This window comes from Chrysoperla carnea, chromosome 3 (assembly GCF_905475395.1).
Source record: "Chrysoperla carnea chromosome 3, inChrCarn1.1, whole genome shotgun sequence".
Lineage (NCBI taxonomy): Eukaryota > Metazoa > Arthropoda > Insecta > Neuroptera > Chrysopidae > Chrysoperla > Chrysoperla carnea.
In genome coordinates, this window is record NC_058339.1 from 61,886,609 (window position 1) to 62,383,651 (window position 497,043).

Sequence of the window (497,043 nt, forward strand, 5' to 3'; positions counted from 1 at the left end):
CTGGCGCCGTTTTGTAGAGTGTCACACCAAGGTTGAAAGTGTTGAAGAATCGATTATTAGAAAAAGAACGAAAACAGATATTCATATACAATACACTAGTGGGGCAATTAAAAATTTACCGGACCATTGCTTCAAAGGGAATAATCTCTTCGAATTTGACATATTACGCATAAAAATGTACAACTAAACTTGATACCATGATAATATTTGAAAGTTAAATTAAAATTTATTAAAAACGAAGAAGTTATAAACATTCAAAGATTGTTGCCCACTTCCTTTTAACAAAACAAAGTTGTATTTTATATACATCTCTATGGTGATATCGGAAAATGACGTCACTAACCTGTATCTTTCTCTTTGTTCAATAAGGAATTTTAAACGTTCACATTTTGCGAAGATTTTCAAAACAATTTCACATCTTTTCTGTCCGCGCAGTGAGAAATTTTCACCTGAGTGATAAAAATAATTAAGTCAACAAGTCTCTATCTAAAAACAATGCCTACACAAATTTTTGACATGTTGCCAATGAGGTAAAAAGAAGTACATTAGCTTTATACCTAACTGTGAGAATAGTTATAGTATTACTTCTGTTTAATACTTGTTTGAAACAGGATTACATTTCTGTAAATAGTAAAAATATATTAATAAAACATAGTTTGTATGAATTAAGCTTCTTTTCTTTCATTTAGCTTTTGAATAGAAAATTGATTGTTCTATATTATTATTCATCATCATTAATTGATGATGTCATATTATTTACAAATTACTTTATTAGTAATTCTTTTTTTATGTTATCAGTTTCTAACTGTTACTTTACATTTTACCTTCATGTAGGAGGTTACTTTTTCACTCATATTTTTCATGAAAATTGACACTCTTAAAATTTATACACTGGGATAATGTACTACTTTTGGGCACCTTCAGGGGTCCTCTTTAGTTCACTTGAGCTAAAATTCTTTAAAATGAAGATACATTTCAATAATTTAAGGAGGATTCTCAGGGTGAAACTTTGTTAGTTTGACGATTTTAATGTTTTGTGTACCTGTACAGCTCTCCCAAATTGAAACAGACGTTTGAAAATCTAAATAGGTAGAAAAGCAGGTTGAGATACTATAAACAAGTGTCAACTTCCTGTTATCTTTTTCTTCCTTGTATCTTTTTCATCCTGGTATCTTAGAAAATATCCTATATTTTTCTTAGTATTAAAGAATTTTCAGCTCGTAAAAATTGAATTATATGGTTGAAAGTTTGTGGAAAAAGAGCCCATGTTAAAGAAGTGAAAATCATCCATTCGCAGCACGAAATTTGTTTTTTTTTTTTTTTTTTTTACTACCTTGCCTCTTTTTTCTACTCCCTACTATTATTGAAGATCTAACGCGATTGAAGGCTTATCATAATTTTTTTTTTTTTAATAATTTCATGGAATATATTTCATAAAATAAAATAGTGTAAAAAGTATTCGATTTAATTAAGATAAAAATTTAAAGACACTTATTAACAGTCAAGACATTTTATATAAAATTTGTTTGTTTTAATTTATATTTTTTGAGACAAGGAATAAAAAAAAATTAATTTACTGTTTCTCACCCAGATAGTAAAAAATGCAATTATAATAATGAAGGTATATAAAAATGTTAGAAAATGAAAATGATAAGCAAATACAATGAATGAATAAGCTAGAATGCTTTTTATAAAATCTAAGCTGAACCATGTGCCGGACTCACACTAAAACATATAATACTACGAAAATCATACAAGATTATATAAAGGGTCAGTTTGCATAGAAATTCAGTCGACTTTTACTCAGCATTTACCGTTCTAGGAAGTATAATTTTTAACCCTCAGTGTTATAATGTGAAAAGTTTATCTGTGTGTCTATCTGTGGCATCGTAACACCTAAACAGGTGATTTTTTTTGAAAGGTTATTTGATCGCAAGTATTTTTTGCTATGTTTCAAATTTAAGCTTAGGATTCCGTACCTAAAAAAACTCATATCGCAGGAGCTGGTTCGTTGGCGTTATTTAAGCAAATTATCTCAGAGATTGAAAAAACAAAACATTTTAGTTAAAATCGAATATTGCATTTTTAGTTTTCCAAGAATTTTTATTTCGGAAAATAAGCGTCGAGAGAAAAAATTACGATAGTACCTACTTTTTTGCTGAAAACTGATCAAAAAATATTTATTTTCTTTACTTAAAAATAGGAAAAAAATAAACAAAGTCTTCATAGAATTTATTGTTTTCTTCATAGAATTTATTTAATTTTTTATTGTTGTTGTTATTTTTATTTTATTTTATTTTTTTCATTTATTTTTCTTTGATTGTTGCTGATTGTTATACACAATTCCTTTTCTATGGGTGTATGTCCCAGAAGTATATTAAATTTTATTTATTTATTTTTAACCATTTTCAGCCAAATAGCCAGATTGTTCACTCATAATTAAGCTATACATTGTCAAAACAAAAATATATATATGTTGGCTGAACTCTCATACTGACATTTACTCATTTATATTTCGTCTCCACGACAGACAAGCCAAACCGTTTTTGATCACGAAATACCTACATATAGAAATATTTTATTGATTTAACTGAATGAATCAACTTTTTTTGAGATAATAATATGCAAATGCTACTAATTATGAGAATATTTTTACTCTCAAATAGCCTTTTGTCTACAGGTTATGTGTATTAGGCGGAATGTCGTAGTATACTGACATAAATCGAAATACGGAAGAAGGACGAAAAATATAGAATATACTCTGTAAAAGTTACTTAATATTATATAGACAGTAACGTTTCTAAGAGTCTAACACCATCACAACGCATTCAACTTTGTAAAAAATGTAAAATAGGTACAGAAACTTTTCTTGACTGATTTTTAATATAATTATTCAACATTATTTTCATTTTCTTTCATGTAACAACTTTTCTTCCACTACTTATGCATTAAACTGGCTTTGTTTCTCATTTAAATTTTCAAATTCTTTTATTTTTCTTGATAGACGTATTTATTTATATACCTTGCATCGACTAAAATGTATAACAATCAAGAGATAATAATTTTTTTTAAATGTATAAAAAATGGTGTACAAAATTATGATAATATAAACATCTTAAAATACTCATCACTAAATCGAAAAGAATAATAGGAATCTAGGTAAATTGCATATATTCTTATGGTAGCATATTAAATATTGCTTTTGAAAAGGGAAACAGAAAAACGGCCAACTGGAGGTTCCTTGATGACAAAAAGAGTAACAAAAAATGTATAAAAATATATATGCGATTTCTGGGAATATTTTGAAAAAAATCTCAGAAATGGTAGTTATTTCTAGGAATAATTGAATTTCCCTAGCTTTTCTTAGATTCTTACTAAAATCTGTTTTTGTTTTTGTTTGTTCTTGGTTTTCAAATAAAAAATTATTTTCAAATTAAAATTTTAAATAAAAATATCTATTTAACTAACAGTTCTTTTGTGAACTACATCCAATGGTTTTTCTGTAAACTACATTTCGTGAGTTCCACAGTTTTACACATAATTACTTGATCACTTACCTATTTTCATTTCATTAAAGTGGTCATAGCATATCGCAAGCGTGAAATTGGATTTTATAAATTATTTAATTCAATAATATAATTTTACAATCCAAAGTAACATGGGTATTACAGCAAACTTAATATTTTTTGGATGACAGAATGTTGGATGGCCTGGCGTGTGTGATATTAAGCTTCAAACTTTTTACCATACACGCCAGAAAACCCAACTTTCTGGTCTATTGTTGTAATTTAGTATAGTTGCCATTGATGTCCTTATCCTCTAAAAAGAGTGTAATATAAACGATGCGATAGTAGGTTTATTAAAACTTAAGCGCCATATGCCGGTCATCTTTATTGACAATGAAATAATTTGACTTAGTTTCATTCCTATATTTGAACAAACTATTGTGATTTCATTAAAACACTCTACATATATTAGGCTAAAAAATAATGGTATAAACCAGTAGCCCAACTGATTTAAATAGATTGTACATAAGATTTGTTGTTATTTACCATATACATATTCTTACCCAACAAAAAAAATATATGCAGTAGTTTCGAATAGTTTTCCATATTTTACCAAACAATTTACATTTAGAATCAAGCCAACAAATAAGCATAGATATAAAGCTAGCTTTTATTTTAAGACTTATTTGCAACATGTGAAAAGTTTTTGTGAATATAGTTCTTAGTTTGTTTGGCAGCATTATTTTAAAGAAAAGCTTTCATTTAGAGAGCAGTGCTTATTAAATTCCCCGGATTTCACGGATTGGATTTTTTATAAGAAAACGCAAATATTTTCCACTTATTTTAAGCTAAACTTTGAAAAGTTCTTTGCTTTAAAAGAACAGGATTTTCAATTTCGACTTTATTCAGGATTGTAAAGCTACCTTAGCACGAGGTTTAAACGAATTTTTGACTTGATTCGAAAAAAAATTCAAAAAAATGTTCACTACCTTTATACCTAATAACTTGGAAAATGTTACAAATATTTTCACAAATATCTAATTAGCTAAGTGTTTGTCTTCTTTGCCTCATAAACATTCATAATATTTTAATGTTTTTTGTTATACTAGTTTTAAGCGTTTTATTACTATATTTATAATCATTATACAAATAATATAAACAAAACATTTTTGTCTTGAATTTTGTTTTGTTGCACATTGTTTCTTTTCTTTTTCTGGTAAATTATTGAACATTTAGTATAAATAAGTACCACATTCATTGAAAGTGAAATAATGTACATTTGTGACTTGTATATACAGGGATGGAGCGTGAATTGATGGGGCCCCGGCTAATACTTCTTAGCGGCCTACCTAATTACTCAACAAAATACCATTTTCTCAAAAATCTGTTTTCTATAGTGATATAGGTATACGGTATAGGAATAAAATAGGGTAGTAAAATATTTTATTTATACATCCCTATTTTTATATTATAAATGTGAAAGTAAGGATGCTTGTTTGTTTGCTTGTTTGTTTGTTTGTTTATTACGCTTTTACTCAAAAACTAAAGAATGTATTTGAATGAAACTTATCAATAATACAGCTCACACATTTGAATAACACATAAGCTATAATTTATAAAGATTTATTTTTAAAAAAATAAATAAAAAAATTTAATTTAATTTGACATTACCATAAATAAAAATAGTCAATATGAAAATTTCATAGCCATTTTTGTGATATACTCAATGAATGGCAATGAATTATTACTTCACATTCTACATTTAAAAAAATAGAAAACCGTACATGTGTATAAGGGGAAGAGTGACAGCACGAGAGGTCGAGGCTATAATACGGTGGTCTTTGTCAATCTTTACTTTTAAACCCAGTGAATAGGGTGGGATAACGCTAGTACAATATGATTAAGTGATTCTATATAAAAACAGCAACTATCATGTCATTATAGTGCAAAATAAATTGACGCATATATAAGACGGTTATATGTAATTATGATATATAAATTATAAAACAAAACTTCTGCATTTTTGTGCTGAAAATTCCTTTCACATTGAAACTCTTTTGTTAAATCTCAACTTATGGAAGAACTGATAATGGATTTATAGTACGATATTTCTATAAAAAAATTGATTCCCTACATTTATTTTCTATATACGACATCCTGGAGAAAGTGCGTGAGCAAATTATAGTGCTTTTAACTAAATGCATTCATATATTTAATTTTCCTACCCACATAAAGGTACATATATCCCCGCACCAATACGGGATAGTGACCGAAAGTCACTGCGGTACGTATAAATGAGATAGAATGATATTTCATTCATTTTCACCTAATTATAAAATTTGTTTTTACTTTGTGAAAATCGAGTAAACAAATATACTTTCTGTAAACCATGAATAATCAATGCATTAACTATACACCTAAAGAAAATTATTATCGTAACTGTGAAATATATTATACGTTATACCTGTGAAATCAAATATTTTTTCTATAGAGAAAATAATGGTTATTTTATGAAGACAGTATTTTTATTAAAAATTTATATTTGTTTTACCACAAATAAACATTTTATAATTTTCTTTTTTCTTTTTATCATTTTATATTTAGTTCAAGATCTCATGGCAGAAATAATTACGTCTTAAAACAATAGCAAAAATTATGTTATGATATCATAAAGGTAGGTAGACTATCAGATTTCTGAATGTGAAATTAAATTTTACAATATTGTACAAACACTGGGTGTAAATTGCAATCAATTCGATGATTTTCTTAGATAAATTAAGAAAGAACAAAAAATTCGTAGTTTTCTAATCAAATGTAGATTGAAACTTATTTTTTAGAAACCCATCCTATGACGTACTTAATTAAAATACTTTGATACTTTTTTTTTTATACCATGTATATATGAAATATACATAGTATATTAAGTTTCGTCCCAAGTTTGTAACGCTTAAAAATATTGATGCTACGAAAAAAATTTTGGTATAAGTGTTCATAGAATCACCTAATTAATCCATTTTCGGTTGTCCGTCCGTCCGTCCGTCCGTCTGTGGACACGATAACTCAAAAACGAAAAAAGATATCGAGCTGAAATTTTTACAGCGTACTCAGGACGTAAAAAGTGAGGTCAAGTTCGTAAATGAGCATCATAGGTCAATTGGGTCTTGGGTCTTGTAAACCGTTAGAGATAGAACAAAAGTTTAAATGTAAAAAATGTTACTTATAGATAAATAAAAAACTTTTGTTTGAAACATTTTTTTGTAAACATCACTGTTTACCCACGAGGGCGTTAAATAGGTGCAAATTTTATAGTATGTATTACTTAATATAGGAATATCAGTTGTGTGTGTGTTGTGTATTTAAAAGTGAATATCTTTTGTTATTTACGTGACGTCAACACTTTCTATACGATTGCGCATCAACACTGTCTATACATGGTATTTCAACAATTAACTCAGTCAATTGTTTATGGTGTCTTTAAAATTGCATACCATTTTTTGTTTTTTTAGGTTTTAAGATTTATGTTAATTATTTAATATTGCGTGAAGTATTTACTTTTTTAATTTATAAATTTATAACGTTTTATATAATTTATTTTAATTTATATACACTAATTAACTGTATACATTGATCGAATCGAAGTATTTTTAAATACCCACTAATTAATGTTTATTATTTAATTAATTCGTAGTGTAGGTATGTAATCTGGAGAAAGTCATCCCTTTTAAGGAAGTGCACAAATAATTGGTTTTCTTTCTAATTGTATCAAGAAAAAAAAAATTGAATGAAGGAAAAGTTTTTAACGAACTGTGTATTTAAAATAAGAAAAATACTTTGGAATATGAATAAATAAAAATACATAAATAATACATTAATATCGATTTAGAAAATATTTCAAACGATTTGGGATTTTCCTTGACCTAAGAGAGTCCGGTTCCTAAAATGGCCCATAGTAATATCAAGTTGAGATTCGTGGTTGAAATTATTTGTTCTTTATTTTCAACTTTGATCATGAAAATACGAAATTTTTCGTTATTTGTCTTGGTTATCGAAATATCGAAAGCTAAATAATTAAACAAAATTTTCAATTTTCGATATTTTAAAAATTACTCCACATATCGAAAAATTTTAATGATAATCATTATGTTAATCATTTACAGTGGAAAAAAAAGCATTAATCATGTGAAATCTGTAAAAAAAACTTTTCGTATAAGAGATTAACTACAACATAAATGTAGTAAAAAAACCGAGGAAAAACCTGATATTTGTAATAGAACATTTTATAATAGAAGCCAAAAATTCTTAATAAATAGGGTCTATGAATAGTTATTACTACACTGTATCCGAATGACTTAATGTGTTTCGGTTTAGAAGCATGTGTTTTCGGTTTATACTTATTCGGTTTTCTCACTCAAATCTCGGATAAGTATAAACTTTAATTTTTTTTTAATGAATTTATTAATATGATTTTTTGCAAATCAATCAAATTAATTTGAATACGCATTTATTTTGGAATAAGTTAAATTTATTTATTCATTAGGTTAATATAATTTTCTCACTGATATTGCCTGTTTAAATTCTATGTATATATGTCGGGTCATATGGCGATGTGGTGAGCGAGTCCGACTCTTAGTACTAAGATCGTAGGTTCGAAACCCACTAAGGTACAAAATTTTTTTTCCCTACGTTATTAATTTAAGTTTGTGTAACAATCCCACAGGTGTTTTAGTCACTCAAAGTTTTTCATTAGGTTTGTACAGCTTTATCACCGATAATGTCTCTTGATATTGTTATCATATAAGAGGTGTCGCAGCTCGGTGTTAAGCGGGTGCGACTCGTAGATCGAAGGTCTATGGTTCAAAGCTCGGACAAATAAAAATTTTAAATTTTTTCTCTACATTTCATGTTCTGATTTATTCAAATTAATTTCATTAATTTAAATGCGTGTTAAATTTCCGCGCTTTTTTCGGGTGTGGTCAATCAAAATTATTCATTAGGTCAGTAGTGTTTCATCGTTCATAGTGGACAGTTGGTTACATTTGTGCTTTGTGTTTCACCTTCATTTGACTTCCAAACGTCAAATTTCATTTTCGAATTTGTTTCTGAGTAAGTTTTTGTTTTAATTTACATTTTTCTAATTCTTTTTTTGTACATTGTAAAGTTCTATATTATATTTAATTTGTTTCACATTTTGTCCAAATACTTTTTTACACAAAACTTTTAATATTAATTTAAAAAAATTATGTTTGAATCATTTGTTTATTTTTTCCAATTGAAATCACATTCTAGAATTAGTTGTTTTATTATTAGTGATTGACTAAAAGTATTTTTATTTGATTTCAAAATTTTTCGAGCTTGTGTTTATTCCCAAGAGATTCAATCTCATTTATACAAAATTTATTTATAATAAATATAACAAAATGAATATGTACTATGGTTCGATAAAATTTTTTGACGTTAGTGTTATTTTAGATGTAGAGTTTACTAATAAACACACAGTTTTAATATTAATAATTATAATTTTTATTTAAAGACGTTCATTCATCAACCTGTTTTGCTATGTGCGTTTATATGGAAACAGTATTTAAATTTGAAATTTTATTAAAAGTTTAAATAATTATTACCTGGTAAAAGCTTGTAAAAAAAAGTATTGGTTTCGATATAATTTTAGAAAAATATCGTATTTATATTTTCCATTTAGTCCCATGTTAAATCTTACTTTTAATCAATTTTTTAAACTTAAAATTCAATGAAAATAATTCGATAACAGGTTATTTTTCTTGTCTTAAATCATAGAAAATCATTTAAACTATCGCATTACCATATTGTTTTTTATTTCTCTACTATTATCGTTGACGCATGTACGCCCTTCAATTATTTGCAAATAATATATTTTGAAAATCTAAAAACAGAATATTGTTGCATTAGCTAGCTGCGGTTTGTAAAATGAATGTTTTAATATGATCGTTAAACCAGTAATTTTTGAGGATAATCAATCAAGTATTCAATAAGTTAAGAATTGGGAAAGTAAAAGAAGTAAATATAGTGGCATTAAATACCATTTCATTCGATCAGAATTAAAAAAAGATAATTTAAAAATTGAACATATACCTACAGAGAATCAATTGGCTGATATTTGTACATACACTAATAATAAAATTATTTTTAATTATTTTAATTATTTGTCACTAAAATATATTTACTCATTAGGTTGGTCCAGTTTTATCACCGATTATGGCCGTTTAAATTGTATCAAGCATCAAGTCGTGTGGCAGAGAGTATAGCGAGTCCTACTCCTCTTACACAGGTATGGAGTTCAAAATCCAGGTAAGTAAAATTTTTATTTTTATTTTCTAAATCTCATGTGATAATTTATTCTTAGTAATATAATTAATTTGAGTGTGTGTTTTACTATTCACTATAATTAGCTTATTTATTTGACATTTATCTATTCCCTTCATTTGAATTCCAAATCTTAAATTTCATTTTCGGGTTTGTTTCTAAGTAAGTTTATGTTAATAAAGGTAAATTAAGATTAAATGAGCCATCTTTAATTGTTTATGCATAAATATTATTGCAAATTAAGCAATTTTTAACTTTTATGCCCAGAGATATTTTTGGTTTTTTTCAATTTATTTTACTCTAAATATCAGTTCATTAATTTAAATTTGTAAAATCGGTCTGCCCTATATCCTGAGAAGCGACGTTGACTAACTAAGGTTAGTATGATGTTTCTCAGGAAAAACTCGTTCGATTTGTTGCGTGTGTTATAACACTATGAGAAATGGTGTAGTCAAAAATCAATTTTTTCTCGTTATGTCTGTCTATAAGCCAAGCGCCTCGATAGGGGATTGTATCAACTCATGATGACGTTGAGACGGAACTTGCAACGTGCGCAGTCATCACTTAAAGTGAGTTAGGTATATCTAGACAGATAATGTACGGAAAAAATGATCTTGATTACATGGATTTTTCGCCTGTGTTATAGCCTGTGATATTTTGGATTGGTTTCATTCTGGGGTAAGTCTACTTATAACTGGGTTGAAAAATTGCCTAATTTTTCTTTTTAAATTTTTTTTATTTTCTTTTTTAAATATATTATTTTAAATTTGTAAATTCGGTCTGCCCTAAATTCTGAGAAGCGACGTTGACTAACTAAGGTTAGTATGATGTTTCTCAGGAAAAACTCGTTCGATTTGTTGCATGTGTTATAACACTATGAGAAATTGTGTAGTCAAAAATCAATTTTTTCTCGTTATGTCTGTCTATAAGCCAAGCGCCTCGATAGGGGATTGTATCAACTCATGATGACGTTGAGACGGAACTTGCAACGTGCGCAGTCATCACTTAAAGTGAGTTAGGTATATCTAGACAGATAATGTACGGAAAAAATGATCTTGATTACATGGATTTTTCGCCTGTGTTATAGCCTGTGATATTTTGGATTGGTTTCATTCTGGGGTAAGTCTACTTATAACTAGGTTGATATGGTTAGTTCAAATGGACCTTCAGAAATATTTATGCATAAAGGTTATTGTAAATTAAGCAATTTTTATTTATTCCTTTTCTTTTTAAAATAATTGAATTTTTTTCCAGAGATATTTATGCTTTTTCATCTCCGACATTCTCATTTGTATAATTCTGTGTTTGTGACTTGTAAAATTCATATCCTATCCTAGAATTATCTTTTTTTATCATATCCTATCCTAGAACTTTCTTTAATTGTTTATGCATAAATATTATTGCAAATTAAGCAATTTTTAACTTTTATGCCCAGAGATATTTTTGGTTTTTTTCAATTTATTTTACTCTAAATATCAGTTCATTAATTTAAATTTGTAAAATCGGTCTGCCCTATATCCTGAGAAGCGACGTTGACTAACTAAGGTTAGTATGATGTTTCTCAGGAAAAACTCGTTCGATTTGTTGCATGTGTTATAACACTATGAGAAATTGTGTAGTCAAAAATCAATTTTTTCTCGTTATGTCTGTCTATAAGTCAAGCGCCTCGATAGGGGATTGTATCAACTCATGATGACGTTGAGACGGAACTTGCAACGTGCGCAGTCATCACTTAAAGTGAGTTAGGTATATCTAGACAGATAATGTACGGAAAAAATGATCTTGATTACATGGATTTTTCGCCTGTGTTATAGCCTGTGATATTTTGGATTGGTTTCATTCTGGGGTAAGTCTACTTATAACTGGGTTGAAAAATTGCCTAATTTTTCTTTTTAAATTTTTTTTATTTTCTTTTTTAAATATATTATTTTAAATTTGTAAATTCGGTCTGCCCTAAATTCTGAGAAGCGACGTTGACTAACTAAGGTTAGTATGATGTTTCTCAGGAAAAACTCGTTCGATTTGTTGCATGTGTTATAACACTATGAGAAATTGTGTAGTCAAAAATCAATTTTTTCTCGTTATGTCTGTCTATAAGTCAAGCGCCTCGATAGGGGATTGTATCAACTCATGATGACGTTGAGACGGAACTTGCAACGTGCGCAGTCATCACTTAAAGTGAGTTAGGTATATCTAGACAGATAATGTACGGAAAAAATGATCTTGATTACATGGATTTTTCGCCTGTGTTATAGCCTGTGATATTTTGGATTGGTTTCATTCTGGGGTAAGTCTACTTATAACTAGGTTGATATGGTTAGTTCAAATGGACCTTCAGAAATATTTATGCATAAAGGTTATTGTAAATTAAGCAATTTTTATTTATTCCTTTTCTTTTTAAAATAATTGAATTTTTTTCCAGAGATATTTATGCTTTTTCATCTCCGACATTCTCATTTGTATAATTCTGTGTTTGTGACTTGTAAAATTCATATCCTATCCTAGAATTATCTTTTTTTATCATATCCTATCCTAGAACTTTCTTTAATTGTTTATGCATAAATATTATTGCAAATTAAGCAATTTTTAACTTTTATGCCCAGAGATATTTTTGGTTTTTTTCAATTTATTTTACTCTAAATATCAGTTCATTAATTTAAATTTGTAAAATCGGTCTGCCCTATATCCTGAGAAGCGACGTTGACTAACTAAGGTTAGTATGATGTTTCTCAGGAAAAACTCGTTCGATTTGTTGCATGTGTTATAACACTATGAGAAATTGTGTAGTCAAAAATCAATTTTTTCTCGTTATGTCTGTCTATAAGCCAAGCGCCTCGATAGGGGATTGTATCAACTCATGATGACGTTGAGACGGAACTTGCAACGTGCGCAGTCATCACTTAAAGTGAGTTAGGTATATCTAGACAGATAATGTACGGAAAAAATGATCTTGATTACATGGATTTTTCGCCTGTGTTATAGCCTGTGATATTTTGGATTGGTTTCATTCTGGGGTAAGTCTACTTATAACTGGGTTGAAAAATTGCCTAATTTTTCTTTTTAAATTTTTTTTTATTTTCTTTTTTAAATATATTATTTTAAATTTGTAAATTCGGTCTGCCCTAAATTCTGAGAAGCGACGTTGACTAACTAAGGTTAGTATGATGTTTCTCAGGAAAAACTCGTTCGATTTGTTGCATGTGTTATAACACTATGAGAAATTGTGTAGTCAAAAATCAATTTTTTCTCGTTATGTCTGTCTGAAGCTAAGCGCCTCGATAGGGGATTGTATCAACTCATGATGACGTTGAGACGGAACTTGCAACGTGCGCAGTCATCACTTAAAGTGAGTTAGGTATATCTAGACAGATAATGTACGGAAAAAATGATCTTGATTACATGGATTTTTCGCCTGTGTTATAGCCTGTGATATTTTGGATTGGTTTCATTCTGGGGTAAGTCTACTTATAACTAGGTTGATATGGTTAATTCAAATGGACCTTCAGAAATATTTATGCATAAAGATTATTGTAAATTAAGCAATTTTTATTTATCCCTTTTCTTTTTGAAATAATTGAATTTTTTTCCAGGGATATTTATGTTTTTTTTTTATCTCTTTCTTATATTTTAGGAATACCTGTCCTGTAATTATATTAAGTGATGTCAAATTTAGGCTGATAGTATTTGGGGATTGTGAATTTTTTTTTTTTTAGGAATTGCGATAATGTTATCCAATTTGTCATGTTCCGGTCACGACAAATTGGATGATTATTTATCTTTTTCTTCTGTTTAAATGTAACCGGATGCACTTAAATAGAAGGAAAAGATCGTGGATTAGGCCTATAGGGGATACCACGTAAAAAAAAACGCGCTGATGTATCCTACCTCAATGGTAGTGTGGAAACGGATACAAATTTCTTTTATAATGATTTTCTTTTACAGTGAGAATTTTAGGTTACAAATGACAATCTTGGCTAAAAATGCAACGATCTGCCAAAATTTCAAGTATATCCATCGAATATAAATAATATCAACAAACATTTAAACAAACAACAGACTTAACAGCACACGTGAGTATTTGTTTTATGTTTCTTGTAAATAAGTCATCCAAAGCAACATTTATCCAACTCAACAAGATTCAATGGTTTTCGTGATTCAATATTTTGTTTCATATAAATTATATTTGAAGGTATCATAAAGTTTCAATGCCGGAAAATATAAAATTTGTAATAAAATTTGTGCTTTTTATTTCTTTATAAATTAATAATTTATTAATTGATCACTAGAAAATAAAATATTGGCTTAGGATATCGATTCTAAGTGCTGTTAAATTAGTTGCAAATATTATTTTATTATTTTAACATTTGGACAACTTTTGCTTAAGCATTTTTCTGTATCTTGCGTTTTTTTTTCTTTCGATTTAATGCAACAATGATATATTTTTCGTATTTCGTCGTATTTCCTCCGAAATCTTACAATTTTCGAAAGAATATTTTCAACCAATTTCCTAATTTAATGTGTTATGCTATCTCTTACATTTTAGGATTAAAATTGATTAATAAAGCAACCCCAAAAACTAGATTCAATCTGAACGAACTATTTTAGCCATAATAGATTAAAATGTTCTACCCTGTATATCCAGAATTCATGTTCCCAGAACATTTTTCCCAACTAGATTAATCAGTCCCTATATGCGTAAAATAGTATAAAATGCGAAATAAAAAACCTTATTTGTATCTTCGATTGTCAAGAAAGAAACAAGCTTTAAACTTTTTATTATTTTTTTATTTAAAATTTGCACTGAATTCTTAAGATCGTGTTAAATCGATCTTTACCGATGTCATTCACAGGTAATTACAGTAAAATTGCGTTATAGAATACTTGATATTAAATAAAATGACTTGCAGAGTTGCAGTACATGTAATAAATTAAGGGCATTATTTAATACTTGAAACAAAATATGTAATTATGAATATCATGAATTTATAAATAGGAGCCGAGTCGAGCTGAGCCGGCATCAACACAGTAGGTCTTAACAAAATTATTTACTTTCACTCATAGCACGTCGATCGACCACCGTTGGCATTGTGCATGACTGTTCTACGGGGCAGAGGCATACTGGCGGTGTAATACGTATTGTTTTCAACAGTTAAACAATTTTTTAATTTTATTACAAGATAATTACTTTAATCTGATTACTAGACTCTTTTTTTTTATTTGTTTTCTTTCAAATTCAGTTTCTTTGTCGATATGTCCTAGATATCTTTCTTATTTATTCCAAATATTTTGATACTTTAATTTTTATCTTAATTAAATTTTTTTTGTGTAATTCAATGGCACGCCTCACATAGTTCAAGTATCTTACAAAAGTGATTCAAGACTCAAACAGACTTAATACTCTTTCTATTTTTTATCAGGGTAAGCTTTCGTTTGGGAAAGTGGGATCTTAGATTAAAGCAATTCTGGGTAAAATGTAAACGCAATTAGCAACTGTCTATGCATGGTATTTCAACAATTAACTCAGTTAATTGTTTGTTTTCACTTGTTTAAATAAATAAAAAAACATCTGAAATAGTTTTCTTCGCTAGCAACCTTTGAGGGTAAAAAGTGCAAGCATATTGATTTGGTTTGAAATATTTAAAAAAATTATCTGAAATTTATAATTTTTTACACAAGGGTAAATTGAAAGTCCAAACGTTTTAACAAGTAGTTGTTGCTGACATAGGATCTGAGTCTAATTCAAGCGTATTGTATTAGTTGTTATTAGCATCGTCTCTTTTGTCTAATGGTCTATTTACGGGTAATGTATTTTGATAATTTTCATTTATGGAAATGTAAAATGTTATATAAAAAGTATTTTAATTGAATTATTAAACACTTAATATAATTAACACGACATGAAAATTTTTCTTTATTATCAGTTTTAAATTTATATGAATTCTTTATAAAATGATACGCATTATATTTCTGAATATATAAACACTTTTTATTGGACTGTAAAATTATTATTTGATTAGCGGAAAGACATTAAAAATTGAAATACAGATAATATTATCCTAATAATATTTTAATCAAAATATAATAGTAATTAATATGTATTGAGAAATATAAAATCATATTGGTAATTTAAATACAATAAAGTATAATTAATTATCAAAATATAAATTTTTTCCCCAATATAATTAAAATGGATTTTCTTTACTGACGAAGTGGAAAATCTGATTTTGGATTTTCGACAAAGTAGTTAAAACCCATAAAGCTTTAACCAATGCATAATCGTTAGCAATGATGACAGCCATTATTACTTTCAACAAAGATATTTTTAACAATTTAACAATGTTGAGATTGTTTCCGGTTTGTTTGACATGAATCGAAAAGTACAAAATTTAATTTAACTTTTTCGAAGATAAAGTTCCTAATATGGGGGCCAAATCATTTATCAAACTAGATCATATACTTCATGTAGATTAATATTTACGAAGTTAAGTTTAGTTTTCAATCGGTACAAATGGTCGTCAGTTTCAAAAATAGCTTTTTTATTTCAAAGGATAAGGTATAAGAATACTGAAAATTATTTGGTTTTCAACAAATTCAAAATCGTTTGTTCAGATGTGCTTTTTAGTTATATATAGTAAAACTACACCGAGAAAGGTTCTAGACTTGATCAATGTTTAATTGCTCATATTCGGACTACAAATAAGTCGCTATGTTGGGTGTCAAAGAAAATTTGCCAGTGTCAGAGCGTCGATTAGTTTCTTTGAATAATACTATCAATTTTAGGTAGGGGGAGACATGAAATATTGATCGGGTCTTTCTCGGTGTTGTCTTGCTCTAAAAAAAGTAGGTATACACCAATTTGTCACTTCACTGTCACTTTATAGTTAGTCAAACATAAATTGATTTTTTTGGTTTATTTTCTTGGCTTAAAAGTAGTGCATCTATCTCTGCACATCTTCAAAGTAAATTTCTGTACAATGCTCTACAAGAGAGATTAAGTACTTCAAAAACAGACTATTATAAATTTAAAAAAACAAGTCGAAATAATAGTAACTATGATAGATTTAAAGTTCTTATTAGCAGAATAATTTTATATAATTAATCATACACTCCGCAAAAATAAAATCGCAACACTTTGTTTTATTAAAAATCTCATTATATGTGGGTATTAATTTTTTATTCTTTGTTTTTGTTACTCTAATGTACTCTAAAACTCGTTTTACCATGGTAATCGGAAATTCAAGATTATTCATTTAAATTGTATATAAAAAAACTTTCAAAATTCAAAAACATATACAAGTCTTGGAAAAAAAATAGGACACATCTTGTTGTGATAATTCAGAAAATATTACATTGTCTACAATGTTTTTCAATTATCCATACTGTATTTTGATAGATATTTTCGTGTTTCATATTTTCGTAGATATTTTGATAATTTTTTATTTCCGGGTATATTTAATCATCTCTTATAAAATGGTGTTAATAAAGAGAGCGTGACACGTGCCGTACGTGAGAATAAACATAACACTTCTTTTCCTTTTACAAATAGTCTATAATTCCCGATTGTCATATCAATACAAAATGGCCCTAGCAAAGTCCAATAGGACCAAAGATGGCCAAGAAACATGCCTGAAAACATTAATTATTCTTAATGAAACAAAAAGTGTGGAGGTTTTATTTTCGCAGAGTGTATTTTATAAAATATAAATTTTCTCATAATTCTCAGAACATATTTAAACTATAAACAGCATACATTATAAAATCTATAATGATAAAAATCTAATTAAAGATTCACATTACTTAAAACTTAAACAGCATATTATAAACAGACAGCAACTATAACATCATATAATATCAATCTGCAATGCGGCATCCAGATATTTTCTTCCTGAGTGATTAAAGTGTTAATTCGTAATTTCATAGACATTATATAATGTGTAAAACTTACTTTATTTTATGTATGCGTACAAATTTCATTTCATGTGTACTTCATATGACTAATTTGAAATTTTTGAAAGATATTCTTCTATGATACTATTTTATTTTTTTTGTTCAGATATTTAATATACTTATGTGAAAGTTACTTTCATAAAAGAGGAAAAAATGTTTCTGATCAAAGACTTTTCATTTTAGAGCTAAACACTTAGGAAAGTCTTTGGATTGGAATAGTTTGCTTCTGAATTTCTCTAAATTTAAGAAATTTAATATGTATACTTTTATGGAAACTTTAATAAGTAAACTAATAAAAAAAAACTTTTTCAAATCATTTTTGGACTAATCAAATTCAATCCAGAAGGCGTTTTGACATCAAATGCGTGTAATCTAAGTTTGCGCCATCCCGGGAGGTGCAAATAACCGCAAAACTTTCTTTCTTTTTAGTTTTCTACTTGCAGAACAAATACGGTACGTCGGACGATACGACTTTGAATCTCTAATAATGTGAATATTTATACGCCTTCTTTTCTCATTGTATATATTTTTGAAATTTGCATCGAAATGTTCTTAGCCATCATGCTCAATTAAATGAACCTCATATTTATGATAAATATGATTAAAAAAAACTGATTATAAATTGATGCCAAATTTAGCCATTCAAAATAACTGAATTTGAATATTGACGTATCTTTATAACGTAATATTTTATTCTTTACAATTTGTATTCTATGGATTTTCCAACAGAAGTAATCAACGGAGATATGTGGTATGGATAGTCGAAAAATATAAGATTGACATTAAATGAGAATTATTCTAATTTTTGATTTCGGCAGTATCACTGTACCGAATGTGAAGACTTAGATGTTCAACCGATGCAAAATTTACCCTTCTTTAATAGTCATTAGAATGACATTTTCTTTAAAGTAAAAATAAACTATCGAAATCGTTGCTCGAACACGAATCATTTGTAAAATTTTTAGCAGAAAATAAATGAAAATGTTTTTTAATGACCGCTGTATGTGATAGATTAGCTTTCAACCTGTATAATTATTTTGTAAATTAAACTACAAAAGTAAATATTTTACATGAATAAAATGTTTTTAATGTCAATAATGATACATGTACATAACAGAATGATACTTTACACCACTAATTGCCAAACTCTTAACACTATAGTGTTTTGTTAAGTTATTCAAACAATCTCAACACTAGCAATGACACACTAAACCACCATAAAAAAAAAACATTTCTATCTTTATACTTTAACGACCACAACAATACGTGCTTAAGTATTAAAGAGAATAATTGTTGTAATAAACTTTCGTCAAAAAAGTAGGTGTTTAGAATTTTGTTGTTACATATTTTATCATCAAATAATGTCATAGGTCGAGAATAGGTTTTAAACAGAAAGCATGTCGAAAAACCTTTGATAATAGAAGAGCCATGAATGGCACTAATTTGTTTAATAGTATACGTGGTGAGAAAATGCAAAGAAGCTATTTTCCATTAACATTATACAAAATTTCAGAAAGTGAAGGTATTCACGATGATCCGATACAATCTATACTAAGACAAGACTATGAATGTAAAATATATTTTAAAACAACAAAGAAAACACATTTTAATAGTACGTGGAATAAAAAATACAAAATCGTTTTAATTTTAATGTAATAGTTATTGTTAAAAAGGTAAAGTACCAAAGCAGTCAACACTGTGAAAATGTGACACTCAAATATTTTACTACCATACGGATTTTCTATATCTTTAGTCGGTTACTTCATATTAAGCTCATTTTAACCAAAGTATGGAGGATGCTTCAACATTACCGATTATTTGTGAGGTGACTTAATTTGTTCAAATTCAGGGTTTTATTTCATCATGATAGTATGAAATATCTTTGAAAGAGGAAAACAAAGATAGCTGTATTGATAAACATATATCCTAATATCATAAACCTACTGATGCCAAAGATGTTGAAGATACAAAAATTATCTTTTTAACCCCCGAACTAAAAAAAAGGGGGGTGCCTTTGTCTGTCTGTGGCATCGGAGCGCCTAAACAGATCAACCGATTTTGATGTTTTTGTTTCGCTTGAAATTTAATTTAATGTTGAGCTATGTTTAATATGCGATTTTAGGGTTCCATACCTGAACAAACTAAAAATTGGCGATGATCTTCATAACCGACTCAGTTTGGAAAATCCTTTAAGGAAAAGGTAATATAATGAAGAGTGTTTTTACATATGTTTACTTGTACATATATCGAACGAACACAGTCTAGTAGAGCTATTTCAAATGAATGATTTTGAGATTAAATGTAGATTTGCTTCGTATAAGCTTGATATTGCTTGCAAGGATAATAAATGAAAACGATTTTTTCCCAATTTTCAAGATCAATTTTGTGTTCTTATGATTTAACTAATCGTAATTACCCTTATAAATTGTGTATCTTACTCGTTGCGGATTTGGTAACGGTCCAAGCTAAAAAAATCGAAAATTAATTTTTATATACCCTCCCATTTGTTTTTAAGTTCCCATTTGCTATCTTTGATATTGCTTATAATAACCTAATCTACATTTAGTTTCGAAATTGTTGGACATACTTAGGCCATGGGATCATTCTTGTACCCTATTTCGCCGATTATTTTGGCTTCTTATTTATTTGGGAATGCTTGATTGCACCTCCTTCACGCATATATCCTCGAAGAATGCTAAAGCACTACAACAAAGCATCAAAACTGGTTAAATTTATTTTTGTTGCGACCTTTAACCGACGAACCTCAGACAAAAAAAATGGATATAGGTCTACTGATATTTTAAACTCTTAGAAAAGTTATAAATGTAAAAAGATGACGTATTAATTTGATAAAATATCAACATATTTGAATATACGATGTGTAAATTTAAATTTACATAAAAAATCGGTAATCACAACGACTGAAACTATCAACAACATGAAAACACGTGTGGTTTTATTATTAAATAGGTGAAATGTATAGAGTGCGAAACAAAGATAGAATGTTGCATGAAGTTATATCGTTGAAAATTGTGATTCTTTACAGGTAAGCTACTACCAATCTAGTAGAGTTGAAATAGGCTTTTGTCCTAAATTTGAAAAATTGGTTTATACGTTACATTAATATCTGATTTACACCAAAAAAGTGTATTTACATTATGTATTTTGCATTTTTTAAAACCAATCCCGATTTACTTCGAAAACAATGTAGAGTGTCATGGCGTCTTAAATGACACCATGAATTGCCATGCAATCATTTTTGTCAATGAAAGTTTTAAGCAGTTTAAGTTATCTACCATATTTTTGTATGACAATCTAGTAACATGCTTTGTTCTGTTAATATGTAAACAGAATTATAAGCGTTTGGCATGGCGTTACGTAACACTTCCTGATTGGCGTTTACTATCACGTGACTGAATGCTTAATTTTACTGGGTTTTTTTTCTAAAAATAAAATAATATTTGTTTTTTATTAAAATAATTCTGTTTTGTTATCTACATGATTAATCTTTAGAAACTCTTATCCATCTGATTTATTCTTAGTGTTCTTTGATTAGCTTGATGAAAATCTTTGTCGATCGCAATTATATAAATCCATCATTGATATTATCTATCTATTCTGAGTGTAATAATCATGTAATGTTATACTAAGAACACTTAAAATGTTTCAAATAGTGCGTTTATAATGTAAAGAGATAATATATTCAATGAACGTTGAAGTCATCTCTCGTTGTTTTCGATCTGAATCTTATATTGTCCTTACACGTTTCCACGTAAATGGCTACTTAACGGACTTGGTAGTAGCTATCACTTACAAATGCTTCCACCAAAGAGCTTTTTATTTTGTTTGAGACACCTATTTTAGATTTTACCCGCCTCAAGTAAGTCAAAATTTGTATGTTACAGTTTTATGTAATTTGGGATTTAACCATATTCAATCATATGTTCACTCAGTATACATAGTAGCTGGTTTATATGAGTTATGTATTATATTAAAGAAAGAGACCATGAGTCAATAAAAAATACTATAATTAATTTTAACTAACGTTTTGAAAATTAATGAGGATCTAATCATAAAGGTAGCAAAGCTGCTTAAAAGAACAATATGAAAAAATAAGGAAAGTTCGAAAGTATCAAAACAGTCGAAAATCGACTTCTTCTTTACATAAACCTTACTATTTTTGTTACGTATTTTGTATGAAAAAACAGTTCTTATATGAATGTAGAAAACAACCAAGAGGTGTTCTAAGGCTGCTCATAGTTTAGAAGAAAATATCAGAGTTGGATGTTTGGAATATGGTGGTCACATATTTTTTCAAATACGGGAAAAATGGTTTTAGTTTTTAGTTCTAGATTTATTAGAAAGGAGGAATCGAGATGAAGATGACGATTAGATATCTCCTGGAGGGGAAGATTTGGAAAATAAAAAAGGGTGAATGATAGGGAAGGGGTTACCAAAGATGAGATTCTAAAAGTCTGAAGGCGAATTTTTAAAGGATGTTCTATTCTCCAAGATTTCTAGAAGATAGACTTCATAATATATAACACTATTAGCTCACGGTCTTAATGGTAGATAGGTATATTTTATTATGTATAAAAAACATACTTAGATACAACACTACGTAAGTATACGGCCAGGCGTATTGTTTGAAATCATTTATAATAAACAGCATACATTTTTTCCGAAAAATTGTGGATTTTTAAAATCATATATCACTATAAAACACATGCATAAATAAGTAAATTATATTATTTATTTGGAAAATCATTCTGTCTTCACGATTTTCACGAAAACGATTGGAGATACGAATATACTAATAGTAATAATGGGGTTTAGCCTCCGTTTCTCTGACATATGCCTATAACAGAGGTCACCCACATCATTATTTGTTAATCTTTATTTATTTAACTACATCCGTATATATACAGTTACATTTTATGGTGTGGGTGGAATCGCTTACCTAGGTATTATCCAAGCGACGACAATGTGATAAATTCTATCGCCCCATTAATTATTATTTGTTCACACTGCCGCTTCCTGGATTCGAACCAGCAACCTCCCAGTCGGTAGCTAAACGATCAGAGATTAACGCCTTAGACCGTTCGACCACGGAGCCGCTTATGAATAAACTACAAGAGCTTTTTTTTCAGTAAATTAATTGCTGGTTTTTGAAAAAAACTTATGTTTCAAATTTTTATGAAGCTGGAACCGTTTTTTCTTTTAAGTGGCTGATCTGTTAGTGTCTATTGAGAGTACTGATATACTTATTAATTCTATCAGAATATATAATATAAATTTTAACCGGAAGGTTAAAAAGACAGAAAGGTTCCTCCTCAGCCATTCTGAAATGGCTGTCAAATACCATAGCTGGCCTTAGGCCTAACAGCATACTACACACAAACGACAAATACAAAAAAATAAAAATATTGTATATATTTCACTACAATATATGACATTTTTATGTTACACTATGACATATTTATTGTAATTTTATTTATCTTTTTTCTTCTTTTTTTTTGACAATAAAACATTATATATTTGTTATATTTTAATAATAAATATTTTTATTTCAGATAATGCGGTTATAACTAGCGCTATAATATTATTTATACAATATGTACACCTTTCTACACTACGCTATAGATATCCTTACTAATATTATAAATGCGAAAGTAACTGTGCCTGTGTGTTTGTCTGCTTGGGTTTCATGACTAAGAGAGCCGGAAATACAAGCTATGTGAATAAAAAAGCCTTTCTGTTGAAATGAATGAAGTGCTTTTCGGGAATATTGTAAAGTTTATAAAAACTGCAAGACTCCAGAGCGTTTGCAAGTGAGTAAGAAATCATTTGTAGATACAACTGATCTGCTTTATGGCCATTTAAAAATCAATAAACATATTAACAAAATTAATTTAAAAAACTAATGAATTACGAAAGACTCTCTCTCAAACGATAAAAAAGAGTGAAAACGCGACAAACTGGTCGGAGTTTAAAAGATCTTAGGCTTAGTGAAACGTTGAAGGTAGAGAAAACTACTTTTTTGAAAGTATAAATCGTTCAGCAAAGCAGTCGAGTAGTGGCTAGTAACAAATATATTGGTTGGCTTCTTTTATGACCCATATTACGTGTGAAAACGAAAAAAATATAAAAATAATTTTAGTTACCTATACGTTGAAATTTGCAACTAATTTTGTTTTATTTTAAATTAAAAAATTTGATATGGATACACAATTCAAGGTTTTTTCTATGTCTTTTACGTTCAAGGAAGAATAAATAAGGAGGTGGACAATTTAATAGAACAGCTCTTAGAAAAAAATTTCAAAATATTACGCAAAATCACATTATTATCTTCCCAGATTTTGAGAGGTCCGATTTTGAAAATCTCCAGTTTTACATATTTTCAATGTGATGTCTGTGTGTGTGTGTGTGTGTGATCTGTGTAATCTGAAAAGTGGATAGAACACATTATTTATCTATAGGGATATTGATCGTTCCAGCATAAGCTGCAGTACATGTTTGAAGAATAATCTATGAAGGCTAACAGGATCTTTTTTTTAATGTTTTTTCCTCCTCTGGGAAGTTAGTCGTGTGAACTACAGGGGTCTCGCTCACACGATTTCAGTACCACACCGACTGTGTAATGTTAATTTATTAATTAATATTTTCTAAAACTATGTGAAAGTATAGAATAGACATTGAAACCCCTTGAAGTGTGGTCATCGACCAGACCAATTTTACATAAATAATTTTAAAAAATATACAATTCAGATATTTGAATCGTAGTTACTCAATTATGTTCCAAATAAATTAAGAAAAAGCGGATATATATCAAATATACACTTCAAATCAGCCTGTGGGGGCGATCGAAAACTTTCCGAGTTCCGTTTGCTATAACAGTTGATAGGCTAATAAGTCACATAAGCATAAACCAATTTTTAGAGGAGTATTTCTAGAGGTATATGGTGAAGCTCATCCGTCATATGAATACTTTCTCGAATACAAAACAAAATTATTCAAATTACTTTACAAATACCTGAAAATAGTGATAAAATAATAAAACAAAAATTATTATTACTATTACTATACATTCAAATTTTTTATTGTTATTAACGAATAAAAACGAAGACTAACGAAAACTCATTTTCCTCATATTTAACATGATGGTTGTTGGTGGTGGATTGTCAATGTTTACAACATGTGTTGCAAACGGCGTCAGTTTATATTCAGACGTTGAAGTATACGGTATTGTAGACACCAATAGAGAGAGATATTGGTTTTGATTCGTTATACTGAATAACGAAGCAACGTGAATAACAAAAATATATACTGACTAACGTCGGACGCTCGTTAACAATATACAAACTATCTGAATTTTATGATTTGAATTCGTTATAAACGAATTCATATATTGTATTATATGTTATTGTGAAGTTTTTATTTTGTATGATAGTTTTTTAATGTAGATAATAGTTTAAATATTATAGTATCGTGGAAATGAAAATTGTAGACAAGTGAATGTATATTTCAATTTTTTGAGACTTGAACATTTACTGTAGAATAGATTGGTTGTAAATTATTCTGTGTTTCGTGTTGTTATTTGGAAACTTTTTGTGTCTAACGAAGTGACCAGTTAGAAAAAAAATTTTATCGTAAGTTGAAAATTAATTATTATTTTGGTAATCATTATTCTCGAAAAAAAAAAATCTAACATATTATTCAATGTTTCATAGCTTACCTTTTCTTATCACAATCGGCTTGATGTATTATGGCTATTAGCCAGTAATTATTAAGTTTTGAGCTATGAATAATGCTTATATATGAATTATTTAGAATGAAAAAAAAAAGTATTTATAAACAAAAAATTTATATAATTTTATGGAATATTAAGAATAATTATTTTCATAACTTTGATGTCATAACTATTAACCATCTCAAATTGTAAAAATAACGCTACTGGTTATTTTTAAATAGTTCTTGATTTTTAATCATTACTTAAATACGTGTCAAAGTAAATATTTATCTTTACCTAATAAATAATTATAATAAACACAAAGCTATTAATATGCAATTTTTAGAATTAATTTAATGATTCAACTATTTCTTGTGTCAAATATGCCGAGAATTAAATAATGAATCGTAAAATTTCAATAAAATATAATTATTAAAGAACGTTAATTAGTCAGGAAAATATCTTGAATTGTTCGAAAGCTGTCGAAAATACAAAATATTTATAATAATAAACATAAGAGACGATAATGAATTGTTCACCTACTTTAAGCAAATGTTAGCATACTTTCCCTAAAATTATAAATTAGTACACAGGCATAATAGGAAGATCATCTGTTTGACTTTTCATATTGTTTTTAAGAAGTTATTTGCATAACGATTCGTTTCAGTTTTAGTAATCTCCAAAAATTCATTTGTGGTCTAAATTTGAATCAATTTATCTAAATAAATAGGTTAATAGATCGTTTCATTTTTCTCTCAAATCAAGTGTTACGATCTTATAAAGGTAAAACTTTGAATTTATTTAGGTCACTGTTTATCTTACGTTATCTAAACCAGTTTTGGGGATTCATTACAATGTTTGCTATAAGCTGTGCTTAATAACTTTATAGATATGAGAAAATTTTTCTTTCTTTACCTTAAAAAATACTACTTGAGCACAATTACTCCCCCAGGACGCAGTTTGTTGCTTTTTGATCTTTTATTACCGCTGAAAATATTTTACAGCTTGGGGATAGTTACAAACAGCTTTTAGTTTAATAGACATTCGAGCTATCAGCCATAAATTTTGATATTTTATATAAAAAAGTGATAAAAATTTTTACTTCCTAGTTTTGAACCAAAACTCTTTTTGTTTAAAACCCAATTAAAATTATCTTTTAAAACTTAACAGGAAAAACGCTGGGAATAATGAATGATAAACAATAAATAATGAATGATAATAAATGATAAAGGTTAATTAAACACATTTTATTTGCTTTAAATTCACTTTATTTATGATTTTGTCAATCAATATATTTTGTTTTGCACGTTTCGACTTGTTAGTCATCTTCAGAACAATATTGTGCTGAAGATGAGAACAATATTGTTCTGAAGATGACTAACAAGTCGAAATGTGCATAAACAAAATATTTTGATTAACAAAATCTTAAATTACGTGGATTTTAAGCAAATAAAATGTGTTTAATTAACGTTTATAACTTCCACAAATTAACGCTCTCAAGCTTAAAGTAGATAAACTAGGTGTTAAAAATACATTTAAACATTATATCGTAGACTTTCATAAATTTGTTAATGATTTCACCTCTACTAAAGTAACCTTCCAGTACGGGATAGTATATTGTACAACAAGTGCAATAATGATCAGTTAGGTATACACGCGAGCATGGCACATATTCGAACTAACTGGCTAATACACACTAATGTGGTATTTGTTCTTTCTTTCACAAACACAAACACAAACTTTTGAATTCTTCGGTTAATAGAAAAGTAATTTTTAGTGTTAATAGAAATTTTGTGTTATCGCTCGCCAAGTTAAAATAAATTTTCACAAAACTCATCATTTAATTTGCTTTTTATGAATATTTTTTTTTTATGTATATACCTAGTGATAATTTTAATCTTTTAAATATTACTGGGAATTGATAATCTTTTGGACACAAAAAGGTTAGTTTTTAATGTTGTCTGTACTAACAATCTTAATTAATCCAAAATATTATGAATAAAGCAAAGCACTAGTTGTAAGAAGCAAGTTAAAATTTAAGTAGTTCAAAAAAAAAAAACTTTAATAAACTTTAATTTATGATTTTTTTAAATTAAGGTAGTACGAGGGCCAAGGCAAGTTTAAACTTGTGGTTGAAATTATTTGTACCTTATTTTCAACTTTGATGATGAATTTTGTTATGAACTTCATTATGAACTTCATGAATGTAGACGAAAAATATAATAAAATTTCTGCCTTGGTTTTCGAAATACTGAAAGCTAAATTATTAAACAAAATCTTAGATTTTCGATATTTTAAAAATTTTTCCAGATATCGATTAAAGTTTTAATTTTGAATTAAATTGTTTTTTTTATTTCGACCAACTATTTTTGGAGAAATCTATGAAAATACATTATCCATCTACCATTTTTCCATAAGACCAATGACAAATATGAATACTTTTAAAGTAATTTATTTATTTAAAACCCCCCTTAAACTTTAAGGATTGATTTAGACTTAGTCTAACTTCATTTAAAGAAAAATCAAGCCTTTTATTCAAAGTTACCCTGGCGCTCGCACATCCTCCAAGTATTGCGATCGTCAGCTCAATGAATATTAACTTGTAATATAAACATCAACAGTCAAGTAAACAATACATTTACTTCAATCCAGGAATTGAAGAAAAAATTCCATACAGAAAAACCTTTTCTTAGCTTTTTTAATGTGTTTAACGTGTAAATCAGGAAAACCACGAAGCACAGTTGACAGATGGTAACTTATGACGTCACGCATGTTTTTAGATAAGTATTTAAAGGTCTTATGTTTTTTTTTTTTTAAATTAATAAAATACTTTATTACATAGTGACTTTTAAGAATTAATGATTCATTAAAAATAAAAGTGGGAATTTTTAATTTTCTGTATGTGTGTATCTATTTACTTTTTTTATTCCAAATGAGATAATAAATTAAAATAAATTATAAAAGTCAAAAATAGGTACATGAATTATATGTCATCGAAATTGCAAAGGGTGAAATAACCTTTTCTAAAGCAATAAATATTTTATATTATTCAATCACCCTTTTTCACGTAATATCAAACATACATATATAATATAGATATACAACATATAATCTCTCACACCCTTCTAAAATATAATATTTAAGCCTGTTATATATATCTGTAACGAACGTTTAGTTTAGAATTGCCTTTTTGTGGAAATTGAAAAAATTACTAACGGCTTCTAGGTCAATAGGATAATCTTAAATCTACAACAACAACAAAAAAATCACAGCAATGATTTCTTGAATAATAAGACCCTTAGATATAAACCTATTTTTTTAACACATCTAACATTTTGCTTATCTGAAAACTTGAAGGATAATTTTACAATAATTTTAAGCACTAACCTGTGAATATTAAGAGTTGCTTTTCGAAATCATATTAAAATTTTCAATTCATTTATTGTGATTGAAAAGAATTAAAGACCATTGTTGAATAGTTCAGATTTTTTAATCTACCCCTATCTACACAGAGCTTTCGTGATCGTTTTGTGTCCAGGGTCTATATTTGTTTAATGGCAGCCTTGCTTTTGAACTATTTTATCTCTTCTTTAACAACAGTTGGAAGTGGCAGACAATTCTAAATTAAACGTACTGTATTATACATATAAGTATATAATATAAAATAAACTTGACTGGTATGTATGTTACTAAACACATGTAAGTCTTCTGCCACAAGTAAATTATAAATAATATATTTACCTTTCATTTCATATGTGACGTCTTTTTTTATCCATTCCATTTACCCAGTTAAGGTTGATCGGACATTAAGTCAATGTTTGAAACAAAATCTGAATTTTTGTTTTGTTATTAATTGCTACGCTTAAAATAATTTTTTGAAAAAAATCTGACAAAGGTTTTGGAGAACTTGCATTAATTCTTTTTGTCATAAATTCATATAACGTGTTCTGTTATTAACTGCAGAAACCTAACTTCTCAAAATAAGCTCATCAAGAGCAACAAAAAAACTCTTTTCCAAATTTGGATCTGAGCCTTAATTTGGGAGCTACAGGTATGACAAAAATTGATAAATTTGATTATTCACTGACTATCATTCGATAACCAGTAGCCAATGATAATCAGAAGATATTTAATTAGTAAATTTTTTTTTAATAATATTCAACTGAGGTAGGGATTTTTAAAAATTATAACATGATTTGATTGGATTATATTATTTTGCAAAACCATTAAATTATTGTACGTAAACAAACAAACTATGTGACAATGGGTGTGGTTTGTTTGCTTAGGTCAAATGATAAGTTGTTTACTAATAATTATTTTTATTTTCTCAGAATAATAGAATAAGTGAGACAATTTAATAATTTTATACTTTTTTTAATCTATTATTCTGAAAAAATAATAATAATTATAAGTAATAATTCCATTTTTTTATTAATTATTAATAAAAGATAGTTATACTTTTGAATAAAAAAAAAGGTCGTATTTAAGCCCGTTGAGGCAACAAATCGGAATCACGGTATATAAACATTTTTCAGCTTATTTCTATGATAAATTACGTTAATACAATGAAAGCATAATTAGAAATAAACCACTTATCATTCTGCATGTTATTTTATCATTTGTCCTTGCGCTAGCGTTGCTAAAAACGGTGTTTTGACATTATTGGCGTTTGAATTTTAGGTAAGAAAAACCATTTTCAATTGTAAAAATACATGAAAAAAATGGGAAAAAGTAATTTTTTGTTAACTTTCCAAAAATAATATAATTAAAAAACAAGTTCTCTATTGATAATTAAAAATTGAAATTTTTACATGTTATGAATAGCAAATGTTGAAGGAACGCATACATTTCAATAATGTTGTGCTCCATTTTCTATTTGATAAAGTACGTTAAAATTTAAAAGAAATTGTCTGATGAAGATTTTTATAAATTTTTAAATTAAGAAAAAAAAAAATTGACGAAAATTTGCATCCGCCAAGATGAACATAGAGAAAGGACGATTGTTTATTATTTTTAGTAATTAATAATTAATTAGTATTTAATTAGTATTTAATTTAAATAATAAATTAACAAATAAAATATTTAATTTTTTTTTTTTGAGTGTAGGTCCAATCGACCTTAAGAAAATTAATAATTCACATATATGTACTAAATTTTTATTTATATTCTTGTATAATATGCATGTATAGACATCATATAAAGACAGGTTGTTTTAAAAAATTTTATTTTTTTAGTAAATATGTTTGTGTATAAATATTTTACAGGATGGTTTTAATAAAACTTTTATTATTAATCATTTGATATACTTTGAAAGTTACCAATGCAATCATCCAGTTTCGTAGTCGTTTTCTGTAAAATATTTGTTGTGTTAATTTGAATTAAAACAACTATTAATTTTACCTTAAAATAAATAATTTAATTTCAACACAAGGTTTAATTCAACATAAGGATCAACTGATATTGAGGGCTAAAGAACTACGATTGAATTTATACAAATAATATTGTCTATTTTATAATAACTTTTTAACATGTGGTAAACGCCGCCTGATTTTCTTTAAAAATTACTTAATTCCCATATGGGGTAACCGAGCATTTTGCCGAAGACCGAACCTTGGGCGATCCTCGGTTACCGTTGATTTGCCGAAGTTCGGCTAATACCGTGGCGCCAGAGACAATTTTCTCTATAGAGAGTATACTCGAGTCACGGCTGCCGTTCGTATGCCTAACCTTACTTATATTACCATGATTTTACTAGTAGAAATAAACATACTAATACTAATCAAGTTTTTACCAGCCTCTATTCTTCATTTACTTGTTATTTAGAGTGGATTTAGTTATTCTTATTGGACTCAGTCTTACTAACAAATTTTAACATAGTCCTATTACTTTTATACTACTACTTTTTGATTCTCTTGGTTCTATTGTTAAAGTATTCTGCATAAGTTGAACTTATAAATTTTTTTGAAACCGTAAAAAATAACGTCAAAATTTATATATTTTTTAAAAATTGGATGTTGTTTTACAAGAAAAATTTTTTCCAATGAATAATAAGAATGACATATTTCTGGAGTTCCTAGGACCTAGATAAGAGTAAAAAAATTAAGTTGTTTAACAAAATTTATGTTTTTTATTTTGCTATTTTAAAATAGCTTATCTTTGGTATCTTTATCTAGTGTATTTAATACTTCAAAAATAATACAACTGGCAATTTAGCTTAATTCAGTAGATTGGTAATCATACGGTAAATGGACAACCGAACATCGGCCATAAGCTGGTAATGTGCTCAGCCGGAATTTGGCCGAGGCTCGGAAGCTCGGCCACCGATATTGGCCGATGCACTGCCCAGTGGTAAAACCCCATATGGGTTACAAAAATTAATAATAATACCCTATATTAACAATATCTTTCGAGTAAATTTAATAATACATTATATTGGTTCTCTTACCATGTTAAAAATATAATTCATGATTTTATTTTTTTTTAAATTTATTATTAATGCATGTTTACTAAATGTTGTATACAAATTTTAAACGACCAAATCTTTCGATTATTTTTTAATGATACAATGACGTAACCTATTAAAGCGAATAACATGTCAAATTAATCTTACTTAGAAAAAAATGCAAAAAATTTACACATTTGAGGAATCGAATCTGGGTCTCTTGGATTCATGCCAAGCGCCTTAACCAGTGTTGTTAAGGTGCTTTTCATGGTTTAGTCAATGTGATGAAGAATTGAGGCTTTTTACGACTCGTATCGTCATAGTGACTGTTTTATATCATTAAAATAATACAGAACCACGCATAGGGTCTCTAACACTAAATGGGGAATCTTGGAAATTAATAAAATGGAGGCAATCTAAAATTAAATTTTATAAATCACTTAAACCAAAAATGTTATTTTTTCTTCAAATAAACGTTAATATAATTGCGTTAGCTAAACGATTTCCTTCAGAGATAAAAGAAAAAATAACAAACTTTTCTTTAAATCGAATATTATTGCATTTGTAGTTGTTCGACAATTTTTATATCGTCTAGAAAAGAAATCACAAGAGTAGTCTTTTGATTAAAACGGAAAAAATACAAAAATGTTTTTTATTTTGAAAAAAATCAAAATTTTGTACTTTGCGGGTCCCCTCCCCTTGTTTATATGACAAATTTTCTCATCATCGAACTTGACCTTTCAAATACCGAAACCCTTCTTGATACTAAATTTTATTCAAATCGGACTTACATTGCGGCCGCCACGTTTAACAATCACATCATACAAATTTGTATGATCTCTCTCACTAAAATAAGAACATTTTTCAAAAACCGACACATATTTTTATATATTGAGCATGTTGGAAGGTGTGAAAGTACTATTTGTACCCATTTCAATTTGGTCTAGTTCTTACAATGGCATCTATGAGAAAACCATAAAAGTCTTAAATTTGCATTAAGTATGAGCAAGCAATTTGAATGATTCTTTTTTAGTGACAAAAAAAAAACTTTTAACAAAAATAAAACCCACTTCAAAAAGTAAAAAAATGAAAATGCACTAAAAATTAAAAAAATAACGTATATAAATATAATGTAGTTTAATTATTGCTATTTTTGGAGTCGGTGTCAGTCAAGGGAACAACTGTGACAGAGTAGTTTGCTACATGAACTTGGCTGACACCGACTCCAAAAATAACAATAATTATAACTACATTATATTATCGTTATTTTTTTACTTTTTAGTGTATTTTTATTTATTTCCTTTTATTTTTTTTTTTTTTTAATCATAGTGCTAAAAACTGTGATTAACTGTAATTTTTTTCATAAACACAAAATTATCCAGTTTGAAAGTTACAAAACGAGTATATAATAAATATTTGTTTGAATATATGATGAAAACACTTGATACATATAAATTATAATATAACAGGATTGTAATTCAAAAAGACTCTTATTAAATTAAATCAATTACAACAAGCTCACATAAAGCTTTAACACCATATAAACTCGCTCTTATAGCTCATCTACTCTACTATATATGTACTTATAGTACCTACGTTTGTGTGTGTATATATAATTAATGAATATTATTTAAGCACTTAAAATATTATTATTATAATAAATGTTCAAGTATTTATTACCAAAATAAATTTAATAACATATATTTAGTCTATTAAATTCATATATAACAAGTGAATATAAGCAATGGACTAAGTAAATGGTTGAAATACTCTTTATAGACAGTGTTGAATACTATTTCTGTAAATAAGTTTATACGCCTGTCTAATTAGAATTTGAATTAAAAATAATTACAGAAATTTTCATTCGGAAATGGTTGGGGAGAGCTCACTGGCAGATTATGTTTCGGTTTTCGAGATTCCAACCCTGCTGCGCCATTCACCATCTTCAATTTGAGGGTTAATTTTTGTTTATTGAATAACTCGTTGGTCATTACGAAAAATGGTCATTACTAAAGTCATTTGGAATTAAATTTTTTACAATTTTGATCCTTACCACTTTTTATAGGATCGACTCAAGATCACTTTTTACGCCTTGGACAATGCTGTTTAATAAAATTCATAAATAAAATGAACAATGCAATTATAAAATTAAATAATAATAAAATTACATCCCGATATCTCTTTTCGGATTTGAGTTATCGAGAGGCAGATGGGTAGACGGACGGGCGTTCAACCAAAAATGGACTAATTAGATGATTTTGTGAACATCCATACCAATATTTTGTTTTTAGTGTTCATATTTCTAAGCGTTGCAAACTTGGGACTAAACTTAATGTACTCTGATATATTTCATATACCAGAATTAATATCAGAAAATTTCATAATAATATATGGTATAAATATTAAATATATTATGTGCCTATTTAGTACACATATGATGCAAAAAAATTAAACGCTCAAACAGAGAGCGTACGCGGGTTCAATTCGAAAAATTTCCAACTCCGAAATGTAAGGGTCTCTTTAAAGTACATATCTCCTCCAAAGAATTGAGAATGTAATAAAATTTTTTAAGATTAGACTTTTAAGATTGAGAACTTCATAAAAAGTTTTAGGTGTTTATTTTTTAAAAACGACTGAAAGAACCGTTTTATTTAAAATAAAAAAATTTGTTGTAAATTAAGGTTTCATTAGGTTGTTTTTGAAAAAATGGTAAGAACCATTTTCGAGACATATAGAAAAGTTTCCAAAAATCGTGAAAATCCTTTTCACGATTGCACTGCCTAAAGAAATTTGTGTTTCTGTTTACGGATAACTCTCATTTCTTAAACTAATTTTGATCCAAGGAATACAAAAATCAGGTTTATTTGATGTTTGAAAAAATATTTGGTGAGATATGGACTAAGAGTCATGTCGTTACAATAGCAGATATTCCGTAGTAACTTCTTCAGCTCCTACAAAGGATATTTTTCTTCCAAAAATCAACCACATTTGGGTGTCATTTAAATATTCAGAAAAATCGGACCCATGAACAACCACCGTTTTTGTGAAACAATTAGTATACTTCAAGGTCTCAATCGTTAGGAAGCCGATCTTAAAACAAATCAATCTGTATTTTTTTTATTTGTCCTCATTCACGATAAAAATCATTTTCTAGACTAACGGTTTTACTCCAAGAATACAAAAAAACAAAAATCCCATTGGCGCTTGGATGACTTGTTTTTGAGATATAGACCAAAATCTTACGTGTAGGCGTTGATATTCCGGAGCAATTTCTTCAGTTTAGACCTCTTTTAATGACACTAATTAAAATCATTCGAAATAGAAAGTAATTTGTGGAACAATTTTTCAACAAGTGGGTGGTCTTTTCAAATTTTTATGAATTTGAGTGTAAATTTTAGTTTACATATTCTATTCAGTATGTGTATACAGTTATTATTAATTTATTAATTAATTAATTATAACAAATATTTAGATTGAACAAACTTTTTTTGTGTGTCGATGTAGAAGACACTGTTAATAGAAAAGAAAACTGATACTGATACGATACTACATATCTATTTTTATCCGACGGTCAAGGAGTAGAAATGTTTTCGCTCGTATCTTGTATGTATTATTGTATATAAATTTTTTAAATTGTCTCGTATAATCCAAACAGCTAAATGGATTTCAACATTTAAGATAGTATTATACTTAAAAACCCCAGTTTTCTTAGATAAGTGTTTGAAAAAACAAAACAAAATGGCACATTTTTAGAGCAAAACAGTAATGCGTTAATAAAAAAAATTAACCAAAGTTATCGAGTATGGTATCAAAATGAAGAAAATGGTTATCAAAAGAATGAACTTTTTTAACCTTATGACTTCATCAGAATCCAAAAAATTCAGTTTCGCTCTAAGACATCCTAATTTTATTCAATTTCGGTACACCATGTATATCATCCTACTAAATTTGGATTATACTTTTCGAATTTGAGATCAAAATTAACCTCGCTCTAATAGGTTTCAAAACTGTGAAGTCCTAGTCCCGAAATTAAGCTCATAAATGATAGCTAGCAAAAAACCAACATCACAGCCGAAATGAATGAGCAAAGACTAGTGGGTTTCAAAAAAAATTCTAATTAGATCGATCGGATCAAATTTGCATGTGCTATCAAAAAGATCGAATTTTTGAACTTCATGACGTCATAGAATCCAAAAAATTTAATTTTGCTCTATCACATCCAAATTTTATCCAATTTTAATAAACCAAAAATATAACCCTACTAAATTTGTAATCCTACTAAAAATAACTCTAATAGGTTTAAAGAATGTGGGGACTCAAAATTAGTGGTATTTAAAAAAATTTCCAATAAAATTGACTCAAATTTGCCTGTGTTACTAAAAAAATAGAATTTTTTAACTTTATGACGTCATCAGAATCCAAAAAATTTAATTTTGACTATTACATCCAAATTTTATCCAATTTCGATAAACCAAGCACGCATGTAATTCTATTAAATTTAGGTCACTTTTTCCAAATTTCAAAATTAACCTAGATCTAATAGGTTTCAAGAATTTGGAGTCCTGGTTCATGAATTAAGTACATAAGTAGTGGTAGTTAACGAAAAACTGACATTATCGCTGAAAAAAATGTTCCAAAATTAGTGGGTTCTAAATAAAATTTAAATAAGATCGGATTTGCCTGTGTTATTAAAATAAGCGCATGTTTGTACTTTATAACCTCATCAGAATCCAAAAAATTTAATTTTGCTCTATTACATCCAAATATTATGCAATTTTAATAAACCCAATATATAATCCTACTAAATTTTTGTAAAATTTGGGTCGGTATTTTCCGAAAATATTAGTTTTTGGGCGATAAAAAATAAAGTTAATCCATGCGATCAAGAGCCTTTGTATAGGACAAAGGCGCGTTATTATAATTATTACACACATAATATAACATACAAGATACTATATAGACATACATATAACAATTTAAGTTATATACCACAGTTTACTGTCAGCTCAGAGTGGTTTTTTTTTTTTTTTTGTTAGTTTATAATTTTATATAAAGTTATTTTGGAGCTACAAAGTATGATTTTTAAAATATTCTTAATTACTGAGCGCCTTTTACATGATTCTTTTTTTACTGTTTGTTTTATTCTCATTTTCTGTTGCGCCGGTGGTGGGTGCCTCCTTTGCACGCCCTAGTTTCGGACTTGAATATGATTTCGAGCATGTGGTTATTGCGCCAGATGCATTCGTAGTCTGAAAATCCACACACGCATTTTTCCATACCCAAAACATTAAAATTTCCCATTTCTAAGAAAATTATGCTTAAAGACGTTTAAAAATTAAAGACCGAAATATCGATTTATATTTTCCAAGTATAGCCCCATGAATAATCTTCTTTTTTGTCACTTTTTAAACTAAAAATTCAACGAAATTAATTCAATGACATATTTGCCTTTCTTAAATCATTCAAAATCATTTAAACATTTATATTCGCATAATTTTTGTTCATTTCTCTATGAACAAGTGTCATGAATGTACATCCTAAAACCACACACTAAATGGAGTTAAAATATTATAAAATAGGATAGAGATAAAATTAAACTCTTAATATTAATAAAATTTTATATTGAAAGTTAATGTGTACGTTCTGATAAATATGTTTTGTGTCTGGAGTAGGTACTATACGCAGGTTATATAAAGGTACTTGAAATTACAAGTTAATTAACTGAATTTACAATAATATTATATGCGTTTATATCTATCTACATATATAATATGTATGTATGCTATAAATGTATTTGACAATGTTTATGATAGTTTCTGTATTGCCTACCACAATTAGATAAATATTATTCACTGGGACTCTAAAAATGTTTTGTTTTCATTCTCTAAAATTGTTTGGTTATAAAATACATTACCGTATACCCGAGGTGATACCCTAATTTAATACGCCTACATAAAGATATTTGAATCTTAAAATACATTCTTTTTACCCGACTGTCAAAGAGTGGTTATGTTTTGAGCGCGTATGTTGTATGTGTTTCAATTTAATTTGAATATTAATTGAATAATAAATTGTTTCTTAAAGTTTGAATATAGTATAATAAGAGAAAAATAAAATTAGAAAAATCAAAACCCGATCGCATTACTTAAAAAGTCCAGTAGTATACATAGCGACTTTAACAGTCGAAGCCCACTAAAATTTAAACCAGTTCAAGAAAATATTTTTTTATTATTTTTATAGGTTCCATGATTTTTGTCTGAATTGGTATAAAGTTCGATTAAAATATAACAGATAAAGAAACAAAAAATTCTGTGTTCAATATTATAAAAAACGGTAGTAGTAGGGATAAAAAAAGTGACATACTTATCTTATATATTTAAACGAGCAATTCTTGTATATATATATTTACGATCTTGGAAATGGCTCCAACGATTTTCATGAAAATAAGTATGTAGGGGTTTTTTGGGGCGATAAGTCGATCTAACAAGGTTTCATTTATCAGAAATGTCGTTTTATCCGCCTTTTCATGAAAAACTGAAACATACAATGTAAAATAGGACTGTTCCTGGCATCTATTGGTGTACCAAGGGATTCAAATTGGTAGTTATGTGGAGTTTTAAACGGTTCTTATTTTAGTGATAAAATTTGTCTTTTTAAGTTAAAAAAAGACCGAGCAAAGCTCGGTCATCCAGATATTCTAAATAATATAATTAATTTTACATATACTAATATTGATGTTTTTTATTTTAAATACCTACCATTCGAAATATCATTCAAAAAAATCTTATCTCTAATATCACCTTTTAACCTTCAAATAACTTTTGATTAACCTCTAGTTTTATATTAACACTTAAAAAAAAGAATGGAATTTTTAAATATTTATTTATTAATGTTATTTTGAAATAAATGTTATTCAAATAATTAGTTAATTTGTAACCGACCATGACTAACACATTGTTGACTCTACATTTAAATTTTAGGTAATTAACATTTAAATTCCATTAAAGTGCGAATCAAGAAATGTAAAGATGTAATTTTTTTTATGTGTACAATTTGAACTTTTAAAAATCCATTTTATTAACAGTGTTTATAATTCAAAGGTATTTAAAGTCTGTTAAGCCGCTTTTTCATTTCGCCTATTCGTTTGGTCTATTAAAATATTATGAATCACTGTATTTAAACATATGGTTATACAATCATAGAGGCATAAAGATGAACATAATAAAGGGTTTTCCATTAAGAATGCTAAAAGTTTAAACTTAGATTATGTCACCCAAATGAGCATCTAGGTTTCAGTGAATTATTGAATCTTTTTGATCAAAACGAGTGTTCAGTTTGTGTTACTTACTTACTACGCCAAAAACAATGGCGTCAATGAGGTACGATAATGTATGATAAAAAAATTGTATTTTTCCCATCAGGCATTACAGAAAGCTGCGGCTTGTATCACTTACCACACAAATTTCCATACAATACCCTTACGTCAGTAAAAAAAAAAAATCGCGATGTAAAGTCTCTTTTTGGTATGATATTTGGATCCTTAGAGGAGTGTGAAAATACGTTTTGCAAGCAAAAAAAAAAAGCTGTGATAACTGTGTAAAACGCGAACGTTATAATGTAACGTAATAATATAGAACGCGAAAGTAATATTTTTTTCAAATATTACGCAAATGGCACGTTTTTATACCATGTATATATGAAATATACATAGTATTATAAGTTTTTATACCATGTATATATGAAATATACATAGTATTATAAGTTTAGTCCCAAGTTTGTAACGCCTAAAAATATTGATGCTACAAAAAAAAAATTGGTATAGGTGTTCATAAAATCACCTAATTAATCCATTTCCGGTTGTCCGTCCGTCCGTCCAGCCGTCCGTCCGTCCGTCTGTGGTCACGATTACTCAAAAACGAAAAGAGATATCAAGCTGAAATTTGTACAGCGTGCTTAGGACGTAAAAAGTGAGGTCAAGTTCGTAAATGAGCAACATGGGTCAATTGGGTCATGGGTCCGTAGTACCCATCTTGTAAACCGTTAGAGATAGAATAAAAGTTTAAATGTAAAAAATGTTCCTTACAAAAAAATTAACAACTTTTGTTTGAAACATTTTTTTGTAAAGATCACTGTTTACCCGTGAGGGCGACAATTAGGGCGGAAATTTTATAATATGTACTATACTTGATTATCAGTTATGTATGTGTCACATGTTGGTATATGTAATGGGATAAAGAAATCAACACTGACTATACATGGTATTTCAACAATTAACTCAGTCAATTGTTTGTTTTCACTTGTTTTTTTTTTTGGCTTCCAAGCTAGTTTACTTGTGAATGTAAAAGCGAGTTTAAAGTGGAATTTGACTAACGTAAGTTCTATAATTCTTAATGGAAAATCGTTAACATACATTGAATATGTTATTATTACTGTGGGAGTTTTATATATAAACGTAAATTTATTAAAATAATAAATACGTTTATTAATATAATATGTGCTTCACATAGACAGCAGATAAAGAGGAGGAATGAGTGAATTTACAAGGATCACTTGTATCTGTCAGTTACAAATATTTACATCAAATTTCAAACATACATGTTATAATAATCATAATAATAATAATAATAATAATAATAATAATACATGTTTATGTGGTTGGTGTTCATGCAGTATATGTAGAAAATTCTAGTACCTATTTAAAATCAATTGTCTGTTATATCTATTGTTTTGTGAATACCATAATGTTTTCAAATTTTTATTAAAATATATTAAAATTGTTTGAGGGAAAAATTATATACAAATATAATGTACACTTTCATCTATCGGATGAATTGAAAAATAACTCGTGAATAGCAGGGTATCCATCACTAATGTCATATTTCTTCCTTATCAAATACTTCTTGTCATAATATGAATTTTAAGAAGACTGAACTTTTTATATCGAAATTGTAAAAGAAATATCTACAAGTGAAATTTATAAAATTAAATTTCTCGGGTACGGAATCCTAAACTCGTTCTGGAAACATAGATAAGAACATTGTCAGTTAAATTACCTTTCAAACGAAACTAAAAAAATTAAAATCAGTTCATCAGCTTATGCGCTACGATGCCAATGACAGACAGATACAGACACATAGCGGTCAAACTCATAACACCTCTTTTTTTAGTTCCGGTGTTAAAAATGTTCTCAATCAAGTCAGTTCGACCGTTTAAGGGCTGCGATGCCACGGAGAAACACACAGATAAACACTTTAAACTTATAACACTCCTTCTTAAATCAATATCAAAGTGATGGTCAATGACATCAGATGAGATGAAAAGGATACTTAAACATCTATCATTTTTTGGGACAAATTTTTGGAAACATTTTAATTGAAATTGAAATATTTGATTTGACTTTGTTCTTTTGAATTATTGTTTTGAATTACCTAATTGTTTTACCATTTCACTTTTCGAAATGAATTGAACCAGGTTTATTTGACCAATCATTTCCATAGTAATTTTTTCTTCGCCAATTTTTTAGTTTTTTCGGGTACGGAAACCTAAGCTCGCACTTGATGGTTAAGAACACTGTCTGTTAAATTATCTTTCATATGAAACAAAAAAAAAAAATAAATAAAATCGGTTCATCGGTTCAGGCACTACGATGCCACAGACAGACAAATGCACAGGGTTTCGAATCTTAAATCAAAGAAATTCGATAAAAATGATTTACTTGTTCAAATGCAAAAATAACAACTAGAAAAGATGATTTTCAAACGACTGACCCAATTTTCTTGAAGCATATCTAAGAAAACTTTCAATCAAATTACCTTTAGGAAAATCAAAGCTAGTTCATCCGCTTAGAAGCTGGAATGAAACAAACGAATCGATCAGACCTGATTTTTAGTCGACGGTTGCTTTAATTTCTTAATTTAAAATTTGACTCTTTTATGCGTAAAGTGTTTTATCAAAAATCACTGCCTATAAAAGTGATGTTTAACACAAATCAGATATAAGAACGAAAATATAATTAAAATCTTAAAATATTACTATAAAAATAGACAACATTTTTCATCATTTAGTATATGAACTCTAATTATTTTTTGGCAAGAAAATAGGTAATTGTATTGGCATATTTATGCAGAACATGTTTTGTTTCTTAAAATATTTAAAATTAACCTATTTTATATTTATGTATACAGTGTGTCGCATTTCAGATGAAGGCACCCTCACACTTTAACTCGAACCTTAAACTCAGCCTATCACAAATTAACAAATAAGGCAAACTCTTAAAATTTTTCAAGCGCCCAGATTTTCATGAAAACATTCACATTTTTAATTTTTCAGTATTTTGGTATTTACTCAAAATTATAACAAGTTTAATTTTAAATTTTATAACCATGAAATGTAAAAACTGGACAAATTGATAATTTAATAGTGTTATGTATTCAAATATTTCAATAAACTTGTAATAATTTTGAGTTCAGACCAAAATCTAATAATTATTTTCGATATCTCTAACCGTCTCTGGCGCTAGACAAAATTTTAAGAATTTGCCCCATTTTTCAATTTGTAGTAGGCTGAGTTTAAGGTTCAGGTTTCGGTTAAATGTCTTTAAAAATATGACCTATCTATTCCCTGTATGACTATACAAATTTTTAAATCGATATTTCTCTAAATGACGTAAGTGTGATGGTGTCTGCATCTTAAATGCGACACACTGTATAAAGTAATAAATTTTGTGTATTTGTTTCTATTCGTAAAACATAAGTCTGGACAAAATCTCCAAAAACGTTAATTATGTTCAAAGATACTATCTATATACAAATTTACCTTAAAAAAACCATATATGTAATACGTAAACATATATGGTCAGTTCCTATAAGTGGAAGGCGTTCGGACTAAGTGAAACAGATAGTGTATCGTTCTCTCACTCTTCCGATCGCATTTGTCAGCTCTGCGCATGTAATACATATTTTAGAGAATTCTCAAGCATGCGCAGTATAGATAAAATGTATCGAACGAGAGAGAAAACAAATATTGTCGGCACCGTAATGTTTGGACATTCTTTCCCGTACCAACTGCCCATATAGGAGTATATTACATATATGAAAAAAACAAATTGACGTATAGCGATGGCTACTTTAGACGATTATGCCAATCAGTTCACGAGTAGAAATCAGGTATCGGATGTCATTGTTCATACATACTTGGCATGTAAAACTACTTTCAGAAGAGGTTTAAAATGTTTAAAATTGTTTATTTATTAAAAGAAATGTTATTTTAATAGAATTTGATTTCTATACAATACAATAAATATTATTACGATTATTAGTATTACTTTATAATATACAGAGTGGGGCATAAATAGTTGTAATACGATTTGATTCAATTGTTCGATCTATTGTTCATTACAACATAAATACACATAAGCAGTTAGTTTTTATACATATTATATGGTATATACTTTATGATGTATGATTATTGTATAAAACCAAACAAATTCGATTTTCGTGGCAGATGCAAAAATTTGATATGTAAAAAACAAGCATTTTACCGAAGATGATGATTGATATCTTTGAAATTATGACTCTGAATGAAACCCCACTAAACAAATTGTAACCTCTTACCCATGGGTTTATATTTTATATATATAATGATTTTTATACCATATTATATGAAATATACCAAGGTATACTAAGTTTAGTCCCAAGTTTGTAACGCTTAAAAATATTGATGCTATGAAAAAAATTTTGGTATAGGTGTTCATAAAATCACTTTCCATTTCCGGTTGCCTGTCTGTCTGTCTTAAGTATTGCATAAAATATTGAAAAATATTACTCGTTGCTAGGTTACATATTATTGAGCATACTTTTTAGATGAAATCAGCCACTCTCAAGTACTCTGGAAGGCGTGTCTAAGAAAAAAGAAATTTTTCGATTAGTTTCGCTTCGATATCATCGATGGAATTATATTTCTCATCTTTTCGAGTAATCGGTCAGACATCAGGTTTTTATATAACAGTTTTGTCTAATTATTTACGAAACTAGTCAATTTCAAATTCTTTACTATAAATAGTGTTTATATTAGGTAACATTGATGGTACGAAGCAATGAAAGTCATATTGGGCATTCATTTTAATTAATTTGCAGACATTATTGAATTAATATTCAATGATTTTTATGAAGAAGTGTCTAATTTAAGTATAAAGTTAAATTATTGAAGTGAAAACTTCTCTAGCGACTTTGGGCACTTTTTAGTAGGGTAAAATGGTTATGGATTCGCGTTACCGACATGCTGTGCGCGCGCTGGCATGCTTATAGCAATATATCTGTAGCTATACAGCTGACGTATTTTGTAACATTAGTGCTGCATATATAACAAGTACATTTAAAATTTATGTAAATACAAATACTATAAACAAATTATATTGTTATTTCAATTGAATTGTATTTATATTTTATCATAATGTTGTACAGCCCGTAATATATTTAAATAATAAAAAATCATATAAACATGCATATAATTGTTGCTCGGAGTGTCTAATAGATTTGAAAACCAGATTGTTGCTGATAATTTTAATTCAAATAGTATAAAATTTTTATACTACAAGTTGTAAGCTTCCACTTCTATCGGCAGTCCCTATGACTGCCAATTTTTTTTTTCTTAATGAAAAACGCGTTACCTTATTAATCGTTTATAATATTAAATCAAACAGAAATGCAATTGTATGTCTGGTTATGCAGCACTCTGTTATCTGTTATAGATTAAAATACACTTGTCACATTGAAAACAATACTCAGTTTATGTAGTGATATCATTACAATTCAATAGTAAAACTAAACATGAATATAATGTTTTCCATAATTCCAAGAAATTTCAATATGGTAAGGAAACATTATAGTGGTGTTTATTATAATATGTGTTCCAATAATACAATCTATACTGTATAGATAAGAATGACACCATTTACAATAATAACATTACTTCTTGGAATAGTAAAACTATTTATATCAGGATTTTTATTTATTTTATAATATATTTGTAGAAATTGTTAAATTTTTAGCAAATTCAAAATAACTTTTATTGATAGAGAAGTTAAATACTCGATCATGGTATATTGGAATGCAAAAAAATTTTAGTCAACTTCCTAAATGCTATCTATCACTGTTGGAGGCGTTTGATACAACGAGTGGCAAGTTTTTAAGTGACAAAATGGATAGGCAATTTTATTTTTAACCAAATTTCAAACCAAAAAGGGGGAGGTTATCAATTCGACTGTATTTTTTTGTGTGTTTTACTTCAGAACTTTCGACTGGGTGAACCTTTTTGATGATTCTTTATCTATTTGATGCTTCCCGTGTGGTCCTATTTTATTTTGGTCCAGTTCTGACCACGGCATCTATGGGAAAACCATAAAAATCTTAAATTTGCATTAAATATGTACAAGAAGACGAATAACTCAATATCCCGCCAATCGATTTCGATTACTCTTTTTTTAGTGATAAATTAGTTAGTGTACTTCAGATTCACAAAAAATCACAAAATAAAAAAAAAGCTTTTTACAAAAACATACCTCAAAAGAAAAACTTTTCCAAAACAAATTAATATGCACTAAAAAGTAAATTTCTTATTTCTTAATATTCTTATTGGTAGAAATCAAAAGACAAATTCATTTTTAAATACCTTAATTTAATTAAAAATATTAATTATAAATAAAAATTAATTTAAATACAAAAAATTATTTACTCGAACACACCGAATCATTTGAGCTCGAGTCACTACTGTAAGTACAAAAGAGTAAATGAACAAAGAGTGTCTTATAATAAACTTTCCTAATTACTAGCTCTAAAACTAATATCTATAATGTTATTTGTCTAATCGATTGATGCTATTAAAATAATGCATTATAATTCAGTTATAAAATATTAGCACAAACTAGAAACATACATTTACCAAACAAACCATCGAACTAAACTTTCACACCTCAAAATCTATATTTAGGCCAAGTATTACAGCAGTCACAAATACGTCATAAAACATATCTTAATATAAATGTTATCATCACCATATACATGGTATAGTTTGCTTGAGATAAGGTATTGTTTGTATCACAATGATTTTTGCACAACTTGTAAATGAAATCTGGAAATTTTATAGCTAAGAGTGCTGGTTGCCTATTAGCTATAAAATATTTTATCTGCGCCCTCGTGTACCATTGGATTAGGATGAATTTAAGCTGAAAAAAAGTTCTAAAAAATAATAATTTGAAAGAAATTATGTTTATTATTCTAGGTATGAAATTAGCGAACATTTTTTGGAAATATTTTCAACAAATCAAAAATTTGTGTGTCATAGTCTTGGGATTGTCTAACAACACTGACAACGGTCGTTATTTAGAGAACTGTGCTTCTTAAATTCTAGCTCAAACAGCTTACAATTGATGAAAAGCTTTCTACTTTTTTCTAATTCTAATATAAATTACATAAAATAAACGACTCTTAGACACAAAGAAGCACCTCTTGTTGAATATCGGACAAAAGTGGATAGTAGATATTGGAGAGACTATAATCTACTTATTACAATTTAAAAACTGATATTCATCGATTTTATGGACGTACAAGGGCCAGGGCAACGTTGGATAAAAAGATTGATGTTTTTATATGTACTTGGACTACGTCTTAGTCAATCCTAAAAATTTATTAGGGGATGCCCGATTATTTAAATAAATATAGGACTTCAAAAGTAGGCATGTTTATCATTAGTCTTATGGGAAAACGGTAGATGGATGATAGGTTTTCATAGATTACCCCAAAACTGATCCGTAGAAATTTAAAAGAAAACTATTCAAATTAAAGTAAACTACTTCATAAATAATTTAAAACAAAAAAATTCGTTCTCGCAACTAATTAATATATGAGCGACAGTGGGGAGACAAATTAATATATATATATATATATATATATATATATATATATATATATATATATATATACTAGCGGACCCGACAGACGTTGTCCTGTGGAAACGTAACTACAATTCATTAATACCTATACTACGTTTAGCCTGTCTGCTACACTCATCCCGCTAAACCCCAATTTAACTCCCATTTATTGGACCGGCCTGAGCTTCGACCTTTGGCCTGGCCTTCGGCAGTGGAGCTCGCTGCGCTCGCATATGGCTCTAATAAATGCCTATTGACAATAAAAAATACATAGTACACATAGTAAGTTGTAATATAATGTTATATGATTTATATGCGCTCCCACCATTTAATGAAATTTCATTTTTTTGGTACGGAGCCCTCAAAAACAGTTGTACTGGACCAAATTGTAAATCTAAACCATCCTCGAATCCCCTTGAACTCACACAAAAAATTTCATCAAAATCGGTCCAGCCGTCTAGGAGGAGTTCAGTCACGTACACACGCACACAAGAAATATATATATTAAGATATAATAATATTTTCAATGTCTAGAGTAATTTCCAAAATATCGAAAATTGAAAATTTTGTTTAAATATTTAGCTTTCAACATTTCAAAAACTAAGGCAGATATCGAAAAATTATATTCTTATTTTTCGTGTACATTTATGAAGTTATAGGTAACAAAATTCATCATCAAAGTTTAAAATAAGGTACAAATATTTTCAATCACAAGTCTAAACCTGCTAGCGCTCGTACTCTCTTTAGTTGGAAGGGCAGTGGAAAATTTGAAAACTGTAAAAGAACAGCTTTCGAATATGTCTATTCTTCAGACAAGAACGTAGGCTTCCTTTATACCAACACTACTTCTTCCGTTTGATGTTAAGGAATTTGTAACTGCTCTGGGAGCTTAAATTTACACCTACAACATTACATGTGAAGTCATACATATTATATATTGGCTGACTATATAGTTACAGTGATCATTACGATATTATTTGAGTTATCACACTACATAACAATGTGGTTAGCCCTCAAATAATATTATACAATATTATTTGATACAAGTAATCAGTCTAATTTGGATTAGGTTAATGACTTGCGATCCAATTGACCTAATTATGTTGTTAAATTCCATTTACCACCCGGTAATATGTACATAACTCTATATTGTTATGTACGGAGTGATCTCTTAACGATGGTCACAATTTTAGAAAAAATACGTATAAATACGAAAAAATACGTAAAAATATAAATAAGTTGACAAACTGCGAATGTCGTTCGTGATATAGTGATAAAAGTATAGGATAAGTAAACTATTTTCCTTTTATCGCTAAGTAGATTTATATCGATTTGGAGAAAGCTTGTGGGAAGAAGGTATTATTAAAATCCCGATTGTAAACTAGTCATGCCTGTCTTTATACATAATTTAACGGGTGGTTTAAATCATTTTAACCAATCCTAACCGACTCTTACCAATTACAATCTCAATATATTTTATATGTTTCTCTATGTGTGTTTGTTCGTTTGTTTGTTTGTTACGCTTTCCAGCACAAACTACTGGATTGATTTGAATGAAACTCTACAATAATATAGCTCATAAAATATACCTCAAAGACATATTGACTTTAATTAAATTAAAAATTTCTGTAAAAATGGTAAACAAGTAAACAATTTATGGCCATCTTTTCTGATATGTTCAATGAATTATGACTGTTTAACGTTAAAAAAAATTGAAAACTTTACATTCATTTTACCTGTGTAAAACAATCCCAACCCCTATTTCGAGTGTTGTCAAAGAGAGGGGGAGGTTATAAGGCGGTGGTCCTTACCAGTATTTATTTTAAAACCAACCGAAGCAGGCGGGTATCAAGCTAGTATTGCATAAGATATTGAAAAATATTGCTCGTTTTCCATGGTTACAAATTATTGAATTCACTTCTTAGATGAAACTAGCCACTCTCAAGTACTCTGGAAGGCGTGTGTGCGCAAAAAGGCAATATTTAGATTAATTCGTGATATAGTGATAAAAGTATGGGATGAGTAAATTATTTTCCTTCTATCGCTAGATAGATTTATATCGACTTAAAGAAAACTTGTGGGAAGAAGGTATTAGTAGATATTAGAAATTACTCTGCTTGTTTGAACAATGGTAGAGATACTAAGCATGAGCTGAATGATTTTTGGTTAAAATAATTTTTTAAGTACTAGTTAAATATATGTACCTTTGGATCTAATAGGCTTCGGGTCTTACTTAGCCTTATTTGAGCCTTATTGTGTTCAAGTCAATGAGACGATCACGTCAATGAGACGATCTGAACCGTCTGGCCTAGCCATTCGATTCGTTTGTAGCATCTCCAAACGGACGAGCCGATTTTGCATTTTTTTTTTTTTTTTTGCTTGAAAGATAATTTTATCGAGAGTGTTCTTAGCTATGTTTTAAGAGAATATGCTTAGCCGCTGAAAATTATTACCTTCTTTATAATTTTTATCCGATACAGGAACTGAAATTTGAAGTAGGTAATAGCATTTACGATACAAAAAACAAAATCGGTACATTCGCTTAGGAGGTACGATGCCACAGGCAAACACACAGATACATGGATAAACATACACGTTAAACTTATAACACGTCTCTTTGTTAATTAGGGGATAAAAAGAAAAGTAGGATAATAGTTAGAAAGACTTTGTGTTAAGTATAATTTCGTCTAAATCAATCTGTATTTATAGTGATACATATATCTGACATATAATATTTATTTATTGTATTCGTTTTCATACATATTTTATATTATATACACAATAATAACTTGATTGGATAGAAAATCGTGAAATTGGATAATTTTTAATACATTAGTATGATTATTACGAATATTATTATTATTATTATTATTATAATTCGGCAGTCAAATCTAAACATGTTGATAAAGTAATTTACTTTATATAAATAACATTACATAATAATCTGGTAAGCATTGACGGGCGAGTACCAAAAAATGATCAGCGAACTTTTTATACCATGTATATGAAATATATCAAGGTAAAGTTTGTTTAGTCCCAAGTTTGTAACGCATAAAATCACTTAATCAGTCCATTTCCGGTTATTCGTCCGTCCGTCCGTCTGTCAGTACGATAACTCAAAAACGAAAAAAGATATCAAGTTGAAAATTTTTTTGCGTGCTCAGGAGTTCGTAAATGAGCTGAAATTAACTTTGAAATAAAATCAATGACTATTATTATTGTTTTTGTTGTTATTTGCTATTACTTAATGATTTAAGAAATATAACATGAATAAAAAATAAAAACACTGTTCATATAAGGAGGATCAAGATGTTAAAAAAATAAACTTGCCGGATCATTAAAAGCAATGTGCATTTTTTTCATTTTATAAAATAATAATGGGGGTTAACTTCCGTTTCCCTGACATATTCGCCTATAACAAAGGCCAAACACATCATTATTTGTTAATCTTTATTTATTTTAACTTCATACATGTTTACAATTACAATTTGATATGGGTGGATTCGGTTGCTTCGATCTTATCCAAGCGACGACAATGTGATCAATTCTACCGCCCCCATTATTATTATTATAATTTTAATTGTTCACACTGCCGCTGAATGGATTTGAACCCGCAACCTAAGTCTAAGTAGACGACCGGTCAGAGTCTAAGGCCTTAGACCGCTCGGCCACTTAGGCTCTTTTCATTTTGAAAAAATGACCGTTTTACGTTGTTAAGAAGTATATGTCTACACGTAATCACTACTATACATTGTGAGATTTTAAACCAAATCTTTCATATGCTGTTAAAGTCAATGTTTCACGATCCTTTTTATAAACTTTGTCCAAATATGCAATTTTTCTAGCCAATTCATACTAGATTAATAATAAGGTATGTATAATAATATTTACTATAATCGTATGTATTTGATAAGCAGAGTTGGGTTAACAATTTTTGTGCCAATAGGCATGCCGTTTTCAAAATTAGCGGCCCCATAACAAAAATATACCTATAAAGGCCTACAGAAGAAACCTTGTACTAAAAAAGTGGTCTTAAACGAAATTTTTTTAATTATTTTTTCGAATATAATCCCAAATAGAGGGTGTATCTTGAGAAAAAAAAAATCAAATTCTAATACTTATTTCTTTTGAAAGAAATCACTAATAAAAGGATAAAGTTTATGCCATGGTGTATTTTAATGTCAAAACTATTTCAATAAGTGTGATGAACGTATTAAGTTTTAACCTTTATTAACTTTAAATGTCAATCAATTATCTGATTGGTAAAATTTGATGACAAAAGTGAATTAGCAAATAATTGTTTTCCTGTCAATGAGCAAAACAAAGGCAATGCGTATAATGCTATATCATATAGATTTATTTGAAATGTGATTATCAAGATTGGAACCCTTAAAACATGACAAAACCATTTAGGTTTGCGTATTTATTTTAAATCTAGGGCCAGGCGTTGGTTTTGACAGTAATTTAGGGATAAATTTGGGATTACGTTTTAAATTTTTACTACGATATTTTTATTACCGGAGAACAAAAATCTCTCTTCCATGAAACTATTTAATATTTATTGAGGAAAGTATTCAACTTGGAAGATAGTTAAACAATAATTATTTTTTTGACAAGCAACAACTGTCACCATCAAGATTAGTGCAAGAGCTGCCCAGCTCTTGCTAGGAAAGCCCAGCTCCTTTCAGTCAGTTTCTAGAACTCTTTTCTGTCAGCCTTTCTTTGGCGATGTCTCCGGCCTGAAGTTCCTTGACATCAAAGCATGTCTGCGGTTCTTAAACAGTTATAAATGCTTAATGGAGTAGCGACCGGGGTTAGCTTTTTCAGCATCCAACGAACCCTGTGGTCTCATACTGGTCTGCAATAGGGGCCTGATGCCCATACCTATTGGTAATGTTACTATTCCCTTAATGGTTAAATCAGTATAACCTTCACACCAATACTGACATATTGATATCTACAAAAAATTTCTATCAGTGCAAGAAGTCTTCCGTTATGTAATTTTTCGAGGAAAAAAATGTTAAACACGACCTTGACAATAGCCTGTACAATCTCCAACCATTTTGGAATAATTGGCGAATAACACAGCTGACCCTAGACCTGTTTGAACATTTATCACAATTGAAATAATCTGTGACAATTTAACGCGTTTGTAATTTCAAATACGATTTATATCTCACATCACACAAATGGTGTTAATTAATTCACCTAATACTAAAATAATAAACAAAGTTACTTTATATGTATTTTAACTTATGAATTATTTCATTAAAAGTTAAAAAGTTTAGATACTGGAAAATATCTTAATTTATAAATTGTAGCTTCATTTATTTATTATGAAGTTATCTTACAAAGTTGGGATAGAAAATATTTAAAAAAATTCTTTAAAATGTTTACTCGTAAAGAATAACGAAAAAGTACTAAATGTTCTCGAAAGCGAACCTACCAGGCTTGGGGTCAAGTATGTTGATGTACGTTACTCACAAAGTAACTTATTCTCAAAAAAATTTTATCGAAGATAGAATTATCAATATATAGGCTTCTAAAAGTCAGGGGTGTAGTTGTACAACGAAATCCGTAATCCGTCCTCTTGTCACTGGATTTCAGATCGGCTGAAAAGCAACAATACGTGAATCCAAACTGAATATGACTTCAAGTGATTTTAAAAACACGATGGATGTTTTAGAAAGTTTTGGAACTATTTTAACTCTGCTTGAATTTTTAAAAGTAAGAAAGCTCTTCAAATATAGAAGTTACTCTAAACTACGTCAAAGATGAAAGTGAATAAAAGTGATGTCGATATAATTTTGAATAAAAAACTTTCATACGATTGATATTTGTATTTAATAAAAACAGGCTTGGTACCTATATTTAAAAGTTCGATTTTAACGCCTTTATGTATATCACTCTCCAATCCTCCAAATGCAAAAGAGAAATTTCGTCTTATTATCGGCTCACGGTCTATACTGACTTGAATGTAGGTTGCTGATATTTTTTAATAAATTCAATCGTTATTTACTCAAATGAAAAGTACCTAATATAAAATATTTAATATTTATCCATAAGATTTGTTTATTTAGTAAACAAATTAAACCAAAAAAGTATATCCACTTTACTTGAACAGTAATTGAGTGGTGAAGTTTTTTCTTTTTATATTTAATAAACCATCTACTTTATTCCCTTTAACATATACACGAAAATGATACCACGAGAAGTTGGCTACACATCTACACATAAAGAGTTTTTCATTAAGAGTGTTAGAAATTTAAAATTAAATGAGACAATTTTTTTATGACATGGATATAAAAATTAATTTTATTTAAAACAAGTCAAAAAAACAATTGACTGAGTTAATTGTTGAAATACTATGTATAGACATGCACTTTTAAATAGCCACACACACATAACTGATATTCCCGTATTAATACATACTATAAAATTTGCACCTTATTAGCGCCCTCGTGCGTAAGCAGTGATGTTTACAAAAAAATGTTTCAAGCTAAAGTGTTTTTTTATGAGGAACATTTTTTATTTTTAAACTTTTGTTCTATTTCTAACGGTTTACAAGATGAGTCCTACGGACCCAAGACCCAATTGACCTATATTGCTCATTTACGAACTCCACTTCACTTTTTACGTCCTGAGTACAGTATAAAAATTTCAGCTTGATATCTCTGTTCGTTTTTGAGTTATCGTGTTGGCAGGCAGACAACCGGAAATGGACAAATTAGGTGATTCTATGAACACCTATGCCAAAATTTTTTTCGTAGCATCAATATTTTTAAGCGTTACAAACTTGGGACTAAACTCAATATACTATGTATATTTCATATATACATGGTATAAAAATATTTTATTGCAATGTGTGCGATATGTGATAGCTCGTTAAATGGAAACTGGCTGGACAGCGCGACATAATCAACCTTGGGAAAATCATTGTGAAACAATAATTCAATATTGAAGAAAGTAATAAAGAAATAAATTTTCCATGAAAATGAGTGTTCGAGCTACTATTAACTATGTGCTACATAATTTTCATTGCCTCATATCGTCAATCAGTCAACTATTTATTATTTGGTAAAAAATTTTAGGTCAACTGGTTCAGTAAATAATACTTAGAGAAGAAGCGTACGTCGTTGAAACTAGAACTCTTAGCAATTGTCCGTGAAAGTAACCACAAAAATACCATCAATGATATCGAATCGCTTTATATTTAAGTGTTTTCATGAATAACTCAAATTGTTATAAACTACTTTAAAAAAAAATATTTCTAATATTAGTTCTTCAAATTTATCCGGTCAAATTAAATAAAAAATTATTAATGAAAGTACAAAAATTCGCACCCGGCTAAAATTTGGTAGAATTGTTCAAAACACTATTATAAAAGAAATCTTAAAATGGGTCTCTGTACCTTTTTCCCTAGGAGCCATCATTTCTCATATATGACAATTCAAAAAGTTCGAAGAGTTGCAATCGTGAGACTTTTTGTTCATTCGGATGTTTAAATTGGCCGGATAAAATATACATTCAGACATTCTTTGTGGAAAATATTTTGAGAGAAAAAAAACATTCATAGTAAAGTATGTAAGAAAGAAAGAAAGACAAGAACGTAACTTTAAGTTGAGCCACCGTGGTAGATGTTTTTCTATATTTAGTTATATTTTTATACAAACCCTATAAACCAAGAATTATATGACTATGTATACTATCATATTACATAAGGGGTGGTGAAATCGACAAACATTACAACGTAAAGTAAAAAAGCTAGAAGCTTTACGTTCTTTCTCTATCTCTTTACAGGGTCATTCAAAAAAAAAAAAAAAAAAAAAAAAAAAAAACAAAGACAACTCGATTATTCTTTAATCTTGCGATTGATATGATATAATATATTGATATGTATAGGTAAAAATTTTACTTAAAAGAATTTTCAAATATTTTTTGTATTTCTGGTTTAGTTGGAATAGGACTAAACGAGATTTTAAGCGGCACTGCATATTTAAATTATGTTAAATTATTTATGTTTTTCTGATTCAGCACACATATAATATAAAACTGTTATGAAGTTTGGTTTTAAATCTCTCAAAAAGGTATGCGAAATACCTTTTTCAAGAATTAACATACTGCAGAATTCAGCAAACACGAAAATATCAATCTGCTCACCGCTTGTAAAAATAAACAGTAGCTATAGAGTAAAGCTTCGTCATTAAACAAAAAAATACAGAAGGGCAAAAAGATATCGAGAGAAAATTCATCGCTTTTAACTGCCCAAACATGAACAACTTTAAATCCCAAATTTCTCTGCCTGTCGCTATATTGCGAGTCTAGAGAACTGAAAGACCAAATGCCGGAGCCAGACCTAACGCCGCCTTGTCTTATATTTATAACATCTTATAAAATGAGGAAGTTAAAGCAAGCAAAGTTAATATGTAGTGGCATTGATTTTTAAGTTATCTTTGACTGTACTTCGAGAGAAACGAAATCTGATGCCAAGGCGTGAAGCCAGTTCGAAGCCCGCTTTATTATCCAAGAGATGGAAGATGGAGAGCAAGGAATAGCATGTGTAGAGTTGGTATTTTTGAGTGAAATGGACAAGGTTCAAAATAAGGCAATATTAGTAAGAAAGTGTAGCCAAAAATTACACTCAAGGTATACCACAGAAAAAGAATATTGATTGAAATGATAGTAAAAGATATATAGGAAATGATAGAACAAAGTATGATTGTAAGAAAATGATAGAATAAGGTAATGAGTATGGAGTACTTCTTACTTTTTGAATAACTTTGTATACCCTATCCCCCTAAATAAACAACGTAAACACACAATTTTACATTGATGACATTAAATGAAAATCCTTTTTTTTCCTCGTATTTTTTTCTCTTCAAGTTGTATTAAATTGTTGTTTCTCTTGTTGGTTAGTTGTTCTTGATATGTTTGACCACTTAGATAGAAAATACTTGTGAACAGGCAGATGGACAGACAGATAGAAAGACAGACAAATGTGTATATACATATTATGAAAGCTTAAAGTAAATACATTGTATTGGGATTAGTGATAACAACAATAAACGTAATAGTATTAGGTGAGATGCTACACCGACAATCACTTTTCTAAGTATTCCATTTATATTTTGGTTGGTCCATTCAGATGATTGTTCAATTTAAATATTTTCGTTTGTCTCAAAGTACGAACGTTCTGAACAGAGATTTTTTATTGCAACGATCTTATCCTGCTAAGGAACCCTGAACATAGCAAAATAATCTCAAAATCTCAAGAAAACTGCAGCAACCTCATATTTTCAACTTTTTCGGATAACTTTTCGAAAAATGAAAGAATTTAGTTGCAATTCTGGAAATAATATTAATTTTCAGAAAAATTTTAACGTTTTTTATGTTCTTTTGAATAGTGCTAACGGTTTTTTTTTCAAAACCTGATTATGAGCCGAAACATTACAAAACAAAAATGCAAAATATTAGAAAAAAATCAGATTTGGTCATTACAATTACTCACAACAATTGAAAATTTTGAGCCACAGCCACGAGAGAGATTTTAATAGAAGTAAAGTGGTATTCTTTGCGATTGATCGATGATTAAGGGTAATTTTGAATTCGAGAGTTGTATTATAAGGGAGGAGGAGGTCGGTGTCCAAACTGGGAAGATTGGTTCCTAAAAATGATAATAAAATTAAATGTTATAAAAAGACAACGCTGAAGCTCTAATATAATCTGAAAAGTCAAAATATATTTATAAAATGGTGAATCAAGTATATATTCAACAAGTAAAAACAAACAATTGACTGAGTTAATTGTTGAAATACCATATACAGACAGTGTTGATTACTTTATCACATTACACATACATACATGTCACACACACAAAACTGATATTCCCGTATAATACAAAATATATAATTTTCGCCTAATTTGCGTTTTGACGGGTAAATAGTGATGTTTACGACAAATTTTTAGTTCTATCTCTAACGGTTTACAAGATGGGTCCTACGGTCCCAAGGCCCAATTGACGTTTGTTGCTCATTTACGAAGTTGATCTCACTTTTTACGTCCTGAGAAATTTCAGCTTCATTAATTTCTTTTGTGTTATCGTTTTGACGGACGGACGGACTGACAGCCAGAAATGGAATTATTAGGTGATCATCAATATTTTTAAGCATTACAAACTTGAGACTAAACTTAGTATACCTTGATATATATTACATACATACATGGTATAATAAAATCAATAAAAGAGAATCAATAAAATTACTAGAAACAGAAACGAATAAATTTACCGCTCTATTGGCGTAAACTCCAATATTTAGTAATCAAGCATCAGTACGAAATAAAGTAGAAAATGAAAACAACAAGAGTAGACAAGTTTTCTTAGAAAATTTTACAATTTACAGTGTGATAATAATAAACATCATAAAATAGTAGACACGTGCTTAATAAATGAATAAGCTATAAAAATGTGTAGGTCGTTTATCTTCACAGAATTTTATAATTTCATTGACGCTTTTATTATAATAAATGTTTTTCAAAAATTATCTTATTTACCTTTATTTACAAAGGCATTCTCTCCATACACACTTATACATATGATATAGGTATACACGTACATACTTTCTGTTTAATAAATAACTTTGCAATACGTTTTTGTGCGTAGATACGTGAATATATACAGTATATAATATTATATCGGTTTTTGTGCCAAGAAATGTTAATGTAAATATTTTGAGTCAAATAATTTTTTTCTTTTTTGTAAATCTCTGCAAAACTACAAAATTATTTCACCTTTTAATGAACTTATGTCTTTGTGTCATAGTTATATTGAATATGCATCGAAATTAAGATTCAATGAAGTTCAGTTTCCAAAATTTAAAAAAAAAAAACACATACATATTTTTGAAATTTGGGAACAATTTAAACTTTGTAATAATAATAATAATAATAATATTTCCTGGAGTGTCCCTCAGTTTTGTCTTTTCTTCAATAATAATTATTTCATGGTGATTTCAATTTTTTTTTTTGAAAGTTCGAGCGATTTCTTCACCAAAAATTAGCGAATACTGGCTATAATATAATTCAAGCTTCATTTTCTATCATTTTTCCCACTCTTTTTTCGTCATTTTCTTGATGCCTTATTACCTAGATTATCATTCTTACCCTCGGGATACTTTTCCTTATTTTCAAATATATTTCATGTAAGTTTTGGATGTATGTAAATATTTCGAACATATAAATCAATTATGTATTTCAGTACAATTTTTTTATTATTTAAGCAATTCAACGCAATAGAAATTGCCTGCAATTAAAAAAAATTGCATTGTTTGTTCACTGCCAACGAATAATTTTTGATCTACGAAAAAACAACGGTTATATTTACTGTACCCAAAAAATAAGGTGACATTGTATTTATTTTGAAAATTATTTATTTAAATACGATGGTTGTGAAACGATATGGGTTGAGTATTTGACGAATTGATCACGAAATATGGGTGCAGTATGGGATGATGCATTATCGTTGTGTAAAAACCATGAATTGTTTTTCTACAATTCCGGCCTTTTTAGGCGGATAGCGTTACGCAAATGACGCATAACGTGCAAATAATATTCTTTGTTGACTGTTTGGCCGGGCGGAAGGAATTCATAATGCACAACAAACGCACGCAGTTTAAATTCAAATGTCACCTTATTTTTTGGACACAGTATTATAATGATAATTTATTCTCTATTAGATGATACATCGGTCTTTCTCATTTCTTAAAAGATTTTAAAACTTTATTTTTATATATTTCTTTCTATTAGGCAAAATCCACCAATAGAAGATTATTTAAATAAAAAATAAATTATATTTTGAAATTGTTTAAAAAGCAAGAAAATCATATATACCGTTTTATGGATCAACACGTTGTATGATATGCAAAATCATACATATTGAATTAATTTGATTTTCCTTCTGGGACTCTCATAGTCAATTGTGATTTCGATGATACTCGCTTTAAAAAATGATAATATACTGGATGTTTAAACCCCCATATTTTTAAGTTAAACTATATCATATTAAGAACACTTAGAAATGCACATGCTTGTTGTCTATACATATAGTTTATATTGTGGTTTTAAATAGAATTTACTCAAGTATTTAGATTTACTCTACAACACTTCTACAAACTGGACATTGTTGTAATGTTATACTAAATATATCTATCTATAGTTACAGTTTAACATTGGATTAAGTATCATTACCTCAAATGCCCATTAGTGTTAATTAATTATTGATTTTGAATTTTCAATTGTAATACTAATAATACGATATACCAAACATTATTAAGGATTGTGTCTCTCTTATTATAATACCTAATATTATTTAGAAAAAAGATCAGTTGTGGAATATTCTAAGACATCTATGTTTAGTTTACCAACTTTTTATTTTATTCTTTTATTTATCTTCTTTTTTTTTTTAAATTATCGAAATTGATAATGCAAAAATACAAAATAATGAAAAATATTGGTGGAATATATTTCAGAATATTGCTGTGTCAAAATGAAACCAGTGTTATGTGCCAAATGATTGGGGATACGGACCTCACTGTATTGGCGGCCTTATACTTCAATACAAAGTATAAAATAAAATCGCTTCTTTGTGTTTGTTTGATGTCCGTATGGATCACTTTATGTATGTTTAGATCTTAAAAACAACGCAATGGATTTTGATTAAGTTTTGTAAAAAGATTTTCAAGATGAAGGTTTTTATGTATAATGCATACTTAATATAATAAAGAAACACCCAGGTTTTAGAAGTTACTAGCGGCCCCGACGGACGTTGTCCCGTAAAAACGTAACTCCAATTCATGAATACCTATACTACGTTTAGCCTGTCCGCTAAACCCATCCCGCTAAACCCCAATTTAACTCCTATTTATTGGACTGGCCTGACCTTCGACCTTTGGCCTGACCTTTGATAGTAGAGCTCGCTGCGCTCGCATATGGCTCTAATAAATGCCTATTGACAATACCTGAATACTATTAAAAATACATAGTACACATAGTATACATAATGTGATATGATTTATATGCGCTCCCACCATTTAATGAAATTTCATTTTTTTGGTACGGAGCCCTCAAAAACAGTTGTACTGGACCAAATTGTAAATCTAAACCATTCTCGAATCTCCACGAACACACACAAAAAATTTCATCAAAATCGGTCCAGCCGTCTAGGAGGAGTTCAATTACATACACACGCACACAAGAAATATATATATTAAGATACGAAATTGTAAACAAAAGGAGGATAAGTGACGCCATATGAAGTGAAGGTTATAATGCAATAATTTTTGTATTTAAAAATGAAGATGCCCAGCGAAACGGGCAGTTCACAGTTACTTAAATTTCATGAACCAAATTTTGGTAAAACTTTATTCGAAAATTGGTTAACCTTTGTTTGAAAAAATTCTAATCCACAATAAGCAAGTATCTAATAGACTTTAAAAAAATGTTAGGTGATGGCATTGATTCTAGTCAGGATATATTTTAAGTCAATTGGTAGTTTTATCTCTAATTTATCAATGAGCAATATTTTGCTTCACTGAATCTTAGCATGGATCACTTTATGAACTTGATGTACCAAGATTTTTATCTTCGACCTAATATATTTTAAGACTAATTTTCTGAAACTCAAACCTATGTAAAACCGTAAAACAACTGTGCCAGTAAAAATCAATTGTCCACATTAAAAGTAAAATACAGTATTATAAAATTCTTTAAGGTGTACATAAGTACATTATAGACGTAAAATATGGTTCTAGTAGCTTTAGATAATATTCTACAAAATACTTTACAAATAAATAACTTTTTTTTGTTATGTAAAGGATAAAAATAAAATTTACCTTGACATTTTCTTATTAAAAATTATATGTTTGTATTAGTTTTATATGTATGTGATTTGTTACTAGAAAATTTTCATTTAACTTGAATCTATGTGTATAATTTTTACTAACAAAAGATTCTAAAATAATAATAAATATAATTTAAGACACTGTGTTCAGTCAGATGCTAGCATGATTTTTTTGTTGAATGATAATGGCAAAGCCAAGTAAAAGACTGACAATAATTTCAAGATTATTGGCCGTTTTATATCTTAATTAGAAAAAATTCTCCATAATATAAATTCTCGTATCGAATATCAATCGTCGATTTTAAAAGCTAAGATATTTTTATCCAAAAACATTTTTCCCATTTTGAGAAATCTTCGTAAGGTTTAAGGGGAGCGGGGGAATGGCCGATCACTTCAGGAAAAGCCTTTATATTTTTATATTAGTGTCTTTGATTTAAAATTAGGAGAAAATAATAATGTTGCAACAATTTAATCAATATTTTATTACAAAACATATGAAATTTTCAGTAATAACTAGTAATTAAGGTTATCGCCAGTAACTGCTCCCGCTTTTCCTTGGCCTTTTTCTGCAAGAACTTTACTTGGGTCTGTAACAGTTGTCACACGTATGCTTCGTCAGCATTGTAAATTCTATTCGCAGTGAATTTATGCTTTTCCATCAGTTCGCCAAGCATATTACAGAACAAAGTAGCTTCAGCTCTCTTAATAGATACAGAAGGTTGCCTCACATGAAATCGTGTACCGAATCCATTCCGGCCACTTTCTTGTATGTATCAAAGTTGTTTTTTAAATTATAAAGCTACATCGCATATGTAAACAATCTTGCGAAAATTTGCTATAGTCAGCAAATAGTACAGCAATCCCAAAAACTTGTTAAGCTAAATTTTATTCTTGCTGTTCAATAAAAACTGTTCTATGTCAAAGTTTTGGTGGTACCCACGCTTCACAAAGGTTTCCTCTACCGTTATAGGTTACCCTGTGCAGGTTAACGAAGTAAAAAAAAAGTAAAAAAGGGTGTCACATTCACTGACTACGTTCTTGTTAGTCAAAAAAAGCAACGAAAAAAAAATCGTGTAAGAAACGTGATAGATTATATTATTTCGTTACCCTGTGATTGAACAACTTCCAATTTCATATACAATAAAGTTTTCTATATCTATATATTTCAGTCTGGCTAGTTCTTCGATGTGCAAGTAGATTTTTACTAGTGCAATGTTAGTTATTGCTGCATACTAGTGCATTGCATTATGTGTGGTATATGTGTTTGTTGGTTGTGTAGTGTTATTTCACTAAGTGGATTACATTAAATGACCTATTTATAATATTATTTGTAAAATTATTAGAGAATATTATTATTGAGTCATACAAAATTATTAATATATTATATATACATTTATTTGACGTGTTTATTTTACTCTAATTGTATTTATATTTATTATTTGTTACAATTTGAAGAACATTATTTATTAATCTATAATGTAGAAAATTATGCTAATTTAATAAAAACAAAATATTTGAAAAGAGTAATTTCTAGAGTAATTTATACCATTTACCTTTGAGGACATAATTTAGCTCTTATTGACCGATCAATTCAGCAAGTGGAATGGGTGTTTTATCAAATAAATGCCAACCAAGATGTTTTGGGTGAATTATGTTGCTTATAAAATTTTAAAATAACATACCCATATTCCAACACCTCGTTTTTATAAGCTGAACGGCCGGAAAAAGCCTTTTGTATAAATCTTTTCTACATAAAATCTGTGGAAAATTTTATAGAAACAAAAAAACATTTACCAGCCCTTCAGCGGCTCTTAAAAAATGAAATGAAGTAGGCACAAAGTTCCGCTGAAACATCTTGTTTGGTATTTATTTTATGCGAAAACTCTCTATTAATCGATCTATCATGGGTTTATAACATCCTTACTGACTCTTTTTTACCCTCTCAAATCTCGCATAGAGGATCGGCTTGTCTTCTGCCTTCCACCCGCAGCTCACTTGATTTCTCCTTCGACGCTTTTGGCGTTTGTGGTAAAGAAATGGCACAATGGCTATCGTTCAAAAAAATAAAGATCGAATTATATCATTTCTTACCTACAAGCCATTTTAAAGTAAAATCGATTCATTCGAAGACAATATTAGGTTTTGAAACGAAAGCACTTGTGGTACTGCCAAGCCAAATTTCGTCACTACAGGCACTGTGAAACAAGAGAAGAAAACATCAGCCAATCTCCTCGATTAGTGCCCACCTAGCTACGATAAGGCTGGCACATTAATATCAAACGTCCTTTGACCACCTCTTGATGTTAAGAATACTGTTAATGTCAAATTGGTTCTGCATTTATTGAACATTTACTATGGTTAGAGAGAGTATTGTTTCCTTTTAAGGAGATTCTTTCTTCAGGTATCTTGAAAGGGTATCGAGGCACAATGAGTATCAAAACCTTATTGTGTCCAACCCTTCAGTCGGAACCTTGAATAGCTCAGTCTTAAAAATCAAATTCAATTATATTTATTGAAGGCTAGCGGTAATTGTAACCATAATTTGTACCATATGGTATATTATAGTTAATAAAGTCTAGTTTAAAGTATAAATATATATATATATATATAGTGAGTGAAATGCAACGGTGTGGTATTTGTGGTTCTATTTTCTAAGTATAGACAATTCTATTGTTGTGGTTATGTGATGTCACAGACGGTGAACAAGTTTGACCGAGTCAATTGTATATAGTCACGTCATATCATACATATTATTACAGTGTCGTAGGCAAATGTATTTTAAATTTATCATTTGGTTTAAAGCATTTATAATAATACTATACATACATTTTAGTCTGGGTGCCTATCACCGTATATGTCACAGCCTAAGGCCCTGATTGTAGAGAACTGAAATTTGGAGGATTATCCTCAAATCTTGCATAAACATTCTTTTAAAAAATTGACAGAAGACGTGTTTGGTATTTTATTGAAACTAATTGTCTAGCGGGGTGAAAATGGGTATACAAAATTTTGGGGGTGATTTGCATCGAAGTATCTATACTCCTTAGTGCTTTTGATTTAAATTACATTTTATTTTGAATGATGTCTATAACGCGGTAGTTTTCAATCTAAAGTTGAAATTGCCCATAGAAATTGGTATGTGGGCCATGCTTAGCCCAAATTTTGTATCTATGAAAATTCTTACAAGTGAAGCCTTCTATTTCACACAGCTTGGCAAGTTTTGACTGTGCAGAGAAGTTTCAATTTGTCGGATAGACGCTTTTGTATCACTTTTTTAGAAAGATAATTGAATAAATAAAGCCAAAATCTTGTTGACCGACTGTGAATTTTAGTTCGATATCCATTATTCGACCAATTGAAAATGAAGAATTTTCAAGTTAGATTGTTGTGTTTTTCAATTATTTTCCTTATAGAATTTTCCGATCTTCCTGAAAGAGAACGCTCCCACATACAAGAATTTTCGTAGATAAAAAAGTTGTTGGTCAAAAATTATTAAGGCATTTACAAGGGTTGTATCTTTTATCAATGACAATGTATATAAAGGGCCCCCAGAGTACATACTAATACATAATATTATTCGATTTGTCTGTGTGTTCGTACTATTTATTATTCGTCAATTCAATCATTATTATTTAAATTGCATATTAACATATATTCCTTTAAATTTTTTATTTTTATGTTTGCAGTATTTAGTTTTTTATTCACAGGTTTATGAATAAACTAATACGGCGTACAAGATTTTTTTTACTGCTTCTAATAAATTTTTACCCACTGCAGCTGGATAATATATTGGAAAACTCCAAGCACCTCATAATTTCTTGTAAAAATTGGGTGGGAAGTTGACTTAGATGAGAGCAGCGCAGTACTGCAAATTGTCAGTTGGTCATGTACCCACAAATTAATGGCATCTGATTAAATTGTGATAAGTATGACGAAAACAGAAAATGAGAAGGGCAAACCCATAGATAATAAATATTTATATTATACTAGGCAAACCTCTTCAGAGGAGCCTCAAGAAGAAGCAACAAAATATTTCAATGACCAAAAACATAAATTATCAATTTCGCAATTATCGAGATCTTCTTTTTATGTATCATCTCTGCTTAATTTATTCTCTCCAATCATCCACTTCAATTAATCAAAATTTCAATTTTTGGCTTTCCAAAAAGTGAACTTTGAAAGAAAATCTGACGTGATAGCGAGAAATGGATGCTATTTCAAGGTTTATAGCCCCATGACATGACATTTAATGCACCTGGAAAAGAAATTTTTTGCAGACCTATGATTAATATTGATTTTTAAAATTCCCATTTTTGTATAAATATCTGAAATTTAATTCAGAAAAGATAAATTTTATCCAATAATTATCTTTATTTGATCATTATAAGCATATTTCGAGATACCTCCAGCATCACTTTGATAAGAAAATTTTCGCACAGGAGCTTAGCCTATACTTTAAAAACTTTCCTCCCATTCATTCTTCAAATGATGGCTACTTTGGTATTTTTTGGATCAAAATTCATGTACTTATATCATAAAAATCGTTTTTAAGAATCTTCACAAAACTAATATTTCAAAAAACAATGAATTAAGAAAATAGAAATAACCTTCTTTTTTATATCGTTTTGTTGAAACGATGAACAAAAAAACTATTTAATATGAAGCTGTGTGTAAGTATTGAGTATATGTATACTCACTACGTCTAAGCATTATGTACAAAATATGACTGTTGCCAAAAATAGTACAACTATACGATGAGCTTGTTTTTACGATTTTGTCTATAATAGCCATAAAGAGAAATTCTATCATTATTTTTACAAAAACCTCTTAACAATAAATAGTTATTTGACGTAAATAAACTTGGGAAAAACTTATGTACAATGTACATAGAATGAATGCTTTAGTCTATCTATATGTAGATCGTATTGTTCTTCTTCTCAAAAAGTCAAATAATGAAAACCATTATCTATTCTATAGAAAGATAAACATACAAGTATGTACTGACAGCAAATATTTAACTTTTCTATAAATTATTTATTTATTAAGGTAAAGAATATTTAAATAATAGTATTTTAAAACCAAACTACTTGTTATAATACATAAATATATAATACATCTAAACCGCGCCACCTTTTTACTCTGCATATATAAATCTCGCTAAACTTTTCTCGATATTAGCTTTTTAAAATATAATATTTATTATACATTTATGAGAATAAAATCAAACAGTCAAAACTCGTTGAAATTAACCGTGTGCAAATGATTTTAATAATTTAGTAGGTATACGAAGTTTCTGGCTTTTTTTTTTCTAAACAAAATAATTTGAAAATTTTGATTTGATTTAACCCCGGAACTATAAAAAAGGGGTGTTTTAAGTTTAACCAGTATGTGTGTCTGTCTGTCTGTGTGTCTGGCTAGCATTGGCATCGTAGCGCCTAAACAGATGCACCGATTTTAATTTTTTTGGTTTCGTTTGAAAGATAATTTAACGGTTTTATTAGCAATGTGCCAAGTGCTAGTTTAGGGTTCCGCCCCCGAAAAAACTGGCGACAATGTTAAAAAAAAAATAAATAAAATGGTAATTCAAAGGAGAGTGTTCTTATATATGTTCCAAGTGCGAGTTTAGGGTTCTGCGCCCGAAAAAATTGTCGGGGGTTTTTCAAATTTTGAATATTTCACTTGTTTCAAATGATTTTGTTGTCTAAAATGTATGTACCTAGATTACTTTCGTACAGTTAATTTTTAACCTTTTTGTTAGTGACAATTGATTTAGGACCATTCAAAACTATCCCAAATTGGAATTAGGACTAATATAAAGAAATATTTAAACAGAAAGGAATTTTTTCGAAAAACCCACATTTTTATTAAAATCCACATAAAAATGGAATATCTCTGATTTAAGTAGGGAATAAGAGAGAAATAAATTTCGTCCTCGAGCTTCTTTTGGGAAAATTGTAATGTTTTCACTACAAACAAAAGATATTGTACATCGAACTTCATTTATTCAAGTAACTTAAGCACATATGATTGTTGTATAAAATTTTGGAAAACTTTTAACCTTAATGTATTTGTGAAAAGTCAAACAATAAAGTTTTGATTTCATAGAGAGACTGTATTTGATATATGATTATTATTATTATTATTATTACTATGAAAATTAGGAAAATGGTTCTTTATTGAATTTGTTTGGTTTTAATTTCTATGAAAGTATTATTTGAAATACAACCATATATGGTATATTATGTGTATTTACGGTAAAATTTTTGATCTTAAACAAAAACATTTTCGAGTTTTCAATTACAGATATTTTTGAAGTTTTCAATATTTTGTACGGACTTTTATTTTATTGTTAATAAAACTTTAATTATTTAGATAGTTATATACATTTATGGAAATGAACATTAACAACTTACTCAAAAGTTTTTTGCTGCCAGAGCTTTATTGGTAGTTATTTTTTAACCTCCGACTATAAAAAGGAGTGTTATGAGTTTGGCATGTCTGGGTACCTGTGTAATTGTTTGCAGATCCTAAAAGATTTAAATTTTTTGTTTTGTATGAAAGGTAACACTGGTCAACAAAATTTGATTTTTTTTGTCACTGTGATCGAACATTTCTTATAATTTTTTGGATGCTGAATTCGAAATCGCATTCAGAATTTCTCTAATACATAAAGTTTTCGAAATATTTTTACCTCAACAAGGGAAAAATCGGTTTTTTGGGTTATATTCGACATTCCATAACACCACTATGTAATTCCTTTCTCATATGGAACTTGGAAGCTTCTCTTTCACTCTTTCTTTATAATTCTTTTTGAACCCTGCCGATATCCTTTTTGCTCTTCGAGGAATCCTATAATTTTTATTATAAGTAAACTACATATTGTATTAATACTAATATCAACATTTTTAGGTATAATTAATTAATCTACTTAAATATTACCTATTTATTTTATTTTCTGGAAAAAGATTTTGGATAAATTCAAAATCGCTTTTGAAGGAGATTGGATGGTATTTTCAGATTGCTTAAATTTTTTTAAGAGACAAAATTATTTTTCGGTGAAACTTCGAATTTAGTTTAAAACCAACTTTTCCCCACATTAAGAGGCGAATTTCTCGAAAACGCGACGTGTTGAAGCAATTTTGAGAGTCTAAAGTCTTTCAAAAAGTAAACTCATTATTCGACAAAATTTCTGTTGATTAGTGTAATTTGCTCGAGGGTGTGCTGAGCTTTGTTTCAAGTGATAGTTTAAGGTTCCATAACCGAGATAACTAGAAAAATGGCGATGACCATCAAACGGTTAAGTAGATTCTCCTGATTTTTTGGGCAAAGAGCTAATAACATTCTCGATCAGATAAATTATTATTATAATCTATTCGTCCGTTAAGGAGCTACGATGCCACGAACGAATCAGTTAGACTTGATTTTATGCTGTAGGTTTCTTTAAATTTGTAATTTAATATTATGAAATAATTTTTCATAAAAATTTAAAAAAGTAAAAGTAAGCTCAACTGATAACGAGTGTCTCACCTCTATGCAATGATAGTTTATTTTAATTTACGGTTGGCATACATAAACCTTTAAACAATACACGCAAATAAAAAACAACAATATTTTTCCCCTATCCAATATTTAAATAGGCGTCTTTTAATTTAGTGAACCCTAAACATATAACCGAGTAATATACGCACATCCAAGTGTTTTCCATAGCATCCATTCATGTATACGTTACTGTTTAGTATTAAATCTTATAATATCATTAAATAATATTAAATTCCGATTATTAATAAGGAATCTTCCGTTAAGAGTGTCTAAATTTAAACTTAAATAAAAAAAGGTGTGTAAAACCAGTTAAATAGAAACCATATCGCCGAGCAGGAATTATGCAGAAAAATTCAATTCTTCAATCATACGGATTCGATATCAGAGAAAGCATAGCTTATACTGATGGTCTAATCCGTCTCCAAGTTAGCAACGAATAATTTAAACTAATAAAAAGAGTAATTAGCTAATTCATACTGATGATAGCTGCATGGTAAATGAATTACGTACTTATATAATACAAAATTGATCTAAGAAAAATGAGGAAATTTAATTATATGTATCCAAGAGTTATAATTTATTATCGTTAATAATACGTTCGGGCACTTTTAATGGAAAACCCTTTATATATAAAACTGTTGTTAATATCACCTCTGTTTCTATTAGAAAACAAGAGAAAGTGTTCAATAATACAGTGTTCAAAATAAAATAGCGTTGAATATTTATAAAGAAAATTCAAGTTTTTACACTGTGTTTATCATACAAAAGGTAAAAGTTCTTTTACCTTTCCTACGTTTATCTAATTTTCTTCTTTTGTTTTCAATTTTATATGCAATCATACTGAAGAAGGTTCTCTTAAAATTAAATAAATTATTATGGCTTTTCTTAATATAATAAAATATGGAAAATAATATAATAATAATATAATAAATATAATAAAGTTATTTGAAGTTAATTTAATTTAATTTTGTATATGATATTGACATATTTTGATTTATTTGTTTATAATTATTTGCTTTTATGAAGATTCTTTTCTTGGAAAATTATGATTAATAAACTTTATTATACATGGACAAAATTTAGAAAAGTAAAAAATATATAAACCAAAAACTTTTACACCTAGAATTTGGTTTACAAAGCAGAAAAATAATAAATATATCATTTATTAACTTAAAAAAATACTTGTGCGAAAGTTAATATATTCTTAAGGGAAATGTAACATCTTAATCAGAAACTAATTATCTTTACTTTGCTTGTATGTTTATTTTGACATTTTTTTTCCATTTTGTACATTTAATGAATAATTTTCATTCCCGGTTTTGGTTCATACAGCTAAATCAGTAGATTTTTATTTTAGGAAATGGATTGACCGTACTAAAACTTCATCGACATCACTATTATAAAGTATATTACAAAATTTTTAAATATTTTATTTTGAATGTCTACTAAAGCTCTGAGAAAAAGGTTTTTTCAGTGCTTATAATAAATTATAAATATTGCTTATAAATCCAAAAATTAATGTATTAATTAATGTTTTGTGCAGAACAGCGATAGCAAATTTGCTAGCTTCACATCGAAAAACAATTTCCGTTTCTCGAACCAAAAAAAGGGGTATTATAAGTGTGTCTATATGTCTGTCTGTCTGTCTGTGGCATCGTAGCGTCTACACGAATGAACATATTTTAATTTTTTTTGTGACATTTGAAATTTTATTTAATAGAGTGTGTTTTAAGCTATGTTTCAAGTTCGAGTTTAGGATTCCGTACCCTGAACAACTATGAGATAGGCCATGATCCTCAAAATCGGTTCCGTTTGGAGGAGACTCTACGGAAAAAAGGAATTTATGTGAGAGTGTGCTTAGATATGTTTTAAATTGGAATTTAGGGTTCCATACCTGAAATTTTTTATTTTTGTAAATTTCACTTGTTGAAAAAAAAAATAGAAACTCTAGTCCTTGTGTACTTCACCCTTAAAGTATAAACTATAGATTTTGCGTACATCACCCTTAAAGCAGACGTTAACATTTGACATGGTGGTTTATTGTATCTTTGATATAAGTTTTAATAAACCAACTATGGTTTCTGTCACCTATGCATACCAAATATTTTAAAATTTAATTACATGTATTGTTTTACATCAAAACAATAGAATTGTGCCACTGTTTTATATTACCATCGTGTATAATTATAATGAATGTAGATAAATGCGTATATTACATTTAATGAAAATGAGGGGAACTTTTACTAGGAATGACAATGTTGCTGATTCAAACCTTATATATTAGACAGGTGTCTGCCTTCCTTTCACGCATATATATAAAATTACATGAAATATCATTAAGTCAAAAGCTTGAGCTCAATCTTTATCTGAAATTAGGTTCAATATCGTCAATTGATTGTGCTTATAAGATATAAAAATTATATAATACATGGTAAGAAAGTTAAATTGAACCGCTGATTGGATATGATTCCAAAGGAGTGATGAAGATACCTGGTACACAGGGTAAACGGTCCCTGTCATCTCTAGTTTTCGGGAAATTCGTTATATAATCAGCCCAAACTTGTTTTTCGGGTCGCTAAACACGAATATCGTCAACAAAATTGATTTCTGACGTACTGCGGGTACGATATGTCGCAATATTCGTGGTCAGCAACCCCAAAAACCCCCCGAATAACGAGTTTGAACTGATTGTATAACGATTTTTCCGAAAACTCCAAGAAACTATAGCGTTCACCCTGGGCACCTCGGAGACCAATTATGCGATATTTGTATTTAGGGATCCCAAAAGCTCTCGAGTAAAAAGTTTGGCATTATTTTCAACACTATTAACCGAATTGTGAATTTACTATAATAACGGTTAATTTAAAATGTCACAGGGTTCACAAGCTTCCATGACGATCTAACGAATCGATTGCAAAATCGCAATGAAATCCGTCTTAGGGTTCAAATTTTTCGAGATTTTGCTGTTTTTAGTGTTTTGTTTCCGCGACTACTATGTTTAAAATGAAAATAGCCTTGTTACATCGCTTAAGCGTTCATTCACATGAAATTATTTTTAAATACTTATACCAGCCTGGGATCTAATATCTAAAATTAATAAAGATACCATAAACCGTTTTGTTGTAAAATTGTATAACTCTTATTTAATCATAAATGTTTTGGAAATCCTGACTAAGAATACTCTCATGTTTAACTTTTAAATCACCTTGCAATGCATAACTTTACTTATATGATTTAGGGTATACAAAAGAAAAGATAATGTGTTACAAAATGTAATGACAGTAATAATATTACATACATTACATTACAATGTCTAAAATGTCATAAACCTGCCTACTTCTAATATTATTAGCATGATTATTATTAACATATCATATTCTATAAAGCCACGAATAACCTTAAAATATTAATAATAACACATATACATCGCGTGTGTGTTCACACGGTAGTTTTAAGGCAAATTTTATGTAAAACGCTAATGTTTTTTAATGTAGAGAAAAGAAGGTACATTTATTGAATATAACAGAAACTATCAAACTCACTTGTTATTTGATATTCATAAACAAATTTTTGAATAGTTAGCAGTTTTTTATAAAAATACTTGGATAAACTTCGAACATACAGCGTTCTTTCATATTACGACAAACCTTTCAAGCTAAATAAATACTTTGAGAATACAAAGCAGTGGAAAGGTATTGGTATTTATAGAAGGAAGTTTCCATCGGTCTTAACCTTGGTAGGGAGATACCCTCCCCTAGAATATTCCAGCCCATCACAACCATTAGTGAAATTATTTTTTGCTGCAGCTTCGAGAAAGTAACTTTCCACCCTATGACATATCGGATATGAAATTGGTTACGCTTTAACCATTTGAACCTTTAGAATTGGTTCAATGGATCTTTAAAATTGTTAAATAGGGGATTAAAAACTTTTTGATGTCACCAGAATTCAGTTTATAATTATGCCAATAACTTTCCATTGCTCTATCCCCACTATATCTTAAATCGATCCTTAAAATTACAACAAGAAAATAAATAACAGTGGTTTTTTAGGTATAAAAATCAGTCTCAAAACCAAATAGTGATTAGGCATAGACGTAGAATTTTACCAAGTTTACGATATATAATATGCTCCAATCACAGATTTATTTGTTTCAAATAATAAACGTCCCGATTGACATCCACTAGTTGATTAAGCGCAAAATACGCTCTAAGGAATAATAATTGGCCACTTCTGGCTTTTATTATAAATTTTCTTGGTTCTGGGACACGAAAGTAAGTAAAGTTTGATTTTTGAAACTATTTTTAGATTGAGGCTCGTACTTATGACTGATGAACCGACAAAAAATAATTTTTTTCATATATCTACATGGTATCGTGTGACGTTACGACGAATTTAATAATAGGTATGACTTCAGATCATCAGAGCATGATGATTATGGAATGATAATAACATTGTTCTTTATCAAATATTAATACAAATGTCTAATAACCCAGAAAAATGAAAATAACAACAGGAATGTGTCAAAAATGTAAACATACACATAATAATATATACATAATCTGAAGAGAATATTAAATCATAGGATATGATGATGATGTGAAAGGTTAATTATATTTAATATGTATATGCGAGACATAATGAATATGTTAACATACCCAAAAATATGTGTCATACAACATAAAATTGAATTATTTTATATGTCATAGTTGGATACCCAAAAATATTTATATTAAAAATATTTTCATATGTATGAGGAAGATGTAATGGTCGACCATTTTTAATTTTTTTTCATAACTGTACATAATATTTGAGAAAAAATTTGCTCATAACCTAAGGATATCGTTGTCAACAAATCTAGATAAAAGAATCACATTGATCACTACTATATTTTGATCGAATAATCCCTAAAAAATCTTAATACTATTTAGATTCCCAACAAAAAACTTCGTTCAAGTTCGAAATACAACAATTGAAATTTGAGCGTAATTTATCTTAATGCAAATAATCGATTTGAGAAAAAGCTGACAATTTTATATATATAGACTTTTGCTTAATAATTTTGCTCACCTTAAAATATGCTCAAATCCGGGTGGTTTTAATTCGTTTATCGATAGATAAAATTTAAATATTTATTTTTCGATGTAAATCTGTTTGAGAATTATCGAAGTAGGTTAGATTTGTGGATTAGCCACGTAGCAAAGATAGCAAATGCTACAGACCCTCGGCATTTTTCATTGACTGATAATTTGAAAAAAATGTAGCCTTTTTTATCTGGACATAAAAAGTTCATTTCGGTCAAAGATCTTGTGTAGGTGTGAAACGTCAGGTAGATTTACGAACACAAAAAAGGGAAAATTTGATCAATTAAAAGTAAAAGGCAGTAAAAGTTTTTGATTTTAGGTAATTTAACAAGGTAGATTGATTTTAGCTAGGCTTAAAAACACACAAACACAAAATTGCAAAAATGAAAATGTGGTTAAAGTAAAATATTAATTTAACAATATTAAAACTATAATGAGTTCAATGTGTGTAATAAGGTAAAACAGCGGTGGGTCTACTTATACTAAAGGTATACGTAGACTACTTTCTCCTGCGTTGTCGGTTTCATACACTTTAAAATAGTAAATAAAAAAAGTTTTTTTTTTGTATATGCCGTGCTTAATACTCAAAGAAATGACTAGTGTAATTAGTAAACTTGGAAAGGAAAATGTGAGATGTAAAAATAGCAGTGGTAAATATCTAGCATATACGAAGGCGAATTTTACACTTTTTAGTTTAATGAATATTGTGATATTATTTTTAACTTGAAAACTGCACGAGAGTAAAAAATATTTTCCTAAATTTAACTATATTTTTAAGTTAACCACTTTTTCAAGCAAATTCTCTACCTTTTTTTACCTGACTTCCCTAAAAGGAAAGTAATGTATTTCAAATGAATGTACTTATGTTTATATGTATATTAAATTTCGTAGGCACGCCTTTTTAGCCTTAGCCCTGGATGAATCTATTCAATACGCTATTAGAAAATTAGAAAAATATTATAAAAAGTAGCTTTAATATATTTTAAAAACTATGTGATAGAAAGAAAATGGATTAGTTATTTGAAAAAATATGAAGTCGTTCGTGGAGGTTTTTCGCTATAACCATGTAATGGATTATGGCTTGGATTGGTTCATGTTAAGACGAAGTAAAACATAAGTATAATAGTTGTTCATGAGAGAAGTGTAACATATTTAATTTTGGATTTTGTCTTAAATTATAATCATAAGTCTTCGATGGTCTATAGCTTTTATATTACCATATAAACCAAACCTATATGGCTAAAATGAGGGCATTGTTTTAACACCTCGTTTAACCACTCTAGTAAATACAAAAACTATCTTTAGGACATCACAAATTCTATTGTATACCTCATATTACAAGCAACCGTTTTGATGAGTTATTTTAAGTATTTCAATTGTAAACTTTTTGAAATAATACGTAGAATAATTAAAAAAATATATAAACTTTTTATAGGCTCTACAAGTACCATTTAATAATCTGAGATGGAGATGGTTCTCAGAAATCAGTCAAATAATCGATTATTTACTTATTCAATGTATATGTTTATTTATATGCTTAGTGTTCAAAACCTTAAGGTTATTGTCTCGCTATGGTTTTAGTGCCGGCAAATGCAAAATTTTTTATACTTAGTCTCTATCTCGAGATAAAATTAATCGTGATTCGAATCGAGAAGTTACGGAGATAGAACATTAAAATATTTGTTTTGAGTTAAAAAAATACATTCCAAAACTATTGACCGTTTCATTGATAAGATATAATAACGCAAGAATAATTAATCTTAGTGTTAAACATAAACGATTACTCGTATAGTTAGAGTATTATAGATGAAGAGAGGCAGCTTTATTAACAAAATTTCAAATAACTCTTTGTATACTATATCTTGTATGAAAACCTTTGCGTTACAGTACCTATATAGATAAAAATTACACATTATTTCACTAGAAGCATATATACTTTTCCCGTGCATATAATTCAAAACTTTTTTACAATATTATAAAAAGACAACAACCTTAATGTTTTTGAAGCAGTAGTGATTGTGTATTCCTAAAGGAATTACTTCAATTTTTGTCGTAAAGATATGAAAACGCACCCTAATTTTTTTTTAAATCAATAAATTTGTTTGGAATAACGTCAAATTTCCAGAAGAATAATGGTTTATTGAACGTCAAAAGTTTAAGGTCGTACATCTACATATAATCATAAAAAATATACCTTGAATAAATTTTCAACTAATGTTAATAAATTATCCGTTTAGTAATACATTATTAGTCAGGTATGTTGTATATTTCGCGTAAATAAATCATAAATTATTCACAATAAATAAATAGCATTAAAAAATAGCATGTTTAGATTGTGGTGAGTAAATATATGTTTTTCTGATAGAAAGACAATGTTTGTTTTCGAGACATCCAACTCAAAAATTTTTTGCTATCACTTGAGTGACTTTTATTTTCGTTGAAATTTTTGAAGTGAAAACTTCTTTAGGCGTGTTGAACACTTTTGGATAGGAAAAAATCAGTGCCCTGTCGAAACCTATCGTCTATACGACTATGACGATTTACTTATTGACTATTTGACCGATATGTCTTCTAATATTTGTTTAAACAAGAAAAAAATAAAAATTTAACTTTTAAATCTACAAATTTCCTAAAACTGTTACTTTAAACTTTTTTTTTCTAAAACTAATATTTATGAAGTTCTAACGCGTTTAATGTTGCTTTACAGCCACAGATAATTGAGAATTTTTTCTTGCACTAATTTGCAGCAGTTGAGCTATAGTTTTCTAAAAATAGGTTTATTATAACGTACTGGATACAGGTAAATACACAAAATCCTCACTTTAGAAGGGTTGAGTGGCGCCATTTTGAGAAAAACCTATAATATATATAACCTGTATTATATAGACGACTAAGATCATTTACCTTAATGAAAGTTATTAGTTTGGTATTTTAAGGTCATATCCTCTATGACTTGCTTTTATAACCATTAAATATGGAGGGTAAATTTTCATCAATATTTTGTCATTATTTTTAAACACTATATATTATAACATATACACTTTTAGAATAAAATAATTAATTCTATACAACTTAATATATATTTCAATTAACTTCTCATTTTTATAAATTAACGTTAATACTTACCAACCTTAAAATGAATGAAAAGTCAAATTCAGAAATATAAACAAAAACTTAATAAACATAAAAAAGTTTACAGCTCTTGTGTAAAGTATATTAATAAAAATAATAAATAATTGTTTAAAATATAAGAATAAAGAAATGTATAGCCGCAATCACAAAATAATTTTAATATAATAACATTATAAATTTATATTGATACAGGGAGTTTCGAAAATATGAGCAGAGAATGGTGAATAGTCTTACTTTGAAGGTCGATATAGTATTTGTACTTCCACTTCTCAAAAAATTATCTATGTTTATTGAATAGATTCGTTAGAGGCTGCTCTTACATATGAATGCTGAAATGAGTAGAAGAAATAATAACAACTTGATTTACAACTTGAAATTCACTTTCTGAGGTTAATTGGTTGTTAGCGTAGCCAAAGTAATATACGCGAGATGTCAACCATGGATCTCAATGATCCTGTATAAGATCAATAGGAAATAAGAATCACCAGGTCGTTACAGATTCTACCATCTTTCTATTTAAATGTCGTTAATCTTCGTATTTTGGTGTAAAATAATAAATAATTTCAGCAGTGTCAGTTTTGTGAATCTTGGAATTTTTGAGTAAACATGTGAGTGTTTCGCATTTCAAATGTTCCACTTACTGAATTAATTGGCACCCCTGTGAGCTTGAAATCGGCATTTCTTAGTTGCTCAATTATTGAAGCTGTTAGTAATATTCTCATTATCCCCTGGATTTTTAATAAACTCACATGTACTTTGAAAAAAAAAGTTTGTTAATGTTTATATTAAACATATTACTGTGCTCACAACTGTACTACCAACCGAAAAGAGAAACAAAAAATAAATAAAAGCAAAGTTATGTTAAAACTAAAATAATATCGCTCATTAATCTTAATATTAAAAAAAAATTATTTTCTCAAAAAAAAAAAAAAAAAAATAGAAGGAAAAATTATATTTTGACGTAAATATTATAGCACATAGGATAATATGTAGTACCTTGGGTAATTTTTACCTTCTATGAGACATTGAGTATATGAGTATAAAAAGTAAAAAGAAAATAAGTTCACTTTTCCTTTTTTTTCAAGTTGACAATCGTGTTTTTTAATAATTAACTCTCATTTTATAACGCCTCATTTCAAACTAAACGTAAAATTTTATTAAGAGGACGATAAAGTTTTATTAGCTGCATTATCGTGTACCTTCGTGTCAAATAACGTACTATGAAATAGATCAATAACAAAAGTACGCATTCAATTTTAAAATTATTTTCCTCTTTGTAATTAGACAAACGTGTGTAGATGTTTGGGTAGAGAACGAGTGAAAAAATAAGACGTATTCATCTCGAGCGTAAAAAAATACAATTGAAGCCGTAACTGGACGCTCTGAGAAAAGGGTGTCTACAAGAGAAATTAATGTTTCCTCACGTGAACTTTAAAGACTACAAGGCTTACAGAACCTTTTAAGTGCGATCGGTGTATGCTATCTTAAGGTGCATTATAGTCTTTTATCACGCATATCATCTAAATTTGTTTAATATTTAAACTCCCGAATTAACTGGTGATTAAATTTGATCCCTGGTAACACACTTTTTCCTATATCCAGTTCGTTGTTTGTGTGTTGTAGGTGTGTATTTTATATACAAAAATTTATTATATAAAAGTTATTTATTTATAATTGAATTTCCTTATCCATTATATAAGACGAAGTTATTTATGAGTTATGTCATTGTGTATAACACAACTATGTTTACGCGAAGAAAATTGTATTTTGGAAAATGTAACAGTTTTGTGTTTTGTATCTATCTAACTACCTAGATGAATGCCATAACTACATGTTGTTTACGAACTTTTTTTATGTTGAACAAGTTTCTTCTTCTTCAAAAATCTGATTCGTAGCTCATTTATTTTATATTTTTGATTTAAACTTGAAGTCAATACAAAATTGCTTTCATATTTTTGTTTAACTAAATCGTCTATATGCAAGTTTTTCATAAATATACCTTCAAACTTCCTGGTAGGATCATTTTCGAGATGTAGACTTACATTTTCACAAGAATAATTAAATTATTTTATGAGATTCGTTGTACACAAAAACAGAAAATGGTGAAAATAATGTTCAAAGACTTTTTATTTTCGAAATATAATTTTTTAACTTTTTTTTCAAAACTTTAGGGTTGAATATCTCGAAAATGGAAAATCAGGAATGTAAAAAAATAATTATTTACATTTTTCATTATTTTCAAATGTATGTATCAAAACTTTAGTCTCGTATACCTTGAAAACTAAGAGTTTTAGTACGACATAATACCGCTTAAAAATTTGTATATTCCAAAAAATAAAAATAAACAATTGAATTTTACAAAAGCTTAAACGGTGGGCTGACTACTCTTAAGTGATGAAATAAATTTTTGAACCATATGTGTGAATTCGCCCTTATTCGATCCATTGTTGTCTATTTAAGGTAGCATGGAACATTGTAACCGAATAATGATAGATTACTTTCGGTAACAATTGTTGAATAAGAGATATCATTATCACTATATTGTTGGACAGGTTACTTTATGTCAGATAGACAGTTTAAGAGGGATATTATACATAAAGAAGAAACCATTCTCTACAGCACCACCCAAGTGTGTAAATTTACCGTATGGACAATGTGTATGTTCAGTGATCGTTCATCATCGTCATCATCAGAGGAACGATTAAAATATTGGACTATAAAAACCTGAACCGAAAATTTTAGTCATGTTTTCTACTTTATTCATTATTATTATGGTTTCATCCAACCTAAAGTTCTGTTGTAAACTTGTTTTTTTGTTAGATTTTGATATATGCATACATATAATCGTATCAATTTGATTTCAACACATTACCTTAATATTATATTTTACAGTACCTGTTCTATATTAAGCGTACTCAATTTGTAGATATCATATCATTCTTTTGTACGTTTATAGTCCATTCAATGAATGAGTACCCTTTACAACCGAGCTTAAATACAGTTTACGAGCTTAAATGCATTTTGGTAAAAAAAAAGAATGAGCAGTACAACAACAAATGTAAACGTTATATCAAAACAAAACGGTAATCTGTTTTTGACTGCTCACCTAAATAAAGTTATTAAATAATTATTTATTATAATTTAACAAATAGTTAACGTTTATAAACTGATGTTCGTTTGACAGCCAGCAGAATAGTAATAGATTATTTGGTTAGTGTCAAGCAAGCAGTGATCCCAGAAACACACGAATTTTGCCCTTTTTGTACTATTTACATCCAAAACTATTGAAGTAGGCGAGCATATAGTAGTTGTGTGTGTGTGCCATGGATGTGACACACACACACAAAGCAAATCTCATACTCTTACGTGATAAATTCTGCCGGTTTGCTCACCGTAGTTAGAAACCCCGTTAAGGAACTGCGTTACAAAAACTTTTACCACGGATAGTTCGAGACAAGTTTCAATTCTGTGGACCGGGATGAGAAAACTATAGTGGTTCAGAAAATAATAAACAATTTTTTTGAAACGTAACCAACATAAAAGTTATTCATTGTGCACTTGACGTCGTTGCGCAAAAGTTAAAAATTCCTTAAGTCCTAACTGTTCAATTGATATAGATTTTTTTAAGCCTGGTCCATAGGAAAATAAAAGTCCCATCCCCAATAATCAGTTGACTAACAATCAGAGAGATGGGAAGACCGTGTGTGTAAAATTTCAGCAGGAACAAGACCCAATTGCAAAGTTATTGCGAGAATGGAAATTTTTCTTTCTTTTTATTTATCTTTTCATTCCATTTTATGTTTTATGTGAAGTTTACAAACGTGATCAGAACTTAATTAATGTTTTTAATGATTGTTTAAATGTTGTAAATTATTGTTGACAATCAATAATATTTGAAACACAGGTAATCAGAGAGGTTAATATGACAAAACGGTAACAATAGATTACCACAGAATACGCTCCTACATCTTTCCCCCACAGACACTATTCCTGAACACTTTTAATCCCATTTATCGTGACACTACTCTTGCATCGCTTCTGCGTAAACTACCACTAAGTATTAATTTGTAACAAATCGCTCCTAGGCAAAATATGTGGATTGCTTTTGTTTCAGGCACAAACCAAAGTAAAGGAAGACTTCAACATCTTCAAGAAAATTAATTATGTTTCTGAAGGTTATCGTTTGAAGAAATTGCTGTAGAGCTACAAACAATTTAGCTATATACCTATTTATACAACACATATCTGCAGAAGAAGAAAGTATATAACTTTTTCTCTCATACGATAGTGGTAACTCTTTTTGTTGCTCTATTATTCTTTACTTTGCTAGATTGAATTTTAATATTTATAGATTTTTCTTCCTCTTGGATAATTTTTTTATTCGTGCTCTAAATAAAATGAAATAGAAGATAGATAAAAAAAACTAGAAAACTGTTATAATTTATGACTATATATTTGGTTGTTATTATTATAAATAGCTAAATTTATGCGCCTTTTATTTTTAAGGGGTTACACCGGAGTAAATAAAAATATATATGAAATTTTATCCTTACCTCTATGTATACAAACTAATTGAGTTCTTACAAATATTTTCAGGATTTTCACTTTCGAAGGTATAAGGACATAATGATAAAGTTTTAATCGCATTTGCGATTCATAAATACCTCCGTTGCGATGTAAAATGTTACTTTTGTTGCACCGACAACCTTACGGAATGAATTTATTAATAAATGAAAAAATAATAATATACACTGAAATACAGGTAGTGTAGAGCTTTAAGTTCCTAAAAAATTTTTGTGTGAATGCTTAAATTTCGCATCCCCGAAACTTTTGAAGAAAATGGGGTAAAAATCCATTGTATTATTTCTAAAATTTATAGAAATAGATTAAAAAACTCTTTGGTAATAATTAGAACAATTGTTATTCTCACAATCAAATGCTGAAAAAGTCTAGCAGAATTTAAGGGAAGAGTTTTACTTCAAATAAAATCTGCCTCCATTTGTGCTAGTTAATTATTTCCATTTTATACAAATTTTGTGTAAATGATGACTAATATAAATTTATTTAAACTTCGCTTGTGAATAGAAAAAAATGAAATTCGTAGTCGAATAATCTATTGTTAAAATTTCTATTCGAATAATTTTTTTTTTTTTTTAAATCTTTTTTTTTTTTTAATGTTATATCAGAAATACAAACGATTTTTAATTTTAATTCAATTCGAGATCATATATTTATTTTGTTGTTATTGTATTTTGAAAGATAATATTTTTATTTGAAATACAAAAAGTATTTTTTTTATTTGATCATGTTTCAAAAAAAGAAAGTTTTTCTGAGGATATAACTATTTGATAAATTATATCGTTTGATGTTGTGATATTTTCACAATGCCTATCAAGTTCAGAAAGAAAAAATTGTGTTTAGGAGATATTCTAAAAATAAACATCGAAGAGTCTTTTCGAATTTGCTTTTAAACATATACTGTTGAAAATTTATAAAAATAATTGATACTGTACTCATGGCAGTACGTATACTGATTAAACTGTGTGTCCAATTAAGTCACCTCCATATGGAAAATTTATCATTTGTTTTATTAAAAACAAAGTTGTTCTTGATAAAAATTCCTGTATGTCCCAGAATATGAAATGTTCAGGTATCAATTTTTTTGCGTGTTTATACGAGGTTTGTTAAAAAATCCGAATTTTATTGAGAAAAGTCACTGCTATTTGAACGCAATGGTAAGATATCCAATTTTATCCGTTTTACATTATAGAGTTATCTCAATGGTAGCAATGATATAAGATGCTAGCTAACATTTACACACTTACTTTAGCTTTGTTGTTCTTGGATAATATGCATACTTAGAGGTAAGGTCAAAGGGAGTGCCGACACTCACTTGACCATTATCACCGATTACTAGGAGATGTTACTTTGAGAAGTACACTTCCTTTTTATACCAGGTATTACACATTTTTTGTTAGACAAATTGGATCTTGAAGCCATTTATACTATCGATAAATGATACAAAACTGATAAAAAGCGTGTGACATGTTTATATATACACATTTCGTTAACAAAAGCATTTCTCTGGTTTAAGGCTTTCCTCGTTAAAACATAATATTGTACCAATTTGTTTATTATCGTACTTTATGATGACCAACTTACTCGAGGAAATAAAACCGAAAAAATATCTGAGCCAGAAATTAAATCCACGCAAATTGATTTTTATGGGAGCTGGTGGAAAATGTTTGTCTAAGTGAACTTAACTAAATCATATTAATGCGAACTAAAGTTTTTTGCAATATTCCCTCACAAAATGGAACTCTTCGGTCACTATAATCATTCTTTTTGTTTATTGGATATGAACATATTTTAGACGATTCAAAGCATTTTTAGAATTTGATTTTTTGACAATGGTCTCCAAGGGATAAGTGTGTCTCTCGTGGACAACCAATATAGCCTAACCTAACCTAATAGTACTAACTTTAATAGTTTTTTAAAATGTTAAATACAAATAATATGGTGTCCGGATAGATATATGTACTTACTTTTGTACGACTTTATGGGCGTTAATCGAAAAAAACTAGTTTGAATTAATATTTGAGGACACTCAGATAAACTTTTTCCACTGACTCTCATACAAATATACTTTCGAAGAGTCGATTTCTGGGTAAAATACCTTATTTCCTCGATTAACTATTTGAATTTAATATCAATCGTGTGTGTGTGTGTATTATATATGATAATGTAAATAAGGCTTGGGGTTATATAAACATTATAACCAACAAATCCAATTGGTTGGTATTGAAATAACAAAATAAAATTTTTTTAGAAGATAATCTCTTTCCCGTGTAAATGTGAACATGCTGCCTGTACGAGTAGGTATAGAGGTATAAATAACAAAATGATAATATCACGTTTTATTATATAAACTAAATATAAAGGGTTTCCTATATAAAATGATAGACCTTTACTTAAAGTTAAATATAGCTTTTTGAAATGAAAGTTTTGAAATTGTGGGGCACTACGTCTTAGATCGTCACGTCGTAGGTGACATACATACGACTTTGAAAATACCGGTTCATGACCAAGATGAAAAACTATATAAATATAAGGATGAAAGCTTATTTTAGCTAATAGCCTTTAGATTTTGGATATATTTTTTACATCATTTACTTTATATTACATATTGTAAATTTTATCTATGTTATTATTTATTAATAATGATTCTTGTTGAAGAAACAAAAAGGTTCACGATCAATTTCTGAAGTTAAGCATCACTGAGCACAGACAGTACTTGAATGGGAGACTGCTTGAGAACATTGTATGCTATTGTTTATATTAGTTTTTTTATACATATGCATATGTTTTATAAACAAAATTAAGCTTCCGTATGTTTATGGCCGCAAAACTCGAAAAGTAGTCGGTGCACTGGATTGAAATTTCACAGGTCGTTTTATTCATGCCCAAAAGAATTTGTACAAATCAGTGTTTACACTTTGCATCCCAAAGTTCTCACAGAACAAATATTTAAAATAACTGAAAAACGGACGGAAAGTTATATAAATGTCAAATGTCCGAAGTACAAAATTTTCAAAATAACAAATTTTTTTATTCAGATTTTTTTATTTTTTTATTAGTTCAAAGCAGTACTAAAGACACTCACTTTTCGAAATAAAAATTCTTGGAAAACTTAAACTGCAATATTCAATTTAAGAAAATGTATTATTTTTTCAATCTGTGGAGGAATTCGCTAAGCTAAAGCAGCTCTTGTTCTATGACTTTTTTCCCTATTCAATATGAGATGACTATTTATCATTTAGGAAGAAATTTCAAAGGAACCTTTCAGAGATTAATCATACAACGTCGAAACTACAAGTTAAATCGAGGCAATCGGACGTAATCATAAAACAATGGATGATACCGAATCAAATCTAGGCGGTAGAGTAAGCGAAAAATTGTATTTTTTGAATTCGAACTAGTGAAAGGAACTGCGGGTCGCATTTGGCTGCAGTCATATAGCACAAGAATTTCAATTCAAATACTCTTTCAGATCAAATTTGTATATCTCAAAACCGAAATGTTTAATTGAAGTTCTATCGTTTTATATGAAAAACCCTTTATAACCCAGCAAACCTTACAAAATGGCTAATATAAACATTTGAATTATAAATTCAAACACACCAAACAGCACAATTTCTATTACATACCTTCTACCGCGATCAGGATCAGTAGATATTGTAATATTGTATACGATGTCATTGATGTTTATCTGAATTTATATTCTGATACGATAGAAAATCATTTTAATAAAACTACTTTATTACAATTTTATCTAGGTCAAAAATCAATAAAATGTTATTATTAGATTCAGTTATCCTACTTGTATAAGTTTTGAACTATTTTGTTCCATTATTAATGAGAACAATAAAAATATATTCTAAGCTTTGGTAATTTGTATATGTTTAATATTTTTATAATAATGATGTCAAGTTACCAATTATCAATATTTTGTGTTGGTCTCAGAACATTCATTGTCTTTTAAAACGGCGCGGTGATACAAAAATTATCTTGATTCATTAAGATTTATTTATATTCCTTCTTATTATATATATATATATATATATTATTTTTCATTCATATTTTTTGGATTGGCAGCTGATTCAGTTTTTTCTAATTATTTTGTTAACAACAGTTTCACGAAGCCAAGAAAGTTTTTGATTTCTTCCAACAGATTTCTAATTGAATGATATCGGTTTTTTTTTTTTTTTTTTTTTTTTGCGGAATATTATCGAATAATAAATTTAAAAAAAATTATTTCGCCTGACGTTTAATAAAGAGGGTTATCTTTTAAGAGACACAAGTATCGGTTGACAGACACCTCGTATTATGACGCTCGAATTTCGACTTATTTCGATTATCTTCCTTTTAGAATTAAAAAAAAACTGAACATCCATGTATTTACAATCAACAATTTTTGAAGGCATTTGAAAGAGAAAGTCCCGCTTTCGAGAAATTTTTTTGTAAAAAGTTGTCTTACAGGGCATAAAGCACACACGTAAAATGTCTCAATGGTCATGTTCCCGCTATGTTGCTTAGGTTTAAGATGGCGGTCCATTATTACCAATTATTATCAGTTCATGCACCAATTATTTTGGTTTGTAAAAATAAAATTAACTATTTGGTCCCTGTATGAGTTTTATTTCAAGGTGTTATCATAGTAACAACGCACTACTTTTTAATATAAATAAATGGATTTACATATAAGTCTCTGGATGGTATACAGGTACCTATGTTTTATATTGAAAATTTAATACTATTTTCCATCAAATTTGAAAATGAGAAAAATAAGTTTTATATTTGTAAAATATTATTTATAAAATTTCGTTTCTTATTTTCCCATTTTCTTGGGCAATATGTTTAATTAATTGTTTTTTTTTTTCAATAATTTTTTAATTTGACATTTACTATAGGTACTGTAACATGAAAAATTAAAACTTAGTCATATTTTAAATGAAACTTTAAACTGATTTATTTCAAATTTTATAAAAAAAAAAGAACGCTGTGGTCGATTTAGCTGCCATCTTCATTTACTATGCTCCCTACCAATACATCGTTAAAAGTTGTTGCACGCTTGTCTAGTTTGTCCAAACAAAATCTTCATTAGCTACCAATTATCGAAACCGAAGTTTTAAGATTAGGTTAGGTTAGGTTAGGTTATATTGGCTGCTCACGAAGGACACACTTAGGCTATTAGAGCCCATTGTAATACCATACATGTGTTTTACCATCTATCCACTAATAATTTCATTTATCAGCTCCTCAATTTCAAAGGCTGAGAGCACCTCCTTCATGCATATACCATCCACCACACCAGCCCATCACAACTATTAATTAAATTAATTTTGTTGCGACGGCGGGAATCGAACCCGCTCAGCTATTAGGGCGACAAGTTTTAAGATTACTTCTAATTTAATTATGAATTAATGAAATTTGAATGCGACGAGTGGTATAAATAGATTTAAAAAAATAACAATAATTATTTCGTCGATTAAATAGATATAAAAATTCACAAATATAGAAAACCCTGATAAATAGTTCGCTTTGTTTTATTTAAAAATAATAAAACGTCAATTTTTTGAAATTCATTTCAATTAAAAAATCACTTTATATTCAATTTAAAAAATCAATGTTATGAATGTATTTGAGTTACGAAAATATTAATTCATTGTACAAAAAATGATGATATGAATATGAATATTTTTTTGGATAATATTTTTTTTTGTGCTTTCAGAAAATGAAAATGAGTAAAGTTGGAAACCAAACAAATTCACAAGACCCGCAGGCAGTTAATTCACGAGTGTTTGTCGGTAATCTGAATACATTTCAATGTTCAAAAACAGATGTGGAACGTATGTTTCAACGGTATGGTCGTTTAGCAGGTATGTATTACAATTTTTCATTTTAATTGTGTTTTGTTTAAGCAAATTTATAAAGCTATATTATTGCTATGTTAGTACTGTTATGATTCTTATATTCCACGAAATGATTTTAGTTTGTTTCATAGAACAGTATGAAAACTGGGCAATTTTTTAGGTAATAGAATTCAAAACTCAACAATAATTATAAATATAATATAAAGCAAAAATAATAAATTAATAACTTGCATATATAATATATCGCATTATCGCGTTATTAGTTGTATATGTAATAGTTTACATCTAATAATTTTAATGAAACAATCAAAATGTTGACAAAATTAACACAAAAATAAATTTTTAAATATTCGATTGTATAACATAAAAGGAATAAAGCTAAAACTTATTCGTTTTTTGGAACTATGTTTCTTAACACGCGTTCAATGGATGGAGGCTCATGGGAAAGTTCGTCCGACCTCGCTTACGAAACCCGCCCACGTCATTAGATTTTGTTTAAAATTATTGCAAGTATTATTTTATTTTTTTTAAATTGATATATTTAGTTTTTAAGGAATCCAACAATTATCTCGATTTTTGGGTAATAAATTTCCATCATGTCCAATTTGTCCTAGGGTAGCAAACTATGGCTTTGACAAATTTTTAACTTTCTCGTCAGCTTAAAATTGATGAACATTTGTTTTCTGTGGACTTTAACTGTGTTACTGTGTGTGCTTATAATTTCAAGTATGGGCTTACATATTAGATAGAATTAGAATAAAAGTAAGAATACATAAGAACATAAGAAAAGTTTTTGCTTAGTTGTTAGACTGGCTCAGCATGCACAAATTTTGTTGCAAATAAGTAAGAAAAATGTACGCGCGAAAAGGGCGGTTTCATAAATCATTACCAATGAATTTTCTATAAAAAATTTAAAAGTAATTTTTCCCTTGATTCGCCGGCGGTGGATTTATAGTCTTATAGTGCCATTAACTTTTACTTACATTTATACAATATGTAAAGCATCTCGTTAGACATTGTCATATATGAAATAAGAAGAGTTTTTATGGACGGGCTTATGTATAAGACAAAGAAACAGACAATTTATTGGGTGTGAAGTCAGCTGTCGTCATGTATACACTCAAACAACAAATAAATCATCTGTTTCTTTTTCTTCAACATAAGAGCGTCCTCAAAAATTCTTCTTACTTCATATATTATAATGGCTAACGAGATACTTTACAAAGGGTATATGGGTTTCTTTAGGTAAAAAAAAAATTAGTGTTTCAGTGCGAAAAGTAGACAAAAAAAACTTATAATTTTTTGTCTATTTGTTATCTCCTATTTCTAACTATTAAATTTTATATTTATTGAAGCATTTTTTTTAATCTACTTACAGGAATATCAATGCATAAAGGATATGCATTTGTTCAGTTTACAAACCCATTTGATGCAAGAAATGCTTGTGTGGGTGAAGATGGACGAACTGTTTTAGGCCAAATTCTTGGTAAGTATAGACAAAAATTAAATATTTTCAGAACACCTTTTCATCAGTAGCAAATTCATATAACGTGATTTGAGATGAATCTCAACTAAGGTACATTGCTTCAACTTTTCCTTCAGTCCTAACTTTTTATTATAAGTTTTAAAACATTGTATATTATTTTGGGTAAATTTATAATTGGCTTAGAGCTCTGCCACTGTTTAAAAAAGGGAATTCTTTGATATCGGAAATAGATCCGAGTTCAATTTCTCAACAAAGAAATTTCTTTGGAGAAATTGAACAACTTTTGGTCGTCTCATTTTTTTCCAAAAACATTTTGTTGAACACATATTTATACTAAGCAAGTATATTTAAAAACATTCTTTGTTTGTCATTCGATTTGATCTTATTTGAGTTTCCCATTCATTATTTTTCAATCTTGTATTCGAAACCTTTTCTTGTTTTCCAGAAAAGTAATTGCTTATGCACTCTCAGTTGCAAATTGTTAGTAAATGGTATTTTAATTAAACAATCTGTATAATAAATAATGACCTAAAGTATGTTTCTCTTTATTAATGACTGTGTTATATTATTGTTCGCTTTTATGGTTAAGGATGTGTGAAGTTTTAAATTTAACAAACCAAAATTATTTATAGTATCATATTAATAATTTGTATACATTACACGATAGTGTTGCTATATCTAATGTCTTAGGGGTTCGTCTCATGTTTTGCTACCCATCCCTCGGCTCTGCATATCTTTTTCAGAATGTATGGTTTTTTCAAGGTTTTCTTCTTAAAGGATTGTAAGGAATACCGTAGAAAATACTCAAATAACCCCCAAAATGAATTCTATTTGATCTAATCATCTTTAAAAACAATATATTTAAAATATAGTTTAAAAAACTAAAAAACACGCTTGTTGCTTGTTTTAAGTATAATATCTGGATGACCGAGCTGTGCTCGGTATTTTTGAATTAAAAAGACACTAATTTTATCACTAATATAAGACCGTTTAAAATGGCTACAAATACAAATTTGAATGTCCCGGTAATGTCTTTTATTTCGTTAACTACGATATACACCAATAGATGTCAGGAAGAGTTATAATTTGCATTGCAGGTTTCAGTTTTTCATGAAAAGACGAATAAAACGACGTTTTTTAAAAATGAAACCTTGCTAGATCGACTTTTTGCCCCAAAAAACCCCTGTATACTCAATTTCATGGAAATCGTTGGAGCCATTTCCGAGATTGTTGATATATCTTAATATATATATTTCTTGTGTGCGTGTGTATGTAATTGAACTCCTCCTAGACGGCTGGACCGATTTTGATGAAATTTTTTGTGTGTGTTCGTGGAGATTCGAGAATGGTTTAGATTTACAATTTGGTCCAGTACAACTGTTTTTGAGGGCTCCGTACCAAAAAAATGAAATTTCATTAAATGGTGGGAGCGCATATAAATCATATCACATTATGTATACTATGTGTACTATGTATTTTTAATAGTATTCAGGTATTGTCAATAGGCATTTATTAGAGCCATATGCGAGCGCAGCGAGCTCTACTATCAAAGGTCAGGCCAAAGGTCGAAGGTTAGGCCACTCCAATAAATAGGAGTTAAATTGGGGTTTAGCGGGATGGGTTTAGCGGACAGGCTAAACGTAGTATAGGTATTCATGAATTGGAGTTACGTTTTTACGGGTCAACGTCCGTCGGGGCCGCTAGTATATATATATATATATATATATATATACAAGAATTGCTCGTTTAAATATATAAGATAAGATACGTATGGTATGGTTATTGGTAGTATAATAAATGTATATAACTGTTGGTGTCCTATGCATGGGTATGATATTAGAGAGTTACATACAAACATAGAAACATACATACACACAGGTGAAGCTAATACATATAAGCGTGCCAAGAATCGTTTTAAATTTGTAATGTTTTGTAAAACCGTGACGAAAATTTAGTAAATTTCTTAGTTCCTGATTACTATTAAACTTTATGTTTGTTTACTTAATTTTGTATACTTTAAACGTGAAAGTCTGTCGACCATTATCAACTTAATTAAAAAGAATTGAAAATATACACACATACCAGCTCTGGGCAGAATGGGTCAAATTATGGTATCCTATATATGTATATATCCTATATATGTACAATATGGTATCCTATATACGAGTATCACTACCAAACAAGAGAAGCATATATTCTAGAATATGGCACGTAAAAAAATCCATGAACCCTTATTTTCTACCGTGTGGATAATGAGCTTCTAAGTTGATGTGGAGTATTTTCTTTCCTAGGACATTTTTATAGCTTAAGCAGATAGAGATGGAAAGGGGAAATAAAATGAGTAAAAACTGAAAAAAGTTTCTGTTCTTTGCCAAGTAAGTTCTCTAACGACCGCAAAAATGTTACGTAATGCCAATAGACATATCCCCCGGCCCTTCCCGGCTAATATCAATTCAACCATGCGACTCTTTTTCGGGCGTTTGGGAGAAGGAAGAGGAGGAAATGTCTCCTAGCAGTATATAAAGCTTGTGCGATCGTTAGGGAGCTAATTTGGTAAGGGGCAGAAATTTTTCTCAATTTCACGTATTTTATTTTTCCCCTTCCCCTCGGAAATAGTCCTTTGAAAAAAATGCTCCACATTGACTCAGGATCTTATTTACCACGCGGCAGTAAGTTAGGGATCATGGATTTTTTTACGTGTTATATCCTAGAATAGTTTATACTACACCATTTACTACTTAATGTGGGTTTGAGGAAGCTTAGATACTCTAAGCTTTAGTAGGTAACTACTAAACAACGCTACGTACATACCTATCATACGTATGTATGTACTTACCTACGAACATACGACGTATATGATCGTACACGTTACGTATATACTAGATACGATAAATTACACAAATTAATTCAACAGGAAAGTACGTATGTTGACGAGTTTCACAAACTTTCATCATAAATCACAGCAGTGAAATAATATACTTTTGTTATTTTCATCAAAATTTGATATAAATTTTATAATTAAATTATGGAAATTAATTATATTTGTAATCAGATTATATGTTCTTTTTTTCTGTATTAAATTTTTGTATTGGGGGAAAGTGTAGTACCTAGAAACAAAATTGGCTATGTGTTTATTAAAGCAAAGCATAAATATCACAATGGAAATATATTTATAACACAATTGTAATTCCTCATTATAATATAAATTTTTTTTAGAATTTAAATATTAACAATTATCGAGGAAAGCATGTGAACAGTGGTAAATGACGTGTGAGCCACGCTAAAGTATCATAACGTCCCATGGTTCACACTCTAATGTACCATGAACCATATCCGATTATAATTACAGATACTGTATCCAATATTTAATTATTACAGTTCACTCGGTGGAACACACGTTTCTTTAACAGGTATCCACTAAATACTCCCTGAATGTCCAACAATAGCTTAAACTGCCATGTTTAATGACTAAGAGTGACTGGGACTTTTTTTCCCCAAATAAATTTCGATTTTTGCAATAATTTCCTAGATCAAAACTACCAAGTAGTCATCACCAGCTAGCTAAATCATACAGATGATGACTACTTGGTAGTCAAAGTACGTATTTTTATAATACAAAAATAGATCTAAGAATTTGAAGCAAAAATCGAAATTTTTTTCGAAATATACTTCGAGATCTTTGTTAACATTTATATTATAACTTTTCTAGAGATCTTTGTTAAAATTCATATTCTTTGATCTTTGAAATCTTTCCTAGAGATCTTTGGTAATATTAATATTTATATTATTTTTCCCACTTATATTTCGGTTGTTGCCACTTAAACCTGCACTGAAAGCTTTAGAATCAAGAATAAGATTTAACATTAAGATTATAACTGGTATAAGGTTTAAAACTTACACATCAATAACAAATTATTTACATTGAGAATCGTGTCTTTTTGAAAATGAAAAGTAAGATCAATCAAAATTTCTTACCTCTTTCTTAAAAAAAATTGATGACTTTTTCGAGAAAACCATGTTGACAATCACTCTTTGGTCTGCCAGATTTCTTATAAAATACCCTCATTTCAATACAAAGTTGTGTTCAGTAAATAGCGACTCCTGCCTATAAGCGACTCCTGCCTAAGATTTATCCTCTGTACGTTAGGCTTTCGAACTACATCTTACCCTATTATGTGATCTACAATGAATTATTTTAATGTTGTTTGTTCAAATCAATTGTTTTCAGTAGGTTTTGATAAGCACTGTTTTTACACAGAAACGTGTTTAACAGAAGAAATTGAAAAGAAAAACAACTTCAGATAAAAGAAAAAAAGAAAGTGAAAGAAGAAAGTAAATTGTACTGAAGAAAGTAAACGAAAGAAAAACAAAAAATGATAAAAACTAAATAAATGAAAAAAAAAATTTTTATGAATATTTGGAAAATAATATTTATAAAATTATACATATTTACTCTCATCTTTAAACCTAATTGCTGAACTGGAACGGGCATGTTTTTAAAGCCGAACGAATTTTGCATCTAAGTAAAGAGGCAATTAGCAACCGTATTATCAGAAAGTTTTAGTTTACAAATATATAGGTAAATTTTATTTACTCATTTACAGATATGATGACACAAATATTTTATGCATTTCTATCTAAATGCTTTAATCTCTCTCCTGTTGAAATTGATTTTCATATTTTTGTAAAATCAGGTCAGGTATAACCTGAAAATAGTGCACTTCAATGGTAATATGATGACAATTTTATTCAAACATATTATATACAAATAAAAATATAATACTGTGATCGAATCATCGTCAAATCACTAATAATATAGGTTGACAAAATTTTTTTTTATTAGTTTGCTAAAATAGCAATTTGATGATGATGACACATTGTGGTACACAATCGATAAGAAAAACCGACCATAGATGTATATATTTTTCGAAGGTTAATAACCGTAAAAGGTTTTACAGATCAGCATCGTCTTGTCATATATCTAAAATTTTGCTGTCCATTTTGCGACACAATCTCAGTTTTGTCGAATCAGATCCGTCATCTGAATGAATTAAATGATAAACCGTAAGATGACAGATATGAATTTTCTCACTTATCGCGCTTCGAAAGGAGTGCAAAAAAAGTTTGATTGAAGAGAGGGATAATAATTTGCGAGGGTACACTTTTGAAAATAGGTTCAAGCTCACGAAGAATGAGTAGTGACATAAATAGAGATACAAATAAGATTGAATTCGATAATTTGAAACACTATACAGTTACGATATCGAAAAATTGGCTTTCCACTTTTTCAAAAGCGTCAATTTCCTCCTTCTCCTTTCAATGTCGGTTCATCCTGGTAGAAACATTCGGTCAGTATGAAAAAGTGTAAATAATAGACCTTTGTCCTGATGTCGATTTCAATTTCTCTCTCGTTAACATTTTAAAATTTGCGAGAATAGATGCCAAGAGCTGAAATCAAAACTAAAATCGATTAATAAACATAAAAAATAAGAGCAATTAAATAACCTTATTCTTGCAAAACAACTTTGATATGTAGTCTCTAAGGAAATTGTAGGTTAATACGTCACCAAGTGTTTTTTTCCTTTCTTGCTATTTGTACAACCAAATCTTTCATGGTTCCGTAGTTATTGATGTTATCCAAAAATTGTTTAAACACGATGTTTTGGCTCGATAACGAACGTATTTTGAAGCCGTAAAATGTTTCAGAAAAAAAAGCCCATTCTACCCGTTTTATAATTTTCCAAGTATCTGGCAATCCAAAACATAAAAGTATATTTAATGAACCACAAAAACTTTAATATTTTATTTCGATTTGATTTTGAAAGAGGCGCTTCTGTTGTTAATAAGCAGATACGCGTACACTTCGCGTTTATTTAATTAAGTTTCGCTAGTGGATTTAAGTCTGAGTGAACACTAGATATAAATAAAGACTTCATCAACAATTTTGTGCTTACAATTCTTTGAAAATTAGAAGAAATATATACATAAATTTAACTTTAAAAAAATAAATATTAACTTTCCGAAACACTTTAATTACCCCAACGTAATTAAACTCCAACAGAATATTAATCTCTACGTCTTAAAGACGTTTAAAATAAGAAATTAGTGAAGAAGCATTGAAGGATACTTTGAAGTGACAAAAATAACTTCATGTTTTTAATAATAAAAGTTTTTCCCCAATGGTTCACAACAACATTTCATGAACAAACTATACATTGTTTATAAATATTTAGGAGGTTAAGTGATGATAAAAAACAGTACTGCATGTATAATTTGATATTTTTCAATGTTTGATAATAGCTTGTGCAATATTCTGAACATCAAATATTCATGTTTTTGCCACGTTTTGTACATTTTTTTTATAGTATTATTAATTTTGTAGTTCATATAAAAACAACTCATGAATATCAAATATTTAATCAAGGTTTTTAGTTTAAATATTTATTCTAATGTAAATAATTGAAACCATTAATGATTATGAAACAATTATAATTATTCGTAAAGATACTTTATTATCTACTAGAGTAATATCCACCCGCTTCGCTGAGTTTAAAAGTAAAGATTGACAAAGATTGCTCTCGCTTATCCTCTTTCTATATAACACTCGATATAATGGTAAAAATTGTTTTACACGTGTAAAATATATGTATGGTTTTCTATTTTTTAAAATGTATATTAGTAATTATTCATTGAGTATATCAGAGAAGATGGCCGCGAAATATTTTTTATTGACTATTATTACAGAAATCTGTAATTTATGGTAATATCAAATCGCTAGTTTTAGCGTGAAAGCGTAACAAACAAACAAACAAACAAACATGTTTACTTCCGCATTTATTATATATAGAGATAGCTTGGAGATAAAAATAGAACTTTGATCCGAAGATCATAATAAGCTGTATAAAATTAGCCGTTACTCGCTTGCATCATTGGTATATAGTTTTTAGTCTTTTTGAACTGTCTTTGACCCACCTGGAGCAAAGAGCTCATTTTATTCATATCAGATTGATTTTCTTTAGCACCCATTCATAACTCACTCAAATTATTTTGGATGCTTTGGCGACTCAGATATATCTTAGACGATAAATTAATTTCGAATGTTTTGTTTTTTTTACCCAAAACAGAAATGGCTGGAAGCTGGCATTTGGTGATTATCGAGACAGCCTAGATACTCCTGACAATAAGATAAATTTAAAGACATCAAAAAAGACGAAAATATGACTGGAACCCACAACCTTCTTGCCAGTAGACAAACGGTCAGAGACTAACGCCGTCGACCGCTCGACCACTGAGTCGGTTAAAGCAAATAATAGCATTACTAAACAAATCAGCAAAATGAGACCTTAGATCTTCGAGTTAGTGTCGGTTGAACGAGCCCTTTAACCTGCTGTAACGTAGTAATAATAATTTAATTTGTTTAAAATCTTATAAATTGTATCAAATATATTTAATAGTTTATCATATTATATAATGAATAAAAAATAAAGAGTAACAATAAAATTTATCTACAACCATTTAAAGTAATATTTAAATATATTATGTAAGATAAAAATGAAAAACATTAATTATATACGTTATAACGGGTAGTTACTTGATGCCTCTTCTAACCAGAGGTGGACTATGGCTTACGTAAACTATGTCATGGCGTAGAGGCAGCAGGTTACAAGGAGCGGCCCGCAAACATATTTTTAATTTTCAAAAAGTTTATTTATTTTAACATTTTTTAAATTCAGGTAGAGAATCTTAATTCATGTAATTATTCTTGAAAAAACTTTATCAATGGTATCAAAGTATCTATTTTAAAAATAAATTTTTTCTATTTTATTTAAGAAGAAGGGGTCTCGCATGACAAAAAGGGTCTCTGTTATATTTACGAAAACTATAAAAAAACAGGTAGATTTATGAAGACTAAAATAAAAAGATGCCAGAATCAACCGTGGCGTATAGGAGCGGAAAAAACAAAGTTCGCCTCTGCTTCTAAGGCTGCTGTGCCTGTATAATAAAATGATAGATGATATCAAATACCATTGTAATCGTTTGATGTGTTAACTGCCTTTATGAATAATAATTAAATGAAATTAATATTTTGTATGCGTGTGTGGTTTATTAATTAATAATAAACAACGCAACCGTTAAATGTATCAAATATTTACTTCCATTTTTTATCAAAGTTTTTAAAACGTGGTAGTTGGTATTATTAATTATGGTAATGACTTCATTTTGACCATTATTCTTAAATTACGGGACTGGTTTTAAATCACAAGAAATACTTCATTTTACCCCAATTAAATTGTAGCTTCTTATTTCATACAAGGAAAATGTTTCTAAGTAAGTAGAGATACCATTTTAAATAAGCGTCATTTATCCGAAACCATATTGTGCTGGTATGTCTCCGTTTTGAGGTGGTGAGAACACTCTCACGTAGATGACCAGACTAAAAATAATATGAACAGTAAAATTTTCACATGTTACGTAATTAGCACCCTGATTCGTTTGTTTGACAAGTATATAATGATTGATTGCAAAGATTACCGAAATATACTAATTCAAAACTTCATAAATAACTTCCTATTGTTTTCATATGGTATTGACTATCTTAAATATTAGTTTTTTTCCCGAGTACGCTATATCTTCTTTACTCTTTTGTCAAATTCCTTTATTTATTTCTCACTTTTAAGCTGATCGTGCTGGCTTATAACAAAAAATAGATTCACGGTTTAAAAATGTCCCGCTTAGAAAAAAAACAGACTAGAGAAATAATTTTAACATTTATTTTTTTTAATTACGCAATTTTTATAACATATCTGTAATAAAATTGCCTATAAATAAAAATAAAGTAAAATACTGTTGATATAATATTATTTCTCTAGTCTTATTTTAGCCACGGTTTGAGCTAGTAAAGTTGTATTTCACAAGACTGGCAATCAAGCCATCCTATCTAAGTTAACAGTTTGTATTCCTACCAATATCAGCAAGGTGATTCCACTGCCATTACTAATTTCATTGTAAAATTTGTTTATTGCAAAGCTTTAATTCGAGCGAAATTATTATTTTTTTATTATTTGCTATTCCAAAAAATTTATTGATGCTTTTTTGTATGGGAGTAATATTTTACTTATTTGAAATAAAATTGTGGACTAAATATTTAAACGATATGTAATATAATAAAGTACATTACATGGGTATTAAATTGTGTATCTACCATTAATTTTTATTTTATTTATGATTATATACATTACAGATTTTGTTGTTATTTTAAATTAACTTTAATATTTATAATTTGTTTATTTTATATCATTATACAAATATATACATGGGGTAAAGTTGTCCAAAATAATAAAAGCCCCTTTATTGTTTCTCATCTCAAATACAAAAAAGTTAACCAAAAACCTATTCAAATTTTTGATAGGTACATTATATTATTTTAATGAAAATTTAATAAATAACCAACAATGAATTTCAAATATCTTACTCTTCCAAAAGTTCCCACTGATTAGATTTTTAACACATAATCGTTATAAAATAAGAATATATAACACAATTCACAAATACCACGAATTAAATTCAAAAACTGGGCTTGGACTTTCTCTTTGAGAAAACTGAAAAAAATCGGTAAAGTATCTGGCTTTCGGAAACAAATGTAGCAACTATAATAAATTTCAAAGTTTCAAGTTGTGAGACAATTATTTCCATAATAAACATATTCAAAAGAGTCTCCATGTTAAAAAAAATGGAATAGATGCCTTTTTAAAAAAATGAGTTTTCTTATTTATTACTCCAAAAAAAAACCGACTTCAAAGAAAACAATTCAAAAACAAATTAATATGCACTAAAAAGTAAAAAATAACGAAAATATAATGTAGTTACAATTACTCTTATTTTTTTAGTTGGTGTCAGCCAAGGAAACAACCATGACAGAACAGTTTGCTACATTAACTTGGCTGACACCGGCTTCAAAAATAACAGTAATTGTAACTACATTATATTTTCGTTGTTTTTACTTTTAAGTGCATATTAATTTGTTTTTGAATTGTTTTTTTGTTAAAAGTTTTTTTATTTTATGATTTTCAGTGAATCTGAAGTACACTAACTAATTTATAACTAAAAAAAGAATAATCGAAATCGCTTGGCGTGATACTGAGTTATTCGTCCATGCAAATTGAAGAAAATGCAAATTGAAGACTTATATGGTTTTCACATAGATACCATTAACAGAACTGGGCCAAATTTAAATGAGACCACATGGGATGCACGGGCTTTCAAATAGATAAAGAATCATCAAAATCAGTTTACCAAATCAAAAGTTCTGAGGTAACAAACATGAAAAAAAATACAGTCGAATTGAGAACCTCTTTCTTTTTTGTTTTAAGTCGGTTAAAAAAGAGGTTAGATTTGTACTTTTTTCATTTAAAATTAAAACACCATTATTGATCAAAGAATTATAAAATTCATCAGCTTTAAAGTAGTAAAAACCAAATATTCGTTCATTAGAAGTAGCTACCTGATGTGCATAAGTGCAGTTTTACCATATTGCTTAGAACCGACAGTACAATATAAAACAATGAATAAGAATATGATATATATATTATTTTATTAGTTAATTTTTATAAATTATTATCTTCTCTTAAGGTAGCTTTCATAACTTCTGCAAGTTCTCTGTAAAATGTTTTCTAGTTTTGATAATTTCTTTACTTACGTGTCGTCAAAAAACAAACGATAGCGTCATCAACACTGTCTATACATGGTATTTTAGCAATTAACTCAGTCAATTGCTTGTTTGACTTGTTATTTTATCCTTTTTAGGCTGTTAAAGAACATGATTCATTAAAAATTTGTTTTATTTTTATTTTTTCTTCCTTAATTTATAGAACAACTCTTATAACTATCCCTTTCAACCACCAAGACACTGCCATCTATAGGCTCTTGCATTACTACATTAATACTAAATTTTGAAATATTATTTAGTATTGTCATATTCCAAATTTGTTTTACCAAAATGAACAATTAATATTATTGTTATTAAATAATTAAATGATGATGTTTTACTGTAATTATTTTGTCTGATAATAACCACCCTCATTTGGCTATCACATCAATTCAAACTGATCGGACTTAAATGTGTTCGATGGCTATTAGATTAGAAATGTTCATATATGTACAAATATAGGTCTAGGAGAGAGCTGCGTAGGTTAGCACTTTAAGTAGACCCACACAATTTAAAATAAAATGCAAAATATGCGTGTTGTTTGTAAGCAAAAGAAGAACAAGAAATCATATTAATCTAAAAACAAGATTTTTTTAAATCAAAATCGAAAATAAATAAATTTTTTCAAATTTTTGCAATTTTTTTAAAATTACAAAAAAACCTCTTTTGGCACTTTGACACTTTGGGTGAATAAAAATCATGGAAATTGCGTCATCGGTGTTTCTAATTGAACACGTTCAAAACGGATGGACCGATTTCGATAAAATTTTGTCTGTGTATTCAAGTGGATGCGAGAAAAGTTTAGATTCACAATTCGGTCCACTACAAAATTTAAAATAAATAATATATAACATTACTTCTTACTACTCAAATGTATTTATCTGCGCACCCACCATATTTATCTAGAATTGTGAACTATTTGAATAATATTAAGGCATGATTTGTTATTATTAAGGTAATGTGAATAGGTATTTATTAGAACTATATGTGAGCCAAGCGACCTCTATTGCCGAAGGGGTTTCTAGGGTTATGTTAATCCAAAATTTACTAAATCAGATGCTCTTAAACGTTAGACTTAAAGTTTTCAAAATATTGAATCTGCACGTCACGGATTTAGAATTTCAATGAGAGTATATTATATTGAAAACTATAAATTGGATCGCATTTTACCAAATGACATCGTTTTCGCTGGGTCTTAATTTGTAAAAAATCAATACGTGCATTTTTTCGAAATTTTGTTTAGGAATCAGATGCTTTTCAATGTCTGATTTAAAGTTTTGGATCTTCAAGTCCTAAGATTTGGAATTTTAGATCTATGAGAGTGTAATCTCGAAAACCGTTAATTGTATAGTATTTTATCATGACCTGATTTTGCCATCGGCTTCACCAGATTTGATATGCATGCCTTTTTTAGTTTTAAATTTAAAAGTTAAATAAAAAATACTTAATGTACATTCGGTCCAGACGAAGTGAATATCTGTCTTGATTGCTATGTCTTCACTTGTTTGACCTGATACTAATTTAATAGTTTGACCTGGAATTGGTTGATTTTTTTCTTTTTATTATATTTTTCTTTTTTTTTTTGTCAACTTTTACTTGTTATTTAATTGTTCTTTCTTTTTGAGTTTTATTGTTTATACTATTTACTCTGTTTTGTGATTGGATTTTTGATTGTTTGTTTTGTTTTTGTGATTTACTCATGTATTGTATTGATTTATATATCAAATATACTGAAATTGAATTGAATTGAAATAAAAAATACTTTTAAAAGGGCAGTCTTTTATTGCACTAAAAATTAGAGAATAATTTTGTTTGTTAGTTACTCATACATGTCTATTAGTAAAAGCTTGAGGCGCTCTGAATCATCCTCAGTATTTTAAGCTATGCGCCTTTAGTTTAAAAGATGGTCGACTAAGATTTACTCAATTATTTCATTCTTTTAGTACAATAAAAAGTCCTTCTTTATAATTTTTTTAAGCGAAATTTATGGTCATAAAATACGTTCGACCTTGGCAACATTCTCATCGATATGTGCCTCTATGATCCTACACATTTTACGGTGTGTGTCATCTCTCCCTAATTTGTGAAGCCCCTCATCGTATAAACCTAATAATACATACATGGTTTGTGATATGTGCATTATCATTTCCATAAGTAGGGGGGTTTTTGGATAGTGTCATTATGAGATACACCATATATATGTATTATGGGTGTACAGAGGGTGAAGCAATCTTCTTCCTGCCCTATACCTACCTGCCTATACGATCTGTTCATTCCTGCCGAATGCATGGATATCCAAGTGCAGTGTAACATTAAATAATCTATGGGATGATCATGTAATAACGTACAATTTGATTTATTGCTTTATTTATTACTTGGATGATTTGGTTTTGTAGATTGCATTGCGTGATGAAACCTGGATATGTTTTTAATTGGGTATTTGAATAAAATGATGGACTCTCTAAGTAAACTAAATCTTTTGGTTCAAAATAATTTTTTGGTAGTATTATTGAACAACAACTCAACTGCCCTTGTAGTTTGAGCATATTGTAAATTTTGAATAAACCCCAGACTAATAAAGAAATGTTTTTTCGTATCTGGGTATCTGTGTGTCTATCTGTGGCACCGTAGCTCCTATAATGATAGATCGAATTTGAATTTTTTGTTTGTTTCAAAAGTAAGAGGTGATTATTTTTATTTTTACAATAACTTGATTTTTATTAAAATTTATAATTATAATAAAAAGAGTCTCTTGAAAGTTTTTAATTAACAGTATTTTCCTAAATAAAATCAGCTTCAGTAAATTCATTTTAGTATCACGTAAAGCTTAACCGTTTCGATAGAATATATCTGACTCCCATTGTATCGTTCGTTTGACAGACCGCAGTATGTGTGTGTACACAACTACTATAACCAAACCAAATGATCAGCTTTAGTAAATCTACTAATTTTTGTTGACCTGGCTCTTCTCTTATAAGCACAATTCTCATTTTTATTTAAGTGTTTGTACCTTACTCTCCCGTACAAAGTGAGTAAAAATTTGTTAAAATTTTAAAACAAAAAAGTTTATAGTAAACTAAGTTTACCGTTCTTTTTTTGTATTTTCTGAAATAGCTTGTATATATAAAAAAAAGGCAATTTAAATTGAGTATTTGTTTCTGACATTAATTATTGTTTGACATTCTCCTCGAACCGTTTTTATAATAATCCCTAGCTTGTAAAAATACTTTACCACAAAAATCAATAAAAGTTTGTTGACTAATTATTGTGAAACATAATTAAAAAAGGTATTTAACTCACACTGTACATAATAAATATTAAATTGTATATAGATAGATATGTTACGTATGGGTAACAAAAACAGTATGGTATGGGTGTGTTTAGAGATACATGTTGTAATCCTCTACATGGGTGCCACAACCATAAACTCCCGAGAGCGACTATTAATGATTTACGCTCATTAGTGGAACATGTACCAGCTGCAAATGAATGAACTAAAACGATCTATACACATGTACTGTGTGTTTCATAACCTACAACTGTAATAATTTAAAAGTGGGTAGTACGCATAAATGCCACTTGCGTTCAATAATTTAATTTATTCGTTTATACTGAATATCAAGTTATTAAAATAACATTTTGCTTTTTTGCAACTAAAAGTAGGTAAATGAACCCCGGTATACGACTATTACAAAATTAAGAGCAAGTTTCCAAAATTAGGGTATAATTATTGAATTTTCTCCTGATATTTAAAAAGGATGATTCGCGAGTAATAGAAAAAAGTAAATTAGTAGATGATGATCAGAATTTTTAGTATGTTATAGTTTACGAAATATATTGTTATATTAAACAAAAATTTGGATAACTTACAAATTCAGAGAATAATTAGTACTATTACAATTAAAAGAGTAATCAATTATTTAAAAATAGGATAAATAACATAGCTTATAATGAAGGGAGAATATGTTATTTAGTGCTTTTTAAATTGATAATTACTCTTTTGATCAAATCTTGATTCAAATGATCTATCAACGTTTAATATACGTGTATATAATATCATTCAAAGGAAAAAAAAGCAAATAATGAAATTATTATTAATTATTATTATTATTTACTAATGAATAAATTATAAATTATCTATTCTACTTTATGGTACTAACTTCATCTAATTGTACTCATAAACAGCTAACTTCGCAGATACTACTTACCGACGACAGCGCGGCTGGTTGCTGAAAAATGTACTATACATTCTACAAATTTTCAGGGACAGGTGCGCTAATGCTTTAGCACGTAGCGATCGTTCTCCTTCTTTATAACCTCCATGGTGTAGACTGTCACCCGATAAGCAACGAGTACCATACACTACACGAGTAATTACATTTAACTACATCAAACTGATTGATGACTACGTGCTAGTTGAAATACGTATATATAATATAATACAAAAATGGATTTAGGAATTTGTAGAAAAATGTATTTAATTCGAAGTATTCTTGAGTTTTCATTTATTATCTTTGATAATATTTATACTGCTTCATTTGATACATTCTGTATTATATATTATATGCATATATATTTGATACTTGAATGATATTGTATATAATATGATAGTATTATTATATATTGAAATGCATATAGGTATATACATAAGCAAAGCATATATAAATGAATTTATCCTTGTTGTGTAGATGTAGTTGTGACTGATTGAACTTAACGCAATGAAATGAAATGAAATGAAATGTATTTTGTATCCAAAGCTTAACATGTTGATGATGATTTGATGCACATCCATCATGATGTGTTGCATTCTATATGTATCAATATATGCATGTATCATATATAATATTACTAGTAGGCATTATAGTATAAATGTGTAGTATATGGTATTGCTTGCATATTGACACTCTAATAGAAAGTTATTATTTTCTTGCCGAAAAAGGAAATCCATATTTTTTATGTTTATATTTTGTAACCTTAAAATATTAATTAAAAAAAAAAAACAAGCGAAGACAAACAATTGACTGAGTAAATTGTTGAAATACCATGTAAAGACAGTGTTGATTACACTCTCACATTACACAAACAAACATACATGTCACACATACATAACTGATATTCCCATATAATACATACTATACAATTCGCACTTAATTTTCGCCCTCACAGGTAAACAAAGATGTTTACAAAAAAATTGTTCAAACAAAAGTTGTTTATTTTTTAACAGGAACATTTTTTATATTTAACTTTTGTTCTATCTCTAACGGTTTACAAGATGTTTTGAATTATGTCGCTCATCGATCTCACTTGTTACTCCCTGAGCACGCTATAAAAATTTCGGCTTGATTTCTTTTTTCGTTTTTGACAGTTATTGTGTTCACAGACGGGCGGACGGTCGGACAACCGGAAATGGGCTAATTAGGTGATTTTATGAACACCTTTAACAAAATTTTTTTCGTAGCATTTTTAAGCGTTACAAATTTGGGACTAAACTTAGTATACCTTTATATATATTACATACATATATGGTATAAAAACTCCAAAAATAAAAAATGTTTGAGTCCAATCAAATTAGTAATTGATGGTTTATTAAATATTAAAGTAAAGCCAGTAAATATTATCTTGAACCTAGAAAATATTTGCTTCCAACAATGTTGGCATCATATTTTCTTTCAAACTGACAACTGACATAAAGGTATGGTTTAATAAATATGGCAGACTTTATGTTGCAAATTTGAAAGCAATACATGCATTTTAAAGGCGTTGTTATATTATTTACAACTCTTATCTACAATACTTAGATTTTTTTACACCGTGTCTCTATTAAATTTGATTCATTGAATAATGATGTTATTATTTTCATAATTCATTTTCAGTTGAACTGAAAAGTAGAGTTTTTTAAATTTTTAAGAAGACGTCAAACAAATTAAATGATTTTTTAAGTTATTTTTTTTTTTACAAAATTTTTGATACTCTCCTGGGTAACACATCCTTTTTTTCAATTTGCACAGTTCTCAACAGACTTTGGGAAACTTATGAAAAATAATATCTTAATTTTTAGGTAGGAGAACTACTACCACAGAATCTTACAGGTATATCTAAAAGCTGTAGAATGAGTTCGAGATGTCTCACAGACTATTTCCATTTTAAATAAATTGAATTATACATCTATTTTTAATTTTTAATTAATTAAAATAATTTTGTGAAAATTTTTAAAAAATAATAAAGTTTTATTTATTTATCATGAAATTCCACAAATTAACGCTTGGAAAAATTAATTTAAAAAAAATTAGATACATTTTTTTTACTGTGTAAGGGATATATTAGGACATCAGAGTAGATTTCTCTCTTATTTGATGTTCTTATGCAATTGCAAACTAGAATAGAAAAAAAAAAATCAAATAGAATGCGTTACGTTGAGTGGTTATTATGCCAGTAAAGACAGCAAGTGGACATAATAATGTGTGGTGGTATTCATTCATAGACTTGGAAATTGGTATAATGGAAATATCTTAAGAGCCAGATTTACAAGGAGAGATAGGCATATTCGTTTTGGATACTTAATAATAATAAAATTTTGTATAGTACCAATAATTCAATTTTGAATCTTAAATAATTAATTATAGAAATAAATTTAACCATAATTAAATCAGAAAGCCATTGACCTGACAACTTTATGTCTGGGTTAGTATGGCTTGTTGCATATTATTGTTGTGTGGGATGTGATCAGTTTGAAAACATAGTATATATTTGTTTTAAATGTGATTAGGTATTTTCGAAGTTGAAATGTTAAAATAATTATATAAGGTTAAATCGTTCAAGTATCTAACGGCTATATTTGTATATTTGGGAAGTTCTAGTACATGGCGTTGTCAGTGCTTTAAAGTAAAATGAAGAGATGTTATTTTTGACATGTAAAGCATGTGTTTTTAGAGGCGGAGAAAATTAAATTGAAATAAGCAACGAAAAGGTTTTTAAAATCCATTAAATAACCTTTTTTTGACACATAAATTAATGGCGTTTAATGTTTAAATATCTTTTTAGGCAAGTGGCCATCGCGGATAGCGTTGTATATTCCGGAGGTCGGATTTTCACTCAATATTTTGCAAATCAACTTAATATTTTTTTTGCAATAACGTCTCGAATGTTCGATGCCATGGGCTCAACACGTTCTGGTTTGTCAGAAAAGACATGCAATGTGCTTTTCAATGTGGTTTATGACTTTATATATTTAAAAAATTATCTGATGTTGTCAAAACTAACATCCATAAATATTTCTCTCAGTAAAATAATTAAAGTTTTTGCTCTACTGCCAAAATACCTGTCTGATCTGAATACCGAAAATCAGTTTGACTTGATGTTAAAATTATTTTGTCTCATTAAATGTTCTAGAATTAATATTGAAAGTATTATATTGTTTAATAAAATTGTGTTATATAAAATATAAAAATTAATATTGTAGTTTTTAAATTTTTATAAGAGCATTTATAATTGCAATTTGCGTGCTTTAAGACCAAAGAAATTATTCTGGGCAGTATGATGGAAATAATATTAGCACAATCATCAAGCAACTACCTATTATTGAACTTTTTTTATCAAAGTGAGTGTTAAGTTTGAGCTACATACTTGGTTTTACATGACATCATATAAAATATATATTTATTGTCTGGTAAGTAAATTTAAATCAATCGGCCCAATTAATCTCTTTGGTAGAGGGCTCTTAAAATATAGCACAAACAATGTCATCAATGAAATTTAACCTGGTCTATGTGGCGAGGTTATCCATATTTTGACATAAAAGCGTCCCATCCAAACTGCGTGTTGCATTCATTTAATATTTCAAATAAAATAATAAGAAAGTTAATGATGCCTTGTACAGAATTTGTTTAATTTAAATTGAAAATTCTATCATTTTCAAGGAAATTTCAATTTTCAGACCAAAATTTCAACTTTTAAACCAAAAAGTTTAAACCAAAAAGTATCGCGTTTAAAATTTTATGGGTTTTAATTTTTTATAAGGAACAATAATTTTCTTTAGAAAATAGAATGTTGGCTTTGCGACTTGCTCATAATATAGTTTTTATAGGTGAAATAATTTTAAAAATCGGCTTAGTAGTTTTTCAGTTTCGTCCTCTTTTTTACTGCCTTGGGAGTTAAATTTCAAAAATTCTTACCTTAGTACTCACCTACAGTATAAAAGAAACTCACATGTCAATTTTCTCGGTCCTAGCCCAAGGCTTTGTGTTTGTGCGTTGATATGTCAGGCAGTTATCTTTCTATTAAACTATTTAATACTGTTAAAAAAAAGTGGATTAATAAATTTAAATCAGGCTATATTAAATATATAAATAAAAAATATAAAAAATAAATTTTTTTTACAAATAAATAGATATATTCGAAGAAAAAAATTTTATATCAAAGGAAAGATATAATATTTAAAAATATATTAAATTAAATATAAAGAATATTATCCATATACAAATATTATACCGAGGATATAATTTAAGATAGAAATGTATTGAATAGTAATTTTTATACCATGTTTATATGCAATATGCATAATATATTAAGTTTAGTCCCAAGTTTGTAACGCTTAAAAATATTGATGCTACTAAAAAAATGTTGGTATAGGTATCCATAGAATCATCTAATTAGTCCATTTTCGGTTGTCCGCCCGTCCGTCCGTCTGTCAACACGATAGCTCAAAAATGAAAATAGATATCAAGCTGAAATTTTTACAGCGCATTCAGGTGATTCAGGCGCATTTCAGGAAATGGGCTAATTAGGTGATTTTATGAACACCTTTAACAAAATTTTTTTCGTAGCATTTTTAAGCGTTACAAATTTGGGACTAAACTTAGTATACCTTTATATATATTACATACATATATGGTATAAAAACTCCAAAAATAAAAAATGTTTGAGTCCAATCAAATTAGTAATTGATGGTTTATTAAATATTAAAGTAAAGCCAGTAAATATTATCTTGAACCTAGAAAATATTTGCTTCCAACAATGTTGGCATCATATTTTCTTTCAAACTGACAACTGACATAAAGGTATGGTTTAATAAATATGGCAGACTTTATGTTGCAAATTTGAAAGCAATACATGCATTTTAAAGGCGTTGTTATATTATTTACAACTCTTATCTACAATACTTAGATTTTTTTACACCGTGTCTCTATTAAATTTGATTCATTGAATAATGATGTTATTATTTTCATAATTCATTTTCAGTTGAACTGAAAAGTAGAGTTTTTTAAATTTTTAAGAAGACGTCAAACAAATTAAATGATTTTTTAAGTTATTTTTTTTTTTACAAAATTTTTGATACTCTCCTGGGTAACACATCCTTTTTTTCAATTTGCACAGTTCTCAACAGACTTTGGGAAACTTATGAAAAATAATATCTTAATTTTTAGGTAGGAGAACTACTACCACAGAATCTTACAGGTATATCTAAAAGCTGTAGAATGAGTTCGAGATGTCTCACAGACTATTTCCATTTTAAATAAATTGAATTATACATCTATTTTTAATTTTTAATTAATTAAAATAATTTTGTGAAAATTTTTAAAAAATAATAAAGTTTTATTTATTTATCATGAAATTCCACAAATTAACGCTTGGAAAAATTAATTTAAAAAAAATTAGATACATTTTTTTTACTGTGTAAGGGATATATTAGGACATCAGAGTAGATTTCTCTCTTATTTGATGTTCTTATGCAATTGCAAACTAGAATAGAAAAAACAAAATCAAATAGAATGCGTTACGTTGAGTGGTTATTATGCCAGTAAAGACAGCAAGTGGACATAATAATGTGTGGTGGTATTCATTCATAGACTTGGAAATTGGTATAATGGAAATATCTTAAGAGCCAGATTTACAAGGAGAGATAGGCATATTCGTTTTGGATACTTAATAATAATAAAATTTTGTATAGTACCAATAATTCAATTTTGAATCTTAAATAATTAATTATAGAAATAAATTTAACCATAATTAAATCAGAAAGCCATTGACCTGACAACTTTATGTCTGGGTTAGTATGGCTTGTTGCATATTATTGTTGTGTGGGATGTGATCAGTTTGAAAACATAGTATATATTTGTTTTAAATGTGATTAGGTATTTTCGAAGTTGAAATGTTAAAATAATTATATAAGGTTAAATCGTTCAAGTATCTAACGGCTATATTTGTATATTTGGGAAGTTCTAGTACATGGCGTTGTCAGTGCTTTAAAGTAAAATGAAGAGATGTTATTTTTGACATGTAAAGCATGTGTTTTTAGAGGCGGAGAAAATTAAATTGAAATAAGCAACGAAAAGGTTTTTAAAATCCATTAAATAACCTTTTTTTGACACATAAATTAATGGCGTTTAATGTTTAAATATCTTTTTAGGCAAGTGGCCATCGCGGATAGCGTTGTATATTCCGGAGGTCGGATTTTCACTCAATATTTTGCAAATCAACTTAATATTTTTTTTGCAATAACGTCTCGAATGTTCGATGCCATGGGCTCAACACGTTCTGGTTTGTCAGAAAAGACATGCAATGTGCTTTTCAATGTGGTTTATGACTTTATATATTTAAAAAATTATCTGATGTTGTCAAAACTAACATCCATAAATATTTCTCTCAGTAAAATAATTAAAGTTTTTGCTCTACTGCCAAAATACCTGTCTGATCTGAATACCGAAAATCAGTTTGACTTGATGTTAAAATTATTTTGTCTCATTAAATGTTCTAGAATTAATATTGAAAGTATTATATTGTTTAATAAAATTGTGTTATATAAAATATAAAAATTAATATTGTAGTTTTTAAATTTTTATAAGAGCATTTATAATTGCAATTTGCGTGCTTTAAGACCAAAGAAATTATTCTGGGCAGTATGATGGAAATAATATTAGCACAATCATCAAGCAACTACCTATTATTGAACTTTTTTTATCAAAGTGAGTGTTAAGTTTGAGCTACATACTTGGTTTTACATGACATCATATAAAATATATATTTATTGTCTGGTAAGTAAATTTAAATCAATCGGCCCAATTAATCTCTTTGGTAGAGGGCTCTTAAAATATAGCACAAACAATGTCATCAATGAAATTTAACCTGGTCTATGTGGCGAGGTTATCCATATTTTGACATAAAAGCGTCCCATCCAAACTGCGTGTTGCATTCATTTAATATTTCAAATAAAATAATAAGAAAGTTAATGATGCCTTGTACAGAATTTGTTTAATTTAAATTGAAAATTCTATCATTTTCAAGGAAATTTCAATTTTCAGACCAAAATTTCAACTTTTAAACCAAAAAGTTTAAACCAAAAAGTATCGCGTTTAAAATTTTATGGGTTTTAATTTTTTATAAGGAACAATAATTTTCTTTAGAAAATAGAATGTTGGCTTTGCGACTTGCTCATAATATAGTTTTTATAGGTGAAATAATTTTAAAAATCGGCTTAGTAGTTTTTCAGTTTCGTCCTCTTTTTTACTGCCTTGGGAGTTAAATTTCAAAAATTCTTACCTTAGTACTCACCTACAGTATAAAAGAAACTCACATGTCAATTTTCTCGGTCCTAGCCCAAGGCTTTGTGTTTGTGCGTTGATATGTCAGGCAGTTATCTTTCTATTAAACTATTTAATACTGTTAAAAAAAAGTGGATTAATAAATTTAAATCAGGCTATATTAAATATATAAATAAAAAATATAAAAAATAAATTTTTTTTACAAATAAATAGATATATTCGAAGAAAAAAATTTTATATCAAAGGAAAGATATAATATTTAAAAATATATTAAATTAAATATAAAGAATATTATCCATATACAAATATTATACCGAGGATATAATTTAAGATAGAAATGTATTGAATAGTAATTTTTATACCATGTTTATATGCAATATGCATAATATATTAAGTTTAGTCCCAAGTTTGTAACGCTTAAAAATATTGATGCTACTAAAAAAATGTTGGTATAGGTATCCATAGAATCATCTAATTAGTCCATTTTCGGTTGTCCGCCCGTCCGTCCGTCTGTCAACACGATAGCTCAAAAATGAAAATAGATATCAAGCTGAAATTTTTACAGCGCATTCAGGGCGTAAAAAGTGGGGTCAAGTTCGTAAATCGGCAACATAGGTCAATTAAGTCTTGGGTGCGTAGGATCCATCTTGTAAACTGTTAGAGACAGAACAAAAGTTTAAATGTAGAGAATGTTTCTTACAAAAAAATAAACATCTTTTTTTTGCAACATTTTATTGTAAACGTCACTGTTTACTCACGAGGGCATACATTAGATGCAAATTTTATAGTATGTTTTAATATGGGATTATCAGTTATGCATGTGTGACAGGTGTGATAGAATAATCAACACTGTCTATACATGGTATTTCAACAATTAACTCAGTCAATTGTTTGTTTTCACTTGTGTATAGTAAATTATAATATTCCAGGATATTGCGTCCACTACAGTGTAACAATTTATAAAATGTTCTATGGATTGAAATAGAGGTTATTTTTGTTCATAAAAACCCCAAATCATATTTCAAAACACAAAAACAACAGTGCTTAATTAATAAGGTAATATTTTCTGATCATTAGATGGCGTACTTTAACATTATATGCTTCTATTAAAAAGAACTTGGATTGAGAAGTTGATATTATCAAGGCGGACTTTGATAATATTATTCAATTTGAAAGTTCTTAAGGTGAGTATAGCGCCGAAAACTACGAAAACACCTGGCATTTCAGCATAAGAAAAGAAAATGATTGGTAAATTGGAAAAAAAAATTGTTAGATGTTAACTCAATGGACATACAAATTTTCAACCACCTAGCTCAAATAAAATGGGTGGTAGAGGTGGGAAATGCGAAAAAATTGTCCAAAAAGTGTTCAAACTTGAAGGTTTTTTACACCAAAAACTCATCCAAAATATACAAAAACTCATTTTCATTATTTTAGTGACTTCCTGTACCATAAAATGTATGTAAACATAAATTTTAAGTACACAGAAAATACATATAGACAGTATATTAAATGATATTATTCCATATTTTAAAATCTTTTTGAGTTGAAAATGTTAACAGAAAAGTATTATGTATTTTTAAAGGTATAACAAATAGTATATAGATTTGCTATTTGGTGCTAGTCGATGCCCGCGTTAGAGTATTTTCTCCATATTGAAGACTGGTTTGCTCCAGGATGCTGTGTGAGGGGTTTTCAATCTTTTAAGTGAGAAGTCCTGTTTTCATAAAATTAAGGATTTTATTTCAAAGAATATGATTCCCAATGATGTAATACGTACATAGAAAAATAGAAATTTGCCCAATTTGTTTTCACTTCCAGTGAAAAACTTTGGCGTTAAAGGAGGCTGTTATGACTAATTTGCAATTCTTTACATTTTAATGTCAAAGAAAATGTCAAATTAAAGCTATTGAAAAACACTAATTAATTAAACTTAATGCATTAGAAATTGTGAAAATAATAAATCAAATTGCACAAATATTATTTTTCAAATGTTAATTATCATAATTATTTATTTAAATATAGGAATACGTATCAAGTACTAACATGTAAAAGAATGCTTTCAATATACACAGCCACAATAAACAACATTGCTTACAGAAATTTTGATTGAGGGTTAAGCTCGACTAGCATCCCTTACTACGTATAATTCAGCGAGTCCTTCTTTAAAATAATTTCTAAGTCACTGAATAATTTAAAAAAGAAAATCACTTCTTGTTGATAGTTATTAATACCCGCCTTTTCAACGATGATCACACATAGGAAAATCCTTTATAATTTTATAATAATATCGAAGATATACAAGCAACAACTGTGTTTAGTTTCCGATACCGAAAAATGTATGCGGGTTTAATATGTCAAATAATAAATATGTATATCAATATAAAGCTGTATCTTAGAAAAAAAAAGAAGACATATTACAGATAATATCATTTAAAGACATATCTGTCTGTCTCGTTTGCAAATACACAAATATTATAAATATGTTTTGTTTGTGATATACTTATCTACTAACCATCTAAAATATCTTTCTGAGATATATCGATTTTATATAGAATGCTTTTGGTTAGTTTTATTTGTTGTTTAAGAGCAAATAGAAAAACTTGTGAAGAAATAATTCTTGTTTCACTCTATTTCTACTTAATACTTTGGATTGTTTCAAGTAAAAATTTTGTTTAACTTGTCGTAAATCGGTATTTAATGAGGAAACCTTTGAAAAAGTATTTCTTACAACATTTGTAGGTTACAGAGCTAGCATATGGAAATGAAAATTGATATAATTATGCTTAGAACATTTTATTATACTATTATTTATTTAATTTAGGTAAAGGCATTCGAAGAAATTGTAAATTTGCAATGAAATGATTGTATGTAATTTTTCACTTTGTGGCGATACGTCAGAGCTTTTACTGAGCCGAAAATTTCCAAAAAAAATTTAGTATTGGCTTTCAAGTTTCAATTAGTTTAATAAAATCTATTTTCAGATGTATAAATGACATAATAAGATTATCCTTTGTTTCTAACTAATTGAAATGTTTTTAAATTAATTTTGGTTTAAGACTCAAATATTATTTTGTAACCAAGCATTATTTATATCTCTCGAATATTTCAGTATAGTTGATATTACCTCTTTTTGAGACAACTTGGTGATTTGATCGACTAATTCTTGGCTATCGTAAGTCAATTACTGAAACCAAAAAATCCTGTCCAAATTCAATTCAACACATTTTGGGATTTGGTTATAATTCAGTTTATCAGGAATCTTTGACCCAAAAAAAAAAACAAAAATTGAATATACCTATCTGACAGTTGGGCGAGTAATTTTTGATATATCACATAAAATTTTTAACGGTATCCCATACGAAATTTAGGCGAAATCTTAAAAAATCGTTTTTCTGCTTCTACTTTCAGAAAAAGATTCCAAATCGTATTAACTAAATTTGTTGGTGAATTCATTTGTTACTAAAGATGGTGTTCTTTGATATTCAGTATTGCCAACGTGGCTTCATCAAAGTTTACGTTCGCATGACTGAAAAGCTACTTTTCTTAAACTAAAAATTACATTGTGATAATTTTATTTTTTTTATTAATATTATTTTATTTTTGCAATGATTTGGCTCCAATGCAAATTGATTTACACAAAACTTCAAATAATTATTAAAAAGTTACTTTTTTAGGCGACTATACGAAAGTAATTAAAGCAGGACTTTTTTAATTTTCAATTTGTGAATACCGACATTATTACAACCGTGTTTTAATAAGGAAAAAATATAATTTTTTTTTAAAGTTACACAAAAATGTCTTAAATTTTGTTTTATCATACAAGTTACACAGGTAAATGAAAAGTTATGTACAATAAATGAAATGTAACCTTCTGCCAATATTGATATAAAGATGACACATTCAGTTTTGTTATTTTTACGGACACACAATATATTTGGTATTGCAATATTTTAAAGAAACAATCTGTATTTTTTTCAAATACATTATATGAAAATGTATAAAGTTTTCTTTTTTTTTTATATTCTGTTAAAGCCTTATGTCAATCTGAAATCTCTTACAAACATACATATTCTTGCGTATATCAATACAACACACATAACATGTAGCATATAAAACATTTTATTTACACATGCTCGTGAAAAAAATTAAATTTAAAAATGATTTACATTTACAAATCGCAGAGATGAATTGCCGAATCAGCTGTTTTACATAACTGTTAGTCGTTTTACAAAACTGTTATGAAAAACAGCTGAAAGATATTGAGCGGTTTTTCATATCTACTGAACTTCAATGCGGAAAATTGCATAAACATTTTGCATTTATCAATGCAGCGGGTCAACGATTAGCGTAATGTAAAAATTGATGTGAGGTTAGATTAGACGTTATGGCTTATTGCGATAATAAAACATTCTGCATTCCGTCTAAGCTTGGGTAGCAGTTTTATTAAACGTAGCGCAATGGCAATCCAAGTGAACGTTGTAAAACTGTTATGCATAACGGAAATGTTTTGTAAAACAATTGAACCGGAAGTTCATCTGATATACACATATTTTTTTAGCTTTCAGCTCCCTTTTTGGAACAACAAGAAAGATAATAGAAAAGCTACTGTAGTCGTGTTCGGCTTAATCAATCTTTTGTGGCGTAGACTTCTGAAAGAAAGTTAATTCAAATTCAATGGAAATACTGTGCTTTACATATTCAAACATGTTTTATCGACTTAAAAAATAATCAAAATTATGTATGGTAGCAAGGAAGGCAGTCACGCGGGCATTACGAGTCTCAAGAGAGAATATTATTTTGGAATTTTAGTTAATATAAAGTGACAATTTCTTAACGAAGTTGGCGAGAAAGACTTATTTCATTTGTAGAAACTTTGTAAAAATTCGCTTCAACAAATCCTAAAAGAAGTTTTTTAATTCTTATGGAATCTTTTACAAGGGTTTATAACTTATATTATTTCTGGTGTTTCGTCATATTGGGTGTTGGTGTGTTGTCATATTTTTCAGCTTTTTATTTCTTAATATATAATATAAGTTGGTGGTGCTGTCAAACATTAGATCAGGTGGGATATAAACTCAGTATGAATATGATAAAAATAATTTTTTAAACATATACAAAATATCATAAAGATTATTATAATATATAGTGTTTGTTGCTATCACTTCAATCTTTCCGTAAATATTTCGGTAAGATGTTTAAAAGCATTATTAAAAACAGCTTCTCCACTTAGGAAATTTAAATAAAAAATACTTTTTTAGGAACAAGTTTTTATTGTACTAAAAAGTAGAAAATAATTATTATCATGTATGAGTGATTCATAGAAATAATTATTTTCTACTTTTTAGTACAAAAAAAGCTGTTCTTTAAAACGAGTTTAATCTTTACTCTTTTAACTCATTTTTTTGTAAAATGAAACTTGTTAAATACTGAAGTATACAGCATGAAGAGTATTTATTAATTTATGAAAAAAGGAAATTCAACTTTGTTTTGTGTTCAGAGTTTCTTTAAGTTTCCGGATAAGAAATTTTCGAAACCAAGTAAAAATCAAGTTTTGTTCAAAAAGACAAAAATTGTTGTAATCTTCGTCTATATGAAAATAATTTGGGAAGATGCCAGTTTTTTTAGAATAGAATCTTAGAATATTGGTTTTATTATCGTTATATGAAAGATACTAATAATAGTTGTTCAATTGTAAAATGAACCCGAAATTTGTGAAAAAACCATATATATTGAGTTTTACTGAGATAAGAAATACAAAATTTTTCTAGAATTTTTGATTTCTTATTCTTATTATTTTTTCTTACGAAAAAATAATTAACAATTTTGGTTTTGGAATTTGGTTATAATTCAGTTTATTAGGAATCTTTGACCCAAAAAAAACAAAAATCGGGTATACCTATTTGACAGTTCTGCGAGTAATTTTTGACATGTCACATAAAATTTTGTAAGTGCGGTATTCCATACGAATTTTAGACGAAATCAAAAAAAAAATACTCAGTCGTTAGAAAGTATCTTAATGTTAAGATATCGTATACATATATCGTAAAGATAAAATATTTACTATGCAAAAAATGGTAAAATAATTATATTTAGTGATAAAATATAATACTTTTCAGATTTAGTTTATTCAATTTTTTACAGTTTTTATTACCATTACAAAACGGCTCAACTAATTCCTGTGAAAACTCTTTCAGTTTCTAAATACGCGATTACGCGTCGAATAAGCCCAGTCATGTGTTAATGTCGTAACTGGTTCGCGAGATTATCGAGACGAAAGAATCCGAACGAACATACGCACATACGAACGTACGCACATACATATGTACACAGACACATACACAGACATCACATTGAAAAGGTTTGATTCGGATATTTCGGCCTTAAAAACCGCGGAAATAACTGGAGATTTTCAAAATCGGCCCCATTACATAAACTTCCTCTGGGAAGTTAAATATACTCTTGTGATATTTCCTCTAGACGCTTAATTTTCAAACTAAAATTTCTTGAAAAATTAAAAGTGAAAGATTCGATTTTAAGAAAAATGTGTTATTTTTTCGATCTCTGATGGAACTTGCTTGCTACTAAAGTTTTTTTTTCAAATGGACACGTCCTTATTATCTGTGCTTGTTTCGAATCTCATTATATACAATGAATAAACTAACTCTAACTTATAAAATTGGAATCGCCTGTATATTAAATACAAACAAAAGTATGAACTTTACCTTTCCTAATTTAACTAATTATAAATGTTAGTTTGTATACCTTAACTGACCTAGATCTAGGATACTTACATTAAAAATATATACAGTTTTGACAATTAACATAATTAAACTTTTTTTTAAAATATATTAAAATTTTTTTAAATACATTTGAAAACCATATTAAAATAATTATTTTAATCTTGCATTGTTTAAATTAAAAAAATTGTTATGTAATTTTTAGGTCAAGTAATCCTTCTCTCTATCACATCTCCATACGGATATAAGGAAGAAGCATTTTGCCTTTCTCAAAGAATATCATTGATGTTGAAGTTTTTTTTTTCTAAAAATTTTGATGTAAAATTAAAAAATTTTTTTTTTACTCTATGGTAACCACTTTTGATATAGAAGATGTTTCCTGTATCTCTTGAATTAATTATAAGATGAGAAAATAAAATTCCTCGAATCAGAAGGCTTTGTCGTCGAGTCTTTCAGATATTTATTCCATTAAAACCTTGTTGACTGGCTAAAATATGCAGATAAAATTAAAACATATATAACCAGTTATTAAACAATACATAACTGGGTTTTAAAAATATGATACTGAACTGAGCTGGAGAGCTGAGTGGCTTTTTTGAGTACATATTTGAGGAACATTGACAATATTAAGCGTTAGTGACCTATGTAATTTTTAATTTGCAATTTTTCCAATGCAAAAAATGATCTTGAGGTACTTTGAAACCTACACCTTTTTCAAGTCTTATATTCAATCATACGAAATATCATCGCTCTGCATGATTTGGTGGGGTCTAAAATAGCCTGGCAGATTTTAATTTGCAATTTTTCCTATGGAAAAAATGATCTTGAGGCATTTTGAATCTTACACCATCAAGCCATATCATTTGTTTTCCAATGATGATGATATTAACAGCAATAACTAACTTGTATACCACTTGCTGTATTCTCGGCAAAAGTTATCCATTTCGACTGAATCTTGACTACCTAGCATGTGACGACATATAACAAGATGTTCAAAGTGAAAAATTCTCACTGGGATTATCACAGACCACCGTAATAAAATAACGTGTATTTCAAATTTTCTTTAACACACTAATCGATAAAAATGATATATTAATTGTGGAAATGATATTCCTTACTAAAGAAATGGTTATCATTTGAACGCATATAATCTTGACAATGGGATATTAAATTTTGTTGACACTAAATTGGCTAGCAGAAAATTACAAATACTGACGATATAAGTCTTTGAGTATAAAGCATTGTCTGTACAAGGATATGATGATAAAGCATTTAAAGGATTAAATACTTCTAAATTCTTGGTATTTATATTTACATATAGTAAAATTTCCATTCATATTTTATCCTATGTTAGACAAAAGCATTGTAAATGTCTATGAAGATTATTTTTTATATTAATGGAATTCCAGTCTGATATTCTTGTTAACAATAGATAAACTTATAATCTTAATAACACGCTTTTATTATTAGTTTGACTTGTAAGTATAAATGAATGAAACATGGAATTTTTCAATGTAATTTTGCCGATTTTTTTATTAACTTTATCCAAGTATTCCAACAACGATTACTAGAATATACTATTGATAATCTTGAGTTTATTACTTTAATAATGTTGTCTTGTAATATTAATAGATTTCTCAGGGGACAGTCAGTGTAGTGGCAATGGTAACGGCTTCATCAGAAGGTCGTGAGGTTGCTTTTTTATTTTACATTGCGACACAAGAGTGCAACATTCTTTAGAAAACGAGACTAACAAATAAAAATAAATTACAGTTTAAAAAAATTTAAAAAAAAACTCTTCATTGCCCTAAAAAGTGGATAGTTAGTTTATCTACGCCTGTGAGATAAGAACTACTTTTTTAACTCAGTACGCGTGGGAAAAACAGTTCATTACTGCACTTGGCTGATAATGAATTCATTACCGCACTAGTATCGGAATGAATTCATTATCCCACTTCAAATTACTGTCAAAATTTAAACTAATAACAAGTAACATACTTTTTTTAATTTTCTTTTTTTTTTTTCAATAAACCATGACAAACTTTAAATAATACTATTAATAATAAATTTTTGTACAATACACGTGTAATAACGCATTATTAACGTACTTCTGCGATTATTCAACTCATCCTTAGCATTCGTTGTGCATATTTCGGAGGCGTAAGTTAATAATTCTGTTATCCCACTGGTATCGTAAATAATTATTAATTGTAACGTAAAATTCAAAATGTGGGGTGGTCTGTACATTCATTAATTAAATTTTCTAATTTTCACAAATATCGAGCACTCAGCGCTCATCGCTTTGAATTTTACATTACAATTAAAACTACTATGCACTTTTAGTGCAAGAAGGCTTGCTTTAATTTTAACTTTTTTTTTAAACTATAGTTATTTTAAAATCATCATCACAAAACTAATTGACATCAATAATAATTATTGATTCTTAATACATATTTGAGGTGTCTACCGGAACCGCTTGGACCGATTTTTCTGCTCCGAATTTTAGTTCGATTTTGTCCTACAGATATTTTACTAGAAAAAAACACGTAAACCAATTCAATTTGCTCTTGAGCTCTTCTGCAGGCATACCGACTGTCTGGCGAGATATCACCTAAAGACTTGCAAGAAAATTCTGATATGAAAACTGGTTAATTTTGTGATTCAATAACAAATTTAGAGGTCGGAAAACTTTCTGTCCTACTGACTGAAGAAAACTTTCCTGGATGTTAAGCATCGTATCCGAGCTGAAACTCTCGTAAGAGTCAAAGAAACCCTATTTTTGTATTTTGGTATTGTTCAAAATTTTTCTAGAAAGTGACACTTATCGTAATTGTATACACAAAAATGTTTCAAATTTTTGAAATTTTCTTGAGAAGGCGGAAGAGTTAAGCACTTCAAATTTCAAATTTTCTTGATAAAACTGAAATAAACAGAAGTTTTGGAATACAATGAATATAAAAAACGAATAAAAAACCATTTGTACAGACATTACTATACATAGGCTAAAATTGAATGAAAGCCATAAATAAAATGTTGGTATTGCAATCCACCTCCTCTATTCCATATAACACGACGAAACACAACACAGTATGAAAACATGTAAGCAAACGAAGTGAAACGAAATATAACGATATACACAAATATCACATAGAGAAGCTAAACACTTAGTTAATTAGATATTTGCGTATGCATGGAAGCGAATTGCAAGGCAAAGTATGAAGCTGGTTTAGAGTTTGGCCAGAAAGCTACGTGTATGTATGTATGTACAATATTATTATAGGGAGCACGTGGGTTGGAATATTTACACTGGATGAGGGGAGAGAGGATTTAGTAGATCAGAACGGACGCTGGTACTAACAGCAGCAACATGAAAACGATTCATTTTATATTCATATTTTCGTATATTGCCAAGCTACTATAATGTTTTATTGTCTATTCACTTATATATAGACCGTGAGCTCATAATAAAGCGATATTTGCTGGATTTATTTTTGTCTCGATGTCAGCTACGTCTTCTACGTATTAATACAAAAAAAAAAAACGTATTTTGGTATCTTAAAACAATTGAACATATTTGTCCAGAAATTATTTTATTTAAAACTTAACTATTGAAAAAAATTATCAAACCACCTCTTCCAAAAAATTCAAGAGATTCTTCTAACAAGTTAAATAAGATATTCTTAAGAAATAGATATCATTAAAAGTCCAAAATTATCTATTATTTGTTCAAAATCAAATATTTTAAATTTATTTATTAACAAGTGAAAACAAACAATTGACTGAGTTAATTGTTGAAATACCGTGTATAGACAGTATTAATACGGAATCGTTAGCCATACATACATGTCACACACACATGACTGATATTCCCATATAATACATACTATACAATATTCGTATCTAATTTGCCCCCTCACAGCTAAACAGTGATGTTTTCGAAAAAATGTTTCAAAAAAATGTTGTTTATTTTTTTATAAGAAACATTTCTTAGATTTAAACTTTTGATTTATCTCTAACGGTTTACAAGATGGGTCGTACGGACCTAATACCCAATTGACCTATGTTGCTCATTTACGATCTCGACCTCACTTTTTACGACCTGAGCCGCTGTTAAAATTTTTACTTGATATCTTTTTTCGTTTTTGAGCTCAGACAGACAGACGTACAACCGGAAATGGACTAATTAGGTGATTTTATGAACACCTATATCAAAATTTTGTTCATAACATCAATATTTTTAAACGTTGCAAACTTGGGACTAAACTTAATATACCTTGATATATTTTCTTAGTTGTAAATACACGATCTTGAGACTTGAGCCGTACGGCTAACACTTCATTTTTCCTCATTACATTAATTTTATCGTTATCAATTTTCTAAATGGCAGATAATTTAAATCATAAAAATATCGCTCAATGAGGAGCTAACGGTCTATTATATAAATTTTCTCTGTAGAAAACCACGAGTTTGAGTTTGTTAATACTGTTTTCTATTGTTTTAATAAAACAATATTACGGTGTTATGTATGCAACAAAATTATACTGTGTGTTGCAAACTATAAACAACATGCTAGAACAAAATAAACAAAAAATCATATTAGTTTTCACTAACAAATGGTTTTTATTAAATACAAAAAATATTGCCTGTAATTTCAAAAATAATTGTCATATTATCAGCATGTTCAGTAAGTTTACTACGAAATACCTTCAATTATATTATTTTTAAATGTTTGTCTGACTTAACTGACGGACTAATTTCGATTCGGTTGTGATTTATACAAGCATGTCAATAAAGTAACGTAAGCAAAGCTGATCTGTTACATTTTGTATGATTTGAGTCGTGCAACTCAAAATCATACATATGCCATTATTTTATAATTCAAATTAACTAGAATTCAAAATCCGATTACATAATATTTTATGAAATTCTTACTAATTCAATCAACTTTATGAAGTGGAACGTACGGATTGCTGGTGTCTTAGATGATTAGAATCATCGAACATGATTAGACACTCAACTAAGACTGGTATCCTGAAAAAGAAAATAATATAAGGTACTTAAGACACTCAAATAGAAATTACTGTTATCCTGATAAAGAAAATAATACAAGGCACTTAGGACAAAAGATTGGATTTCCAGGCGTGCATGATATTATTTGTTATCACATACACCAGGGTATCGAACTTTCTGGCTTAGGGTAGTAATTTAATAATTTTGTACTGATACAAAACCAAAACATTCACATAGACGAAGGAATTAACGAATTTATTTTCCTAGAATTTCACCTATTAAACTTTTTTTAAATTTGATTCTTTACAAAAATAAAATTAAATAAAACAAATTGCTTATAAATGCCTTCTTATCACCCTCCCCCTCCATACTCTTACCATCATAGAACTTTAGTATTAAATTTAATCCTATTAAAAAACGAAGAAGTTATTAGCTTTCAAAAGATTTTTATCATTACTCAAGCAAAAGAAGCTCAATTGAAACATTTCTTTGCACTCCGTTTTATCAAAGGGTTTTCCACTAGATGTTTGTTCACTATATACCTACATGGTGCGCCATTTAATTTTATGCATCTGAATATATATCACCAGAGGCGCCACCTATTAAAAATGACCTCAACAAAAATTGTGGAGGGTGATGGGGGACAAGTTCTGACATCAGATTTGACCTAATCCTTCGGTTTTCTTTAACAGCCAATTCATCTTAAATGGTAGGAGATTTATTCGAACGAAAACACGCTAACTACGAAAAAATGCTTTAGCCAAAAGTTTTCTAGGGTAATAGAGGAAATTTCCCCGTGTGTCCATGACTTTGACCTATAATTATCGGTAAATTTTAAGCGAATTTTCTTTCGATTAAATGTAATAATTACGTATTTCCACCGCAAGCTAATGTTTTTCGAAAAAATATTTTTAAAAAAAACTTTAATTTTTTTATGGGAATCAACTTGTTATTTTAAAGTGTTATTCTATCTCTTACCGTTTAGAATCGACATTGGCTATTGAAGCAACCCTAAGAACTAAGAACAATCTGATTGTCAGAACATGATGTCTCCCATCAAACTCTACAATTTTTGTCCAGGTCTTTATTCAATAGGCGGCGCCTCCGGCAAGAAAATTTGATTATTTCAGATTAAAGTGGCCCACTCTGTATAATAGTCATCATACTAGGCGTTTGATCGTTTTCTTTAATAGTGTGTACACTATTATACACCTAGGAGTACTGTTGCTCTTTTTACATTATAATATCACTGTCTTTTTCTACTTACACTTAATGCATTTCATTAAAACAAAAGAGAACAAATGGATTATACAAACATAGACATTTCAGTTAGTTCACAGTCCCTTATGTTTGCCCTTTCTCACATTGATTGTCTATGTATCCAGCCGGACATTAGGTATATGCCAGCTCAATTCACTCATACCATCGGGTACCGTATTCTATATACTTTCTAATATTTATTCTGACAACTAATCCTTGCGTTATAATTCATAATATCTCATGTGGTTTTACATTCATACCCCATCTCTCTGTCTGTACACGTTTTAAGTATTCAGCGTTAACGATATATGAAACAAACAAAAATTTTTAACACCAATAACAACAAGTGAAATTTACCAAACTTAAAAAACCCACTACAAATGCGATTTATTCCTTGTAAATCGATTTTTGGAACGATTTTTAGTTATAAAATATTCTCAATCAAGTCAGTTCGACCGTTTAGGGGCTACGATGCCACTGAGAAACACACAAAAGCACAAGTAAACACTTTAAACGTATAACACTCTTTCTTAAATCAATATAATAGTGATGGTTTTGGTTTTGAATCATTAAATAAAATAAAATCATTATTTTACCATTTCACTTTTCGAAATGAACTGAGCCAGGTTTATTTGACCATTCGTTTCCATAGTAATGTTATACTTTTTCCAAACTGAATCAATTTTAAGAACATCACCGCCAATTTTTTAGTTTTTTCGGGTACGGAACCGTTAGCTTGCACTTGAAACATAGCTAAGAAATTACTTTTCAAATGAAACCAAGAAAATTAAAATCGATTCATCCGTTTAGGCGCTACGATGCCACAGGCAGACACACATACACACACACACACAAATAGCGGTTAAACTTATATGTAGTTCGAGGTTTAAAATTATAATTTTTAAATTATGAATTATTGTATTCAGCGTGGCACCAAGAACAAGTACTCGGTAAGAAATGCTTGACGTTTACTACAATGTTGGTATGGTATAGAGACACATACTCTGAATATCTATATTAGCATAAGTAATATTACAATATTGAATAGGGCTATTCACCAAAAGTTTTGTGAATGTTGCCAACTAGTATGAACGTGACGCCCAAACTGCATTGACTCGTCCGCCATAACCATTGCTAATGTTACTACTCCCTCAACACTACAGTAAACAATATGGCGTTCGCACCGATAATGACAAAGCGATATCGATACAGAATTTCTTACCGTGTAGCACCAAACCAATCATTTAAATACACTAAGCGTAATCTATTTTTGAAAATTTTCTATTTGGAAATATTCATCATACACATAAAAATGCACCAATAAATAATACCAAATTATTTACAATAAACTATGACTCAAGATTCCTTTAAAACTTTTGCTATAATAACTATCGAATCGAAAGTAAAAGGCAAAATATAATATATCGTTAAAAAGTTTTCCAACTTAAAAGCCAGATAATTGAATATAATGTTAAATAATATAGTTAACTTTATTCTAGACAAAAAATAGAACATAAAAATTAGATTCGGTTTTTTTGACAAAAAGCGAATGCCCTTTCGCACCCGGGCGCCCAATATAGTAAAGATAGCACTGATTGTATTTAATGATTTAATAATTGGGTATGAGGAATAGTGATTGATTTTCTTCACATGAAGAAGATAATAAAACCTATGCTCATCTTTTGAAAAATATTGGATCTAGCTTTTATCATTAATAAATTGAAATCAAATTTCTATTTTCAGATGTAAATATGGTCGCAGAACCAAAACCACACCAAACAGGGAGAAAAAGACAAAATGTTACATTAACAGACAATGATTGGTAAGTAAAATTCATATTTTGTACTAGTCTTTAATTACGTACAGCTATCAATATTTTTTAAGTATGCTATCAATTCATAAATCTTTCGACTAACAGCTATACATTATTCTCACCAATCAACAAAATTGATGACTGTCCTTGTAAAAATCAAATTTAGAAGACCTTAGAGTCAAATTGTTTGAAAATTTTATATTAGGTCCTTTTAAATGAAAATTTTTGTTGATTAAAAACACGTCTCTGTGTGTTTATATTTTGTGACAAATGTTTTGCAAAAATTTAATTTCAAAGCCCTGTTCTCTATAGAAACTTTTGATCAGAAAATTTTCAGACAATTTGATCCAAAATCCATTTGTAAATAAAATTTATTTTTCGTTATTTCATTCTTCTTAAAACTACATCAAATTCAAGAAACTTGTGCTTTATTCTAATCGTAACAAGTAAGAAAAAAATAGGTTTTGTACGAAAAAATATTTATTTACTACAAAATTCTTTGCCACTTCAACTTAGGTTCGAATACTAACAAAACTCTTAACTTTTTTTACATAATTAATTTATAAGCAACCAGTGCTCAATATTTTAAGTTACCTAAATAAAGTTCTAGTATCCCATTCTATCCTTCTTTTTATATCATTCCTTTTTTTATACTTGTAAGCGCTACATATAGTGTAGTGCCCAACTGTATACATTGTCTAGAAATTTTTTTTGCGAGTCCCTTTCTAGTCTAAGATCCCAATTAGGATCGACCTTCACCCATCTGTTTACCGGATGAAAGTTATTTTTTATGAAATATAAAATGTAAACAAATATCCCTGCAATGGGTTGCCTAAAAAAATGTGGTCCAGACTACTTTTAGTGAAAAAATCAAGAGTAAAATTTTTAGAAATTTTTCACTGACTTGCATATCTTACGAATTTTGATCTACTCGAAAGTAAAAGCCATAAAGAATATGTAGCAGCTATGTTGTCTGCCTTTTTTCGTTCACTATTATCGCATATATACAAGTTGAAAATAGTAATTACGTGCATCTGTTAATTCATTGACTCGCATATCTAAATAAAGATAATTTTGTTACAATTACGGTGGCATATGATTGGCCACAAAATATTGGTCAAAAATAATGTTTACAAGCTTTCCAAGTTTTGATATTTATATTAAAAATGGTCTGGACCATATTTTTTAAGGCAACCCGTTACAGGAATATTTGTTAATATTTAACATTTCATAAAAAATAACTTTCATTCGGTAAACAGATGGGTGAAGGTCGACCCTAATTCGGATCTTGTACTATTCACGGGGCTCGGAAATTATGCATCATGCAACAGATGGTCTATGTATTTTATATACGTTTTTTGTTACTCCATTATAAAATAATTAAATCTTACATGAAAAATTTATTTATATTCCTAACAGTAAAAGTAAGAAAATCCAGGTGTTCGATAAAGAAAAGCTTTTATTTTCTGAGAAAGAGAGTCACGAGAAGTTTCTTTGATAAAAACGCAAGCTTAACACAGTTCTACGCAGAAAAAGCTTTTTTCATACGACACAATTATTTATAAATTTTGATTTACCGAATTTGAATCTGATCTCAGAATTGTTCCATCACCTCAGGTGTTCGAGAAATTTTTTATCTTTAAAGTGGAAAAGTCTGGTTTTGCGAGTTCTATAAAATTAAGAGACACTTGTATTCAGAAAATAATTAACAGTATCGAAAATAGCTATTATATCCATTTGAAATCTTTCTTGAATTTTTTCAGTGTCTTTTTCTCCCTTATTCTCAAATTAAATTGATTTTGAAGAAGATAGAGTATTATTTGCAAATGCTGTTAATTTTATCTGGAATTATTTGAACTCGTGGTGCTACAGAATTTGAAAAAAAACTCCCCTTTCTCGAAAGTCTGACGTTTTGGTGCTTTTTTGAGATATTTTATTTGAATTCAGCTAATCAAAATCTTCAAGATACAGTTACGTTTTATTATTTTAATAAAATAGCGAAAATGCAAGCCTATGAATTAAACCCCACTACAAGTTCTAGAACTTCTAATTTGTCAATGGTAATGTAAGGTGATGGGCACGGCACCCAGATAATAAACTAACTGTCTAAAATTTCACCAACAATATTTAGAAAATTAAACAAAATGCAATAAGTCGTATTACACACATAAGACCTTCTTGTTTTCGATTTAACTAATTTTAATACAAATATGTTAGAATTATTACACTATAGTGTAGTAACACTTTAATGAAATGTTATGATATTTTGGTACCTAATATTACTACAGGAATTATTATTTCCATATTCTCTGCAGAGTTATCATTCTAAAACTGAATGTTTATTTAAATCTGTTCAAACTAATTTTACGTATAGAGATTTCATTTTACAATGTTTATTAGTGTCTTTACCTAGGTAGGTATATGTGTTGTAAGTTGTTGGTAACGTAGGTATCTTTAAAATAAACTATTCAAGCAAGGTATGAGAATACAACATAAGAACATAAACCCTATAGATAAAATAATATTTGTAATATTTGTATGTAAAATATTAAGTACAGATTGTCTCGAAACGTAACCCCTTATACACAGTCTTTCATTAAAAAGCGGATAATAATTTCAATTGTATTCTAAAATACAAAACGTGCTTGGGTCTCGACATTAATTTTTCAAATGAGCCGATTTTTAGTGCTACAAACCGTCTTTTTTTAGTGTTTTTTTGGTAACAAAATACCATTTTTTTAAATATCAATTAAGGTGGATGGGTTTTGATTTGACGAGTTACATGACCATACCGATACGAGTGTTATAAATATTTCAAGATGATATTAAATTAGAATTTAGTTATCTTCGGACATTGATATGCAGGCCAATTTTCAAGTTAATCGCACAAATTGAATTGAGTCAAAATTGATTTGTAAGCTTACTTAACATGAAAACTGATATAACCATTGGAAGTTTTCTCTAGAAATATCGCTTTTCAGAATATGTATTCAAAATTAATATCACATTGTGGGACACCCTATGTATATATTGAATAGAAACTTATTAGATTCTAAAATGTTGAGATAAATTTGTTGTAATAAATCTCATGGATCAAAGATCTTATGTATACAAATCTAAATATTACGTCATTTAAATTTGTGGTCACAAATAATAGAAATATTTATATAATTCATTTTATCACGCAACTTATTTAGAAAATTTAAATTCTGAAAAGTACGTACTTGAATTTGTGGGTTGAAATTTTATTGAAAGCTACATAAAGATTTGGAAGAGTGATTGAAAAATTGTAAGCTGTCGATTTTTCCTACAATGCGAATGCTAAGCGGTTTCATATGCGAAAAGAAAAACGCTGATAGTTTTGTTAATCAAGAAATGGGAAGTTATTTCGAAAAAAGTCCCGGAGAACACTTTATTTGAAAATGGTTTTGCAATGGAGCACATGGGTTCTACAATAATATCCCAAATTTTCTCTCCTTGACCAAAATAAGAAATCGAAGACTATAGAACTGTTTAGATGGTAACCTGATATAAAACGAAAACTAAATCGATAATTTGTGCTTCAAGTATTTATTTTTAAATATTCTAACGGAAACGGTGATAAAAATGGTAATTTTCTGTCAAATCCGTTAAATTAAGGCTGATTAAGCACTTGGATAATTCCGTCATCTTTTTCGCAAATTATATGCCATCCAAAATTATACTTTTAGTGGTAATCACTTCGTAGACTTCAAGTTTTTCCTGTATCAGTTACATAGATACTAGACAATCGTAACAACTTACTTTAGACATTTTGTAGGCATGACAATCTTTTCTACTGTGAATTTTTTTATTTGCATGAAATCTTGATTATAAGTTCACGATACGTGCAATTTATTCTAATGTTATTCTTTTCAAAAAGACGTCATTTCTAATTTATTTATCGCTTTTTATTCGTCTTCTTTTGATACATAGAATTGATCTTTACATTTTTACTATAAATGAAATTTTATCGTTATTTAAAAGTTGAAGAAAACTTTCTTATTATCATTTCTTTAATCATTTTGAAGTCGACCGATGACTAACTATACCATTTATTGTAAACGTATTTATTATTTCCTTATTGAAAACTTTTCTTTTATTAGCATCAATTTTCAAAATTGATTTTGTTAGAAAAAAAGGTAAGATTGGAAATTTTAAAATGTATAATGTATTGAAGCACGTTTTTGTTATTTACTAGGTAAGCTCAATTTAGATATTCATTATTCCTGGAAATAGTGAGTGCTATCTTGGAAAGAAATCGTATCATCTACATAAATATTTATGTTGTATTCTTCGATAGGTTTTCTTCTATAAGTATTGACTCTTGGACCTAATCTAGGATGGCAATTCTAAACACGAGAGGCGTATTGTTTCATCGTTTACAAACTTTCTACAATTTTCTATAATTTTTAGTTTTTAATCAAAAAAAGAGCCTGTTTTAGCTGGCTCTAGTACCTGATTTAAATTAGTAAGAAGGAGACAAACCACATTTTCACTGTAATACCAAAAGGTCGTCCTTATGTCTAGAATTTTTTTTAACTGTAGGGCTATTTCCTTTTTTCGAAAGCTCATATAAAGCATTTTAAGTCAACTAGCAGTCTAATTTTTTCATAAACGGCTGTAAAAACTCTGTTGGAGAAAAGGACATTAACAGAATCAAATGCAAGTAAATTAGAAATTTTACCATATGCCTTTTTGGATTTACAGCAACGATATGCAATATCATCCTTTCGTTTAATAAAAAAAAAAAGAAGGTAAAATTATTCGAACAAATTTTCAAGAAATATTTCTGTAGCTAGTAAAAAAAGGCAACAAGTCAAAAAAATTATATTTTCCGCAAAAACAGAACTCTTTCAATCATGCCGTACTTAACAACTATTGTAATTTTTTTTTTTTTTTTTGGGTAACATAAAGCATATTTATTTACATATTTCGCTTTTTAAAAACTTTTGTATATTTTCGAATAATATAAAAAACAGTTATAATGAAATTTATTTTTGATGATTACTACATGGTTGTTGAAATACGTATTTCTGTAGCACGAAAATTGATATAGGAAAATGGGAAAAAAATTGTAATTTAATTCGAAGTATCTTAGAGTTTTCATCTTCGATAATATTCAATAAAAAACATATGTTCCCATTAATTCTACTTCATATTTCGATCTCACGGCATAATGATTACGCCATTATATGTCTCAACCACGATTAACACGATTATGCTTACTTTTGAAGGAACAAAAATGTACATTGGCCCCTTTCATTCAGAACTACACGTTTGTGTAATGCGAAAACTCCAGTTTAGTTATTTTAATAATATTAATCATTTTTGTGAAGCATATTACTTTGAAATAGATTAATGAAATACATAATACACAAATTTAATCGCTTTTATAGTTGAATGATTATGCAAATATAGGAACACCAAACAACAATAACAAGTAAGAAATTAGTTTCGTTATACCTACACGTTTGTATAAATAACACTTGTATACTGTTACTGTGTACACTAAAACTATATAAGACATGTGTAGATCTTATAGATATGTAGATACCTTAAATGTATGTTATACAAATCATTATATGTAACAAAACTTTTATAGTTTCATTATGTAATACGTGATTCATAAATCAATGTATTGTATCATAATCATTATGTATTTGTCAAAATTTAAAGTTTTGTAAACTTTGGAGAATAGACTGACATAACGTCCAAAAATTTTACTGATTACACTACCGTTGAGATTTTGTTTTTTTGAGATGGATTTAAACTTCGACTATTAATAACCACGATATTGGTAAGCTAATTTTATACCATTTATATTTAAATATAATTTTGAACCAGAGGTCACTATGGCTGGCTACCAAAAAAGCGTATTCTTGAAGTTGAATTTTTTACCTTTTTATCGAGTACGATATATGTTGGGTTCCCACTGATCTAATGTGTATGGTATACCAGCGATAAACTAAAGAAAATAATCAAAAGGTTTAAGATAAGATAAATGGTGTGATTTTTAACATTTTAGGTAGAATACCTAATACTGAGGATAAATTATCTGTCAGCTGCCAAGCTATCCGCAAATTTTCAACTCCCAATCTTTTATACTTTTGGAGAAAATGGAGACCTAAGTTTTGTACTAATTTGCTCCCTCACGGGTAAATAGTGATGTTTATAAAATAATGCTTCAAAACAATGTTGTTTATTTTTTAAAAAGGAACATTTTTTTTACAAATAAACTATTGTTCTATCAAGTCTCCTACGGACTCAGGACCTTGACTTTTGTTGCTCAATTACGAACTCAACCTCACTTTTTACATGCTGAGCACGCTATAAAAATTCAGCTTCATATTTCCTTTTGTTTTTAAGTTTTTGTGCTTTTTGGCGGACAGACAAACAACCGAAAATAGATTAATTTGGCGATTTCATGAAAAAAACCTATTCCAAAGTTTTGTTCGTAGCATCAATATTTTTAACACGCTTATATAAGCTTCACCTGTATGTATGTATGTGTTTATGTTTCTATGTTTGTATGTAACTTTCCAATATCATACCCATGCATAGAACATCATCAGTTATATACATTCACTATACTACCGATAACCATATTATACATATATTTAGAACAAACAACAAAACATTTTTTTTAGTTTTTTAAACTATATTCTATATTATTAAGCGTCGCAAGCTTGGAACTAAACTTAATATATCTTGATGGGTATATTTCATATTTCATGGTATAAAAGTAAGTGCAATCCATTAAACAGCTAAGCGCAGTTGATGTAACTCCATAATACTTGAACATGCCTATACTTGATATTTATATAAAATACATGTTACTCACTATAATAAGTCATATAATTTGACTTATAACCATGACTAAAACTAGATGTTGTTATGTGGTTATAATATATATAGGACAGAAAATATCTTTCCATCGTTCCATGCATGAAATATGTATTAAACCACAAAACCAAAATTTAACCTTTTGTAAGCTGAAAGGATATGTATGAAAGTAGTATGTTTATAAATGTATTACATGTAACTACAGTGATGGAAGAAAGTTTTGTAACCCTTAAGTCACTATCAAACTGCTCGAGCTAAAGGAAAAAATTAAAGAAATCGAGCTTTTTTATGGGTTAAGATTACTATGATACGGATCGTTTAACTTCCTAGAGGAGCAAGGAGAGACAAAATATTTTTTTAAATGAAATGTGGGAGCATAAATTTTTTATTTGAAAATTTATTAAAACTTTTTTGGAAGACCTCTGTGGAAAAAAACATACACACCACACCAAAGACAGTTTAGGGTGGGAATTTACTACAGTAATTAGATAGCTTGGAAATATTTTCGTTAAACGATCAGTATTATAGTCCTAGGAACACATACAAATTACAGCCCTTTATCTCGAAGCGTATGAAAGTAAGTTGAGAGTTACCAAACTTATTCTCATCACTGTATATACGTACTTAAAATACAAATACCTTGTTATTATTTACCACCATTTACTAAAACTTAATCATTTAATATATTACTTTATAATTAATTAAAATCTTTAATATTTTATTAATTAAAAATTATATCCAAAGCTTGAAATTTCGTGAACATTGAAACTGATATCACGAAAGAAGCACGGTACAAAACCGCCTCAGAGGGCTGCGTCAAGATTTCATTGCCAAATATATCATCCTGCTGTTTTTCACAAACTAAACCCTAAAATACCCATGAAAGAGATATAAAATTTATGGCTACATCGCGAAAAATAAGAATGTAGTTAGTAATAGACCGATTTGGTACTTGCACGAAATTACCATCTGTACTTAATCTGCAAAAAGAAGATATATGCCCTCAATGTTTTGCCAAAAATAATAAATTTTATTTAAAATAATTACCTACGCATCTTTTGCAAATTTTCTCTGAGGTCTAAATAAACTAACCTGCAACATTGGAGGAGCTAAAAACGAACTTCCGTTAAGTAATAGTCGAGAAAACACTCAAAAAGTAATCGAAAATTACCTTGAACGAGTCAACTGTTGCAGAGGGTCTAGTAGCGCTCATTTGGTTAATACTATTTTTCATATATATTGTTTACTTGATATTCGATTATGAAAAATATAACCAAGATAATGTTAACAGAACTCAAGGGGGATAAGGAAACTCAATTTGAATCCTCCTTTAGTGTAAGGCTAATAAATAAATTTCATTTGAAATTGTAAAAAGTAAATGAAGTTTAATCTCTTTTATGATTGTTGCTGTGAAAAAACAGTGCCATAAACATTCAATTTTTAGAATATAAGATAACAATTAAGAATGTTAACTGTTATTACTCCATCTTCTTAGATCATTGATAGAGTGATGTTGAAATATGATATTAAACTGTCAATCAATATGTACGAATTGTTTCTATTCTTAGATTTTGATGTGCATGAATCACAATTGATTTTATATTGTCATACTTGTTGATCAAATGATTTCTTTGTCAAAACATTATACCTAGTACGTATAAATAGAATTTATATGGCTATAGGAAAATTGGGCATGTTTTTAAAGAGCAAAATCGAGCAAACAAATTGAAAAATTAAAAATTTTGTGTTTTTTTTTTTTTTTAAACAAGCTGCATAGACTCATTTCTTGGACCATTCAGATTTTCTCATCGGATATCCCTATCCCTATTATATTATAAATGTGAAAGTAAGGATGTTTGATTGTTTTTTACGATTTCACTCAAGAACAACCGAATGGATTTCAATAAAACCGAACAGCAATATTGCTCATACATCAGAATAACACTGAGCTATAATTTACAAAGATGTATTTAAAAAAAATTTAATTTGATATTTTACTGCTCCATCTATGATCATCAACCATAAATTAAAGATTTCTGTAAAAACTTAAAATAGTAAATGTAAAACAATTCATGGCCATATTTTCTGATATACTCAATGAATTATTCCTATTTGACACTTACAAAATTTAAAACTGCATATATTTTAGCTGTGTAAAACAATCCCTTCTTGTGTTATGGAAGGGGGATAAGTGAGATCAAGAGAGTTGTAGGCTATAAAGCGGTGGTGTCAGCCCAGTGAAGCGGGTGAGTCTCAAGCTAGTATATTATAATCGTGAAAGTTTGGATAGAGGGAGTTTGATACTCAATTACGCCAGAATGGCTGAACGAATCTGGAGGAAAGTTGGGACAAAGATAGATTATATTCTGCAACAGCACATAGGCTACTTTTTATTCCGGTAAAATGTATGGTTCCCGTGAGATATATTTCTTTTAATTTTTCATAGGGGTCATAAAAAGGCATAGACTAATTTTTATCCCAGTTAAATGCACGGTTAATATGGTAATGCAATTGCAGCAAATGATATGAAGCTTGCGAAGTTAAATGAGAGTGAGGTAGTGAGTGCTTTCAGCTAACTTTGGCGAGTATACTCGCCGAGGATATTCCTCGAGAATGTGGAATGTGAAAGATTTACATTGGAAATAATTGCCAAGTTTACTGGATACTCGGTGTTGTGTGTATGTACGAACAATCAAACTAACAACATATCAAACAATTCCACTGATAATAATAAATATTGACATTGTCACACATTTGAACAAAGTTTTATATTTCAACAATATTATTTGTTTAACCAACTCGGAGAAGATATAGGGATTCATAATAGAAATTGTAATACTTGGGATTCATAAATCAAAAGTATTCAATGTTATAACAAAGTGGTGAATTTTTTTTTTAATCTTTTTATCTTGATTTAATCTGACAAGTTAACTCCAACAAGTGAAAACTCAAATAAGTTTTTATTAAAATTCATCACACTTCTAAAAAATTACTCTAAAATATCTTACTTCAGCTGAATATTAATGTCAAAATTCGATTCAAAAGAGGTAGATTAAAAAAATTACATTCTTAAATATAACTTTTTCTCAGAAGCTATTAAAAATAAATAATTTAGAATGGAGCCGAGATGATCAGTTTTGATTACAGTTAAGGTTGGATTAATTTTTGGTGAAGATGTGTAACTTTTATTATTAATCGCTGTCATATTAAGGGGTAATTTGGTTCTTAGAAATTTGAAAATTTTTATCTTAGTACTCTAGCAATCTTTAGATCTACGATATTCGTTCCGTGAGAAAATTGCACAAATTAACAAATAACAGAAATTGTGATTCAAAAATAAAAGTCGTTCAGATATCAAATAAATTTATGTTATTTTAAATGGTAAACAATAAAAAGAACAATTAAAAGTAACAAAAAAATTTAGCTGACATAATCGTATTCTTGAAGTTTTTCTTACTTATTTCTTCCCTATTAAGATTATCTTCTTTTTATTAACATTAACAATTTATTTGATAAATTGACAAAACGTTTATACAATGTACGACACACTTATATCAAGCATTGAAGATATATAAATAAATTGATGTGGTCAAAGTATATTTCAATTCTTTTGACCATTGACCCACTGACTACCACCAAACAATTGATCACATACAAAGCAATCAACCATTTACAATGTGGTGAATGCCAGGCTAAATTATTGTACCTTGGTAACAATTTATCATTGGATTATCTTCAGTTTTATTAAAAAAATTGCTACTTAGCAAGATTGAATATTGCTGGTAACAAAATACCAAGCAACCGAAAGCAGGGTTGTATATGAGCTTTTGTTTTTCAAGTAAAATCAAAGTGACGGAGGGTAAATAAAGGATTATTAATAAGAATTATACGTTTTAAATCAAATCAAAACAAGGGAAAACAAACAGTAGACTGAGTTATTTGTTGAAAAACCCTGTATAGAAATTGCCGAATGTCAGTGCTTGCATTATTTTTTATAACTTATAAAAATTTGTACAATAAGCCATTTGATTTGATTTTCGAATGTATTTTAGAGAAGTTTTTTGTGAATCTTTAAGAAGACCATTATTTGAAGCCATGATTTAATGTCTAAAATCACTGCTTATTTGTGGGTAATTTAATATATGTACGTATTATGAATGCCAGCAAAATAATTAGTTGAAGCGGTTCAGTGGGAGTGCTTTAAGGTATTTTAGGGTATGATTTTGATTCATGGTATATAAAGCTATTTTACCATGAGTCGCATATAAGATTAAGAAGATTGGCAGATAATAAAAATTCTAATCGAATTTTCTTTGTTTTGAACTAGATGAGCCGGTGAACGTCGTTTCACCTACAATTTATTTAACAGTAACTATTTATCAACGATTAATTATTAATCTTAAATAATCTGTCTGCGGTTCCACTGCATTAATAGCAATACTATGCTCAAGCCGCCCACTAAACACAGATTTTTATTATTATTTTTCATAAACTTTTAATGTTCCGCTCAATTTTCTTAAAAACCTTTTCCTGTAAATTATTAACACAACAAAAAGAATTAGATATATTGTTCCATCGGTTCTCAAGTTGTCGCGTAACCTCAGGGGTCATTTTGATATTTATAGACTAAAACAAAAGATCTAACATATTTGCAATTGAAAGTTATGATCCAGGGTACGACACTGTTCTATAACAATGTGGTGTATGTTGCAACCTACTAAAAGTCTTTATTCGTAAATTGAAGACAATTGTCCAACAAACAACAATCACGATTAATGTATATTTTACTGTTGAAAAAAAAATCATCAGTTTTTACAACCAAAAAGATTAGTTATATTTTGTTTGTGATGGTGTAATACTGCTGATTTCAGAATAGATGATAATGATGATAAGATGAAGATTGGAGAATGTTAAAAAAAAAAACGAAAAAAAAATCATTCATATGATGATACTTTTACTTACTAGTACCACATCTTTGTGGTTGTCGATGGTGTAGTTTCCCCTCTCCCTCCCAACCCATAAAATAGAAAGTAAAATACGTTTATATTTCGTGCTATTTTTCTTGTATTATTTCTATGCCTGTTGGTTGGTGTAGAAGTGAAAGTCATTGATTTTTTCTTCAGGTGTTGTCTCAACCTTGCTTTAAGTTTAATCAATTTTTGGTTTTAATTTTACTGCGTGACTGTCCGCGTAGATTGTGACGTTTTCAATTGGCTTGCTATTGTACGCTTATAAGCCTGGCTCAAGTATTCGTTGTCAGGAGGTCCGGTTGTTAAGCGCTGTAGTGATTTAGATTATATGGTTACCTACCCCTTGTTTTGAGTGCCTCTCCTAGTCTTCTCTAGAAGGTCTTAGAACACCTATATTTATTCAGTTTATGTCGTTTGTGTTAGTAAGAACAAAGAACTGAAAACTATATTCAAATTGAAGGAGAGTTCTCGTGAATTGGAACAATGTATCCGTGAAAACTTCTTCAGTTTGATATGGAGAAGTCAAAAAGAACATGATATCGTAAATTTTTGGTATGATTTGCAACAAATCAAAAAATTTGTTGCCCCTTTTGGTTGCCGATTATTGCATGACCACAACTATTTTGTTTCGGAGCCCCTAGTGAAACCACAAAAAAAAAAATAAAAAATAAAATTATTGCCTTGTTCAAAATAATACCATAAATTGTACGTTATCTTTATACGCTCATTGTTTTATCACACCTCAAAGTACGAGAAAGTTCTTGCCTTAATTATCAACCAATTTTCTTGGTCTCTTATTTTGCATGTTTGTTCTTGCGCATATTATCTAGTTTCTCGATCTTCACAATACTGTTGAAATTTCATAGTAACAGCTTATAGCAGCTTGGGTTGGTGAAAACTAGAATTTGTTTCCAAATACGGCTCACTTAATTTTGATAAAAAGTACTCTCTTTGCATTGGGAAATTCAAAAGGTAAGTAAATATGGAGTAGTAGATGACCGTTACTTTCTTTCTGCTGAGCGTTTGAGAGGCAAATTTAATGTAAAATCAATTTAATAAAACAAAGTAATAATGAATTTAAAACATGTTGACATTAGAAGTAAATATACCAATGGCACGCAACATAATACAAAAAGATATTTTTACGTATGTATTAAAACGAATGAAATGTTGTTTCGTTAACAATTTTGTATTTTATTTACTTTTCTGTAGCAAATAATGTCGGTTGTGGGGAAAAATAATAAGGCGATATGTGTAACAAACTGACCCCCAAACACATATCACAAAATATATATAAATACCATTTACTTACATTTTCTTTTTCCCCTTGTACTTAATTTTAATCTACCTTTTATCAAGTGACTAGATCTAATTACAGTGGGCATTTGTTAAAGAAGTTATTTTCTACAGAAGGTTCAAAAAAGCATCGTTCAGGGATTCATTTTGCTTATACAACACTCATTATTAGAAGCTTTACTATTTAAAATAATGTGTATATTTTTTCACCTATCAGATATTTTCAAAATGCAACTTAGATTTATTGGTCTTAAATGACCATTCGAATAAAATTTAAGATTAAAAATCGTGAAGGTCAATATTTATACTCGTTCTCTGTCATAAAAAAACGCTTTATTGAACTGCTTGATGAATTGAAAATAAACTTTATACATCAATTTATTAAATTTTTAATAGAAAGTTGATGTTTTCTTCCCAAAAATTCATGTACAAGACTAAGAGAGTAAAGTAAACAGTTATATAACCAACAGATATAAGTCAATAAGGTCGCAAATTTTATGCTCGACAATTTGCATAGTTAATGTTAAATAATTTTTGTGACCCTTACCTTGAATAACTTAAGGCGCAGACATGAGATTTTATGTGACTTTTGACAAAGCTTTTAAAATACCAAAATGAAGGTCTACAGCTTATTATTTCTCATTCTGAGGCGAAACCCTAGTATGACAGCACTAGTATGAAAGTCATAAAAATATCAAATCTGTTTATAGAATATCGATTCCCCTCCCCCTCTAATAATGGGTGAAAACATGGCCAGGTTCAGCTTATATGTTAATAATTTTCAAATTATGAAATTTAAGTTTCTTAAAGTTACTTCAATTTTGAGTTTGCAATTCTGTTGGAAATACTCATGACTGCCTGTCATGTTTTTTAAGATACTGATGGTAAGACAGTAAATAACACATTTATAAAGCAATCAGCTTGATCAGTTTGCTTATTGGGGGTGGACCTACAGACTATTACACGATTTTATGTTCGAGAATAAAGCTTAGAATTTCTTACATGAACTCAATCAGAATGTTATGGGTTCTATATGATATGCTTCTTAAATATCATACTCTACATCGCTTCTTTTTTTTTTAAATAAAATACCTTAAATAAAAGAATGTGTAAACACGTGTGTAAAAGCATGTAATTTATTTTCACGTAATATAATATTGTACCTACCTACATACGTAGGTATATGATATGGTGTTTAAACCTATTATTAACGATATACCTACAACATTGTTTGTTTTAAAGTTAAATAAGTTATTTAATATACCAATAAAATGAAAATAGTGTGATATTAAAATTGAGAATTTTATTTACATGGTTTTTATATATAGTTGTATATTAAAAACGTATTTTTATTATAAGCTAAGCTTTATTCAATACAGGGCTATTTCATTTACACTATTCACAGACTTTATGGTGTGAAAACTAATTTTTTTACTGAAAATCACGTGACAAGCTTTTAGTGTACAAGAAAAGGGCAAACTTTCTTGTTGACGCTTAGAATATACTAGCCCGACTCGTTCGGAATTCCGCAGTAAGTACTCGTGGATAAAAACAAGCAAAAATAATACATAAATAACTTACTTTCTTTTTATTTATAGGCATCTTAATTACAGATTTGATATACAAATTATATAACAAAATTAAATCTTAATATAATTTCTCTAGCCTATTTTCGTTTAAAACGCAGGTAGCACAATTTTTTGTTTTGCTTGAAAAACCGAAGCTTTATACTTCTCTAAGGCATTCAAATAACTAGCCCAAAAAGCAAAAGCTTTTTATCGCATTTTTGCGTTTTTAATATAGAATAAAATTGGCCTATAATTGTTTTTGCTTACAAAGTTGGAATTATCCAACGAAGTATAAAAGTAGCGGGTGGTTAAAAATAACAAAGCCTGATAAAAGCATGGTAAAAATTTTGTCGACATATTCGGTTATTATACCTTAGAATTGAATTATCTTGTATATTTATACGACGTATAACAAACATTTATATCATATATTTGTTTATAATGAAACATAAATATCATTTATTTATTTTACCATTTATTATATTCTTTGACATTATTTATCATATTATATTTTTGACTTATTATTGAACAATTTATTGTTCTGATCTTATCTTATCCTGTTCAAAAAGTTAATCAGATGATAAGAGAAAAGTTTTAAGATTTCGCTTGTACAATCTATATAATGGTGATCATGGATTTGACGCTTACCTTGCTCATGAAGGTCACTTACTAATGGAATCCTTAAAATATATAAGGCTGTGCATTGAAACATAAAAATAAGTAGAAATATTATTCACAATCACACTTTTACGTCACTGTTTGTATCGAACTTTTGTTGGAGCATCTTGTATTGCTCTTTCATTAACTTAACGCAAAATTCTGTAATAAAGAACTGCAGGCAAACAAGAAAGAAATATACGATCCCATTTTAAAAAATTGACTTGATCTTTAAGTTACCTTCATGATCAATGTACAAATCCAAGGCTACCATTGTACGAGTGAAATCCGACGTTAGAAATCTCACATTTGGCCATCTTTTGTCTCAACCTTCATCGAACCATCATTTTCCAATATTAAAGGAAGATTTTGAAGCTTTTTGAGCATCGTGTATATAACAATTGGCACAAGCTACAAAGAATTATGTATAAAAGATGTGATATTATACATAGAGTATGTTATATTTAAAAAAACTTGATATTATAAAGAGCTATGATAAAATTAATATTTCAAATTAAACATAAAAATACATGCTTGCTTATAACCAAAACAAGACTATTTGAATCCTTGATGCTTTGATAATTGTAAGTCCAAGAATTTGGAAAACTACAAAGAAAATTGCTCAAGAATTAAATTTAAACAATGAATTCTGGAACTAACTATTACTTATTTCCAATCATTTGCCAGATCTAGGTATTTATATATCTGTTAAGTCATGATTATGTGACATAAAAATTTGATTTATAGGGAAAACTGAAAAGAATTTGACTTCAACATAAGCCTGCAAAGACATTTTTTTTTCTCAAGGAAGACTTTTACATTAGTTTATTAGAATACAGTGAAGGTAATTTTCTTAGAGAAAACGGGGATAAATCCAGCCCTCTTACTTTAATACATTTCCCCATTTTTGCGATAAACAGCTCGGATGCATAATGTAGGCCTGCGTATTTACCAATTTCCGTCTCTTCCAATCTCCTAATAATAATAATAATAAACAAACTTTTCCTTTTCTATTAGTAATTATAGTGGCCGAATTGTAAGCCATCAAGAACAGTACATTGTAATTTATTGGATTTATCACAAAACATCCAAGTGATAAACAAGTAACGCTGCAAGAATTTTTCCCAAAATTTCAATTAAAAATATTATCAAAAGGTGTTAATTTGTGTTAAAAATGACATTGTTTCATATAAAATTTAAAACTTCATTATATAAAATGAAATTATTATACAAGATTTTTTTATATTTATATTATTTGGTCATTGTTATAATTCCCAGCTCTCTAAGATAATGAATTTTAATCGTAATTTTATCTGCTCATAAAAACTCTCAACAGTTTTTTTTTTCAACTTTTTTCGTACAGAATGTACACAAAAAAGTATACAATATAAAAAATTTACTCTGGAAACTTAACTGAAAATAATTATAAACTATTCTCATAAATATGGCTCTCAAAAGGATCTCTTGTACCTACAGTATTAGTCTTTGGTCCGGCAAAAGTGAATAATTTGCTCTCATTGTAACAATGCTGTGAGAAACAGAGCAAACTATTTAAGAGCAAAAGTTTTACGTACGAACAAATTTCCTTATGACTTTCATACCGAAATTGAATGAGGCGTGTAAGTTTGGAGGCTGTAGCTTGCGAGTGTTTTTGATTCCATTTGTTGATATGAACTTTTTGTAAGGTTTTGATGCTAAGAATAAACATAATCCACACTCATTTGTACACGCCGTGTATAAAAGACGGTCGTAGTTTTCATTAGTATACACATTTATTAAGTATTTTTATAATTTTACATAAAAATGTTTATACTTTTGGGAATAAAAAAAAAGACACAAAAAACAAAATAACGTTTATTAAATTGTTTAGCGAGTGAATGAAATGGAAAACTGTAAAACTACAAACAATATAACAGAACCAAGTTTTATGTGAAATACAAAAATATAAAAAATTATATTAATTCTCAATATGTATGTTTGTACAGTGTTGTTTTATAAGATCACATATTATACAAGGTGTTCTGTTATTAACTGCAGATCGTCGGCCTACAGAATAAGCTCATAAAGACGAAGGAAAAAGTCATTTACCAATTTTGGTCTTGAGCCCTAGTTTGGGCGCTATAGGTATGGCAAAAATTGATAAATTTGTTCATTCACTGACTATGATTCGGTAACCAGCAGCCAATGATAAGCAGTAGATATTAGTATATTTTATTTAATAATATTAAACTAAAGAAGGGATATGAACTGATTTCAATTGGATTATATCATTTTGAAAAAACATTTTAAAAAAGTATTTGATTGGTTTGATCAAATCCTACTTTTTTATTTTTATTATACTTTTCCAAGAAAACATTAGATTCTTAGTAAAAAAACAAATTACGTCTTAAAAGGCTTTGTTTTAATTTAACGTAAACAAACAAACAAAACTTGACTTTTTCCTTCGTCTTCATGAGCTTATTCTGTAGGCCGACGATCTGCATCCTCACTTTTTACCTTGAGTGCGCTGTAAAAATCCCAGCTTGATATATTTTTTCGTTTTGAGTTATCGTGTTGACAAACAGACGGACATACGGTCAAACGGACAAAGGTACAGGCAACCGGAAATGGACTAATAAGGCAATTCAATGAACAACTACCTATACCAAAATTTTTTTTGTAGCATCAATATTTTTAAGCGTTACAAACTTGGGACTAAACTTTATATACTTTGTATGTATTTCATATATATTTTATAAAACTGGCTTCAGCATTTGCTTTACTGCTATATTTTTATACATTTAGATTTTACAAAACAAACTAAAACTTAAAAAATAAACAAAATATATAAAAGTTGAATTTATTTAACAAATATTTCTTTTAATTTAAAATATCAGGAATATTTTTCTATCACATTTATACTGTAATAAATCATTCCTTTTACATACATTAATGCGTAAAAATATTTTTGTTGAATATATGGTCAATAATTAATATAAAAAAAATGTACATATAATTAACAACGACACACAAAGAAAAAAAAACCATTTTCCGTTTAATAAATAAATGTAAATAATAATTTCTGCTATTACTAAACGTTTACGTAATAAATTACGAATAACAGTAAAGGATAGTAAATAGTAAAAATATACTTATATAGAAGTTAACATGAAAAAAATATGCTCGAATAAAGTTCTAAAAATATTTAATTCTTTTATACACATAGTATAGTTTTTTTGAATTACTATGCAAACAGCATAATGTTACTCATAGTTAGTTTTCGCGTTCCGTATAGAAAATAAAACTCTATGATTGGAAAAAATAAACAAGCATAAATCTTTTAAAAAAATACTAAATTACTTCAGTAGTCCAATGGATGGGCCATTAAAATAGCGTACATCATCACTTTGAAATGTTACGAAACTTGAAACTACACTCCTTGTCTTCTTCTTCTACTTATTCGCAAAAAGCGCCCGGGAATCATAACTTAAAAATCTTCTAAGTAAGTTTCACTAATAATTTTTTTCGATATCTTTAACCATCTCTGACGCTAGCCAAAATATTAAAAGTTGGATTTATTTGTCAAGGCTGAGTTTAAAATTTAGATTTCTGTTCAATATCTTTAAAAAACGTGACCCATCATCCAAAATGACCTCAAAATTTCAAATCGACATTCCTATAATAACGAAAATTTAGGCGTTTCTTTATCTTAAATGCTTACTTACCCAACAGTGTAACAAAACTGTTACACTGTTGGACAAGTTGTAAATCTCAATGTAGAACAAGTTCGACTTGTCTGACGGACTATTTCCCTCTTAATTTGATAATAATTAATTTATAGTTTTTATTTATGATTATACAGGAGGGATCATTTTAATCTATAATGGCTAAGAGATCGTTTTGTAGTTAACAGATCAAAAAATAGCTTCAACAAAAGTTGCTGAGTTTATATGGGACATCATATTCTGACATCAGATTGAACCTACTTCTTCGGGTTGCTTTAATAGGCAATTTAGATTCTAAATGATAAAAGAAATAATAATAATTTGAAAAAAAAAAACTATTTTGAAAAACCTTTCCAATTTAAAGTGTTATCCTATCTCTTAAGAAGCCCGAAAAACTAGACCCAATCTGATGTAAAAATATGATGTCCCCCCACCAAACTCTGCAACTTTTGATAAAGTTATTTTTTGATTGGTTAACTACAAAACGAGCTATAAGCCATTATAGATTAAAATGACCCACCCTGTATACTGAATCCTATGTATTGAGAGTATCCTATATAACTTTATTATAGTTAAAATTTTAACCACCAGGCATCATAATCAAAATAGTCATTTATCAATGGTTCTATTTGTTAAACAGAACCACACATGAATCGGAGTCACACCTCAACCACTTGGATTATTTAGTTTTTATTTTCAATTTAAAAAGCTAATGTTGGTCTGTGTTTTATGTATATAACAGTTGTTGCGTGTCGATAGCGAATTATTCAAATATACCAGTCTTTCTTTATACAATAAAAATAAAGATAGAACCATTGATGTTATATTATGCCTAAGTAAAATGGAAAATACCGGTATAGGAAAAATTCTTTTCTTTTTTTTTTTTATTGTTGTTGTTGTTAACGATAAATTTGACTTAATTAATTGAAGAAATAAATGAATATAAATACATTATAGAGGCAAAAATCCGAAAATGAGGGGGATATATTATAAATACAGGATCTCTCAGTCATGGTCAATGAGGAATTCATATTCTTATACTAAATGTATAAGAAATATAAAGAAACTGTAAATTTAATCTAAGGGGTAGTTAATTAAAATATCTATTGAAGACATAGTATTTGATATAAAAGCTGTGAAAATTATATCATTTCTGAAAATCCACTTTTAAGTGTCTTATTAAAGTAGTAGTTATAGCGGAAAAATAATCACATAACAAAAATAAATACTTGAATGAACAAAGTTTTATTTTTTTGAACTACAAGAGAAATTACTTGAATCACTCGATTAAATAAAATTTCAAACGTTCGTCTATTATTTTCGGAAATCTATCCTGTGACTCGTTAAAACCAAAAAAATAGAAACTAACAAATTCTGATTCAATTCAATCAACAAAAATTTGTTGCGTATATATAGCCAAAAGGTATAACCCTTATTTCTCCTGGTCGTTACGCGGATGGAACCATTTCACTAATTTTTTTGTTTTTTATGCGTTAATTATTGTTACAAAAAGCTTTGTATGAAAAGAAAAATTAAGGAATTTTAGTGGAATATTATAAAATTTAAGAAAAAAAAATATTAAATGCAATAACTGGTGGAAACACATTAAATAATGCCTTGCATTACCTTACTGTCTGCTTAGGTATTAACTTGCGCTCCCACCATTTTTATCTAGAATTGTGAATAGGTTTGAATAGTATTGAGATATTATTCATTATCATTCAGGTTTTTTTAATGAATTATAGTTTTCACTTCTTAGCGAATACACTGCACAGTCGATTGAATCGGAAAATTTATGGAGTTTTAAGTTTGTTCATTTATAGGATTTCGCATCAAGAACAGAAAGTCCATGAAATTGTGAACAGATATTTGAATAGTATTTAGGTATATGCGAGCTTCATTGATGAAGTCTAAAGCCAGGCTGAAAGTCAAAGGTTGTAGGCCGTATACCTCTCCAAGGGATAGGAAGAAAAGTATTGTTTAGGGCAAGTTCAGCAAGAAATGGGTTAGCGGATGACCTTAACGAGTTTAGCGTGTAGCTTAACATAGAATAGCTATTAACGAATTGGAGATGCAGAGTAATTAAGGTAAGTAATCGATTATCAATGTTTATAATTAAATAAATTGCAATAAACGATAAACAAAGTTCATCGAGTCATCTACTTTATAATAACTGCAGTAAACAGAAAACCCATGAATTTTAGAAACATTAACTGACTGATAATCATAACTGTTATTTTTATGTAATATACAATCTGTGTAACAATTTTCAGTTTTAGTAAATTCATTTTAGTACCAAGATAAACTTAACCGTTTCGAAAGCAAATATCTTACCCTTATTCTATCATTCGCTTGACTGACCGCAGTGTGTGTGTGTGTGTGTGTGTGTGTGTGTGTGTACGCAACTACTATAGCCAATCCTCAATTTATCAGCTTTAGTAAATCCAACGAAATTTTTTCTGGCCTGGCTCTTAATCCATAAGTAGGTACAATATGCTTGTTACAGTATGTATGTAAATTATTTCATGTAACACAAGCATAAAATATGTAAAATATTAATTTTATACATAGAAGAAATTCATTTTTATACCTATTATAGACGTTAACAAATACATATTTTAATAGAATTACAAAAAAATAGAAATAAAATTCCATCAATGAGTTTTTTGTTGTATAAATTAGATTCTCATTCATAAAATGTGTTACACAACTGGAAAAAAACTAACTATCGCTTTTTACAAAAATATAGACTTATGCACTGTATCAAAAGTGAACGGTGAGGAAAGGAGGATCCTGATATCATGGATTTTTTTTTTTAAATTCTAAAATGTCATGAATTTTCACCGCAATTTTTCAAGGCTTTGCTTACTTCAACAGTCTCTCCAAATTGAGCTATAGGGTTGAAAATCTGGAAGATGGTTCATTTAGTGTTGGGAAGTGCTTTTAAGAGATGTCAGCACAAAAAAACAAAAATCCAATTCAATAAAAATAATTTTACGAAGGAAACATATGACCATAGTAATGGGGCTCAGCTACTCACCAATTTTTTGTAATTGTATTTTAAATTCTTTTTAATAATATTTAAAATGAGTTTTTAATTGCAATAGTTAATTAAAATATTTATTGGAATTTGTATTTTTTTTAATTCGTGGATTTTCTGTCAAATTATTTGATAGATTTTTGTGCGCAAAGTCGACAATCTTTGAATAAAACTTACAAAAACAGTACAATAATTGTAAATTTTAAGCAGATAAAAGGAGGTGGTCAATTTGCTGTCTTCCAAATTTACAAATAAATTTTTCTTAAAAAAAATAATAAAAAACACGACTGGGTGAAATAAAATCTAAAAAAGAAGAAACAAGTACAGTAGCCCATTCTTGGGAAGACTTGAGTCGGTGTTAAAGTGGCTATGTAAATTACTGGACTTATTTCTTCCTGTCCAGATTTTGTTTAACACAGTAGGGATTTTTTTAATTACCTATTTATTATGTTTTAGACTTTTTGGTGATCCAGCACTAAAAATATCCTTTTATTATAATAAATTTAAAAATTTTTAAGGGCTAAATATCTACACAAATTTTTAACTTATGCAATTTGCTACACACAACATTTAAAAAATTTATAAAAATTATTAAGATGTTTTATGATCGTACAAAATTTTACCATTCATTGATTTTATTATTTATTAAATGGAAAGCCAATTGCATCAAGTAATCTAATTTTCTTTTATGACGATAGTTGAATATCATCATAAAAAGAAAATAAGAGTAATTTTATTTTCATTCAATTGTGTCCCGTTGTATGATGATATAACATATTATAGAGATGGAACTGGACGATGACCTTTTTTTTTTAAATCAAGAGTCCATATCTTCTTATAAGTTAGATATATATTCGATTACAATTTGTCTCGACCAAAAATGTCAATTTAACGAAGAACGATGTTGTTTTTCTGCGTTCTTATAACGTTTTATTTAATTATATTTATTTGACATTGTGATTGAGATGAGTTTAAGAAAAACTAAATAATAGTCTTACATTTTCTGTTGTTTATTTCGCCATTGCATCTTTTACTAAGATATTTTTATACGATTAGATTGCGTGATGTTGGTGCATTGTAAATACTAGTAGCAGCTTTGGTTGAAATAAATAACAGCTTTGAAAATATTTTATTTCCTTGACGAGAAATATGAACGTAATTACATATCACAGAATCGCTCGGAAATAAAAGTTTTTCGTATTGAATTTTAGGTGACAAGACTAGTCCAGAAAACTATTACCCCAATCGTTATTTGAAGCGGATTTTTGTATTTTCTGGGTCCAAATTTCCGTATTTTGCTAACGTATATAAGTCCGTATTTTGCATACAAGTTCAAAATTTTTACCAAGTTCGAAGATAATACTTTTCAGTCTGATGTTCTTAATTAAAAGAATCAGGGCAAATGTATTAAATGTATGTGCAATTAAAAAATCATTTTCTTAAGTAACATTTGACCCTAAAAATAAAATAATAAGGCGAAGATGGACTTAAAGTTATTGACTAAAATCGTTGACAAGTATTTGATATTCCCGAACAATTTCTTCTCTTAGTGCCTCAGAAACTTGTGAGTCAGTAATAATCGGAGTTTGACAATGTTGGTGAAATCTCACTAAAAGTTTATACATATAAAGACAAGTTTAGGTTTGTTTTTTGGATTGTACCAACATTACAAATGCGATAGTTTCCTGGTGTCGAATTTGCAATACTACGCATAAAACTGTAAAACAAGACTTGATACTTTGACAAAATTTGACAGTGAAATTAAATTGATAAAAAACAAAGAAGTTATATAAGTTGTCAATCTCCTCTTAAAAAAAACAAAAAACAAATTTTCATATGTTTAAGTATCTCGCACAATGACGGTGATATCGGAAAATGACGTTACTAACCTACATGTTCCCCTTTGTTTAATTATAATTTCTGTCCGTGCAGTGAGAATTCTTCACCTTAAATGATAAAAAAATTAAGTCAACTTGCGTATTATTTCTGATTCTATCATTTTACCTCACAGAGAATTTTCATTTCACAAACTAAAATTTAAAACACAAAATTTAAAAAAAATTATTAGGAATGGATTCTACGCTAAAAACAAAAAAAGTAAGGAAAAAGCATATCATCCACGTGTGTGGTGATGAAGATCGATTTAAGTAAAAGTGGGTTAGTTGTAGAGTAGACGTTCAAGTTAATATATTATATGTATTACGTAGTATTTTATCCGATGTGTTTTTTCCTCCACTTATTGGGCAATTGAACAAATCAAACATTTGGTTTCTCATTCGATACGCACTATACTCTTCAAACAACTCAAAAATATTTGTTGGAATTTTGTTCGTAATCGTACCAATATACTTTCGTTAAAACCACATAGCGTATTCCGAATAAAATGAATAAGAGAAATTTTATTAAGAAGTAAGCCAAAAAACAAAACAGTCAAAAACTATATAAAGTGTCATAAAAGATCTGATAAATAACACGTACTTTGTTATGAATTAACAGCCTTGGAGATTAATTAAATGAAAAATAGTCACCAGCCAAAATAAATGAAGACATAGAAGACAGTAAAATTGCATGAAAAAAAATATGGTCAGTCATGGAGACTGCGAATGGAAGTGAAAACTTAAAACTTTGGAATAATTGGTCTTTGGCCTGGCCTTCGGTAGTGTAGTTCACTACGCTCGCATGTAGATCTAATGCATACCTTCTCACAGTACCTGAATATTATAATAAATAATACCCCAATACTATTCAAATAGCTGTTCACAATTCTAGATAAATAAGGTGGGAGCGCAGTTAAATACATTGATTAGTAAAATGTAATGTAATATATTATTTATATGCGTTACCATCATTTATTTCATGGGATTTAATAATTTTTTGTGCGGAGCCCTCAAAAAAATTATTGAGTGGCCGAATGAATCTAAACCATCCTCGCATCTACTTGAAAACATACACAAAATGTCAATGCAAAATCGGTCCATCCGTTTAAGAAGAGTTCAAACATACGTCGAAGTAACATGCCAAAAGAAGTTTTTTCGACACACATACAAACCGACAGTATTTAAAATATTGACATGCGCAACAACACCCCAAACACCCCAGTGACTAGCGCACATTAGTTTAGACAAAGGATATCCCGATTTGTTGAAAAATTTTAATACTTCTGCAGCGTTTCATTTATGAACAACAAATTTCGAACATTCGGGGAAAACAAAGAAATTAACTATAATATGAAGGAAAGTGTTATCAGAAATTGTCGGACAGGTGCATAGTGTCGAAGATGGACAAACTAATATAGTTTTCCTTAAAAACTAAGATCCAACCAGCTATGATTATGAATGTTAAGTGTTACATCCCTTCATCAGTTTCAAAATATTTGATTACCTCATTCGGTGAAATGGTCCTGGTGATACCTACTACATTGTACAATTTTATTCAAATATTGAAGCAAAAAATCACTTCATACTAAAAACCACATTTATTAAAATTTTATGCTTTGAAAATGCGATATTCTTTAGAGAAATTATTTTGAACTAATTTTTAAATTAGTTCTTAAAAATAGCTTATGTACGAACATCATATAGCTTGAAGCTAATAAAAAATCTTACATTCGCCATTCACTAATAAATACATAAAAGAATTATTCAACTCCTAAAAAATAACGTGGTCTAGTAAAAAGTCAAATATTGTGTGTAAAAATTAAATTAAAAAATTTTGAATAGAAAAATATTTAAAGTATGTGTATAAAACCAGGTCATGTAAATATTTCATTTTATATGGAACAATTTTTATTTATTTTTTATTTGGAAAATACTATATACTTCGTAGCTGTTCTTAGCTTCTACGGTCGACGTGTACATCATCTAAGCACATGGGAAATTATGTTGTTCAAGATATACATACATGTTCATACATAGTTTAGTTATTCATCTTTTTATTCAGATATTAGTCGACTTTATACTCACCTGAATAAAGTAAGTATTAAATATATGATATGATAGTTTTATTCTACATTCTTCTTTTATAAACTTTTATTTTTTATTTTTTGGAATATTTAAATATAATTTATAACTCTTTCATATCAAATTTTACCCTTTAAACAATATAGTAAATTTGCTATAAAAGTTTTCATGTTTGTTTAAATAACATTTTGATTTTGTTCGGAAATCATATTACTTACCTTGAACTTGAGAATAAATTTGTATTTGGAAATACATTAAATTCCTTGTAAGACATTTCTTACGGTTTGTCATATTTTTTTCAATGACTGAAAATTTAGTTAGCCCAAGCAAAAAACGATCGAAAATAAAACCACCCTTACCTCTCCTCTACCTAGTTGAACCTCTACCTTGAAAAGTATATACGTTAATTACAAGACAAAGATTTATTGCATGAAAATTGTGAAACATAAAAACGAGAAAATTAAAGTAGTTTTCACGACTACGTTAACTGAAAATACCTTATTGAAGATACTAAAAGCAGACTTAATTCTGAACATTCAGTTTTAAGATTATCTAGTATAATAAAAATTGGTCAATAAATTGACCACAATTAAAGATAAACGTGTTCTATTTTCCAAAATCTACAAACCTTAAACTAACATTTTTTTGCGAATAAAACGGAAAAGGTATCTTTGCATAGTTATATTGGTTGTTCACGAAGGACACACTTAGGGCATACAGACTATTGAGTTACCATATATGTTTTTTACCACCTTTTTCGCTGATAATTTCATTTATCTTCTCCTCAATTATTTTGAAAGGTAAAGTACACCTCTTCCATGATTATACCATGCATTCAAGCCCATCAAAACTATTTATTAAACTAATGTTGGTTGTGTCATATCGGCGAAAATCGAACCCTAATGTTACCCTAAGTATACCGCGTCCGAAATTGGTTACACTTTAACCAGCTGAGCTACTGGAGTTGACTATCTTAGCATAACAAAGCTTATATTTGAATAAAAGCATTGTTTATTTAACCAAAATCTTGTAAATGAAAAGGCCTTTAGCAGAGTATAAAAACTGGCATACAAACTTACTATAAACTATATGCATGAATAGAAACTTTACTGTAATGAAAGCATGCTGGTTCTCTAACTATTCTTAATTTTCAAAGATCGACCTTAAAACAAACTTTTTTAACTCGACATCTCACTTTGAAAATATTTCGCTTGAAATTATAAAAAAGTATGGCTTCATCATAATGTCATTACTGAGTTTGCATTTAATATTGACACTACAACTTGCAAAAGTAATCAGAATAAAGATAGTGTTGTTGTAACTTAACCTTGTAATTTTTGAGATATATACAAGGTGTTTCAAAATTATATGGTAGTGTCCTAGGCATATGTTCTAACACAAAATAACCATATCTGTTTATACAAACATGTGTTTTTAATAAATTAAAGATGGGGGGGGGGAATCAATTTACACACGATATCTAAGCACTTCTTACATGATAATATGCATGGAATAAGCCATAAACTTCATCCAATTTCAGTTCTTCTTTAAGAACTATTTTGATTATGCTACAGCGCCTGAAGATAATTTAAAACGTATAAGGCATAACATTACTGACCCTTTTTTCTTTGACATTTAAAAAGAGTGCCAATTTTGAACATACACAATCGAGAATACAACTGTTCGTTGACCGCATGTGGTAAGAGCATCTATTTTGAGCCTTCTTAGTTGGAAACAATAATTTCTGCTTGTGCACTTCATTGTCTGTTCTATAAAAATAAAAACTTAATAATTAATGGAGTGTTTTTGGAAATCAACGAAGTTTCATCAATGCAGAAAAAAAATTATTATATAATTATTATATGCAAAATATAAACATGCTTAAAAAACAATAGCATGTTATAGATAATAATTTTGATTAAAAATATGCATAGCCACAAACGTGAGATAATGGATTTTTTTTTTTGGTAATTCAATGAAAAACTAAATTCGAAGATAAGAGAAAACACTTCATATTCAATACCTAATCAATTAATAATCACTGATAAATTGGTACAAACATTTGTTCTTGAAATTCCTGTGATTTAATTTCAAACTGCGTTATTATGTTTTGAACGTCATAAATTAATATTTTTGTGAAACAATGTGTTAAATATTTTAGTAAAAAAATTTAGTGAATAACCATGACGGATACAAAATTAATGAAAAATGATCAAGAAAAGAAAGAATCATGTGAAACTTTTGATAATATTCTAGATTTAGTTGGAAATACTGGTCCATTTCAAACTAGATTTATTTGGATTTGGAATTTTACATACGCAATAGTTATATCATTGGTCAATCATAATGTGATCATGGCATTATCAATTCCAAAACATTGGTGTTATGTACCAGGTCGTGAAAATACTAATTATACTTTAGAAAAATGGTGGGAGCTCACGATACCGATGTATGTATAAACTTTTTATAAAAAAAATATAGTAGATGATGGTCAAGCCCCGGAATGACAAATTTACTCGGAGTTGCGATTAGGAATATAAAAAGGATTCAGTTATATGTGAAAAACTTATTAATGGAAATCTTAAGGATGAAAACTTTGACCTTGTGTATAGCCTTAACGGTAATTTCTTAAAGGTCAACTTAAAATTTTCAAATGAGGATCCTTATTTTTCCATGAGTCATGGTTCTTGAAAAAGTTTTATTTATAAATGTTGAAATTTTAAATAAAAATTAAATACGTAAAAATAATATCAATCGGTATCATTCTGGGTTGAATGGAAAGATAATTGTATGTCATTTGCATTTAAATATGATTTTGGATCTAGGCTTGAGTTCCGTAGAATTACGTTTTTTAATTTTTGGCACAAATTGCATTTGTTGTCTACTATTTGTTCAGTAGAATTTATAAAATTTCGTGTGAATACCATGCTTTTAATGCGAGCTACCACAATGGGCCTTGGGCTTAACTCTCATGTATTCTCTTATAATCAAATCTGACATGGTCATATGTAAAGATGGTGAGATCAAATTGTAAAGAAAATTTGTAGCCCTGATTATTGCTAAAATTCCACAAAAACTTAAGTATAAAATATACAGCATTTCTTAAATTTTCTCAATATGCCAAAGTTTTTAAAAAAATTAACTGTTAAAAAAAACTCTAGGTACTTTCTAAAATATTAACATTCAGCTATTCACTTTTGCCATCAAATGTACAGAGTGGCCAAAAATTAAAATAGTTCGATAAGAATGTTAATGTTAAAGAATTTTGTAAAATAACGATTACATGTATTGAACGAAAAGGTGGATACACACTTAGATATCATCACTGATCAATTAATTAACACTGATAAATTGGTACAAACATTTGTTTTTGAAATTCGTATGATTCCGAAATGTGTTATTATGTGTCGAATGACGCAAATTAATATTTTTACGGAATATTTTAATAAAAAAAGGATATGTTAAGCTAAAAACGAATAGAAGGTAACTGTTAGGGAGTGAATTTTTATAGATGGGAATATTTTGACCACTTCAATTTTAAATTAAATTTTTAAACACGTTATCTGTTATCCTATTTAACTAGTCATCGTACTTCAAATGTTTATTTGCTGATTTGATACCTTTAATGAATGATATGTAAAAAATAATTAATACAAAATACAATTACCATTGTTGGAGTACGTAATGACCGTATCTTTTCAATTCGTTTTGGCATCAGCGTATCCCCCTTCGCGTTCCATGTAAACGTTTCAAAATTCTATAAATACGCTCCCACATATCTCGGCAGTGATTTCTTGAACCGGTTTTCTCATTTTCTGTTCTAAATGACCATTAACATTTATTTCTAAACCAAAATTTCTAAACATTAATATTACAATATGTCAAAAGTGAATAGCTGCATATTAATATTTTTGAAAGCAGAGATTTTTATAAAAAATAACTTTTTGTCGTAAATCTTATAAAAAAAAAAGTTTGGCAATGGAGCCAACTTAAGTAGACACGCTGTATAAATACTTTTATGAAATAGAAGTAAAAATAACACTCATTGAAACTCTTGTTTTGTTTTTATTTTTTACTAGGGAAATTGATAGCCTTGGACAAAGTGTTTTAAGTAAATGTGAACAATACACTTCAGATAGAAATTCCACGATCCGTAAGAATGATTTTAAACAAAGGAGAAATTCCTTTGAATTGTATGGAAAATTATTTTTCTAGCTTGCCAAAATGGTTGGGAGTTTGATAAAACCTGGTATGAATCAACAATCGTCACGGATAATAATTGGGTTTGCGACAAACAAATTTATGTTACGCATGCTTTTGTAATTGCTCGTGTAGGAGCCATCGGAGGAACTATTCTGGCTGGAACACTTGGTGATACGTTAGTTAAAATATTAATATTTTTTTATTGCAGCAGTAATCTATCTTTCAAATTCTTTTTAGATTAGGTCGCCGATTTGTTGTAATTGTGACGCTCTTAACATTGTTTATAGGCCGATTTCTGATACTGTTTGTGTCATCAAATTATGTTTTATTTATGATCGCTTGTACTTTGAATTCTATGACTGTTAGTACCGGATTTATGGCTACTTTTACTATTGCTGTAGAATTCACTCATATTAAACTACGTGAAGTGGCGTTGTCAAATCAATTCATTGGATGGGTTATTGGTGTTTGCATTTTATCGTCTATAATGTGGATTGTCCGTCGATGGGATTACTTGATGTTTATCACAACAATACCTGCAATTTTAATTTTTTTATTTTATAGGTAGTTTTTTTGTAAAATATATTTTTCACTGCCCATTTCATATATTTTTCATGCTGATCCGATTAGACCTAATTTGCTCAAAACAAGTAAAATCAAGAAAGTAACAAGAAAGTTTATCCATTTAAAAATTGATACTTTTAATTTTTTTCGAACGCTAGTTATTGTTGGTTTATAGTTTCGAAATCCCAGAGCTGGATTTACGAAAACAGTAACAACTTAGAGAAAAGTGTACTGGATAGTTTAGTTTTAACCCTTTAAGTTTAAAGATATGTTTAAAGATATGTTTAAGTTTAAAGATATGTTTTTCCTGAACGAAAACATTTTTTGAACGAGTAGTAGACCTTCAACCTCCAACTGACAAGTTGTTATTTTATATAGCGAAGTAAGATTCGAACAAAATTAAACTATGAGACTCGACACATGACTCGATTCCGATATAGAAATTGCTACCATTCCCTCTAAAAAAAATCAATATTCTACGAATTTGTTGATATTTGTTGAATCTCTACGATGTTTGCTATTACTTGCATTAATGTAAAAATAAACCTTTGAAATATAAAGATCATATTTCTACTGACCTGGCCAATTTTTAAAAGTTTGACCGCTTAACGGATGAACCGATTTTGATTTTTTTTTTCGTTTGAATGGTAATTTAATGGAGAGTCTTCTTAGCTATGTTTCAAGTGAGAGTTTAGAGTTTCGTACTCGGAATAACTGAAAAATAGGTAATGTTCCTCAAAATCGGTTCAGTTTTGAGCAGTCTCTAAGGAAAAAGGTAATTTAATGGAGAATGTTCTTAGACCAGTTTCAAGTGTGAGTTTAGGGTTCCGTTTCCTAAAAATTTGTCGGGGTTTTTTTAAATTTTGTAAAATTGCTTGCATATACTGCAGTAAAGTTAAAACAGAATTCAAATTAGTATCAGGACTGATTAAGCCCATAACACTTCGATATTTTATGAATTTAATTTGTAGATATTTGATTGAATCTCCTCGATGGTTGATGTCTCGCGGTAAAATTCCAAAGGCTTATGTTCAGCTTAAACGAATTGCTGATGTAAATAAAAAACAATTACCTGATGATTTTTTAGAGAGTTTGTATTCTTTTAACGCAAAATCTAGTGAATCGAAATATGGATTATTTTGCTTAATATCAAGCTGGCGGATATTTAAGAATACTGTTTTGATAAGTATTTGTAGGTAAATTAACCACAATTTAAGGTATAATTAAATTTAAATTAATTTGCAATATGTTTTTTAGGAGTTTCTCGTTACTTGGTCTCCTAATATTATTATTCAATTTTAATAATATAAAAGGGAATCCATATTTTGTTTTTGTTCTGTTGGCAGTGGCAGAATTACCAGTAAATATTTTTGGAAAAATTTTTTGCAAGCATTTTGGACGCCGTTGTATTCAGTTATTTGCATATCTGTGTTCTGCTGTAACCTGCATTGGTGTCATATATTCTTATGAATGTAAAATTATTTTTTTACGAGATATCTCAAAACTGCCGCTTACGAAGAGTATGTATCGACATTGCGAAAATCACTAAAAATAACATAAAGCAGTTAATATAGTCGTTGTAGGCAGGATTAAATCTTGAATGATACAACAATGCTCTATGGAATGAAAAGACCATTGAAAAAGTGGTTAATTTTTATTGGATAATAATTCATACATTTGAATATTATTGTTTTAAATTACTGTGGTTTCTTAATCTCAATCTTCTCATATAACGCCTGCAGATACCCAATTTAAGCCAGTAATTTTAGTTTTATTTTAAACCACCGACTGTCTTGGTGTTCATAGTAGTTTTTAATTTTGAGAATATAGGCCTTTATTTTTTGCCGATTTCAATGTATCTTTCGTTAAAATTTGAAAATGTGCGAGAATAGATGACAAGATCTGAAATCAAAATTAAAATCGATTGGAAACAACTTTTCATATGCAGTCTCTGTGGAAATTGCTGGTTACGACGTTACCAAGTGTAATTTTCCTTTATAGATGTTATCCAAGAATTGATTTCACACTATGTTTTGGCTCGATAACGAACGTCTTTTGAAGCCATAAAAAAATTTAGTAGAATCATTAATTTTAGTTAATTTACGTTTCTAAGTTTGTTTGCTTTTAATAGTTCGTTGTTTCTAATATTAATCGAAATATTATCAAGATTAAAACATTAAATCCAAACACTTTTAAAGAACTTTGTCTCTAAAATTTCATCTTCTATATGACTCTTTAGTTCGTATGTGGCAGTTTTGGGACGCTCCAGACTTTAATACCTAATATAATACTGATATAATATTGCAGATGATTCTCCGACCTTGACTTTAAGTGCAGTACTTTTACTCAAATTTTTTGCATACCTTTCACTATACATAATAAACTTACAAGGTATGGAAGTTTTTCCAACATGTGCTCGACAGTCGGGTACAAGTGTAAGTCTGTTTGCCGGAAATGCATTATCATGCTTAGCTCCTTTTATTTCTTATTTGGTAAGATAAATTTAAAAAATTTTAAATGCGTAGGTATAAAGCCAACGTACAATTTTTAGACTTATTCGCAACAAATCAAAATTCTTTTATTTTTATGTCTGATTTTAATAAGAGAGTCAACCACGCCGCTGTCAAAGAGTCAATTATTTTCTTAGTAAAATAAGAAAAACAGCAACCTTTCATTAACTTTAAGCTGGCGAGCAGTTAAAAATTTGTTGCCCATAGCTTAAAACAGCAGGTCTGTTAATGCTTCCTATGCTCAATGTTGTTTGATTACATAAGGACTACGTTCACATGAATTATTGAATTAAATTAGTTCAAAAAATGTACGACAGCTTTATGCCTATTTTTATTATATTTAAACAAAGAATTCAATTTTAAGGGATCCACTTATGATATTCGATATCCATACATGATTATGTTTGTATTAATGTTGATTGGAGCCGTCAGTGGTACATTTTTACCAGAAACATTAAATGAACCATTATTAGAAAATATAGAAGATGCTAGAGTATTTGGTAAAAATCAATCATATTGGAATTTTTTAAATCATAAACGGAAAAATAAGCCTGAAAAAACTACTGATGATAATTTACTTAATATATTGCCTCATACTGGGTCGTGTAACTTTACGCCGTAGACATATGTGATTATAAATAAGTATTTATATAAATTTTAATTTAATAAAAAAAATTACAAAATTATTGTGTTTAATTCTCTAAATTTGGTACAATAGCCATGCATACTCGTTAAAATCCCATTACAGTTGCCCATCCACCGTATCATAAATCAGGCTTCAAACTGTGGTTTATATGATTATTTAAAGATTTTTCTCTCCTGTTTTGTACCCACTAGTCTTTAAAGCGGATAGTAAATTTCAGTTGGACCTTTTTGTTTTGGAGTTATCCTACTCACGGATGGACGGATAGACGGGCGAGCAAAACAAAAGAGATAAAGGTTGTACGAGCGCCAAGGCAAGTTTAATGATGAATTTTGTTATAATTTCATGAATGAAAAATAAGAATAAATAATTCGATATTGACCATGGTTTCCGAAATATCGAACGCTGAATAATTAAACAATATTTTAAATTTTCTATATTTTGAAAATTACTTCAAATATTGAAAAATTTTACTCTTACTTTTGTCAAGTCATAACAAAATTGAAAATACATATTTTTGTTAATTTGTGTCCCCACTACCGTGCTCATTCATCCTTAATTAGTCGGGCACAACTTTTTTTTTTCTGTTTTCAAGAAATACGAAAAGAAATACTACGGAAATTTTTTGAACCCCTTAACTTTGGGTTACTCTTTTCAGTTGTGATATTACTTTTTCGCTAAAATTCATCTTTGTGCCATAATTCAGGATTAGAACCCCACATTCTTGAAACCTTTTATAGTGAGGTTATATTTGACCAGAAATTTGGAAAGTATGACCCAAATTTAGTTGGATAACATACTTGGTTTAACAAAATTGGTTGAAATAAAAATCGATTAGAAAGTTATAAAATTATGTTTCAGTTGCCATTAATAAGCTGCGATCGACACCTCAAAGTTCAAAAATGTTCATGATGCCTTTAATACACCACTCATTTTTGTTCAAGTTAAAAGTTCGAGCGTCTTAATGGAAAACTCTATATTTCACGTCACAAATACTCATATTCAAGTTTTTCTCCATACAAGTTTTAGATTTTCTTCATATTTTTATTAAACACACGTTATAGTTTATTATATACACATCAAATAAAAATATCCTTTATTTGAAAACTATATAAAAAGTATATTATAAACATATTTGAAAGATATTTTCTATATCTGAGGGATTATGGAAAATTATTATGAATTAACAGGAAAACTCATAGAGGATATAGATATAAAGGATATATATATAATAATAACAAAAGATTAAATAATATACTTTTATAATTGTGTGTGAACAACTAGCTGCTATCCCTTTCAATAAAATCACATAACGCATTTTAATCACTTTGAGTACAAAAGGATTTGCGTGCAATCATACCTTTATTTTATAAGTATATTCGTACAATTATTATTTAATACGCAAGATATTTATTTGTTTTCAATATTGAAAAGAGGTTTTGTTACGCAGGCTGGCGGATATTAAATGTAACTATTCCAAACTTTGTTAAATGTTCTTTGCTTCTTTCATTGTTATTTCGCGCTTTTATGCTTTTGATTTGAATAAAAATCATTTTCTAGGGTACAAGCAATTTCTTCTGTCGATGTCCCAGAAGCTTTTGGATGATTTAGAATTTTTACAAGAGTAGTTTACGATAAATATCCAAGATCGCTTCGTAAAGAATACATTTATACAGAATTTTACAGGAACAGTTCATAATTGCTCTTTCCTATAATTTTTCTATTCGTATTTGATTCCTGATGATATTTTAAAATAAAAGTTTAATGGGCGTAAAGATGAAAAAAATTTGATGTTTAAATTTGATAATTATTCCAAAATATCCATACATTTCAAAATAATGCGTTTTTTAAAATATTATTTTGAAAGTCTCTTGTGATTTTTACTCAAAATGCTTTGCAAAATTTAGGTACTATGGTGATGAAAGCAATATTTCAAGAATTTCTTAAAACGCAGAATATAAGCTGCTAAATATATAATACATAATATGCGGCTCAATTTAAAAAAAATTTACCACGCCTAACAGAAATAATTGCAAATAAAATTTCTTTTTTAATACACGTAGCATAGCAGAGGTGTGTGAAAATGGCATCTTTTTAATTTCTTCCAGTGAAGGAGAATTACCCTTTTGACAAAAACTAATATTTGGAAAAATATAATGTTAAGAGTCATTTAAAAAAATGAAAATTATTCACCAGTAAACAAATATTACATTTAGAGTTATATTTTTAACGAAGGGGTGTATGCTTAATTGTATTGTGTTTGCTGGTATTAGACATACTACATTAACCAGTAAAAAGACCAGGTTGTTTGCAGTGTGGTTGTACAACTATGTATGAGTAATAAGCCAATAATTATATATTAGACTTTAGCTAAAAATGTTCCACAATACCTTCTAAATAGTAGCGATTTCTATCCCTTACATCTTAAATATCGACAACTTTGAACATTTATAACAGAGGCCAACAACGGTCCTTTTCAACAGTTTTATGTCGTTGCAATATAAAATTTGTTGAATTTTGTGTAAAAATATTTTTGGTCGCATGTCGTTAAAAACCTTAATCAACCAACAAAAATGTTTTATGAAGTTTTCTTTGCAAAACACATTTTATAATTAATGTAAAATATTTATAAAGAATAGACCACAGATCTTTTCTTTATTCAGAACCGAGTTTTCCCCCACACGATCTAAAGGTGCTTTTTTCCATACAATTATGTTATCCAATAAACAACTAAATCATAGGTGTGTATAAATACGTAGGTATAATATATACTTACATAAATTTCATTAGATTTAATTGAAAAAAAGTATTATTATAGTTTTTTTTTGTGTGTACACACATATGTTTATACATTATGTGCTTTTATTGGGTGCTCCAAAATTGTGTTAAAGTTTATTCTTTAAGCCTCCTCCATACTCTAGGGAATTACCATGAAGTCAGATGTGAAATGAGAATGTGGAGTTGATACTTGTGGTATCTGGCCAGTTCTTGCCTCGCTTTGCCTAACTTTGCTAAAAAGGCGGTTTTGTACCCGAGTCAAAGGTCACACGAGGCATCCATGCGAATAGGAGCAAGTATCATATTCACATTCTTAAAATAACTTGCTATTGAGGCTTGCATACATCAATGTTGTTAAAAAAGAGCTACCGCAGCAGCTATTATCGCTTCAATGTCAGTCATAGCATTAAATGTTTGCAAAGTAAAACTTAACTTTTACTTCGGCTGACTTTGAAGAGTATACTCGCCGAGGATACTTTGCCTATATTCGATTGTGAATGACGAGTTTCAATATGTTATAAAAATTAAGATAATTTATGTGTGTTGTTTTAAATTTTCCTGGATAAGTGAACTGAATAATTATAACGGTTTTTAATTTTGTTTAAATGAAGCGAAATTTCGATAATTTTTATTGTTTGTAATTTGGAGGATTGTTAAGGACGATTTTGGTAAAAAAGAAAAATAATTAATTTCGTTGAGTTGAAAAAACTATACTTACTATGTCTAGAGTATATATAGCCCAGTTGGTGAAGGAGCTTGGCACGGATCAAAGAAAGCAGAGTTCAACTACCGGTTTTTATGTATTTTTTTCGATTTTCTTTAATTAAAAGAATTGGCAGAAACAAACGGCAGAAAGTATGAAACTGTTGAAGGGCCCTGAATAACCGATGACTTTTGCATGATGATTCTGAACGAAACTCAATCCAACATTGATCAACTTAACATAACTCAAATTTTTACAGTGAACCCGTCAATTAGTATAGTGAGGAGAAAGACTTGCTCACGCGTCCTGCACATGCGTCAAATATTTCTCGTGTTTAATGTTCTATTTCTTTCTAACTATAACTATTAAAAATAGTTTTATTACGTGATTATTGAATGATGTTTGAGAGTGGGACATATATAAACTAACAAAAATACACAAACAAACAGGCACGTATTTCCGAAGTTAAAATTTTGTTGCTTAGACCCTTACTCTCGTAATGAGAGAAATTCTCATAATTTCTGATGGACTGAAAAAAAAAAACAAAAACTACTATTCGCATTAATTGGAAAGCTCACTAAAAAAAATCGACCGAAGTGCAATTTATTGTAAATAGAATAGTCTATTGTCATCGTATAGGTACTAGCAAGTCCGCCTTACCAACTTTGGCTGATTCGCCGAATGATTCGCTATTGAAAATTAAGCCGAATATTTGAAGTTAATACTGTAGTAATAGGCTTGCTGTGATAACGCACGATTTTAAGGGCACCTAGTATGATAGTGTTCTACTATATGTATCCCTATAGTAAAATGAAATACAATAAAACTCCTTTATTACGCAATAAAACAGAACAAAATACTGTTAAGGCTTAACGTGTCTTCTTGTGAACTTGTTTTGTGTAGGTACCACCTCTTCCATTACATTATGTTGGTGTACTTGAATGTGTGTATAATGTGAATATGTGTTTGTTTGTTGGTGTTTGAGTGTATTTTTTTTGTTTGCGTGTGTGTATATTGGAAAAACAAGTGAGTAAATATTATACATTTTTCATACCGTGAGCACATAATGAACGGAATTTTCATTATTTATTGTCTTCACTTTAAGGTAACTTAAAGTAATGTTACCTAGAAATTTGAAATTCAAGCTGTGGCTTAAAACTTGAATTCATTAGAAATTGAGTTTTTGATTTTCAGGGCAGTGTTTTTTGTATTAAAAAAATATAAAAACACAAAAATTTAAAAAACAAATTCCAGGAATTTTGCATATTGAAGAGGTTAATCAATTTAAATTTAAAAAATTTTTTAAAAATCACGCTTTGTCGCACTTCTATGTGAATAATATTTATTTTAATTGCAATGGAAATTCAAAGCATGAGGTGGTCTCTATTCTCTATACATCCACTCTTTAAATAAGCTGATTTGACAGATATCGACCTCGTCACGCTTTGAATTTTACATTACAATTAAAATTACTATCCGTTTTTAGTGCAATAGAACGAGTATTTTTGTTTAGTTTTTTAAACAAACATTTTTACATTTTTCCTTTAATTTTCTTAATAATTAACGTATTTCATGTAAAAACACTCGTAGGAAAATATGAACATAGAAATATTCAATATCTATAAATTCGAAACTCGAGCCACAGTTAAAATTTTCTTTATTTCTAAGCATACCTTTATCAATCCACAAAATGAAAGAGTATAAGATCATGGAAATTTTGTTTTACTATGAGTACACGATCTATTTGTGTGTGAATCTTCAAATAAACGACGTATTTTCTCAGTTGTAGAAGGTATATCTAGTACTTTACATTTATTTGTATACCCTTTTTTAGAATATAAATGTTAGTTATATACTGGATCGACAAAATATAGCTCCGCGGATACGGATTACGTTCATGATAATCAATATCCGCAGACACGGAAACATATTTTCGATTTACTTCTACTAATTTTGTTTTTCAACTAGGTCAGGCAGATAAAGTTAAACATTACGAAATCGTTTTCTATTAGCAGATTTGAGTCGAGTATTTTTGTAGATCAATGTCATCACACAATTTTAAAGTACTCATGATCCGTTAAAAAGGAATGGATACGGATCTGTTATTTATGAAAAATATTATAGTTATCTTTGTGAAAAAAGCGGTTGGTTTTCACCAACCTTCTGAGCATGCCTACCATAGTAATTTTTTTTGAAAATCTTTTCTATTTGAAATGTCTGCTATTATCTACAAAAAAAACATCCACAGTAAAACGCAGTAGAGAGGCGAATAGAATACTTTGGTTGAGAAGGGACAAGTCCTGTTTTTCAAAATTTGAGACACACGAATTAAACTTTTATGGATTCGAAACTAAACAAGTTAAATTTACAAAATTTATAAAAATTCCGACAAATTTTTCGGGTAAGGAACCTTAAACTCGCACTTGAAACATAGCTAAGAACACTCTCCATTAAATTACCTTTCAAACGAATCCAAAAAAATTATAATCCGTTTAGGCGCTACGATGCCACAGACAGACACACACAACACACACAAACACACACACATAGCGGTCAAATTTATAACACCCTCTTTTATTTTAATTCGCGGTCATTTTTGAAAGCTTCTCTTGGTAACAAAATTTTAGGTAAACAAAATCATTTCGCGTGCATCATAGAATATGATTTGAGTGACTGGGCAGACTTTTTGAAGCACGAAAGAAATGCTGGGCCGGACTTATTATAGCTATGGGCAGAATTATTGTCTGGCCTTTCTCTATAATAACGAATTTTCAATTATTAATTTTCCATGTTTAACATTTTCCCAGCCTAATATTTGAACAAAGAGTCCACAGCAGAAATAATTTTAAAATTATGTTCGGTCTAATATTCAATACAGAAATTATTTTATTTGCTACTGAATTTTGTTTCAGTAACTGACTGACAAGAACACACAAGTGATAAAAGCTTAAGAAATATATATTGTTTTCTTGATTCATCTATACAGAGTATTTCAGAATAGCATGGAACATTTTGTACGGTCGATCACAAAAAAAAGAATATTTAAACTTTTTTCTATGCTAAAATATCTCCCGATTTATTGCTGTTAATATATTTTTGTTTGTGAATTTTTCTACATCTGTTTACATGCAATAAGAGGAATGATAGACTTTTCCAATAAAAGTCCTTGCAAATAAATTTATTGCAAGTTATTTTAGACATATGTTTACAAATGAACTCTTGTATTTATTTTGTGCTAGAAAACACAATACTTAAATAATATTAATTCTGAAACACTCTGTAGATATTATGTGTCGCCAGTATCATCTATCCAAAATATATATAAAAGTATACAATGAATAAAATCCCTCGAGACCATGTAAATATATGGATGGCTATAATGTCGACATACAGTAAGTGATCTATATGATTCTACCTCATAGTGTTATTTAACTTTTTTCGATGTTCGTTTTTTCGCATTGAATTTCGTGTTAATTTTTATGAATTAAATGTGTACAATTGACACTTTTTAAAAGGGCGCTCTTACAAAATACTTATTAAAATAATAAATCAAATTAAAAGAATAGGGTTATTTATTTCAACCAGCGCGCGATTTAAAAGTCCTGACCAAAGTCAGTGTAAAAGTTGCATTTAATAAACTCATTAATCTTTATATAAAATACTCTTTAATTAGATGATAAACACACTCCATTAGTGAAATAAATCACTTTATATTTTTAATTTTAGGCTACATGATGGTAGGAAATGCTGTATGAACTCGAAAATTCCTTAACATAGTAATTCCATACTCTAGCAGCGCTTATGTCTGTTGTTTATCGATGCTTGATTCTATGGTAGAATTTATTGACAAAAAAACACGTACATCCGAATAAATTAAAGCTTAGTATTCAGATATATCCAGTCACACTCGTTCTCGAAACTAAAATTCAATAATGAAAAGAGTCTTTTATTTCATTTTCAAGAAAACTACTTGACATCTTTGTTATTTTTGATACGGAATCATAAAATAGCATTTTCAGTATAATATGAATGGTGTTTGATAATGTTATTATTTATAGTTAAAAATTATTGTATTGTTCATTATAAACGTTGAAATATTGGTTATTATATTAATGTTGATGTGTAGAATTAGATATAGAACAATAAAAGTTATAAAATATTTTACTATAAACATTGTCTGCTTTTACCTGGTTGTACAGGATATGCCAAAAATTAAAAAAAAATAAGGGTCAATATTTTGTTATGAAATAACATCCTAGAATCTAGTGGCCTAGGATGCTTTAAAGATTACGTCAAAATCTAACTAAAAAACTATTACAGTTAAAATAATAGAATGTAAGTTATAGAATTCGCACTTGAAACACATCTAAGAACGCTCTCCGTTGAATTATATTTCAAACGAAATATAAAAATAAAAAAAGGTTCATCCGTTTAGGCGCTACGATTCCTCAGACACTATACAGACACACACACATAGCGGTCAAACTTATAAAACCCCTTCTCTTTACTTCGGGGGTTAAAAAAGAAAGGGATTGAAATCTCCATTTTTGCTCCAAAATTGAAAAATAACGTACCTATAGTGAAGAGAGAGGATGAAATGCTAGTGATATCTAGATGGGTTGAATCTGCTTACTTGTTAATTTTTATTTAGGAGATAGGATATGGTTGCATATAAACGAAGCTCTTCAAGGAATAATGCCTCTTAAATTATTTCATTTAGAAGATACAATCGTAAAATTGTTTGTCAATTCTGCCAGCTCTAATGGAATCACCCAAAAATATTCATAAAAGTTCGGAGTTCAAAACACTCCCCTTGCAATCATAGTTGCTAATAGGTTTGGAATTGGTCACTCACAGGACAATTTTTCTTCGTTCCTTCTGACGTGTTAACCAAGAAGTTATTTGTACACTCTGTAGAACTTTTGTTATAAATATTACAATATGCACTTGATGTGATTGCATTCATTCGGTAGAATCGATCGTATCATCTATCGAATTCAACGCCTCGACTATCATTATAGACCAAACATATAAATATTAAATATACATAGTCTATACTGTCTTTTTTGATGTATACGTCATAAATATTTTCATCATACCTTTTTTCACTGACGAACTTCAAAATTTCATGTTTCCTTTGCTTCTATTATCATTTTTTATCTAGAATTTTCTTTCCTATAACTTCCATTTTAACCAGTTCTTTTGTATATCTACCCATATCTGTTCGGAAACATTTGTCATTTATGACATTGAAATTCGGAACCAAAAGATTTTAATTTTTATCCCCCGACAAAAAGAGGGGTGTTATGACGTGTTCGTTTGCCTGTGTGTCTGTGTTTGCCTGTAGCACTGTAACTTCTAAACAGGCGAAGCGATTTTTTTTTAATTTTTCTTTTTGTTCGAAAGGTAATTTGGTCGAAAGTGTTCTTAGAAAAGTTTCAAGTGTGATTTCAGGCTTCCGTACCCTATAACAAGTAAAAAAGAGGTGACGATCACTAAACATGAACTTTGAACATAGCAAAACACTTAAATTATCAAACAAATCGAAATCGGTTCATCCGATCCACCAAGAAACTACGATGGAACAAACGAATTGATAAGACCTGATTTTATGTTGGGGGTTTTTTTCAATTTTTTATTTAATATTTTTATAAAGAATATAGATAATTTTATAAAATATTCATTTTTACTGTTTCCATGATTAAACCAAATACAAAAAAAAAGTTGTAGAACTTTGTTTGTTTTGTCTTTTAGGCCCTGAAGTGTAATGAATTTAGGCAATGAAGTGTCTGGACTAATATAAAAACAATTATATTATCTCATTTTCCTCAAAGTTCTTTGCACTCCTAATTTAATTTTCTTTATATCCATTTTATTTTCTATTTTCAAATGTGTATGGGTTGAAAATATTACAGAAGTAATTTTACAAGCTTCACTTGTTGACAATATTCCCTAATTTGTCAACAAAATCAATTAAAATTATAACATAATTGTTTAGATATAATAAAAATCTGAAAATCACAAAAAAAAAAGTTTATTATAAATATAAGTGACCCGAATATAAATACCAACTTGAACAAATAATTCATTCCATGTTTTTGTTATATTGTTCTACATGTGTACCAAAAATTTAATGATGTATGACGCATAAAATAAATAAAATATTTGTTATAAAACATGGTGCTTGGTCTAGTAATACATTGGGGGATTTTAACGGAAAAATATAATAATACAGTCTATCCTGTTGAAAATTCGATAAATATTACTTAAAACGAAATACAAAATTGTATACGATTATAGGGGTTTTTCATATCGTAGGAAGATATCTCAGGTTGAGGTCTGAGTAAGTTGCAAGTGAAATTTACTGAAATGTTAAAAATCCCCAACAAATTTTTCAAGTACGGAACCCTTAATTTGCAGTTCAAACATATCAAAGAACATTCTTCATTAAATTACCTTTTTTCTTAAAGCCTTTTCAAAACTGAACCGATTTTGAAGATCATTGCCAATTTTTTTAGTTTTTTCGGGTACGGAACCCTTACCTCGTACTTGAAACATAGCCAAGAAAATTCTCCAATAAATTATCTTTCAAATGAAACAAAAAAATCGGTTGGTTCATCGTTGAGGCCCTACCATGCCACAGACGGCCAGACAGACAAACAGACTGACAGACACACATAGTGGTCAAACTGATAATATCCCCTTTTTTAGTTCGGGGGTTAAAAGTGAAGGTTTTTCCTAATTTGTTCAGTTTATAGAAAAATATTTCGGATGAAAGTTATTTATTACTTTTTAACGAAAAACGTCGCAATACAAACTTTGTCTATCCCTAACCACTTATAAACATGCGAAATATTTTTTAACCCCCTGTGTTATTATGACCAAAGGAAATTTTCTATTTCGATTATTCAAAAAGAGGAAACTGTATTCTGCCATTCGATTTTTGTTGTTCAAATTGCCCGAGCTATAATGCCATAGTATATGTATGTTGTATATTTATACTGTGTACTAGTCCGTTCAATTCTCCAAGTGTATTATATAATCAGTATATGGGGTAAAGAGGATAGAATATTTGGTTTGTATTATACATACAGAGTATATTGGTCTTCGTTCGATTACTAAGTGTCATGCCAATTGACCTAATGTACCAAACAACTGCCACTAACACTCCAAGCAAATTGTAACGAAGTACTTACACCATTTTATACATATAAACGTATATTTAGTATAGATACATGTTACAATAACCCAAAGAAAATCTCACTTATAAGGTAAAGTAAGCTGTTTAATCTTCGAAATTTCTTACTGTTTTTTTTTTCCTAATACTTATTTTTTCATATCTTCAAAAAGGATGAAAAAAAAGATCATGAAATTTACGGTTCATTATAGTCCTTGAATTCATATTGAAACACAAATAAAAATCACTTTACGCTTTCCTTTGCGTGAATCATTCCCATCGCTTTCTAATTGTTGTATTGTCATGAAAATGGCTAGTGAATAGAACATGGATCGTGACACACAAGGTTTTTTTAAATGATGAATACATACTTTAAATTTCGTGAGAGGCTTCCTTTTGACGAAGCTACCAAACTTTCCTCTGGGACTTTTTTCGAAAAGACTGCGTTTTCAACTGAACATGATGACGTCTTATTTTAGTTATCGTTTTGAAAAAACGCAGCAAGGAATTTTTCGGACCCTATGACCAGTTGATAAAATTAATAATTATCAACAAACGTACTCAAAAACAAAATTACTTAAGTACGGCCTGTTCGAGGTAACAAGCTCATTGGTACAGTATTGTTGTCGGAAAATATTTTATTGCATAACAATTATTAATGTTATCAAGCGATCATAGTGTCCGCAAATTCCTTGCTGAATTTTTTCAGATCTCGAATATGATTTCATCATCATGAAATTTCACGTTTTAGTATTTTAGTATTTGACGTCACAAAGCTTTTAACCCACCCTGCCCCTTATCACACAATGTCACATTTGACTGACCCCTTTCTTCCCCATTAACATGTGACGTTATTTATGGATGGTCCCTTATAAGCAAATTATTTGGCGCAGTGTTGAAGAATTCTTCGGTAATTATGACTAATATTTATAAAGGGACATGATTTAAAAAAATTATCTTAACAAAGTATCTCTCGGATACTTAGCGTACCTAATTTCAATACGAAAAGAAATATCCAAAATCCCGCTCTTTCAATGCTGTTAGAAAACTCATACCATTTATAGAGCAGGCATTACCCTATTTGTATGAAATTGGTATGGATACAGAAATCCTTATAATATTTTCACATAATTTTTTTCCCTACATCTTCCTAAGGTAATAAAATTTTAATGTTATTTGTTTATTATTTATACAATTTTATTGCATTGATTTTGAAATCAAACGTGGTTTTTGTTCGCTTATCATTCGACAGAAAAAAAATTTAGTGTTATGTTTTGTCAATAGGGAAAAATGACATGATACTTGTATTTATAATAAAACAGTATTATATTTTTATCGATAATATAATATATCATTAAATGTTAATGATCAAATATCGAAAACATTAAAATATCACGTCACCATTTTCAAAATGAAAATAATAGACATAAGGTTATTTTTTTTATAAAAGTATTATTCGATTTGTACAAAAAAATTTGAAAAGTACATATTAAATATAATGATTGCTATTGTTTTATTCTAAATATTTCGAGAAAATTTTGGTATTATATTATATCCTCTTTAAATCCCTAATTCGAACAGTATTAGTGTAAAATGAGTTTGTAAATAAAAAAACACCATGTATATCTACGAAAATTTAGGAAATGTTACTCCTTGAAGTAAATATTTCTTGAGTCAAAGATCTCAATACTCAAGTCAAGGAAAGAGTTTTTCTCTTGAATCAAGAAAATGTTTACTGACGACTTCGGAAGAACATATTTTCTCGCAACTACTACTTCTTTCTTAGATTACATGTTGAAGAGAACATCTTCAGAGGGTAAGAGTTTTCCACGGGAGTGATGTAAAGTATATAAGGTTGGTGATCTATGTTACTTACTATGCTACTGCGCTTAATAAGGTCCAAATAAAAAACAAAAGTTAAGAAATATTTTTTGAAAACAAACTTCATCATGAAATTCCGCATTTATTTGTTAATAAAATCAATATAGAAATCAACAGGTTAAATTAAACTTCTTTTAATAAACAATCGTTTTTAAAAACCTCCAAAGTGAGCCTTCTTATAGAAACACTAGTGGACTCCACAGACGGTGTGGGAACGGAACGACGATTTGTTAAAACATATACTATGCTTAGTCTGCCCAGCTAAACCCCATCCCATTCCGATAAACCCAAATTTTAACACAAAATTTTTCCTCTTCAATTTCGGTGAACCATCTTGGGGGCCCGTGTGGTGGGTTTTTATATGAAATTTTCCCGGTAACAGTAACTACTTCTTTTAACGAAAAGCAACAAAGGATACAAATAATACTTATCTACTTTGTAATGTTCTTGAGCTTAAGGTAGTACCAGCATGAAATCACTTTTCGACAGATTTGGCCGAATTTTTTTTCTCGGGTTTATAATAGCTTTATTTATGAATTCCTAAAATTTCATAATTTTTGGCCGTTTAGATCGCGAGATATTTAAAGACAAAGTTCACGATTTTGAGGGTCATGTCCCATTTAAAGCATGTAAAATGTCCGGTCTCTCCAACTATTTTTTATGATATTATTATATATTGAAGAAAAAGTAGAAAAAAATGTTTATACAATAAAATTCTAAAAAAAAAATTTAGAAATTAATTTTCACTTTCGAGATATTAATTTTGACGTAAATTGATCGAAATTGGGACGTTGGCATAATTATTTCCCATTTTAAACGGTCAAAATTTCTGAAACTTTGGGAATTAATAGTAAGCATTATTAAATTCTTAAATTTAATTTTTCGTTAAATTCTGTCGAAAAAAAAATTGTACCATTGCTTTAACATAGAAACTGCAAATACCATGCTGGAAATACCTTAAGTAAGTTTTTATTTGCGAAACCTCGAAATGCACTTTGTTTTTCTAAAGAAACTCTACAAAGTTAGTACTTATGAGTTATGAATCGTAGGCAATGTGCTACGTGATTAACACTACATAGATCCTACCATGGTAGAATTAGACAAAGTATGGTCTTGCGCAGGTAGGGGTTGAGTGGGAGGATTCTCTCACTATCGGTAATCTCTCTTGCGGTAAAACGGTATCCAGTCACCGCCATATTGACTATTTGTTTACCTTCGAGTTGTCAAGTTGGTCAATGTTTTGTTTACATATTTTAATGTCGAGAACGTTTTTTTCATTATTAAATCAAGAATTGCTCATACAAACTTATTCACGTTTTTACAACAATGGGGTAGCGAGAACAAGCTAAGATGGCGTCGACTGGGTACGTGTGCGAACTGTATCAAAATTCATCCTCCATTGAATGATTGATTTATGGTACTAATTGAACAAGTATCAGATTGTGATAGTGGGCCATCTTTAGTGAAAGTACCTCATGACTATCAAAAAATCTTCTAAAATATAAAGACCCGTCCTGTGTTATTTGTTAAAATTTTAGTTTTAAAGGTGTCAAATTTTTGAGTAAGGGTGTGACATATTTAATTTACAAAAACAACATTAAATTGTTTATTTTTCCTACGCCTAAATAACAATTAGATAATAAATTTTATATGACTCTTCTATATTCATTATAATAATAATAATAATAATAATGTATAATGAAGTGAACCATGTTATATAATTAAAAGTATATAAAAACTCATGAGTTGCAAAACTCCGTCACTAAAGCTATATTTTACCCTCAATAGATGTTCTCCTTTTATTAAGGTAGTACGAGCTTCAAGACAAGTTTAGACTTGTGGTTGAAATTATTTATATCTTATTTTCAACTTTGATAATGAATTTTGATATGACTTCATGAATGTAGAGGAAAAATATTGTTATCGATCGCAATCACGATCGATACATTTGGTAGTCAGTTAATTTGAATCAGTACCCGCAGTTGTCAAGATTTGCTAGAATTGCCCCTGGCAGTAGCGTTTAAAGTGAAAGGCTATTTTCAGAAGCTGCTCTGGTATACAAAGCTCAGAGGAGTCGCCTCTTATTAACAAATGTGGAAAATTTGGTATTCATTCACAACAATTTGCCACTTTTTAATTTTGAGTACTAAAATAATTAATAAAACAAACATTCTTCTGTTTTCGAAATATCGAAAGCTAAATAACTATACAAACATTTTCAATTTTTATATTTTGAAAATTACTCCAGATATTGAAAAATTTTATTCTCACTTTTACTGTCTTATATTGTCAAGTAATAAAATTGAAAATATTTTAAATTTATTTATTTATTTAAAAAATGTCCCCCCCCCCAGCCCTCAAGTTTTCAGAATTGATTTAGATTAAGTCCAACTATATATAAAAAAAACCAAGCCTTTTATCTAAAATGGGTCTGGCGCTCGTACATCCTTAAAAGGAGGTATTTATCTTTTTTTTTATTATTTAATACTTTAAAAAGAAGTAAGAAAGGGAGCTGGGTAATTAATACTACTAAGAAACACATCTCTTGCTATAACTGAGAATTTCAAATTCCCAACCCTTTAATTAGATTTCGAAGGGCTATAGGATTGAGCAAAACTGTGATTATGTTGAAAAAAGATTTTCCCTTCAGAATCTCCTTAAAATTGTCGAAATCAATTGCATCTTTTATAACATCACACCCGCTTCTGTTGACTTTTGATGCAAAACGTTTCGACTGAAACAAGTCTATATTTTCGAGGAAAATTCGACTAAAAAAGTGTGTTGACATTCTTTTACACCCATATTATTATTTAAACTATGTAGTATTTTCATTCCTGATTTTAGTTGGTGGTAATTAAATATCTAATTGGCAGAGTACTAAATAAACAGTTATCACACCCACCACTGTATCACACATCTAGATAGCTATATCTACCTTCACACATGCATATGGTTGACCTAACATAATATAATTTATATTGATTCTATTATATTCAACTACAGAATCTTTAATTTTAAGGTATGTCTAACGATATGAGACTAAGAGAAGTTTTGCTTAAAACATTTCAAAGAGGTAGTTTTCAATGTCAAAAAGTTGTAAAAAAATTATAGTATTGACTGGCTTTATTAGCAGCTATAAATTTTCAATGTTGTCAATATTTAACAGATAAAAGATAGGAATCCATACTATTAAGAAGAACATTTTTGAACATTTTTAGTTCGCGTTTTTGCTACTGACAGTAACTTTGAAAATAAAACTAGGAATATTTGAATAAACAAATTAGGGATACTTTGAGTCTAAATCGGCTTTAATTGAAAGTTTAGTTTACTAAAAAAACAATCAACAAGAATTACTTTTTTGCGAACTAAATATAATCCTGATATCTTATCCCTTTTTCTGCGCTAACAATCGTTATATTGGCTGTTTACGAGAGACACACTTAGATAATAAGGGTCTCAATTATTAACTCTACCTCCTCAATTATTTTGAGAGACTGGGAGCACTTTTTTCATGCATATACCATTTTCATGCATTTACCATGCACTGCACCAGCTTATCAAAACCGTCAATTAAATTGATTCCCAGCTGAAAAGAGGAATGATATATGTTTCACTAGTCTATGTATATGTGTGTCTGTCTGTGGCAATGTAGTTCTCTGTCTGTCTGTGGCCTTATAAGTGATGAACTGATTTTGATGTTTGTTTTTGTTTGAAAGATCATTTGATCTTGAGCGTTCTTAAATATGTTTCAAGTGCGAGTTTAAGGCTCCGGTGGCAACTTGAAAAGAGATAATGCTTTGAAAAGATGAGAAAAGTTAAGTTTATTTTCGATTTTCAAAACGGTAAGCAAATTACAAAAAAAATCGACAAACTTTTATATCTAATTTCGATAAAACTCTGTGCATTCAATAATTTTGACTCAAAAAATACAAAAGAGGGCCAATTTCATGATTCTGCAACACTTAGACGAAATGAACTTGCAACTTTGTTTAAAAATTAACTCAAGTTCAGTTTAGTTAATACAGTTTATTTCGTTAATTCAAAAAACACATTTGGAAGACCTTGTATATATTATGCTCGAGAAATACAAAAAAAATAATAAATTTTTTTAACATTTTTACATGAAGCATAAAAAGCATAAAAGTAATGAATTGAAGACCTTGTATTCATAAAAGAGTGTACATATTTGTTTGCATCGAGTTCGTAAAATGTGAGAGAATTGAATTTCTGTTTTTAATAGCATCAATGTGGTGTATAAATGACATGATTTTATGTTTGTGAAATAATCATAAAATTTGTACCATAATATAAAAAGACATTGTGAATGTATATGTTGTGTTATGTGTTGTTATTTAACATAATAAAATTATAAATGCGAGAATTTACTGTTTTTGCCATTATTAAAACAAATTTTATAATTTATTATCAAATAATGATTTATTTTAACCACTAAATACAGAGCATAAATGTTATTATTATTATCATTATTTTCGTTTGAACATCAAAATGTTTTCAACTTTATAATTGAATCTGATTTTCATTTTGTATTGACTTGCAGGTATAATAAAATCATTTATTGCAAACCAATCCCTAGCTTGAATAATGGCTTGAGGCTGTAATATGGACTTCATTCATATCAAATGAGAGAATCAATCCACAAAATATGTTTTATTTATTTCGATAAATCTCATTCCGTTTACTTCGAAAAATATTGGTTTAAGGTTCTACGGTTTTAGATGGATTCTAACCATTGATGAAAGAGTTGTCCAACGACCCAATTTATTTTTAACCGACTTCAAACAAAAATAAAAGAGGTTCTCAATTCGGCTGTATTTTTTTTTTAATGTTTGTTACCTCAGAACTTTCGACTAAGTGAACCGATTTTGATGATTCTTTATCTATTTTAAAGGTGGTATTTAAAAGGGCTCTTCATTTTCCCGTATGGTCCCATTTAATTTTGGTCCAGTTCTGACAACAGCATCCATGAGAAAACCATAAAAGTCTTAAATTTGTATTAAGTATGCACGACAAGAGGACGAATAACTAATAAATATCACGCCAACCGATTTCGATGATTTTTAGTGACAAATTAGTTGGTGTTCTTCAGATTCAATAAAAATAAAAAAATAAAAAAGACTTTTAACACAAAGAAAACCGACTTCAAAAGAAAAACTTTTCCAAAACAAATTAATATGCACTAAACAGTAAAAAATTATAGATTATAGAATGTAGTTAAAATTATTGTTATTTTTGCAGTCGGAGCCAAGCTAATGTAGCAAACTGTTCTGTCAGAGTTGTTTTCTTGACTGACATCGACTCCAAAAACAACAATAATTTAACTACATTATATTATTGTTAATTTTTACTTTCTAGTGCATATTAATTTGTTTGGGAAAATTCTTTTGAAGTCGGTTTTCTTTTTGTTAAAAGTTTTTTTTTTTTGGGCAAGAGAATTGTCAGTCAGCAATGCCGATTTAGGCACCCGTTATTAACAAGGACTCATATCATTCCACAAATAACCACAGAAGTGTGAAAATCGTATAATTATGATAAATGTTTTTTATTAAAATGTTTTCAAACATTCCTTTTAAATTGTATAGTATTGCTCAATGGTCCTTACATGTTTAATTTATTATGTATGGAAAGGTTAAAACCAATTCAACCGAGGACCTAGTAAACTCATAGGAATAATATAAGGAATAAAACAAAAAGAAAATCTGTAATGGAACTATTGAAAAAAGTAAACCATAAACCATTCCAATCAAATACATCGACTCTTTGATTTTGTAATCATATTTTGTAGATAATTGATAAATAATTTCTCAATTGCATTATTATTTCTATACATTGTCAACAATATTATATCATACTAGATAAATTTTAATCAATTAAAGTATTATTGTATTTATTTATGTATTTAAGCAATAATTGACATTCACCTACTTAAGTTAATTCCTGTATGTAAAGCGCACTTAGAAACAAAAATCACGTGATTAAAAATGACTTGTAACTTTGATCAATTTTTTAGAGAATAAAATGTCAAAACACGCTAAGGGAAACAAAAGACTCTAAAACTTGCATGTTTTTATAAACAAGTTGTCTTCCATTTGAGATTAGAGAATTCTGATTTTTTCACTCGATATTTCAGTGGAACTTTCATGAGAGATTCATACTACCAAATGCGAAACTCTGATGTTAGGGAAAAAGAAGGTTTGGGGTGAGATTTGCTTTTAACAATACTCATTTGAACTCATTTGCATGCCTGGGTAAAGGAAAATCAATAATTTTAAGTGAACGTAAAGATATAAACAGCTTTATGCTATATTTTTATAACTTTTAAAAATTTGTTTTCTTTACATCCCCTCCCATGCAACAACAGAGATTTGAAACGGAAAAAGTAATTTTTTAGAAGAATGTAGACCTTTGAAAAAATTTGACAGTACACTCTAATTTTTTTTAACAGAAATTAATCAAATAAATAGATTAAGTTTTAATCTGTAGGTCAATTATCACTCGTAATTGGATGTATGTAATTACTTAATTACTTGAAAAAATCAATAATGATGTTTTAACTCACTATATTAAGTGACTTCTATTTTTACTTAATAGATATTTAATTTATAAAAGTAGTTTTTTACTTTTTAATTTATAGAAGGGTGGGCAGTATAATCAAAACTATACGCGGCCATTTCAACATTTTCTACTCACAACATGTTAAAATTCGTTTTAATGATTAATTATATTTAAACTGTTCGTCATATTTTTTCAAAAAATTATTTCATAAACGCATGAGTTAGCAATTAAATAACAAATCAAAAATTCAATTTTTTGTCTTTACAATTCTTTACTGTCCGATAAGCCCACGCTTGGTCTCAGGTTTAACATAAACGACTTACCGAAAATTTAACGAATTTTGTTTCTAAATAATTAATGTCTCGTACTTGCGCCAGTATTGACTAAATACTTGTACTTCTTGTACAGAGCTACTTGTATGAATAAGACATGAATAACTTAGATGAGAATGTAATTAGCATCGGTAGGTGAGTAGGTACCTGTAGACTCTAGAGTAATAATCAAAATGCACCATAATATATTTACAACCTATTATAATTCTACAGCCAGACTTCGTATTTGACGGGCATTTTAGAACCACTTCAAATTTTGAGTGTTTTTAACCCAACTGTAATAAAATAATTTTAATAATAAATTAAAATATAATAATATTAAATTTAAAATTTAAAGACATCTCTGACATAAAATCAGGCTTGATCGATTCGTTCGTGTCTTCGTAGCTACTAAACGGATGAACCGATTTTGATGTTTCTGTTGTTGTTGAAAGATAATTTGATTGAGAGTGTTCTAAGCCTTGTTTCAAGCCCCTTGAAGATTATGTTTTATAGTTTTTTTCGGGAACGGAGACCTAAACTTGCGCTTGAAACATTGCCAAAAGCACTCTCTATCAAACATCCTTTCAAACAATTTAAAAAATCAATTTGATTCATCCATTTAGGCGCGGCATTATTCAAACAAGATCATATTTTTCTTATCAAACCTTCACACGCGATATGTTTAATATCTCTTGTCATATTCACAAATTATACCATTAACACATTTTACGGATTTAATAACAAATAGAAAAAAAATTTACATACAGTAGTCGAGAGTCGATCACGGATCCTCTAGACCAGGCATGGGCGAGTTATTTTAAGTCGAACTCACTGTGTGTCATTATCCAAGTCCGCATTGCTCTTAGAGGAAGAAACGAGACTGGCAATACGACTCTTCTACCTATCTCAGTTTCTCGAATAGAAATGAGATAGGTAGAAAAAAATTGGTTCTCTCTGTTTTACTCGTATTTTTGGTTGTCACTGGTTAGGTTATCACTGTCTTACTCGTATGTTTGTTACAGAAATCCCAGGGACTTCTCTATGCCTCCTTTGCCCATGCCTGCTCTAGACGCTGGTCCAGTGCGTTCTATGCCTAGAGCAGAGAGACAACGCTCTAGACTAGACTTCCAGGCGACCCAAGGTACATTCCCGACTTCGATTTAATTTTTGAGTTTCTTCCTTCTTCTTTAAATGAAAATACTTAATATTCGTTTGTGCGTTAATTAATTTGTTTTAATTAGAAGATAATGGATTAAAAAGAGGATAATTTCATACATAAAACAAAGCGAGATTTGCCATGCAATTCATTAATTTTCACGGTCTCCTGAAAAGGACGCCTGTGAAATTATTTGACAATTTGACATTGGGTTCTCAAATATCTACCCGTTTTGAAATGATTTTAAAATACGACACTGGTGCTAGTCCTACTTTATACAGTTGTACCTAGGACTACCTACAGGTATAGTTATGCATATACACAATATATGTATATATAATAATTCATTGACAAATTGTATTAATTTAATTAAAAGGACAATAATAATATTAATAATAATCCTGTAAGACATAAACACAATTAAATGTAATTATAATGCATATCATATAATAGGAGGAATGAAGCCGATAATCCGATTATGTAATGTTATGTGTATGTACCTATGTATGTATGTAGGTATGTATGTAGGGGAAAGTGTAATGCCTATAATCAAAATTTATATTTTGCAGTTTTTACAATCATTCTTTAAAATGGAAATTTTATCTTTTTATATAGCACTGTTGTTTCTCAACCTTCTTTTTTTTTTGTTGAGAATTTTAATAATAAACAATCTTCGACATAAGCGCATAGTACAACATAAAAAACCATGGTGCAACATTACGTGTGCCTTAGATCACAGTTTTATAGTAATACTAGATTGATATCCGCCCGCTTAACTGGGCTTAAAAGTAAAAACCACCGCTTTATTGCCTCCACCCTCTCTTGATTTACACATTTTTCAATTTTAATAATGTAAAATAGTCATAATAAATTATTGAGTATATCAGAATAGTTGGCCATGATTTGTTTGACATTTACTATTTTAAATTTTTACGGAATTCTTTAATTTATGATTCAAAATGATGATCATAGATCTGCTCCATCTATAATCATCAGTTTGAACCTTAAATTAAAGATTTCTGTAAAAATTAAAAAAATGGTAAATGACAAATTAAATTTTTTTTCTTTTTTTTTAATATATCTTTATAAATTATAGTTCATGTGTTATTCTGATATATCAGCTATATTGCTGTAGAGTTTCATTAAAAACCATTCGCTAGTTTTAGCGCGAAAGCGTAACAAACAAACAAACAAACATGCTTACTTTCATATTTATAATATATAGGGATAGGCATAATAACTTACTCAACAGTCATCAACGATTATAGTCTACAGTATAGAGAGGGGGTATAGTTTTGTGATTGATACACTAACGAAACTTCGTGAGTGGCTTAATTTCAGTGTCACCTACAACATTCACATTTACGAAAACTTTGAATTTGGTGCGTTTTCAATATGGGGAAGACGTAAAAATGTCAATTAAACGACCTTTTGAAAAAATATGAACAACCATTTGCTTTTTCTTGAATGCAAGATATATGAATATAATAACTCTAATAGGTTTGGTGTGACCCCCACCCCCAACTTGTCGGAAAAACGAGGGTATGAAAATATATGATCAACCGGCCAATTTTTACACCATTTTGTAATAAATATAAGTAAAATTAAATGTACATACTGGCCTACATATTTCATGAGCCGTTTTCTCAGACCTACGCCTTAAACATGTCAGTTTAACGATTATATGTTTTAATATGCTAACGCCCAAATTTCAAGATGAAGACACTCACGAAGTTTCTTGAGTGTGTTAGTCACGAAATCATACCCCCCTTTGTACTGTAGACTATTAATATTTTGTATGATTTATAAAACAATACGAATTGACCAACTTGTAGATATAATATTTGTTTGCATCTTTCGCAAAAACAATTTTATTTTCAGTTTATTCTAAAATGGCATTGACAATCATTCTTCAGCCTACCTGAATTTTGATAAAGTACCCTCATCCCAATACAAGTTTTGCTCAGTTAATATTTTTCCTGAAACAAAGAATGATTCAAGGGTCATTTGACTCCAGGACCTAGTCTAGGTACTACATATTACCTTATGTGTGTGTGGGTATGTTATATTATGTTATTTCATACCTTAATAGATTTACAACATACATTTAATAATTATAATCCATCCATACCTGTAGTTATGTATCAAGCACAATATACTTATAATACGATTTTAACACGTTTTCTCTAGTAAAGTTTACGGCAGATTAAAGGAAAAACGATTGTATTTAATAACATATGCCTAAGGATAGTTAAACCATTGTTATAACATAAAGTGAAGCTAGTATGACCGTGCTAGATCAGTAATTTAATAGAACCTTAGAAAAACCATTGTTCAACTTATAGAAGATAAATATTCAAAACTTTATTAAGCTGAGGAATTTTTTTTCCCACGTACAATCAAAGGCATATGAATGTTTCGGCTATAAAAACATCTGATAAAACAAAAATATCAGTTAAAAACATTCTGTAATCAAAGCTCCTCGGATACTAAAGCTTACACTCTCCATGAAAAGAACAGACGATAATCCGAGAAACTTCATATAATTTAAAAACTAATATTCTAAGTAAATTCAATTTTTATATCTGTCTCATTATAATATAGAAAAAGACTCTGAGCAAACACATATTTTACTATTTAAATCGGTGGTTTTTCAGTATCGATTTGTAAAACGAAAATTTTAATTAGGTGCAAAAAATTAATTAATTATTTAATTAGGTATTTAAATACTAATATAATTTAACTGTAAATCATAGTAATAATAAGAATATTAAGGAATGTAATTTTTGTTAGGCTAATCAAGACCCAAAACGCTTATTGAGGGACAAAATAGCCCACTAATATAGCATGAAGCTTTGCCAACACAAATATATCACACCTCGAAATTTCTTTCGTGACTTTCATAATATTCGAACAGAATGCATTGTATCGATAAATAAAAACCTTGACACGTTCGAAACATTCGATTAGTCAATTCACCTAGCAATTGGGTCCTGCTAGTGCTGAAACTTTTTAATAATTATCCTGTGTATTTAATTAAAAAGTTTTTTTATTAGTCCCACAATACACATTTCGCTATATGGATGTTTCAAAAAATATACAACGAACTAATGGTCGCCTGTTCCTAAGCCACTGGCCGTTTTCGGTCTTTGATCCTAACAAATCCATAATATAAATTTTATATACTTAATACATTTTATACCAAACATTGATTTGTTCATTTTATATCCATTCATCCATCCACTTATATGTTTAAAGTTTATAATTACAAAGTTTATAGTTACAGAACTATAACATAACTTAATATATACGATTTATAATATAGTTTAAAAAACATGTAGATTGTAGATATATATATTAAAAACTTGTATGTTTATTTTCTTATAAATTATTGAACTGTTAATATTTTATATAAACAATTTTATTAATACAAATTCTTTTTTTATTTTGTTACAGGGATTATTATTATGATAGGTAAGTTTCAGTTTTCATTTATATTAAAACTTTTATTCTAATTGTGTTTTTATTTTAATAACAGAATCAAATACAGGCAAAGTAAACCACATAAGTGTAAACAGGAGTGTAATTAACTTTTTTCCTTCTTTTAAAAAAAAATTATTTTTGACTACACAATGTCACAACTTTCTTTCGTTTGAGCGAAGTTATTAACTTCCCTGTGGGATAAGTATTGTAATGGGTCCGATTTTTCAAATTGAAAATTTAGACATATCTTCACGTTTCAAGGCCTTTAGAGTCGAATAGTATGGTTTTTAAAAGGATGTCCGTGTGTGCACATGTATGTATGTATGTATGTTCGGATTCAATTTTATGCTCGCATATCTCGAGAACAAATGATGGTATTGACATGGCACCAGTTTCATTTAACGCAAAATTATGTAACTTAGACCTGATTAGGTTTTGAGAAAAATCGATCAAGCCGTTTTTTGTACCGAATGAAAAATTGTATAATTGTCATTATTATCACTTATCATTTATAAAGTTTTAACGTCATCGGCGGTGCAGGGGGCGAAGCCCCGCTGGTATACCAAGGGGCAAAGCCCTTGGTGTTGCAAGGAACAAAGCCTCCGCGGGTGGGTCCGGAGGCGAAGCCCCCTGAAATGAAAAAAAAATTATTTACAAATAAATAATAAAATCGATATAAAATAATTTCACTGATATAAAATCTTTCCACTGGGAAGTTAGTCGTGTGGACCTTTCGGGTCGCACCTAGACCGCTTTTTTCAATTTTTTTTTAACCATTTTAATAGGAGGGTATTTTTACCTGCCCTGGGTAACTACAGAAATTTTTCTTATTCCACTGTACCTGGGTGTGAAAAATGAAAATTGGGAAAATTAACCGGATTTAAAAGAAATAAAAGTACCCAGGTAAAATATGAATACCTTCAACATATCCAAATTTCAAATCGATAGAGTAAAGTAAATCGCAGTGCTTGAAATTCAACTGTAACTTTAACCATTCTTATCTAACCATTCTTATTCAATATCAAGTTTCAAGCCAATCAAAAATTTGTACATAATAGCCTTAATAGGACTTTTCTTATAATTGACATAATGAACTGTATAATTTTGGAAAGTTTGTCAAAAAATGGCTTTTTCATAACAACCTTAATATAACGTATGTAATCTTCTTTATATTTTAGTGAGAAGTTGGGATCGTGTATAAAAATTTGTTTAATTTGTCAGTAGAATCAGTTTTATATCTCCTTGGAAGTTTTAAAAATTGAACGGTTCTAAACAAAAAAGTTGATTTGTGTTTCTTTGATTTGCTCACAGATATAATTAAGTAATTATACAATGATTGAGGTGGTAGAAGCGCAAGAGCAAGTTTAGACTTGTGGTTGAAATTATTTGAACCTTATTTTCAACTATGATGATCAATTTTGTTATAACTTCATGAATGTAGACGAAAAATATGAATACAATTTCGATATCTGTCTTGGTTTTCGAAATATCAAAAGCTAAATAATTAAAAAAATTTCAATTTTCTATATTTTGAAAATTACTCCGGATATCGAAAAATTTAATTCTTACTTTTCGTCTTATATTGTTTTTAAGTTATAAACATAATTAGCCATTAAAATTGTAAGCATATATTTGTTTAAATTTGTGTTTCCACCACCGAATTCATAAATCCTTAATCATGATAGCTTGTTTGAGCTGAGAAAGGGTTTTTTTGGTATTCAATTATATATTAAGGTTTGAACTTTAATTACCGTTTTCCCATAAGACCAATGTTAAATATGCCTACTTTTGAAGTTATTTATCTAAATTCAAATTTTAAAAACTAAACCTTTCATGCAAAAGTACTCTAGCGCTCGCACATCCTTAAATGTATCCATCATCGGTTAATGATATATTTATATTAAAAACCAGTGATGCATTACCGTTGCTATTATATTATCCTTACCGTCATTTGACTATCATTACATTCATAAAAGATTCATCATTGTCTATCACTACTAGTGTGGCTCATTATAGCAAGTGATATGAACAACACAGCACAATTATATGCAAACATGTTTTTACTTGTTAAATGTTAATGAATATACAAGCATAACATACAATTTGTGTATAATTTGTGCATTGAAAAGCAAAAACATTAAATACGAAATTGAATCATTATATAATTTATATTACTTTATTACATATACTATACCGATACACACATTGCGATAGTGTACTGATGATTGTGTGCAGAAGCGTTATGTAATTATATTTAAAAATGAGTACAACTGTATAATTATAAAATGTATGTGTAAAAATAGAATTTTGGTGAGACAATCATTTTGGTTGTTTATGCCTCAAAAAATATAAAAACACTAAAAGCTCTCGGTATAGCTGCGAACTTCTATGCCTTTGTATCAATTATATCGCACTCACCTTCATAGAGAATTTCGAGCGATACAATGGAAAATAGTCGATTAATGTTCAAAATGAATCGCCCCAATTTTGTATTTTCTTAGTTAAAATAATTAAAATAATAATTGTGATTTTTTCAAATGGCTTCAGAAAAATTGAAAAAAAAAAAAAAACATTTTTTCATATCAAATTTTGATCGATATGTTACGGTTTATTAAACGGGTCCTGCGGACCCAAAACCGATTGGCCCACATTGCTCATTTACTAACTCAAACTCGTCCTGGAAAAACAATAAAAATATCAGCTTGATATCTATTTTCGTTTTTGAGTTATGATGGCGGACAAACAGGCGGACATACGGGAATAGGCTTACTAGATTATTTTAAACACCAATACAAAATATTGTATGTATCATCAATATTTCTAAGCATAATTATTTACAATGAAGATTCTGGTTTTGGTGTAGAAAAAAGGTTCAAATGTTATCCTTTTTTCACAGCGTATATATTTTTCAATCGTGATTTAATAGGTAGAAGCAGAAAGACTAAAAATTACAATTAATAAAGTGTGTTTTTTTTAAATATTTAACAAAATTTGGGGGAGGGGTGTTGTATATAAAAGTAACCGTGTATTTCGTGGAGTTAGTTTTAATTAACAATTTTTCATTAACGAAATACCCATGTGTAGTTTTGTAAGCGATCTCTCAATTGCAATGAAAACTTTTAGACAGTATTCTTACAAAAGTCTAAACACATACAACTTTGTATATTTATGAAAATATTTGCAGTTAAAGTTTTTCTCCTAAGGAAATCCTCAAATTTTGTATGTTTCAGCCCTGTTACAGGTGACAGCTTTTTTTATTGGATTGGATTTTATTCATCAAACGGTGTAATATAATTAGGTTGTCACTACTTTCAGCTTATTTGTAAAATGACTGTAGTAATACTATTTATATTACAGTTATGTTTGTACATGAGTTAGTTACTTGAAATCAAAGTGATTAACTAATATCGTTTTTAAATTTTTCAAACTAAATCTTTTCGATTTTTCTAAGAAGATTAAAGAATACTTTTCGATGATATTTTTAATTATTATTCACGTAAAATATTAATGACTATTACAATTTTCATAGCGATTATTATAGAAGATATTATCATTTTCTTGATCTTTGAGTCCTAATTACCTCAAAAAAATCTATACACGACTCACAAATCTGATTAATTTTCTAAATCGACAAGTTTCCGAGGTATCAATGGAAGATATTACTTTGGAACACCACTGCTTCCATGTATACGATTTTAGCCTAGTAGTCAAAAAGACCGTTTTCTTATTATTTTTTTTGGGTCAAAGTAAGTCAAGAAATTGAATTTTATCTTAATCAAAGACAAAATAATTTCCTTGATTTTTTTCTATATTCAAATGAAATTTGGTGTATTTTGGTAGATCTGACCCATTATATACAAAAAAAAAATGGGCATAATTAACGCCTGGGAAAGTAAAATTTTAATATTACATAAAATCCTTTCCGAAAAACATTTATTTTGCAGAAATCCTATGTCAAGTCAAGTCATGAAATCGATACCATCAAAAAAATGATCAAATAAGCTGAATTTTTTTATTTTTAGTCTAATAGCAATCGGCCAAACTTAATTTTATTTTTATTTTGGTTTACATTCACTTTTATACACGTTGTACATAATATTATATCTATGATATTGAATTGAATTGAACAACGAACGAACTGAACATCGGAATCTAACGATGAGTAACGCCTGTTCATTTTACATGTCGTATTAATTAAAACCAACAAATTGGAATAGTATCACCCCATCAAAGTCGTATTATAGGTAGTCATTTTACATACACATGAAATGTACAGAAAGTTTGCTAAATACGGAGAATGGAAATGACATATAAACATAAATAAATATGGACAAAGGAAATCTAAAAGTAATAATTTATAATAAAAAGTATTCATTTATAATAAGAACAGTAAAATGTTGCATACAAAACCAAATATATAGTTGAAAATATTATAGTTTTCATTCGCTTTGAGAAAGTTTAGAAAAACTCTTGCTAAAAACGGAGAGCCTAAGATGAAATTTTAAAACATTGGTTGAACAAATCTTAAAATTTGCTTTATCATATCTATAATCTAACAAGAAGCAATTTCCAGCTCAAATTAGTAATTATTATTTTGTTGACGTTTTCCTATAAAGTTTCTTCCATGTTTACTTGAAATCACGACCTTATAATTGCACAGATTTTCTAATATAATGCAACTCAAATTGTTTTCATAAATTGAAGTCAAATTTTTGTTGTGACAATTGAGCTACTAGGGTTGGTGAGGAAAGCTTACTCAATAATAAAACCGTGACAAACAGAACCGAAATGAAATTCACGAGAATGTATCGATATGGAACCGATAATTCAAACATAAAATAATAATCGTTTCTAGAACTAGTAAATATTTCCATAATATTTAATGAACTTTAATCTTTAGAATATATGCAACAAATAAATATGTTTTTATACGGTAATATGAGCAACATCCTTTTGTATATGCTTTCGTGCTTTCATAGTGTTTTTATACATATTATGTTTGTCACTATATTTTGTAGTTTGATACATCTACACATATTGTGTAAAAAGCTATCTATGAAAACTAATAATTATGAGTCCTAGCCTAGATAAAAAAAAACGTGTGAACCCATGTTTTTGTAACTAAATATTTTCCTAGCTGCATGGAATAATAAAGATATACATATTTTTTTTTAATGACTTGTATTAATCAAAAAAGGTCGGTTTCTTGTTTATAGCCATGTGGAATTATTTTTAGAGTTCATAGTGTAAAATAACTGCATGTTTATCGACTGTACTAATTAAATTTTTTTTTTGTGAATCACATTTATATTTTGAAAATAAATGAAAAAATATATTTTATTAAAATGTTTATTTTAAAACAAGTTTTTGTATTAAATTATTACTAATTGCAAACCTTAACTAGATTATATATTTTGAAAATAAGTGTGGATAAGTATAAATAATTATAATTTTGTGTTGTTGGAGTGGATGCATAACAAATTTTAAAAAAGGATATTAAACTTGTATAAAAGTGTTCTACAAACAATTACCATTTAAAAATAGCTATAAAACATAGCCCTGCCAATTTCAGCTAGCGTGTAAGTTATGCTAGTGTCCTTCTTGGTGTGTCAACTTTCTAGCCTTTTTTTTTTCTATTTTTAACACATTTTTGTTAGCTTGGTATATATCTATGTATTTATTTAACGGAATTAAAACTTCCCATACTTATTCAGGACCGATGTGCAATACAGTAACAATATCATAGTTTGTCCCATTATCCTGAGCATAATCTTAAGGATTAACGACACCCCCAAAAAAATATTTGATGGTGGAAGCGCAGATAACATTCCATATAATATAAAAATAATAATAAAAAACTAAAAAGTAGAAAAAAGAATAGTTTAAAAACCATGTTTTGTAACTAGGTGAACTGAAAATAATAAAAAAGCGCGGAGTGATTTTAAAGATATTTTATTATTACTTTTTCCAATATCTGTCAATAAAATATTTACAATAACTGAAAGCAAGTATCTCATGCTTTTTAGCATAAAATGACTCTATTTTTTACCCGACTTCAAATTCAAAAAAGGTGGAGATTCTCAATTCGGCTGTATTTTTTTAATGTTTGTTTCCTCAGAACTTTTGACTGGGTGAACCGATTTTGATTGTTCTTTTTCTATTTGAAAGATGATGCTTTCCTTGTCGTCCCATTTCATGAGAAAACTATATAAGTCTTAAATTTGCATTAAGTATGTGTACGACAAATGGACGAATATTACGCTAACCGAATTCGATGCTTATTTTTGAATTTATGCCATTTTGTTCTTCAAAAAACATATATTTTGGAAGTTTCTGAAGATTTTTCCTGTGTTTACAGTCCCTCCAAATTGAGTTGCAGGCTTAAAAATGTATTTGTACTTTGCATTAGTGGTAGGAAATTGCCTCAATGAGATATCAACCCTTTAAATCTTTTTATAATCTTATTATCAATATTACATGTTTTCAATAAAATCCCTTTTCATCAACAAGCATTTAAAAATAATCAGCAAGTTATCACTGAAAATAAGCAATGAAATTCTACTGCAGCGATGAAACACTATTCTAATTTCTTATTAATTTTTCTGCATTTTACCAAAAATATCATGTACTGCAGTGTACCAGAGTTCATAAAGTATGAACTTGGCCATTATTATGAGAAATATAATATTTCTTTGAAGTTGTTACCATGACTGTTGCATTTAATATCGTTCTGTTATTTATAAAATTCACTAAAAGATTCATGTATTTGTAAGTAAAAAGAATTCGTATTATATTGACTCTGAAACAAAATATTTTCCTAACAAAAATAAAGGTGTATTTGAAAAGTTAAACGCTCTGACTTTTCATACTTCATACTGTCCCTGCTATGATCTCCCAGAGATTATTATAAGTTGTTCATAATATCAGCGTGTGGCGCCCAAATTATAATTTTTAATTTAGAACAGATGTGCAACTCCCTTGAGAAATTTTTACTATTTTTAGTTCTAAGAAGGTGCCTTACTCCAGATGGCTTTTTACGACTAAATAAATCCCGTCTATTAGTTTGGCCGTCCCCGGGCCGTCTATTCGTTTCGAGAAATTTACCCAACAACTAATTTCAATGGTTGTTGGGGAAACAATATTTTATAAATATTAAAATAAATAAACAATAAGTGTTTCAAATTTTGCTTGTCGTTTAAATTCGTTCAATTTCTTTGTGTGTATTCTCAATTGATTGCGTTTCTTAACTTTTTTTGGACCATTTTTTTAGTGACTTTATTTAAGTTCTTCATTAACTAATGAGTGTAATGTTTAATAATATAATAATAATAATTTTAATGTTTATAAATATATCTATTGATTTTTTTGTGGTATGTACGGAGTGTTTTAGTGTTTAGGTCATGTAAATCGTGTTGATTGCTTTTAGGTCGTGTTTATTTGTGATTATTATTGACTATTAACGAACTTAAATGGCTAGACATTGCATTTAATTTACACCAAATTAGTAAAACATAATTTTAAATTGGTTAATATTAAAATGAATGCTATTTTGTTTCAAATAATGCAATCAATTATTATTTTATTTTATTTTACTGGTTAATCTTATTTAAAACGACAAATAAGTACAAAAAAATTAAAAAAATTGATAAACTGAATAGAAATAATTTAAATAATATTTAATTCCTACCATTTTTTTTTTTAAATAGTTCACTCTAAGTGCCTTACTCCAGGGAGCTTTTTGAACAACATTTCATGTTCAGAAGAGTTGCCTATTGCCTATAAGTATAATCTGTGGTGTGGTGGCTGAAATCGTCATTCTTTATGGTAAGATGTTGCAGAAGTATTCAGTTTCGACACAAATCTACCTGAAATTTTTCAATAGCAAACGAAAATATTAACCTAATGTTTTTATGTTCGTGTTAATAGCACTAGTTAGTAAAATTTGTGCAAAACTGAAGGAAGTAATGCAAGATTATTCAGGATAGAAATGTTTTAGAAAATGTCAATTTGGCCTCAAAAATATACAACATTCTCTATCCATATATATGTGTATATTAAAATATTAGATATGCATTTGTTATATGCAATAACAATAACAAAATTGAATGCAATTGTAGCAAAATTTCAAATAAAACACAAGTTTCTTCTGCAGCCGTTATATAAGTATTATATTTTATAATATTTGTAGAAGGAATATTATAGTGTGCCTTGTTTATGCATTACAGTCAAACCATTTGCATACCATGTATATATGAAAGTTACATAGTATATTAAGTTTAGTCCCAAGCTTGTACGCTTAAAAATATTGAAGATATTGGTATAGGTGTTCCTAGAATCATCTAATTATTTCATTTTCGGTTGCCCGTACGTCCGTCCGTCCGTCTGTGAACACAATAACTAAAAAACGAAAAAAGATATCATGCTGAAATTTACAGCGCACTCATGACGTAAAAACTGAGGATGAGTTCGTAAATGAGCAACATAGGTCAATTGGGTCTTGGGTCCGTATGATGCATCTTGTAAACCGTTAGAGACAGAACAAAAGTTTAAATACAAAAAATGTACCTTATAAAGAAATAAACAACTTTTGCTTGAAAGATTTTTTTGTGAAGATCACTGTTTACTCATGAGGGCACACATTAGATGCAAATTTTATAGTATGTATTAATATGGAATTGTCAGTTATGTATGTGTGACATGTATGTGATAGAGTAATCAAAACTGTCTATACATGATATTTCAACAATTAACTCAGTCTATTGTTTGTTTTCACTTGTAAGTAACGTATTTACAGTGATGATTTTTTAAGTTAGAAAATATAAACTTTTATTCACGGCAAAAAAAAACTGGATTGAAGTAAAGAAGTTTATTTGTCTATTGATTAGCAACGAGTAAAATACAATGTTTATAAAATTATTATAATTAGCTCATACTGATGATGACTTGGTAGTCAAAAAACGTATTTATATAATTTAAAATTGATATAGGAAATTGGGAAAAAAATCAAAATTTTATACATTCTAGAGTTATCATTAATTATCTTTGATAATATACTTTTATTGATTGTTGTTTTACTGTAGTGAAATGTTCATTATTCATCTTGCATACAATACTTTCGTTTATATCTCAGAAAGTGGATTTTAAAAGCATCAATAAAGTTATATTTATTCCTCTCACCTAATTCAAGCAGAAAGTATTTGACTTCCTATAAATTGAAGCGTCCTTTTGTAGTTACGGGATGTTGAAGTGAAGAATTCTTAGCTTATTATATTAACGGCTCAATAATATTTCCACTATGTTTGAAAAAGTACTTGAAAATGTTGATTTTCCTAATAAAACGCCTCAAAAAATTATATTCTGGCCAAATTAACACGCTTTCTTGCCATAAAATTATTTTAAATTTTTAAACCTTTTTATTCTGTCAAAAACGCTGTCATCCATTTTGGTGACATAATATTGGTATTATCTCTCAACAGTCATTATTTCAAAACATTTCAAAGCAATAATTCAGTTCTATGTTGATTCTTTGTTTCTTTTTTTTGCGATTTTAATATTTATATCATTAAAAAAATGTGCTATTTGTTTCAAAAATTTATGATAATCATTGTTTTTTTACTACACATTAGGTAATATAATGAAAGCATATTTGTTTTTTTGCGAAAAAAATCATTTTTTTGTTTTAAGTATAGAGATTAGTAATTTTTCTTTTTTTTTTTTTTTGTCAAAAAATCTTCTATCACACTTGTCACTGCATCAATACTTTCACCAGTTTTTATCTTCTTTTTTATCATGTCCTTAGTGGTTATTATTTGGATTTTAATAAATAAATAGGTACAAATGAAATTCACTGATGAAAGAACGAAGTTAAAGGCAGATATGTATCCAGCTGTTTACACTGAACTGACAGTTAATGCCATAGGATATTATCCTTAGAGAACGCCATGGTTCAAAATTTGCGCTTTTGATGAATGAGAGAGAAGACTGTCAGTTAGTTCCTATGTATCCTTGTCTAATCTATATGTCATTGGCTAGATATTGCATCATATGATTATGGCATATGACTATGACAAGGACACATAGGAACTAACTAGCAGTCTTCTCTCTCATTCATTATATCGCATCCACTTGCTGGCTAGCATATGCATGGCATTATCCATGTATTCATAATATTCAATGGTTAATGTCTATATGACACCACATCAGGGATCGCTCGAGTTTTAGATCACATGATATCTAGTTTAAAAATTACGATTTTTAATTTTAATAAAATAAAACAATTATATGCTTTTATGACTCAAAATCAGAATATTTAATTATATTTCTACATAAATTTTAATTTTTATCCAATTTCATATTTATTTTTCACTGATGAAGGTACCCTATTATGAAGAATCCTTATACCTCATAATGATCAATTTCCAATTTTGATAATATTCACAAAAATAGCCTTTTTATTTCAAAATTTCAGCATATTGTTACTTGAAAAAACGTTTTTCAGGCTGTTAGTATATTGAGAAAGTGATGATACATACATTTGATGAAGCTCAGCTGTTAAAACTTGGACCCAAAAAAGTTAAAGAAACTTCAAAGTTTCGATTATCCAGGTTTGACTGTATGTAAAATTCAATGTTCATGATGGTATAAAGAAAACTTCAACAACTATATGTATATACACAACACAACAATATAAATTCATCTTTGAACAAATATCATCGTGTAATATATGTACCTCTAACACCTTTACTAGAACACTAATGGAATGCCATAATCGGCACGTTCACCGAGTCATCGTCGGTTCATCTTGACATCAGGAAATCACGATTCTGAAATAATTATATATATTCTCTAATTACTAAATATTTCTCTTATAGTTTCTTGTAATAATTTGTATCTTCTCTATAACCATACAGACAGTCGCTTGGCAATGCAACTTTTAAAAATAATCCAAGGAAACTCATACAAAATCTGACCCAAAAGGCTAAAAAATGTAAAGGGATTCGTCTAGCAAAGAATTAAGCGGACACGCACAATTTTTGGTAGACTATTTTAGTATACTTGTTAACTATTTCTGGATTCTGAACTGTCTAGCCTGACTCTGAATTGAGCTTTTATACGAAATTTGAATTGGGAATGCTTGGATCTTTTAAGTACAAAACATATTAATAATTGAAATTTCAATATTCGAATATGTTAAACTCATTTTATTGTTTTTTAACCGCACAGTAATAACTGTGAAAATGGTTTTTCCGCTAAATTTCAATAACAAGCGAAAGTTACTACGCAAACTATGCAAAGTTGCATAAATTGTGTAGGCTCATACTTAAGTATGTTTCCACCTTCGTATTTCAAGATCGGAATGAAAAAAAAAGCGAAAATACGTAAGTGTCAGCCTTCATGGTCAAATAGGAAAAAACTTTGTTTCTTTTTTTAAGTTGGAAGTACATAACTACATACTTATTGTAAGAGACCCTTGTACTGTGCAACAAAATTAGCAGTTTTTTTTGAAAATTATTTCCCCTTTACCTCAATCTAGTATTTCAAATAAAAATTTTCTACCAAGAAAAGTTTTAGTCAGCAAATTTTCTTAAAAATGATCCGATGCGTGTTTTCACATTCTATAATTTTACATTCCGTTTTCCAAATACCAAGGGGGAAATTTAAACAAAGGGGGAAATTTAAAAAAATCATTCTCTGTGTGCCCGGGTGACATACCAACCTTAAAAATTTAATTTGTAAATAATTATAATATTTTTAATTCAATGTTGCAGAAATGTAATGAAATGGTCTGGTTATGCCCGATGTAGAGAAATTTTATTCTACACGCCCCAAAATGCCTTTTGTAAAAAAACAACTTGTATATTCATATTTTCAACCTGCATTTCATTTTAATGGTATTGTGAAATAAAATCATATGATTCATATTTGTTATTTATTTATAAACTCATCAAAAACTATGATGTTTGTGATTATTAAAATGACGTATAGAATTATTAAGATATTGGTTTATCTGTTTTTCCGAGTTATTATACAGGTGGCTTTTTTAAGTTAACATATGCTTGAAACTCGAAAAATAACTTTCCTCGATAAAAATGCGCAAAGTTAGTCAATAAATAAGTGTTGGGCGCACATCTTACGAAGACATTAAAATTTACCTAGTTTTTCAAACTCAATGAAAACCTGACTCTACTCCATAACTGGTTATCGATAGATGAACACTTAAAAATTAGAAATTTGGTATTGATTAAAAAAGTAACATTTTAGGCAAAAACGGACTGAAAAGTTTTACTCAAAATTTTTATTTCGTATAATTGTTTCTGCGAAATCTAGGCACTGTTCGAAAAATTTTGCAATAAATCCAATAAAAAAAGTTAATTTTTCCATAAAGACTATTTTTGTTAAAATTGAATTAACAACAAAAAGCTAGATTTTTACTTTCAATAACTGTCTAAACTCTAAACTATTTGGTTTACAAAAACATTTCTCAAACAAAAAATGTTTGCGTATATGTAAGGAATAATTTTCTAATTTAAAGCGTTCGTATAATGTTCCTCGACTAAATTTATTTATCAAGCTTATATCAAATTAAAAAAGCACTTTGTACAAGAGAAAAGTATTTGAAGTAAAAGGATGGCGATATAGAAAAACTAACAACAATCCACAATATTCTACTATATTCCACAAAAATCAAATGACAAGAGAATTACACATAAAAACTTTGCATTAAATTCCTGCAGAGGTGCACTTAGCCTCTGAAATTTGGAGCTGATAAATGAAATTATCAACAGAAAGGTGGTAAAACACTTATATGGTATCACAATAGGCTCTATAGCCTATGTGTGTCCTTCGTGGACAGCCAATATAACCTAACCTTACCTAAGTCATAAAAAAAAAACTTAAAAATTTTCCTCTTGTAGTAAAAAAAAGCGTTTTTTCGCATTGAAGTACAGTCAAAAGTAAATAAATATGTATAAAATAGAGAGAGTTCCTTTAGCCCCCGACAAACAATATCATTGCAGATTAAATTTCCTAGAAAATTAATTAACTTTTTTCTTATTTTAATCAGTAAACATTTACACATATACAAAAACAAGCAAGTTTCTATAATAAATTACAGGGAATACATATTTGCTACCGAAAACCAAATAAAACTTTTATAAAAATGATGATACCTGGTACAAGCTTTCCGGATATATTTTTTCGATTTACGTTTATAAAACTTTTATAAAAATACCAAGAATCCTATATTATAAATGTGAAAGTACCTATGGTTGTCTGTTTCACGTCTAATCCGCTGATCACATTTTGATGATTTCCATTTTAAAGATCGATGTCATCTTGGGAAATGACATAGGGTACTTTTTATCGTGGAAATAACACTTGCAGTGAAATAGGAGATTAAAATTTGTTTGGGGAACTATTCATTTTTCTCAAGTTGATGGTATTCACAGTATTATACCTTATGTATTCTTTTCTCTTCTATAAGGGTTCAATGATGGGGTTTTTTAACCGACTGTCAAGGAGTGGTTATATCAAATTAGTTTCATGTGAAATAAAACTTGATAGCTTTTGGATACTGAATTTTCACAGAAATTATATTTTTCTTTAAAGGTTTCATTATAAAAAAATTGTATGCAGTCAAACCTGGATAAGCGAGAGTTCAAGGATGCATAATCTCATTCTCGCTTATAGAGGTTTCTCACTAATCCGAGTTCCTCGCTAATGCAGGTACATGGTACGCAGCCATAACAAGTCACAGCAAGTACGAATGTAGTAAATATGTAATATGATAAAATTATGTGCATAATATGCACAACATACCTTAATGTCGCTTATAGAGGTATAGATAAGTAGCAGGATCACTTACGGAGGTCCATGAGGGAAAAACGACTCTCTCCTACAGAGGTTTCTGTTTCTCGCTAATAGAGGTTTTGGGAGCTTAAAATGACGGGTCCTTCTCACTTATCCAGTTCTCACATACCCAGGTTTGACTGTATTACAAATTAAAATAGAACAATTGTTATTAAAAAAGCCACAAAATTGTATCCATTTCGAACTACGTATCATTTGGACCCCAATAATTGCGAAATCTATAATAAATCAATGTTTTATTTTTCATATAATAAACACAATCCATAATAAAGTTTGTGCCGTACCATAATCTAAATAAAAACATTTTCAAAACAATTATATAACCAAAATTAGTTTACATTTGCTTTTATTTAATATGTAATAAAATCAAAATTACAGAATAAGTAAGTATACAAGTAGTAAACAGGTATTTATATACTTTACACTCATGCTATACAAAATGTTTTTTGTATGTGATGACTGTAGAATTACTATGAAGGTACCATGAAATTAACTACCTTATACATATTTAGGTATTTTAATCTAAAAGTTAATTAACACTTTCTCAACCAAAATTCAATGTCCCATTAAAATTTAAATGATATAAACAATGATGTGTTTCCCTTATTTTGTGTTGCTATTTTACTTTTCATATTCCATAAATGATAAACACCATCTATAAGGTGTATGTAGACGGTAAAAATAGAGAATTTGTCGTATTATAATCCAGCTAGATAAATTTATTATACCTGCGTGTCAATAATAAAATTTCATTCTAGAACATTTTAACTCAGTAGGGAATGAATATCGATGGTGTTTTTTTCGCATTTATTAACAAAATATGAAAATACCGTAAAAGAAATTCCAAAAAAAAAAAAAAATTGGTTACAAAATACGAAAGATATAATCATTTTTAACTCCTTTACCAAAAAAAGGGTGTTATAAGTTGACCGCTATGTGTGTCTGTCTGTCTATGTGTCTGCCTGTGGCATCTAAGGGCCTAAACAGATGAACCGGTTTGGATAATTTGTTTCGTTTAAAAGGTAATCTAATGGGGAGTAATATAAGTGTTCCTAGCTATGTTCCAAGAGCGAGTTTAGGGTTTCGTACCCGGAACAACAAAAAATAGGTGATGATCATTAAAATCGGTTCAGTTTGGAGGAGGGTCTAAGGAAAACGGTAATTTAAAGGAGAGTGATCTTAGATATGTTTCAAGTACGAGTTTAGGATTATGTACCAGAAAAATTTCTCGGGGGCATTTTAAATGTTGTATATTTCACTTGTTAACTATTAATTAGGCAGATAATCAGACAGGGAGGTTGGACAAAGTATTTGACGAATATTTCGTCATAACTTAATAACAAATGCATGAATGAATTTTAGTTTTTTTTTAATAAAAAAACTTTTAAAAAACACCTCCATCTTCAATGCTCTTCGAATTAATGATTCAAGCTTCAATTTAGTTTATCTCCACTTAGAAATGGTCAATCAACTTCAAACTTTTTGGTACTTAAAAATAATAAGTATTAAGAAATTTATAACTGCTTAACACTATATCCACAGCAAGACAACAACCTTTAGGAATATATGGCAACAAACCGTACATCCCACTCATTTCAACTTCGTGATCAAGGCAGCCATGTCTAGCTATAGACTCTCAATAATACACCTAAATTAATGTTCCGATGTACGCTCTTATTAGGAACACGTACACTCATATGTATATATATATAAAATCACACAGACATTTTATAAAATCGTGAAGGTGGAAAATAAAGTAGTAGAATTTCGAAGTATATACCGCACTGGCAAATTTTAAAATTAATATGATAATGCAAGGTTTTTTAACAATTACAGGTGAAAGTTCTAATTTTCACTTATTATTAGTTTTATTTCAATGAAGAAAATGATCGATAACAAAATACTAAAAATAGATACCTAATAGTAATATAACTTCAAGATTTCATTTAGTTATAAATTTAAATAACAAGTAATTCACTCAACATTTTGGAAATTCTATGTGCAATCGTATCAAAAAATAAAATTCTTCAATGATTTCATGGAAAAACTAATTTTATGCTCATACTTATAGCACCGTATTCCATAAACACTAAATTTTTCAGTACTTTAACGTAGCTGTAGATTTTCCAAGAAATATAATCAAAGGAGGACCAAAAAAGATGAGATCAAAGGAGGAACAAAAAAGAAAAGAGAAGTTTTTTTCTTTTGTAATATATGTGATATCTAGGATTTGTACGTAAAAATGTATTTTCACTTACTACGCAACTCAACCCTAGTAGCTACGTTCTCCCCTCACGAATTTTTCAAGTATCATATTTCTCAAAAACTATTAGAGAAACGGAGCTGTGTTGGTTTGAATTGTTCAAAATTAATATACTTTCAAAATAATAGTAGCAACGAATGCCAAAAGCTCATAGTTTTTCCACTGAACTGAAAAATCTGGAAAATTGTAGTTTTTCAAGGATGACGCAGATAGCACAACTTTTTTTGCTTGCGAAACGTAGTTTTACATTCCTGAGTTTCACACTCCAAATAACAAACAAAAAAAGCAGCTCTATATCGCGCTTTGCGATTTTTATGTAAGATTTGTCTGGCGTAGAGTCAAATACGGCCAGAAAGTACTTACTTTCGCCTAAGAGACACAAAAAAAGCTTTCTCCAAACTTGTTAGTATTGTATATTGTGGTTTACAAATTAAGAATCTAAATTTTCAAAATAAAATTATTTAAGATGACCGGCTATCATAGGATAATCTGTATTGTTTGAAAATATTGTTGGTATCTATAAAATTTGTTTAACTTGTTTATCGTTCAATTACCGGAATGTTATTTGTTATGGTATATATGTTATGAAAGTACAGTGTCGTGATTTCAAAAACAAATTTGCATATGCTGACTATATAAAGTTATTTTAATATTTTACACATTTATAACTAGTATTTTTTAAACTTTTTAACACATTTCATATAAGAAGCTTTTGAATAACTATAATTAAAAAATAATTAGCTCCACATTGAATTAATTTTTGGTTTGTTTTTAATTTTGTAGTTTTTATGTTTACACTTTCTTTTGTTTAACTTACCAATTTTTTTAAGGAAATGTACGACTATTGTTCTATTAAATCATCGTTAAAACATCGCATTGATAGAGATAGACCTAGGTGCTTCCATCATACAAATATCTTCGTTTTTGTTCAATACACAGATACCAGTGTGTTAAAATAGGTAAATACAGTGGTAACTGTATATAGAACATACCTAGAATGTCCTTTTAAGTAGTTGAATGCAAATAGTATTTGTCCTATGCCTTCCATACCGTTAGAATAATAACTAAATTTTCTCAAAGATCTACTAAACGTGGAAAATTTATACCGATCACAACAGACAAGGGTAAATATGATACTTTTACCAATTCAATTCACATTTTTTGTATGCTAATATGAATGTAAGAAATAATTGACCAATAAATGACCGATCAACTTATTTTCATTAATTGATCTACAAGTTTATTATGACAAGTAATTTCATACTTCCATACGAGTTTATGTTACGAGTAAAACACTAAAACTTAACATTAAACTGAACAACGTCATAAATTTCTTTAATAGAACAAAAATATTGCAAATGCAATTAAATTTTTATTGGTAACGGTTATAAAAACATACAGGGTGGACCATTTGGATCTAATCATCTAAATATATCGTAATAAGCTAGTAAAAAATAACCTAAAAAAAGTTGCAGAGTTTGATGGGGGGGGCATCAGATTGCACTTAGTTTATCGGTTTTCTTTAATAGCCAATTTAGATCCTAAACGGTAAGAGATAGAATAACATTTTAAATTAGAAACTAGATCATCGTGATAAAAACACCAATAATTTATGTTCAAAACATTTTTTTGAAAATTGTTAGCTTTCGGAAGAAATGCGACTTAAATATATTGGATTAAATTGAAAGAAAATTAAGTGAAATTTATCGATAATTATAGGACAAAGTCATGGGCTCAGGTGCGTGTCCTCTATTGCCATTGACAACTTTTTAAATCATTTTTCCGCAGTTAACGTGTTTTCCTTCGAAGTTGCATGTCCTCCAAAAGTTAATGTTTTTCGAAAAAAAAAAAATTTGAAAAAAAATTGTTAGTTCTTTTATAAGGATTAACTTTCTAATTTAAATTGTTATTCTATCTCTTACCTTTTAGGATCCAAATTGGCCATTAGAGAAACCCGAAGAACAAGGTCCAATCTGATGTTAAAATATTATGTTGATGTTACTTTTTGATTGGCTGTTTCAAAACGAGGTATTTAGGTTTATACATTAAAATGGTCCATTCTGTATTTACGATGTAACTAACAAATATTTGAAAGGGTCAGAAAATTAAATCAAAGTTCAAGCCATCGCTTGCTCGTATAAAATAAATTAAACAATTATATTTTGGAATTTATATTATTACAAGTAATGAAATTGCAGTACTTTACATGATTTCATCGTAAAATATCCAATTCTACAGGGTGAATGTTTTTCAAATAAAACCGATCCTATGCCCGAATAATGTACCTGCGATCTAGACAGAACTCACATCATTTGTTAAAATTCCTTTGCAATTCAATGTAGAGATTGAAGCATTTTGAAAATCGATAAATGGCGTCTAGATTTTAGTAGATTTTTAAAATTCGTCCCATTTTAACTTTTAAAGGATGTGATGATTTTAAAACGGTTGAGTAGACTTTCTTGAAACATAGTTAAAATCACTGCCAGAAACGATTGATCAAACCTTATTTTATGTCAAGGGTTTCCTTAATTTAAATGGGAATTTTTAATTTAATATTGTTGATATAATTGCTGATCAAATTTGAGAAAAATGGTTATGTTTCGAAGTAAACATGAATGAATGCACTAACAATGTAGGTACCTTGGAACTTGTCTATATTTGAAAACAAAAAAACTTGTACGAAGAGGACTGCTGAGAGGCAAGCAAAATTTATCTTAAAAGCGAAGAAATTGGCATGTTTGGGGACATACCCTATATAAATTTTGTAAATTTACATGCATTGGTATGGGTAAAAAATTTCTGTATGGTCAATTTGATGGTATACTCTACACGAATACCGCTATACCAACTTAGTCATTATGCATATATATATACCGGGTATATCAGAAAAAATGGTCAATAGAGGGTGTACTGTTTTGTGACGTACACTGTCGCAAAATTGCATGATGAACATGTATCCATAAACCACTTTTAAGGCTAAAGTTTTCGACCAATTGTTTCTCGAGTCAAAGGTAAAACCAGACACCCACACGAATGCAGGGAAGCTTCATCTCCACATTTTTTTTATTACTTGTACAGTTTATTAGCTATATTATGACTATTGATAACGGTTAATTTCTTAAAAAACTTTTTTTTCAGCTAACAAAGTAATTGCAGTTAATTTTATGAAAAAAATTATTTAATTGATGCAATAAACATGGACATAATTGTATTAGCTATACAAACGGAGAGCCCAACATTGTGAGCTTCACATCGGCTTAGCTTGGTGATACTTCGCAAGAGTGTGAATGAGGAATACTAGATGGTGTTATAGACAGCAAATGTAAAAGTTTTAAAGAGCAAAAATTTAGAGAGAAAAAGTGTATCTCATAAAACACAAACCAAAAGATTTTGCATTCGAATCGATTTTTGGTAACGGATTCCGTAGAAATTCGACATGCTATGCAAAATTTATCTCGTCTGTATCGTTGAAGATAATTATTTTCGGACACATCTTCCGAACACATGTATACTACATACAATAGTGGTTGTTTAGGTCTAATTTACCATCCCCAAGATTATTGACCATTGGCTCTGATACATTCAGTATATAGAATACGTTAATACATACCAGTTTAATACCAAAAGAAGTGTTTCTAACAAAATTCAATTAACTTTAATAGCGAGATCAGCTATTTATTCATTCAGTTTTGCAGTCACTGAATACAAAAACTAACTTGGAAAATATAAGGCAGCAAGAGTAGTAAATGACGACAGACAGGAGGCCATGTTCACTTCATCTACGTTCACAACCCGTCATGCTACCATCGAAAATAAAAACGAATATAATATGAGGTATAATAAAACGACATCGCGTATAATTTATTTTAAATAAAAAAATAAAAATTTTTTTTATCCTTCTTTTTCGTTCTTACTACAAATTTGTTATATCATTTGGAAAATTGTAATCAAATACAATTTCTTCTAAATATTTTTCGTATTTTTTTTGTTCCGTTAAAGTTTTTTTTAATATTATTTTAAATAATGTGTTTTAATGTAAATAGATTTTTATTTTATTTTTTTTCTGTAATATCGGTGTATATTTATTTAATAGATCTCCTTTTACTGACATTAATCTTGAAATATGTATGAAAAATATAGAAAAAAAAATTGTGGATTAATATATTGAACAATCGAAAAAAAATAAGTAAAAATTTCTTTTAAAGGCGAACTTCCATTTAACGTAGCCTATAAAGATACTGGTTGCTTCTCCTAAATTCCTTATTTAAATAGTGAAACCGATGTGAAAGTTTTACAACATTGTAATATTTTTTGTCTATATTTTCGTTAGAAAATGATGTAAGAAAGCTTACTTGGGCATGGCCACCTGCTACTTCTGTGGGTTTTTGAAAAACTCAAAAAAAATTTTGAAATACATTTTTCTCGAAAACTGTGCATTCTACAGAAAAATTTATTAAAAAAAAAAAAGAAAATTTAGAAGACATTGTTATCTACAATTAATGTCTTTGGTGTAATGTTGTTAAACAAAAAATGTGCACGGTAGGTGGCGCAAAAGTGTCAAAAAAAGTTTTTGTTCGTTTTTCACAAGACCGTTAGTGTACGTGGTGATGAAAACGAAAAACAATTTCAAACAAAAGTTATTTATTTTTTTATAAGAGAAATTTTTTACATTTAAACTTTGGTTCTATCTCTAACGGTTTACAAGTTGGGTCCTACGGACCCCAGACCCAATTGATCTATTTTGTTCGTTTACTCAAACTCTCAAGCTTGATAGCTTTTTCGTTTTTGAGCTATCGTGTTTACGAACGGGCAAACGGACAAACGAAAATGAACTAATTAAGCGATTTTATGAACACCTATACCAAACTTTTGTTCATATCATGAATATTTTTAAGTGTTGTAAATACAAACTTTGGACTAAAATTAGTAAACCTCGATATTTATTTCATATATACAGGGTATAAAAATGTATGACGAATGCAACCTTTTTGCAACTAGAGTTATACGCAATCATATTTATTCAAACCATTTGACATACATTTCTCCTTTAGCATATATTTTTTGCCAGTTCGATATTTTATGCAATAAGATTAGTTCACTCCTTCTTCAATGAAGTGGATCTCGACAATTATAGAGAGCATTGTCATCAATGAGATGAATACTACCATTTGTATTGCTTTTAATATTGTAATGGAAATTTTATGATCCCTTCTATGACCATAAGTTTATTGGACTTAACTAAGGGTTGAGCTATGGCTGGTGAACGAAAACCGGCTGGTAGTCCCAAACAGACATTTTCTATAAGATAAAATTTAACAGAATACATTATAAATAACTTTCACTGTAGTTCACTCAGGATAAATGGAAATAATTCGTCAAAGGTTCAAGTTAGAACAAGCCATATTCACATGAAGAAAATAAAAAATTTTATGAATTCGATAGAACATAAAATTTCTGAACAAAATTAACAAACTATAAAATATCTTTTAAAATTTTACCTCTCTGCTATAACTCATGTATACCACATTTTATAATCAAAAGAATTTCTATAAAATGATTACATGCAATGAACAACACCATCATTTCTCGTATTAGTTTTTTGTATGTTGTTCCAACTAGAGTTGGTACTACTGCTTCTTGTTACAATATTCGTTTCGTTTACTTCTTTTCTTTGCCTTTATTTCGTCTTTTCTTTTAGTTTGGTTTTAATGCTTGTGCGACATTTTACTTAGACAATTTTCTTCTAGTTATTACAACAACTATGCTACTACCATCATATGAACCACTACCACTCCCCATATCATCCACCCACAAGTATACATCCACCTTTTTGTATTAAATGTGTATATGTCGTTTTAACATTTTATTGCATTTGGTGTTTGAATTGAAAAAGATTAGTTGTGTCGTAGATTTATCGTTTCTACGTGAGAGATCTACTATTGTACTTTTTTTTGCACTAAATTTTTTTATTTTATTTTCATCTTTAGTAACACATACATACACAAACTATGGTGGGTTTGACTTCGGGACTAGATCAATATCTTTCTGACTATGCAAATCATCACAAGTTTTTTAAATGAACTTTAACATTGATCGTTTCATTCAATTAAAAATTTATTATTATTAACTAAAAGAAACATTTGCACCACTAACAACTCATGCTTTACTAATGATATTGACACCTAAAATAGACATTCCATTACGTTTTACCAAAATGCGAGCTTTTTTCTTTCATTTTTCTTTACTAGCCGATTTTTGTAACATCTTTTATTGTACTACTAGCTTGACACCCCGGCTTCACTGGGCTTAAAAGTAAAAACCACCTTGTGGGGGCTTGATAGCTTCCACCTCTCTTAATCTCACTTATCCCTCTTCCGTAACACTTGATGGGATTGTTTTACGCAGCTAAAAGATATGCACAGTTTTCAATTTTTTTTAAATTGTAAAATAGGTATAATTGATTGAGTATATAAAAAAAGATGGCCATGATTTGTTTGACATTTACTGTTTTAAATTTTTACAGAAATATTTGCTTTTTTGTTCAAAATGACGATCATTCTGCTCCATCTGTGATCATTATTTTGAACTTTAAATTAAAGATTTCTGAAAAATTTAAAATAGTAAATGTCAGATTAAATTTAATATTTTTTAAATAGTTATAATTATATTATTGCTGTACAGTTTCATTAAAAATCATTCGCTTTTTGACGTGAAAGCGTAACAAACAAAAAAACAAACAAATAAATAAACAAACAAACAAACATCCTTACTTGCACATTTATAATAGATAGGGATAGGGATAGGGATTAATACTTATATTACATTTTGTGTGTTTTATTTTAAATTGAAGTGTGGAAACTCAATTTGAATTTTATAGCGAAACTATGTTACAAAAAACTCTTTTCATTTTCATGGTGAAAACAAAAAGACTTTCTAGTAGAAATAAAAAAATACAGAGACATACATGTAGCAATCGATGTAATTTGGTGTTACAATCGAGGTTTTACTTACCTATGTTTAGAGTACCTACCCAGGTATGTATGTATGTGATTCTTGTGCTACATACAACCAATATCTATTAATTTTAAATCTCTTTTCCTAGAGAAATTGATTTCAAGTTTATTTTATTTGCGAGAGAGTAAAGTAATCAATGAATGAATGGAAAAACTCTCTTTTCTCTTTTACATGTGGTGGTAATTTAAATTTTTTTTGTATTTCTTTTCAAATGTAACATGTATAGTTTACGAGTTCATTTTTCAAAAAATGCAGTAACTATGTGTATAAAAATGCATTAACATTGAATAATGTAATGTAATTACTATTGGGAGTGTGTTTTTGAAATATTATGCAATATTTTTCAAGACAGTATTGATGACGAAATCGTTTGTTTTTTGACGACACATAAGTAAAGAAAGATATCCACTTTTAGATAGCCACACATTCGTAACTGATATTCCCATGGAATACATACTATAAAATTTGCATCGAATTTGCGCTCTCGTGGGTAAATAATGATGTTTACAAAAATTTTTTCAAACAAAAGTTGTTTATTTTTTATAAGAAACATTTTTCACACTTAAACTTTTGTTCTATCTCTAACGATTTATAAGATGGGTTCTACAGACCCAAGACCCAATTGTTCTATGGTGCGCATATACGAACACGACCTTTCTTTTTACGTGTACTAATTAGGTCATTTTACGAATAGCTATATAAAAATTTTGTTCGGGGCATCAATATTTTTAAGCGTTACAAATTTGATGTATTTCATATACATGGTATTATAAACTTAATATACTATGATATATTTCATATAAACATGGGCTTAAAAGTAGTTTGACAAATTTTTTTAAAAGCATTTTCTAACCCGTAGTTAGTCTAAACTTGTTTAATATTTAATATTTTTGTGTTAAGGTAGTACCTACACGAAAGTGATATTTCAAGAATTTCTCAAAACTCAGAATATAAAATATTTAATTCATAATACACATGTTGTTAAAATTAGAAGATGATTTACCATGTCATACATGAGATATTAGCAATTAAAAGTGACGCAATTTGTACGTGTACATGGGAGAAGCGTATAAAAATACACAAATTTACAAATATTATATTTATTTATCAATGAATGATGTTCACCATCTCTATGAAAAACTAATATAATGTAGAATACTATATTTAGAAAATATATTTAAAAAAAATAAAAATTATTTACCATATAGTTTCGATAAAAAACTTAAATAAATAACTCGTTTTAGCGATAATTTTTTGTGGAGAGGATATAAAGACTAATGGTAAAGGTATATATCATAGTGTGTGTGTTTATACGTATAGGAGATACAGTAGTGAGGAACTACAGTCTTGTGAAAATAATATATGGTATAGTCATAGTAGTCATAGCACAGTTAATGCGCTGAATGATAGTATTAGTCCAAAACTTTTTGACTGGACTGTCGCGGAGGAACTACCTTAAATACCTACTCAATGTTTTATTCTTAATAGCATTATCATGCGCGCATTTCGATGTTTTCCGTTATTTGAAACATAACCTAACAGGAGTATTGAAGCGATATCAAATAATATCGAAAAAAAAATTAAGAAAATATTTTATTTACATATTTGATTGAGAAATCATATACTAACAATTTCTGTCAATAAGCATGTACATAAGATTAATCACCCCATACTGTGAATAATATTATGTAAAAATAATAGTTAAACAAATTTTAACGTATGATTATTGAAAAAGATATACATAACATTAACATTAATTTCATAGAAATTTTTTTAATTATTCATAAAAACATATTTTATACCAAGTAATTATTATTGTGTTTTATTTTAATACCATAAAAATTAATTTATTTTTTTTGATTGACTTGAAATAAAACTAACATGAAAGGTTTATTTTTACTAACGCCATCAAAATTTAAATAGAATTTCTTACGTGTTGTTATGAGTATGAAATTATGATTTTGTTTATTATTATTGTCAATTTTTACAATAAATGAATACAATGCATCCTAAAAAGTGTAGTTTCTACTCAAACTTGGCATACAATACATCATCTGACAGTTAAATCTATTCAAGTTTTATAAACATGATTTATCACCGATATCAATGCGTTGTAATCATGAACTTCTAACCTTTTCATTGCCGATGAACGTATTTAAAATTGTAGTATATTTTCAAATTATTATATTAACTCTCCGGGTCTCTAGATCACATTGATCTGTTCTTTCTTATCGTGAACAAATAGTAAACAAAATTATGATCCGCTTTAAGAAAAAAAAAAAAAATGAATTTAAGGCTTGAGGGTGCATCATTTTTCGGGACACGTAAAACAAAATGATCCCCCATCGGTAATTTATTCTGTCAAAAATTGCCCAACAAGATATAAAGAACACACATACAAAATCACTACGATGTAATGACGATTTTTCGGCATGAAATCTAAATTATATGTCAAATTAAAACACATATACGTATACATGTCACGCATTCATAACTGATAATCCCATATTAATACATACTATTAAATTTGCATTTAATGTGCGCCCGCGTGAGTAAACAGTGATGTTTACAAACAAATGTTTCAAACAGAAGTTGTTTATTTTTTGATAAGGAACATTTTTTACATTTAAATTTTTGTTCTATTTCTAACGGTTTACAAGATTTTATTGACCTATGCTGCTCATTTACGAACTCGGCCTCACTTTTTACGTACTGAGTTCGCTGTCAAAATTTCAGCTTTATATCTTTTTTCGTTTTTGAGTTATCGTGTTCACGGACGGACAACCGAAAATGGACTAATTAGATGATTCCATGAACACCTATATCAAAATTTTTTTCGTAACATCAATATTTTTAAGCGTTACAAACTTGGGACTAAATTTAATATACTATGTATAGGTATTTCATGTATACATGGTATAAAAATAACGAAAAATGTTTTTTGATAAATATTTCTGTTGTTGTTGAAATGTTTCATAATGATGAAGATAATCTTACAAACCAATGACAAAACATTAACTTCTTCTATTATAAGTCGTTTAGTATCTCTAACTTTAATCCTTAATGAAGAAACTAATTAAAAAGTTATACATGTTATGTATAATATTCTAAATGCAATTGAAATATCTGTACATGATACATATATTAACAAATAATATGTACATATATAATTAATAACAATAACTTCTCCATATATTGTTATTTTCATAACAAGAGATGCATTTGACAACTTAATAGTCTTATAAATTGTGTTAACTTAACACCAATGCTATGTAACATTAAATACAGCTTAAGAAAAAGCGAAGAAACCTCCTAGGGCGACATCAATTTATTTATTACAATAAATAAAAATTTTAATTATGTTTCCTAACATAAATATGTTAATTAGACTATACAAAACTCACAAGTAAGTAAATAAAAATTTGCCAGACCGCTTTGTTCTCCCACGTGAATGGTCACTACAAAAAACTGCAAAACGAATGAACACGCCAGGCGGAAAATGTTGATTGTATAATTGAAGAAATACATTTTTCATTATTTTGTAATTAATGGACGGAACTTTTAACATAACAGTCTACAAGATTCCTCTTTTAAAATACGTTTAAGAAATGTACCCCCGAAAAACTTAAAAACAACAAACTTTCCATCATTTTTTCTGCATTTAATGACATTCCATACTAATATTGCCTTTATCGATTTGACTTACATGGTTAAACGGCTGAACCGAGATCAGCTTGAACTCTGAGGAAGCGCGTGGCTATAAAATCAACACTGTTTTTTACAAAAACAACTCATATTCCCCATTATAAAGTACCCACATATAAAAGTATGTCGCAGTACTATAAAATCTATGTTTCGTTGGAGCTTCGAGATTTAAAGATGGTAATGTGAAATTAAGAGGGTAATGTGATTTCCGGTAGTTTAATAGGCTAGCTAACGACTATTTGTAATTATGCTAATAAGCGAAAAAATATTAACTTATTAAATATTTAAACACATTTTGAAATTATATGCAAAAGATTAAAATTTCAAATAAAATCAATATTTTACAAATTTATATTTTATCCCAACGAATCAGGCACATTCACTAACCGAGCTTTCTTCTTTACTATGAAATAGCAATGCATTTTCAACTTCACCCTAATAAAACAGTTACCAGAAATGACATAATTCAGTTATAGTGTCTAATAATCTATGAATAAAAGTTACTTCGATTGTAAGTTTCTACTGTTTAGCCATTTAATATGTACATTCGTACTTTTAGTGATCAGTTTCTCTACATAATTTTGTGGATATAGAAAAGTTTTTATACGTAATATAATATTCTGAATATGTTATTAAATGTACAGGATAATTTTAGGAATTTAATTCATTAAGTGCTTTACGATAAAGATTTAAGTTAAGAAAGAATTTTCCTCTCGAACTCCTAAAAAATCAGAATTCTACTGTTGATAAATGAAATGATCGATTAAAATGTTCGTTTGTTAGAATGAATTTCCTAATAATATTTTGAGTAAATTTCTGCACTTCTTTAATCGACTACCCTTAGCTTATTTGAATGTTATATCTAATCTCTTATCTTTTACTCAAACCCGATTTTCAGACTTATCAGCTAACCGCAAACAATGTTCCTTTGGATCCTTCAGCTCGGATGGATTTTAATGTTAGTCGACTACTTGAAATAGTATGTTTTTGTTTTACTTTTACGCTAAATTGGAACAGTGTTCGATGCCAAGAAAGAGAATGACAAGGCCCCAAAATAATACTGTCTTCTGTACAGAGCCTAAATATTTTGGATTCGTGGGTGGAAACATAGCTATCGGGTTTTCTTTTTCAATTAACATTTTTGTCGAACGTAGACGTCATCCGTATTTCAGGAGAACCTACTGTGAAATATTTGCATAAAGATTTTTTCATTTTCATAATTTTTATCATATTATAAAATGGTAATTTTGAAAAATTACCATTTCAATAAAGAATACCTCAATAGAAAAATTTTTGGAACGTACATTGTTCCCTAAAAAATTTTTGTTATTAATTCGTTCCATGTTAAATGACTATTCCCGTTTTTATCGAATATCAATGTCAACAAGTAGAAAAAGTTCTTGGGGTCATCCAATATCGTTACTCTCTCCATATTTAATGATTCCCATTCAACTACAAAATGCAACAAAAAACTATTTACGACAATTAGTTAGTTGTTAGAATATTTTGTGTTTGTTAAAGACAAAGAAGAAACTACCATTTCCCAAAACATTGGGTACAGACCGTTACATATATGATGTACATAGACTGGGAGATAGTGACAGGCTTTTTTGCATATCGCTTCAAGAGAAAACTAACATCATTGATAGAAAATTGGATTTATCCGTCACTTACCCAACACCAGAAAGATTTAATTTTGAATTATTTCTAATGAGAATTTATTTCTAATGAGAATTTATTTCTAATGAGATATTCGACAAGCTCTTTTACTAGCATAACTTTGAGGAGTTAAATTTCGAAATGGTTTTTATGAGGAAATTTCTGCCTTTCTCAGTGAATGGATGATTTTGGTAATATAAGAAAAAACGACCGAAAATTTTATAGACTCGAATTATTTTTGTAACAATTGGTTGGGTTGAGTTTGTTGACTAAAGCGGAGTTGGTTGGGTTCTGAAGCTTTTATGTATTCTGTTCTTCCCCATGTATGGCTCGCAATCAAGCAATACATTCAAAGCTCAATTTTTCCGCTAATGACACAAATGTTTATGTTTTTCTGTATACTCGATGATATAAGATGAAATTGTCAAGTGGAATTTGTTACAATCTCCCAGTCTAATCAGAATGTATACGAAATAAACGAACCCGTTTATCAGACAAACTCGTAAGAGAGAAAGACTAACCCAATAATACTGAAGCTATAGCTGGAGCTGCTATACATATATAGGACATTAGTAATAGTTAGTGCTGGATGGCGGTACGGTGGTTATTTGAACAAACGACGGACAGGTTTAATAGCTGTTAACATTATAGTCGAGAAAACAACTGTTGTTGACATGGTAATAAAACATAGTGTCGCTGTAACTCTCTGGTATGTACAGTGAAAATAAAAGCTATAAGATGTATGTAGGAAACAAGCAAGTGATATAATGTATCAACAAAATATACAGTATACTAAAAACTTTAGAATATTCTATAGTTACCACTTTTAAGTATTAGACCACGAACCCACAATCAAGCGAAATTTTTATGATTCTTTCTCTCTGCCGTTTAAAAGATCGATAAAAATAAGTTAGGTAATAGAAAAAAAATTAGGCTTTCATCTGGTTTAGATTAGCAAATTTATGGAAATCGAGCTTTCCCTGTTTTTCAAAGATTTTCTTTCTGTCGGCCGTATTAATATATATACAGGGAGGGTCATTTTAATCCATATACCAAAATATCTCGTTCTGTAGTAAGCCAATCAAAAAATAACCTAAACAAAAGTTGCAGTTTGATGGTGGATCGAAGAATTAGGTCCAATCTGATGTCAGAATTTGATGTCCCTAATCAAACTCTGCAACCTTTGTTTAAGTATTTGGCTAACTACAAACCGAGATATAAGCCATTATGGATTAAAACAATCCATCCTGTATATATATAGGATCATTTTCAAATTTTATTCAAGTTTACAAATGTTACAATAGTATTGAAAGTTTCTATGGCATAAGAAACCCATTGACAATATAATACTTGCAAGCAAATGAATCTACTATCCCAATAAACCGATGGTTCGAAAAACGCTTTGGTTTTAAGAAATACACTTCATCTTTTCTTTTCTATAGTTTCAAGCTTTTGGGTATTTTTTCACGTAAAATTCGATTTACGTCAATTCGTCTTTATTATTACTTACTTTTATCAACTCTTAAAATGTGACATGAGAAGAATCACAGAAATTTCGCTTCATAATGGACTCAAGGTCTTTTAAGATATTCTACAGTTAACAATTTTAGGTATACTAGTAGCGGCTGAAATAATGTATGGGTATACACAAGATTATTCTAATAAATCATTAAATTAGGAGCTAACAATCATTTTTTATTAGGTACAAGACCCTAACATGTGTCATTTACAATTATTAGACTTTCTACTAATAATGTTATGATACCACCGTAAAGGTGTTGGACATGGATACTTAACCCGTAACTGGTGTCGTAGAACATTTTTGGACATAATTAGAGGAAAAGCAAAGTATACAATAAATTTAAATAAAAACAAATGATAATAAACAATTGACTGAGGTGATTGTTGAAATACCATGTATAGACAGTGTTGATTACTCTGTCACATTACACATACATACATGTCACACATATATATCTGATATACCCATATAATACATATTACGGGTAAACAGTGAAGTTTAGTAAAAAAAAATTTCAAACAAAAGTTGTTTATTTTTTTTATAAGGAACATTTTTTACATTTAAACTTTTGTTCTATCTCTAGCGGCTTACAAGATGGGTCCTACGGACCCAAGTCCCAATTGACCGATGCTGCTCATTTACGAACTTGCCTTCACTTTTTACGTCTTCAGCACAGTTTGATATGTGTGACATGTATGTATGTGTAATGCGACAGAGTAATCAACACTGTCTATACATGGTATTTCAACAATTTACTCATTCAATTGTTCGTTTTCACATGTCTTTATGAAGTTTTCTGTATTCATTAAAACTAAAATTTTTTCTTTAAAATTAAAAATGATATGGCAACCAGTATCAAATATAATGGAAACGATAAAAAAAATCAGGTCAATCTTTAAAAATGCATTATTATCGAATTCGCTTATATGATTCGTAATTTTCTCAGCAAACCCTTTCATTTAATACTCATATCATGAGTTCAAAGCCATTTATCATCTAGGACGATTCGCTAAAATGACGTCACTTAGCTAACCAACCATTGTCATCCAAAAAAAATGTCTATGATAAATTTTAGATCAATCGGTTAAGGATAACTGCTTTAAAATTTAAGTGCATGATTTTATCCAAATTAACATAAATACATACTACATGAGTACATACATGCATTGTAAGTTAAAGAAAAGCTTTATAAATGTTTACAAATCTACACCACCATGGACATACGTTCGAAATATTTTGTAAAATTTAATCCTTTTAAATTGGGATAATAATTTTTTCAATATACTTATTACGGCAAAATGTGTGGAATACAATGAACTTACATTATACTCAAGAATAATTGTTCATAGTTGCCATTATAGAGTTCAACTATTGTGTTACAATATTGTCCTTACAAACGAAACCCCTCATTATACTGAGAAATTTTTCCCGATTTTCGGTAGATCGCGCTACAATCGACAAAAATCGTTCTTTTAGACTTGACATAAGAATTGCGCCGTTCAATGACAAAAATCAAAACGAAAAAGTAAAAAAAAAATAAAAAACACAAACACACAGAACCAAAACAAAAACAAAACAAAAGCAACACAAAAGTTAGAAATTCAACGAAAATAAAAGAGAAGCGAAAATGTCGAATTGCAGTAATTGAGGTAAACCACTAGACAATTGGGAGGATACTAAATAAAGCTCTTAGAAAGAATTAGATATGAATCATTTTAGATTTAATTTTTTTTCAGACTTTCCAAAATAAAAAAAAACATTTTTACAAAAATAATTTTTCTAAATCATAATAAAATATGAAAAACAAAACAGAATAGTCTTTTCTTCAAAAAAACAAAAACAAAATTGAAAATAACTATTCTCGACTCAAAAAACTTTTCTCGCCTTCACTTGAACTGCAATTCTAATGCCAAATCTAAAAGAACGATTTTTGTCGATTGTATCGTGATCTACCGAAAATCGGGAAAAATTTCTTAGACAAAATGTTTGTCTTTTCTTCTGAAGAATTCAAATCTGCAGAAAAAAATAGGGGTTACCATTTAATTTTTTCAAGTTACACCCCCTACCCCTAACAGGGGTTGAGGGTGGAGGGTGTTTTTGGTATGGTTAGATAGAGTTTCAAAAAATATTTGATATGTGTTTTTTCGTTTCAATTTTTTTTGAAAACTATTCAGAATAATCAGCCTGGACGGGTGGTTTGGAACACCCAGTATATGAACGTTATTTCAAAAGGTTACATATATATTACAAAATCATATATCAAAATGTATTCTTTAATTAAAAAAAAAAAATTATTTTACCCTTGGGAATGAACGATATTTAAAAATTAGCAATGAATTCATAATGAAACTATACTCGAATAGGTAGGTTTATCACAATTATGTAAAATATTAATAAATTTTAATAATGTCATAATTTATATTATTTGTTACTTGAATATAACGAAGAATTTAAATTAAGATTTTATGAAAAACTAATAAATTATAAATTTTGTTTCATTTCAGAAGTGTATTAAGAAGTATGATATGTGACATTAATGTATTCAGAATTTGTATTCTGTTGATATAAATGCCATTTGGCTGGAACATTTCTTTCGAATGCCTTGTTAACGGGGTAGACGGTATAAAATTGTATCGGGATTATGCATAGTTATAAATTTGTATGTAAAAAATGGGTTCTATGGGTAGAGTAGTTTTTAGAAAGCTATTTGAAATGAGGAAAATTTGGTAGGCTCGTCAAAAGGAAGCCACTCACAAAGTATCAAGTATGTACTTATAAGTTAAAAAAGACCGTGATGTCCCACATTTATTATATTCCTCCTTTTTTGACTAAATAATACTACCAAGACTTAACAAAATTTGAATGTGTACTAACAATAGATTTTGGATAGAAATTCGACCAATATTCGAACTCGTCCATCACGAATAACATGTATTATATAAACAAATAGATAGTTTTATGTGCTGAATAATTGATAGATTATTTAACATTGCATTATTGATGCACAGCATTCATGTATGTTAGTTATGCTCTGAGATTCTGTATATGTTAAGATTTCAGTACATTAGTTGAATGATTAGCCTAAGAGCTGTAGAACAATTTGTTAAAATACTGTATACCAATTGAAAAACTCGTTGCATACGGCTTGCAAATTGAAAATCTATCAGAGTAGATTTGGCTATAAAACCAATAATTAGAGGTTAATAGATATTAATTATTTAAAAAAAAAAAAAACAAACAAAAAAAAAAACAAAAAAACAAAAAAACCAAATTGAGTTAAATACTGGTTTATTACAAAATATTAATCAGATTTTGAAGCCCTATAATTGTACAACTGTAAGCATTACCTGTTTTTACCAACAGCCAATCGAAAGAGCATTTTTTTAAGTTCTGTTTGAGTTTTTACGTTTTCTTGTCATTCACAAGGCCCAGGGTGGCTTCGTAGCTCCTTAACGGATGAACCGATTTTGATTTTTTGTTGGTTCATAGGTAATTTAACTACTAGTGTTCCTAGCTATGTTTCAAGGTCGGATTTAGAGCTTCGTAACGGATAACAACTAGAACAACTAAACATTTTCAAACAACTAACCAGATTGTCTTGAAATATTAGCACTCTCGTTCAAATTATCTTTCAAACAAAAACATTTTTTTATTCATTATCAGTAGATGAATTGCTCTTAGCCTAGATGTCACATGTGTCTAAACTTAACATCCATACATATTGTAGACAGTATATCCATGAAGGGTGTTTAATAATTCAATATTCAATTAAAAGGTATCAATTAAATTGAAATAATATAACCTATTTCTAGCCTACATCTACATATTCTTGATAAGTTATGTACCAAAACCAAATCAATTTAGTTTGCGGGAAAAATTTATTCAATATTCGTAAAATATATATTGTATATATATTCACCTAGTATAAAATGTAGTCAATGCTGAGGGCAGCAAATTTAATATGTGATTTTAAATGAATATATTTATGTACTAAAACTGTTAACTAGATTTGCGCGTCTATCTATGATATATAGAGGGCTATAGGTACCAATAAACATTAAAATTTAGATTGTTGATATATCCAGAATCGAACCAAAGTAAAGCAATTTCGTACTGGATTTTTAGCGATATCACAAAAACTACTGTTTTTATCGTTAAATGACTCCAATTTTTATTAATATTGGGCCAAAATTTCCCTATATATAGTTTAATCAAATTCAAAAATGAAAGTATGGTTTTTTCCAAAAATCATGAAACCTCACAGATTCAATAATATTTTGGAGCAATTTTTACCGTGAAGACCTCGGAAACTTACCGGCGCCAATCATAGTACACAGTATACATGGTTAAATATTAAATTAATTAGAATTAAAAAATTATACAACCGATTATAACTGAGCTCCATTCTTAAATCATGTGAAGTTTTTCATTTATTTATTAATTTAAAAGGAAGATAATTTTACAAAGTTATTAATTTTATCAAAAATTATGGTATAAAGTTCACATTACGCCTTCCAAGACCATGATTTGAAAATTTAGGTAAATACTATAAAATAAATATTTTTAAGTATGATGGAAAACCATACCAAAACCAGACATACCATCATATTTGAAGCATATACAAAATATTATGCATAGCAGCAATAGGAAGCTATGATAGATATGATTCTTGATAGTCAAACCAATAAGTTTTTGATAAAGAAAATAATTTAGATTTATTCGAACATGATAATTCCGCATTATATTTCTTGGCTACAAAGTATTCTAAAAGTCAACATACATTCATACTTTTGGAAATATTATGGTTTCTTCGTACACGGGAAAGTTTGATCAAAACTAATATATACGTACAATTCACGACTCCAAGAAACTACAGGTGGCGCTTTAATGACGATTGAAAAGGATATAAACTAATATAATATCAATCTGCACGATAAAAGAAAAAACCAAGAACATATAATTTATTTCACACCATTGGCAACTGTAGTTCGTAAGTGAATTAGGTAGAATTTCTTATATAATTTATTTATGTATTCTAAGATAATTTTATACCCTCCCCCTTATTTCATATTTAAATCAATTATAAAGATAATTGTGCCCATCCAACAGCCTTTTTTTAAATAGTATTACCAACAAGGCCATGGCCTTGTGGTTACAGTTCCTGCTCTTCATTCAAAATATATTCCCATCCACGGCAAGATATTTTTACATTTAAACCCCATTAAAATACATAATTTATAGCAAAAAGCACAAAAATTCCTATCAATTATCTCAAGACAGTTCCCCTTTTTTATTCTAATTTTCGAGGCGAACACGATAATTTTCTGTCAGAAAATTATAATAATAGTAATAATCATAATAATAACAATAATGTATTCTTAGTATTTAAACAAATAATCATTTATATGAAAACATTAAAACAATGTTGTGAAACAAGTAGTAGGTACCATCACCAACAAGCAGTTCATGAACAAATACATGAGCGTAGGACAGTGAGCTGATAATGAAGCCAAATTTTTATGATTTTTTATCTACCTTTCTGAGAATTGATAAAGGCAACTTTGATATAAATAATAAACAAAATTGAAGTTGAGTTCTTTGGATTTTGAACAAATTATTGACATTAAGAAACGTGATCAAAAATGGCAGAAGTACGATTGAAAATATCAAAAGTGTTGAAAATGGAGCTCAATTTTAAAAACTATTTTTCAAACCTTGCCAGTTTCAAAAAAACTCAATTTTCCTTAATTCAACACTCAAATTGAAACTCCAAATTTATTTTTTCCAAATTTAATCGAAATTTCGCTTCATTATGAGCCTACGGTATAACGTACACAGACGTAGCTACTATGAATACGTAGCAAATAGTATTATTACACAGTTCTACAACACAACTTATCAACTCATATAGAAAATAAATACAATGTAGTGTCGTTTTGTTTGAGTATGAAGAACTGATAAGAATGTGTACACTATAGTAATGTTTAATTTATACAGGGTGTTGCAGAAAACCACAGATAGAAGAATTCCAGCGATTCAGTATCGGATTTCTGCCTGAAAGTTCGTTTTCAGCTTTTAGATCCGATATATCATTAACAACATATCACAATAAGGAGTTTTTTTTTTAGTTTTTATACCATTTATATATGAAATATATCAAGGTATACAAAGTTTAATCTCAAATTTGAAATGCTTAAAAATATTGATGCTACCAATAAAATTTTGGTACGGGTGTTCATTAAATCACCTAAAGAGCCCATTTCCGGTTGACCATTCACCTGTAAACACGATAGCTCAATAATGAAAAGAAACATCAAACAGAAATTTTTATAGCGTGTTCAGGACGTAAAAAGTGAGATCGAGTTCGCAAATAGGAAACAAAGTTCAAAGTCCGTAGGGTCCATCATGTAAACCGTTAGAGATACAACAAAAGTTTAAGTGTAAAAAATGTTCCTTATAAAAAAATAAACAACTTTTGTTTGAAACATTTTTTGTGAACATTACTGTTTACCCGTAAAAAACAAACGAATGCGTAATCAGCACTATCTATACATAGTATTTCAATAATTAACTCAGTCAATTGTTTGTTTTTACTTGTTTTATACTAGAATTGATTTTTTAATATATTTTAATATTTAAACAAAACATACTGTAATGGTAAATAATATTATATTACTTAATATTAGTATACACTTACATACATTTTACAGTTTTACCATCATCAGTTAGTCCTTAGTACGTCCTCGTCGCCATATTGTCTTTTAAAGTATATGTTTAGCATCACACAGCATGGCACCATGTTACTTCAAATAACATTCATTCATGTAAAACTACATTCATTATTATAACATAACATAACATTACGAATAGCTCTAGCTAGCGATAGTAAATATAAATAAAGTACAGTCATCCGAGACCGTGAGCCCATGATGAAGTTGATGACATTTTCATTATTCTTTCTCTGTTGCTTCATAGTCAGGACAATATAGAAACATCTTTCTTAGATTGATATCTATGTGTACGCAGCGTGTACGTTGTTTTGTAGACATTTTTCGTTTTCTCAATGTATAGTGGATAAGGATCTCAAATTTGCGCTAACGATTGCGTAATCACTTCAAGATTGACAAAACTGATTATGGTCATGCATAGAAACTGGTGCGTTGGGGGTAGGAGAAAAATGAAGCTTGACATTTGATCATTTATAAGGTTGCATTTTGCTCACGCTAGATTTTAAACATAAACTTTTATTTTTCGAATGGCACATGTAGTTGAAACTTTTTTTTTTTATCTTTATACATGTATAATTTTATTTATTTTTGATTTATGAACTTTTCAGTTTTTTTCAACCAAAGTGGTATTTTCTTTCATTACACGCATAAACGCAAAAAAAAAGTTTTATGTTGGCATATTTTCGGATCTGTTCGCGTACTGGTAAATGGTAAATCTTTTACCATGCGCCTAAAGATTATCAAAAGATTGACGCGAGTGCTGTCGGGTTAAGGCATCATTTTAGGAGATGTAGGTGTGTGCTGCAAAGATTGCACTCATATGAACATCTTGTTACGTATAGATAAAAGTAATTTTGATCATGAATAAATTTGACGTTTATTTTCAACTTAAGTGTTAAATTTAGAGAAATAGAACCTTTTGATGACAGTTATTTTTTTGTCGCTCATATTAAAAAAAGGTATTGATACAATTCGTAAAAATTGGTAGGAAGTTTACAAATGTTGAAGAATGGAAAAATGGAGGGTAATTGTAAAACTTTGTATGGTCAATAACTTTCTTTTAACGAATTCGGGACGCAAAACGAAATCGTAGCAAAACACGAAAATCTAACAATTTCCATTAATTTGGCATTCGAACCTTTAGAATATCAATTTTCTTTATTAACAAATTTACCATTGTTAATTTTCAAGAGGGCAGACATAAAAAATCTAGATAATTTCGGTATATTATGGGCTCTCGGTCAATAGTCTGCTGTTCGTAAGTAGAAGTTGATGATTGTTTGATAAAATGTAAAGATATACAATATTTTTAACAAACACATTCAATGAAATGAGTTAGATTTTCGTTAAAACAATTTTATTTTTTTAAATCACAATGCTTATTTAACCTTTCTTTGTTATAAGATTCAGAATAAACTATACAAACCTTTCAAACTAACTGAGATAAATAGTTTACAACTCTTAACTAATGTATTTTTGACTGGATAAACCTATAAAATTGCGATAAGCCTTTAGAGTCAAGGACTAGGGCGCAGGCAACTCATTTTAAAAAGGACAAAAATTTGAGAAGTTGTTGTTAAGGTCACGTTTAATTTTTTTGTAAACTTTCATAATCGAATGCATTTCTTTCGATTATGAAAGTTTTCGAAAAATTTATAGCTACACCGAAAGTTAAAAATTGAGGAATATTTAGGACGATATTCAAATAAGAAGAAAGCGAACAAAAAATGGAAAAATAATTTTGTCCGTCATTCAACAAAGCAGGATATCTGTTGTCTAACCCCTTGAAAATGATGTTACATTGTGTTCTTTTGAATGCGGGATAAAATTATTTTTGCATTTTTAACTTCCCAGTTTAAAAAGGTATTGTAATGGGCAAATTTTTCGAATATATATGTGTATGTGTGTGTGTGTATGCACGCGTAGGTATGTACATACGTGGTTATTGTTTTCCTGATCGATATCGTGCGAACAAAAAATGGTATCGACTACGTTGAGGTGTCGATCGAAGCATATTAACGACAATATGATCCGTAAAGAATTTTGTAACACGCAATGGAGTGTTTTCGAGTCAATCATGTTTTTATTATTATTAATTCTTTTTTGATGACTCTTTATGTAACTTGGAAGTTATTCGCATGGACCTCAAGCGTTGCACCAAGCTTAACTCACTGCTTGCTTATTCAGCTATTGTCTTCGTAATAGAAACATCCTTTGAATCTATTCGTCATTTTTGTTGTACGATTAAAAATGTTTAAAGCCCACTAAATGAGAAGTACTCACCCCTGAAAATTTTATAAAAGCCTATATGAAACAAGATTCTTTGATAACCCCTTCTCTTATTTTATAATTATTAAATTATCAAACCTACTCTTTTGCATTAATTTCTCAATAGAATGCTATCGAGTTATTATTCATCTGACCTTTAAGGTTTGAACTTGATTTGCTTTGTTAATAAAGTATGATGACAAAAAGATTCAATTTTATTGTGAAATGAAAACTTTAAATGATAAAAATGTCGTCTAGTGCCTTCCATTCGTTATATTTTCAAAATAATTTAATAATCCCTTCTTCGTAAATAGCAACTATACGAAAATGTTATTAAATAATCATTGCAATTTCAATGTGTTTGGAATCATAATATTAATTGTTATTCAAATTTTGTGCAATAACAAATAACTGTTATTGCAAATAACATTTTCATCATATGGAAGTAAATATACATAGTGTACCTACCTGCCGAGTATTTCAAAACAAGTTTTACGATTGATGATGTGTATTTGGTACGATTGATGAGCTTCAAAATTCTCTTGTATGGTCTTTTGTTAATCGATATTAAAAAATGGTGCAAAATTCACCTTACAATCATGCTTTACTAAAAGTTTGGTGATCGATTTCTGCTTCAATAAGTATTTTCCCTTATCGATGTTATGTACAATTTCCAGTTATGGTGGACTAACTTTCTGCACGTATGAAATTTGGAAGGAGTGTCTTGCTCTAGTAGATTATGAGGGTTCAAATAGAGTAGGTAGATTAAGCTTGGATATAATATAAGCTAACAAAAATTGGGAAGCAAAATCTCCAATCAACCAAAAATGAAGAACTTCGTCCGAATTTTTATGCTTATATTTCTCCATCAATATTTACCACAAAATGACGTTTTTGCTTCTCAGATGCTGTAAGATAGTATTTCGAATGTCTGATGAGTCAAACATTTTAATTTTATGAACTATTCATCTATCTAAATATTATTATCTTGAAATATTAATTCCACTGTTAAGCAGAGCATAGTCGAGTGATTAGAGCATTAACTTCTCATTTAGGTCGCCAGGTCATAACACACCCATATTAATAATGTTTATTTAATTCTACTTCGTTAACCAAACAGTACACTATTTTTAACTTAACGCGGCTTGCCATCTTGAGCAAACTGGCAAAAACCGCCACGTAACAAAAGATATATGCTTTATGTGTGTCTTTGTGTCATATCCATGGCAACCAAGATATGTTATCCTATATGGGAACTGATTCTAGCGCTGTCTAGTGGTAGAAAATAAAAGCTGTCTATGACAAGTCAAATTTATGCATGATTGAATTGTTTATTTATATTTTGAAAATGAGTGAAATAAACAAAAAAAAAACTATTTAAACTTTTGACACGTTCGTACTCTTATTTCTGTTGAAATTTGACTTATCATAGACAGCTTCTATTTTCTACCACCATTATTATTGGTGGTTTTATTAACTTCGTTCCTAACGGGGACTCCACGAGCTCAATCTTTTTTTTCTAGTTTTACAATAATTTATTTAATATAAATCAAAAATTAATGTCTTATGTCTACATATGAGTGCTTAAAATAAGTTTTAAACATTATTTTAGAGGAACCTGACTCTTTTTATTAACACGCTTTTATTAGCTTCACTTGTAACTAGTATGTAAGAAAATCTTGGAATCTTAATTTGTCCCACTTCCCGGTCTTCGATTAGGATGAAATTTTGCACACTTTCTGAGTTCTGATGACAATACATGACTAGCTAAGAAACATCCTTACAAATTCAATATGGCGGCCTCGCCAAGATGGTGGGCTGGCTGTTTGAAATCCACCTCCATTATATGGATATCAAATGAAAGGGTTTGCTGTCAGGAATACGAAAAAAATAGTCACGTGCCTTAAATCCAAGATAGCGGACAGGTTATTTGAAATGCACTTTTGTAATTTTTAGCACGTGCAAAAACCGTGTTTTTTAGTTTTTTAAACTATTATTTTTGGACAAAAAGCTCCATTTTTAATTTTAAGAGCGTGCTAAAAGCGTGTTTTTTAGTTTTTTAAACTATTTTATAATTATTTACTTATTTCACTGGATTAATTAGAGTGTGGGGCATATTTTTAAGACAAACTGTTTATTTATAGTGAAAATATAATATGAAATAAATTAAATATTTATTGTATACACAGATACATGGAGCATAATGTTTATTATGTCAATTTTATACAGTCATTTGAAGTTTATTGAGTAAACAAAGTAGTTATAATACACAATATCGTGTCTATGTAAAAGAAAACATGATGGAGGTACTAACAACAATAATGAGAAAAGTCACACCTTTATTCTTGCAAGAACATTAAGTATAGATATCTTAGTAATAGTATAAATAGTTAATGTTCGTATTAAGTTTTTTACTAATCCGACTTCATAGAGATAAAACTGCTTAAGCTAGAAAAACTATATTTTATGTGGCGAATGTTGCCTTCATGGTTACTATCTCGCACATATTACTTTGGTTACACAAACAACCAATTACCCTTAGAAAATGGATTTCCAGACGTCAATAAAATCGTAATTATTTCTTTTCCACATTTCAGCAATAAAATGTAAAAGGAACCTCTTACAAACTATATGAAGTTCATTGGTCCTTTTTGTATTTGTAATCAAAATCTATGCATTTAAGAATTAGCCTTAGACAAATCTAATATTCTTCTTTGATTCTTTGTATAATTAAAAGCATTATGGTAATCGCAAAAAAATCGATGGAATTTTTAATAGTAACTTGAAGCATAGCTGGATCCATTAGGGCTAGTTTTGGTAGCGTCCGACTACAAACAAAGCGGCTTGTTGATTATCGGATAAAAATTGACGCAGCCGGAGAGTCGATAAACTTTTTATCTTATTAAAATAAAAAAGGGAATTATAACAGAAGGTAAATATTTATCAAATTTGATTACGGCCAATAACGCCCTTTTTCAGTATCGTAGACCAGCTGAAGGATTACATTTATACAAATTTTAGATTTGTTGCAATTAAATCTAAATATGTACGGTAACTAAATGTAAATACCTAAAAATATTAAAATTTCGTACACAGAAAGGTACTCACGCATACATTCATTCAAACTTGCCTAAACCACTTATTATGAAAACCAAAGATATATTAGAAATCCGTTTCAAATTTTGTATTTTCATTTTTGAACGGAACTCCTGCACTATATCTACTTTTGAATGTTGCATATATTTCCATTTAAAGGAATTTACAATTTATAAAATGTAAATGCCTATATTCGAAACTATTTCGATTGAACTAATAAAATATACTCTGTATTATAATATCGATTCTAAATGTGTTGAGCTCGTGTTAAATATTTTTATTTTTCACTAGTATGTATGTTGTATAGTGTTTATTGTGTATATGTGGAGGAGTATGATGATAATATTGAAAAATCCTCTCTCTAAAACCGTTTACAAAACGTCAATTCGAATTGGAATCAACCAGCGATTCTACAACGTACGACTACAAATTGTATGTGTGGATATTAAAAATGTCGACAACTTGTATTTATATCAGTACCTCTACCATTTCTAAACCATTATACATTACAATGTATTTAGTATTGGGTGTAACAAAAAATTGTCTGTGGTATAACAAATTACTTATGGGAAGGTGTTCTATAATGATCTCTCTAAGAAAAAATTTAATTTATAGCCAAACTATTCGAAATATTTTTAGTCTATTTAACAAATTGTTGAAATATTGGCAAGACACTTTCTTTTGATTTGTTAAAATTTGTAAAACTCTTGAATATTTCTCAAATGGAATCGTTTTGCTGACCTTGTAAGAATATTGCATTTTTTATCAAACAGTTCACTTTTACATTGCATCAAGTAGTGGCAAAATAAAAATCACTGGTAAATCAACGCACTCAAGACCCGCCCCATGATGGGGGATTTTAGAATTTTACACTCAAAATGGGTATCATTTTAACGTAAATATTGATATAATGGTTCACTTAAAACAACGTGGAATCATTTTACCCTGAGAGATTATTATATAGCACTTTTTCGTACTTGGAAATCTTAGAAACTACTGTTTTAAAGTTATTTCAGACGAGATCTAAAACATTCTTGCATATAATTATGAATCAAATCTGATTATTAATTTTTTTGGGTCAGAATGAAATTCTATATTGCATTTCATGGAGATAAAAAAAATTACTCGATTCTTTTCGATTTTTTAAGGGTGGAAATTCTAAGATATCATTCGAAATCTTCAAAATTTCAAGCCAATTGTCAAAACGGGTTCATTTGACATTTTAGTCGTGTATTTTCTACGGATTGCTGAAAATCTTATATTTATGAATAAAACACTTGAAGGACGTTAGATTAAGAAAAATGGGCTAGAACGTTGGAATAAATAAAAAGCATAAGATCTACCACTAGAACATAAGAATCTGGGAACCTTGAGAAATCACAATACGGGATAGTGATCTCATAAACTTAGGTATCAGTCGAAGTTCCACAAGAAACCATGACATTGAATAAATGCTCATAGATATCCCTTTTCTGGAAATTTAGTTAGTAAAATGGATCTAAACGTCTAAAATCGTAGATTTGATTCCCGGTAAGATCAAATTTCTTCATAAACGTTCAAAATGTTAGGCTATTGGAAAATATCATATTCTTTATTCTTGTTTTAAGTTCCAGTACTAGATGGCGGACATAATTACTCAATAAAGTAAATTTGAATATAAGTTTTCAAATGAAGTTTTATCGATATATTTTTTTTTTGCATTTTCAAATCCAAAATTTCTTACAAAAGACATTTAAATTATTCGCCATATTAAGTGACCAAGTCAGCTATTAAGCAGTGAAAATAAATTCGAAAATGTGTATTTATTGCATGAGAATATGTCGTTTTCCAATATAAATATTTCATCTTGTTACAATGTGTACTTGTTATGTGATTGGTAATTTTATTTGAATGTTATTCGACGAATACAACACAAACAAAAAAAAGCACTTTATTATCTAACAGCATATATTAACACTTTGTGAAAATGTTGTATATACGTTATATTGTTACACTGTTGGCTTTTTTTTTTTTTTAAATTTTTAAGCCGTGTTACAACTGCATTCCACACAAAAAACAATAAAAATGTGTGTCAAATAATGTGTATTCGAAAATGTCACATGGGGGACGATGGTGTAGAGTGTCTGTTTTTGGATGGTTATAGAGAATCACATCACATCACACGATTATAGAGAGTTTATTAAATATTCAAGAGGGAATTATTGGCGATTAACAGGAATGTGTGTGCATTGACAGTTTGTATACCCCAAACTGACGAATTCGTATAATATGCTTATTTGTACAATTTTTTTAAATAAAAAATTTGTAAATTTTCGATTGAAACTGGTGAAATGAAAATATTTATACGTTAAGATTATGCAACTCTTTACGTTTATTTAATGTTGACTGATTTAATTGGAGTGTCTTACGTTTTTTCGGTTCACTTGTTTCGATTGCTATATTTGGTGAAATTCATTTAAGGATAATGAGCTCTTTTCTACTTTGTATAGCATCGTTATACGCAAGTAATCGTCAATCTGGGCAAATAACTCATTTTACTACAAAGTGAGTGTCCAGTCTCTTCAACTAGAGTAAAATACTACTGTTGCCTATAAATTTATGAAATCGTATATTCCAAACGGATTAACCGGTGTCAATGTAGTTTTGTTTATTTGAAATGCAAAATAAAAATTTTTTAAGCAGATATCACTCTTAAAACTACTTATCCAGGACTCCTAAAGATAGGCATTGCCAAATCCTTATCACATGTGATTTACCTACTTTTGACAGGCATATAGGTCGGAAAATGCTTAACATTGTTGAATTTTCTATGTTTAATTATCAAGGTAACTTGTCGTAAATTGTCGTAACATATTTTTGAAATATATGATAGGGAATACCTGTTTTCATACTTCAGCATCATTGTATTTCAGGCAACCTTTAAGTACTAATTTTAACGTTCTAAATTCTTTGGGGAAAAAGATCAATGATGAGGTTATTTGGTATTTGTCGCCCCCTGACAATGCCAAGCACCGTCCAACAAGACCCCTTTCCAATTGGGCAAGCTACAGGGATATGCTCAGTTAGCACCCCAAAGTCCCTAGCAGATCAATGATGGTATTGCAAATCAACATCTCCCTACAGATTGATTAGTATAAATCAGGGATGGCTAGCCAATGACACTCAACACAAAATTTTGGGCACGCCACCGATTACAAAGTTCACTATGAAGTAATATATTACGAACGAACGGGTGAATGTACACTTGTTGTTATTGTAGTTACATAATGAACTACAAGTGAAATTTTGAAATAAATCAATAATAATCAGTTAGCTTAAAAAGCTAACCAGAGCAAAATGTATTAATTGTAAGTGTAATGAAAAACAGAAATAAACAGTCAACGTCTATGATTAAATATTTTGGTAAAAATTGTCATACGAGCCTGGCAAGTCACTCGGCTGCAAATGTCATTGCTTGGCTTAATTAGCCTTTCAAGAGGGAGAGTTTTAAAAGAAAGTCTGGTTAGCATTCGCGGATTGACTTTTTGATGACTTCGATAAAAAAGATAATATAATTGAAGTCACTTAATCTGCACGTTTAGTTGTTTTTGTTCGGTATTGGATAGGAAACGTCAAAATAATTGGATGGCACGTCTCTAGCCTTATTAAACATTTCTTTAGAAAAATGGTACGTTCTTACATAAAGGACGCGACTCCTGGTATACATGATAAGCCAAAAAAGTATAATTTATTTTTATTGAGATTTTTCTCGGTCCTCAATATTCAAAAACTTTCTGTAGCTATATTAGTTAGCTACATATATTATGGTCCCTTTACTTATATAAAATACGAAAAAACCATGTGTTTTGTGTACTAATGATTATAAATTGCTTGTACAAAATTAATAAATAGTCTGAAGGGATCTTTTCCAAAACATGTTTTGTTTCAGCAAACAAAACCAGTTAAGAATGACTTTCCTAATTTTACAAAGTTTAGGATTATAATGTAATATTTATATTGTGTTAGATAATTGGGTATTTATACAAAATTTTTCGAATTTTTGCAAATATTCCGAATTATAGGAAGATAGGTTTTAAGTTAAGTTACTTATTTTAAATGAGTTATGTAAATAATAAATTTTATAACACACGCCAAATTGTTTGAAAACATGTTTTGTTGTCACTATATTTTTAACGCCTGAATATCCGATGGCACTGTAAAAACTTGGTTTCTATATTCACATTTCAGATGGTCAAAAATTGAAAACATTTTTTTACTGCTGTGTAAAAAGGTATTTGATATTTCTTAATTCAAACTTCGACGATTGGTAGAATGGTACAATTTAAACTTATGAAACTTGAATATTTTCGATTAACTAGATTTGTGTTTGGAAATGACACACTTCCTCTTGATTTAATGTCAAAAATATATTTTTAATAAATGTTCGGAATCAAGTAAAAAAAATTTTAGCACAGGCTCACAACACATACATTCGAAAAAGATTTACATACTTTTTTAATTTTATTATTCCAGTATTGTGTAGCATTCGTGTACTAATTTTTATTTTAAATACAGTTTTAAATTACACATTCTTTCTACAACAACTATCATTAATTTGAGATGAACATAAATTAAGTACTAAAAATCACTTATCAATTGATTTAATTCTATTTTAATATTGAAATAGTTATATAGGTCTATGTATAAATAGTTAGAGAGGCAATAGTAATGAATTCTCCCTGATAACAACTAATGTTTAATTCTTGGTTAGTATTATAATTTCGAACAAAACGTATATTTTTTAATACACGTTAGTCTGCTAATAATATTTTCTGGCTATTTTTGTTTTCAAATGGTTACTTTTTACGGTTCAAAAATACATCCCTTTAAAAATGGATTAGGCAAACAGGTTGATTAGACTTAGAATGGAGGACCCCAATAGTCACTTTGTTTTTATTTCACAATTCACTTATTTAGGAAAAAAATCAAAGATAAATAACGAAAAAAAAATAGTGACTAACTGTTTTTTTTTTTTTTTAGAACTGACCAATAATAGTTCAATTTAATACCCTCTACTAGCAATTAGTTGACAAATGGCCATTTAAATTTTTTCTGGTCCTGGAAACTATTAATCAGGATGATCCAAAGAACATTATCTGTTGAGTTTTGACAACTTTTGACCAGAAGCCAAAACGTGCGGGCATTTTAAAGTTAGCAGGGAGGACTTACTTTCATCGGTTCTTGAACTAATTATATATATAGAATAATACATTTTATTCTGTTCAAATTTGTTCAAATATTTAATTTAAAATAACACTATTTTATTCAGAATACAAAATAATAATATAAATTCTACAATTATTTGTCTGTTACTAAAAATTACTTTTATTTGGCTGAGAGAATATCTATTTAAAACTACTGTATTGAAATAATTATATTAACAATTTATTTTATTTTGTAATTTATTTCATTTTTGTGTGCGTACGTTTTATACTCCTACTGTTATAGACCGTGGGACCAAATGGAAGCGAAATTTCCATTATTTCCTGCTTTTCCATGTTTTTTGGCTTGATAAAATTAAATCATATACAACATAATAGACACAAAAGGAACAACTGTTAAAATCGAAAAATTGATTTCTGTTTTTTATTCTTTCGAATGCAATCATCATTTTATCCTACATATTGTACTGTCAATAAAAATATAATTTTCGAAAGTCGAAAAATAAAATTTTATTTCATGATGAGCTCACGGTGTATTGCTCTTACTATTTTACCGTCGGAGTGGTTATTTTGTTTTCATGCTATGTTTATTTAATTACTAATTTAGGATTTAAATAAATGTGTTTTTTGTTTTTAGAAAATTGAAAATTAAAAATAATTTATGGTATGAATAGAAAGATCTTCGAGTATTTTTTTATTGACTTTTTCGAAATATATTCTCACTCAAACCTCTACAGATTTGTTGAAGATTTTTCGCTATAAGCATTTTCACCTACGTGTTACTACATGTTTTTAGAATCAAAACACGGCATAACGTTTAATCGGTCACCTTTTAAATAGATTTTTCTCCTTTCTCAGTTAGTCGAAAACGTATTTTGATTTTTCTTCACAAAATGAATTTATAGTGCTTTTCAATGTTTGTATATTTAGTTATAGCAATTGAGAAATATTTGGCCCTAATTTTTCCAAGGAGAAATTTTTTATGTCAAACAGATATTGAGTCATTTTAATAAATTTTGAATTTCCAATAATTTGATTAGAAAAATATATTCTCGTCTGTTGGATGGAGTACGTCTTGTATAATTGATTGTTAACTTGACAGTCAATGCTTTTGGTTTAAGAAACAAAACTTGAAAAACCGCAAGTGCTTATAATGATTTCCTATGACGAATAATGGAATTTGACCTTTTTAAAACTATGATTCAGAATGATTAAGATTTGCAGGTATAGAAAAGTATGAACGACTTACAAACTTCTATTAAGTGTAGATTTTAAATCTATTTTGAGGTATAGATCAATTCAAAAACTACATTGCAATTCTGCAAAAAATTCATGAGTAAATTATAATCTATGTATGTTAAGAACCCAAAATATGTTAATTGTATAACTCAAAGATAAAAATTCATTAGAATTTTTTTTTAATTCAAATTTTCATGACACAAAATGATTTCATCTGTTTTAACTAGTTTGAACATAGCAGAATTTTATAATTTTAGTAACGAATTAATGCAGCGAATTTAATGTAAATTTTCATTATATCAAAAAATTATTATTAAATTTAAATTGTGTTACTTCTAATACTACCACATGCAGGAAAGATGTCTAAATTGGCCCAACATTTAGATCGGCCCACTGGACCTGAAACTCTTGTTCGTTCATTTGTCCGATTACATAAATTATGAATCACCTACTTTGCGACGATACCTATTTGGAGAAACCTTCGTCGAAGTGTGCGGAATTTTTAATCTTAAAATTAAACAAATTTATACTCATTTCATTCTACTTTTCGTTCAATTATTTGCGACGATCAAGCCTAAACAGACAAGGCTAGGCTAGCTTAAATTTTTTTATTGTTTATATTTTTTTGCTGATTAGTTTTTTTCATTGAAGTTATGATAGATACACTGAAAAAGCATTCTTAATACCAACCGATATGTGGTTGTCTCAACCTCATCGCGACTCTATATAGGAAATGGTGCCACAAATGTGATACAACAACCAATCGGGGTTGAGTCGTGAAGCTGACACAAACGCATGAGTTATCTGTCTAACAAGTTTCAAATATTTTTGTTTTGAAATGCAACATAGTTTTAAACAATTTTTTTTTTTTTTTGATTGGTTCTATCACTTATAAATATTTTAACAAAATACTGATGTGATTGTCATAACTACATGAGCAGGTAAAGAAAAGAAAAGGTTTATACTCGCTAATAGGTTTATTTAAAAAATATTATATTTCTTCAAGTAGGATTTGAATCAGCGACATATGACCTACTCTTGATTTAAGTGACCTTAGTCTACAGCTTAACCAACTGCGCTACTGATGCTTATTATATATACCAAAAAATATGGTTCATATTATAAAATGAATCAACGAGTTTATTTCAAAGTTTCTATAAGTACCTAAGTAACAACAATCATCATTTAGTTGGGTCAATCACACATGGACTAGGCATGATAGATATGCGATCATGGTAACCAAATCCTCTATTTAATTCGACGATTATATACTCCAACCAAATACAATAATTTTATTTTCCACCAATAATATGAATGACTTTAAACTAAAATCAATCTCTTTCATAGAAGTAATGATTTTGTATATTTAATTTCAGTGAATTTGTATCAATGAATTCATACTGGAAATTCAATCCCATTCTATTGTAAATACAAATGTGGCTGTACTTGTTCCAATTATTTGGAAATTGTTTGAAAATATTTTTACTTTATTTTAATATGAAACGGTTAACTTCGGAATGCAAAATTTTTATTTTTGATCAGGGTAGGGAAATATTATTTGTTCACCACACCTTTTCAACAATATCCTTGAATCTAAACCAAAACTATGGCTGACTCTTGACTAAAGTATGGCTGCCATGACGAACTTCCCATAGAGTTAGTATTTAGATATAGAAACATCATCCATACACAACAACACATTACACAATGATTTTCCGCACCATATGCGATACAATATTTCTCGCAGTTAATGTTTGTGTACTTACCTATATACATACATAATATACATACATACATACATACGTACATAAATACATACATACATACATTCATAATAATAATAATCATCATAATAATAATCATTACACATAATAATATTCTCTCTTGAATCTGTATTTCTGTTGAGTAAGCAGTCATTCAAAATGTCTGTCCATAGAAATATAGTTTTTGTACTAGGGTTGACAATTGGAAATTTCTGAAAATTTGTATAGTTTAGTATATGTAGAATCACCACATGTCCCGTTTTGAACAGGACTATTTTATTTTAAAACGCGGTCCCTATATCCCAGAGAAATTCACAATTGTCCAGATTTTTAGTTTATAGTTGATTTTTAATTAATTTAATATATTTTTGAGTGTGTCAGATTATTGTTTAAAAAAGTTTTAATAAAACATACTTTTTAAGGGACAAGCTTTTATTGTACTAAAAAGTAGAAAATAATTTTATCTATAAGTAACTCATACCCGACTATTTGTAAAAGCTTGAAGCGGTTAATTTAAAATATCAAAAATGAATCGGAACGCCTTATCTACTCCACATGCCTAATTACTCTTCGATTCATCCTTGATATTTTACAAATAGTCGGGTATGAGTGAGTTATAGATAAAATTATTTTCTACTTTTTAGTAGAGTAAAAGCTTGTCCCTTAAAAAGCATTTTTTAGTGAAATTTTTAATTTAAGACTATGTATTTATAAAAAATATTGTGAATGCGATGGGAAAATCAGGACAGCGCAACCTTATCATGCATTGTCAACCAAACTAAATGTGTATGCAAAATTTCAGCTCAATCGGTTGAAGATATCTACTTCAAAATTGAGTTCAAAGAATCCACCGTAACATATACATACATACATTGCAAGTTAAATAAAAGCTTTTAAAAAAAAAGATGAGTGGGTGGAAAATTTAAGATCAAGAAATATGGAGCGCACAAGTGGTTGCAGAAGACACCTTACTTGATTGCCTAAGGGTATCAAATATTTTAGGAACATTTAATTTTGTCCTATCGAAAATAGAAAAGGTATATACTTTTGTGTGAAAAGAGAGAATTATTGACTCATTCCTAAAAATAATATTATGAAAACTCGTACGAGCCCGAAAATCGCCCTCTTCCCTCGTTCTTACTACGCTCCTTTCTGTGATTGGCAACGTCCGCTCTCATTGCCTTGTTTTTAGATTTTGACTTTATTTGAGCTATCATTTTTGTTGTCTTAAACTCGGCCTCGACCCTGGACCCAGCATGGTTCTTGGGTGGCATAACCGCTTTTTACTATGTAACCAATCGAATTTTAAAAATGTGCTTGAAAAGACTAAATTTACTAATCCGAAATTTTGCATCCTTTAGAGCTAAAAAGTCTGGAAAAAAATTTCGGTCCATCTGTTTGAGAGGTTCGACGCAAGAGATGAACTGCATCAAACTTATAACATCCCTCTCTTTTTATTGAAAGATAATTTATCTCTTTAAAAAGTAAGTTTTGTTTAGTATACCATGAATGCAACTCTGATCCTGTGAAGATCCTGTGTCTTGGATTTATGTAAGCAATAACTGGTCGCATATCAGTACAGTCATAAGCAATATCTAATCCATAGTTAGTCCCTGGCAGTTTGGAGAGAGTTACCCGAACTGACTTTTTCTCTGCAAATTAGATGTCACGAAAGACAGGTACAGTAGTTTATTCCTTGAATTACTACGTCGATGGAAGTTTATGGCAATCCTGAGTGTAACCGAGGACGAATCCGGTTGACATATACACCCTAACAGTGGTTTAGATTTTGTTTGTTGGTATGTTTGTTGTTGTGCTTGGTCCTAGTCTACAGAAGTAGGTGCAACTACAACTACAAGTGAATAGAGGTAGATGTATTATTATATAACTTATGATGACGTTCCTGTGGGATATGTATATTTGTACAGATAATGATGATAGCCACTACACTGCATTCCAGAATATTGCCAACAATGTCAAATATCCACATTCACACATACAGTAATACAAACAAACAGTAATACTACCTTAAGAATGTATTATATAACGTGTCTCCTAGCATACGCTATCTAAATTCATTGGATTAATTCTATCCATCTGAACTGAGCTCTCATCAAAATATTTCCTGTAGAAATGACCAAACATCTAAATATCATATTTTGACTGACTTAAAATTTCATTATTTGATTTGAATTGTGATTTATACAATATTCTATCTTAGTATATATTAAATATTATGCCAACAAAATATGGTCAATAATCAAGAAAGTGGTAACATACGTCAAAAAAACGACGAGTGTCCGTAAACGCTCCCTTCGAAGCCACAAGTATAAAAACACAACGTGTTGGATACAATTGTTTTAAAAACCGGAATATTTTGTGTTTCTAGTAATAAAAGTTTTTGTTTTTTAATGTTTTTCTCTACCTTTTCTTACAATTTTCAAAGTGTTTTGCTCTATTACTATCAAGCACTTTAGAATGGAGAAAAACAAAAATCCAAAACGGTTTCATCCTACAAAACTTCAATTCAAAATATTTCAAAAATATTGAATTAAATGAGTAGTTTCTCACATTTAAGGGAGAAATAACATCTGAGCTACTTTGAATTACCAGCAATTTTTCAAATACTTCAGTAATATATCTTGAAATAAGTTCGTATAGTGTTCATATAGTCAGCACGTCATAAGAATATTTGAAAATAAAGAAAATATCTTTTAACCTTCTTTGAAAATATTTTAATATAAATTTTAAAAACCTTAAAATAATCTTCGCTTAAAAAAACAAGTTTTAATTACTTTTTCTTTTATACAGAAGCAAAAAAAATTATTCTAAATTTACATGTGGAGAAAAAACAAAACTTTTTTAATTTTTTTTATTAATGAAAAGTTATTTTTACATCAATTAAAATTATCATCTTTATTTTGTGAATAATTTCAATTCTAGAATTTAATAACTCTAGGAAAAATATATTATTTTTTTGAAACATGCATATAATTTTTTTAACGATTTTTTGGTGGTAGGAATTGTTACGAAAAACTTGATAGTGGCCTGAATAGTGACCTGATTTAGTAATAATAGAAATGGGAAAATTGTTTTCCATTTCAAATAATATTAAATCAAAAACTCAAATAAATCTCTGACAAAAAATCAGTTCTAATCGATTCGCTTGTGGTATCGTAGCTCCTAAGCGATTTTGCTAAGCGAACCGATTTTGATTTGTTTTGCATGTTTGAAAGTTAATTTGATTGATAGTGTTCTTATCTATAAAGTGTTCTTAAATTATAAAATCTACTCAGTTGTTTGAGAATCATCTTTGGTTGTTATCGGGTACCGAAGCCTTAACTCACACAGTCACACTTGAATCATAAGTGAGAACACTCTCGATCAAGTTACCTTTCATACAAAAAAACATTCAAAGTTGATGCCTTCCTTTAAGAACTATTGTGCTATAAAAAGACACGCAGATACACAGACACGTTTAACATATAACACCTCTCTTTTAGTCTGGGGTTAAAAATAAATTTTATTCTGATTTTCTCAAAATGATAAACACTCTGAAAAAATGATAAAATCTATCGATCACAAAGCCTATTGGTCATCGTTATTTTATTGTTCTGTGTTAATTTATTGTTGCAATGTTTGTATATAATTGACGTATAAAAACATTAAATATGCATTTCTTTGTTTCAGTTATTATGCATCTACAGTAGGATTTTCAACTGGATCAGCTGTGTCTGCAACACATCTTGTAGTACCATCAGTTAAACGTCAACGTTTATCATCGTCTTCATCACGAGCAATGAAAAATGGTACCAAAGTAAATGGGAATAATAATAATAATGGTACAAATTATGTAATTCCACACATACCAGAAAATTCATTAAAAGTTTACAGTAAGTAGTTTTCTCAATTTGTTTTTTTTTTATTTGTATTATTTGCATTTATAAAATACAATACTTATTCCCCTCACCCAAATCTCTCTATTCCTGTTGAAATAAAGAAAAACTTTAAAATTAAGTTTAAATCTCAATTCCATTCATAAATATTTTTCTTAGCACTTTCTTTGATATTAAATCTTCAAAATTTTAAGTATACTTTTAGTCGGACTGATTTTTTTAAGGAATATAATTTCGTGCGTAAACCAAGTGAAAAATTTAAAAAAAGCGGCATTAAATAACTCAAGACGTTCTCGATTTAATGTATGCCCCAGATGCTCCATTAAGTATATTTTAGTTGTTGCGATTAGCAATTTAATTTTTTACGCAAGCATCATCAACGATGGAAAGTGACAGCATTGCTCTTAAATATGTGATTAGCCAAAATTTATATAAGTTATTGTCTAAAAGAATAACTTAAGAATCTATGCTATTCACTTTCCAGAGCATGTGGTACAAAAAGGTCAAAAATTGCTTGGAAATATCGTGTCAAATCCACCACATGTATGTCTGGCTTCCATCTCTTGGATAATAAGGCAGGCTATCTTCAGGCACTCGCAATATTTATTCCGCGGGTCACAGGAAAACAGTCTACGATGTCAAAAAAATCAAATTATTCGATTTTCGGGCAGGGAGAGGCAATTCGTTTATTTTTCGCGGTAAAAAGTTTCTTCTTTTTTTTATGCCTTTCTAGCATATTTAATAGAAAAAAGGTAGTTTTGGGACAATTTTTCCCGTTTTCGGGGAGTTGCGACGTTTTTTTGCAAATGTCACTGTATTACGCGACAAATGAAAAAAAATTCCACAATTCTAGCTTGAATTGAATGTGATATTCCTATTTTAGTGTAATTATGATTTACATATTAAAATAGATTATACGATGGCCTATTCTGATATATAAGCTACAATACTGTGAATTATCTAACCCAAACTTGAGAAATGATTCCTTCCTTCAAATTTTCTTTTCGTGATAAAGGGTTCTATGCCCTTACTTAAGGTCGCGTCTATCAATAAATAGGAAATTATGAAAATTAGTTCAGCGGATTAGGAGTGAAAACGTAACAGACACAATATTCACATTTATAAGTTAGGACATTATTAGTTAGGAGACAATGGAAGTGAGCTCAAAAATATCCTGTACGACATCCAGTTATATGCTGTTGCCTCTCTCTGTTACAATCAAAAAAAACTTCTTAGAAAATTAGTTTTTGAAATCATGATTTTGCGTGTAAATTCGTTTACATCCACTCTGAAAGGAATGAGACAACTCATAAGATTTAATTCTAGCGTTAGAGAGTAATATATTCCAACATTTTTGTAAAGTTGTTATGTATTGCTCAAAGATATGTTAAATAGGTCGACATCCTAAACATGATACATTACTACCTATGTATGTTAATGATACACAATATATTGTTACAGGTAACCCAGATATTTTAATATGTGGCAATTGTCGAGAGATGTTCACAGACTTAAAAGAGATTATCAACCACAAGAAAACATATTGTAAATTACGATTTACATGCAGATGTCACACAATGGACGCAAGGGACCCTAATGATAAAGGTACGTATAATAAGTCATTATTTAATTATGTACAATAAAAAATCGAGAAGTTAATATCTCTTTTTCGATTTATTTACGAAATACCTTACTATGTTAGTTGATCTTTAGTTTTTATAAGGTTCTTTGGCTAAACTTTGTTAATAACGGCAAAAAAATGAATTTTAAACGCGCTTTACTAAATTATTTGTAATAAACTATGCCTCGAAAACTTTTCTGAATCCAATCAGCGATGCTGATGGTTTTTACAAATCGTTTTTGTTAATAAATAATATGTGCTTATCAAATTTACACAGTAATTCCATTAAATTAATTTTACTTCTCAATCAATTTTAACAAATTGCTTGACAATAATTTCTTGAAAAGAAATTTGGCAAGTAACCCTGAATTATCAGAGTTGCCCAACATTACAGTCAGCACTGGCAAATCTCAGCATAACACATATTGACCGGCAAGCCCGCTATCAGGTTGACGGGCACTTGCTCGTGTACATACTCGTGTACATACTTGTAAAATTCTCAATTTCTATTGTAATTGAGTTCATAATAGCGGTAAAAGCAAACTTGTTTCTTTAGGTCTTTACTTTGAAACCATTTTTACTTATTTGATGTATTGGTTTAGCGGAATTGCTTGATATAAATTGCAAATCGATCGAGAACCAAATAATTAATTTATGAACCTTTGTATTGAAATTATGAGATAATATATAGTTGGTAAGAAAGTAAGAGTATTTTGTATATGCATCTGATATAATATATAATTGGTAATTTTTACAGTAACAAATGGTAGCGATACATCTTTATTGTGTTCACATTGTAAAGATCCATTTCCAAATGCATGGGATCTAATGGTACATATACAAGCAACACATATGATCAATATTTATGAATTGGGTGTACCATATTCAGATGATAAAGAAGATTCATCAGGTAGATCGAACACATCCTCACCAATCAATTCACAACATGAGAAAACGGTAAGTAATTTTGTTTAAATAGATCCATTTTGCAAAATAGCTAATTAGTATAAATAGGAACTACGATGCAAATTTGCAAAAAAAAGGTATATGATAAAATTTTCTACTTAGTCACTTTCACTTTCTATTATCTACTTAGGAACATAGTTACTTATCGAAAATCAATATTAATCAAGGAATTTTCAAAAAAAAAACAAACCAAACATTATTTGAAAAACTTTACCGGAAACATGAGCTTATTAGGTAATAGTTTTGCTATCGTATCCCATCTTACAATAATTTTTTGAAATGAAAACAGAAACGGTTTTGCAAATTAGCACAAAATTTTTGACTTCCCAGTATAAGAAGTTATTGTAATGAGTCCGATTTTCGAAACCGTTTAAGCGTATCTTTCATGGTCAGGAAAAGGCATTAACATCAATTTGGAGAAGAGGTATGTGTGCGGGTGTGTGTTTTTGACGTACTTACGAACGTTCGTGGTCATTTTTTCGTCATCGATATTTCTCGAACAAAAAGTGATATCGACTTCGTTCAGGTGTCAATCGAAGCGTATTAACAGAAATATGATTCGAAAAATATTTCATAACATTCCGTCGAATCGGTTCAAGCCCGAGGGTTTTTTTTTAAAATTCTTTCCAAATCGATATTGTGTTAACAAAATATGATATCGACTTCGTGCCGATCGAAGCGTATTATTGGTAATAAAGATCCGAAAAGAATTTCATAAAATTTGGTCGAATCGTTTCGAGATGGTCGAGTTTTTACTTTTTGTTTATTTTTTATAACTTTTTATTATGTTGGAAAGTTACTCATGTGGACCTCTGGACCTCAAAGGACGCACCAGACTCTGCCCATGGCTTGCTTCTCTACAATTTCGGTGGATCTCATCAATAGAAAAATAGAATAGAATCTGTGAAATAAGCTTGAAATTTTCCTTTAGCGCATTAATAACACACAACTAAAGCCTACTTGGCTCTTAGTTGCATGCTGAACATAAAAAACCCTATGCTGGACATGAAAACCACACAGATTCCCAAGACCGTTTGGGAAACGTGTGATGGACCTTTATACTAGGTAAAAAGTTGTACATATGAGGTTATAAATTGTAGGCAATTTAAATCGTTACAGCCAAACAGTACAAATATGGCGCATCCCTATTTTTAATATAAACTTTCAAGTTTGATATTTTGATAGCTCACTCATGAAGCACTACACAAAAATAGAGCTACAATAGCATAACTACAAACACTATGAAAACTCATTAGTCTAGTAAAAGCGTGAAAGGATAAAAAGCTTATTACTTTCATTAAAAATTATAATATTCACAAATTATTATTCAATAATAAAAAAAATATCAATAATTTCCTAAGGCTCAAATTATTAATGATGAAATGTTAATTATAACTATTATAAGCCGGAATAATTATATAAAATATGCCTCACATATTGTATACTGGCCCACAATAATAATGCATAAAACACAGAATGATACATCATATTTTTAATTACTCGGTCATATAAAATGTAATTTCAAAATAAATTTAAAACATATTCAGTTTACAGTTTATTATTCAAATATGAAAAATGCAATAAATTTTTCAATATTTGGTTACTATCATTTTATATATACAGGATGTTTTAGAGAAATGTAGGAAAAAGAATGCTGACAATTTTTTTTCGAATTTTTAACCTCCAATTATGTTTATATATCTTTGTTTCAAGTGCGAGGTTAGGTTTCCGTGCACGAACCTTCTCGATCAAGTTATCTTTCAAACAAAAAATCAAAATCGGTTCATCTGTTTAGTTGCTACGATGTCACAAACGAATCGATCAAATCTGATTTTATGTTGCGGCCAACTTTAAATTTTTAAATTAATATTATCATCTAGAAAAAATATTCTTTGCATAAAAGTTTTTGGATTCGATGTATCATTAACAAGACACAGGTTCCTAAATTATCCTTAGAAATTAAGAGAATTTCCCGGATAACATTATATAAGCTAAATAGAAATTTATATTAAAAGAAAAGATTTTGATCGATTCGAATTAAAAACTTGGGAGTCTCATCGAAATATTAGCTTGATTTCTAATCATTCCAAAGAAACTCATTAGTTTCCCGATCTGTTTATGGAGGTATTTACATTCAAAATTACAATAAAAATGATAAGAGACTGAATTATATGATCCGCTCAAAACAATATTTTTTCGTGAATTTATAAAGTACACACAATTCGAGGATACTGATTGAATAACTAACGAAAAAAATTTATTAAATTGATCGTTTTGAAAACGGCTAGAGATATCGAAATTGTTCACTCTACATTTTTTTTAGGAAAATGTACATTTCTCCGTTTTTTCCAATTTTCGGAAAAATGGCTGAAGATATGCAAATTTTTGATTCCACATTTATTTAGGAAAAAAAATTTCCACAGACAGTTTCTGTTTGAAACTTTTTTTCATAAAATTGATGGTTTACGAGATATTAGCTAAAAATCGTTATTTATGTATACAAAGCGTTAACTAACGCAACCCTAGCACTTCTGAGATTGCGCGTTAGAAGGGTCTTAAACTAGATGCCAAAACCTTCCTCTTGTTTAGTTTTTTTTTTGCTTGTGAATAAATTCATAAAATCGCTTATTTTCAATTTCTTTGAACGGCCTATATAGTATTTATTTTTATTTTTAAAATTACAAACGATAGTCAATAAAACCTTAAACGAAAATGGTATAATAAATCTCAAAAATGGTACAAGGGATGTAAAAACAGCGAAATAATCTTGTGGATGCAAATTTCCTTTCAAATTGATGGTTTTTTTTTGTCCGTATCTACATGAAACATTGTGTATTTATGTATGTTGAATATAAAACGGATATATAATACCATATAATCAAATATAATGAAAATTGCATATTATTGTTTCATTAGTGGAAAATTTGTATATATAATTACACAATACTAGCTGGCTATTTACAGTGTGTACAAAACTGTAATCGAAATCGATTAAATTGATTAGGTACAATTTCAAAAAAATTTCAAGCGAATAATGTTTTTATTTGAGTAATTTGAATAGTAGACTTTTTAAACACAGTTTAAATGAGAATTTCTATTTAAAGACAAATTTAATTTAGAGATAGCTTTGAATTTTTAAAATAAAGGATGAATCAAAATCAGTGTCCTGTGTTTGTAACTTTGTAAATTAGAATGTTGTGAATACTATTGTTAGTTTAAGGGGGTTGTTTATGTATAATGTTTATCTATCGTATAATGAAGTTTCGATTATACTTTACCGTGTGAATTTTTGTCAAAAAATTGTTTAAAAAATTTATTAGCATTACGAAAAAGTAACACCATACCAACTTTTCTTGAATTATAATTTTCGAATAGAACTATTATACCATGCATATATGTAATATGCAAGGTATACTAAGTTTAGTCCCAAGTTTGTAACGCTTAAAAATATTGATGCTACGAACAAAATTTTTCTATAGGTTTTCATGGAATCACCAGTCCATTAGTCCATCAATTAGTCCATTTCCGGTTGTCTCAGGACGTAAAAAGTGAGGTCGAGTTCGTAAATGAGCATCATAGGTCAATTGGGTCTTGTAGGACCCATCTTGTAAACCGTTAGAGATAGAACACAAGTTTAAGTGTAAAAAATGTTCCTTATAAAATTATATTTTTCGTAAACATCACTGTTTACCCGTGAGAGGGCCAATTAGGCGGAAATTTTATAGTATGCACTTGAATATCAGTTATGTATGTGTCACATGTATGTATGTGTTATGTGATAAAGAAATCAATGCTGACTATGCATGGTATTTTAACAATTAACTCAATCAATTGTTTGTTTTCACTTGTTCAGATTTCTGTTTTTGGATCTGCTATTATATCCACTATGCTTCTGTAAACATATATTACACAAGTAACAACTTAACGTCCACAGTAAATAAAAGTGCAACAATGACCACAATAGACGAAGAACTATTTTGGTGGTGTATTAAATGAAAATATTCAAGTTTAAAATATTTCAATATTTAATATTTTTAAAATCTAGCCAAATATTAAAATTTATTTTGACACACATAGTAAATATGATTTTTCAAATCATACAATTGTTCACATGATGAAATAAATAAATTCACATTAACTTTTATTTAATTATTGTTATTACTGCACTAAAATTGTAATCATTTTATTATTATTATTATGTATTTGTGTGTATTAAAATCAATATTTACATCTACTCCAATCATCTTAGGGTTTCGCCTCGGAAGCTAACGGAATAAGCTGAATTTTTGTACAAACGTTTATTTAGGTAGTACAAATGTTGGTAATACATCTCGTTGTTTTGCCTTTAATCGTATTAACATTAATTATAAAAGTTGTAGAAGATAAAATTTTCTACAAATTTTGTCGAATAAACTCGAACTGTTTTTGAAATAGAGGGCGCAGAAGATGGTGTGCTGAGCTTAACGAACTTCAGTTCTGGGTCAATATTTATAAATATAATGTGTTAAATAATTATTTAAGTTGTATTTAACAAATACTTAGGGAAAAACTGCATAATAGACTGTGATTCACGATTGACCCTGTCTCTTATACGGTTTTTCACTAAACTATCGATTAATATCTAATTAAATAATTATTATTAATATTTATAAATACCTTATATCTATAAATATTGACCCTCCGCTAAGGTACGTATAGCTGAGCGCTCCCTCTTCTGCGCCCTTTATTTTAAAAATGGTCCAACGTATAAAAAAGCTTTCAAACAAACAGAACCCCACCGAAACGTACCTTAGTGCAGGGTCAATATTTATAAATATATTGTATTAAATAATTATTTAAGTAGTATTTAATCGATAATTTTGTAAAAAAGCTGTATAATATACAGGATCAATCGTGAATCCCAGTCTATTATGCGGTTTTTTTCCTAATTATTCATTAGATACTACTTAATAATAATTCACGTTCAGCTGAGCGCACTATATTCTGCGCCCCCTATTTCAAAAACAGCAAATTTTATCATCTACAACTGTTATAATAAATGTTAATACGGTGAAAGGAAAAAGAAAGATTTGTCCAAAAATTCAGCTTATTCCGTTAGATTCCGAGGTTGACCACTTATTTTGTCTAAGATGATCGGGTTAATCATCATATCTTGATACAGTACGAAGTTTTGATAACTTACAGTAAGGTAGGTATTCGTATTGTAGAATACCTGCCATTTGTACAGTTTTTGTCTATTTATATATTGTGGATAATTATAATTGTAATATAATAATAATATGTATAATAAATAGCATGCAAAGTTTATTTAATATAGACTTTGGCGAAACTGATTTTTTTTTCTGCTAAAGATACATATGAACAAATGTATAAATATAGTTTCTACAGTGTGCCCAATTAAGTCGGCACCATCTTTATTATTTGTTTTATGAAATAAGTTATTGTTGATAAAAAATCCTGCATGGCCTCGAAAATAATCAAATATCAAGTTTTTGCATTCGTATACGAAGTTTGTCGAAAATTTTATATTTTGCCCAAGAGTAAAGTATATTTATTTTTTACACTTTCTACAATCATTTTTCAGAAAAGTTTATCTTTATTGAAAACTTCGCTCGGATATCCAATATTATTCATCTACCATAACAAGACAGATTTTGCTATCTTCTCTTTTTATTAGCATTGGTAGTGTATGTCTAAAGATTGACGTGAAGATGAGTGCATGTTTAAAGATAGATATATATAGATATATACAGAGTGGGTCTTTTTAATCTATAATGGCTAATAGCTCGTTTTGTAGTTCACAAATAAAAAAATAAATATAACAAAAGTGGCAGAGTTTGATGAAGGAGATCATGTTCTGACGTCAGATTTACATCATTAACGGTAAGAGATAAGATAACACCTTAAATAAAAAAGTAGATCCTCATAAAAACCTAATATTTTCATCAATCTCTGCAACTTTTTTAAGTTATTTTTTTATTGGTTAGCTACAAAACAAAAAATTAACCATCATAGATTAAAATGACCCATCCTGTATATGCAATAAAAGAGACCAGAGACAGGCAACTTAGCTGGTTCATATTCCATATACTTTTTACTTTCGAGTAGATCAAATGTCGCTAGGCAAACAATTCAGCGAAAAATTCCAAAAAATTTTACTCTTGGTACTTTTACTTAATGTTGACCACATTTTTTGCGGTATTGCAGGGATATTTGAGGAGATTTTTTATTTCATACAAAATAACTTTCATCCGGCAAGCAGATGGATGAAGGTTGATCTTAACTCTGATCTGTCGGTTTTTATACCGACAATTTTTGCACTATTTTATTTTTTTTTTTGCACATTTAATTCCAAAAGAATGCAGTGTAAGGATTCAACACCATATCTATTTTGAAAAACCTTAAGTTTCCAAATTTTGAGATTAACTAAAACTACACAATTTGAAACTTGCCAAGATACACCATTTCGAAAATAGGTTTGGGCCAATGCTAGTGTCCTTATTTTAAAGAAATTAGCAGCAACTGTAAGTTAATATCTCGTAAATTTCTTTTAAATTAATAGCTAAAAAAATTTTAAAGAAGGCAAGTGAAAACTAACAATTGACTGAGTTAATTGATGAAATGTAATTTATAAATAGTGTTGATTACTCTGTCACATTACACATACATACATGTAACACATATATAACTGATATTTCCATATAATACATACTATACCATTTACGTTTCAAACAAAAGTTGTTTATTTTTTTATAAAAAAAATTTTTTTATATTTAAAGTTTTGTTCTATCTCCAACGGTTTACAAGGCCAAAGACCCAATTGACCCATGTTGCTCATTTACGAACTCGACCTCACTTTTTACGCCCGTAAGTTTTTACGCTATAGAATATAATAATTTCAGCTTGATATCTCTTTTCGTTTTTGTGTTATCGTGTTGACAGACGGACAGACAGACGGACAGACAGACAGACGGACAGACGGACAGACAGACAGACCGACAACCGGAAATGTACTAACTAAGTGATTTTATAAACACCTATACCAAAATTTTGTTCATAGCATCAATACTTTTAAGCGTTACAAACTTGGGACTAAACTTATTATACCTTGGTATATTTCATATACATGGTATAAAAGGGGGAGAAACTGATTTCGTATACAAACACCGAGATAATTAAATAAAATTGCAATAATCAAATTTTGTTTCTTAGTTTTTCTTTGTCATGTATACACGATAACTTTTGTAATGCATATAAAGTTTCGTGTATAAACTAATTTCATTTTTTATTAAAAGTTTAATTTAAAATTTTTTATTTAGTTTTAAAATAAAATTTATTTCATTTTGTATACATACAATGGAATGAAAATTTTATAAGGCCATTTAAAATAATTTACTGTTTTGAAAGTGATTTGAACTAAACATACATAAATTATCATGCAGTAAACTATACAGCTAAAAGTATCCAATAATTAAACAGTTGGAATCCATTCGTTTTGTTGGTAAATTAAAATTATTTTGTTCATTCATTATACAGTGAGTTTTATATGTGCAAGGCATTTGAAAAATGGTTTTAACTATTATTTGATAAATAAGTTTAATTTAAAATTAAACTAAAATATAATTAATATTAGACCAAGAGCCACCAGTAGACTGAAATTACCAAAAATACAGCCCATTATCCTGAACGAATTTCAACACAAGCAATTTTACCTGATCTTGAAAAAAATTGAACGATAATATAACATAACTAAAACTAAGCATGCGAAATTAGATTTTTTCGCTTTTTCGATACCCACATGTATAATATAAGGATGTTTTCAGGTTTTTTCAGGGTTTATGATAAATTTTTTGTTTATAACAGAAAAATTTTATGTTTATCACAAAAAATTCATCCGCTGCAGTTACGTAAAAGAAAATTCCCTCCTTTAAATATAAACAAATAAATTATTGGGGCTTGTAATTTATTCTTTTAAAACTTTACCAAAAATAGGATGTTTTTTGAGTTTAACGTGCCTGTGTTTCTGTTCGTCTGTCATGTGGCATCGTAACTCTTAAACCGATGTAGATTTTTTTAAAGGTAATTTGATTGAGAGTGATCTGAGCTATGCTTCAAGTGAAAGTTTAGGGTTCTGTACCCGAGACAAATAGATAAGAGGTGAAGATCTTCAAACAGCCGAGTACATTTTCTTAAAGAATACTCTCCATCAAAACAAAAAGGAGCCATGATGTGGCAAACGAACCGATCAGATTTGATTTAATGTCAAGAATTTATTTAAATTTTTGATGCAAGTATAGAATGATGTATACAAAGAAAGATCTATTTGGAAATTCAAGAATCTGGGAGGAAATGCTTGCTGTTGTTGATCAGAGGGAGAAAATCTTCAATAATTGCGAAAAGTTTTGTTTTGGAAAAGTTTTTCTGTTGAAGTCTGTTTTGTTTTTGTTAAAATTTTTTTTTTAAATTTTGTTATTTTTAGTGAATCTGAAATACACTAAAAAAAAGAATAATCGAAATCGGTTGGCGTGATATTGAGTTATTCGTCCTCTTGTCGTTCATACTTAATGCAAATTTAAGACTTTTATAGTTTTCTCCTAGATGCCGTGGTCAGAACTAGACCAAAATGAAATGGGACGACAAGGAAAGCACCAATAGATAAAGAATCATTAAAGTCGGTTCACCCAGTCGAAAGTTCTGAAGTAACACATATAAAAAAAAAATACAGTCGAATTGATAACCTCCTCCTTTTTTGTTTGAAGTCGTTTAAAAATTCAAAAAATGTCTTGAAAACTCTTGTTTTTGCAAGTTGTGCTTTTATTATTTGAAATAAAAATCATTGTTTTATTTAAACAACATATTTAAAAGAGCAATTCTACACAAACATAACTATTTACTGAAACATAAATATTTGATCTAAATTACAGATAGAATGTAAGCCACTATACCCACCTACTTTGATATTGACAGTCGGTATAGTCAGTAAATAAAGGAGGGTAAAGTTTTACCTTTATTAGTAAGTTTATCAACAATAGTAGATAATATTACAAACAAAACTATAATATATCGTGTCTATTTTTCCCTGTAATTAATACAAATAATATTAATTGGTACAGCCTTACACCCTCCCCCCATTAATAAATAAAATAATGGAGATCATAATAGTAGATTGATTGGAATATTTATTATCGTATATTTGTTATATTATTTGAATAAATATTATTATTATTTGTCGACATTGTACTTAGTATTCATATTACAATAATTTTGTTTATATAGATAAATAATCTAATGGAAATGTTGTAGTTAACGATAGTTTAATAATTATTGAAGGAAGTTTTTTTAAATGAAGTGTTTATATAAACGGTCTCGAATGAATCTAAATATGAATTCATAATATATGAATGTATCGGCAATAGCGGCGAAATACATAAGAATTCGATATTGGCACAGATTTCGCTAATTCTTTTTTATAGTATTCCTTGAAGTAAGAAAAATCAATTTGAACTTTAATTTACCATACCATAAATTTTAAGTGTTAGTAGAGGTGTTCCGGGAAAGCAAAACAATACAACGACTGCTTTCAAATGACTTCATTTAGAACATCGAAAGTCTTCGGAAAAATTACATGCCAACTTTTAAAATGTGTAATAGTATTTGCAGTTGTATGTTTATTAATCTATTAACTATTATAGACCATATACTTTTTCCGTTTACAGATAAAAAACCTGAAAAGTATTTAAAAAAAAAAAGAATCGACTGTTAGGTGGTACGAAGTTCACCAGGTTAGCTAGTGACTAATAAATATGGATAAAAGATATGGCGCTTGTATTAAAAATAAAAATATTTTATAATTTTTTTTAATTCCGCACATTTGACGAATATTTCAGAATAAACTTATAACGATATTTTGTAATGAAATCTACTCACTCAAAATCCCTTTAAAACCACATATTGTTACGACGTGTAGTGAAAATAATTAAAATTCGTTGAATTCTCTGTATTATCAAAGCTGGTAAATAATAAGTTATATATTTTAATAACCAACATTAATTTCATTAATAAACAAAATTGATATCGTAAAACAGTGGCTCATAGCAACGGTACTTTTATATCACCGGCTAATTAGTACCTTTAAATATTTAGCTGATACGATTGTTATAATAATATAAATGATTGCGTGATGAACCAAAATCTAAAAAATAACAACTCTAGTCAGTAAATGTGGTTAAGTTTTTTAAATTTTGTACTATATATAAAACATATTTTTAAAATTTAAAATTTTTAGTTTTAGGGTTTAACGATAGCTATCTATTCTTTCATTCATTTGATTTAATGATGTTTCTACTTTCAAAAGCATTCAATTTTATACGCCTAAAAAATATACTTATTAAATCAACGACTCTGCATGTGTGTTCTCTGTATCTTATTAATCGACAAACACCTCGTTTAATTCAAAATCGGAGAAAACGATTTATTTATTTATTTTATTCGATGAACTATCTTCCTGTTGAACTACAAAAAAAAAAAGATCGAGAGGTGTCGTGGGACACCTTTTAGAAACTATATTCCTTTCGTACCTTGATACATTATAAATGTAGCGCTTATTTTTTTATTTACAAGATATTTTTCTGAAAATTTAAGGTATTAATTTTAGAAGTCAAATACTTGTTTGATTTTTTAAGGAATTTAATTTTATAGCTACTTTGAGTTTTTACTGTATGAAATAATTGTAGTATTATTTAAAAAAAGACGTACCTTTGATTTAGTAGTCAACCCAATATGTAAGTACATTACGTTTGGTTTGGTAAGGATATTTGGACATAGCATAAAAATCGTACTTACTTTAAATAATCTCTGTTTTCTTAAACTTATGACTTTCACAGCTTAATTTTATTAAAAGTTATAACGTTATTAAAAGATTTACATTTTCTCAAAATTCATGGCAACCAGAATCGATTGAAAAAGTTTTAGTTTTCAAGATAACTAAGTCGGTTTTTGGCAAAAGTAAAAAAAAACGGATATTCATTAATCTGAAGTTTGCGAATGCAAACTTCATAATTCTCCAATACCGAGAATTATGTTATCCATGCAGTTGTTCAACAAGTTATAAAAAACAGACTTACGTAGTCTCAACGGTATCAGAATTTTAGATATGGCCCTGCAGACTGTTAGTTAATGCTTTTGACAAGGTCAATCGAGAGGTTGCCCCCAATCGAGTATATTATTCGTCATTTACGTCAAAGAAAACTTGAATTTTAATTTAAAATAATTTAATTTCTTGTGCATAAAATAATAGCCACACTTGGCCAGCTTATAATAACCAATTAATATATTAATTTATAAAGAATAATTAAAAAAGTTAAATGGAGAAAAAAATTAAAAAACAACTGAAAAAAAAAAATTACTTTATATTTTTATTTTGAAAAATCGCTTTTGGCTATTTACATTTATTTGTATAAAATATTTTATGAACTCTAATAGAATGGAAAAAATATATTCGTTTAATTCAATAATGCAAATTAGTAGGTATATATTTTCAATTTTTTTTTGTTTTTCATTTATATTTTTAATTGAATATTATTTTCCTGAAAAACAAATTATATATCGAATGATTAAAAATCAAAAACCAAAACGTTATTTTTCATTATATAAAAAAATTATATATCGAATGATTTAAAATCAAAAACCAAAATGAAATATTATGTTTCTCATGTGGAAACATTATTCTTTTATTAGAAAAATTATTAAAAACTGATATTTTAATTAAAAACTAGATAAAGACAAAGACTACCACGTTATAGCTCTCACTTCTTTGCCAATCATTTTTCTCCCTTTTGTTTTAAATTTTATGGATTTTAATTTTTTGGTGGGGAACTTTTCTGAAAATGAAATTTTGCCCATGATACTCATTGATATTGTAACTTTCTATAGGTGAAGTAATTTTAAAAATCGGTTAAGTAGTTAATTCAAAAATGGCGAATTTTCATATAAACTCTCATCCGCTTTTCACCCTCAAAATTTCGAAGTTTCATATAAATTTTCATCCCCAATTTGACCCTCTCAAACAAAAGGAAAATAAACTTTTACATTTCTAACTTCTAAATTGACCAAGTTTCATACAAACATTCAACACTCGTTTACACTCCTTGAGGGGTGAATTTTCGAAAATTCTTTGTGCACACTTACATAACTTAGGGAAAATTTGTACAAAATGCTTCATGCTTCTAGAGCCAGCGGTTTCACCTGTGCGTTGATCGATCAGTCAGCCTTAATCATTCTTATCGATATATATAGATATACATATATATTTTGGAAAAGTATCTTTCCAGCCCATGCTTCAAAAACGATTATTATTATTATTATTATTATTTACTTCCTAATGAATTTATTTAAATCAGTTTAAGTAGAAAACACATCACCTTTGTACTGAGAACACTCGTGATCCAAGAAATATATTGGAAAATTAGAATTTTAGACAAACTTATTACGTTTTGAAATAATGATAATGATTTAGATAGAATGTATTTTGAAACACAATTACCTATAACCTATTGATTAGTCATTTTCTAAATTGTTTGTCGGCTATTTTGGTAAGGTGAACTTTGCTTTCATATAGTTGCCATTCAGCGCTGCATTTACCATTTATACAGCCTTGGTGATTGTCTAAGGGCCTCCGCCAAAACTCTCTTTTTCCAAATTTGGTTGATTAAAAGCAAACTTCACTCTTCAATGCTACAAGTTCGGTTTAACTTTTTAATGCTAATGAGAATTGAAAAAGGTCCATTAAACACCTTGACTATGGTGTAGTCGTATTTTACAAAGAAAAAACAACAAGTTCCTATTTAAATTAACAATAAATTATTTAGGAATAAAGTTGACATTGAAATTATATTATAAAATTGAATTTATGTGTAATATAAAACAATAAAAAATTTAAAAAGCATTCATTTTGATTAAACTAGCCATTATTCAAAACTAAATATTTTAATTATTATAAGGATACCCATCCCCAAGTAGGCCTGACCAACAGTTCGCAGACGGTCAGCAATAGTTGTAAAATCGGTACTATTTCTATCTTATTGACAACGATATCTGCCGAGAAACTATGTATGATCCAAGTATGTAACACTCAAAAATGTTGATGCTATGGTCAAATTTTTGGAAAAGGTGTTCATAAAATCACCTAATTATTCCATTTACACTTGACTGTCCATCTGTCCATCTGTCTGTCAATATGATCAAAAACTAAAGGATATATCAAGTTGAAATTTTTATAGCGTACTCAGGTCAATTACTCACGCAACATAGATCAATTGAATCTTTTAAACAGCTAGAGGTAGAACAAAGTAAAAAAATTAAAATGTGCTTAATAAAAAATTAACAACTTTTGTTTGAAACATTTTTTCGGAAATACTACTGTTTACCCGCAAGGGCACAAATTAGATCAAAACTTTGATGTCCATTTTTTCCAAAACTATGAAAGATAGGGTGTTAAAAACTTGCAAGTAGCTCCAACTAGTAGTCTTGTGAAACATTCTCGAAAAAAGAAAAAAAATTATGGAAAAAACTTTCCAAAACCAAATAAATGGCGGTCGAAAACCGAAAGACCGTCGTTTTGTTTTAATTCTAATTTATTAAAAATATTGCAAGCACTGACATTCAACACTTTCTAGACAGGAATTTCAACAATTAACTCAGTTAATTGTTTGTCTTCTTTTGTTTTTATTTGTGATGGCGATTGAGGGTTTTCAAAAGTTTGCGGTTTCAAAACATGTTTTTTTATTAAAATTAAAATACAATTACGTAAGTATAAAAAAAAAATTTATAAAAAAAAAAATCAAAAAAGACAATAATTTGAACACAATGTGTTTTTTTTCGAACAAAATAAAGATTACTTTAATGACGTAAATAAGTTGAAAGAAAAGTTAACCATTAAGTCAAATAATAATTTTGCGTGCCAAAAGTCTTTTAACAAATAAAATTTTTATGATGTGACCTTTAAATATGTGTAGGTACTATCTCTTCTATATGGATACATTAGTTAGGCACTTTATGAGTAAGTGAGTGAATGGTATCACATTTGTGGATATATTAATGTAAGTTTTCCTATTCGTTCCATTTCATTCCGTGATGCATTATTATATTACTTTAACACATGGTACGAAGTACCACACCTAATAATATTATCCACATCCATAATAAATATATCTTTATTTTATAATATATATGTTTGTACAGAGTGCCTCAAAAATAATCTCACAAAATATCAACTCTAAATTACCCACCCAATATTTAAAGACACATACATTATCCGTTGTGTTCACAGTAGGTGGGGGAGCGTACTATATCGATCGCAACGCTGCTCTCTTATGAAGTGGCCTCTGTGATAAGACGTATGTCAGAAAAACGGAGGTTAAACAGCTTTTTTTATGAAATTTCTTATAAAAAATAAATATAGGCTTTATTTTTGGAGTCCAAAAATAAGGAAAATCCAGTTTATTACCTATTAAACAAATATTTTGACGATAGCTCAGAAAATATGCTCAAATCATCTAATAAACCTGATTATCGTATGTTTATACCATGTATATATGAAATATACATAGTATATTAAGTTTAGTCCCAAGTTTGTAACGCTTAAAAATAATGATGCTGGGAAAAAAATTTTGTCATAGGTGTTCATACAATCACCTAATTAGTCCATTTCCGCTTGTCCGTCCGCCCGTCTGTGGACACGATAACTCAAAAACGAAAAAAGATATCGAGCTGAAATTTTTACAGCGTACTCAGGACGTAAAAAGTGAGGTCAAGTTCGTAAATGAGCATCATAGGTCAATAGGATCTTGGGTCCGTCGGACCCATCTTGTAAACCGTTAGAGATAGAACAAAAGTTTAAATGTAAAAAAAAATTGTTCCTTATCAAAAATTAAACAACTTTTGTTTGAAACATTTTTTCGTAAACATCACTGTTTACCCGTGAGGGCGCCAATTAGGCGGAAATTTAAAATATGTACTATACTTGATTATTAGTTATTAACACTGACTATATGCATGGTATTTCAACAATTAACTCAGTCAATTGTTTGTTTTCACTTGTTTGGTTTAAAATTACCCTACATACTCAGTTTTTGTTGTGTAATTTAATAAAATTCAGTTAATAGATCCTAAATCGAGTACATTTTATAAGTGGGCGTGTAGTTTTCAAGAACTCTTATTATTTCATGCCATATCTCAGAAACTACTAAGCCCACCGTGAAATAAACCCAATTTTGGTATTTTTTGGGTTTTTGATGATTGTTCATTTTTGGATAATATTTTGGACCTATATTACTCATATAAGGAATTTTATCAAAATTCGACGAAAAATTTGTTTCTCGATTTTTAACAATTTTCCATAAAAAGTGTTTGAAAATGTTGAAAAATTCAAAAGCTTGCTCCCTACATAAATTAAATTCATTTGACTCGATTTTACTTCGGCTAGTCGAATATTTTCTACGGTATTGCTCTTAGTTTAAAAAAAAAAAAATCGGTAGAGGGATAGGATGGGTAAAAAAAGTATGATTGCTCTCGCTTAAACATGCAATTTGACCCTCTATACACAGACATTTTTTTATTGAAACATTGAAGCCAGAAAGAAAGCATGTATGTGTAAGGGGACCACAAGACACCATGTTTTGCCATCACATGTAATTTAAGGATGGTTGGGAAATCATGACCATGTTCATCAGGCACCATCAGAGTGACGCTTTACGAAAATCAGAGCGACGTTTTGCGGAAATGGACCATTCATGTTTTGTCATCGTTGCGATCTAGTTGTGATACGGAGTGTTATCTAATTACAAAAGAAATGAAGTCACTTAAACTTGAATAACCCGAGAGTTCATGGTCAAGGTCTCATTAAATTTTAACGCATGGCATTTGATGGTTACTGTTATCACATAAAATTATGATTTACTACAAATACATACTATTCGAGTCACCATCTAGATGTCTCGAGACTTTTGAAACCACCTAAAATAGCCTTTCACCAATTACGGTAATCAAGTAGAAAATTATTCTAAATAACTCCCTTAATTTTTTTGAGACATTCAGTATACAAATATATAAATGGTCAAATACTAGGTGTGTCTTCTTCAGTTTGTGTTTTTTTTTTTTAAAAAAAAAACCTCAATGGACTCATAACCGTCAACAATACACATTTTTAATGTCCACATAGGACTGATAAAACATAATACCTAACATATAAAAATGTATATAATGTTAAATATTAGTCACGCTATATATGTATTTTTTATGTATTCTATATATACGTATGTACATTATGGATAGGCAACCATCACAGTGAGTACGTCCAACCACGGAAGATTGTATTTTTTTATCAGCAGATTGTAAAAATTCACTTAAAATTATTATTATTAGTTAGAGAAAAAAAAACTTGTTAATGATGTCATGAATTATGATATTAAGGGTGTTGGGGTATTGGTATAATTTAAAGAATCATGAATAATTTGTCGTGTAGGGCTTTATGTTTAAATACTTAACAAAATATGAAAATCAATGCCAATACAGATGTTTAATAAAAGTAAACACGTGATTGATGAAAGGAAAACATCTTTCACTGGTTGCCAATGCAATTTACTTGAATTCACAATTAATTTTGTTCAATAGTTAATGTTTTTATATCCTTCTTTTTATGCCATGTATATATTAAATATATCAAGTTATATCAAGTTTAGTCCCAAGTTTGTAACGAAAAAAATATTGTGTTCATAAAATCACCTAATAAGTCCATTTTCAGTTTAATATCTGTCCGCCTGCCCGTTTGTCTGTCTGACAACACGTTAACTCAAAAACGGTAAAACATATTAAGCCGAAATGTTTACATCGTGCTCAGAACGTGAAGGGTGAGGTCGAGTTCGTAAATGAATAACAAAAGTTAATTGGGTTGGGTCTGTAGGACCCATCTTGTAAACCGTTAGACATAGAACAAAAGTTTAAATGTAAAAAGTCCTTCCTGATAAAAAAATAAAAAACTTTTGTTTGAAACATTTTTTCGTTATCATCACTGTTTACCCGCGAGGGCGCAAATTTTACAGTACGTAATATATGGGAATATCAGTCATGTGTGTGTGTGACATGTATGTATATGCAGCTATCTAAGAGTGGCTATCTCTCATTACTGACGTGACTTACATGACGTGAAAACACAAACTATTCCGTTATCAACACTGTCTATACATGGTATTTCAACAATTAACTCAGTCAATTGTTCGTTTTCACTTGTCTGTATATAGTTCAAAGAGATATGCAAGGATTGAATAGCACTTCGGTCATCGGGATTGTTATTATTATTTTATCGTTCAAAGTCAGCTGAAAAAATGATAAAGGTTATTCTTTTCAAGTGAACATTGAAAAATTTAAAGAGCGTGATAAAAAACAATCTAAAATATTTCGACAATCTTGTAGTTTATAATAATACCATAAAAATATAAGGTTGCCGATGATATAAAAACAAAATTTAATTTAATTATTAAAATTCGAAGATCCGTCATTTGATGAACAGAGACAACTGTATTTGAGTATTGATGATTGAAGATGGATATCTATATTAACAAATTGTTAAGCATCACTTGCACACAATATATTATATATTTTTGTAGTTGTGTGGTATTGTAAAGCCAAGAATAACTCAATAGTTGACTACAAAGCATGTATTTGGTTTATATGTATGTACCGTCCAGTAAACCAAAACTTTTTAACAATACTGTAGGTTTACAATCACCTTAAGATAGTAGAAAGTAAATTTGGAAATATTAATGTTATTTCTTTTTCCAACCGTTTTAAAACCGCACACTATTCTGCCTCACTATTTATCTCTATATATTATAAATGCGAAAGTACGCATGTTTGTTTGTTTGTTTGTTACGCTTTCACGCTTAAACTAACGAATGGTTTTTAATGAAACTGTACAGCAATATAGCTGATATATCAGAATAACACATGAACTATAATTTATAAAGATATATTTAAAAAAAATAAAAAAATTAGATTTAATTTGACATTTGAAATTACCACAAATTACAGATTTCTGTAAAAATAGTCAATATAAAATATTTCAAGGCCATCTTCTCTGATATACTCAATGAATAATTACTATTATACATTGTACAAAAAAAGAATATATTTTCCCCGTGTAAAACAATCCCCACAATTATTTCGAGTGTTATAGAAAAGGGACAAGCGAGTGCAATCTTTATCAATTTTTACTTTCAAACCCAGCGAAGCGGGTGGGTATCACTCTAGTTTATAATAATTGAAGAATAACACAAAAATGTATCCATGCATAAAACTAATAATATAATTTTGTAATTAGTAAAATGTTGTTTATTTACAATTTTATCTTCATTTCCAAGCAATCTCATAATAATTTCACAGTTATATAGCTTTTACAGTGAGCTAGCTGCTAGTACCTAACTACCAAGCGTATAAATACGTAGAAAGTATAAATACGTGTTTACTAGCAAACACAAGAGTAAGTTAAATAATATAACGAAGTAGTTTTTTGAATCAAACATTAGAGGTGCAAATAGAATGATTGTGTTTATGCAACTTTATACCGGATGTTCAAAAATGTCAAATACTTTATTTATTGCTAAAATCACTAATCACGTCAAGCAGTCAATATGGCAATGAAGGCAAATTTTGTAATGAAAATTGAGGCTTTAAGTGTCGCCCGGAAATAAAAGCTTTATTGAAAATCAAGTTTTTTTTGTCCAACATATACAAAAACCTTTTATCTACACGTTTTTACCAATTATGTTAGCTTTCTGATACAAAAACTTGTTCATATCTCCGAAGGATGTGCATCACCGTTTTCGAGTTCACCCATTTTATAGAAAACTACTAAATATTCCTGTCTACCATTTAATTAACATTAACTTGTTATTGACGGACCGTAATATATAGTTTTTACAAAATATTGACAAGTTCTCCGAAAATGATAACAGCTTTTAAACATTCTGTACAATACTCATGCACCGCTACTCAGGTAGAAAATAAAGTCTCGTTCTTCCTTCTTTTAAAACTGTATTATATATAGGTCTGTTAAGTTCATGTTACTTTGAACCAAACCTGAACTAACCTTAATAAATCTTTAACGTTTAAACGGTTGGACTTTCTAACAACAAGTATTCATATCTCCCTATTTACAGCATGTTCTAGAACTAATTGAGAAACTTACACTTTCATTTTACAATCACAAAACACTCACAAAGACTGTAATTAAAGTCAAAATTTGTGTATTTAGAAATTTCAATAAAATTTCCTAAATAGTATCGGTATGTTTTCAGCAACTCTGTACTGATGGTATAAATTAGGAAAAAATTTCAAAAAATCTAAAGTACCTAATTCTTTATAATTAATAAAAAATTTTGTATGAAACTTCTTTTATCAAATGGTAGGTACTTAGGTACTTAGTTTTATAAAAATATAGCATTTGAATTTCGAAGATTATCAGTATGAGATTCCTAATAGGTAAATGAAAATGTTTAGTTAAAATATTATAACAAACTTAATTTTTTTGACGTCTTACGAATTCATCGTCAAGTTTTCCCATAAAAACCACCAGCTACTCTTCTCAATGTTATTTTATTTAAGTAGTCTTATTTAATTCCCTATATTTCGCTAGACTTTCAATATCTTTAATCTTGGCAAGAACTTTCCAATGCATATTTTCAGAAATTTTAAGTAGGTAGTGCTGAGCACTAGTAACACACCCTTTTCGGCTTGTTCATTAGGCTTGATCTTTCACATTAGCCTTGGTTCTTCCATAATACGAATTGCTTATTTCTGTCTTGCACATTCCTAAACTAAATATAGTCTTGCTCATCAGCTTCTTTAAAAAAAATCCAATGTACTTGTCAATAAGAACTATGAGCCAGTCCTTTTACCATCAAAACATGTGTTTTTAGGACTTCTGGAGGACTTGAATTAAATGGGCGAAGAGATAATTCTTCTTGAAGGCGCTAAACACTTCGAAGCGAACAGTGAAATATTTTCGTAAAACAGGCAGGAACATTCAACATTTTAAAGGCCTTTCTTGGAGATGTCTGTAACTTAAGACACTAGGTAGTAGACATAGTGTACGCGGCCTCTAAACAGGGGCCAGCCATCTGATAAGGGCCTCGGTAAGATTAGACAGTATATTGTAGTATTTAAAGGAAAGCAGACCATGAAGGAGATCCGATGACGGACATGCTTAAACTACCTGTGTCAGGTTATTGAATCCAGGCCTGACTATAATGTACAAACGTATACAGTCAGAGGCGGATGTGTAAAAATTCTAAAAGTGGGCGATTGGCAAAACAAATTTGTGAAACGATTAAGACTGGGGAGTGATAATCCTGGAATACGTTGTATATATCAATGCATTAGCTATAGAGTGGTGTTTTCGATAGGGAAAGATGAGGTAAATAAAATACGAAAACCACATATCTTCACCGTCATACTGTATAATAATAATCATAATAATAATTGTTTGGTCCTTCCGATGTAATTAACACTGATTACTCTTCAGTAACTATAACATTTTTAATGGTTAAATCTTTAAATTAATGTTTAATTTTGATAAATGTTTTTTCTAGCATTCACACACATACAGAAACACACAGATACAATATCTATTGTTTTCATTTTAAAACTGTAATTTATTTTCTTTTACCCATGGATGCTGTAAATTATAACTTGTGTATAATGTTATTTATACTTGTATCATGTTGTAAGTGTTAGTAAATATCTTTACTCATACTTTGGTATTATTAAAATTTAAACAAAATTTCGGTGTTACCTACTAGAATTTGGGTAATGCAATTAATATGCAAATTTATAACGTTAGGTACCTAATTATAATTAACTTAGAAAACAATTTTATTTAGGTTAAAATTTCTTAATTTACCCTCAAGCGGACACGCTATGGTCAAATCGACCATCCTTTTTACATTTTCTCTTACAAAATTGTTAATGCACACCTATTTTACTTTCTTCGGTATCTTTCTATACACCCATCTTGTTGATTGAAAACCGATGTGTTTCTGTAATGTAGGATAAGTTTTTTTTCTATGAAAGTGTAATCGTCGAATTTAATACGCGAATTGTGTACTTATTTTGCCGGTATTTGATTATTTTTAAAAGTTTATTTCAACAGTTTGTTAATTACGATTTTTTTTACAGAATGAAGATCAACACACTAACGACAATGAGAGGCAAAATGGAAATTGTAAACAAAATGGTGATTCAACAAATGATTCAGTTATGACTGAAATATTTTCCAATAATGGTCAAAATGGAAATGGTCTTCTTATGAATGATGTAAGTGAAAATTTACCACTTATTCTAATTCACTAATTAAGACATTTTGCTGTTTACATGTTTGACGATTATTGTGCAAGCAGGGCTGTCAGATCTCAAGCCTTTGCGGTAGATCGTAGGTTTCCCCCTCATCCTACCGGTCCCATTCTTTTTTCTCAAGTTCCTTGTACTATCAAGAAAATCATTAATGCCTTTAAAAGTTAGCTTTATACAGTATTTCGAGCGATACCGTAGAAAATAATCGACTGATCGTTAAATGAACTCCATTTTTGTATTCTTTTGGATCAAAATTTCTTTGTGTACAAATTTTTGTCGGATTCCAAATCAATAACATAATTTTGATTTTTTCGTTTTTTTTCAGTGAGTTAAGGAACCATCAAAAATTGAGCATTTTTTAAAATTTCCATCAAAATGGATTTTCATAAAACTGAGAGGAAATAAAACTTTGATCCAATTTTTTTAGTTTTTTAATTTACAGACAAATAAGTAGATAAATGACCCGACAACCTCTTGTGCTAGTATTTTTATAGATAATTTTTATTAATCTTAGCCAAATATATCTCGAAATACGATTCTTGGTACTACTTGTAAGCCATTTTAAAATATCGGAAGGGCTTTTGTATCATGTTTTAAAAACGTTTGAATTATTAGAGCCTGTGTTTAGAGACAAGCAATTTTGAGAAACCGCAAAGAATGTACTCTCTTTTAATTTCAAAAGCATTGCTGAAAAAAAAATACAGTACAGTCAATCGCTTGGATATTTGATAGCCTAAAACTAGAAAAGCATTCGCATTAAAATTTTGATCAATGGATCTTAATTTTTAATTTCACATCAATTTTTTTTTTATTTCTTCTTTCAGGACACAATTCTTGACCGTACCAATCATCTTCCAAATACCACAATTATTGCCGATTCACAAACATTATCATCAGTGTTATTAACAAATGGAAAAAAATGAAAATTAATTAGAAATTAAAGACATAAATATTTTAAAAATACATAATAAAAATATGTTGCCCTCTCTCCTAATTTATTTTAAACCCAAGTTGATTTTTTCTATTGTGCTATTTTGTTAATTTTTTTTTTTCTTTCAAAAATAAGGACATGAAAAATTCAAAAATATATCAACAAATTTTAAAACATATCATAATTTATAATAACAACAAATCACTATTGTGCTTACGCAAATTTTTCCATTAAAATCGTCTTCAAACAAAAAAGTGTTTGGTGAATTTAGAATCATGCTCTAATAAATAAATATAAATTTTATATAAACGATAAAAAAAAACATGAAAAGTACAAAACAACATTTTCTCAATATGTAGTAATTTTATAAAAACATAAATATTTTTATGAAGATCAACGAATATATTTTTGCGCTTGATATAGAAAAAACAAAAAATTTATTCTAAATTCAACATCACCTCTTTTGTTGTTTTTGTATTATTACCCGTATATCGTTGAAAACAAACAAAAAATTATTTTAAAAATATTCTAAAAATTAATAAAAATTAAATAAAAATATATATAATATATTTAGCGAAATATAATAAAAAGTTTCCTTTTTAAAATGTTAGAACTTAAAAAACTTGAGATTTGGAAATTAATTTTTTTTTGTAAGAGCATTTTATGGCAAAGTGAAGATTTGATTTATGATAACAGCCAAATATAAACCTAATACTCAAGTATAAACATAACGTTTTTGTATTTGATATAGAGATAGCGGCGCCGAGATTTTTCCTCGGCGCGGCGAGGGGCTCTTACCTCTTGCTGCCAAATAAATTTTTCTAAGGATATGTTATAGCAATATTCACAATAATTTCCTTTTTCTTTCGAAATTTCAATACCAGTATCTAGAAGGGAGAACATTTTTATCTTGAGATATCATCAGCATTTTGAAGTTATCTACGACTTTATGAAGTCATTGAACCCCCTGTATATGTTGGAAAATATGCTAAATGCAATGTTAAACAGAACATTAGAGTTTTTTTCTAATCAAAAGACTCTCCAGTTTGAGCTCTATGAGCTGTAATATTAGCCAACTTTTACCGTTTGTGGCAGTAAATAATCAAATAGCAGGTGAGAATCGTTAAAAAGTGTGACTTGAGCTCTTAACTTGAGCACAAATAATGCCAACCGAATCCATCGGGCTACATTTGACTGGTATCATACATCACACAAATTACCATAAAATACATATTTTCATAATATCTCATACACAAATTGTTTATTTTTGAAGTTTCTATCATTTTAAATAGAAAACCTTTTATAATATTATGATACATGTGCAGTGCGAATATTAAAATAAAATATAAATAAAACTTTAAAAAATAAATAAACGAGAAATTTTGTGATGTAAATATTTTATCAAATTTACGATGTATAAAAAAATTATTATTTATCAAGAGATGAGAGGAGAAATTTTACTTATGAATAGCAGAATCGTAATTAACTTGAAGGTATACAGAATGTTCGATTTTCATCTAGGCCTATAAATATCACGAGTAGGACAGAATACATGCGTTAAGCAATGCACCTAAGTGAGAGTATTATATATGTATGTTATTGAAGCTTCGATATGCGTTGAGATAGTTGTAAGACGCTTGGAGAGTGGGAGTTTCTTAGTTTAATAGATGAACTACAACAGATAAGCCACGATACAAGTCAGTTTTACAATTTCATTTAACACCTATAACACCACTTACTTAGATGCATTGCTTAACGCATGTACTCTGTCATATTCGTGATATTTATATGCCTAGATGTAAATTGGACATTCTGTATATGTAACGTAAAAATTAAACGAAAAGAAAGAATTTGGCAGTATCTTATATGAGATACTAATTCTCCATAAATAGACAAAAGGGACTGGATCTGTATAGACCATAGTTTCGGAAAATTAAAAAAAAAAAAAACGTTATTATACGAAGTATTTGATACGAAAAGTAACAGAAATTCAAAATTTTAAAATGGCAAATGGGCTTATAGCAAGAAAGATTGAATGACAGAAAATTTTTGATCTTCGATTTGATCCATTTCTTTTTTTGTTAACTTAAATGTCAGAATACACAGGGTATTGAATTAAAAAAATTTATTTTAGCTATTATATTTCCAGTTTAAGTGTAAAGTGAAAAAACAATTGTCAGTTCCTGTTTTTTAGTGCTTCAAATATTTGTGGTCGATTATCATGGTATAGTTTGTCTCTTTCTTGATACACCTTTTGCCCGGTAAACTCCCATCAGATCCGACTTATTTAAAACGTACTTAATTTACTTTTTTAAGTCAAAAATTAAAATTTACTTGAAAATTCCAATTAGGTAATTTTCTTAAATATAGAATTAGTAATAATTAATTATATTGTAGACAAAATTGATGATTTTTTGATTACAGCATTTTATAAAGCGTTTTTTAAAACCAGAAATTATAGTCATTTAAGTTATATATCCCACTTGCACAATTCTAATTTTTGCGTTACCATATCCCTTAATCAGTCTTAATAACGAAATTTTTTATTAAGATTAATTACGATTCTGTTAAAAATATCAATTATATTTATATAAAAAAAACAAAACACAATCATACAACAGCTCTATTTACAAAATGATATAATTAGTATATTAAATATTTATATAATTATTATTGATAAACTTTTGTATTTATATAAATTAATTATAAATAAAATGTAAAAAAATTTATTTAAAATTAACTTTACGCTATAAAATAATGATAGATAATATTTTTAAAACATTGTTCTTTACGTAAAAATTTAAAATACCAAAAATTATATGATAAATATAATTCAAACTTCTATATTATATTTCTTAGTTAAACTAATAATAATTATGAATTATTATACAGCATATTATTGTATTATTATACAGAGGTATCAGAGAGTGTGGAAGTTTCGAACTTTCGACAGACAACAAAAGTCGTTGGAACTATTGCGGAGCAGTCTTTTCCTAAAATTTACTACTTAAATTCATGTAAAAGATAAATCTAGGAAAAATTTTATATATTCCAAGCAAAGCATTCACATTTTGATGGTTTAAAAAACGAATTTGTTATGGTTTAAAAAACATTGGTTTCCATTTGCAAAAATGAATTTAAACTTCAATTAAGCATGAAAATGATTATCAAAGTAAAATGAACGGCATGTAGGTACCCATATCCCATCCTACAATAACCTCCACAATTTTTGATTGAGTAATTTCCTGTCAAAGTCTCTCTGTTTCACGTTCTCTATGAGATGAATGGAGAATCCACATTTTCTGACCATTCTGTACTATACATAAGTTTATCAAAATTTATTGTAATACCAAGCATCCAACTGAATGTATGAAATCAAACCAAAAGAAAAATGTTAAATAATATTCATGTAATGATAAAGTAATGTAGTTATTACTCTAATTGAAGTATATATTTATTAAATTATATTAATATAGCTAAAAATAAAAAAACAAAAATGAATCATTTTTTGACTTTTTAATTAATTAATTCCGTTTTTTCACATTTCTACACTCGAGTGTGTACAGCGTCGACATCAAAAGGTAAGGGTTTATAAAGACAGTGCAGAGCAATAGTGAAAGTTCATTAATATGTGTTTTTAAAAGAATATTTTGTTCTTATCAAAAAGTTTGAAATATCTTTATAGTAACATTGTATTAGTCGTGTCCGGTCGTCCTTTGTGTAAGTTATGATTCAGCATTTTTTCAAAGAAAAAGATTAGCAATAATGTGTAATACTAAATTTACCGAGAAAGCGACCGCGGGGTGAAAAAGCGACTACTTAGTTTTTCTTTGGTTCTTATACCAATAGCATATATTGTTGGATTAAACGTTCCACTGAAAAGAAATTGACGACAATGTCATGCTAAAAATTTACACAAAATATTATTTAACTCGGCAGCACTCCCGTTCTGAGCATTTTGTTGATTTAAAACATAAATAACTTATTTTTCAAATGGTTTATGAGGTTTAATCTTTTTCTATCTTCATATAAGTTTATCTCTTTTCAAATTATGAATTTTTCAACTTATCTACAGTTTTTGAAAATATATTTTTTTCAAACCCCTCTAAAATTGTGAGAATTTATCAAATCACTCACTACACTAAAGATGTGAAAAAAAATTTGACGTACCATCGGAAGTTTACAAATCTGTTCTTGTACTATCGATAATTTTCGGCTTTGTACAGTATAAATCGTTGAATATTTAATTGTGTAATAATTTTAGTGATAATTTAATAATTAATGCAGGTGGCATTGTTGTTAGATACTTTTTTTTAGAATTTACTTTTATAATAATTTTTATTGAAAGCATTCTTTCTGGTACATAACCTATCACTATATTTATTTTCTATACAAAATCGTCATTTTTAATATGCATGAGAGCACACAAAATAATTTTTTTCTTCTCAGCATTTCTTAAGTTTGGGGCTATTTATAAAATACGTGGCGACAACTGCATGGCGAAGCGTGGAATGAGGACGTCAAAGGACTTCAATGTTGTCACTTTCTTTTTATTTATGTTTTAGCTTGTTCAGTTTATGTTAATTTTGTACTGTACTATGGCGGGGTTTTGTTCTATGCCTGTTATATTTGCGAAGGAGGCTTAGAAAATGTGGCATTAGAAATAACAAATTAACAAATAACGAAATATTTTACCAATAACAAATTGTTGACCATTTTGAAATAGAAAACAAAATTAAAACTAATTAATTAATTATATTAACTAAATTCAGAAAAATATTTGTATATTAGTTATGCCACGAAATACGAGACGATACGAGAATCAGTCAATGAGAAATACGGATAGTAAGAAATCTGGTGATAGATTAGTATTCGAGAGTCAGAGGATATAGCCGTTATCCTTAACTTGCTTAAGTGACATTAAATTGGCATAGTTTTTTTCAACCAACTTATAAGTATCTCCTTTAATGCAATATATAAATTAAAGTAGTGTTTTAAAATATATTTCATAATCATACAATAGGCTTTATAAAGTAATAATATAATACATTTGAAAGCTCTTTATCATTCAATTACGATTAGTATTGAGTTTTATTTAAGCAGGAAGTACATAGAGAAAAACTATTGACATATATATAGTGGTTCTAATGGTTTTTAAACTCGATATAAGTAGAAAAAGATAGTTCTATACAGTGTTCTGTGTGTCTATCCTGTTCTACTGACATCAAGTGCAAAATGTATAAAATATAAAAAGAACATACATTTTGTGGTTGCAACGGCTGATCCACACAAAGGTATAAAAAACAATTATGCTGAGTAATTCATGTTCAGAATGGGATAAATGCAAGTAATTTTAAAATGTTATATAATATCGCAAAGCGAAGACAATCCATTCATTATGCGATGTACTCATTTGATACGTGCCTATTTCCATTGTTGACCCAGACTTACACAGAAAAATGCATAAAATGCGGTCAGTATTCGCATTAACCAAAATTTAAAAATTGCAGATTTTTCTTACTGAGAATCAATATTAGTTGAGAGCATTTAATGAGCGTTTCAAAATTAATTTGGTTGTTGAGATTTTGGTAAGTAACGTATTTAGGCTCTTGGTTTAAAATTCACCTTAAAAGAAGATTCAAACATGCAATAAACAAGTTACAAGTTACAATAAACAAGTCAAGTAAATTATTTACTTCGATGAAAAAAAATTTTAATATTGCGAAAACTAAGCTTTTAAAATTCAATAAATATATTGTGGTGCATGTAATAAAACCTATTTTATTTTATATAGGCAACTGACAACGGTTGTTTTATTGTACAGTTATGGGAGACTCTTGTACCTTGAATCACTATCTACCTTTTAATTTTTAACTTCCCTTCTTTCCTTTTTTAAGGCCGCAATATCCGAATCAAATCTTTTCAATGTGATGCCTGTTTTTTTTTTTTTTTTTATATTGCGAAGGAAATTCCTTTACGAATCTCTGGCTTAGATGTTTTGCCTGGTATGTCGGACTCGAACATAATACCGACTAAAACCTCCGCTATCCTCTGAACTCCCCCACGGTATCCGCCGTTAGGCATTACTTCGTATGCCTATGTGTGTGTGTGCGTGTGTGTGTGTGTGTGTGTGTGTTTGTGTGTGTGTGTGTGTGTGTGTGCGCGCGTGTGTGTGTGTACGTATGTGCGATTGTTCGTATGTTCGTTCGGATTCTTTCGCCTTGTTTATCTCGCGAACCATGTATGACATTAACACGTGACTTAACTTATTCGACGCGTAATCGCGTATTTAAAAACTGAACGAGTAGTTCAGCAGAATAGTAGTTGAGCCGTTTTTTAAAGGTAATAAAACAACTGGAAAAACTGAATAAACAGAATCTAAAAAGTGGATAAAACACATAATTTATCTATGAAGATTATGATTGTTTCAGCATAAGCTTAAGTACATGTTCGAAGGATAATCTATGAAGGCTAACAAGATCTTTTTTTAATGTTTTTCCCCCTAGAGGAAGTAAGTCGTGTGGGCTACAGGGGTAAGCCTCACACGACGATTTTTTTTTTTAAAAGGCGTCTCTTTTTAATCTAACAATGGAAATAGTTTTTCCTTATGGTACTATTATTTCATAATTTGTTTTTATGAGAATTGTAATATGTATCTTTCGATAAAAACAATACTGATGCATAATTTATATGTGATTTATGGTACAATACCATCATGGGCCAAACTATATTGGCCTAGATTGATTATCCTTATTGAGTTCTTCCTTAAAGTATAATATTGAGGTTATCCATCATAGGACTGGTGCGATCGAAATAATAGGCACAACTCATTATTTTATTGACTCTCGGTACGCCACGTATGTATGGGTTTATATCACATTAGGTATTTATCTATGTCAATTGACCCAAGGTACATGAAGATTCATCTTCATAAACTTCTAAGCTTTCAACGGTATATAAACTCAAATAGGGCATAGAAAATATTCCCAACAATGATTTGGTTAGAATGTGGAAACACAAAACATAATGGCCAACTTGTAAAACTAAATGCACAGTAAATGTTAGTAAACTTGTTCTTTATATAGTTACTGTTTTGTACTACGGCTCGCAATGTCTCTGAAATAACTAAAGAGTGATTCAATGTATATACGTTATCGTCAAGGTACAACTCCCTAATAAAGTTACTATACGATGGTTATAGAAGGTATATTTACATTCAGAATCCAGGTGGCTACCTATTTACAGCCTATATATTTATAGACATATTTATTAATTAATAAAACGATAATCAAGGAGGAAAATGGTAATTATATAACGCAAAGTTCAACTCTTTTTATTACATGTAATAATAATAATACGTTTGTTTGCACAATAGATTTTATTTGAAATATTAATAATTCATTTTTTTTTTTAAATTAAATTACCGCATAATTTTAATCGATAATCCTTACATTTTTTCTTAAGCATATCGTGCGTATATCTCTCTACATGTTATAATTGTTTATTGTAGGTATAAAAGAGTATTAATTTATTACATTATGACTAAACTGCATGATTGTTAAGTATGTTGAGTAAAAATTGTTTTGAAACTAAACAGAATTTAGTTATCTTGCTATTGAAACATTGAATATTGATATGATTTACTATTCAAGAGATAAAGAAGAGTTATTATTCACTTCTAGCTCTCTAAGCGAATCACATTTGGGTTGTAGACAAATTTTTTTCACCAAAGAAAGAATTATTTTGACAATAAGAAATATTTTGATTTTGAGATTTTTCTTCAACAAAGTGATTAAATTAGGTTCGACGATTAAAAAATTAATTTTCTAAATTATCTTTTCAATCCTCTGTAGGTATATGGATATACAAACAAAATGCATGACAATGGAAAAACTTGATTTTTCTTATTATGATACTCCAGCCCTGGCCACAATACCAGCTTTCTTAATTAACAAACAAATATTTATCAATCCTCCAAAGGTTTTTTTCTTATAGTAATAACAAACTTTTAACATAAAAAAACCGACTTCAAAAAAAAAAAAACAAATTCAAAAACAAATTAATATGCAATAAAAAGTAAAAAATAACGAACATATAATGTAGTTAAAATTATGTTAATTTTGGAGTCGATGTCAGCCAAGGAAACAACTATGACAGAATAGTTTGCAACATTAATTTGGCTGACACTGACTCCAAAAATAACAATAATTGTAACTACATTATAATTTCGTTATTTTTTACTTTTTAGTTAAAAGTTTTTTTGTTTTATGATTTTAGTGAATCTGAAGTACACTAACTAACTAATTTGTCACTCAAAAAAGAATCATCGAAATCGTTTGGCGTGATACTGAGTTATTCATCCATTTGCCGCGCACATACTTAATGCAAGTTTAAGACTTATATGATTTTAAACTGGATACTATTGTAAAAACTGGACCAAATTGAAATGGGACCACACGGGAAGTATGATCTTCCAAATAGATAAAAAATCATCCAAATCGGTTCACCCAGTCAAAAGTTCTGAGGTAACAAACATAAAAAAAAATACAGTCGAATTGAGAACCTCTTTCTTTTTGGTTTTCAAATACCTTCAATTTTTTAATTTTTATTTTGAAAAAACCGTGTCTTAATATGAAACTATTATATCAAATTGGACAAATATTATTTTTCAAATGTAAATTATCATAATTATTTATTTAAATTTGTGAGACAAGAATATTAAATTTTAAATGTAAGTCTTAAATGCAATCCATACAATTATATATGCATCCATACAATTCTATAATTAAAGTAGTGTATCGTTACCATGGAAACGAAACTCACGCACGGAGCGAATATCAATACAACGTTAATTGTTTCAAAATTTTCTCGCATATTTCCATGTATGTCAACCATTATGATTCGAATGCTGTTGGACGTCAGTATATATCCTTGTAATTAATAAATAAAATTGAAGTGTGCATATCTGTTGATAATCCTAAAACAGTAAAAAAAAATCCAAATCTATTAAGCTGTATTATAGGAATAGGTAATGAATATTTGACATAAAGGATGTTTTTCTAAAGTTTCACATCTTTGACTTGGCGACACTATTTTGTTTGATTTGACAGTAGACAGTTGTGTTTATAGACTCACGTCAAATCCACGATTATAAATTGTTTAAATTTCTTATTTTTTAATGAAATATTTTTATTTTTTTATTTTTTTATTAATTTTACGTAATATACTTGTAAGTTGGCCATCGAGATTGTGTGAGGTAAACTGAAGGCGGTTAAACAGTTGGAATGCAAAATTTGATAAGTTATTGGCAAAATACAAACACAATTGCTGCGAAAAGTGGTAGTAAATAAGAAATCAAGACACACATTATCGAAATTATATATCAACATTATTGGCATAAAATTATCTTTCACAACAAAAATATAATTAAAAATAGTTTTTTAAATTTTTATTTAAAGTTGTGAACCTCTAAAAAACACCCGTTTCATATATTATAAGAATAGTTAATGTATATATTTCGATTCCAACTGTTTTAATTGCATATGAGTATAACTGTATGATTAAATTAAAAGCTGTAAATTGTTAAGTTTTAGAGTCAAATAAATAAATAATAATAATATCAGTATAACAGTGATTTGTTCAACTTGGGGAAACGTTTTTCGATATTAAAATGCTTCTAGTAAATAACGACGTTGCCAGTCACTTTTGTTCTTATTAGTTGAAAATATTTGTTACTTGTTATTAATTGTTTCTTATACTTCCTTATTATGATTCAAGCATAGGTCCATGTATCTAAATTTTTGTCTTATCCATTTTTTGAAACTTTTTTAAAGAGTGTCACTTTGAAAAACGCGAAATAATTTTATAAAATTTGTGTTTGAGAATTGATGAAACTTGATACGTGGATTAGCTTTATTCAAAAAAATATTCAAACCTGATTCAATTTAACGATTGGTGGAGTGTTTCTTGATATTAGCCAGAATTTTAATATAAAAATCTTCTATTTCGGACCGATTCTGATGATATTTCGAAAAATACTCGAAAATATTGTCATTGACAAGTTTCGACGGACTAAATTTCACTATAAGATATTAAAGTCGAAATCTAAAGAATTTTCTAAAACAATTATAAAAGAAATTTCTCTATAAAAAACATAAATTCTAAATCGGTGACATGAAAATTTTCTTGATTTTACTGCAAATTTTCGTAAGAAAACTTAAAATTAAAAATTTCAAAAAATTTTTCTATTGCAAGGTGATAAAACTATGCTGCATGTAAGGTAGTTTGAACTAAGAAATTGCAAAATCGAGTTCATTAGGTGAATAGTTTGTGAAGTATCTACATGGTATCCTGTACGTAAAGGTTTTATTTCAGAAACATTTTGCAGAAAATAAATTGTAAATTGTTTGATTTTATGATGGAACGACATGTTTCAGAGGTATCAATTCAAGAAATTGCTTTAGATTATTGTAAAAATCGATAGGAGGAGCTTAAGATTTTCTTCTAAATCGTAGAAACTACTCGCCTGACCGTCAAAGAGGCATGAATATTCTAGAAAATACATTTATCTCTTTTGATAAAATTGAAAAAATCATTAAACGATTGAATAATTATTTTTTGAGATATTGCATAAGATCCTGTACGGAAAGCTTTTATTTTGGACCAATATGGAAATATTCCAAAAAATATTCATCTAATCTTCAAATAATCTGAATTTTCATACTAGTGTTGTCTAGAAAATTCTTTGTTCCATCATGTTGCATGCAAATGGGAGTTTTTGACATAGAACTAGAATTATCTTAGTTAAACTAGTATTTGATCCACTTAACGCTTCATTATTTAATAAATGGAATAGACAATTTTCCAAATACACACACTATACGACGATAATGTATTTTGATACGTAATTTGAACAATTTTCCATATAAACACACCACCACGTACGAATGAATACATATTATATACATTTCCCAACAAATACATACATACACACCTACCAATACATATCCACAGTATATTCATATATATCACTGATATATCCAGATTATAAAATCAACGATTCCAGTAACTAGCAACAGCAAGCACGATCTCTGCAAATAATCGGCTTATGTTTGTGTATAGTTCAGTACACAAAGAGTATGAAAAACTCTATAATCACTTTGCAGCATCGTCGTCTCATACACACACACACACACACACTGATTTACCTACTATTATACCCTCATCCCTTTGATCTAACCTAGTGGAGACATAAACCATCCCACCCAATATACAAACCAGTCTTTGTCATCCTACAGTTATATTACAACTACACTGGCATGCATATATTATTCCATACCCATACTGAATCTCGCTCCACGATTTTTCTTATTTTGAAAAATACTATATCGTATGTTACGTATAGTTTTTATTATAACCCGACTTTCATATAGAGTGGATCATCTATGTAACGAATAAAACAATTATATGGATATTGAAAATTTTAATGCCTGTTGGTATAGTGAATTCCAGTAACTTTTACTTTCGATACAGAACAATATGTACACACTTTTGCCATATCGAAATTTCCCGCAAGACAATCCGTAAGAGTGTCCAATCAGCCTTACACTGTGCTTCTCTCATCCATTGACCACTAACATAAGAAGTAATTATAACTTTCCACCTTTTAAATTGGCCTTCTTTTGCCTCTTTAGATTATGTAATCTACACGTATTTCAATGCTAAGTCCAATACATGTCTCACAATCACGTGTCCAGCTCAGCGACACTTTAACTGCTTTATAATAATTGAAACACTTTTCAGTCTATTCGTGGTAAATCGTTGCAAATCATTGACGAGACCTGAGACCCATATGTTTGAACCGGAAGCAAACACATGTCCGTAAAGCATATGAAAGATATTGGAATGTCACACTTGAATATGTGTTTCAACGACCAATTTTTCCAAATATTAGAAGTTATTTTCTTGATATTTTTTTCATGGGAATCACATCCGCATTTGTAATTAATTTTGTCTTTTCTATGTTTATTGTCAAACATACAGTTTGCTACATGATGTCAAAAAACTATTCGTTCTAAAATTTCTTGGAGCATTAAAGAATATAATTTAAAATTCAGATATACACTCTAAGACATTGCGATTTCAAAAACTTCTGCCCATTCTAGAACTTACCTGAAGTTCTAGGCTGTCTCTTCAATTCTTAGCTTTTTCCACGACTTCCAAACCCAAGCTCTAAGTTTAAATTCTGTTCGTGGAAGAGAAATAATGGCTTTTCATATTTAATAACTTCAAAGTAATGTCAGTTTTATAACCAATGCCATGAAAACTAAATAAGGAACAGTGTAAAACAACGACTGACTTTGAAATTTAGTATTGAAATTTTCACTTTGAAAACTTACCAAGATTGCGTTTTAGCGGGCATCTGACGGTGAAAAATTGGAAATGCCATCAAACTTCAGATTAATAATTGTCAAGTTTTTGGTTAAAACCAAGATTTGTAAGATACAAGCAACCAAAAAATAAAGTTTCTTAAACAAATTAAAATACTATATACAGTTTTATCCGACCAACCTGTATTTAATATACAAACACCCAATATTATTGCGGCTTAAACTTTATACTCTATTATACTATACTTTCACACAGTGTGGTAATTTAAAACGTGTCTTTCAGTGTTTGATTAGTCAAATTAAGTAAGGTTAATTGAAAAACCTTAATATATAGATTGTATAGTTTTTATGTGTTTAAGAAATACTTTGTTTCGTGTGGTTAGTATAGTTTAAAAGGTAAATAGGATTCATTTAAAGGCGGATATAAAAACATTTACAGGGTTTGGCACAAAAATGGTTTTTTAATCGGAAAGCCCGTCTGAAAAAGGAGAGTGGGGTGGGATAGAAATACGTTTCTTAGTTCGGCACATTTGTTTTTCACTACTCATATTATAGTCGTTGTTAACGTTAAATCAGCGGAGTTTTATTGAAATAGATTCCGCCTGAAACATAATAATTAAGTTAGATTAATACCCTTCGGCTCGACAGTGTAAAGACTTTGATGTTCCATTATTGCGCCTTCTGTTAGTAACACAAATCTTTGTCGATTGGAATCAGAGTCATTTCGATTGATATTGAATATTTAGCGTCTGAAACATCACTACTTTGAGTTAAAAAATATTTTGCAACGAGTCGCAAAACTGATCCATTCCTAAAGAGTACTTTGCGATCTAAGAATTTTCTTGGCCAATAATGACATAAAATAAAAAATTAGAAGTCATCCCAATCTTAACAGCTAGAGACTAAAATTAGTCGCCGTAAAGTGATCTCCATGATCTTATTTTTTACGTTACCAAACGCCAAAAACGACAATAAAATCAAAAGAGTTGGAACAGGTCAACTGTCTGTTTTGACACTTAGCCCTTGTTATGCCAGTTGGGGCTTAATAAGTTTCCTGATTATTTCAAGTTACTCTAAAATCCATGAACTAGGAGTATTGTGCGTCTAACTTATATGTTTCTTACGTATACTTTCATTGCATTCAAGTTTGTAATAGTAGCTACAGCTGATGAGAAAGCAACTGATGAGAAAAAAATTTCTTTTTGTTTTCCAAGATGTCTTTAATGGACAAAGAATTTTTTAATTTCTATAATAATCCTTTTAATATTCACTCAGACTACATTCCACAGATTGTTTTCACAAAATGGTTAATCTCAAATTAATTTCAAACGTGAAAGTGCTAAGATTTTCTGAACGTATGCGGTATAGCTACTTTTTTTAAATAATAGTTTGGTTTATTACATGACCAACGTGTATTTTATTGAATTACGAGCATATAATATACATTCATAGAATGTATATTTATCCATTAGTACAGTATTATTTTCAAAGCTACAAAATTCACAAAGCTATCATTATTAAGCATAATACTTACCAGCTAACCTCGCATTGAATTCAATTTTAAAAATATTCGAAAGAATATTACTTATTTGTTATAAAATAATGACAATAATTTCACTTTATTACAAATTACAATTCTATCGATTGATTAAATTTAAATCGGAAAAATAGAAAATTAATGATGTTATTTTATTCAATTTAGAAATTTTAAAATCATCATTATATTTTTATAAAACAAAAATATTCAACCCACACAAAAAAGTATAATTTCCTTTCAAAATTTGAGGACCTAATTCAATATATTGTGAGTGACAAAGATTTTCCTTCATGTAAAAACCTGTTGAAAAATTAATTGAGTGACCTTTTTATAACTTTCTGCAATTACTAACAAAAACAAGTGAAAACAAACAATTTATTTGTTAATTGTTGAAATACCATGCATAGACGGTGTTGATTACTCTATCACATTACACATACATACATGTCACACATATATAACTGATATCTCCATATAATACATACTATACAACTTAGGCCTAATTTGAGCCCTCACGGGTAAACAGTGATGTTTACGAAAAAATGTTTCACACAAAAATTGGTTATTTTTTTATGAGGAATATTTTTTATATTTAAACTTTTGTTTTATCTCACCCGGTTGTTCTATAAGACCCAATTGACCTATGTGGCTCATTTACGACCTCGACCTCACTTTTTACGTCCTGAGCACGCTGTAGAAATTTCAGCTTGATATCTTTTTTCGTTGACAGGCAGACGATCAGACGGTAAGACGGTCAGACGGACAGACGTACAGACAACCGAAAATGGACTAATCAGGTGATTTTATGAACACATTTGCCAAAATTTTGTTCATAGCATCAATATTTTGAAGCGTTACAAACTTGGGACTAAACTTAATATACTATTTATATTTCATATACATGGTATAAAAAATAAAACCTCAAAAGGGAGAGAAGACTATGTGAAAAATTTGGGTTTTTTTTTTGGAGTTGTTAATGATGTTAGCTGAATTGAATAATCCAAGTTTATAGATTAGAGTTTCGAACGAAATCTTGAAAAAAGGCGTAATTGTCGACCTTTCTACAGATTTTAGCGATTATAAGCCTCAAGGGCTAGTTTTCCATAATAACTATAATTGTGAAAATTAATAACATCAAAAGTATACATATTAAAGAAAAGTAGTCAGAATTTGCCACAATTGGAGATCAAATTCGTCTCTATAGACCGTATACTTTCTGAATAGATATGACAATTTTTTCGTTGCTTTTAAGGAAATCAACAACTAAACATTATTTGATTTTTCGGTGAGAATTCAACAAGAAGAATTGGAGAAGGATCGGATAGAGGAGGATTAAGATTAATAATAAATAAATGAATGGGAGAGAATGTAAATTGTTTTAGAGAAAATTTTTTTGGGTCTATTTTCATCGGAAGCAGAACCAAATTCTAAAACATACCTACCAGAAAGAATCTTGGAGCTTCAACTGTTGAGCCTAATCTATTGTTGTTATTTCCAAAGAAATTCAAGTAGTATTTTCTAATCAATTTATGTCTATAATAAATAACAATAAAAATAAAATTATTTGAAAAAAATTCGTTTGTTTAAAAATATTTATACGACTTACTAAATGCGAGTGATAATAATTTTATTATGTGAACAGCGGCATATGCCGTCAAATGTTAACGGCAGATTTTCAACTGCTTGTACTATTTATATTTTTTATTTGACGCTGAACGCAGAATGATCATAACTGTGAATCATCAAAACTATGCAATATACATTCATTTCAAAATGTTCAATTTTAAAATTAGAAAAATGAAAATTATATTACTTGTCATGGCTTTGATTATTTTGGTTTTGGATCAATTTATTTGAATTTTTCACCCAAATATCAAATTTATATTTGTCATTGGTATGAAACAAAAACAATAATTATCTCGATTGGAAGGCCTGCAATTTATTATGACTCTCGTGGAAATTTTCAAAGCGTCTTAAAATTTTAAATACCTGAATGAAGGTTTGATTTTGAATTACATTTCTTTTCTTTTTTTAAAACACTTTTTAACATGAACATTTATATACAAAAATATATTTCGCGAAATAATTGAGCCCTCAAATTAGGAAAACTTCCTTGTACCATAAATTCAACTTTTCTTGGAATATTTATAAACGTCTCTCAATTTTCAAAATAGTATAGAATTGTTAAATTAATTATTTCACTAAAATTAACATAGATTACAACAAGTTAAAGATTAATTTGTTTTCTTTTTATAAAATACAGAAAAACAATTGAAAATGATAATAACTTACCCTTACTAAGTTAATAACCTCTTTAATTTAAAATTAACTATATATATTTTCCAAATAATAATTTAATATTTATATTAAATTAATATAATATTTTTGTAATTTCAAAAAAATATATCAAAATATCATGGAATAGATTTTAATTCATTTATTATAATATTTCTGTACATTACATATGTATTGATATATACAGAGACTCCCAAAAAAGAGTGCTTGGCGTAAATAGAAACTACTCTTTAATACGAACACAAAACTTCAAATTTATAAGAAATCTTTTGTTGTTGTTTTTTAACAAGCCGGCTGCCAAGGGTTCGTTGTAAATATTTATATCTCATTTCCATTCGGCTAGAGTCGCAAAATGCATTAGGACAGCTTAAGGAATCATAGAAAACATATAAAAGTTTAAAAGTCCAAAATAATCCTAGAAATCATGATCATTTTCTAGAGATTTTGTTTTTATTCGATCATTAAATTTAGATCGATTGAGTTCTCGTTTGTCTGTAGGGGAAGAAAATACTTCTACAAGATATATTTTCAAATTTAATGGGATATATTTTCAATAAAAATAAATTACTCCCAAAATCATCAAGCCCGACATTTAAAAAAAGCCGGATGTTCGTGGTCTGACACCATGAAAATGGTAACATTTAGGATGTGGGCCACAAATTCCCATTTCTTTTAAGTAACTTACAAAGAGTGTTTTTGTTATTTAAATATCTTCGTATTTGAAAACCTTTACAAATTTTTTTCTGAAACCACAAGCATCGCTTCCAATAGCCCAAAACAATAAATATTATTTATTTATAAAAAATACAGTATAAATATGGTGGAAGCGCAAATAAATGTATATATTTTCAGATATGGAAATCGTTCATCCTGATCTGTATAATCAAATAAACTTATTAAATTATTGTATTTTCATCAGTTCTTGATATGTATGTCAAATTTCGAGTTGATCCGACTTTTTGAAGGCGGTTAAAATCATGTTCAAATATTCCGTTACATACTAATACATACGTATGAAGCTAATAATAAAAGCGTGTTAAAAATAGCACTTTTTTTCTAAAAATGGCACTAAAAATCCCGTTTTTTTCATATTTTGGACATTTGAGGATTGATTTTAGCTATTTTGAACCAGTTACACAAAGATTCAAGTCGATGGGTCAAATAATTGTCTTTTTCAGAATCGTGTCACATTTCGAAGAAAATACGTTTTTTTTTATATTTATTATTAATATCTTTCATTAGAGTTTGAGAGATTGAAATCCTCCTTATATTATTTTTCTAATATGCTGCTTCCGCTTCTTAGCAGTGATTGTTATTAAACACGTTAAATTAGACGCTAAAAATTGGTATTTTTTAATTTTAACTCTTGTAAAATAATACAAATTAGGTTAATGATACAAAAATGTACTGAAAAACGCCTTAAATAGCATTCCTCGGTTAAGGGAATTATTATGTGTGAGAAAAGTACTCGAATTTGATAACATCCTCCCAAATTTCGATTCTTGTTGAGTTTCACAAATTATTTCCAGCCCTATACCTACTATTCAATTTTTCCAGTAAAGTTAGCGTAATCTAAGACCTATTCTTTTTGCACATATTGTACAATATCTACTCATGTATGTGTTGTATGTGAACCTGAGAATGTATGTATGAGATGGCAATATGGATCGCGTGCCAACTCACTATTAATGTTGAAAGGTTATTTATCACTAGCGCTAGTGGTTTTTGGCCGTACCGGTTCGTACTAACTGACTTTACATTAAATATTAATTGTATATGTATACTGTGTATATTGTCTTTGCTTAGTGTACATATAGTACCCACTGTATGGCATGGCTAAGGTAAGGTTAAAGGTATAACATACATATCGATCTAGGGTCAAAAGTGATATTTGAGTAGTTGGATGTTTCAAGAGCGTGGCTAACAATTATTTTTCTATTCGAAAATAATTTTGAAACTTCTGTTTTAAGCTTCTTGAAAAATTTGTAGCTGAGAGTTTAGTCTCGAAATGGATAAATATTCAAAAATTTAATATTTGAATAAAAAAATACAAAAACGCTGATGACATCCTGTGTTAGAAAGTGTAGGAAAAATGACTTTTTGTATTTTTTATTCAAATAACTTCTAGTTTCATACAGTCCTTAATGGTTCGGGCGATACACGAAATATATTTGTGCTAGATGGACGCGGCGATATTTTAATACTAGCCAGTTATACAGTTCTGATGTTTTGCTGAAAAATCAAATCTTGAAACCCTAATCAGGCGGAGATATAAACTACCAAAATTGACAACTCATTACGGATCGATTTACGATTTTATTCTAATATTCGTTCACCCACCTTCAAGAAACTCATGGGGCGTACATCTCCATTATGATTGAAGTATGAAAGTTTGTGCAATGCGATAGTATTTATCTATGCATGCCTTGCAAAGCAGCCATGCCAATATAGCGTCCCTGGAATTATTTCAATTTGGGGGTTTATATTTCTGATTGGGGCTACTAGATTGAATCTTCGGCCTTCTAGGATTACAGATTTACATTTCAAGTTATTAAAAATTACAAATTATAAACGAGTAATTTTATTAATTTGCTCCACATCAAGTTCGAATTAAAGATTATTAAACATTGTTCCCAAGGCTGGACTGGGTTTATGTAAAGAATTAGTTTGAAGTTTCGTACTTATTAATAAGAGTATATTGGACATGCTACTAAACGGTGAGACATAATTTCTTCTTCTCGCGAATTACAAACTAGAAAAATTCGGCATGAAAAATGAGCGGATAATATTTATTTGTGAACTGTCCTTGACTATTTTAGAACCATAGTCAGTATGCATCCATTTCATTTTTGCCATGATGTTGTTAGAAATACCTAGGCTTCCTGGACAGCAAAAAAAAGATTTCTTGACGCAAGATATTTATTCTCGAACCAATAATTTGTTCATTTTTTTGAAACAACAACAAAGTGAGGGTTAAAATATTTTTGGAGGACAATTTTCTTCGGGCAAGGTACATTTACAAGGCCAAAAAATTCTGGAAAAAGTAAAAGTCTCAAGAAAAATTCTATTTTCTTGTTAATATTTTTGTGGCAATAAAATCATTTTTTCTATAAAATAGATCCAAATTTCAAATCGTTCGGAACTAACTATCAAATACTACAGCTGACCCTTGACTATAATACATACTATACATACTATTACTATCTACTAGCAGCTTATTTACTAAACTTTACTTATTAGTTATTACAAACAAAACTAAATGCTTCGTTTGCATAAAACAATGTTTGTTTATCTGACTGACTATGTATACTGTGTTTCTTGTGTACCTTTAACTTATATAGAGTTTCTATTATTTATAAAATATATAATATTGTGTTATCTTGATTCATTTTATTATTATTACAATAATAATTAGATTTTTTTTCATTTTTAACTAATTATGTTTATAAGATGTACTTGCCTACACAGAGTTTTGAAAATTTTAAAGTAGATTCTAAAAAAGACACGAAAAGGTAAATATTGTCTGTATATTTCAAGTAGTCCGGCTGTTTGATGAAGTACGGTGAGCACAGTTTAAAATTTTGATATATAACACCGTACTTTATGGTAGAACTCACAATTGTTAATTGTACAAAAATTAATCGGTAAATGAGCAAAATTAAAGAGGATTATGAAGAAAATTTATCACAAATTCTGTTTATGCGAAAAAAAAAACTTACCTTTCAGCGGTTTCCAAAAAGAAAACATAAAAAACCTTGGTTTTTGACGCGTTTACGATATTTTTAGAGCATTTTGTTTCATTTACGTAGTAAAACTTGCCTAGTTAACTACTCAGTTGACAACACAACAGCTGGACTACCTTAGAGATAGATTCGTCTGTGACAACGTAGTTCCTAAACGGAAAGACCTATTTTATTTTTTTTATTTTTATTTTTTGAGAGGTAATTTGATAGATAGTGTTCTTAGCTATGCTTCAAGAAAATCTACTCCGTTTTAAGATCATTTCCTCTTTTATAGTTGTTTTGGTAACGGAACTCTAAACTCGCCCTTGAAACATATCTAAAAACACTATCGATGAAATTACTTTTAAAAAAAAATCAAAATAGCTTCCTTCCGAAGCCTCTATGCCACTGGCCACACACAGATACGCAGATACATAGACACTTTAAATTCAAAGCACCTTTGTTTTTAATCTTTGATTAAACAAACAACTGAATTTTCTTTCTTTTGTGAAGTCGGAGGAAATATTTGTATTAACTTCCAATATTTACATGAATTCGATTTGTTTTTCATAAAAATGTTTGACAAGTTCAATTGTCCCAAATTTATATCGTGAACTGGACTTCTATGTTCGCAAATGGTGGCTTTGAGAATTATACCATCATAACCAAAACTGGATAAACAAGTATTTTTATACCTTCCCAATCAACTAGAAAAACTGGAAAATTGTTCCAAGGACATTTGGGTGGTAGCTTTGTAGGTTCTTTTTATCAATATTACAAAAAATAATACTATTTTAATGCCATAGTCTTTTTTGTAAATTTTCTTTGCCCTTTTATTTCTTTATTCTTACGTGGTGAACATCTTGCTAAAGTTTGCTGGACTATTTCTTGCATCTTTTGAGAAATATTCATAACATGAATCACAAATTCGTAGTACAAACTTTATCATTTGCTAAACATTTAAATTATTGTCAATTTTAAATGTCTTTGCAAGGTATGATAAAATATATTTCAAATATAAAGTTAAAGCAATAGTAATATTTTATAGTATTATATATTAAGTTAGAAAAACTGCGGCCAGACACGAAGGTGAACATCTCACAATAACGAAAATAGCCAAGATATACGCAGTTTTGCACATCACAAATGAAGTATTATAATATACTAGCTTGATTTCCGCCCGTTATACTGGGTTTAAAAGTAAAAACCACCGCTCTATAGCCTCCATCTCCATTGATCTCACTTATTTCCCTTCCATATCACTCGAAGGGATTGTTTTATACAGCTAAAATATATGCACAGTTTTCGATTATTTTAAGTGTAAAATAATCATAATATTCATAATTCATTGAGTGTATCAGAAAAGTATGTTATGAATTGTTTAAAGTTTACTACTTAAAATTTTTACAAAAATCTTTAATTTATTGTTCAAAATCATGATCATAGATGGAGCAGTAAAATATCAGAATAAATTTTGTTTTTAATTTTTTTTATATATATTTTATATAAATTATAGCTCATGTGTTATTCTGATGTGTGAGCTATATTGTTGTACAATTTAATTCAAATTCGTTGGCTGCTTTTTGCGTGAAAGTGTAACAAACAAACAAACAAACAAACATCCTTACTTTCACATTTATAATATATAGGGACAGAGATATGGATAAGGATAGGGATTCTTTTTGTGATGATATATACATGTTTGGATATATACCTTACCCATGTTAGCTCTTGTGCCATTTTCAGTTTCATGTCTAGCCACAGCTTTATAATGATACGATCATTTTAAAAATAACCTTTAAACTAATTTTAATAATTAAAATTTAATAATGTTAAAATGTATTAAAATCGTATAAAATATTCTTAATATTTATAAAACAACTCAACATATTTTATTGTATTTTATTTCTTATAAAATTTTGTGACATTTTGTTTATTTTATTTGGTGTATTAAAATAAATTTTCATGTTTAATGTTTCCTGTCATGTTTAGGAAATGTTTAATAAAAAATATATTGACACTATACGAAAAAGAATTCTACGATTCATTAATAATATAAAAATAAAAGTATTCTGTAAATATTATGTTGATGTCAAATAGTTTTTCTTTGCGTAAACAATTTTTCTATTTTTAGTCATTTTGATTTTATATTTCGAATTAGTATTTTCTTTTCAGTAACATCGATGAAAATTCTTTTTTTAATACCTTTGAGTAGAATACAGTAATAATTATTTTCGTAAGTTTCATCATAAATTGGAAAAAAACAATCGGATTATTTATTGCGTTCAATAAAAAAAAAACATTTTTTCCTAATTATTATAGATAATCTTCTTACATGAGACATCTTCTTACACGAGAATTTTCCGTATCAGGGGGTTCACCTTCACATAGTTTGGAAAATTTGCTTCTCCAGAATTAGAACTAATGGATTTCTGTTTTTCTTTCTGTTATTCTAATAGATATATCATCGAATAATGACGGAGAAATCATTCTGTCAGACACTCAATAAAACGAAAGTTGTGAACTTATGATTTAAAAAGTTTCCCTTGTCGCATATGCATAGTTTCCTTGTTAAATTTTTCTTCATTAGTTCACGAAGGTGATAACATGTCATTTATATGATCAACGACAAAGAAGATGACTAAAAAGCATCATTTTTTTTATATTTTATATAAATTTTTTGGAGCTAAGAATTTTAAGAGTAAAATTTCTTTCTTAAGTTTCGTTTGACTGTTTTGAACGTACATTTAAAATCACCAACTTAGTAATTAATATGACAAAAGAAATTAATTTATAAGTGTGATAAAATTTTAGAATAATAAAAAATAAATAAAAAAACAATAAAAAATAAAAAATTATAATGTAATAGTAAAAATGTAAATAAAAATAAAAAAGTAAGTATCTTTAAGTTTTTTCTTGTTTATTAGTTAGTATTTCATTAAATGATTATAATCATTACATGTAATATAAACATGAAATAATAAGACTATATGTCTTATATATTTCGCTATGTAGTTTTGTTTTACACTCCCGATATGTATGAGAATGTGGTCAAAGTCGGACATATTTTCTTTTTATTATTAATTAGACATTGGTCAGAAAAGACAAGAAAGAGATTGAAAGTGTGTTCAAAATTTTGTATTCGAGGCACTTAGACTTTTCCAAATTTTTTTATATCTTACCTTTATATTTTTAAAATTTCGTGTTGATGTATTGAAAATTATCATTGGGCCTACAGCGGTCTTTCTTAGCCAACTTTTCCCTAGTTAGTCAACTGTTTTCGAGTACGTTTGTCATATGAAAATTAACAAGACACTCATAATAATACTCAGGACAAAAATATATTGTTTATTAAGTAAGCGTTGAAAAAGCGATTACCGCCAATGCCTTTCAAATTTTTCAAGTCTATTTACTACTATGTACAGTTTATAGGAATTGTAATCGTGAAAAAGTACCTATTGAGTTTTGATACCCATTCAAGCATCCCGATATTCGACTCTGTTTCTTAGTAACGTCTGCACAGTTTTAAAACACGGATTAATTCCCCAGCAAAATTGGTCCTGTTACTATTTTAACACTATTTGTGGAAACAAATACTTCTTATCTATTACTATTTAATTATTATCATGTACTCACTTAGACTCAGTGCATATATACCACACCGAGCTTAACTCGGGGACTATATTTTTGGAAATAATTTTATGACTAAGCACCTTATGCAAAATAAATTTTCAAATAATTTCCTATTGAATAAGATAACAATCAGTTTCCAATATTTCATAAAAATATAAATATTCTAACATATGACAATAAATAAAATTAAAAATATTTTTTTTTTGTTTCGTCATTGTGCTTAGGTAAATCTTTCTCCCAAACGACCCTTCCTACCCCTTAACAATATTACGAACAATATAAAAACAGAAAAAAATGTGTTTGTTATAATAAATATGTAAATGTTATACAAATAAATATAATCTAAAAAAAATTTTTGACACTTCCTTCCTTTTCAATAATATTTATTATTTTAATATAGTGTTTGATTTCATAAATAAGTCTTCTCTGAACACAACAGAAAATTTATTATTGAACCTAATAAATTGCCTATAACATAGCATCATATATATTAACGAACGAACTTAAACTGTATTATGAAAATAAATTTATATATATATAAGATATCACGCAATGTTTATAATACTATATACGAGAATAATTTAATACAAGATGGCGCTCCTACAGTAAAATCTTGGTTTCAAGAGCGGGAAATAATAATAGCCTAAATTAGCCCAATGGAGGGGCAAAGCCATCCTATAGTTTTTTTCAATTATAACTATTTTTGTATGTATAATTTAAGCTTGTTTGAACGTGGCCCAATATACAATGCGTCGAAGCTGTATAACAATTTGCCCGATAGCATAAAAAATATTGTTTTAATAAATTTAAAATAGCGTCTAGAAATTTGATACTTGAAAAATCCCCATAAACTCTGAGTGAATTTTTTAATTAACATTTTCACTGTGACGAGCCTATATGTATTCACACATCTTTTCAGCAATAAAATTTATTATTATTATTATTATTATTCGGCCACCATCTTAACTGGCGTCTTCTCCTTCTTTTATATTTATAGGGTGCCTTAGTTGTACATTTTGAGTTCCAGCGAATACCTCCAAGCCTCGGCACATCCCGCCTTTTGTTTTAAGTACTTTGATGTGCATAACTACATTTATTATTTTGCTCACAGCTATTCTATTCAAAAAGGAATTTTTTTGAGCTCTTGTGATATCAAGCATGCACCATACTTGCGCACGCTGGTACAAACAAAGTTTTTTGTAGTGTTTTTTAGTTAATGCCAAAATTGGAGATACACATGACAGGTCTAGCCTTCCTCCTAAGATTTATAGGCGATATTCAAATAAATCTGTAGATGATTAACTGAAGATGATTATTGAAGTAAACAATGACATCGCACTGAATTGATTTTAATAGACAACAAAAATATTTTACCAAGATATCTCAGTTTTCTTTTATATTCAATGGATCACCTATATATCATGGCCGCTAAATAATACCAGCACGATGAAACCCCAACTTTGCATTAAAAACAGAACTCAAGGGATACTATATGAAAAAGTATGCCCGATGAATGACCCTATTCTCAAGTTCCCATTTTAGCCAATGAGACTGAGGGTGGTATATATAAGCGAATATGTTTGGAAAATATTCAAATTTTGCTGCCTAGTTTCAGAGAAACAAAAACTCAGAATTGACTGTCAAAAATTCAGAATTGACTGTCTTATTGCAACGTATTTTAATGTCGACTAAATATCTACTTATACACAATAACTTCTTTAAATCTAAGTAAGTACCTAAAGAACCTTTATACAACAAGGAAGTACTAGCGAGTAAGTATATTTCAAGGAAGGAAAGATTTAATATTAAGGAAGTAATAGGAAGTAAGCATACTTTGGTTGTTTCTGAAATAACTTATAGAGTACATAAAAATGTTTTACTTTTAAATATTTTATGTTTTTTTCAAAAAATATCAAATAAAAGTAGGTACTCGGTTTAAATAATCCACAATTTTATTCATTATTTGGAAAGACAGTTACGGCACTGTTCAAAATTCGAACAATTCAGACCATTTTCAGATATCACAAACTAATATTTTTTATACAATCAAATAAACTATTATACTGAAATTTGTTTCTCGAAACAGTGTGCCTACCTGTATAAAATACCTTCGTTCTAAAAGTAAACATTATTTCTAAACTATAACCTACGTCCATATTGCTTGCGTATATTAACGAAGGGATAGGTCATTTTCTTGATAAATGAATTAAAACAAGCAGAAATTTTAATAATGATAAATTTTACAAGGTTTACTGCATAGCATATACATAATATAATTAAACAAAGTCTTTGTTGATTTTCATTTATGCATTTATTTTTATGTCATAAAAATAAAAATAGTGTAGTATTTATGGTTTTTGAACCGACTTCGAAAAAAAAGGCAATACCTTTGAATTTATAAATATTGTGATGTTAGAGGGTCACGTTTAACTTACGTTTTACGAAAACTGATTTTTTAATTTTCTTTTCAAATATTGAAAAGATTTCTCGAATGAATAAACGTTACATAATGAAAAATTAGTAAATTCAAAAATTCTTTTTGAAGCCTCAGACCCATTTGCTATTAGCTTATTATCTTCTTAAGGAATGAATTTTCTTTCCTCTGCTTACTAAACTAATGTTCTTAAAACAAAACACAATTATTCTAGGCAGTTTTGAAATCAAAATCGAAATGCTTATTTAAAAAGTCCGCTCTACTCTGAGAATCAACCGCAGAATAAAAAGTGCTTGTAGTAATTCTTTTTTATTTTATTTTTTATCTTGGTTATTTTATTTAAAGTGATGTATAATTTTGCATGTTTTATTTTTAGAATTGCATGTTTTTTTTATTACTTCCAAACGGTTTAAATGCCATCATATGTTTTATTTTAATTGTATTTGAAATTTATTCTTCTGACGTCTTCATTGCAATTTTTTTTTTACAAACTATTCTTCAAGGACATGCATTTACCAAATTTTCAGAAACTTTGACAGAAAAATTTGAAAAATAAAATTTTATTTTATTTTTTAATAAATAATCATTTTATTATATGCTTGTTTATATATTAAAAAGAAATATATTATTAAAGAAATAATAAAAAATTGTACCCTAAAGCGGATAAAAATAAGGGATGAAAGTTTTTATGCGATGACGTCGGCAAAAAAGTTTACAGCCCAGAAAATAAAATATAGAAGAAATACAAACAATTATGGAGTCATCACAGAAAATCTGAAACTGAAATTAATGCAATAACACAAAATAGGTGTTCATTTAGAAAGATGAAAGCAACAGAGTATATGAACTAGGCCACAGCCTTCACAATATATGCCTTCAAAATATAGGTTTAGGTAATAGATAGAAAGCTTCATTATCAGCGTGTAACATGGGCTATTTTCAAATAAATTGGGGTCCGGCACCAAAATAATAAAATCGACAAAATTGTGAATAAAAAGGGATAAGTGACGGCATATGATGTAAAGGTTATAACACAATGATTATTGTATTTAAAATTGAAGTTGCCCAGCGAAGCGGGAAGTGTTTTGTTTATTTGAAAAGTGTGTAGGTAACAACATAAAAGTACCTACAGGTACTTTTGCATTCATATACGTCTTTATATATGGGTCGCTGGAACCATTACATCGTATCGTTTTAATTGATTCGTCTCTATTACCTATATTTGAACGGTTCTATCTGAATTTAATATTGTTGTAAAATGATTAAAATGGTATTTAAAGAATACTTAGTGAATGATCATAAAATCGATAACTTATTTTATTCTTCACTCCCTATTTCTTTTACATCATATCACAATATTCGAACAAAAGTGACCTAAAAATATTTTTTACAAAAAACTTAAACAACGGAAATTACAAAAAAAAAAAAATAAATAAATAAAAATAACAAAAATAGCAAAAAAACATAATAACAAAAAATAAAATATGAAAATTGACGTTAACAAATAGATAATTACTTGATAATTAAATTACAAAAATACACAAATATTTATTAATTAAAAACAAATATAAGGTATTGTTGTATAATGCTGTCAGTGGAACAATATTATATTATTATTAAGACAGCCAGCCAAGCAAGGAACCAGCAAGCACAAGCAGAAGTACAAATACAACATCCAAATGAGAAAACAGAACAGACAAAGGCTCTTACCTACCTATTTACCTACCAACCTTACCTACCTACCCAGCTGCCTATCTACCTATCTTATCATCTACCTACTAATTTCAAAATAAATGAAGTGTATCTAGAAATATATATGTATATTATTACTAGAATATCGTTGAAAAATCAGCAATGTTTCTGAGTCTGAAGGAAATATACAATTGCTACAGTTTCGGAAAAATAAAATTACTGGTGAAGACCCAGTTGGTCAATGTGATTGGCATAAATCACAGACACGGATTCGATTACTGATAATTGTGTATTTTTACTAATTCTCTGTTATCAAGATTGACTCCACAAGTTTTTTGTTGTTACAAATTTCGCCATGGTATCATAAAAAAACATCAATAATAATCGAAAGACTTTGACGTTTAAAATTATTAAAAAAACAAGTGAATACAAACAATTGACTGAGTTAATTGTTGAAATACCATGCATAGTCATTGTTGATTTCTTTATCACATTACACATACAAACATGTGACACATACAAAACTGATAATCAAGTATAGTACATATTATAAAATTTCCGCCTAATTGGCGCCCTCACGGGTAAACATTGATGTTTACGAAAAAATGTTTCAAACGAAAGTTGTTTAATTTTTGATAAGGAACATTTTTTACATTTAAACTTTTGTTCTATTTCTAACGGTTTACAAGATGGGTCCTACGGACCCAAGACCCAATTGACCTATGATGCTCATTTATGATCTTGACCTCACTTTTTACGTCCTGAGTACGCTGTAAAGCTCGATATCTTTTTTCGTTTTTGAGTTATCGTGTCCACAGACGGACGGACGGACAACCGGAAATGGACTAATTAGGTGATTCTATGAACACCTATACCAAAATTTTTTTTGTAGCATCAATATTTATAAGCGTTATAAACTTGGGACGAAACTTAATATACTATGTATATTTCATATATACATGGTATAAAAATGGCTTGAAGCATTCTAAGGTGAGAATTACAGAGGCGACGTTAGTGAATGTGATTGAATGTATAAGAAATTCAAATTCAGAATTGACTTAATACTAGCTGATTACCGCACACAATCAACTCTAAAAGAGAAAAACAGTTATAGTCAAATATGATATGGGCGCTTTAAAAGTAAAACAGGTACTGTAAAACATAGCATGAAAACAATTGGCTGATTTCAAATCCTAAAAGTGATCGTGGCACCAGTTTTTAAAAATAAATCTCGGTTGTATATTATGTGTAAAAATGGAATTTTGAATAAAATAAAAAATAAATAAAAAACCCGACTGCTTTAAATATAATCTGAAAAGAACGAAACAAGCCCAGTAGTTTACATTGAAACTCTAACATTCGAATACATGAATCCATTCATAAATACATACATAGAATAATCGCTTGATAGTCGGGTAAGTTAATTCGAATTTCTAAAACCATCCTTTAGATTTAACAGTAGGACATCCACGTTAATTATATACCCAATGTCTAGAATAAGATATATATTATATACAAAAAACATACAATAATTGAATTGTTTTGTATTTTTCGTGTGTGTGATGATTATTATGCTTGTTTGTTGTTGTTGTTGTTGTTGTTGTTGTTGTTATTGTTATTGTTTGTATATGTGTCTAGTGTTAGTTTGTAGGTGGTACACAAGTTGTTGAATTTATTTCTATATCTGAAACAGACAATATTTCAATTAAAACAGATAGATAGACATACAGCACATAGTGATGTAGTGGTGAAAAAAAGATAAAAACAAAGTAGATATACAATAAGTAACATTATGGAATAAACAAGACCTGTATAAAATGAATGACGATGGTGCAGATATGGCGTAAATATCAGGAAGCCAGAATAAAAATTACAGTTTGATTGTAAAAAATTTTTTACTCAAAAAGTTTATTAGAATGTAAATAATCAAAATTCATCTGAAATTATCTTCAAAATTATTTTGGAATGAATAGAAATCTAAGTAAACATATCATGGTCATTATTGGATCTGTGCTTGGACATTCCAGAATCGATAGAATCGAGATGATGTCAAAAAGCCAAAAAAGGATGCATGCACTCCACTAAATGGCCGATAACCATTTCCTGGGGTATCGAAATGCACATTTAAAGCAAAAGTTAAAGAATTGATTTAGTAACAAAATTCAACAAGTTTATTTTAATGCAAATAACGGGTCCTACTACTAACAAGTTTCGTGCCTATCGAACCGTGCAACTACAGACTTAACTTAGATATTAAAGTGTATCCTTCAGATAGTCAGGCTGTGGTCGAAGCGCAAAATTCACTTGAAATCAGCTTCAAAACTATTTGATTGAATAACTTAAAAGTAAAGATCATTATTGGATGGGTGCCCGGATATTCAAGAATCCATAGAATCAAGGGGATGACAAAAAACCAATTTCATAGTAAACATAAAGTTAAATATTTGATAGTAAACCAGTTCAACAACCGGTTTTGAGCAAACACTCATGGCTCAGATCACACAATCTTTTTCAAAAGGCTTTCAATTGTAAAATAATTCAAAGCGTTTTAAGCTGGAGAAAAATCATCTTGCGATATTTACTGGTATGCTTATTGGCCACTGTAAACTCAATCTCTTATAGAAAAATCTCTGCAGATTATGTCATGAAGAAGTGGAAACCAGAACACACTAAACGATGGTCTGATTTCGACTCAATTGAAATAAGTGAAGCACCACCCAGATTAATGGCAAGGTTTATAGAGGTATAAGATTTCTAGAGTACCTTTGTAGATACAATGGATCAACCTGGTGGAAACAGAAAATATCTTCTGAGACTTATTTCTGACTTAATTCTAATCAGTTTTCAATGTCAAATCTATCACCAATTTAAAAATGTGAGATATGAGAAAGAGTAATATTTTCATTTTCTCTCAGTAGATAGAAGGGACCTCAACTACTCACCTTGTATAAATAAATCAACTTATAGGTGCCTATACAATGACTTCCATACCATCGTCTACGTACTTACATCATCTTCAGAAGTGTTACTAAACTCATGTACTTTTCTTACATTATTTTCTTGTTTATTTATTATTGTATTTTGTATTAGTATTTTGAAATGAAGGTGTTCAAATAAGATGTGTAAGTATGTATTTGTGTAATACTTACACATACATTGGTTTACTTAAATATCTTAATTTTGTTCGTAATTCATTTTAATGTCTTGTGTGCTTGCTTGCTTGTTTATTTCATTCGTTTTCAGAGATGCTGCTTAGTACTTACTGACTAACTCTATTAGTGATGTACTACTTACTACTACGATTATATCCCGGGATATGAACGGGGAAAATCGTCTGAGATTGCTACGTCGAGATTCTATTATTCGATTATTCTGTCTTGGCCCTCTAAAAATTCGGAGGGCCAAGAACTAGTCTGTATGCATTTTACTGCGGACACTAGTCTATATGCATTTTAAGGTAAGATCAAGAGCAATAAAAATCTTAATCATCCCCGCCTTATCATAAATTATAAAGTACTCTCCAATTATAACATTTAATCTTATTACAAGCAGTGGCTCTCAAACAAGTTCGCTTGGAATTTTTATTATTTTTGTAAAAGAAAATATTTTGTATTGGATTTACTTTAATTTCCTTTGGGAAAAGCACAAGAGAATTGGTAAAGCAATCGATCGATCTAGCTAATAAATTTTTTAATAGTGTCAAGTTATTGGCTCAATAGGTACATTTGAATCTCAAAGTTATATTATATGCATAATAAATATCTAGTGTCGTCATTTTATTTAAAATAACCATGTCTATGTTAGTTTGGTTATTTCCAATATACTTACAATATGTTTTTTGGCCATTGGATTGCCGTAGGTGTATGTAAAATTGTAAAACTCATTATAAATATTTTATCCTTTTCCTAAGCATAATTCATTTTTCATATTTACATCCACAATAATTAAGAATTTGTCGATGTTTGTGTGATGTATATCTATTACTTTATTGTAGATTTATTTGATCTTCCTTCATGAATCTTTCTATAGGCGTACATATTCTGATCTTTACTTGGAGGAAGATGAATAAAATTTCTGTGCAATTGGTAAATAAGTGCATTGCATATGTCTGCTCATTTTTGCAATGCATTTATGTAGAGAATCCCTGAGGAGTTATTAAAATTTTGCCGGTTTATTTATACTCCGTAGGTGGGTGTGAAGAGAACGAGTTTTACTGCAAAATGGCAAATGAGACAAATCCTTTGACGCGTGGTAAAATATTGACGCAGTCAACCCGTAAGGTTTTTTGTTTGCATCTCCCGAAATATTACACTTCTGTACTACCATTATATTTTCTTAAACTTATTCTTCTATTCTTATTATTATCTTATGTTGACTTCTTATTATTATTTTAAAACAGTCGAAAAATAAATATATGTATTTTATTTGTATAGGTATCTCATTTTATTTTACTTCTTTCATTTTGTGTATAATTGTTGTAAAAAAGTTCTTAATAAATTTTGTGTTTTGTTTGTGTTATGTCCATCTGGTGCGGATCCAAAAATATCAACAATTTGGTTGTGATAGTTTAGAAAAAATATGGTAAGTGGCTCTTTTAAATTTGTATAAAGTTTTTACTTTTTCTACTATTTTCTACTAATATTTACTATGACATTTGATCTTAAGATAAAATCATAGGAAGGTTTCAGTTAGAGAGGTCCAATGAAATTATTCCTTGAGCTCATGAATGAAAAGTCTTACTAAATTACAAAATCTGCTACGATGGTGGCAGAGGTACCTACGACAGTGTATACATCTCTGTTTTCGAGACTGCAATTAGCAATTAACAAGCATTTGAAAGTTGTATTTATTCTAAAAGTAACATCGAAAAATTAGGGTGATAATTCACCGTAGTAAGCTTGGCCATGTAACGTTAAGGTTTGATTCATTATAATTAATTTAAACTTCGAAGCACAAAGAGCGGCAATCGCTTTCCTTGATCAAACTATTGAAATACTATATAAATCGATCACAACAAATGGCAGGATAGAAAAGGATGATCGGTAATTTCGAACAAAATATGACATAGCAAGAAATCACTTGCTATAAATTGGCTCGATGAGATGCTAATGATTGAAAATGACAAGTATAAGTATGATAATGATAAGTACCGTGATGAGATTACTACTGAGAACGACTCAAAATCAAACCATACTTGTTCGTACCTTGTAAATTTTCGTAGGGAATGACTTGAAATTGGGGATAAATATTATTGATATAGAAAATAAAATTACATGGTCCTCCGAAAAGGATTCTGTATATGCTCCTGTTTTCTTTATCATACCTATCTATGGGTTCATTTCTTATTGTATTATCCTTCATTTTCATAGAATAAATTTTATTTTAATTGAGAGACGGTATGATGAAAATATACTACGGTGTATGATTTCATTCTGTTTTTGATAAATTAAGTAAATTGAGTACAGAAATTTTTCTTGTATACATACATAGAAGAAAAAGTAATCAGAATAAATAAATACGTTTGTTGTTTAATTTTCTGTGTATAAATAATTAAATTTGTAATTTGGTTTTCTTATCATTATTATCATTATAAGAAAATTAACAATAAAAAAAAAATTTTAATAATAAAAAAATTGTGTGAATGCTTTATACTTTTTTTTACTGCACTAAATTATTCCTATAGTTGACGTAATTATGAAATAATATAAAAATTTTGCGTTCCTCGATAATTGCAATAAAATATTCTATACTACCTACATAATGTAGGTAAAAAACATTGACAATATAGAATGTAATTTGTCAATTTAGAAAATTTGGAAAGTTATTAGGCACAAGTTTCTCTCATAATTTTCCATTCAGTTGGGGACATCGGATGAGGGCTAAAAAATTATATCAATGAGACTGCTGGTTAAATTTTATTCTTTAAAAATACATAAACATTTTTAATTTTTTGTCTGTTTTAAAAATTAACATTTGATACCGCCATGAAGTTTTTAATCTCATAAATACATTCTTTTACATAAATTTATATACATAACTCAAATTTTGTGTATTAGTAAGGCATTGTCTATTCCAACAGCAAACACGAAAAGTGGTGGCAAAAATCAATAAATTGGGGTTAATATACCGTTTTAAAATCGATATAGCTTTCGAGGAAAAGCTATCTGTTGCAATAGTTTATACTATATATCAAAAAAATGTGAACAAATACTTCGGAGCGGTACAGTGCCTCAATTACCACAAAGGCAATTTAGGTGACCGTCTAGGGGCCTCCACCAAAGCTACTGTACTTGTTTCATTCTTGTCAGTTTTTAATTAACGTAGTCCGCCTTTTTGATTTTTTTAAATTTAATTTTGAGGAATCTGTATTTAGACTACTTCCTGCATAAAAGTAATTTAAAATGCTAATCGATATGTTTGCTTAAATATTTGCATTAAAGTTTTAAAAAATATAATCTTGATTGGCCCAGAAAAGTTAAGTTTTTAAAGAAGTATATGGTGACATCCAGCAGAATCTTCAATAAATAGGAATGAGGATACTTAATGACTTAAAAAGTATTGGATATCTGACGTTATCATTTAAATTTGCTTAAGTTGTAATGAAAACTCTTACAAATTTTATTTTCTTGCTAAATTTTGTCTGAATATAATCATAATTTCACAAAAAATAATAATTTTTGATTATTTTAGACCAATCATTATTTTGTATATGTAAAGCAAACAATCATTGCATCAATCATTACTTAATTTGTCAGGGCAAAATTAGAAAAACACTTATTCGTTACCTACTACTTTTCAAAATAAGGGTTAAAATATTACTAAATGAATACTTTTTTTATGGATGTGTTTATTTGTATATAGGCACATAATCGTTGACGCGTCTGTTTGTACCAGTTGTAGCCAGACCATACATTTACCCATACATTAGGTTCTGCGAACGATTAAAGGTTTAAAGCCAATAGACGTGTTTTCGATGAATTCTTGTCGATTTCCCTTGCACCTTGGGCGATATTTTGGAGTTTTTACTTTCAGGGCTTTGTAGATTCCATATATTATAACTGAAAGGGTGCAAACTATAAGTATCTATAGAGTTTTTTAGCTAAGCGATTATCTATCTGGCGTTTTTAATAAGAATTCACATCGTTGATAAACAAGCTTTACTTTGTCTGTAGTTTTCAGACACTTACGTGGTGTACATTCCATGATTGAAAATTGTATTATTTTTTTATTTTATGTTTGTCACAAAATGTCAAAAACTAAATAAGTAACATTTTGAAAAAAAAAAAAATAATAATAAAAATAAAAGAAAATAAAAACTGCAAGTGAAAATATGACGCGGTAATTTTTGCTTATAAATTTGGAATTCTTCAAAGAATCAGGCAGGGTACGGTTAGTTAATAATTAGATTTCCTTCGTGTTATAAAACGTTTTAATACTGTCTGTCAAATGTCTTTATATGGTTATTATTAATATTAATATTTAAAATTAATTCATATTAAAATTAATATTATATTTAAGTGTCTCAAATAAAATATTATGATACCTTCCTTAATAATCCTAGATATAATTTATAAACTGTTTAATAGTTTAATTAATACAGAATTGTTATTAATAAATGTAATTAATAAATACTTGTAGATTATCATACAGCCTGATAAAAGCCAAAATAATTTCATAAATTGAAATTCATTATAAATAATATAATATTCTGTAAAATAATATAATTTAGTGGAAGTAGATGAATGTATTCGTATATTATATCTAGGTTAACGTATGTTATTTGATTTTCGTATTCTAGTCCAATCAAGTAAAGATTTATGGTACCATCAAAACGGAAGCCTTCATTTTTGAAAATAAGTTCGTTTTGATATACATTTAAAGTTATACATAGTTAAAAAATATTGAATTCTATTTACATTAAAAACTGACCCCAAAATCACTTTTTTGAAAATACCTCGAAAACATACGAAAATATGGGAAAAAGTTTTTATATAATAAATGTAGATATCATAATTTTCCATAAAATCATTTCTAGTCACTTTTGACGAATTTCCAATAGAAACCAAGATATTTGCAATAATCAAAACTAATTTATAGCTAAGCCGGAAAATTTCCGGAAAATCGGAAAACCCCTCAAAATAAAGTTTTCAGTTCTATACATGCTAGAGAGAAGGGTTTTTTTTGCGGCTGAGCTACACATTGGATTTTTTATTGCAAATATCTTGGTTTTTATTACAAATACGTCAAAAGTGATTAGAAATGAACATTTTCATACAGCTTTTATTCAAAACTTTTTCCATATCTTTGTATGTTCGAGATATTTTCATTTAGGGGATAGTTTTTAATGTTTTTCTACCCCCCTCCCCCCATAATATATTTCAATATGTATACTTCAAATTTATGTTAAAACAAACTTATATTCAAAAATGTCTTCCGTTTTGATGGTAGTTATATCTTCATTTTATCGGACTATTTATGAATTGTCGTAGTCTCAACGTTTGCAACTTTGAGCAATAAATCGTTATCTTGTATAAAAAAGAGGTAAAAAAAATTGTATTTAACATCGATCGTTCTAGCTTTTAATGTGTGACTATTGCTTATAACAATTTTTAAATCATTTAATGTAAAAACCGTATTCGATTTCTGTGTAAGATTAGACCACTTTTGTAGCGCGTGACATCGAGGGCTTGAAGCACTTTTAATATAAATAAAATAAGCAATAATGTTTTATTTAAACATCGTTATAACAAAGTTGATTAGTTTTGACTGTATTTACTTTATAAATTTTATATGGATGAATGAATGCAGTTCATATTCATTTCAAAAAGGTATATAATATTCATTATACAGAATGTTTCATTAATAGCCCAAAAATTTTTCATATGAAAATTTTAGAAAAAGATCAGAAAAAATGCATATCTAAATAGAGATAAGTTTATTGCAAATGCGATGCTATAACATTTTCCCCAAAATATCGGTCAAAAAATAAAATTCATAGCTTTCCAAATTTTGACATTTTATTAAAAGTACCTAGTCTTTATCATAGTTTTTTAGGCAACCCATTAAATTATTCAAATCTGTAAATAAATTTAATAAATAATCGAATATTTGAAGAACACCGAAGTGGGGTATCAAATAAAAGAGCATAAAAAAACTCCGTGTACATTAAAAAAACTGCAATCCTCCTCCCATGCAACCGGGTATGTGTGGTGCTGATGAAAAATTGAATGTCTTTATAACAGTTGTAAACTCGATTATCGGGAGTTTATAAATGTTATAAAATTTACTAGCTGTTAAATTTTACTTCTTATTTTCAAACAACCATAATGTGCAACCACGAACCGTGGCAGGGCACAGCTAGTACATATATATATTGTATAAATACTCATCTATATTATAGTCCGGGTGCATATACTATTATTGATAATCATTGAAGTAACTAGGGAATATCGATGTTTTTTTTTTTTTATATTTGCTTTAATTTCCTCATTTATGTAAGAAAAGCAGATAATTTTTTTTCAGAATTACAATAAAAACAAGTAACAATCAAAATAAAAGCCCGCAATGAGAGAGTGTTTTTGTATCTCTTTCTAACAAAACTGTTTTTATAGTGAAGTTATTATGACAAACATAGAATACGCATAGCCGGAAACCATTACGACCGGTTTCTCAATCTAATATCTGTCTAATTAATTAATTTTAATTTATAGATATTTTCTTTTAGCACATTACCAAATAGGGAGATTAAGTGTTGTACTAAATTGCAATGAAACATTTGACGGTTAATTTTGCATTTTGATTAAATATGAACGAGTAAATATTTGTAAAAGAAAAGGCCTTTGATAAACAAAAGGGCTTTAGACGTACTGTACATAAGTCCACTGCGTGATTGTCAAATTTTGACATGTGTATTTCTAACTTACAAGAAATTTAAAATAAATAAAAAAGTTTAACGTCTTGAATAAGCATAGTTTAACTACTAAACAATTTCTATTCAGTTAGAGAGAAACAATTTCTATTCAGTTAGAGAGAATGGCATACGATAATAGGTACCCGGACTATCGTACCTATGTAGATAAATTTGCTATGCATAAAGTAATACTAATAAGTGTATTAGTAAAGTCATTATACAGTTCATTAATTATAATTATAAAACTTGTAAAAATCTAATTAACATTTGATTGTAATATTTAATGTCATTAAAAATATTGTTTTATAAATACTATTATTAATTTTTAATTACATTTTAATTATTTTCAAATTTAAGTTTTTAATGTTTTGTTTATTATTTTATTTAAAGGACACTAATTAATAATTATAAAGTGCAGTCGAATTTATTATCTAAAATTATGTTTTTTTTTAATTGAAAACGAGTTGAAAATTAGTTAGTTTTGAAAACTGTGATTAGTTATAATAGAGAAGATCACATCAACCAATTAGTCGATATTGCTAAGCCATGCAAACACTTGTTTAAAACTGGTAGGCTTCGGGGAATCTCAGAAATAGTAACTTATTAGTTAAACTTATTGATTCAATTTCAATTTTCAAATGCATAATTAGAATGTTTTATGCAAGTATTGTGCAGTTCGATTACAAACTAGAACCGCCGATAAATTTTAGAAAAATTTGCATAAAAAAATTGTGTCTGTTTAAAAATTAAGTAAAACCTCATGATTACTATCAATAGCTCAATGGGTTTGATTTTTTGGAATGGGGTCACTTGTCGTCACATAATAAATACAACCTTTTTGTATCTCAATAACTAATTTGCTACTGTTTTTCAACAATTTGCATTCAAATAACTTTCTAAGGATATTAAGAAGTCACAAAAATTTATTTTTAACAATCCACTCCAGCTAATGTGGAGCACACTGGTACTTACAGTGGATCGCCGATGGATATCTACTTTAGTTGGCTACATATGGAAAACTTTTTTATTATAAGATTTACGAAAAAAGTTATTCTTTATAAAAATCTCTGCTTTCAAAAATATTAACATTCACTTTTGAGATCTAATCTACAGGGTGGCCACAAATGGAAAAAGTTCTTTAGGAATCTTAATGGTCATTTAAAAATGTAGACTATTTAAAACAGATAAGAAATCACTCTCGAGATATGTAGTAGTGTATTTAAAGAATTTTGTAAAAGAAAAATTATATGTATGGAACGCGATGGTGGATACACGGAGGCAAAACCGATTTGAAGATAACTGTTTTTACTTACATTAACAATAATAATTGTAACGTAATGTATGAAAAATAAATGTTCTGTATTAATTATTTTATTAAAAATGTTTCAAATTAGGAAATAAGCATTTTAATTAAGTATGATGACTGGTTAATTTGGATAACATATTATATAAGTAGGAATTACAAAATTTAATTTAAATTGAAGTGGTCAAAACATTACCATCGTTGATTCCAAAATAATTATCTTCAGTTCGTTTTTGCCTCGTATTCATTTTCGTGTTCCATACATGTAGTTTTTCTTTTACAAAATTGTTTAAATTCACTCCTACATATCTCGAGAGTGATTTTTTCAAACGTTTCCCTAATTATCTGTTTAAAATAGCCTACATTTCTAAACGACTATTAATATTCCCATGGAATTTTTCAATTTGTGGTGTAAATTCGACGTCAAAAGTGGATAGCTGAATGTTAATATTTTTCAAAGCAGAGATTTTTATAAAAAATTACTTTTTTCGTAAACCATATAATAAACAAGTTTTTCATATGTAGCCAACTTAAGTACACCCTGTCTATAAGTCTTTTGGCAGTGCACTAATCTAAAACGCCAGGTTACATGATTTTAGATAGATATGTCTATTAATTTCAAATTAATGTCAAAAATAAAATAAATTTTCTAAACTAGTGCTTTTGGAGGTAATGCTTTGAATTTGAACAGAAACTTTATGCGCCACTTTGTTAGTGTATTATGTAAATTATGAGCTTAATCATTGTCCATATTTAGTTACAATAAATCCAAATTTCGTCGGAACGTATTATTATAATAAATATTTATGATGAAAATATGATCGAATTTTGTTGTTAAAGGATTTTATGGATCAAAATGTACAAACCAAAATATTATTGTATATGATTATTATTATTATTAATAATATCTATATTTAGAATAACGATGGTATAATACCTACTCTAATTCGTTTTGTATTCAAATGAAGCGAAATTTTAATTTGTGTAGTAGTAGTACACTGTAAATCACTGAAAGACATCATAGATGAAATAACATACAAAATACAGGCGATGACTGAATCTAGATATTCTCGCATCACCAGTGTTTGAAATTGAACTCCTTCGAAACGGATGGACCAATTTTGATGAAATTTTGTGTGTGAGCAAGTGGATGTATGAATGGTATAGATTCTAAATTCGGTCCACTCTACAAAACATATAAATATTATATTAACTTTGCATCCTACTATTCATATGTATTTATTTGCGCTCCCACCATATTTATCTAGAATTGTGATAAACTATTTGAATACTATTGAGATATTATTTATTATTATTCAGGTATTGCAAAGCGGTATTTATTAGAGCTGTATATGCGAGCACAGCGAGCTCCTCTGTCGAAGGCTCCAGCCAGGCCAAAGGCCAGGTATTCCAAAGTTTAAACTATTTCAAAGTTTTGACTATCTTTTTGATTTGTAGATGTTTTTTATAATATCTACATTTTATAATATGTCTCTCTACGATTTAGAAATATATGCCATATAATAACTCTTTTAATTGTCTAGCTGTGTGTCTATGCTTGTGTCATATGTTTGGGGCCGGGAGCAAAGAAGAAATTCGTAAAATCTTCTGCTTAGCTGAATTTTGAAATATTCCAGCGAAACAGGATAGTTGCAGCTTGTAAATTTCATAGTATATTTCGTTGAACCGTAATTTTGTTGACTCAACATTTCTTTTTAAATCAGTTTCTTTTGAGTTAAATTTTCTACATATGTTCCCATTTTCAATATAAATTAGTATTTTGAATATGTTCTTACAATTGCAACTACCTATTGTGTCTCCGGGGAATAATTCTTACATGTAATAACAAATGCAACCGATTTTTTATCGAATATTGATTTTAAACCTTGTTTCAATATTTTGAAATGCAATTTACATGTTGAATCTATTTACTTTTAGGTTGTATCATTTGGGATTTAAACTCACAAATAACTTTAGCAAGGGACTAATAACAATCTTTATATTTGTACAGAATATATAAACAATGAAATTTTATTTATGAAAAAGGGCTCTATTATATCAATTGAATATTGATGATGGCGTATTGCTTATTTATTAATATCCCAGAGTCCGTTCTTTACACAACCGCTGTTGACACCACTCGTGGAAAAAATTATAACTTCTATATCGTTTCATAACACTGAAACAAACTTTCGCACAATGATTTTATCATTTGTGTAACAATAATGTTGCCTTTTTCTATAAATAACAAAAATCAATATTTACAAATACAGGCAGTATTATTACGTTAATAATACAAACATTGTGTGAAAATTCAAATTAAAAATATAATGACGATTTAAAAGTTAAAAGGAATTCAGCTAGTGCGCTTAGATTATTCACGCAACGAACAGGGAGGATATTGTTATCGATCCATAAATCCAAATTGTTTTCAATATATCTTAACGCATAAAAGCACCAAATGAGAAGTGATGAGATGCAATAATAGTGCTATAAATCCAAAATTTATATATTTTAAGGCTAATGATTTTAGAGCTTAACGAAATATCGAAAATTAATTGGTTGAATATTCGTTGTGTGCAATGTAAGTCGCTGATCAAAAGTTATAATCATATAAATTAATTTTATGTTAAACGAAGTTGATGTGGTCAACTAGTTATTTATTTAAATTACTTAGAAAATAGTAAGTTTTCGATGTACATCATATATACAAATCATAAACTTATATTCATTACATAACACCTAATATGTCCATTAATAAATTTATATTAATTAAGTAGTGTGTCATTACCATGGAAACTCCTGAAATCAAATGTATGTATGGAAAGAAGACTGAATGCACTTTGAAATATAATTGTTACTAAAAAATTTATAATAAAAAGTGACTTTAAATGAGACGAGAATAATTTTTTTCCATCATTTTAAATATTAACGTGATTTCTGTTAGATTTAGTTAAAAAATTTAATACCACAAACTCATAAAAAGTGTATGTGTAATTGAAAAATGTATGAAAATATTAAGGTGTATATTGTTCATAAATTTTTCATAACCAATAAAACGGCTATAAACTTGTACCTTCATTTTTCTAATTTAACTTAAATAAAAAAAATACATTCCTTACTTTCAAATTATATAATAAGTATATGTATTAAGGTTGTTGTCGCGCTTTAAGCAGAGTGTCAGAAAATTTTAAATTTGTTATTTAAGATATCATAATATAGTTCGAATCGTTCGAAGGTTCGGACATAAAATTTTTGTTTGCCTAGGAAATTTGTTGAATATAATACATAAAAAAGCTAAGTGGCCCAGATGGTAAAGGCACTATCACCTTCACCCGTTCAACTTCTGACACGCAAGTTGCGGGCTAAAATCCAGGCACCGGCAGTCTGATAATTTATAATTTTATTAAGAACAAAGGAACTGACTCCACCCACATCATAAATTTAATTTATGAGTCAGTTCATGTATATATATGATGTGAGTGGCCTCTGTTATAGACGTATTTGTCTGAAGAACGGAGGTTAAACCTGATTATTATTATTACATAATAAAAAAAAAACATTTTTACATCTCTAAAGTGAGCAAATCATTAAAACTTTGCGCATTTTTTCCCAGAAAAACTTTGATTGCAATCATTTCCAAAACCATTGATATAAAGATGGTTAAACTCTCTGTAAAAATTTTTTTTTACCGAAATTTTTGTATTTTTCACAAAAATTTTCTATCAATATTTAGAATAAGACTTGCTTCTTGAAATCGAAAATCGCACAGGGAATAAAATAATCAAACAAATCTTAAAAAATAATAATAGAGTCTTTTTCTTTTTAAAGGTGAAAACAAATTGAAATTGAATTTTATTTTCATAATTTGTTGTTATATGCGATTCAATTCACCATATAAGAGAATCTGTTTTGTTTTCGAGCTGAGACAGTTGAAAATTTAAAAAATATGTATAACATGTTTTTCTGTAAATTAGGAGGCAAAAATTTGTCTTTTATACCCTATATGCGAAATATATTTGAGTATAATAATTTTAGTCTGGAATTTTGTAACAAAAAGAGATTTTGATTTTATTAACCAAATTTTGATATAGATATTCATAAAATCGCTTAATTACTCCATTTTAGTTTATCCGCCCGTCCATCCAAATTTCTGTACGTCAACAGGCAAGCTCAAAAATAATAAGTCAAAGTAATTATTGTTTTCCCGTTAGGGACCAAATTAGAAAAGTTAAGTTTGCATTTTCTCCAAAGCTATAAAAATAGAGAGTTGAACATTTGTAGGTAGCCATTTGTCCCTTTAATAGTAAGAATATTAAAGGGACAAATGGTGTTAATTTGGGGGGAAGCTAATTTTTTAACTTTTTGTTTGAAATCAGTGTTTTTATTATTTATAAAAAAGAACAAAACGGTATATTTAGTGTTTTGCAACCATTATCTCAGCAAATTGTTTATTTTCACATAGTTTTTTTTTTTTTTTTCATAAATAGTGGCGCACCAAACAGATTTTACTGTACAACATAAACATTGTAATTCAAATATTCTACTATTCGTACCTTTAATATGTAGATATATAGAAATGTATATGTTTTTATATGCCCAAATGTATACTAAAAAATTGTTTTTATATATTCAAAGCTGTACATTATCGTATAATATAGTTACACTATATCTAACGTTAACGTTATTTTCGTTAGACCTTAAGGTACACTTATTGTTTGCTTTTATTATTGTTCACACCTTTATATATGATTTTAAAATGAATTTATACTATTTAATAATTTATATTGAATGTATAATATAAAGGCAACTTGTGCACATAAAATATTATTCCGTTGTTTTTTAAGTTTATTATACCAATTTTTTTTGTTTACAAAAAGTTTTTGATAAACAAACTATTGTAATTAAACGAAACAAAAAAGAACAAGATTTGCAGTTAAATCAATTTAATTACCATTTTGTAAAAGCTTGTCTAAAAACAAATATAAACAAGTGAAAACAAACAATTGACTGAATTAATTGTTGAAATATGAATGAATAGACAGTGTTGATTACTCTGTCACATTACAAATGGACTAATTGGGAGATTTTATGAACACATATACCAACATTTTGTTCATAGTATCAATATTTTTAAGCGTTACAAACTTGGGATTAAACTTAGTATACCTTGGTATATTTTATATACATGGTATAATAAAACCAAGAAAATTTCAAATGCTCATCAAAATCTAAATATAAACTAAACGATATGAAAATTGAAAATGTAAATAAATATAAATATTTGGGCCAGCTTATATCGTTTAGCGATCGGAGAGATATTTAGATGAAGCAAAGAAGAACATACGCTTGGAGAAAATTCTAGTCCCTGAAGTTTATACTTAAATCTGCTATATCTTTAGTTCTCAAGGCCAAAGTATTTAACTCTCGTATTTTGCCTGTCCTTACATACGGACAGGCATTGACTCAGAAACACCATCAAAAATTAAGGTCCTGTCATAGAGCAATGCAAAAAGTAATAAAGAATTAAAAAGATTCTTAGAATTTGAAGCTCCAAGATCAGAGAAAAATCGAAGGTTACTGATGTCAATACTGCTACTAGTTTGGGGCTCATATAGCCAGGTAAAATGGTCATATAGCCAGGACGACAGACGAACACTGGACACTATATGGTAATAAGCGAGGGATATTTCAGACTCTTATTATTATTATAATTAAAAGAAATATGATTATTATTATAATTAGTAGATTTAAGTAGATTCCAGTAAGAGAAGCTTGGCTTTGTAGACTCGTTGGGGACAAAAAATAATCGATTCGTAAATAGCCGACGCCGACTAGAAATTATTCTCACGCATATGTTTGGGACCAACAGGGAATCAAAAGGGCCTTCCAAGTAAAACCATCCCAATCGAGAACCAATACACCCAAATTCGATGTCACAATGTAAAAATAATATGTAATATTATTTTTCCCTACTTGGGATCTATTTCGGAACCCAGTAGTATTACCCAATGTAAAAATCAATGACCTGACATTTATCTGATCTAAATGTTTTTTCGGGAAGTTATTAGAAAAAAAAATATTTAAATGAAGAATTTTGTATCGGTGTTGCTCAATTGGAATCTATTGATATGATTGGATAAATCCAATTTATTATTGCAAGTTTTACCATATTGAGATCTATTTAGGATATTATTTGGAAAACCCAGACGAAAATTACGCATAAATTAATAAAATTATAAAAGCTTTGCCTTACTGGGAGTATTGGAAATATTATTGGAAAGAATCAACATAATAGGAGCAAGATATTTAATAAATTTGGATAAATTTTTCTGCTATTTCTATGATCATAAACTAACTGTATACTTTAAATGAATACCATCAACTACCTGTAGCACGTCAGACTCGTATTAAAAGAGTTGCCGATTCGAATTCCATCAAACATATTATCAAAACATCTGAAATAATTAAAAAGATGATGGAAATACTAACTATAATAATAAACCTTTGTGAAATAATCACACATATCTTTTTATTTCTGCTTTTCAAATAAACATATCTACACTGTTATTGTGTTGATTAAAAATTATTGCATTTTATTTTACTTTTTTCTTTCTAGTGTGTAGGAAGTTTTTATGTGGTTGAATATCTTTAACTTATTGTGTATATGGAAAATGTATGTTAATATTTAAAATATAGATTCTCGTTTATGAAAAACTTCTTTCCTGTAGGTATGATATAATGAAAATTGATTAGGAACGTGTACCAAAAATTACGAATACGATTAATATTTAATGTCCAACATTAATCAAACTTGAGATGTTTGGAAAAAAAATTATTGGTATTTCAAGGTATAAAGACGACATTCAAAGTTTGATCAAGAAGTCATCAAAGATCTACATGGACATTTTATGCAAAAAATTTGCTTTGAATCAGAGTAAAGTAAAAATACATATATTGCTAACCTCGGAAAAATTAAGCGACGCCATTCGCTTTTTACAAGAATAAGAGGCTCTATGTGGGCTTTAAGTTTGCACTAAATTATTCACGAAACTAAAAAATTGGTAAAGATTAGAGACAAACGGAATTGTATGTAACTAAGATAAACACAGAATAAAGCAATGAAAGTAAAGAAGCTTTTATTGGTTAAAGACAGTAGACAGTTTCGTTAAAAGGATAGGCAAGACTCAATTAAAAACTTTTATTAAGAATGAAATTACTTACTCTAAGCAATAAGAGTTTTATAACTTTTTAATCAATGGTAGTAATTATGCCGTGCCATTACTTGGCAGCCGCATTTCAAATATACTTGATACTTTTGATGTATATTTCAAACGAGAAATGTGTGAGGTGCATACAGGTCAGACACGATTATACGCAAAATCTAAAAATTAAGGAGATGCCATCTCTCACAAGTCAAAATATCTCTAGAAAACACAGCATTGGGAAAAGTGAAACGATATAGAAAACCCTTCTTTTTTGATAAAAATTGACTTATTATCGTTGAATCAGACTCGTGAAGAAGCACGTTGTCACGAAAACATGAGTAGTTTTAGAGAATCTTTCTCTATTGCGGAAAAAATTTTTTAGTTTCCTTAAAGTTGGTTTGGCATGCAGTTTTGATTTGCTCTTAATTGTAGTAAATTTTTCATTTCATCATAATTTACAATAAATTTGAAACAGTTTACTTAAGTAATCAAATAAAGCGTACAATTTCTAAATGTTAAATATGGATCTCAACTCCGACTAATAAAAGTGTGTTAAAAAACATAAACAGTTTAAAATAAATAATTTTAATTTCATTTGAAAATAATTAAGAGAAAAAGGAATCATTACCAACATTGAATGTAAGCACTAGGTAAAAGTTCTCTTACATAGTATAAACTTGCAAATATTATAAAGGTAATCTTTATATGTATATATGCCGTATGTTTTTATCCACTTTATAATCCTGATATAATCTAAAATATTTCTCACCCACTTATACAACTAGAACTTTGAACGTTGAACCAACGAGAACCATTTAAGTATGTATAAAATCTAAGTAGTTAGATATAGAGTAGTTAGCTCCAGCCAGCTTTGGCTGTTCTAAATGTAAGTGTGTGTACATACTCTTAAACTCGTTAACTTTTCTCCTATACTTGCTTTCATTCTATATTTCCGTTAGTAATAAAATTTTCATAACATAATAAAGGATGACTACTAATTTCAATAAAAAAGAAAGCTTTTGAAGACTGTAAGCAAAAGCCAAGCATATGGCATTGATGGTTTACTCATTCTTACTTTTTCTAAGTTTAAATTTCTTTAACAGTATTCAATACAACATTAAACAAACAAAAATAAAAGAATGAAATGAATTTATCTGAATTTTTTACGACACATATATTAACTCCCCTTGTAGTAAAGGTCGATGACAATACAATAATTTAATAATTTTATTCAAGTACCCCGATCAGGATCAGCAGGATTAATCTTATATTTATTAATTATTACTTTTATACCATTATCTTGATATATTATTGTACTTTCGAGTAGCGTATGGTCTTGCGGTTATGGCCGTATTTGCTCTGCATGAAGAAGGCAGTCAGGTGGAAACCCATTCACGTGAATATATTTTTTTTAAGTTCTACTTTGTAATAAATAATACACAATTTTTAACTTTTAAGCGAGACTAAAAATGAGAAATTAAATAAATAAGTTATAGTTTAAAAAGACAAAAAACACGCTTTATATTATTAAAAAGTGGATTATAATTTTAATTGTAATGTAAAATTAAAAGTGTGGGGTGGTCGATATCTGTCAAATCAGCTAATGCTTACCGAAAGTATATAAATAAATCTGACACTTCGTAGATGCCAATTTCGATAAGAATTGTGCGTAGTTATTTATTCAAAGTAAATTTCATTTATTTTTGGCATCGCCGGTTTTTTAATGAATATTTAGATAAAATTATACATGAAATAAACTGTAAAAACTGGCTTTCGGTGACGGTAGGGAAGTTTCGCCTCTAATCCATTAGATATATAAAACAATCTTAACTTTCAATTATTATTATATATAAATATAGAAATTTAAGTCAGAAATTTCAGCGCTTCACATTTTGAATCCAATTATATATAGATCAGTATCCGAAAGGATTATCAACACGAATTCTAGCCTTCTCTGATAGTTTTTCTTACACTGATTTGGTAATTTGATTTTTAATGATATAAGTGGTATTCATGACATAGTCCTGACATCTTTTTTGGGCTAGATAGAACTGGTTTATTATTATGACTGCTAATAAACACGGTATTAACTTTTGCTCTAACATAAACGTTACTCAATATCTTATTTTGTTTTCATATAGTAAACAATTTAAATTCTAAAGAACATTCCAAACTATGATACACTGTTTGTGACGTAGAAAATGATTTTCTATAGAAAAATGAGTATACTTAATACAACCCTATTATTAGATTGATGTGTAGCGAATATTCTAAGCTCTAGTAGATATGATCCCAATAGTCAAGACTAGTAAATCCAAATTGACCATAAACTCACTTAACAATTTGTAATAAGTAATAATTAACTTACAACGTATAATTCCAATAGGTTGTGAAGTGCGAAGTCCGATAAAAGTCTAGCATCGTGCAAATCTAAAAAAAAAAACCTTTTTCGGAAAGTTGTGGAAAATAATATTTAATAAAACAAAGAATTAGGAAAAACAAGAATTGAAAACCATTTTTCTTAAGCGATTTGTTGAAAAAAAAAACTTATAAATATGTATTTGTTTATAAAGTATGTGTATACACACTACATCTTAGTATTATATACTTTAACATGAATGTTATCACAAATGGTGCATGTATATGAGCATGTTCTTACGAATTAAACTATAAGTGTCAAACTACGCATTTTTATCAATCGTAATCATGTAATCATCGTAGAATTTATTTTCTGCAACTTTACGCCTGATAAATATTTTCAATTTGCTAAAAATATTCGAGATACTGGAAATTTTGTTTTTCTCTTATCATTACAGTCTAAATATGAAGATAATTTTTGTCCGACAAATATAATACAGCATTGGAGTCTACCGTCTGTAATCCGTCAATTTAACAGATAATTGATTGCTGATGACCATATATTATCGTTTAATAAATATATGCATAATTTGTCGATCGAGTTACCCGACGATCGGTGTATATGGTCGTGGGTAATACCTGGCTAAATTGATTTTATTAGAGAAGCCAAGCTCGAATACTCAACTTTTTGAGAGTTGGTACAATAGTAGGAATGGTAGACTCGTCAAAACAAAGCCACTCACTTAGTTTGGAACCTGTGGTAATAGTTACAAAACATACGTGATATGCTGGGGACTGATAAAAAAGTTTTGATTTCGTTTTTTGGGGATGATCCAATAACTTTCTATCAAAAATTGAATAATAAACACTTTAAAACATCATTTGAATATTATAAGATCTGATCCATCTTTACTTCTCTATTGATAGGTAAAGGTCTGATGTACGTATAATAATAACACAATTTATGAGTATATGTAAAGCTATTCATCTTTCATTAAACTCGTATAAGCTTTTGACGTTTAAACTTTCAATAAATTAATTTGAAAGTGTAGTACTTACATGTTTAAGATTGCATGGTGAAGATGTCGATAAGTAAAACTAGCTATCGATAAGTAGATACTTTGTAAATTTATAATATGTATTTCTGGATGGAAATACAAAAAATAGCTTGCGACTTTTTTTTAAATAAACGAAATACATGAGTTTGATTTCGACCTATCATTTTTTGTGTATTTTAGTTGCGAAATTCAGTCATTATCTAGAAAACAACCTGTTTTAGCCTATGTTTAGTAAAATAGTCAAAATATTGGAAGTTTTATATTTATGCCTATTTAAAAGAAACTAAGCAGCATAAACCCAAGTGTGTCTATATGTATGAACTTCTGAGTGCTCACATTTTTCATAATATTTTACCTGCGACGCCGAAAATTCCTTACTTTATGGAACTTTCCTTATAATAAAAACAATTTAACTTTTATAATAATACCCTTATAATTAAACAACCGCTATTCTTTATGATATTGAAAACATCGTGAAAAATTTGTGGCAACATTCAAAGAACAGTTGATCGCTAAGTTCCACACGCATTTTTGGAAAATTTATTGTGGAATTTAAAAAATGACTTATTTATTGGCTTTTATTCTCAAAAAATTTGATTTTTGAATTGATGACTAATTATCTTTCTATGAATGGATTCATTAATAAACATTTCATTCCTTAATTAATCCAAACGCTGATAGAATGTTATAAAATATTCAAACCAGGTGTAACATGATACAAGTAGAAAAAAAAATTTTATCCACCTTGTATTTACTCATATTATACAAGAGCCAACCAATCGAAAAAAACAAGTTAAATTTAAATTAATGCAATTTTTGTATGGAATTTTATTTAGTGGCATTATCTTTATATAACACATAAATTAAAAATTTAAAACCGATACAAAATCAGGTGTGATGGATTCATTTGTGTAATCGTTTCTCCTAAACAAAATATTAACTTTCAAACAAACACAGTTACCCAAACGCACAGTTACACGTACACGTTAATATTATAACACTCCTATTTTTAGTCGTTATAAAACACTTTCACGATTCAATTTTTCGATATGACACGATGTAGTTTTGTTCTTTATCTCTTTGTTGGGGTCAAATTATTAGAATGGCTTACCAGCAGTTAAAAGTAACTTTGCACATTTTTAAGAGTTAATATGGGCTTTTTCGTAACTAAAATAATGCTGAAAAACAGTCCATTTTTGCTTTAAAAGGACGTATTTTGAAATATAGTATCGAAACATCATAGAAAAGCTAACAGCATCATATTCCTACATTAATTATGAAAAGATTTTAAAAATTATATTTAAGTTTAAATCATATTGATAATGCGGTTGCAGGTTGAAAAATTATCAAATTATATTAACTTCACTTGTAACTCACTAACAGTGTAATCAAATCATAAAACTATTTCTTTTCAATGAATATGCAATAGACAAAAGTACACTTCTTCGATTGTTTTACACAGACAAAAATATCAAATAATTCAGTTTTCAATTTTTTTTTTTTTTAAATGTAAGAAGTATGTCTGATAATGTTAATTGAACAGATGTCCATAAATTGTATCTCCTTCATCCTATTTTATGAAATGTCAAAACAATAAACATAATTTTAAAAATTATACTTCTTTAATATGTCTTTATAAACTATAACTCATGTGTTATTCTGATGTACGAGCTATATTATTGTCAAGTTGCATTCAAATCCATTCTATAGTTTTTACATCAAAGAGAAACAAAAAACATCCTTACTTTCATATGTAGGTATAATTTATAGAGATAGAAATAGGATTTATTGATGAAAGTATTCGAACTGAATTCGGTGGTCAAAACAATATAGAATAGTGTCTGTATATAGAGCAAATGTGGAGTCCACACTTGGTTTAAAAAATCTATGTGATGCATACATCTACATTATAAATATGACAGCAATTGTAGATACTCTCTCTACCCATATCAATTAACTTGAAATTATATATACATTATCGAATTAAATATTTGCATTATGGTAATGGAAGTAAACACCAATGTATATAATATATCCCATATAAATCGACTTTTCATGTTTTTTATATCAATTTTATGTCAAATGGATTTGCAATATTATTTGATTATATATGTACTAGCTGCTACCCATCTGCTTCGCTTGACGATGCCAAGTTTTGTCAATAATTTTTAACCGACTTCAAACAAAACAGGAGGATGTAATCAATTCGACTGTATTTTTTTTATGTGTACATCTACTCCAAAAAACACAAGAATTTTAACTACATTATATTATCGTTATTTTTTTACTTTTTAGTGCATATTAATTGTTTTGGAAAAGTTGTTCTTTTGAATTCGGTTTTCTTTTTGTTAAATTTTTTTTCTTAATAAGTTCGGGGTGATCCAAATTGAGTTTCCTACATTAGTTAATTTTTATTAATTGAATATTAAGAATAGGTATCTCAATTAAGGATGTACGAGCGCCAGGAAATCAATTCTGAAAATTTAAAGAGGGAAGAGGGTTGCCCGATTATATTAATAAATAAATTACTTCAAAAGTAGACGTATTTAACATTAGTCTTATGGGAAAACAGTAGATGGATAATATGTTTTCATAGATTTCTCCAAAATAAGTCGGTGGAAAAAAAAAACTATTTAAATTAAAGTGAAAACCTTAAATTATTGAAAACAAATAAAATAAATTATTGAAAACAAAAAAAACTCGTTGGTTCGACTGATTGAGAATGTATGAGAACCGTAGTGGGGACTACGGACTAAGGCCATACTTTTCAAATTTCGGGTCAAATTTAACTTTATTGTAATATTTTTCCAAATTTAACAATCATAGTTAGGAGTTGTAAAAGCGAATAACGAACACGAAAAAAAGAAAGTACGCCCAGAAGTAAGTATATTTAAAAAAAAAAGAAATTCATTCAAATCGAACAAAATTTGGCTAAGATATCCAAAAAATTGATTTTTTATAGTCTATGACGTCATTAAAATCCAAACAAATTCATTTTGGTCGATCATACTCAAATTTTATCCAATTTAAACTACCAAGTATGTACTCCCTTACTTTTAAATTTCCATCCTTTTTAAAATTCTGGTCAAATTTAACGTTCCTGCAATATTTTTCAAAATATAACTATCATGGTTACTACATGTGGCCTAAAGATTGTTAAAAGCGACTTATTAACACTAAAAATGAAAAATACCACCATAAGTATGTATCAAAAAAAATTTCATTCAAATCGAACAAAATCAAATCAAAAAATTGATTTTTGATACTCTATGACGTCATTAAAATCAGAAAAATTGATTTTGATCTATTACACCCCAATTTTATACTATTTCAATAAACCAAGTATGTTATCCCACTGGTTTTGGAACATACTTTTTAGTATTAATTTCTGGGTAAAAACCTTACTGCAATATTTTTAGAAATTTAATTAGCATGGTTTCCACATGTGGCCTAAGGAGTAGTATAAGTGGTTTCCTAACACGAATAGAAATTACGACCCAAAGATTACATCCTAAAGGTATTAAAATCAAATTTTATGAAAATCGGTTCGACTGTTTACACTTGAAAGTCAAGCAAGTGGACAGGCAAACTGACACACAGTGTTATTTTCGGATTTATAATATTAGTAAGAATGGTAGTATATCCTAACCGTGTCGATACGTATTCCTACATTCATTTTTCATCATTTTCAATTATTCAATTTAGGACTGACTCATTGTACTCAAATTATTCTTTCATTTACATTTTCACCAAATTTGGTTTAGTATGAAAGTATTTGAAATTTATTCCTCTAGGTATAACATTCAATATCCCGATATATACCCCATCAATTTTCAACTTAAGTCGATAAATATAGAAATGAACTTTGAGTCATATTTTTGAGAGTAGATTGGAGATCAGAAAATACATTTCTTATAAAAAACTTTATGGAAATTTGTATGCATGTTAATTTTTACTTTATCACATCAGCACATCCCGTTAACTGTAAAATCCTGTTTTGTCCCATGATGAGAGATTTGATCATGCATTCTGCATATGCGTCCAATATTTCGCGCGACAAATATTTTTTAGTTTACTGAGTACGGAGTGTATAATTTTTGTAAAAAAAAAAAAATAAATAATCATAATCAAAATTTATCAATTATGCATTAAATTTTTATTGAATTCATTCTTTGCATATTAAAAATGACGATTTTATATAAAAAAATAACTATACTTAAAGGTTACGTACCAGTAAGAATGCTTTCAACAAAAATTGTAAAAAAATATATCATATAAAAACTTTGTTACAATAACGCAAAGAGGCTTAAAAAGGGGAAATCCATCAATTTAAGGGAAGAAAATACTTCATATTTATCAATAAACCTTATGTTGGCGGGCACCGGAACTAGTAAAATGCAGCCCGCATCTAGATGAAATAGATGAACCTACCTTTTAAATCAATAATATTTATAACAACGATACACAATAAAAGGTACAATGTAAATATTTACAGAATATTTAGAGAGAGGATTTGTCATTGATATATCCTGTTTGATATTAAAACCAAAACGAAAAATATATTATTGACCCTTTTTGAGATTTTAATATTTACACAGATTAAATATTATACAATACAAACACTTTTGTGTTTTATTTAATATCCCTCTTCTAATACGTATATTTTTTTTCATTTGTTTTTACCATCGTAACGATGCTAATATTAACATTTGATTCGGGATGAATTTTTACAGATTTATAATTCGACAAAAGTGCTTTATGTTTATTTATTTATTGTTATTATTGTACATATAATATAAATCAATTGTTTAAATTCCTATAGCGCAGGTAAGCAACAACGAAGATAAGGAAATGTTAACATATGTGTAATAATAATAATAACAAGTGAAAACAAACAATGGACTGAGTTAATTGTTGAAATACCATGAATAGACAGTGTTATTAATAATACATACTATAAATATTGCATTTAATGTGTGCCCTCGTGAGTTAACAGTGATGTTTACAAAAAAATGTTTCAAACAAAAGTTGTTTATTTTTTGATAAGGAACATTTTTTACAGTATATAATTTGTTCTATCTCTAACGGTTTACAAGATGAATCCTACAGACCTATTGAACTCGACCTCACTTTTTACGTCCTGATTGCGCTGTAAAAATTTCAGTTTGATATCTCTTTTCGTTTTTGAGTTATCGTGTTGACAGACGGGTGGACGGACGGACAGACATCCGAAAGTGGACTAATTAGATGATTCTATGAACACCTATAAGCATATTTTTAAGCGTTACAAACTTGAGATTGAATTTAATATACTATTTATATTTCATATAAGCATTTTATAATAATAATAATGGTGCTAATAATTAAATAAGAAATAAAACCAAAATTCTGATAAAAGTTTGGGCCCAACAAAAGTTATTAAAAAATTTATAAAACTGGCTGCTGCATAGTTGGGCAAGAAAAGCAAAAATTCAAAACAGCACCAGAATATGTTTAAATCATTTAGTTTTGTTCAAACAAAATAAAATTCAGATATTTTACGATATGTTTGAGTGTATTTTGAACATACAATTATGCATTCTCTAGCCATGCATGGATAATCTTCTTATAAGTGTTCGTCGGAGTCTATCCTAAAATATAATACACTGAGAGACGATCGTAGCGATAAGTCTTTAAATATATTTTTAAAAACTAATTTAATTTAAATAACACACGAACTGTGCTATCATTGAACATAGTAATATGTTTCTGAGATAACCACTTTCAGATCATATTGAGAGCTTATGGATTAGAAGTCCAATAGCCATACTATGCTTAGCCAGCCCGTTACGTCCGTTAAGTCCACCCGAGACCTCTCCCGTTAAACACAAATTTTACTACTATCTCTTGGGCACTCCTCGCATATAGCTGTAATGAGTACCTTTTCACAATACCTGAAAAACTATAAATAATACCTCAATACTATTAAAATACCTGTTTAGAAGTCTGGAAATATATGGTGGGAGCGTAAAGAAATACATAAGTATATAGAAAGGTAATATAATGTATCATTTATGAGCGTTTCCACAATTTATTGCATTTAATATTTTTTCTTAAATTTAAATGTTCCGCTCAACTTCTCCTGATTGATCAGAAGAAATAGGGGTTCATTTATATATATATAGATTGCAACCACTTTTATTAAAGCCTGAAACCACTGTATTTTCTACTTTTAAATTAACATATAATGGTTTGCTTTTAGAAATCTACTTAAGGTAGTTCCAGCATGGTATTTGCAGTTTCTATGTTAAAGCAATGGTAAAATTTTTTTTTCGACAGAATTTAACGAAAAATTAAATTTAAGAATTTAATAATGCTTACTATTAATTCCCAAAGTTTCAGAAATTTTGACCGTTTAAAATGGGAAATAATTATGCCAACGTCCCAATTTCGATCAATTTACGTCAAAATTAATATCTCGAAAGTGAAAATTAATTTCTAAATTTTTTTTTTAGAATTGTATTGTATAAACATTTTTTTCTACTTTTTCTTCAATATATAATAATATCATAAAAAATAGTTGGAGAGACCGGACATTTTACATGCTTTAAATGGGACATGACCCTCAAAATCGCGAACTTTGTCTTTAAATATCTCGCGATCTAAACGGTCAAAAATTATGAAATTTTAGGAATTCATAAATAAAGCTATTATAAACCCGAGAAAAAAAATTCGGCCAAATCTGTCGAAAAGTGATTTCATGCTGGTACTACCTTAAATTAAAGTAAATAAAATACTATATCTTGAATCTTTCCGGTCTTTCATGAGGAAGAAATTTCAAATAAAATATAGGGATATTATTTGTCCATGACTTTCGAATTTTATTAATTGGAAATTGTTACTTGCATAGGCAAGTTTAAGACCAAGAATTGAAGATATAGAAAATGAATGAGTATCGGTTAATTAAAGTTAATGTTCGATTTGCAACTATTGACCCGATAATATATCCTGTGTTACATATCGCTGAATTAACAACAAAAGAAAAATGTTTAATTATCATTTATCTCACATTTTTTATAATTATTCGATAATAAATTCCTACGGTATATTGAATAATATTATTAATTAATAATTGATAGGTATATCTGAATAGGTATATGAATGGTGGAACATTTATATATAAATAATCATTTGCCAATAATCGTATTTCCTTTATTGCAAACTTCAACAATCCAACAAAAATAAACACTGATCTAATCGGTGTTAAAGTGAAGAAAATTTTTTTTCATCTCTAATATATTAAAGACGATGAAACTGGAAATCAACTCGCAAAGGTTTTTTTTTATTGATAAATCTAAAACCCGAGATAATAAGAACAATATGAAGTAAAAAATTAAGCTTCCTTTTGCATGGATGTTGGATGTCTTAAATTATGAAATTATCTCACTTAGCCGGCCTTAGAAAATCGGTCAATTCCAAGTAGCCTTGCAATATTAAAACTAGTGGCTGTATCAAGAAGAATTCTTAAAATAAAATTCTTGAGTCATATACAGTGATACCTGGATACGTAACAAATTTTTATTATTATGACAGTTTTAAACTTTATTCACTACGGGTGAAAACAATGGAGAATTTGCATTTTAATTTTTAGTAATAATCAACTTTAAAGTTAAAGTACCCGCCAATCCTGTAACTTTACCTTATAATGACAGGTGATTTAAATACCGTTTCGGGAAAGACGATCAAAAAGAAGCTTTTTAAAACCTTAGAAAATGATTTTTATTTAAATTCATGAAAAAGCTTTGGTAATTTTTTGAATATAGCTTATATATTATACACAAAGGTAAAACCATACTCTCAGACATTAGGTATACATCCTTTGAGACCCATTTTCAAAATTAAAACTGTCTAACGTTCGTCCCGAATTGCTCGGAAATCCTGCAAAACGTTCAACAGAGAAAAAAAAACATTTTTAAAAGGTTATCGTACTTCAATTAACATTCTTTAAGTCTCATATATCAGCTTTTACCTTCATAAATAAAGTATGTTTATTTTAGAATATTTAATTTTATTAACATTTTTATTAACAGGTACCTTTTTATTTTATTTTTTTAAATGATGCTAATTCAAAAAAATAATTGCTTAGTATTTTGGGAATGAACGCACAAAATCATTATACGCATGATATAATTTTTTAAATATTAATTTTGACATAAATAACGAAATATTGTATAGCATAAATAACGATAACTTTTTTGCAATTATTGTGTTTTTAACTTTAAATTATGTTAGTAATGTGAAAAATCTTTCTGAACACATTAAGAAATGGATCTTGAATTTTTATATAACATACTTCACCGTTTCTTTGTCTTGTTTTCAGAAGAAAGCCACTTTGAAATAATTTACTAACAATCACTAATCCCATTTACTACAATAATAAACAAATAACTCCCGATAAGCTCTGGGTCTTGCAAATATTTAACGGGCCTGCCAACAACAAATGAATATACAACGAATGAATATCAGCTTCTAGTAATAAGATAATCGATTCCTCGACTCTGACACTCCCCCCCCCCAAGTCACACGCGGCGGGCGCTGTGATTTGGTCACACAAAAATGGACAGTAACGAAGAGTAACTGCCTTCTTATTAAATACAGAACAGTTGTTAGAACTAAACAGATTCTCATAAATTTTTGACTTTTTGTAAATAAGTCTTAGAAATGTACGTTAGTGTGTGACATTGAAATGTGTGACATCATCAATTTTATTTCTGAGACAAAGTTTCACATGGTTTATTGGTCGTATAAAGGTCATAGAGGTTATTTTGTGGGTGCATTATTTATTAATACTGTTATTACCTGCATTAATAGTAAAAATAATAATAATAAGTTTGCAATAGGTGTGTTGTCTCATTAAAAGATCGTTCGTGCACCGGATGTAAGCTAATGAGTTTTATATAAATGTAAGTATACGTATTTTAAAGTTATACTTTGATTATAAAGGGTTTTCTATTTAAAATGATAAAACTTAAATAATCAACTTGAATGAATGAGGTAGTATAAAAACTGTTTTTATATTTAAAATAGTATTTCATAGAATTTTTTGTAATATAATATACCAGCCAAACTTATCCCGCAATTTTTTGATTATTCGACCGATTAAATTTGGTTCCATATCATCGATGGCATTGTTTGTTATAGCTTTTAAGGGCAAACTACCACGTTTCGAAGACTTTCGTATAGTATTTAATTATTTATTGAATTGGTTGATTTACAATTTCTTACCAAACTCTACCGTCTTTTATGGACCGTTTTTAAAGCTTTTCCATTCGATTATAATTTTCAGTGCTACCATGGAAAATACATTGATAATCCTATTTTATGAGATGATAATAATATATACTAAGTTTTATCAAATTATGAAACCAAAAGCAGTATTTTTTTGGAATTTTTCAAAGAGGTAAAAGATAAGAGGTAAAACATTAATCTTAAAATATTAAACTTTTTTCCCTTCAACGTATGAAAATGTACAACTAATAATAAAACTATTTAGATAACTTATCTTTCACACATCCACAAGTTATAAAATATTCACACACTTTTTTAGGTCACTGAAAACACAACGTCAAAATGGCGGCGTATTTGTGTATATGTGGGATTGCCTTTAAATTAGTCATTGAATACTTGTTTTTTGAAAATGTTGGTTATCATACCTGGCCATCATTGGCTCCATTACTTAATTTTTGAATTCTTATTTTTCTAGAATTCACAAATAGATCATCTTTGTTTTAATTATTTAATTTACGGATTATTATTTATAATAATTAAAATTTATTTTGCTATTTTATAAACTACGAAAATGTAAAGTAAAATATTTTTACGTTTGATTAAAATGCCTTCAATGACATACAGAAAAATTGTTCGTATTAAAGGGGTGCATCTCTTAGGTTCCCTATACTGGACCATCAATCCAAGAATGCAAGAAGATCCAATCCAAGAACAAAATGTACGTAATACGATAAAAGCAATTAGCCTTGAACTTTATTCTGTACCTCATTTACCTTAAAAGAAAGATATTTGCTTTGTAAAGAAACTTTGAGTCCATAGTTAGTTACAATAACTTCAAAAAAGTAATTATTTTCATTTTATTTCCATATTTTTAAGTATTTATCATCATTTATAAGTCCTACAACTAAATATTACAATATCATTAAAGGAGGATGTGGACTGGTGGGGCATTAAAGGGAGGATGTGGACAGTAAATTTTCAAATTATATCTAATATAAATATTAGAGGGTAGTAAGCTATATTTTATTTAATTATAAAAAGAAATATAATAAATAAAGAAGTAGACTATTACTACTACTCCACTTAAATTAAATAATATTTATTACAAAATGTTTAAAATATAAATTATTAGAATTACAAATATATACCTAAGTAGTATGTACAATATTATAGGTATTATTATTTTCAATATAAAGTTTCTTCTCTAATATGCATACATACATAATATTCATAATAAGAGATAGTTTAACTACTTCCTATCATTATTTGAAATTGATATACAATGCAATCCTGAAACATTTTGAGAAGCACACCATAAACTAAATGTTTATAGATCGTCTTATAGCTAAGCTTTTGACCAAAAAAAAATGTTCTTCTTGTTCTTTTACACCAAAATATGTTTGTTTTCCTACTTAAACAAAGCTACATTTAAATTATTCAACGTTGAAATATTTCTAATTATTTCAATATATTTCTACTTTCTTAGAAATATACCTTAATTAAACTTTTAATTATTACTACTTAACAAAAGACTTGCCTTAATAATTGTCTACTCCAAAACAATTCTACTATTAAAAATTTTTGCTAATATTTGCAAAAAGCACTACTCTTGTCAAATTCATTTCTATGTCTATGCTCTGTGTATAAAAAAAACTTTAGGTGCTTAAATATTTTGCGCTGTGTATGTATTTTTTTTAAATATTTACCGCTACGTTAATATAATACCAATTTGAAGTTGCTAAGTTAAGAATCTAAAATTAATTTCAAAATTTACCTGGTGGATTTTCTTATCATCAAAAAAGTCACTTACAAGGTGGCTTGTAAATTATGTTGATATTTGTTATAAATATTTTCTGTGAAAAGAATGAGTAACACGTTCAAATTAAACTCAGCGCACACAGTTCATTCAAATCATCTTCAAAGCTTTTGAATGCAATTTTGTCTGTGTTCGCCAAAGCCATTTTTTCAATTAATGCTCTCTTTGAAAATAGTGACTGTTGACTAATTGTTAGTGAGATGTTTATCACTATTTCAAATGTTAGTATACTTTTCTCTAGTAAATAGTGAATAGTCACTATAAAATAGTGATTTCATATACTTTTCACTATTTCGTTTTTAGAGACGGAAATTGCAGGGTAAACATAGTACAATTTAATCATTGAGTTTCGATCAGTTTATAAAAATTTTATGTAGAAATAATTTTATTATTCAGCTTTCCACTTAAAATACAATGTTTTTCTTTTTGATGTTATTCGATTTGGAGTTTTTCCAGTGCTTATTTTTTTTATGATAGTAACTTTTTTTTTCTTCAAATGAACGATATTTTACTCATATTTGTACTTTATTAAGAATAATTGTATTAGATGGAATATCATACTTCACAGTCTTGTATAATTCTAATAGACGTACATATATGTATTGTGATGATACTATGAGGACAATAAATTGTAATATGTGTTTAATTTTATTGTCACGCATATGTTATACCCAAAATTTCTTTTAGAGGTACCAGCCTGAAAAAATAGTAATATCTTATATCGCGGTTGAGAAATATGAAGTAAATGTTCTCACGATAAATCATTGATATTCCACTGCAACGGCGCAATAATCTTACACAATTTTCGGAAATAATTGAATTTCAGGAAAACCATCCAAATTGACAGGATAAGTCAGTTTTTTTTAAAAAGAATCATTTGAAAGCAGAATTATTGAAAAACATACATAGTTAAAAGCAAATGCATTTTTGAGAGTAGAATTATTATCGAGTAGAAAAATATTAAAGCAGTGTTTGGTTATTATTGTTTAGGAGTATAATATAATATCTATATATTATAAGCGTGAAAGTAAGCATGTTTGTTTGTTTGTTTGTTTGCTTGTTTGTTTGTTTATTCGTTACGCTTTCAAGCTAAAACTAGCGAATGGTTTTTAAAGAAACTGTACAGCAATATATCTGATATATCAGATTAGCACATGAACTATAATTTATAAAAATATATTTAAAAAAAAAAATTAAAAAATTCTATTTAATTTGACATTTACCATTTTTTAAATTTTTACAGAAATCTTTAATTTACAGATCTATGATCATCATTTTGAACCATAAATTAAAGAATTCAGTAAAAATTCAGTAAATAGTAAATGCCAAACAAATCATGGCCATTTATTCTGATATACTCAATGAATTATGACTATTTTCAATTTAACAAAATTGAAAACTGTGTATATCAAGAAAGGGTGGAGGCTATAAAGCGGTGGTTTTTACTTTGAAGGTCAGTGAAACGGGCGGATCAACTAAGTTAAAGTATAATTCTGAAACATTAACAATCTTTTGGAATATAAATATTTATTTTAACGTAAAACTAGCAAACATCTGGTCTTGGTTCAACATGATTTATTTGTACTTATAACGTATATCTCCATTTTTAGATGGTTAGCGAAAATTTCTTACTTTTATCAAACTTTCTTCAAACGTCAAATAATCTGTTAAAAATTTGACTACAAATATTGGAAAAGATACCTGTATATCCTCACGGATGTATTTAATATAATTATGGGGTTTAAATTAAATTATTCCTGCGTCCCGTATTTAGGAGTATAATTTAATTAAAGTATAATTCTGAAATAGTAGCAATTATTGGAATAGAAATATTTATTTTAACGTAAAACATCTGTCTATTGGTATACATAACGTATATACTTCCATTTTTAGATGGAAAGGGAAAATTCCTTACTTTTACTAAAATTGCTTCAAACGTCAAATAATCTGTTCAAAATTTGACTAAAAATATTGGTAAAGATACCTACCTGTATGTAGGAAAATATCCTCAAGGATACATTTAATATATTTATAGGGTGAAAATTAAATTATTCCTGCGTCCCTAAGAAATCTAAATAACAAACACACAATAATATAAATACATAGTATTTATAGTTATCATGTAATTCATAAATAAAATAATCATATTGTACATAATTTTATTGCCAGTAACCTTTGTACGTAAGTATTCCATGTATATTGCAGATATTTTTCTGCATTATCTATGTTGTTAAACTTCGTTGCAGTTTTCCTGTTAACTACAAATAACTTGATATTATCGTAAATCTTATAAATTAACATTTTGAACAACCCACAACTTATATTATAAAACATTTTATACATATATTTATTTGTACATAGCTTATGTATGTTGGGTAAAGTGGCTTTAATGTAAAATATTCATTTCTAATTTAATACTCAAGCCAAACGTGGACAACAGCTGGTGAAGTCAAGAAAATCAAAATCGCTGTTTGTATCAAAGTATTAGAAAGCATAAAATTATAAAAATATTAATTAGATGGTTTGATTAATTAGTAATCAAAACAAAGTTGATTTAATACACTTAATCTATATATTTTTATAACAATAACCCACCCGCTTCGTTGGGTTTAAAAGAAAAGATTGCTCTCGCTTATCCCCTTTCTATAACACTCGAATTTATGTTAAGGATTGTTTTACATAGGCAAAATATATGTATGGTTTTTTATATTTTTTAAAATATATAATAGTCGTATTTATATAGTTATTCATTGAGTATATCAGAAAAGATGGTTGTGACATATTTTATATTGACTATTTTTACAGAAATCTGTAATTTATGTTAATGTCAAATGACTGCTTTTACAGAAATCTGTAATTTATATCAAACTAAATTAATTTTTTTTTTATTAATATATCTTTATAATTTCATCTCATGTGTTATTCTGAAGTATGAGCTCTATTGCTGTACAGTTTCATTCAAACCCATTTGCTAGTTTTAGCGTGATTTGCTAGTTTTAGCATTTTATTACCATTTCTTCGTTGCGTTACTGAATAATGCATTATTTATAACGAAAGAAACACAGTTTCTTCCTCTCGTTCTTTTTCTGTAATTAAACTCAAAATAGTCACTTTCTAGAGTAATACAATCTTTTAAACAGAGCTTTACTGTACTTTTTTTTTTAATGTTTGCGCAACTTTTCAAAATAAGTTGCAGTAATGTCTATCTATAAAAATGTAGGTTTGTTTGTTTGTCTTCTTATTTGAGAGTTATTGACTACTAGAAAAATAGTGAAATTTTTCTCATTCAAAGTTGAAACTGCTTTCTTTGAAACATTGATTTTGAAAAAAAAAACTTTCTCGCTCGTTTAACAACTTTTCAAAACAGCATGTTTAAATTTCTAGATATCTAACCGCTTTTATGTCATATATTATGCAAATGGTAAATTAAATTTTTTTGCATTTTTTCAATGAAAAGCATATGTGAACAAAATTTGAATTACAACGGCCCTGTAAAAACTCATTCAATTTTAAGCATTCATAGAAAACATTTATGTATTATTCAACTGTTGAAAATGAAATATTTTCAATTTTGTTTGACGATGAATTCGAACTAAACGTTTTTTTTTTAGAAAATGAACAAAGCCACTGTAAAATTATATACAACTTAATTTTTTATTCTTATTCACATCAATGATCAATGAACATTAATTTTCCAACAATATATTCCAATATATATTTTCGTTTTAAATTTATGTTAGTAGGTATACCATAATATAATTGATATAACAATAATGATAAATACTTGGTTAAATATACAGCATAAACTAAATATATATTGTACAATACAATAATACAGTACGTTAAGTTCAGGATTGTCTATTGAGATATTATTTAAAAGGTATACCGCTTCCACTATTCAAATAATATGTCTAAAGATAATCCAAGTAGTAATCCGTCAGTTAAGGAAAATGTACATGGAGATTTTATAAAAAATTTTAATCATTTGCAGCTAATTTTATAACGGATTGGAATAGCAAAATAGGTAAAATACGAGGTTTCTTTAGTTTTCTTTAGTTTAATTCTTCGAGGATGCCTTCCTGCTTGAACGATAGTTAATTTTTCTTAAATGGAACAACATTTTTTTGTAATTTTGTAGCAGATACTTTACCACAAATTACCACTCAATTGCCAAGGCCTCAATGCAAATGATTTCAATTATTTTTATGTTAAAAAGTTTCCACCAATAAAATTTTTAAAAAACCAATTCTCAAAATAATAATTTTTTATACAGGGTCTTATTTAATATAATATATATATATATATATATATATATATATATATATATATATATATATATATATATATATATATATATATATATATATATATATATATAACTTAATATATATAGTACAGGTTCCTATATTATTATATTATTGGTATAGGTTCATAGAATCATCTAATTAGTCCATTGTCGGTTGTCCGTCCGCCCTTCTGTGAATGCGATAACTCAAAAACGATAAAAAGATATCAAGCTGAAATTTTGCAGCTTGTATATATATACATGGTATTTGATTTTCGTCTGACCCGGAAAGCGTCCTTGGAGAACAAAATAAAAACTGTAATTTTACCGTTTTTTCATTTTATTTCACAATCTATTTTTTTTAAATTGATTGAAAGGTATTCGTCTTCATCAATTTTATACTCCTTCAGGTCAAGGTTAAGTTAAAGGACCGAACAATTTTCTTCTCTTTGAACCAAAAAATACGTTTAACCTGAAATGTTTTAGGATAATCGAAAGTTAAACATATTGTATGTCTACCTTCCTATACAATGGGAAAACTTTTTTCAAAGCTGCTATTAACGTTATTTATTATTAGAAATGTTAGAAACGATATCTTTATATAAAAACATGCATATTAATTTTTAGAAAATCATTATTTTAAATTTTTTTAATAGGTTGTTCTTTAATTGCAGTAAAATATGTACTTTTTACGTGCTATTCATACACGTCCATTTTGACTGTAACGTGTAGTTATTTGTATCTATCATGAGACGATGCAGAAAGATATCAAACATTTCTTACGTTATATAACCGGAGAAATCGATGTTTGCTTACAAACGTTTTTCTGGGTAAAGTTCAAAGCAAATACAAAATATAAAAATTAGCTTTAAAAAAACGCTTAGGTGACGGTACCACTTAAGTCACAAGTACCTTACCAGGTGTAACACTAAAAGCTAATGGACCACCAGACAATATCCCTTTTCACAAGTGATTAATAACAAGGCAAACCTTTTTTATAAAAAAAAAAATAGAAGGTGCATCCTTATTGGGTCCACACGAAAATTTCTTGTTTGGAATGTGCCCAGCCGAGCCGTAATATTAATAGACGGATTCTTTCCCGAAACATAGGTTGTTACGCTGATCCTGAAAACATTCACATCAGTTATTAGAATCCCTAAAAAAACATTTTTTAGAGCATACCTGTAGTCATTATTGCTTACTTCAAAATATAGCGATCTTAACGTAAATCTGATCGTAATTTATGTCAACGTAAAACTGAAATTTTTTTATCATAGACGTAGAAGTTAGTTATTATTCCTTAAATTTAAAAATAATTTTAAAAAAAGCCTGAAATCTGACATACATAGATTTTAGTTGAATAGTTCTGTATCGATTTAAATTATAAAGAAATCGCCATTAGTCAGTATTGTTTCAGTTTTGCCTTTTTTATCCTTAGTAGTATTAAACAATTGTTATTTCATTAAAAAGTAGATAAATAAATGTTTTAGGAAAGATGATAACAACTAATGGCGTCAGAATCCTGAAACCTTTTTCGAGTTAGAGATCGAATGATTAAAACAGCGTTATGGAAATAAGACTTAACGATGACAATTTTATATTTTCTTCAAAAGTACAACTATTTCTAAGAATGAAAATAGTGCGATACAAATACATAAATATTATTTTTTTCAAGAGTTTATAACATAATATAAAAAGTAAGTTATAAATATCAATAAAAGCCAATAATATTTCCGTGTCTATGTATCGTAATATAGGAACAGATGGGTATTTTGAAAGAAAAATTATTAGACATATAAATACTTTTGTGTTACAGTTTATAATTTACGTTTTCAAATACCTCTCATTGCTTAGTCTCACGGCAACAGTTTTTTTTTACAGAAGAATGAAATAAATAGTTCTTATTTTTTAATATGTAAGAACAATTTATACATTTTAAACATTATGTTAGATTCATTTTTATGATTCAATTATTTGAAGAAAAAAAAATATTTTAAATTTTCGAATAAGGTTGTGTGTGCATCGATTTTAACCTATCACAGCCCACATTTAAAAAGAAGTATTCAATGACTAATTCATTTTTTATTTTGAGAATTCGTAAAAACTATTACTGACAAAAAGGCAACCACACCAAGACACAAATAAGACCGTATTTCGATGAAAAATAAAAAAACTCTCAAGTATTTTTACACGACTTTTACAATGAAAAATTTTGATCTAATTCACCTATGTTATGCATTTAAATGAGCTAAGATACTTAGGACCATAATATTTTTAAGAGAAGAAAAAAATTATTCAAAATTTCAAAACTTTAAAAATTTGATAATGCTCCACTTCAAATGTTTGCTTGTATATTTATCAAAAAAACGTTATCTGCTTTATATACCTTTGTGTATTTTTCAATGTTGTTTTTTTTTTTATATAAACTTTAAATAATTGTCATGATTCACCTTATCTGTCAGATACATAAGAAAAATCCAATTTACTTTCAAGTTCAGTGAATTTTTTTATTAAGAAATAATCTTTTAAACCGTATGAATTTATAATTCTCTTTTAAATATGTATATTATATACCATGTCCTGATCTTTTTAAATAAAGTATTGCTGGAACATGTATTGTGGGTACATACAAACGAAACTAAAGAAGCATTTAAGATAACTATGAGAAAATGAATGGAAAAATCGCATAGTTGTATTTTGAAGATATCATTTACATTTTTTTTAAATAATCTAATCAAATCAAATTTTTTCCCTAATTTAGTATTTGAAATAAAAAATGCTGTTTTTTTCTATTTTTGCTTAATTGTCGATTCTATTATTACTATAGTACCATAGACTTAGCAAGATATTGTTCTACTGAATAAAGTAAATAAATTTGAGATTGGTAGAATATGAAGCTGTTGGAATATTAAATACAATAGTATTCCAACTCTCGAAATCAGCCAAGCATTGTGTAGATTATTATTGATGCCTATCTTTGAAGAATATTGCATCGCATTTTCAACCCTTACCTTGAAATGGCGGCCTAAGCCCTCTTTCCTTAGCAGGTTACTTACGCTCTTGTCCTTAAATTTGGGCCTTAGATTAGTTGTTGGGCTAAAGCCACTAGTGGAGATCCCCTAGTAGGTTTTCATATAATCGAAGGACATTCATATAAGACATAAAATAAGACAATACACGTTTATGTCTAATGATGCCTAGAATTGACTCCAACTACTACAATATAGCTTATACTTCTTATAATTAAAAGAAAACATATATTTTTCAATTTTCATGTTGAGGGTTCTTTTAATGTGCCAGATCTATTTTCCGACTAATGTGACGATGGTCATATTTTTCGTATAAAAAATTAAAACTTTAAAAATTTTACGATTTTATTAGCTTTTTAATATTAAAATCATATAAATTATTGGCAATTTTACTTTATAATTTGCAAAATAAAATAGGTACTAACTTCGGCAAGAGAAATAGAGAAGTATAAATGTAATTACAGTAAATTTACAAACGTTGATACTCAATTACTATGTAAAATAATAGTAAATAATACAACCAGTGCGCTAAATTGTCAGATTTACACGACAGTAGGAACGATGAGAGTACGATAATAACTTCAGTGTGTAATAGATAATCCGTACGAGATGTATGCTCAATTTTTCATTATTTAGATTTAATTAGTTACCTCTTTCTGCACGAATTTCTCTGCAAAGATAAATAGCTTATAGCTCACTAGTAAGCCAAGTTTGTTGGACGCACACAAGCTGTAAATTACCATGTTGATTAAGTGGTAATTAGCTACTAGCCGCACCAGTGCAGAAAAAAAGTACTTATCCCGCATGAGTGAAGTAAAATAATTTAATAATAAATATTTCCATTTAAAATTCTCTTCAAATGAAGTTATAACTATTTCCTGTTTATAATTAATGTTTCTAATATTCACAGTATGATGTATACACACTTATTTCAATAGGTACATAAAAATGGAACTGTTGGAAAGAATTTGCAATTAAATTTTTTTTCTATAAATATGAAAAATTTTATAAAATTAAAATAAATGTTTTATTTAAGGAAATTGTTAACGGGATATTGGAAAAATAAATAAATGCTTAAAGAAATAACTGGAATAACAAAGTTTTTAACCCCCGAATCAGAAAAGGAGTGTTATAAGTTTAACTGCTATGTATGTCTGTCCGCCTGTCTGTTTTTAGCATCGTATCATATAAATGTATGAACCGATTTTGATTTTTTTGTTTCGTTTGAAAGCTAGTTTAATGGAGAGTGTTATTAGCTATTTTGAAGTGCAAATTCAGGGACCCGTACCCGGAACAACTAAAATATCATCGGCTACCCTCAAAATCAGTTCAGTTTGGAGAAGGCTCTAAAGAAAAAGGTAATTTAGTGGAGAGTGCTCTTAAATAAGTTTCAAGTGTGAATTCAATATTAAATCTTTTATCACTTTGTACTTGCTTAACTCTAGTTAGAATATTCGAAAACCAATTTTAAATAAAAGAACAAAAATGTTTGTGACGAAATTTTTTGGTATCTGCCTGGTTGCGGGTGTTTTAGATACATTAGGGGACATTATGATGTTGTACCGTGGTTTATACTAAAACACCGTGGCTCACACGAAGTATAATCATCTAGTTAAAAATGAACTAGCAAATTTTCAACCAATTTCGCCGCAATGATTTTGTAGTATTTTGAAACTACAGTCCAAATTACTTTAAATATGCACATACAGCTATGTTTGTTCATGAATTCAAATTTATCGAAAATTCGCATCTTTTTTCGAATCAAAATATATACATATAGGATTAAATTATTGCGGCTAAAATAATTTTTTTAAATTTAAGAGACCTTAAAACATAAATCCGTTAAATTTTACATCGAATTTTCTTATTGGAATAATGACTATATTTTACTTTCTAGAAAAGAAGAATCTCAGAAATCCTTTACTATAATTTTGATCAAATATATTCAAATTTTTTTATCAAAAATGTACCTTTCCTACATTTGAAACGTATTTTGTACTATTTATTTTTTTTTATATCATATAACATAACATAAGCTTTTCTTGTTGTTCAAATGGAAAAATTATTTCTTGGTTAGAAAAAAACATACATCGGCCATATTGTACATTTATTTCTGTTTGTTGTATAATGTAGAACATATTTTTATCCAGAATGTACACAACATTCCACAACGACCGACGTCGGATATAAGTCCATAATATTCTTTATATTATGGTACATTCTGTTTGTATGTCATCAAGACAGTCATTTGGGCACACTAATGGACTATTCAAGTACCTGCAGGTGATATATAAATACAACTTGGAGATTAGGCGGGTCACACTGTAAGCATGCATTCTATGTACATAAATATGGTGTATTAGACCGTCTGTCTATAATGAATCGAAATGATTATTCTTGTCTGCCATTCGGAGAATTTATGAAGATTTGGTATTAAAAAAATAAAAAAGTGTTAGTCGAATTTATGGAAATCGAGTTTTTTCTCTGTTCTTGAATAACAAACTTACCTTTTTTATTCATGTAAATGACTAACAAAAGAATCATCGAAATTTGCTTCATTATTAGCTCATGGTCTGTTTGCTGTTTATATCATATTTGTAGTGTATGGAGAATGTTAACCAACATCCTCTTCTTCTAATGTTTTTCATACTATTTATTTTATGGATAAATTCTTTTATTCAAAGTATGATTTTAAAATAATCCAGAATATTTAAGGAATTGTTTTTTTTCTTGGGGAGTTTTTATTTATATTGTTTACATTGGAAGAATCCTCCATGAGCAGTACTATTATGTCATTGAACTTGACAAAGAAATCACAATTCTTTAAAAGTTTTATTTTACTCAGTATTTAAAAGTGTTGAGCGAATTTATTTTAAAATTTAACTGTTTTCTTTTAGCTTTCGTTTCGTTTCGTTAAAACTCGAAAACTTAATGTTATTTGATTTAACATGGTACATGGTGGGCGATAAGTTTTGGTTTATATACAGATTCTGATAAAAGTAGAATCGTAGAAAAGTGCTTATCAAGTTTATCCACGCGGAACAATTGACAACTTTTTAACCGTGTGACATAGGTGTCGCTAAACTGAAATTATTGCGAGAGCACTGATGCATTTTTGGTAAGGTATCGATCCATCGAGGACAGTTTTTCCGCAAAGCATTTAACTAGAAGTACCAAAACCTAAGACTGTCCAGTTTTGGGACACTTCAATAAATAAAAAATTATAAACTATAAATTTATGAAAGCAAATTTTATTACATAAATTTCCTATTTATTTGTAAATAAAATCAATATAACTGACACTCAAAAGATTTAATTGAATTTCTCTAAAAAAAGCAATCATTTAAAAAAACCCATAATGAGGATCGGTCCCAGAATCATAGGCCCATATGATAGGCCGATATTAATTCAGTAATTTATAAATAGGTACTATAAAAAAAACATGTCTTGTTTTTTTTTTTTTTTTTTTATTTGACTAGTTGTACGGTTAGGGCTTTTCAAGGAACTTTTCCCGGCAAAAATAATTACTTCTTTTTATTCAAAACCAACAAAGGTTACATACTAAATTATATTCGGAATGCCCTTGAATGTCTTAACTTTGTATTAAAAAAACAATAACTACATCTTTTTGATGAAAATCAACAAAAGATACAAAGAAAAATTATATTAAGAACCTGTCCTAGAACCTAACTAACATTGTATTAAAGAAATCAAACGTATGTTTTTCTCAGGAAGCACTAACAAATTTTCCATATTATAGATCGTATAGGAATTTTGTAACGTGCCTGACAATGTCAACCACTACAAAGATTGATATCTTTGATATCAGGATATCAGTTTCAGTTTTATCTACGACACTAACCAAACATGAGCGGCGCGAAATTTTAACTTATTCGTACGTTTACAAGAATGAGTTTTTAAAAGGGGGGAAATTTTAGAAACCGATCCATCTAAGGCGCAAGTATCTGTCGGTATTTAAACGAAATTCTCGCTGAGTTCCTGAGTTTAAATTATATAATGTTATTATCTAAGTTTAGTTTCGATAAGTTTTTAACAGTTTGTTTTTATCCTTTCTCGCATACGATCGACTTGTATTGGTCTTGCGTGAAGCCCTTATACGTAATATTATTTATTATTTTTTAATGGGAATAAAATTGAGATAATTAATAAAAGAATTTTCACAAAACAAAAAAATTGTAATAAAAAATGAATACAGGAATACATTTTTTTATTATTCATAGTATTTATTAGATACTACTTTTGTATAAAATAAAGTATATACGGTAGTGCTGGTGAGTGAGTGTATTATTATTACATATTTCCATAAGGTAATACGTGTCACATAAAATGTATTTAAACAAAAAGTTAAAGTGAACACACATTAATAAATTTGCTATAAAGTGAGTACAAATACCACATTGTACAAGATTCTGTCACAATTTCAAATGCAAAATGTATGAAAATACACAATTTTGTAAATTTTATAAGTGGGTAAGAAGAATTTCCACATGTGCAGGAATACAAATTTGGAAATGAGATGTATAATTCATAAAATGCAATAATTAACTAATTTCCATAAATCCACCTATCTATCAACTGAAGTGCTGCGATAGCTCCAAAACTTCAATAATATATCGTATTGCGTATCGTATTTAAGTTTTATCAAGAAATATGTCAATTTACGATCTAAAATTTCAAATGCTGTCATCAAACTCTACTCTAAGATGCAATAAAAAACTTAAAGTATAGTTTTGCACGAAACTGCGCAAAGAGGTTTTTTTTAAAGGCATAGTTATACAAAAAATTATAGAAGGACTGACCGTCTCTGTTAGCTGCTAAAAATTTTAAAAATTGTCAATATTTAACACGTATAGGAATCCATACTATTTTGAAAACACTTTTGGTTCCCAATTTTGCTATAAAAAGTAACTTTGCAAGCAAAGCTAGATTTATGTAAAAAAACAAACTAACGATGCTTTTAGCCTAAATAAGATGTAATGGACCATTTTCTTTACGAAAAAACAATACACAAGGATTAGTTTTTGAATACAAAGGAAGGACCATTTTAATCTGTAATGGCTGATGATAGCTCGTTGTGTAGTATACATAAATCAATCGAAAATTACATTAATAATTATAACTTTAAAATATCAAAAATTGAAGAGATTGATGGGGGACATCATGTTCGGATATGAGATTTTACCTATACTTCTTCGGTCTGCTTCAATAGCCAATTCAGATTCTAAACTCATAAAAGGCCAACAATTTTTGTTAAAACGTTAGCTATCGGAGGAAAAGCGATTTGAAAATATTACAACATTGAATTTAATCGAAAGTTTATCGATAATCAAAGTCATGGACACAGGTGAATGTCCTCTATTGGTCTTGACAATTTAAAAACTAAAGCACTTTTCCGTAGTGAGCGTGTTTTCTTTCGAATGAATGCAATAATAACATGTTTTTCATCACATTTCCTCTGAAATGAAAATTTTCGAAAAAATGATTTAGATGAAAAATGTCAGTTTTTTATGAGGATCAACTTTCTTAATTAAAGCGTTCTTGTATCTCTTACCGTTTAGGATCTAAATTAAAACTCTGCAAGGTTTGTTTAAGTAATTTTTTGATTGGTTAACTACAAAGCCAGCTATTAGGTATTTTAGATTAAAATAGCCCACCCTCTATATTGTTCAAGTGGCAACGATATTCAATATACCTGAATGTTCTGTCATCATGCTTGCTATACTGTGTGCACAGATGAGCAATATATGAGAATATTCAACAGAAATACTTTGATTGTGGTACTTCGTAAAGTAATGAAATTATTTAAAATAACAATGTTTTCTTACTCGTTAACACATTGTGAACGTTGAGTAAAGCTCTTTGCAATAAAATAATGTAAACTGGTACTCAGATGTTTGTTTTTTGAAATCATATACTCTACTAAAATGAATTTTATAGTTAGAGTTAGCTTCTAACTCGTGTGTCTCATATTATTGTCATCAACTTCATAAAAACATCCTATATTTAAAGATATAATATATAATACATACATACATATATACATACATATATATAAAGGTAGCTAGGTACCGTTATGGTCTCTTTGATGTTAGTAAAAGTACTTTTTAATGTTTAAGTAAGTAACTAATGATAGTGTTTCTCATCTTGTTACAAAAGAGCTTGCTTGTGCTTCTGTTCTCTGTTTTCATAAAGATATTACCCATACACATTCAGAGGGTAAAATGTTGTACCCCAGATACATTTACCTTGGATCACTTCATAGTTTCTCAACTGATAGGAGATATTTTCAAATCGACAGTTTGTTTGGTGTTTTAAATCACAATTGATTATTTGTTTGGTGTTTTAAATCATATTCCACGTTAATCAATACTTATTAGTGGATATTATGCCAGTTTTAGTATTTTCGCTTTAAACATCATGAATATAATTTGTTATATTTTAAAATCAATGGGTTTGGCATGAAAGAGAGAAAGACAAGAGAAAAAGATGACTCATGTACCCCGACTCAATAAAAATACTAATCAAAGCAGTTTCTGAACTTTCAGAGAACGTAATCCCTGTTAAAGGAACATGAAGAATTTTTCAGTGCTTCAATCATAAATAATGACGTTATTCCTTAGAGTGGACTCTTCATTATATGAGGACTAAACGCGGAGAAGACCACCATTAAATACCATCAGTGGCAGTGATTCTAAGTATTTATTAAAATGTGATATATAATACACTTTGTTTTTGTATTATACATTTTGGGTCGTCTAAAGTTTATTTCCTATCATATTTTTTTTAAAAGATCTGTAAATGTTATTTTTAATCTGTGGTACTACACTCTCGCCTACTATAAGTATATACAGACTCTTGTCATATTTTTATTTATAACATTATTAATTTATAATAAGTGACACTAATTCATATAATAATAGATCTTTGTATTACAATTATAATGACATTTTATATGATATTATTTTTATAGTACCTACAAAAAAATATTTTTATTTTATAAAATAATTATACCTTTTATATGAAAAATATCAGCGTATATTAAGTTTAGTCCCAAGTATGCAACGTTTAGAAAATGTTGATGCTATAAACAAAATAATCTACTAAGTCCATTTATGTTTTCCGGTCTGTCTAACTGTCTGTCTGCCCCTCAGTAAACTCGATAATTCAAAAACGCAAAGAGATATCGAGATGAAATTTTTATAACGTGCTCAGGACGTAAAAAGTGAGTTTGTGTTTATAAATGAGCAGCATAAAAACTTGGATCTGGGATCCATAGGACCCATGTTGTAAACCATAAGGGATAGAACAAAATAAACAACTCTTAGTTGGAATGTTTTAGTAAATATGGAAATTTTCGTTAATTAGAGCCGAACTAAAGTATCCATTTTCTCAAAAGCTATAGAGCTAGTTAGAAAAGCTAGAAAAGTTAGAGAGTTGAAAATTGTAGGTAGCTTCAAATAGTGAGTGTTTTGATTCTAGTTTCATACTTAATCTATCCCATAATATTAAAAAGGTCAATTTTCGGAAACAACATTCTTTTGTTAGGAAATTTTTTTCAAAGCATGCAGATTCCAAAAAATAACAAAAATTGTATCGTAATTTTATTCGATGTAAATTTTTTTATTTCTGCTAAAAATAATACAATCTCTGCCATTCAACACTGTCGGTTATGGTTTTTCAACAATTAAGTCAGCCAATTGTTTTCTTTGGCTTGTTTTTATTTCATTTTTATTCGGTGATTAACTTTTATAATAAAATATAATTCTTTATTCGTAATTAGGAATTATTTTGTTGTATTTTTAGAAAAAACTGAAATTATCTGCTCTATATCTGTTGCGTTAGTTCCGTAATTACTTATTTATAGTGTCCGACCGAAGGTCGATTTTTGGCCGAAGCCGATTAATCGGCTATCGCCACAACCTTTGGCCGAAGCCGAAGCCGAAGGTTTAAAAACATGATTTTAAAACGTTGATATTAAACTTGATCTCTAGAAGTTGATTTAGAAGTTATGATCTTGAGAAGTTCATCTAGAAGTCAATCTAAAGATGATTAAAAAAATTACCTTGAAATTTATTTCAAAATAATAACGTTTAGAACAATTCGTTCAAATCCGACGTTTGCTAAGAACCTCCGTCCGAATGTTTGACCGAAGGTGGTTTTTTTGGCCGAAAGTGGCCGAAGCCGAAGCCGAAGCTTCGGTCGGACACTACTTTATACAAGAACTATTTCAATATCATAATGCACCATGTATCATACCCTAATGCATGTATGATTACCCTACCCGAGTATTTCAGAAGAATATACTCAGTATGTAATATATGTAATCTAAAAATTTGTAAAAATAACTTCATTTATAAAAATCCTAAATGTATTTAGTAGTAATTCAAATATGATATATTGAAAAAGTATAGAAAAATATGATTTGCAGAAGTATAAAATGAAATTAGGACAAACTTATAAATGAAATGTATAAAGCTATATAAAATAGTAACTTATTTAAGAAATAAGTAAAATAATATACACAGTGTCCCAGAAAAAACGGAAGGGCTCATCAACTTTCCAAGCATTTCATTTAAATCATTTAAAACTTTTAAGGTTTCGAGGGCAAAAATTGTATTTAGTGCATAATGTTTTGTGACCTTGAAATCATCTTGGAAGAGTCTCTAAGAGGGAAAAAGAAAAACATTTTTTCTTCGAAATATTTTGTTAAAAACCGGCTTACGCTACGAACTCTTTTAATTTTTTTTCTATTTCTTTTCTACGACTAGGCTATGAACAATGTTTCTATTTGAAATTTTGAATTTTATCTTCGATGATCATTTCTAGGTTACCTGCGTAATTAAAATGAAAACGCATGTTTTCCAAAAACAATTTTGTCTAAAATGTTTTTGAACCAGCCCGTTACTTAGCTATAGGTCACCCGATATATTCTGTTGAAAAATTAAGAATAAAAAACATACATTTTCGGTATACCGGTCTTCCGTTTTTTTTTCTCGTTGACTTTTACTTATTTCGTACAATAGACGATGTTGTTACTATTAGGTTTATAAAATATCTAAGTTATCCAATTACAAACAAAATTTCAACCATTGAACTGACAAAGTTTAAGCCAAATGTTAAAAGTTTTCCGACATATCTTTACCTCTATATAATATAATACGATATATAAATATTAGGTGAACTTATAAATATAGTTCTTATGGATATTTTATATACGAAAAAATTTGAAAGTATCAAGATATTACAAGCACAGAGTATTACAGAAATTTCAAAGATACATTTTTTATTTTGCTATAGGAATCAATAATTTTGATCTTTGTGGATTCTAAAAGTACAAAGCATAAATGCAGATTTTAAAGTTCCCAATAAGGAAGTGTTTGCAAGGAAGTAATTGGGTCTGAAAATCCAAATTGAAATTTTCAATATATCTTTACGTTTCATAGTCAGGACAATGTATTGACATTGCTTTAAAATTGATGTCTGTATATAGGCATGTGTGTTCGATCGTTCGTTTATTCTTAGCCATTTGTTTGTTCCCTGTATTTCTTGCAAATGGTTGATGACAACGATCTCGTTTTTGAACCAATTGTTGGGTTACATCATCAAGATGTATTGGAAAACCGGACAACTTGCGTCGTATTTGGGAAGGGGAAACTAAACCTTAAAATTTGTCTGCTTAAATGAGACTGGAATCTTTTATCGTTAAAACAGTTGTGTAAACAAATTTGACAATAATTAACATCCTTATCTTTTTTTTTGTAAGACAATTATGTTATATACAGAAATATTTACGATAATTGATTTTATAATATTTTTTTTAAAATCTTGCAACTGCCAGGTTTTGATCTCAACACTACAATCAAACAAATGACGTGTTTAGCTTCTAAACTACACATCTTGGTTTCAAAAATTAAATAAATAATATTATATTATTTAAGGTAGTATGGAACATAAGGCTGCCATAAGAATAGCTTGTTAATCCTTATATATTATTTCTCTAGCATGCTTTTTTCTGTTCGTACCTTATCTTCCTTATCCCTTTATCGAATTTCATGATTCACCCTTCAATTTCAAGCTTATTATTTTGGCTTCTGATGAAAAATATACCCACAGCTAGGAAAATAACGAAAAATATATAAATAAGTAAATCAGCAACATTTTTCTATGAAATTTATTCGAAATTATATTCTAGTTAATCTTAACCATGAACAAATATTATGGGCCATTTGTTATTATATGTGCTATCCACAACTTGTGACATTACTTCTGTAGAATTACAACCATTGAGATATATTCCTATCACTCTCGAATTTGGTTCTGCTTCGTTCTTAGTCTCTAGAACACGATCTGATTTTATCCAAAATATACAAGCTATTCGACAGATCTTTAAAAACTGTGAACGTGCAAGGGAGCTTAGTTACTAGGGATATACTATTGACACTCACCCATCCCAAGAAGACCAAAACTTAGATTTTGGAATGAACTACTTTATTATTGTTTCTCAATTATTTTCGTATTTAATCGCATTAAAAATAAATTTTGGTTTATAAATCTCATCTAGATTTCAAAAAATGATATACTGCCTAATAAAAAAAAATCACTCAATATATAAGTAAACACCTCATTTCTACCTCGAAAATTATTACAACATTACATTCTACTTGTCGTTGTAAACTTTTCATTAATTATTATTTAGTATACTACTTCTCTCTTTTAGTAGAATGAGTTAGTTGCTGCTGATTTCAACAGCACATGACTAACAAATACTGCTTACATGATATTGGTTTGCTTATACTTATTTAGTTTACTCGATTCATTCCTTCACTAGTTAACTACTTGACTAGTGAAGGAATGAATCTGTTGACACAATGACTTCCATTCCAGACATACATATTTATACAAGCCATGATAAATGTGACCATTAGAAAAAAGATCAACAATTTTATGTTTAAGCTAGTCAGTGTTACTCATTGATCAACTATAAATATATATTTATTTTATATAACTTAGCTAAAAATTTCAATTTTATTGACTGGGCAAATCAGTTAAGATAGAAATACGATCATAGAATCAAACTTTGTTAACAAGCAGGCGTTAACAAAGTAGATGGATATTTAGAAACCCTTGTAATGTACAACAATACTGTTCATATCTCCAGTCTTAAAAAATAGGTCCCTCTTTTAATGGCCTAGTTAAGGCCTAATTAGTTATTACATACACCACTTGAGTTTTTCTTTTAATTATTTAAACTTATTTAAGACTGTAATAGTGATTACATAACGTCATTATTGATTTTCCTAATAGAACTGATATTTTTTGTATTTCGCAACATGAGCTGGAAAATTAATTTTTTTACCGACTTCTCTAGAGAATGAAAAATGTAACTTATTTTCAATGTACTAAATCATATACACTGAACACATAACTTAGACTTAGCATTTTAGAGCTTTTTACTTTTAGTTATTTTCGAATATTATTTTTATTATTCATGCTTCTGTTTACTTTTTCGCTATTCCTTTTCGGGATAAAAGTAATCCATCTTTTCTTCGGTCTAAAAAAAATCGATCTTCTGTTTTAGCGTCCAAGTAGGACACATTAACAATCCTACTTCGCTTTTCGGCAGCAGTTATTACTTTCTATCAGAAAATTTACTAGAAACTTATGTATCTACACGAAAAAAGAAACATATATGAATTGAAAGAAGATAGATGGTAATTGTGTGAGCCATAAATGTGTAAAAGAAAGTAAGCTGGATCTTTGTATGCCATTGACTCAACGACTTTAGTCTATTATTTGTCATTAATGATTTTTATCGCAAACTCCATGTTAATGTTGCAAAACACGTAACTCTCAGATTCCTTAAAGAGTATAAACTCAACAAAGATAAGCATATACATGTATATGGAATATAGATATAATATGGAATGGAATAGAAATCACTCTGAGGAATCTGTTCCGGGAATTCAAATCTCTGACTGACATTGATAACCTTCCAATTTTTACTGATTTTGTTTGTCGTTATTATCGATAGATAAATAAGCCAGCTTGGTTTCTATTGTCGAACTAATTTTAAATAATTAAGGTAATGTAAGACATTAGTAAAGTCAATTATGATTAACTTCAATTTTAAAACCTGATCCTTAAAAGCGAGAAATGTAGTCTTGTCCTACGTAAGTTCTATGTCATATGGAATGTAACGTTTATCGCAAAATAATTTTTAGCAGATTTCAATCAAATAAAATATGAAATATGTATATGTGTATTCAAGCACTTCTTAAAAGAAAGAATTGTGCATGATGGTCCGGACAATTTATCTAATTATATTAAATCTGAAGAAATTGAAATAGGCAGAGTGTCCCCCTCTCTGATTAGGGTAACGAGATCGAGTCTTACCAGTAGATAAGATCTCCTGGACCTTTAATTAAATTTAAAAACAAAAAGTCTCGTGAAAACATTTCTCAAATTACTTGCTTGTTAAAAAATGAAACCATAATCGCAAGTAAGGCAATCAAAAGAAAGAAAAAAATAAATAAATAAAACTTTCAATATATTTTTTACACCTTCTACTCAAAATATTTATGTAAGCTGAAGTAAAAAGAAAACGCGAAGTGTTTATTAAATTCTTACACTTATCCATAAAATAATGATTCAAATATTATTTAAATGGGTAAAACGAAAAAAAAAATGGTCGTGTAAAAATAATATACTAATAAAATAGAAAAATTGCTTCATAATTCTAACTTGTAACAAAAAATAAAATCAATATCAAGGAAAAAATAGGTTACACAAGGATTGTAGATACATTCCGATGAGATTGCAAAAGACAGCTTCCAAATCTAAAATATAAGTATAGTCTAGTAGAAAACTTTCTTCTCGAAATACGTCTATTATCAGGTCCTGTTTGAGTGCAGTTTGCAGAACACGCAAGAACCCATTGAAAGATTGTCAGAGCCTTTAAAACTGTAAGAGTCCGTCATACAAAAAATGAAATGAGAGGGGAGCGCGCGTTCATCGCCTGTCATCTGAATGACCCCTAATACTAAATGATTCTCAGCAGCAGAAATTTGGCATACTCTCTAAATAATTTATAGCAAATCTGAGAACTATTTATAATGATTCAAGGGTATCTATATAAGAAAATTTTCAGATATAAAATAAAGTCGGTTGTTAGAAAAGAACTTAGATGGCGATGGAGTACATTTTGATTTTATTTAAAATTTTAAAAAACAAGTGAAAACAATCAACCACCGAGGTATTTGCTAAAATACCCTGTATAGAAAGTGTTGGCATTTTTTTTAATAAATTAAAAAAATTTAACAAACCAACTCAATTATCACGGCTTTTCAGCTGCAACGAATAGACAGACTGACTAGACAACCGGAAATGGACTAATTAAGAGATTATATGAACATCTATAGCAAAAGTTTGTTCTGAGCGTCAATATTTCTAAGCATTACAAACTTGGGACTATACTTAGTATAACTTGACATATGTTTCATACACACAAGGTTTGAAAATCCTTAAAAACAAGTTGCTAGGCTACAACTTAACGAAAGATTTTTTTGCTTATTCGTTGTGTGCGTAGTCATGGTAGGGACAATAATGTTATAGAAAATGTCAAATTAAAATTATTGAAAAACACTAATTAATTAAACTTAACGCATTAAAAAAAAATAAAATAAATTATCATAATTATTTATTTAAATTTGTGAGACAATAATATTAAATTTTCAATGTAAGTCATCAAAATGCAATCTATACAATTATATATGCATCCATACAATTCTATAATTAAAGTAGTGTATCGTTACCATGGAAACGCCTCCAATAAAACTCACGCACGGTGCGAATTGCCATACTTTCATATATTTTTGAATTCGGTTAAACATACAATACGAATTACTTTATTATTTTATTGGTTAACATTATCATCACCGTCGACTTCATTTACATACTTAGATACATATTTTTCAGTTAGTATCATTCGCCATTCTATCCAATAATTTTTTTTTTTTTTTTTGCTACTTTTTATGTAAAATTGTTATTTTATTCATTTCATCATTTTTTTTTTTTTTTGTTATTACATTTATTATAGGTACGCGTTCAAAGTAAAAAAAAATTGTATTTAAGGTAAAAAGTATTGTAGACGATGCTGCTGAAGAAGATGGTGCTATTATATGATCATATGTTGAGGAAAATGTATAATAAGTGAAATAAATGTCGTAAAGTGTGACTTCTATCATTTATGAACGAAGGTTCTGTATTCTTCTTAAAATTAGTAATAACTGGAACATTATGCGGCAAACTTTTTATACCATGTATATGAAATATACATAGTGTATTAAGTTTAGTCCCAAGTATGTAACGCTCAAAAATATTAATACTACGAATAAAATTTGGTACATCACATCACGATTACTCAAAAACGAAAAAAGATATCAAGTTGAAATTTTTATAGTGTGCTTAGGACGTAAAAAGTGCAGTCGAGTTTGTAAATGAGCAACATAGGTCAATTGGGTCTTGGGTCCGTAAGACCCATCTTGTAAATTGTAAGAGTAAGAACAAAAGCTTAAATGTAAAAAATGTTCCTTATAAAAGAATAAAAAACTGTGTTTTCTTTGTTAGGCCCGGGATTTTTCAACCCTTTTGTTATACTGCGTTTATTTAGATCATTACGCAAAGTGCAATGCGTAAGAAAAGGCATTTTAGATTTTGAATAGTAATTTAGTTTCTAATAGATACTTGAAAAGTTTGTTAACTTCCTTTTGGTCGTTTAAAAGGGCAACTTAAGTGTCTGGTGAAATTTGCAGTTTACTTTTTATGGTTTCAATTTTTTTGCAAGGAAATAGATCATTTTTTGTTTGTGGTACTTTGCAGAAAGTCAAGATTTGTCTTTGCAAGAAAGGCAAATTCTATTTCTAGTTATTTTATAAGGCAACCTGTAAAAAGAACTTAAAAGGCCTTAAAATAGAACTACATTAGCCGGAATAAACTGAGTGGACATTGAATAAATAGACAGGTATTAAGAGACCATAGTATTTGTGAATACCACTTTTTCATGGCCTTTTCATTTCCTTTGGAAAGGTTTTCCCAATAGCACTGAAATTTTTATATTGTAACATCAATAGGAAAATTTTACCTGCGAATTTTCTAGAGAAAGAAATAAGGAACTGCTTATGACAAGTAATATTATAACAAGGCGTCATAAATGTTTTTTCCAATACCAGAATGGAACATAATGTTAAACCTCAATATGCATTTAAATATATACATAAAATACAAAGATTTTATCTAAAATATTTTTTTATCAAAATTTTTAATCGGAAAATTGATATTCGCATTTCGTTAAAATTGTGTAAAGATGCTTTTGCGTGTAAATGCATATCACAAATTTGTATAATTTTTGCCCAATAAAGTGAAATTTATTCTATCCTGCACTATTTCTATATTCCCAAAAAAATAAACTTTCTAATAGAGTCATTATAGCCTCAAGTATTTGACATAAAACATAAAAAAGCTATTGCTTTTTCATAAACGGTCCAGAGAATCGATATGAACTTTTCTATAAAGACCTATACAAGGATGATTAATTGATACATAAAATCTTAAATTTCTGTTATCATTTTCATTTCAACTCCTTAAAGTATTTCGATACCGTAAACTGAAAAATTTGAAATTTTATTTATCAATGAACCATCCTACTTATTTTGTGAAGAATTGATTTTCTGTAAGGTTTATGAGAAATTAAATTTCAAAGTCAGTGTTTTTATCAAAGAAAGTTTTATATTTTTATGCACAGTTCTTAATTTTAGTATGAGTGATTATAAAGCTTAAAACTTAGGAGGAATATTGATAAAAGTATTTTACGTATGATAACATTTTAAAAAGCACGTATTGACTAAAATAAATCAACTTTTATTACGACTTCTTCAGTACCATCATGCAAAAGCGGCTGTTTTTAATAAATAATTTATCGTAAACCGTGCAGGGAATTGACTTGAAATTTATACAAAAGGCGTATGAAATACTCATTAATTTACACACAAAATTTCAGTTTTTTTGAAACTCTTTCGTTTTCGTATCGAAACGCTTTATATGTGAAGAAGCTTATAAATAGATGTACAGAGGAATTAGTCAGTGAAAATTAGGGTGGCATAGCGACAAGGGTCTCTAATTTAAAGAGAAGGAGCAAAAACTAATAGCCCCATCTTTTGGTCTGCAACAGGTAATAATCACAACATTTGTATACCATGTATATATGAAATGTACATAGTACATTCTGTTTAGTCCCAAGTTTGTAACGCTTAAAAATATTGATACTACGAAAAAAATTTTGGTATAGTTGTTCATAGAATCATCTAATTAGTCCATTTTCGGTTGTCTGACCGTCTGCCTTTCAACACGATAACTCAAAAACGAAAAGAGATATCAATATGAAATTTTTATAGTGTACTCGGGATGTAAAAAGTGAGGTCGAGTTCGTAAATGAGCAATATAAGTCATTTGGGTATTGGGTTCGTAGGACCCATCTTGTAAACCGTTAGAGATAGAACAAAAGTATGTGTAAGAAATGTTTCTTATAAAAAAATAAACAGCTTTTGTTCAAAACATGTTTTTGTAAACATCACTGTTTACCCGCGAGGGCGCTAATTAGGTGCAAATTTTATAGTATATATTAATATGGAAATATCAGTTATGTATGTGTGGCTATTAAAAAGTGGATATATTTTTTTTATTTACGTGACGTCAAAAAACAACGGATTGCCACTGTCTATACATGGTATTTCGACAATTAACTCTGTCAATTGTTTGGTTTCCTTGTTTTAAATGAATTCATATCACATTTTAACTTTCATGTGACTTCCGTATGTCTAATACAAAGACGTATTATGAAAATAAAACGAAATTAAATTTTGTTTTTAATAAAAACATGCTGTATTGAAAAAAAAAAGAAGAAAATAACAAAAATCTAACAATAGGTATATAACAGTCTTTTGCATTAATTCTATAGCTTGAAGGCTTTTTCAATCATTTTATTCATAGTGGGTAGGTAACTGTTAAAGTAAAATATATCTAGACGAAGAAGATGTCTTTTTATCCGTCTCCATTATATACTCCTCATGCTGAACAGTACACAAACAATCTTTTGTAGTAACATTCACATATGTGTAGTAATATGTAGGTAGTAACTACGTTTGTTTGTTATGCTCTTAAAAATCTAGTGTCAGCCCCACACAACTTCTATATAACAAATTGGATCTAGATAAATTTTGATTCACTTGGCCTAAGAAAAAAACATACCGTATACACCCTGATATGCTGTGTTCATAAAAGACAAAATAAAAAGGCTGACGTTCATAGAAATTTAATCAAAAACGACGCCAATTTTCCCGATAGTTGCAATTTTTTTTTTAAATTTCTTGGCTAATTAAAAAAAGAACGAGAGGTGTCATGGGACACCCGGTAGAGACTATGTTCCTATCGTATCTACGTAAATTATAAATTTAGCTTACTTTTTTACAAATACTTGTTTTATTATTTCAAGAATCAAATTTTACTAACTTTTACTTTTTAGTGTATCAATTAATTGTAATATTAGTTTAAAAAAGACATACTTTTGATTTAGTAGTCAACCTAATATATGTATACCTACATTTAGTTTAATCAGGATATTTGTTATAGCATAACATAAAATTTCCTTGTACTTACTTTAAATTATCTCTTTGTTGCAAGTTATTCAAAGCTACCCCTAGAAAAAAACTCTCTATTGCTATTTCGAACTATCCGAATTTAACTCATTAACACATATTATTTCCTGGCATTAAAAATTATTTACGATTTAATGTGAATAGTTTTCTTTCTTTTTGTAAGGAGAAATTGTACTAATTACTAATTACTATCGATCCTTGCTTGAACAAAACGGACTTAACTGTTTTGTGAAGTTCAATATGAATTGCAAAATTTTAATTTCTTTGATATGGCGAGAAAAATTATTTTTGTTAACTGTGAGATTGAATATATCGAAAATAATTCAATTTTCACTCCACTTTCAGTGTAGATATATAGAAGTAAACATCAACCTTTACATGCCTATTGTATTCATCTCACTGTAATACATCAGTCACTGATATTTATTATCTGCAAGAACAACTATCTCATCTAAGTATATACAAATAGGTTTACCTATCTGACTGCAAATCCAGAAAAAAACAAGTTGGATATATCACAGACACTACTTCCAGCAATGTTATTGATTATATTAGAAGAAGAAAGTTTTAACAGCAACAACTAAAAATTAAAAGCAAAAACAAAACTTAAAATACCTGAGACTTTGACTCGAAAAACGTTTATAAGCAGTATTAACTAAATGTCCAAATCTTCTTGCATAAAGCAAACTCTGACACCTATTGCTCCCCCTCGCCACAATTTTCACCACTACTTAGCATGAATTTCTAATAGTGCAATACCACTGAAATCACTTAAATAATGAAAAATAGAGCTTTGAAGTTTATTGTAGTTTTATTGGATAAACTCCTTAGAGAGGTTGCAAAGTAGAAAAATAATAAATTCTATAATATCTTTGTTTTGCAATATTTGTATCAAATTGTGTATCAAATTGGAAGGAAGAGACGTATCTCTTCATTGATTATTTTTGAAACTTCTGAAATGTCTACTTTTCTCGTTTAGAAACCTTAACGGTAGATATAGATATAACAATATAAAAGTACGGAAGAAATAATTAGTTTGAAATGACAACACCTTTAGGAGAAAACTTTTGTAATGTTATAATACATAATTAATTTCATTAAATTAGAATTGTTGGACGATAATTCTAGAATTAGTAACAGTTTATTGATTGTCTTTTGTGTGTCCCACTTAGGGATTTGTTATGTTGTAAATTATAACACCGTCGACCTGTTTTCCAGAAATACATTTAGCTATATTACCAGTGAGACACAGATTTCAATATAATATGTACATTATTTAGTTATTAAAATTTTAATATACCTTCAATTGAGTTCTTATACATAATTCTAAAGACTTGTTTTGTTGTGAAGTTTTTTGATATTATGATAGTCTATAATATAAAAATGAATCGCTGAATTTGTTGCTAAGCGCAAAAAAATTCTTGGCGTGATAAAAAAAAAGAGAGGTGTCGTGGGACACCCGGTAGGAACTTTGTTCCTATCGTATCACGTACATTATAAATGTATATTATAATTTTTCTGAAAGGACTGACTGATAACTCACACTAATTTACACATTTTTTTAAATACAAAATTATAAAAATTTGGTAAAAATATACAAATAAACAAATTAAAAATATTTATGCATATTCTCAAAATTCACGGCAAGGTGAATCTCTTAAAAATGTTCCCAGGTGACCCAGGTGAAATGTAAGTTTTTGGTATCGTTTTTCTTGTTGTACTTATTTTGGTTTTACCTCCCAACCAGCAAACAAATCAGAACGATAACGTGCGATAAGGTATATAGTTCCGAAAACTTTCAATTTGATTTTGTGGACTTGCAATATGAATAAGAGTAGTTTTTGTGACATCTCCTTAAATCCTGTATGACAAGGTTTTCTTTCGCTACCATTCTGGGTAAATCTTAAAAAATACTCATTTAATCGTCAAATTGGATTACGGTTTGTTTTTTGAGATAAAATTTCTCTAAATTATCCCGAGCCCTGCATCTGATCAATTTTGGCAACAATTCTCTGAGGCATCGACTGATAATATTGCGCCAGAATATCTCCTCTGGTAAATGATTCCATGAATCACTTTACTATTATCGAGTGAATCGGTGAATGTGTTGCTAAGCGAAAATCTCGAGAAATTTAAAATATTTTAAAAAATTGCCTGGAAAAGTCTACAAATAACACTTTTCTACATTAGTTTATGTGGAAGGGGAGAGGTTCCAAGAAAGCAAACCAATTGAGTGACGTTAGTATCGTATAAACAAAAAAGGATTGACTGTTAGGCGGTAAGTTCGCCGGGTCAGCTAGTCTTTAATAAAATTAAAATAGATTTTAAACTTATTACTTTATTACAAATGTTTGTTATTTCAGGTTCTATTGGATTATGAAAAATGGCGGAGCTAAAAAAAAGAAGGATTTCCTTTTATTTTTTATACCGGCCATTAAGGTGTTATAAGTTTAACTTATATTTGTGTCTTCTGAACCCATAATGTATTTTGATTTCTTTTAAATGTAGTTTGATCAAGTGTTCTTAACTCGGTTTCAAGTTAGAGTTTAGAATTCCGTACCTGATAGCCACTAGAAAAGGGGTGATGATCCTCATACCTTTGAGTAGATTTTCTAGAAACGAAGAGTGTAAAAAGTTTAAGTAAAAAAATCTACTTAAAATCTATTTAAAATTTTGTTATCTTTTTAAATTTTAAGTTAAACCATACAGTAATAATTCACGTTTGACCTCTTAAAACGAATGTGGCGAAAAATTCTTTCTAAAACATTGTTTTTGAGATACTTCAAAATATTTCATACTTTTATAACATTAAGAATAGGATCACTTATTAAGAAACAGAGTGTAAATTTTTGGAAATTTTCACTCAATTACATATTAACAATAACACTTCTTATTTCAACAAAACACAATAACAACAACTCTAAAAGCAATTCCATATAAACAAAAACTTGTGAGCAACAGAGCCATCACTTCAGTCATAGTTTCCCCTCGTTTTATGTCTCTGTTTGTGTGTTTTATGTTTTATGTATTGAAATAAAAATCTCAAAAAACGTGATATTTCTTCAGGAATACTGACAAAAAATAGGGTAAAAAAGAGTTGGAAAGTTGACACGTCCCAAAAATATCTTTGAGATACTAACTAAACTTACATATAAATTTTCAACGCTCTAGTACATTTAAGAGGGACTGTGCAGGTATGCAAAACAGTAGGAATGTAGAACAATAATTATTCTCCTAAGAAAATCCTTCTAAGAAAAAATGTAATTTATGGTCAAATTTTTCGACATATGAACAACGTCCAAATAATTTTGGTTTCTTTGTTCAACTGTTACAATAATAGGAAGGTCAATTTCTTTTGATCTGTTCAAATTTTTAAAAATATCCAATATTTCTCAAAAGTGATAGTTTTGACTGACCTTGTAAGAATAGTGGGTAAAATGATTGTATTTATTACCAAACAGTTCAGATAAAATATTAACTGTTCATTTACATTGCATGAACGATTAGTATGAAAACAAAACTCACTGGTAAAATCATCTAAATTATATCATTCAAGACCCGCCACATAATGAGGGAATATTTTAGTTATTATAATTTTACACACAAAATAGGGATCATTTTACCCGTAATTTGAATATCGTCATAAAAAATGATTTTTAAAATTGATTATACCCCTATCAAAATGTGTTATAATAAAGTTAAAAGTCAACAGAAGCCAAGAGTAAAACAACCAACCGGCGAAAACTAACACTCAAAAAAAAAAAATTACGTTGAATTTTGCCTTACCATAGATCGTAAGCAGTAAATTTAATATTTTTGCTGTAAAATACAAATTAGATTAAACTGCACCATAAGTCTTTGTTTCTTTGTTGAACGATTTATTTGAAGCGGTTCATAATGTATTGCACGCGGAAACCATCTATCGATAAATATACTATATGAGTTTAATGGTTCACTTAAAACAACGAGGGATCATTATACCATAAGGGATCATTATATACCACTTTCTCCTACTGTATACGAATTTAAATCACATCCCCATTCCTCTCTGTTCACCTACGATATAATACATAAGTCTATATTTTCGTGGAAAATATGAGAAATGAGATAGACAAGGTTTGGTAGATAGATGGAAGGGTGTACCAAAAAGTAGTAAGAAACAAAAAGAATTACCTACTACTGTAAAGCATCTATATATATATATATATATATATATATATATATATATATATATATATATATCTATTTCATATAAAAATATATATTTATTGTAAAAAAATTGGTTGAAAGAAGAAAATTGTATGGTACGTTACGTTTAAAGTACTTCACTTAGTGATATTTTACTCAATTCTCGCATCTTCACTCCATGGAAATTAGGTTAGCGTTAGAACGTTCTTTCATTATTTATTGATGCCTCTTTTCTACACCTATTTCTTTTGTACCTTTCATCTCACTTTTTTTTCGTATCATTTCAGGAACTACAGATATTATATAGAAAGTATGATGCCATCATACATATATATGCCTTCACCCAATTCGTACCACCGTTATGCTTATATACAGGCGGATAAAAATCAAATCACTGTCTTTTAAACCAATCTGGGTATTTGAATTTAAAATTTATTGTTTGTCAAGTTGTCGGAGTGCAAGGTGTGTTAAGAATCAAAAGCATTCCTTAGTCCTTGAAAATTCACTGGATAGATAAAAAACAACTCAATACGTAACAGTGTTGTATGATATATTCCTGAAAATTTAGGTACCTGAAAACATTAATCTTTACCTGAAAACATTAACATATTTTGCTGCCGGCGCGATGTTACCACGGTAGTCGTTGGAATCTTCAATCTTCCTTATCACATGATATTCGTTTGCTGGTTGGGAGGCATTTTGAGAAAATGCAAAAATCTTCTTATAACTGTCAATTTGTATTTTTTGTCAAAATTTTATGTTTAAAATTAAAAAAAATAGAATTATGAAAGTTATCAGACGTTAAAAAAAAAGAGATTACTTAAAGTGAATACAATGCAACTTTTATGTTGTCATAATAAATATCCTAATCAAACCAAACGTAATGTTCTCACATATTGGGTTGGCTACTAAATCATAAGTATGCTTTTTTTAAACTAATACTACAATTATTTCATAAAGTAAAAACTAAGAGTAGCTATAAAATTTAATTCTTTAAAGAATGAATCAAGAATTTGACTTCTAAAATTAATATATTAAATTTTCAGAAAAATATCTTGTAAATAAAAAAAAAGTAAACGCTACATTTATAATGTGCTAGGACACGAAAGGAATATAATTCCCACCGGGTGTACCACGACACCTCTCGATATTTTTTCTTTTAAATTTTAGATTGTTTATGGGTTCTTCCTTTGCAAGGCATTGTTTTGCACAATAACTAACCAGGAAGCTAAAGAGTAGCTATACTTCTCCAGATACATTTCGAAATTTGAAAGATCCACAACATAGTGTGGATCTTTTTTCAGTCCCAGTTACTCTTTGTCACCATAACAAATATAGCAAACAAAAACTCCATGATTAATGACAATTATTTAGAACATCTACTGCCCAGAAGGCTTTAAAACGAAATGTTTTTCAACTATAAAAAGTTAACTAACTGAAAATCTGGTTCGAATTAGTGAAGAAATCGTTGTTACTAGCTTTTAACATATTTATTAATTTTGTACTCGAGTTGGTAATGAAGTTTACAATCATACTTTGTATAAATTTCACACCTAAACGTATGTATGTATTGTAGAAATTTCCACCCTCAACGTATATTTGTTCGTTCGTCGTCTACCTAGAAAGTCTATCACACACAAGAATAAACGCCACCCCAATAAAAATTTTTGCCTCAATCTAAGTTAGGTAGCTTCCAACTACTATCGCAGGTAGTAGGTGGAATATCATCTAACTACACTTCGTGATACTTTCATTTCATTTATATATGTATGTATATGTCGCAAATGGATCGACAAATCAGTTGTTTAACAAAATCGTTAGTTGTTTTACAAAACAGTTCCGTTATGTATAACCGCAAAACGACGGATGGATTTCCATTGCGTTACGTTTAACTCCTCTTAATTTTAATTATGTGATTAAAATTATTTCTATCTTCATACAACTGTATCTTTTTTCTAATTATGAATTTCTCAAATTTGTTCAACCTATATTCACTTTTAAAAATAGTTTTTTTCAAGTCCTTCAGAAATTGTGAGAATTTCTCTCATCACGAAAGTAAAAGTGTAAGCAAAAAATATTAACTTCAGAAATTTTCGAGCCTGTTCACTAACTTTCGTTAGTTGAATATAAGCCATAGTAAATTAAAAAATTTAATGATACAAAAATGGTGAATATTTTAACTCAATCGAATCAATCTGATTATCACGTCATCAAACTAATTTTTAGTTAGCTAGTGCATTAAAAAATAAATTTATATAAAATTATGTGAAGAACGGGTTAACAAAACTGCTTCCCAAGTTGAGATGTAATGTATAATGGCTCATCTCCATTTACAATAAGCATTTGGTGGGCTTTATTTGAGGACATAAAAAGATAGTAAATAATGACTGTTACAAATAAATATACCAAAATAAAACAACAACAACAAAAACTGAATAAAATAATAATCAAAAATGAAAATCAATTCTTAGTCATAAATTATCTTTGAAAATAATTTCTCAGAATTCTTATACATATTTTAATTGTTTAAAAGACACAAATATTTGTAATTTTCCTTATATTATTTTGAAGCTTTTCCTTATCTCATATTATTTTGAATGTTTTACATAGGCACTAATCGTTGACTTGCTGCATTGACAAATGCAAGATGTTTATGCAATTTGGCATATTAAAGTGCAGTAATTATGAAAAACAACTAAACTTCGTTTAGCTGTTTTGCATAACTTGGCTAGTTTGTAAAATAACTAACGATTATGTAGAACAGCCGATTTGGCAATACACCTGCAACATATATATATAGTATTCATAAAATGTTACAAACACTTGTAATGTGGAGTCTGGAGTTCAGTCAGTTTTATTATCATAATATGATAGTCTACTACAATAATGGAACATAACAAGATGATCGAAATATTTTGAAATCATATAACTTTATTTAAAAAATGCATCATTCTTAGTGAAATCAATTTACGAAGTGTGGAGGCAAATATTTGGTAAAAGATTATGATTCTTACCAATTCTTATATCTATTTGGATAAATAGTTGTCCACCAATACTGAAAACACTACTAAATAAAAAAAATCGTTTTTTCGTCTTGTGCTGGTACTCTTAAACCTCTATTTCTATTTAAATCTTACTTCATCTATAAGTCAAGCGGTAAATACAAGCGCATTAAGCGTAGAGGTATCCAAGGTTGGTTGTAAAGTTTACTAACCAACAACGATTTAGAGAAAAACATGTGAATATCGAAAAAAAATTATATCAATATTTTCTTAATCAAACAGCCTTTGTTTATCGCTGTTTAAAATTCATTTAATGATATTTTGAAAATACTAAATTCCCTTGAATCCGACCACAATAATTTTCATGTACTCAACCTAAAAGCGTGTATTGTACGTAATAAAGAAATCGTTCAAAATTAAACACACTTTTCGCCAGATCAATCAATATAAAATGGTAACGTTTATTTTCCCATCCGTGAAAATTTGACTTTACGAAACCACAAATTAGCAGTTAAAATATATATTTTTTGTTTAAGTACCAAGATTAAAATTTTGTCTTTTGCTAAAAACTGCGTATTAGGAAAATTATTTTGCCATGTTTAAACTGGGTTTCACATTGTGTTGAATAAATAGGGATATACTAAGAAACCATGGTTATTTACAGTATTGTTCAAATGTATGAATTATGTGTCTAAAAAATATTGCCTACTCTCTTAAGGGTAGTCATTATATAGACCACTTCTTTTTTTTTTTTTAAATTAAACTCTGCTCATACTTGCAATATTAACTGCTTGACGTTATTCGTAGTTTTCCCCATACTTGAAAGTACCAGTCAACTTTTTTTAAATGAATATTTCGAAATACAGATATAACATTAAGTGATAAAAATGCATTTTCGAAAATCAATAATTATTGCATCACAGAGATATTTTAAGGTAGTATCATATTTTCAGTGACCTGTAGTAGTACCCTTTTTTTGTATCTTGATAGGACAATGTGTTAAAATTGGTAACACTTATAACTCATTGAAGGAAGTTGTTCATCTTTCTCTTTGTGTTTTTAACACGTTCTTTATCTTATTTTATGTCTACGTCTACCTATACTATCGCCTTTATACCTCGAATATACAAAATGAATCTTTGTATGTACTTTGTATCAACGCGTTTTAATATAATTATTACAAACTGTATAATATTATATATTAATAGATTTTCTTATTCATTGATATTCTCATAGTCCACAGTAGGTTATTTTAAGGGTGGGCAAATCATTTGATTAATCGAACATAGATGTTTTTCGTACGATAATCGATTGTTTTTTCTCGATGTTTTGAAAGTCGATGCTTCGGTTATTTTATATTTGCTATTAAAGATAATGGGAAATTTTTTAAAATAATCTTAAAAGTTTTGTAAATCAAATTGTTCTAGGAAATGGCACGTCAAAAAATCAATTAACACTAACTTTGTTCCACATATTGTATAAGTTCTCGAGTCGATGTGGAGTGTCTCTCATAAAACATATATGACAGAACGGCCATTTCTGAGATAGAATGGGGGTTCAGAAATCTAGGGGAAAAAGTGAATTCTAACCGTCTAAACCATCTTAATTTCTTTTTAGACCAAATAATATATTTGAACCCAGATGTTCCCATTTGGCAGATACAAAAGTTTATATTGCGTAGCAATACAATTCTATAAGGTACAGTCGCCAATTTTCGTCACCTTTCTGTAAAAAGCATGTAGAAAATTAAATTGACAAATTAACAAATATTATATCAAATTGTCGGTGAAATTTTTGTTCTATCTCTAACGGTTTACAAGATGGATCCTACGGACCCAAGACCCAATTGACCTATGAACTCTTTACCTCACTTTTTACGCCCTGAGTAAGCTATAAAAATTTCAGCTTGATATCCTTTTTTCGTTTTTGAGTTATCGAGTTGACAGACGGACGGACGAACAAGCGTTACAAACTTGGGACTAAACTTAGTATACCTTGCGTATTACATATATGCATGGTATTAAAAAAACTTTTCAAGAAGCTATATCAAAAGCGAATCATTAAACTGTCTCGTACAGCAAGCACACTCTATATATAAAAATTCTTGACCATAACGAAATACATATTTTGATAAAGTAATGGATTAAATGTAGTCCTGCCTGTATTGTATATTCCTATGTATATATGTATATATATGTTTGAAGTCTAAAGTCTATTGTATGTAGAAGTCTGAATAAAAACATAGTATAAATATTTGTATGTATGTTATATTCGCGTGCAAATCCCCGATTTACTGACTCCAAAAGTTAATTGTCTCTTCTACAGCCAACCTTTACTGTTGTATATCTATATACAAGTACACGTATTACACTGGAGATAATACGTTGACGTACGTAAAGGGGCTCTACATACCTACCAACAAAATAATATAACAACAAGCTTTTATTATACATGTTTTATTTTCATACACAGGATAGCCCATACAACCCAAAATACTAAATCATAAATCCAAATATTTGTTTTGATTATTCTTAAGAGTACCTAGATACCAGAGAAAAACGAAATCACAAATTTCTCTTCCAAAAAAACAAAATTTAAAGAAGACACTTCGACCAATCAGTTTATATGAATAATGTGCTATCCCTATTATATTATAAATGCAAAATTAAGGATGTTTGTTTGTTTGTTTCTTTGTTACGCTTTCACGCCAAAACTAGCGAATGGTTTTTAATGAAACTGTACAGAAATATAGCTCCTACTTCAGAATAACACATTAGCTATAATTTATAAAGATATAGTTTAAAAAAATAAAAAAATTAAATTTAATCTGACATTTACTATTTTAAATTTTTACAGAAATCTGTAATTTATGGCAAAATGATTTGTTCAATAGGAAAAGGCTAACCCGTTTATTAATAGCTATAATAGACTCTTATGATTTCCTAAGCATTCAGGCTAGTACGAAAAACTTAATGTCTTTCTTTTTCAAATAAATGATATTTTAGCTATAATTTATGGTTCAAAATGATGATTACAGATCTGCTCCATCTATAATCATCATTTTAAACCATAAATTAAAATATTCTGTAAAAAATAAAAGAGTAAATGAAATGTCAAACCATTCATGGACAACTGTTCTGATATACTCAATGAATTATGACTATTTTACATTTAACCAAATTGAAAACTGTGCACATCAAGAGAGGTGGAGGCTATAAAGCGGTGTTTTTTACTTTTAAGAACAGTGAAACGGGCGGGTATCAAGCTAGTATTATATATGACCAATGATGTTGGAACTTTAGCTAAAATATTATTTATTTGAAAAAAAAAGACATTAAGTTTTTCGTACTACCCAGGATGGTTAAGAAATCATAAGAATCAATTATGGCTATTAATAAACGGGTTAGCCTTTTCCTATTAAGCAAATCATTTTGCCATGCGCAACCGATTTTTTAAGACAACTGAGATAACAGGCTTAAAAAGGATTTCAGAAGGCATTAACTAGAAAGATGAATATTAAGAAACCTTAGTAATTTATTTTCAGTTTTAGGGCTGTTTATGACGACCATATTTTCCACTGCTTGTCGTCATTAGTAATTTTTCTTATAATCAAATTTCATTTGATTAAAATCTTTCCAAAAAATTGGAAAACTTCCTGTGACTTCCAAATCTTTGTACTGAAGGCGATTTCAAAATCTTCGTAACTATAGAACATATCCCTGACCTTTTATTCGGTAGAATCTTTAAGATTTAAATTCTAAAGTAACAAGAATAGCAATGATAGTTATGTTTAGACTCAAACAATAAAATTTCTTGGTCAATAATCGGAATTTTACCAACAAAGAATTTGAAACATTTAGTTTTGTATTCATATATAACATAGTTAAACAAATGGTTATTTTTCCAACCGCTGGGAGCCGTGTTCATTACGGCTTGTTTTATCTACGTTTTTTTCATCGAAATTTTTTATGGAAAGACATCTTGTAGAGGTACGTAGGTCGATGAAGTAGGTACCTTCTAACTACGTTAATACCTGTGGAAGACAGATATTTTCTCTACCAATCCTCCACTGACTTACATACACATTTATACAATGTGTACATTACATCAGTTGTCTTCATTTAACCCTTCTTAACTTAAATGTCTAAGTTAATAGGAAATTATTGTTTTGTTTCTTCAAACACGAACGAATTATAAAATATTTATTGCTTTTATTAATTATTATTATTATTGTAATTATTGTTTTCGTCATGATTTCTCTTTTTACTATTTGTCGTAAGTTAAAATAGAAATAAATTTTCTCGTCACCTTTGATTATGAAAGAAACGGGGGATTTCGTATATCTGAACATTTGTGTTACCAATCGGTAGCACAAATATGGCAAAAAATAATAATTTTTAATATTTTATTATATTACCTGACAAGGAATTATTACTATATGATGATTCGTTTTAGGTACTTTTTTTTATATTAATATTGCCACTATGATTTGGAATAGATTCCGAAAAGGTGATAATTTTAAAAATAATCGTACAGTTCTTTTATACTTATTAAGGATATGATAAATCAATTACCATTAAAATTTGAAGTCGATTGGCCATCTCTAAATCGAGATAAACTTAATTCGCGAGGTAAGTTCGGATCATTTCGGAAATAACTAGTTACAAAATGAACGTATTTTTTGCACTAGGAGTGAAATGACTCGCTACGCTCGGATTTTTTTGTTATTCATTAACGCAATTTTGACACTTTTGGTTACGAAATAAGTGTCAAAATTATGACATTTCGCAACTGAATTCGAAAACCTTTTTTACAAATTTTTAAAGGAGCTCCTTATATCCTAAGTTTAATCAAATTCCAAAACAAAATTTATTGGTAATTCTCTCGATTTTGTCAAAAACGGACCCCTTAAGAAAACTGCAAGAAATCAGGCTTTTTACCCTCAGTTGGTTTATTTTAAATACCCTTTTGCTAAAAAAAAGATGTAGAATACAAGTATTTGATTACTTAACCATCCTGATCTGAAGAGATGGTAAAGAAATTTCCATATTTTATCGGATTTATAGTGTAAAAGAGAGAATTTGAATCAGCACTCACATTAAAATATTACTGCATTAGAATGTTGTATTATATAAATCTATACTCTGTTCTAATAATAAAGGCTGTTATAATGTAAACATATAGGAGGACTATGGCAAATGTATATTTTCATGTTTTCTCTGCATTTACTAGACATTTTCTTGACAATACACGCAATTGAAATTTCTCTTTTTATTTTTTATTTTAAAATTATTAGAAGGATAGATAGAGAAGTGTTGCGATTTTGAAAACTAAGTAAATTGTGAATTGTATTTTTAACTAAACAAATTAATTTAAGTAAATTTTAAACTGTCACAATTACTTGAGACCTTTGTTATTGTTAGTGAACCTGAAAACGAAGAGTATCAGGACAAAAAATGCACCAAAATAATCAATCATCTACAGTTGAAGCAATAGAATAACGGAATGGCATTAGGTGATTCAAATCTTGTTGGATGTGATGAATAACTTGGTCGCCTGGAAGAAAGTGTACGCCTATATAGACGCCATCTTACTGGAATTATATTTTGAACTCAGTTACATGTACTTAATTTTCTTGAAAGTTTTTCTTTATGATATTGAACAATTTAAGTTATTAAAAGTATCATTTATTTAATTTACAGCATTTGAAAAATAGCAAATTTCTTTGCCCTATGCTGTACATCATAGCCATTTTTATGAACCCCCGACCAACAAAGAAGGTTGTTATACATGTGTATGTGTATGCCTATCTGTATATCTTTATGTCTGTGTCTGTATATCTGTCTATAGCATCGTAGCTCCCAAACGAGTTAACCAACTTTAATTTTTTTGTAGGTAATTTGGGTAGTTAGTTCAAATTTAGAATTCTGTACCCCTTACAACCAGAAAAAAGGTGATGATCTTCAAACGGCTGAGCAGATTTTCTTGAAACATAGCTAAGGATACAAAAACCAAAATCAAAATCGACTCATTCGTTTAGTAGGTAAGATGGCTTCGTTAATTTTGATTCAAATTATTATAATCCATAATTCATAATTTAAATTTTTGAAATGTGAATGCATAAAAACTATATTATAGGTTTTTTAAAAAGTATTTTAAAACTTTTTTGATAAGCAAAAAGATAAAAACAAGTCAGAAAATGGTCTCTAAGCGAAAAGTAAGTTTTAATCTGTACAATTTGATTAAATCGAGATAAATAAATGACTACCACATCCCAAAGTAATTTTACTTCATACAAAGAAGTACCATAAGAGACGTTGTCCCACCCTGAAGCAGGCTAAAAACCTTTCTCGAACAAAAAATTCTGATTTTCCCCACCTTTGACCAAAACCTAGATACGCTCATGACAATGGTTATATGTATGTAAAGGAATACCTGTATAAAACTTTGTACCTACAAACGTTTAGACTCATCATTATTATAAATTTTTAGACGCGCATGTTTTATCTTTCTTTATCATAGATATAATATGTATAATATGATTGTGTATATAATATTGTATGCATAATTATTTTATACGTAATATCGTAAACATTGCACGCGCATGAAAATTCAGGAAATTATACTGTCAAAGTTGTCTATTTTCCACGCAATGTACTTTTTCTTTTATGTAAATATAAATTTCATACTTGGATTCCAACCCTTTTTATTTATAATAATATTTACCTATTTGAAATTAGTAAATATCAGAGTACAAAGCTAGCAAGTATTAAAACCCTGTAATTGTTTACTTGATTTTGCGTTAAAGAAATAATATATGAATTTACCCATGAGGTTTTTTGAAACGAAGATCTCAAAAAAAGTTAAGAAGTAAAATTAACAAAATTTAAAAACCCCCAACAAATGCGATTTATTCCTTGTAAACTGATTTTTGGAAACTTTGCTATAAAATGTTCTCAATCGAGTCGGCTAGAGACCGTTTAGGGGCTACGATGCCACTGAGAAACACATAGACGCACAGATAAACACTTTATATAACACTGCTTCTTAAATCAATATCAAAGTGATGGTCAGAGATATCAGATGAGATGAAAAGGATACTTAGAGAGCTATCATTTTTTGGGACAAATTTTTGAAAATATTTTAATTGAAATTGAAATATTTGAGTTGACATTCTTCTTTTGAATTATTATTTTGAATTACTTAATTATTTTACCATTTCATTTTTCGAAATTAATTGAACGAGGTTTATTTGGCCATTCATTTCCATAGTAATTTTTTGTATTTCATGCCTTTTCCAAACTGAATCGATTTTGAAAATCATCCCCAATTTTTAATTTTTTGGGGTACGGAAACATAAGCTCGCACTTGAAACATAAGTAAAAACATTCTCCGTTAAATCACACACATAACGGTCAAACTTATAACACCCTTTTTTTTAGTTCGGGGGTTAAAAACTGTGAACTTACTATTATAGGAAAGTAGCTGCATATTATGTGGTGATAATAATCAAATTTCTTAACTTTAAAGAACCAATGCATTAATCTGGTTAACGTTAAAGATTTTTTTAAATCAAATGACAGAATATTGATTTATCTGTAGCAAAAAATCCCGAGCAAAAATTTTCATTTATAATCAATTATTATTAATATTTTCGCTTTTTATTAAATTCTATCAAAAAGTTCCCTTTTGACAAATGGTGTCGTAAATGAAAAGCATTGATCACCAAAATGATGCTTTTGGTGTTAGTAATAAAATAAACTTAATCGTAAATGTAATCATTAATTTGATAAAAACACAAAAAATGAATATAACTCTAAAAAGACATAATTTGTATATTAGATAGATATATTATTATAATATAGATAGATTATAGTATAATAAATTTAATTAGATTATAATATTAGATTATAATATAATAAATCATAAAAGAAGCTAATATAATTACAGAAACGTCATCCCCATTTATTAACCAGAGGAAGTACATGTAATGGGGCCAATTTTGAAAATATCCGAAGGCTTTAATATCCGAATCAAACGAATTACACGCACAGGCCCGAATATTTCCGAAGGAAATTTTTTTTTTTTTTTTTGATCACATATTTAGTTTTGTGGTGAGAGAGTTACTAACAGTTTCTAAAAGACTTGAACAAACTATATTTTTAAAAACTTTAGATACTTTGAAGGAATTTGAAAAATTCATAACTCGAAAATAGATAATATTAAAGGAAGAAAAGCGAAATTTCAACCACATATACCGTTTGGTAAATAAAAGTTATTTATGTTTTAAATCGAGCGTGAACAAAATGCTCATAACGTTGAGGGTTACAAATATTTTATAAAAATTATCTTAGCAAATAGTAAAATGATTGTAGTTTTATAAAAATGTTAAAACGTTTAAAATTATCAGTATAGCAGTATCAATATATCTTAACAAAAAATATCAGAACATCTTAAGAGCTAAAAAAATGTCAACATATTGTAACAAATTGATCTGATTTTCTAAGCCTAAATTATTTACATCTAAGCGCCTTATAAGCAGACGAAAATTTTCTTACTATACTACGTACATCCCGCATTAATTAACGCAACCACTCAGATAAAAAGTCCTTCTTAATTTCAATAAAGTAAGAAAATAAAAAAATTTTGCTCCCTTATTATCGAAATGTTGCCAACCGTCGAACCTTAAGGGAAAACTTTTTTTTATATCTAATTTTTCTATGCCTGTACAATCATTTTTTTATAGAAGGGTTTTGAAATTCTTATAAAATGTCTTCGTTAACAAAGTTTAAAAAACATTTTCTCAGTTATATAATATAATCTCATTTATAATTTGCATGAACTAACAACAGAAATAACCAAACCATCCAACGCCTTTGAATAATTACTATCATTTAAATTAAGTACATGGTCATTTGCTCGTGGTTTCGCCAACAAATGTGTAAAAATGTTGCTCACCAACATTAGGTACCATACTACATATATGTATACCTACACAAAATAACACATTCGCTTGTGTTAGAATTGTGTTTTTGAACTCGAACAAAATGCATAATAATTTTATTATTTTTTTCATTTGTATATGAAATTAAAAAGTTTAAAATACCCATGCAAATATTTTTTTATATTTTTAATATTCATGGTCATTTGTATGTGGTTTTTTTTATTTTTTTTATATATTTTTGCTCATTTTTTTTAATTTTATAAAGATTATTATGATCATGCTGCAGTCAGACACGAAAGCAAACTACAAACATGAATAATCCGTAGGCAAGTATCAAATAATATAGTTTTTATCATCGCTTACTGAATGGATTGTATTACTTCTACAATATTTATACTGTTTGTAAACCATATGAAGTAAAGAGATCTTACGGACGTTTCTATGTATAAAACAGAGAGGGATTTTATATGTGTATGCTTGAATACAGCCGGCCGGACTCATCACTTGAAGTTGAAAACATACAATACCAATCGCAAACAGTACACATAACCATAACACACCATAACAAACAGTACACATTCCCTCTTTGTTTTATACATAAGAACGTCCATAAAACTATTTTCGTTGTTATTTGCCGTTCGTCTTCTTGTTTGGCTTTAACTTTATAATAAAGACCAGGGAAAGTCTTGCGTATCAAAAATAAAAACGTTGCCTCATTTTTTGCCCGTTTTTAGTATATAGTATGTTTTGATCGATGTTCATTCCGAAGAACTTTTATCCTATGATTAGAGGCCCTCTAAAATGTTCTTTTTCTTTGAGAATAATTTGCCATTGCGCTTTTTTAAGGTGCCGATTCTATATTCTTGGAGAAAATGAAATTTTTTAACTGATAATACTATCTATTGTTGGCGTCTAAAAATGTGGGGATATAGGGATTAATTCTGAAAAACACCGCCAGCCTTTTAAAATTGAAAGACTTATTATTTATATAATTAAAAAGTTGGCGGCGTTCTTAAAACAGCGGGTAGGATGAAAATTTCTGATAAAATTTTTTTCAAACCTATTTTCACTTCATTCAGGTATGATTTCATTCATGATTCACTATTCATGAAAAGAAAATTTGATTTTCCAAACGATCCTCACATTTATCTACAACAAAAACGGGTGCCTTTCGGCATTAACGACCACTCAACGACTTTTATAGTATTTAAGAGAACCCTTCCTTCATCGTCGAATAAAAATTCTTTGAAATGAGCACCGATCCGAAAATATTTCAAGATGGAACGTTATCAGCTCTCCTTTAATATTAGAAGAATGTATTCACGTTTAAAATTAATAAGAATTCTTCACTCTGATGAATTGCAACGTTTCAAAAATTGATTACAATAAAAACTCTGTTCAAACACAATTTATATCAAATCATTTAAATTCTACACGACAATATAAAAATATTATACCCATGTTCAAACTTTTATAAAATAAATGAAAAAATTTTTAGAATTTAATGAAAACCGTTCATGCGATATCATTAATCTTGATTTTAAAAAATTAAGTCAACTTTAATTTTCTTTATTTTATCGCCCGTCTATTTTTTTTATTGATAAATAAACATTTCAATTATTTTTGACAAGCACACTATTGACCGAAAGAAAGAGTTTTTTGTGCATGTTTTTTGTAAGAGTATGTTTTTTTAGTTCTCCTCTAATTCAATTCAATTTTTTTCATACACTTTTTAACATACATGCATTGTACAGAATATGCCATAAAAAAATTGGGCAAAAATGAACGGAGGAGAGTCTCAGTTTTCAAAATTTTGGAAACATTGACAAATATAAACACGTATTTTCTTGACATCCATTTACCACTTATTTCTTAAAACATTTATGTTAGTTTTCTTATCTGCGTAAGCGATAGCATGAAAGCTTTGACTCGCAAACACTTATATGGTTTTGAAATTATGAATACCATACGAGAAACTGTTTACTCCACTTTTTGCGGATGAAATAAAAAATTAATCCAAACTTGAATTAACAAGTTTGAATTCCAACAAAAATATGTAGAAGATGCTTTTATGTAAATTCTCTACGCTTTGTGTAGATGTACATCACGAACTGTTTAAGTGTAACTGATCCTCTCCTACCAGTGTTTCATTATTTGACAAAACGAGATAGAATTTTACGCAAGAAGGGAGGGGGTTAGTTCAAAAAATCTTATGTATACTCACGTGGGGTGGGTCAAAAATCTTCAAAATCATGCTTACGTAATTAAAGAATAGCCCCTAATAACATTTACGAAACATCATCTCATCTTCGATTTTCAGAGCTTAAGAGAAAATCGGAGCTTATAACTAATACGTCGCATGAACTAAATTTTTTAGTTTTTGTTGATTTCGTAAATTTCGATCATCAGGAATTTATTGAACCTACAAGTTTTTTTTTTTGTTATCAAATTGTATTATGCAAAATGTGTTCGGTCAGGTGCATGCAATATTCGAGCAGTTCTTACTAAACCTAAGAGATTACACAATATGGAATTTTTTCCCTCTGTACCTGGTAGTTCACAGTACAGCGGCTTTTTTCACAAGTGATTATAGCGTATATAAGACATTTTTGATTTTGTGTTAATTGTGGAACATTTTTTTTTTCTTTGGAAAAGTCTTCAAAAAATATGCTGATATTAACAGCTACTAGGATGTCATCTTTATTTTTGAGATAAAAGAAATTCGAAAGAAAATCGTGTACATCTATACATCAATATTATAAACATGCGAGCTTTTAGCACATTAGTAATCGATTGTATGTAAAAAGGGATAATGTACTGCAGACTATTGTATATATATATGTCGCGGATGGATTGGCGAATCAGTTGTGTTGCAAAACAGTTCCGTAATCAACACAGTTAACACCTGAACACCGTAGCTGTATTACCATTGCGCTACGCTCACAAAAACTGCTACCCAAGTGTAGACGTAATGGAATTACAATAAGCGATTATAGAACGGCCATGTAGATAATTAATAATGAAAAAATAGTAAAAAATTACTGTTACCGATAATTATTTTGAACTTTGAATAAAACAAATATAATAAAGTCTAAATAAATTAATAGAAAATAGTATTTTTTAGGTTACAAAACAAAATAGTAATCCAAAATAAAAATAAATTCAAATATCGTTTTATAAAACAACATCTTTAGAATGAGTATTTTATTAATATTAATTAAAATTTAATTTTTTAATAATCACGATATGCTTTTATCTGAAATATCATTTCAAGTTGCTTTACATAACAATAAAAGACTGTACAAATAAAGTAAATGAAAGCAACCGCTCGCATTTTTCTAAAACCTCATGTAATGTGTTTCATAGTTATCAAATATCATGGCGCAAATGTTTCTATTGCTTATATAAAATAACAATAAATGACGCTTGTATAAAATAACAATAAATTGATAGTTCAATGGAACGGTTAATGTTAAAGTTGACTAACAAAATTAATAAATAGGCAACTTGAATTACGTATAAGTTATTCATGTATAATAGTTTATGTCATACAAGTTGCCTAATTTTTAAGGGAACTTTAACATTGTTCGTTTCATTAAATTAAGAATTTATTGTGCATTAACAAATAGAAACTTTTGCGCCACAAACTCATGTGATACTAATTATATTTGATTTTAAAAAAACCCATTCCATGAGGTTTTAGAAAAATGCGAGCAGTCTTTTTCATATTTTTTATTAGCCGATTTTTATAAACATTTTTTACTGTACTTATAATCTGACCACTAATCTAACCTCGTTTTATTTTGAATGATTTACATAACCTCCAATCGTTTTCCCGCTGCATTGATAAATAATCGTTTTTGCAATTATACGTGTTCAAGTCTAATAACTATTAAAAACTGCTAAATATCTTTCAGCTGTATTGCATAGCGTAACTATTTTGTAAAATAACTGCATATTCAGCAATCCATCTGCGACATATACAATTCGTACCCATTTAATAAATAAACTTTTACCCATGCAGTTACCCATCTATGTGTAGAAAAATAAATAAAAACATATATTTTGTACATACATTTTATGTTTACAATAATATTACAGTTCAATAGTTGTTATTAGAATTGCATGAATACCAAAATAGGTCTCCTATCAACTAGACCGTATTTTATTTATAGCCTTTATTCAAAGTAAATAGTGCTTAAAACTATCTTAATAAAAATTTATAACCATTTTGTTGTGTATTTTATACATGGGTACAATATGAATAATTTACCACTATTTTATTGAACAGCACTTTAATATTGTACGTAGTTTTCTTAAAATTATGGATTGTGAATTTCACCTTCTGAAGAGTAATATTTATACCATGCATGTATCTTATATGCAAGGTATACTAGGTTTAGTCCCAAGTTTGTAACGCTGATAAATATTGATACTATGAACAAAATTTTGGTATAGGTGTTCATAAAATCACTTAATTAGTCCATTTCCGGTTGTCTGTCTGTCTGTCGTCTTACCATACGAAGCTGTGAAAATTCCTCCTAATTGGCTATGAATGTAATACATTCACTTTCGGAACATTATTTAGTCAATATTTATTTAAGAAGACCAATAAGGACACAATTTTTACCATGGATTACAATAGTAGAAATAAAAGTGAAAGACAATTCAAAATAATTGAATTTCAAATACATCTTTAGTAATGATAATTATATCGAAGAGTTAAGTAAGTTACTTGTGGTATAGATTCACTACAAAGCATGAATATCCAATAGCAATGGACAACTATCTCAACTAAAAATGAATATTGCTGAAAGTTGTTAACTTGACACCAATGAAAAGGAATACTAGAAATGGTCATAATATTATAGTAACTAAAAACTATACACTATTGGAAATTCTTGTACGCATATCTCATAGGCAGTCTATACATTGTCATACTGTATAAGCGCTCTAAATGAGGTTCAAAAGGATCACATATAATACCCTCTTTTAGATGTTAATTTCTAGCATATTATTTGCTGAAGAAGAAAAGTCACTGTAATAATTTTTTTGTTAGTTTTTAATATGTATCTAATAACTCTCAACAACCAAAATAGCCAAAACTATATACGCTTATTTAAAAAGTTTTATTTCACGTGTATTTTTCAACTTTGAATGTTCATATCAGAAACATTTTCAACTTAGAATTTTAAGACTTTTGACGTTAAAGACAACTTAAATCAACATTTCATACAAAATTGGACCAAAATAAATTTTCATTGTCATGAAAATTCGTTTTAAGCTAGTAAATTGCTAAGGTATGCTCTTTTGTATAAAAAAATAAAAAATGCAGAAGAACCTCTTGATATGGACAACAAAACATGAATACTCTTGTATGGCCAGCCAAGGACGTTACTACGAACAATTTTATTATCGTCTAAAAACTGTATTTGTTCGGAACATGTTTAAGCAAAAAGTATTTATGAAATTATTCTTTATCATTTTTGTTATAAACCAACAAGAGTCGGCGGAAATTCGAAGAGAAATTAAGAATCAAATTAAATTAATATAATTCAGTATATTCATTAAAAATTAAAATCGGTACATGTGTTTTGGATCCAGGATACCACAGAATGTGTATCTATATGTCTGCCTGTGCCATTGTAATTCTTAAACGGATGAATCGATTTTTACTTATTTTTTTAAGTTAAATTGATCAGATTCTATGTTTCAAGTGCGAGTTTAGAGTTTCGTAATCGATAACAGGTCGAAAGTGGTGATGATTTCAAACGAGTGAGCAGAAACAGAGGTATTACACTCTAGTTAAAATTACCTTTAAACAATAAAAAAAGAAAATTAAAATCGGTTCATCCGCTAAAGAGCTTCGATGGCACAAATGAATCGATCAAACCTGATTTTATGTCGGGAGTTTCTTTAAATTTGTTATGTATGCATTATGTTAAATTATGTATACAAAACACAGAATTATCACTTATCTTTTGACACAGAAGCAACAGATTCAAATATTAAACATTACCATCACGTATAATATAATGTCTCTTATACATTGCCTTATATTTAGTGAATGTTAATATTAAATATAAAATTGTCCTGTATGGTATAAAGGGGTGCATGTTTTCACTTACCTATACGGATGGACAATATACAAAACTGGGAAACTCAATTTACAACGACCACACTCTACATATACGAGTCCTACTCAACAACAAGTTTAACACAGCCAGACTATACTGTACCTATAGGTACGAGAGCTGGCAAAGTTAAATGAAAGACAGCTAAATTTTGGATATTTCTTTTCTTGTTGAATTTATTCAATGCTTGTTTTAACCCAGTTTAAGCTTTTCATTAAAGATACCGGTTGTGGCATGATAAAATCATTTTTCCAATGGCGTTTTTACTGAACACAAGATACACAATTAGAGTTATAGTGATACTAACGGAAGAATTCTTATGCCAAATATGGATGACTCAAATTCATCAATCATCTCACAGCAACAAGTGACCGCAGCTTTGCACTAGGTAGTAATTAGCAAAAGCAAAATGCCAAAATAAGACTATGATTGACAATGATTTAGAAATGTTAGAAATTATGTATTTTTTTTTAGTTTTTATCATTCGTCCAACGTCTCTGTATCTTGTGTGATTTTTCTTTCCAAAGGAAGCTACGTTAATGGTCTTGAATCTTTGCGTTGTTCTCTGACACAAGTTAATTTTCAACGAATGCGGAAACTCATAGCTTCTTGAAAAAGAGAAAGATAATAATAATTATAAGACCTATAATTTCTGTCAATTAAAATTATATTATTTAATTATAAATCTAAATTATATTAAAATTACAGCCACGCTGAAATGGTTTTATAAACATTTCTTTTTTTAATTAGTAGAATAATATCTTGCGAGATTTTAGCGAGGACAAAACTGTCTGGAAACATTAACTTATATTGTAAGGACATGCAATTTAACAAACATTATCTTACAATGATTTTAAAATCACCAATTTTCGGATCTTTTATCGGTAATGTATACGCAGTGAACGCAACCGTTCTTCATTCCTACCTTATTTCCATAAGAAAAGAGATAATCAAAATTCAGCAATTTTTAAGTCCACTTTTTCGAAAAGTTGCCAACTCTTATACCAAAGTGTTGTTTGGATATGTATAACTGTAAGTTTTAGCAACAAGCAAGCAACAACTTGAAAATGCATCATACTTACCAACTAGATTACTATGTGTTTGAAATATAGTTTCCAGGTACATAATAGGAAAGTATAAGGATAATTACTAACATCTTTCTATTTACAAAAAGTTTTTTTTTAGAGTTTTCATATTCCCTAAAAAGTATCTCGCTTGATAGAATGCAGCAAGATTTATGAATCATTATTGTTGCTTGGACAAGAAAAACATACAAGACAAGGTGAAGAGACTTTGGACAAATGATAAGTAAAATCAAAACCAAAACTATACTGGACTGGTACTGTCTTTTGAGATATCTATTTATTTATGTATCGGAATCTTTCATCATGATTTTCACGTGCCTCAAAACGTCAGACTGGCGATTAGGATTAACGATTAACTAAAACATATTTTATGGTGGAAGCGCACATAACATTCTATAATATTAATGAATTCCAACTTAAAAACATTTAAAAACGCGCTTTTGTAGATGTCTGAACTAGAAATTATAAATGAATTCTGAAAAGTAGAAAATTATTTGTAATTTTTCCAATACCCTTGTTCGAATTTGTCATCCTATCTAAATTCATGTATAAAATATTTGGTACCGACTGGCTATCTTTAACCCCCGATTTCAAACAGGGGTGTAATAAGTTTAACGTGTCAGTGTAGCTATGTATCTGTATGTCGGCCTGTGCATCGTCTTTCCTGAACCGATTTTGATTGTTTTATTTGTTTTAAAGGTAATTTGATCAAGAGTGTTTGTAGGCGATGATCTTCATATGGCTGAGTAGATTTTCTTAAAACATAGCTAAGAACACTCTCGATGAAATTGCCTTTTAATCAAAAAAAAAAAAAATTCAAAATTGGTTCATTTTGGGAATATTTTGCAATTAGTCATATTTTTTATCTTGTTACACATAGTATATTTAGTGTACATTGAGTCAATTCGATGAGTAGTAAATGGTAATAGTATTAGTAGTAAGGTACCTCTAAAAGTACTTGTACCTAATCTACTAGTTTTTGAGTTTATTTTATCAATAAATACACAACAAGCAGCTATCTGATTATCAAATCAAATTTATTTTAACATTCTAGCATAAGTTTACTTTTTAAACTTACTATTGCTCTACAGTTTCTCTCTTCGTTTTATTTTTTGTAGTTGGCAAACAGAATTTAATTTCGTACTAGTTTATATTTGGAAAAGTTGTTCATCGAAAATGCACATGTATCTTTATGAAAGTAATGTAAAAAAATATATATTGCCACTTTATGAATGTCAAATAATATAGTCTGCAGGTCTACGCTCTAAAAACTTATTGATTATGTCAAGCCTCTTCCACATTTTTAAAATTAATAATTGATATTATTTAAAAACAAATTTTTCAAACATTATGTATTTTTTGCTGCTTATACTATACAACAAAAAGTATTTAAATTTGAAAATATACAATGTGTCGATTACAATATTTTTCATTGTTATTAAAAAAAGTTCTTCGATTAAAAAAAACTAACTAATTAATTACACGGGTAATTCTTTAAATATTTCTATTTTTTTTTTAAATTTACCGAGCTATTTAAATTTTGACTTCACTCACACTTATTTCATCCCAATTTCATAGAAGGAGAACATGGCAGATGCTATGTTACACATCATATGCGACTAATGTTAAGGCTAGCTCGTTTTATTTTATTTTTTAACCGACTTCAAACAAAAAAGGGGGAAGTTATCAATTCGACTGTATTTTTTTATTTGAGTTACCTCAGAACTTTCGACTGGGTGAACCGATTTTCATGATCCATTTGAAAGAATTTTTTTATCTATTTGAAAGCTGGTGCTTCCCGTGTGGTCCCATTTCATTTTGGTCTAGTTCTGACAACAGCACCCATGAGAAAACCATAAAGGTCTTAAATTTTCATTAAGTATGCACGACAAGGGAACGAAAAACTAAATATCACGCCAACCAATTTCGATTATTGTTTTTTTAGTGACAAATTCGTTAGTGTACTTCATTTAAATTTACCAAATCACAAAATAAATCAAAAGAAATCCAATTTTAAAAGAAAAACTTTTTCAAAACAAATTAATATGCACCAAAAAGTCAAAAAATAACGATAATGTAGTTAAAATTCATTTTATTTTTGGTGTCAGCCAAGCTAATGTAGCAAACTATTCTGTCAGAGTTGTTTCCTTGGCTGACACCGACTTCAAAAATAACATAAATGTTAACTAAATTATATCATCGTAATATTTTTACTTTTTAGTGTATATTAATTTGTTTTGGAAAAGTTTTTCTTTTGAAGTCGGTTTTCTTTTTGTCAAAAATTTTATTGTATTAAACATGAAGACGATTGAAGACAATAGTACTTGCTACATGCACACAGAGTTAAAGGCAAGCGGCAATCCCCCTGAAAAATTAAAATGACTGAAAATCACTGAAAATGTTAATGCGTTTTTGAAGACTGTAGCTAGTGTTTCCGCTTCTATGTCAGCCATAGCAATGAGACTTTTGCAAAGTGTGGTTATCCAAAGTGAGTACTAGCTTCACTCTGCGAGAGTGTGGATGATGGATCACTGTTGACATTTTGCTGTTTAGACTTTGTACTCGTGTTCTTTATTTTCATTAGGATAACTTTTCCAAGAAAATTTTAGATAGCGGATACTTGGAATTTCGAAGGAAGGGTGAAAAGAAGAATCCACTTTTAAAAAAGCAGCTATAAAAGTATACAATATATAACAAAACCTTAAACTTACACAAGCTAGATTTCATGCGACCTATCTCGAAAGATCGAATCTTTAGGGCTAAGAACCCACTGATACTTTTGATTTCTTTATCAAAGACTAAAATAGTCCAAAGTATTAGAACGTTTGACTGTAAGTTAATCGCCATATGACAATGATTTCCAGTTAAAATGTGACCATCCCTTCAAATAGGAGTTAAATTTCATAATTACAATAAACACTGTAATTCCTGAAAAATATACTCCTTAATAAGCAATCTCGTCTAACTAACCTTTTTTGTGTAAATTGTTTCTAAAATATCATTCGCTCAAAATGTGGTTAAATATTCAAATCTTAATTCTTCTCTGAATATTTATTGATAAACGCCTCTTCAAGTTTTATAATTGATTCCAATCATACGTGTATATGATTTCAAAGGTGTAGATAATATCATTTTCTGTCTATGCCCTATCTTGTTTTGGAAATTATTCTGTTTCAAACAAAAATGTTATTGTTATCATGTGCTAATGTTGCTTAATCTATCAAAGCAAAAAATGTATTACAAAAAATAAACTGTGCTAGACATGTCAAGACTATGAACCGAAAAAACTGTTGTTTGTAAAATATGAGCAATGTACGATGTTATAGTTCAATTTCTAATTTTAAGTTAGCCAAGACAGAAAAACGTATTTAAAAAATAACTTTTTGACAAAATAATCGATGTCATAGAAACTAAGCTCTGGTAATATAATTGACATGAAAAATATGTTTCAAATTATGTTAGGTCAAGCTATATTGAGTTGGTTTTATTTGATAGTTTAACAATCGACCGTTAAATGATCCAGTAAAATGAATTGATTTATGCAAAATAAATTTTTAATTTGATAATTCAACAATCGACCACAGAACGAATTTATTTGGTTTATTCTTCAATTATAGCATAAATTACTTATTTCTATATTTTGACAACTTAAAAACATAATCCATTTATAGCTCAGTCAATCAAATTTATTCAATCTCAAAATACCTAGCTACATTAAACAAAATTAGATTTATATTTTAACTCCGAAATATCATGCCAGAATGTATTCATCCTGTCACTAACGATAATTATTTGAGAACAAATAATTTTGTTCTTTTTGTATCTCAATGAGGTTAAATTGTATTGCTTCGTTGTTTTAGGTGAAAAATGTGTTTGAACATGACCTTTTTTCATACTCATTGAGTATTTTCGTTCGTCGCATCACAAAAATATATTGGCTGAATAATATTGTTCTTCTTAAAGAGGTATTTTTTTCGTCTACAATAAAAAAAAATTGGGCACTTTCATCATATCACATTTTTCTTACCTTTTTTCTCAAATACATAGCCTAAAGCATAACCAAATAAATGAAATGTTTTGAAATGAATTATTTCAACTAAAGCTAGATTTATGCCCTATTTCAGTATGCCTCAAGCATTTTCTTTGTATTTATTTTCTTCATATTCATCATTTTCCTACCTATTTTCATTAGATACAGCCATCGAACAACATATACTTTCTCTGTTGTATCTTAGTTAGACAGAGCTTCTACAAACTCACCTACAGTAAGTGGAACAGCTAACCATAGTATGGAAAAAATTTTTGTGAGCAACAGAATTTCACCACCAAGGTCATATTTCTCCTCATAAAAAATGGGATTTTTGTCATGTTTTTGAATACTTGATATATTTACATAACAAGGTTGGAAGTGAACCGAATAATTTTTTGCTGTGTCTTCATAGCCAGACAGCTCAGACTCAACTTTGTTTTTTAAATTGAACAACATATTTTTTGCAGCTTATTGATTATTTTAACTCACTTAATTAAATAATAGTTTTTAAAAAATAAAAAAACACGCTTTTGTAACTAGCTGAAATAAAACGTGAAAAATAATTTCTTTAAATTCAAAAAAATTATTTTGTCGTAAAAAAGCGTGGGGTACTAAATTTCAATTATTGTAAATATTTTATTGTAAGATAGATACGATTAGAATAAGACAGCACCCAACGCTTTTTATACCATGTATATATGAAATATACATAGTATTATAAGTTTAGTCCCAAGTTTGTAACGCCTAAAAATATTGATGCTACAAAAAAAAAAATGGTATAGGTGTTCATAAAATCACCTAATTAATCCATTTCCGGTTGTCCGTCCGTCTGTGGTCACGATTACTCAAAAACGAAAAGAGATATCAAGCTGAAATTTTTACAGCGTGCTTAGGACGTAAAAAGTGAGGTCAAGTTCGTAAATGAGCAACATGGGTCAATTGGGTCATGGGTCCGTAGTACCCATCTTGTAAACCGTTAGAGATAGAATAAAAGTTTAAATGTAAAAAATGTTCCTTACAAAAAAATAAACAACTTTTGTTTGAAACATTTTTTTGTAAACATCACTGTTTACCCACGAGGGCGTTAATTAGGTACAAATTTTATGGTATGTATTAATATAGAAATATCAAAGTGAATATCTTTTGTTATTTACATGACGTCAAAAAAAAACAAACGATTGCGCATCAACACTTGCGCATTATATGAGAATATCAGTTAAATATGTCAGATATGTATGTATGTGAAATGTGACATTATCACATTTCGTGATAATAATAAATATCACGAGGCAGTGTTGATGTGAGTTATCAACACTGCCTATACATGGTATTTCAACAATTAACTCAGTCAATGGTTTGTTTTCACTTGTTTACTATAAAATGATTTTTTGAATGTAAATAAATTATTTTAGTTCACCTAGTTACAAAAGCGTGTTTTTTAGTTTTTTTTTCAACATTTATTATTTAGGTATTTATTGAAAATTCGGTATAACTATGGTGGGAGCGCAAATAAATATATATTTTCAAAATCCTGATCTGAATAATTAAATAAACTTATTAAATTTTGGTATTGTCATCGGTCCTTTAATCTGACATTTTGAAGGGGGCCAAAATCCAGTTCAAAGTTTCCGTTACATACTAACATACTAAGATACGTATGAAGCTAATAAAAACGTGTTAAAAGGAAATTCTGTTTCAATTGTATTTTCCTAGGCCACGATTTTCGGTACCTAAATTATTTGTGGACAAAAATTACTTGTTTTTCGATACGAAGATAGAATCTACAAAAGTTAGTTAAATGACTAAAATATCCTCTAACCTGGAACTATCTTAATTGAAGCGCAAAAATTTGAGGTCTAGGAAAAAAAATATTTCAAACAAAAGTTATGTTGTTGCGACGAAAATATATCAAACTTTTCTAAAATACTACTAAAATATTTATAAAACACCCACACTCTTCTCCGTTGACCTTCGATATAATCCGTAAGTATATATTATCAGGAAAATGGACACCTGACTAAAAAACTTGAAAGAACAAAAACTCTTCACAATTTTATAATCGTTATATTTTACTGTGTTCTTTGTGAATTTGGCCGGTAGTAGATGTAGAGACATTTACTAGCATTTTAAAGATTTTGAAATATGATAATAATATGCAATTTTATACATTTAAATTTGTTTAAAATAATTTGATTCAGTGTCGCCTAAGTTATAAATGATACTATTTTAAAAGACAAATTTTATACTTTAAAGTAGGTACAGTAGATTATGGATAAGTGAAAGAGATAAGGGGATCGCAATCTGTTTTTCGCTTATGGAAATATTAAACAAAGGCAATGCTGTGGTTTCTACGAAATTGAAAAATTCTTCATAAATAGTCTTAGGTAATAGTTAATGGTCGAAAAGACTTTTTTTAATAGAAGTTCCTGTTTCTCACTTACGAGGTTTTAAAGGAATAAAATTACAGGCAATTACCCTCGTTTGTAGACTTTTCTAACTTTTTCAGCCCTAGCTTACCCAGATTGAGCTATATATCTAGTTATGAAGACTCAAAAATACAAGGCAAATATTCATTCATCAAATATTCATGAATTTGTATCCAGGAGAATAATTAAAAATTTCCCGGACTCTATAAGTACTGAAAAAGCGCGTCTCTCTGAATAACACCCTTAGTATTATTGAACTACCTAGAGACTAGTAGAATTTATGACATTGCAAATAAATCTAAAAAATTGACACTGACTTTGACCATACAAAATATAATTTTTTAATTCTTATCGTTTATGACCATTAGTGGATTTTTAGACATGCTTTAAAAGCCGATTGTAAAACGGCCTTTGAACCCGTAAACTTTTACTTTTTCTCCAAAGAATTTATCTTTTTTCTCCAAAGAATTTTTCTAACAATTCGTTAACGAAATATATCTTGCTGAATAATTCATACAACAATAAAGTTTATACAGAAAATATTTAAAATGTGTCACATGATACAATAACAATAACACTGTTAAACTGAATGAAACGCCAAGTTTAATTTGAATGAATGAAAGATCCAACCAAACTCAAAAACACATTAGATTCAGAAACTTTTTAACTGGAAGCATCTTGGGACTATTCCTTTTTTGCAATCATGCTTATATCCTGAGAATGACGTATGAGCCTTCGTCGATATAATTTTCAGGCTTTGAGATATTCCTAATCTTTGAATAGCGCCACTGTCGTCCTATTTAGGCATATTTTTCTTAAGTTATCTTATTTTGTTAATTGTGCAATCACAAGAAAATAATAAGTACTTTTTACATTTATTTATTCAGAATGCTAGAGGCTGTAAAGAAAAAATATATAGTAATTTATTTGAAATTACAAAGTTAATTTGTGGCGATATTAATTTTGTACTGACAAACACAATTGCAATTTTTAACAATTTTATATTTTTCTAGAAGAATTTATTAAAAATTTTTTTAAATGTGGCGCTGGCACATAGAAGATGTTCCAAAAAAATTTTTTCCAAGCTTATCCCATTTTCAAAAAATTTTAAGGAATAGCACTAGGCTTTTTACCCGATTATCAAGGAGGAGCATGTATTTATGCTTATTTGTAACCTTTATTACTTCGTTTCTTACAAATGGCTCGATGGATTTCGAGATTTAAGATATTGTTTTATTTGTCTTCAAAATCCAAGTGTCCTAAGATAGGTGTTTGAAAAACAAAATGCGAATTTTTGGCGAAATATTTACGTTATTGAAAAATTAACCAAACCTATCGAGTGTTTATCAAAATATAGAAAATGAAAAGGGGATTACAAAAATATATATAGGTTTGGTTTAAAAAGTTTTAATATAATATAATAAGAGGATTGTTTTAGTGCCGGGACACTAAAAAGTCAAAAATAAAATTAATAATTAAAAAACTAATTTATTATTATTAGACCTTTCGATTTAAATTGTGCAACTTGTTGCAAATATCTTAAACCAGTACCCAAATGTTCAAAATCTATCCTAAAAAATTATGATTTTTCTTATTGCCATTTTTTTATGACCATGTATTTATGACCAAACAACCTACGTCAACAATTTATATATAAAAATTTTATGCGTTTCAAAATCAAATCATCATTTTATTTCAAAATAAATATAAATGATGCTGTTAGCTTTGTTATTATTTTCCATTAAGTTGTTCAATTAATTGTATTACACAAATTTTGACAATATCTGATTTTTTTCATTCAGTTTAAATATTGCGCGGGTGAAAAAATTATATAAATACACACACGGCCATATACGGGAGACCGATAGATATAATAAATACATAACATAAACCAGCAGGTTAATTACACAATTGAAATTATATCAACAATATTAATTAATAATTCCATTCAATAACGGAACAAAAGATCATTAAAAAAATGTTAACGTATTTTTTTATTACAATTAGGAATACATTTTTTTTTTTTTGTTTATTTACATAATTAACAATTATTTTCTTATACAGGGTGTTATAAAACAGGCTTTGGTGTTTGGCTATAACAAATTCAACAATTAAAAACAAGTGAAAACAAACAATTGACTGAGTTAATTGTTTAAATGCCATGTATAGACAGTGTTGATTACTCTGTCACATTACACATACATAGATGTCACATATAAATAACTGATATTGCCATATAATACATACTATACAATTTGCGCCCTCACGGGTAAACAGTGATGTTTACGAAAAAATGTTTCCAACAAAGGTGGTTTATTTTTTTATAAGGAACATTTTTTACATTTAAACGTTTGTTCTATCTCTTACGGTTTACAAGAACACCCAATTGACCTATGTTGCTCATTTACGAACTCGACCTCACTTTTTACGTCTTAAGCACGCTATAAAAATTTCAGCTTGATATCTCTTTTCGTTTTTGAGTAATCGTGATGACAGACGGTTAGACGACCAACGACAGACGACAGACAGACGTGGACTAATTAGGTGATTTTATGAACACCTATACCAAAATTTTGTTCCTAGTATCAATATTTTTAAGCGCTACAAACTTGGGACTGAACTTAGTATACCTTCATAATAATAAGCTGATTTTACACACACCTATCAGCCATGTTTTAAAGTTTACATTACAATTAAAATTATTATCATTCACTTTATAGTGTAATAAAGCGTATTTTTTATTATTTTAAGCTATAATTTATTATCTTATTTTTTAGCCTTGCTAATTAAAAACTTGTATATCCTTTAAGTATCAAAGTAGAATTTATAAAAAATTACTTTCGACCTTACACCCTTCCGTATGAATGGCGGACATCATCGGCTCTAAACCATCTGCTCCTTCTGAATAAAATTATTATTTCATGATTATATTATTAAAGTAATAACGATAAGATTTAAAGCTATTAAATTATTGTATTGTCATTGGTCCTTGATACGACCAGTTGGGGAAAATTAGGATGAAAGACTTCGTTACAATCATACTTACAAATCAAACCAATAAAAGCGTGTGACCAAACAAACAAATAAAAGAACTGATAATAAGAATAATTTATTTAGATTACAAAACAATCGTTGTAGGTTTATCAAATTTACCATAAACATATCATTCTTTCATTGGTGTCAATAAATGTTAATTGTAGGAATTATTAATTAAATTTTTTATATGTGTAACTTAAAGAATGATTCATGGTACGTTTTTTTAAACGCTACAACATCATGGACTTTAACGACCGAATCGGTTAGTTGATATCCATGCGATACTTATTTAATTATCAGGGTTGGCTTTCATTGCCACCCATTTAAAAAAAAATTAATTACTTCAAATTTTTTAATTATTAATTATTAAGTCATTCATTTACTTTTAGAAATATTCAAAAAACTAAAAAATTAAAAATTTTCGCTATTCGCTATTATATGCATATAACTTTCAACGTAGCAAATTTCAGTTTCCATTTCGAAATAGGACGCATTGAAAAAAGTACTAGTTGAAAAAAGAAATTTTCTAAACCTGTTATAGTAAAGAAGCAAGAAAATATTTGCTTACTGTGTGTTTTGTCGAACAGTCAAATATGTTATCTTGAATTAAGTTATAAAAACATCAACTGCCAAATAAACGTGTTTACTTCAATCGTGTAATTTTCTTTTTTGATATTGTGTATTCTTAAAATGAAAAATCATCACTTTATCGCATTGTTATTGATTGAACGACAATATGAAAACTTGAGTCTTCCATTTTTATCACACTTCTTATTTGTACGAAATCTTGAAGTCCATTTGATGGCAAACACAATTTGCCTGCAGTAAATGATTTGAACTAATTATACCATGTATATGAAATATGTCAAGGTATACTAAGTTTAGTCCCAAGTTTGTAACGGTTAAAAATATTGATGCTATGAACAAAATTTTGGTATAGGTGTTCATAAAATCACCTAATTAGTCCATTTCCGGTTGTCTGTCTGTCTGTTGTCTGCCCGTCTGTCATCACGATAGCTCAAAAACGGAAAAAGATATAAAGTTGAAATTTATACAGCGTACTCAGGACGTAAAAAGTGAGGTCGAGTTCGTAAATGAGCAAAATAGGTCAATTGGGTCTTGGATCTCGTAAACCATTAGATAGAACAAAAGTTTAAGTGTAAAAATGTTCCTTATAAAAAAATAAACAACTTTTTTTTAAACATGAGGAGGGCACAAATTAGATGTAAATTTTATAGTATGTATTATATGGGAATATCAGTTATGAATATGTGGCTATCTAAAAGTGGATATCTTTCTTTACTTACGTGTCGTCAAAAAACAAACGATTGCGTCATCAACACTGTCTATACATGGTATTTCAATAATTAACTCAGTCGATTGTTTGTTTTCATTTGTTTACCTTACATTTAAATAGCTCGTAATAAATTGGTTCATTTATACAATTTCCGAACCAAAATAAGTAAGGGTAGTCATTTTCAAACATAAATTTTTTATTACTCAACAAACTAATAAACAAAAACATTGCAAGAATAAAGTTAAAAGCGTAAGTACATAAAAAATTTTCAAAAAACCATTTAGAAAACTCTCAAGAAAAAAATTACATACTTGTGTCCTAGTATAATAAGTTGTAATATCATTACAGAAGAAAAAAAGAAAAATTGTACCTATAACTAACTCTCTTTATATGGAAAACTGTAAAAACAAAATGGTCAAGAAGGAAGGGTCACGTTTTTATGGTTCAGGATCGTAAAAACTATCTACTTCATGATGTGAACTGTACATAAGTACAAATAATTGAACCTACTGAAATCAACACAATTGAATAGTGGTCACAACTTTGGTTTTTTTAAATGACGTTCTATTTTAATAGATCTCTTTTTCATTTTGTCGAAAAGGTTGATTGGAAATGATTTCCGTAAGGAAAAATATGCGTTATAAACCAAATATTTGAGGTATGCATATTAACGTCGAAATAGCATTGGTTTCGTTATTTAAGTCTCCCTATAAGCTCAGTTGGTTAAGGTGTAAACAATTCCATCCGCGGTATGCTTGGGGTAGCGGGTTTGATTCTCGCCATCGCAATCAACTGGCTGGTGGCTGGTGCAGTGCATGGTGTATGCATGAAGATAGTGCACTCAGCCTCTGAAATTGAGGACCTGATAATGACATTATCAGCGGAAAGGTGGTAAAACACATATATGGTATCACAATGGGCTCCATAGCCTAAGTGTGTTCTTCGTGGACAGCCTATATAACCTAACCTATTATTTAAGTGTTCAAAATATTGGCATACCATTTTTATAGTCTTTATATATGAAATATACATAAAAATATGCTAATTTTAGTCCCAAATTTGTGACGCTTAGAAATATTGATGATACAAATTTTACCAATTCTTCTAATTAGGCCATTTCCATTTGTCTGTCCGTCTGTTGGTTCGTCTTCCCGTCCGGGTGTCAACCCGATCACTCTAAAACCAAAGGAGATATCAACCTCAAATTTTTCTAGCGTTTGCAGGACATAAGAAATGAGTTTGAAAGTGGGCATCATAAGTCAATTAGGGCTTAGATCCTTAGAACTCATCATGTAAATCGTCGAGATAGAGCAAAAGTTTAAATATAAAAAAAGTTCTTTATAACAGAAATAACTTTTGTTTGAAACATTTTTTCGTAAACATCATTGTTTCCCGAGACGTAGCAAATAGGTAAAAAATTGATGTCCATTTTCCCCAAAACTATGTAAGACCGATGGGTAAAATTAGTAGATAGCTAGTGAGCCTTCTAAAAGTTTTTTGATAAAAAGAAAAAAAAAATTAAAAGATTACTAGAAAACAATTCGAAAACTAAAAAATTTACGTTACTGAAAACTGAAAACTAAAAGACACGTTATATGCCATTTTAAGATTCCTACATTTTACGCCTAGCCCTATAAAGACAAACATTGGTAAACAATTTTCTTCTGATATAAATGTAGTAAAAATTAATATCAAATACTTTCCATGTTGATGTAAAAAGAAAGATTAGGTAGCATGATCGGAAAAATCTTTTCAATTGGGTGATTTTTTTTAATTGCAGTGTATAATGTGTACATGAAAAACGTGTCAAAAAACCTGTAAAACATGTAAGAATGTCCAGTTTGAATGTATTAAAACACGTAATAAATGCGCCATTAAACAAAATAAATACACTGTTTTATGTGTAGTTTTACTTGATAGACCGTGAGCCTATGATGAAGTGAAAATTCCATGGCTCTTTTAGCCTGCCTTTTTGAGGCTTGATGCAGGTAATTTGGTAAAAAAAAAATTGCCATTTTAACCGTGGTACGTGTGTCGATTTTATGAAATAAATAATTTTGATTTTCGTATTTCTCTAAGATTATTTTCGAGGTAAATAAAAAACTGACATACAACTTGCAATTGGCAAAATGTTTGTAATATTAAATTACAAATTTAATCTGTTTAATTTAATGAGCACCTATACCAAAATTTGTTCGGTGTCATCAATATTTCTAAGCTTTAAAACTTGTCATACTTGACGAGTATGACAGAATACATGCGTTAAGAAATGCATCTAAGTGGTATAATTTGTGTTATAGGAAATTTCTTATTTCTTATATCTCTTTGATTTGTATCGTGGCTTATCTGTTGTAGTTCATCTATTCAACTAAGAAACTCTCACTCTCCAAGCGCCTTACAACTATCTCAAAGCATATCGAAGCTTCAACACATGTATATTCTACCTCTCATTTAGAGGCATTGCTTAACGCTTGTATTCTGTCATACTCGTGAAATTTATATGCCTAGATGTAAATCGAACATTCTGTATAGGGTAAAATAAAATTCAAAATATTATCCACATTCATTCAATTTTTTTTTAATGAGAGAGAAATACTTGCTAGATGAAAAAGTACTTGCCTTTTCTACTTAAAATGAAAGAAAGAAACGTTAACAATAATTATTATAAGATATAAGGAAAATATTTTACATGAAGATAAAATTATAATAATTATTAGGTATATTTAAACTACATTACCTGCGTTGAGAAAAAAATTTATTCTCATAAATAGTTAATATTTGGAAATTGTAGATTTAACGTTTTAGAATTGGTTTTTTATGGAACACAATGACGATTATTTCACTTCATTTTTCTTTGTTAAGACAGCGATTGTGTATCGAACATCCCAGTATATTCGATAAATTCTCCACATACCACGAATTCTTATAGCAATAACGATTGAAATACATGCGAAATTTACAAAATTAAAAAACCCCGACAAATTTTCGGCATTAAATTGCCTTTTTATTTAAAACCTTTTCCAAGCTGAGCCGAATTGGGAGATAATCGGGTACCTTTCAAGCAAAATCAAACAAATCAAAATCAGTTTTTCCGTTTAGGCGCTACGATGCCACAGACAGACACACACATTGCACACACTTATAAAACCCTTTTTTTTAGTTCGGGGGTTATAAAATATGGTGGGAGAGTAGTAAAATAGATTTTTAATGGCAAACCTATTACAAGCGTTAGTTTCTTTTCTCAGCTGCCCCCGTTCCTGAAATCAAATCGTGCCAGTTTAATTTTTTTTCATGGTTTCCAATTGAGCGGAAATTTTGAATTCTTCATACTTTATTTACTTATGTTTTTTAAAATTTTAAATTAAACATAAAATAATAAAATATTTGTAAGGGATAAGCTTTTAGTGTACCAATAAGTATAAAATAAATTTTTTTCGTGATTCACTCATGCACGACTAAATTTTGTTAATAATCGAAAATTAATCAAAAAATTATTTAAAAATTTTGTTTTATTACATAAAAAAATAAAATCAAATAATTGATACCTGGTTCTTTGAGCGCCAACAATAAATTATTTCAAATATAACATAGATTTTCGCTTATTTAATTATTAGGTATATAGCTAACGTAAGTTTTTTGACTTATTTTCGACAAATTATTGTGAGCGTGATCCTAAGGTAGTCTAACAACTTTCTTATGCTTATTAGAAACAAGTCAGTTTCTTATGCTTATTAGAAAATAATTGACCATGTTGGCTTTAATCTCATACTCAAATAAGTGGCGTGTCCGTAGTCTGACTGAAGTGGCGTGTCATTTGTAATCAAGTGTTGAACTACAAATAAGTAGCTTTATTTAGCCTTGGACCAACGTTAACAGTGAGTCCAATAGTTTCTTATTAAAATCAGAATAATCAAATATTCAACAACTATCTGAATATAGAAAACTTACCGGGTCCATGGTTTGAAAGGTATCTCTCTTAATATCGCCTTTGCTCAGTGTTGTCAAACAACCTGCGGATTACGTCTACACAAGTTTTTAACTCCTCTAAATAAGTCAAAAATATGTACGCTACCTTTATACCTATATTTACAATATTACATAAAAAAATCGTTTGTAATAATAAACCTTTTCAATAATATTGTGTATATAATTTTTTTTATATTTAAATTATTATTTACGATTTTCAAATGACAAAGCAAAATTGTAAATTGAACTGTCATAAAAATGACTTAAAATTAATATTTAAAACCTTTACGTAAATACATACATAACACATATTTATTATATATCAAATATCAAATGCGACTCACGCAGCTTCGTATGCGGTCTATTTTAGAGCTCTACAATTAGTAAGACGGTCTATTTTAGAGCTCTACAATTAGTAAGATACGTCGAGCGTTTACATTTTATAAAATTTTCCCCGAGAAGAATAGTTACATGATACTTTGTATTGCACTTTTATAGCCGTATTCAACGATATCTAAAACAAATTGGCAACGCTATATTATATATCGCAAAAAATTCACGATTCACACACTCAGCCTATATTTTATGCCAATTTTCTTTATTCCAAGTCTTTCCAAATTGATCTAGAGAGTTGAAAATGTGTATGTTGGTTATGTTTAAAGGAAGGGCCTTTTGGGGATACACTTCTAAATCTCCCTTCCTCGTTTTTATATCGAAATATCGGAAAATATATTTTAGAGATTTTCTAGACATTTCACTACTCTACAGTCTCATTAAACATAAAAAAAACTGGAATATTATTACAGTTAGAAGCATTTATCTAAATGGGATCTCAGAGATGTTGCTCAAGCATTTCTTTCATGAGGTAGGATATTCATACAAAAATTAAAATTGAAGTTATCGAGGGTCATTAAGCTCAATTCATCACTCACCAATGAAGGGCACTTTCTTTCATAAATTTCCTATGTATATAATTTTAGAAATAAATTTCTCCAATGCAAAAAAAAACAATTTCGTTATCGTTGGATATGTAATATCAATATGTATATTGATAAAAATAAAAAATTGATGAGGAACTTACTACTATATAGTAATACTACTTACTTGCAACAACTTGGCCTTCTTGAAGTGAAGAAGACATTGGTGACGGATCGGTCACAGCTGTCGTCTCTCTCATAATCCCTTGAGACCAATTCGGTATACATCGACATTTATCATGTGGACTATATCTTGCTACATTATTATACATACATATAGATATTACTTACTATCCACAAGTGCCTCCTCGTTTATTACTCCAATCATCTTAGGGTTTCACCTCGGAATCTAACGGAATAAGTTGAATTTTTGTACAAACTTTTATTTTGATATTAGATGTTGGCTCAAAATTCACATATGGTAGTCATATGTGCGCATCGTTTGATATTTAAGATCAAAAGTCGCAAAAATCAGTTTTTTGATAATATCTCATTTTGTTTGTCTCTAATCGTATTTGCTACATTTTTTATACAAGTTGTAGAAGATAATTCTCAATAAACTTTGCCTGAAAAGGTTTTTTATACGTTGAACCATTTTTTAAATAGGGGGCACCGAAGATAGAACGCTCAGCTTAACGTACTTAATCTAGTACTGAATCTATATTTATAAATATAAGGTAATCAGTAATTATTTAAGCAGTATTTAATGAATAATTAAGTAAAAAACCGTTTTACAGACAGGGTCAGTCGTGAATCTCAGTCTATTATGCGGTTTTTTTTCTTTGTTATTCATTAAATACTACTTAAATAATTATTAAATACCTTATATTTATAAATATGGATCCCCTATTCTGCACTCCCTATTTCAAAAACGGTCCAACGTATAGAAAAAGGTTTCAGTCAAAATTTGTAGAGAATTTTATCCTCTACAACCTTAATAATAAATATTCACACGATTAAACACAAAGGAAACGAGATATTTTCAAAAAACTTATTTTCGCCAAATATGACCTTAAATATCGTAGGGCGAATACACGTAACTACATGTGACAATCGTTTGTACAAAAGTTCAGCTTATTCCGTTAGATTCCTAGGTTGACCACTTTCTTTTACGAAGATGGTCGGGATATATGGGTAGATCACATCAAGTAAGTTATATTTATTTGTTTGTTCATCGAAAAGATATACATATACACTCTTCTCAAGACCAATATTTATATGAGTTGCAATAAGCAGGAATGTATCAAACTAAAGGAAATATTTTTCTAATAACAACGAAAAAGGTGCTAGTCCATATAGGAGGTCCTACCGCATAGTTATATGCGGAAAATATGATCTGCTAAACAAGCCCAACATAAATCAACTAATTCGTTAGTAAACATGATTTACAAATAACATGTTTAACCGGTAGATCTCATGTTCTTTACCCATCCAGCTCAAACAGTTATTTGTATTTCCAAATAATTTTTATCTTGTTGTATATTTTTCATATTTATGGAATTGTGTTTTTTATAGCAAATCAATTACAATTCGCACGGAATATTAAAAAAAATATAGGCAGAAGAAAAAAGCACAGAATAATCTTAAAATGTGTACAATCAATCATTCAAACCAGCAAAAAAACTAAAGTAAATCTCAGTAAAAAAGTAAGCGCTACTTTTATAATATACGAAGATACGATAAGAACATGGTTCCTACCGGGTGTCCCACGACACCTCTCTTTTTTTTTTAAATAAAGGTAGGAAATTCTCTCAATTAAGATCACCCTCTACTAAAAACGAAATACACCTCTGTTTTCCTATATATAATAAAAACTATACATATATTCCATTTCGTAATTATATTATGAACAGCAACAGTGGCAGGCAGCAATACCAACCAATTGGTAGTAATAGAATAGGATTGATGATGATGACTCACCAATATCTTACTTATAACATAAAATTACATTTCAAATTACATTTTTCTGTCATGTGTAAATTAGAAACATCTGATATTCATTATTATTATTTATTTTTTTATTTATATGGCTTTCATATACTGGCTATATATGTGAGAGAAAAGATACGATGTTGTATTTATTTTTAATGAAGTTTTACTAACCCTTCCTTCTTTATTGCACAGGCCCGTAGACAAGGGACATCAATTATATTTCATTAATGTCGAAGTTGTATATTTAAGATTAATTAATAGCAACGTTAACAAATCTAGAATATGCCAATATTCACATTATTTACGGATATTGTGACGGAAATGCAAGAACGATAGTGCGGAATATCAGCGGTGATTTCTTGATTGACGAATTCCTAATAAACAAGTGTTCTTAAATGTGCATCGTCATTTGGCAGAAAAAGGTAATTTCCTAGTTAATGCAGAACGTGGCCTACAACAAGAACTTTCCGACCAAAAATCTATTCTTAATATGGTCGAACAATGTACCCAACAAAGTCTTTACTTTATTGATTAAATACAATAGTGCCAATAATTCCTTTGCTATTAAGTTTTGGGCAAAAGTATTTAAGATATTTTCGACTTAAAATTGTCCATAGAATTAGTTATTTAGCTATGTTCATTTAGTCATTGCACTTCTTGTATATTGTGGAAAAACCAGCAAGACTTGGAAAATTTTAGTCGCCTTGTGACGATAGGTTTTTTAAAGATTATATCGACATTAGACAGAGAAATAAAAACAAAAAAGAGTTGGCCTACTTTCAAAAACTTTTTTTCCCAATTCATCCTAGTGACGGATTATACTGTTTGACAAAAGCTTTTTCCAAATAATCTAACTTTCCCACATATATAGTCTGATGAGTATTTTATTCTGGCACTCTTAAAATCAAGGCTTAATCTGTAGAGCAAGACTAAGTGTATAAGATAAAGATTGTCCAATATGTCTTGTTTTGATGTACTGCCTTTTTTCTTCATCTGTCGTTTTTGAGGACTATTTCTTATAAGATTTTGAGCGATACTCAGGCAATCGTTAAATGAACCCGATTTTTGTTTCACATAGAGGAAAAACATTATAGTGATACCACATACTGACCGTTAATTTCTACTACAAATTTATAATGATTTTTCAGTTCAACTTCACCTTATCTTACTTTTATTTACTACGGGTATGCTCTTTTTTGTCATCGTACGGTTTTTTTATTACATGATGAACTGTCCTATATCTGCACTGTAATGATTAATTTAAGAACATATAATTTCAAATAATAAATACAACTTTCTTTTGACATACGACAGGTTAGAAATTACATGACCGTTATGAAAAAGAATTTACTAGTAAATTTTTCACTTGCTCGAGTAATTCCGTTTTTTTTTTCGAATTTTTTAGAAATTGTCAATAAGAAATACATATTTATAAAATTTGACAACTTTTAAATAAGGAAGTTACAGCAATTCGAAAGAGGTCTTACATAAAGAAGCCAGCTAAGAATTATCGAGAAACTTTTGTCACACCTATCACATTAAGAGCACGTGTATGTATTAAAAGTTTTCACTCGGCAAGAAATATCAAGACCTACTTGAAAAAATTTGAAATAAACAAAATAAATTTTTGAATGCAATAGTGCATATGACTTTATTATCATTTTCGTGGGGCGATTGATATGCATAAATTAGTTAACTAATTCTCGGGAGTTTATTAACGATGAATATTGCTTTACAAAATTGTTATCAATATGATTAATGTAGTTTTGAAAAGTGTTTTAGTAAAATAAAATGACCTTGTAATTATCAACTTAGTATATTATTGGTTATTTTTGCAATCAACTACTGGCATCGAAAAATGAAAACGTTATAAAATCACAATTTAAAAGTAACAGAAATATATAAACAGAGAATGCGCACTCTCCCATGCAAGAATTAAGGCAAGTTTAACCTTATGGTTGAAATTATTTGTATCTTATTTTCAACTTTGATGATGAAGTTTGTTATAGCTTCAAGAAGGAAGACGAAAAATAAGAATTAAATTTTTCGGTATCTACCTTGGTTTTTGAAATATTGAAGGGTAAAATAAACCAAATTTCCCAATTTTCGATATTTTGAAAATTACTACATATATCGACAAATGTTATTTTTACCCTTCGTCTTATATTATTAAGTTATTACATAATTCACCATTACTTGAAAATATATTATTTTTTATATTTGCTTCCCCAGTTCATACGTCTTTAATTAGTCGGGCAAAACAGTTTTTTGTATTTTCAATAGTTGATTAAGGTTTTAGCCTTAATTTAGAATAATTTTTTTTCCACCGACTATCTTTTGCAGAAATCTATGAAAACATATCATCCATCTAACATATCATCTATCAAACCATTTATCCAAAATTTTCCTAGCGCTCTTACATCCTTAAGCTAAATTATATTATCCTAAACTAAATTAGCTATTTTTGTTTATTGATTGAAATGGCCAATTCATCATTTAGAAACTACAAGGAAATGAAAACAAACAAAAAAGATTTTATTTTAGTTTATGTCAATTTTTAATTAACACCATCACACCCAGGTTCATTATTAATGTGTTGTCCGAAAATTGATTACCTTAGTAAATAATCATGTCCAGAAAAGGGACAACTAAAGCGAAGTATGTGTGTGTGTATGTGTAAAAGAAACTTTATTTATTTTTTTTTTTCTTCTTTGGTACACTTACTTACATATAAGTTTTTAAATAACTTTTCTCGAACTAACAACGTCAGAATAGTCTGTATATAGGTAAATTGTTATCAATACCCAAATTCGAATACGATAGATGATAATGCTCAAAACTAGTCATAATTAAAAAACAATGACATAAATAAAGAATGATCCAATTTGAGTTTCCATAAATTTAAAAAAACAACACAAAATATAATATAATCTTATTGTTAGTTATATATTTATTAATCGAATACTAAGTATAATCCATTAAATATGAAAAATGATGTCATGTTCGAATGTTCCGTGAAATTGACGGTCTGGCATACAAGATTTTCATAGATAAAAAATTTTTCAGGGATAAAACCCCAGGAAAGTAAAAGTTTTTCTGTTGAAAATATTCAAGGGAAGTTTTTTCACCAGGATTATTTTTATTCGGATACAAAAAATGATTTATGAAAAATTCCATTGCAAAATTATGTGCGCAAATAAAATTATTCTACGTAAAGGTAATAAAATAAAATTTTTAATTTTTTTTAATATTAAAAATATTTATTTAAAATTATTTTATCTATTTTATTTATTAATTAATTTTTTTTCAGCCAAATATCTTGAGAACTATAGCTTCTACGGATATTTTGCATGAACATTTTTCATTTAAAATTAAGTCATTGTAGTTTAAACTGACATAAACTTGGTGAAAAAACTTCCCTCGAATTTTTAAAGCAGATCGACTGTTTTATTGTCTTATTTTTTTTTATTGTTTTATTGTCTTATATTTTATCCAATCGGTCATAATCATAATTAATCCATTTCTAGAGTAGTATTTATCAATGACAGTATATGCTGCTAACTATTGAAAGTATGAGAGATGATAGAACATAGAAGATAAAAAATCATGGAGCTTTGAGTTCCTTGAGTACAAATAACATATTCTGAAATAAGTGCTGTGAAAATATTTCCCAAAAAACCTCTTAAAATTTCAAATAAAGCTCTGAAGTAAATCCTTATGACTCCAAAATATATTTAGTTATATTTAACAATGCTTTTATTTCAAATTCTTGAACCAAAAATCTTTTTCGTTTTTCTGATCTAAGAAATTATCTTTGAGTAGATACTAAATTTGATTTTTGGTGCTAAAACATAAAATGTATTCTTCATATAAAAAGGAAAACTTACGTTTGTATGGGAGTAAGTTGAAGAAATTGTACTTTATGAGAGTTGAGTTTCATTTGTATTACTCACAGGAGATTATGATGATATAACGACTACAAAATAGATTTTTTTTTTTTTAAATAAGAATAATGGCTTTTTACACGGATTTTCTTTAATGAAAATTAATGGATAGTTAAACTTATTTGCTTATATTGTCATTTTGTTCATTAACAATATTTAAATTTGCTATCAAGAATTTCTTTGTTGTACCGATCAGGGTCACTTTTAAAACATTATCCATGGATAGTAATCTAGAACCAGCTAGAACTAAGTACTGTATATTTTGGATTTCGCTTTACTGAATGGCAGTCCCCGCAACTAATTTAATTTTCATAATTTGGTAGTTGAACAGTATAATTTTTATACCATGTATATAAAATATACCAAGGTATACTAAGTTTATTCCCAAGTTTGTAACGCTTAAAAATATTGATGCTATGAACAAAATTTTGGTATATGTGTTCATAAAATCATCTAATTAGTCCATTTCCGGTTTTCTGTCTGTCGTCTGTCAAAAACGAAAAGAAATATCAAGTTCAAATTATTATAGCGTGCTGAGGACGTAAAAGTGAGGTCGAGTTTGTAAATGAGCAACATAGGTCAAAACTGTCTTGGGTCTGGAGGACCCATCTTCTAACCCGCTAGTGATAGAACAAAAGTTTAAATATAAAAAATGTTTCTTATAAAAATATAAACAACTTTTGTTTGAAACGTTTTTTCGTAAACATCGCTGTTTATCTGCGCAAATTTTAGTATTATATGGGTATATCAGTTATATATGTGCGCCATGTATGTATGTGTAATGTGACAGAGTAATCAACACTGTCTATGCATGGTACTTCAACAATTAACTCAGTCAATTGTTTGTTCTCACTTGTTAAACTTACATTTATCAATTCCAAAAATGGTAGACAAAAAGATTATTAATAGATACATTTATTAATATCTGAAGTTCAAAATCAAAAATTTAAATATTTTATAAATAAATAATTTGCTTACAGTAAGACACACGAAGGGGGTTGTTAGATGGGGGAGGGGGAGTATAGAAACATTAAAATATTTAGTTTTAGTCGACAATTCCCCTAAAATAATAATCATTAACTATATACATACAGAATGTATACCTTTGTTTTCTGCATAATGAGAAAACAAAAGAGATACTATATAACAGTTACAATTACTGTATGTACACGGTTTATAGCTAACTCATTTTATATATAGGATGTTTCAGTAGTGCGCGGCAATATTATACGGCAAAATAAGTAAATAAACGGTCCGAAACATCGGACAAGACTTTATTATATTAAAAAATTGATATATTATTCTTGTAATATTTTGGTGTGGCCCTTCTCGATTTTTTTTTTTTACAAACTTTATGATGTAATAATTTTTTGGTATAAGGTAGATAATATTTGGATAATTTATTATTTTTCCATCTTGAGGGCGCAAATTAGGCGTAAATTGTACAGTATGTATTATATAAAGTTGTATATGTATGTCCAAGGTGATAGAGTAATCAACACTATTCATGCATGGTGTTTCAACAATGAAATCAGTCAATTGTTTGTTTTCACTTGTTTAACTAAAAAAACCTAAAAAATTCTACTTTTAAGTTCAACTAAAAATGAATAATGAAATTATTATATTTTTAAATTTTTTTATAGATGTTAGACTACAAAAAACGACAAACATCGCGTAACAAAATAGTAAAGCAGAAAATTAAAATTAAATGACGCTTGACGTACAAAAAAATTAAACGAAGTATCAAAAAAGTTGTAAATAATCATAACTCATTTAAAACGCATGTACTGTTTTTAAAATTGCAACCTAAAGTTAGCCATATTTATTATATCACACCTTTATATAAATTGTCAATAGTCTAAACAAATTTTTACTATTCTGCGCTAATAAATAGATTCTTAAAATAGTCCCGCGATATTCTGAAACATCCTGTATACTTGGGTGATTGCATGCATAGTTATGTTCTAAAGAATTGAGCTGACTTCAATCGAAAAGAAGTATTATGGCTTCATTAATTGATGTGCAATTTTCAATTACTTGGCCGCGTAAAAATTTCGTATACCCCGAACGTGTGATGCGTAAGCCCTTTATTTACTGTGTGACAAATAAAATTTCCTTGTTGATACATCATTGATGTTGATTTTCATATCGTTCAATTTAAACATAGATATAAGTGGTATTTTGGTAAATAATATTTACTATAACCTCCAATTTAACCAATGTAGGTAGCGTAACAACATGGCCGATATTCGTTGAGAAATATTATTCGTGCTTGTTTGGAAAACTTTTTATGATCGTCCTAAACAATTGATACAATAGTGTAACAATTTTGAGCTTTTGAAACTATCACTTAAAATAATAAAAATCATAGCCACCTCTTAACAGTTGAGTAAAAAGTGTACTAAAGTCGACAATATTCAAATTTTCTTTAGTGCCAAATGGCTATAAAAAGCCAGCATACCAGTGGAAAGAAAATATATGTAAGCAAGTTGTGAATTTGTGGGTTCAGCAAAGTTTTTAAGTCAAAAACTAAAATTTTGATAAAGTTTAAAATCGCACCATGATCTACATAATATAGACCAGCTATTATAAATTGCAAAAATTTTTCTTCACATATATATTTCAACATCTCCCGCTGTTTCAAACCGAATGGACAATTGGACAGTTTCAAAGTTAATCCTTTTAATTTAATCCTATATTATTTTCTAGGTCGGAGGATAAAAAGAGATAACAGAAGAAAAAGCAAATAATTTTTTTCCTTTTTTCTCGCCAAGGTATATTTGAAAGTAGTCAGTTCAGTTTTTGTGGATTCAACATGTATATTGTGTTGTTAGTTATGCTCCACGCTATGTCCTTTTAGTTAAAATATTGCTTAAAGCTATTGTAAATTACACGTTCTTCTTCATTTTGTCGGTTGGTCGATGAATAGCAATGAGTGAATGAATGTGGCAAAACCATCGTTATAATTACAAAATACAACGACATTTTCCACTACTACCACCATCATCACCATTACACAAGAAGACAGTACTTATTTTCACATCACAACATAATAAGAATAATAATAATAATAATAATAATAATACGCGCCCATGCATTCACACACAAACATGGAATCATCATCAGTAGGTATACCTTAGGTAGTATGGATGGAAAAAAAAACTTACATCCCACATTACCCTTCTTATTATTCGTATAAACACTACTAACTGCACAAATTGTTCATTATACAGTGCAATTGTTTTAATACGTCATCATGGTAATTATGTATTTTTTAGCTACAAAAGAAATAAGCATATTAAAATTATATTAAAACAAGTCAAAACAAACAATTGACTAAGTTAAATGTTGAAATTCCATGTAAAGACAGTGTAGATTACGTAATCGTTTGTTTTTTGACGTCATACAGGTAAAGAAACATAGCCAAACATACATACATACATGTCACACACACTTAACTGATATTCCCAAACAGTGATGTTTAAGAACTATGTTTCAAACAAAAATTATTATTTCATTTTATTATTTTTGTAAGAAACACTATATATTTAAACTTTTGTTCTATCTCTCACGGCTTACAAGATGGGTCCTTCGGAATCAAGACAAAATTTACCTTTGTTGCTCATTTACGAACTCGACCTCACTTTTCATGTCCTGAGCACGTTAAAAAATTTCCGCTTGATCTTGATATCTTTTTTCGTGTTTGAGCTATCGTATTGCCAGATAGACAGGCGGACAAACAACCGAAAATAGACAACAGTTTCTAAGTTCGGGAGATTTTAATACCAGTCAAAGCTATTGTCTTGCCTTTTTGCTCAAATTGATACAATTTCGACGACGTTTTTGAACATGGTTGCATCACGAAACGCAGACAGGTAGGTAGAGATGAACCAACCCGTAACTTAGCTTCAAATTTCGTCAACCTATCTTCAACCTAAGGGAAGATATATTTTGGTCTCTTTTCGTGACGGTTTGTGGGCGAAATTTGTTACCAGGTGCCAATTTTTTCGTTGCTATCTATCTGCCCATATTTGGTGTGGAAAGAATAATTTTTTATTTCGAAATTCCGTAGTGTAATCTACAGCTTGCTCGACGAGTAGATTATTAATTCAAAGTATAAAATTGATTAATATCATACTAGATGTGAGTTTATTTCAAAACTCAGACTTTTTATTTATATCCTTACTTGTGTCTAGTAAATAAAACAAATGAATGGTAAAACAAAGAATAATTATAGTCTGGTTAATGTTTCTACATCTTTTGTTAGCCATCAAATGATATATTTTATACAAATATAAAAGTCTACATATAAAAAAAAAATTCTTCAAGGAGGAGAGAATGTACAGAGAGGTTGGTAAATCAAAAATTGTACGCATTTTTCTTAAGCAGTCATATTTGTTCTTTCAGACCCTGAGTTTACATTATGTATGTTTTTTTGAGGACTGTTTTTGATTATCCTAAACTTTACACTCTCTAGCTTATACTTTGTTTTTTTACACAATAGTCTTAGTCCTTAGCCCCGCACTAGGGCGGTAATGAATTCAATTTCTATAGTAACACTTTTAATTTTCTATTTTTCTCAATAAGCCATGACAAATTTTAAATAATAACAAGAGAAATCAAACAATTGAAGTTGAGTTTTTTGTTGAATTTCCATGTATAGACAGTGTTGATTACTCTGTCACATTACACATACATACATGTCACATATAACTGAAATTCCCATATAATACATACTATACAATTTGCGTATAATTTGCGCTCTCACGGTTAAACAGTGATGTTTACGAAAAAATGATTATTTTTTAATAAGGAGCATTTTTTATATTTAAACTTTTGTTCTATTTTTAACGGTTTACAAAATGGGTCCTACGGATCCAAAACCCAATTGACCTATGTTGACCTCACTTTTAGGTCCTAAATACGCTATAAAAATTTCAGCCGGATATCTTTTTTCGTTTTTGAGTAATCGTAATGACAGGCGGACAGACGACAGACAGACAGACGGTCCGAAATTGACTAATTAGGTGATTTTATGAACACCAATACCAAAGTTTTGTTCGTAGAATCAATATTTTTAAGCGTTACAAACTTGGGACTTAACTTAGTATACCTTGGTATATTTCATATACATGGTATAATTAGCGTTTATTTTCATACTTGAGAAGCGTTGAAAATGTTTTGAACGATATACGGATGATAATGCATTATTAACGTACTTCTGCGATTGGCCAAGCCGTGCTACGCACTCGTTGTGCAATTTTCGCTGGCGTACGTTAATAATGCAGTTATCCCACTAGTATCGAAAACTACTATTTTAACCGTTTAATTCTAGACGAACCTTTCGGTATAAATAGTTATTACAGCCCACTAGCGCTACAAGTATACCCAGTCTAGATTACTTATGTATATACAATACACGCTTGCAATACAACATCACCACTATAGGGAAAAATAATACTATTTACTATTAATGAAAGAATTATAAATTAGTCTGAAACTTTAGTAATTAAAATTGTTTCTTTGTTTCATAAAAAAAGAAATTCGTTGAATATTGAAGGAATATTTAACTACTTATTACACTGATTAATAAATTATCGTATTTATTTGTTTGTTTTTATAATTTCATGTTCGATGATTCATTGCATATGGTATTCTTATCAATTTTCACCCAATCGCTTTCAATTTCCAATCCAAATTAAATCTGAATTCGTAAACATTTTAACTAATGGTTGGTGGAATCACTCAGTGCTGGGCAGGCTTTGACTTTGGTTTACTTTTTTTGGCTTTTAACAAGAACGGTATTTCCCGAAGTGTTAAAAATAGTTTAAATACAGAGTGTCTACCTGTTTAGAATTTATACAGAAAATAGTTTACCGTTGTTAAAAGGATTCCTAGAGAAATTTTAATTTACTTTACACATGCCAATGAAACGGTTTGGGGGTGGGGATAATGTTTTTGGGGACAATTTTGTTTGGTTATTCATTCATCTCTGAATTTCTACGAGGGGATTACTTTGAATTGAATAAGTAATTTTTTGGTTGTAATTGATTTTAATAAAAGAAAATAACATTACTTTTCCGTCTATAAAAAGAATTTAATTTATATTTCATTATAATATTTTTTCCCAGATTTCCCAGACTGTGTATCTACACTGAGTGACTCTCACCTCAGAACATACCTCTCTTGTATACTCTTATTGGAGGATACGCAAACTACCTGGAGTGTTTAATGAGTATAAAGAGAAACCGGTGCCCACAGAGTACTTAAAACTAAACCATTTCACTCATGAAATGGGGAATTCCCATTAACATGACCTTCCTACGTTGACTACGGTCAACACTAAACTTTATCAAGCATATTCTTTATTAATTCTACAAGAAAAAGTAACGTACATTTTCATTTACTATAGGCTTACGGATTATAATTAAAATAAATCGTGAACAATAGTTGGTATACTTCTTATTATAGCCATATTTGTTAGAGAAATTCACAATTTTTCGTCCCTGATAATAAGCCACCACCCCTTTCAAATTTTAAAAATTTTTTGTATTTTATTCATAAACACATATAATTATAAATAATATAATTATATTGGAAAATCGTCCAATTAACTGCATCATTTTTAAAGATCCCCGATTTTTTTATATATGCATTTTGTGAATGCATCAGAATTTTGTACGATCATTAAAATATTTTTTTTTTTAAATGAGAAAAAAGTATATTTTTAGATGATAATTATAAAATAATGACCAGATTTTCATATTTGCCTAAGATGAATTTGCTTAATAGTTATTACAAATTAAATTTTTGAATCGAAAATATTTTGAAAATTTATGTCAAATATTTTAAAATTGTAAAATTTTTTCTATTTCTAAATAATGTAAACCAAGCTGGTGTTATTATTTTTTTCATAAATTTTATAATGAACGCAGAATAATAAGTTGTAAGAATAATAAACTGTCATACGTGACAATGCAAATATTTTCATTCAAAAACTTGTTGCCCAAATTTTGAATTATGAAAATTTATAGTGTGTGTATACTTTTTCTCATTTCAAAAAAAATTGTAAATTTTCTTATTTTGCATTTTAGGAAAAAAAAAGTTATTCTTTATAAGAAGTTTTGCTTATTCTGAACAGTATGTAGGTATATTTAAAACTTCTAAATAATGTACAGAGTAGCCAAAAATTTGGAATCACTATTTTTATTTTTGGTAAACTACCCTTCATTTTTATAAGTTGACAAAATGTTACTAAAAAAGTATACATATATATATTTGGATACATAAACACAGTCAGTCAGACTCATCACTTGAAGTTGTACTCATACAATACGAATCACGCACTATAACAAATAATCATAGCACACAGTACACATTCCTTCAATCGCTAATGAAAGCTTTAATTTCAAAAATTTTCTTCACATAATTGTATTTCTAGTATTATCTAAATGTCTAACGCGGTCCTTACAGGACAACCTTTTTTACCAACACGCAGACAATAACTTTTGCTAGCAATTATGATAATTGGTATACTATTTTATATTTGTACTAAAGGCAGATGCTTTCTTACAATTTTTTGAAGAATAATTTTGTATCAATGATATTGATAGATTCAATAAGTCTTTTTTAAAATGACATTTATGTATTTATGTGAATTCGTCTCCGTTTCTATAAAACATTTTGTAACATAAAAATCTATGTATTTATATGTATAGTGTAAAACAAATAAAATTGATAACTAGAAATATGACATTGTTGCGTATGTTTATAGCAAGGAGAGTTTCCAGATTTTTTCTTCAAAAAGTGGTTTTTGATAACTTTAACAAGCAGTCGATATGCAATGCCAAAAGAACACTATAAATCAAAATGCTGTATCAATAAGAACCCAAAAGTAATGAAAATCCAATTTATTTACCTTTTAAACGAATATTTACTAAAAAATTGCTCGAAATCGATCTAAAAAGATCCGAGAAGACGCTTTTCGTATTAGATTTTGACAATAGCTCAGACTATACACATAGTCATCAAAACGTCCTTGGAAAAATTACAAAAACTTTTTTGTTTTTAAATTTTGTAAAACTTTAATCAAAGTCAAGCAATATGATCCAAAAAATAAAAAAAATCGGGAAGATTTTTCGATTGGACGCATCGTATCTAAAATATCGCTTAAAATCTGAGAATTTCAAGCCATCTCTCAGAAACTACCCACCCAATCGCGAAATTAACCCTGTTTTGCATTTTTTTTGGGTCAAAGTTACCGTATACATGTAAACCATATGAGTTTTATCTAAATAATAGACATGCATTTTTTTTGTAAGACCACTTCTAAAAATCGAAAAAGCTACAAAGAACTTTTTGTTTTGAAATTTGATAAAGCTTAGTAAATAGAGTAATTTGGGACCTAAAAATGAAAAAAGTTAAGTTCTTTTGACGATTAGGGGAGTAAGTTTTGGAATCTTATAGGAATAAAACGCATAAAAAGTATATATAGGAAACTCACAATTGGATGAGCGGTAGAATTGGTAAAATTATATGCGATCTACCGCTAAAAACTGAGACACGGCAATCTTGCTAGAATAAAAAGAATATTTATCATAATAAATAATATGTATAGCATTAAATCAGTATTACAATAATATTAATAGTTTCTATTCTAACTAAGAACAAAAGCTTAAAGACAACCTTTTTATGGATGGCTGGTCCTTAGGTAAGTAAACTTTATATACTTTGTAGTTCATTGATAGCATTATCTATCTAAGAAACTAAATGATGATTTAAGATACATTATCATCCAATTACAACACTTAGCATCCTCATATATACAGAATGTTCCGATTTACATCTAGCCATATAAATATTACGAGTATTTCAGAGTCTGTACATGTGTTAATCAATGCATCTAAGTAAGAGATATTATAGGTATTATATGAAATTGCAAAAGTCACTTGTATCGTGGCTTATCTGTTTTCGTTCATCTATTCAACTAAGAAACTCCAACTCTCCAAACGTCTTACAACTATCTCAACGCATATCGAAGCTTCAACGCACGTATATAATACCTCTCACTTAGATGCATAGCTTAACGCATGTATTCTGTCATACTCGTGATATTTATATGCCTAGATGTAAATCGAACATTCTGATACATATATATACTTCGATCATTCATTTACAAAATTCGTTTTATTCGAAATATACTTTAGGTTTTTCACGCCCATCTAGTCATATAAGTATTTTTTCCATATCTGTGTAGGTTAGGTACGATGCCATACGTAGATACAGCTAACTTTATAAGAAAAGCGTCATCGTTATATTTTAGATGTTACTTTACGACACCAGTGTCTTATGCTACCGACAACTGTATACTATATTTTTACCATTTCATAGCTTTTATAAATATTATATACATACATACTCGAAGTTTCAAATTTGTACATGTCTGCTAATGCACAAAAATCATTGACATATAAGTTTTTGTGCAGGGGGGAGGAGGCATAAAATAAGTATATATCGAAACGTACTTGGCCCTTAAAAAATAGTTGCCATATATTCCTCCATTCAAAATAATTCACATCAATTACAATAATAGAGTCGCCATCACCTTGGACGCTAGTACAACGCATATGGTTACATATGATTGTATTGTTCGGAGTGACGACTACACTGCAGAACAACGTGATGGCTTCGAAATGATTCCGCCAGAAGTATAATCTAATGTTTAGTTAAGAAATTGGCTGAATAATGAAAAAAAAAATTGTTTTTTAAAAATAGAGTCTTCTATTTGAAGATTGTAAACGTAATGTAAGATTGTGCTTGGGGCGGAAAGAAAGTAATTTCGATTGATGTTGAAGCATCGGTGGGATTCACTGCAGTAACAAATTTGTCACTCCAAGCAAAACAACATACGTGAGTATGCGTCTTGCAAATCTTCACTATGATAACATCTCGATTATGTCAACTGAAAAGCAATGTTATGAATTGAAAATGTATTGCAACAAACCACAATCCCCTCCCATTTCCAATCGCAGGGCTCTTCATGATCAAATAGCTCTTTGCTATTATCCCTCAGCCTTTACAAATAATAATGAGTATTTCTTAACGTTGAAGTTTTGAACATATAAACAGATATCCCATTCTATGATCGTGGAGTATTACTCTTGAAGATTTCTTGCCAAAAGTTCCCAAACAGAAGGCCAAGAATTAAGGATATATTTGGGTCAACACCATCAAAATAATCATGTTCTTTATTTTAGAATGAAATTTTAATTTCATTTTTAACCTCCGATCTCAAAAAAGGGGTGTATAAGTTTGACCGCTGTATGTGTGTGTCTGTCTGTGTGTCGATCTGTCTGTAGCATCGTAGCGCCTAAACGGATGAACCGATTTTGATTTTTTTTGGTTTTGTTTGAAAGGTAATTTAATGGACAGTTAGATATGCGAGTTTAAGGTTTCCGTACTCGAAAAATTTGTCGTGGCTTTTTTACATTTTGTAAATTTTACTTGATTACATTTGTTTTGAAGTAAGTGAGAAATAAAATTTTCTTAGTTGAAGTACTAAAAATACTAGACATAACTTGTTACAAACTGGTGATAAGAAGTGAGTTATATCTAGTATTCTTCGTTATATATCTATAGTTAAAAAACCAACAACGGTGTTTATATCCTTCAATTCCAGTTTCCCACATTCCTCGAACCACCTATCTACCTCCATCGAAAATATCCCCACCTTCTATGAATTTTCTTTCTCATATAATTTCACTACACTTGATATCTTGAAAAAAATGAAATGTCTACCCTTAGTTATGTCGTTATAACCTCATTCTACATCATGTGACTTCCTGCCATACCTTCAAAGCCTCACTTTCCATCTCTCCCACCATTTGTGTGTGTGTGTGTGTGTGTGTGTGTGTGTGTGTGTTAGTATCTTAAGTGTATCGTCATGTGAAGAAGTCATGTCAAAATACTATTTAAATGGAATAAACTTCAAATATAATATGAAATTTTTGTTGAATTTTTTTTTTTATATTACACTAGAGTATGGAAAAATTATTTACACCACTATTGAGAGAACGATGGTGCACCGATACGATGTACCCTACACCACCACCACCACCACCAGTATTTATGTGTATAGAAATGTGTCTTTATATTTTCGTTTGATTATCAAATGAATTAGATATATTTTTTTATTACCAAAACTTCTATAAAGATGGAATTTTTATTTCATTTCTTTGGGGGTGGCAATAATTTATTATTTTTGTGTATAATAATATTAAAATATTTATTGAATTTTTTATTTAAAATATTTTTTTTAAACTCTTAAACATTTTTATTTTATTTTGTTTCTTTTTACAGAATTGCCACCTAGGAAATGGATCTTGCTTTTTTTCCACTCTTTGAATTTTCTAATAGAAAGTGCATTCACCACGAAAATGAAATTAATAAAAATCCAATTGCATATTATTTTTAACCCCCGAACTAAAAAAGGGGGTCTTATCAGTTTGACCGCTGTGTGTGTGTGTCTATCTGTGGCATCTTAGTGCCTAAGCGGATGAATCGATTTTTTTTTTTTGGTTTCATTTGAAAGTTAATTTAAGGAAGAGTGTTCTTAGCTGTGATGATCTACAAAATGGATTCAGTTTGAAAAAGGTATGGCATATAATTTTAACATATAAATAATTACTATGGAAATGAATGGTCAAATAAACCTGGCTTAATTCGTTTCAAAAAGTGAACTGGTAAGATAATTAGGTAATTCAAAAGAACAAATTGAACTCAAATATTTCAATTTCAATTAAAATATTTACAAAAATTTGTCCCAAAAAATGATAGCTCTCTAGTATCCTTTTTATCTCATCTAATGTCCTTGGCCATCACTTTGATATTGATTTAAGAAGGAGTGTTATGAGTTTAAAGTGTATATCTGTGCGTTTATATTTTCTCACTGGCAACGTAGCCCCTAAACGGCCAAACCGACTTGATTGAGAACATTTTATAGCTAAGTTTCCAAAAATCGGTCTACAAAAAGAGTAAATCGCATTTGTCGGGGGTTTTTCAATTTTGTAAATGAAACTCAATGTAAATCATTGATTATTGGTGACATAGTTGTTATACCATATTCTAGTTTTAAATAGAATGTTAAATTCTGGAGAAGTAAAGCTTCAAATACGCAAAGTGATGTACCTTGAATCTAAATACATAGTTTACCATAATAATAATAATAATAATAATAATAATAATAATAATAATAATAATAATAATAACAATAATAATAGAGTTTAACCTCCGTTTTTTAGACATATACGTCTATAACAAAAGCCACCCACATCTTGTTTTTAATCTTTATTTATTTTTTAACTACATCCGAATCTTAATATATATATTTCTTGTGTGCGTGTGTATGTAACTCCTCCTAGACGGCTGGACCGATTTTGATGAAATTTTTTGTGTGTGTTCGTGGAGATTCGAGAATGGTTTAGATTTACAATTTGGTCCAGTACAACTGTTTTTGAGGGCTCCGTACCAAAAAAATGAAATTTCATTAAATGGTGGGAGCGCATATAAATCATATAACATTATGTATACTATGTGTACTATGTATTTTTAATAGTATTCAGGTATTGTCAATAGGCATTTATTAGAGCCATATGCGAGCGCAGCGAGCTCTACTATCAAAGGTCAGGCCAAAGGTCGAAGGTCAGGCCACTCAAATAAATAGGAGTTAAATTGGGGTTTAGCGGGATGGGTTTAGCGGACAGGCTAAATGTAGTATAGGTATTCATGAATTGGAGTTACGTTTTTACGGGACAACGTCCGTCGGGGCCGCTAGTATATATATATATATATATATACAATTAAATTTATTAGTTGTTTACTTGGTTCTAATCCAATCGACGTGTTAATCAATACACGCAACCTCCCAGTTCAACTAGTCTAACGATTAAAGGTGATTGCACCTTTACTTGCAAACGAAGTATAAGTGGGAAAAAGAGTCTCATTTCCCGAGTCGTTAATAATATCAGTTTCTATGCACTCATAGTTGTGGATAAATGTGTTGGGTTTCCAACGTTTACATCATATTCATTCTTTCATGCTGTTCCTTAGAGTAAACTGAAAAGACTACATGTTGAACAGAGCGCCTTCATTTACAAATATTGAAGTGTTAGCAGACACAATTTTGCTATTTTAATGAAGGGTATCATATTAATGTAAATTTTCATTCTCGACACTGCACTTTACCCTATAGTACAATTTGTCAAATATACCAACTGTTTTTGTACCATCTAGGCATATACATGTCTGTAGTATGACTGAATACATCCGTTTAGTAATGCATCTAAGCGAGATGTATTATATACATGTATTGAACATTAGTTGGGAGACGCTTGGAGAGTGGAAGTTTTTTAGATAATTAATAATATTTGTATGCAACAAAACTCCCACTCTCTGCATACAACAAAAGTCTTGTGTATCGTATCTGTAGCCTTACAATATATGTATATAATACATCTCGCTTAGATGCATTACTAAACGGGATGTATTCAGTCATACTACAGACATGTATATGCCTAGATGGTACAAAAACAGTTGGTATATAAACAGTAACTTTAAATCTCAATTAAATGAAAATTTAACAATAAAATCACTAACTTTAGTTGATTACGATTAATTAATGAATATTTCTATAATTATTAATTTCCTGGTTAATATTATCTCTTTACAGGGTAATTTTTCATAAAGTTTTCAGCTATTTTTTTTTCACAACGCATAATATTAAAAGACTGTAAAACAATGGTTTTCTAATTTTCGGGAGGAATTAAAAAGTGTACCTAGTTTTATTTTCCAAGGAAGCCATCCGTGTCAAACAATGGTCAATTTTGGTTTTTTTTTGTAACAGATTCTGATTTTTTCTTGCAAAAAATCGACTTTTAAAGAAAATTTTTTTTGCTAGGCTTCAATTTTGGGTACCTGCTTTTAATGGTTTTTTAGGCTAGAACTATAGGAATAAATATAGGTAAACAAAAGTTTCTTGTTTTTCGATCAATAATAATAATAATAATAATGGGATTTAACCTTCGTTTCTCAGACCACGTTTATAACAGAGGCCACTCAGATCATTATTTTTAATCTTTATATCTTATATATTTAAACGAGCAATTCTTGTATATATATTTCAACAATCTTGGAAATGGCTCCAACGATTTTCATGAAAATGAGTATGCAGGGTTTTTTGGGGCAAAAAGTCGATCTAGCACGGTTTCATTTTTAAAAAACGTCGTTTTATCCGTCTTTTCATGAAAAACTGAAACCGGCAATGCAAATTATAGCTCTTCCTGACATCTATTGGTGTATATCGTAGTTAATGAAATAAAATACATTACCGGGACATTCAAATTGGTATTTGTGTGGAGACATTTAAAACGGTCTTCTATTAGTGATAAAATTTGTGTCTTTTTAAGAATACCGAGCAAAGCTCGGTCATCCAGATATTATTTCTTAAACTACATCCGATTATATAATTAATTTATTATATAATTAATCGGTTACTTCGTTCTAATCCAAGCGACGGCAGTGTCCACCCAGCCAGTAGTCAGAGCAACTAAAGATCCGTTAACAAGTTCGGCTACTAGCCGGTTGATCAATAATAAGAATCTACTTTGAAAATAAATTTGTTGGTTTTATCAATGCAAGCACTGATTGATATTCAACATTGTCTATACATGGTACTTAAACAATTATCTCAGTCAATTGTTTATTTTCACTTTTTCATTATAATTTTAAAATATTTTTCGAATACTACTTTTTCATTCCCCCAAAAAGTAGCCGTTGTTTGTTTTTCCATTTTCGAATATAAAAGGGTGGAAACTTTTTTTAAAATTTTCCTGTTCATGTGTAAACATATTTATGCATTATTTTATGCATCAGTGTTAGTTAGTAGTTAGTTTTGTTAGGTAGAGTGTTGCTTGTTGATGCATCTCTACATTTTGAATGTATTTATATTTTATACAAAATAATAGAAATAATAATAATACGTACAATATTATTATTTATAAATCTGATTTACTGATTTAAATAATAATATATCTCTAATGATTTCATTTTATATTTCATTGATTCCAGATACTTCCACAGTATAGTTCCCGCCACTCATTAAAGTGATCTGTCTTTTAAAATAAGCCAGATACAGAAAAATATTTCAAACAGTGATTTAAGATAAAATACACTTTGACATCCCCAATCTTTCCCAAAAAAATTCAGCTAAAAAAGCTAACTTACCTATAATTGACCTTGGAGGTATAAATACAGTCCAAGGTGCCTATGAAATGCCCCTTGTGATACGAACTTCAGATATTTTCGAGCTCTTAATCTTACGTCGCCATTGGCGAACTATATCGTTATATTTTTCAGGTACACTATATTAAATTTCATTTTTTGGCAGAAACTTCTAAAACACTTGTAACCCTTCTACATATAGTTTTCTCTGATTAGATATTCTCATATAGAATCTATTTTAAAAACATGGCAGAGCCAAGAAAATAGTTGCTTTTTCGAAAACTATTAACCCATTCTTAACATTATGCTTACGTATTTTTAACTCCTGAAATGAATTTTCGGATATGAAAATAAGATGCGAATTAAAAATTTTGAATGATAAAGGTGGCGGAAAGATATGAATGCGTTAAAAATATTAAGTAACTTTTGACATCTTCACCATTAAAATTTCTTATTCATATCATATTTTCAGATCAGAAAATTCATTTCAGCAAATACACACAAAAAATCTCAGTGCAGTCTTGTACCTCCCTCCATCGGTCAGAAAAGTGGTTTAGTGTTTTCAATAAATGAACAATTAAAATTTTTTTATTCCCTGTGCGCCGTGTAATACATTTTAATTAAATACGATAGTTGCCTGGTATCGAATTTACCATATTAACCATAAAAGATTTGAAAGCGAACTATTAAACAACGAAGAAGTTATAAGCATTCAAAGATTGTTGTCCATCTCCTTTTAACAAATTTTTATATGTAATCGCTATGGTGATACCGTACAATGACCCGCCCTTGTTTTCAACTCGTCCAGTGAGCATTCTTCACCCAAAGTGATAAAAACAATTTAGCCAACATCCCTACTGAAATATACTATAATTTGTTTAAAACTAATTCATACTATATAATAATAATTTAAACATGATATGCTCGTAAAATCCATTCAAACTGAAATGTGACCAAACGAGAGAGACTGTATATTTAACTATCCAAATATATACATCTACACTCTCTCTTATTCGGTCTCATTTCAATTTCAACTAGCGCTAATAACGCAGTACCTACATACAAAATAAATACTACCGTTGTTGTATAGTCAGTTTAACTTACGTAAATTAACGAACCGCGTAATATTATCATTGAATGACCTTTAACTCTCGACTCGAAATAATAATGTACTTTATTAGACGTGTGTTCAATTTGTATATCTATACCTCTCTACCTATAGTGGCTTATGCTGCCTAATATATGTATTTAATGCGTTTTATTACCCAAAGTATTTAATGTCTTTATGGCCTTTGAAATTACAGTTTAATATTCATTATTTAATATTTTATTCAATTGTCTCGCCACAAAATTATTGTCTCTGAAATAGATATTCTTGTTTTAATGTTAAGCTAATCCTTGTTCCAAGAATTTAACAATAAATTTATATTATGAAACCAAATTTATGCATTTATTTCAAATTTTGTGTACTCTGTATAAGTCAAAATCCCTCATACATGACACTTTCAATAGCTTTTGTCATCTTTACACACTACGTCACAAAGAATATGATGGTGAGACTGTACACCTTAACGGATGAACGCACATTACGTATTTTCATTTCAACAAATAGAATGAAACTTAAAAATTACACAGAAGACTGTACTGGTAACTGACATCCAATAAAACACAAAATTTGAGAAATCCGTAGGTACACTAAACGCAGAGAAAGCCACACTTTGCGTATCGATAAAAATATACAATATTTGTGTTCATGTAACTTTATTAATCTTAATTCTTTGTGGTTCTAATATGAGACCTAGTAGAGCCCCACTTAGTCTCATATTAAGGATCTCGGAGTTTTAACATGGCACAAGAGAAGTAGCATTTTTTTTGCCACAAATTCATATATAAATGAGAGAATAATTCATCTATATTTAAGTAATTTTTTTTTTACGTTAATATTTTCATTTTTTATGAATTATTAATAAAAAATAGTTATATTTTTGAATAAATAAAACGGTAGTGAGGTAGTAACATCCGTTGAGGCTGTGAGACCCAATCGGTTTCTATGGAAATTTGCATTATAATAAAGGTGTTTGACGAGGTGTTGACGTCACTGACGTTTAAATTTATAGGTTAGAAAAACCATTTTAAACTGTAAAATTAGATTTAAAATCAACTAGTTTCAATTCTTAGTAATTTTTAGTAATCTTTCGAAAAAACATAAAATAAAAAACAGATAACTTCGCTATTAAAAAGTCAAACCATTCGCAAAAGGTAAAAAAGGTCAATATTTGCAATCACGCCCCACACGCATCATTTCCTTTTTATGAGTTATGGTCCTAAAGAAGTATTTGCTCCCTCCAATTGAAGGATGGGGAGGCTTCATAGCCATACGATTTAACATCTTCGAGATTATTTATAAACATTAACCATGCAGTTTTAGTTCAATCTTTTATACAAAATTTAAACATCTAATAACTTTTCTACTCCATTTTAAAACATTCAAAAACCATTCTTCAGTTCCATTTTACTCTATTTATAAAGCAAATACGGCACATTTTGTCCAAACAATTTTTCGTTCTTTATTTGAATTTTAGAGCATATTAAAAAACCGCTTACAAAATCGCTCATAACTCGAAAACGAAAAACCGTATGGCTTTCAAACAAACTTCAAATAGGACGGGAAAAATGAAATTTTTTAACCGTTTTAAAAATAATGTAACACGAGCACTGTACCATCAAGAGTCTTTTTATTTTTTACTTTGAAGTGTTTGGGTCTACAAATTTGATTCTTTACGTATATACAATTACAATTAAATGCTTTGTACGTAGATTTATTTAAAATATGCACAATAGACCCGTACTTATACTAATATCAACAATTGCACGCAATCAATGTATATATTTATATGTTAAATGTTAGAATATGTTATTCATTTATATTGTGGATATATAACAATCCCTCAACCCTTTTGTTCTGTGGGTAACAACAGTATAGCGTTAGTGTTTGTTGTATCTGCTTTAAAATGTTGAATACAAAGTTTCCAAAAAGTTACAACACATAAAAAAAAACTTTAAACTCTCTGTAAGACTCAGTTTCGAAATCAAATGGAAAGCCCAGTCATGTACCACAGAATTTTGTTGATGAAAACAAAGCCTATATTTTTGTTTGGAGTAATATTTACTCCAAAATGGGATAGAATGTGAAGAAAAGTCATTAAAAAGCCATACCTATTGAGAAAGCAATAATGACGTCAAATAGTCAATATGGCAGTCATAAGTAGGCTTAAATCTTTAAAAAAATGCAGCAGTAGTATATTGACCGTCTAAGTCATTAAACAATTTTTCTTATAAGGAAGTATATTCATACATTTGAACATAATTGTTGTAAATAAACCTGGTTTTCATAATTTCCATCTATTTAAAAATGTTTTTTCTAGTCATAAATTTTAAGTCAAACCCTTCTAGAGTTGATATTTTGAAAAAAATGTTTGCTCCTAAATAATTATAAGATAAAAATTACACTTCGAATTGATTTTCCATTTCCTATTTTTAAGTTTACCATCATAAAACGTTTCATGATCACATTCACAAACAAATCTGTTTCTAACTTCCCATTATAGGAAGTTATTGTAATGGGTCCGATTTTCGCCATCGAAATTTTCAACATATCTTTACGTTTCATGGTTAAGACAAGGCATTAGCACAAATTTGGATACGAAATATGTGTGCGTGTGTGTGTGTGTACGTGTGTGTGTTTGTACGTACCTACGTATGTCCGTAAAACATTTTTTTCGTCGACGAAATCGCGCGAACGAAAAATGATATCCATTTTGTTGAGGTGTCAATCGAAGCGTATTAACAGCAATATGATCCGAAAAGAATTTCTAGCATTCGGTCGTGTCGTTTCGAGTCGGGTAATTTTAATTTTTTAAATTTTTTATAACTGTTTTTATTATGCGGGGAAGTTAGTCGTGTGGAATTTAAGGGTCGCACCAGGTAGAAAAATTTCATAACATAAAAAGAATAATTATGCGAAAATTTTCAGAATATCTGTAGAATATTCATTGCAACGATATTCACAAAAATAGGATGGACAAGCAATATTTACTTATGACAGTCATGACATGAAATGTTTTTCATATATATATATATGCATACATACATTCTGCATTAAAACACGCCTTGCGAAAACATATTTTATATGGAACGTGAAGTCGTAAACCTAAGTTACTGTATTTAGTTTAACTTTATGTTAACTTTATAAAAACTTTTTATTTATTTATTTATTATATTTATTTAATATTAAAACTGTTTTCTTAGAATTTTGCTCAACTTACGGAGAAATAAGGAAAAACATTTTCTATTAGGTAAGGTAGTTTTTCTATGAAATTTTTGGAGACTGGTTTGAGTATCAAAATCCTAAATTGAAAAACATGAAGATATTCTATTAATTTTTACTTGTAGAAAACCGAATATAGAAAAGTTTCTATGTCACAAGATAGACAACAAAATATGGTAATTTGCTATAAATTACCCATTTTAATTTGTCAAACTTAAAAATTTGGCGTGGAACGAATCGGCTAAAAATTACGCTCTTATTGCTTGGCATGGGGTAGTTCAAAATCTAAGTGACTCACAAGACTCTATCTTTGACGTAAGGACACGGGCAGATGATTATTTTCTTACTTAAAAAAGCAAATATTGACTAATTTTAAGCTGACGGCGCAAACAAATCTCACACCTATTGTATATTATAGTATGTTACGTAATTGTTTTAGTTTTTGGAAATTTTATTACCACACGTTCGAAACTTTATTAAGGGCTTTGTTTTGACGAGTCCACCATTCTTTATTGACGTGTGGTAATAATTGTGGGGCTGACATAACTTCGTTAAAACGACATTTTTCCATACATTGTATTCTTATTTTTCGTCTACATGCATGAGTTATAACAAAATTCATCATCAAAGTTGAAGAAGAATGTACAAATGATTTCAACAACAAATCTAAACAAGTTCGGTGCCCGCACTACCTTTAATGGTAACTATTCAAACAATAGGGTATTATCGTTAGTCAAAAATAAATAATGAAATTTGAAAAAAATTAAAATTTATGTAAAAATATACTTAAATATTCTGATTTCGAGTAAAAAAAGCACGTTTTTCATTTATTAAAATTAAAAATCGTAAGTTTTAAACTATATACCACGTGACCTAAAACGCGGGTAAGCCCTGCTGTGATGTCATAGCGGTATGAGTCATAGACCATCAGTAAGTTCAGAGTAGAAAACCGTGGTATATTACAGTTTTTATATTTCTTATAATCAGATGTCTATGAATAATATCTGTCAAACTTATTTGTGTTATTTCGTATAGTGATACCCATATTACGTCATCAAATTGGATGCCCGCGTTTTTGACAGTTTAAAAAAGGTTTAAAATTTAATTTTAGTTTTTTGAAAGAAAGCGTGTATATTTTTCCGAAATAAATTTTTGGTGGCTTTTTATTAGCAAAACCAACATTTTGAAGTACTTTTTCAAAAATAGTGGAATACCCTATTGAACTAGTTGTTCATACTGATAGTGCCAATCTGTATTATAAAATCGTAATAAACCCAGCCACGTAACTGATTATAACTATTGTTCGAGTAACTCACATACATATATGTATATGGAAAACAAATCTACCACTAACAAGCACTCATTTTTTCTGCACAAAAAAAAATACAAATAATTGTTGTTTTGTTTTTGTTTATTTGGTGTCAATTTATATCAACAATTTTAATTAAAAATTCAACATGTTGAATGTTAAAACAAACGGACTGATTTGGTATCCATACATGATGATGCGTTTGTAATGTGTACAGTAGGTACGTTTATAGTGATGAATTTTAAATTAAAATGTATGATTTTTTAGTCATACTTTTCTCGAAAATATAGAATTAAGTACTATATTGAAAATCAATCACCAAGAGTGGATATGTGTTATATAAATCTTAAAAGGATGTTTAAGAGAAGTATAAATATACAGGGTGTCTTTTTTAAGTTGACATTTGCCGCAAACTGGAAAAATTAATTTAATCGAGGAAAATTTTTCTGGTTCAATTAAAACCTCACTCTGATTCATAACTGCCAAACATTAGATGAACCCTTAGAAAATTAGAAAATTGTTCTTTATAATTACGCAAACATTTGTTGTAAAAAAAAATGTTTCAAACAAAAAATGTTAATCAATTACAACTTTCTAATTTAAAGTGTTAATCTATCGATTACCAATTATGAAGTAGAGTGAGCTTTTCATTGATCTTGAAAACCTAGGTCAAGTTTAATGTCTGCGTAAGATGTGTGCCTACACACCCAACATTTTTCGCTGGAAGCATTTTTATCGATAAAAGTTATTTTCCGAGTTTCAACCATATGTCAATCTAAAGACACTCAGAAAACTTGGGTGGCGGTACCGATTCCACATTTAAAACCTTCTTTTCCCCTTTTTTATGTCGAAATATAATGAACTTTTGAATTTTATGCCTTGCGAGCATAGTTTCAACTACACATTTGATTTTGTTACGTGAGGAGTGACGGAGTTGGCTACGTCTTAGACATGATAAAAAGAAGTACATAAAAATATGAAATAAATATATAAAAATTTAGTTTCATAATAAAAATATACACTTAATTGAATTAGACGACATCTTATAAGGGAGAAATATGGCATTAACTATAGAGGTCTGCAGCTCGTGAGTTTTTTCTATTCAGTTGATTAACAGTTCAAATGAAAACAGATACTTTCTGCTAATATTGCGAAAAATATTGTTCATTAATTTATTTCTACGGAGTATTACAAAATTGTTTTATTCGTTTGAGGTCATTTGTATCTTGAAAAAAATACTTCGAAATATTGAGACTCCAAAGATTTGCAGGTGGCAAATTTGCAGGTGGGTGATTATTTCACTGTGTTGGAGTTGTTTATCGTACAAAATCTGATAACACAAAATATTCGCGTGTTTCAAGAACTTTTACCCACGCCAATATTAATAAAAATAGTCTAAAAATAGCTTTAAAATAATAAATTGAAGAAGCCTTTATTTGCTACTTTAATTATTTCTGTAAAACAGGAGAAAAAACAAATATGAAAAATAAAAAATATATAAAGAAAAACATCGAAATGATATGAAACTCAATTTATTCATAATTACTAACTTTTCTATTTAACAAAAATATTTTATAAAATAAAACAAAAATATAAATTTAAAACAGAAAAGTATATAATTATTATTATTATTATTATTACAAATATTATAAAAAAATGTGCATTTTATGTAAAGGGAGTTTGTAAAATATTCATTATATTACAGAGAGATATGACAACTCTTTTAGAGTTTATTTTAATACGACTGAATTTCAGATATATATTTCGTTATTGAACTTAGATAACAACAAGTCAAAACAAACAATTGACTGAATTAATTGTTGAAATACCATGTATAGACAGTGTTGATTACTCTATCACATTACACATAAACATATACATATCACACATACATAACAGATAATCCCATATTAATACATACTATAAAATTTGCTTCTAATATGTGCCCTCGTGAGAAACAACAGTGATGTTTACAAAAAAATGGTTCAAACAAAATTGTTGTTTATTTTTTAATAAGGAGATTTTTTACATTTAAACTTTTGTTCTATCTCTAACGGTTTACAAGATGTATCCTACGGACCCAAGACCCAATCGTCCTATGTTGCTTATTTACGAACTGGACCTCACTTTTTTCGTCCTGAGTACGCTGTAAAAATTTCAACTTGATCATTTTTTTCGTTTTTGAGTTATCGTGTTGACAAACGGACGGACGGGCAGACAACCGAAAATGGACTAATTGGATGATTCTATGAACTTCTATAACAAAAGTTTTTTCGTAGAATCAATATTTTTAAGTGTTACTAACTTGGGACTATACTTAACTATGTATATTCATATATTCATGGTATAATAAAGTACGTCTCGCATCTGAATGCGGATTTTTAATTATTAGAATAAAATCTGGCGTAGTGTTAGCAAAGGTAAAACTGCCTGGCAGTTTTAACATATAGTGCTGACAGGGCATGGCAAATTATTTTAAAAGAATGGTCTTAAAATGACTTTTAAATACGAAATTATAACATTAAAGAGCAAGGAAAATGGTAGATGACAAAATGGTAGATGACAAAATGGTAGATGACAATTATAAAAAAAGATCTTAAAATGATTTTAAAGATCTTAAAAAGTGGAACCGCTTTCTCCAATACTTGGCATACTTCATCCCTACTTAATTTCAATAAAAAAAAAATCCAAAATTCAGTTGAAATCACTTTTCTTTTATACTAATTGGTCAATATTGCTATTATAAAATCTACTTCATTTTTAAGATAGTTGACTACAGATACATATTGTGTTTGAAAATAAAATTTGTCGCGCTCAATGGACCATTAGCTATTTGTCATTTCACGGAAAAATCTTACCGAAAAAAATAAAGTATTTGTACCTACTCGACGGATTCTTCTTACACACCCAGATTGTAATCTGCTCTCGTGTGCAATCTTTCACACTTTCTGCTCCATGTTATTTTTTCTTTTCTGTAAACAAATAAAATATATCGGTAACATATCTCTCGAGGTTGTTGGTCGAGTTTTTCCAAATTTTTTATCTTTTTCTCATATAGTCTTCATATTGTATATTTTCAGTCAGTCCATTTCCCACCCATTTGATCTTTCACATGCTCTGCCAATAAAATTGTGTTACAATACCTATTAGCCGTCCACACTTTATTCTTAAAATTCTGATACTGAATTCCACCTTCACGTTTTAAAAATCTCCCTGTATATATTATACCTTTATATAGTTGCTAGTTTTTAATGAGTTTAATGTTAATGAAGTAACAGTACTAAGGTGTGGTGTAATGTTTTTTGTATTAAAAAGGTGTTGCGAGGGAAGAATGAATCTGTCTTCTTGATACACAAGGAAAGTATTCATACCTTCATGAAACACATATACAGAGCATACTAATTATAATGGTATGGGTTGATAATATGAAATGCACGGGCTTAGGTATGTAAACTATAATAGTGATACAACATTGTTTGTAAGTACAGAGTGGAAGAGAAATAATTGCAAAACGACTGGGAACTGTTAACAAGCGTTTTTACATTACGGAATTATTAGAATCAAAATCTGGAATAGTTTCGTAGTTAGTTAAGTCACAATTATTCGTTAAAACGTTGCTTCATTTTTCAGTTGCCAAATCTTTTTCTTCGTAGTTCGTAGAGACTTTTAAAAAGCGGAAAATCCGGTAAAAATTCTATTGTATTATATAAATAAAAAATTTATTATAATTCACCAAATTAATGCCATAAGTAAAATTGCTGAAATTATTTATCATTCAAATGAAAATATGTTTTGTAATTTTACTTGCACACACTAAAAAAATTTTTTTTTATATTGTCTCCTTTTGTGGATTTTCTATAGCAATTGGAATCCAAAAAATGAGAAAATTCACTGTGTTTACCTATTAGACAAATATTTTAGATACCTATTAGACGGAAATCGATTCCAAAAATTGCATCCAACCATCAACTAAACCCACTTTTTATATTTTTCAGGCCAAAATTACCTTTTATACGCAGATTTATGGATAAATAAATAAATTAACTTCCAAAATTTGGTTCCCGATCTTTATAATGATTTTATCAAAAAAATAAATCGTGTACATTTTACGATTAGGAGTGTAGTTTCCGAGATGTTGTTTAAAATCTTAAGATTTCTATCCTAATCTCGCAAACAATTCGTTCAGCCGCGAAATTATCCCAACTTTTGTATTGTTTTGGTAAAATTAATTTTAGCTTTAAGGGCAAGCATGTGGCAAGCTTTTAATTTTTACAAAATTTTGCCTTTTTTTTTATGTTTTTTACATCAATATGGACACATTCTGTACTAACTAACGCAAGGGATAGCAACAAATACAAATAGAATATATTTTAATAAATATAAGGGAGTAACTAAGTCAGTTGTTGGTAAATGTTAATGTGGTTAAAACAAGATATGGAGAAGGCCTAAAGTTTTAGTGTAGTATGTGTGTATAACATGCATACATACATACCCAATATATAGGTAGGCACCTGTATTATAATACCTAGTCCGCAATGCGGTGATGGTCATTTCTAATATCAGCTTATATATTTTTCTTCAACCCGTTACACGGACGAAGTTTATCAACAAGAAACACTCCTCAAACTGTGTTTTCTAATTTATTTTAAACAATGTCTTGTCACTATAATAGGTAGGACTTTATATTACAATCGTGGAAAGAATAACGCAATCCTGACAAAACCTAGTGTACAAATCCTTATAATAAATATTTTAGTTTGTAGCGTATCTATTTCAAAAAAATACTACACGCTACATTAAGAAGGCAAAAGAACCCTGACTGACAATCATAACTGTTATTTATAGAGAATATACAAGCTGTATAACAGTTTTCAGCTTTAATAAATTCACGGAAAATATAAATGAATCTAATATATTTATTGTTCATAAAAAAGGGCTGACTGACCAGCGCTGTTCTAACGTTTAACTGACTGACTGTCATAACTGTTCCCTATATGCAATATTCACAAGCTGTATAACAATTTTTAGCTTTAATAAATTCATATAAATCCAAGGAAATCATATATGCATCTTATCTATTCTAACGTTTAACTGACTGACAATCATAACTGTTATTTATAGGCAATATGCAATCTGTATAATAATTTTCAGCTTTAGTTAATTCATTTTAGTACCACGTAACACTGCACCGTTTCGATAGCATATATCTGACCCCTATTTTATCGTTCGCTTGACTGACCGCAGTAGGTTTGTGTACACAACGACTATAACCAATTAACTAACAATTAAGTAACAACGTCTAGTTAAGACACAAAAAGGAATCACTTGAAATTGGTTAATGAATGTTTACCATTTATTTACTGTTTCTACCATCTAAGTTTTAATCGACGGTACTTTTTTCAAGAAAATTGAAGTTGCTAATAGAATATGGTTTCAGAAATGTACATTTTGTTTAGTAAAATTCATTACCAGCAGTGTCAATATCTTCTTGCCTTCATAGTTTTGAAAAATATTATTGGTCATAAATTATTAAAAGTTTGTAGAAAAAAAACAGAAAAGTCGTCAGAAAACACAGAAACCGATTGCGAAACATTTAAAGTCAGTAAGTGGATACTTTCTTTTTATAAGCCAGTAATCAGTTTCACTTCCTACTCTATGTCCCCATTTAATCAACATTAAAAAACGTTTAAATATTAGTGAAGGAATGATATTTTATAAAATTATTTTTTATCTGTGCCAATCAAATGCATGGAAATATTTGCATGTTAAGTTTTTATTTTTAAACATATGTTAAATTCTAAAAAAAAATTATTATTAAATAACTACTTGTAATTATGTATATAGATAAGAATCGAACAAGATCCGCCACGCAGGAGTTGAAAAGAACGAATATCTTTGTTCTAATGAAGCGAATGATCTTCCACATTAGTATATACATCCCAAAATAACGATAATTTCAATAAAAAATTTAATTTCTCACAATTTATTAGAAAAACTACTAACCTATAAATCCATAGACACTTGTTGACGTTACAACTAAACGATAAGTTTCCAAAGTGGTGAAAATTATTCGATTTAGTTATTTTTCAAAATTATCCACTTTTAAATATTTTTAACCAGATCCAAAAAAAAAAGTTTCCCTGTGAAAAAATATAGAAAATTAAAAAGACATTGTTTGGATATTTAACTCTAATTGCGAGGTATACCTAAAATAGTTTACAACTTCACATTTTGGAGAGAGTAATCTGAGCGATTGCCTCGCTCAAAAATCCAATTTTGCAACAAACATTTCCAAAATTTATGAGCGGGCGGGCAGTCGTCAAGAGTAAAAATTGCATTGTATGTATGCGTTTGATATTGACTACCATTGTATTAATTTTTTGTAAAAACTACCCTTAGGCAATATTTTACTGTATTTGACAGATATCGTACAATACATTAAAATATTGTATTGTATAAATATACATTTTGTTTTGACTACTTTCGCCCTAACAAAAAACAAAAATAAAAAAACGCCTGAAATAAACACTTATTCATTAATAAATTTCACATGTGCCTGTTAATGGCGGGTCAATTTTTTTATTTATTTTGTGTTTATCATAATTTGGCTTTGTTATTTTATTTAAACGTAAGATAAAAGAACTGTTCTTTATCCAAGGCCGAAAGTACGTACTTGCTGCTTCTATTAGGAAGTCAAAGATTTATGCTTTGCCACCAAAGCATAAATGTGAGACTCTCGACCTACCAACATAAGCAGCACCATACTACAAACTGCCTTTTTCTATACCCTCGTACAAACAGTTTGCAACCGGTCTCATCAAAATCGAAGGTGTACTTTGAAATTCCGAGAACTTGGTCATTTTACGGTTTTCTTACCTCGACTAGTATATCGATTATAATATTTAATATTTGATTAATGCTAGTTTTTATTGATTACTGTGTACTTAAACTTTGCAAAGGGAATTGGTTTTCGGAAGCTCATGTACCTACTATGTCTTTTTTTTACAAAACAAGTTTTTAGAAATAAAATAAAAAGTTTAAAAATTGATCACCTACCTTTTTTGCCGTCTGTTATTCTTTTTTGCTGTCTACTTTCTCAAAATATTTATGAAAAACCTTTCCTTTACTTTCATGAAGCACCTTTCCTGCTACCTTTCCTTTTTGCTGCCTTTTTTCTCAAAATATTCATGTAACACCTCCTTCTTTAAAAATGGTGGTCCTGTCAGTTTTATGTATATGAAATTAAAATATTAGTTGTAAAACAATTATAGTGTTGTTTCCTTGTTTAAGTGTTGTTTTCCGAGCCCTGTGTAAAATAACGATGACCACAAGGTCATAAAAATAAAGTGATGTAATCACCTAACATTTTGAGCGTAAGCCTGCTGATTATCTTAAAATATTGATGGAAATGATTAACCGGTTTGTTAAGCTTTCTGTATAATAAAATTTTTTTTATTTGATTTCAATATTTATTATTTAAAAATAAAATTTATTTATTGTTTATTGTTTACAAGGTTTACAAATTTTACAATTTACCTACGATATGAAATTCATATTGCTTTATCATTGCCATACAACGTATTACAAAATCATATCGGATATAGGTATTTAAAGCCCACAAAACCTTGAATAACTCGAGAAATCCAACATTTCATTTCGCAGCCCCTGCTGTGATGTGATCACAAAATAAAAAAAAACCTTTAACAAAAAGAAAACCGACTTCAAAAGAAAACTTTTCCAAAATAAATTAATACGCACTAAAAAGTAAAAATTTTAACTACATTATCTTATCGTTATTTTTTTTACTTTTTAGTACGTATTAATTTATTTTAGAAAAGTTGTCTTTTGAAGTCGGTTTTCTTTTTGTTAAAGTTTTTTATTTTTATTTTAAGTGAACTTTAACATTTATCGTTTCTTACTTATTGTTGTTGTTTACTTATAATTATGCATACGATATTTACATCATGGTCTATTCGATTATTTTTGTTGTAATATGCTACATACAGGCGTAAACTAAATATTGACAACTATATTGTCTAGTAATCTTAATTAAAGAGAATTGAAAAAAATACACTCGAACCAGGACTCGAACCCGGACTTCTTGGATTCATGTCAAGCGCTCTACCTAAATTAAAAAATTCATTGAGTTGAACGAATTGCATTCGTGCCTAGAACTTGAATAGCCTAATTGGTAAGGCGCTTGACATGGATCCAAGAAGTTCAGGTTCGAGTCCTGGTTCGAGTGTATTTTTTTCAATTCTCTTTAATTTATCGTTTCATTGAATTAAAAATTTATTGGTTATTAACAAGTACAAAAGTTTGCGCCATTAACTCATGCGTTACTAATGATATTTGGCATCTAAGAAATATTATTCTTTTTAAATAAAGTTTGAATATTTGATCACTTTCACTCTTTGTACTTAAATTAGGGCCTATACACTTTTGTTTTATCTAAGAACTTATTAATGTCTCATTTTGCAATATATCACTATGAATGAATTAATGGATCATTACGAACCTTTAACATTTCTGATGATCGTTTATGGTATTTGGGTTGCGTTTTATATTGTGAATGATATGGATGTTGTGATTGATTACACAAATTTAAAAAATATGCACCCAATGCTTCTATTGCATTAAATGAGTCGACGACAGTAGACATTATGTTATGTTCAGGTATTTCAAATCCAGTTGTGCCACCTGGGGGTAATTCCCACGTATAAGAATATTTTGTACCAATCACTCCTTTAAACCAATCGTCACTTCCACCTGGAGCTGCATACAAAACATTGTTTGAACTTCCAAACACGTACGGAATACTTAAAGCATCGGTCATTGCTTTGGCAAGTGAGTCTAGGTCTGCATAATCTGGAGGTACTTCTGATTTAAATCCCCATGGATACAATAACAATGGGCCATATGCATGGAGTGTAAGATACACCAATACATCATCGCCTAGAGCGTATCCCAAATCACGTAGGGCCCTTGATTCAAATTCAGAAAATTCTTCATCTCCAGAATAAGAACTGTCACATTCACGATGATAATTTGATTCCCAATGGTAGCCCCAATTTCGATTTAGGTCAGTACCAATACATTCGGTATTAAAATTTGGTGCTCGATTTTTTCGCCATAATCGATCCTATAAAATAACATGTAGATCTGAGTAAACTTGAACCCCAAAACAAAGAAATAATAAATAAAATCTACACTAATGGTACGTAGTTTCATATCATTCTCAAATTGGTATTGCTTTCAGGAAAGTTAAGGTATGTCCAGCAGTTGTCGATAGATTTGTCCAATCCTTTATATCGCAAGATAACCAGCTGTATCGTTCGCGATTTTCCCATTCAAAGCATACACAACTCACTGTCCTCCCAGCTATTTTTTACGATATTAAAAATTCTCTCGACAGAATTGAATTGACAAAAGTAGGAGAATTGAAAGGAATGTTTTTAGAATAAGAATGAATAATTGGTCAAAACTGCGAATGTATGCATTATTATCTCGTAAGTTAAACGGTCAAAATTTCTGAAACTTTCAGATTTAGTAAGCCCCTTTTTCTTGTTTTAGCATCGGAACTGCAAATACCATGGTAGAAATAGCTTTCGAAAGTGGCACAATTGTGACAAAGTTATTTTGGAGCTCTTGAATTTGTAACAAAGAGTAGGTACACAATTTTAAGATTGATCAAACGAAAAACTTTGGTACTCCCTCTTTCTTAAAAGTATTAGAAGAAATTACGACAAATTTCCAATCAAGAAACATTGTATTTTGAATTTTTGAGAGTCTCAAACTTTTTGTATACTCGGTTTTCATTGACTTATATAATCAAACAGAATGTTAGACGATGGAAATTGAATTTCGGGCCGCTGCGATATTATTATCAGCAGAGTTCTTAATTTTATGATAGTTATGAATAAAGCTACTTACATTAGTCCGACTATATTCGTATCCATCTGGATTCAATAACGGTATTATGAACCATTCAAAATTATCCAATAGCGCAGAATGTTCATAACTTCTTTCCACCAGTTTATGAATGATGTATAAAGCAAATGCGGGAGCAATCCATTCACGTGCATGTATTCCTGCATCGATTAAAATGACCGGTTTTCGATGCCTAATTTTTTGATTAGTTATTCGTGCGACAGTAATGTTGCGCCCTTCGTACGTATTACCAATTGAAAACATATCCATAAGCTGTGGATATTGTAAAGCTAGTCTGTCCAAATATGCTTGTACCTAAAAGTTATTCGAGATTGGCAAAAAACCTTGAAAATTATTTTATAATTTTATGTGCTAATTAATAATCTAAGGTAGCCTGCCCGTTAATAAGTTGATAATTCTTGGTAAGATAAGACTTTCTTTAATCCGGTAGCCCAGCCGTCTTCGAAATTTTGGACATTGATCTAAAATGAAAGGGATTCAAATAAAAATTTTTTTCTGTCAGCCTAACTGTGTTATTATTGAATAGCTAATGTCCTGTTATTAGGTCATTCATAATTCAATAATTGTCAATATTTAAGGCTGGCAGAAAATAATCTCTATTTTAATTTCTTTCAGCTACGCAAGACACGAACGGCTGAACTACAAGCCAAATGATGACAAAACTAAAACATTATCTTATCACTTTTACTAAAATGGGCGATTACACTGGAGAATTTTTAAAAGGCAGTAGAAGGGTTGTATTTGGTTAACCTTTTTTAGCCTCTTGTATGTTACGGGATTTAATTTTATTAAGGATTTTTTAGTTTTTTTTCTTAAATAATTTAAATTCATGAAACTTACATTTTCATATGTTTCATATTGCTGAAATGAAATATATCCTGGTTTTACTCTGGGAAGAGTACTTTCCTTCAAAAGAACTTCATAATCAGATGACGATCCTGTACCAACCCGCCTGAAGACACTGAAGTTGTAGTTTGTTTAATTAATTTTTAATTTGATTCATATGATTTGAAACTTTTAAGGTGTTTGAAATTTTTTTTTCGTTTTTAATATTTCAAAAACACAATGTTCAAGAAATATTCTAAAACTATATAGAGCAAAAATCTTTCAGCTTATATTTCATCCATATGCATTCATGATTAGTATATGATTAGGGCCGCTTCCGCGTGTCGCTTGTCGATGACGTCACCAAACTAGAATTTTCACCTCTTACTAAACTATTATAATAAAATTGCACAACGGGGCTAAAATAAAATAAAAAGCTGGAATCCTCTTTCAAGACGTTCCCGATAGAATATGCTATGGGTCCTGCGCCAGTATATTCCAGCACTAATCATGAATGTTTTCGCATATTTATAAAAACCGGGAAAATTAAACTATATGTTTGATATTGGCTTCTTAACAATTTATGAGTTAAAGAACAAATTGAAAAATTTAGTCCTTCGTGAATTTCAAACTTACGAACAAATAGTAGCGAAAATTTTTTCTTCATGTTTTCAAACACCTTATAAATAAAAAATACTTACTGGCCAAGATCATGTACAGCAATAGCATATGATAAATTTGTTACAACACAAATATCATTTATCAATGGTTGGGTTTCTGGTGCAATCATATATTCAGGTGCAAATAGCCGGCGATATGCTTTAAATGCATCCACTCCAGGTAAATCAATTATGTCTCTAACAATTGCATCCTGTATATCATCTTTTGGTAGAAAAACATAAATTTTGTAGCTGAAAGAAATGTTGAATACTTTTAACCAAATAAGTTTACAGTCGTCTTTGAAGATTTTGCCATGCGATTTTTTTTTTGTGCATTTCCGTTTGAGAAATGTTCCCCGACTCTCCTGGAATTTTTAAGCCAACTTTTTTTGGTGAAACCGTAAATTCTTGTTTACCCAAGTGAAATATATTTTTACAGTTTGATGTTTAAAAAAAATCCTTTGTTGAAAAATAGTTTTTTAAAACATAAAACTGTGTGTAACAAACACGAGCAAATTTGCGCCATATATATAAATCGGGACATATTTTTATGGAATTTTATTGATTTTTAAACACTCCTATCATAGTTTTTCCAAAAAAAATTATTCATGGCTATTTGAAATTAAATTAATCAATTTTTTCCATGAACGGGTTTTTTCAAGCAAGACCATACCATTTTTTTCGGAATTAAATTATTTTTCTTCTGATACCAATTTCGATTGGTTAATAGATTGATGTAGATCTATTCATACCATATGAACAGGTAAGTCAATGTATGTATTTACACTGACCTGTCAACCAATCGAAATTGATATCAGAAAGATAATTTCATAACAAAAAAAAATGGTATAGGCTTGCCTGAAAAAGACCGTTCATGGAAAGAAAAGGTTAAAATTAATTTAATTAAAAATAACTATGAACTCTCTGAGGGAATTCGCTCAGCTAACGCAGCTCCTGCTCCACGAATTTTTTTTTATAATCTATTTTATTTGAAATAAATATGAAAAAAAAACTTACCCTGAATAATCTTTTAATGATTGGACCATAATAAAAAATCCCACTAAAAATAATAGATAAAGGTTTCTAATTGTTAAATTCGATGATTTCATGTTTACTGCGTTGAAAAGAAACTGATTGTTATTTGTGCACCCACTTATATATAATCTGTGACTGTTTTCTTAAAAACTTACACTTAAATATATTAGAAAATTATACCAAACCATATATTAAATTTCACCATGTTTATTAGTTTCATATTGATTTTATACTGATTAGAAAATCACAGTTTTTCACCAATATTTTTTATAAATAACAATTTTTTCTTAATGGGGCAAATTTTATGCATGTGTGGAGAGAAACGTAACAAACTCCACAATATTTTATATTTTTAAAGCAATAATTTTATAAAAACAAAAAACTCCACTATTAACTTTGTATTCAAATTTTAGCGTCATAATAATTTTGATAACAGATTTCAATTGCTTGAAAAGCTGTAACAGTTTATAAACAGTTATTCATTTACTCGGCATCAACCAAACAGAACGATTGAAATGTCCAGAAATACTTAATCAGAATCCCATAAAAGGTAATAGATCTTGAGAGACTTTAGAGTAATAAGTACATAAATAACTGTTTGAAATTCATAGACCACAAGTCATACTTGACTCGTAGACATAACTGATTTTTGATTTTTGATGTTCATATTACGAATTGTAAACAGGTCTAGAACTTAAGAATTCCAAAAATTGGATCATGTATTTGAAATTGGTTTGTGTGCATCTCTTCCTAGAAAAACAGAATTTAACTTGGAGTTTTTATGGCAAAAAATGGATTAAGGGACCAAAAACTTAATCTACATCCCAAAAATTCGACAATGGGACCGAAAAGTTCGCAAACCTTATGTCAATAACCGTTAGTTATTCTTCATAACATATACAGGGTGTTTTAGGAGGAACATGCTGTATAGGTGATTTTTTACAAAGTTGAAAACAGAATGAAAAATAATTAAAAATGGAAACAAGTATACTACTCATTTTGTTAAAATATATCCCCCTCAGGACCCACAATAAAAAGGGTCCTTTTTATTTAAAATAATTATTTTTAAAATAATTATTAATTCTTTTTTGCTGTAAACGTCTTGCCCTACGTTATTATATTAATGTAAAACTTACCGTATTTCATCACATTTGAATATTAATTATTCAATTTTTTTATTATATTTAGAAACTTTTGCATTAGGAATTTAGGTTATTAATGGTTATGCAAATCACTACAAAATAGATGTTTTTAAGAACCTCAATGATATTTACACCAACAACACCTACAATTTTAGAATGAAAACGTGAAAAATCATCTTGCAAGGTTATTGAACACGGCAAGTTTTCACAATTTGTTGATAAGTTATTGATTAAAATTAAAAACCTTGAATTAAAAATAGAAATTATAACGAAATATTAATTATTAAATATTGAGAAATTTGCACTATAGTTAAAAAATTGTTAGCACCATTGTTTCTTATTAAACTGAATTGTTGCTACTTAAGTTTAATATTTTCAAACTAGGCAACACGCATATCAAAACTAATTTCGTATACCGTTGATTTCTCTCTCAATTATTTGTAAAATCTAATATTTCATTCCTAGCAATGAAAAAGGAAATTTTTTAGATATTTATATATAAAATGACAGATAACAAATAGGGAGAGCAATAATAATAATTATGAAAACGTTTTTAATGTTTAATGGTTTAATTATCATAGGCATTAGAAATAGAAAAATGTGTACATGAAAAAATTGACTTTTTAGTTTTTGGCGATTTCGAAAATGTTTTTTCATTGCAATGACACGTTTTTATTTTTTTAAATGAAAATATACATCCTTACGAAAAAGGAGACCATGTTCAACTCTGTACGGTGAAAAAAAATAGATTGTACATCCAGCCCAAGAAAGAGGTGGTTTTTGCCAAAAATTGAAAATCACAAAAATTCAACTTTAAAAAAATAAAAATAAAAATTACTTATTACTAATAAAAAAAAGAACGTTTTCTGAAAATTTCAAAATTTTCCGAATTTTTTTCTAAAAAAGAGAAGCTAACAACAAAAAAATTACTTTTTTACATTTTACTCGTTAAATTTGAGGTAAAAAATGGTTAGTACAAAAGCTATAAATTTTTTATTACCAAGAACTTTCCTATTTAACTTTTTTCTCTAAAGTAAATACTTTAGCCACAAATCATTAAAAACCACCTGTCACCCGTTTTCACTCCCGGCGCACCCTTTTCCGGCTAAATACAGCTGTTTTAATTTTGCTTCCTGAGTTATACGTATTATGTCCTACACAAAAAAAACAGGTCTGGTTCTGCAACTAATTTTTTCCAAATTTAACTAATTTCAAAGGTATTTAGACTGGTGTATTAATTTTATTCTGGAAACAAACAAACAAACAAAAAGAGCATCTAAAGGAAGAAAAACCTATCGTAATGTTCCATTCAATTTTTGTACTCATTTTATTCAAAATAAATACAAGCAAATATTTTTTGAAATTACTACAAACAAATTATAGAACTTCCTAAACATAATATTATATATTTACATACTTTCCTTTTTTGCTATCTGCGCAAATGACCCTCGGTGTTTCTGATGCAACAAGTACTTTACTGTATCATTTAGCTGTCCCCTCTATCTGCGGTACTCTCTGTCAATAGCTTTTCTTTAAAACTTACACGTATTTTTTTTTCACATACGCTCCAAGATATTCTACTCCAACAAAAACTTTACTTACAACTTCTTTTATTTGCCTTGGCGGTAGATCAAAACCAACATAAACACGATCCACATAGCCTGATCCTCCAGGTGATAATTCAATTGCATAAACAAGATCAGCATTCAGAACTCCTTTAAACCAATCAAGGCTACTACCATGTGCTGTGTAAATCAATTGTGCTGGAGTACCCGTGATATAATTTACGCCAATCAATTTTCCAAGTTTTTCCGCAACAGTTTTCAATTCTAGATAATTATTAGGATATTCCAAATACGTATAACTCCATGGGTACAAAATTATTTCCCCATAACTATGAAATGATAAATATAATTTAAGGCGATCTTTAATACTTTCAGCAAACTTTGAATATGCTTTTAATTCTGATTCAGAAAAATTATGATTTCCAGCAAAACTATCACCACAGAATATTGAATGTTTCCATTTATAACCATAATTCCGATTCATATCAACACCAATACATTCATCTGACACATTTGAACGTGTTTTACGCCAAAATCGATCCTAAAATTTTTTTCATCGGATTATTTTAAGACAGAAGGATTTTAGAAATTTAATAAAGATGTTACAACATTTTGGGATATAATCCTTTGAATGGAAAGTTGATTATGAAAGTACGATGAAATGTAAACAAATACAATGGTGACCAGGTCTCTATTATGTGCACTAAATCCAAGGCCCTGCACGCCTTCAAATAATTTATCATTAAATACTTTATACAGTGTGTCCCTAATAAGTACATACAGAAAAACTTAAAGCTTGGGAACAACTGTGTTTTTTTTACATACTAGCTAAACTCGGCCACGTTTCGCAGTGACTTTGTCTGATATTAATTATTATTGGGGATCATCCCTTTTTCAGGTAATCTTATACATTCGTTCCTGTGAGAACTTTGGAATGCACACTATGTATAGACATAAAACACTCTTAGGTATAAATGCAACGACCTGTCAAAATTACAAGTCAATCCATCGACTACTTTTCTAATTTTGCGCTCATAAACAAACGCAAGCTAAATTTTTATATATATAAGAGATACAATGGGCATAAAAACTATTATAAATAGTAAAAAGGCAACAACCCACAATGTTTTCAAGTGGTTTGCCATCCAAGTAATGGCTGTTACCCAATGTTTCTTAACTTCAGCGATGGGTCGTAGACCAGTGTTTTAAACGTGGTATACATGTCACGTGGTATGCATATCGCTTCCGAGATGGTGATCCAAACTATAGTAACCACCAAACTAGAATTTTTACCCTCTACTTAAAAGCTAGTACAATCAAATGACTTTAAAAGCCCAAAATTGCCTTTGCAATTTTTCTATCGAATGCATCGTTAACCATTAATACGGCTTAGTTTATTACCGTTTGCAAACTGTATTAAATTTTTATTTCCTACAACTTTTGTTATTTATTAAAAATTAAATATTATTAAAGATTATTTGTTAAAGATTATAATTTGACAAATACTATTCGAGAGAATATCAAAATTACAAGTGATAATTAATACTGAACCTAAAAACTGAAAAGAAACTTTTTAAATGAAAATTCGATATTGAATTGATAATTGTTTTCTATCTCTGTATATCTGAGCCATTCAGTACAAACAAATATTACCTTTCTAAAAGTATAATCATAGCCATCGGGATTTAAAGATGGAAGTAAATACCAATCAACATTTTCTATTAACCATTTATTTTTATCGATTTCTGCAAGCTGATGAATAATAAACAATACTTGTGCAGGCGCTATCCATTCTCGTGCGTGTACTCCACCTTCGATTAATATAGCAGGCTTGTTTGATGATTCGAAATCAGATGAAATCTGTATTATATTCATTTCACGCCCTTCGAATGACTTTCCAATATTTATAATTCGTGTTTTATTTGGATATTTAATATGTAAATAACTTAGGTAGTCATTAATCTAGGGAAATAATATTTAATTGAAAATTTAAATTGATATTTGAAGAAAAACCTAACATCTAACAAAGTTAATTGTTTAAATACCGTATGTATTTTAAATTGAATATGTTTTGAATAATAAAAAATACGCTTAATTTACATAAACATAAATAGTTCAAAATAATTTATATAGTAATATAAGCGTGAGGTGGCCTTTTATAACTACACCATTTAAAGAGTAACTCGGACACCCTACTCTTTTTGATATTTATACTGTCATGAGATTTCAATCTTGAAATCATAAATTATAAAAACTATTTGAAATTTTTAGTCTATTTGTAGTGTTGAAAAAGGTATTTTGTAATTTTTGAACTTATGTTATTTATTGTGGGTTTGGCGGATGGGGACGAGGCGATAAAAAGTGTCCGACACCAATCGTTATATTTTCTTATTTTGCAATAATAATAGTATTCTCAATGTAGTTACGATCTTGTGATTATTTCTGCATGAGGCTGTTAATTTTGCCTGCGCAAAGCGAATACGCTTAGTTGGTAGAATGATATATCGTTTAATTTGTATAGTAAATTTTTCTTTGCAATAATACCTCTGCGTATTTTAAATATTTTTCAATACTGTAATTTCCTTCAGATTTTATAGCAATATTCTTTTGCTGTCTTCTTTCTTGGTTAATTATCCTTTATTTAGAAAAAAATGGTTTTTAATAGTTTTATGCATTTGTTCTAAAATTTAGCATCATACCTTTGGACATTATCAAATGTAATATTATATGTTAATTTATTTAAATTTAATTTTGTGATAAATTCATTTTGCATATTTGGTGGGACCATAACATCAGTAGGTCTATCTATCATTTTGACCGATCTCCAAACATCGAATTTGGGATTTTCCAAAATTGTACTTACAAACTGCAAATCACTATCACTTTTTGGGAATATTGAAAATACTTTATACCTGCAAAATAAAATAAATATATCAAATCCGATTTCTGTATATCTCGAAAACGATTATTTTTTACGAATTTTTTGGTACCAAGAAAAGGGTTCGATTGCCCAAAACTTTTACAGTTGTGTATCAATACTTTGTATATGTCTTTGTATCGTACACTGTCATCACAAGTAGTGCAAGGAAAAGATTTTGATTTCTAGATATGCTCTTTTCTTATTGAAATGGGATAGGGATGAGATACGCTTAGTTCTTGAGAGAAGTTGCGTTTACTGCGGTTACTAGTGCCCATTCCCGAAAAAAAGTGCGAAAATTTTTTATTTATAAATTACTATAGATAAGACAATTTTTTGAATTCATGTTTTCATATCATTCATGTTTATAGCAATATTAATAAAATTCCCAGACAGTTTTGCCGTTATTATTAATACCGTGGTAAATATTTCTCAAATAATTTTTTTGTTGTTGCAATTTTAATATGGTTGAATTATAACTAAATAATGTAATTTTAATTTGTCAGTAGGAAATTCGGTTGCTAAGCTAGCGCGCATCCAGTGTTAGTTAACGCAACCGCTCTCATGTGCGAAGCGTATTTCTTAAGTTAAATAAGGAAGGAAGTCTAAGTTATAACTTCTTAAAATAAACTGTCGAAAACATTGCCAGTCATTTATTTAAATTAACACAGAAATAACGTAGTGACAAATCGATATGTTATGGCCTAATTGTGAATTACGGCCTAAAAAAAGAAAATTATTTGAAATAATTACATACCCTTCATAATTTTTGACTTTACCATATGCCGAATTCGTCAATAAATACAGCAGTACAATGATTATTAATTCATACGAATTAAGCATTGCAGTTACGGATTTATTGATTTATCTATCATGAAGTTAGTGTTCACATATTGGAAATTTGTAAACAGATAAGTAGACATAAGAAAACAATCACACAACTTTATGAATTTATTCACTGGTGTAAACTTACTAATAAAATATCTACCTTTTTCATTATTTATAACTACTTACCTAATCAAGGGTATATTTGACCGTGAGTTCATAATGAAGTGATATTTCCATGAATCGTTTTGTTTAAAGGTGAGTTTGTTAATAAAGAAAATTAAAATTTTAACCGTGATTCGAATTTATCGAAAACGAGTTTTTCGATTTTCGTGTCACCTTTCTATTTTATTTTGGCAACTATATATGTTACACTTATAACTGCAACGTTGACAGTTTGAAACTGACGAATAGGTTGACAAATCGAGTGCATTTTTTAAAAACAAAACCATTTTCCAATCCTTTCGTTAGTTGCAAACTGAAATTTGTTCGTGTGTAGTCGAACAAATCTTTTTACTTTTACGGCAAGCAAGATAATATAGTAGAAACCATGAAAACCCCGATTTCCAAAAATTTGACCTACTAATGGCGGCCAAAACATTAATTTCTTCATTACCAAAATTATGCTTATCAATTTTTATAATATGAATCGTGAGAATTTTACTTTATTATGGGCCCTCGGTCTGACATGTTCATAGCTCTAAAAACAAATTAAGTTAGTTAAATTAACACTGTTCAAGTATTCGTCGCTGATTCATCCAAGGGTTCTGAATTTTTTTTTCAATCTTTTTACTGATATAAAGTACAAAATAATATTTCAAAACAGTCCGATATTAATGCTTACATCAATTTTTTTTGTTATAAATACGCATTTCAAGTACAACGTAGGCATCATCTGTACGATTAGCTAATCTTAATTATTATGATGTATTTTGGTCGCTAATATGCTGACAAATCATCATTTCTGTTCTTTTTCATCATGTGTTAGAGGATCATACAAAAACTACTGAATTCATTTTGATGCAATTTAATTCGTTTAAAATCGAATGATTATACTTAGAAATGGTTACCTACATGTTTAATTTCACTATAGGATGGTGTGCAATACTTCTATCCTTAGCTCGAAAGAAAAAGACGAGAAGAAGAAAATACAAGTCAGATTTTGGTTTAAAGTCCTAAATATATGAAATTAATGTTGAAAAGAAAAAATTAATTTGCACAAAAACCACATCTTTATGATTAATTCAATTCCATACACGTAATTAAAATTTAGCCTTCAAACACTCACCTACAAATATTTATTTATGTTTACTGTTAGTCACATTTTTCCTGAAAAAAGACTTATATACAGTATTTAAGGTGAAATGGAAAAGGAGTTGGGATTATAAATCTGTTTCGCATTCCATAGAATGCTGTTTTGAGGATGTCTTATATATAAACAAATCTATGTATATAATTCTACAGCTTCCCCCTTTTGTTCAAATGCACTAAAATTCAGCTTACTGTAAAGCTGTTTACTGTCTAGGTAAATGTTATTAAAGCTTGGATATTGATTTCAGGAACTTTGATAAATCGAATTTTTTCACGTTTTTGAGAAAGCGCTCTCAAAATCGAGGAAATTTCTTTTGGTGTCAGTTTTTCAGCACTTCCTAGAAAAAAAATTGTCTAAGAATCTAGTTAATTTTAAGGAAGCGTCTTTTGATAATGTATACACTCACCACTTTTGCCCTTTTATGCAAGATTTTCATGTGTTAAAAAACATCAAATCTCATATCAATAAAAAGCGTCTAATAAGAAGAAATATGACCTTTGTAACGGAACTCTGCTGCTCACAAGATTTATTTATTTTTAATTATATATAAAGTATATTTTTACTTAATGTATAATGCTGATATGAATAAGTAGTTTATTATTGTAATTTACAAAAAAATCTTAAATACTTCCTGATAAAAAAAATTTTTTTAACTTAAAAAAGCCCGACTAGGGTAAACTATGCTTCTTTTTTTTTAAATGTTGGCCCCAGTAAAATAACTAAAGTGAAGCTTAAGTTAACCAGAGTACCTCATTAATTCTAATAGTATTATGCCTTGAGTTTTGTTAATTAAGACGGCGAAATACTCGACTTTGATTGTTTAATTTGCTTACGCCGTACGCTTTTCACGCGAGCTAGTCACATTCTATAGCATAATATAATTTTTTATAAAAGTTATTATAAACGAGACTGAGGCTAACAAGCAGTGTGTTTTACAATTGCTACGCAAATATTGAACTTTTAAATGAAAATCAAATTGATTTCCTGATTTGATTGAACTTTATTATCCAAAATCATAACAAAAACAAACAAAATTTTATCTTACAAAACAATTCACAACTACCCAGGCAAAGTAAATCAAAAAATTAGTGAAGCAAAAATCGATTATACAAGAATTTTTCTTGAATATATCCAGCAAATACTTTAACCATTTCAAATGTCTCTTGAACAACTTCATCAATTCTGCTTGGTGGCAAATCAAAACCAGATAAACCACCACCAGGCAATTCAATGGTATATGAAAGATTTACACCAGCTACTCCTTTAAACCAGTCATCACTTCCACCAGCAGCAGAATATAAAACATTTGTAGAACTTCCTACTGTATACCTTTTGTTCGCTACTGCGTTTGCTCTACGTGCAACCGTTTCTAATTCAAAAAAATCATGAGGTAAGGCACTTGTGTAGCCCCATGGATACAATAAATATTCACCATAACTATGAAATGTTAAATATAATTTAATGTTTTGCTTGACACCTAATACGAAGTTTGACAATGCATCAGTTTCTCTCTCAGAAAAGGCATCACTACCCGCAAATATTTCGTCACAGGGATCTGAACTTGCCCCAACTTCATTCCAATGGAAATCAAAGTTACGATTGGGATCCGTTCCCCTACAATAAGTATTTAAATTAACGGATCGAGTTTTTCTCCAAAAACGACTCTGCAAAAAAAAATACAAAAATTGGTTAAGTTATCAGCAAAAATGAATCGAAATTCTTCGAAATTTTGAAAATTTGCTTATATTTCGATAGCTTTTTGAAATTTATCCATTAATCGCCCCGCGTATTACTAGCCTTACCGGGGACTAGAGCCTGTCACCTTCCAAATTCATGAACGTTCATTAGTCCAAATGAATGTGGTACTATGCCGTGATTGAATTACAAAATTTTAGTCAAGTAGTTTGGTCAGATTTTATCTTTTCTTTTTTGGGCAAGTAATGCCTCACCACTCTTCATTTCATCTAAACTCCTGGATCAAAATTGTTAAATTACTCACCACTTGACAAAATTATTGAATTAATACCGTGAATTCTTTTTTATTATTATAAACCACCATACACACCAGCATTCTTTCCTAGAGGAAGGAACGCGGCTGATCAAACCTCAAGAAAAGTGTATAGATATGGGTATCACGAGGATCTTCACTATCCTGAAGGAAAAATGTCACATAATCGTGAAAGAAAAAGTTTTCGTTTTGGACAGGCAACAAATGAATAGATTAGTATTAGAAGAAATTTTTATGATTATTTTTAGGACACACAATCACTGCCGGTTGAATCCTTATCAGAGATACTGTGCCACTTTTCAAATGAAAACTCGCCACGCTACATGCAAAGATTACATTGACGTTAGTGGCTGAACACATGAAATTTAATCTTACAGGAAAGCGTGCGCGCTTTCCTTGGCTCTCTCCTCAAGGAAAGCTTATGTATGGAGGCCTAATATAATAAAGGTGGATACTTCAAGCTAAGATTTTATAGCCGAACATAAAAACATCAGATAATTTTCTAATACCATTGTATGTGTATATTCATATCCATCCGGATTGATGACTGGAATAATATACCAATCAATATTGTCAGTTAAAGCTGAATTTTCAGAATAATTTTCAACTAATTGGCTGATAATATATAAAACTGTAGCTGGTGAAATCCATTCTCGCGCATGCATCCCTCCATCAATAAAAATAGCTGGTTTATCTTCATTACCTCCTGATGATATTTTCAACACTTCTAAATCACGTCCTTCGTAACTTTTACCAATGTTTATTAATTGAACTATATCTGGATATAAATTTGTTAAATTTCTTAAAAACCAAGTTATCTACAATGAATAAATGAAGTAATTTTTATTACCAAGTAATGCAATTTATTTTTAATTACCGTATCAAATCGTTCATATTGTTTAAATGTTAATAATCCATTTTGTTTGGAAGCAATTCGTCTAGCTGCCGCTTGTTCATGTTTTTCGTTAACGACAGTGCTAAAATTGATTAAAATAAAATAAATGACAATTACAGTGTATAATTGGAAGCTTTGAGTGTATAATAGATTTCAAGCTTCCAGTTTATATATATATTTTTTTAATATAAAAAAATATATTAAAAATTGAGGTATAAGAAACAAATTTTTTAACAAAAGTTGCTTTTACCTAAATAACAACTATCTGCTACAAAAAATATGTAGTTCTATTAAAAAAAAAACAAAGTTGACCCCTATTTCACTATGATAACGTCCCCTTTCGTTTTCGACATACCTATTAGTGTGCAAAACATTTATAAAATCATCCTGCATAAAAGTTACACTGCAAAATCATAAACGAAATGTGTTTCAAGAGGATTAAATATGCTTTCTGATTAGATTGTAATGTCGAGAATATGGTTATTTTTAGTGAAAACCTTTTGCAGTAAATTTAATTGACTAAAGGTATTGGTCTCTGCTATTTTTAAATAAATAAGACTGAAAGTTTTTCACAAAAAACTGTTTTTTTCTACCATTTACCCGCTTAATACTTTTTACGAAATATGAATAAATGGGAACTTTTTACTGCAGTTTTAAAACAACAGCAAGAGAAAGCGTCAACAAAATCAAATTTTCCCATAGTTTTTCTTCTGTTAGGATATTATTATGTTTGCAATAACTGACTATTTTTCACCTTTGAACATCTTCAATTAAAGTATCATACGGCAAATTATTGACTCTTAATGAAGATCTCAATCGATAGTCTATTGTTGGTGGAACCATAAACACTGTTGGATGTCCTATTAATTTGGATGATGTCCATACGTCCATTTGTGGATGTTTAATTAATATTTGAATTGTTTTTAATTCGTCTTCATTATTTGGCACTATTTGATATACTTTGTATCTAAAATTTGAATAACCAAAGTAATTAATTATCTCAGTTTTTTTTTTTTTTAATGATTTTATATTATATTTTTTTGAAATACTAAAGGCTAGATATGACTTCACTCTGAGTAACTTAGCTTAGAAATGTGGGTTCGATTCCTACTCGAGTGTACTTTTCTTCAATCAACGATGCCAAAAATGTTTATAATTTAGTAATCGATAATAAATATTCTAAATATATCAATCTCCTCTTCCAGAAAATAAGGAAGCAAATAATTTGCTAATAACTGGTGTGGATTTTAGGGATTCACAAATTTCATTTAAAATCAAACAAAGATAAATACTATATTTCAAGAACCTGAAAAACTGTATTGGGATAATAATTTTCTGCCAATAATTTGAATTTGATTTCGGTCATGCGGAATACAGAAATTTTATGCAATATCTCATAAACTACACTCCTAATGTGCAAAAGAACCCGATATTCGTATTTTTTTTAGTCAAAATTTATCAATTTTCCAAGTTTTATCAAATTCCGAATCAAACAATTTTTCCGTAATTTTCTCGAATTTTTACAAAGCTTAAGATAATTTAAAAAAATCGGGAAGAATTTTTTGCATTTGGAAAAAAAAATTATCAAAAAAAATTTTTATCCAAAATAGACCGGATTTTCGAGTTTTTCCTTCAACTAAACCCAAAATTCAATATGCCACAAAACAAAGAAGTCTCTTGTATCCCAAAATAATCTAGATGCGCGAATGATTTTTATTTCTATTTAATAGGTACTTACCCCGAATAATCATCCTGGTAAGCGAAACTCAAATACAGCAAACTTATTATAAATAACGATGTTATCCTGAACATTTAGAAATTAATTGTATCTAAAAATTTGAGGTGAACATGCAGAATTTATTTATTCCCGTGATCTACGTAAATCAAACGTAGTTTAAAAATGAAAAATTTGCGCTCATAATAAACTTTTTCCATCAAATTTTGATTCCAAAAAGTTTTTTCATTTTAATGACGTATTTTAATTATTAAATTTAATGCTTTTAATTGGTAAGTAAATTGGTTCTATTAAATTGGTAATAAACAGAATTTATGATTAGAATTTTAAAAGGGGGCAGATATTTTCTTAATTAACACACAGATCTATCTTTTTGCAGAAAAATGGAGCGCATCGTTTGCTCTTAAGCGAGTTTTTCAAGAAAAAACGTTTAAAAAGGGGCATTTAAAAGGAACATTCTGCTCAACTTTCAATTGCATAAAAAACAAACTACAACTGACAAATAAATATTCTTTGAAAATCGAAAATATAATAGATATTCTAACATTCTAAATTCTATTATACCGAATCTATTCATTATTTTAAAAAGAATTTCTTTTATGTTTATTTCTTAGACCATTAAGTACATGAAATGAGCGTCAAACGATTTTAAGTGTGCCTATATCTGAGATAATTGCTTGGATCAAATCCTCCATGGCGGCGGTTTTTTAAATGTGACAACAAAGTGTTGTTGTCATACTTGTCATTGTAGATTCGTAAGAAATAATGTAAAGTGGTATGTGATAAGTATTTTTTTAAATCAAAAAGCGAATAAGTTCTTTGATAACACGATGTTTTATGTACAACATTTTACATAATGACAATTTGACATTCAATGTCGGTTTTTTTGATATTTTCAATGTATATTCAATGTATATTTTTTTGATAATTGCCCCTGTATTCTTTCAAAAACATATTTTTTTTGAAAAATGTCCCTAACCTCTGTACGGAAAGATAAGCGATACTCAGTCTATGTACTTAATGGTCTGAAGTTCATTTCTTACGAGTAACTGCCTCCATATTTGAAGCAGTCTTTTATTTCTTATCTAATGGTCTTATTTGTCAGCAACAAACCCAAGTTGATATTTATATTACTCTGCAAATTAATGTGAAAGCCTAGAGTTCCATTGAACTCAATAACTTCGTTTTGCATGCAAACATCCTTTACATTTCTGCCGGGTTTCTGCGATTATATAGCTTTCAAAGATGCTATTACTCATGAATATTTAGATCACTTAAATGAATAAAATATCACAATCAAACACCGAGCAAAATAATTTTAATTTTCCCGTTTTATGTGATGGTTTTGAAGGACATTTCCACAGTAGTTAAATTTTTGTGTAAATGCTTTGTCTATTTATCAAGTCGTAATTCCTCTCATAGATAGCTAGCTCCTAAAATATTTCTTCAAATAAAATAAATTATTGGCAATAAGCATGTAGGTTCAAACTTTTTTCGAATTTCCCATAAAACTCAATTCCACTTTCTTCGTGTATATAATCTTATTGTGCATACAAAATTTTATTTTATTACACACATAGAGCACTTATATTAAAATCGATTTGATATCCTCACTTTATTTAACTTTATTATAGAAAATCATAACAAAAACAAAATAATAAATTAGTGATGCAAAAATCATTTATTATTTACAAATTTTTTATCAATATATGAAGCAAATACTTTAACCATTTTATAGGTATCTTGAACAACTTCTTCAATTCGACTTGGTGGCAAGTCAAAACCAGCTGAACCGCCACCAGGCAATTCAATGGTATACGAAAGATTTACACCAGCTACTCCTTTGAACCAATCATCACTACCGCCAGCTGCAGCATATAAAACATTTGTGGAACTTCCAACTGTATACTTGTAACCCGATACTGCATTTGCTTTACGTCCAAGAGCATCTAATTCATCAACATCATTTGGTAAGGCACTTGTCCAGCCCCATGGATACAAAATATATTGGCCATAACTATGGAATGTTAAATATAATTTGACGTTTTTCTTAATAGATAAAGCAAAATTTGACAATGCTGCAGTTTCTTTTTCTGAAAATGCTTTGAGTCCTGCAAATGTTTCGTCACATGGATCTGAACTTGCACCAATTTCTTTCCAATGAAAATCAAAATTACGATTAGCATCAGTTCCTACACAGCTTAGACCATTAGGTGATCGTGTTTTTCTCCAAAGTCGAAACTGTAAATAAAACAGCAAATTATTGAGATAATCAAAGTAAAGTTCCATATTCCATTGAGCTCTTAGTTAAGAAATTACTTTCAAATTTTGACAGTGAAGAATAATTTTCTCATTCCTATTTACATGATAAGGCGTTTAAGTTATTTCACGCAACTTAGAAGAATACTTCAAAATGGAAGTTAAGAATGATTAAAAATTTTGACTAAGCAATGATACCAACGAAATGACTAAAATGTGACGAAAATGTGTATTACTAAAATCGCTATAGCAACAGATAATAAAAAATTAAAAAAATTAATAACAAAAACCGGAAAAACTAAAATATTTTTTGTATAGGAAACATATAGATGTCTTTCTTTTACAAAAGTATTTAATAAAAAAGGACATAGTGTTATATAATAAGAAAAAAAAACTGGTAGGATATATTCAATAAAAATTAAGTAGAACTAAATGGGAATTCTGCAGGTGCGAGTTGGGCTTGTACCTGACCAAATTATTTTATAGAAATGCTCAATTTTAATCGTTCTATTCGAGTGGCTTAAATAATGAACACAAGCTGAATGCATTGGAGTGGAATGATTGGTTGCTGAAATATATTTTTCATAGGTATCCAAGCACATTATTTTATTTCGATTTTTAGTCGATTAACAACTTGTAATAACCGAACAACGACCTTCAGTTCCCGTTATTCCATCAAAAATTGTATACCCAAAAATTAATCCAGTAACATTATTTTGATACCTTTGTATGTGTATATTCATATCCATCTGGATTGATTACTGGAAGAATATACCAATCAATATTATCAGTTAAAGCTGAATTTTGAGAATAATTTTCAACTAATCGATTTATTATATATAAAACTGTAGCTGGTGAAATCCATTCTCGCGCATGTATACCTCCGTCAACGAAGATAGCTGGTTTATTTCCATTACCTCCTGATGATATTTTCAACACTTCTAAATCACGCCCTTCATAACTTTTACCAATGTTTACCAATTTAACTAAATTTGGATGCAAATTTGTTAAATTTCTTAAATACCCACTTATCTGCAAAAAGTTCATAATTAAGTTATTTTTGTAACCAAGTAAGTATTTTCAATTTATTTTTTATTACCGTATCGAATCTTTCATATTGTTTAAATGATATCCTTCCGCTACGATCGTCAAAAATTCGTCTGGCTTCTGCTTGCTCATTTTTTTCATTGATGATGGTCCTGGAAGTTAAATGAACTTAAAGTTTAATAAGCAAATAGGAAGAATACAGGATGGTTCAAGTTATACAGAAGTCAAATAGTAGATAACGTTATATTAATGATAATTTTTCAATGCACTAATAGCCTTCTACTATTGTATGGCATTCCATTATATTGTATGTCATATTGGGGCCGTGCTTTTAAAAGTGGGGTAAAACTATTAACTCTAAAAAATTAAAAGAAAAATTTTTACCTTTGAACATCTTCAATTAAAGTATCATATGGCATATTATTGACTCTTAATAAAGATTTCAATTGATTTTCTAATGTTGGTGGAACCATGAACACTGTTGGATGTCCTATTAATTTGGATGATGTCCATACGTCCACTTGTGGATGTTTAATTAATGTTTGAATTGTTTTCAATTCATCTTCATTTTTTGGCACTATTTTATATACTTTGTATCTAGAATAATGTAAAAAATGAAATTACATACTTGCATATGATTTTGATTTTTAAAATATATTAATATAAATACACGTGAAAACAAACAATTGATTGAATTAATTTATGAAATACCCAGCAAAGAAAGTGTTTAATGTCAATACTTACTTGCATTACTTTTAATAAATTAGAAAAGATTAAAAAACCAAGACTACTAGTTGAAGCTACCAGGAAAGTTTCAACTATCTGCCTTTTATAGTTTTGGAGAAAATGGACACCAAGGTTTTGTTCTAATTTGTGCCCTCAAGGGTTTCGTAAACATAATTGTTTCAAACAAAAGTTGTTTATTTTTTTATAAAGAACATTTAAACTTTTTTTTAGGAGCATTAAAACTTTTATTTAAACTTTTGTTCTATTTCTAATGGTTTAATAATTGGGTCTTATGACCGAAGACCCAACGAACTCAAACTCACATTTTATATAACTTTAAACTTGATATCTCTTTTCGTTTTTTTAGTTATAGTGTTCACAAACAGACAGACAGATAAACGGAAGCGGGCTAATTTGATGATGAACTCTATCAAACTAGCCTGGTGAAAAAATAATTCATTGCCATTAATTTATTATACTTAATTTTTTCCCATAGGTATTATATATGTTATTATTGGTATTAACCTACAATTATTTCTATTATTTCTCCAATCGAATAAATTCAGAAAATATACTAATGAAAAATCTGATTAGAAATTCTTTCTGTATTATCTGCGAATGTTTTTCATTTCAGTAAATATAATTTAAAACGTGTTCTAAACGAGTTTTATTATTTTTCTTTTATAATCAATTTGTTTAAAACTAATATTTTAGATTAAAATTACAAATTGATTCAAATACACTTTAAAGTTCTCGTGCTTGAATAGTAATTAAAAATAAAATTAATTGTTCGTTATTTTTCATAAATTGAATTCATTAACCATCTTTTCTGAAATCGTATTTTTTTTAAGCAATTCATCTATTTCCGTATATTTTGTTTTATTTGTAATATGTTTCGATTAATTTTATAACATGGACGAAGAACCACTAAGCAAAAGTTTTGGAACAGAAAATGGTATATACTTCTTTTATAAATACTCTCAAAGATAATAGTTTACTCCAATTTCCTAGATCATTTTTTGTGTAATATGCATTCGTATTTGTATATCATATAAATACTTATCATATACTATTAGAGTATTAACGATTATAGCTAATTCATACTGAGGAAATTATATTTGTTTTGTAATATTATTACTGATTTTTTATTGCGATTTAAGAGTGTTTTTCCATTTTATAGATTATTTATATTAATATTTTGTGAACGATTATTAATTTTTTTAAATAGATTATAATTATTTTAAATTTTTATTTGTATTTACTTACCCAGTATAATCATCCTGATTAGCTAAACTCAGAGCCACCAAACTTAATATAAATAACAACGTTATCCTGAACATCTTCAAATAAATTATTTCTAAAATTTTGATATGAATATGCACTATTTTATATATATACTCCCGATTAACAATAATATTATCTATTTATGAAGTGAACTGATAATACAGAAATTTACTATTGTTTTAACTTTATCGAGTCATCATTTACGTGAATAGAAAAATGCCCACGTGAATTCATGTAGTTCATTTTTAAATGTAAAACTACAGCCAAAATATTGATTTCATGAGAATTCTTTGATCCGCCTATATTTTATCAGATATTTTAATTAAATTTAATGTATTTTAAATTTAATGTTTTCAATGTTTTTATGAATTAATTAGTTTTATTAATATCGAATAACTTGTAGAACAAAATTTGTTAAAATTATAAATTTTTACATATAAAATAAAAAAATGTCGGAATAATTTCTTAATTAACGAGCTAACTGCACGATAAGAAAAGTATTCACATATATGTGCCTCTTTTTTTAAGTTTTTACTACCCTCGCTAGAATATAAAAAGCTTTCAAAATCAGTTTTCTCAAAAATTTAGTTATTTTTGTCTAATTTTCCGGAGGATAGACGAGAAAAATCCTAGCAAAATATTTACGTCAAGCTTTTAATTCCATAAACAGATATATTGTTTTTCAGCCAGCATCATTGGATGCATCCAGAAAAGACTACTATCTTGGCCTACCTGCCTTCATGAAACTTAAATGCCATTTTCCTCTAAGATTGAAGAATCTAGCTGAGCGAAAAAAAAATTTAACTAAAATTCATGTTGTTATTTTAAGATTGTGAAACTTATATAGGATCCAAAAATGAATGCATACGCACACGCTGATCAAGTCATTTCAGTTAATAAATTTAAAAAAAAAAAAATTAAAAAGAAGTATATTTGCAATTTTGATATTGAATTATGTTATAACTTGACAATATAAGACGAAATGTAAGAATGAAATTTTTCGAAATCCGACGCAATTTTCAAAGTATGGAAAATTGAAAATTTTCTTATAATATTCAGCTTTCGATACTTCCAAAACCAAGGCAGATATCGACAAAATTGATTCTTATTTTTCATCTACATTCATGAAATCATAATAAAATAATATAAACTCTTTAAGTTTTTCTTTTATTCGTTTTCATTCATTCCAAGTGAAAATTATCAAAAACTTTCAAAATATATCATTTTCGGGATTTCTCCATAAAAGCAGGGTATTTTAAATCGATTTTCAATGGTTTTTTTCTTAAAAATTTGCATCGATACTTAAGCTGAAATTCAGTAACCACATGTTCTATGCGTAAAAGTTTATCTATCAAAAAAATTTAAGCCTTAAATCCAATATTGTCGTCATAATCATAATTCATCTAATTATGAAATGAATCAATTTCTTTTATTTTTTTCCTTCCTCTGAACTGTTTCTTGTTGTTACTTCAGAACCTGGAAATATAGGCAATATTACCTACTAAAAACCAGAGAAAATAAGCCATTATCTTGAAAGGATGATGCAATGATCAATATGACCATTGACCAGTATGAAATGTAAATATTCAGCATTGACCAATATGAAATTTAAATATCAAGCAACTCATTTACCTTCAAATGTTCTGAAAATGAATAAATTATTTTCCGCTTGAAATATTTGAATGTTTCAATACGGAAAAATAGTTCATTATAATTTTATTAAGTACCTATTTTAAATTTACTTTAAAAATATACTTAATTATCTTGTATAATAAATTATTAAATTACCTTTATTAATCGGGTTAAAGACATAAAATATTATCAGGACTAGGTATTTAGAAAAAAAAAACCATACAATACAATTTTTAAGTATTTGAATTCAATATATCGATAAATATTTTATTGCATAGGCGTCCACTTTATAAATTCTTCTGGCGCAATAGCCAAGCTGGAGTAAATTTTCCATAATCACACTAAATCAAGTAGTTTCAATGAAAATTTAAAAATCAGTTAACATTTAGACGATAGTTTTTGATGTAAGGGGTAGGTAGAGAATCGTGTGGATAATTCACCTGTAGTAAAAGTATTGTAAACAACTAATCACATACTGAATAATAATTGTGTGTGCGAAGCCACCACTGGTAGAGGGTTAGACAAATTGGACCTCATTTCTATACAAGCTCATTTTCCCCTATCCTGTATATAATCCAAAACGTTTTGACAATATTGTAGCGGGACGACATCCTTAATGATATTATTAAATAACATCAAAATTCACTGAACTTATAGAGCATTTTTTGTGACGACTCTTAAGATACAGTAAAAAGACTTCAGGTGGAATAATCTTTCACTTAATGCTCGGTAGTACCAAATTGTAGATGTTTCTACCAAATTTTTTTAAGTAACATACTTACAGGCCATTAATTTTGAGATTTAGTAATCCTTTTCACCTGTCGGAAAACATATAAAACACAACTTTAGCTTTGATCATAACAAAAGTTTGGATTTTGCAGGTGAAGATGAAAGGGGAATGGGAAAATTATTTTAATATTTTACGATATTAACCCGATTTACCGCATTAGACCAAAGTTATAATTTTAAAATGTTAAGATATTTAAAAATAAGGGGTATATATGTTCAACGCCTATGTATTATTAAATATTTATTTTGTAATATAATTGAATTATACTTATTTTAGTAAATTATAATTAGACCAAATCAATCAAACTACTTAATTGGTACAGAATAGTATACCAAAAGGCCCTGCAAATTTAACTTTGAATTTTTCTTCTGTAATAAATTTCTTGAAACAATGAATATTAAGATATGCAAAAACTTGCAAAGAACAAAACCCTCTAAAACCATTTGTTTCGGAATTTCAACCTTAAAATCCAGCCGTTATATTAGTATAGTGGTTTTTGGGCTTTTGAATATCTCCCCACAAGACCCAAAATAAAATGTGGTAATATCCAAAAATCAAAACTTTGCTACAAGCATCCTATTTGAAATAATTTATTGAAAATATTTGACCGAGGAGTCTTTAAAATAAAAAAATTTTAAAAAATGGGCTCATTTTCTAAATTTCTTGATGGCTCTGAAACCGTATTAATGGAGGAAAAGTATATCTAAACATACGCCTATAAATTCGTATGTTGGGTCATTATGACGAACATCGAACGAAATTAAATTAGATTCGTTTTTCTATTATTCTAATCAGAAGGTAGATAATAATTAAGTAACAAATGTATAAAACATTTTATCCCTCACAAATATTGAGTCTATCTAGCGACATTTTTATCTGACAAAATAATTTTTAATTTTCTAATAAGCATTAAAAAATAATGCATTCGTTAATTGCCGTATTTCTGGTATCTTACTGGCGGTCTTAAATTAAAAATGATATACGCATGATAAAGCATATTTCTAAAACATTTTGCTAAAAAACATTGAGGAAATCTGCTTCAATTTTTCGACAAAAATAAAACCATATCATTCTCGTCAATTCACCCTGTATAATTGAAGTGTCATATCCAAAAATCACTTCTGTTAATCTATTTTAAAAATAAAAATATCATTTTGTTTAATGATAAGTAATTTATAGATTGAATTGATGTCACAGTTAATATCTTATTGTTTATTTAAATTTCTCATTTAAAATTTTTTTTTTTTAAATCAATTTTTTACGTAAATAAAATCTATTTAAATAGAAAAATGTTATAGCCATATACAAAAACCAGTTATTAACAAAGCGGCGCTTTGTAAAAAAATTAAGCGCGATTTTCTCGATATAACTTTTTTTCAAGATGCGTAGTTTTCGATTAAATTCCCAAAAATTGTTAAAAAACGTGGTAAATCGTTCATTTTTCCAAAATCCTCCTTTTTTTTCTGCGCATATGCGCTATATGCGATATACCATTTTTTTTCAATATTTAAAATGTGTTTTTTTATGAGAAAATCCCCTTAAAGACACTAAAACTTTTATTTTTCCAACCAAATACAAAAAAACAAAAACAAATGTATTACAAAATATATATATTAACTCGACGGTTTCATATAACATATTTATCTCTGATATATTTTGCAAATACACGCATACCATTCAGAACATCTTCAGCAACATTATGAATTTCATTCTGTGGTAAATCAAATCCTTCCGAACCACCACCTGGCAATTCAATTGTGTAACTTAGTTTCACACCAAGTGCACCTTTAAACCAGTCATCACTTGTACCACTCGCCGGATATAATAACCGAGATGAATTACCAACTTCATAAAAATAATCAGATGCTTGACTAAACTTTACACCAAGTCTGTGTAGTTCATCTCTATTTTCCGGTAAATCCCATGTATAGCCCCATGGATATAATACAAATGGTCCATAACTGTGAAAAGTTATGTACAATTTGAGAGATTTGCGAATTGATCTCGCAAAATCAGAATATGCCTTTGACTCAGGCTCGGAAAAACTGCTTTCTCCACCGTATGTTACTGAGCATGGATTCTTTGTTCCCCAATCGTCATGTTCTTGCCAATGAAAATCATAATTTCTATTCAAATCAATTCCACGGCAATATGGTTTTGGTGTTTTTGATCGTGTTTTTCGCCAAAGTCGCCTCTATATTTAAAAAAATAAAAATTCTTTCAGTAATATTAACTTTAAAACCAAGGCTAATTTCCCTAAAATCTAATATTACAGGCATCCTCGTGAATTGGAGAGTCAGCATTGAAAAAAAATTTGGGAGAGATCAGCAAGGATAACATCGAAATGTTTCCTTTCTTATTGGAATTAGGTAGTGATTGTACTAGTGCGTAGACACTATTCTAGTAAGGTATTCAACGTATTCAAGTCATTTTAGTGGAGATGCAATTTAATATGATTTAGTTCAAAATTAAATATTGTAATTTTAAATGTCCAGACAGAATTTTATTCGATTGCTTTTTTAGCGCGCATCCAGCGCGCATACTTTCCATTGACTGAAACAAAAAAGATTTCTTATTTCAATCGTTTTTTCAATCCTTATGACTATCGTTGTTAGATGGTAGATCTCATCTTTTTTTCAGTGAACATGGCAAAACTAAGAAAATTTTTCCGAAACTATGAAATTTTTCCCTCTATTTAGACAAAACTAGTATACTAGTCTCTCTGAGGTAGAAGCTAAAAACTGGATCTCCCTGACCTGTCATAAATTTTTTAAATCTAAACTTTTCTTTTGCACGTACATCTGTGTGTGAATATTCATAACCGTCTGGATTTAAACATGGCATCAAATACCAATCAATATCTTTCAATAAGTCAATATTTTCCCTGTAATTTTCAACCAATGCGTAAATTAAATAAACAACAGTTGCTACTGAGATCCATTCACGAGCATGAGTACCTCCATCAATTAATATAGCTGGCTTCCGCACTATCTCGCTCCCTGATCTATATTTATTAAATGAAATTTTTGCGACATGAAGATTACGCCCTTCGTATGACTTTCCAATGTTTATAAGTTGTATCCGGTTGGGATATTTGTGCTGCAAATATTTCAAATATTGTTCTATCTGAAAAAAAATGCATTTATTGTTTTTTAGAGTTTGGAAAACAAAGTAGGAGGAATTTATTTTAAGCTCTTATTATCTTGTCTTTTTTGAACCTAAAATTGTAGTAGCAATGATATTAATTGACTGAAAAATTATGAAAGAGAAGTAATTTTAACAGTGTGACTTCGTAAAGGGCAGAAACGAAATCTATTTGAACTTTCGAACTCCACAACTTCATTTAACCTAGAAGCAGAAAGAACCTGGACGAGAATTTTATTTTTTGATAAATTAAAAGTTAAATGAAGGAGTTTTTTCATTCCTCTACCCTTCTCTCCATTTTTTGTGGCTTTGTAGTTTGAAGTATAAAGGATTATGCTAAAAATAATAATTTTTAATTTGTATGATACAGTTTAAGGTATACTTCAATCAAAATAGTTTCAAAATTTACCGTGCGTGTTTGATGATATTTATAAAAACTAAGCGCATAAGAGTTTTCTACTCCAGTAGGGCTAACTACTGAAACTATATTTGGATTATTTAATTGCACGTATCGTTCACGATCAATTTTTCTAGAAGATAAAAAAATGTTTATATAATTTTTTAACTAAAACTGCGTCCATAATATAAAACTAAGACAATTAGTAAACAAAGTAGAGTAAACAATATTTGTTTAGTAAAAACTATAACACACTACACAAAAAAAGAAGTAAAAAACTTAGAAATACGGGAATAAAGCCAAATTTACACATTTCCAAAGCAAATATGCTATGTTTTCCTACTAAATAAGAATTTTGTTCACAATTTTTCGTCCCCAATTAGAACTCCTTCCACGCTCCAATATAACTAACAATGAAATTAAAAAGTTCAAGGCTAGGTTTTGATACAATAAAATGGTTTCAGAACTACATCGACTGAAAAGGTTTATGATAATAAGAACTTCAGCCATTTTGACAATATTTTCTCACAAAGGCTTAAAATGAAAAAATTATTTTCATTCTAAGCACATAAAACCGATACAAAATCAGGTCTGATTGATTTGTCTGTGACATCATAGCTCCTAAGCGAATGAGGCGATTATGATTTTTTTGTTTATTCAAATGGCAATTTGGTGGAGAGTAGCGTGTTCTTAGCTGTGTCTTATAAAAATCTACTCAAACGTTGAAGATCAATACCTTTTTTCTGATTGATGAAGATTTATATCTCTTCATTGACAACCAGAAAAAAGCTTAATGATCTTCAAAAAGTAACTAATGATTAAAATTTGAAATATTTTAGTTAACGATGAAATATTAAATAAGCAATCAAAATACTTTTGCACGTCTTGAATGATAGTTCTATATGGTATGGTGTTTGCTTCCAGTAGGTTCACAAAATTTATGTAACGATCGGGTGGTACCATAACTGTGGTCGGCGCTTCAATTTTATTTACCATTGACCATATATCCAAACCGAACACCAATCTTAAATCTTGAATTACTTTCAGATGATGTGAATTTTTAGGATATATTTCAAACACCGAATATCTGTCGGAAAATTTGTCTTTTAGTTTATGTATTTGACCTTTTAGTCCATTTTCAAATTTTTTCTTTTAGTCAAATATTTATTTAGGTTGACTTTTATATGGTTCTTCTTTATATTTATGAAAAATGTTTACTTATCTCACTTTTGGTAAAAATGTTTAATAATAACATCCAATGGGGCGTACACCCCATAACAGGGCCAAAAAGTCATTTTTACCTAAAATGCAATAAGAAAACCTTGATTGCATATTAATCAGTCAGAAGTACAATACAATCATCTTCGATTGATACAAACAGGAGCATTTTCATGGTGAATCAGCATGTTACATATAGCATTCGCAATTTTTTGCAAATCTATTACTCTGTCATAAGAATACTTTCATTTCAAAACTGCTTCGATTTTTGTAATTGCAAGACTAACAGTTTGGCATCTTTATTTTTGAATTGTGGAATTTATTCTGATAAAAATAAAATATTTTATAAACTTGATATACCATAAACTTACCCAGTATAATCGTAGTTCCCAATAAAATGACGACTTTCTCTATTCGTTTCATTTGTAAAATTGCAAGCCACTAGCTCAGAGAAAACCAATATACACCTCCTAATCATTTTTCTGAGGAAGTTGATCGGATTTTACCAATTGCATTTTTCAGTTTAATTTTATCATTTTAATTTACTAATTATACCTAATCATTTCTTGGTGATTTTATTAATTATAGTTCAATTTTTAATTATAAAAACTTAATTTAATTATTTTTAATTCTAAAAATAATTTATTCTTTAAAATAAAATGACAGAAATTTTCAATGGAATTTCCATAGTTATAAAGTATTGCTTTGGCTACTCTTTGGCTAGTAATAATAAAGTACTATAGATAGATTGATTTTAACAGAAAAAATGAACATAATAATGAATGGATAATAAAAGGAATTTGATTATTTTATGATTAGACGCGTAATTTTCACTGCATACAGGATTTCATGCAATTTGATAGCGGAAATTCTTCATTCAGGGCCTTTAAACAGAGTCGATTTTGAAAAGTTAAGGGTTGTAATTTTCTTATAAACTTAGTTTTATAAAAATTACAGGAAGCAATAAGATATAGACGATTTTTTTTAGGAAATAGGATGTTTACTCACGCCTAGAAAATTCAAAAAAATCCGAAAACGATTAGAACAGTATTAGGATCCTATAAGACTCAATATATAGGGTATAAATACAAAAATTCATTCCATTTGACGATTTAATATATAATTTCTACAATATGTTTAAAATCCTGCTACAAATAAAAACTAATCAATTTTATCGCTAAATAAACAATATAGAATTTCTAGGTTTTTGTACCCAATTTACGTTTTAAAATCTGAAAACAGCTATAATAACTTTTGTTGAATTTTTTGTTCGTCCAGATGTCTTGAATCATAGGGTAGAAAATTAAGAGTTGCTTGAAGGCAGCCAGATGAAGCTTGTAGCTTTTTCTAGATTCATCTTTATCGAAGAACTTCGTGATTGTGTTTTCGAGATCGATTCTTAATGAAAAACTAGATAGATAGGATAATATATCTAACTGGTATGAAAAACTTGACGAGAACATCTTGCTCAAATCTTCCCAGACCATAGGACAAAAAATAAATAAAATGCTTACAAAACTAATTTTGAAAGCTTAGATTATTTTAGGTTCGTAGATTATTATAGATCGTGAATTAATCCCGTCCTTTTTTTTATTTTCAATGTTAAAATTTATTATTTTAAACAAATTATGTTTTAAAATCTATTGAATAAAACTCATTAATTCATAAAAAATATTAAATTTAATTAAAATATGCAGTAAAACGTAAGCGGGCTGAATTCTCATGGAATCAAAATTTTGGCTGTACAAAAGTTTTGAGTGTATTTACATATATACAAAGTAAACTACATTAATTCACGTGGACATTTTTCTATTCACGTAATTGATAATAATAAATTTCTGTATTATCAGTTCACTTCAAAAATAGATAATATTATTTTTTATCGGGAGTATATATATAAAATAGTGTATATTCATATCTAAATTTTTAAAAATAATTTATTTGAAGATGTTCAGGATAACGTTGTTATTTACAATAAGTTTGGTGGCTCTGAGTTTAGCTAATCAGGATGATTATACTGGGTAAGTAAATACAAATAAAAATTTAAAATAATTATAATCTATTTAAAAAAAGAATAATTATTCAAAAACAATATGTATATTAATATTAAAGAAAAAGTATATATGTATGGATACCATTTTCTTTTTCGAACTTTTGGTTCCTCGCCCATGTAAAGATAGGACAAAAATAATATATTTGTTTCAAGAATTTTTTTTTCTTTACTTCTTGAAAATAAATATCATAGGTGATTATTGGCAAGAGCCCCCCCCCCCTCACTAAACTTTCTTGGCTAAGCGTATTTCTTTTAACAGAAGAATTTCATCGCTTGAAATTAAGTAGTTTCAAAACAAAATTACGTTTGCCATTTCTCATTTTGAAGTTAAAAAAGGGTTTGTTTTAATCTATTTGGACGGGTAATTCCACCGAATGTCGGATCTACGAGGATGACATTCAAGTAAATTCATTCGAAGATTATATCTATTTTATCATACCAGATTTATGGTGAAACTATTTGAAATTTAAAAAAAATGAATTAGTGAAAGGTAATTTCATTTTAATTTTTAGTTGCTCGATTATTTAAACTCGGGAACTTTAAAGTGGATTTAAATCAATTTGTAATTTTTAATTTAAAATACTAATTTTAAGGAAAATGATTGTAAAAAACTAACTTAATTAATTGTTTTGAACACGTTTTAATATTATATTTATTGAAATGAAAACAACCGCAAATAATTCAAAAAAAATCTTTCAATTTCTTATCATAAGTCGTTTTAATTATTGTATATTCTGATTTAAATCGATTTTTAATAAAATAATCGCAGGGCATATAATACCGACGGGAAAATAATATCGTATAATTAATTAATGGCATTGAATAACTTTTTCGCCAATTTAGTTTGGTAAAGTTACGAAAAAAAAATTTTTTTTTAATCAACTTAAAAAATAACACAATATTTGTCTTTTTTCGAAGTCGAAGCTTATCAGTGAATTTTTCACGTCGACTCCGGCATAAATATTGTTATTGAAGGCTTTTAGAAAACTAATATTAACCCTAAATTTTTGGATCGAATGATGAAAAACACACTGATTTTTCAAATTCTTAACCATTTGTGTGTTTGTATTTGACATAATGTAAAAAAAAAACAAAAATGTTCCAAATGGGGGGAAACGTTATTATACCTTTAAGACGTTAAAGTACCTTCAGTATACTCATAATTTTTATTATTTTTATTATAAATCTGTTGAAAAAATTACAATTACACGGTAGTAACTTTATTTTTTACGTTATTCTAGATACAAAGTATATAAAATATTGCCAAAAAATGAAGATGAATTGAAAACAATTCAAACATTAATTAAACATCCACAAGTGGACGTATGGACATCATCCAAATTAATAGGACATCCAACAGTGCTTATGGTTCCACCAACAATAGACTATCAATTGAGATCATTATTAAGAGTCAATAATTTGCCATATTATACTTTAATTGATGATGTTCAAAGGTAAAATTATCTTTATGATTTTTTTCTTACAGTTAAACAATTAACATGCACGGTCCCAATCATAATATGATATATAACCAACCGAAGCGCGTGTTCGACTGGAAATGTATTTCTGCCTAAAGCTGAAGCTGATTAATAAAAGCACTAAGAAATTTTGTTAAAGATTGGCTACAAATATAAATTATTTTCAAACTTTAATGCTCAAGGTTTATATTGACTGTATAATATAGAAATGTAATTAAAATCATCTCCATAAGTTCATCTAGAGATGATAACAAAAATTACCTCCCAGTTTATCGGAAAACCGCCTTCGACATCCATTTCAGAGGGTTTGGAAGACGAAGTCAAAAGCGAAACCGAAGTTTCGGCCGGATACTATATATAATATTAGAATGAACTTAAATTAAATGCTGCTTTTTCAGACCAACATTTTAATACATATAAATCTATAGTTCTGTTTCTTTGAAAAATTGACAAAATCTTGGATTGCACAAGGTCCCGGGATTGAAACTCGATTCTATAGATCCATTACAGGGTGGTCCAAGTTTTTACAACATGTCTTCGACAATTAGTTGATAACGTTTAAATAATTGCAAATTCTCAATACTTTTTTTTTACAATTTCAACATTCCTCCGTGTCTAGAAAAGGGTGCTTTCCCAACTCAGCCATATTTGATTTACAACCAGTTTGCTTATTAAATTTTTATTTATTTAACGTGCAGTACCATCAACAATGAAAAAAATGAACAAGCAACAGCCAGGCGAATTTTTTCCGATCGTAGCGGAAGAATATCATTTAAACAATATGAAAGATTCGATACGGTAATAAAAAATTCATTAAAAATACTTTCTTGATTACAAAAATAACTTCATTATTAATTTTTTGCAGATAACTGGGTATTTAAGAAATTTAACAAATTTATATCCAAATTTAGTTAAATTAATAAACATTGGTAAAAGTTATGAAGGACGTGATTTAGAAGTCTTGAAAATATCATCAGGAGGTAATGGAAATAAACCAGCTATCTTCGTTGATGGAGGTATACATGCGCGAGAATGGATTTCACCAGCTACAGTTTTATATATAATAAATCAATTAGTTGAAAATTATTCCGAAAATTCAGCTTTAACTGATAATATTGATTGGTATATTATTCCAGTAATCAATCCAGACGGATATGAGTATACACACACAAAGGTATCAAAAAAATGTTTACTGGTGCAATTTTTGGGCATAAAATTTTAGATGGAATAACGGGCACTGAGGGTCGTTGTTCGGTTATAACAAGTCGTTGTCGGCTTATGAATGAAATAAGATGTAAGCTACTTAGCCATCTTGTTACCCAGGCATATATTTCGTATTTAAGCATGCCATGGCACAAAATTAAGGCTACAGCCTATCTAGTTCTGAACATTTAAAAAATCGAAATTGCACAATATGCTTTAATTCATATGAAAAACATGTTTCAACAAAGGATCATAGAATAATATAATAAAAAATAGAACTTAAAATTATAAAAACTTTGGCCTGCGAAATAAAAATTAGCTTGTTTTTTCTTATTTTAGTCACTCGATTAGAAAAAAATAAAATGAAAACAGTACGGAATCCATTGGGTACGGTAGTCTAGACTTGCACTTGACCATTTTTTTTATGATTATAAAAGAAAGTCGTCTATGTTTATACACAAAAACTATCAGTATAAAATTAATTATGCCACAACTATTATTGCCCTCTACAATTATTAACAAATACTATTTTTGTAAAGCCATCTATTTATTATAAACTAAAAACTACTAATATATTTTCATTTTTTCCATTTTTCAATATTAATTTATAATTTGCCTAATTTTTTATTATTTGCTGCTAGAGTGGCATTCATAATATACACTCTCGTTACTTGTTAAACTATCGCGGTTTATAAATTTAAAAGTGACATTTCTTAATCTAGCTCACTGGAATATGGAACTTTGCTTTGGTTATTTTAATAATGTTGGTATTTTGTTTACAGAGTCGATTTTGGAGAAAAACGCGATCACCTAATGGGAGTAGTTGTCAAGGAACTGATGCTAATCGTAATTTTGACTTTCATTGGCGAGAAGTTGGTGCAAGTTCAAATCCATGCGCCGAAGATTTTGCAGGAAGCAAACCTTTTTCAGAAAACGAAACTGTTGCATTATCAAATTTTGCTTTAACCCTTAAGAAAAATGTCAAATTATATTTAACATTCCATAGTTATGGCCAATATATTCTGTATCCATGGGGCTGGACAAGTGCCTTACCAGATGATGTTGATGAATTAGATACTCTTGGGCGTAATGCAAATACAGTATCGGGTTACAAGTATACAGTTGGAAGTTCCACAAATGTTTTATATGCTGCAGCTGGCGGTAGTGATGATTGGTTCAAAGGAGTGGCTGGTGTAAATCTTTCGTATACTATTGAACTACCTGGCGGTGGTTTATCTGGTTTTGATTTGCCACCAAGTCGAATTGAAGAAGTTGTCCAAGATACCTATAAAATGGTTAAAGTATTTGCTTCATATATTGAGGAAAAGTTTGTAAATAATTGATTTTTGCATCGCTAATTTATTATTATCTTGTAATAAGTAATTGATTCGTTTTGTAAGATTTTTTGTTATGATTTTCTATAATAAAGTTAAATAAAGTGATGATTACAAATTGATTTTCATGTTAGTGCCCCACGAGTGTAATAAAATGAAATTTGGCATGCAGAATCTGAATGTCATAAATGATAGTTTAAGATAAACCCAAAAAACTCCTTTTTTCACTAACTAAAAAGTAGGAATACATATGCATAATTTCAAAATAAAGTAGAGTGAAAAAATTATTTGATTGTAAAAAAGCGTGGGGTAATAGATTTCAATTAATTTTTGACAAGTCTTCGTCAATAAACCTTTCTTTTTTTTATAGGCTGTTACAGGTTTTTTGGATGAAATGGTTCTCGCTACCAAAATAATTGTTTTAAAAAAATTTGAAAAACGATTTATCCAATTGTGATTTCCAAAATTGATCCAAAAGCGATTTATTCAATCTGATCACTTTTGGCAAAGACTTCGAAACCTATTTTTTAAATACATATTATGTGAGAATTTATTGATTATTAATTCGTCTACTCAAAAATTGGGATAAAAAATGTGTCTATAAATAATAAATTTGATTAAATTTTATATTTCCTTTATTTTTTTTAATCTAGGTAGTTTAGTATCAGTCTTCACCAATCTCTCCCTGTTCACTTTCACTTGGATAATTATTTGAAACATATTCAGCAAAATGCTTGACACCCTTAAACATATCTTCAACAATGTCTTTAATATCCTCTTCAGGTACATCAAACCCACCCTCTCCACCTCCAGGTAGTTCAATGGTGTAGGTTAAAGGAACACCAAGTACTCCTTTAAACCAATCAACACTTTCTCCCGTAGCAATGTACATCAGATTAGCAGTTGAACCAACTGAATACCTTTTCTTTAAATGCTTTTTAACAGCAGTAGCTAATTCATGTAATTCTTCTTTGTTTTCTGGATATTCTTTTGCTGTATAACCCCATGGATATAAAATCGATTGCCCATAATTATGAAATGATATGTAAAGTTTTAAATTCTGTTTAATTTTTTCGGCAAAATTTCGTATATTTTGTGTTTCTGGTTCAGAAAATGCTTGATCACCACCGTAAGTTTCAACACAGCGTTGTTGCGTAAATTTATCTTCTTTAAAATGAAAATCAAAATTACGGTTTGCATCAGCACCAATACAAAATGCGTTCGAGGCATTTTCGCTGCCAGAACGTGTTTTTCTCCAATAACGATCCTAAAATAGAGTACAAATAATTAGCTTTATCCCTAAAATTGTTTCCTACCAAGCCTAATTTTAAATAATAACTTTACTAGTCATATATTTGGAACAAAGGATCTGGAGAGAGGGGGGGAGTCCTTCATTTTGGAAAGTCCACTGAATAGGACCTTTTTTCATAAATAATGACTAGCAGACTGAAATTTCATATATTTCTTTGTTACCTGAAGCATTTTTAATTTCAATAAGTAAAATGGGATTTATATTAAATTTTTTTTTTTTTTATTCTTACAATAAATGAGTAACAAATACAAAAATCATTATATCCGATACTTTGCAAAATAGGGTCATTTAAATTTTAATAATTTTTAATCTTATGAAATTCTTTGTTTAGATACCACCATTTCACTGCTTACAGTCTCTAGATGTTAAGACTAAATCTGCTAAGAATCATACTTATTGAGCATTTTTTAGCACAGTGGTTATATTGAAATTTATATTGGTCTTAATTCGAGTTTGATGTCTTTTATGAAGAAATTAAGAATAATATTGGGCAATCAACTTACAAAATCAAAAGTATACTCGTAGCCATCATAGTTAATTAGCGGTAATAAATACCAATCAATATTTTCAATTAAATCAAAATTTTCTTTATAATTTTCAACCAATTGTTGAATTATATATAAAACTTGAGCTGTTGAAATCCATTCGCGTGCATGTATACCGCCATCAATAAAAATGGCTGGTTTTGAATTATTCCCTCCAGTTGAAATACGTAATAATTTCATTGTTCGATTCTCAAATGTGTTTCCAATATCTATTACACTGGTTAAATTTTGATAATTCTCCGCCAATTTATCCAAGTAATTGTTTATCTAAAACAGATTAAAGAGTGACAAATTTTTTGAAATGTTTACTTTGCGAAAATCCTATTCCAGTCAAAACTGGTAGAATTTTCAACACTCTCCGAGGTAGAAGTGGAAGCATGAGGTCCAGTGACTTGTCACCACATTACGATATACCTTATTTTAAAATATAAATAAATTGTACCTACTTCGTAAGATCTATAGTACCGATCAAAAGTGATATCATCTAAGTTGGTCGCCTTATATGATCGCGCAATAGATACTCGCTTCCTAAAAAAAAATTATATAAAATTTAAGCGTTACACATTGAAGGTATAAAGCTAGCGTACGTTTCTTGGACTTGTGTAATCTTTAGGTAATCTATCGACAATGGGAAAGGGCGACATTGATTAATATAGATCTTCTTTAATACCATTTAAAGAAGACACTCTCCCAGAACTTGAAAAGCTCAGCTCTTTCAATATCACCCTTTCTCAGCGTTATGAAACCACCTAAGAACACCTCACTACAAATTTGCTTGTTGCTAATAAGTCCAAAAAATGAAGTATAAATAATGTTATTAGTTACTTTACCTGACTAAATTATGAATTTTTGTGATATAATACAGTGAATTATTGTGTAAGGCATTCACAAATTTTTGTTGTGTTTCAGGTGCTACTAAGACATCAGACGGTGCTCCTAGTTGCCATACACTCGTACCATTTACCTCATCCACAATTGTCATCAGCTTATGAATATCATCGGAATTTGTAGTGTTAATCTGATAAACTTTGTATCTGAAAACAAAATCAAGTTTTAAAATTCAAAGCATATTTTTTTACTTTTCATGTAAACCTGCAATCATAGCAAACTTTCAAGATTTCGAAGAACTTGACTATGCTGTAGCATAAAATTCGGCATCCCAAATATCAAGAAAAAAGTGTACGTACATGGTGTTCAACACGCTATACTGCTAGAAAAAATGTAACACACGTTGTAGGTAAACAGTTCTCCGGATTGATTTAGTTGTCAATTTAGATCTTAAAAGGTAAGAGGTAGAATAACATTTTTTATTTAAAACATTTTTTTTTAAATCGTTAGCTTTCGGAAAAATATTTCATTATTGCATTTAATCAAAAGGAAACACGCTAGCTACAGAAAATACTTTTGCCAAAGGTTGTCTAGGGTAATGCAGGACATTCAGTCAAAAACATAAGGTCAGTGACCTTTATTGCCTTTGATAACTTTTAAATGCAATAATAACATATTTTTAATTCGCATTTTCCCCGAAAGCTTACGGCTATGTTTTCAATAAATAATGTTCGATTTTTTATTCTTTCTAATTTAAAGTGTTATTAATCTATCTCTTACCATTTAGAATCTAAACTGACTATTAAATTAGAACGGGGAACTAGGTCCAATCTGAGGTCAGAACTCTGCAACTTATGTTTAAGTTATTTTTTGATTGATTAACTGCAAATCGTGCTATTTATGTATCCATACCAGATTGAAATGGTCCACCCTGTATAGATATGTTTTTTTAGGTATGACCACTCATGACTATTTACAGAGTAGCCCTATTTCGATAAATCTTTTTTATTAGAAAGAGTTTACTTCTAAATACAATTTTTTTGAAACAAATTCTTCCCAAAGTGTATAAAAATATAGAATGATTGATTATACCCTGAATTTTCATCTTTAAAACAATTTTTATGGATGTCGATCGATTTCTCTGCCAATTGTGGACCAATTGTGAAAAATTTTAAGTGTAACTAATACGTGTAGCTGACTTTGTTTTTTACGAAGACTCTCTAAAATGTATAAGAAGAGAAATAAAACCAAAGAAAAATACACAAAAAAGAAAACAATTATTTTAAAGTATTTACTCCAATCATTGAATAGCGTTGAAGTCGACATCGAAGAATTAATTTTTAGACAAGGAAATGATAAGCATTGACCTAAAAGCGTAAAATTATTGATAGGTACTTTATTTATTATGTATGCGGATTTAGTAGCTGCTTGTACACGACTTTTCGTGAAACGATAAATGGCTTCTTTTAATAAGTAATTAAAATTTATTTGTAATCGGATGTAGTTTAAATAGATATTGGCGTATATGTCTAAGTAACGGAGGTTAAACCCAATTATTATTATTAAGTAATTAACATTTTTGTTATAGTTAAATATGAATTTTTCACAAACGAAGTGAATGTTGCTGTTCAAATTATATCAATAGGCAACCTACATGAGTTGCTCTTAATTAGTTTTTTTTTTTTTTATTATAACAAATGCAAGACAAGGTACTCATTATGCGCGATTATTCATGCAACGACAAAATACCCAATGTGCGCACGTTCCTATTGTGTAATTCGTTATTTGTTACCCATAGAGGTGAGTAGAAAAAGTAGAAAAGGAATCCTATCCTGACAAAAAGTTTTTAAAGTTCAATATAAAAATATTAACTTACCCATCATAGCATTTTGATTGTATTTGGATTACCAGTAATTGTAAAATAATAACTAGAAATGTATAATTTATCACTCTCATTTTGAACACCATACTAAAGACCGTCCAAATTTTTAATACACTTAATTTCTTATCAATCACCATTATACATTAATTTAGCAGTAAAATAGTTCAATTTTTTTTCTTACACTAAGTCAAGGACACACACAAATCAACATTGATTAGTTAAAAATAAAATTTTCCTCTTTTTTATAACTGAAATTTGGTAGTAATTATAGTGTTTACGTTAGCAAATTCTAGTTATTATTAAATCATAAAAAAATTATTTATTTTATGTCATTGTGTATGAATATAAAAATATAATAAACATAAACAAGATTTATTATAAACAATGGCCTTATACAGTCTGCATGACCGACTAAAGGTTTACTTTTGTACAATGAGTCATAATATTAATAATTAATAAATTACACAATAGAATGTAACAAATATAAAAAAAAAACACACTTTCCTATTAAATAGAGGAAAAATTAATTAACTCTTGCATGTAAAAAGTATATTTATTTAAAAAAAAAGTATAATGTGAACCTAAAAAAATTGATTCACCACAGTTTTATTTTGTTTGTATAATTATATCATTTTCGATAGTCCATTTGTTTGTAAACGTTAGTTCATATTGACCCATGGGCGTACTCACCTTGTGTCCCAAGGGGTAGGAGGGAGGTCCCAAGGGTTTTGGTCATCAAGGGCTCATCACGATAGAAGAGTGACAAGCACAATTACCAAAATGCCTAGTGGTCATTCATTTATTACATATGGATGATTTTGACGATTTTTCGCCACCCTCTCCTATCCCCATGTAAAGGTACATAAGAATTCTCGAGCTCGTCTACCTCTTCTTACGTAAGATTCTATCTCGTTTTTCAGATGAATAAAATGTTGTTAGAAAAGGATCAGTTAAGACCAAATTTTGATCTCCTCGACCCTTCTGGAAATCCTAATATAATTAATGACCTCTAACACAATTTTTCCCAGCTCAATGAACATAAAATGAAAGACAAGCATTAAATTCGGCAATTTTTAACCGATGAAGTGACATTCAACAGTTTTTTTCCATTGGAGTAGGGGTTGAAAAAACTTTTCTGATTGTGCATAGTTTTAAATTGAACAGAATTGTACGAAAAGATAAATATTAAAAAAGAAATTTTTGCTATTGTAGCAAACATAAATAAAAAAATTTTAACTCTCAAATCTTTTTAAGGTTGTCCTGACACGAGATTTAATTTTAAAATTGTGATAAATCGTTTTAATTGAAAATATTTTAGATAAATAAAAACCATATATTTATATAATATTTATTAATAACAACTTTTATCGCTACTCTCACTGTTACGGATTCTGTGACCTGGGAGTAATTTTTTTCACATATAAGAATAGATATTACACATTTTTTATCAAAAATTTGTTGTCTCTCAAACGTAGAATACCAGTGTAAAATGTTTCACACAATGATTCCAACATTAATGTTATAAAAATGATTTGTTTGTTTAAAATGATTGTTATTTTAAACACATCATTTTTTTAAATTAAAAGTATAGGCAATATTTATACATAAATGATGAAATTATGGTCTGAAACTTTATCTTAATAATATCATGAATTATACTCACAATTTAAAAATACGCAAAAAATAGTATTTCGGTTCTCTCATTTATTTTAGACGCATTCATAGTGAATCACCCCTAAACAAATATTTCATGTACACATGTAAAAAAACTAACAATATAAATATTTATATAAAAATAATTATTTTATTGAAAAATTCTATCAACAACAAAATTTAATATTAAAAATTGTATATATACATATTTTTATTAATTAATTTAATACTATTTTCATTAATAAAAACTAATTATACCTAAAATTATTATAAAATTCAATTTTTAATCATTGAGTAAATACTGATAATAAATAAATAAAATAAATAAATGTATTAAAAAATAACTTACAAAAAAAAAATACTGACAACAATGAGTAGAACTTTAACAAAAATCAAAACGTTTACGTTAAGTAAAATATAACTTGGTCCAAATATAGTGGAAAATTTGTTTTCCTATTTTGCATTTAAAAAATAATATTCCAAAAATTCGGGTGCAGATTCAGAAACTTTTGTTTCAAAATAAATGCAGTGCTTTCAAGATCTTTATCCCTAACATTGAAAATTCTCACGCCTAATCGAACAAAGTTATTTTATCTTAACATATTACGTTAAAGTTTTAATCAATGTCACAAAAATTTCTTATCAATATAAGCGGCAAATACTTGAATACCCTTAAACATATCAGAAACTGTTGGTAAAATTTCTTTCGGTGGCAAATCAAATCCATGAACGCTACCATCAGTTAATTCTATTGTATAAGACAATTCAACACCTAATACATCCTTAAAATAATCCTTACTACTGCCAGTTAACGAATACAAAATATTAGCTGATGCACCAACATCATAATGGGTATCCATTACTGCGTTCACTAGTTTACCCAATTTATGTAATTCTTTAGAATCTTCTGGTAAATCATCGGTGTATCCATATGGATACAAAATTTTATTACCAAAACTATGGAATGTTATATATAATTTAATTTGATCCTTAATTTTATCAGCAAAATCTGCTAAATTTTTTATTTCAATTTCACTAAATGGGCGAGGACCAGCATAATCATTTATACATGGTATATGACCAGGTGATGGGAAACCTTGTGGATTATTTTTTCCACCATCTTTATCAAATCCATTCCAATAGATATCCCAATTACGATTTGCATCTACGCCAACACATGATGGAGCGTAAAGAGAGTGCGGAATTCCTGGGAATGTTGATGGAGATCTTGTACGACGCCATAATCGATCCTGTAATTTAAAAAATTCAACACATTACAATGTAGTTTTGAAAAATATTTGAATAAATTCAAAAAATCATTACATATTTATTTTTTATTGAAATAGGGAATATCGATGATTTTTTTTTTTACTTAAATAAAAATATTATTTTTCGAATAACTATCAAAACAATCAAGATAAAAGTCATCAAAGATTTGTTTGTATCTCTTTCTAGCAAAATAGAATAATTCGCATGTCCGATCTCTCTACCTACTATCTGTCCTTTAGTAGTTTAAAATGCTTAAATATCACCCGTATTTCTTGGCCGATTTTAATTTTAATTTCATCTTTTATCACCTCTTTTATGGTATTTAGATATTTTGTTAAGAAATTCTACAAAAAAATCATCGCATTCCCTTTTGGGGAAAGATGAAGTCCGCCTGTCACGTTAAACAGGTTGTACTGCGCATTATATTACGCATCTCCTTTATACAGGTAAAAATTGTTGATTTTAAAATCATTTTAAGTCCATTTTTTATTAGGATCATTTCTCATGGCCAATCTATCTATACATATAAAATTGTTTGTTCCGAATGACTGATTGATTGACAGACTGACTAACGAATCAACGCTCAGCTTAAAACGCTGAAACGTAGACCCCATTAACTTGATCCCATGAGGATGAAATAGGAGATAAAAGTTTGTATGAAAATTCGTCATTTTTGAGTCCACTACTTAACCGATTAAAAAAATTATTTCACCTATAGAATGGTAAATTGTCAGCAAGTAACATGGGCTGTATTTTATTTAAAAAAATAGGGCTCGGCACCAAAAAATTAAAAACCATTAAATGGTATAAATGGTAAACAAAAGGGGGATTAAGGAAGAGAGAGCAAATTGTCAGACAGCTGATCCTTTGCTAAAGCTTGGTATTGTTTCAAATTTATAACTATTTCAAATCGTTTTTATTAAACCAAATAAAAATTCGTTATTTTTCCAAGTAAATGTGAATGAATTATCTCAGTAGGCTAGAAACATCACAGGTCCGATCAAACAGGCTTAGGATCAGTCTACAAGAAGCATTAGTTCTATTATAAAATATTGTGTTAATGTTTCGGTAAACATAAAATTTATTAATAGCTTCAGCACCTATTATAAAGTATGCTTGATATAAAGTTTTCCGTATCGCTTGTCTTGTGGTATTGTTCGTTATTAACCAAGTACTTGATTACTATATTATTTAAAAAGTAAACTTATAGAAGAGATATATTCATGGGGGAGGTAAAAATAGTTTTTGTTATAGAATATATCATTTTCCGATTAATCCCAAAGTGTTTGTACAAGTAAATAATAGTAGAGCTTTATAACATACATTGAGAAACTATGAGAAATAGAGGTAGTACCTAGTTATAGGTAACTATTTCATACATAAATATACAAATACTATAGTTTAATTTTTATAGTCGTAACATTCCGAAAAATTATATTTATAAATTTTTAGACTAATCTCTAGATCGAAAAATGGTTCAGGGCCCTGATATGAACACAATTCACATCAATTGTTAGAATTCCTTCAAAATCATTTATAGCGTACTCCAATAATTCTCAATCACATGTATTTCGAAAAGTAACGTTTTAACGATTTTTTTTTTTTGTTTATCGAATTGGATCTTGACTTTAAATAGTCAGGATTTTACAAGTATAAGCCGAAAGTCTTTGTATATTATAATTTAATTTTTTTTTTTTTCGAAACGGTTTTAAATTTAATAAATGATGCTCAGTTAACTTGACATAAATGGCGCTCAGATTTGCAGAAAAAGAAAATTTTATCTACGATTTGTTTGAAAAAACTGTAAATGGTCAAAGCGAGAATTCTTAAAATAAATAATATTTCGACTTGTATTGTCTAAGTGAAAGCATAAAGTGTTTGACATCTGGTAATTTTAATCATGCTATGACTAATTTTGAGCGACTTTTAGAGATGTTTTTAATTTAACTAATCTATTTAGAGCATAAGATGCAATAAGTGGAAACATAGATAGAAAATAGCTTCAACATCCATCTCCTCTGTTTTATCGATAGTTTTAAAAAAAAATGAAATTGGAATTAAATGAATATAAGAAATAAACTAGACAGCTACTATAAAAGTTTAATAAGTACTTACATGTACGTGAGAAAATTCATATCCATCGGGATTTACAACCGGAATTAAATACCAATCAATATTTTCAATCAAACTAAAAGTTTCTTTTGTATTTTCAACAAGTTGATGAATTATGTAAAGAACTTGCGCTGGTGCAATCCATTCACGTGCATGTATACCGCCATCAATAAATATTATAGGTTTCTTTACATCTTGAATATTTTCACGATTTGTTGATGAAGATATTTTAATCATTTTCATAGCACGACCTTCATACGATTTTCCAATATTTATTAATTCAACAATATTTGGGTAATTTTTTTCAAGTGTAGTTAAATATTCGTCTATCTGTGAATAAATAGAAATATTTATATTATTTCAAAATTGTCGAGAGCATTGCTTTGCAATTAAAATGAAATTCAAAAAATATCTGGCAAAAAACTACAAGCCTTTTATAACGGGTGTTTATATTTTTATTATGGAAGTGTTAAGAATTAATACAGTGTTTTTTATCTATAGAAACTCAAACTCTCAACTCTTTCCAGCGCTTCCACAATTATATCAATAAATTACACTAACAGCTTTGCAATATAAGCATATGGCATATTTAGGTAAAATCGAAAAGATTTCATAGTGAAATTTGAAAATGATAATTCAAATTATATTTGGTAAATTTTAGCGAATTAAATGCACTAGTACAGAATATATATTTTTCCAGACTTTTAAGTTAATATTTTCGACAAAACTTTTTGATAAGGTTAGCTAAGCCTTTTTTGAAAGTTCCGTCCCTGAATCGTATCTGAAGGCTACGAATATATAAGATGTATGATGTCAAACATATGCCAAGAATTTCTAGTAGCAGTTTAAATATTATTTTTATTTCTAAATGGTGATGTAAATAATTTTTAAATTTATTCTCCAAATATAATATTTTATGGGCAACGCTTCTATTATTTTGTAAACAATTTCAAAATCTATTGTTTTCCAAAATGCCTTACTATTTACTACACGTGTATATATAAAATTTAGTCCGGAGGCCCATCAGCTTACGTTGCTTTTGATAAATACTCCTCCAGAAATCGGTGTGTGGCTTAATTATGTTTAGTTTAACAATTTTTTTATAAACAAAAATTTTTGAAAGTGGGAGTTTTGCTATCCACGAGACTTGGAAAATTTCTAACTAGGCTGATTTCCACTTTTGTTTTTTTGTCATTCCCTTTGGAAAGTCCTTGAATAACAAATTTAAAGTTTGTTGTCCAAAAACATGAAATTTGTATTGTAACATAAGTTTGGCAACATAAATTTCCTTTAATTCAATATCGAATTGAGCGATTTTCACATTTTTTGTTCAATTATCTTCCTGATGGATTAACAAAAAAAAAAACAAACAGACGTTAAATTTAAGCAAATGGAGGCGATCAAAAACTTTCTTAACTGGGAGTCGAGCCCGGGTATCTTAGATTGATTTCAAGTGCCTTAACTGACTGGGCCATACATGCTCTAGGTACAATGTATATTTTTTTTTTCGATTCTACGAATTTTATTTGTTAACAAACAATGTCAACATTAATCAATTTATTATTTATAAATTTCGTTTACAAATTTTTAATAAATTTCGTTTACAAATTTTAAACGTCCAAGTCTTCTGATTGTAATAGCCTTTTTTTTCATACAATAGCGTAAACCATAAAGACAAATAAGTTGTCAAGTTAATCTTATTTAAAGAGAATTGAAAAAAATATATCTATTTATATTATCAATAATAAACGAAAAATCTTGACGTTTATTTGCATACAAAATTTAATAAACAAACATAAATAAAACATTTCTTAACCCCTCGAAAGGGATAATTAAAGTAATTACTGTGAGCTGTATTTATCAATGACAATGTGTGCTGATGGGCATCCAGACCAAATGTTACTAGTTCAAAATTATGGATGGGAAAAAAACTTTAGTAATATTAAATAATATAGTTTTACTTACATCATCATATCGATAATAGTGATCAAATGTTATGGATCCATTAACTTTGGTATAATTCTTTTGTGCTTCTCTTTCACGATCGATTGTTCTAAAACAAAAAATAATAAAATTGCATAACTAAAATTTGTATATAATAATATAAATATATAAAAATTTTGAATTCTATTAAATTTACGTAGGTTTAAACGAGCCTATATTTACTATCTTATTTTGCCCACATCTCTAATTCACAATGCATGTGTAATAACATAAATGTTTTGAGAAAAATTAGCTTAATATGCCAAGAACTAGAAATGGAACTTATTAAACTTGTATTGAATTTTTCATTCCTTAATATGCTTGCTTGTCGCCCTATTGGCTCAGTTGGTTGAGGCGTAACCAATTCCGTTCGCGGTATGCATAGGGTAGCGGGTTCGATTCCCGCCGTCGCAACAAAATTAATTTAATTTATAGTTGTGATGGGCTGGTGTAGTGCATGATATATGCATAAAAGAGGTGCACTCAGGCTCTGAAATTGAGGAGATGATAAATTAACCTAACCTAATATGCTTGCTTAACAAAAAAATGGCATACTTCACTAAATAAAAACCATTTTCTTAGTATGTTTTATACTTACTCTTTTACATTATGTATTAAAATACGATGTTCGTAATTTTTATCTTCTATTTGCTGAATAATTGACTCTTTTGCTAATGGTGGTAAAACAACAACGGTTACATGATGATTTTCTTCAAATTTTTGTGAATTTTTCCAAATATCAATATCCGCATCACTAAATATTTTATATAAATCTTTTGTTTCCTCTTCTGTTTTAGTGATAACTTCTAAAACGGAATACCTGAAAAAAAATAAGCACAAATTAAATTATGATAAAAATAAAAATAAATATATGGTATAAGAGTCTGGCTGCTGAATCCAATTTTATATTTGTTTTTCACATTTATTTAAAGTATTCAAAAAGTTTTTTGTTTTTATTTCAAAGTAAAGTAATTTTTTTGGACTCTTTACTCAATTTTTAACGAGGTAGATAAAATTAAGTGGTTTTTCACCTTAACATATGACAAAATTCTATATAGATAAAAAAGTTTGTATTTAGAGGTACTTCCTTTTTCAATTTTTTGTTTTGACATATTTACTTCTTCAAATAATTGAAAGTCAAATTCTAAATCAAATTCGATTTTTATTTAGAAGGTGCTTTGAAATCTTGAGCAAATATATATAAGACTTTGACAACATCAAATGTGATAAAAATACCATATAAAAAAATTAATCAATTTACACTAGCTTTAAATTAGAAACTTTAAGGTAGGTACAAATTTTATAGCTCAAAATTTTATTTGAATAAACTTGAAAGTCGAAAACAAAAACTTACTCGAGTCACACGACTTTGATTTTTACAATTCGGAATTTGCATTATTTTTTTAACGATTTCTCACGACTTTTTAATTTAATTTGTCGATAGTGACAATCTGGACATTTCTTAACACGCTTTTATTCGTTTGAAATGTATCTATACATCTACGTATCTATGTATCTATATATCTATGTATCTATGTATCTATGCATCTATGCAAAGGTATATTTTCGCACACTTATCAAGAACCAATGACAATTCAGAATTATCAATTAGCTAAAAAATATTTGATGGTGGAAGCGCAGATAACATACCATAATATTAATAAATAATAATTTAAAAAACACGATTTTGCAGCTAGTTGAACAAAAAAGTAGAAATGACAGTCAAAAATAACTAAACGACACGCTTTTGTAACAAGCTAAACTAAAAGTAGAAAATAATTTCTATCAAAGTTCAAAAAACATTGAGTAATTAGGGAAAAAAATTTTATCGTAAAAAAGTGTGGGGTGCTTTTTAAGATACCTAGCAATGACTTTACTTTTACCAATACCTGTCAATCAAATATTTTTAAAAAATTGAAATCAACCACCTTTTTTTTCGATAAAATGATTTTTTTTATCTTATAGAAATTATTTTCTATTTTTTAGGGTGTTTTTTAGGTTTTTATACTATTCTTTATCTAGAAGGTAATTTATTTCGATTCATGGAAATCGAAAATCGTTTTACCTTTATTATTAGAAACTGGTAAAAATAATTGATTTTGCGACAATACTTGAATATTCACGATAATTTCGAGATTTTTAATTTAAAATTTTTCGTTATATAAATAACATTTTCCAAAATTGGAATTTTTGACCAAATTCAAAAGTTAGTTAAAAATAATTTTATTTTACTAACCCATCATAATCTTGGTATGTACTTTTTATACTCATGGTATAATAAGCAGTTATACAAAATAACATATAAATCACACAACTACGTCCAATTATTGAACCCCACATTGTTTCTTCTACGTTTTATAAAACTTCTCTATCGAAAAACTGTTACTAAATTATTAATTTTCAGAATCTTAAAACATTTGTATATATACCTTTTTCCAAAACCAATAAACAACGTATCAATGAATACTAATAAATTAATATTAGATAATTTTTATAAACAAATATTAAAACTGTTTTATCTATAGTCTTATATTAGTCATTAAAAAAAAAAAGGAACAAATTGATTACCAATATCTAAATCATATTACGAATATCTCTGATAAAATTAGTAAAAATATTTTAGATAAACAAATTAATAATTTTATTTACAAACAATCGTAATTAATTTTCACGAATTAATTCCAATATTAGTAATATTATGATCCTATATTATTCGAGGTAATACCAAAATTTTTTTGTTATTCATTTTCTAAGTACTAACTAATTGAATAATTTTTTTAAATTGTTTAATCATACCGAAAAGACTTAATTATTAAATTATTTTTAACTTCTTTTTTTTTTTAAATTGTTTAATAAATGGGTTAAAGCCAAATTAAGACACGATTATTTTAATCATAAATATACAAAACAAATGCGAAATAAATCTACCAACTGGATATTATTATTAAATAAGCTAATTATATATCAAGAGCCAGGGCTGACAAATTTTGATCACGCGTTGAGATTTTTATCCAGCACAAAATTTTATATCATCGAATGACCTAGCTTTTCGTTTGATGAAGCCCAATTCAAGAACTCATTGTACCTTCAAAATAACAGTAAAGCTCAGGATTACACAGAAGTTTCCATATTTGGGTTAAAATTTTGTGAGACAAAAACGGCTCGTCAAGATATTTATAGAATATTGTAACCAGCGATATCTTTATGTTATAAAAAGTTCTTGCAAGAATCAGTAATTTTAATTCGAACTAGAATAAATATACAAGGTGGCTTTTTAAGTTGACATATGCTTGAAACTCGATATATAAATTCAAGTGAGGAAAATTCTTCAAAGGAAAAGTGTTAGTTTCAACACATATTTCATACCGGCATCGAATTCGATCCAAGTTTTCTGGTTCAATTTAAACCTCATTCTGATTCATAACTGACAAACATTAGACGAACACTTCAAATTAGAAAGTTGATCTATATAAATATAAAAATAAATACGCACATTTTTTGTTTGAAACATGTTTTTGTAAACCGAATAGTTTTGGAAGTAATCGATATCAACAATCTAGCCTTTTGTGCGTTTGCTCATTCAATTTGAACAAAAATGGTCTTTACAAAAAAATAAACAACTTTTTTTGTATATATTGAAAATTTTTTTCGAAGAGTGCGTAGATTTCGCAGAAAAAATTATACGAATATTTTGATATGAAAAAACAATTTAGGGTAAAACTTTTTTAATTCATTTTTGTCTAGGATGTACGGTTTGCGGAAAAATGTTTCGAACAAAAAAAGCTATTTTTTGAATCAATAGCAACTTTCTAATTCATTGTGATCAAGTTTAATGTCTGCGTAAGATGTTCGCCTTCACACCCAATATTTTTCGCTTGAAGCGAAATCGATAAAAGATATTTTTTAAGCATATATTAACTTAGAAAAGGCACCCTGTATAAAGTAATAAGTTCAGTAATAAAATTGTTCGCTATATGTCATTGTTGTGCAGTTTATTGTTTATTGTTTTCGTTTCTACAACTCTCCTCATTTTGAAAATTTCTATTTTACTAATATTAATCATCAAGCTGTTAAAATTAAACATATTTTACAGTTCTAATTGTTTTCGGATACGCGGTACGCTGACAAAACAGCTGCCAAAATACCATTGAATTTATAAAATATTTAGACCAAACTTTCTAGTTTTATCCTCCTCTCCTCTAAGCTAAAAGTAAGTACTATTTTACCCTCCGTTCCCTTGCGACAACGTCTGGGTACGCGTATGTCAAGGGAATTGTGAAAAAAGTTAATCGATGATGTTGCAAAGATGACCATATTGGATTTAGAAAAAATTAGCATAAAATTTCTAAACTGAGCCTCAGTTACAAATTTTATTTTGTCGAAATTAATTTGACCTCGTCTAATCGGATCAAGACTCTTTAATAAGCATAAAAATCTCATTCGTTAAAGAACCATCTAGAACAATTTACAACATACATACGTTTTAATTACATACGTACATACGTACAACATACGTTTTAATTACATAACAAGATTAGAACCATTTCAAATCTAAACACTAAAAAAAATACAAATAAAAAATAAAATTAAGTGTTTACACTCTTTGAACATGTATCACGTTACATTATCGAAATCTTGATCATCATACGATGATTTTGAAAAAAAAGAAAAACAATTTGTTCAAGGCCATTTGCAAATTTTTTTTAGTATTTTGCAAAGATATTATCTAAATGTTTTCGTTTAGATAAGATAACAGGCGAACTTAGAAATTTACTTTAGTACCTACCTGTGACGAAACAATTTCATCATAATTCAAAACAAGTGAAATCAAACAATTGACTGAGTTAATTATTGAAATATCATGTACAGACAGTGCGTTGATTACACTGTCACATTACACATACATGTCACATAGTATAAGATACGAATTAAGGTCGACCTTCACCCAACTGTTTACCGAATGAAAGTTATTTTTTATGAAATGTAAAATACTTACAAAAATATGGTCAAGACAACATTTAATAAAAATATCAAAACTTGGAAAGCATGCAAACTTTATTTTTTTACTGATATTTTCTGGACAATCATATAGGACCGTATTTGTAATAAAATTATCTTTATTTAGATGTGCGAGTCAATAAATTAACAGATGTACGTAATTATTATTCACAACCTGTAGCTGCTGCATATTCATTATGGCTTTTACTTTCGAGTAGATTCGCATTCGTTAGATATGCAAGTCAGTGGAAAATTTACAAAAATTTTACTCTTGGTATTTTCCCTAAAAGTAGTCTTGATCACATTTTTTTAGGCAACTCATTGCAGGGATATTTGTTAACATTTGATATTTCATAAAAAATAATTTTCATTCGGTAAACAGATGGGTGAAGGTCGATCCTAATTGGGATCTTAGACTAACACATACATAACTGATATTAACATATAATACATATCATACAATTTGCGCCTAATTTACGCCCTGACAGTGATGTTAAAAAAAAATGTTTCAAACAAAAGTAGTTTATTTTTTTATAAGGAACATTTTTTACATTTAAACTTTTTTTATATCTCTAAAAGTTTACAAGACCCAATTGACCTATGTTGCTCATTTACGAACCCGACCTAACTTTTTACTTCCACAGCACGCTGTAAAAATTTCAACTTGATATCTTTTTTTAATTTTGAGTATCGTGATGACAGATGGACAGACGACAGGTAGGCAGACAGACAGACAACCGGAAATGGACTAATTAGATGATTTTATACCAAAATTTTGTTGGTAGCATAAATATTATCACATACATAAACATTGGAAAAACAAAACAATTGTTGGAAAATAAATTTTCTCAGCGAATTAAAAAATTGTACATTTTAGAACGATAGACTTAAGTTAATTTTTTCCGTATTAGTTCAAATAATATATTTCCTCATTATATTTCGAAAATATATTTTAAAATCATACTTTTTACAATTATATAAAAATATTTTATAATTGTCATCCTTTTGCATTCAATTGAAATATTTTTGATAAAACTCTAAAAATAAATAAAAATTTAATCAGTTTGAGCTTCTAGAAATAAAAAATATGCAATTTAATTAAATTGCATTTAAAAAATCAGTGACCTATGCAAGATAGATATAATTCAAAATATTTAAGTAACGGACTTCAAAAATGCAGGTGGTTTTAAATTTATGCGACTGGCAATAATCATTAATGTTGGGTTATCCCTAAAATATATAACGCAAAATTTCACCACTACAAGTCTCTACAATCATTCTGCTAATATAAAGTCGGCAATTTCAAGTCACAGGGAAAATTTTTAATAAAAGTAAGTTTTTAAAGTATTCTTAACCCAAGTCGCCCTATTAGCTCAGTTGGTTAAAATTAATTTAATTAATAGTCGGATGGGCTGGTGAAGTGCACTCAACCTCTAAAAATGATCGAGGAGGTAAAACACATATATGGTATCACAATGGGCTCTATAGCCTAAGTGTGTCCTTCGTGGACAGCCAATATAACCTAACCTACCCATTATTAACCCAAAATATACAAAAATCGAGTACTTTTAACAATAAGACAAGACGTTTCTTAGATATCAATTATAATCCAACACGAAAGATGGTCGTAGCAATTTCTGCAATCGGTACTTCAGAAACCGATTTCTTTTTATGACGGTTCTATTTTATTTCTAAATAGTTTTTTATATAATCGCAATAATTATAACTCATATCAAATGTGTTGTTATAATTTAATTTCATTTTAAGTCTTGAGAAAATAAATAAATTTTCATTGTTTTTCAGGTTGATAACTTTTATTATTCAAATTGGATGTAGAAATATTTTTTTTATTGATTTTAAGTTTTTGATAATGATTTAAAGGTATTTAATTAATTATTTTTTTCCTTTTTATAAACATCAAGTGTGTTTTTTTCGTTAAATTAAGCGATCAAAAAACATTTGGAAAAATATTTTCATGTCAATTATTGTAAAACGTAAAAACATATATTTTAAAGCAGATAAACAAACTATTTTAAATTTTTGAACCAATAGAATTTTGTTTTTATGAAACACACCTTTACGTTTTTACCTCTGTATACATACACTGCAGTAAGAAAACTTAGTATAATTATCAACTATTTGGTGGCTCTATTAGTTCAGTTGGTTAAGGTGAAAGTAATTCCGTCCGCGGTATGCTTAGGGAAGCGGTTTCAATTTCCGCCGCCGCAACAAAATTAATTTAATTAATAGTTGTGATAGGCTGGAGTAGTGCATGGTATATGCATGAAGGAGGTGCACTCAGCCTCTGAAATTGAGGAGCTGATAAATGAAATTATCAGCGGAAAGGTAGTAAAACACATATATGGTATCACAATATGCTCTATAGCCTAAGTGTGTCCTTCATGGACAGCCAATATAAACTAACCTAACCTATCAACTATTTGAAAAAAAGTATAGCAATATTACAAAACAAGTTGTCCCGAGCATTATGCGCACACGTAAAAAATACCAAACTTTTATTGTAAAATAAGAATATATTTGAAAAAGTAACTTTTATTTTATTTTGCCAATTTAATTGATAAAAATGTTGGTCATTTTATTTAATTGTTAGAGCTTCTAAAACTTTTAGTAAAATTACCACAGGAGAAGCTAGAAAGCATAGAAGTGTAAATTTTTTAGCCAATTTCATCTTCAACTTCAATGTTTAATCACAGGATTGTTTGTAGTTATGAGAAATAATTAATATTATAAATAATATACCTTCAACGTAAATTATTTTGAAGAATATATGCCACGCTAGGTCACTCTATATAAAAAACAATGATGTTTACGAAAAAACGTTTCAAACAAAAGTTTATAAGGAACATTTTTTACAATTAAACTTTTGTTCTATCTCTTACGGTTTACAAAATGGGTCCGAAGAACCCAAGACCCAATTAACCTATGTTGCTCATTTACGAACTCGACCTCACTTTTTATGTCATGAGCATGCTATAAAAATTTTTCGTTTTTGAGCTGTCATCAGACAGACAGATAGACAGACAGACAGACAGACAGACAAGCGAAAATGAACTAATTAGGTGATTTTATGAACACTTATACCAAAACTTTTTCCGTTGCGTCAATATTTTCAAGCGTTACAAACTTGGGACTAAACTTAGTAGACCTTGTATATTTTATATACATGGTATAAAAACCAACAAATGGAAAATAAGTGTAAACGTCACATTTTCTTATAAACACGCTCCCCTGCCCCGCTACGCAATATCGATCTCTTTTTCCTTTTACTTGACAACTTTTATGAATGGCCCCATTCGAAAATAACTCTAAGGATTATTTTTTTTCATATAGAGGTTCTATGAATATTTCACACGAGATTTTATGATAAATATTGTTATCAATAATTAACCGTAATTAATATTACCAATAAAATAATATATTTTTGGTAAACAATTATAATTCTATTACTGATAATAAAAAATGTATATTATGCAAAATATCCAAATTGTTAATTTTCGGTCTTCCAAACTGCGAATAATAATTATTTCAAGGTCAAATATAAAAATATGTTATATATGATTTTTTTAAATGGATATTCTTACATTTTAATTGCCATTATTGATTTTAATATTTTTCTTGAAAGCGAAATTTAATTACCATATAACAAATTTGAGAAATATTCAGCTTAGATTTCGTTTTATTGTGAATGTCGATTTGTTAATAGAGAAAAGTAAAATGTTGTACATAATAGAGTATCATGTACCTTGAATCATTCTGTAGTTTCTCGATAGATATTGCTATTGACTGGACAGAGTTTGTTTTAAATAAGGGTAGCAAAATGATCATGGTGTTTTTTTTTTTCCCGAAAAAATTGATCGTTTCATATTGTTTTATGAATCATACTCAACTTAAATAATTGGTTATTGGTCAGTCAGTTGTTATACCATATTCTACATTTAAATATAACGTTAAATTAATTTACAAATACGCAAGGTGGTGTTTCTTGACACTACCAACATAATGTACCATTGATACATGGTAATATGTACGTACTATTATATTCTTGTGTTTGCACGCGCTATTGTATTCTCATGAGTAAGCAAGTACTGTTAAGCGAAATATAAATGATAAAAACAAGTCTCATTCGCCCCTAAACATTAAAAATACTAGTTGAAGCTGTTTCTCTTGACGCTCAGTGTAGTGGATGCCTGTACGAGAAATATGTAGGGCTTTCAATGTTTCAATCTTATACTAATCTGGGCAGAGACGTTCACCTAAGTAAGAGGTATTATAGATGTTATATGAAATTGAAAAATATGTCTTACAGCTTAAAGCGTCTTACAACTAACTCAACACGTATCGAAGCTTCAACACATGTATTCTGTCATACTCGTGGTACGCTTATGCCTGGATGTAAACTGAACACTAGGTATATTCTATAATGTTGTTCCCTAAAAAAGTCCTAAACCGCTTTTACAGATAGAGACACAGAGAGAGAGAGTCGTCTTTAACAATAGCGGACTATTCGGTAACGACAACTGAACATTCCGCTTGATTTTAGCTGTGACCCAATACTATAATTTTTTTGGTTACAAAAATATAAAGGTACCTATACATACACATATTATTAAGTAAGCATCTTATATCATTATCACATGCCCTATTGATTAGATTATATTTATTTATCAACTTTTAATTTTGGCAAAGTTGTTTTATCAAAATTCTGATCGCAAATTATTATGTTTACCCGAAAATTAAAAGCAAAAATTTTACATTATCTTAGAATTATTATCCTAGAATTTAATGAAAATACACTATTAACCAATTGCCTATCTACTTGGACAAAAAATATGTTTGGTATCTCTTTTTTAAATTCGTCAAAACATCAGCGTACATACCAATCGGTTTCAATCACGTGATATAGAAGCTTAAAAAAATTAAAATTTTGTTCGAGTGTTTTTGAAAAGTTGTTGCATTATTTTCGCCAGATTAAAGAAAATAAATTTTAAAACCCATAATCTATGCAGGTATAACTAATTATCACAATATTTTTCATACTGTCCAAAATTGAAATTGAAATTGAATACCTATATAAATTACTTTATCAAGCTGTGATTGATGAGGGCTTCAAATGTATTATCTACCGCTTGTTTAAATTAGATAATCGCACAATTAGTAACATTTTCGGCATTTATATATATTGATATATTTTGTAATGAATGTTATCAAACTTGAAATAAATAAATACCAATTTTTATAATTGTGCTAAATTTAATTGTTAACGATTAAATTCTTAAAAATTCCCAGAAATAAACATAAAAATGTAAAAATTATTCCATTAATAATTCTCCCCAATTCTTCCATAAATAACAAAAATTTAATCTATGTCTTATTATGTTATTCTATATTTTATGATATCTCGGTAAACTACACATCCAAACGTAAAATATAACCGATTTTTGTCTTTTATATAGGTATCAAACTAAACTATGTGCTACCAAATTTCGAAACAAATTTTTTGTGATTTACCTACACTACGCAGAGAGGTAGTTTTATAAGTCTGTTCTATAATTTTATTCTCTTATACTTTTAAAAACAAAATTTTTTTATAGCTGTCCAGAAATTTTTTGAAGTTTTAATTTTCTATCAACTTAATTAAATGCTTTTAAGTAATCAATAAGTAAGTACAGAAAACAAATATATCTATCAATTTAATGGATCATACCAAATTATTTAAGATCCTTAAATCGTGTGTCAAAAAAAGGGGGAGGTTAGCAATTCGACTGTATTTTTATACATGCATATATGTAATATGCAAGGTATACTAAGTTTAGTCCCAAGTTTGTAACGCTTAAAAATATTGATGCTATGAACAAAATTTTGGTATAGGTGTTCATAAAATCACGTAATTAGTCCATTTCCGGTTGTCCGTCCGTCCGTCCGTCTGTGGACACGATAACTCAAAAACGAAAAAAGATATCAAGCTGAAATTTACAGCGTACTCAGGACGTAAAAAGTGAGGTCGAGTTCGTAAATGAGCAACATAGGTCAATTGGGTCCTGACCTATGGGTCCGAAGACCCATCTTGTAAACCGTTGGAGATAGAACAAAAGTTTAAATGTAAAAAATGTTCCTTATAAAAAAATAAACAACTTTTGTTTTTAACATTTTTTCGTAAATATCACTGTTTACCCATGAGGGCGCAAATTAAAAAATCGGTGAACCGATTTTGATGACCTATTTCAAAGCTGGTGCTTCTCGTGTGATCTCATTTCATTTTTGTCCAGTTCTGGCAACGACATCTATGAGAAAACCATAAAAGTCTTAAATTCGCATTTAGTATGCACGACAACAGGACGAATAAATTAATATCACGCTAACCGATTTCGATTATTCTTTTTTTAGTGATAAATTAGTTAGTGTACTTCAGATTCACTAAAAATCACTAAAAAGTAAAAATTATTATTGTTATTTTTGGAGTCGATGTCAGCCAAGCAAATGTAGCAAACTGTTCTGTCAGAGTTGTTTGCTTGGCTGACACTGACTCCAAAAATAACAATAATGTTAACTACATTATATTATCGTTATTTTTTTACTTTTTAGTGCATATTTTGTTGTTTTGGAAAAGTTTTTCTTTTGAAGTCGATTTTCTTTTTGTTCAAAGTTTTTTTTCGTTTTATATTTATAATTAATGAATATTTGGAAAATAACGAATGATGTCAAGCATTCAATATGGCAGTTATGAGTATATAGGCCTATAAAATACAGCAGTAGTCTATAGCAAAGACTATAGGATAGACAAGAAGCAGAAGTATAATTATAAGTGACATCTGGAGTCTGAGGCGATCAACTATTAAGTTTGTAGGCCTTTGCGGGTATGGCTATTAAGTTTAACTACTTTGCGGGGGTGACTATTAACTATTAAGTTTGAAAGCCTGACTCGGTAGAGGCGCTGAAACTCGTATACTACGATTTTACATTAGCTCATATGGGCTGCTTCTCCTCTATCCTATGCTCTTTGGTCTATAGAATAACTAGAGTGGGTTTTGTTTTATTTAAGAGTTCATACAAACATATGAACAGTTTTCTTGCAAATTACTATGGTTTCTTAATATCCATCTATTTATGCAACGCCTGCATCTATTTATTCAACAAAGTTTATACTGGTTGTCGTAGTTCTTTTTTAAGTACCGTTTGTCGTATGGCAAAATGATTTTCCAAATAGTAAATTGTACCTAAATACCTAGATCGGGATCTCAAGCTAATAAATTGAACTTTTAAACACTTCCTAACCATCGTCATCATATCTGTAATAATGTAAATCTCTCAACACTTTTAGATATTATTATACCATATATATATGAAATATACATAGTATATTAAGTTTAGTCCCAAGTTTGTAACGCTTAAAAATAATGATGCTAGGAAAAAAATTTTGTCATAGGTGTTCATAAAATCACCTAATTAGTCCATTTCCGGTTGTCCGTCCGTCCGTCTGTGGACACGATAACTCAATAACGAAAAAATATATCGAGCTGAAATTTTTACAGCATACTCAAGACGTAAAAAGTGAAGTCAAGTTTGTAAATGAGCATCATAGGTCAATTGGGTCTTGTAAACCCTTAGAGATAGAACAAAATTTTAAATGTAAAAAATGTTCCTTATCAAAAATTAAAAAACTTTTGTTTGGATTTTTTCGTAAACATCACTGTTTACCCGTGAGGGCGCCAATTAGGCGGAAATTTTATAATATGTACTATACTTGATTATCAGTTATGTATGTGTCACATGTTTGAATGTATTTCAACAAATAACTCAGTCAATTGTTTGTTTTCACTTGTTTTCTTCTTGAATCAACTCTCTAAAAACGAAATAGTGAAAAGTATAACAAATCACTATTTTTGTAGTGACTATTCACTATTTTCGCTATTTCAAACTTAAGAGAGAATATTATGCAATTATTGCTGCTGAATTCCGACCCTGCCTACTTAAGTTTTATTAATTCGTTTAAATAATTTTCATTGTATAAAGATATATTATTTTAAATAATTTTTGAATTCAAGTCCAATGATTAATAATAATTTACACGTGAAAATTTTATCAATTTTTTAATATTTGGACTTTTTTGATCGTACGTTTTACTAAAAATAGCAATTCTAAAAATACCAATTTTTTGTGTGCTATTTCAAAATGTCCAAGCATGTCATATATTTCCTCAATTAACTGTTCGTAATGTGATTTGATGATTTTTTACTATTTTCAAATATTTTTGGAGAAGTTTCTGAAGCAATTAAGTGAACAAAAAAAAAACTGAAACTCCTCATTCTATACTTTCATGCCAAATCTTAAAATAATTTCGTGCTTATAATCACAAGCCTACAATCGTCAACCGAAAATAAGTTGATTTCAAGACGGCTGAATTTGGGATAGTTACTATATTATTGAAATTAGATAGAGATGTAGTACGTCTGGAATCTGAGGCTGATTTATCGCACTAACGAGTGTGCTTCACCCGAAAAAACTGCGAAAGTTATGGATATTAAAGACAATTTTTAAAATTATTTTCCATGCCCTTTTAGCAATATACAGTATAATTGCCAGACAGAGAAAAAGTCACATCATTTTAGTATGGCTTATAACCACAGATTATAGTTTATACCATGCATATATGTAATATGCAAGGTATACTAAGTTTAGTCCCAAGTTTGTAACGCTTAAAAATATTGCTGCTACGAACAAAATTTTGGTAAAGGTGTTCATAAAATCACCTAATTAGTCCAATTCCGGTTGTCCGCCCGTCCTTCTGTGGACACGATAACTCCTAAACGAAAGAAGATATCAAGCTGAAATTTTTACAGCGTACTCAGGACGTAAAAAGTAAGGTCAAGTTCGTAAATGAGCAACATAGGTCAATTGGGTCTTGACCTATAGGTCCGTATGCCCCATCTTGTAAACCGTTAGAGATAGAACAAAAGTTTAAATGTAAAAAATGTTCCTTATCAAAAAAGAGACAACTTTTGATTGAAACATTTTTTCGTAAACATTACTGTTTACCCGTGAGGGTGCAAATTAGGCGTAAATTGAATAGTATGTAATATATAAATTGTATATGTATGTGCAATGTGATAAAGTAATCAGCACTATTTATGCATGGTATTTCAACAATTAACTCAGTCAATTGTTTGTTTTCACTTGTTATTTATGTAATAAACTATAATTTGTGCTTATAACTAAAGAATGTCAAATTTCAAATTTCCAGCTTTTGTTAACGCAACTTCTTTCAGATATGAAATGTTCTTCATCTCCTACCTAAACAAAGGAAAGAAAGTACTGAAATTCAGCCGTTTAAAATATACTTTCAATAACATTGCCAGCTCTTGTTCCATAACAAAATAAAAACTCAATAAGACATAAGACATTTTTATTAAATTTTTTGCAAGAAAAGGGAGAAATTATATTTTCTATTTATGAATGTTTTTATTCGAGTGCTCGTTCGTTTCGCAGCATACTTCATCTTGGACTCTTTTACATAATACGAAAACGAATTTGATCTTTGTGAGAGTTCATTAAAAACAATTTTCTATAAAGGATAATTTTTGTTTTTAATTGATGGATATTTTTACAATAATTGTTTTTGCGGGAATATTTTTGTTGTGGTTCTGAAGTCTTGATTTGATGTTTAATTATTATTAACCGTCAAAGTTCAATCATTAAAAAATAGGTACTGAACCTTTATAATCGTATGCACAATTCCAATATCTTATGTCTGAAGATAAAAAAAAATTTTATCTAAATATTGATTACCAATTATAATTGGCGTTAAAATTTAGTAATCCAGATATTTCTAGTTTCACATCATAATTATTCTGTATTAATCGTTGATCTTTTAATAAAATATTGCTATATTTGAATACTTAATTGTTCTTTACACTTGATGACACGAGAGCTGGCAACGTTTCCGACAGTGTATTTTAAGATATAATTCGGTCTTGAACTTAGGTGAGGATGGATTACGTCTTGCATCAGAAAGCGGTTGCGTTGATTAAAGTAAGATGTGCGATTTAATTATAAAACAAAATCATATTAAAATTACAGCCACGCTAGAACGATTTGAAACAGTTTAGAATAATATAATATCTGGCGGCAATTATTATTTATACTAATAACATAAAATATTGTTATTTAAATCATTTTTTATGTTGTCAATATAAATAATAATTGTCAGACAGGAATTTTCGCAGATTTTATCGAAGAGGGCACTAGCAAAAGCACCTTTCGCAGGTACGGCTGGAACTATTATCCCTAACTAATTTTGATCAGAAATGAAATATTTAAAATCCGTCTTGAAGTCAACTTTTCGTGACGTTGCCAGCATCATGAATAAAATTATTTCTATATTTGAATAATTGTTGTTCGTACTTGAGCTTAAAATAAGTCATTTATTTATCTTTCAATAAGGAAGTTTTGTTTGTGAATTGTTCTGGGAATTTTATGATTCGTAAATCATTTATTATATAAGCTCCATAATTTTCTAGAACAGTCCATCATGCTTTTCAAAATAACTAAAACTTATCGTCAATATGGACTGCTATAAAAACCAAGAAGTTTCATGAAATTTCTAAAGACATTCTAGACTATCGTATTATGTTCGATTATTTTCACCATTCAACGATCTGGTGGTGCAAATACATAAAAAAGCATTTAAGGATTTTATGAAAATTTTATATTATTATTATTATTAAAAAATCATTCAAGAATGTTTATTAAATGTTCAAAAAATAACTCCATTAAGATGACGTCCACCTATTATCAGTGCCGTTCTTTCAGTGCTTCAACTGTTGGTGGTTGCCTGGTTAGTTTATTCTTGTCCAATTGTACCTACTATGCTTTTTATGTGTTTTAAGATGATAAAAAAGTAATCTGAAAATGTTGATGAGTTTTGGTTTTACAGCGTTTTGAAAATTGCACTCTTCTCTACACCGCATCCCGTAAAAAATATTCTGAAACATTTTGAACTTCTCCCGAGAAACCAATATGTTAATAATAGATTTTCATCACAAACTACCATTCACACACAGATATTCCACTTGGAAGGACTCGAAAATGAAGCAGAACTCCGTGTCTTGCACTTCTTGTTTAGAGTTATATTTTGAATTTTGTATTATTTAAATGCTATAATCTAAACAAAGTAAATTATTTATAACAATGTAAGGATTAAACATTGACATATGTCATCATTTTTTTTAAACACAAAAAACATAAACAATTACAGAATTTTTTTTAATTATCTAATTAATTAACAATTATTTTATTTACCATAGTTTTAATTCTGAATTAAAAAAATTATTTTTAAAGTTTAATATCATAAAAACGATTAGTAAAGTTTCAAAAAATTGCTATATATATAAAAAAAATAAAACAAGACTTTCACGTTTTATTTTAAAATCTATTGAATTTTTCAATTATGACACGGAAAATTGAAAATGTAATTTTATTAACTTTATTTTTAGTTTATATAACAATTTCATATGGATATGTGTTAAACAATTCAAAAAATTATAATGGGTAAATATTTTTTTTAGTTAAATACTTTTTTCTAACGTAGTTATTGTAGTCAAGTTCATAAAAACATACTCATATATAACGTGCATTATTCTTCATTATTGTACAAAATACTTAGATGAAGTATGTATACATACATTCAATACGCACACACAACTGCTTATTTATCCGACTATCAAGGACTGGTTATATTTAAATAAGTTAATTTCTTTTCAATAAATCGATTTAAAAAAATTTCATTTCTAACTTTTCCTAATTCTTTGTTTAATTAAATATTGATTTTTTAGAGCATTTCTAAAAACGGTTTTAAAGATATACACGAAAATATATCTTTTTCTATACTTTCGGAATCGTTACATGTTAAATATGTGCCCTATAAATAACTCGCATCACAATTGATTGAAAAATTTCTTCTTTGTTTTTACAAAATTAATACACCTAGATAACACTATATTTTAATTTCATGAAATTAATAAATTAAATTCTTAAGAGAAGTGGATTTACGGCCAAACTACCTTAATAAACAGTGCTTACTTTTAAATAAATAATTTGTTTTTATTTCTTGTAGATACACCTTAGTTTATTTCAAGTATTCAATTAACAATACCAAAAATTCTTTGTTTAACAAATTCTTGTTTCAAAATATTCATGGTTCAAATATTGATATTTGGAATATTGATAAAGATCCATTGTCTAAAAATAAATTATTCATTCACGCATTATTAAGCCCAAAAATGAAAAATCATTTCCTGAAATTGTTAAATGATAATCGCATGGAGTATCAAATTAAAATTGAAAATTTACAAGAGTAATTTTTATATACCTTGAAGTTTATCAAAAATGTTATGCACTTAAATATAGAAAATTATCATTCTTTGTTTATTTCTTACGTAAAATAGAGGCCGCATGAAAGAACACTTCTTTCACGCGGCTCTTTTTTGATTCCGCGCTCAAGCTTTATTTTTGACGGATATCGGTTTTTTTTATCAAGAAGATAATTGAATAATAAACCCAAAAATCGTCAAAACTCGTGCGCGTGACCAAAAAGTTTCCGAGACTCGAGAATAAGAATTTTCGTAAATAAGAAAGTTTTTTAATTAAGCATAATTAAGCCACAAACCAATTTCTCGGGGTGTATTTATGAATTACAATGCATGCTAATTGTTACTGTGGCTATATTTAGTATTTTTGGCACGATAATATTTTTGATGGACAAGCCTGTATATTTTTGAGATAATATTCATTAATTTTTTTTCAATTTATTCTAGAATTTTATTTAATGAAAGGCAATCCAATGTAAAAATTAACGATTTAAAAAATATTACTTTTGATAAGTTTTATCGACATCACGAGGTAATTTTTTTATATTTTAGACTGCTAAAGTTATGTATAAGACAATGTGTATTTTGTTAAATTGGGTTTTATTTTCTAACAGTGTAGACCAATTCAACTCGTAAAAACAAAAATATGTCTGGAAATTTGGGAACAATAAATTTGGTTTCAGTAGAAGGTAGAAAAAGAGTTAAAAGGATTAAGTCTCTCGTTATTAGAATTAAATTTTACAATACAAATCTATTCAGAATTGGAAATAAACCCTGATAACAAACTTTCAAATTCATATGCCAAATTTTTCGTTTTTTTTAAAGAAACGTAAAAATAAATTTTTAAAGTTGAAAATTTGTAATTAAGGTTTATTTTGAGCTTTGAACAAATAAGACTCTTAAAAGTTTTCTTTAGAATAATAAATAATAGTATTATTTCTGCGATAGTTTTGAATGTTCTCGGTCTGGAATGTCAATTCTAAAAACGCTGTGCATAATTTATTACCTTTGTCTACCTTTCTGCAAAAGAAAATTTCTTGTTCTAAAATTGGGAAGACATTTGTTTTATTTTTAACTTAGTCTAATGTATAAATATGGCAATCCTCATTCGGATTTATGTTAAAAACTAGATTAATATATATTTGGAAAATTTACATTTGCAATACCCTAAAATTACGAGAATTATAAATATTGGAAAATCATATGAAGGTCGTGATATGAAAGTAATTCATATATCAAAATCACATAGAAATAAAATTAAAAAGCCAGCAATATTAATTGAAGGAGGAATACATGCTCGAGAATGGATAGCTCCAAGTCAAGTTTTATATATAATCAGTCAATTGGTTGATAATCGGCAAGATTTAATTAAACATTTAGATTGGTACTTATTACCAGTACTGAATCCTGACGGATACGAATATACTCATACAAATGTAAGTTTTTGCTTATAAACATTTATTCCAATTCAATTTTACAATAAAATTTTATGTTTTTTCAAAGATTCAATTCAATAAAAGAGCAAATCGATTTAGGCTATTGATTATGTCTGGTACAAAAGAACTTAGGCGCTCAATGATTTTTATTCCAGGAATCGTTCAATGAGTTATTAAAGAAGAAAAAACGGCGGAATTTTATTAAACTAGAGGGTGGAAATTGAAGGTAGGAATGAAAAAGCACCCCTTTTGGTATTTTCCAAATATCTCAAAAACTAAGCAAAAACTTTTTGTAAAGAATTAAATTTTCCATCGGATTAGAATTTGTCCAAAATTAAAAACAAACAGAAAAGACAAAATTTCCATCTTTTGTGGTTTATCTTTTTTTTGAGTATAGTTATAGGTATAACATTCTTTACAAAAAATGAAACAACAATTTGCAATTTTCTACAACCACAACTAGCATGGCAACCTTTATTTCTCGTGTTCGTTACCAGTTATTTCTCGTTTTCGTTGAGCTATGCTCTTCCAAACATGTTGGAATTGTCGTATATTCCTAAATAATAAACGTAAAATATATTTTATATTTATATTTTTTCATTGAGTAATGCGAAAAAAAGTCGGATTAAAAAACCTATATCTCGGTCAATTTTTCAGCAAAATTTTTCAGCATTCAATTTAAAAGGAAATTTAATCTACTTTTTTTTGTCTGGGGCAATACCTATACCTACCTCTGGTCAAAAATAAGATTCAAAATAAAAAGGACAAAACCACAAAAAATCAAAATTTTGTCTTTTTATTTGCTTTTTTTTCGACTGTTTTAGCATGAATATTAATTCGATGTAAAATTTGATTTTTCTACAAAAAGTTTTATATAAAATTTCTCGAAATTTTGCTTAGTTTACGAGAAAAATGAAAAAAACCAAAAAAAGTGCTTTTCCAACCCTACCTCCATTTTCCATCCTTTAATTAAATAACACTCGCGGTTTTTCTTGTTTAATAACCCATTTCTTCTTTAATAACTCATCGAATGATTGCTGCAATAAAAACGGTAAGGAACGGCATAGTTGCTTATTGCCTTGTTTTTTAAAACATTATCAAAAGCCTAATTAAGTAATTAGTGCTCGTAACAAAATTATCATAAAAATAAATAATCGATGATCAAAACAAAATTATAAACCCTACATAAAAAACATTTTAATACAGAAAGTAAAAAAGTTTAACGATTTAATAAAATATTGTTTATTTCCCTGCGCCAACACCAACTTAAAGAATTGTGATCATGTGAATGAATTGAATGTAATTACAGGATCGATTATGGCGAAAAACTCGTTCCAATATAAGAGGAAAAAACCTTGCAGAAAATTGTATTGGTGTAGATGGTAATCGTAATTTCAATATTGGATGGATACCATTATTTTATTGTACAAATTTATTTAGTGGTCTGAGACCATTAAGTGAAGTCGAAGTGGAAAATTTCACAAAATTTGCAAAAACAATTCAACATCAAATTAAATTATATCTATCATTTCATAGTTACGGAAATAAGATATTATTTCCATATGGTTATACATACAGAAAACCAAAGAATTGGAATGAATTAATAAGTTTAGCTCGTGCTGTTAATAATTCCATGCCAGAAAATTATAAAGTTGGAAGTTCATTTACCACATTATATTATGTTCCTGGAGGAAGTGTTGATTGGTTTTATGATGTGTTAAATGTTTCATTAACATTTTGTTTAGAACTAACTCCAAATAGTTTTATTGTAAATGAAACAGATATTTTAGATGTGGTCAGTGGTGTTTTTAAAGGAGTCAATACCTTTGCAAAATATGTACAAGAAAAATATTATCTAAGTCATAATTAAAATGGATTAACAGTGATTAAATGATTGATAGAAATAATTTTTTAAGACTTATTTGTACAAAAATGTCGTAAAAATTTAATTTATTTTTATAAGGATTTTATAATATAATTAATCAATATTAATTCGATCTTTATCTAAATCAGATCTTAAATGTATTTGTAAAATTACAAAATTTCTTGTAAAAATTTCATATTTCTGTTTAATTTATTACTCGAATTTCATAAAATAAAGATTTTATCCAAATTTTTACACACTTCAGAAGGTATTATAATAATAATCATAATAAGAGCCTAAAATATCCCAACTACTGGGCAAAGGCAAAGAGGTTTCCATTGGGATCTGTAGAGATTTCCCTTAGAGATTTCCATTGGGATCTGTAGGCTGCAAAGATCATCACCACCATATCATTATATGATCATATCATCATATCCACCAGTGGATATCATCCACTGGTGTCCCGTAATTTCATCCCTGCATCTTTTAACTGGATGACCTCTCTCTCGCTTATTGTCAAATCCAGCCCAAAACCACTTCATTTTTTTAATTGACACCAGTAACCTTTGATTTTTCTCTGATCCTGGAACTTCTAATTTTATGGCTCTTATTAATTTTTAATATACTTCGTGCCATTGCTCTCTGGCAGGACCTCAATTTTTGATGGTGTTTCTGAGGCAATGCCTAAGTTTGAGTTCCGTACGTAAGGCCAGAGACGGTAGAATAGAAATTTCATACACTTTTTGAGGGATGAAAATAAAAAAAATGCGTTTTTTCTCATTATACAAATTTTTTATTCGAAAACTCGAGGGTTTAGAGATAAATGACTAAAAACATTTTTTAATAATTTTGACTCCAATTATATGATAAAAATTTTTTCTAAGCGATTCGTTCAATATTGTTTATTGTCTTCAATATTTTTTCATTTAATATTTTGTTGCATCAATATTCTTCTCAGACGAATACACACATAAATTTTTAATGCTGTCGTAATCACAAAGTTTCTTAAGCGTGGGCATGTGATCTATAAGTACTTTCAATAAAATTAAGCAGAAAAACTGGTTAAAACTAATTACGAAAATATGTAATTGAATCGATATAAATCTACTATTTCAAAATAAATTTGTGGATAATTTTATTAATTACTATGGTAAAAGGTTGATTTTAATTTCACGAAGTTACAGGAGTTTTCTAAATCTATTACACAATTTTTGGCTCATTTTAAACAAATTTTTTCAAGAAATAAAATGATAAAAGGATTTAGAAGCTAAAATAATGTTTTTTAAATGATACTTGAGAACTGTAATAATTTTGAGAGCAACAAAAAATTATAACCAATAAATTTTTCTTTTATTTTATTAATATAGAAACCGATTTTTCAGTCAAATAGCTTTATTTTCTAGTTATAAGTAATGAATAATGGTACAAATATATGTAATGTTTGAACTAATAAACAACAATATCAATTCTTTTAAAACCATTTGTCCTTATCTGACAAAATAAAAAAATACATAAGCTTACTTACCACCCCCAAACAACCCCATCCAGTAACAAGTTTATTGTATGTTCATGTGTCTAATAGACAATTTATGAATTATATTTTCAACAATGTAATATACGTTACATGTATCTGTCTTAACATATCAAAACACAATTGTATTACAGTAAAGCATTATAAATTTGATCAAATCAAGTTAGAAGCATTTGCCTATCGAGATAGTCAGAGACCAAGGGTAGAGGTAAAGGGTAGTTTATAACGAGTCCACCTCCAAGGATTGGAAAAAATTGGTCTGAGATTGAAAAGGGCACATGATCTTCTCTTCTCTTTTTTCACTTTTGCATTAACAGATTCATGCTACAAGGTCGTATATACTTCTGCGATCACCTTTTTAAATCCTAAAATATTTTTTAGAACCTTAAAGAAAGGTTCAAAAGCGTTTGACTTCCAAGATTCGTATAGACAGGCAATAAAGGAGCAGTCATGCTGATAACTTCACAATCTACGCTGCTAATCACGAAACCCTGAAGGTCGGAATTTCTAAAATGACTAGATTAAGGATCAAAGAAAGCCAAGTCAATCTATGGTGAGTTCTCAGCCACAGTGATGTCAGACTATAAGAAGGCGATAAAGAAGGTCATAGATGAAATTATCTCAGTGAAACGCAAGAAAGTATGGATTAACCGTGAGGATTATTTCACAACTCAAGTAATCCAAACACAGCCGAAACTATACAATCACTGAAATACAATGTAATTGTATGAAAAATCAAAGGCACCGATCACTATAGTGAATGCAACGAAAAAGAGTGAACATTTGTACACCTGCAGCGTTTCTATCCAGCGTTAAAAAACAAATACTCCACTTTAATTTCACACAGTTTATTGATAAACCTGAAGGAATCGCCGATGATAATAAGGTTGGAAAAGCTTAAGCCTAAACACATCTATCATAGCCTAACTAAATCTAAAAGAGATTTTTTTGAGACTGTTTAAACCATAGACATATAAGAATAGACCACGCTAGTAACGGACCATCGTGTAAGTGGGATTCCATACTCGTTAAAAAGAGAACGATGCTCTGACGTTTTGTCTCTTTTTTGGGCGTGACTTACTGGCGCACTCGTCCACTTACAGTAAGCACTTGTAAAAGACTGTTAATGCGCAAACGCATAAAAATAAAAAAAAAAGTACGGCAGAACATTGTTCTCTTTTTATCGAGTATGGGCAGACGCCCAGTTCTTTAGTCTATTATTATATGTCTATGGTTTAAACTGTTTGAGTCTTATAAGACTACAGGTAAGAATTTTCAAATTTCAATCAAAATATTCAAAGAGCTTGGTTTTTTTTTGCTACTCACCAAAACCGAAAATCCCATGGACCGTAGGCCGACATCGAATATTATCCATCTTATATTCCTGATAAAATTATGTACAATTTTGTTAACCTAGTAGTGATTCGTTTGAATCAATCGTTTCTATACACTCTGTACATGGCATTTTCTCTTCTTTATTATATTTTATACGACTTCCACGTGATTTGGTTTCCAATCATAAATGAAGCTTGCAACTGCTTTGGAATTACAGAGCTTTTTCACTGTATGTATAGGCTTATGTCATCATACGGTTATTTATTGTACTATGTGGGGGGTGTTAAAGAACGATCAACAACGAATTGTTGTTAAGACATATGAAACAAATATACGGGAAAAAAACACATATCCACTATAAATTGGTTCGTTTGTTTTGTTGGTACCCACTTATTATTGTTGTGAGATACATCAACGAGATTTTTTTGTTTGTTTGAAAATATAAGCACTTCTTGCAAACATGAAGAAAATTTATTTTCATGAATGATAATGTTTACTAGCCCTGAATATTGATGATCATTTTGAACCTAAATAAATTTGGATAAACGTGCGCCTAGGATGGCCTTATTAATAAGATTCCTATAATCCCATACTTGTAAACGTTGGAATAAGTTTAAATTTAGCTTCTATATATTCAATTATTGGCATAGATAAAACTGCAAGTAGGTATATCGCCTTCTTTGTGGTGGTTGACAGTTTGCCATTCATTGCCAAATTACCAACGATTTATAACCTCATATACACAAACTTTTTAGTACTTCTTCAAGAAAACTAAACGTTGATTCAAGGGCATTCCTAAGAAGATAAGTGTTGTTTTTTTATATTTATCCTTTGTTGGTTTTCATTAAAAAAAATAGCTATTGATAATGGTAAGTAATCAGGTGGTCTAAATTTGGACTACTGAAAAAGCGGCCTACTTCCTGTTTAATAGTACAAATGTTTATCGCCAGTTGGCGGGATTTATCTGATTTGAATTTGAATATTTTTATTGGCCTTAAAAAATTGTAAGTACAAGTATTGTCATCTGGTAGTCGAAATTGTAACTTCTGAATCCGGGTCTTCTTCTGATTTTAATGAGTACGAATTATTATCGATAGTTGGTGAGTTGCAACTCCCAGTTATCAATTGTGGCTGGAAAAATTTCCTATAAAGACTCTCCCAACGGTATTCTAAAATGGCACAAGTTTCGACGAATGCGTCATACTAACTAAATGATTTTCGTGCTTCTTTTGAAGATTTTCAAGGCTGTTCCAATGATATTGTATTTACAACTATCCCCAATATATTACATTAATATACGCAATAATGGCAACTCATTAGAATTCACCCATCGAATAATGTTTGAAGTTCGTTTGTGGTTTAATTATAGCGAAACATTTAATCAGTCGGTCAAATTTAAAAATATCGAAATGATAACGCAATTTTTTAGTTTTTAGCAATTTTTTTACTGTCAAGTAGGTAACAATAAGAAACCAAAATTTTCCATAAGAGGAAAATTTCTAATTGGAGTACCTACTTATTGCAAATTACAAAAAATAATCAAATCAGTTGCATATAATTAAATATTAAACACTGCATTTACAATATGAAATTACCTAATTTTTTTATCCCATAGAATGGCATAATTTTTTCGTTTCGACCAAAATACAGATGTGATAAAAAAAATAAATTTTTAGAAATTGGATGACGTGCTTAAATTGATCCGAATGAAATTTTTTTTGAAACCCACATTGTAAGTATATGATTCAATCTTTTCATATTTGATGTTAGCTTATCGCTACTATCCTGTGGTAAACGGCGAAACCAGGTACCTACATGGACAAGAATATGAAAAATTCGATTTTTGTAAACATAAATTTGGGTCCACATTTTTTTCAAAACGGCATACACAAAAATTTATTAACACTATTGGTTTATAATATGGTGTAATCTGTAATCACCTTATAAAATGTAAGCAGATTTGGGACGCCAATGGACTCGCTCCATGTTAAAATTAATAAAAAGTGTCTCAAAAGATCCAAATCTAAATATTGATTCACTAAGAAAAACAAATTGTTAATTTTCCTAAACTGAAATTAAATAAATTCAAAATTAAAGAGATGCGAAATAAATGTCATTACTTTTTTTTATTCATTATTTTTACAATTACATAATATTATAATAATAATAAAAATGTCGAACATGCGCATGTTCATCTAATAATAATTAAATACCTAATTAATTTAATATGATTGTGAAATTCCTTTCATAAATTGTTTTTTATTTATAGTATATTTTAATTTTTTTTACTGATTGACTGGACTTCATATTACTTACTTAATTATTATTTTTATATTTAACAATATTTATTTTATATACCTAATTAAATAACGATATTGTCATTTATTTACAATTTACAAAATTAAATCATTAACAATCATGTTATCGTATTTATTAACATTATTATTCATCCATCACGATATTTTTTAATATATTTATATTTTTTAAATGCAAAAGAAAAATTTTGTTGTAGTACATTATGCAAAGGTCCGTACTGGATAAGAAAACGAGCTTAATAATAGCAGGCACGACGAAGGGGGAGAAGGTAAGAAAATCGCTCTCGGATCGAGGCTCTACAAAGGGGCCCGTAACTTGGAGGCACGAAAATATTTTGTTAAAAATAAGTGGTTTGACAAATTTTTCCTAAAAGCATAAGTTTCTAGCGCATAGTTAGTTCAAAGTTGAAAGTCATAACCGTTTTTTCGAATTTTGTACGCTTATTTGACCCTTCTGCTCATGCCGCCTCTGCACAAAGGCGAGATTCAGGACATGGCACTCTTCGCAAAGAGGCTCCGTTCGTATTAAACAGTTTAAGGCAAGTATCAAACGACCTTTTCCCCTCTTTCGATTCATAAAAAAAAACAAAGCCAAAAAATTTTAATAGCCTTGTCCCTCTAACATATATAATAGGGGATAATCCTGATGTCGAATTGGCCATATTACCCATAAAAATGTAAAACTAGTCTTAATACTGTGACAAAATTTGAAAGTGAAATTAAAATTGATTCAAAAACGAAGAAGTTATAAGCAATAAAGATTGCATTCAAAGGTTGCCCATCTCTTTTTATCAAAACAAACGTGTTCCGTGTGCCGCCACTAGTGGGTATCTTACTCTTTAATTAGGAATTTTAACGTTCATATCTTGCATACTAGTAAAGATTTTTCTAAAACCAACTTTATTTTTCTATTCGTAAAGTGAGTAATCTTCATCTGAAGTGATAAAAAAAAAATTTTGTCCGATCCCCTATTGTGTCATATTATATATATTTCAAAGGATTAAGGGTCGGGGCCCGAACTTATTCATCTCCCCAAGTCGCGATTATCTCTCGCAGGTCGTTTAGTGCAAGTACCTATGTTGTGTTGCTGCAAAAGTAAAAACCAGAAATAATCCGCCATTACTTTTGCAAATTTAACATTACATTTTGTCATTCTTCAACATTCACTTTAAAGCCAAAAAAACTCCTGTTTTTCGATTAAATCAAGAAAAAAAAATTTAATCTAAAATTTCTTTGTTACATCCCAACGCTACAAAAATGGAGAGCTGGGTTAGCATTAACACCTTTAAGGCTGTGGTCTTGCTATGGGCATAGTATCAGAATATTCTAAATTTTTTGTATACTTATTAAAGATATTATAATTCAATTACCATCAAAAGTTGAAGTCGATTGATCGGTTCTGACTCGAAATAAACTTAACTAAAGTAGGATCATTAACACGAAGAGCATAGGAGAGGTTGTGTTTTTAACAAGTTTTTTAATTCTAAACAAACAAAAAAAAATCTGAATGGAAAATTATTGTAAAAATAAATGCAAAGTTAAAACATTTAATTAATGAACAGAAACGACTATAGTTAAAGTATTATGGTTGAAGAGAAATAACTATATTAACAGAATTTTAAACAACTCTACTAACATTGTATATTATATGGTAAACAGTTGAATACAGTATATATAAAAATTTTACATAATTTCACTACATGCTTATATACTCTTACAGTGCATATAATCCAAAACTTTTCGACAATTTTGTAGCAGCTTTAAATAGGCTACTCAAAAAAATATTGGACACATACTGTTTGGTTCCGAATTCAACGTCGGTCTTTTTGGACATTTGACAAATTGTATTATTTACTAAAAATTTGAATGAAATAACCGCCGTCATTCATTTTAAATCATTTTTTCTGAGCGAAAAAA

The 497,043-nt window shown here is 28.7% G+C and overlaps 10 protein-coding genes across 11 annotated transcripts; 3 read left to right on the forward strand and 7 right to left on the reverse strand.

Annotated features, from left to right (window-relative positions):
• Positions 1-25,331: 25,331 nt before the first annotated feature.
• On the forward strand, positions 25,332-262,700 carry LOC123294793. Its single transcript, XM_044875943.1, has 10 exons — positions 25,332-25,441; positions 86,830-86,977; positions 88,350-88,457; positions 125,453-125,531; positions 183,539-183,556; positions 237,583-237,785; positions 239,250-239,393; positions 240,167-240,366; positions 261,604-261,741; positions 262,602-262,700. Exons 2-10 carry the CDS (start codon positions 86,833-86,835, stop codon positions 262,698-262,700), a joined length of 1,134 nt encoding a protein of 377 aa, XP_044731878.1. The 5' UTR covers positions 25,332-25,441; positions 86,830-86,832.
• Positions 262,701-422,679: 159,979 nt separating this feature from the next.
• LOC123295793 (carboxypeptidase B-like) lies at positions 422,680-426,831 on the reverse strand. The gene is made up of 5 exons (XM_044877251.1): positions 426,699-426,831; positions 425,724-425,933; positions 425,038-425,158; positions 424,180-424,491; positions 422,680-423,388 (listed from the first exon to the last, which is right to left on the reverse strand). Exons 1-5 carry the CDS (start codon positions 426,788-426,790, stop codon positions 422,735-422,737), a joined length of 1,389 nt encoding a protein of 462 aa, XP_044733186.1. The 5' UTR covers positions 426,791-426,831; the 3' UTR covers positions 422,680-422,734.
• Positions 426,832-429,397: 2,566 nt separating this feature from the next.
• On the reverse strand, positions 429,398-433,183 carry LOC123296163 (carboxypeptidase B-like). Its single transcript, XM_044877625.1, has 5 exons — positions 433,098-433,183; positions 432,291-432,335; positions 431,968-432,058; positions 431,077-431,385; positions 429,398-429,964 (listed from the first exon to the last, which is right to left on the reverse strand). Exons 1-5 carry the CDS (start codon positions 433,181-433,183, stop codon positions 429,398-429,400), a joined length of 1,098 nt encoding a protein of 365 aa, XP_044733560.1.
• A 2,366-nt stretch (positions 433,184-435,549) lies between these two features.
• Positions 435,550-439,252, reverse strand: LOC123294893 (carboxypeptidase B-like). 2 transcript variants are annotated; one of them, XM_044876080.1, is made up of 6 exons: positions 439,119-439,252; positions 438,135-438,347; positions 437,363-437,462; positions 436,995-437,303; positions 435,910-436,141; positions 435,550-435,846 (listed from the first exon to the last, which is right to left on the reverse strand). In XM_044876080.1, exons 1-6 carry the CDS (start codon positions 439,190-439,192, stop codon positions 435,563-435,565), a joined length of 1,212 nt encoding a protein of 403 aa, XP_044732015.1. In that variant the 5' UTR covers positions 439,193-439,252; the 3' UTR covers positions 435,550-435,562. The 2 variants fall into 2 exon arrangements, with proteins under 2 accessions (XP_044732015.1, XP_044732014.1); XM_044876079.1 differs by having other exon boundaries at positions 435,550-436,141.
• Positions 439,253-440,786: 1,534 nt separating this feature from the next.
• On the reverse strand, positions 440,787-444,507 carry LOC123297018 (carboxypeptidase B-like). The gene is made up of 5 exons (XM_044878787.1): positions 444,414-444,507; positions 442,806-443,018; positions 442,474-442,573; positions 442,098-442,406; positions 440,787-441,356 (listed from the first exon to the last, which is right to left on the reverse strand). Exons 1-5 carry the CDS (start codon positions 444,485-444,487, stop codon positions 440,793-440,795), a joined length of 1,260 nt encoding a protein of 419 aa, XP_044734722.1. The 5' UTR covers positions 444,488-444,507; the 3' UTR covers positions 440,787-440,792.
• A 3,973-nt stretch (positions 444,508-448,480) lies between these two features.
• Positions 448,481-452,097, reverse strand: LOC123295626 (carboxypeptidase B-like). The gene is made up of 5 exons (XM_044877040.1): positions 451,984-452,097; positions 451,269-451,481; positions 450,407-450,527; positions 449,653-449,979; positions 448,481-449,047 (listed from the first exon to the last, which is right to left on the reverse strand). The coding sequence occupies exons 1-5, from the start codon at positions 452,088-452,090 to the stop codon at positions 448,481-448,483; spliced, it is 1,335 nt and encodes a 444-aa protein (XP_044732975.1). The 5' UTR covers positions 452,091-452,097.
• A 1,396-nt stretch (positions 452,098-453,493) lies between these two features.
• On the forward strand, positions 453,494-457,798 carry LOC123294555 (carboxypeptidase B-like). The gene is made up of 5 exons (XM_044875623.1): positions 453,494-453,633; positions 454,907-455,119; positions 455,842-455,941; positions 456,009-456,317; positions 457,129-457,798. The coding sequence occupies exons 1-5, from the start codon at positions 453,560-453,562 to the stop codon at positions 457,687-457,689; spliced, it is 1,257 nt and encodes a 418-aa protein (XP_044731558.1). The 5' UTR covers positions 453,494-453,559; the 3' UTR covers positions 457,690-457,798.
• A 499-nt stretch (positions 457,799-458,297) lies between these two features.
• On the reverse strand, positions 458,298-462,418 carry LOC123294554 (carboxypeptidase B-like). The gene is made up of 5 exons (XM_044875621.1): positions 462,242-462,418; positions 460,368-460,571; positions 459,984-460,065; positions 459,496-459,804; positions 458,298-458,947 (listed from the first exon to the last, which is right to left on the reverse strand). The coding sequence occupies exons 1-5, from the start codon at positions 462,382-462,384 to the stop codon at positions 458,345-458,347; spliced, it is 1,341 nt and encodes a 446-aa protein (XP_044731556.1). The 5' UTR covers positions 462,385-462,418; the 3' UTR covers positions 458,298-458,344.
• Positions 462,419-464,270: 1,852 nt separating this feature from the next.
• On the reverse strand, positions 464,271-471,638 carry LOC123295569 (carboxypeptidase B-like). Its single transcript, XM_044876970.1, has 5 exons — positions 471,501-471,638; positions 469,863-470,084; positions 469,247-469,334; positions 467,285-467,611; positions 464,271-465,150 (listed from the first exon to the last, which is right to left on the reverse strand). The coding sequence occupies exons 1-5, from the start codon at positions 471,602-471,604 to the stop codon at positions 464,527-464,529; spliced, it is 1,365 nt and encodes a 454-aa protein (XP_044732905.1). The 5' UTR covers positions 471,605-471,638; the 3' UTR covers positions 464,271-464,526.
• A 13,416-nt stretch (positions 471,639-485,054) lies between these two features.
• LOC123296164 (zinc carboxypeptidase-like) lies at positions 485,055-492,377 on the forward strand. The gene is made up of 4 exons (XM_044877626.1): positions 485,055-485,114; positions 487,776-488,081; positions 489,391-489,876; positions 492,324-492,377. Exons 1-4 carry the CDS (start codon positions 485,055-485,057, stop codon positions 492,375-492,377), a joined length of 906 nt encoding a protein of 301 aa, XP_044733561.1.
• Positions 492,378-497,043: the final 4,666 nt, after the last annotated feature.

Excerpts from the sequence above, each read along its gene's own strand:
- LOC123296163 (XM_044877625.1), bottom strand. The coding sequence starts at position 433,183 with ATGCTTAATTCGTATGAATTAATAATCATTGTACTGCTGTATTTATTG. Across the intron at positions 432,059-432,290 it reads AAAAGTGATAGTGATTTGCA|GATAATTAACCAAGAAAGAA; the intron begins GTTTGTAAGTAC and ends TTCTAAATAAAG. Across the intron at positions 429,965-431,076 it reads ATGATTATACTTTTAGAAAG|GATCGATTTTGGCGTAAAAC; the intron begins GTAATATTTGTT and ends AAAAAATTTTAG.
- LOC123295569 (XM_044876970.1), bottom strand. The coding sequence starts at position 471,604 with ATGTGGGGTTCAATAATTGGACGTAGTTGTGTGATTTATATGTTATTT. Across the intron at positions 467,612-469,246 it reads ACTATTATCGATATGATGAT|ATAGACGAATATTTAACTAC; the intron begins GTAAGTAAAACT and ends ATTTATTCACAG. Across the intron at positions 465,151-467,284 it reads ATGAATTTTCTCACGTACAT|GATCGATTATGGCGTCGTAC; the intron begins GTAAGTACTTAT and ends TTTAAATTACAG.
- LOC123294554 (XM_044875621.1), bottom strand. The coding sequence starts at position 462,384 with ATGGTGATTGATAAGAAATTAAGTGTATTAAAAATTTGGACGGTCTTT. Across the intron at positions 460,572-462,241 it reads CAATCAAAATGCTATGATGG|ATACAAAGTTTATCAGATTA; the intron begins GTAAGTTAATAT and ends TTTTGTTTTCAG. Across the intron at positions 459,805-459,983 it reads GGTACTATAGATCTTACGAA|ATAAACAATTACTTGGATAA; the intron begins GTAGGTACAATT and ends AATCTGTTTTAG.
- LOC123294793 (XM_044875943.1), top strand. The coding sequence starts at position 86,833 with ATGAAAATGAGTAAAGTTGGAAACCAAACAAATTCACAAGACCCGCAG. Across the intron at positions 88,458-125,452 it reads TGTTTTAGGCCAAATTCTTG|ATGTAAATATGGTCGCAGAA; the intron begins GTAAGTATAGAC and ends TTCTATTTTCAG. Across the intron at positions 240,367-261,603 it reads ATTCACAACATGAGAAAACG|AATGAAGATCAACACACTAA; the intron begins GTAAGTAATTTT and ends TTTTTTTTACAG.
- LOC123295626 (XM_044877040.1), bottom strand. The coding sequence starts at position 452,090 with ATGATTAGGAGGTGTATATTGGTTTTCTCTGAGCTAGTGGCTTGCAAT. Across the intron at positions 451,482-451,983 it reads GGGAACTACGATTATACTGG|ATATTCGGTGTTTGAAATAT; the intron begins GTAAGTTTATGG and ends ATTTTCCGACAG. Across the intron at positions 450,528-451,268 it reads ATCATTCAAGACGTGCAAAA|AAAAATTGATCGTGAACGAT; the intron begins GTATTTTGATTG and ends TTTATCTTCTAG.
- LOC123294555 (XM_044875623.1), top strand. The coding sequence starts at position 453,560 with ATGTTCAGGATAACGTTGTTATTTACAATAAGTTTGGTGGCTCTGAGT. Across the intron at positions 455,120-455,841 it reads TTAATTGATGATGTTCAAAG|TACCATCAACAATGAAAAAA; the intron begins GTAAAATTATCT and ends TTTAACGTGCAG. Across the intron at positions 456,318-457,128 it reads ATGAGTATACACACACAAAG|AGTCGATTTTGGAGAAAAAC; the intron begins GTATCAAAAAAA and ends TTTTGTTTACAG.
- LOC123295793 (XM_044877251.1), bottom strand. The coding sequence starts at position 426,790 with ATGAAATCATCGAATTTAACAATTAGAAACCTTTATCTATTATTTTTA. Across the intron at positions 425,934-426,698 it reads TCATTAAAAGATTATTCAGG|CTACAAAATTTATGTTTTTC; the intron begins GTAAGTTTTTTT and ends CATTTCTTTCAG. Across the intron at positions 425,159-425,723 it reads GCTGTACATGATCTTGGCCA|TGTCTTCAGGCGGGTTGGTA; the intron begins GTAAGTATTTTT and ends CTACAACTTCAG.
- LOC123297018 (XM_044878787.1), bottom strand. The coding sequence starts at position 444,487 with ATGTTCAGGATAACGTTGTTATTTATATTAAGTTTGGTGGCTCTGAGT. Across the intron at positions 442,407-442,473 it reads AATATGAAAGATTCGATACG|ATAAGTGGGTATTTAAGAAA; the intron begins GTAATAAAAAAT and ends AACTTTTTGCAG. Across the intron at positions 441,357-442,097 it reads ATGAATATACACATACAAAG|TTTCGACTTTGGAGAAAAAC; the intron begins GTATCAAAATAA and ends TTTTATTTACAG.
- LOC123296164 (XM_044877626.1), top strand. The coding sequence starts at position 485,055 with ATGACGTCCACCTATTATCAGTGCCGTTCTTTCAGTGCTTCAACTGTT. Across the intron at positions 488,082-489,390 it reads ACGAATATACTCATACAAAT|GATCGATTATGGCGAAAAAC; the intron begins GTAAGTTTTTGC and ends ATGTAATTACAG. Across the intron at positions 489,877-492,323 it reads AAACAGATATTTTAGATGTG|TTTATTGATAAACCTGAAGG; the intron begins GTCAGTGGTGTT and ends AATTTCACACAG.
- LOC123294893 (XM_044876079.1), bottom strand. The coding sequence starts at position 439,192 with ATGTTCAGGATAACATCGTTATTTATAATAAGTTTGCTGTATTTGAGT. Across the intron at positions 438,348-439,118 it reads TACCAGGATGATTATTCGGG|ATACAAAGTATATCAAATAG; the intron begins GTAAGTACCTAT and ends TTCAAATTTTAG. Across the intron at positions 436,142-436,994 it reads ATGAATATACACATACAATG|AGTCGTTTTTGGAGAAAAAC; the intron begins GTATTAGAAAAT and ends TTTTTTTTGCAG.